General features: G+C 35.9%; 4 protein-coding genes across 10 annotated transcripts; 3 read left to right on the plus strand and 1 right to left on the minus strand.

The window, feature by feature from the left end:
- The first annotated feature begins 10,081 nt into the window (after positions 1-10,081).
- On the plus strand, positions 10,082-35,655 carry GNPDA2 (glucosamine-6-phosphate deaminase 2). Of its 2 annotated transcripts, XM_006198092.4 has the most exons (7): positions 10,082-10,213; positions 13,141-13,302; positions 16,988-17,089; positions 18,156-18,338; positions 23,755-23,939; positions 27,767-27,941; positions 34,479-35,655. In XM_006198092.4, the coding sequence occupies exons 2-7, from the start codon at positions 13,179-13,181 to the stop codon at positions 34,538-34,540; spliced, it is 831 nt and encodes a 276-aa protein (XP_006198154.1). In that variant the 5' UTR covers positions 10,082-10,213; positions 13,141-13,178; the 3' UTR covers positions 34,541-35,655. The 2 variants fall into 2 exon arrangements, with proteins under 2 accessions (XP_006198154.1, XP_031543418.1); XM_031687558.2 differs by lacking the exon at positions 13,141-13,302 and having other exon boundaries at positions 10,093-10,213.
- On the minus strand, positions 20,279-58,877 carry GUF1 (GTP binding elongation factor GUF1). Of its 6 annotated transcripts, none has more exons than XM_072944630.1 (22): positions 58,515-58,877; positions 56,624-56,735; positions 56,329-56,477; positions 55,968-56,048; positions 55,034-55,111; positions 53,262-53,345; positions 49,847-49,911; positions 49,123-49,326; positions 47,488-47,627; positions 46,239-46,362; positions 45,741-45,873; positions 44,924-45,067; positions 43,824-43,957; positions 41,390-41,491; positions 40,439-40,558; positions 38,807-38,843; positions 37,656-37,835; positions 36,017-36,095; positions 31,820-31,900; positions 29,964-30,036; positions 22,089-22,261; positions 20,279-21,675 (listed from the first exon to the last, which is right to left on the minus strand). In XM_072944630.1, exons 1-17 carry the CDS (start codon positions 58,677-58,679, stop codon positions 37,698-37,700), a joined length of 2,010 nt encoding a protein of 669 aa, XP_072800731.1. In that variant the 5' UTR covers positions 58,680-58,877; the 3' UTR covers positions 20,279-21,675; positions 22,089-22,261; positions 29,964-30,036; positions 31,820-31,900; positions 36,017-36,095; positions 37,656-37,697. The 6 variants fall into 6 exon arrangements, with proteins under 6 accessions (XP_072800731.1, XP_072800713.1, XP_072800723.1 ...); XM_072944612.1 differs by having other exon boundaries at positions 36,017-36,100; XM_072944622.1 differs by having other exon boundaries at positions 36,017-36,115.
- A 12,054-nt stretch (positions 58,878-70,931) lies between these two features.
- Positions 70,932-96,260, plus strand: YIPF7 (Yip1 domain family member 7). The gene is made up of 6 exons (XM_006198090.4): positions 70,932-70,999; positions 72,457-72,573; positions 81,059-81,219; positions 87,693-87,838; positions 93,109-93,290; positions 95,765-96,260. The coding sequence occupies exons 2-6, from the start codon at positions 72,458-72,460 to the stop codon at positions 95,925-95,927; spliced, it is 768 nt and encodes a 255-aa protein (XP_006198152.1). The 5' UTR covers positions 70,932-70,999; position 72,457; the 3' UTR covers positions 95,928-96,260.
- A 114,563-nt stretch (positions 96,261-210,823) lies between these two features.
- KCTD8 (potassium channel tetramerization domain containing 8) lies at positions 210,824-442,143 on the plus strand. Its single transcript, XM_072973769.1, has 2 exons — positions 210,824-212,074; positions 441,466-442,143. Exons 1-2 carry the CDS (start codon positions 211,027-211,029, stop codon positions 441,924-441,926), a joined length of 1,509 nt encoding a protein of 502 aa, XP_072829870.1. The 5' UTR covers positions 210,824-211,026; the 3' UTR covers positions 441,927-442,143.
- Positions 442,144-576,716: the final 134,573 nt, after the last annotated feature.

Raw genomic sequence — 576,716 nt, forward strand, 5'->3', positions numbered from 1 at the left:
TCTGGCAGGCTAGCGGAAAGTTTTATTAATTTGTTTATATTACATAACTCAGACAAGAAAACTGATAAAGTATTTAAAAAGACATTAAATTTTAATTTATATACGATTTCCAAATAAAATCTTTTTATTTTCTGAGAAATTTGAACTGGATTCCATGAGCATAATTTTTTTTCTATCAGTTTTTATGCTTGATATGGCTATAAGTAATTCTTGATAATGACTTTATAATGAAGGAGTCTCTGAAGGTTTAATAGTCACTTTTATAGGAAGCAAACAGGTTGTAATAACTGGCAGAAGAAAACATGCTGCTTTTTCACTAGTCATAGCAACTCACTTTTCAGAATTAAATGGAATTTGGGTAATAAGAGTTCATTACATTGTGTTTCAAGGATCCAACCATTCTTTCAGTCCAGCTGAGATGGAGTCAGAGGGCTCTGATTCACCTTTCTGACAATTAAAAAACTGGGTAAAATACTTAAAACAAAAGCTCTCAAGACACAAGACATCAGGCAGTGAAGGACATATATATCCCTGAGTGATGGGGAACAAGAACGTGAGCTCTACCATTGTCCCAGCCCGGAGAACGGCTCCCACTTCAGTGCAAGGAAAGGAAACGGAGGCAGAGACCCACGGTCTTCCTGTGCTGAGGGATGGGCGCCCAGGGAAGACATGGTAGCTAGAGTTTGCAAGGCAGAGCATCACAGAGAAGCTAGAGGCACAGAGAGAGAACTCTAAGGAACTGAAGCGTGTACCCCTGGAGTATTCAGCTAAGTATTGATCTGCACAACAGGTAAGAAACTTACCTGATGCCGAGAGAACCACCTGAAAGGATCAGAGGGAACAGTGTCTGAGGCACTCAAAGAGACAGACATAGTTCCTATTCCCACAACTAGAAGAGAAAAATACCACAATTCATGAGGTAAGGTTATAATACCACTAAGAAGGTTCTTGCTTTAGTAGTAGGGAAAATTCACTAGAAAAATCCCTACTCTACTCCTCCCTTAAAAACCTTAAAAGCAAGACCCAACGAGATAAACGTTTTCTAAGTAGCTTTGCCACATCCCAGAACAAATCTCGAGGATAATTTTAGAAAATAATAATATCCAGCAAAATTCATGATGTGGAAATCAAATGACAACTTACCAGAAATACAAGTAAGCAGGAAAACAGGACCATAATGAGGAGAAAAATCGATCAATCAAAAGAGAATCCGAAATAACATAAATAATAAGCTTAGTAGACAAGGACATTAAAAAGTTATTTTAACTGTATTCCATATGTTCAAGAAACCAAAGGAAAGAATGAAGATGTCAAGTACAGACACGGACAAAAATAAATCTAAAACTCCAATTAAATTTTTTTTCCCTCCACCCCCCTAAATTTTTAGAGATGAAAACTATACTGTGTGAGATGGAAACTACCCTGTATTTCATTAGGAAACCAGAAGTAAAACAAGAAGAAAACCTACGGAATGGGAGAAAATTTTTGCAAGTGAAACCGACAAAGGCTTGATCTCCAGAATATATAAGCAGCTCATACAACTCAATAAGAAAAAAATAAACAACCCAATCCAAAAATGGGCAGAAGACCTAAACAAGCAGTTCTCCAATGAAGACATGCAAATGATCAAAAAGCACATGAAAAAATGCTCAATATCACTAATTATCAGAGAAATGCAAATCAAAACTACAATGAGGTATCACCTCACACCAATCAGAATGGCCGTCATTCAAAAATCCACAAATGACAAATGCTGGAGAGGCTATGGAGAAAGGGGAACCCTCCGACACTGCTGGTGGGAATGCAGTTTGGTGCAGCCACTATGGAAAACAGTGTGGAGATTCCTCAAAAGACTAGGAATAGACTTACCATATGACCCAGGAATCCCACTCCTGGGCTTGTATCCAGAAGGAAATTTACTTCAGGATGACACCTGCATCCCAATGTTCATAGCAGCACTATTTACAATAGCCAAAACATGGAAACAGCCTAAATGTCCATCAACAGGTGACTGGATAAAGAAGATATGGTATATTTATACAATGGAATTCTATTCAGTCATAAAAACCGACAACATAATGCCATTTGCAGCAACATGGATGCTCCTGGAGAATGTCATTCTAAGTGAAGAAAGCCAGAAAGAGAAAGGAAAATACCATATGAGATCGCTCATATGTGGAATCTAAAACACAAAAACAAAAACAAACAAACAAACAAAAACAAAGCATAAATACAGGACAGAAATAGACTCACACACAGAGAATACACACCTGTGGTTACCAGGGGGGTGGAGGGTGGGAAGGGATAGACTGGGATTTCAAAATTGTAGAATAGATAAACAAGATTACACTGTATAGCACAGGGAAATATACACAAAATGTTGTGATAACTCACAGAGAAAAAAATGTGACAATGAGTGTGTATATGTCCATGAATGACTGAAAAACTGTGGTGAACACTGGAATTTGACACAACATTGTAAAATGATTATAAATCAATAAAAATGTTAAAAAAAAAAAAAAGAAAACACAACATACCAAAACTTATAGGATGCAACAAAAGTAGTTCTAAGAAGGAATAATAATAACAATAACAACAACAACAATAATAATAATGTAGCAATAAATGCCTACATTAGAAAATAAGAAAAGATCTCAAATAAACAATCTAACTTTACACCTCAAAGAACTAGAAAAAGACTATACCAAGCAAAGTTATGAGAAGAAAGGAAATAATAAAGATTAGAGCACTTCAAAATAAACAAACGAGAAAATGCAAAACTATAGGCCAAAATCTCTGATGAACTAGATGCAAAAATCCTAAACAAAATACTAGCAAACTGAATTAAACAGCATATTTTAAAAATTATATGTCATGACCAGGTGGGATTTACCCACCCCTGAGAAGGTACAAGATAAGCCAATCAATTAATGTACCATACCACATTAACAGAATAAAGGATTAAAATCATATGATTATTGCCACAACACAGAAAAATCATTTAACAAAATTCAACACCCTTTCATGATAAACATAGCTTAACAAAGCATAGAAGAAATTTACCTCAATATAATAAAGTTCACATATAAAAACTCAAAGCTAATATCATATTCAAAGGTGAAAAACTGAAAGCTTTTCTCCTAAGATCATTAACAAGGCAAAGATGCCTACTCTTGCCACTTCTAAACATATTACTAGAAGTCCTAGTGAGAGTAACTGAGCAAGAAAAATAAAAAAGTAAAATATGAAAAAATAAGAAAATTATCTGCTGGCCAGATGATCTGATTCTATATGCAGGAAACTCTAAAGACTCTACCAAAAAAAACCCCAAACAAACTATTAGAATAAATGAATTCAGTAAAGTTGTCAGATATAAAATCAACATTAAAAAAATCAGCTGCATTGTCTACAGTAACAAAAACGATCCAAATAGGGAAATTAAGAAAACAGTCCCATTCATAAGAGTACCAAAAAGAATAAAACACTTAGGAATAAACTTAACCAAGCAGATGAAAGACTTATACATGGGAAACTACAAAAAAGTGATGAAAGAAATCAAAGAAGACACAAATAAATGAAAAGACATCCCATGTTAATGGACTGGAAGACTTAGTATTGTTAAAATGTCCATACTATCAAAAGCGATCTACAGATTCAATGCTATCCCCATCAATATCCCAATGGTATTTTTTTTCACAGAAATAGGAAAAAAATCCTAAAATTCATATTAAATCAGAAAGACTCCAAACAGCCAAAACACTCCTGAGAAAGAACAACAAAGCTAGAGGGATTACGTTTCTATTTTCAAAACATAATACAAAACTATAGTAATTAAAACAGTATGGAACTGGCATAAAGATAGCTGTATGGGCCAATGGAACAGAATAGAGAGCCCAGAAATAAACCATGCATAAGCAGTCAACTGATCTTTGACAAAGGAGCCGAGAATACACAATGGAGAAAGAACAGTCTCCTTAGTAAATGGTACTGAGAAGGCTGGATATCCACATGCAAGATAATGAAACTGGACACAAAAGTCAACTCAAGATAAACTGAAGACTTAAACATGAGACCTGATATTGTAAAACTCCTAGAAGGAAACAAAGGGGAAAAGCTTCTTTACATTGGCTTGCAATGATTTTTTAACTACAACACCAAAAGCAAAAAAATAAACTAGCAAGATTACATCAAACAAAAAAACTTCTATACAGGAAAGGAAGTAATCAATGAGGGACAATATTTGCAGACCATGTACCTGGTAAGGGGATAATATCCAAAATCATAAGGATCTCCTATGACTCAATAGCAAAATAACAAATAATTCACTTAAATAGTGGGCAAAGGATTTGAATAGACATTTCTCCATAAAAATGACCAACATGAAAAAGTGCTCAACATCACTAATCATGAGGGAAATTCATATCAAAACCACAATCTTGTCATACTAATTAGGATGATTATTGTCAAAAACAAAAACAAAAAAAACAAAACAAAAGATAACAAGTGTTAGTGTGAATGTGGAGAAATCGGAACCCGTGGGCACTGCTGGTGTGAATGTAAAATGGTGCAGCCACTGTAGAAAACAGTATGGAGAGTCCTCAAAAAATTAAAATAGAACTACTATATGATCCAGCAATCTCACTTCTGGGTATATATCCAAAAGAACTAGAATCAGGATCTCAAAGGGATATTTGCATCCCATATTCACTGCAATCACTATTCACAATACCCAAAATATGGAAACATTCCAAATGTCTATCAACAGATGAATGGATAAAAAATAACATGTGCTGTATACATACAGTGAAATATCACTGAGCCTTAAAATGAAGGAGATTCTGTCATATATGGCAACATGGATGAACCCGGAGCACATCATGCTAAATGAGATCAAGCCAGTCACAGAAGGACAAGTAATACATCATTCTACTTACACGAGGTATCTAAAATAGCCAGACTCACAGAAGCAGAGACTAGTGTGCTGATTGCCAGAGGCTGCGGACAGGGGAAAAAGGAAATTTGTTGTTCAATGTGTATAAATTTCAGTTACATAAGATAAATAAGTTATAGAGATTTGCTATATAATATAGCACCTATTATGTTAACAATACTATACTTAAAATTTAAATACTATACTTAAAACTGCAGTTTAAAATTTTGTTAAGAGGGTAGATTCCATATTAATTGTTTTTACCGTGCAAAAAAAGGCAGGGGAGGGAACATATGGAAACTTGTGAAGGTGATGGGTATGTTTATTTCCTTGATTGTGATGATGGTTTCACAGGTGCATGCATATGCCCAAATTCATCAACTTGTACACATTAAATACATGCAGTTTTTGAATATCAATCATACCTCAGTAAATCTGTTTTCTTTTAAAAAAAAGTTTAAACATAAATACATGAATAGTTTAAGAGTAAAAGAATGGAAACTATATTCTGTTTAAACACTAATCAAAAGCAAGTTGGATTGGTGATATTAATATCAGACAAGAAAGACTGAAGAACAAAAATATTATTACAGGTAAAGGAGATCCTTTCATGATGATAAAGTGATCAATTTATCAAAACTGCATAACCAACCTAAATGTTTATGTACCTAATAACAGGGCATCAGAAGACATGAAACAAACACTGATAAAACGGCAATAAAAATACATAAATCTACAGTAATTATCTGCAATATCAACATTACTCTCTCATTAATTGACAAAAATAAGTGACATAAAATCAATAAAGATATAAGAGACTTGAACACTGCCAACTTTATCTAATAGAACAATCCATCCCCAAAGTGGAATTCACACTTTTTTTCAAGTGGACATGAATATATACCATATTCTGGGCTACAAACAAGTGTTACTATAATTAAAAAGAATCAAATCATACAAAGGATATTCTTTGAACAAAAATGAAGTAAAGTAGAAATAAAAAACAGAAAGCTATCTGGAAAACACCCAAATATCTGGAAACTAAGAATACATTTCTAAATAACTCATGAGTCAAAAAGAAATCAGAAAAGATATTAGAAAGGATTTTCTGCTGAATGAAAAAAGATAAGACACAAAAATTTGAGAGATGCCATTAACTCTAAGAGGAAAAACAGAAAGCACTACACGTCTACATGAGAAAATAACAAAGGTTGCAAAACAATGATCTCAGCTTCCACCTTAAGGAATCAGAAAAATAAGTGAAAATTCAACCTGAAGTAAGCAGAATTTGGGAAACAATAAAGATCAGAGTAGAAATCAATTCAATGGAAAACAGAAATCAGTCCAAAATCTGGTTCTTTGAAAAGGTCAATTAAATTAATAAACATCTTACCACAGTGATTAGGGAGAAAACAAATGAAGGTAACAGTTCACTAATATCAGAAATAAGAGAAGTGAAATCACTATGGATTGCATAGATAACAAGGGAATATTATAAACAATGCTATGCCAATAATTTTGGCAACAGAAAATTTAAATTTCTTGAAAGACTAACTATCAAGGCTCGCTCAAAAAGTAATCAACTGAGGACACCAGCAAAAATAGTAGGGTGAGGATATGCAAAAACCTGCCCCTCCATCAAAACAGAAAGAAAATTGACAAACCATCAAAATCAACTTTCTGAGAACTCTGGAGACTAATGACAGACTTGCAGCAACAGGGGGAAGGCTTTTCATTAAGTTGCTGGCTGTCAGTAACAGTTTTGTGTGTTTTAACTGACCCTCGTTTCATTCCCTGCTCCCGGATCAATGGCAGCCTTGAGAAAAACAAAACACAAACAAACAAAAATCCTACATTCCCAGTACTATAGGGAGGAAAAACTGGGCTGGACCATTTCCACACCCCCATTCCCAAAGAACAGCCCATTATTACTTAACCTCTCTGTTTAAGAGAGAAGAATCTTTGAAGAAGTCACTTCAAGGCTTGTTTTACTTTGTCCAGCTCTGAACTCTCGCCTAGTGCTAAAGCCGTACCCAGGGGGAGAGAGGCATTTGTCAAAAACTTTGCAGGCAAATCTTTGGTTGCTTCTGACTGAAAGGTGATGACCATGACCAAGGAAAACCATGCTTGGGCCAGGTTTATCTCAGCAATGCAAGGTATATTTCACATTTGAAAATCAATCACTGTAATTCACCAACAGACCAAAATGAAAAACCATACCATCGTTTCAATAGATGCAGGGAGTCAAACCTAACATTCTTGATAAAACAAAACAAAACAAAATAAAACAAAAACACTATCAGCCATTAGTAAAATGCCTAGTACTAGAGCTGGTTCAGGAAAATACAAAATGAGCCTATAGTATTTCTGTGTCTCGATTTTTGTGGCTATAATACAGTCCCCACCCACTCTGCTTCCTTCTTCCTATAACACAATCTGCTAGTCTCTTACTACGTTCATAAAGCTCAGGTGGTTCCCCACTGCTCATAATATTAAGTCCAACTTCTACACATCATCGGCAAGGTACTTCATGTCATCTCCATCTCTTTCCAGATGAACTTTCTCTAGTTTTTGAAATATACCCTACTCTTAGCCGCCTGGGAGTCATTCAGAATTCCGTGCTTATGGCTTTTACTTTCCTGCCTGCATACCTTTGTGCGAACTACTCCTGGGCTTACAGGGTCCTCCTCTGTATTTTCTGGCAAAAATCCAGTTTTCCCTGATCTACTCCAGACCCAACTTTAGTTGACTCTTCACAGGCATACAGGGTGATTTTTGTTTCACATACACATCTGATCATGGTATACCCTGCTGAAACATTTTGTAGCATCCAGGTTTTTTAAAATTTTATAGGCCATAAATTCCAATGTGCCATTTCCTATTTTTCTGTAGTATATCTATATAATATACAGCTTTAATGTAACTTTTACATAAATCTTTCCCTCAAGCCCTATTCTCATGACAGTGGGAAACTTAAAAGCTATTTTCAGTTTCATTTCATTGTTTTAGTGGTTTTTTCAGTCATTTCAAGTGTCAGTTATGGCATTTCTGAATATCCCTTTTCCCCACCTTTGACCCAGGCTGGCATCTATGGTGGGGAGACTATTGGTGTCTACATCAGTGGAGGCATCCGTTCTAGAGTCATTTTCTCTTCTCTGACTTCCACTGCACTGGACGGGTATCTCTTCCTGTGTGTCTTGGTCTTCAGTATAAATCCTCATTGGTGTCTGCTGAAACATCATTTGTCCACTGGCTTCCATTTGCATGATACACGTTGACCAGAACACTGTTTCAGGCTCTCTATCAGCTAACTTCAGCTACTCAAGATTACACAGAATGACGGCTGTCTGAAGCTTCTCTGTGGCCTGTGGTAGACCAGGACTGTCATTAGGCGTATTTTCCTGTCAACTCCATAGCCACCTCTACTGTACTATGCCACCGTAAACCTGTCCCCTTCCCTGGGTGACAGCCTGTTAAAACTTTTCTACCAAACTTGTCATCCAAAACCTTGGTTCAGGGGGACTTTCTGTTAGTCTTGCCATTCCTTGGGGCTTTACTTGGAAGACAAGACACAGGTGCTTTCTATGCTTAGGTATCCCCATAGTGGAGTATCTCAGAGTCTCAGGACTCTGCTTTCCTTTATTAGGATTTACTGCTTTCCTTTATTAGGATTTACTGGGTGACGTCTGTATCTCCACAAGACTCTTAGTTCACTGGGAGCAAGGACTGTGTGTCTGTTTTCCTCACGTTGTTGTCTGGCACATAATTGGTAAATATTTATTGAATGAACAAATGAATGACTCAGTACACTTGTCCCTGTCCTTGTCAAAAACAGTCTTCTGTTCAGTATTAAATATTTCTGATGGAAGTAACTTCTTGCTTTAATCTTGGTATACAGAGCATAGCACATGGATTGCAAGAGGTGAGAAACAACAACTTGAGAGAAAAGGAAGACAGGACATGACTTAGTGCAATCAAAGCAGAATTAACCATTGTCAGCACTTACAGTGGGGACGGAACCTACTTTTCTAGTATCAGAAACACATAAAGAAGTAAAACCACTGAAAAAGAATATATTTCATAAACATCCTTCTATGCTCCAATAATAGTCCCTGCAAGACTCTTTTTTTTATTATTTGTAGGTCTTTTTGACCACAATAAATACACAATAGATTTTTGTTATATGATAAATTATAGTACTGGGGAGGTGTTAAAAACCTCCTTTGAAAACTACCTCAAGGCTATAGTGCTAAGAAACTGTCCCCAGTTATCACTCTGTGAGAAATTTTGCTGTTTGAAGTTATATCTGAGAATGGAACATTTCTCTCTTGCCTAAAATTTTAAGCCCAAAGGGTTTATTTGATCCAGAGAAGCAGGTTGGATTTACAGCCCAGGTGCAGAACTTTAGATAAGGAGTTTGGAGACATAGTACTATCCTTGTAGTGTCCAAGGAAACTTGAATCTGCCTGTTACCCGATGCTGGTAGTCGGACTGCAGTTCCTAACAGGACTGTAAATGTTTTTAATGGGACCTGGTGAGACCATGGGACACTTCCTTCAAGTGACTGCTGCTTTCTTAGCAATAACTTCCCCAGCCCTGCTTCCTTCCATCTCCCTCATGAACAAAGATCTGCGATACTCAGTTCAAAGCTGATTTTGCTTCCTCTACTCCTTTCCTAGAATTAACTCAGGGCAAGTTTGTATCTCATTAAAATCTCCTTCTAGTGTTTCCTCTTACTGAGCAGCTCCACGGTTCCCCGTGGCAGTTTGCCTTTCTGCGTGTTCAACTTGACTCAGATGAGCTTACTGATTTTAAAAAAGCGCTTAGCTGACTTTGTGCTTGCAAAGCAGACGTTCAATAAATGTAGACTGGGGGAGAGAGAATAAATTCATACTGCTATTATAAGCAACAACTAAAGTAATGCTTATATATAAGCAACGCGGTCCTACACTCTAAGTCTTATAAACCCAAAGAATCTACCGCAATTCCACCTCTGAGAGATGAAGAGAGCGGTGCCGGGCCGATGGTCCAGGACTGGAGACTCACGTCAGCAAAGGCTTCCTGTCTCCCAGAACCCGCGGGCACCGCCGCGCCCTCACCCGCAGTGAGCCCGGCGCGCGCGCATGCGCAGCACTCGCGGGCCGCGCCGCCGTCCCCGCCGCGCCGGGGTTTACATCCGGGTCCTTAGCTTCGCGCTCCGAGCGCCGGTTGGGGTGGCTCCGCGGTGGCCGTGTGTGGGCTGCGCCCGCCGTTCCAGCGTGGGAAGAGCTACTGGGCCAGCCGGTGAGTCCACGGGCATGGGCGAGGAAGGGGAGTCGGGCGGAGACCCGCTGGTCGTTGCCCCCACGGTGGGCTTTATGCCGGGATGGGGACGCCGGGCGGGTCGGGGTCCGGGAACCTGGAGGCGGGGGCCTGATGTCCCCAGCCTGGCCGCCCGCAAACCTGGCTGGTCGTCCTCTTCGGAACTGCGCCTCCGGGAGGGGTTCCCTGTCCTCTCCTCTTTCGCGGCCTTCTCCTGTTGTTAAAAATTCCTGATGGTCATCCTGGTTTGCTTGCCTTGCGGTTTGCGGAGTGATGGGGCGCAGCTGGCAGGCGGTGGAAGCAGGTTCGCAGGGCTCCTTCCTAGTCGGGGCTTGAGCGATCTTTTCAGGTCAGGTGCAGTGTGCTGTAGGGCAAAAGCTCGGAGCAGCAGGGGCTCTGCAAGTCTAGGTTCTAGATTTTAGTGCAGGTTCTAAAAAAGCTGTGTAACCCAAGTCGTCTAGAAGTCCCCACCCAGCTTTAAAGTTCCGAGATTTGTGTTCGGCAGCCCTTTCTCCGGGGGATAAACATCCAAAATGAATCAGCACCAGAGGAAGATGAGGGAACGAGTGGTGCTGTGTCATTTTTTGAGTGCTGTCGGGTCAAGATGCTGGAGAATGGCTCAGGGCCACAGTAGTTTGGATCTCTGAGGATTGCCAAAACTGGAGGAAAAAAACACATTTTTTTTTAATCTGACAAATGTGACAAAAACTTCCTACTTTCTTCTGGGTGAAGTGTTCATTTGGGACTTTTGGAAGTGAACTCTGAGCTCACCGACAAGCTTAAGAAAACAAAACGTGCCTGTACTTGGCCTGAGAGACTTTCTTGAACCTCTCTGCAGTGAAGTCATCTTGCATGGGGTTCTTTTCCAATGTATCCTGAGTGTAAGAATCACCTGTTATATTTGTAAAAGTGCAGATTCTCAGAACCCCGTTTCAGATCTGCTGAAACACCATGTCCAGGGAAAGGGTCCTGGGAATCTTTTTTAACAAGCATCCTAATTGATTCTTACTTACAAGGCACTTTTGAAGCCTGTGTCTTTCAGTCGGATAGACCCTCCATTTGTTTAATAGCTTTATAACTTCTGAGTTACAGTTTTCTATATCTGAAAAATGAGAATGATAGTTCCACACCAGAGACTATTAAATGAGTCTAAGCCCTTTGACAGTAGGATCCTTATGTTAGTCATTTTTGTGTGACCTTAGTGCTTGATAATTAATAGGCCCTCCCTCACAAGTGTGTTGAATTGAGGAAGGAAACAGCAAGCCCAGAGCACAGAAGACACTTGGAACGCTCTAAGGCCCTTCCACCTCCTCATCTTACAGGATTTTTTTTTTTTTATTTGTACCAATAGTCATTTTGCTGAATGTTAGAAATAGGTATGTGTCTTTATGACCACAACAGCCAGGAAATGTTTCTGATTCTTTCGTGTAACTTTGAAATTGTTTCTGGCATTAGATTATTGATGAATTTAAATCGAGGCCAAGTCCATTTGTTGGACTGAATTTATCACTTACTGTGTAAATTATTGTCTGTAAATGCTATTTATCTCGTTACTCTGCCAGAATTTTAGATCATGGTGATTGCAATTTTTTGTTGTTCTGCCAGCATTCTACATTGTTATGTTCTTAAGGACATATTTAGATTACATATATTCATTGTGATAAGACCTACTACTCCCATTAATGTAAAAAGTTGACTTACTGCTGTATGTAAGGTTTGTGGGTACAGAATTCAGGACTGCTGAAACCATTTGTAAAAGGATTGGTGTGGGTGACGGATCTATTTAAATATAAAACTAAGAATTCAAATCTGGGAATTATGGTTGTAGAACACAGTATAAATGTTATAAATCTTGACAATATAAAAATAATATGTCATACAGAAATCAGGGGATGTGAGGAAGTGTAAAAATGCAATTTTCACGTCTTTCCTGGTAGTTGGTCAATCCTCATTGTCTAAAATGGAATCATATAGTTTTTAAGTGACTGTGATCTCTTAATATTTTTATAACATTTTTTCTTAACCTTAGAATATTCTTTTAAAAACTGAAATTGCTTTGTGTGAAGAATTTTAATTTTCCCCAGAGATCAGCAGTTTCTTTAGTTTATTTTCTTTTGCTTTTGTTGAATGCAGAAATAATTAAATGTTAAGCTTTTTGTTAAAAATAGCATGTGTAGTTTGATCCCATTGTTAGAAATTATTCTATATATCGTATTTATACGTGTGCATTAGATAAATACCTAGAATGATGTATAACTGATAGTAATGAGTATTATTTCTGGGTGTCAGGATTTGGGTCAATTTTTTTTGGTACCTTTCTCTAGTGATTGAGATTTTTTAAAAGTGCAGGTATCATTTTATAGAAACATTATTCAACAAAGGGAGATTTAGTTATTACATCATTCATAGGGGGAGTTCTGGATTTTACTAAGTAACCCGAAAGTTGCTGAGTAATCATTAATACCGTTAACTTGAAATCAATAAATGACTACTTCTTTGTTTGCCTTTGGTTTGGTTTATGTTGCTTTATATAGTATCCTTATGGAGGCAGTGCAGTGTGCTGTCTTTATAGTAAATTTGCCTTGATATAAATTTTGGCTTTGTCACTTAGTAGCTGTGTGAACTCAGGAAAATTGTGTGAGTCCCTCTTCTCATCCAAAACAAGATGTGGTGTTTACGTCAGAAGATTGTTGTGAATATTGATATATGTGCTTAAATGACCTAGCCCACTGCCCAGAACCCAAGGTCTGTTCAGAAGAAAACAGCCATTATTACTGTTTTTAAAGCACAGGTTGTATTTGTATACATGCATGAGGTTCTTAAGTAATGTCCTTCTTAAAGCCATCAGTGCATCACACTTCTGTTTGACTGTAAATTACTTACAGTGCTTTGCAATGGACTTTTCTCAGGTTTGAACTTCTTGTCCTGGAAGCCGTGCATCACCACAATGAGGCTTGTAATTCTTGATAACTATGACTTGGCTAGTGAATGGGCAGCCAAATACATCTGTAATCGCATCATTCAGTTCAAACCTGGACAGGACAGATATTTTACACTGGGTTTACCCACAGGTAATCACCATTTTTTCTATATTAGATGCTCAAGGTAGTGGGATTGAAGTGTCTTCCTTAGTAAAATATGTTTCCTGTTTATTTCCTGCCACATCACTGATTTAATGTATTAGTACATAAAGCCGAATGTATCAATACAGATACAGACATACCTAGTAGCTACATTTCATTCCTATTTTCTTTGTTAAAATTCTGTCTCGCCTACCACTCCAAAATGCAAGAGAAAATATCATAGCTCAAGTGATGATCGTAGTATTTTTTTGGTACCTTTTTCTGGTAGTCTTTTGTTTGTATTTAGGGATGTTGCTTTCACTGTTCTTTAATTTCTTAGTAGATCAACCTTGTTATTAATCATTAAGAGATACCCAAACTATGTTCAACAGAACTCTTGATTTTACCTCACATGCCTCAGATTTCTCTGATTATTTTCTATTATAGAAGTATCATAAAAATTGAAGACTGGTATGTCTTCATGACAGGATACATGTAAGCATTAATTGTGTATTTTATTGGATTAAGTTCTCTGTTAAGGTTTTTCCTAAAAAATAACCAAGTAGTGTCACTGACCTCGTGGTACTTTATTTGATATTGTTGACATCCACAGGAAAAGAGTATCAGAGCTGCTACTTTCTTGGTGACTGCAAGGTATTTATTCTACACCCTAATTCTTGGTTTCCTTACCTTTAAGAAAGATAAGAAAATTCATAGTTCACAAGGCTGTTTTGAGGCTCATGTAAGATAGTGTTTGTGCAAACCCCTGTATATTGTAAACTCTATATAAATTCAAGGTTCTTATAAGTGTGTTTTGTTTAAACAGTATTTTCTCCTCTTGCTCCTCCCCTCATACATGCCAGTTACAGAAAATATACAATCATAATTTTTTTCACTGGCATAATTTCCATGAAAGGTCCTCTTTAGCTTATCAGGTTGATTTTTTTGTTTGTTGTTTCGCTTCTTGTTTTTTAGACAAGGGTAGTAGATCTTGGTTAGAATGGCAAAGAAAGACTTTTAATAATTGTGCATACCTGAAATGGGCCCCCTCAGCACCCACACTTCTGGTATGTGAGCCCCAGTGGTTGAACACAACCATGCATCAGCTTCCATACTGTTAACCTGGGCTATGGTCAGCCCAACTGCCTTAATCACTTTGTCTTAATCATGATATAGAAATAAATAGTAATTTGTGTGTAGGGGCAGAATGGCTTCAGAGTCATAAATGCCAGCAGAGTTAAGCATGTTTTTATGTATTTAGATGTACAGCTCTTGCTTTGTCTTGGATAAAGAACTGCCCAGTGATACACCTGCCAAAGGTCTATCTCTGGAATACCTTTGTTGACATTTTCTACTTTTCTCCTTCATTGACTAGTGACAGGGTTAATCGTGCTCCCTCTCTATCCCCCGTGCTTTTGAAATTTGAACACACATTTCTGTAATTGTGGATAACATGCTATATTGGAATTATGCCCCACCAAGCACAGTTCTGGGGAGTGTCTGTTCACTGTATATTTATTGAAGTGATGGTGACAAGCATGACATTTAAGAGCCTGCATGCTGTGGGGCATGACCTGCCTCCCAGGTGCATTCCCACCATTCCCCACACTGAATCATGGCAGGCAGACTAGACTGTAGTTCATGGAACAGGCCTGAACTTGCTGGCTTTACTTTCACTCGTATTGTTAGCATACCATACAATAAAAACTTTGTGAGCTCTGGAAGCAGACAGAATCTCTTGAATCTCTGGCTTCACTGTCATGTGTGTGATATTTGGCACATTACTTTATCTTTTTGACCCAGTTATTCCATCTTCAAAATGGGAAAGATGATGCCAGTATCCCAAACTTGTGAGATTTGCGTTTGCTCAGGTATGAAACACCATAGCATTTAGCACATGATGAGCATACAGCTGTCTCTTCTCTGAATCTCTTCCCACATCTTTTTTCTATTTTCAACTACAGCTTACTCCATCGTTGAATTCCACCTCTTCTTCAACACTCAGTTGAAATGCCAACTTTGATCCTTCCTCCAACAAGCAAGGCTTTTCTTTGATTCATTGTAGTTCTCCAGACTTCTTATACGTTACTTATAATAGTTTTCCCTGTTATTTTGTACTTGTCTGTCCCTATCTTGTAAGTTCTTCTAGGGTAGAAACAATCTTAATCTTTATCTGAATCATAATAAGGATTTGCTAAATTAGTTATGTGAATAAATGAATATTGGAAGCAAATATATTAAATTGACGTTTCTTTAACCAGTTCAGCCTGTACCATATTTTCCATTATTTTTTCTCTTCAGCCACTTTGATTAAAAAATAGAAAATGAATGTATTTTCTGTCATCACAATTGTAATAACTTCTGATTTTTTTTTAGTTATATGTCCTTAAATTAAGGGGGAAGTCCTGTAACTGTTCTCTTGACACTGAAAGATAGACACAGGTTTGTTTATGCTTCTAAAAAGGAGGAAGAGGGAGGAGATTTCTTCATCTTATAGCCAGATTTCACGTTAGTGGGCTGTAGTTCTTTCAGAAGGAATTGAAAAGTTTGACCAGATAAATTTTAAATTGTAATTTCAATTTAAAACAATATGTATGCTTAACTTTAAGAAAATCTATTAGTCTTCTGTTCTCTGAACCTATGTGATATTTATTATTTATAGACACTTCTGTTATTCTGTCATCTTAAATGAAAGGCGATCTTTTTACTACTCTAGAATTTCCCTTTTTTTTTTTTTTTTTAATTTTGCCAGAGGCTGTCCGGTTCTGTCACACTCTGCCTGCCTCTTGATGAGAAATTTTGTGTACGGGTGTTGTGTTGTGTCTTGTGATGGTGGGTGGACTAGGAATCAATCCTCTGACCAGGACTGGGTGGGCTACGTTGCTTGTAAGAATGTAGTCAGTCTAACCTTTGAATTTGCAGTTAAAATGAAAAAATACAGCAAATTTAAAAAACAAAGGGAGGCCATCCTCAAGTGGGTGAATTCGTCTTTCCTGTGCATATTGCGCACTATCAAACATCCTAATTTTATAAAACACTAGTAGAGCTCAGATGAAGTACCCAAAGCCAGTATTCCATTTCCTAGAAGTAATTTTACTTTGCACATTTTAGCTGACAACCACTGACAATAACAAAATTAGAAACAGGAGCTTTAGTTAAAAACTTACAGGATTAGTTTCCTCACTCAATCCTTGCCGCCTTCTATTTTAAAATAGGGGCAGTATTTAAATTTAGCTGTTTTCCCTTTTAATTTCATTAAATGGTCAACGCTTGACCTATTTATGTATCATTTATGCTACAAATCCCTCTCTAAATAAACATTTTTCTCTAAAGGTGGGATCTTTATTTTTCTTTTAATTCAGATGTGCTCTCTTGAAGTTTCTAATCCTGGAATATACAACATTAATTCCAATATCTAATAATTCAAGTATAATTTTTCCAAACTGTTATTTCTGTAGACAAATTTCTACCTTTATTCAACAAATTCTACTTTACTAAAATTTCAGAGTACCTTGTAAAGAGTTTAATTCAACATATGTTTTTTATTTGAATAGGTACTTAAATTAATACTTGTTTGCCTAATAAATTAGAAATGTAGAATATCATTAAATAAGAAGAGAATAAGGTTAATATAAAGTTTTTAAAATTAGATTTTTCAAGTTATGTTAAAAAATGGAATCTTTATCTGTTCTAGGGAGCACACCTTTAGGATGTTATAAAAAACTAATAGAATATCACAAGAATGGAGACCTTTCTTTTAAATATGTGAAGACCTTTAACATGGATGAATATGTAGGTAAGCTATATTATTTGAATATGTTATATTTTAAATAACATGAATATATTTTGAGAATATTAACATTACTTAAATATTACTTAAATTTGTTTTGAAAGTAATATGAATATATTTCTAGAGTATAATGTGCTACCTTATGGTGAGGTTGGGAGGTTATATAAAAAAATTATGTTTTTCTGATGACAGCATGACATAGTGGAAGGAATATGGGACTAGAAATCAGAAGATCTGCATTCATCTTCAGCTGTGCCACTTACCAGTCTTGTAACTTTGAGCCAATTCATTCACATTTCTCATTGTCTCTTTTTCTTTTTCCCTTAAGGCAAAGTTAAAACCAGTGTTGTTGTGGGGACGTATTAAGCAATATGTATGTAAAAGTAATTAGTAAAATATCTTTCAAATATAAGATTCTTTATATTTGTAGCTGTGAACCTTTCATAATTTATTGATGGTTAACTTGCTTAACTGGAGAGATCTGTGATACATACAAACTCTGTGTTAAAATGTAAGTTTTATAGAAATACATTTTTAATGGTTGCCTGCCATTAATGATTGCCAAAGAACTGTTGTGATTTAGTATATCTTGCATACAAATAGGAAGTATAGAGGAGGCATGTGGATCAACATTGCAGGTGTGTGGCCAGTTAATTTATGTTGAGTTTAACAGATAAATCAATTTCATTGGTGATAATTTTGCATTTGAGAAGTGGAGTATAAGTGATTAAATGCACATGAACTAGACTTCTTTGTTTTAATTTTAGCCCTTCTGTGAGCTATGTGACCTTGGGAAAGTTACTTTTCTGTGTTTCTGTTCATCTATAAAATGAGAATGATAATAGTATTTCTGTATATGTTGGACAAATTAATTCAGTTAACATATATGTACAGTGGTTAAAATAATGCCTGGCACATAATAAGTATATATTCCATATAAGAATGCTTTTAAATTGCATATACTATAGAAAGATTAAATATTTTGAAAATCATTTATGGCTTAATAAGAAAAGTAAACTTTAGATTTATTTCTAGAATTAGTTACATTTTTATTCATTAACTTTGTATTTAGGACTTCCCAGGAATCATCCTGAAAGCTACCATTCTTATATGTGGAATAACTTTTTTAAGCATATTGATATAGATCCTAGTAATGCCCATATCCTGGATGGAAATGCTACAGATTTACAAGCAGAATGTGATGCATTTGAAAAGAAAATAAAAGAAGCTGGAGGAATCGATCTTTTTGTTGGAGGTATGTAAAACATTCAGTTGTTAGTATTTGTATTAGGTATTTTAAATAAAAAAATCTTACCATTGTATAATGTAATGGACACCTATGACTGTTTATAGCACCCATTTATTTAGCTGTTGATTTCTTAAAATTTATTTTCATCAAAAAATAACAATGTTGCAAGTTGGAATTGTTTAGATTATGTCTTGAGAAATAGGTCCTAATCCCCACTAAATTCATCTAATTACCTTATTAAAATTGACAGTTTACCACATCTTATAAAATAAGCGATGCGTTTCTTTTCCTAAATGATACTTTTACTCTTTTACTGTTTCTTTAAAACTCCAACCCAGCCTTCTTATCACATTACAGCATTAATCTCAAAAAGTTTGCATGTAGAACAGGTAGATTTTAACATTTCTCTACGATCATTTAAATAGCTTCATTTCACTAAGAAGTTAGTTAAGAATGTTGTAAGAGATAATCATCAGCCTTTAGTCATTATGAATTAAGCTGTATAAACTCTAAAGTAAATAAATGTTTAATTAACTAAACTCCAATTGAAATATAAATGTGTATATATATGCACACACAAATGTGTATATGTGTGTTCATGATCTACTTTTGAAAAGAGGTGAAAAAGTTTCGTCCTTTGTAATGACAGTATGTCTTCTGTCATCGGTACGAAGCATCTGAATAGTACAGTGTCATATGAACTTTAAGAAACCAAAATTGGTTTTTCCAGAATCTTTAGTATTTAAACATATTAAAGCTTTAAATGAATAAATATATCTATCTATCTATCTCTCTCTCTCTATATATATATATATATCCAGTAGGTCTGGCTATATATTCTAATTAAGTTTTTAGAAGACTTCTCAAAATTATATGAATTAGATCTTCAGTGGAGCTGTATTGAGCTTAATTTATGATTAAGGTGGCCAAGTACTGTTCAGGTGTTTGGTTGCCCTTGGGGAAAATTGGGTTTTACAGCATACTATTTTAGCCACTTACTATCTGTATGACCTTGGGAAGTTTATTGAAGTTCAGTATAATTCATTTGTACAACAGGATTAATATAAATTATTCCAAATTTATGACAAATTAACCATGTTATAACATATTTTATATATGTTATATGCCTTGTGTGGTGCTTGGTATGTAGTTGGCATTCTATTAAGTGTTAATCTACTCTGTCTCTGAAGTATAGATTCTGAAGTAATTTTTCCTTAGTTCATTGACTGTCTTGCTTTTTTACCGATTTACCTCTAAGGGTAACCAACAAAATTAAAATTTCTCTTTGGGAAAAGTGTTATCTCAGCCTAGCAGAACTTGTATCAGTTAACTTTCTTGCTTATATGGGATTGTTTTTATCTGAGCAAGAATCCAAGTTAGACTGCTCTGCTTTTCAAAATAGAAAGTATCTATGTTTTAAATAAAACTTGCTAATATTACTTCAGTATTTCTGGAAAACATTTGCACTCCATTTTTGTCCATATGGCTCAATTCAGAGATAATGACTGTTTGCACATACCAGTATCAAGGCTAAGGCAGTATGTATTTGAAAATGTTTGAGTGCTGTGCCCATGCATTTTTTAGATTTTCTAAACTCTATACCAAATTTAAGTAGAATTATTATAAAATAATATGCCTATCTTACTTTTTATCAAGTTTATCTTATTTATGTCAAAAAATAGTTTCACTGATTTAGCATTATACAAAACGACATGGTAGTTATTAGAACTTCGTCATTAAAAATGGCTGTATGAATAATGTATTTTTTTGCTTCTTTATTTGAGGACCTTTTTTTCCCTGTTAATTTATTGACCTTACATAAGGATCTTTGTGATAAATCCCTTGGGGACTCAATTCGAGGAAATGGAATTTACTGGGGGGAAAAAACTGATAAGAACTCTTTAACTCCATCTTGTCCTTTCCTTTTGCCTCTTTTTAGAAAACAGTTTAGCTTAATGTAATGTTTAAGGCTGAATATCCCTTTTTTTTTTTTTTAAAGATTTCTAGTAGAACTTTCTTCTTTCCCCAGAGCTTTAAGTCACTTCTTATTTCTTTTTAGCTAAAGTTTTCTTGATTTTCCTCACAATAAACTACCTTAGTTTCTCCCTTTGAAACTGATGGAGCATAATCATGATTATTTATGTTTATTACTGACTCTTACTACTAAAAAAGAACTTTACTTTGTTTTTTAACCAATTTTTGTCTTAAAATTCCTGTAGTTCTCCCTTGCAAAAAAAAAATATATTAAGAGGATTTCCTTTCCTCTTCCATTAACACCTTCACTGTAAGCTCGTGATGATCCAGGGTGCAAGGTCTGACATTTTATATTTATCATCCAAGGGACATATAATCGTGTATAGGGAAGAGCTGGCTATTGCATTTTCTTTGAACTTTTTCCTGTTTAGGATACCCTATTATTGGATGTGTACTCATGAAAGAATCTCATTTGATTCTTTGCCTTTGTTGATCTAGGTTGTTATCATTGGATTTTCAAGATAAGGCTTGGTATCTGGGTCTTACCACTTACCCTTCTTTTGTTCCAGGGTTTGGTTAATAAAAACACTAAGAACTGAGCCAAATGGGATCAAAATATCAGCTTTATTAAAGGTAAAGTTGGATTAGAGGTTGCAGGTTGGGCTTGAGGCCAGAATGGGGTTTCCTACGCCTCCCCTCTGTACTGGAAACAGTAGGATGAGAGAAGAGCTCAAGAGTATAAATCCACCATTGCTCACTCCCGGGAAGTGGAGCAGGAGCGCCCTTCCCTCCATACAAAGGAGAAAGGAGGAAATACATACTCTCAGAGTTCTCATTCTTTGTGATGACAAAAGTGTTGAGAGAAAGAGTAAGGTGTATCATGCAATTCCTGATCCACTCCCAGCAATGAAATAACACAAACATGGAAATCTATAAATAGACTCTAAAGGCATTATTAATTTTAAAATCACCTTAAGATAATTTGTGTTTAAAACGTAAAAATAAAAAAAGACAATGAGGAAGACTTTAACCCTGTACTTGGGTTACATGATTAGACTTCTTTGATTTGCAAGTAACAGTAATCTACTAGAGGGACCAAAAATGAATTCATTGGAGGGATTCTAGGGTAACTCACAGAATTAATGGAAGAGTTGGAAAAAACAAGTCTTTAGAAGAGCAAAAACCAGGGAGCCTCAGATCACCAAAGCAGGGACTCACTGACCCTCTCCTGCAGTGCTGTCCTCAGATGCCTCAGCTCCGGGCGCCTTCTTTCTTTCTGTACCCCTGGTCAAGTTTCAGATTTCTGGAGAGAAATTCTGATTGTTTCCACGTGGGACAAGTACTTTTCCCTAGACCACAACAGTTCTGCCTAAAAGAGACGAGATATGGAGTGTTATAACTGATCTGGCCCCTGTTGTGAGGGGAGCAGAGCAGGATGGAAGGAGGGAAGAACTGTACTGCACATACCAAAGAATAGCAACCAGCTATTCATTTATTCAACCATTACTTAATGAGGGCCTCCTGTGTGTCATGTTTTGTTCTAAGTGATGAGGATACAGAACTATATGAACACTGAGAGGACATGCAATCCAGACTCAGAGGTTTTAGAGATGTTTCATAGAGGTGTTGGTATCTTAGTTTAGACTTAAAGACTGAATTAAGAATTAACCGTGGTTTTTAGAGTTCATAATTATTTTCAAGAAAATTTTACAAAGCTTTGTAAAACATTCTGAACATTTAAAAAATACAACTATATCAGGAAGCTCAATTGTTGATACTTACTCATGGTCATTAAGGGAATGTATTGACCCTTCTCTGTCGTGAACCATTACTGGTAATTTCAGCTCTGCTGTGCACATTGTATGACCCAGATCACCAGTGAGACCACTAGTATTGGTCTTTGAGGATTTCCTGTTTTTCCTGGAACTTTTATTTTCCTGGTTCATTCCTTTCCTCTGTATAGAAATATTAATAAAAATATTTGGGCAGATGTATACTTAAGAGGAAAAACAACAGTTTTACAGAATAGTTTGAGAGATATGCATATCTGTCATTTAAAACTTAAAAGCACCTACATAATAATGGAAGCAAACTGTATATATTAACCACATATAGATCTGGCTTTATGTCCCAGATTAAAAATTGATCCTAGATTGTTAAAAATTCCTAGGTTATGTTGTGCTTTGGTAGTTCATATATGCTTCCTAAGCTTTTCATTTGTTCTTCCTTCAAAACCTGGTTACTCTTTGTCATATTTTACCTTCTTGTAGCCTGGGAAAAATTTGTTAGAATTGTGTGTTGAGTCAATAAATATATATATATATTATTAAATATGCAGAATATGATATTTTGACCCAGAGAACTTGTAGGTTTATTTTTTGATTGAGGTTGCCAGAAATCTGACTAGCTAGTATGGTACATATGTCTAAAACTTGATTTATTTATGCCATAGAATGTTGGTTTTATAAAAAGATTTGCCTCCAATTTCCTTCAAATAAGAAATGTCATATTCTTACCTATATTTTAGAGGCAGTCCTAGAACAGTACAGTGGGTCTCCTTAAAGCAGTGTTTTCAAATTGGGGTTGTCATGCAGTGTTAGGTCAGTGAAATCAGTAGGGCCAGTCACATCCAGCATTTCCCTTTTGTACGTCTTGTTAGTGAAATGGTCTTGTATGGCTCCTAGTAAGGGTAAGTATTATTTCATGCAGTTCTTGTTTTAACTGTATTTATATGTGTACTAGATTGCAGTGTCAAGTGTGTTACTTACCATAGGTTACAGTCAGAAAAGTTTGAAGAAAACTACTGCCTTAGATAGTATCTCGTCCAATCTAGACATTTTTATAAGTGAGGAAACGATACCACAGGGAGATCCAGTGGTTAATTGCCCCAACTAGACTAGAACCAAGCAAGCTAAAGTATAAGTATAAAGACCACTGGGTTAGGAATCCAGAAAATTTAGATTTGAGTTTTGTAGTACTTGCTAAATAGTTACCTTGAACAAGTCATTTATTATCCTTGAGCATCGAAGTTTCCTTTTGAGCTTAAAAAAAAGTGGAGGGGATAAAGCAAATAATTATGCCTAATCTGACTATATCACAAGATTGTTAAATATGTATATGTTGTTGAGATGATGCATGTGAATATGCTTTATAAACTATAAAGTATCACTATGTAAAAGTGATACTCAGTTTTGCTACTGTTAGAATCATGCTAGCTCAATGCTCAGCATATGGAAAATACTGAAATACTTGTTCAATCGAATACAGGAACAAATATTTTAATACAGCATTAGAAATTCAGCTATCAAATAAAACAAGGTAAGCATGTTTATGACTATCTATCTTTGGTCTTAAAATACGTTGAACTTTGAAAAATCTTACTTACTTTATGTGAGAAACCTTATTCACTTACATATATATGTGTGTGTATATGTATTTCTTTTGAAAGGAATTGGTCCAGATGGTCATATTGCTTTCAATGAGCCAGGATCCAGTTTAGTATCAAGGACAAGATTAAAGACTCTAGCAATGGACACCATTTTGGCAAATGCTAAATATTTTGATGGAGATTTATCGAAAGTGCCAACTATGGCTCTAACAGTTGGTGTGGGGACAGTGATGGATGCTAGAGAAGTAAGAATTAAATGTTCTTTGATGTATTCCCTTTGATGTGTTTAGATTTTGGAGAAAGTACGGAGTTGAATAAGTGATATTTTGGTTGCATCCTATTTACAATATAAATTGTTCTCTCGCTTTCAGTCATTTCTGCCTGTCTCATTGCCATGTTTAGAATTCAACTAAATTAAGTCTTTGGAGCTGGAAACTAAGAATTAGGCACCACCTCTTTTGGGGTACTGCTTCCACTGCTTCTTCCTGTTTCACAATTTGAGGTCCTAAAATCACACTGAAAACCAGCAGAAAAGGAACCCCTCTAGGGCTGGATCTGTTCTAAATTTGGTATATTTAATAAGGCAAGTGCTCTGAACAGTAGACTCTGCCTAATTTTTAAATTTTTAACTGGGCTGTCATTTCCTCTCCTGGGAATAACAGAACATATTATAGTCGGCTCATGATTATAAGTGGTTAAATTATAGAGGAACCTGAAACTCCATTCCTTTCTGGCAGCAGGATTGGACAGGTTCAGAGGACAGTACAGACAAGGTATGATGAATAATTAACTGATTTTGATGTAAATATATTTAGACATGAATACACAAATAGAACTGTCATTCAAAATATAGACGTTTTTCATCTAAAAATCATTGGTATATAAAAAAAGACCTTTTAAGGACTGAAATTTCATAGTAAATAAGAACAACTTAGAGCAATCTTATTTCTAAAATATGAAAGCTATGCAAATAGATTTCTTCATTTAACAATATTTAATTTGTAGTGTAACTCTTATCCTAATTCTTAAGAGTTAGCAGAGAATTATTCAAGTACTGATCTTTTTTTCTTTTGTTCAGTTTTTCTAGTAAAATTATATGATGCCATTCACCTCATAGTGTTCATTCCCAGTGTGATTATAAAGAAAATCATTGTGGCAAAACTACAGGACTCCATCATTTCCCTAGTGGTTTTAATGCTGATTTATTATAGCATTTTTTAAAAAATTGAACTGTAGTTGATTTACAATATTGTGTTAGTTTTAGGTATACAGCAAAGTGATTCAGTTATGTGCATATATATATATTTTCAGATTATTTTCCATTATAGGTTATTGTAAGATATTGAATATAGTTCCCTGTGCTATAAAGTAATAAACCTTGTTACTGTATGTTTTTTATATAGTGTGTACCTGTTAACCCCATATTCCTGATTTATCCCTTCTCTCCCATAAGTCTCTCTGTGAGTCTGTTTTGTAAATAAGTTCATTTGTATCATTTTTTATATTCCACATATAAGTGATGATATAAAATATTTGTATTTCTCTTACTTAAACTTTCTCTAGGTCCATCCATGTTGCTGCAGATGGCAACCTTTTGTATTTCCAACTAACTCCTTCTACTTACCTTGTAATTACCTTCCCTCCCCTTGGTGAATAGCAACACTCTCCCTGAAAATTATCTGAACTTTAAACACGTGTGTCATTCTCAGCTTCTTCTTCTTCATATCTAATCAGTCACCAAGTCCCCACCATTTAACAGATAACTTAGAGATAAATAAGGACTTCACACTGTCTTCTAGTCTGTGTCAGTCTGTCAGTGATTGTTGCAAACCCATCCTAACTCTTGGCTATCTCCGTTTTTTATCTATTCTGTACTCTATATTACAGGCTCAAGTATTTTTTCAGAAACATACTTTAGTTATTATTCATGTATATAATAAAGTCTTGATTCCCTGTTATTTCATCACAACATGACGTTTAGCCTCTTTGGCATAAAAACGCTCTGTATTACCAGATTTTGATCAGTTTTCAGCCATTTCCTTTCATTTCCTTGGGTTCCAGCCTTAGCAAATTTCTAGCTTTTTACTGACCACCCCATAGCTGTCTCATATGCCCCTTATGTGATGCTATTCTGCTTATCCTTAAGACTTGATTTGTGATAGGAGCTGCTCTAAAGCTTTTTCATGATAGAAATACTCTCCTTGAGAATAGTGGAGCAGATGGAGTAGAACTAATCACATATTGTCAACATCAAATTGTGTTCTGAGCAACTTTTTTTCAGTTTCTGCTTTTCCAGATATTTCTTAATTCTCAATTAAAGGGTATATATGTCTTACTGTAGTTAATGATATGGATGCTGGAATCAGACCCATTGTTTACATAGTAGCCTTACTAAGACCTTGGTCAAGTTACAGAATATCTGTGCCTCCGTTTCCTTATCTGTAAAATATGAATAAGAATAGTATTTATTGGATAGTGTTGTATTCAGGAGTTAAATGAGATAATTCAAAGAAAGTGCCAAGTTCAGTGTTTAACTCTGAAACCACAAAATCATATTTTAAACTTTTGAAGTAAATTAAACTTGAGAAAATATCCATTGTGCAGCAGTCACTAGATGTAATGTGTGTTAATATAGCTTTAAAGAGACTTTTCAGGTGCTAGTATAAGGACCTCTGCCAGACTGCATCATAATCACTTAAGGGACGCTGATTCCTGGGTCCTAATTCCAAAGATTTTAAATTAGAAGACAGGATACAGTAAAGAACTTGAATATCCTATTGTTTTTTTTTTAAACTCCTCTGTAACATATAGATCAATCTTAAGAAAAAAAAAAACTATTAATATCCCACAAGGAAAACTGATTAATAAATCCATTAAACAGTGTTGTGCTTACCTTATTATATCAAGCATTGTTAACTTAAAAGAGAATGCTTTTAATCATAGGTGATGACATTAACTCTTCAGAGTCTAGATCTCTATACTTGTGAACAAGAAGTATCAATAAAAACAGTAGGAATTCATATATGAATGCATTCATGAGGCTTTGACAGTAATCAACATAATAGCTTCAAAATGAGAAATACATAGTGAATCTTGATAAAAGAAATATAGTAGTATCTGGTTCATTAATCTTTAATTTCCTCCCTGTTTTAGAATGTCTGGTTATAAAATATGCAATGCAGAATTTTTACCTTGTTACAGATATTTTAGAATTAGAACCACCTTAACATTCATTTTTTTTGACAACTGTAATGAGAAAAATGTTTAAAATTTACTGCATTACATAAACTGTTTAATTTGTAAAATAGGTTCAGTTTACTGCTAAAAATGTTAAGGCTCAGACACATATACACTCACTCATATCTGTACATGCTCTTTGAATTATCTCATAGGCTGTTAGGGATCTGGGACCAAGAGCTTGGATTTTCTGTTTATATAAGGATAGTTTCAGTCATGTGTGCTTAAAGGGCAGCTCCTGCATCTGAGTACATCCTGAATCCTTCTTTAAATCTAGTTTTATTCCAGGACAATTTTAGATAAGACACACTCAATGAAACAGTCTTCAGTTTCCCATCTTAAGGTTACTTTTAAAATATCTGTTATTTTAGAGTCTTTGACATGTCCAAAGTAATGTCTATTACTTATTTGGACTAGAGCAATTTGGTATCTGATTCCTGGTTATATTTATTTTTTCTTGACTTGTAACTCTGCTTTTGCAAAACAGCCCTTTTGTTTCTTTTTCTTCATTCTCCCATGTCTCTTCTGCACATCAGTATTTAATGTTAATTATCACAGGCATTATGGTATATTCAGTAATACTTCATTACAAACAAGGTACTGTTTTACTTTGTTCAACCAAAAGAAGAGATACACTTTGTGCTTGCCTGTTACCTGAAAGAATGGAAATAAATACTTTAAACTATGAAGAAAAATGGAGCTGTTTATTTTTATTTTAACCCTCAGAAGAATACTGGTGCTAAAGTCTTTGTTTAAAAAAAAAAATACAGAGCTTCTTAGTCATTTGGAACATGTTTTAAGAATTAATTAACAAGTAATGTTCATGGTTTTTCAGGTAATGATCCTCATAACAGGTGCACACAAGGCATTTGCTCTCTACAAAGCAATAGAAGAAGGAGTCAATCACATGTGGACTGTTTCAGCTTTCCAGCAGCATCCCCGAACTATTTTTGTGTGTGACGAAGATGCTACTTTAGAATTAAGAGTTAAAACTGTGAAATACTTTAAAGGTGAGCATTGAAATTTCAAGAGCAGACTGGGAAAATATTCCACTGTAGATGACAAGTAAAGTGTAATATTGTGGAGTCACACATACTGCACTGTGGCCTGTTGAAAACTGGCACTATGGTGACACAGTAGTCAGTTCTTTCAAGGAATAGAAACATCTCACTTTAGATGATACTAGCTTTCAGAGTAGTTTCCTAATATTTTTTCTTGAAGAAAATCTCTTCAATCTATATTTTCAGTAAATGTTTCTTGAAATCTAAAATTTAATAATATTTTACTTTCATATTGAATATATAATAACCCCAAAGGAAATGCATATATGTCCTTTCTAGTTTTTCCCTTGTTTACCTGTCCCACCCCCTACCCCCCCAGCTATGTTTAGAACAAAATCAGGGGATAAGAGGGGTCGCCCACTGTCTCATTTAATCTTCACAATTTCAAGTTTTTGTCATATTTAAATTTATACTGGCTAAATTTCAGACAGCATGGAATGAACTCTGCAGGTAAGCAGGAAGTCTGATTTCCCTGACTTCTGCATGTTTATTTCCCTTTTGCTTCTTCCTGCAGGTTAGTCCAGTAATTCTTAAACCTGGTTCCTTACTAGGTTATATATATAAAACCACATGTGCTTGATGTGATAGGTGCTTTAAGAGATTTTCAAGGAAACTTGACTGCACTCAGATTTAGACGGTATTCTCTGCTAAGAGTCTGTTCCATATATAAACACACACACATAAACAAGCTGTATAAATTAGGTACTCTTTACAAGGCACCTGTACTTATACAGCTGATATGAAAATATTATATAATTAAGTCATATCTATAGGTCAGTAATCACAAAGTATGTAGTATGTATACTGCTGGTATTGTAAGAATGAAAATATATGTATTTTAATCTTATTCTAGCAACTAGGTGTTTATTTAATGTGTATTAGAAAATATACTGAACCAATCAAACCTGTATTTCATAGATATTACTGCTTTAACAAAGTCAAAAAAGTTACTATACTTTATTGTCTCTAAGACACATCTTTTTTCATATTTATCTCATCTAAAATTGGGATGTGTTTAAAAGCAGTATATCATAGCATATCTGGTAGCATGTTTCTTAGTGGTAGATAAAATAATGGTGTAGCTTACAGTTTTCTACATCTCATATTCATGAAATATAGTATATAACTTGAAAATTTTAAGTCAGTTTTAAATTGGAAATTGGTAACTCACAGTTCACGTAAGTGTATGAATATGACAAAAAAAATCTTGAACGTAATACACAAATGAAGTTTGGCAAACAATGGAAATAGTCTAATTTTTTAAACAAAATTATGATATGTATAGAGTTTAGTATTTACACTTACCTGTTGTGTGAGCATTTTCCTATTTTACTAAATATTCCTCAAAAGCATTTTAATGGCTATATTGTAATAGACACATCATGATTTACTTAAATGTTTCCTTATTGTTAAACACTTAGATTACCTCTAGTCACTTATATATTTATCAGTTTTTTACCAAGCCACAAATATATCAAATAAAACTGAAAATGTTAGCTTCTTCGTAATCTGACAGATAAAAGCAGAGAACAGTTCAGTGATGAGTCGTGAGTAAGACAGAGCTCTTACATGGCATTTTACTTATAGATTTTCATGTAGTCCAGGTTTCATCACAAATACTGGATTCCTTGAAAAAGTTAGTAGAAGGAATCCTCATTATCCACATATTTTAATGCCAATTTTGAAGAGATTCATTCAACATTGCCATTTTCTAGTATGAATAATCCCCATATAGACCCCTGTACTTGTGTGATTTTGTTAATTTATCTTTATCAGAAAATGTTCACATTTTAGTGAAGTAAGTATTTAGTAAGATATTTAATAAGAGCCAATACTTACATGACCAGGTACTATTCTAAATGTATTACACTTACTGATTTACTTAATTCTCACAATTCTATGATGTGGATACTCTTAGAATCCAATTTTTAGATGAATTAACAGACTTACTAGGGATGTTAAGTGACTTACAAAGTGTTTTCCACTTTGGAGCTGTATATATTTCTGAAGAGATTCAGGACATCAGCCTCTGTCAGGATGCCTCCTTCAATATGGAGAAAAATGGAATTGAGATACTATTCTGAGCTACAGTGTAGACCTCATTTTACAGTAAGATATTTTGATATAGGGTAACTATTTGTAAATTTATGCATGTTATAAATGTAGTTCGATACATTTGTCATATCGTTATTATTGTATCACTGCAAGGTGCACTGGAGGAAATGAATCCCATAGTATCATCTGTAATTCTTCAAATACTATTCACATCACTACTCTTTTTTCTGTCATTACTAAAAAGTGTCATTGGGCACCTTAGAGGGTTCTAATTATTTTGCTCCTGAAGAAAATCGACGTTAACTACATCTAAAATAAGGATCATTAGCAAATCGAAGTTTACTTCAGTATATACCTTTTGAAAGATATAAGTAAACCACAGGAAACATTTTAATAATTCATTTTATTAGTTCTAGTTTTTTGTTTTTGCTTATTTAAATAAAGCCTATGTTTTATGTCCTCGAGATAATATATTTTCAAGACATCATCATTATCTATGGTGAACATGTTTTTTATTTTTTAAGACCCTCCTCCAATAGTTCAGATTGAACCAAAGCCATAAAATCTGTATTTAACTTTTCTTCTCAAAACATGTCAGAATTTAAGTAGCAATTATTTTTTATCACATTCTTTTATAGAAAATTGTCAGTCTCTAAGTCATGATAAATTCTTGATTTATCATCCAAAAAGCAAGTACTAAAATTTCCAAAATTATTTCTAGTTTAGAACTAGCTTTATCTTATGTTTAAGTTATAGCCAGTAATTAGGTTTTTTTAAAAAAAAATTTAAGGAGTTTGATTTTTAATGTTTATCCTGATGTTTTTAAGGTATGTGTTTTTAACCTCTAATATATTCTTTCCAAGATCAAACTTTCAGCAAATGATAAATTGTGTAAATAGCATGATCCTCTGAGAGCTGATACATGCGTCTTCTAAACTACACGGCTGAAATTACCATTGTCTTTGTTGTCCCCTCTCTTTGGTCTCTCCAATCTGCACTTTGCTGCTTACATACTGGTTGTTGAAAATGGATTAAACTTTTCAGTTAAATCTTGTTTTAAATAAGGGAGAGATTTTTATAGTTAAATAGTAGTTGAAGAAAACTTTAATTGAGCTGAAGGGATTGAGAGCCATGGAAGGTGGAGAGCATTTAGATTATAAGGAAATTGCATAATTAGCAGCACAGGATGAGCTAACACAGTAACAGAAAAAGTTCTTTGTAATAGAGAACAAAGCGTATTGATAAAATGGGTCTAGGTTATACTTTAAAAACAAAAGGGAATGTATAGATTAAGAGCAGAGAGGCAAATCAGGGCTCACGTTTTTGGGGTCATAGACCTCTTTGAGAATCTGGTGAAGACTGTCCTCTGAAAAATGCTCATGCGTGTACATGTGTGTGTGTTCATGTGCACACACACAAGGCTGTATATTAATTAGGGAGATTCCAGAATTCCTTGAACCTTTTCTAGCTCTAGTGTGTTCCAGGAATCTGGGTTAAGAGTCCATGATACATTTGATTTCTACCAAATGGACAGCTTCTAATTGTTATCAGTCTGAGAGTCAGGGATGGTTTCAGTATTTATTGCTGTTTTCCTGCATTCTAAGTTTAACTTCTTTGTTATGTTTCAGTATGGAGTGTTTGACTTTTTTAACTTAGTACCTTAGATTTTTTTTTTTTAACCTTGGGAATCCCAATATTAGAATGTAGACCATAGGTAAAAGGGCTAGTGCAGGTGAAAACTAGCCTCCACGATGAACACACAGAGTACTCACTGACAGAATGCTTGTGGATTACTTCTGTCCTGGCTTCCCTCAGAACGCTTGCATTTGAACATCCAAGAGCTAATCTCGTCCCTATGAGGGTGTAAAGTTAACAGCAGCCTTTATAGCACCAAAAAGGTACTGGGGGAGGGAGGTTATTAGTCTGAGAAAAATATTCTTATCATTTTTTGAGCAAAGAACAAATGCCAATAAGTCAGTATATTTCAAATCCAGCCTCCAGGATAGTTTGCATAAGATAGTCTAATGAATAAAATACTCATTGGTTTGTCCACATATTCATGGATTTTTATCACAGGCTTTTTGTCTTCAAAGCACTTCTAAGCATGTAAGGGGGGTTATTTAACTTTATGGAAATGTCATAGAAACATTCAAGTATTAGGACATACAAACCAAACATCATTATAAGACTTTTATGCACTATGTTTAGTACATTGCTTTCTGTTTTGAATCTCTGAACTGAGATTACTCCGTTTCACAAATAGGGCCAGATAGCCAAGTGGCTGCCATACACCTGAGGTGGAGGCAGAACCAATCAAGCACTTTTATGCTTCGTTTGGTATTTTTTTATATGAAGATTCATTCATTTCCTTGGTTAGTTGTGTTCCTTGTTCTGTCTTCAAACTTTTCCCATTACTCACTTTAACCTTTTGACCCTTCTTTCCCTCCAGCTGCATGGAAGGTTTAACTAGTCTCTCCACAGTCCTACCTCCAAGACTCGAAATTCATCCTCATCCTTAAGCATCCTTTCATGTCTAGTTATTCTGCCAGTGCCCTGGATCCCTTTCTGCCTTAAGGACCTTGAACTACAGAATCTCTGTCTCCATCCTTCCTTTTTCTTGTCTCCTTTTTATCAATCTATATTCTAGGTTCATTTTAAATTTAAAAAAAAGCTTCTAGAGGCCATCTCACTGAAACTTCACAGATTTTCTAAGGTACATGTTCATTGAACTTCCATGTGTCATGACCTTTACAGACCTAGGACTTCAGGCAGTGAACTGAAGGTCCTTCTCAGTTTCTAGTTGGAGACATAGTAGAAAAACATTTTCTAAGACTAAAAATTGCTCTAAAGAAAGTGAAATAGTAATTCATTGTAGGATGACATTTAGGCTGAGATATAATAAGCAAAAAGGAGACAGTCATGCTTTGCTCAGGGAGAAGAGCATTCCAGGCTGAATGAGACAGCAAGTATAAAGACCAGGCATAGAACCAAGCTTAGACCTTCTGAGGTGACAGCAGCAAGGCCAGTGTTTAGTATAGCATATAAGGGGGAAAGTGAGAGGATGTGAGACCAGAAGGATAAACAAAGACAAAAGAATAAAATCCAAGTTATTTTCTAAGTGACCAGAGCAATTGGAGAATTTTAAGTAACGAAATAGTATGATGTAGTCTTTTTTAAGAAATTAGATTGCCTGCTGTGTAGAAATTCTATTATGGGACAGAGGGAAATGATGAATGTAGGGTATTGAGTTGGTAGTCAGAGAGACAGTGAAGACAGTGGCTTTGACCAGGGCAGTAACTGTGGAGATGAACAGTGGCTAGTTTGGGATATATTTTGAAAGTAGTGCCAGGCTGAATTAAAAAGGGAAAGAAAAAATCAACAGTGAATTTCAGTTGTCTGGCTTTAGCACCTCATTGAAGGGTAACACCATATACCAAGATTTTTAAGAAATGGTTTAGAAGGGAAAAAATGGGTCTTAACCTTGTTAACAAGTTTGAGGTGCTGACTAGACACTGAAGTAGGCTGGTAAGTAGTTAGCATTCTCTCTTTCAGTTACACTAGAGATTATTTCTCCCCTCCTTTTAAGACTCTTCTGGTTTTCCTCTTACTACATATATACTTTAGTGCTCTTTGCATGTCACTTTGCTTATCTCTTAAAATTGGTTCTTCCCCAGTTTGGATTTTGCAGTGCTTTTGCAGCGTTCGTGACAAAGAACATCTTACTAACTATAGTACCTTGTCTCCTTGATCCAGAAATCTCATTTCCTAAGAACCACATCATGAGTCCCTTTTCCCTGGCCAACATGTTCTTAATAACCTGGTAAATTTAACTGATTTCTTTAAACTACAAAATATAAAATCTTTAGTTCACCAATGGGAACAATTTTTTTTTCCTTGAAGAAATACAGTACATGTGCATTTAGACATGAGTAATGAGAAGATACTTCCCAAGAAGCTTTAGTAAGGACAGTTTATAAGTATACCAATTATAAGATGAAATTTAAATTTACTTGGAAATTAATATTTAATATGTTATCTTCTATATTGTTTTAGTAAACCTCTCCCAGTGGAATCTGGTAGATTAACTGCTGGAGGGTCAGACTCAGCAGACTTTTAGATGTAATTAGGCAGTATTCAAATTTGTTACCTTGTCATGCTGAAGTTCTGAAGACAAGAACTCCTAATTACAATTATCCCAAAGGACCTGTACCCATTTTAAATCCATGTTTTCATAAGCTGTAAGTTGGTATTTGCTAGGTAGTTAAAACTTAACATTCTGAAACATTCCTATTTGCATATTTTAAATAAATTTAACTTTTGTTATCAGATGGGAACCAATATACTGCTTATTAAATTTTTTGTATTCTAAAGTAAATGAGATGTAGTTCAAAATGAGAAATACAACTAGAACTGTGCTTTTTTTTCTTTAAGGTTTAATGCATGTGCACAATAAACTTGTGGATCCACTATACAGTATGAAAGAAGGAAATTGAAGGAGATTGGATCAAAATTCTGCTTGAATGAACAGAACACTTTTATACATAGATGAATTTTCAGCTATGCAATATAAAACTTGGGGAATTTTTGAATATGTCATTTTTGAAGTCCAATATCTATATGTTAAACATTCCATACTTAGAATGTGTCCATTTTATACTAGGGTTTAGGAAAAGTAATTGGCTCTCTCAATTGATCAGCTATTTGTTATTATAAAGTACAGAAGCCACATAGCCACTCTATAAAACAGCACAGAAATGAAATGTTTGCCTGTTTACAAATATTAAGTGATTTTAAAGGTGAAGATTCTGTACATCAAGTACCTTCATATGACTACAGAGGCATTCTTAGATTTTAATTTTTTAATCACAAGAATACCCTTGAAGCCTTTCAGGTATCAAACAACTGTCATTACAAGTCTTTACTTCTGGAATGCTATCTTTATATTTTCTCTGCATCACACACAAGCTTTCTGCACGTGGTTGCCTTAGTTGTCTTCCTGCAGTAGCATCTGGACATCAGAAGTCCAGCTATATAATATTGGTACAGAAAATCTGAGGAAATGACAGTGCCTAAAAGTACAGTTTACACCCTTTTGGAAAGTATATATAAGTGCGTGTTTTTTGTGCACCTTCTTCTATAGCACTTTTTTACAAATGTGCTCTTATTTTTATTTAATGACTTGGGTTCATGCACTTGTAAGTATTTTGGCAATTATGAGCTTTATACTTAGCCACACATATAGGGAATTCTTTTGAAGAAAATTTTCTGATTACTGTTAAACTTCATAAACAATTAGCTTTATTCCTTATATATATGTCTAAAAGGATAATATGAAGTATAATATAAAAGGAATTACTGTAAGCTATTTTAGATTGCCATTAACTCGCATCATTAAATTGCAAATAAAAGTATATTGTTTTCTATCTTTAACTCAAATAAAGCTTATAATAAACAAATATAAGTTACCTAAATTTTATTTTCAGAGGTGAAATTGAAAACATACATCTAAGAGACTGTAACAATTCATAGCAGCTCTGTGCCGGAATATACTTTTTGTTGTCATCATTTAGTTAGGAGATTTAAATTAAAAGACAATGTCTCTGTTTCTGATTTCTTAGTTGTGCTCCTTGGGGAGTTTAAAAAAAAAAAAAAAAGCTTCCTTTTCCTCTGCATATTTTGCCTTTTCTAAGTCTATCTAGTAGACAAAGCATCACTTACATGCCTGCTCAGTTGCCTATGTGATTGTATTTACAGTTAAATTCCTTAAAATATTTAAATAGCAAATAAATTAAAAAATAAATAAAACTGTTAGGACAAAATATGCTGCTTTAATTCTAGATAATGAAGTTCTAGTAGTCATAGTGTTACAAATGGTATTTAAATGACTATAGTGAATCAGTATCATCTCCCAGTCCCACACCTGGTAATAAGTACTGGTTACTGCAAACTACCTTAGAAGGTATGGATACCTGTTCAGGTGCAGCTCATCTGTTATTTCTGTGCTTTCCATGTGCGAGCTGAAACAAAAGGAGTCTAAAAGATGTATCACTGCCCTTGATGTTACAAGTCCATGTAGTTAAGGTCCACAGCAAACTGCTTTCTGAACACTTTAGCTCACTAACTGAGGAGCTAAGCTGCTGTTAAGCAAAAAAACTAAGAAGCCTATTGACGATATTTCCACAAGAGGCAATAAAGCATGGTAGCTAAGGATTGGGGTTTGGGGGATAAAAAAAAATAGCTGTCTACAGCTGTGACATTGGGCAATACTTGAGTTTGAGCTTCTTCCCTCATAAAATAGAACGGTACCAGTACCTGTACCTCCACTATTACGCAGACTGAATGAGGGAAGAGAGCTCAGCACAGTGGCTGTCCCATATTAAACTCAATAAATGGTGGCTGTTACAATATTCAGTTTACATCATTGCATGCAAAAAATCAGTAATGTAAGATCCTCTAGGGGATAACACTTAGAAGGCACACAACTCTAAACCATGTTTGGGAGAGTGGCCAGAGGAGAGAACATAAGGGTATGCAAAAAAAATTTGAAAAACATACTTTTTACTATTTCAAGTAAAACTGTTTCCCAAAAAGTCAGAGACTAAAGGGAAAATGTCCAAATCACAAGCATGCTAATGAAGCCCAGATGTTACAGAGCAGTAGTGCATACTATGTGCCAGGTACCAACTTGTAACTTCCCCCTGGCAATAATGGTAGAGGAAAAAAATCTTATCTCACAGCTAAGTTATTTTATCTTACTATAATACAGTCTGTCCTCTGGTTTGTTCAGTAACTGAGTAAAGAAAGCACATGCTTTGGAGTAAGACAATCGCTTACTGGCTGTGTAACCTTAAGTAAGTTACTGAACTACTCTCAAGCTCAGTCGCCTCAACTACAAAATCTAGACATTAATTATTAAACTGTCATTAATAACAGCTGCTGCTAATACCAAACATTATCACTTTGCACAAATGCATTTTAGTTATCAGAAGTAAGACAGCCCCACCCTTACTTTAACTTATATGTATGTGAAAACTATAGTGTCAAACATTTATAAACATTTTATGGAAAACTAGAGCACATGTCTAGACACTATGTTATTTGACTTTGTTTAAAAAGATTCCTATGTATCACCTAAATATATCCAGCTAACAAGTTGACACTGACTGAAAATATTTTATCTCAGGCATGAACTAGACAGAAAGAATCTTAAGTATGGGGCCCTTTCAGTGTAAGGAATATGTCTGAAGACAAATTTCACTGAGCATATGCTGTCATGTAGTCTCCTGAATATTTTAAGCATATTTCATTTAACCTTCACAACAGCCTACAGAGGTAAGTAATAGAATAATCGTGATTTTAATGAAGACTAAATGTATAAAAAGAGGGTAATTTGGCCAAGGTTACTTACCTAGTTGAGTCGTAGAATAGGAAGCTGAAACCAGGAAAATATGGCTTCAGAACCCAAGCTCTTATCTACCCACTACTCTCCTTCTAAGAAAAACCAAGAGGTTATTTAAAACTTGAAAACCTTGAAAGTATCAAGCAAATTTTCTAATTTTAATTCCATTGTGTTCAATATATAAATTACTAAGAAAAATTAAAGGATACACAATTTTTAATTTATGAAAATTCCTTGTATTTTCCCATCAATTATTTATCAGATTGTGTTCTCAGAACTTTTATAAAAGCATCTTTTGGAACTTCAACATTGCCAACCTTCCTCAGTTTTTTCTTTCCTTCTGCTTGTCTCTTCAAAAGTTTCATTTTTCGGGTAATATCACCACCATACTGAAACAAAATTTAAAAAATTGGAAATCCAAATCACTCCACAGAAAATAATCCCACCATTACCTAGACACAGCAATACAATTATAAGCACCTTACAATTATTACCCATAAAGTAGACATCTGCAGAATTACCTCCAATCCCCTTCCTAGCAGAGCCTAATTTTACTATCTTCTCAAAGAATGATAAAGGCTTTATTTTTTTAAGATAGAGACAAAGATCCTCAAGGAAACCCAGTATGCATGTACAGGAAGAGTTATCAATCTCCTTACTGATTCAAGGGCTTGAAATTCTGGACTACCTAGTGTAGTCTGATACAGGAACTCACCTAGGCTTCAATGTGCCAATCCCTAGAAAAAGCATTTATGATTTAATTCTCATAATAACTGACTTAAGAATCATTTTTATAAAAGAGATGAAATAGTAAACTTGGCAGTGTGAGAGAGATGGATTTCAATTTCAATTCCCTTTGTAAAACAGTCATTGTCTTTAAAATCTTTCCTTATGTATTAAATCAATAGAACTTTTATCCTGATCATAATTGTTAACAAAAGGTTCTTGGGTAGTATTGCATATAAGGAAATTTTTATAAGTAAGATGGGAAATATTTAAGAATGTGATCAAAATGAATATGCTATCAGTATGGTCAAGCTGAAATTTACCTATTTAAAAAGAAAACGTGGGGGAGGGTAGAGCTCAGTGGTAGAATAGAGTGCTTATTAGCATGCATGAGGTCCTGGGTTCAATCCTCAGTTCCACCATTAAATAAAATAGTAATAAATAAGTAAACCTAATTGCCTTCCCTCCCCCCCAAAAAACTAAAAGAAACAAACAAAAAAAGAAAATGTGGGCATGAAATAAAGGGTATTATAAAAACCAACAATGGAAACCAATGTATTTATTATTCCCCACTTGATTTTAAACGTACAAAATAGATACACTGTTACAAAGTGAAACACGTGCATATACGTACGCATTTTGCCAGAACATTTTTCCTATAGGCTTTCACACTGTAAAAGAGGAAATCTGTATCAGTACGTAACTTAATTATACCAGTTAAAAGTACTTATTTCAAAAAACAACCTTCTCTTTACTAAGGATATTAAGATCAAGTCATACCCATGTAAAATTGCCATAAGCAAATAATTAGATAGCTCAAATGCTATTGTATTTATTTTCATGTAATTAGTACAAAACAAAAAATGAATTCAACATGACTATCAATATATACTTTATTAAGAATAAAAAAAGGTCAAGGCTTGTGGGTAGTCTTGATGAGGCCAAATTCGAGCATGGTGTGATCTTAATTACAAGAATTATACAAGGTCATTTCCAGTTCAACCTAAAAATACTACTACCACTACTATTTCTAAAAAAATTAATTTAAAATCATTATTATCTCATTACTAACTCCACTGATTCTGAGTCAAGAGTGACTAAGGAATATAAAGAAAAACATATTACTTTTATAAAACCCATTTCACAGTAAACTATATCCATCTAAGCAGCTATAATTAATCTATTTTTATAATTTATCTGAAAAATTTAGAGGATCAAAAATTTGAAAATAGGTGCATTTTTATGTATTCCATAAGAAGATACAACATTCTTTTTCTTTAAGGTATTCTCTACCTCAACACATTTAAGTTAGAATGATACTTGGTAATAATTATTTTAAATTGCACTTTCCTGGATGTTCCCTGGTTACCAACACCATTCTAATATCTGAGTATTCATGAAACACAAAATAACTAAAGCAAAATGCTGTTAGGAAATGAAATTCTTTGCAAATAGAGGCATAACATTTATCCCAAGACTATATATAAAAATGATGGTTGTATTTCACCACTACTGATATATTAGGTTTGGGTTAAGCTAGACTTGAACAGCAATTTCCAACTAAGATAATTCTGACTTTCCAGAGTCTTAAGATCATCAAGGAAACGAAATGAGAAATGCTACAAGATACTTCTGCACTTACTGTTACTAGGAGTGCAGCTTATTCCATGTTCTGATTTATACATCACGTTTCATGAAAGACTATAGTGTTTCCTACACTGAGTAGCCTATCACCATGTCTGCTGTATCACATGGTAAGTCCCTAATCTAGAATGCAAACTCCCGAAGCCTAACATGGTATCAGCATTCTTCTCTCACCTTTCCAATTTACAACCTAACTAGCTCTAAGGAAGTGATATTAAATGCAAGTAAAAATCATAATGTAGTTTTATCTTTTGGAAAAATATCTCCAAAACCTTTTGAATTCTGGTTCCTATTAATTAAAGGGATTTAAAAAAATCAAAAACTACAGAAATCCATTACCCAGGAAATTCAGTGGGGTCATTCAATAAAATGAATGCAAATAAAATTCCTCAAACCCATATAAGTTATATTAATGTAAATAATTATCACCCAGAAGTGTCATATAAGTAATTCAAAGTAACAGTCATTACTTAGGTTAGTGGAATTAAGAGTCAGATTAGTGTTTTTATAAGTAGAAATAAAGTTTAGGCCAATGTCAAATTAAATTTTTCAATATTCTTTCATTTTTCTAGGTATATCACTGCTAAAACCAACCAGGGAACAAAAATGAATTTCAACTCACGTTTCTCTTGCAATGATTTTACTTCCAATGGCAGCTTGAATTGCTATCTCAAACAGCTGCCGAGGAAGAGAATCCTTCAGACGTTCACATATGGCTTTGCCAACAGTGTGCGCTTTGTCTCTAAGAGAGGACAAAATTCAACTTTTCACATATCCCAAATAAGAATAATTAAAATAGCTTTCAAATTGATATACATAATCAATTTAAGGTGATTTCTTAAGGAGGTACAAATGAACATATTTATCATAAACTTCACTTACTCTCTGAATCATACTGCAAAAACATGATCTATAACAGAAAATCTAGAGAAACATTGAGAATAAAAACCATTCTTGAGGTCCTTCTCCCACCCTCAGAATAGTGCTGTTAAACATCTTAGAATGTTTGTTAAACACATTTCCATTCTTCTAGTTATTTTTCTGCATACATATTTAATTACCTTTTACAGCTTGTGACATACTGCTATGATATATTCTACCTTTTTATTTAATACATTTTTTATGTCACTAAATATTACTGGACAATATAGTTTTAGTGGCTTAAGATAAATTATTATATGGGTGCTCCATAATTTATATTAACCAATCCACTATTTCCTGAACATGTAGGGGATTTCATTTTTCATTATTATAAAATATAAATGTTAAAATACAATTAAAGAAATACATAAATAAAATGTTAAAACACATTTACTTTGTCTTACCCGATAAGGGAAACATTTCCTTCCATGACATTATTCTTTTTGGCTACTATAATTAATTCTATTCTTTTATATTTTAAGTTTGGAAAGAGAAGCTTGGGAAAAGAATGGAAGGAAAAACTAGTACATGGTAATTTAATTTAATTTTTCAAAATGTAGCTGTCAAGTAAAAATGAGCAACTGACAGTTAAATGAAAACATGTCAAGAGTGGTTACTTTCACATCCCAAGATTAGTTTCTATTTGACTTACTTGTGTACAACAGTTACTAGCTCTTCTACAATATTTCCATTCAACAAAATATCCATTTTTACAAGTTCTGCCGTCTGGTAGCCTGCATCTTCGTAATCAAAACTAACAGGGAAAAGTGTCCAAGTGAGAAACATTATATTTCCCAAGAAATTATATTTTTTTCTTTTCAAAGTATCTTTTTTCTGTCTCCTCTCATACCCTTCCACCACCCCCATCAAAGATCTAACTTTCCAACAAAGTACTACATGTACATTTCAGATGACTGGATCTAAATGACCACAGCAAAGAACAAACTTACTCACCTTTTTACATTTATGAAATGAGATACAAAATCAAGGAGAACATGCTGCACTATGGGAAGGAAAGAAATTAAGCCAGGCTAGGAAAATGGATCATTGAAAGCAAATGTCACCTTCTCAATGTTCCCTCCTAGCAGCTGGCTGGCTGTAGAAAACAATATATTAGTGGATCATTCTCAGACTCAAGAGTTGGGTTTCTGTTTAGTTTTCTATTACCAGGTAGATAAATACTATGGCACTGATAAAGAGTCGTTCATAAATGAGAATTCTGAATTTCATATATGGCTCTTCAGTATGAATCTTCACAGGGCTTTTTCAGAATGAAATGAGTTCATACATGTAAAAACTTGAACAGTGTCTAGTACATAAAAAGTGCTAAGAACAGAGCTTAGCACATTTAAGTACTTAGTAAGTTTCAGCTATTATTATTAACAATATGGTCAAAGCTTACCATGCTAATTAAAACAAACAAGTTTAACTCAAAACTGAAGTCTGATAAGAAAAATTTAAATTATGCTTACATGTCTTTGCAACTGTGAACAAGAACATGTGTATTCTTACTGCCTTAATTTTAAAACAAACTGGTGCCTAGAGTTGCAAATGTTTGGCTTCTAAAGGTTTTCAGCAGGAAGGTCACAAGGTGACCCCAATACTCTCTAAAACCAGATTACTGCCTGAAGCATCGCCAAAAATCCTTTCTTTTTTCCAACAAATACCATTAAGCATGTACTACATGAAAAGTACCATGTTAAGGACTATACAGAATACAGAGAGATAGAAAACAGACATAGTCCTTAGACGTTCACTTTGTTTACAGTCAGATGTTCACCTTGTTCTGTGCTCAAAAAATTTTAGAATTTCAATTTTTAAAAATATGAAAAAATATCCATGTGCATCCTTAAAACATAAGAATTACCTTAACTTTGGAAGCTGGAATTATTTTACTTTTACACAGTTCATAATAAACCATGTTCTCTCACTTAATGCAAAATACATTTAAGTTTCTAAGCTAAAAGATTTTAAGAACACTTCACCCGGAAAGTGGTATTCAAATGCAAACTAGAATGCACAAACTTTTGTTAAAAATGTTATCAACACTTAGTAATCATAATAGTAACTGTTTAACAACATGCTGCCTCAATTCATTTTATTTTAAATTATATTGCTACTTATTTCCTCAAGATCTCGTCTGAAGGAAATAAGAAAAATAACTGGGTGACAAAGTAGAAAAAAAAAATTCTCAGCACAAAAGAACATAAAGAAGATTCCTTTCTATCCTGAGTTATGCTGACTCTCTTCACCTAGAAGCTCATTTCATAAAGTAAACTTTCAGGTCACTGCAGTATGGCCGTCTAGCACTGGAATTATCCTTTCAATGCTAATTTCAAATATGCCTGCCCATGTATGCGTGTTTTACAGATGTGAACATTAACTTTTCCCTCTACTTCCCCATTATATTTCCTTTAGACACTAGTATATGCTATCCAGTAATGTAAGATTTTAGGATACTTATGGCAACTAGAGTTATCTGCCCCAACAAAAAATACTCCCAAAATGCTACGCACTGAGTTCTTTGTTATTTAATATTAACTCTTCCTTCACTTTTATCAGGCTCCTCCTCCATGTACTCCTATGGGGTAAGACAATCGTTTTCTTAATGTAGACCACTTATTCCTGGGAAGGTCAAGTTATTGCAGTGTTCACAAATACAGGGGCACACCTAGCATTTTTTACAAACAAAATATATACTTCTATTTTCTAAATGTCTGAATATACACAAATGGCTCCTAGGATTATAACATACAAATACATTTTAAAAGTGCCCCTGAGGTCACAGTAGCCTTTTGAAATTATGTATACTTTTTAATCAACATACATATTTCATGAAGAGGGCACTAAAATTTTTTTCATTAAGAAAAGGGTAATAGTTTGATGACTCAAAGGAATTCTTTCTTCCATTAAGCAAATTACAAGTACTCTGTAACACCTATAAAGTTGCTCCAAGCTTTGAGTATGATTCTCAACCATCTTCAAGAAAGTTTACATTATCAAGTAAGTGGAATTATTAGCATACTCTTGCTGGTCAATATTTCAAAAGACTACCCAGGTATCTGAGTTTCCCATTAAATTTTTACCTAGCATATCCAGAAGACAAGGATTTCAAAGAATCATAAAAATCCACCACAATTTCATTCAAAGGGAAGAGATACTTAAGCATAACTCTATTTTGATCAATAAACATCATATTCTTCTGAACTGCTCTTCGAGCCTAAAAAGGGAAGAAAAAATGTATTTAATGATAACTTATGCCAATAATGATTTATTTGATGAACACAGACAGATGTCAATTATCAACTTAAGATTTCCTTACAAATTCTAATAAAGAATGGGCAAAGTGAAGGAATATGTCTTTAATGGTCTAGTAAAAATATCTGATCAATATTTATAATACAGGGAAAACCATTTTGTATTTGAATTACAATATACTTGCTAACAGAACTTTTAATCCTTTGTCTTTATCTAACAATTTTATCTTTCTTAATTATACAGTTTCATTTAATAATAAATCAAAACAGCTACACATAAAATCGAAGTTCTAATTTCTTATTTTACAAATAGAAGAAGTTTAGCATTCAGAGAAATTGAGTGATCAAAGTTAACTTTTTTGTATGTGAGAACAGAACTAAAATTCAAGTCCATTAGTCATCATTTGAAAGTACTTTCCAATATATGTCAGAATATTTCAAATAGGTAATTTTTGAGGACTACGTTATATCAAACTTACAGATTAAGTCATTTATTACACTGTGGCAAGAACTAAAGGAAAATGGGGAATACTTTCCAAACGTCTCTGAAATACTATAATTATCTTTCAAACGATATTCAATTTCAAATACTCAAAAAGGCTAAAGGAAATTATGTTTTTAGCTACTCAGGATAAAAAGGCATCAAATTTCTTCCCTTTAAGGCTAAAATATCAATTCAGTAAACTAGTAGTACAGTGATCGAAAATTTGGTTCTATTTTCTTCTTTAAAAATCAAAATAATTTAAGTATATGTATCTATATCTACATGTATAGATACATAAAATATATGAAGAGGTAGATCTTTATGAATATTCTTTTATTAAATTCAATGTGCTCTACAGAGAGAAACCTTTCAAAACCTGAACAGAGTCCCCTCTTTAGAAAAGACTAAAATTTACTTTTGTATTAAACTTTATTACATTTATTACCTGGCAAAGCATCATTATTTTTCCAGTATATTCATCTGGTGTGATAATTGTGCCCAAAACAACTGGCTCCAAATATTCTACCACTTTTGATTTATCAGGGAATTGTGCAGGATTGATGATTGTAATTTCCTTTTCTCTATATTCCTAAAAATAAGAAAAATCATTGATTTGTGATCATTTAATAACAATTCTTAATGTATCCACATTACTGACATTTACCAAACACATTTCATGTACCATTTAGGAAAAAAATGATGTAAGAATACATTTTAATCTGCCCTTTATAAGGCACTGTAAGTTAATTTTGTTGGAAAATACTTAGTTGCCAAAGTTAGTATTTGTTTAAAATGAACAGATTGCCACTTAGATGGAATACAATATTGTCTCTATCATTAACTTGAAATCTAAAATTTCCTAGTCATGTAGGAATGAATGCATCATTTTTCATAAGATAAATTACTTATGACCAAAATTATATTCATCTTTCCGCTGAATTTAGAACAGTATTTTCATTACTAATTCTACTTTTCACCCTTAGTAACAGACTAGTATTGATAATGTGGAGATTTTACCAGGTTCATATAAATACTGCACAAATTAGTTCTCAAGTAACTTTTCCATCATTAGTCATTAGGTGATTCAATTTTTATTACTACTAATCAACAAATGTTTAGTTTTTTTAAAAAACTGAAGTACAGTGTACAGTTGTTTTAACAGTCAGCTACTGCGGTTCTAAAAAGTTTCTTTTGCATTCTGCATACACATAAAGACACACACACTATTTAATTTTCCTTTGTATGCTGGCTCAGAAGAGTACCTTTATCAATTTTGTTGATGAAAGAACAGCTTTATATGGAACAGTAGGAGTTGTCAAAATAACAGAAGCATTATGTTCTTGCTCTAGTCGCTGGTTGAAAACTTCCATATGCAAAAGTCCAAGAAATCCTAATCTGTGGGGAGAAAAAGCCAAACTCCAAAATGTTTATGTCCCATGGGCTCTATTTTCTTTGATGAATACATTGTTATTTTGTGGGAGAGGGGTGGAATCAAGAGTCATTCCATCAGTTGACATCATAATTAAATGCCAGCATAATTTCACTAAGTAACGTTCAGATCTTCCACTGGGGTTCTGTTTAAAATGCTATAAAACTTACCCAGAGAATATAGAGAGAATCCACAGCAAGAAACAGGTAGACACTGTTTCAGTTCACTGTACACTAATATGAACTTATCTTCAGAAATGTTCAAGAGTAATAAACCATTTAAACTTTACTTTTCAATAAAGATGGAACTCTACAACGTAACTGAACCTTACCTCCAGCCAGCACCTAGGGCAAGGCTATTATCCCGATGAACTGTCACACTGGAATCATTCAGAGTCAGCTTTTCTACAGCACTCTTCAGGTTATTATATTCAGACTGGTCTACAGGGTACATCCCTAGGGACACAATGTTTCTAATTATTACATGTAAAAAGCGGCACAGAAAATTTAATGCAAACTGCTGCCAAGTTCAAAAATAATCATTTAACTTTTAAATTACTTTCCCATCTTTCACTGATCAAGATATTGGTTTACGAAGAAAACCATGAATATTAAGTTACATTGGCTTCAAAGTATCTTGCAAGTTTCATAGCTTTATGAATTTACCACCAGATTCACACTCAAAGCAGTGCTTTTCCTTTTGCAAAAAATATAGGAAAAACAAAAAAGAACTACAGGATTTAGGCCTACCAGAAAAATATATTGTGTTTATTTCAAGAAACAAAAGTGCAAGACATCCCACAACCACTCCATCAGCAGATAAAAAAAATAGAAGTAGAAACGAAAACAAAAACTAATGACTCATCAGATTCTCTATCATCGCATATCCAAGTCCTCACCTCTTAACTCCTCCAAAATCCAAATGACTGACTTTGCCTAAATAGGAGAGGAGGGAACGAGGGAGGGCAGCATAGTAAACAAAATTCATAATTCCCAGTGAGAGACACTAAAGGGAGAAAATAAGGATTTGGATACCCAGCACAGAGTAACTTCATGACCTTCAATCAGGTCCTCCTTTTTCAAATGTCTGTAATACCACACAGAAGTAAAAGGTTCTGAAGTTATACATCTGTGAGGTGACACTATTCCCTGCCTTGCCTGCACTAGCACAATACAGCAGTAAAGAAAGGCCAGCTAAGGGGAAGGCACTCAGGAAATGTCACTGATGATTAGTAATAAAAACATCCTAATTAGAAAAGTGTTTCAAATATAATAACCCACTCTTTAGTGAAACAAGAAGGAAATTCATATTACTATGCTCTTCCATATATGAGAGCTTTTTTCTCAAGAGCTTATTTCTTAAGAAGTCCTAAAAAAATTTAGGAAATGATCTCCCACATAAAGTTTCACTACACATATGAAATTAACTGATATGTAAATAGCACACCCACAAAAAAAGCCAATTAAGAGAAGCAGATTATCCTGGAATTAGCTGTTTTTCAAAAGGAGTATTTCTAATAATTTTTATTTCAATTTACAGAGTAAATTGGCCCTTATCCTTTGAATAAGTGAGCTCCTCACCTGCAAATACCATTGGCTTCGCTGATTTAAACCCAGGCATGGGTTCCACTGGTTGTTTATGTAAATATAATGTATCTCCTATTTGTGCTTCAGAGACATCTTTCATCCCAGCAATCAGATAGCCCACCTGGCCTGCATATCTAAATAAAATTATTATGTAGAAATATTTACTGTTTCAATGTTTCAAGTGCATCCTCACAATCAGCTCTGCCTTTCCAAGAAATGATCACCCTTTCCAAACAAAACCTCATCAAACTGGAAATAAGTGTTACATATCAACTCTCAACTGTAAGGATTGTCAGCAAAAGAACATACCATGCCTTACAATCCATTACCAAGGACCTCTGCAACACAAGCCTAGGGCCTTCTTCATGACTCTGCCCCCTTTGCATATTAAACAACAGCTTCTAAAATACAATGTAAACACAGTGAAACTGAGAAGCGCAGAAACAAAAACCACTTTTTGAAATGTCTATTTTATCAGTGAATTGTATTACAAATGTTCTTTAAAAGAAAAAAATATGTATCTATTTTCTTTTAATCAAGCAGAAAAATGTCAACTCTCAACGGATCTGATTCTTCTCTGATTTGCCTCTTGCAGAGAGTGTAAATCCCAAGGTTTCAGAGTTTTATCTTAGTTTTTTTGTTTTTGTTTTTTTTTCCCAAAGCAAATTTCCTTGAAGATGCACTAATGGTCAATATATATGTCACAGAATATAGACAGACTTTCTAAAGCAGAGAATTATAGCTATTGTCCTGTAGTAACTTTTAATGGCATATAGTCTGTAAAAATACTGAATTACAATGCTGTAAACCTAAAACTAACATAATACTAGAAATCAACTATACTTCAGTAAGTAAATAAATAAGAATATGGACAGGATTTAGAAATATCTGAGTAAAATTAAAAGATACTTTATGATTTTCAACTAAATATAAAATGACAAAATAGTGCTAGTTTTAGACATACAACATTAAACCATCAACTGTGACCTTATATAGTCACCTGGTTTAATATCTAAAATTTTACAAATAGGAAACAAAGACCTCAGAGGACTATGTGCCCAGAGAAACCTATCTCATCAGTACCTGGAGTACCGATGGAATAAACACTCAATAAATATTTGTTTTATAAATGAGCTCAGAACTCAACTTTTGTAATGTACACTAACCTTACTTAACTCCACATGCCATGAACTCTAATCAAAGTTTTACCATGAATTCCACACTAAATCGTTATCAAGTTTTCTTCACTACGTTTATGCTGAAAAATCTAATTATAAAAAAAATTAAATGCCAAAAAGTGATACCCAGTGTGGATATGGATATAGATGAGAGAACTACCTCTTTCACTGTCTCATCAAATCCATCATGTAGGACCCAATCTGCACCAGATCAAAAAAATCAGTTATAGCTAGTCAAAGAAATAAAAAATATATATATATCAAATTCCTACTCCCCCTCACACATGAGATTCCTTTTGAAATAGCGTTCACCATGTAATGCATTAAATAATCAGGCTTTGCTTTTTTTTCTAAGTTATCAAACTGGGAGCATGCTAAGCATACCAAGTTGAGAAAAGCAGAAACAGAAACATGTGCAGGTGTCTTTTAATTACTAATGCAGATTACTTACAGTTTATGAGTTGGCTGCTCATTAGGATTCAGAACTCCTACTTCATTAACTTCGTATGTCTTTTGAGTATGTGCAGATACAATTTTATCTCCTTTGGAAACCGCTCCATCAAATAATGCCACATTAGCTATCACACCTCTATACTGATCAAAGGTGGAGTCAAATACCAAAGCTCTCAGGGGATTTTTTCGATATGCTTTAGGACTATCAAAAAGTAAGTAAAAAAAAATACACATAATAAATTAAAATCTTAATAAAATGCCTATTTTGAAGTCAAATTTTATGCTTAATTTATTTTAGTATTTGAGAAAAGTTAATAACTGACGATCAAAATAAAGACCCTTCTATAAAATAAGATACAATGCCTATATTTATAGTAGCTTTAATTCAAACTCACGTTTTAAATACATTTTAAATGAGTGTTTTAAAATTACTTATGAAATTGATGAAATATTTATGTTCAATATTAAAGCAAAAAACAGTAATTACCAAAGTCTTCAAGTCTATTAATACAACTGTTAAGAAATCCCTATCCTCCTTGTTTTTTGATTTTTCTGTACTGTATTTGCCTTCTATGTATTACTAAAAATAAAAAAAATTAAAAATTCTCACTGACCACAAAGAGTATATCTGCCATAGCTACTAAGCTAAAATAACAGATAAAATTAATGGACTTTGTACTATTAAAGATAAATGAATAGTATAAAAAGAGCAAAATTCTTACGAGGGTATTCGTTTGATGACTGCCTGAAGAACACTTTCAACATTTGTTCCAAGTTTAGCAGAAATCTAAAAATATGTACATGAAAACAATAAACATTTAAAGTTAAGACTACTTTTTTATCCTGGTAACTGAGCTTTACGATCAGAAAAAAAGAAAGAATTCTAAAAGTTATTGATTTGCTTGGAGAACACAGTAAAAGGAAGCACAAAGCATGTAATAGATTGACAAAATGCTCTTCCACTAGTTAGATGATTCTCTAGTTCTTGGATTAAATCATAAGAGCATTCTGATTATGATATTGAAAGAGCAAAGGACCAAGAGTTCACAAAAATCTGGGTTATAATCATAACTCTACATGTAACATATGACTTTGACCAATACATAACATAAAGTTTCAAGTTCATCTGATAAATAAAATGATTTTTCACATTTTACCTGAATCTCAAGGTTGTTGCATGGATAAAAATATACATGCATGGCAAATAGGGCATATTATGACTACTGCTCTCATACAGAAAAAGCAGGCCAAAAGACACACACACATGTGTGTCTGACCTTTGTCATTACCAGTAATTGGACTATCTGAAATCCTGATTTCAAACTCAATTTGCTAAATCGAGTTTCTCTTACCCTCTAAACTCCTTCTAGATCAGCCTCACACCTCAGCACTAAGGATACTTCGGGCTAGATAATTCTGTTTTGGAAGCTCTTCTGTGCATTACAAGAAGCTTAACAGCATCCATGGAATCTTTACCCACAAGATGGCAGTAGCACCCGTCCCCCAGTGTAACAACAAAAAAGGTCTCCAGACATTGCCAAGTATTTCCTGGAGGGACACAACTGCCTCCTCATGACAATCACTGCTTTAGACTCTAGTCCATTCTTTGTAACAATCCTTTCAGATCACAACCTCTAATCCACTGAATGGACTACTTTTTTTTTTTTTCATTATCCATTGGCCCCCCTGCTTCCTTTCCCGGCTGAGACTCCACAGTTCACTAATAATCACTCTGTTCAACCACTTTCTATTCTCCATCCTAAGTAGTTGGTAAAACCTACACTGACTCTATCCAACTGTGTGTCTTTTCTATGCTTATAATCAGAGCAACTTAACATTACTAGAGAAAAGTAACTGATCTGGTTGGTTTGTGAATTCATGAATTTCAATGTGCAGTTAACATTTCCTGGCAGTCCCAGGACACACCCCTTACTAAATTCACATCACCACTTGTTAAGATAACTCACACCGCCTTCCTTTTCAATCCACACATTTTCCACTCCCGTCGATTCACTTTCAGTTGATGACTTTGCCTCTTATTTCATTTAAGGAAACAGAAAATATCAAAAACTCTTTTACCCAAATATACAAATCCATCTACACCCATATCCACAATCTCTCTACCTTCTCTCCTGTTACAATCTGTATTTCCACTTCTCTGAAATCCTTGCATACTTCTGTTCTGAATCCCACTCTCTAATCTTTCTCAAGTTCTTACTCGTAATACCCTGCAAATTGACAATAATATAGTCTGACTTTCAGCACCTCTTCTCTAGCTACACTTTCTCCTCAGGAAGTGGCAACCATTCCCATGGCTTCAATACCACATACATACTAATGATTCCTAAAAATCTCTGACCCAGCCCTCTCCCCAAATGTCAGAATTGTAGATTTATGCAATATCTCTACTTGGATGTTTAACAGACATTTAAAACCCACTATGTCCAAAACAGAGCTTTTCATTTTTCCACTTTATCTGTTCCTCCCCAAGTCCTTGCCATATTAATAAATACCAGTATTCAACTAGGTGCCCAAACCCAAAGCTGGTGCTCAAACCTAAAGCCTCCATGATTCTTTTATGTTGTTTCCTTACATGTAACATATCAGCAAAATCTATTGTATCCACAAAACATACATGAAATTTGCCAACTTCTCCAACATCAGCATCACATACTTAGCCACCACCATTTTGCACCTATCTGGGCGATCACTGCAAGCTGGTTTCTGGGCGATCACTGCAAGCTGGTTTCTCCCCATCTCTTACCCTTTTCTAATCCATTCTCTATAAGACAAACTGAATGATCAGTTTATTTTCCTCTCTTGCTTTAAAATCCTTTCATTATCTTAAAATAATTTTCAAACTCTTTAGCACATGTCTAGCATGACTTGACTCCTGCCTATCCCTACAAAACCATCTCATCTAAGTTGATTCCTTTCTCTTCCTTAAACATACCAAACATGCCATGTTTCCACTTCCAGGAATGCATTTCTCCTAACTCTTCATTCCTTTAAGTCTCAGTTCGTCAGAGAGGAATTCCCTAAATTTCTCTGCATCATAGCACCTTTTTGAGAAAAAAGATTTTTCCACTATTAAGTACAGTAATTCCACCTGGAACAATACACTGTTGAATGAATTTCCTTGGCAACACCTGTCTCATTCAATAATTACTATATTTACTTCTTTATTTATTTCTTTAATGAATGCCTCCCCAGTAGAATATAAACACAGGACAGTGGTCTTGCCTGTACTGTTCACTGCTGTGCCCCTAGCTAGCACACACCACTCAGTAGATGAATGAATTTGGTAAAGATTCATTAATATCTGAATAATTAATTGTAGTTTAAAATAACGTAATCCAAGTCATGATACCATAATTCCAGGACTACCTTATAATGAAGTCCCTCCTCATAATAAAAAACTCTTAAATTCTATATATATATATATCCAAGAAAGAAAAGTTACTGCTTTTCCAGTTATTACAAAGTTGTATATAATCATCTAAGTGTTTAAGATTAACCAACCAAAAAATACTTCATCAGCCAAAACAACCTTTTTCAAAAATCAAAAATTGAAGGTGGAAACTAAACACTGTAGTATTACACTGACAAACTTACTACACGAGCATGTAGCACAAAGCACAGTTGGGTCGTGGCTATTTAATACCCAAAACAACCAACGTTTGAAAGGTAAATTTAAAAATTTAAATATAAAATAGTATCAACTTTGATATAAATAAAATCTATTTCCAAGAATGGTATGTATAAATGCCTTGAAATTAGTCTGACCCTGCTCTTCAAAGAGAATATTTCCATAGAGGTAAAATGGCATACAAGAAATAATATGGCAAAGAGTTGAAGGAGACCCACATTTTAGTCCTGGCACATTAGTTAACTACATCTACAATCTTAAGAAAATGATAAAATCTTTCAGCCTTAGTTCTTTCAACTGTATCATAAAAGTAATTCCTAACCATGTAATAACAATTTTTGGCAAAGATCAAATGAAACAGCAGAAGAACTCTGGAAAACTATAATGATGGGCTATCAAAAACTATGAAATTTTACCTAGACCAATTATCTGACATTTTTGAAAGTATAACCAAGTCTTCAAAAAAAAAAAAAAAAAAGGTATTTTACCTTAATACATTCATCACTTGAAATATCAAACACCTTTTCAATTTGTTTTTCAACCCTTTCAGGATCAGCATTCTTCAGATCTATCTTGAAAAAAAAATTCATTATGTCATAATATATTGAAATTAACTGTATTACATACTAATATTTGGAGATAGTCTGAAGTATATCCACTTTTAATCTAACTGACCCCTCTACAATTTTATTTTCAAAAGTATTAAAATAAGAATAATCTAGAAAAAGGCAATAAAATTTTAACAAGCATGTCCAGTGAAAATAGAGGGCAGACAGCAAAATAAGAAAAAAATTTAGGCAGTTAGCTACTCAAGGCAGGAAATTTCAATAACATCACCACGCAAACGAATTTTGTAAGTTAGACATCACCAACAACAAACTGTCTTACGTATAAGCAACCTTGCTTCTTTTAAACTCCAGTATCAAAAAATAAAACTGAATGCAATGTAGATTTTTAACTAAAATTCTTAATTTATTAACTTTAAAATGTAAGAATTAAACTTTATCAACAGTGCTCAGTTTAGCACTTAACCTTTACGTTTCCTGTGTTACACTGTCTCCTCCTAGTTCATAAGCTCTTTCTCTTTTCCTTTATATAGTTTAGTCTAACAGAATATTTTGGCTGCCCTGCATGTCTCTTTCCCACAGAAACAACCCTCCATCACTCCATGTAACTCAGGGAGACCATCTTCTCAACTACATGCCAAGGTACAGGAGTTTGACATGCCAATTTTATCTCATGCAATTCAAAGAAATAAATCCCACCAATTTACAGTTAACTCTTGAATAACAGGGTTTCAACTGTGCAGGTCCACTTGTACATGGATTTTTTCCATAAATATACAAAAATATACCTGTACATCATGTGTAAGATTTTTATTGTGGGAGAATAACCTATTCCTACACAGTCATAAGATAAGTGATATTTAATATAAAATTAATAATATGTTAGTTTTCTTACTGTTTTATAACTTTGCTTTCAAAAAATTATATTACTATACAGTATGCCTCTCTCTCATAATTGGAGAAACTGTGTATAAGCCTATCATCACAGGTAAGTGGTTTTTTAAAAAACATAACAATGTTTCTAAAACTGTAATATATGACTGTGATACTATATGCCATAAAAATTGGTAACAATTCATTCATTACTGAATAGGCTAGGCTACTGGGAAACAATCATCAATTACACTAGACAAGCATAAAGCAATTATATTGCTGCTTTTTCATTATCAATCCATGAATCACTATACCTGCAAATAAACATGATTTCTTTTTCACATTATCTTTTAATTTTTGATGTCTAATGTCAATAATACATTATAATATCTACAGTGTTTTGCATCACACAATACTGATGTAGGTACTCAGAAATAAATCAATTGATGATGTAAACAGTATCAAATACAATACTGTAAACTTATTTTCTCTTTATGATTTTCTTTACTTTTTCTCTCTAGCTTACTTTATTGTAAGAGTACAGTACATAATACACGTAACACATACGAAGTATGTGTTAAAAGACTTTATATTATTGGTAAGGCTTCAGTTAACAGTACGCCATTGGTAGCAAAGTTTGTGGGGAGTCAAAAGTTATATGTTGGTTTTCAACTGCACAGGGGGTTGGTGCCTTTAACCCTTCATGATGTTTAAATGTCAACTCCTTTTAATGAATAGTTGAAAATTCAAATTCGACTAAACACTAAATTTACTTTTAGAAAGTAAAATAATAAATAGCACTCTTGTCTCATTGTAATTACCTTGTTTATAACTGGAATTACCGACAGCTGTGCTTCAAAGGCCAGAAAGAAGTTTGCTACTGTTTGGGCTTGAATACCCTAAAAATAATCAAGACCAAGATACCAAGATGATCACCTTTCCATCTATTACAAAAGTTGTAATTCAAGACCATTCCACACATCTTCATCAAGAGCAAAGGTATAAGGCAAACTATGGTATCTATACCACCATGCAACTGCATCATTCCCTGTGAAAATTCCTTTTAGTTCAGGAAACATTTTTTGGAGGGCACTGTGTTACGCACTGGTAAAAGAGTGGAGAAACATGGACCCTCAAGGTCCTCAAAGCCTATTAAGGGCGAGACTGACAGGATCAGGGAAAGTTTAACACAGAAAAAAAAACTTTGGGTTTTGAATGAAGAGTTTGTGAGAAACCGAAACATACCAAAAGTTCACTTTAAATAGTGTCTGATAGCTCTTATATTCTCATCTGAGTATGTTTCTATGGTTATGTTGATATTATAAAAGAACTTAGTAGTGTTATTGACATGTTTCTTTAAACCTAACTTCCCAAATTATTACCTTAAAAACACCCAGAATGACCTCAAAAATAAAGATTTATTTTCAAGTTCTGGTAAAAACTGAAACCTCAGATTAAGATCTGCTTAAAATTGAGTTTTTTGGTAGGATGTATGTATAATACGACATACTTCAAAAACCTATCGAACAATTCCTCAGATCAACTTAGAAATCCTTAAAGGATGAACCAGTCAATTTCATAGATCACTTTAGTGTAATAAAACTTCAAATTAACAGTACTAAAGTACATGATTTTGGTTGTGTTATAAAATAAATCTTATCTTCTTCAAGCATAAAAATTCTATTTCCAAAATTCTATTTTAAGGAAAACCTTGAAACAACTAAATAGCATGACACATCATATAAAAGTACCTACCTCATTTGCATCAACCACAAGTAAAACACCCTGGCAAGCAGAGAGTGACCTGGATACTTCATAACTAAAATCAACATGGCCCTGAGAAACAAAAAATATTGATACCGCTAAATGTTAGAGTTTAAACGTTTTTTACAGACGGACATTATGGCAAACCTATGGACTCCACTTAATAAAAATTTAGTAAGTTTTCCTTTTAGCCTGTGCTTGTGAAACAATTTACACTAACATAAGATGACTGAGAAGACACAAAGTAAATTTAGGTGTTTAATGTTCAGTTCAAAAAACTCAACAAAGGATTTGTTTGCACTATTAATACCAGGCTGACTTTAACAAGAGACAAAAATAGTATTAAACTTACCGGTGTATCGATGAGATTTAAAAGGTACTGCTTTCCTTCCCAATTATAGAAGAGAGATGCTGTCTGTGCTTTAACAGTGATTCCTCTTTCCCGTTCCACTTGCAATTTATCAAGAACTTGTTTATTATTTTTTGTTTTATCAATTGTCCCTATAATAGAAATGTTTACAGATATTTCTTTGAGCTTTTAAAAAGACAATACTGTATATAAAATTAAAAGCAAAATTTTTTAAAAGAGGTAAAAAATAATTATCACCAATGCCATTAATTAAGTATATAATATAAAATGAAAATACCTGTTAGTTCCAGAAGTCTGTCAGCTAAAGTACTTTTGCCATGGTCCACATGTGCAATGATACTGAAATTTCTAATATTTTCAACAGGGAATCTAGACATATCAATTTTTTCCTAGAAAGGAGAGAGAAATATTACATTAGACAATATGAAACAAGTATACTAAATCAAAGAATTTTTTTAGTGTTCTTTGAACAATTTCATTTATAGCATTTATATTATTTATATTATTCCTCTGACAATAAAGAAATATATGGCTAAACTCATATTTCAAGCAACTGGATTACAGCAGGACATCAACTAATTCACTGTCAAAGGTGACCATACAGCTAAATAAAAGTCCCTTATAATATTTCTACCACTTAGAAAGCCAATGAAGAACTGAATGTATTTTCATGAATGAAGAATACAGGAAATCTGGAACTGCTGAATAGCATTAGAGCTCCTGGTTGAACAAAACCTCTTGCAACCAAAAGTTACAGAAAAGCTGGGAGAGAAGAAGAAAGTTTTTTGCCCCATCACACATTCAATCACCAGAGTCAGGTCTACTTAAAAATCTGGACTCCTAACAGAGCCTTCAAAAGTTTAATTTAGGAGACACTGCTTTGGGAAAGATCCCCGGTGTTCTCCTCACTTGGTGCAAGTAATAATAAATCCTTCTTTCTCCTGAAGGGTGGCAGGTAATTTAGATACAATTTTGTTACTTCACAACTTCTCTGGAGAGAGGGAAAAATAAATAAATAAATAACATCAGAAAAAAACAGGTTCTTATTTATCAGCTAAATTTTTAAAATATTTTAAAATGTTACCTCCTGATTTTCAGCTACACACCTCAATGTTTTACCAAGACTCACTGCAAGCTGCTAAAAATTAGTATTTAAGTAAAATGTCAGTTTTTTGTACTCTAAACATTACACTTTTCCAAAGCTAAATTTGTATTTCACAATCAGCAAAAAAAAAAAAAAAAAAATGAAGTAACAATACACAATTCTCCTGAGCTTAAGTTTCCTTTTTAAATAAGTATTCCAATACAAGGCAGACAATAAAAGTGTTAACTACATCTGAAAGAAATTCTTCAAAAAAACGAAACCTAATTTGTTTGCCCTGTCGATTCCCCCCGCCCAATCATTCAATGCAAGATACAATACTGCACCATTTTTAAGAACTCTGAATTCCAACATAAATCCATTTTACATTCCAGATATTTTAGAAAAGGGTAAAACTGATTACACATAAAGCATTTTATTTTTCCAGTTATTCATAATTTGCCTTCAACTAGTTCACTGCCTAAACTGCATCTCTTCATAGTTATCTGACGGTATAGTTTTTGGTGTTGCTGAACCCCACTTTCTTCAACCATAAAAATGGAATCACAAACGCAGTTTTGCTCTGGCTGACGTAAAATCAAATAATAAAACAAAGAGAAGCTAAGTCACAGACACTTCTTATAGTCTAGATATTGGACTCTGTGCCTTAACATCGTGCAGTTCTCACAAATAACAATTCGGTGTTTTATTAGCAACAGTCACAGAAAGGTCAAATAACTTTCCCAGGTTACACGGCAAAAAAATTGCAGGAAAATGGAGATTATACTAGCAGCTTCCTCAATAGGCTTTTAAACTTAAATACACACTTAGACCAGTGCCTGGCATAAACAATCAAGGAGTTACTTATATTACAAATTAGGAAGGTGAGGACGTGACTCGCCCAAGGTCGCACCGGTGAGCAGTGAACAAAGAAACCCGCGCGCTGCCCGCGCTGCGAGACCTCCCGTCTTACAGAGGCGCACCTGCGTTCACAGTAGTCCCAGGGAGCCCTTCACTTTTCCAAAGTCGGCAGGAGCACCCTACCCATTTTTAACACGCGGCTACAGAGAAACTACGGAGCGCTCACCTTGCGGCCTGCAGAGCTGTATCGCCGGCCCGGATCCCTGCACCCGGTCGCAGTCGGGCAGGCCAGCGTGGGGCGAGGCCCGAGCAGCCCCCGCCGCGCCGCCCGGGTGGCCGGCGTCGCGAGTGCGCGGCCGCGCCTCCAGCCCAGACCTGCCAGAGTCCACATCCCCCGGGGCGACAGAGGCGTCAGGAGAAGGTCCCGCGACGCGAGGGCGCCATCACCCGCAGTCCGGTTTCCTTTGAGACGCCCCCTTTAGGGGGCTGGCGGACAGGATTCAAACCGGCTTTCGGAAGCGGAGACGAAAACGTGAAGTGGAAAGTAACACCCAACTAGCGGCCCCGGGCGGGACACCCGAGACGCAGAGCGGCTCGTCGACGTCCGCACGACGCACGACGTTGTGACGTCAGCGCGCTTCCGCAAGCAGCTATAAGGAAGTCACGCGAGGGAAGTTCTCGGGCGCACAGTTAGTCGTGCTTTTAGGAGAACCGAGGGGTTTAGCCTCCTACTAGATAGCAAAATACTGGGGTAACTGTCTTAAAATCTAGAAGTCAAGATGTATTCTCCACGTCTGTGATATCATTAATACTGAAGTGCATCTGAGTGGAAACCGGCTGCAAAATGTATTGCAATAATGTATCCTAAGAAAGTTTCAGCCAGAGCTGAAGATTGAAAAAGGTTATATCCCGAACACCCTAAAGTCTCCATCAACTTCAGGTTTACCTGTTTACCTTGCAGAAGGAAGAGCTCTGGCTAAGTGAGGTGGAGGATAACAGTAAGGGATAGAGACCTGTCTACCACGTCCGGTGTCTCCCCCGTGGGCTTTTCTGCAATATCCAGGGTTTGGTGCAGAGGAAAAGAGCAGCAGCTGTGCTGAGTTCACCATTGTATTGTTCCTAGTTCGTTCTTGAGACTACTATAAATTAAACACTAATTGCTACTATCATCTTTGTTAGAGAATGAACTTAGTAGCTACCCTGAAATGCATTCAGTACAAACGTTCCTAATAGTTCGTATAAGTCAATGTTGCCCAAACGTCAATAATCTGTATATTATTCTCTGTGATTTTCACCATATACTCATACCGCTTTTATATACGTAATATTTTTCTTTAAATCAACTACCTTTTATACTTGGATGAGTTTATTTTAAAAGAAAAATTTGTATCATTTCTGTAAATGAAAAAAGCGCTATGACCTGTCATAAATTTTTTAACAAGTAAAAATAAGTGTAATTAATTTTAAAAAAAGATTTAGTTCTAACGAAATATTACCTGATAAAGGCTCTGAATCTCTTTTGATTAAAAATGGAGATTAGCAAGCATTAAAGAATTTTAAAACATAGCACCATTTTTTTCTTCTTGACCTAATCAGCAGGATTGAAGTAAAATTGAAAGAAGGATTTTCTCTATATGATTCAGTGTCCTTAATGCCATGTCTATAACTCACCTAAAATTATCTCGATAATTCCGTTACTCCCACACTTTGGGAACACTGCAGTATCGTATGTGGTTGACATACTCCCAGACCCACAAATGAAATACGTATTTATTAGAAAAATACTTAACTGAGAATCTCTGTGTCTTATAATGTGGAAACTCAGACAAATCGAGCAACTTATCTGAAGTCTTCCAATAAGTAAATTGAAAAAATGCATATTTGAATCCAGGTTATTAGAAACCAAATCTCATACCCCTGCAATACCTTTGACAACACAAGATTATTTAGTCTTCAGCCTGGAAAGAAAGGGTAAATGGAGTCATTAAAATTTCAAAGTTGAGGTATCATTTTTTTTCTGGGTCTTGAAGGATAAAAAGGTTTTCTGAAAGAGAGAAATGTAGGCTAATCAAGCAGTAGGCTCATTGACAGCAAAATTGCATCTACTAAGTTCCCATTACTATTCTACACACTTTGCATATATCAACTAATTTTTTTTTCCTTATAGAGTGCTCTAATGCAGGTACTCTTATGATTGTTCCTATTTTACAGATATCTGAGAAAGATGTGGCCCAGGCTTTTTAAGTCACTGCCCAGAGGCATACAGTTAGTGATGAAGTGGGCTGTGAGCTCAAGTGGTCTGGCTTTGGAGTCTGCACCCTTAACCACTCCTTGAAACTCTGCTGAGCAAGGGTAAATGAGTTAAATACTGAATTAATGCTCAGTAGAGGGAAATGGCCAAGATTTAAAATAGTGGCATTTTACTTGAGGCAAGGGTTTCTGAAGAGCACAGATAATTAAAAACTCACATAAATCGAGGCTCATTTCTCCATAGAAATGAATGTATAATAAGGAGGTTACATTCTTAAACAGTACATTAATCCACAACTAATATATGTGTGGTTTGAAACATATTTGAAATGTCTATTGATTTGTTTGGGCTGCAGTAACAAAGTACAGTAGACTGGGCATCGAAAACAAAGAAGTTTATTTGTTTGGAGACTAGAAGTCCAAGATCAAGGTGTCATCAGGGTTGGTTTCTTCCGAGGCATTTCTCCTTGGCTTATAGATCTTCTCTCTGTATCTCCATGTGGCCTTCTCTCAATACCTATCTGTGTCCTAATCTCCTTTTCTGATACAGACACAAGTCATATTAGATTTGGGCCCACTCTAATGACCTCTTTTTAAGTTAATTACTTCTTTAAAGACTTTGTCTTTAAGTACAGTCACATTCTGAGGTGTTCTTGAGGTTTAAAACTTCAACATATGAACTTGATATATCAATTCAGACCACAACAAAGGGAATAGTAAATTAAAAATAATGTATACATATATAATCAATAATTTTATCGCCTCTAAATTCTGTTTCAAAGTTACTGATATTTTGGAGCATTTTTAACACTAGCAATACCACTGATAAATGTTTAATAGCAGCACAATAGTTATCACTCAAATTTAGACCACACACACGGATTGAGAGCAGTGTTAATGCCATGTTCACAAAGGCTCTCCCGTCCTGCTGCTAAGCAGCTAAAATGGTGCCACCACGTGTCTATAGTGAAAAATACATTTTGGAATTCATGGTTTATGTTAGTTTTTTTAATCTGTTTTTTTTTTTCTTTTAGAGTTTCATATTTTTTGACATTTTGGACATAAATCAGGGCTTTATAATTTTTTTTTTACTTTTTTTGAATTGAAGTATAGTCAGTTTACAATATTGTGTCATTTTCTGGTGTACAGCACAATGCTTCAGTCATATATGAATATACATATATTTGTTTTCATATTCTTTTTCACCATAAGCTACTAAAAGGTATTGAATATAGTTCCCTGTGTTGTACAGTATAAACTTGTTTATCTATTTTATACAGTCAGTATCTGCTGCTTGTTTTTTTCTCCTCTTACACTTTAAATTCCTGCTCTAATATTTTAAATTCACCAATAAAGAGTGAGCCCACTAATCCCTACGCCCCACCTTCAATCCCAATCAAGGCAGAGCCTCAGGCCCATATTCTCTTTCTCTCCTTCTCTACCTACAACCTTGCTGTGTGGCCCCAGTTGTGCTATGTAATTTCCGGAACTTGTAAGTAGTAAACATTCTTTCTTTCAAAGTTTCCTGATGGTTATTGCTGAGGGCATCTTGCAACATAAGAATCACAAGGTCAGGTCCAGCCAAAATGTTGGTTGTACATTTTTAAGATACTTAGAAGCCCTATTAAGTATACCCTTCAATCTAGTTGACATTTTAACAAATGATCTCACAGTCACACATACCCTTGAGTTTGATCACCTAATTCCATAGTTTAATGGTGATATTCTGAGTTTCATCTTTGCAAAATATTCAACTACAGAGGTGTGTCTTGATTTATTCAACTAGTCCCCTAATATTAGACATTCAGGTCAGTGTACTGTTTTACTTTAATGTTCCTAATTTTATCTTTAGTATAGATTCCTTCAATTGGATTTAATAAAATAGGAAAAGTATGAGTTTTATAATGTCTTTCAATGCCTAATTACCTGCCAAGGATTTTTATGAACAATAAATACTAAAATAAACTCTACATGGGAATTATGGTGTCTTCATTTTACAAAAACTAAATGTTGTCATTTAATTTTGTCATTGTTCACTTGAGATGTCAAAATTATATTTTGTCTTAGTTTAAAATTATTAATGGTTTAAATATTTTCCTAGTTTTGCCTATTATGAATTGCTCCTTCCTGTATTCTTCTTTTCTCTTTCACTTTAATTTCTTTTTGCTTTTATTCTGAATTAGAAGGTAATATCTGAGGTGTGTTTTCTATAGCCCTGATTAAATTTTCTGCACTACCACTTATATTCTCTATTATTTTCATTGAAGATTTAAATTCTATTTTGCTAAATATTTTTGCCCTTGCTTCCTAAACTAACACAATTCCCTTTTAATGTCTGTGTCCAACTTTTATGTTTGTTCTAATACGCTGTCTTCTCATTTAATCTATTCTTTGACTTTGAAACCATGTGCCTGTTACGAGGAAAAGTTAAGTTTAAAAAAATCAAACGCATAACTCCATCACCCACAAGATGCCGTGGTCTTACAAAAGGGAAAGATGAAAATGGGCACCACTGTCAGTTTCTCCAAAATATGGGCTTCTACTCTTTCCTCAGGTCCTCACCGATGCTGCAGATAACCCTGATGAAGCCGGAGTGTAAATTTGTATGCTAACTACTGGTAAAGCTTAATATTTTCCTTCTTTTTCAATAAGAATAAATACAAATGATAGTTCTTCTGTTGGCTTCTCTTCCCCACTGGATCATGCTGCACATCTTTCACACCAGATCATTCAGTGAAAGTAGTGTGGTACAAGACAAACTCTGTTCTCCCATACGCATTGTCACTGGTTGCCTCTTGTCTCTGACCTTGCCAAGAGTAGGATGTGGGGAGAAAATAGTTCCCAGGATGCATAGAACTATAATTAGCAAGAACCTCTAGCCCAGTTCCATTAAGCTGCGACTGCCCTGCACCAAAATTCCTGACACTAGTCTTCCTTTCCACTAGGAGTGGCTTTCTCTAAATATGTATCAGAACACAGGAGCAGGTGGCAGGACTAGTCCACTGGCACTTGCGAAAGCAGCAACTTTACCATGAAGGAATGGCTGTGCTTGCTTCTACATGGTATAAAACCTAGGTCTCCAAGGATCTCCAGGATCTCCCTAAGTTTTTTCCATGGGTGGGCTGTTCTTGTGCATGAGGGAAAGAACTCGATGGTCCAAATCATTTTTCTCACTACAGACTCATCAACTTTATCATAGAAATTTTGCCCAGATTCTGGCAACAGGTGATTCCAAGCATTTTTTCAGATTGTGGAATGTTGGTCTTTTCCTAACCCCATAGGTATTCCATTTTAAACGAGAGACCCCAATTTTTTTAAAAAAAGAAAATAAAATTGTATTCAAAATATTACTTTGTTACTCTGTACACTACTTTCCCTAGCTCATGGTTGTGAACAAAAATATAAATACTGCAAAAGAGAAAGTTTTCTTTCAAAAGAATCCTTTATATCAAGGCAATGTTTGAGTAAATATCCTATTAAATTAAACTCTAAGCTGTGAGTAGTTAGTGAAGTCTTCATGCCAAATGAAGGTAGAGATATTGTTTTAGAATTTCCATATTGACAATTACATTTTGATATATACCATATCTGACCTTTTTTTCAAAATACTGTAACTACTTTCACCTGCTGAACATAATAAAATGTCCAATTTAAACTTGGAATATCTTGGAAAGAATCTTAGTAATGGTATAATCACAAAGGTATAATTATGGCAGAGCATTGGAAAAGATTTTACCCTTTATTGATGAAAGAAATATAAGCAATATATGCTCGCACCTTTCCTGTTTGGTACTTAAGGGAGTTTAGTCAAAATAGTAAGTAATATCTTGGTATTAAAGTCCATTCTTAACCTATTATTAGAATTTTTTTCATTAAAAAATAAGAAAAAATTGCGGAAGAAATGTTTTATGTCTACTTACAATCTGTCTACATGACAGTGTTTGTAAATATTCTTCCCAATCACCACCACCTTCTTTTGTTAAAATGTATTTTTCATATAGATCTGTGAACGTCAAAGTAGAGATCACTAAAAAATATTTATATGTTGAATGGCTGTTAATAATGCGTGTAAGAGCAAATATAGATACCTTTTATTGAACCAACTTCATTTCCACGTAGAAACTATGGGCCATGAGCGACAAAACGGAGTCACTTATGTCAAAAGGAACCAGTAGGCCACTAGGGAACTGAAACTTATGCATGTCCACACCTGAGTGCCATATGAACTTTTGATCAGGCCATCCTGAGACCTCCTGAAACTTGTTTTCTTTACTGTCAAGTGATTGAATGTCTACTGGCACCAATCATAGTTCCGTAAAAATAACCTATATAACTTTTGAGGGATGTCTCAGAAGTGGCTTTTTATAAACTCCACCATTTTCTGTTTACCTCAGGGCACATTTGAGTTTCTGCTCCAATCGGGACTTCCTGAATTGCAATACTTAAGACCTCACATAAACTCTTTCTCTTATTTGCAGCTTTCTGTGTTTTTTTTTTTGTTGCTGTTGTTGACAAGCATTATAATAATCATAACAATTAACATATATTGAGCTCTTACGACTTGCCCCTGCCTATGTTAATTGTTCCTGTTCAAAATCCTGTTTAATCCTCATATTTTATACACAAATTTATTTATACCTATACATATATACACATAAATAGTTATATGTATGTATTAAGTAATAATTTAGGTATATTTTGAAACCTATGGAAAAATAAAATTAAGTTGATGAGATAAGAGTAAAATACATAGTACCTAAGAGGTAAGTAAAACTTTTATTCTTGTTTTACAAATGAGGGAACTAAGGACCCATGTGATTACATAACTTGTAGAGGAATTTATGTTATTCCTAAGAAAAATTTCCTATAAAAACTAGGTATATCAGTATGCTAAATTTATACTGTGTATAAATTTAATTTATTGCATTTTAAAATGATTATTCTAATAATATGGCTAGTAAGAATATTCAAATTAACTACTACTCATATCAATTTTCATAATTTCAGGTGTAAATTATGTTTTTGCTAACAGTTATTATCGAACTAAAAACTAAGTGTTCAGTAATAATTCTGCTAGACTCCAATTTTTAATTCCAAGGCAAAAATACAAGTTACCAAGAAATAGCCAAATTAAAAGCCAAGAGTAATTATGATAGTATTAATAAAGGAAAACTGTAATTTTCTTTTTTCTTGCCGTGGAACACAATGAGCTCTTTCAAATTCATGCAATGAAGCAGAATTTTATGTCAATTTTCATATGACTATGTAATAGTCAGGGCTGCAGTTTCAGGCTTATGAAATAGAGAAGCAGGATTTTTTAAGGGGCAGATGATCAGGAAAAAATCTTATATGGTATTAACACAAGGAGCATATAGAGAATGCTGAGCAAAGCGTATTAAAAAAAATTAATGGAACACAGAATGTACGGTATTTTTTCTGCCTTAATTAGAGTAGTAATTTATAGGTATAATGTATGTTAAATTGCAATGCAGACTGCAAAATAATTACTTGATAAACACTGGTTGCAAACAACCCATTTCTCTATCAGCAGAGGTAGAAAATGATGACATATTTTTCTGTTGGTTCATTGTCAGCTCTGTTCAGCTGAAAAATATTTTTTGGAGGTTGTGAATAAATATCCCTTAGTGTTTCCAAACAGGACATCTAACACCAGTGTTTTAGACAGCCATAGACAGTCTTCAGGAGAAACAGTCTGAGTAATGAAAGGAAATGGAGCTGAATGAGAGAATTGATGTTGCAGACTAGGTTGTATCACATTTAGGTGTGTGACTGCTCAGAAGTCACTTAGTCTCTTGGAGCCTCCATTTTTATATTGAAAGATTGGAATAATGGATGTCTTAATCACACATGATTCGATGAGATCGGGCGTGTTCAGGGTGGTATGGCCATAGACAAACAAGATTATACTGTATAGCACAGGGAAATATATACAAGATATTATGGTAGCTCACGGAGAAGAAAAGGTGAGAATGAATATAAATATATCTTCATGTATAACTGAAAAATTGTGCTCTACACTGGAATTTGACACATCCATCCGCCTGACCCTTCATCCTTTAATTTAACACAAATGCATAATTGCCATAATTGTATGCATAATTGTCAGTGCAGGGCAAATTGTTCAGATACAGCTGTTGATCAGCTCACAGTTTCTTCAACACTTAGCAGATCACCAGAGAGAGACTAAGAAATTGTAGATGGAGATTCTTCTCCTTGTACCTACAGCAGATTATGGTCAGCAACCATAGAAGAAAATTTTTCCTGATTTTGACAAGTCATTGTGCCATTCATGGCATGATTTTTACAGTCTTCATTACTGAATAATTACAAACAGAAGTCTAAATAGGAGAACCCAGGAGCACAAAACAGGGTGTTAGCAGTGGAGTTGGACGGAATTGGTTAGTGGGAGATATATTTTAGATATGTTTTAAACAAAATTGATACAATTCACTGAAGGATTAGATGATTTCTGATTTGAATGAGTGAGTGACTTGTGATGTCATCTCCTGAAATGGAGAAGACAGCATTGGGTTGGGGAAGGCAGAGATTTAAAAAAAATCAGTTTGTATTATGTTACATTTGAATTGCCTATAAGATATAAAAGAGACTGTCCAGAGCTGAGAAGAAGGGTGAGGTCTGCATACATGATTTCAGGAACACTCTCCACATAGAAGGTACATAAAGCCAGGGAAATGGATGAGATTGCCATAGAAGAGAGTTTAGCGAGAGGACAGAGCAAAGGGAGGAAAGGAGAAAGGGAAAAGAGAAAAGGAAAAGGAAGGAAAGAAGAGTGGCTGTGAGTAGAATATGGTCTCTTTACATCAGATGAGAACCCTTATTCATGTTATCCAGTCCTTCTGATCATTCAGAGCCCAGAAATAATTATTTAAGTAGATGAACAAAATTAATCAGTTGATCAAACTGTGACTATAAAATCGATTTCAACTCTGTCCTTCAATATACATTATAATAATTGGATGACTCATTAATAGACAAAAAATATTTAAATGCATGTTTTATACATACACAGTGTTACATGTGTAAGAGTAACTTCAAAGTTTTCCAGCATCTGTATTTTAATGGTCCATTAAAGCATTCATCAAGAGAATGAAGTCATTGGGTCTTCAATGTTTCATGCCTTGTATAGTTCACTTGAGGCTTAGATTAATTTCATTTTTATGTGCCTTTTTCGGTTCACATATTTCTGCAATTCATTTAATCAAGCTGGTTTTTCATGAAGCAAAACTAAGTTGTAAAGTACAAAACCACAAAGTAAGTTTAAAATTTAACTAGATGGACTAAGACTGAAAATATTATCTTTGGTAAACTTTTCAGTGACTTTTTATGTCAGAAAGAAGAATGCACTCTGAGACCTTGCTGTTACAGGAAGGGACCTATGTTCTCACATAAAGAACTTTGAAAGGAGAAATAGAAAGTATGATGATCTGAATTTGGCTACTATATAATAATTTGGTTATATAGTTTTTCCCATAACATTAATACATTAGGACAGGGAAGACGTCAGGATTCTGGAAATCATCTTCATTAGTTGTCCCTCTTATCCAATGGACATTAAACTGATAAAATCTTCTCTACACATACCTTGTGTACCTGTTTAGTCCTTTCCACCTCTATTGGTGCTTCCCCAGTTCAGACAACATCATTTCCCTGGAATGAACTTTCTTCTTATTTAGGCACCTGCTCTGGTCCTGATCCTTCAGTTCATCCTTCCCTCAGCTGCCAAGACTTCCCTACCAGTTGCCCCACTGCCACAGCTACCCTAGCACTAGCTCCGTGTGTATCATGCCTGTGTTACTGCCACAGCATCCTCCTAACAAGTCTTGCTCTTCTATTTCTGTGTATGATTGATCACATGCTCCCACTGCTTAAAACCCTGCAGGGTTCTTATTTCAGTTGTAATAAAATCTAGACTCTTTACTATAGCCTTTATGAACTGGCCTCTGCCTATGCCTCTGACCTCATCTCCTTCAAATTTTCTTTGATTCAAAATCACTACCATGTGGCTAATTTCTAAGCTACAAACTGCCAATCCCTTGCCATCTCAGAACATTTGCTTTATTTCCTCTTCACATGTCTTTCAAGTGGCCTTTTCTCATCAATCTGGTCTCAGTTCAAATGACCTTCTTAAGAGGACTTCTCTGACTACCCAAATTTTCTCCCCTTTGCACTCTCCATCTTAATAGTATATGCAAACTTCTTGATGGAATTCGGTTAATTCCTGAAATGGTCTTGGATAATCATGTGAGCTCTGGACTCAGTCTACTAGGCTGCAAACATTGGCCTTTTTGACCTACTAGCTTCTACCTGGGCAAATTATTTAATCTTCATTTCTTTTCCTAATATGGGATAGTAATACTTCATAAGATTGTTACAACATTTAAGTGATTTGAACCTAAAGTTCATAGAATTGTACCTGGCTAGTTATTGTTATTGTAGGTATAGTAGAATCAATACTAAAATATATCTCTTGAAATGCAGATCTGTTTAGTTTGTCCACTTCTGTAACTACGACTTCTAGAACATAGTCTGGTACTCAATAGATGTTCAAAAAATGCACGACATTGTTACCTGACTAGTGACCTGGCAAAAGACAGCTCTGATTAAAGAAATTCAAATTCCAAATGTTTTTAAACAATGTTGAAAAATGCACTTTACCATTCTGCCTTTGGCTCTAGTTGAAAGTTCCAAAATATCACATAATCTACCCTTGAACAGAAGATTTCAGTCACTGAGAAATGGATATAGATCTCAAGTCCTATAAAGGAGAATCGGCAAGAAGCAGATCACAGAGGAACTTGACCTCCAGCCATAATGTTGATATTAGGGACAAAACCACCAGATCCAGATAAAAATTAGGAGTATTAGCCAGGTTACCTTGGTAATAACTGAGGAGAAGCCTCCTGGAAGTAAACCTTGAATATAAAGGGAACAAACTCAGGCAGTTTCCTGGGATGGAAATGGATCTGATGCTAAATTACTTGTGGTACCAATTCCATTATATTGCAGAGGGTAGGTTCCCACACAGCACCAAGCAATTCTTGGGAGACTAGCTACATGTCCTACAATTCAAGTTAATTCTGACACTACCTGGAGATAGCATCAGATTCCATAGGTTAAGAGCTCAGCCATAACAGGCTGCTGGCTCACTGCACCCACCTCTCGGTCTCCATCAGATGCCAGCAGCAACCCAGGTTGTTACCTGTACTTCTAATTCACGAGCCATAAATCAGAGATTCCCACCACCTCCTTTTTGGATTCGATTTATTTGCAGAGCTCAGACAAACAATTTACTTACTATATCATCATTTATTATAAAAGAATGTAACTCAGGAACAGTCAGATGGAAGAGATGCATAGGGCCAGGTGTGGGAGACAGTGAGGGGATGCCATGCCCTCTCCACGGGGGTGCTACTCTTCCAGCAAATCTGCATGTTCACCAATCCAGAAGCTCTCCAAACCCCGTCCTTCAGGGTTTTATGAAGGTTTCATTACATAGTCACAGTTGAGTAAATCATCGGCAATTGGCAGTTGATTTAACATCCGGGTCCTCTTCCCTCCTCAAAGGTTGGGGGTGGGACTGAAAGTTTCAACCCTCCAATCGCCTTATTGGCTCCATTGGCAACAATACCCCATCCTTAGAAGAAGTGCAAAAATCACCTTGTTAACATACCAAGGGACAGCTTTGTCACTCTCAACACTTAGAAAGTTCCAAGGATCCATGGACAAAGACCAAATATATATGAGAAATATGTTTTGGTCATCTGAATAACCAAATATATATTTTTTCTTATAAGTCACAATATCACAGATGCCTTCCAGTGGTCAAGATTGGCTGGAAAATGGGACAGAACGTGCCCTTTAAGTAAGGAGCTCTCCTAGATCACATTAGTGTGTCCATCTTGGGCTGCAATGGAGAAGTAAGAAGCAGGGGGAAAAATCAGAGGTACGTCGTGAATAGTCTTCCTAAATGCTGTTTCTGTAACACTCATTTTCGAATTGTTCCTAAGATTGTCTAGGGTAAATATGGCCATGAAGTGGAAGGAGTGTTAAGGCCTCTCACTTTTCATTGTTGACCTCAAATAAATATTTTAAATCAGAGGTTAATGGCATATTAGTCACACAAGGAAACTGAATCTACCATTCACTTTATCAAATTGTTTGTCTCTAAATGGTTCACTGTGTTCGCTGTGTTTGTACCCTTTAACAAGTGTTGGAAGGTACTGTACTGTGTTGGTTTTTGGCAGGCTGTTTTTTTTTTTTTTTTTTTTTTGGCTGCGGCATCTGTTCAGAGTGTCAGAGTACAAATTTAGAAACTTGTATATGGAGAAAGCAAGTCATCTTTTCATGAGCTGATTTGTTAAAAATTTCTCAAGGAAAGCTACGTTGTTGGAGGATCTTGCAGCATAAAATAATATAAAGGTATGTGTCTGATCCTTCTAAAGAATTTGGCATTGAAACAAAATATGAAGCTGGGTTATGTAAGGGCTCTAATGCCAATTGTCACATTACATGGCGATTTGCATGTTCTGAACACTTAGTGTATTCTCCAGTAAAGTTACTCTCTATGCTTTATAGTAACATATTTTTATGGACTGAGAAAGTTATGCTATTAAATTTTAAATTCTGTACATTACAAGCTGCTAAAAGATTTAACACTCTCCTAGCCTTGATTTTTAGTTTACAGAATTCACAGCTACTTTTATATACATTACTAATGAAAAATCTTAATTTATTATATCAGATGTTTGAATCACTGCATCTAATTTTAGAAAAGCTTTCTGTATTTCCCCTGAGCTGAAAAAATTTGATATATTTGATAATTGTTACTTGACTATTTCTGATTAATAAGGCCCCTAGAACTAGGGACATTTATGCAATTTCATTTGAAATTTATTATGAGTTATATTCTATAGATTATTATAACTATATGAATTACTTTTAGTGATTTTTAAATTCACTCTTTTGAAATAGAAAGTTTTTCAAAGGAAAATAAAGGCTAAAATGTTGAGTTGAAAACCACATTTGTCCAATTGAGAAGAGTCTTTACTCCAACCCCTAATTTTCATCCAAAGAGCTACTATTACCCACCTTACTATTACTTTCTTCCCCCATCTGTTCCTCCTCTCAAGTCTTTCTTCTTCCCTCTAATCTTCTAGCCATTAGGTCTGAATCAAGGCCCTGCACTCCTCTTCATTCTCAGAAGTGAGTAGATACAATGTAGAGAGTGTATGCAAAGACAGAGTCCATTCCTTTAGCCAAGTTAAGTCTTTCTTCCTCTGACTCAGCAGAAGCCCAAGTGCAGCAGACAGGGCAAGACAAAAGGAAAATGCTCTAACCACCTTTCAGGAAATAGAAAGAAGAACTAGGAGATTAATTTTTAGGGTTTGTCTTGTTTTAGGGAACAGAGAGGATGTTAGCTCCCTTTAAAGCTGTAGGAAAAATCAAACTCAAATTGTATGATTATTATTAGCCATTTGCTTTTTGGCTTTGCAACAAATGTGTGTGTGTGTGTGTGTGTGCACACGTGCTCGTGTCCTTAAAGTGAGGAACTAACCTTGTTTAAGAGAAAACCTTCTAGATGTATACTAACTTTTAAACTTTCTCTTAAACTGCTGAGAATGAGGTATTAGGTGAAGAATGTTTTTCAGATCAATTAAAGTCAAGTTTGTCAAAGTCACAGTCCTAGTGAATGAAAATTTCAGAAAAGTTAATTGAAGATATAGGTTTTATAAATGACTTTCTGCCATACATTTCTACACCCTTTCCCCATTCAAAGAATATTTTGTTCTCTAACAGGAATCCAGCCATAATCACATTATCTATTAATTCTTGTAATATCTAAAAAGAAGTTTTATGGACTCACTCTTATTTTTCAGGATGTCCAACTTGGGACAGTTTGACACTGACTTTTACCAATCTAACTATACCATTGATAATCAGGAGCAGAACTGCAATGATTCCAATGCCTATGAAAATTTTTATGGATCTAGAAAGTAAGTACTTGATATTGAGAAAATATGTTCTCATTTTAAGAAGTCATCATATTTGGTAGGGGGTTTCAGGTAGGGAGGTTTCCTTGGGGGAAGCAAAACCTCTCCCCATTATATCTTAGTAAAGTGCTTAAGAAGAAATGTCAGGAAAGGGCAGAGAAATGAATTCAGTTCTCCATGAATACCCTTGATCGCCTCAGGCCCATTTATAGGTGAACAAATTGTCTTCCCTTTTCAAAATATCACTTAACAGGGAGCATGAATACAGGCCCTGGACAAACAGAAAACACTTTCCTTTTACCTGATATTTTCCAGGACACACTCAAGAAATAGATTTTATTCAGTTTAAAAAATATCTATCAAGGGCCTGCTCGTGTGTCAGGAATTAAGAAAGGTGCTATCAACCCAAAGATAAAGAAGAAATCTCCAATCTTTTCCCTCACAAAATTAAAAAATTTATGTTGGAGAGGGGTGCAATTAAGTCACCAACATAATTCAGAATGTGTTAGTTATTTGAGTTGACAGTTCAAGTTGAGTTGAAAATAAATTAAAAAATGATTGAGAATTTAGCATTTACCCTTAACTAGTGCCCCAAATAAGGTAGCTCGAGTAAGAAGAATTTGGTGCAAGTTCTGGCTCTCATATTTGATTTTTTGTGGCATTAAGAAAGACAACTTCCCTTGACTGAGTGTCTTCCGCTGAGAAATAAGAACCTCAGTAATGCCTACTTTGTGGGAACTGTCCGAAGAATTGTGAGAATGTGTGGGAAAGTGTGTGTTAAAGTAAAGCTATTATGTAAATGTTATTTTTTCGTATAATTATAGCTTGCAGAAGCCATGGACAGTTTGTTGTCTAGTCACTTACACTTACTGTATTTGGTTAGACATTCGTTTCTTTGGGTATTCTTTTCTGGGTTTAGACTAATGAACTGGGAAAAGGGTCAGACCTTACGAATTTCATAATAACTAACATTTATCGAGTTCTTACTATGTGTTAGGTACTCTTCTGAGCTTTTTGTAAATTAACTCATTAGATCATCGGACAACCTGGAGATGTATATTATTACTATCCCTATTTTACACATGAGAAAGCAGGGACCCAGAGAAATTAAGGAAATTTTCCAAGGTCACCAGCTAGTAAAAAGTGGGTTTAAGATAATTAGACCTAAAACTGGAGTGGGCATATAATTTATTGTAAAGTCAAGACGTTTTTCAGAGTAAAATGTGTGCTGTTAATAACAATGTTGGTACAGTAAGAATAAACTGCCTCCTCGTAGGCAAACTGGGATGTGGTTACTGTGCCATTCTAACAAGTTTAAGGCAAATAATCACATAATAAATATCTCAAATTTATTAATTCTTGAAGTTTATTTTTCAAACACATGTAAGTACCTTGAAATCCTCAGAAGGAGGGAAAGACAGAATAAATACAAACATAGTGGGGACTCTTCTGTTCCAACTTTGCCCAGGACAGCATGGACACTGTTTTCACTGGCTGGTCACCCCTACAGATACAGGCAGGTCGGTGTGTTTTCACAAGCCTGGTCTTAGCGACTCCTGCTGACCGGCTGCTCTAAGGCGATGGGGAAAGGTATTGGTACATAATGTTTTTAAAACTGTAGAACCTAAATATCTGAAATTTTACCTCATTCATGCCCCTAGCCTTTGCTTTCTAGCATTAAAAAACAACCCAAACCTTTATCTATCTATCTGAATATTATCACCAGGCAGAGTAAATGTGTTTAAAATATTTATATGAAAATTTGGAGGGAAGGATTAGGCTGTAGAGAATTGGCTCAATCATTGCAGAATCCAACAACAGAAAAGGAACTTACTTTTTTCACTTATGATTTACAATTTGGAAGGCCAAGAGAAAGCAGAGAAGTGTGTGATGGCACAGGGAGTAGTTTGAGCATGAAGGTATTAGAGGACAGTGACTCAAAATACAGAATCCACATGCGAGCTACCTCACAGGCCTTTATCCAGCTCTGTTCTTCTCCTGTTTTACTGAAAGAAAGCAGTCACCTTCTGTTTCTTTTCTTCCTTCTCTTTTCCAGATGGAATACCTGAGTAGCATCTGCAACCTATATTTTCAGACTAAACTAAACTAAAAAGTCCAATAAGACAGGGACAAAAGGTTTCTCCCTTAAGCAGAGACTCACAGACCACAGCCTTCTCCCCCACCCCACTTTACCCAATTTTCTTTTTCCATCTGATTGCATGTATCAATGTTGCCCAGAAACTGCAATGACAAAGAGGTGGAAATTAATATAGCCAAATGAGGAAAAGTTATGATTATCTTATGTCAGGTTATGGCCTAGCCTACTTCAGATGCTTAGCATTTAAGTTCAAGTCCTGATTTGGATGTGGTAACATTTAAATTCCAACCCACACTGCCAGTCTCAGGAATTAGGAAGGGCATGTTAGCTGTGGTAGCTTTATGAGGTACATAAAACACAGAGTCAGGTCACTGGTTTACTAGTGTACATCAAATAACTTGAGAGATTTGATCTTTTAATCATACAGGGCATAGTTCAATTAAAATATAGCCCAAATAAGAATAAGACACTGATCATACTGGCAAAAGACATAGGAATCCAGTAGAGAATTTTAATCAATTAATCTCGGTCCTTAATTGATTAAATCTTTAAAGATTAAATCTTTGATTGATTAGTTATAATCAATTAGTCTCCCTGCCCTTGCTCCATCCCCCTCATACCCCCTCCATATGAGAACTTGTTTTAAAAAACTTGTTCTGCTCAGTGAATAGCATTGTGATCTGAAAGCTGGTTGAGTGGGCTTACTAATGAAGATATTTATGTTTAAAACATAATACAATGAAGATATTTATGTTTAAAAACAAATTTTCTAATAGAATGAGCAAGAGTGGGCTTACTAATGAAGATATTTATGTTTAAAACATAATACAATGAAGATATTTATGTTTAAAAACAAATTTTCTAATAGAATGAGCAAGAAGGAATTTTGTCATTAAAAAAACTTAATTATCCAGTCATTCTGATAGCCACTCTTTCCAATACCTGCAGCCAGTTATCTAGGCTACATTTTCCCACTATATTTTTCCAATTTTTGAAGTGAGAAATCTATTCCAATCATTTAAAGTAAGAAGTTGCTACTTCTACAGAAAGGTGACAGCTGGAAAACTCCCTTTGAATGTTTCAGTAGGACTTTTCCAGATGGATACTGAATCACCAGCTCTTCTGAATCCCTAGACCTGATCTCCCTCTAGTGTTTCAAGCATGGTCAATGGCTCTGTCAATGGCACATAGGTCCTGTGTGCCCAATGGCTCAGCCAGGATCTGGGAATGTTATATAAGCCAATTCCCCCGGCCGCCACTTCCTAAAACACACGCCATCAAACTGACCTTACATGAGATGTTCTTACCAAGGATACTTAGAATGCCTGTTTACTGGCTCAACGGGAGACTTACATAGATAAAGATGTTTCTGGGCATCCAGGCTAATTTTTTAGCCAACAGGGTATTTTTGTTGTCTTACACTGTTTCGGATGATAGAGTTGCAAATTCTGAAAACCTTCGTAGTCTCAGGTTCCTGGAGGGGTGCAATGTCACCTGACTGTGTGAAATATGCACATCCTTGAATACTAGTCCAAGTTGGAGATAGATGTATAATGAATTGTACTTACCTGATGGTACGTGCCTTACCACCTGATTTACACTCCAGCTCACCATGTGACACTGGGAATCAAGTAATCATGCCCTATCCACCCAGGTAAGGCTGACAAAGGAAAGCAGAATCAATTGACCACCATGATGGGAGTCCAAACTGAAAGTTCTGGAAAAACAAAACCTCTAATCAAATCTGTAGCTAGTGATTATGTAATGGGACACAGAAAACTGACTGGGTGCAATGAACATATTTCTGCGTCCACCAAAATTATAACTGAGTCTTCTAACAGTGACTTATATTTACATTGGAAGGTAAATGTTAAGTCCTGCTGCCTGAGATTTCCCCAGGTGGAGACTATGTCATATCTTAGCACGACATCATCTAAGTAAAGATGGGCCTCCACAGGCTGGCTGGAACTGTATAACCCCAATGTTAAGTGGGGTTTTAGGTGGTACAAGGGGGTATATGGAAGAATTAGTGAGCATATAGAGGGTTTGTACATGGACCAGGTGTGTGGCCCTGATTTCAGGCTTGGAGACAGAAATCCTAGCACGAACATAGTGGAGATTCTCCTGGTAGGAGAACACAGGGTGGGTGGGATGCTGTGGGAGTCAGTCTGGGTGTTCCAGGGAGACCAAAATGGAAAAAGCTATAGATGATCAGCACAGAAGGGAAACAGACTCTTGGCCTCCTATTTATGCTGTTTTCTCTGAGGAATGACAGACTGAGAGACAACAATTTACAATAGAGAAGATGCTGTTCCAGGGTGTGTGGAAGGTATCTGAGCTAATGCGTATCAATCACTTTTTGTGTGCCCAACACTCTTCTAAGAGCTTTGTTTATCTCAGATAATTTAATTCATAACACCTATGAGTTCTATTATTATCCTCATTTTGCAGATAAGGAAACTGAGGCACAGAATGTGAAGTGATTCGCCTACTATCGTAAAACTGGGACTTGAACACAGGCAGCCTGACTCCAGAGGCCATGTTTGCTAACCACTCTACCTGGTCCAGGATACATCCTACTGTGGGAGTATCATTACAGGCAGAGATTTAGCACACAGAGTTGGAAAGCAAAAGAAGGGAAATGTGGCAAAGAATGTGGCCTGTTGTCCTAAAGGAGCCCTTTGCAATCACTTCACAGTTGTTTGAAGTGACTTTTATAGGAAGAGGAGATGTCTGCTAACAAAACTAACGTTTAAATCTGACCAGTCAGAGTCCAGTGTTTCTTTTGGTCTAACTCATTTGAAATTTGGAATAATGTGCTAAGTTGGAAATCATCAAAATTTCATTATTTACCTCATAGAGCTAATTAAGATACTGTGTAATCAAGGAGAAGAGGACTATTTTCTTGGTATACTCTGCAAAACTCCCATTGCTGTGTGGAGTACAGATATAAACTTATCAAGTATTTGGGTATACTAATCTGACTCATGCAGTTGCCTTTAATTAATTAATAATTCAGGGATGCAGGCTTAACAAAGTAGTTAGTAAGTTGCCCAGTCCCAGTCCTGCTGAATTGTTTTCATGAAACGATACTATAAGCTTGAAATATGTCACTAAAATTATAAGAGAACTTCATTGGCATAACCATTCAGAGCTGGCACCATCTAGTAAAAAAATGATAACATTAGAATACATGGGACTAAATGCAGTTCAAGATAAATGGTTAAAATTATGGTTGTTTATAGCAATTTTTGGAAAAAGGCTTAAAACATGAGAATAGGGTTATGATGTTACAGTTTACAATTTGCTGGGTGGGACTGTGAACTAAAAATGTAATTATTTTAGTATTGCCTACGTTTTGTTCATTTTGATGTAGTATTAAATGTTATAGTCAACACGTACAAAATCAAAGAGAGAATTTTAATTTAGATAGTGACAGAAGGAGACCATGGTAATTTTTATAGGATAAAAATTTTGGATAAAGGATCTTGCAATACCCTTTATAGGGCAAATTTTGAAATTTTACTTTCTTAAATAAATGGTGGGGGAATTTTTTTTTTTATTGAAGTGTAGTCTGTTATAATGTGTCAATTTCTGGTGTGCCGCATAATGTTTCAGTCATACATATAGATACCTATATTCATTTTCATATTCTTTTTTGTTATAGGTTACTACAAGATATTGACTGTAGTTCCCCATGCTATACAGAATAAAAATTTTAATCTATTTATATGTATAGTTGTTAGTATTTGCATATCTTGAACTCACTCCCAATTTATCCCTTCTCACTCCCTTTCCTGCTGGTAAGCATAAATTTGTTTACTGTGTCTGTGAGTCTGTTTCTGTTTTGTAGCTAAGTTCATTAGTGTCTTCCTTTTTCTTTTCTTTTTCTTTTTAGATTTCACATATGAATGATATCATATGGTATTTTTATTTCTCTTTCTGACTTATTTCAATTAGAATGACAATCTCCAGATCCATCCATGTTGCTGCACATGACATTATTTTATTCCTTTTATGGATGAGTAGTATGCCATTGTATAAATATATTCAATAACCGAGACATGGAAACAACCCAAATGTCCATCAACAGATGACTAGATAAAGAAGCTGTGGTATATTCATACAATGGGAATTTTAATATTATGCCTGAGTCATAACAAGGACAGCAGAGGCCAAGCTCCTAATGAAGAAGTTTTGCTGGATGAAGGAGCAGAGATGGATGAAGGGAAGAGAAGAGGACAGGCGTCAACTGGTAACGGGCAACTTGTTTTTCAGTAAAAATGTGTTTTTCTCTTTCTGGGGGAGTGGTAGCTACCTAGCTAAGTTCTCTCATTCATAGAGATTGCTTTGAAAGGAGTAATTGTGGAAATTGTTTCCTTGAGCCTGGTTGGCAGCACCTGGGCATGGATTATGGTGATGCCAGGACAGTATCTCTGTGAAATAGAATAGTTTAGACACTAGTCCATTGAGTCATCTTTATTTGGCCCTTTATTTCATCTAGAAATGCTTGCATTAAAAAATACATATGTAGGCAATCTTTTATCAACAAACAAAACATTCAGGTTCTTATTTGTAATTCATTTCTACTAGAACTTTTAATAGTAGGCCTCCTTCACTGAGAAAAAAAAAATAGGAACATGCCACAAGACTAAATGAACAATAACAGTAATTGGCATTTTCTGTGAGGGCTTCAAGAAGACTTAAGCCAGGTCCCTGCCCTTAATGAACTTACAGCAGAGTTAGCAGATGATTAAATGTATGTAGCTCTTTCTATCGCAGTAGCTTTGTTTTCCAGAAGAAATTGTTCTGTCTGGCTTACTCAATAAGGGAGGTTGAATATGTTATTCTTAGATTTCATATTAACGTAGGAATGAAAGTATGAGAAGCCATTTTGTAAATATTTTAACACAAAGAGACCACAGGGAGCTACAAAGTTCAAAATCCTGTATTCTATTTTTAGCTTAGCTTAAGGAGCATTGATGAAAGCAATGTAAACACGTTAATAAGGACAACTCTTTATGTTTCTTTTTCTTCAGGTAAAAACAATTCAAAATGACCAAATAACCTCATAGACTAACCCAATTTTTTGTCTTCCTTTCTCTAGCTCTAGCAAGAAGTCCTTTACTAAGATTGTTGTTTTCCGACCGTCTCACACAAATTGTGGAATAAAAACCAAATAAAAGCACAGTCAAGGAAGTATTGAAACATCACGTTTCAACAAAACTAAATTGCACATTTCAGAAGAGGGACAGTTAAGCACTCCAAAGTCATTGAATCAGCAATAATTGTAGGGAATGGCCAGAGCTAGAAAGTCTACTATATGGACAAGACTCAGTTTACATATTTATTTTTCCCTATGAATTGACTATACTAGAAACTTGTGACTTTTTTTAATCGCTGCTTCCACAGATTTATACAGAATGTCATATTTGGCGATTGCCCCTGAAAATCAGTGAAAAAAGCAGCTCTATGTAGGGAGCAGAGCACTGCTCCCACAGACAACTTCAGTTCACAGTCCAACACCTGAATGTTATTGTGTGAGACTGTCATCCAGTCTCCATGATCTTTTTTTTGTAAGATGGGATTAAAATTACAATACTGCTTGGCCATAAAAAAAGAATAAGATAATGCCATTTGCAGCAACATGGATGCACTTGGAGATCATCATACTAAGTGAAGTAAGTCAGAAAGAGAAAGAAAATACCATATGATAATCACTTATATGTGGAATCTAAAAAATGACAAATGAAGTTATTTACAAAACAGAGACAGACTCACAGACATAGAAAACAAACATCTAGTTACCAAGGGGACAGTGGGGTAGGGAGGGATAAATTGGGAGTTTGAGATTTGCAGATACTAACTGGTATATATAAAATAGATGAACAACAAGGTCCCACTGTATAGCACAGGGAACTATATTCAATACCTTGTAATGCCCTATAATGAAAGGGAATATGAGAAGAAATGTATATATATATGTATAAATGAATCACTATGCTACACACCAAAAATTAACGCAATATTGTAAAGTGACTATAATTTTGAAAAACATTTAAAAAAAAGGTCAATGAGGCCTACTGGTACCCCCTCAAAAAAAAAAAAAACTACAATTTTTACCTTGAAGAGTTTTGCATGATAAAATGTGGGGAAAGTGTCCAGCACATTGTACATCATTAATAAATGTTAATCAATATAAGTCATTCTTCTAGAGAGTTTTCTCACAACTAATTACCTTTTTAAAAAGCAAGTTAATTGTTTCATGGGTGAATGCTCACTAGCATTCACTAGGAGAATTCAAAAAAGGGAAATTGTGGTTTCTATCCTTGATGTGTCATGATATCCCTTTGTTAGATGTATAAATATCAGTATTTCCCTTCTTTCTAGACAACCAGCCGGTGAGCAGCCTCCATCTGCCTTTGTCCCACCAGAGATGCTCATGTCACCAGGTTACGCAGGACAATTTTTTCAGCCAGCATCCAACCTGGATTATTATTCACAATCTTCTTACATTGACAGTTTTGATGAAGAGCCTCCTTTACTAGAAGGTAAGTTAAGGAAGTGCTATTAATGTGTGCACAGCTCAAAGAATAAAAGCAATAATCAGCACTTAATGTGCGCTGACGGCATGCCGAATACCATGTTTTATGTGTGATTGTTCCACGTATAAACAAAGTCTGCCTAAACAGCATGCTTAAACCATTGGGAGTTCGTCTCATGTTTCTGTGGGGAGAATTAGAAGTAGATATGTGCTATCACTGTGCTAGTCTTGCAGTTTCTAAATGTTTCTTCACTGTTTCTTAAATGTGAACACCCTGGCCATATCTAGACAACAGTGAAGACATCTTTTGGCAGAATGACTATATCAGAGTAACCACCTTTCCTACCCCAGTGAATGAAGCTTCTTCATAACAGCATATTTTATTATTTTCTGCTATGTTTGCCTGGGAGCAAAGAGGGTAGTTTCTCAATATTGTTTTTTTGTTGACATGGAGAAAAGACAATTTTTTTCTCCTTCCTGGATCATATGAGCTGCCTCATCTCAGCCAGGTATGACTAAGTAGGGAGGAATTTGACTCCAATAAGAAGCAGTGATGGCAGCAAGGAAATGTGGGGACTCGTGCAGTTAAAGACTTCCCCCAAAGATTTCAGGGATCTTCCATCCATTGATTTTTTTTTAATCCAGCCAATTTACATCCCCTGATTTTGCTCTTAAACAATGTCAACATGATGCTAGAAATTGGTGCTAGAAAACTAAAATCCAAGAATTTTTTTTTCTAGCTCTCTTTTTTTAAAAAATTTTTTAGAATTGAAGTATAGTCAGTAACAATGTGTCAATTTCTGGTGTACAGCATAATGTCCCAGTCATGCATGTATATATATATATTTGTTTTCATTTTATTTTTCATTAAAGGTTATTATAAGATATTGAATATTGTTCCTTGTGCTATACAGAAGAAATTTGTTTTTTATTATATTTATATATAGTGGTTATCATTTGCCAATCTCAAACTCCCAAATTTGAGGGCCATTGAAAAGTATTCACAGGCTAACTGCTCTCTTTTAAATGGAGCCCAGTGGATAGGTTAAACTTCCCAATATTTTTACATCAAAAAATCATTGCTTGCTTCTTAGGAACACAGTCAGCCACCTGGCATTAAAACATTCTTCTCTCTTTGCCTTTAATATTAAAAAAAAATAAGGGAAAGATTTCTGCTATTCAGAAAAGCACAGAGAATTATATAATAGATTTGTTGGCTCTTTAGAAGCCAGTTAAGTTTTTGGATCAATTATGTTTAAGCAATTCATTCTAATTTGCCTCTGCATCTAATAAACCAACACCTGAAAATTATAAGCTATTCTTATTAAATGTTTTCCTTGACTCCACAAACATCTCCACTTACAAAAACTTACCAATTGTCTAATTATAAAAGTAAACTACATTCAATATAGGAGTTTGAAAAATATAGAAACATATGAATAAAAATATAAAAAATCACCTAAAATTTTGTCTCTGAGACATGACTACCATCAACAATTTGATGTAATTTCTTCCAGCCTTTATTATAATTTTATAAATATATATACACTTAAAATGAAATACTATTCTTTGAATATGTGCCTATTTATGAATACTTAAGAATGAAAGTTGGATCATACTAGGAATATAAATTTTTGTATTTTTGAAAGTTACCTTATAGACATTTCTATACATACGTTTTTAACATCATTAAATATCATTTGAAAACATGATATGTATAGTATTCTTCATAATATCTTATCATATACAAGGTTGTTCCTTTATAATAAATACCGCTTTGGTGAATATCATCGTAAACAACTTTGACCTGAACAGAATCTCTCCTTAGATCTAAAACATTGGGATTACTGGGTCAAAGGTATTTACACCGTCAAACTCATCCAGAAAAATGATGACCCCATACACCTCCAGAGTAGAATATGAAATGTCTTTGTTAATTTTATAGGCAAAAAGTAATACTTTGTGTTTCTTGGTTACCAGAAAATTTAGACCTTTTTCATATGTTTATTGACTGTTTTTACTTCTTTCTGTTTTTCCAATTCTTTGTCAGATTTCCTATTGAAATCTTAAGATTTTTTTCCTTTCCTATTTATAGAAATATTTATATGGTAACGATATTAATTATTATCTAGAATATGTATTTCAAACTTTTTTTTGCTAGATTGTGTTTGCTATCTAATTTGTTTATGGGACATTAGGACATATGGACATTTTAATATTTATGTTTTCAACTCCACAAAATTTTTGTTGATAGCTTTTCAATTGCTATTTAATTTAGAATATATTTCTCCAGTGTTAGCTACTGCTTATATCCTCTTGTAGATTCTTAAATTTTTAAATTATATTTTTGTTTTGCACTTAAATTTTTGATTCATTGAAAAATTTTTTAGGTTAGTATGTGAAGGAGGATTTAATTTAATTTTTTTCTTTAGTAATTAACCAATTTGTCCTGTAATGTTTATTGAAAACAATCTTTTGTTTTTTACTTGCCTGAAATGCCTCCATTCTGATATTCTAAACTACATCTTCCCCTAATGTCTCCTTGAATTTCAAATAGGAAATATACTAGGTTTTCCCTCCTACTTTAGATAGCTCAGAGAAATTTCTAGATTTTTTCTCTTTGTGATTATTCTAACCAAATGTATAGTGTATTAGAAGAAAGTATCTAATGTAATTTTGCATTTTGAGTCAATGAAATTTCTAGATTCTGATTCATGATGCTCTTCATGCTGGGTGATTTGTGAAAGCCTCAAGCTTCATCTGTCTAAAAGATATAAAAAAGCTTTAGGCAGGATTTCTAAGATAAGGTGATAAATGAAATTTACTAGTTTATATTGAGCATACACTAAAACAACCTATAAAATTATGAAGCTATAATAATTAACAGCCCTTACACAAAAACGTTATTTGAAAATGTGCTTGTTTATTCCTTTAATAATTTATTGTCTGAAAAACTAGTTCGGTTTTATGTAAGAAGGATAACTTGCTATTTGATAATGTACAATCAATACGTTAACAAATACATTTTGAAAAATAATAGTCAGTTCTGGTCTGTCAGACTAGAAAAATGACTGTGATATTTGGTATTTATACTTGTAGCATAGCTTGATGTTTATATTTGAAAGGCCAATGCCACAATTTGCATAGAAAACTAAGATACTAATTCACTTTTATAGCTTATATATCATATACTTTACTACCACTAGATGACAGCAAAACAATGAATTTTGCATTCAAATTTCACAGCAGTTTCATCTTTTATCTCATAAAGTAAGGTGTTATATTTGAGTATCTACAATTAATAAATACGTACAATCTCACTTGCATACTTTGCAGCAAATTTGAAAACAAAATATTATGGAGATGTATTTTGATAAAAACATAAAATCTTTTTTCTTATGAAAATATTTAGTAGAGCTGATGTTCACTCATTGTTTCATGATTCAATGTTGAAACATGTGCAAATGTTAATTATGCCATCAAATAAATGGTTGAAATCAGTAATAATGTCTCATAAAGCATTTTCATCTGGATTTCTTCAGGAATAATTATGCTTTTGAGGAAAAGGATACTTTGAAGTAAAAGCCACTTTATTGTGGTAAATACTGAAAATATATTGTTAACAAAATGTCTAAATTGAAAATAAAATTTGAAAAGCACATAAGCTTCAGGTGAAATTAATTTAGATTACAGCATGTCTCAGTTTTTAAAGTCTGCTATTCTAAAACTCACATTAGACATTCTAACCTATTTTAAGCTTGGTTAACTAACTGCTTATATTCTCCAAACTGTAATTTCACTAAGAAATACAAATATACTGTAAAAATAAAAGGGGAAGTTGAAATGTAAATGATTTGCTATTAATTTACCCAGTCAAATTCTTTCTTTGCAAGCATGGATTGGATAGCAGTTGTCAACCTAGTTGTGAAAAGAGTGGTTCAGACCAGGTTCAGACCATGTCTGGCTGACCTTCTGAAAATGTCTAGGTCCCTGTTAGAACATGGCTCCTCTATGTCGTGGCCATCATTGAAAGTCCATCTGAGATTCTGTGTGTAGAATGGCAGCTTTGTAAGGTGTTTAGTTGGTATATACCACTGTAAAAGAAGTTGAACTATACCCTGTCTCTGAGCAAAGAGTGTTACTAAATCCTGAGAAGGAAAGTTGAATGCCACGTACAAATGATTTAGGGAGACAATCCTTCATGTAAGAGAGTTGGGCTCACTTAAAAAATATACAAACATCATGAGATTAGATGCACATTGACTTGACCACAGCTTTGTGGTTAAAAGCATTGTTCTTTTTTTAAAAATTTTTTTCATATCCTTTCATGAACCACTTTCTATTTCCCCTACTTCTAGCCCCTGGCAACCATTTTTCTACTCTTGACTCTATCTAGTCTATGTACAAGTGATACCATGCAGTATTTGACTTTCTCTGTCGGTCTTAACTTAAATCACTTAGAATAATGCCCTCAGGTTCCACTTGTGTTGTCACAAATGGCAGGATTTCCTTTTTTAATGACTGAATAGTATTCCATCATGTATATACACCACAACTTTTTCATTCGTGCATCCATCAATGGACACTTAGGTGGTTTCCATCTCTTGGCTATTATACATTATCCTGCTGTCAATACAGAGATGCAGATATTGCTTTGATATCCTGCTTTTGTTTCCTTCAGATATATTCACAGGGTGGCATTGCTGGTTCATATGGTAGTTCCGTTTTCTTTTTTTAATTTTTGAGGAACCCCCACACTATTTTCCATAGTGGCTATACTAATTAACACTCCCCAAAACAGCATACAGGATTCCCTTTTCTCCACATCCCCATGATCTTAAGTGTTTGATGTTAAGCCATTCTAACATGTGTGAGATGATATTGTGATTTTGATTTGCATTTCTCTAATGATTAATGGTGTTAAGCAACTTTCTATATACCTGTTGGCCAGCTGGATGTCTTCTTTGGGAAAAATGTCCATTCAATTCCTCTGTCCATGTTTTAATTGGATTTTCTTCCTTCCTTCCTTCCTTCCTTCCTTCCTTCCTTCCTTCCTTCCTTCCTCACTCTCTTTCTTTCTCTCTTTCTCTCTCTCTTTCTTTCTTTTGTGATTTCTTGTGTCAGATTCTCCAGTGCCAGAACCTAGATTTTCTGTTACTAGCTCTGTGATTTTGAACAGCTACTTAATCTCTCAAAATCTCAGCCTTCTGATGCACAGAGTAGAAACAAAGTAACAGTACTAGCCTCATTGCATGGCAGCAAGACCAATGCATGTAAATCATGTAGGGCTCCCAGCAAAATTCAGTAAAAACATTAAGTAAAAATAAGTTCCACTCTCTTTAGTTGAAATATGCACTTTATAGTAGTTTAGCTCCAGTTTTTCCTAACCTCCGCCTCACTCTTATTTAAATTTAAAATGATAGAAGGAGGGTAATCAGCTTGATTATTGGTTCCTAAACGTGAATTTATGTTCTTCTTCTTTGCGATTTTTTTTTTTTTTTTAGTTTTTTCCTGCTCAGGATGCATCTTAGTTTATGGGAGTGGTGAGAAAAGTAACTGATGTGGTGTTGGTATTTATTTCCATATTCAGTGAATGTCAGATGACTGGGATACTTTTTTTTTTTTGAAATAAAAGACATACAAGAGGAGCAGAATCTAGCAGAGGGATCTGTAAGGTGGCAGACAGAATTCTTTGAAAAAAACAAGGCATTGGAAAAAAACTTAGAAATTTCTGAATAAGTGTGGACTCATGGACACTGGGCCTCACTGATTTTGGATATTTAATCTACCATCACCCCTCGTGAAAGGGAAAGGTTAACTTGGCTCAAGAACTTAATCTCTGGATACACAGACTCAACAACACAGAGCATTGGCCTTATTAAAATGTATGTACACATCATGATTACTTTCATTTGCTGAAAGAGCCATTGACTTTGCTAGGTGGAGTTTCAGGCAGTTAGCAAAGAGTTGCTCTTCTCACCAGGCAGGGTGGAAGGAAAATCCCAAACCTGGACTAACTATCTTTAGTTTAGTTCACACAGCTAACTGAAAAGTATGCATGTTTGATATGACAAATTTTCTAAAGTATTAGCTAGAGAAAATGCAGGAAAAGGAAAGGTCTAAATAGGTGATAAGATGGGACTTTCAGTTTGTTAGCTACCATTTAATTTTATTTTTTACTATAGAATGTCCATTTCCTCTTTTTGGCTCTATTTTAAGCTTGTATTTGCTACATAAGGCAGGGAAATTTTCCTTGATGGAATTACTTCTCTAAAATGTATCTTTTAGCTCATTGTGTGGGGAAAAAGCCATTTTTTAAGTTTGCTATATATTACATACAACTTTATGAAGGTATAACGATCAGATTAAAGTTCCAAGTAAATGAATCATATATGTCAACTTCAATTAAAGAATTTTACTCATATTTGTTTTTCTTTATTTGTATTATCTCTTTCTCTCTCTCTTTTTTTTTCTATGCAGAACTTGGAATTAATTTTGATCACATATGGCAAAAAACCTTGACAGTGTTAAACCCACTGAAGCCAGCAGATGGCAGCATTATGAATGAAACAGACCTCACAGGGCCCATCCTGTTTTGCGTTGCCCTAGGAGCCACGCTACTTCTGGTAATGGACACCAGCAAGCATCATATCTTTTTTTTTTTTCTTTTTTTTTAAATTGAGGTAACTTTGACTTATAACATTATCTAACTTTCACATGTACAACATTATGGTTCCACTTCTGTATACGCTACAGTGAAGTATCAAACTTTAACGCATGCCCTTTCGAATGTGATTTTTGAAGAGATCTTTGTAAATATAGAAGAAAGCGTGTCACTTTACAAGGTGAATATTGTTTAGCTCATAACTACAATTTTTTTTTTGAGAGAGACATATTTAATGGAAACATAATGACAAAGAGAAACTTCCATCACTTATTACAACAGATGAAAAAAAAGGTAAATTTAAATAGAATTTCAAAAAACAAATCACCAAGTCAAAATTTCAACAAAGCAGGAAATCATATAAATGATTTTCCTGTTATTAAATCTTTCTTTCTATTAAGAAAAGACTATCAATCCCCAAAAGTTGGAGGAACATATGGATTTGGGAGAGAGAAGATCTAAATTTTATTTCTTGTTTTCTGTAAGATTTCTGTTGTGACACTGGACAAATTCCTTCTCTTTACTCATCCTTTTCTTTGATGGGGTGTACCTCTAGACTATTTCAAATATTCTATGAGGTATGAGATAAGTCTCCTTGTTTCTGGCTATGCTACTACGAATAAATTGACTTGCAGTGATAACCAGTGATTTGTTTATTCAAACTGTATATTTCCCCTATCATTTTAGTTTTCTGTTTTTTTAGGAAGGTATTTCTCACCCCAGCGAACTTCACTATTTGCCTTGTGTGTGAGCCTCATTCACTTTTTTTAAAAACTTTTTTTTATTGAGTTATAGTCATTTTACAATGTGTCAAATTCCAGTGTAGAGCACAATTTTTCAGTTACACATGAACACACATATATTTGTTGTCACATTTTTTTTTTGCTGTGAGCTACCACAAGATCTTGTATATATTTCCCTGTGTTATATAGTATAATCTTGTTTATCTATTCTACATATGCCTGTCAGTATCTACCAATTCTGAATTCCCAGTCTATCCCTTCCTATCTCCCTCCCCCTTGGCAACCACAGTTTGTATTCTATGTCTATGAGTCTGTTTCTGTTTTGTATTTATGTTCTTTTTTTTTTCTTTTTTAGATTCCACATATGAGAGATCTCATATGGTATTTTTCTTTCTCTTTCTGGCTTACTTCACTTAGAATGACATTCTCCAGGGACATCCATGTGGCTGCAAATGGCATTATGTTGTCATTTTTATGGCTGAATAGTATTCCATTGGATAAATATACCACTACTTCTTTAACCAGTCATCTTGATGGTCATTTAGGCTGTTTCCATGTCTTGGCTATTGTAAATAGTGTTGCTATGAACAGTGGGGTGCAGGTGTCTTTTTGAAGTAGGGTTCCTTCCAGATATATGCCCAGGAGTGGGATTCCTGGGTCATATAGTAAGTCTATTCCTAGTCTTTTGAGGAATCTCCATACAGTTTTCCACAGTGGCTGCACCAAACTGCATCCCACCAGCAGTGTAGGAGGGCTCCCTTTTCTCTACAGCCTCTCCAGCATTTGTCATTTGTGGGCTTTTGGAGCCTCATTCACTCTTTAAATCTGAAGGTAATAACATTATGGGTCACCAAGAAAGAAAAACATATTTCCACCTAAGTAAGTTTAGAAGACATTCTAGCTTATAGTTTAGAAAAAAATGTTTTCTCCCCTCCTCCCCTCAAAGGAGATATAGAAGACATGAGAAAGTTCTGTGATTTTATACTAAGGAGATAATGATAATATATTAAAAACAGTGGATGAAAAAGATGGTCAAAACATCTGAAAAGTACAGTTTCATTAAGGCACAAAGAGATAAACTCGGCAAGAGACATGACATAAGAAACCAAAGATTCTAGGAAAAGCCCTTAAAATAATTATTCAGTTTATTTCCCCTTGTTATAGCTCTCCACTTCCCATTAAAACAACTGCTTTTTCCCCAGTGTAGCTATACTTCTCAAAAGTAGCTGTAAAAAATATTCCCAATTAAATCAATCTTCATTTTTCATTGTTAGATACATAATGCTTATCAAAATTCTGATAGAAATCTAGTTTCTGCATCGTAACATGGTCAATAAACACATCATGTTTATCCCATACAATAGTACTTAGTTGTAGCATCTTATTTCTTCCTTTGAACTACATTAAATCCAAATACTCTGCAAATCTAACACTACATCAACTAGAGTTTTAATTTAGTCTCTAACATGGCTTCTGTCTTTGTCTTGGTAATTTGATAATCTTAGATTAAGCTGGTAAGTAAGATCATTTGAATGAAACAAATAATCAGAAACAATTTAATATATTAACTGATCTTTCTTTTTCAAGTAATTTGCAATATAACAGCTGTTTGTTTTTCCATGGAAAATACTACCATTACCATCTCTTAAAGGAAATCATTAATCTCATTAAGATCTTTTTTGGGTGCATAATGTTAGTTGGAATTATTTAAATATCCTCTTTTTTGTTTTAAGCGCAAAGCAATACAGGCGAAGAACTGAACTGGAAGTGAAAAAACTGAATCTGCCCCTAACTTTGCCTCTAGGTGTGATCCTGAACCTTTTGTTTCCTATATCTAGGTCTTCAGTTTCTTCATTTTGAAGACAAAAAGAAAGGTTTTTAGAAGTGGTTCTTAAGGTTCCTTTCAGTTCTGAAATTTTGGAGAATAGATGAAAATGCATATTTTCTCAAACTTTTTAGGCAAACATTTTCACTTCCGTTTTACCATTAGACGTGATTACATCAGGATTGATTCTGATCCATGTAGAACAATAAGAACAAAAAAGTCAACTGGGTGTTAATAAAGACAGATTTAACAAAGAATCCATTTGAAGCTAAGTTAACCTTGCCCTGAATATTGGAAATTAAAATATAAAGTATGATTTTCTGGGCTGGTATATACATTATACTAGAGAAAGCAAAACTAAATCCAGAAACAATATTCAAATCTGTTCATTATCTCTGCAGGTGTGAAATTCATAGTCTCATACTCGATTTATGTTGAAATAAGACTTTATACCTTTTAGTGGACTTTCTTCATGTTGAAGGAAGCAAACCAGAAAGAACCTCTTCAAACGCACAACACATTCTTCCTCCTAAAATTATTTTCATCCCAAAACACGAACACAAGTATTTTAAAGCTATGGTTCCATTTAATTTTTCTAGTTGAGCTGACAGTGTGATCTGCAAAAGGAACATACACAACCAATGCAGAAGCATAATCAGAAGAATAAGAAGTATTTCAAATAAAGATATAGTAATCAGGGTGGTACACGGATGATCTGAGAAATTTTGAAGTTAAAAAGAAAATGAACATTTATTTCCATTTCAACTACAAGTCCTTGTTAGAATTTGAAACAAATTAAAAAACAAGGGTGGCCCCTGCCAAATGGAATTGCACCTTAAATTGGATAAACTAACTAGAAAAAGGGATAGAGAGGTCAGTAACTCTTACAGAAGAGGACAATTGGACTGCCAAATTAGTCTTACCTACTCTCTACTTATTCCAGTCACAAAACTGGTAAGGATCATGGTCCAGCTATGTGTCCTTTGCGTGTAGGGAAGTAGTGTTTCACTCTTATGATGATCCCCACCTAAGAATTATCCCATCCAACTAAAATATTAAGTCGAATGTTTCTCTAGCACATGAAAGTGATTTGAAATTGTCACTATTTTCCAACAGACTCACACAATAGAGATGTGTTTCATGCCTATTTGCATTAATAGCATTATTTAGCATTATTTAGCATGCCTATTAGCATTATTAGCATTATTAGCATTATTTCACAAAATATTCAGAAGGACTTATGGCTAATGCAGCAGAGCATCCTGCCGCATACAGCCCAGGGACATTTTGTGAAAGGCCTTAGTAGTGTTCAATTTCCCCAACTGCAGAGGAAGAAAAATTCAAAATAGGTGGGCAATTTTTAACATTAAAAATGGTCATAATATTCTCCATTAATTAACTGCAAAATAAATATCTCTTTATTCTGTGAGACATAAGGACTTCATGGATAATAGCTATGGAAGAGGGAAAAAAAGGACAGCTAAAAAATTTCTCTCACAATCAATTTACCAGATTCTTCGTTGTTTTTGTGTAATTCCCATGAAAATCGGAGTCAGCCTCCTCAAGTTTTCTCTTTAATTTCTGACCAGCTTAATGCATACATAAGCAGCTTAATGTATGTATAAGTATTCTTTCCTGGAGCTTCGGCATTCTCAGGTTGCAAACATCTAACAGCCCCTGTTGAATCAGTAGTAGATTGTGACCTTCCCTGGGTGAGTTAAATGGAGCTACTTCAGTGACTAGTCTCCAGTGTTCTGTGGATGGTGGCTATTTTTCTGACTCCTCACAAGATCAGTGGTATATCCTTAGCACTACTGACTTCCTTTAACAATACTTCCTTTGTGATTCATTACCCACCGATTTACACAAGTCAGCTTTTCAAAAGGTCTGTTCAGTCAAACCAGTAATAGGCATTATGAAAACAAAGGATTCTGCAGGTCAGATAAGTTTGGGATATGCTGGGTTAAGTAAGGTTAAATAAATTCCATTGTTTTAGAATTTACGAGAGCTCCTGCCAAAGGTAAGGACCTAAATTTTAGAGCCAGGCTGCCTGGGTTCAAAGCCGAGCTCCACTACTTAGCATTATTTTACCTTGGGCACTTTATTTCACCTCTCTGCACCTCAGTTTCCTCATGTTGTATAATGGGTACAGTAATGGTACCCACTCATTATGTTGTTGTGTAGATTAGATAAATCAGTATATGTGAAATGCTTAGAATAGAACCTAACATAGTAAATCCTATAGGTTTCTGCTGATACTATGAATACGTCTTGTAAATCTCCAAGACTAAGTTGAGATTTTTTTCATTAATTTATTCATTCTTTTAATTATTCAACAAATGTGGGGAGAAGATACATCCTTACTTGTGCCTGGTACCCTTAATAGGCAATCTACGACAAAAAAATTTAACCTAGAAATATTTTGTCTTTTCTATAGCATGCCTGTGCCATCCCATGTATAGTTGGGGGTGTCTGTTTTCATGACGTGAATCCGTGTCGTAGCCAGTGTTTTTTCCAGAACTCCCCAGTCTCCTGATGCTTATCTGACAAAGATACAAACAGCCTTGAGCCGATTAATTCTAAACTACTCTCTGCTTTGTTGACATTCTGATACCTTCTTGATGTTTGTTATGTGTTGAAACTGTTTTCTTCCCGTTGTTCCAGGCAGGAAAAGTCCAGTTTGGTTATGTGTACGGCATGAGCGCCATCGGCTGCCTAGGGATTCACGCCTTACTAAACTTGATGAGCTCCTCAGGGGTGTCCTGTGGCTGCGTGGCCAGTGTGCTGGGTTACTGCCTGCTCCCCATGGTCATCCTGTCCAGCTGCGCCATCTTCTGTTCCCTGCAGTGAGTGTCTGTGGGCGCTAATTGACCCCATGTGCACAATCATCGCTCAGGCTTGCCACACCCATGCGACGGTCAACCTCTTTCTGATCATTTTGGTAGTGGAATTGGGTAAACAGGCTATTAAAAGCCACATAGAGAGTTGGGAAAGTAGGTCAGTTTTGGCTTAGGTGCAGTTCCTATTTCAATGATTTAAAAATGAAATTAAACCAAGTTATCTTCAAATCTGGCACTTTGTAAGTTGTCGCATTCTTCAATGTGAACTACTGTCATCGGTCATATACCAAATACAGAAAATTCACTTGTTTGAATTTGGAGGAGTAAGACAAATTGCTTCAGCTCCCAGGCACTCTGGCTTCTACGAGGGAAGCAACTGTTTCTTCTCAGCTGGGCTCCTTGGAGTGCAGAATCCCTAGGAACCCTGATGAGGATATTAATGCTAGAGAACTTCATGGCATATATGCTCAGTCATTTTTTTTTCTTTTTTACTTCCTGTGCCGTTAGGATTTGCAATTCAAAAATATTAATAAGGATCCAGTAGATATGCTTCTGTGGGGCACGTCCCCCAGGCATTTGCACATCATTACCACTTTGGTTGAGGACAGCAAGTAATCACATAGCCCTTTGCACCTGCCACGCTCCAAACACAATTAGAAATAAACATTTGCCATCAGTGTGCATTCTTCCACATCCAAAGGAGACACAATTCAGATTTTTCTGTGGGTGATCCAAGTTTTAGGTTATTAACATTGGATTAGGGTATTACATAAAGAATTTGCCAATGCAAAGGTAAACATTTTAGAAAGCCTTTAATATTTTCATTTAAATCTCAAATAATTTCTTCATTATGTTATTGAGGGAAATGCTTTTTTTGTTTTAATATGGTTTCACTTTGAAAGCGGCATCCTTGAGAATAGCATAGAGCAAACCCTTAGTTTACCAGAGAGTGAAAAAAAGGAATACAACAGAAAATGGAAACCTTGAATGTGTAAATACGATGTGAGTTATAGGTATATTTATTGTCTTGTCCATGGAAAAATTCCGCTTTTTTATATCATGTTCTTTAGCAAGCTATTCTGTTTACTACTTTGTTTGGTACGGATGTCTGATGAGTTACTACAGAGTTCAGTTTTACAACTTCTATTTTGTCTGATGCTTTTGCCAAAGAATACTATAATGATCCGCCATTGAAAAGTTCTAAGTTTTAGACATTATTTCTAGCAACGTTGAGCTTTGGGGTGTCTTAAATGGCTCCAGATTATTAGGGAAAGAAGATAAAAAAAAGTCCTAAATTTTGAGAATCATCAGAAGTCTGGACCTTTTGCATTAGATTTTCATTCTGAAATGTAAAAATTTAGAAATCCTTTAAATTTTATTAATGAAGAATAAACTATTTGACCCCTAAGACCATTAGACTGAAATTGCCTTTTAGGGCATATTACTGTAACATTCAAATTAATCATGTATAATCTCACATTTTTGTTCACAAAAACCTGTAAATGTAATCACTCTAAATTTTATTTTTAACAGAGATTAATGAAACCAATAAATAAAATATTAATTAAAGTATCTTGAAATATTATTTATTTATTTATAATCTAAGGCATTATAAACTATATTGTACACTTTTTCACTTATTTTGCTTTGGTTCAATTATTAAAAGGAGGTATGTTTGTCCTTCTCACAAATAAGAAACACAATTCTCAATTTCAGGTTCAACCAGGATCAGGTGAGGCAGTGGAGTTGGTGGTGACTAGAACTCTCTGCCCGGAGTCGCAGTTCTGGACCTAGTGCCCATTTTACTGTGCAATTTTTGTCAAGTCAGTCTATTCCCATTTCTCCCTAAAGAACCAATTGCCTCCACAGTTCCTTTTGAAGACACCAATTTGAACAAATAGATCTCAATATTATTATAATCCACATGAACACCAACCGAAGGGATCTTTAGCAATGAGGTAGGAGCCACACACATCAAGTGCCTCCCCTACATGAGCCTCGTGAGGCTTTGCTGTCTCAGATAGAAACCTGGAAACGGACCTGGGAGACTAGGGAGTAGGAACCCCGCTGGAATGCAAGGCCAGTTATTTTTCTGCTCATATTGCAGGTAAATTCAGGAAGAAAATGGGGCAAAGAAATCTGTAGCTATAAAAAAAAAACCCTCTAAACTGTTTACATAGAAGAATTTCAGAAGTTGGGATTTGAAATATTAACATATGAGAGTGACTGCAGGTCAGTTCTTCTGTTTGTATTAACTTGAGTTTTACTGATCTATACAATATTTAGCTTCTGTTCGTGAACCTGACTCAAAAATTTTCTGACTGGCTAAGGCCTTTGAGTTTTTTATTTCCTCACTCTCATTTTACAAATGGAGAAAGTCGTTATAAATATTGCACCAAGGACATTCCAGAGGCAGCTGTGGTTCAATAATCTCTTTTTCTCCAGGTGTAAGATAACCATCTCTTCTGTCTTTGCCGTAGGGGCATCTTTGGAATGGTGTCGGCCCTGGTCATCATCGGCTGGTGCAGTCTCTCAGCCTCCAAAATTTTCATTTCTGCCCTGGACATGGAAGGACAGCAGCTTCTCATTGCCTACCCTTGTGCCTTACTTTATGGACTTTTTGCTCTCCTAACAGTTTTTTGAAGAGCGTTTGAGACAGCATTACAGGATTCTGTTTGTTTGCTGTGCAGATTATCCTGGAAATGTATTAGCATTCAAATTTGGTAATATGATTTCTATTTTATTGCTGTTGAGAGAATAATAAGCAGAGAGACAAAACAGCACTTAAGGATGGGGCTCTAATAGGCTGTTTGGTTTGAATGATGATTTGCTTTTGGGTTGGTGCATTAAAACAGTTTAGAATGCTTTATAAAGGAAGATAGTTGTACTGATGGACCCTGCTTTTCTCGATAGATGTATTTCTGAGAAATTGTGAGTAAATAAAATCATAGGCTGACTGGGTAAAGGAAATCTGCAGTGAGTCTTTTCAGAAAACTTCATGATGACTCAGGCTGTGCACAAGTGATTAAAGTCACATTGTCCAGCACCTGTGGAGAATTGTAGGGGAGGGCTATTTAGGGTTTTATTTACCTGAGAGTCAAAGAATCTCCTGTCTTTCAATTCATTTACTTTCACAACTGTTGTTTGGTCCCATGTGAACAACGCATTGACTCACCACTTTTTCAAGCCCTCACTTCCTTCTTACTTGGTTTAGATGTATGGTCCGTTACTATATGTTCTCCCTTGAATACATACATCCTCAGTAACCTTGCCATTTGCTCCCTAAATAGATGAAGGTAACTGGAGGAAATCCAACTTGTTTCTCTTTAATTGTATTACTGTATCTTAAATGGCTGCTCAGTATTGCCTTTTGAGTCCTATTACATTACCCTATAAATTTGCTTTCTCACTTTCTGAAATGATTGTGACACACCATTTCTTCACTGCTCAAATCTGCAATATGCCTTTCTTACTGTTAGTTGATGACCTTTCTTATTTCATTGAAAGAAACATCCAGGAGAAAAATGCATCTTCCCATCACAAGATATGTCAACCTGCATGCATCTTTATAGACAAATGTGTATATATGTTTATGTATATGTGCACGCACGCACACACACACACACTCCCTCTTGTCACACATTCTCTCTTTTCACTTCTTTTCCTCTCCACATGCAGCCCCTCCACCTGTGTAACCAGTGTTTTCCTCTTGACCTATCATTCATATCAGCACATAAACATGTTTCAATATCTCTTATCTTAAAATAAAAATCCTTTGGCTCAACATCACTCTCCAGTTATGGCTCATTTCTCAGTGGCAAAAATCTTTGAAAGGGTGGCCATTGTCTCTGGTTCCACTTTAGCACTATGACTTCTCTTTTTTGCAGTCAAAATTTCATCACTCTATTCACCAAGACCACCTTTGTCAAATCAGCAACAACCTCTACATCTTGCTAAATCCAATGGTCAACTCTCAGTCATTCATGTTGTGTAAACCCCCAGAGGTATTTGATTTCCCTCCTCACCAATTTCCTCCACCCCACATGCTGAAGCACTTCTTTACTAGGCTTTTGTTTTTTCGTCCATTTTTATCTACCTCACTATTGGCTCCTTCTTTATCCCCTTGGCTAGTTTTTCTTCCTCTTCTCAACTCTCAAGTTTCCTCTCTGTCTGTACTCACTTGCTAGATGAACTCACTCAATCGCATTGCTTTAAAATCTGATGACTCCCAAATTTCCACCTCTCCCTTGAGCTCTTTATAGGTATATAACTTAATACTTTCATTTGATTTTTAATATAATACTCTCAAAAATAGCATATCTGAAACCAAACCCTCGCTTCTGTTTTGTTCCTCCTCCCAACTTACTCACCTCTACAACAGGAATCACAAATCACCCAGCTGTTCACTCTAAAAAACTAGTAGTCTGTCTTCATCACTCTTTTACTTTGACATCCAACATCTAATCCACAGAAAATCCTGTTGAGTCTATAGTCAAAATATATCCCAAATTTGACCATGTCTCCTGAGTGCCTTCACTGCCAACACTACCATCACCTGTTGCTTGACTGAAGCCATCTCCTAACTGGTTTCTCGCTGCTACACTGTCTCCCCAACAGGCTTTTCTACACATAGCAGCATTCATGATCCTTTACAAAATGTAAATAAATTGTGTCATCCCAAGTCCAAGACCGTTTTATGATTTTTCACTCATATTTACAATAAAATCCAACCTCCTTTTTATTGCTCAGAAGCTTGCTACTCAACGAGCGGTACCCAGCTTCCTCTGAAAGCTTGTTAGGAATTCAGAATTGCAGCCCCTGCCCCAGATCAACTGAATCAGTCTGCATTGTAACAAGATTCCAGACGATGTGCATGCCTCAACAAAGTCTGAGAAGCTCCAGCTGAGGGAAGAAGGATCTGACTGACCATATTCTGCTTTCCTGACCTCTTCTCTTTCCATTCTCTCTGCTGTTCACTGGTTTTATTGCTGCTTCTCAGACCGCCAAGTTTATCCACCTCAGGACCTTTATACTCATTCAGTGTACCTGCAACATTCTCCCTACACATCTTTCATATCAGTCAGGTCTGTTCATATTTTACCTCCTTAGAGAGGCCTTTACTGGCTGTTCTTCCTGACGTAGTACCCCTCCCCACTTTGCTCAATCTATTCCATCAACTTATACCTCAGTAGTTCTTCCAATTACCTGAAATTATTTATTTACCTCTTTTCTTTCTTTCTCTCCTCTTTGATTTCAATCTCTGAACACTTTGAAGCCAGAGTCCTTGTTTATATATAATAGTTTCTGACAAAGAATAGGAGATTAACACATATTTATTGAATGAATGAATGAATGAATGAATGAACAAATGAGATTGTGATTGGTGAGGGGGAGCAGAATGTGACCCCCAAATATGTCACTGTGGCATGTGAATTATTTTCAGCTGAAGGCAACCAAGACCCAGCAAACTCAAAACAATTTTACTTCTCCCTTAACTACCTAAAATAATTTAGACAGGTTGCCTGGCCCAGAAAGAGGGTTATTTCCAGAGCTAACTTTTTATTCAAAAGACCTATCTTAATGGTAGGGCAGATATCTAATTACCAAACATCTGCTCCTGTGATTGTCCTGTGAATGACCCTCCTCCCCTCTGAATCTCCAGACTCCTGCCCCATTCCTTAGCTCAGGATGGCACAGTCAACTGCTTGACTTATTCTTGGGTCTCATATTTTTGAGTCTCCTATATATATGACATTAAATTTGTTTTCTCCTGTTTATCTATCTTATGTCAAATATATTTCCTGTCAATTGACTGTCTTAGGGTCAAATTTAATTATTTGGCCAGCCAAAGAACCTAGAAGGGAAGAAGAGAATTTTTTTTTCTCTCCTACAGTGGGTGTTGATCATTGTAATAAACAAGACAACCAAGGCTGCAGCCCTAATATGAATTACATTGGGAGTGGGGGGAAAATAGACAACAAACAAGTAAACAATAAATAAACAAGACAACTACAGAAATATGAGAAGAGTGCTAAGGAGGAATGTGTAGAAAAGAATGCAGGGCTGTGATAAATGTTAGACTTCTGTACTTTTTTAACTCATTAATGAACCTGTTAATGAAGCATGGAGTCTTCTTAAGTTCTTGCTCTTTCTGTTTGGACTAAGATGATCTTACTGGCTCTTTGTTTAAGGGAGATGAAGCTAAATTTCTCTATGACATCATCCTATTTCTTAGAGGTACTTTTACATTATGGATTTAAAATTTCTACCTTTTAGAAAGTGCTTTATTTTTTTAAAAAAAGTTACAGGTAAAAATTGCTCTTAATTCAGGATTTAGGTTCACATTTTTTTCTGTGTATAAAAACAGTTACACCCCAAAAATCTTGATTTCTTTACTATGAAAAATTATAACATCTGTATAAAAAGCCACATAAACAAAATACTAAATATTTCATAACAGCAAGAAATAAAAATAAATTCTATTTAATAGTTCCCAATGGCAGAATTATGAAATACGTAAGAATTAATATAAAAATAAATATAGATAACCACTATGAAAATAATTATAAAACATTAGAGGCAATTTTTAAGAAGATTAGATATGTAGACAGGAAATAGTGTATCTCGGGATGAGAAAACTCGACTTTGCAAAAGAACCTCCTCATAATAAATGTATAGGCTTAATATAATTCCAATTAAAATTCTAGGAGTATTTTTCTTGAAGTTGGCAAAGTGATTTTAAGGTTAATTTGAAAAAAATAAACAAATGCATAACTGTGAAAAATTTAAAATGGTCTAAAAATATACTACAACAGGCAGTGAGGGAAGTCAAATATTTTTCATCTCTATGGTTGAATACTAGGTAACTGTGAAAATATCTTGGAAGAATGATAACATGAGAAAATGCATGTGTTAAATTTTTGTAATTTTGATATTTCCTGAAGACTTACTATAGGTTGATCTAGATGCTTTATATTATTAACTCACTCCGTCCTCACAATAACTCTATGAAGCGCTCTTATCACACCTCTGTTTTACATATGAAGCTACTGAATTACAGATCGACTAAATTACTTGCCCAATACTCAGCCACTAACCAGGATCTGAATCAGGAGAGCTTGATTCCAGAGCTCACAACTACAGCATAACCCTGCCTGTTACTGTGCAAAAACCTTACTGCATCTTCCCATGGCCATGAATGTGTCTACCACTTACTCTACTCAGATTAGCCCTTTTCCCTAGATAAAACCAGGGCTTTACCTGCTAGGAAAAAAATAGCACAATAATAATATAGAGGAAGAATCCAGAGTGGCTCACAGGGCTAAAGCAGCACGTACATGATCAAGTGGTCCATTTCTGATCTCTAGTTGAAATAAGCTATGCAGATTAGTTAGCATTTGAATACAAAAATCTCACAAAATATAGGTCCTTTTCCTCATTCCAAGTAGCGTTTGCATTGTATGGGCTTGTATGGAATGGAGGCATTTTCCTTGGTTAATAAACTAGGGTATCTGTTTGGGGCCAGTAGGACGTGTTACAGAACAAATTATAAGGGGAAGGAAGCACATTTAGGGAACACAACTAGAAATACATCTTTTGGTTGAACAGACCCTAGCAAATTTTTCACTCTCCCTTTTACTCAAATGCTTTCGACTTCTTTTATCTGAGAATGTAACATTTTTTCACTTTTCTGTTTTTACTGGTTGGATGAAAGTTATAGATTATGTGCAACAAGTAAATGGCACATTTTTTAAATCAAGAGATGGCCTTCATTTCTACTGGAATGAATGGGGACATGTGCTGAAAATAAAAGCCCTGAATTACTCAGACTCAAGTGCCCCAGTTCACAACAGTTTAACTGGGGCAGTGGCCTTTGCAACATTTGATGACAGATGCTTGTCTACTCTGCTCTGATTCCCAGTGAAGCATGCCAACTGTAAGGCCACACTGACGATCTCCTGTTCCACTTTTTCTTAGAGTGCTGTAGTTTCTGTTCTGTTTTTCAGTGACACAATCAAGGATCCGTAGCTTTTCAAGTAGGTTTTCATTTCTGAGTGGAAGTCTGGAATGATTTTAAATGAGTGTTCTGGGACCCAAATTTCCATGTGTGGAAGGAGGGGTCATTTCCCACACCACCTACAAGCAATTCTTGGACACATGCAAGAAGTTTGACGATTCAACTCAATTCCATAACTATCTACCCAGAGACAGCATCGGGTATCACAGGTTAAAGGTTCAGTCTTAACAAAACAGCCCCTTCCCCTGCTTCAGATGCCAGTCCCAAGCCCAGGTTGTTACCTGTACTTTTGAGGAGTGGCTATAAATTAAAGATTCACATGACGCTCTCCTTGGTGTTGATTAATTTACTAGAGCAGCTCACAGAACTCAGAGAAACATTTTACTTACTGGATTACTGGTTTATTATAAAAGGATATGATAAAGGATATAGATAAACATCCATGTGGATGAGATGCGCAGGGCAAGATACGGTGACAGGGAGCTCCCCTGCTCTCTCCAAGTGTGCTGCTCTCCCCAATTGTGCCACTCTTTCCAAAGCTCCACATGTTTACTAACCTGAAGCTGTCGGAACCCTATCCTTTTGGGTGTTTATAGAAGCTCTTTTACATAGTCACAGTTGATTAAATCACTGGCCACTGTAGACTGATTCAATTTCCAGTCCCTCTCCTCTCCCCAGAAGTGGGAGGGTAGAACTAAAAGTTGCAACCATCTAATTTCATGGTTGAGTCTCTTGGCTACCTGCTTAGGTGAGGTCTAAAAGTCGCCTCATTAGCATAAAAAAAGACACCCGTACTATTATCACTTCCAAAGGTTTTTTTATTTTTTAATTAAAAAAATTTTATTGCACTCATCAATTCCAAAGGCTTTAGGAACTTTGGACTAGAAATGGGGGTGAAGACCAAATACATAGATATATCTTAGAAATCACAATATCATAGAATTTTTAAATTTAAAAAGCAAATCAGGCTATGTCACAGAGAATCCAAAAAAAAAGATTTAGATTTATTTCATGAAGGTGAAATTCATGGGCTTTTACACTGCTGATCAGTTATGCAAAGTGGTGAAACTATTATGAGCAAGGACTTTAAGGTAGAAGAAAGAAAAGAAGAAAGGAAGGAAATTCTAGATTCTAGTCCTGGTTCTACATGTAAACAACTTGGTGACTTTGAGACCATTATGTACCTTTCTGAATATCATTTTCTTCATGCAGAAAATGAAATGAATGATACAGATTTTGCAAAGTCCTTATGAAGACTAAATAGGATGTTGTAAATATATACCTAGCCTAGCGCCTGGAATATAGTAATTACTCAGTAAATGGAAATTTAGCACAACTGTCATAAATTCTCTGGGACGAGATCATAAGAAATACTATTTGCTATTCCATGTATCATGAATAAAACTGTAAGTAAAGGATGATGACCTTGATTGATATACCTACTTAGTGGAAAACTTTTTTTCTGGCGTAGTAGAGCAATTGGTGAGGGTATTGTGTCAAAGCCAGTTCAACATTCTTTGTGTTATTAGAAATATTAACATAATCTTACGAATTTGGAAGGAGGATCTTTCTTGAAGTTTCTTTATTTGGTTACCAAGCATCTGAAGCTCCCTTTTATATTGAAGGTATTCTCCATCTCCCAAAGCAGAAAACAAAGTAGGCAGTTATATCCTCTCATTGATCCCTGGAAGCTAGTGGCATGTGAACAAAGATCAGCCAATTAGATACTCCTTTTTATTACCTGGAATCCTGATAAAGTGATTCAAGGACAGAGGGGCACTTAGAAATACTCATGGAAACAGAAGTAGTGCATATGTAATTAGGGTGATAACCTGCTAGACTAGATTTTCTCTCCGACAAGAGCTGAGCTATGCTTTCTGCCTGCTTTCTTTTGAATTATGCCCGTTTCACAAGCTTGGTCCTCTTGCCTTCAAATTGATTCTATGGTCTTATACCCTCCTTATAAGTCCCATAATCTTTTTATATTACCCAGAGTCAATTTCTGTTGTTTACAATCAAAAACTCCCAAGATATTAGTAAGCTAGTGAACACTTTCTTATCTTAGTATCACCAAACCTTTGGAATATACATTAGGTTATCATAATATCATTAGGTTATCATAATCATAATAAATAAAGATACTTTCTATGTTTTCCAAGGAGACAGCTGTAGTGTATGTAGCTCTCACATGTAGAACCCTGAGCAGCTAAACTCTCACTGTAGAGATATTATCACACAAAGCAATGCCAAAAAAATGGCACTTGAAGCTGAGTGGATAATCTGAGGAGAGGATTTTGGTAACTGAAGTGTCATTCCCAGACTCTGGGGCCAAGTTTAGAACATGGGTTTTATCTGTTCCACCAGCAAACCTTCTGAGACTCTATTCGATGGCGTATAATTCGGCATAGAGGGACAAGCCAAGCTAGAATAAAAGCAGCATGTGAGAAGGAGCATGTTAAGTATTTCCTACAGGTGGAGTGCTGGCAGGGCAGAAAGAGTGAGAAACACGAGCCCAAGGTCCTCCCACTGACGGAGGGAAAAGCGCACACAGCCTCAGCCCCCTAACAAGCAAGGCCACTACCCAAATGGGCCCCACAACCTGTCTCGCCTTTAAAATGCGGTAACTAGGGAATCCATCCTTATTTAGCAAAAAGTGTGGGCCTGGTAGATACACACTTCCCTCAGAGGGTTCATTATTGAACAGGCAGGGGTGAGAGAAGCCCGCACAAGTACAAGCAAGGTTTTTCTTGTGTCAAAAGTGCATTAGAATATGCAAGGATATTCTTATTCCAGGGGTTATTTTTGTAAACCTTGACTACAAAAGCATTTGTTTGATATCTCTTTGGATATGACCCTGGGGTTGTTTCTCTGCAAGGACTCACTGAGCCTGGTATAATATTTTGCATAGCTATAACCTATACCCTATTCAGCTGCCCTGAGTCATGAATATTGTTAAGAAACAATGCTTAATTAAAACAATAAATCAGAACTATAAATAACTCCTCCCTGATGAATGACACACATTAATGCTTGCCTGATCTTGTTAGAAATACCACTTCCAGGAAGACTTCCTAAGATAATTTCCCTTTAGTATAAACTGTTTCCGATAAACCTTTCATCATTTATAAACTTTGATGAAATAGCCTTAAATAGCCATTAGTATTTGCTGAAACATTACATTTTCATATTATTTAAGAAATAATGAGAAATTCTATTTACTAATCTTTGCTGTCAATGATAATTGAAACTAATCTTAAGAAATTTCTTTTTAACTTGAGCAGAATGAAGCAATCCAGAATATTTTAAGAGTATCATTGGAACCATTCTGGATCATTCATACAGCTTCACAGAACTTCAGAACTGGCAGCCATGTGGTTGTAAAAAGTCTTCTTTCTTGCATGAGTCAGAGCTGCCCTGCCAGGCACCACACCTGGGAGCAGCCAGCAGGGGTGGGTCAGTGGAATATTCTTTAGCTTTTCCACTCTGGCTTTCTGCATTTTTTCCATCCAGGGGTAGGAGAGAAAACATCATGCGTGTATACAATAGGCATGAAGGAAGTATCTGAAGAACTACTATATATAGTGGGCTTCTAGTATGTTTCAGTGTTTTATGTAGAATGTCTCATTTTAGCCTCAGAAAAAGCAATGGGTCATTCTGCTAGTACAAAGCATAAACTAAGAATACAGTGCCTATCTCATATGTCCCCATAGCATCACGGGTCTACCCCTGTTGCATGTATTAGAAATGCCTAATTCCTTGTCTACACCTTCTGTGGAGTAAAGTGTCTTGAGGAAACTGATTGCATTACTGATTGCTGGGGCTGCCATCACAAAGTACCACAGACTGGGTGTCTTAAACAACAGAAATTAATATTCTCACAGTTCTGAAGGCTAAAGGTCCAAGGTTAAGGTGTCAGGAAGTTTGGGTTCTTCCGAGACCTCTCTCATTAGTTTGCAGGTGGATGACTTCTTTCTGTGTTCTTACACGTTCTTCCCTCGGTCTGAGTTTTCTATGTCCTAATCTCCTCTTCCAATAAGAAGGCCAGTCATGTTGGATTAAAGCTACACATATGACCTCAGTTTACTTTAATTACCTCGTTAAAGGCCCTATGCACAAAGACAGTCATCTTCTGAAGTACTGGAGTTTTGAACTTCAACATATAAATTGGAGGAAGGGGGAGAGCACAGTTCATTTCATAACACTATGTCTCATCATTTTTATAACCTTATCACAAAGTTAATGCTTGTTTCCATCATACTACTTGTTTATCCAAGTAATTTTCCAGTCTCTTCCTAAATCTGCCAAGAACAACTATTTTCCATACCCCTTATGACTGAGCCCCACCCTCCCACCCCGACCCCCTTGTGCAGAAGTTACCAGGAAATATGGCTGCTGCCAACAATTCTTTCCCTCTCTGTACAATGCCTACTCCTCTTCGTGGATCTGGGCTGCTTGTGACTGATCTGACCAGTATAATAAGGGGAAGATGACATTGTGCCAGTTCCAAGCCCAGCCTTTAAGAGGACTGGCTACTTCTTCTCCCTGACTCTTGGCGCATTGAGCCATTGTGTGAGAAGCTCAGGTTCCTGTGCTGCAGTGAGACAGCACACAGAGGAGCACTGAGGGGCTTGAGATGTCAGTGAGGAAGATGCCTGGGACGGTAGCCCTACCTTGAGGGTATGTTGATGGGAACTCTAACTAGAAGTACCATCTCCCTGACCACGATCCCCTTCCTTTGAGCCACAACCATATCTATGCTCCCTTGACTTCACTGAAGCTTTGTCCCCATTCTATCACCTTGAGGATGACGAGATTACCCTGACCTCAGAGAATTACTTTGCATTAGCGCAGTACATAGGATCAGTCGGCAGTGAGGGCCTTCTTGTCTTCTGTCTTTCCCCTTATCTGGTTCTGTCCAAATTTCAAGTTGCTAAACAATTTAATAAAATTAATGTATTTTTTAGGACAAACTCTAGCACTTTTAATATGAAACCAATTTCACATAATTTGAAATCTATTCACTGGAGCAACCATCCACAGAAAGGTTCTCAAATATTCTTGAATTCTTGAACCCAAAATGCCTGCTAAGTTACAATTGGTACTGCCAACATTCCTTGCACAATTTTAATGAGAAAAAAATGAAAAGCACACTTCTTGGTATGGCCAGTCATTAATCACTGTAATGATAGCTGGGAAGTAAATTAACTGATAATATAACCTCTCCCCCTTCAGAAGCTAAGTAATCATAAAGGTACCACAGGAAAATTAGTTACATCTGAACAAATTTCTTTAAGGAGTGATGATAATTAAAAATGGTAAAAATCAAATCAAAGTTTTTTGGGGTTTTTTTGTTTTGTTTTGTTTTCTTTTGTTAAAAAAAGAAGCATTCTGAGAATTTCAACCTTGGAAGCCATGCAGTTCTCATCTCTCTCCTACTTTCACTTCCTGTTTGCTCCTTGGGCTGTGTGTGTGCCCTCTTTGTTGACACACCCTCCTCCAGGGAACCCCTTTGGATCCACTGAGGACTTAGGGTCCTTACTGTGTCCTGCTCTTCTCTCAAGGGATCTGCATTTCCATGGAGATGTTGTGTCCTGTGCTCCATCCTGTCTGAATAATTCTAAGGAAAACAGAAACTGCAAGCTAAAAGCACTGCTAATGCTTTTGTTGAGTTTTAGTGTATTTGATATTCTTCGCAGGATTGACAAAGCACTGTTGGAAGATTGTGGGTTTGCAAGTCCTAGGTCTATTGTCAGTGTTGTCGAGTCACCTTGCACTATAAACTCCAAAAAACATCTTACTTCCATAATTGTAGTAATAACAAAAGTAATGTATATTTACTGAATATTTATGATACGTCAAACAGATGGTGAGATGTCTGATAAAATATATTTCATCTATGAGGTAGGTACTTTTAGTACCAACAGATGAAGAAAGTAAGGGAATGTGTGGATAAGTTGCCCAAGGTTATTCAGCTAAGAAAACGAAGAAGCTGAACATAAAGTGTTTTTTAGGGGGAATTTTTAACAATCAGCTTTCTGGAGGGAGAGGGAAGCCTTGATCTGCAGCATTTGGGAGTTTCTGTGGTGTTAATATACTCATCATGGTTGAGTCTAAGCTACAAATGTGATGTCACTGAGCTGGGCACAGATGTACAGTAAAACATCAGTACATAGCACTTCCTTCATAGCCATCAGTTCTTACAAACTGGGTGGGCCAGTTTCAGCACACCACTGTATAGTAGAAGTCTGACTTCTGAGCATGTGCATCTAAAGATTATGCCATATTTTCACTCTCTGCTACTGGGCTTTAAAACTGGAAGAAATAGTATAATTTGCCAGGTGTACGTAAGAAACTGGTGTCCAAATATTCTGCTTTTTTGATGTTTTATCTCTTCAACGTCAGCAAAAGGTAAGTGTCTTTCAACCTGGTTGGTAGTCATAGCTTGAATTCTTTTGGAAAGATACTGACTTCCTTTGCGAATTCCCATGTCTTCGGAGAGTAGGTTGGGGACTGGACTGAGAAATTTTTTTAATCATGTTGTTAGAAACTTATGAGGTTTACAACACCAAATTTTAGAGGGTGTAGGATGTAGCTCATCTAACACTTATTCCCAACATTTTCCCTGTGGGTAGAGCCTAAATTTTGTTCTGACTTTATGTCCACACATTCCCATGTGTTTTGGTAAATCTTTATGAGTTTAAGGCAATTTTCAGATCCCATGAACTTTGCCAATGACGGATTTTAGTTTGGCCATGTTATCCAAATATGGCTAGGGAGATACGAAGGGATGTCTGAAACATTCTGAGGAAAGTTTCTGAGTTCTTAAACACAAAGACGAAGAAAAAACAGTCACTTTTTCTACCCCTTTCATTGACATGGGAATATTTGATGCCAGGAACCATAGCCATATTTTTGTGAGGTAAGCTGACTCACTGATTATGACAGAGCGGGAAGATGGCGAAATCCTGGGTTGTTGCTGATAACTTTGAGCTGCTAAATTAATAACCCTACAGTTTCCCTTCCTCAGGATTTCTTGTTCTATGAATTAATAAATCCCCTTATTTGTGAATCGATTGGGTCTTCTGATTCTTGGATCCTTAGATCCAGTCTCCTACTATCCTTGTATTCCCAGTTTTTTTCAGTCTCTTTTTCCTCTGGACTTTTTGTTATATCCTGTCTTATTTAAATATGTAAATATATATACCTTAATTAAAATAACATTATTGCTAAAAAATTCTAACCATCATCTGACAATAAAGGGTTACCATAAACCTTCAATTTGTAAAAAACACAGTGTCTGCAAAGTCCAGTAAAGGAAGCACAATTTAAAAAAAAATAGGTGGCCCGTGGGAGAGTCGTCCCTGCCGCTGGTTACCGCCTTCTCGGCTCCTCTTGGCTCAGCTGGCTCTGTGCCTGGAGCTCTTTCTCCCTGTGTAATTAGTGCCGCTTAATGTATGTTACCAAAAATAAATATAACTACCCCAGACTAGAGGCAGTATTTCTTGTATAATTGGATTTCCTAATACTGATATTTGTCATCCCCACAGAAAATGTATTTTTTTAAGAAAAGTGTTTTTGAAAATAAAATCAGATGGAAAATTAAAAAAAAAAAAAGGCTGGGGGTGGGGGGTGGGACACAGAGAGGGGAACGAGAGGCTGAGGGCAGAGGCTTCTGGCTGGTAGTCCCAGACTCCCAATAGGAAGGGAGAGGGTGGGTAGAGCAACCGAGGCCCCAGGAGCCACCAAAGGGCACCAGGCGAGGGCAACACACATTCCAAAAAGAGGGTAAAACCAGCCTCTAAGACGCAGCCTTTGTCCTGTTGCGGGGCGCGCGTGCGCACAGACACACACACGACATAAAGGTCCTGGGGCGAGCAGCAGGTCCCCAGAGAGTCCCTGCCCAAGCCAAAACGTGGGAGGGGGGTCAAGAGCAACAGGAATGAAGCCCCCTGCTTTATCACTTGGGGTGAGTTTTGGGGTTTTCTTCTCAAAAGAGAAATTTAAAAATCTACAACACATCACGCCAGATTTCGTAATCTCATTTTTAATGGGCACGGATCCGCCTGGCCGGAGAAGAATGCTCGAGAATCTGGGATTTACACAGCTGTATCAGACTGTCCTCAATGGGCCTTGGGTCTTTCTCTCGGGGATGCCTTCAGGAAGAGCCAGAAGGAGCGGGACAGCACGCTCAGAGCGCCTTCATCTCGGTTCTGTCTGGGCTTCCTTGGATCCCGAGCAAGGCCAAGCACGTTCTCAGGAAGGCCTTCTGTTAACTTGGTCTTGGTAAGCCGGAAGGCCTGCTTTATACATCCCCAAGGAGGCGGCAACGCTGGTGGAAGGTGTGGCAGGCCTTGTCCTTGGACAGCGGGTGACGCGAAGCGGGGGCGAGCGCGGAACTCCGGGTGCGCCCGGCCGGCGTGCAGGGCGGGCAGACGGGCCGCGCCAGCCGGGCGCACAGCGCCTCTTCCCCGCGTAGCGGATGGGCTCCCGTCCGGAGGTGTCGCACACCCCGTCTCGGGGAGCAGGCTCGGGCTGCCACACGGGCGCTCGCCCCCCCGTACGCCGCGCGTACGCGGCCCTGCAGCCCCCGAGGCCGAGCCATCGGGGCGAGCGGGACGCCAACGCCGGAAGGGTCTGATCTCACGGCCTCTCCCTGGACGCCGCCGTCTTGCCGCGAAAGGCCGCCGGGGCAGCACAGGTGGGAAGGTGAGGGGTCGTGACGGGCGCTGGGGCGGGACGAGGAGGAGGGCTCCAGCACGCCTGTGCAGGTCGCTGGCAGAGCCAGCTGCCCCCGGCCTCCAGGCCCATCCCTCAGGGTAGGACCTCAGCGGGGCTGGGGGCGCGGGAGCTCTGGCTGGCTGGGCCTGCTGCTGGCCTTAGGGGCTCGCGGCCCCGCGCCTTCTGCCCTTCACTGACAAGTCAGCTCTGAAACTGGTTGCCTTCCGGTTGGTGATTCTGGAGGCCTGTTTCCCAGGGTCCAGGCCTAAAGGTCCAGGCAGCTGGGGAGGGGGAAAGCTTCCTGCCGGAGACCCAGGGCTCTGGAGGCCCTAACACACCTCAGTCCTGTCACGGCGGGATCCTCCGGCCCCCAGCCGTGTAAATGTGTTCAGTGGGTATAAAGCCTTTTTAAAAATTTTACTTATTATTTACATTATATTATATATATATATATTTTTTTTTACTGAGGACTGTCATTAAACATAGTCATTTTCTAAAAAAAATAGAGCTTTTGGTAATGGGGTACTTTGGCTAATATTTGACTACAGATTTGGAAAAGTTTGAGTAACAGCTGGGAAAAAAGAAGCCACAAGCCTTGTCTCTTAAGAGCTAGAGGCATCAACAATCTTTTGAAACAAATCATCTTTAACAGAGAAAAAAAGGTTAATAATCAGTGTAGGTATTTTATTTATGTAACTGTACAGGCAGGCAGTACCCACTTCTTATTCTTGCGGAAAACTAGAGAAACAAGTCTCTAGCATGCAGCTGTTTTAAACTGAAAATTCTCTTTCTGTGATGCAAATTGTTGTTTTGGATGAGTCAATGATGCTCTGCCTTTCTGCCTTGGTAGGTTTTTTGTGGTGCTGGGATCAGGTAGGGGTTTAATTTGGAAATGGGACAATTTTCTCCCTGTTTTTTACCCTGTGTGGGTATGGAGTGCACTCCATGTATAAAGTGTTATCTGTTCTTATGGAGATGTTTATCTGTGTGGGTTTGTGATAATCAGTTGCTCACAGAGGCATAAGAAACTGAGATGCTGAGAAGCAGAGGAGGGATATGTGGGCCTGAGTTTCACCTCATTCCGTAGGAAAGAGTGTAAAAAAAAAATGTTCTTACAAGATAACTGGAATCTTCTCAGAGGTCTTCCAGAAAGACTCATATACACACAAAAACGATGAGGACCCATTTTAGATTAATGGAGACTGAAGAAATGTGACTATTGAATGCAATATGGGATCATAAATCAACATTTTAAAGATTTATGAAGAACACTATTGATACAGTTGGCAGCACTGAATATAGACTCACATTTCCTACCTGTGATAACTGCATTGTGTTTAGAGATGAAGTGTTATATACTACCAACAATTGAATCTCAAATGCAAAATGTTAATGGGTAAATGTAGACGTAGGATATATAGGTGTCAAATGGTATTTTCTAACAACTTTTCTGTAGGTTTGAAGTTTTTCAAAATATACAAGTTGGAGGAAATAAAAAGAAAATAGCCAAGTGTCCATCAACAGATGTTTGAATTAAGAAGATGTTATTATATATATATTTTATTTATATATATATATAATATATATGATGGAATATTAACTCAGCCATAGAAAAGAAATATTGCCATGACAGCAACGTGGATGGACCTAGAGAATATTACAGTCAGTGAAATAAGCCAGACAGAGAGAGACAAATACTATATCACTTACATGTGTGATGTAAAAAATAATACAAATGAATGTATATGCAAAACAGAAACAGATGCACAGATGTAGAAAATGAACTTGTGGTTACCAAAGGGGAGAGGGATGTAGGGGAGGGACAAATTAGGGGTATGGGGTTAATGGATACAAGCTACTATATATAAAATAGATAAGCGACAAGGGTAGTATATACAGCACAGGGAATTTTACCCATTGTCTTGTAGTAACCTATAATGGAGTATTATCTGCAAAAATACTGAGTCACTGTGCTGTACATTGGGTACAATACTGTAGGTGAATATACTTCAATTGAAAATAAATTTGTTGAAGAAAAGAGAAAAGTGTATATCAATAAAAAATTAAAAAATAAAAATTACTTAGTTTGTGGTAGCTCAAATTGGATTAACTGCTGGTAATCTATATATGGTGAATGACTCTGCATTGGGAAAATGGTACAGTTGAACCACTGTGTTTTCAAGTGATTATCCATTTGTGGAGCGAGAATCAGGACACATTACTGATGATGGCAGTGGTGGAATTTTCCCTGAATAGAGCAAATATGTCCCCTGTACGTCTTCCTGCAGAGAGACATAAGTAGGAGAAGAAATAAGAACTTGGAAGGCAGACCTTCAAGTTAGAAGGGTAAATGTGGGAGGTAGGATCTAACATTCACAAAGAAGTGTTAGTACGTGCAGGTGTAGCTGGGGTGGAATGACACTAGTCCATGCCGCATGGAGGTAGCCTTTTACCTAAGCCTGGAAGTGCTTGTGTACTGAGCTTATGGACTTGGGAATCTCTACATTGGTATTAACCCTTCTCTGAAGTCTCATGAAATGTTGAACTGAGCTCTGCTAGAGGGATATAAAGGCAGACTCTTCTTACCCTTCCCAAGCTAGGTAGTGACCATAGTAGTGGTTTCTAGATGATCATGTGCTCTCAGAACTGCTGGAGGCCAGCAGTAAAAGACTTGATGCTGTGGTCCTGTAGCTTCATGAACTTCAGGGACTACCTCCAAGAGAGACTCCCCAGAGACAATGGTGAAGACATCCTCAAAAGGTCATGCTAAAGTTTACCATTCAGTCTGGTGAGGTTTTAGGACGTTTGTGATTTGCACCATTAATGGCAACATGATTTTAATAATAGTCTTAGTCTTGGTTCAGGTCTAATGTTCATACTTAAGGAAGTGTCATATCTCCCCTGCTTGAGTGTAAGATTCTTTTGTGCAGCAATCATAATTGATTTTTCTTCTTACCTCTTACTGCAGTTATTACATTGTATCTGCCTGGTATGTATTGAAAGACTCTCTCCTTGACCAAATTTTAGACAGGGTCCTCTGAGCCATCCTCTCAGCTAGTTCCAACATTTGGGCTTTGGTGTCCCTCTTTGCACTGCCTAGTTTTAGCAAAAGTCTTGCTAAGTCAATTTAGCAAGAATAACCCCTCTCCATATTTGATCACCTTCAATAGCTGATCAAATTCCTTATCCCCTACTGTCTCCCAGGTAATATCTGATCACCCAGGCCTGCCTTCAGCGAGAATCCTGTCAAAGTGGTTTAGCTAGAATCCCTACTTACCCCTGATATTTCCTCTTACTAATTTTCCATCCATTTACCACCACCCTGATTCTTGGTGTAAATCCCTACTTGTTCTTGTATTCTGAAATGAGCCCGATTCTATACTGAGGTCTCTTTTCCCCTATTGCAATAGATCCTGAATAAAATAAGTTTTTACTGCTTTAACTGATGTCCAGTTCTGGGTTTTCTTTAATAACACTAATTAGATATATTTTGAGTGGAACTGAACCCACATTCCATTTCACAATACCGATTTTGTGATTGTTGTGACTTTAAAGAAAGTTTCTTTGCAGCAACTTTGACAAAACTTGTGAAAATGTATAAGAAGAACTTTAAAAATTCATCTATTAACCTCCACTTTGCAGTGATTACTATCTATAAACACTATTTTAAATGCCACAATATCCTAAGCCATCTTCCCTTCTCTGAAAACAATCCTGGACTTCCCTGCCATCTGAAAAATAATATTCTCTGATCTTTAGGTTATATTGATGCTGTCTGGCCACCACACTCTGCCTAAGTGTTCTTATTTCATGTAGAATCTCTAGCTGTATCCCTGAGTTTGCAAGCTGAAAGCTGACAGACGCTGAAGCTTGAATGAGAGCTGAAGTGCCAGTATCGATTAGCATGCCTTTTAGACAGTGCATTTCCTGTGTCCTGATGACCCTGTTGGCAAAGTATCTCTGTCTTTGAATTATGAATAATACTTGTATGAGAAGCTGCCTCCTTAATTTCTGAGTTGCATTTCAGTGGGGCCATTATAAATAGAGGATTAAGTTTGGCTACGTGTGGGATTTCATTGAGAATGATGCAGAGTGCTGTCCCTCCCAGAATTTGGAGTTGGTCTCAGTGGTGCCCCTCTGCCAAAGGATTCTCATATCCTCTGCAGGCTGTTGATATCAGGGAGTGCTGGTAAGAAGTATATTTTCAATAGTTCACGTATTCATCTAAGTTTTAGTTCTCGGAAGTGGAGATGGTAGTGAAGCCTGTTCTCAGCATTCATCTGGACCTGATACCTCCAATCGCTAAAACAGTTGCTTTCTGTTCAGCTTTTTTGTTCTCTCTGTCTTAAGATGGACTGAGAGACTCTTAGCATACAAATTTTAGAAAATAAGTCCATTGATATTAAAATCTTCTGTATGCCCCAAAGCTTTTATTTTAAGCACAGATTCTGCCCAAATCCAAGAATGGAGAGAATATTCAGTTTGATCTTGTCCTATAATCAAGCTTTATTTTTATGCAATTTTATTCTTTTTGTTAGAACTTTGTGTGAATTAACAGTGGGACTTAACCAAATCATCTTCATTTTCAGAAAAAAAAGATCATCTAGATCAACCTTACCCTATAAACCTCATCAGTAAAACTCAATAACCAAGTTGACTTTAATGTAGACAAAACTACACCAAGCATTTAACCTGGAATGCTTGGGAAACATACACTATACACTTCCTGAAATGATTCTTAAAAGGAGCATTCATGAGGCACTGAAATGCTGACCTGCTTTTGTGTGAGTAGAGGGTCTCAGCTTGTCAGTTTCTTTGTTTTTGTCAAGTGAACGCTTCCTTCAGATAAAAACTTTCAAGTGGCATCTGATTTAATTCATGAGTTTTAATTTATATGAGTTTAATTGTTTAGAATAACAAGTAAGCAAAGTATGTGTGTGTGTGTGTTTCCATCTATCTATCTAGCCACCTATGTTTCATTTTTTACGAGGTCACATACTGAAGAATTGACTTAAGTAACTGAAGCATTATAAAGCGTCATAATATGAAAGTCATATAATGTGATATGGATAACCAATAGCAATTTGTACATATAAAATATAAATATATATTTGAATGTATGTGTGTGTATTTTAAACTTGTTTAAGAAAATTTGTGCATGCTGGAAATTTTTTGGAATGTTATTTATCAAGCAGAGTGCCACCAATGTTATAGATGGAACCAAGTTACTAATTATGTCATTAAAAAACATATTTTGAAAATGAGAGTACTGATTTGAAATAATGGTACTGTTTGTTTAAGACAAAAGGTAAATGTGCAAATCTTATATTTTAATTTCAGAATTTGTGCTTTTCTGACTCCAGCAAAGGCAGGACAAGGGAGAATATGGAGAGATCACAATAAATCCAGGTACACATCAACTATTTAATACTTCGTATGCGGTTGTGGCTTAAAAGCAAAAGATGTAGCTCCTCCCCATAAAAGGCTTACAATCTGTGTAATGGATTCTTGCCTATAAATATAGAATGTAATTATTTAGCCTGGTTGTATGAAACGTAACAGCATATCATGACCTCGCTGCTACCTTATTACTAGGGGAAAATGAGGGACACTCTTCTGACTTTCAAGGCCAAATGTGTGTTAGCTCGAGACTGATGCATTAGATAGGATTCTGCAGATGTTCTAGTTACGATCTTTTAGTTTAAGGAAACAGAGACTCACTCAAGTTGTCTTAATAATGAAGGATTTATGGTAAGGAAACATTTAGGGCAATTAGAGAGACATAGATGGAATAGGGTTCCATGAATGGAAACCATAGTAAAGCTGGCCATCATACAAATGGAACTTGATCCAAGGCAGCACTAACAATTTCAGCAGCCGAAGTTCGTGAATTGTCAGGAGCTTGACAGCAGTGCTGTGTTCTTTGTGTTGACTTGTGTAGCCTTTCCATTACTCTGCCTTCTAACTCTGCTTCCTCAAACCTTCAGCTTGCTGTGACCATTTATGACCCCAACCCTAAACCCTTCTGGGCCCTGTCTAATCCTCGTGGCTGCTTTGTATTCTTAACAGCTATACACTTCGCGGTTAATTGGTAATTTTTTTTTTGCTTTTAGGCATTTAATAGATAAAAGTCTTGAGATCTAGAATCTTATAGGTCTTTTCTATTAGGATGCTTTTTGTTTTAATTGCTTTTTAAACATTTTACTATATCAGTGTTAACTGATTTTTTATTGTAAAATAATTTTCACAATTCATTATTTGCTTTTTAATTTTGATCAGTGTTTTCTGACATACTTTAGCTTTACATTTTTATTTGTTAGATTTATCTATCTGTCTGTCTGTCTGTCTATCTTTTCTTCCTAGATTTTGCTTTTGCTAACAGACCCAGAAAGGTCTCCTTCTCTACAGCATTATGTAATTATTCCCCATTATTAGTGTGTTTTGAATTGTAGTCTACAGACTGAGTTTGCTTACTTAAATGTAGAATCCTGGTGCCCCACCCTAGACTTATTTTATTAGATTTCTCTTCAATGTGAGACCCAAATCTGTGTTTTTTTAAATCAAGAAAAAGAGTTTATCTTTTTGCATATTACAATTTGACATAATTGGTATATGTTTCTAGTACATCATGAAGACTACAAATTACTTTTAAATGATTATAAAAGGAAATTATTATTTGAAAAAGTCCTGCAAAACAGAAGTATATAAAATAAATGTGAAAGTTATCTTTTAATTATTTCTTTGGGGATGAAGAATATTATTAATAAGTTTGCTTTGAATTCTTTAGAACATGCTTTTTACACAGTGAAATTTTGATTGTCTTACGAATTGGGACTAGATGATCTTGTAGACGAAGAATTAATTTGTAAACTTCTGTAATACTTTCTTCTTTTAACAGGGAAATCTAACAAAAAATTGATATACAGGTTCTTTTGTACAATTGAAGGATTCCTGCAGCAGTAATATAGATTATGCATCATGCTATGTTCAAAAACTAATAAGGGTATTTAGATATACTTATATTGTATAAAATTTTCACTCAGGTTACTTTATACTATTTAAAAAATTCCAAAGGAAATATTACAAATTATCCATTATAACATGAGCTGAACATAGTAGTAAAGCTATTCTTATTTTATTTTCTGTCATGCCAAGTTCCTTGCAAATTGTTATAGAGGATAAATTACTTTTAAAAATTCTGGTCTTGTGCAGTTTGATCTTGTTGATAAAATTTTCGAAGGACATTGAATGTCCTCAGAAGTGGCAGTTTTACGTCAAGTGCAAAAATACATGTTAATCTTGGATGACAGTTTGTCTTTTATCATGGCTTCCCATGTATTATTGAACTTGATTTTGAAGATGAGCAGGCTGTCTTATTCAGCTGTTTGACCAGAAAGAAATTCACAGTCATTAGGTACAAAGCAGTGATTTTCTTTTTTCTTTAAAGTTGAATGTAGGCTTTTGTTTAACCCATTTAGTAAATTTTAATTGCACTATTTTAATTGGATTTTGTGATAACAATTTTCTAGTGCTGTCCATTGCAATAGCTGTCATCTTGGGCCTAACCTTGGTGTATGTTAGCATGCATGGGCTTTTTAGTCCACGGCCTTTCTGATTCACTGAGACTATGGATTTTATACAAAAGAGAATCCACAGCCATGGTTCTCCACCGAATGTGAATCTACTCGAAAGTCTGATTGTGGGACCTAAGGCCTATTTTCAGACTCTTGTCTTCTGTATCTGTACCTGTTCCCTAGGCAGTCATCTTGTCTAGCCTCAGACCTTTAGATTCGGCTTCATGCCAATGACTCCCAAATTTCCCAGGCAATTAAGGGCTGAGCAATCAATCCTCTATCCTCCTGGGTAGAGTGAAAGACCCCACTGAAAACCCTGGCCGGGAGTACTGCTGAAGAGGCAGAAACTTTCCATGGGAGTTTCTAAATGTAAAGTAAACTGAAAAGCTCCTAGGGTTGTTTTTGTTATTGTTGTTGTTGCCATTTTATAGAAAGAACTGAGTAAGAATGAAACCAACACAGGGAAGATCACTTCTAAGAGGTGGATGAAGATGGATTTTTGGTTAATTCATTTTAGCACATAAGCTGGAACAAGCGTACTGCTGGCCTTATCAGTAACCTTTTTATTCATACAAGCTAAAATTTACCTTTACTTGCTTAAGCCGTTTTTAATTGGATCTCAGTTCTCTGCAAACAAATCAATGACACAGAAAATACTTAAATACTAATATCAAATGGTAAAAACACATAATTTTAAAATTTCTAATATTTCAGATAGTCAAGCATATGCAAAGAAAAACAAAACTATAGTTCTTTTTGAGAAATAGAATTATGTAAATTTTTCTTTAGTGACTTTTTTAATCTTCAGATTTTCTACAAAAAGCATCTGTGATGTTTATAGTTGGAAAAGCTATAAATCTAATTTGATAAAACCTAGCTTTTCCATTATTATGAATGTTATTTCCTCAATATTATTACTGACAAATATTCTCTGTGCTTGAATATAGTTTTGCTTGAAAATTCAATTTAGCAGATTTAGTTTTACTTGATGCATGATTTTGAGTTCATTTTAAAAGAAGAACATATACCTGGCTAATAGCTTTATCTCAGTTCATAAAGATTTTTGTTTCCTACTTTAACCATGTGTTTTTTAACATATAATTCTCACCTCTAAAGTTCTAAATTTTTTCTTCCTTTAATTGCCTATAGATTATCTTCTTACTGCTTGTTTTCCAGTGCATATACTTTTCCATTTCTCTTTGCCTTTTAGAACGTGACATAAACTAGAACTTTTGCTTTAAGTGCATTTGAAAGTAGTGTCTTGTGAATAGCCACATGAATAGTTGTGATGGAAGTGGACAGTAATTGCTATTTTAAGTGCTGCTACTACTGCCTCTGTAAAAAAAAAATTAGATTTTTAAGCCTTTGTGTTTTGAAAAAGTTTGCAGAAGACTGAAGCATGATGTGAGTAGGCTCCTATTTTGGCTGATACCTAATTTATCCCAAATTATCATATTAAAATATTATCCAATATTGAAAAAATTTTCTATCTAAATAGAGACTATGATTCATGGTAAAAGCATTTTATACACCATGTAGTTATTGGGAATTGCAGTGTGTTAGTAGCTAATGCATAAATGTACATGGAGCGTTAGTAAATGAGGCATTTGGATGCTCAGATGCCGTGTAACAATAGAATTTTTCTTCTTTCTAATGTTGGGAGAAGAGTCTTACTTAACTTAGAAGTTATTTCTTCCAGATATCAGAGTGGCCTTCAGCAGTAAAAAGAGAAAATATCTCTGGGAATTTTTAGGCAGCTGCTCAAGAAGATTTGACAGAGGTGAAACTGGAAAAGAATCACATCTATGGAAAATTTGCCAACCTACAAATCTGTGTTAGGGTTATAGGAATACAGTTGAGAAAGTTTCTGCATTGAAGTCAGCCTGGATCAATTAAAGAAGAGACTGAGAATTCTCTGAAGTTTGAATAGAAGTTCTTATAAAAGGAAGTAATTAGCCTGACATGAACCAGTTTGGGAACAGAACAGGGTTAGTGGGTGGGTTACAAAAAAAAAAAAAAAAGAAAAGAAAAGAAAAGAAAAGAAAAGAAGGCAAAAATAGCAGAAGCAGATCTGGACCAGACCTGGGACAGAGAGAGTCCCTTGGGGAAGCCTAAGAGTTTTAGTATCTTAGAGTGGAAGGGCTGATCATTTATACAAGAACCATACACTGGTCTTAACTGCTTTTATGTGATTTGCTGTTATTGTCATGTAAGACTACATAGTTCATTCCATAACATAATTCAATTCTTCTCAACTTTCTTTTTGGCCTAAATTAATAGAGCTTCAGCTACTGTTAAGTAGAACAGAAAGAAATTAAATCTCATTCAGTTTAGTAGAGCAGATATTTCTTAAGAGCTTAGTAAATGGCAGGCATAATACTTGGTGAGAAAGGTAAGATGCTGCTTTACACCTGGAGGCATCCAGGCAGCATCATGCAGTATGCAAAGAGTGTGAACATGAGGTAATATGAGGTTACTTTATCCAGCCCTCAGTGCTGCGAGGCTGAAGCGCTGGGGCCAGGTAAGGCTTGCTCAGGAGGTGATGCTTGATGTGAATATTGAAGAAGAGTAAGAGTGTGTTATGCAAACGGTAGAAGTAGACTGGTTGGGGCTGGCACAGGGTGAAAGAATATTCTAGAATCAGAGAATGGGATTCGTAAAGGCAGGCCAAGATTGTGCTGCTGTCAATGAACAGGCCAGATAAACAACATGTTTTCTGTGACTGTTTCTTAATTTTTAAGGATGAGGAGTAGTTATTTACCTTGGTCCACATCTCTGTTAATTGCTAGTATTAGAAATTTTGCTTTTTTTTAAAAACATGAGATTTCTTATACATTAGAAGCCTGAATTCAGTGTAATATTAATGGTTTGTAATGATTTGGTCGTAGAATCACCTAAAGTTCGAGATTCCAGTCTAATGGGCTTTCTTATTTTTCATAAAGCATGTGACATTGTTGTTTTTGTAGTTTTATATTTTTTTTGAAAGTTGTGCTTCATATATCTTAGCCCATTTTACGGTAATATCTAGAGGGCTTTGTAAATCAAAGTTTATGTGTTTTAAAGTCTTTTTTTTAAAAGTGAAGCTGGTGGTTAGGCTTTAGAAATAGATACATTTACAAAAGAAGGGTATTAGAAGATTAACAAAGAAACCAGTTTCTCAGTAATTATAAATATTTACCTCCTTTTATATAATTAATATGCCTTCAAAAGAGTGGAAATACACACTCTTGATATCATATAATCTATATACAAAAGCAAGTAGAACTCACTCTTTACAGCAGACATGGTAGAGAGGAAAAAAGGGCATATGAATGAAATTCTTTAACCTGGGCATTTCTGTAATGCTAGTGAGCCAGAAATGTCAAAAAAAATTACATACTTCTGAGTTTGCCCAAAGCAACAAATCTCTCAATCCCCGTTTGTCTTTTGCTAGACTCTGTTTTTTTCCTTTTCTTTGCTCTCTTTTTGTAGTTAGCACACAGTGGGTAGATACTTAGCTGTTTCAGGATTTTACAGCTTTCTGTGGATCGCTGTCCAGATTAAATAATTTCCCCCAAGGAACACTGTGGAAGAGGAAGTCCTGTAATGGTACTTAAAAATCAGAATCTAATAGAATGTTGGCTACTGCTTTTATTTCCAATCATTTTTAAGGACTCAAGTTCTATTTCTTGAAATACTGTAATCTAATTATTTTGGTACTATAAAGATCTCCTTTAATTAGTATTGGTCTGTGATTCTTGTAATTCTTTGAGAGTATATTAAACTTAAATACAAATACACGAATAAAAATTTTGGTAATGTCTTGTCATCGGGATTTTCTTCAGTGATGAAGATGTATGCTAATGATTTTTCCATATAAAAGTGCCTGGATCTATTTCTTCTCTTTGTTCTCCCAATCTGCAAGTATGCTGACAAAAATTAGCTCATATATTTTTATAGTTTCCCATCTGAGGTTAGATTTGCTCTCTTCCTAAGCTACTTAGTGTAACTCCATTACTTCATTTATCTTTGCAGCTGTAGCCGAAAGCTCTGAGTGTTTTATTTCCTTACTTTAAATGGATTGGGAGGTTTCCAGTGACAATAAGGTTAGCAGTATTGACTGTATTTCTAAATTATGGTAATTCTTCCATTGCCCCTTCTATGGACTAGCTATGGTTGTGCACAAAGGGAGAAAGTAATTGTATTTACTTCAAAAAGAATGACTGTTTTGAATATTTTATTAGAACAGTGTTCCTCCTGAGTAGTATATAGTTGTTTAACTCTTCTCGAATTTTTTTAACTTCATGTTTCGCAAAAACTAAAGACCCTCACACGTAATTTTTAAGCAAAGTAATACAACTAAATTACTTAACTTATATTACATGTTTTCCTACTCTTTGAGATTAAATTCAGACTAGAACTCAATGAAAAATGACAGTTTTATGTTGCTAGGGTCTGGAGATTATTTCTGATAGTTACTTTTTAATGATCTTTACTTTAAAAGAAAAGGAGCTGAATCAAATTTTGATTTATAAGAAGATGAGGCCAGGGAGGAAGATGAGGAATGGGGACCAAGCAAGAGGATGCTGGGCTGGGAGACTCAGATGGTTCTGGAGTTGGAACAGGGATGGCGGTCCCACAGTCATGAATGCTGGTCATAGAGATGCTGGAACCTGCAGTGCCTGCCAGGGAAGAACTGAAGAGAGATAATGGTTCCCTATAAGTTGCTTCAGTCAAGTACTTGGTGTTACCCAGAGAGTCCGTTCCAGCACCAGGGCTCGGAGCAATCTGCCTGGACAGGCTGTTGATCACATTTTCCCCCAGGTTTATTACAATATAATTGACATGCAGCACTGTATAACTTTGAGTGCTGTATTGACATGCAGCACTGTATTATGTGTAGCGTAATGATATCACTTACATATATCATGAAATAATTACCACAGTAAGTTACTTAACATCCATCATCTCATATAGGTACAAAAGAAAAAAATGAAAAGAAATTTTTTTTCTCATAGGATTTACTCTCAACTATTTTCGTATATACATACATATATATATGTATATGTATATATGATACAGCAGTGTTAATTATAGTTATGTTGTACATTTCATCTTCAGTACTTATTTATCTCATAATTGGTAACCACAAATCTGATCTCTTTTACTATGTTTGGTTTTGTTTTTTAGATTCCACATATAAATGAGATCAAACAGTATTTGCCTTTCACTCTGACTTATTTCACTAAGCATAATGCCCTCAAGGTCCATCCATGATTATTGCAAATTCAGGATTTCCTTGTTTTTATGGCTAAATAATTTTCACATGTGTGTGTGTGTATCTCATAACTTCTTTATCCATTCATTCATCAATGGACACTTAGGTTGTTTCCATATCTTGGCTTATTATAAATAATGCTGCTATGAGCATAAGGGTGCAGATACCTCTTTGACATAATGTTTTTGTTTCCTTCAAATAAGTTCTCAGAAGTGGCTCTAATAGATCATATGGCATTTCTGTTTTTCATTTTTGCAGAATGGTGATCATATTATTGAAGTATTTTGTCCTGGCCAGGCCTTAATACCTTATCCGGCCTTCTTTAATCATTGCATAAATGGCATCAGCATCCTACTGTTGATTTAAGATCTCTAGAATCGAATTTTGAAATTCCAGCCATTTCAATTATCTGTCTTGTTTGTCACTGTATCCCCACTGCCAAGTTTAGCGCATTGGACAGAGAAGATGTTTAATAAATACTTGTTGAATGAATGAATGAATGAAAGAGGGACACTTTAGATACCTTGATTGGTGGGAGAAGGCAGAAAATCTCCTACTTATATGTTGAGACACAATGGAAAACATTAGAAATTTCCAAGTTGTGTATAGAGGTAAAAGGCCATTCCATTTATAGTTTAATTTGAGCTCTTTCTTTTCCCAACACACACACATATCACATCTCTTCAGATCTCTCTCTTTCCAGTACAAGTTAGCACAGTGTTCTGCATCTTCATGCCTGGACCTTTCCAGAATGACCCTTGGGCCTACACTCCTTTTTCCTACTGTCTCTTAATTAAACGTTGCAAAATATCATTATCGAAAATCCTGTAACTAACTTGCATTAATATAAAATAAGTTTAAAATGCTATTTTGTCCAGGTGTTGGAAGGATTAAGTTCTAGTCAAAAAGGTGAATTTCAACAGACAACTTTGAGGGCTCTGAGAAAAATACTTGAGTAAAAGTATATTTCAGAATCCTTAAAAGATACTAATTTTTTAATTTACAAAAATATAGTGTCTTCCAGTTATCTATTGCTCAGTAAAAAATATCACCCCAAAGCATAATGTATTAAAAGAAAATATTTTCTCTCACGGTTCTGTGGGTTGACTGGGCCCCAGGAGGGTGGTCCTAACTTAAGTCTCTCCCAGGGCAGACTGGAGGCCTTAAAGTCTTGACTAAGCTAGATGTCCCAGGCGGCTCATTCACAAAGCTGGTAGGTGATGCTGTCTGTCACCTAGGAGCTCGGGACCAGAGCCCCTACCCGTGGACTCCTCCTGTAGTTGGGCCTTCTCACGGCATAAAAGTGCCGAGTTCCAAGAGGGAAAGTCCCAAGAATGAGCATCCTGAGGTTCAGGAAGAAACCTGACCTCAGAAGCCCCTGAATATCACTCCCACCGAATTTTACTAGTTGGGCGACAGGATCTGGCCTGATTTAAGAAGAAGGGAGTTAGATTCAAATATTTGACACAGGTGTGATATGCAACTATGAGCGGGAACAGCATTGACACTGGCCTTATTCAGAGACAACCTACCACAGAGGACACAAGGGATGAGTAAGTAGCTTACTTTCCCACCTGTTCATCACTGGCAGTTACAATCACTGAAATTTGGCAGGGGTTAGAATTACCACCCACTTGCCAATAAATAAATTGCTAAAACTTTCAAGTGCTGCCATTTACTTATTAGTTTATCCTTTTAATAAATATTTATTGGAGACATAAAGTGACAGAATACAGCCTCTGAAAGCTTACAATATAGTGGGAAAAGATAAAAAAATAAAAAGCCAAATCCCATCCCTCAGAAGTATTCTTGTGTATCACTTGGAGAACGTTCTTCTGGAACTAGCCATGTCTTTTTCCTGTTGTATATATAAACATGTTCATGTTATTATCTATACAATTATATCATTTCACATCAGCATACTCACATAAACATTCTACTTTATAATCTATTTTTTTAAAGAAAATGATGTCTTGTGGAATGATGTATTTCCATGTCAGTAAAATTGTAGGAGTGTTACATAGTGAGTGTTCTTTGGACCTCTGGTGATTCCATGGGCAGGTCAGCGTTTGCAGAAAAAAAACAAATGTAATTAATTTATTTTCAAACATATTATAAATTTGAACTCTAAGACTGATTATAATTTCATAGAAATCATATTATATTCTTAATAAAAATTAATGTTCTCAAGTTCTGTGCATATATTTAAGTTATGTTGGTCACTTGTCTCAGCTTACATTAGATTAAGAGAATGTAATTCCTAGAGAAATTATTTTCATGTCATTTGCATATAGATGTTTAGAAGTTTGCAGCTTCACTGGTTTCTGCTGTAACAATGGATCGAATGTTCATTGATGGTAAAACAAGTGATAAAAATAACAACAAAACTACAAGTTGAGAATAATATAATAATTTTAAGTCCAGAAAATCAGAGTATTATTGTTGTTGTTTTTAAGTTTGGTCAATGTCTTTACTGTGGCAGGGAGTGTGTTTGAGCAAGAGAGTGGGCAGACTGAAAGGAATTGTTAAGAGCGTACAGTGAAGAAATTGAGATTTTGGAAGTGTTCAGTTTCTGGTGATGCAAAGGTCTGGTGAAGTTCAGAGACAGGTCGTTGTATCTGAGCAGAATGTTAGTATCACTGAAGATCGTGCCAGAAATTTGGAGTGATGAGGAATATTCTCAGGCAGGAGCTAAAGTTCAGTCTTTTTGAATAATTCTTCTAAAACAATGCTAAGTAATACTGATTATAAGGAAAAGAACCATTTTAGTCCTACTTTTAATAGACCTGATGTCACTCTTAAACATAGTACTAAGTGTTGGTTTGAAATATACCCTTTTATAATCTTTTTAAGAAAATGTGTCTCTACTGAAACAAAAAACAGGCTTTTTTGGCAGGTAGTTAAAAGTTCACATCTTCATCTTTCCTCTCTTGATCTTCTCATATTAATATTTGAAATACATTCTCTCAGTATCATTTCTTATCTGTCTAACTTACTTTCATTAGTTGCTTGACTCTAACAATCTTTTGATCCCCACCAGGACCTATAAATCATTGACAAAGTCATCTTTTCTATGCTCCTCATCCCTCTTGTGTCATCAATATCTTCTTTAAATTCCATAGGCAGTAATTATAATCACACCCTTGCTTGCATGTTCAACTTCCTTGGTCTCTCTCCATCCATCACTCCCATCTGGCAAAACTCCAACCCAGCTTAAACCATATCCCCACACATACATGTGACAATAATAGTAGTAATAAAATAAAATTGAGAAAAAAACACTAGTCTTGGAAAACTATGCAGGAAAAAGCCACTTTTGTAACCTCAAAAATGAGCAAAACTAAACAGTGACTTTACTTGAGAATTCATTCATCAAAAAAACAAAAGAAAAGAATTATAATCACAAAACTCAAGACTGGTTACTTACTTGGCTGGGGGTGAGTAGGCAGAGGAATGAGCTGAGGAAAGAGCACATTATTGATAAAATTCTAGTCCTTGATGTGAATAATGAGTTCTTGAGCTTTTATTGTTATTCATTATAACTTACATATATCTTACATATTTACATATATAAAGAAAATAGTATTTGCAGGTGTAGACTTGAGAGAGCTTTGTAAGTTATTGTTAAGAGTTTTAGAATTTATCCTTTTTAAAAGTTGTTTGTTTTTTGATTTTCAAATTAACTCTGCATCCTGTATTTTTATTTGCTAATTCTATCAACCCTTTTCTTTGATCAAGTTTGTTACACATTTGGGCAATAGTCTACTTTATCCATGTTTTGAAATTTATCGTTGTAGTGTTATTATGAAGAATTCTGAAACAAGCAATTCAAGTTTCTTTTCATCTGTTTTTATTACACATGGCCCTTTCATATTTTATATATTTAGTTTTCCAGCTAGTATATCCAGTGTTTTATCTTTTTCCCTTTCCCCTAGAATTACTAAAACAAATATATTTTTTTGCTTTTCAGTTTTCTAATTTATTAATTCACTTTTATTATCTGAATTCCACCCTTATATTTGTTTTTGTTATTCTCCCCCTTTTTTAAAAAAATGAGAAATAAATACATTCCATATTACATATAGATTTTTTGGAGCACCAGAAACACTTTTCTCTAAAAATATTATAGATTAACTGTTTTGCAAGAGGAAAATGATGATACATGGTAGCCATTTAAAAATGTTATGAGTTTAGTTAGTAACATTTGCAAAATGCTAGAGTTGTCTCTATATTGAATGGAGGGAAATTACGCACACACACACACACACACATCCTGTGAATGAAAAATACTGCAAACCATATGAGTAAACAAAGAATGCTGAAGCCATCAAGTCATCAGCGGCTGCTGCCACCCCCCAGTGAAGACAAGCCTGCAGCCCAGCCTCTGCAGCCACTCACAGTGGTGCACTCTGAGGGGACTCAGAATAAGACAGGACAGGATACTGGCGCTAAATAGCTAGGTGCTTGTCAAAGGAATGAATTCAATGAGCCCAAATATGTGCTTCCTCCCATACACAGAAAAGCGCTAAATTCTTTAACTTGAGGTGCCTGGTTTTCTTTAGATAACAAGTAATCCTTTATTGTTCCAGCTACCTGGTCTTTTTTGTAAAGCTCCTGTATATCCTGGCTCCTCCCCCTACCACTTCAGAGCAGTCCCTCAGAATGATCTGAGAGGCTGCCATCCCAGCTTGAGTCCTCCCACCAAATAAAACATAACTCTCAACTTTTAGGTTGCACATTTATTTCAGTCGACAACACACATGGAGTTTTTCTCTTGCTATATCAAGTAAAGATAAAGTTAAATCTATCTTACAGAGAAATTTCTTTGATTAATCAAGTATTCCTTTTTTCTGTCAGTTTCCTCATCAACTTAAAAAAATGCCTTTTATATCATAGGATAAAAATGTATTCATGCTTCAATTGATTCCCAGTTGGATAAACATAGTCCATACTTTATTTTAACCAAAGACAGAATTGTGTTTTTTAACTGTACAATTTTATGCTAACTTATAAATGTTTGACCAGTTTATCTTTGTTGTCCCTTATTTATCAATGAAACTTTCTGAAGTGAATTTTTCTGTAAGTATGATATTAACTATGTCAACTGAAATAAAATCACACAATGTGAGAGCTGTGGGTTAAGTTTTATTTGGGGCAAAATGAGGAGTATAGCCTGGGAGACAGCATCCCAGAAAGCTCTGAGAAACTATTCCAAGGAGGCAGGGGAAACTCAGCATTATATATGATTTCAGTGCAGGGGGGACGTGCAGTCAGGCACACATTAGGGCAGAGGTTGCTGCTAGTCACAAGGAGCAGCTGTCACCGTTAATGATTTTAGTGCTTTTCTGGATACGAGGAGATGCATGAATTGGGGGTCATAAAATCTTCTCCTGAAAATACCTAAGTATCCGAAAGCCTGTTCCACCAGTTTTCCCAGAGCACAGAGCGCCTCATTCCTGATCTCCACCCTGAACTCCTTTCAGGGTGTGTTGGAGGTCAGCAGCTGCAGGGGCTCGTGATTTAATCCAAGCAGAGTTAGATGGAAAGTGCCAGTGTGATCCAATCTTTGTAGAGGCAGATGGCAAGTGCCAATTTTTAGTTAGCAGCTACAGCACATGTGTTTTGATATTTAATATTCTTTTTATAATCATTTTCTAAATAATTTGAAAGGGAGATTTTAAATTCCTCTTGGTGCCAATATTATTTTAATATTTTTTTCTTAACATTTCTAAGTGGTTGCATTTTAGTTGTTTATATCTTTTTTATTTGTAGATTAATTTCACTGTCATCAAAGAATGTAGTTTGCATTCTTTGGGGAATCACCTGACATTTTCTTTGTGGCCCAACAGAGGGTCAACGTTTAAAATTTTTTATAAGTAATTTTAAAAGGTATGTTCTTTATTGATGTAATATAAGCTTTTCTCTCTATAAAGCTATTTGAATAATCTGTTATTCAGATTTCTATTATTTCTTGGATTACCTTTGCTTCTTTTAAGAAAGACATGTCTTAAACTATCTTACTAGTAATACGATTTTCTGTTTCCTTCTTTATTTGCAGCAGTTTTTTATTCATATATTTCAACTGCACAGTAATTACCCACCTCAATTACTAGATTCTCCTCACTTTGGTATAAAAAATAGATATATTTCCACCATAAGACCATGAACACTTTCAGGAGAGACACTGAACTTACCGTTACATTTCCATGGCTGGAAAACAATAGAAAGGAGAAATCTTAGTATTGAGTGAATGGCATTATTCTAAGATTTAAGCTTATAGAGGATGAAAAGCATTGCCCTCTGGAGTTTACACTCTGGGGAGGGCATAAGGCACAAAGCATTTGCGCCAAGTGATTAATTCTCATCCTACACGTAGTACAAGCCATCCGGGCACAAACACCTTGCATGTATACCTCCTCTCTGGAACTCTCCCTTTAAGTGATACAGAAGATCTCATTTCATGAAATAAGTATGTGGACTTTCAGTAAACTTAGCCATGAGTAAATTTTTAGTAAAACTTTACAGTTCTTAAAGAGCAGGAAACTTTGGCGTCTGAGATTGAGGGATGTTCTATTTTAGGAGCTGTAACATCAGGGTCTATAATTTATTCAGTCTATTTTTACCTATATCACGAACTGTTCTTTCGGATACTGTTTAAAACAGTTGATATATTGCTGTCATTGTAATCATTGTTCAATACTTATTGACCATGGGCCAGGATCTGTTAAAAAATTCTATATGCTGAGCATATTAAACAGAGAAAACAGCAGAGCTCAGCTAAATATTAACTACTATTCCCCTTTCCTTGGAATCGTACCAAGACTTTGGGAAATGTCATAATTCCTCTTTAGCAATATATCTGTGCCATGTAACTAAAACCTACTTAAATTACTTGTCTATGAGGTAGAAACAGTAAGTTAGGTTCTCCTCAGTAATTAATGATGAAACTTTTAAACGAGATGCATATAATACACAATAACTCCTCTGGACATGAAACCTGGCAAAAACTTTCTCACACATTTCTTCCAAGGTAGAGGCAGGACTGACATGTCAGGAGTGCTTTTTCATGTGTGGGACAGTAACCAGTATTCAGTGGCTTAACAAAAAGCACAGGGAACTATATTCAACGTCTTTTATTAACCTATAATGAAAAAGAATATGAAAAAAAATACATATAACTGAATCACTACGTTGTACACCAGAGAGTGACACAACATTGTAAATCAACTATACTTCAATAAAAATTAGATTTAAAAAGGTTTATTCTTTGCGCACCACGAGCAGCGTGGAGGGAGTGAAGTCTGTCTTCATGGTGCTCTTGCTGTCCTGGACTGTTTCACCTTCCTGGTGGTGGGCCCTCCTCAGTGGAAGGATTTTTTTTTTTCGTGTTGTCATCTAATCACAAAATGGCTGAGGCATCCTCAGCATACTATCTGCTTTGCAAACAAAAAAGCAAAGGAATGGAAGCAAGAAGGGCAGGGCCTTACATCAGAGAGAGCAAAGCCTTCCTAGAAAGCCTCAGCTTCGGTCTTAGGCCGCAAATCATGTCGCTTGACCACGCCTCGCTGTAAGGGAACCTAAGGAGTTGAATGTTTGTAACTGGGTATGTCACCATCATGCAAAAGCAGTTTTCCTTTCTTTTCTTTTTTTTTCTTTTTTTCAGGAAGAAGGAGAAAGGACTGTTTTGTACTCATGAGCAGTTTTCCACGGGGACCTTTCTTTCATACTGGGTAGATCACTGCCTAGCATTAGATCAACATTTCTGTCTATGCCCTGAGAGATACAGACAGGCAGACAGGCAAGGCCGTGGTGAGCTCACAGGGTATATTTTGTGAGAATTTGGAAAAAGGTAGATGTACTGAGGGAATGCAGTCCTATGTTGGAGCTGTGCCTTACATTTCAGCCTTTACTTACCTGTTTGTCAAAATGACTGTGTGCAGTGAACAACCTGAACAGCTGTATGCAGCAGCCCTAGCGACAGGACAGAGGTAGAGTAGAAGGAGGGGATTAGTGACTGATCTTGGCTTCTTTGATGGAGATCTACTTGGTTCTATCTACTCTGCCCTTCTTTCGTTTGAAAACAAAGATAACCGTGCTCGACAATTACTACGTGTTAGCAGAAACTGTGAGGAAAATGTATGACATATTTTGCAGTCTTAATGAAATTTTCCTGGTGGCTTGTAAATCTTGGATAGCTGATGACAAAAAGGGAAGGATATTCCCTACTTCCCAGGGATATTTAAGCAAAACCTCAAGTCATCACAAAGAGCTGTCAGTGAGTAGGTTATTAAATAAATGTGAAGAGTTGTAATAATTATTACAGAAGCATGTGAACAGTGTATCTCAAGGAAACAATATTCTCCTCTGCAACTGGGATGTAGTCAACACTGCTGGAAGGAGAATACTGAGGCTGTCATCGTCCATCCTTCATTGTCCTGCTGGATTTGGGATCCTTTCCCCCTCTGTGTAGAATAATTTAACAGTCCTAAAAGGAAGCACACATGACATCTCTCAGCCATAATTGTATTTACTCCATCTCTCCTGTTTCATCTTGATAGAGACGCTGTTTCCATCTTTCTGAATGTGGTGCTGTTTGCAGAACATAAGATATGATCCATCTTTAAATAGAATGCTTGCCAATCATCCTTAACTGCCTTCTCTTAAGGCACTTTGTCTTTTAGGCAGGGTTATCAAGAGTAGGCACAGCTCTTTGTTTGAAGCTGTCAGATCTTATATTACCTCATTACTCCTTGCTCTGTCCTCAGTTCAGCTCTGGATATTTTTGCCCTGCTATGTTTTTTAAGAAGTTTAATAATTAGAATATATTCTGTATAAGGAAATAGACTCCTAGCTGCATACTTTATTTTATTTAAATAACCTATTTATTAAAGCATCAGAGGAGAGACTTTAAGAAGTCACCTGGCCCAGCTCTTACCCTGCTTTGATCATTTGCCAAACAATTGGCATCTGATGGTCACTTTCCTTGTTAATGTTTTTACACAGTCCACAATCTTTCTTGCTATCATTTTGCATTAATCATCCCTGTGTACACAGTTTTCCGTGTGTCCATCCACTCATTCATCCATTAATTTATAGTTTTATTGTACTGTATTCAGAAAGTGCTGTTTGTAGTAATCCTACTTGCTGAAACTTAAGAATGCCTTCTCTGTGATCCAACATGTGATTGATCTTTGTGAGTGTTTCTTAATGCACTTGAGAGGAGGATATGCCCTTCATTATTAGGATGTAAATTTCAATATACATTCATAAAATTGATTATGTTATTATTGTCCATATCTTTCATTATTTTGGGCCCACTTGGTTTGTTTTATACTAAAAGTAGTATGCAAAAGGCTCCTAGTTTAAGTTTTTCCCCCACAAAAAAGCTTGAATCGCTTGTAGTTTCTGCTTTATCAAGGTGGTTGCTATGTTATATCTGACAGATACCTACATTCATTGTGTATAGTAGCTTTCAGTATTAAAAAAGTGTCCTTTTTCAGGTTGACTGTTTTCTGGCTTGAATTCTGATTTGGTTTGCTTTATATAGATGTTGAAACTCCAGTTTTCTTAATGTTTCCCTTTGGCTGGTATAACATTACTTTCACTTTATTTTCAGCTTCTCTGAATCACTTTGTTTTAGGTGTGTCACTTTACACAACATACAGTTTTTGTCTAGTGAGATCAATTGAGGTATTTTTATTTTATTGGGTAGTTAAGCCCATTCTCATTTATTGAAATGACTGGTATTTTTGAACTGAACTCTCATATTATTTTATATTATAAATTGCTATATTATCTTTCCTGCTCTTCTTTCTGTATGTGATGTGTTTCCTTTTCTCTTCTTAAAAATTATTTTCTGTTTAGGAAGTTCTGTATTTTTGTTCCAGGAATTTTACACTTTATACTTCTTAATGCCCTGTATCAAGTTTTCTTATATGACCATTTACTATCTGGGTTGATAAATTTCTTATTGATATTTAGTGTCAGTTTTTAGTGATACCTACCTATTACCTATACAACAGTCAATATCTTTATTTAACTTTTCTGTTTCCCTCTTCTCTACCCATGTTTAGTTGCAATATTTCTTTTTCAAAACGTATGATATTTATATATTATTCTTCCAATCTTGTCTCCATCTTTTGCTTTCATCTTAGATGTGAAATTACGTACGTAATTTCTTTACCACCAGTCCTTTTGCTAAACCTTCTCCAATTATCTCTTGGTCGGATGAAGGTTATTTTCTACTATATTTCTCAAGAGAGCTCATGGGCACAGAAATTTCCTAGATCTTGAATGTGTAAAATTGTTTTTCTATATCCTTGATGCTTGAAGGAGAGATTAGTTGGGAATAAAATCCTTGGTCCACAGTTTTTATCCTTGAGTTTCTTGAAAATGCTGCACCATTGTTGCCATGCTTTGAATGTTGCTTTTCTAATTCTCTTTCCCTTGTAAATTCTTTGATAATATTGCACAGAGGCATGGAGGCTATTTTCACCTTATTTGACTTTAAGTCAAATATTTTAATAGACTAAAGTCTAAAAGTCAAATATTTTAATAGTATATATCACAGAGTTGATTGATGCAGGCAAATTTTCCCAGCAACTTGCTAGACCCTTTAAATATGTAGATTGAGCTCTTCTTTTATTTTTGGAAGGATTCCTTGGATTATATATTTAAATATTAGTTTTGCTCAATTGTTTCATGTTGTTTGTCCAGTCAATAATTTTATATCTGTTGAATTTTCTTTGATATCCTCCTGCTTTTTTCTCTTGCTTCTTTTATTCTCTTTTACTTTTTTTTATTATTTCACTTTTGTCCTTTTGATTATTTGCCTCCTTCTGTTCAATAGCTTTTATTAAATTTTCTTTGAATTTATTCTCCTTTGGGGAATCTTGTAATTTTGTCATCATGTTTGATATCATTTTGTCTTTTCTTCCACTTCTTTCTTGAGTTCAATCATTTCTCATTTCATTTCTTCATGTTTTTATATACATACTTTAATTTTTGAATTTATGATTCAAGGTGTTTTAGTTTCTTATCCCCAATTACTTTATTAATGCTATTTGATTCAGTGTGGTTTGTCGTGTTACAGTTTTATTGTATTACTTTGTGTTTTTTCCTGGAGGGGGAGGGTGCTTACTAGCAGAAATATTTAGTCCCCATTTTTATTTTATTCTTTTTAGTAGCTTTGTAAAATAAATCCTGCTTGCACCTCTATATTTCTTGGACAAGTGTGGTGATTATATATAGTTGAAGGACACCTTGTGTCAGATTAAATCACTTCAGTCTCTTTTGTGGCTGACTTTCTTCTTTTTTTGTCAGTGAGGAAGGGGTTGTTTCCTTGGTAATTTTTGCTTTACTTCTGTCTTGAGGGATTGTACAGTTTCTCCTCTTGCTTCTTTTACCCTTTACCACACAGTCTTCAACAGTGTGTCTCCCTTCCTTTTGACCTTTCTTTCCCCAGGAGGGTCACCTTCCCAGGACTGCCTCCTTGTGTGCACTTTTAAATCCCCTTCCTGTGGTCTGTGTTCTGAAGCACCAGAATTCTTCTTTAGTACTTTTTACATGTAAGGAGGACTTCCTCTTTCTGGGAGATTTTATCTCAGTCTTCTGTTCTCTATTTAGCACGGTTTTTCTGGACCTCCACACCTCTCTGCAAAGTCTTGCATCAGGGACTTGATAAATAGGTATGCTGGGATTGGTGTTTATTTCATTATTTTTAAAATTTATAAGTAATTGAAATTTGTTATGTGGAAAAGAGAGCTGCATGTCTTATTTATTCACATAGTTTTGGAAGATAGCTAGAGAGATTTGGATTTAGACAGCTGTGACACTATGTGGAAGTCCTCTATTGCCCCTGTTTCATAGATGAGACAACCAAGACTTGGTGAATTCAGATATTTACCAAAACCCAGCTTAAACGTCACATGTCCATTTAACCACTATCCATACTGCTTCTGAAAATTCAAATACAGTTACATTTTCATATTCATCCAACCAGCATACGTTATTCACAGTAGTGACTTCAAGAAGCAAATCTGACATGGTAGCAGGATAGCCTATCAAAGTGGTCCAGCTGTTTAAGGGACAGCTTTAAAATGAGATGGTCCAAGCCTTCAGGGAGAATAAGTGAGTAAGGTCAGCGTGGACAGATAAACTGTGAAAATAGGCAATGTGAAATGGACCAAAGTACACAATGAGAGAAACCAACTTCAGCAACAGTAAAGGAGTAAAAAAGGTGAGGTTAGAAAGGTGTCATTTGTTTTCAAGGGGAGGAATCAGCATAAGCATTAGCTGAAGTCCAAGACGAGTACAATTAGGGAGATATATTTGTCCTTTCTTGAGAGCTTAAATCCAAATAAAATTAATGGGATACAACCAATCTTTTAAATAATCCTCACCTTGATTCTCCTTTAAAAAATTAAGATTTGCTATTTGCTTGGGTACATGTGATCTTAATCTGAAAATGGCAAAGTGTATTTTCAGAGTAGTCACCTTCAAATATTTGAGGACTGGAGAAAGGAAGCTGCATTAATTATCACTTGAAGACTCAGAAGAAAGTGGGTCTGTGAACATGCAGTAAAACAGGTGCCTTTGGAAAAACTAAATGTTCCCACTGATACATTGTATTTCTATGCCTCATATTAACTCTGAGAAATGGCAAATCCAACCTGTGGATTTAGGGGATGCTTAATATGAAACAAGTGAGAGCTCAGCATGTTTCTCAAGAAATCTTACTCTTCTAAGATATTTAGAGGCTATGGAAACCAGTCTAAAACCTCATCTGCCTAATGCCAGCCTGGTATGTTTCTGGCAAGCAGGCCTAAGGTTTTGATGTTATGGTTATCATTTGTTACTTTCATATTCTTCTCAGGGGGAAAGTGGCCTGGTGGAGTAGGCAGACAGGCAGAATTTTGTAACCTTCAGTCTGTTTTACATTTGAGTGCTTTATTTTGTGTTAAAAATGTTTCTTGTACACATACTTCTAAAATCAATAATTGCCTTATAAAGAACAGAGATTCAGCTTCTTGGTGGATAAATCTAATTCTAGAGAACATCAGCAACATGTAACATTATATTCATACTCAGAAGAGGGCACAAGATTTTCCTGAGAGATATACAGAAAATGTACTGTAATTTAGGGACAGCATCTCCTTGCATTATAGTGAAATAAGCCATTTACCGCATGTAGTCATCTGCTTCATTTGACATTGTTGATTCCTCTCTCCACCTGACCTTCTTGTTTGCACACTTCTCTTTTTCCCCATCCATCTGGGATAAAATGGTGAATTTATTTTTATCTCATATTTTATAATTTTTGATTTTAATAAAATGTACTTAATATAGTATTTACCATCATAACTACTTTAAAATCATACAGTTCAGTGGTATTAAGTATATATATATATATATCGTGTAAGCATCACCATCCTCCCTCTCCAGAACTCTTCTCATGTTATAAGACTAAAACTGTTTACTCATTAAGCAATAACTCCCCATTTCTTCCTCCTCCCACCCTTGGCAACCACCATTTACTTCCTATATCTATGATTGTGACTATGCTAGGTATGTCATATAGATGGAATCATACAATACTGGCCTTTTTGTGACTGACTTTTTCATTTGGCATAATGCCCTCAAGGTTTATCTATGTCGTAGCATGTGTCAAAACTTCCTTTTTAAGGCCAAATATATTCTATTGCATGTGTATACCACATTCTAATCCATTCCTCTGTCAGTAGACGTTCAGTTTGTGTCCACGTTTCAGCTGTTATGGATAATGCTGCTAGAACATGGCTGGACAAATGTCTCTTCAGGACTCTGCTTTCAGCTCTTTTGTGTGTACACAAATGTGCAGTTGCTGGGCCATATGGTAATTCTAAGTTTTTGAAGAACTTTTGAAGAAATGCCATATTGTTTTCCATGTGACTGCACCACTTGACTTTCCCACCAACAGTGCATAACGGTTCCAATTTGTCCACATCATCAACAAAACTTGTTTTTTTTTTTTAATAGTAGACATCCTAATGTGTGTGAAGTGGTGTCTTGTGGTTTTTATTTGCATTTCCCTAATGATTAGTGATACTGAAGAACTTTCCCATGCTTATTAGCCATTCATGTATCTTCTTTGGGGAAATGTCTGTTTAAGTCCCTTGCCCATCTTTGAATTGTGTTGTTTGTTTATTGTTGTTGAGTTTTAGGAGTTCTCTATATATTCTGGATATTCCATTTTTTTCTCTTTTATGAACATTTCTTTCTTTCTCTGCTCTTTAGTTGAGCATTTCTCTCAGTGTGGCCTGCAAACACTGTAACCAGGATCCCTTGGAATATGTGCTTGGGAGACACAATCTCTGAATCCGCCGCTCCTACCTACTGAGTCAGTCACTAAACTAAAAACCCAAGATGAGGCATTTTAACCAGCTTTCTGGGTGGAACTTCACAAAGACTAACATTTGAGAACATTTCCTTAAATGTTGGCCCTTTCTAGGGTTTCTCTTCCAGCTCACTGTTCTCAATCTCATAGTTTAAGTACCACCTACTGATACGCTGACAACTTTCAAAGGTATTATTTTCAGTCCTGAACATTTATTTTCATATATCCAGCAGATCCAGACACCTCAAAGTCAACACATGTAAAAGCGAACTTACTATCTTACACCATAAACCTGCTCCTTCATGTATAGTCCCTATCGGTAGCACCATCATCCATCATCTATCATCCAGGCACTGAAGTTGGAAACCTGGAAGTTAGAAAATTGGAAACAGTTTTTCCCCCCTCTCTGCAGCCAGTCCATCGATGCATGCAGCAGATTTCACCTCCAAGTATGTCTCAAACATTTGCCTGCTTCTCTGATACAACTATCATCGATACAATTACGGTTTTCGCCATGTCTCAGCTGGGCTCTCTCCTCCCTCTTCTTTTTCTTTCTTTCTTTTTTTTTAATTGAAGTGTAGTCAGTTTACAATGTAGTGTCAGTTTCTGGTGTACAGCACAATAGTTCAGCCATACATATACATACTTATATTCATTTTCATATTGTTTTTCATTACAGGTTACTACAAGATATTGAATATAGCTCCCTGTGCTATATGGTATGAAGTTGTTGTTTATCTATTTTATATATAGTAGTTAGTATCTGCAGATCTCAAACTCCCAGTTTATCTCTTCCCACCCCCTTCCCCCTCTGGTAACCATAAGTTTGTTCTCTATGTCTGTGAGTCTGTTTCTGATTTGTAAATAAGTTCATTTGTGTCTTTTTTTAGAGTCCACATATAAGTGATATCATATGGTATTTTTCTTTCTCTTTTTGACTTACTTTGCTTAGAATGACAATCTCCAGATCCACCCATGTTGACACAATTAAGTTTTTCACCATGTCTCAGCTAGGTTCTCTCCTCTCTCTTCTTTTTAAACCATCTCCCTTACAGACTTCAGTTTGACTTATCTAACTGCAAAGTATATTAATTAGTTCAGGTCCCAATAGGAAATGATGGGCATTTTCAAAATAAGATTCATTCAAGGAAGCTTTATTCACAAAGAGACAATTTCCACAGGTTTGTGTGTAGGACAACTACAACAGATGGTGTGATAATCTGACCAAGCTGTTAGCACTTCTAGGTCCCGTGGGCTGAGGTGAGGGAGTGGCTACTAAAACACAGAAAAACTCAGTGGGTAGAGCTGGCTGATTTGAAAAAAAAGCAGAGATCTTTGATTAATCAAGGGTCATCCCAGAACAAAGGATGTTCAGACCACACCAGATAAATAGCATGTCCTTACTCCCACTCTCCCTCTAATCTTTGCCTGGGGCCCCTGTTGGTCAAACTCAGCTGGAAATCAGGAGACAGGAGAAACCTTTGATGTAGTCAGCACCAGTTTGTCTCCCGGACTGGGCACAGAGCTGAGACAGGTGGAGAATGCCCCTGGAAGGGTAGTAGAAGAATCCAGCATACAGATCTTATAACCTAGCTCCATTGCTTATAAATATTTAGACTGCCCCATCTCCTAGTAGGAAAAATTTCTGTTCTTTAAAATGAAACACATTTGACTCAACATTGTAAAGTGACTATTACTCAATAAAAAAATGTTAAAAAAATAAATAAATAAAATAAAATGAAACACAAAATATTTTATTGCCCCATTGCCTCTTCATCTGGCAGTCTCTGCCTAGCTTATTGTGTTAGAAATGAGAGTTGCTTATGGTTCCATGTTAAGCGCCTGGTATTTTTCACCTCCATGTCTTTGTTCAGGCCTTTCTTTCTAGAGGAAATGCTCTCTTCCTCTTTCCAACGCCTCCCAAGAAACAGCTTAGTCATGTACCTGATTAACATCCCTCTCCCTATTATTTTTTTTACAAACATCCTGACTCGGCTAGTTGCTGCCTTTCAGTATTGTCTGAATCTCTCTATCATTGTTCTTACCTCGTTCTTTCATCATTATCTATTTATGTGATTGACCCCCACACAGACTGTGAATTCCTTGAATAAAGAAACATCTTATACATGTCTGTTTTCCCAGGGCTAAGCTCGGTGCCCATTTGTTGAAAGAAAAATGAATTAGTAATTTCTCCCTGTCTCTTCTCTCTTGCTATGCATGTGCTAATAGTCAAAGGAATCACTTTCAGATTTCTAACAAATGGTGTGCATCTAAGTACCTCTCAGTGGGGCTGCAGCCAGCATTAATATTGAAGTGGTAAGTAATGGCCAATTTTGTTTTCTCTGTAATGGAAATTGATGGAAGGAAGATTCACTGAGGATAATTAGATTGACTTTAGTTTTACCATTTTAATATCCAGACAGTTCTTGAAAGTGATTGTTGTAATTACAGAAAGACAAGCTGATACAGAAAGCCATTCTTCATTTTTCTTTATCCAATCTAGACTCACTGTGCTGGTGAAAAGACTGTCTTAATTCTTTTTCTACTCCTCAATCTCTGCATACCTTCCTTAAAAGAGCTGTATTTTCACTTTAAATTAACATCTTATCAGTGTAGATTGAAACATGGCAGATTGAGGCCATAGTAAGGGCATTCAGAATCCATCAACGTATAAAGTGATTTTCATTTACCATCTATAGGGTGTATACCTTGACTATAATATGACATACTAGGAAGTATGAGGCATTCCAGAAACGTACAATAAGTTGCCTTTGTAAAAAGGTAGGTGGATATTAGAGAGAAGATGGCTGTTCACAAATGCTGCTTTTTCTGGGAAGTATTTATACTAAGCTGGCTCTCATGCCTCCGGATGTCTCTCCTCCCTTCTGAACTCTCTGCCCTGGGGAGCAGGTGCTGTGCTGACTGTCTTGTAGCCATGCTTAATTTGGAGCAGATAACTGCACGTGCCTCAGAATGGTTTCAGAATATAGAGGGATATTTACCAGCCATTTGTGATATTTAGAATGGGTAGAGCCTCTCATTCACTGTAATGTCTTCAGTCAAATAAAGTTTCAAGGGAATAAATGCTGGCATCAACCACAATCAATTATTTTTTATGATGACAGTGCTCTAGGTGCTATTTAAAATTTTAGTTCGAAACAGAAAACTCTTACTCACCTGTCTTTTTTCTTTGCTGTGGTGCAAAGCAGTAAAAATATGGTTTATGAAGGAGTCCATCTCTCATTTATATTGGGCAACAAAACAAATAGGAGGAGAAAAACAGGAAGTTCACTTAGAAAATAATAAAATTACTTCTGTGAATAGAAACGAGAATAAGAAATCACGATGGCAGGCACGGTGATATCCTTGAAGACAGAATTTGTATTCTCTGTTGTTCCTGGCACATGCTTTGCATATTGTTAGTGCCTAGTAACTTTGTGTGGAATTGAACTTAATTAATTCAAACCATATATTTCTATGGTTCAAAAATTGTTCATGAGAAAGTCTCAGGAAGGAGCATATGGACTAAGGCATTGCTGTACAATGACATATATGCAAATATATTACCAAAATCACATGACACCTCATTAAAAGCTAATCCTGTTTGGGTTTTAGTGAATCAAAAAGGAAAAAAAAATACCACGTTCGCCACACAAAAAACACACATTTTACTCTACATCAAAGGGTTTTGTAGTCTGATTGCTTTGCCAGTGGAAGTAATTGAATGCACCACAGTGCCTTTTCCTTGCTGATATGCTATAGAAGTTCCTTCACATGGTTTCGTTATAATTAGTGAAGGAATAAAATAAGTAATGCAAAATTTAGAAATAACCTTAGCTTTTAAGTAGGTCAAGTATGACTGTTAGAAGATGGACAATGGAGTTAAAATAATGTAATTGTAAATGTAATGTAATGTCATTACCCCAGCTCTGCCACTTACTAGCTGTGTGATCTGGGCACAAATTATTTATCCTCTTCTGCCTTAATTTTCTCATCTGACTATGCACATAGTAACACCATCCCTATTAGAGTTATATAAGGATCAAATGAAATCATGTATAAAGTTCTTTGCATGTTCCCTGACAGACAAGTACTGAATAATTATAGCTAGTATTATTAATACACGATAGAAAATTAACTTGTAGATAGGCAATAATTTAAATGGATTATTGAAAGCTTTCCAATGACAAAAAGTGAGAATATAACCTAAGATGAAGGTTGGCTATTTTGACATTTCTAAAGACCTTGAAAAGTAAAAATGGAGTAATATGTTTAAAAAGAGAACATGTCAAGGAAAAGGAAAAGGAAGGAGCCCTAGTCAGGGCCCATCTTGGAGCAGGAGAGGGTCTGCTGTGTCCCAGAGTAATGTCTTCTGTCTTTGGCCACCTTGTGTCCACGCATCACTTCCTTCGGTAAGCCTCTTCTCCTCTCTAGGGTAGATTTAGTCCCTCATACGTAACACATGTATCATAAATACTTTAAGTTCTAGTTATCCAATCAATGACTCTCTCTTATCCTTTTGAGTTCTGAATCAAATGAGAATTATATAAAAGACTATGGCAGATGGAGGCAAATTTACCACCACTACTGGTGAAGTGAGTATTGGGGAATGCGGTTTACACTTGCCGTTCAGTGGACTTTCTAACCTGAACTTCAGAATCGGGGCTGTCTGTGCAATCACTGGCAGTGATGGATCCTCGGAAACAGCCTCTCTCGCTCCACTGCAGAGGGGAGCACATGCTCTTTTCAGGTGGGTGAGCAAGGGAGGAGGAGTAAATAGAGGGGGAGCCATGCATGCCCAATTTTCTTAACCAAAATTCACCTTTTAGAAAATGCACTCCTCCCTGGGAGGCGAATGTGTGATGACACAGAGAAAATCCAGGAAGTTATGCTCTGGAGCGCCCTCCACGTAGAAGGAAATATTGCGAATAGGAATGTAAGTCCCCACCCTTCTAAACAATAACAGCCATCACATTTTACTGTAATTATTTAGTGAGTTTCCTATTAGGATGTAAGTTCTGTTAAGGGAAAGTGTCAGTTTAATGGGTTGACGAATCTATCACCAACACCAAGTACAGCGAATGACTTACGTTAGGTGCTCAATAGATACCGAGAAATGACGAAAGGAATGAATAAGCAAATCTGTTCTCTTGGCTGCTGTATTTCTGCTGTGTATTATGTACATCAGACTGTTATAAACCACATCATTAACTATTTAATGTTTTATGATTGTGCCTCTACTTGTGCAAGAAACTATTATAAACATTTTACATAAATCAACTCATTCAGCTCCCATAGCAATCTTAGAGGTAGCTATTATCATGATTGCTATTTTTCAGATGTGTGAACTAGACAAAAAGTGGTTAATTTTCCAAGGTCAAATGCTGCTAATTACAGAGCTAGTTATTCTGGTTCAATATGCACCGAAACCTGGTTACCATTTGGATCCCATATTTTAGAGAAAGAATGAGTGGGTCATAGGACAGGATATCTATTCACCTTGTTTTTAATTATAAATTAATGCTTTGATGCCACTTTGCAGAAGACTTCCTTGGTGAAAATTTGTCCCCAAGACTCAACATCCTTTTTCATGAGTTGTCAAGACCAAACTTCTGGGCCAATTATTTTAAATAAGAGCTTTATTGTGCTATTTTACCAAGTTGATGTCAGTCTGTGGGGCTTCTAGGTGTCCAACTGGCTGGCTTTTCTCTGGTAACATAGCTATTTCTTTCCAATTCCCTAGGAAACATCAAATTCACTGAATATTTTAACTCAGATGTCTACCATTCTGTCCTCTCTACTAGACTGCTACATTTGTTACAAGCAGGAACTGGATCTGATTCATCTCTGTTTCATCAGTCCCTTATGCTGAACTCAAGACAGAGAAGTTAATAAATTTGTTTGAGTATATGAGGCATCTATATTCTCTCCTCTGAAATGGCTCTTTGGAGTTTGAGAATAGTCTCCAGAGTTGGAAGAAAGTTTAGTTTGGGGAAAAACACTGATTTGACAGGAATATATGTGTACCTTTGACTCTTTACACTAACAAATGGACTAGTTACCACATACATAATTTAAAAGACATATTTGATCTGACAGTTCATTAATCAAATAACTGATTTTGAGCATTTGTTATGTGCTGAAAGTTTGCTATAGAGGGACTGAACATGCTTGCAGTGTGGACAAAAATACCTTATAGTTTATAATCAAGGGCTGAGAGCTGGGTAAAGACCATAAACGCAGTGGGGTCACTTGGTTAAGATACTTGACATAAGTTCTTTAAGAGTTAAGATCACTTGGTTAAAAAAATTGTAGAATTATGTACGTTAAAGAAATATGAATTCCAAGATAGTTGGAAAGCAGGAAGAAGAGCAAAAAAGCAGTAAAGAGGATGGTGCATATAGAAGGGCTGTTTCATCGCATACGTCACACATAGGCAGTCAGACTCGGCCAAGTGTGCTCACAGCTGATGGTATTTATTACCACGTTCATTTATGTGATTTTCTTCTATTCACATCATTTGGAGGGAAAAATACCCTTTAACTTACTTTTTTATACTATTTAGAAATATAAAGCATTCTTTAAACTGAGAATACAAAACAATTTTTTTGGCATATGGGTGGGAATTATAGCATAAAGAGAACATTTATGAATTCAGGAAGCTGTCATAGGTATGAATTTTGACCTGGGCACTTAACTGTGTAAACTTGGCTAAGCTGATTAACCTCTTTGAGCTTCTGCTTCCCCATCTGTTAAATAAGGAAAAATTCTGATAGTTAGGCATAATTATAAAGATTAAATGATACAAAGATGATCAAAAGTCTACTGTTGCACTGGCTGTCACAGGGTTGCCCCCTAATGACTAGTGGCTACTTACTATTCTGTTGTTTGATAGCCAGTAGCAGGTTGCATTCTGTTGCTTGACATGTCTTAGGGAGGGGGTTGCTAATTCACGCTACTTCACCTCTCTACTCTCCCTAAGGGTCTGCCATACTTTCCCCACACTTGGGCTATTGAGGATGCTTGATCTTTCTTCATATGAACCAAAGGTACTTTTTCCAATGCCAAAATATGAAACATATAAGTAAACAGTATTCAACCATGACTTACCCAAACCATATCTTTCTTTGAGCCTTTAAGTCATAAAAAAAGAATAATAACAGTAGCAAACATTACTTGGAATCATAAATCATACAGCATTCTTATCCTATATAGCAAGGAATTCTTTAGGAAAAAAATAAGTTCTTTTAAAAGATTTGGATTCAGGTGTTGCTACTTATTGCTGTTGAACTCCGGAGGAAGGTCTTTCTAAACTTAAAAATTGTAAGAATATCAAAGATTAAAAAAAATTCTTGGGCATCTCAATAAATCAGAACCAAGGTGTTTAACTCCTTTCACTGTACCATATCTTTAAACAAGAGCATCACAGAAATAAATTATGTACATAAAATACAATATATGTTCAAATGGGCACATTAACTTGCTTTCCACTAGGAAAATATTGGTGAATTATATCACAACTGAAAGATATCATTTTAGGTTATCATTATTTTCACAGTGCCCCAAAAGGGCCACCTGTGGTAAGAGAGAATCGACATATTTCCTTTAGCTCTTTGCTGGTTTTTTAATGCAGTGTAAACTGGGGAGATCTAAGTTTAAAATGTAATATATATATTTTTTGGTAATTTTTAAAAAAAGATTGGAAAAGGGCATGTGCTTCCTGTTTATATATTTTATGGACTGAATTGTGTTCCCTCAAATTCATGTATTGAAGCCCTAGGCCTCAGTGTGACTGTATTTGGAGATAGGGTTGTTAAGGAGGTGATTCAAGTTAAATGAGATCATAAGGGTGGAGCCCTAATCAGATAGGACTGGTGACCTTACAAGAAGAGGAAGAGACTCCAGAGATCTCTTTGTCTCTCTTTGCATGCGCACACAAAGGAAAGGCCATGTGGAGACACAATAAGGATGGGAGCCTCACAGGAAACCAACCCTACTAGCACCTTGATCTTGGATTTTTAGCCTCCAGCTGTGAGAAAAGACATTTCTATTGTTTAAGCCATCCAGTCTCTGATATATTTTTATGGCAGCTTTAGCAGACTAATATATTTAGATATCTATGTCTTAAAGCATCTCTCAGTATAATTTAGTTGTTATATATAATGAATATCAAATTCTGTATTTGTAATGTCTGCTCTCACAGTGTATTCTAAAATAATGCACATTTTTATTCCACAAAGTCTCAAATATCTCCCTCCTGCTAAAAGCTAAAAATAATATTTGTGAAGAAAAGTGTACAGAATTTGATATGCCACAAGAGTTAATATGCTTTATTAATCATTCATGGAATTACTTCATTACAACTGTGAATCCATCTAATAATGAATTAGATGACTATTATCATAATTGCCATATAGCACAATGTTATGTTGATGTTAAAATTTTCTAGAGCCAGTACATGACTGAAACATAGTGGCTGTCTTCCTAATGGTACATGATTATAACTGTAATAATTTCAATTTGACACAACATTATCTTTTCACAAATTCATTGCAGAGTATTTATATTATCTTCTTTACCGGAGTGTAGGTAATACATCCCAATGCGTTACAAGGACCAATTTGCTTTTGAGAGTTTTATCTTTGTCTTTTTGAAGGTAAATAGACTGGCAGCCTTCCTAGCAATGTCTAAAAGACAAATGTCAACCATTCTAAGTAGATTTTCCTCATGTTTCCTCAGGATGTGCTTTGTCTGAATACAAATAAGACTGCTGCCCTTTTACAGAACAGCACTGTAGTCAATGACGGGTAGTGGGCAGGAATTTGGATAATCAAATAAAAATTTTCCTTTAGCTTTAGAATTATGTCACAAGCATAGCCGGGTCCCCAGTCAGACTCTGCACACTTAGGTCTTCTGTTTCCAAACCCAAAGCCTTCCGAGGTTCCCTCATTTCTAAATAGTCTGGGATCCATTGGGCTGGGGCCTTCTGGAGTGAGAAATCCACAGACAAACACCGTGTCCGCCCTTCATTCTGTTTCTCTGGATTTCACTCTCACTGCTGTAGTGCCTCTGGCTCCTTCACGCGCTTATGTCAAAACACCGAAAGAACATGTAAATTCCCAAAGGAAAATTCACATTATTTCGGGTATTTCTAAGGCATAAAATGAAAGCATTATAACACTGCAAAAAATTCTACCTAACTCTCAGAATGTCAGTGATTTGTGGTGTTTCTTTCAGGGCAGCTCAATAACATGTCAGAAGCTGAAAATAAAGGAGGACCTGCTGTCCTTTGGATAACCCCATGCTGTCTTCGAGGGTATCTCCGTTAGTTCTCTTCTCTGTTGAGGATTTAAATCCTGTCTCCTCTTCAGGACCTGACAGCTGATTCCCTGGCCCTGTAAAAGAGCATGTGGGCACATGGATTAAGGAAAAGAGCTATTACAAGGCCATTCTGTATGAACAGGGAACCAGGTAGTGGCTGAAGTTTGGTTTAAACCTGCTTCCAGAGAAGAAGTATGAATAAAACATTACTGCCTACTGGTTTAAGATGGCAAAAGAAGATTTTTTATAAAATGACAACTACCAGTTCTTAAGCGTTGGTCCTGTGGAGCGCCGGGGTCCTCTGAGAGTTTACAGAGAACTCCTTGAAACTCTAGGTCCTAAAGATAGGGGTGAAAGATTTGGCCCAACTTCCCCCTTCCCTAACACAGAACCCAAATTCAGCCTGACTTTTTCAGAGTCTCCCCTCTGCACTGGTACTCTCTGACAAGAGGGTAGACTTGGATTTTGCTTACATGGTTCCACTTTCAGCTTTTTATCAAGGGTGGACAACAGGTAATGTGAAATAAAAGATGCTATGTATTGACTATCCCAAAAGAAAGCAAGTGAAAAAAAAAAAAAAAAGGAGGCAAAAGAAAGTGTGGAGTCTAACCACATGCCCACCCTCCAACTCATTCTTTCCAACCTCAAGAAAAGGAACAAATACTTTAGAATAGGGATTGAAAAATTTTGTCTGTAAAGGACCAGAGGGTAAATATCTTAGGATTTCTAAGCCCTATGTTCTCTATCACAGCTACTCTGCCATTGTTGTGCCAAAGCAGTCATTAGTAATAAATGAGCATGGCTGTGTTCCAAGAAAAACCTTTATTTTGGACACTGAAATTTGAATTTCATATAATTTACACAGGCACAGAATATTAATCTTCTTTTGACTTTATTCAACCATCACAAATTATTAAATTTTTAGCTTGCAGGCAGTACAAAAATAAGTGGCAGGTGGGATCTGGTTCAAAAACACAGAGTGCTGACCCCTATTTATTGGCTCATTCAATATACAGTTAGAATGGCTTCCAATCATCCACTTCTCTTGGATATGAAGGTCTGGGTAAATGGGTATTGCTTTTAGCTAAATGAAGGCATGCCTTGCTTTTGTGTGAGCAGAGAAGAAAGTATTAGGGGGCCCTTAGATGCCACCATGTGAGATCTCTGCTCGCTGATTCCATCATTTTTGAACTTGTTTACCTATACTGCATCATTGTGGAAACCAGAAAAGGAATCCTCTCTGAGAAGGCAGGAAAGAAAAAGGTACCATCTCTGGATAAATAAAATAAAAAGGAGACTTCTCTAGACTCATGAAAATAGAAAAGGACTTTGAGTGATCCACTGTGCACCTTGTGCACCTTCTTGTGGGTGCCCGTTAGGTGTAGGTGACAATGTTTGACAAGCAAAGAAAGGCAAAATCTCAGTTCCCCTTTGCCCTGTTCCACCAGGCTCAGGAGCGCTCCACAGTGCTGCCACCAACTGACAATGTTATGTCAACCTGATTTGTTCAATGTTTTTAGAGAAGAACATAATTTTATTGCCTGGAGTGAAAGCACCTGCCTGCCAAGTTTTGGGGGAGCTTTGGGATAGGCAAGGGGGTGGAGGGGGTCTACTGTTGCATAAAAAGACTTTCAGATCAAGCCTGTTTCTAATAAAGTATAACTCACTCCAAGCCTCCATTGAAACTGTGGTGTCTGAAGTTTTCCATGGAAGACAGAGTACCTTCCCTGCTGGAGACTCTTCCTTACGTTACCCCGTCAAGCTTTATGAGTATGCGATAATAGTAGCTCCAGTACTGCTCTTCTTTCCCATCAATCTGTTTAGGTCCCTTACTGATGGGCAGCTTCCCTCATTTCTACTTTCATTGTTTGTAGGAAGTTAACCCGTGGGTTGGTTTGTCAGCTAGCAAATTAGAAAAAAATTAAATCTTTGTTAAGAGCAATGTAAAAGAAAGTTTAGGAAGGGGCAATAGTACCAAACACTCAAAAACTAAATATGACCAGAGGGAACATTAATGCTGATTAATGGAATTCTTACAATGCCTAATTTTTACGTAAAGATCAGAGTCAATTTCGCTTATCTAGCAGAACCAGATTCATCTAAATTCTCACCTTAATTAACGGGGCTCCTTGAAAGAAGCCAAGAAGAATGAATTGTAATTAAATGCTAATTTTGCATAGTTAAAATTACTGCAAACTGCATGCAAATTGGAAAACATAATCAGTCAAGGATCTTTCTCCGTGAAATTCTTAGTGCCATTATCTGAGTTTATGGTATGTTTGGGGCACGTAGTCAGGACTCTGCGCAGAGAGCAGACTGTCATTTCAGGAACTTGGAGTTCACTGCTGTCGGGACCAGTGGTAGCCTTCATTGATAAAAGCTTGAACTAAACAGTAGCTGTGGGAAAAAGGAAAAGGAAGTAGATACGAGAATATTTAGAGGTAAAATGAATAACCTTTGCTGATCAGATGGACAAAAACAAAGTCTTCTCTAAAAGGAGACTCATGAAATGCAGTTTCTGTAAATGGACTAAGTCTCTTTAACTAAAAAAATTTTAAAGTAGTAAGTACTACCAGACAGACTTGAGCCTAGTGTGTTACCAAAATTCTGTATTTAAAAATCTTCACAGGAGATCTCTGCAAAGTCCATGTTGATGTAGCTGATTTTAGTCATTACGTAGCTCTTCTAGAAAAGTCTTCATTTAACCAAATATAGGTCTTCCTTGCTATGTTTCCTGTTTTCCTCCGAGGTGATGAAGTGAGTACCAAGTACTATTTTCGGAGAAATGATCGAGTGTCAGTTACTCTCCATTTGTGTTTCCAGGTCAGCACCGGGTGCTCTCACCCTGCTCTGGGTTCTGACTACAAATGTATCAAATAAACGCCCTTGCCCTCTGCTCAGCCGGTGGAGACACCAGCAGGGGATTGGTGGACGGGAGAGAATGAGGCCGGAGGATGTATTTTCCCCACCCATTCGTCGGGCTGTGGTTTGGCCGTGGCTGTGTTCCTCCACCCAGAGCCACAGCTCCAGTTTGTCAGACTCTTTCCCACCGTTACAGCTCCTGTCACCGGCAGTGACAGCAACATCTCTTTGCTGCTCCAGATTAGAGATGGCAAGGGCTTCTGGCTTATTGGAGTGTCTGATGCTTCTCCTTCTCTAGCGCCTTTAACCCTGCCCCCAATTCTGCAAATAGTCCCTCATTAAACTGTCTCAGTTATCACTTTTATGCGTCCTGCAAGGATCCTGCCTAATAAAATGATTCATATTCTTGAAGCATTATTAAGTCACCATTTTTTTCCCCTTAAGGTAAATCTAAAGGTAATGGTTTCTGTTTTTTAAATTCACTCTTAGCTTTTTCGGTGGGGAGGGGGATTACTCCATTTTCTCCCCCAGAAAAATCCCTCCTCCCTTCCCCCCTCCCCTCAGTGACGGCTTGTGGACCAAGTATAGTCACATTTAAGCTCCTGCAATGCTTTCTATCTACTCTGTGCTGGCATTCAGCCCTCCTATTATAATTAATCATTTATATGCTTTCCTCTTCTCCTTAAAAGTTCCTCTGCCTTATTTATCATTGTGTTCTCAGGCAGGGTCGGGAAAACTGGTACTCAGTAAATGCTTAGTGAATGCATTAGTATCTGGGGATGAGTTGCCCAAGAGAGAACATAAGGCTGGGGCTCTAATCGTGTTTTAGAATAGTTGGATCGTCTCAAGATAATACAACAGAGAGGTTAGGAAACCAGATAATCTGGTTTGGATCCAGTCTTTAACATTTGCACTAGTGTAAGTGACCTTGAAGACCCTTAACTTCTCAGGGCCACAGCTTCTTTACGTCTGAAATGGTGATAATAACTGTTTATTTAATAAAATTGTGCGGATTAAATGAGTTAAAATATGTGATGTGCTTAGGACTGTCTGGAACATAATAAGGCTATATAAATATTTTCGACTCCATTTGCTGTTTTCACAGATCTAATATAATAAATAGGTGCCAGAAGAGAGACTTAAAGTATCAAATTTATGGTAAGCAAAGTGGATATTTCAGAACTAATCGCAAACTGGACATAAATACATCGTCAGAATCTTAGTACCTCCATTAAGAGTTTTTAAAACACATAAAATTGATAATGTGGAATTGTTGGCCAAAAATTTAGTCTATTGTTAGGTTCTGAGAACCTGGCAGAAGACCTTCTCTTTTGCCTGGGCAGTGATCACAAGCCACAAGGCAACAGTCTTTTAAAATGACTTCTCCAGGCCTTTGATCTCAGGTGACAATGTCTTACATTTATTAGTGGAGTTTTACGTGAGAATTTTCTTTCCTTGAAGTATTTGGGAAACATCTCACTTCTAGTTTCCTAACTGGAGATGATATTCACTAACTTTCTAGGACTTCTGAAAAATTAAAATAGAAATATGGACAAGGCTTTTGGATGCTAAAGCCTTCAGCTTCAATACTATTCTGACAAACATTTCTATCATTGTAGTTAGAAGTTCTGAAGTCAGAGTTTTGGAGTTTAAATCTCCTGCGTTTACTGGCTATATGACCTTGAGCCAATTATGTAGATTCTCTCTGTTTTAGTTCCTATAAGTGTGAAATAGGAATCATAGTGGTGTCTACTTCATAGGGTTGTTATGGGGATTAAATAAGGTGATCATGTAAAGCTCTTAGAAGAGGGCCTGGCACAAATTAAGTTCTCACATTGTTAAATATTATTACTGTTCTTAAAAAAATACTCTGAAATAGTTTCACACCAATTGTTGATTTGAAAGAGTAAGGTTAATTTTTTGATGCAAAATAAATTTAGTCATTTTTTGGTGGTATTGTTTGAATGTAATATGTGTTTTAGGCCGGAACAGAAGGCTAATTATCTTCCCTTTCAGAATGATTTAGATCTACCCCGTCAATGAAAATTTTCCCTAACAGTAACTGAAGGAGTTATTTTGACTCTGGGCATTAAGGTTACAAAAGGATTAATTGCAAAGAAATTAATTCTCTCAAGGAAATGCTCCGTGTTTAGCTATGTGATGGCAATAAAATTTCCATTTTTATTTTTAGTTAACTGATTATATATATGTGTGTGTGTATCTATCCATCCATACATGTATGTGTGTGTCCATATGTGTCCATGTGGGTATGCATACGTATATATATATGTACAGCCTAGCCAGGAGGACCTCAGGTAATGTTATGAACCTAGTCCTTCCTCTTTCACTGAACTATTTCTACGCTGCTCTCTAATCTACCATGTAGACTTTCACACCCTGTGTTATTCACAAACATTTCTTGATTTCAGTGTAAGAGCTAATAAACTGTTAATGTAGAGTTCTTCATCTGAGACTGCTCAAACTTCAGTCTAAATTGTAGGATTTCACTAGTTGGACTTATGGCAGTGTTATGATTTTGTTGTTTATAAGTTGTCACTGTGCAAAGCTCTGGGAAGTGATTCTCCATCCCCTTCCTCTCAAATGAGGGTATGTAAGGCACTTGGCTTGTAAGGATTGAGGCAAATTAATATTTGTGAAGGCTTTAGAACATGACTTGGTACATAGTAAGCATTATATTGACATTTGTAAAATAAATAAACAAAATGAAGATAAGTAAGACAGAATATTGACTCTAAAATATTGGATAGTGTGGAAGTGACAGTGAGTCTTCTAATATTGGAGGGGGTGACTTTAGGTTCTTTTGGTTTGTAAAGCACCAAACTGAGGGAAGTATAGATCTTCCTACATTGCAGGAAGATCTATTCTGGTTGATTAAAGGGGCATATGAATGGTCCTAAACAATGTTTATAGGAAAGTGGAATCTGAGTTACTGGCATAGACCAAGGAGGCAGTTGAGAAGTTAGGTAGGTGGTACCCTAAAGAACGTGGTCCTATGTGCTTTCAGAGCTAAAATGTCAACACATGTCAGGGATTATTAAGAAAGGAATTAAGAACAAAACAAAAAGCCTGGGAAAGTGTTCTGGAAATATAATCTGAAGACTCATGTTGGTCTAGGCTCTAGACCTGACCTGTGCAAATTATTTAACTTCATTCAGTCTTGGTTGCTTCATTTGCAGAATATTTGCTTTTTGGTACATATTTACATTATAAAATTGTTGTGAAGACTTATTTGAGAGTGGGTGTTCATCTACTGTGTTTACTGTAAAATAAACTAACATACCATTAGTGTTCTGGTTGTTAATAAAAGCGCTGATGTTACAGAATCATGATGGTTCATTTCCTCTAATTTGACAGCCATAGGAAAAAAATTAAATCAACCTAGAGAAGGTACTGAATATTCACACTATGAGTGAGGGGAAGGGAAGGGCCCTTCCTCCTTTCACTACCCCCATTAACAATGTATGAAAAAAGCAAAACAAAAATTTTTAAATTCAAACCTGTAAACTTAGCGTAAGGAGACTAAAATATAAGGAAAAATGTAAAGAATATCTCCAAACTCTTGACCTTTCCTATAGTAAGATCTTACCTACAGGAACTACGTAGTCTGTAGATTGCTGGGCATGTCATGATGCTTCTTTTTATTTATCTTAGAAGCAATCTTTTAATATTCCATCAGTTATTTTTAAAATTTCAAATTCAAAAAATTAATTCTGCGTTCACCTTCAATTTTATAAGTTTTAACCAATTTCTGTTGCTAAAGTAGAAAAATTTATTGCATTTGATTATGGGAAAGATGACTCCATGCAAAATTTTAGAGGAAAGATAAGACATGGCTTGTCAAAGAGCAAGGGAAATCCTTCCATTTTTACAGAGTGATTCCCTGCAAAAGTATCGTATCCTCTTAGAAGGGATGTATTATAGGGATTTGACCTATAATTGTGGATTTGTGTGTTTCTCGGCAGTTGTATCAGTTTTTGCTTCATACATTTAGAATCTCGGATGGTAAGTGCATAAAGGTTACATCTTCTTGAAGAATTGATCCATTTAATATCATTATGAAATTAATCTCTTTATCCTTTGTAATATTCTTGCTCTAAAATCTTTATATAAATTGGCTAATATAAATTGGCTTTCTTTTTGATCAGTGTCAACATGGTATAACTTTTCCCATCTCTTTTTTTTTAACCTTGTTGTCTCATTACATTTAAAATAAGTTGCTTGTAGGCAGGTTTGTTGGGTCATGCTTTTTTATCCAGTCTGGGAATCTCTGTCATTTATTTGGCTTATTAAGACCTTTTACAGTGGATGCTTGATATGCGCAGTAGTTCCGTTATATGAAGTCACCATGGTCACTGGATCAGTGAATACCTGAGCATGTTCCTTGGAGAGGTACAAGTAGGCTCCTTGAGCCTCTGGTTGTAATCGATTTGTCAGATGATCCATATATAACCTTGTTTTATATGTGTTTCTTTTTAAGGACACCATATTCATTCACATTGAACTAATGGCCAACAGTAATATTGCTCATGCCCGAACGAAGCTTATCTAACACACTCCTTGTCATTGTAAGGCACAGCCTTCTTGTGCTTAGAGACACTACGCAGAGTCTGAGCACTATGCTTGGGGGCCATTTAAAATAGTGAACTCACCAACAAAAAGCACAAAAATGCAAAAATGTGGCACTAAATAGACCATGAAAAGGACATTTGTTTACAATATGACAGCTGAAACAAGAAGGCAGAGTGCCGCCTTGTTTAATTTCATCTGAGAACTTGCATTTTGGTCACTCAAGTATTTCACTGTTTCACGCAAGTCTCTGGATGGCCAAGAAAGTACAGCAAATATTGATTTGGGGGGTTACAAATAGATGTTAGTGAGTAGACAGATTTGCAACTAAAGAATCCACAAACAATGAGGATCAACTGTGCATTTATTGTGATTATTGATATGGTAAGATTTAAATCTACCATTTTTCTTTGTCTTTGTCTTTTTTCTGTTTGCCTATTGTTCTTTCATTTCTTTTTCTGCCTTCTTTGGTATCATTCCACTTTATTTTATTTAATGTATCTTCTTGGCTTGTTAATATAACTTGTTTTATTAAATTAAACTTTGTTTACTGGTGCCTTTGAATTTACAGTATATACCTTCAATCTATAACAACCAATATTCATATGATATTATACAACTTATATATATAGTAAATGTATTCTTTCATTTTTCTCCACCTGACCTTTGTATTACTATTGTCATGAATTTTATTCTATGTATATCATAAGGCCCAAGGTAAATTGTCATAATATAATCATTAAAAAGTTGAAATAAAAAAGAAAATAGAAATAGAAAAAAAGTTTCTACCAACATAATCATATTTCCTATGCGCCTTACTCTTTAGGTAGACATAGGTTTTTATCTGATATATTTTCCTTTTCTTTTAACATTTCTTTAGTACAGGTCTGCTGCTGAAGAATTCTTCCAGTTTTGTATGTCTGAAAATATTTTCATTTTATGTTTGTTTTTGAAAGATATTTTCTGTACCCCATGGCTTTTTAGCTTCATTATTTCCATCAAGAAGTCTATTGTCCTTATTTTATTTCTGTGTGTCATTTTCCTCTGGCTGTTTTCAAGATTCTTCTCTTTATTGTTATTTTTAAGCAACTTTATTACCACATGCCTTGGCATAGTTTTCTCTGGCTTGGGGTTCATTGAGCTTCTTGAATCTGTGAGTTTTATAATTTTTAGCAAATTTGGAAAATGTCAGGTCATTATTTCTTCAAAAAGTTTCTTCTCTCTCCCCATTTGACAATTATAATTATTTGTATATTTGGCTGTTTGATGTTATCCCACAGTTCACTGATTCCTTGTTCTTTTTTAAATGTCTTTTACTCTTAGTTTCATTGTGAATGGTTTCTACTACTGTCTTCAAGGGCACTAGTGTCTCTTCTGCAGTTTCTAATCTTCCACTCATCCCATCAAGTGTGTTTTTAAATTCAAATATTGTAGTTTTCATCCCTAGAAGTTCAGTTTGTCTTTCTCAGATCTTTGATGTCTCTTTTAAAAGTGTTCAGTCTTTATTCTTGCTTCATACGGAATGCAGTTATATGACTTTTAATATCCTTATCTACTAATTATATTTTGTGTAATTTCTGGGTTGTTTTATAAATTTTCTCCTTTATGGCCTTGTTTTCCTTCTTTGCATGACTGGTCATTTTGATTGGATGCCGGACACTGCAAATTTTGCCTGTTGGGTGCTGGATAGATTTGTTTTCCTAGAAATATTTTTGAGTTTATTCTGAGATATAATTAGGTTATTGGCAAACTGTTTGATCCTTTTGCATCTTGCTTTTAAACTTTTCTTGTTGGACCACAGCATTGTTAGCAATAGACTTCTGAATATGCTCTGTTCTGCTGTGAATTATATCATTTTCCACTCTGGTTGATAGAAACAGGCACTAAGTGTGTTTCAGTGATTACTTCCTCTAATGCTTTAGGTGCTTCTTTCTTCCAGCCTTGGATAATTTTCTCACATGGTTGTGGGGATCAGAATTCACATGAAGAGTTGAAGCAGACTGTCTGTATATCTCAAGAGTCCTTTCTCTACCAGCTCTTTGCTCTCTGGTAGGCGTTCCTGCAATCTCCTGCCCACTTTGGTCTACCCAGACTCCCAGCTCTGTCTCCCCAGTTCAGGAAGAACAGCTAGGCTCTGCGTGGCTTCCTCCTTCTTACATTGGAGCCTGTAAACTTCCTGTATGTGGCAAGCTTGGGCAATTTCAAGGTTCATTGTATTTTGTAATAATATCAATATTGCTCAGAGATCTCTCTTCTTCACTGTCCTATTTCTAAAGACTTGAGGTGTGTTTCAGACAGGAGGCTAAATTCTTTCCCTGTTACTTTATCTTGACCAGAAGCAAAAGTACTCTGACATTAATGTTTTTAATTGTATTTAATGTATTAATTTAATTGTATTTAATTTGAATGCATTTAATTATAATTAATTGTAAGATATATTGCTTAGCTTGTCTTTAGCTTATAACTTTAATTTTGCAGTTATATAAATACCTATGTGCATAAAAGATATATCCCACTTTTAATATTTTTAAGAAACATACTATAATAACTGAAGCTATCCACGGGAGTAGGAGGGGGAGAAGAAGAATGTCATTGTTCTTTAAAAGGTGTCCATATATATTATTCAAATTGTGAAACACTGTTCCGGTTTGAAGCAGAATATGAGCTCAGTGTGTTTTAGCTTTGAGACCTTATGTTTTAAAAATGATTCCTTTTCTTTAACTTGTTGCCCTGCTATTTGCCTTAGAATGCCTTTCCACACTCTTTTACTTCTATAGCCCTTGTGATATGGACATAGACTTTTCCCTCTTGCATGTATACTATCTATATATACTAAGATTTTTCTTGTAGAGGACATACCAGATTTAATATATTAGGTATGGAAAATTGTGGGATGATTGATGATACTCAAACCAGAACAACTTATGTATATCATAAACAATACATAGCAGGGGAGTTAAGAAACCACAAAAAAGACTTTACCCTTCATTTTTCCAACTCTTGATCCCCCATCTTTGGTAGATTGTCATGGCCATGAAAAATGGGAGGCAGGTGGAGAAAATATTTAATTGTCAAGACATAAAATTTTTTGTGGAAGCTTCTTTCATTGATTCTGGGTTGACAGAATATCATCTACTTCCATAGGCCACTCATGTTTTCTTCATTCACTAGGATGACATGTGTGTTAATATTTGAAATTCTCTATCTGGTATTTGGCTGGCCAAGAAGCCAAGATGACTTTGATAGTCGATTAAACTTCCTATGTCAGTCACAGTGAAGAGAAGGGAAAAATAATGTAAACAACCCAGTAGTAGAATTTCAGTAGAGTAAAGGGCACGTCCACAGCTATGTTAGATTATAAAGGAGAATTATACATGGTGGAAAAAATGGGGAAAGAGCCTCCATCTCTATCACCATTCATTCAGTCAACAAATACTTGAATGCCTATTATGTGCCAGGCACTTCTCAAGGTAATTTTTTTACATCAGTGAACAATGATTTCTGCTCTTATTATCCTTCTTTACATTTTGTCAGAAGTGGGGGGAGGTAGAAGTAAAGACAGAAAATGAACAATAGACATGAAAAAAAACCCCACCAATTGTATGTATGGTATGCTACAAGGTAATATAGGCTTTAAGAAAAAGAATAAAAGTGGAGCAGGGTTAGAGAGTTTAAGGGATGATAAATGAGGGGACTGCTAATTGCAGTTTTAACTAGGTGAGATTAGATCGAAGGCTTGAAGGAGCTGAGGAAATTAGCCATATGGGTGTTGGTGGAGAGGCCACCCAGGCTGAAACCATAACTAAAACAAATTCCCACGGCTGGAATGCCCCTGGAGTGTTTAGGTGTCCTGATGTGGCTTGAACAGAGAGGAGAACTGAAAAGAGAGAAAACACGGAACCAGATTATGTGCCACCTCCTAGGCAGTTATATAGACTTTGGCTTTTACTCTGAGTAAAATGACCACTGTAAGGTGTTGAGTAGAGGAGTGAGCTGATCTGATTTTGGCTTTTGAAAGCTTACTCTGAGCTGCTGTGTTGAGAACAGTCCTTGTGGTAGGATGGGACGAATGTAGGAGTGGAGGCACCTTTTAGAAAGTTTTTGCAATAGTTCATCTGAGAGATGGTGTTTGTGATCAGGTTGGTAGCAATGCAGATGGTAAAAAATGGACATATCCTAGACATATAGATAGATAAAGCAGGGTTTGCAAATAGATTGTTAAAAGATATAAAAGGAGTCAAGGATGTGTCTGAGGTATTTGATGTGAGCATTTGAAAGGATGGAGCTTCCATTAACTAAGGTGAGAAACTCTACGGATAAGATTGGATGATGATTACTACTGAACTAGTCTGTATAACTCTAAGTTTACCTCCCTTTGTTTCTTAATCTCCCTAAAATGCAAACCTGAACACATCTTCAGCTAACTAAAAGAATACCTTGGATCACTATTTTAGGATGAAGTCCAAGCATCTTATCCTGATTTCATTTAGCTTTTGCATATCTCTTTTCTTCTTCCTATGGTCCCCAACCCCATCACCACACAGGCTATTATCAAGATATGCTTTCTTTCTGTCTCTAAAACATTCAACTTCCACTTCCCACTAATCCTTCAGGTGTCACCTTAGGTGTTCCTTCTTCTGGGAAGCTATTATTGTTGAAAACTACAGTCCCTCCCCCAAATACACCCATATATGAATGTTTTGCCATTATTAAAACAATGTCCACATCATATCATAATTGCTTGCTTAATATTATTCATCATTCACTGCAAGCTTCAGAAAGATTCAAATGTAACTGACTTCTCACTGTTCCAATTAGCTATTGCTGTGTAATAAAGCACCTCAAAGCACAGAACCTTAATACAACAACAATCACTTGTGTTGCTCACAAATCTACAACATAGGAAGTCTTGGTGGGGAAAGTTTATTTCTGCTCCACGTGGTGTCAGCTGGGATGGCTCGACTCAAGCTAGACTCAGGGATCTACTCTAAAATGATTCATAAATGTGACACGTAAATTGGTGCTGGATGTACATTCCTCTCCATGAGGGTCTCTTCATGAAGTTATTGATTCCAAGGGCAAGCGTTCCAATGGTAGAGGCACATTTTAGGAAGAGTATGTAGAATGAGAGCTATTTTTACTGCCATTTTTGGAATATACAATCTAATCTGCCAACCTCACTGTTTGTCTTTGCTACACAGCAAATCACCCAGCATGTATTAGAGGCTCAATAAATATCTTGGGAATAATTAAAATGTCTTTCTTAATAGCTTCCTTTTCTATCTACTACAAGAAACTTCTTTCATAATGGATAGCCCAGTATGTTCCTTGTATTTTGGTTTTGTTTTATTTCTGAGGAACACATTATGCACAGGGAGTAGGCCCATGTAATTAATTCTGTGTGTTTCACCTGGGTAGAACTCTTCCATTGGAGCCATTTAATCTGTAAAATGTTTACACAGACAAGAGTTTCCAATATTTCTCACTTACTCCTCTTTAGGATATTACCGCATTTCTTCGGAAAATGTTACATAAGACAGAAACCATTATTGTGCTAAGCAATATAGTTTTATGGAAACCAATTGACTAGTTTTTTGCATTTGGCCTTCCTATAAAACTCTGGACTAGACATTAATGTTTAGCTATTACAGTAACAAAACTAATACACATATTGATTTGTAAAGTGCCTTTCTTCTGCAGAGGCCAGTCATTACTCTTAAAATATTTTTGTGTCTTTTTAAAATAATAGATTAAGAGCCTTTTTTGCCATTCCTGGAATGGTAGCTATTGTAATTAAATAGAAGTTATATTACCAAGCTCTCCAAAAAGTGTTGTTTCAAATTTGTGATCATTTTCCCCTACAGCTACATCTACACATAAATAGATTCTTGACATACCATAAGAAGGTGAAAATCCAATACTTCTATTTCCTAAAGATTTGGAAGATGGGCAGTGACATTTACTGAATGCAGTGGAACTCTATACTGTGTGATTTACAAACACACAAATCTCTGAGTCTCAGAGAGGTTGTAACTTGCTCAAGTTTGTCTGATGCTATAGTCTGTCTTTCTTCCACTATAAAGAAGTTATTTTTCCCCAAGCCATACTTAAAAGCCCTTAACAATTCCATTCACAGTTGCTTATTTTGACAGAGGGACTGGTCATATGATACATGTTTTTCTGATACCATGTGATTTAAGACAGAAGACTTCAATATTTGCCAGGAAGGTTTTCTCAGTCTCCCTAAACACAGAGAACCCTTTCCTTATCAATATTCCCATAATGCCCTTGGGACTATTTTTACCATAACATTTTCACTTTATATAACAAATATTTTTAAAAACTCTATCTTCCAATTTAAACAAAGAACTCAATAAAGGGAACTAGATCCTCTTTATAGTTCTTTCCTTAACACTTAGCGTAAAGCCAGGTACGTGATGTTTCCATTTCTCGGTTCAGGTAACAGACTTCTCTTCTTACAGGGCCAGAATTCATAGCCTGATCCTCTGTTCTTTAGCTCAGATTCCCCTACAACTAAAGTTTGGAATTGTCCTTCCAGTCTGTTTAAGAGGAGTCCCACCGACTAACTCTCGACTCTCTGATTGCATTCCTGTCCTTGTAGCCAGATTTCCCAGTGGGGTTTCTGTCAGTGGTCTTCATCCTCCCATCTCCCCTTTCCCAACCATTGTACGAAATACCGTATAAACCTGTACCTTCTCCCCTCTCTGATCTTTGGAACTTCCTGTCGGTTTGTTCACCCCTGCCAGTCCACCTGGTTTCTCTGTCCCTACCATCTTTGATAGACATCATTCTGCCTCTCTTCCAGCTGCCTTATTTTGAGACCCACTGAACTACAACATAGTCCTTTATGGCCAACAAACAAAGTGCACGTGACTTTAAATCTTAGCATGTAGAACAGTACTTTCACTTAAGTGTCCAGAAGTCCGTTGAATAAATGCTTTTCTAAGTTTAAACAAAGCTTTCATAGCAGTCATTTTGAGAACCCAAAAGAATAGCTTTAAAAAGCTAAAAATACAGAGTAAAAATAATTTACAGTTGCCCTTCATATCGAAAAAGTACTTGTGATTATCTGCTACTCTGTTTCAGAGGGAGAGATTCGCACCAAATCTTTGTTCAAAAAAAAAAAAAAACAACACTCATTTTTTATTACTTCACCCCAAGATCATTGTGATACTGAAGCACAGACCCATTATCTATAGAGCAAACAGAAACAACCATCTCTGGCAAGACCAAAACACTGCTTGAAAAAGATTCTGTCACACAGAGTTAGGGATTTATCACAATGCTGAAAGATGCCCTTTAGTTTTTCTCTTGGGCCAAGTGCCCCAAAGCATTTAGAGTTTTCTTAAGACCCATGTAAATTGGCACAGATCATTTGAGGCTAAGATTGGTGAATCGAATGAAGCCGGGCCAGCCTTCTTCACTGGAAGCACCAGCTCCGAAGCCTAAATCGGCCCCACCATGGAGAAACTCTGGGGAGACAAGATGGACACATAACACTGAAGACAGAAAACAGGCTGCTGACCAGGAGGCATTCTAGTTATCAACACTTTGACTATCAGAAAATGTCAGATTCCTCTATTCTAAAGTATCCCCAGAAACTCTGCCTGCAGACAATGTTTCATTGTTTTTCCCATCCAGAGCTCTAACCGAGCATGAGTTGATTCCCCTATCTGCCTGATGTCTTTCTCCTTCTCAAACACTCTCCTCCAGCCTCCCTGGCCTCCTTTGGTTCCTCGGACAATCTAAACTTGTTTCTGCCTCAGAAGCTTTGAACTGGCCTTTCTGCTCTTACTTGCTTTAGGACTCAGCTCAGATATGACCAAGAGGTATATACTCTGACTCCTGATCTAAATAACCTCCTGCCCCTTCTAACGGTCATCCTCTTCATCATGCTTTGCTTTTATTTTTCAGTATACAGTTTGGTGTATATTACATACACACGCATTTGTTTAAAATCTCTCTCTCCCCATGAGGATTGAAGTTCCAGAAGACCAGAGATTTTGATTCCATTTAATGCTACAGTCCCAGACCATAGAACAGTGGCTCGTACAGGGTAATTACCCGTTATATATTTGTTGAATAGATAAATTTTAAACGTGTTGCCTCACTGTGTAGTACATTCCACTTTGTTGTTCCAAACTTCCATTGAAGTCTGCTAACCATGTAAATACGTGTACATGTATCTTGGAGGACAAATCAAAGAAAACAGGTGATTTCCCCCTTTCCCAAGGAACAGAACCAAATGAATAGCCCCAAGAGGATGAGACATGAACTGGTTGAAGACTTCCACTGATACTGAAATTTTTACCTAGAGATGACTATAAATATGTCAACTTCTCACCAAACTCACAGAATTTCTTGAAAGGCCAGAATACAGGGTAAGGAATTCAATCTAATTTTATTGAAACTCTAAAAGATAAGGTGACCTTAGTTGACAGCTACATTATAATTAATGATGCTGGCTGCTCTATGTTATTTGCTTTATGTTCTGTGGTTTGGATCGGGGGTTGAGGAAGAGGGAATCAGCTAGCGAATAGGAAGCCCCACCACCATCCGTTCTGCTGCTTTATTGCTGAGCTTGTACAGTGGTTTGTTTGGTTCTACTTAAAAACACAGGAAATATCAAATATGAAAGATGACTGCCTGCTAATTTCAGTGATGCAGTACTCCTTCTTAAACGACATTAGTTATTCTGGTGAAAAACTGCTTATTCTGCTTCTCCAGCTGTGATGTGACCTTCTGACAGATGCAGAATTGTGCAAAGGGTTGAGCCCTGCTAGGGGCACGTGACCACTTTCTGTTGCTTCACTGACACATGCAATATCTTGGACCTAAGCTCTTTGGGGATGAAATCTCTTCATCAAGTCACTCCATAAGAGAAGTTAGGCCTACTCCCAAAAGTTTTATTTTAAATTTCTGGCAGTCATTTGCAAGCAATTACTACCTTGTTGCCTGAGGCATTATAAAACCAAACTGCTTTGGGCTTCATGTGTTTCTCTCTGGAAGAAGGAATTATTTGTACAGTTTTTGTCTAAGCTAATGTTCTCTAGTCTCTTCGATACTTTGCACATTAATGAAAATAAGATCTCAAAACGATGACTGAGATGCAGTATGCAATGTTATACTTCTCTCTTGGTCCCCATCAAGCCTTAAAGCTCTTTAGTCATGATGTTCAAAGAACTATGATAAACAACTTAAAGTATATAAATTAAACATCTTACAAATCCATTTAGGAGTTATCCTAAATGGATGAAACTTTAATAATAAGTGGTAAAAAGTGGGAACTTGAGCTGGCACAGGAAATAGCACCTATGAAAAAGAGGAAGAGCACAGGGCTGCAAGTATACTGACATATTCAAGAGGAGGTTTATTATAAGCTTTTACTCAATAAGACTTTGAGCACAGTTGGAAGACACTTATTCTTTAAGATTGGGAAGCTCAATATTTATCAAAGTAAAAGTGAGTCAAATTTCTAAAACTTGACATTAAATCACCATCAACCAACCATGTGTAGTTTCAAACCGTAGATGTCCATGGAGCCCCTTTTTCAGTCTAGAATTTAGAGTCTGCTAATGCAAGTGATATTTCCTGCTCCCACAGAACTAGAATTCTATCTGGAGTTAAGTGCTTCATGTATCTTCTTAGTCGAAAGGGATGTAGAGCATCTAAGTGTCACATATAGAGGTACAGTTGGAAATGGAATGTTCTCATCGGTCATTTTCATAACTTAGTTAACTAGTGCAATCTTCAAAAAAGAACTCAGAGTCAGTTCACTGAACACTCTTCATGTAGAAAACATATTTTTTTCTTGATTCATCCTTCGGGTGGCTGGCAAACATCTCGCCAAGTTACAGATTAGTGCTTTGTTTCTTTAAGCAGATGAAGGTTTGTCAGATCGTCAGCAGAAACAGCATGCCCGTGTGGGTTGGAGAAGCTGACCTGATGCATTCTATATGGTGCATTGGGCAGGGATGGGGAGAGACCATGAGGACACTTACATTATGGGCTATCAGGATAGCAGGGTAAGAACAAAGCTGAGCAGAGATTCAAGATTCCCATTATGCTTCTCTGACCTCAGATGTAGCGAGATCAGTCAGCAACGGCCGCCTCAGCTGCTGCCATCTTTCTCGCCTCCTCTTCCTTTGTCCTTTTCTCCTCCCCAACCTGGCGTCTTTCAATAGTCTTCAACAAAATCCTCAGCAATAGAAGGTTGAGAACTTTAATGACCTGAATAAATGGAGAGAGTGTCTCCAATTAAAACGATCTTCAACTTGTTCAGAATTGGCTCCGATATGGCTCCTTTTAGTAACATACTGGAAATTTGATAAAGGACGGACGAACTATCCCATTTCTGGATTAGTCAGTTTGTAACTTTCCCACACACTGATACTGGCTTTTTGACAAACCTTTTTCCCCCATCCTCGTTGATTCTTGGAAGAAGACTGGACAGAAGAAGTGAAAGGAATAAAAAGAATTAAATTTAGCCAGAGGCTTAGAGGGGTCTGGTGGGGACAGTGGGACCAGGACTAGAAACAGGCACTGAGATCTTTAGATCATTTACATGGAAACTCTTTGAAACTGCCACATGGGACATGAATGTAAGGGATCTTTTCTGAGCACATTCCCCTTTCCTTGTTATCTTTTTGTGTGTATTCTACTATTATTTAATGAAAGAATCTCAAGACAATCATCTGGTCTCCTTACCCCATAAGCGTCTCCGGAGGGACAAGCTACTCTTCACCATGTGGGTCCAGGTATTGGTGATCATCTCTGCTACATAACCCAGCTTCATTTTATGAGTCATTTTAGACGAAAGAAATTGTCAGGGTGATTTCAGGAGGAGGGAAAAAAATACACACAACACAAAACAAAACAAAACAGAGATCCACGTTGAAGTCCCTTGAGTACTAATTGTGGAGTCTTTATGTCAGAGTAAATTGCTCCTGTGAAGCAAAAATGACATCTGAAAGAAACAGGGAGCTGTTCAGTGGTCCCTTCTGAGGGCCCTCCCTGTTCTGCTTCTAGCTGCCCTGAGAAGAAAGGCCCGTTTACCAGAAATCGATGTCTCTTAGTTGTTAAGACAGCTTCCAACTTGGGGACCCACCTGGGTACTGATTTATCACTTTGACGTTTTCACAAGTTTATATTTTTACTTTTTGTCTCACAATCCAGTTTGATTTTAGCAGGCAATTCCCATGTCTCTTCTAGGGTACGTTTAATCATAGACTTTTAAGACAGAGCTGTTCTCCTTTTTATGGCTGGGTGGACTGTACTTCCCAGCTGTGTGCTTTATCCCAGAGTTTGTAGAGAAGTGTGAGCATTTACCTGTCCTGCTAAATAAAGCCTTACAACCCTCAAAAGGGATTAAACAGCACAGTGAGCCCTGATTCCACCTCCATCCCCCACACTGGGGACTCAATTGATTCTCTACTTACCTGAGGAGGAGTAATTTTTTCTCATTATGGCCCTTACTTCAGAGTGTTTCCTTTTATTCCCAAAGGCAAAAGTTATGAAATTCTAAGGGAGAAAATGATCATTGTATATTTATTTGCAAATTCTCGTAAGATTTTACTATCTTATCAAGCAATGAATATTCTACAGTAACTGCCATAAAAATGAGAAAACTTATGAGCACATTCACACTATGTTTTGTCAAAAGAGAGAGATTATGAGTTCCCTTTCACTGTCTGAATTGCAGGATTATAAAAAGACAAAGTAAGAACATCAGTGGGTGTTTGATGGCATACGCTGTTTAGTGCAGCTACCTCTGGGGAAAAGGGATGGGCTCTGGGAATCTCTAGTTATTTTAGTCTCCTTTGGGTTCAGGATCCAGACAGGATATGGGCCAGGATTTTTGCTAACAGTTACAATGTGGGAGAGCTTTGCTAGGTGGTAGAGATCAATGCAGGAGAAAGGAGATATGGGGTGATAGTGGAAGGAATTGCAGTGGAAGGAACACCGGTTTTGTGTTCACACTCTCCCACTTATTTTCCCCAAGGAGACCTCGGGCAAGTAACATCTTGGACCATAATTTCCTTATTTATAAAATTGGCACAATGAAAATTACAAAAATAATTCTTCTGAAGATTGCAAATTATTCATGTAAAGCACTGGCATATAACTGGTACTTAGTAAATTGTTATCATTATTATGATATGTTCCTTGAACTCTAGGAAACTACTATTCACCTAGAGAAGGGAGTGATAAATACAAGAAAAAAAATGACCTATTCATTCAAGGTATTATATACTAAATTCCCATGACTGGTAGAAAGGCTTGCTTCTTCTCAAGCAGGAAGTCACTAGGCTGTATTAGTTGGGAAACTTTCAAAGAACAGTCAGAGCCTAGGTATGGTTTGACTTTATAGCATCACCAAATGGAAACTGAGACTGGGAAAAGGGTTATGGGAGGTAAATATTTGAAGGCAGGGGAAGAAATCCAGCATAGCAATGGGTTTGGGTGAAAAAAAATCACCAAAATCAGCAAAAAAAAACTTTTGAAAGCTTTCAAACTTCAGTTTGAAGTCAGAGAGCATAGTCTTGCAGGATTATCTATACCTAGCAGGTATTCATTAAGTCAGTGTTTTACTAAACATCTACTATGTGCCTAGCTTTACACTAGATTACAGTGGTGAATTTTATATATATATATATACACACACACATATATATAATTTTATATATATAAATATACATATATATACACACACACATATATTTTCAGATTCTTTTCCATTACAGCTTATTAAAAGAAATTGAATATGGTTCCTTGTGCTATACAATGGGTCCTTGTTGTTTATCTATTTTATGTATAATAATATATGTCTTTTTTAATCCCAAACTCATAATTTATCCTTCCTCCCACTTCCCCTTTGGTAACCATAGCTTGTTTTCTATGTCTGTGAGTCTATTTCTGGTTTGTAAATAATTTGTATCTGTTTTTTTTTTTTTAGATTCCACATACAAGTGATGTCATATGATATTTGTCTTTCTCTTGTTGGCTTACTTAGAATGATGATCTCCGGGTCCATCCATGTTGCTGCAGATGAAATAATGCCATTTCATTCTTTTCTATAGTTGAGTAATAGTTGAGTAATATTCCACTGTGTGTGTGTGTGTGTATCACTTCTTTATCTATTCATCTGACTATGATCATCTAGGTTGCTTCCGTGTCTTGGCTATTGTAAATATTGCTGTTGTGAACACTGGAGGTGCCTGTATCATTTCAAATTATAGTTTTCCAGATATATGCCCAGGAGAGGAGGCTAACTTTTAACTGAGATTTGCAAGATAAGAAGGATCCCACATGCAAAGCATAAGAAAGAAGAATTTTTTAATAGGAGAAAACGGGAAAAAAGCAAAAGAGAAAAAGATAAAAACCAAAAATGACCATATAAACAAAAACACAAGGTCTGAAAGCACTGGCTGGCTAACCATTGGTCCACAGATAAGCAGCATTAACATCACCTGGGACCTTGTTAAAAAGGCAAAATCTTGGGTAGCACTGAATCTGAATCTGCATTTTTAAAAGATGCCCAGAGGATTCATACACATATTAAATTTGAGAAACAGACAAAACTAACTTTTGAAGAAGCCAAATGGAGGTCTTTGGCTGGGTTGAGAATGGCTATTTCAGTGTAGTGGGGTATAAGCCACATGGGACTGGGCTGAAGAATGGCTGGGATTAAGAAGTGAACACAGCATGTAAGTAACTCGTTATGGAAGTGTGATTTGGAATGAGATGAGAACAGAAGATAGAGGCAGGAGCTGAAAGGGAATACAGGGTCAAGAGAAATGTTGCTTATGATGAAGATGGGTATTTGTGTGCATGAAGGTTACCTCTAGATGAGATGGAGAGTGATGATGAGAATATAGAGAGATTGTCTAAAGATCAAGGTCCTGGAGCGTGCAGGACAAAGCAAAGAAGCCGCATGGGCAAAAAATTAGCCTGTGATGAGAGAAGTGACACTTCCTGGACTGGAGCAAAAGGGAAGGTGGAAAGGATGTGTGCCCTGTGGATTTATTGATGGGAATATCAGCAGCTTCTGGCACACTAATTGTCTTTTGTCAATGAAGCATAAGACACGAGCATCACTGGAAACAGGGGGGACACGAGGGTAGGGCTTTGAAAAGTGCAAAGTGAATGAACTAATCATCTCTGCAGAAGAACAAACTGAAAAAGAAACCAGAGGTAGGAACACAGGTAGTGGTAAACAGATAGTGCTCAGTGCCTATTTAAGTTTAGCAAACCAAATACATAGTGAAACCTGCCCCATTACACTTTTTTTTTGTCCTAGCTGCATTCACTTTATGGACACAGGTGGAGAAAAAGCAGACGGTTAGGTTCACGTGAGGTTGGGGTTAATAATCAGAAGTCATCCTTTAACACTGCAGCATGTCTAAATCAAGTCCTTGGCGACTGTTTCTGTCTACAGAAGTTAGAGGTTAAATGCAGATATTTAGCTCAAATTATAATAACATGGTGCCGATTATTCACTCCCAGTGTGCTCAGTTTTACATATATTTCCTGGGAACTTCATAGCAATGCTATGGCTTAGCTATTATCAGCCCCACTTTACTGATGAAACTGAATATAAAAGAGGGTTCAGTAAACTTTAAGTGAATTAGAATGCCAAGAGTCAAATTAAGATCTACTTACTATGAGCTACTTAACTCCCACCACCAGTCATGTCATTATAATAATGAAAGGGATTTTTTTAAAAAAGGAAAAATGAAAAGATCGAGGATTTTTTTTTCTTCTTTTTTTCCTTTTTCTTTTTACTTTCTTTTTTTGTTTGATTCAAAGCAAAACATGTTGGTTTCATTGGATTGTTTTTTCCCCTCGGTGTTATGAAATTGAGTGAAACATGACATGTGCTCTCTTTTCAGCTGAATATAATGAGCAAGTAAATATGCACCTTGGAGATCTGGCCTCCTATACTTCTCAAACACCATGTGAGAGGAAGGTTCAGCTAAGCATCAGTTGAGGGTAGTCCCTATAAGCTTTTGAGAAGTCTACAAAGGATGTATCTTCACTCGATACTTCTTTCCTTGCAGAATATGAAGGATATGACATTTATTTTGACTGGTTTAAATTACAGGAATGTTAAATAATAAAATTCCAAAATAAGTAGGAGGCAGAGAAATCAGACAACAAACTCAAATGCTGACAGAGACTTGGGAGGAAACATGAGGGAGGGAAGAGGGTCAGGCAGAAGAGAGTAGAGGAAAGCTTGGTGCCTGGTACGAAGTGTGGAGCCACTGATTGGTTTAATCCAGTCGATGGCACACGAGAATTCCAGCTTAGTGTTGCTAAATCCTATTACCCAGTAGAAGACTGCCTATAATTTTGTGACATGTAAACATTTTAAAACATTTATGGCAAACCCAAACATATCAGCCAGCATGTTAAAGATGTTAGAAGATAAACTGTTAAAAGTGTTAAAAGATAAACTGAGGCATATCAAACCTTCTGAGTTCATTTGAGCAAAAAATCAATTCAAATTAGGTAGTGCCAAACCCAAGTGGTTAGGAGGGATCCTCCCATAGTAGCCAGGACAAAAATTTACATGCAGGAAGTGGGGAAGCCAAGAAAGGAAATGATTTTATTGGTTATTACTTAAAGCCTAGTTGACTGTGACTGGTTGTCTTAGCATTGTGACTTAGTAACCTTGAGGCATTTCTAGGCTTAGATTTTGGTTAACTTACGTAGGATACCAGGGCATGAGAGTCACCTCAGTCTAATGGCCTCTTTATTTAGTTAATTTAGGCCTCCAGTTTGCCTCTTCAGATAGAGATACTTTTAATCTGTGACAAAGATCATAGACTGCCAATTACAAATGTTAATTATCAATGTTAACAAGCCAGGCACCCCTTAAAAACCTCTTTTAAATAGCTCATTTGAGAAATATGACCTACTAGGTATAATTATGCTTAGACACATCAAATTACCACTGGCATTTTTCACAGAACTGGAACAATTTTTTTTTTAATTTTTATGGAATGGAAACACAAAAGACCCCAAATAGTCAAAACAATCTTGAGAAAGAAGAACGGAGCTGGAGGGAACATGCTCCCTGACTTCTGATTATACTTCAAAGCTACACTCATCAAAACTGTGGTGCTGGCACAAAAACAGACACAGAGATCAATGGAACAGGATAGAAACCCAGAAATAAACCCAGACACTTTGGTCCATATGACAAAGGAGGTAAGAATATACAATGAAGAAAAGACAGTCTCTTCAGTAAGTGGTTCTGGGAAAACTGGACAGCCACCTGTAATAGACTGAAATTAGAACATTCTCAATAAATTCAAAGTGGATTAAAGACCCAAATATAAGGCTAGATACTGTAAAACCCCTAGAGGAAAACATTGGCAAAATGCTCTTTAACATAAATCATAGCAATATTTTTTTGGATTTGTCTCCTAGAGTAAAGGAAATAAAAGCAAAAATAAGCAAATGGGACCTAATTAAACTTAAAAGCTTTTGCACAGCAAAGGAAACCATAAACAAAACAAAAAGACAGCCTTTGGAATGGGGGAATATATTTGCAAATGATGCAACTGACAAGGGATTAATTTCCAAAATATACAAACTCCTATAGCTTAATATCAAAAAAGCAAACAACCAATCAATAAATGGGCAGAAGACCTAGACATTTCTCCAAAGAAAACACACAGGTGGCCAACAGGCATATGAAAAGATGCTCCATGTTGCTATTATTAAGAGAAATGCAAATCAAAACCACAATGAGGTATCACCTCACACCAGTCAAAATGGCCATCATTAGAAAGTCTAAAAATAAATGCTGGAAAGGGTGTGGAGAAAAAGGAACCCTCCTATACTGTTAGTGGGAATGTAAATTGGTGCAGCCACTATGGAGAACAGTATGCAGGTTCCTCAAAAACTAAAAATGGAGTTACAATATAATCCAGCAATCCCACTCCTGGGCATATATCTGGAGAAAACTCTTAATTCAAAAAGATTCATGCATTCCAGTGTTCATAGCAGTACTATATACAATAGCCAAGACATGGAAGCAACCTAAATGTCCATCAACAGATAAATGGATAAAAAGAAGACATGGTATGTATATGTATATGTATATGTATATGTATATGTATATAATATATATATATACGAATATTACTCAACCATAAAAATGAATGAAATAATGCCATTTGCAGCAACATGGATGGACCTAGAGATTATCACATTAAATGAAGTAAGGCAGACAGGGAAAGACAAATATCATATGATATTACTTATATGTGGAGTCTAAAAAGAATGATATAAATGAACTTATCTACAAACCAGAAATATACTCACAGACATAGGAAAAAAAACTATGGTCACCAAAGGGGAAATGGTAGAAGGGATAAATTAGGAGTTTAGGATTAACATATACACACCATTACATATAAAATAGATAAACAACAGTGAACTCCTGTATTGTACAGGGAACTATATTCAGTATCTTGTAATAATCTATAAAGGAACAGAATCTGAAAAAGAATATATATATATGTGTGTGTAAATGAATCACTTTGCTGTACACCAGAAACTAGCACAAACATTGTGAATCAAATATAATTCAATTAAAAAATAAAACAAAATAATATATATATTTTTAATTTAGGGAAGTTACCTGAGAGAAGGAACTATCTTCAAACCTGATGTAAGAGAATGTGGGAAAAGTATGCTTTCCTTGTCCAAGTCATGAGCTTCTCTCTAATGAGTGGGTTACCAGTGCATAGGCAAAATATGAGCTTCGTTATGTAAAAAAGTAGGAATATCTTTATTCAGCAGTGGTTCTCATTTATGAACCAAAGAGTTCACAAACTTAATCAATTTATCATAATGAACTTCCTAGGGGTAGTCAACAAGAGCGTTATAAGCACAGCAGGTAAGTTTTCCAGTAATAATGATACTATGCTTCTTTCTGCATAGAGCATAATTTTAATAGCTTTATGTTTCAGATAAGTTAAGGCCATAAATACACAAAAGTCACAGTGGCAGAAAGCACAGCCTACTAACTAAGATTCACATGTGATACTCAGGAGCACTGAAAATGTGAATAAGATTCTAACCTAAGTGACTTTCTTGCTGTTCCATAAATATGCCTCTAATTTTTGTGACTCCATGTTTGGTGTTGGATTTCTTTCCTCTTAACCTGGCTCAGGATGCCTGTAAAAATTCTATCTGCCTGCTGAACCCAGGCTCAAAACAGCTTCCTCTTCACTGATCTAGTGAATGCAGGTCTCAGCTGTATGCGGATCCACAGCAAATTCAGGTATGCAGAGGTAGGTTGGTGGATTGTAGACATTCTTCTTTGTAGAATGGAAGGTGCCTCGTGGCAGAGAGAAACTAACCAAACACATTGTATTTGCTGGCTAGCCTATAGAGCTGAGAATGCCAAGCAATTCAGAACGATGACAGTCCTTTTAATCTCTCATGTTGTGTCCCTGACAGTGACAGGGTGACAGAGATCGGCAACTCTAAATAGCATGGGGAGCAGGGGAGGCAGAGTCAGTGCGGAGGTGTGTGTGGCCCTGAGACTATTTATCAATCTGTGTCTTGACCAGGCCCATCTGAAAACTAATGCCAAATTCCTGAAAGGCGAGTGTAATAAACAAAAAGGATGAATTAAGCAGAAGAGCTTCAGCTGATATGATATTCGAGCTGTATACTAAAAAAGAGAATGTGATTTTGTGAGAGTCCTGTGGTCTTAAGACGGAATTATTCATTTCTGTGAATATGGTCTTTGTCATAGCTGCATGACGTTATTTACTTTAGTTAAATGTGTAGTTAAATAAGAACTTTGTGGAACGTTAATCTCCAGAAATGGTGAACACGTACCTTTATGCAAAACAGACGTGGCAGATGTGATTATCTACACAATGACTAGTCTCCCACCTCCATGCCTGCCCCTTCACATTCTGTTTACCACGTGGCAGCTTGAGTATTCTTTTACAGTGTACATCTGATCTTGTCACTTCCCTTCTTGAACCTCCCCAAGGGCATTCCTTCACTAGTGGAATACATTCCGAAATCCAGACTTTGACTTGCAAGGCTCTATGTGATCTGGCCCCGAAGCTGCCGCTGTAGGCTTTCTCCTGTTATTCTGCTCCTTTTTAACTTTGCTCCAATCACCTGAGCTTCTTAATGTTCTATGAACGTGACACACATGTGCCTTCTTTAGGACCTTTGTAATTGCTGTTCCATCTGCATGGGACAGTTCTCCGTCTGATGATTATAGGGCTTGCTGAGTCACATCCTTTGGGGTTCTTCCCAACCAACAGCACCGCCCCACCTAAAACAGCCTACCACCATTTGTTCTATCCTTGCCCTACCCATTCCTCACTTTACTTCATAGCGCTATTGCAGTCAGCCATCACATTATATATTAATTTGCTTGTTTGATTGCCTTCTGTCTTCTCTGCTGGGAAGGGCAGAACCTCTGTCTGTTTTATTCACTGCTGTGCCTCTTGCACCTCAAACAGCACCTGCCCCATAATAATATGGTAGGCACTCAGTTAATATGTGTGGTAAATAATTTGTGAACAGACTAATCTTTTAATTAAATTTAAATAGCCACATGTGACTAGTGGCTACCGTATTACACAGTGCTTTATTAGATAGTCTGTCTACTTTTTATGTTATCTATTGTCTGACTTCCTATTATACAGGAATATAAGGTCCCTGAATGCAGAGGCTTTGTTTCTTCACTAACGTATCTCAAGTGCCTAGAACACTGCCCGGCACTCAGAAGGCACTCTGTGAATATTTGAAGAGTGAACGAATGAGATGGGACCAGGGTTTTATTTCTGTTTCATGTATAATTAACTCTACCACCTCTCCAGACCTTGGCTCTCTTGGATTTAAATTTGAGGAGAAGGAATTGAACTTGACTCTCATGAAAATCTTTTCTGCACGTGAGATAATATAATTCCATCTTCTCCGAAATGACATTTTTAGCAGTATTTTATTAGCTGTTTTGGCCTGAGATGAGTGAAACATCTAGCAGATGTCCAGATAATTCAAGTCCCCAGCCACTAATAACTTCTGTTCCAATTTTGCTCTCAATGAGGCAAGTAACCAACATACTCTGTCTGACTGACTAGACAGTCCTGCATGTGTTACCGTCAGAATATCACGTCTCTTTCACCATCATCCACCTGTTCTCAATCTCCCTTCACCTTCGACCTTGTGAATTTTTACGCCAGTATCTCCTTGGCACATAGCTCTATGTCCCACCCTGCTTATTTTAAATACGCGTGCCTTTCCGCTTCCCTGGCAATCGTATGTCCCACCCTGCAGGGATTGGTGGCATTTGTGGGACTACAGCTACTTGTTTTTATTAGTATTCATTAGAAACAAAGACATCTGAGTCTCTGATTTTTCGCTTTTTTGTATCCTTTTGAGGATTTTTGGTTATTGCCACTATTGTTCTTATTTTTCCCTATAATCACATCTACTTTTCATTACGGAAGTTTTTCATTTTATTTGGAAGTTTATTTGGACCTTTTCCTCCCTTTTCTCTGTTTGTTTGGAATTCACTGGACCAAATTATGATGCCTGAAATGAAAATGTTATACTCAGTCTTCATTACATCATTATTGACCGAATTTTCTTGTATCAGTCAAGATTAAAAAAAAAACAAATACTGTCATTTGACAAGTTGTTCTTCATTTACTGTTCATGCCTCCTGCCAAATTCTCTTCCAGACTTACAATATTCAATTGAGAAGAGAAAAAACTTCCACGTTATTCTGTTTCCTGCGAAGGCTTCAGTATCAACAGGGATGTAGTTCATGTTTATTTTGTCTGAATTACTTAAGTGTTGAGTGTGGGTAGTCTTTCCATGTATCTCTGGTTACACTTAGAAGGCAGTATCTTTTGCTGGCTTGCCTTGCCCCTAGCATCCCATGTCTTCCTCTCAGGACTATCAAGAAGCTTCATTATAGGTGATTGTGTATATGGGTCTTCTTTATTGCTGTATAAGACGTGGGATCAGAAGGACTGGATTCCTACTGTCTGGGAAGAGGTCAGACCTTCTATTTGGTGAAAACGGTCCTGAATGTATTTTCTTCTTTTCCTCTTTTTATCACATTGTTCTACTTTAAACCTCTCGACTCCAGCTTTAATTCCCATTCACCACCTTAAATTTCTTTGACTTTCTGGCTTCCTTCCCAGATCTTTTTTTCTGTGGAGAATCTTTGCTATTCTTTCTAGAAAGGCAGAGCCTATGCAAGAATTCTCCCATCATTTACGTTCTCTGTAATACAGACGTCAACTTGCATCAGTAACAAACATAGCTAGTGACTTCTTTAAGCAAGAAGTCAAACGTGTTACTCTCAGAAAGGCCATACGTGCCTCTGGAGTCTTAGTTTGAATTATAGTTACTCACTTTCCCATGAAATCTCACTGCAAATGCTGCATCTGTCACATATTTTGCTTCTGGGGTTCTTGGGTAAACCTCACCTGGCGGTCTTCCTGGTCACTCTTCACAACCGCTCTATAACCCACATTGTTACTCTCTTATATCTGATGGTCCATCGGAATCACTTGGAGGGCTTGTTGTGATCGACTTTCTTAATCAGTAGGTGTGGGTGGGGCCTGAGAATTTACATTGCTAACAAGCTCCCAAATGATACTATGTGATTGGTCAAAGACCTCACTTTGAGAGTTGCTGGATTATGGAATCTCAGACTCATTAGCACACCAGGCAATCAGTGATGCTGACTGTATTACGGAGTGCAGAAACGTCAGCAGAACTTTTTAATGAATTTTACTGAATATCAGTGGGTATTTTACTGCCCCAGAAGCCTGTTTTCCAGATTTCTTTGAGCGTTGGAGGTAGTTCCTATAACTACATCCTTAATCTTCCTTTAATCTAATAATTTCAGTAGGTCAATTAAAAATTTTCTTCCTTAGCTCACCAATTCTTCAAGGAGTACAGAGGAGGCAGGTACAGCCCACTGAGGGACACTCTCAGTCCTTTCCAGCAACTCTGTATTTACTGGAACCACTGCCAACCTTAGTTAACTTTATTTACAGCTAGGAGTCCACCTTGTTCCCTCCAGCAAACTAAATAGCACACCCACAAACTGACCTCTTAGATTCATTTCATTCCAAAATATCCTACTCACTTTTTCTCCAGACTTCTGTATTAACTACTGACAGTTTAAGGCATGCGTATGTGTTGGCGACTTCTGGGATGTATTAATGCTGGCAAACTCAAGCAGTTTGTATGTGATTTGCATTTTAGAAAACTGCACAGAGAATTCCATTATGGGCCTGACTTAAATGATAAATCCCCAGGATGGTAAGTCTAACCATCCACCTGAGAGCTCCCTCTAGAAACCAGCATCCAGCACATAGAGGAATATTCTATTGAGAGAACAAGATGCACTTTAAAAACTTGAAACACAATTTGCAAGTTTTTGAAACAGCAGCATCAACTTACATAGTGGGAATAGTAAATCCATATTTCATAATTGTGTTTACTTTCACTTTGAATAAACTGAAAGCAGTTTAAAAAATTAATGAGTCATCCATAATTAGTAAGAGGGCTACGGTCATCTATTTTTCTCTATTTTGCTTTTACTACCCTTTTCCGTTAGAGTGATAATGAAGGTTGCTAACAATCCCTGAGCATTTATTATTAGCAATGATATTTGCTAAATAATTTGTGTCTTTTATTATATAACCCTTACAAAAATCCTATGAGCTAGACCCTATCTATATTTTGCAAGTGAGAAATTTGAGACTTAAGTGACTTGTCCAGGGTCTCAAGCTATTAAACAGCAGCAAAATAAGGATTTACACTGGGCTGAACTCCCAACTCCAACCTTTAAGCCTCTTGCTGTGAGCATCACAGCATGTCCTGACCACTCTATCAGTTTTCTGGGTCTACTTCTAGGCTTTCCTACGGTTCTCACATGGCAAACGCCAAAACATGTGGAGCAGAGTTTTACCCTCCGTAGTAAAAGCCATGGAAGGAACTGGGCAGTCAGTGGTGCTGTCTAAATTACAGAGTGCAGGAGAATCAGCAGCAGCTCCGAAGAAGAAAATCCCAATTTCCTGGGTGTTTTGTGGCCACGGGAGCCTGTTTTCCAGGTTTCTTTGAGTATTTTGAGGTATGTCCTATATTTATGTTTTTAATCTTCCCGTAATCTGACAACTTAAGTTTAAGTGGGTCAACTTAAATTTTATTCTTTCCCAGTTATTCCTCCCTCCCTTTTTCTACAACTGAGAACAGAGTCAATTGAAATAGCTCAGAAGTTAGATGATTTTAATCCAAACATATCTTGTTTTCCCTACCTGAACTTTTATCATTTAACCTACCTTTATTTTGCTTTCATGATTTTTCTACCTGGTTGAGGCCAGAATTATGAGTTTATTTACATCTTTATAAATATTTATATGTGTTTTACAAAACTTTTATATGGATCAACCATTTCTAGTTTCCAACAACAGGATTCAAAGTAGTCATAGTCCTTCCTCAATTCTAGAAACATAAAGAGCTAATAAGGATGCAAAATTGAGTATTCACATCCATAGACAAAACTGGAAGGACACTTTTTTTTTGTCAGATTAAAAATGTCTTAAGGCCTGGTATCACTTTTGTGTTTTATTTATAAATCTCAAAGGGAGAGAGACGTGTGGTATAGTAGAGCCAACATTGAGCATCACGAATGTTGATTTATCAATAAACTGCGAATATGATACAATAATAATGTTGAAAACTACACTGGCATCCCATTTTACAGAGTACTTTCACATGTATTACCTGATTGGATCCTGATGTAAAATTTGAGAATAGAGCTATTTATAGAGAATCTGATGCTAAGAGAGGTCAAATAACATGCTTGAGATTATAGAGCTATACTTAAGCACACTGGTTTTCTTGATTCTTTCTGTATGTCATCCTGTCTCCCTGTCTTATTTGCTGATAAGAGCTCAAGTGAAGGAGAATGATGTTGGATAATGTAGCTTTATAAATTAAATATGATACACATTTTTGTAAATAAGTACATTCAATGTGATATAAATTCAATATGATATAGATTTTAAAACTTAAGACTGATTGCTTTGTATATGGTTTATAATCCTAATATTTGTGTACTCTTTTGCTCTCTGTTTAGCTGTAACGTCATGTTCATATTAACAAATATGTTAAATTAAATAATATTGATTTATTTCGAGTGGTGAGCACTCAGAAACTCCCAGTGGGTCATTGTTGTGACCCCTTCTAAAGCCAGCTGATGTACATTGGGATCTGAAAAGCCTTTAAACACTAGTCAGCACACATTGCTGTGGTGCTACTGAGTCAGATTCCAGGTGATAAATTAGTTTTGAACATTGATTCTTTCCTTTAAAATAAAAGATATAATCCACATTAAATTCACCCCTTTAAAATGACAGTTTAGTGGTTTTTAGTAGGGAGGCAGTACCGCTAATTCCAGAACATGTTCATCATCCCTGTAAGAAACCCTGCACCTGTTAGCAGCCATCACGTACCAAGGTTATCTAGATTATGTGTCTTATGTTATTGTCTAGGACTTTTATAGTTTTACATTTTTACATTTAGGTCTGTGATCTAGTTTGAGTTAATTTTGGTGAATGATACACTTTTTGCATCTAATTCCTTTCTTTGCGTGTGGATGTTCAGTTGTTCCAGAATTTGCTGAAAAGACTATCTTTGCTCCATTGTATTAACTTTGCTCTTTTGTCAAAGATCAGTTGACTATTCTATTTCTGGGCTCTCTATTCTGTTCTATTGATATTTGTCTATTCTTTTGTCAATACCATGCAGTCTTGATTACCGTAGCTTAATACTAAGTCTTGAAGTTGGGTAGCATCAGTCCCCCAACTTTGTTTTCTTTCAATAGATTAACTTTTAAACTTAGTTTGAGAAGGTTTTAGCCATTATTTCTTCAAATTTTTTTCTGATCCTTTCTCTCTCTCCACTCCTTCTGGAACTCCCGTTATTTGTATGTTGGTACACTTGATAGTGCCCCACAGGTCTCTGAAGATCTATTAATTTTTTTTTCACTGTTTCATCTTTCTGTTCCCAGATGAAATAATAGCAATTGATCATAAGTTTAAGTCTGCTGCTTCTTTTTTTATATAGTTGAATTTGCTGTTTATCCTCTGTAGTAAAATCTTCATTTGAGTTATTGTACTTTTCAACTTCCGAGTTTCTATTTGGTTTCTTCTTATAATTACTATCTCTTTACTTATATTCTATTTATTAAGTCTTAGAATGAGATATAATTATAATAGTTCCCCTTAGTTATAGTGGTTCCTTTTATTTTTTCCTCATTTTTCAGTTTTATTAGGTAGAGTTGTTACAGCTCGACTGCACATACACATTATATTGCATGTAAATACATATATACAGTATACTATAATGGTTCTTTTTAGCTACGGCTTCCTTTAGGTCTTTGAACATATTTGAAATAGCTGATTGAAAGCTTTTTTACTACTAACTTCAAGTCCTGAACTTTCCCATGGAGGTTTTTTTTTTTCTTCACCCCTGTGTATGAGCCATGCTTTCTTATTTCTTCACATGTTTTCTGATTTTATGTTGACAACTGAGCATTTAAAATAATGTAATTTGGAAGCTCTGAAATGAGATTCTCCCCTTCCCCAGGATTTGTTGTTGCTACTTTCTTTGTTGGTTGTTGTTTGTTTATTGACTTTTCTGAACTAATTCTGTAAGTTCTATATCGTTGTTGTATGTTGTCACTGAAGTCTCTAATTAGTTTGGGTCAGCTGATGATGGGACAGGGATTTCTTTAAGTGTCCGGAACCAATAAATCTCCCATTTTTCTTCTGATGGTTCTGTGTGTGCATTGGGACCCACCTTCTACACTCAAGTCAGTTAGTTTACAACTCTACCTTAGCCCTCATTTCTTGCTTGCAGAGCCAAGATCAGAGGTGAGAGCTTAAGGACTTATCAGGTCTTTCCTAAGCATGCACGTAACTCTACACTTGAATGTGGCGTTCTAAATTCCCAGGAATATGTTGGAGCTTTTTAAAGGCCCTGTGGATATCTCATTTCTCAACTTTTCCTTGTAAACTTTTTGGTAAGTATATCATTTGCTCCAATTGTCATCTGTTGCTTCAGACAGTAGTTAAAATATTCAACACATGGTCTCTGGGAAGAAGCTTTTAGCACAGGGCAAGTTCAACTGAGGTCATTAAAGGCAAGTCTTTTTTAAGTGGGGTCTTCTAGGGAACCATTAATTGGGGCAAATAATGAATCCTCTAGGAATAAGGCCTTGAAAAATTCCAACACTGTTTTGCTCAGTTTGGTACTGGGAATGCTGGATGTTATTTTTAAGGCTGCTGCAAAGCTAAGGAGTGGTGGGAAGTAAGAGGGCTAAGGTAGGTGAAAATGCTCAAATCTCATTGTTCTTATTGGTATTCAGCTGTTTTCCCCCACTAAATTCTCTCAATTCTCTGGGATTTTGCAAATATTTAGTTAATGTCCATGAATTTATTCTGATAACTTTTTCCAGAACTTTTGGAAGGGGAAGGTTTCAAACATCTTCACTCCACCATTTTCACTGATGTCACTCCTTAGAACATTGGTTCTTAAACGTTTGGTTTTTGTTAATGGTGTTATTCTGGGATGTGTGTGTGTGTGTATCTTGTAAAAGCTATGGATACAACTGTAAGAAAATTCCATATGTGCATTCACTCTACTTAGAACAGCATACTGCTGGGTTCATTAATGCACTGAGCCCAAACATGAATCCCTCAGAAAATTCTGAGGTTAGCCACTCCTGTTTTAGAGTCTCTTCTTTCTTAGCTGACATCAAACCCTATTACAAAGAACCCCAGGACAAATAATGTGAGAAACATAGCCTAAATAGCAACTTTAGTTGGTAAATTGAATAGGTACATTCAATTTTAGTGCCTGCCAATTTCCTTATCTGGAAAATCATATTTCATAAAATTGTTATAATGATTGCATGAGAAAATGAATATACTACTGCTTAGAATAGTGCCAGACACTTAATAAGTACTTCATAAGGTCTAACCATTACTAACATTATCACCTTCTCCCCATTTTCCTTCTCTTACTCCTTCATTACTTCCTTGAAGAAGTTCCTTTGAAGAACACCACACTTGTGCTCATACTTTTAGAATCTTTTGGAAATACATGTTCTACTAACATATTAACATTATGTTGTTGGAGGAGGTATTTAAACATTAATCACCACTATAAAGCAGAAAGGGTTATTTAATCACAGCATATGGCCTTTGGAAAGGTGCCAAGTCTAAATATAAATACTGAAATGTAAAAAAGTAAAGAATTAAGGATGACATGACAGAATGCTGTAAAACTGCAGGAAAGGTTGTACAAGTTTGATTTCTCTCATTTTTTATTTGCCTGATTTTCTCAGATATTTGTTAGATAAAATTCAGACCCAATATTACATAAAGCACATTTCCATTAAAAACATCTTATAGATTTTAATGATAGTATGAAATCTTTTTTCCATGCAAAAAGGCATAGTGTTAGACAAGCAAAAAAGTAAAATAAATTAAAACTTCAGATTCAATTTATGCTGTAAAAACTATGACTTCTCAACTTCAGTCATCATAATTGCTTCCAGGGTTTAGTTATGGGATAGATGAATCTTTATGGATGACCTAGGATGGGATAAATCATCAGTGAAATGAATCCAAAGTTAAATCTCAGCAGTCTATGAAACATCTACTTGTTTACTGTGATGTACTGACACTACACACAGAGAGCAAGGTGTGGAACCCTTTAGAATTTTATCATCTATTAAATAGTAACTACTGGATAGATACTTAACTTGTATTATACATCCATCTCAGGAATACTGGGTGTGTTTCAGAAAGTTAATAAGCAAAAGGGGACAATGGCTGGAGGGAATAACGATTCTATACCGTTCTTCCTCCCTTAGGACCTCTATGCAGTCTTTGGGGTCCCAGATTGTTGTATTGGGAGGTCTCTGATGTACAATGAATAGGTACTGAGCAGCTAAGATGTTGGCTCAAATCATGTAAAAAAATCACTTTATTTTCCAAGGTCAATTTAAAAAGAGGACAACCATCAACAACACACCACAGTGACAATGAAATTTTATGTCATAACTTGCTAAGATGTTAGGGAATGCCACAGACACTTTATATGTAAATACATTTATCTCCCTTGACTATTGAGTACCTTAGGTGTTATATTCAAATTTCTACACTTTGTTTTCATACACTGTACTTGGTACTTGCTTACTGGTCTTTTCTTGTTTCTTTAGTGAAGGACACCGAGGGGATAGATGTACAAAAATGCTATAATTCCATTTCTTTTTGTCTGGATTATTCCAAACTTTAGATTTTAAGCCCAAATATAAAGAAGCCAGGAAACAATGTGAAGAATCAAAGGCAGATTCAATTTAGACATATGTAGATTTTAGGATTTTTATAAAATACTTCTGATTACTTCTGCAATATGCGATTCAATAATTTCACTTTTTTTTTCTCTTTTTAAGTTAAACACATGTTGAGGGTGGGCTAGTTCATTTATGGCTTTTGAAAGCTTGTCGAGGTGGTTTTATAATTAAACCCTTCCAGGTAGCAGGAAATGTTGCTTGCCTGCCCATTTAACAGCTGTGTTCCCAGCTGGATCTGTTTGTTATAAATGAAAATGGCTCTTTAAATTTACATGCTCTGCATGACCAGGCTTGGCATCGGATGCAGCTTCTGGACGATGCCAGAGATAAGCACCAAAGGGTGTCGGATTGAAACACTGGACCATAGTGTGTTAGATAGCATTATCAGCCACAGTTGTATATTTCTATTAAAGTCAAGTGATGTGACCAATGGATCTTTGAAAAATGAATCGCTTCCAGTCTTTGAATATTTCTGTAATGTGATTGAGATGAATTCTCATGATATGTCTATGGCGCATAATGAAATGTGAAATATGCAAGAATAGAGATTATGGCAATATAGGACACTTGTTGATCCGAAGGGTGACACTACTTTGCTTCAGGCCATGGGCTTATGGGAGAAGTGAATCATTTCTTCAGATAGTACCCATCAGGCATCACAGAATGGAACGATGCATTCTTAGTTCTTGCTTTTAGAGTTGTTTTGCTTCACCATTCACCATCTTTGCCTTCTTTATTGAAATCAATGGGCTGCACAGACTTTCCACTGGACAAGTCCCTGAAGGGTTTATACAGATTTAATAAAAATCCTAAAGATTCTATCAGTACAAAAAAGGCTGAAAAGAGGTAAAGTTGCTTTGTTTTTCTAAACAGCATTTTCAGTTAATATTTATGGGAGAGTGTTGGGGGAATGAAGCTACAAAAATCTACCAAAATAGAAACATGCATTTTTACTTCCATAAAAATTGTTTAAGTTATCATTTAAAAAATATATGTATTTAACTATATACAAATATTTTCAAAAGCCTCATCTGTGAAAATCAGTTGTATACAATTAAAATTGACTTTCCTCTAGTTTTTTGGAGAAGATTGTTAACTTGGGGTGCTTGAACCTCTTGTAAGTACATCCTTAAACAAACTAACTGTAAAGAAAATGCATGTGTATATTTAAAAAATGTGTATACGTATCGTGAACTTCTCTGGGGAGAAAGTTCTTTACTTTAGCTTAGTTTTTTTTTTTTTTTTTTTGCAGATTTTGGAAGCAATCCAAAAATGGTTAAAAACCACACCTATGTAGTACATTTTTTTCTGACTCATTTTGCTAAAATTTTTAACTGAATGAGTTATTTTAATCTGAAATGTTTGTCCCTTCACTTCTACCCAGCAGTCTACAATCCCAAAATACCACATGAAAAAACAAAACAAACGTCTTTCATTCATTTGCATTCTTTCTGATTTCATCAATTTTCATCATTCATTATTCTGTTTTGCACTATCTGGTGAAATTTTTAGTACTGAATATACATAATTGAAATACAGAGAGATGTAATTCAGGTATCTTTTCAGTAAGTTAAGTGGACACTGTTTTTGAGCAGGAGTTCTTGGGTTAATAGCTAACAAAGTAGTTTTTCACTTTTTTATTTTTGTTATCACAAACATTGCACTGACGGATGGTAAAGTGTGGAAATACCTCATTAAGATTTCCAGCAAAAGCTAGTGTTTATTTATAATAGAAACTATTTACAACATATCAAAAGAGATGAAATCTTAGGTCATGTGACTATGTTTCTGTGCATTTATCTTTCAGCATTGAGATCAGATCCTTAGGGACGTGAGCTCATTTTTCCGGGCTTAATCTAGGCAAATAAAATTAGTACTTACGGTTCAACTTTCTTTCCATTTGCATTAATTGAAATTCTAGCACCAGGTCCCATTTAAAACTTAGCATCTGCATACTTCAGTTAAGATCCCTAAAATGATGCTATTGATTTATACTACTTCACCAAAATGATTTTTGTATTAGCATATAACACCCTTTATATCTGTCACTAAAATTGGTTCTGCTTATACACCACAAATTAAGAGGAAAAAGTACATTATTCAGTCAAATCTTTTTCCCCAGCATTTTGAGAAGTATTAGTAAGAAAATTCCTTTTATATTAAAGTTAATTCTTATTACCTTATGTAGTGTTCCCTGAATTAGTAATTTGTATTTTTTTATCATTTTTCACGTGCCAAGTAAATACTTTATGTTCAGTTTTTCATTTAACTCTCCTCACGTATACAGGAGGTTGGAGCTGTTATTATTTTTATTTCACAGGTGAGGAAACTGAGACTTGCCCAAAACTACACAGGTGATAAGTAGTTAAGCCAGGCTGATGACAGATAACTACATTATACAGTTGCTCTTCAATATTCCTGGATTCTGTATTCCGAATTCACCTACTTGCTAAAATTTATTTCTAACTCCCAAATCAATACTTACTGTACCGATGTGGTGATTCACAGACATATGCAGAGCAGCAAAAAATTGGAGTCTCTAGACACGCACCTTCCCAGCTGAGGTCCAACAAGGCTACACCCTGTCATCTTGTTTGAGCTTTCCTATTGCAAGCAAGTGTTCTTGTCGTGGTCTATTCAGTGCCACATTTTTTGCATTTTTGTAATTTTTGTTGGTGATTTCTCTGTTTAAAATGGTGCTCAAGCAGAAGTGCTGAAGTGCTGTCTAGTGTTCCAAAAGGCAAGAAGGCTGAAATAGCTTTATGGAGAAAATACGTGTGTTAGGTAAGCATCTTTCAGGCGTGAGTTATAGGGCTGTTGTCTGAGGGCTCAATGTTAATGAATGAACCATATATAGGAAATAAAGTGTCCATAAGCAGAGCACACATAAAACACGATTACATACTGACCAGATACAGGACAAAAATGTTGTGACAAGAGGCTCCCAGGAACTTAACCCTGTGTTTCTTCTAGGAACAATGGTTCAGTATTGGTTAATTTACTGTTCACAGCAACTGTATAGAACAAAACTGTCATGAAAAATGAGAATCAACTGTACTGCCCTTCAAGAAGAATCACCCTTTATTGAAGACTTAGTAGTTGACATCAATCATTTAGTTTTATTTTCCCCCAAGTCAAGCTGCACATGAGGCATTGAGGTACGATTGTCATCCTGCTACTGGGTAATTGTGTGATATCAGGCTGTCTTCAGAGCTGACTCTCTTTACCATTGTGGAACAAAGGCTGATCATTCATTAATACCCTTTGTTAAAACTTCCAAATAAGAGCACTGCTCTGTACATCTTGAATCATCATTTATGGAAGTTCTATGTGGCTCATGATTCTATGAAACAAACAAACGCCACCAGAACAAAACAATGAGGCTGTAAAATAATAGCTGTTCAGCAATGCTGGACTAGCCCCCTGTATCTTCAGAATATGTGGCTCTTTTTGTGCAATAATTTTGGAATGACTTAGAAGTTCCTGTGCCCTTCTGATTGCTTTCATTCCACAATCTTCTTTTTTTACTTCAAAATTCCATTAAGAGACTTTATATTCAAAGTTTGTGTTACACAGGGGAGAAGCATGGTACAGTGTGGAATATATGTAGAAGACTAGCCCCCTTCGCCCCCAAGTATTTTTCTCTGTTATCTGATCTAGACGCTAAAGTCATATCATTATAGAAAAATTTTGGTCTAACGTCCTTTAGAATGCAAATAAAACTTGGGAGGGGGAGTGCTTTGTATCTGAACTGTTAATAAGATTTTATACCTGGAGATGCTGGAGCCAAGAAGGGATACTTCAGCAGGTGAAAGGGGCCTTCAAGGTGACCTACAGAAAGACAGATTTTCCTACTTCAAGCTTTGTTGCTTTGTTAATTCCATGATCAGAAAACAACCAACCAAGCAACACACACACACACACACACACACACACATCCTGTGGTGGAAGTTGGAAGGAGGTAATTAGTGAGGCATTAGAAAAAAATGGACTAATCAACTTTATAATTAAGCCAGAGCAGAGGAGGAAAAGCAAGTGTAACAGTGTATGTCAAGACTGCAAAATTTCTTTGTATGTCATGATACAGGAGATTATAGGGATAAAATCACAGAGAAGCAAAGTGATCTTGTTCATATGCATGTCCTTTCTTTGCCAGCTGTCTTAACCATGACTAACAATGGTGAGGCTCTGGCTTTAGAATACTTGGCATTTGTTTCAGCCCCTTTCTCTCCTGTGTTAGCAACGTTCTTACCTACAGTCACCACCCATCACCTGCGAAGCAGCAGCACTTCCCCTGTCAGTAGCTCATGACTATCCCACTCACCCATCTCTCAGAGAGGAATTTGGCAGCTTTGTCAGAGAACCAACAGTTCTCTTCTTTCATGCTGTTAGAACACTTTATTCATCCCTCTAGAAAAGCACTTATCAAATCGCATTACATTACTTTTCTCATACATCACCTTCTCTATCTCTATAATGTCAGCTCATAGAGCTGACAAATCCATCTCTTGAGTTTTGCATTCCCACCACTCAACAGGTTTTCAAAAAAGGATTGCTGAAGGAATTAATATTACGATTATTGCAATGATCAGTTTGTCAGATTCTTTCTAATTACTGATTTTTGTATCCACATATCACTAGAGACTTTCATTTTTCCTTCCAGCCCATCAATGATTTATCTCTCTTATTACGCATATGCTAGTTATTCTACTTTTAATTCTAGGTTATAGCTATGACTGCAACATACTTTTTTGTATCATATGAATAACTCTAATTCTGGCTAGATATTTTTCTCATCCTCCCATTATTGAGCTTACATCCCTTTATTTTAATGTCAATAATTTCCAATTTAATTTGTTTTATGAGAACTCCATTAGAGATATCTTTTTAACGATGCTTTTTATCACCTTTTCCTGAATCTTCAATCCTCTAATAAAGTTATTTTCTAGAATAACAAATGAAGCTTCCTTCTGTCAAAAAATTTAGTAGCCTTGAATAAATAATTCCATTTTGTCCTCATGTATCATCTGGTTCATTATTACAGGATGATATTCTCATATTCTTCATGAATGACATGATAGTATAAGAAATATATTACTCATGTTATGGAGATCTAACAAATAAAACTTTATTATAGAAAATTAGCAAATGAATGTTCCCAATTCTGAAGGAATTTTTTATAAAGTTAATTATCTTCAATATTAGCTCTTTATTCATTCATTGAAAATACTTTTATTAGGCACCTAGTCATGTATAATACATAGCTTACACATAGATTTCTTGGTAGATTGAAGAGTTTTTAAAAAATCCGTATTCAAATGGATCCCTCTTAAATTATTAGGGATTTAAATGTAACTCATTTTAGTGGCATTGTTGCCAAACCAAACTTGGGTCCACTTGTCCATGCTCAGTAAAGCCAATCTGTTGACATCGGGCTGTGGTGAAGGAAAGAGCAGCATTTACTCCAGGGCACCAAGCAAGGAGTCCAGGTAGCGAGTGCTTAAAAGGCCTGAACTCCCTGAAGTCCCCAAAGGCTTTCAGGGAAAGGTTTTTAAAGACGGGGGTGGGGGAGGGGGGCGTTGTGAGGTGTGTGATCGGCTCATGGACATTTTTCTGACTGGTTGGTGGTGAGGTAATCAGGAGTCAGCATCATCAACCTTCTGGTTCCAACTAATCTGGGGTCTACGTTGCCTCTTCAACTTTGTGAGGGTTTTAGTATCTGCAAAACAGCTCAAAGGATATGGCTCAGAATATTATCTATAGTCCTTGAGGAGGAGCTAAAGGTCCTTGACTTTGTTTAATGGCTAAACTATTATTATTTTGTCTTGTTTGACTGTTTTTTTCTTTCTGCATTTTCTCACTTTTCTGATTAAGTTTACTCTCTGGAACTCGGGGAAGACCTAGGAGGCTAAAGTTTTTCTAACAAGAGGCAGGTGGAGGACATGGTGGGGGTGGGTCTGTTCGGAAAGGCCCCATAGGGTCCTGCTTGTATCACTGATGTTTATAATATGGTGTCAAGTTAGATATTACTTAACTCAGAGAATTTCTCTGAGCAATGATCATTTCTAAAAAAATTCAAGTTTCTTTTCCCATTTTATCTTCATAGAACTTTCATTTACCCTAAGAAAAGCCACATTTCTCCTTCCTAGATAAGACCTTTACTGTTGTATTTCTCTAGATTCAAACCCAAAGATGAATAGACCCTGGAATTCTTGTTTGTTTGTTTGTTTGTTTGCTTCAAAGGCACTATCACAGAAGGATGTTTTGTCCCAGCCTTGATTCAGGAGAAATCTCAATTAGATTGTCCATGCATGTGCACACATGATACAAGGTTTCTTCTGAACACAACCACTTTCCTTTGTAACTTACCAGTATTCTGAAGTATTGCAGGGAGAGTAGTGGAGTGGAAAGGCTCTCCATGTAGGACAGGCTTGGAGCAAATCCTGAGATGTGATCTGGCATCATTCTTGCCAGTGACAGCAGACCATATGATGGTAGCTCTTGAATGAAAGTCCACCCAGTACCAGTGGGAGGGACAGCTGGATATTTCTAACACTCAGACATTTGAGAGCTTCAGGTCTGAGTCCTAAGTTGGCAGTCTCCAATAAAAGAACAAATGAAAATTAGTAGGTATTTTATCAAAATCTGTCTGAAATTGCTCTGTGAAGCATCAACCATATTTCTATAGGAAGTTTTGGCAATGATGGGCACAGGCATTGCTGTTCTTGACTTAGGCATTCATTAACTCAAGCCATTTTTTGAAATGAGGTGGATTATACATAAATTAATAAGCAACAACAAAAAGAGCAGCCAAAAAGGGCAGTCGCTGAGCCTGGGAGTGGACATCAGTGACCTCAGCATTCGAGTTAAGCACCTTCAGTGCATACCTGTGATTAAGCTGTTTTTGCCATTAGTTGCTCTAGGAGACATTATCACAGCCAGTCGGTGCTGAAAGAGAAGAAAATGGTAACACTAGGAAATTACTAAGGAGGATTAATCAGTAGGATTTACTTAAGGGTCTACTATCCTCTCATTTCTCCACCCCAGGGACTCTCAATTATAATTTGGTAAGCATTTTAGGAAAGGGTCAGGAATTTCTAAAGAGTAGGTGGAATAGAACCAGGTAAACACATATATTTTTATTTTTATTTATTTAATTTAATTTTAATTTTTTTATTTTGGTAAAATGCATCTAATGTAATATTTACTAGGAGTAACATTTTGTACTTTCACGATGTTACACAACCATCACCACTATCTAATTCCAAATCATTTTCATCACCTCAAAAGGAAGCCTCGTATCCTTTAAGTAGTTACTCTTCATTTCCCCTCTCCTCTCAGCTTTTGGCGATCATTAATTTCTTTTTTCTCTCTATGGAGTTGCCTAGTCTCCACATTTCATGTAATGAACACATCTGTGGCCTCTCATGACTGGTTTCTTTCACTTAGCATGATGTTTCAAGGCTCATCCATATTGTAACAGGTATCAGTACATCATTCCTTTTTGTGGGGGAAAATATTTTGGTGTATAGATATACCATAATTTGTTTATCCATTCATCAGTTGATGGACATTTGGGTTGCTTCCACATTTCAACTATTGTGAATAGTGCTCTTGTAAATACTCCCGTATGAGTTTTTGCTTGCACACCTGTTTTCAGTTCTATCCAGTAGTGGAATTGCTGGGTTATATGGTAATTGCATGTTTAACTTATTGAGGAACCACCAAACCATTTTCCACAGTCACTGCATCATTTTATATTCCCCAAAGCAACATACATTCCACTTTAATTTGTAATTAAACAAAAAGAAAAATAGCTGCAGTGTGGAAGATATCTAAAAGTTATACAAGGATATTATGAAGTGCTAAATGTTAATAATTTGAAATCTCAAGTTAATAGATATTTTGGACAATGTAATACTCGAAAATTGGCACTTAAACTGAAAATTTGTACAGATTAATAACTACTACTAAATCCTTGCCCCTAAAATGGTGGTTTTATAGGTGAATTCTACTACATTTCAAAGGAATATGTGTCTATTTTACACAATTTATTTCTTCTACGAGAAAAGAAAAGACATGCAACTTATATTTGGATGTGAGTGTAACTTTGATATCTGTATCAGGCAGGGTCCCAGCAGGAAGCAGTTGGCACACTCACACTGGGGAATGGTAGAGATTTTAATGAAGGGTCTCCTTACAGCAGTTTAGGTTGACTTTCAGAAAACCAGTAGAGAATAGTTTTGTACTCAGACTTACAATAAAAGAAGCCAGTGTCACTTTTTGACCTTAAAGGGTAATTTGAGAGAATAATTTACAAAATCGAGGTGGAGCTGGGACCCTTGGTAGAAGGATGCATTGGGCTGCAATCTAACAGAAAGAGAATTGGGAGAGTAAATACCCAGACTTCACTCACATCCTGCCCTTGAGTCTCCTGCCAGAAGGAGGTTATGGACAATGGTACCAGAATCCAGAGGGCAAGACCCCACTGATGGAATCCATTCAGTCACATTCTGTGATACAGAGCAGAGAGAAGAATAGAGAATAAATCCAGAAGGGTAAATGAAAAAATATCCAGCAGAGTATCAAAACTAGATGAAGACACTATGGGAAAATGAACGTGCGAGCCAATTTCTCTCTTGAGCACAGATTAAATTTTTCTAAATATTAATTAGCCAACAAAATTCAGCAGCATATTTAAAAAAACACACCATGAATCAAAGATGACTTATCTCAGGAATGCAAGGACAGTTAACATCAGAGCATGTAAAAACATAATTCATCACATTAGTGGATGGAGGGTAAACATTCTATGATCATCTCAATGTACACAGAAAAACTTGGAAAATGTTCAAAATTCATTGGAGGTTTTCTTAAAAAGTTCTTTTAAAAGTAGGAATAAAAGGAAATTTCCTTAATCAGATAAAATCTATCTTTCCTTACTACTGCTGACACCTATTCCCAATTGCAATATAAAGCAGAACAAGTGGACAAATGCAAACCAATACCAAATGTTATATTTAATGAAGAAATTTCAGAAGCTTCCTTTTACAATTAGGAATTAGGCAAAACTCTCATATGCTATGAAGTTCTGTCTGATTAAATACAAAGGGGGGAAAAGGCGTGTTTGTGAATTAAAAGGAAGAAGACAAATGTTCAGTATTTCTAATTAATTGATCATTGGTCAAAAAACAACAACAACAACAACCAGACAATTAACAGACAAACTATTAGAACTATTAAGACAGCAAGATAAATATGCAAAAATCAATAGCATTTATTTGCAACAGCAAGCGAAATAGAAATAGAAAATAGGACATATTTTTACAATATTTACAATCACACTAAAGACCATGAAGCTTCCAGAAATTACCCACTCAGTTCCTGAAGTAACAAAGTTCAGAACTCATTCCCAATGCCTTGTTTTTTTCTGACTTCTAATTCACCATTGTCTGAAATACTTCCCAAATCTGTCCATTTCTCTTCACCTCTATTACTATCACATTGTTTGAAGCAAACATCATGTCTGGATTTCTGTTTAGTGAAGTCACCAGAGACAAAATTAATAGCTCACAGACTAGGAGAAAATATTTGCAACATTAAAAAAATAAAACTTTTAATTTTAGAATGGTTTTATATTCATCAGAAAGTTGCAACGATAGTACAGAGATTTTATATATACCCTGCAGACAATTTTCCCTATTGTTAACATCTTATATTAGTATGAGTTCTTTGTCACAACTAATGAATGACATATTATTTATCAAAGTTTATAGAAAATTTCATTTACTTTACTCATATCCTTTAGTTTTTTTAATCTACCATCATTTTTCTGTTTCAGAATACTGAAAATATTCTTACATTAATCAATAATAAAAATGTAAAAAAAAACCTGTGGATGGCATTTTATAAATTTGGCAAAAATGAGAAAATTGGATAACTCATGACTGCTAAAGATGGCAGGATTTGGGAATCTTGTACTTTATGTTTGAGAGTCTAATTTAGTGAAGTGTATTTTAGAGAGCAAACTGGAAGGATTTTAGTAAAACTGAGGAGGTGCCTACTCAGTTGGGACATATATATCCAGGGATCTTGCCTTCAGATATAAAGGAGACATTTATGAGGCAATTTACCGTAGTATTGTATGAATAAGAAGTTGGAGGCAACCCACATGTTTATCATATATGAATGGGTAAATGACATGTAGTTATGCATATCATAGAATATTAATCAGAAGAATAAACCTAGATTTGCATAAAGGAACATATACTAGATACCAAAACAATGTTAAATGGAAACATTAAGAAATAGAACATAATCTACAGCATCATGCCATTTATATGCTTTTAAAAATATAGATGAAAACAACGCACTAATTTTTTACAAATAAACATAGAAATTAATCTAAAAGCCTTTCATCAAATACAAACTCTGCTGCTTCAGGAGTAGGGTTACCTTGGATAGCGGGTAAAGAGGAAAGACAAGCAAATAATAATTTTAACTATGCAAAACATGATCTGTTGATATGTTGTTATACTGAGAAGATCAATTCAGTTCTTGAGGGTCAAAAACAATTCCAACAAGACCTCATTCAAAGCATAACATCAACCAACCAACTAACCAACCATCATGACCATCAGCAGCAAAGTTGTAAGGTGTAAATAAAACCATTTGTTAGATTTAAAAATGGCAATATTTATGTTAATGATTATCCAAAGTCATTTAATAATTCAACAAATATTTTTGCACTTTCAAATTTTTGTACTGGGCTCAACTGAAGGATATAAAAATGCATATTTAAATAAAATTTAGGAGTTTTCTAGATAGTTTTATCACATCAGTATGAGAATTAGTGTCACATATAACAGCATTTCTGAAACTCACATTACTAGCATATTATTTTTATGCCATTCTTTATTGTTGCTCGCTTTTTATTTTAAAATTTACTTTTCTTAGACTAAAATCATCAGTTTAAAATCCCTAGGGGCAGTTTTTTATTATATATTCCATTCAATTTCCAACACTTGATTGTCTTTAAAATATAATTTGGCATTATTTACAATATCCTTGCCTGTGAAGGATAACTCAAAAACACTTTTTGTAGATACTGCTGAAATTTGAACTTGTGCTCCCTTTTCATTTCTCTTCTCTATGAAGCTTGTCAGATTTAACATTATTCTTAGATTCAAACTATTATTTAATTTATCATTGCTATGCAGCTTCTTTTTCTTAGATGCAAAAGCTTACATACTGAAGAATTCGCCTTGAAGGTACTGGCTCTCGTACTCTATTACTATGAGGAGAAAAAGTTAAGAAACAAACAAACAAAAAAATTCCCTCAACATTGATTTTTATTCTATAATCTATATAACTTCCTTGTAGTATAATGTTTAAATTTTATTCAAACACAAAAATATATTACTTAATCTAATTTATTACCATGTAGACCTTTTTCAGTCAATGATACACCCCAGAGATCTCTCCATAGTTGTATATAGAAACATTCTTCTTTCCTTTGCACAACCACATTGCAACTCATTAGGTGGATAGACTAGTGTTTATTTAATCAGTCCCCAAATAATGGCCATTTAGAAGGGACAGGTGGTCACTATACCTTTTCTAACTTCCAGGCTTTAGAGCTTCCTCGTCCATTGTCTGTGAATTGTTCAAACATAAGGCCCTCAGGTACCCCAGTTCGTGGCCCTTCCTAACGTTCTGGGCCTTCCTTTTCATTTGTATCAATTGTCCGTGTTTTGCCAATTTTGGATTCTGTTCCAGGTGGGTTCTCCTTTCATCCTGCAGGGAGCTTGCTCTAGCGTCTCTAAACCTCACTGCAGGCCCTATGCTCTCACCGGAAACGGAGCCTGTGGGAAACCTGCTTATTTCAGGTGTCCTCCTGAGGCTTGCTGCTCTTTTCCTGGGAGCACCTGTTGGGCTTCAGGGTTCGTCCTGTTCTTACGTCTGTGAGCTGCCTCATTACTGCCCTCTGTCGGTACTCTGTGATACTACACAGATTGTACAGCTGTAGAACTGGTCACAGATTTAACAACAACAAAAAAGAGTTGCTAGGTTTAGACAACAAAAATTCAAGATGCCCAGTTAAATTTGAATTTTAGATTAACAGCATAATTCTTAGTATAATTATGTCCCATGTAATATTTGGGACACACTTGTACTGAAAAAATTATTCAAGTTTCACTAAATATGTTACATTTTATCTGGCAACCTACTTCAGGTGTTTGTTTGTTTGTTTTTAATGAGCCTATGGATAGACTCAGGATGACATGAAAGCAATACCACCACAATGGTCATCAACACAATTCTTCTTTTTTTGTTTTTAAATTTTTATTTTGGCTACATCTCATAGTTACTAAATGGTCCCTTTTGTTTACTCACTTTTCATTTATTTAAATGAAACTATCACGCATATATTATACATTAACATTAGGTTCCAGGGATATTTGTAACTAGAGATATGTTGTGGACTGAAAGTTGGTGGCCCCAAAATTCACATGTTGAGATTCTAACCCCCAGTGTGATGGTACCAGGAGGTGGGGCCTTTGAGAGGCGATTAGGTCATGAGGGTGGAGCCCTCATGAATGAGACTAGTGCTCTTATAAAAGGGGCTCCCGGGAGCATTCTTGCCCCTTCTATCACAGAGGACACAGAGAGAAGACTGTCTCTCAAGCAGGAAGTAGGCTCTCACCAGACATGGAATCTGCCAGCACCTTGATCTTAGACTTCCCAGCCTCCAGAACTGTGAGAAAAAAATGTTGTTTAAGCCATCAGTCTGTGGTTTTTCTGTTATAGCAGCCCAAACTGATGAAGACAAGATGTATCAGTAATAAATTCATCTAATTCTGCTTCATATATGTGTGGTTAGGGTATCGATTCAGCTGTTGGTAAGGTCTTTTGATAGGTTACTAATTTACAGTAAAAGGCAGTTTACTTTGAAGTAATATTTCCAATTCAATAAATCATATAATGCTTTAAAGGAAGATCATGTATGTCCTTGAAAGGAAGGAGATATTAAGGCCATATTTAAAAAAGAAAAAAAATTGTCTTAGTAAGAAAGAACAAGAGTTCCAGCTATATCAAGCAGCACTAATTATCTGTTCATAAATGTTACAAGGGCAAGGGACCAAAGAGAAGAGGACACAACATTTTCAGCTCATAAGAGAAGCAAGGGATGGAGTTTTAACTAAAGAGGCAATAGATGTGTCAACAGTTAAGAAAATGGGAAAGAGCTGTTAAAGGCCACAATAAAGTTTTGAGTTATCAGTTGATAAACACATACACATACGTGCATGTGCATGCAAGGGGAAATGTGGCCCCTAAGAGCACTAATTTTCTAAGCAAAAGTGCTGATATTCAGATGACCCTCCCACTCCAAAATTAAAATTATCTCCTATATTTAGCTCAAAAAGTGTTCTCATTCCAGAACACCTGAATACGTCAGACCTTTCTATCTCACAGTCAGTACAAGCAGGAGCCAAGATTACAGACACAAAGGCATAAAAGCAGCAAACAACAGAAAATGTATAGAGACAACTGCACATGAAATGGTGTCTGTGATGGAAAGGGACCCATTATGGAGGGTGGAAGATAGTATGATTTTAAGAGTTTTTTGAAGGGAGAAAACAAGAGAACCATATGAGACGACTAATGCCATACAGATTTAGTGAAGAAGGAATGAACTTAAAATCATCAAGGCACATCTGGACCAACCGCCAGCCCACAACGTGTCCTCCCACTGCAGGAGGTCCCGTAACACATGAAGAAAGGAGCCCAGGAAGGAACGTGAGGGCACTTGTAGGCTGACTTTGACCTTTACAGCTTGGCGTTTCAATAGCTACCACTAGAACTACCTTTTAAAATCCTCCTTTAATATGCTTGTTACAAGGAAAATAAGCCATACTAAACATCACCTACTATTCTATGAAGTATTTCTTTTCCTGTAGTTTAAATATCAGTTTTAAACTGTTAGATTGCAACTGGAATAGAGGATGCTGAAAAATAATAATTTCTTTAATAGCTAATAGTGCTTCCTGGTCAGTTTTGATGACCACTTAGGTAGATGCTAGGTATTTTCAAGGCTTTTGCAGACTTCTTGAAATATTTTCAGACTAAGATAAAAATTAAGTTATATCAAACATATCCCTTTTAGGAAGGGGAGAGTTTGCACACAAAGAGGAATATTTTCTAAGTCTCTAAATCTTGCCTGTATCGCACTGATTGTCAAAGACGCTATCGAAAGAGAAGGGACGTTAAGTGGTTTTCATAAACCAGGTACCCTGTAAGTAGAAATGTGAATTATAAGTGACAAGAGGTAGATCATTAACCATCTACAGTGTCGCTTTATGAACAAATTGAAAACCAATCTAAAAGCAATCAGAGAACACTGGAGGAGTGACTACCTATATAAGGAATAACAGCTGAGATTTCAAATGGGAAGGTAAGGAGCTTATCTGTTGATATTGCTTTCTTTTTTGTATCTGAAAAAAAATATTTTAAGCATCAGTTTTAAGAGTGATAGGGACACTTCTGTAATGATGAATATATTTATAATAATCAGTTAAAAATTTTAGAACATACTGATAGTTGTGCCCACAGAATATATAGCACTTTTGTTAGATTCAGCTGCAGTAGCTCCATGTGGCTTTGAGGCACCTGAGATGTAGCTAGTCCAAACTGAGATGTGCTGTACATGGAAGCTACACAGGGGATTTCAAAGACAGTATGGAAAAAGTGTAAAATATCTCAATAATATTTTATATTGATTACATGTTAAATGACAATTTTCAGATATGCTGAGGTAAATAAACTACATTATTAAAATTAATTTCACCTGTGTGAAGTAAAGACTTTAACATTACTTTAAAAGAAAGTTTTTTTTTTCTTTTTGGTCTTTACCATCAACTCCTAGAAGGTAATCTTTAAGCCCTTGGAATATCCTGTTAATGAGGGTGTTTGTTTACATGGAAGTCTTGGGAGCCAGCAGACAGTATAACACTATGATTTATAAGGGGGCTTTGAGTCACGTGCAGTCAGCTCAAACTTGGGAGGCGCAGGAGACTAAGGTCAGCCAGGTAGGCAGTCAACCATGTATGTCTATGTGCTGGAGCTCCAATAAAAACTCTGGACACCATGTCTGAGGTGAGCTTCCCTGGTTGGCAGTACTCCAGGCATACTGCCACACATTGATGCTGGGGAAGTTAGCACTGTCCGTGACATTTCCAGGAGAAGACGACCAGACACGCCATGGATGGAACATCCCTGGACTCTTCCCTTGGTGATTTTAACACACACCCTTTCCCCGTAATAAACCCTAACCCTGAGTAGAAATTCTTTCAGTGAGGTCTGTGAGCCCTTCTAGCAAATTAACCAAAACTGAGAGTGGTCTTACAGATCCTGAACTTGCAACTAGTGTCAGAGGTGAGGTGGTCTTGAAGACCCCCCACCCCTTGCAGTTGGTGTTTGAAGTGAGGATTGGCTTCTGGACTGTTCCTGAACTTTGTATTTGTATCTCTTTACTTTGTTTAACGTGGCCGCTAGAATTTTAAAAAGTATAAACATGTCTCACATTTGTGGCTTGCATTAGATCTCTTTTGGACAGTGCTGGGATGAATCAGTGTTCAGCAGGAAGGGTGGCATCAGGCAGCATGAGGTACCACAGCTCAGTGCAGGTAACAAGTATTTAAATGGCAGTTAGTTATTTAAATATACAAATTTATGTGGCTTCTAATCATCTGGGTGGAACATAGTGTTATGGATGCCATGAGTTTCATCCATGAAACTCTTCAAAAGAAAACTTCAATGAGTTTAAAGGAAAGTAGTTAAAGAGGTTGCTGTAACTTTATATGAATCCTTCTTTCTGTTTATAAACAAAATACAAAATTAAACAAAACAAATAAACAAGCCAACTTTTCAAATAAGCCAGAAATTAGAGTTAGTATAAGGAAGTGATTGATTTCTGTTGTAACTCGGCAACTAAACTTCCTGGCTTTGAACCTCACCTCCACCATTTGCTAGCTGTGTGAGAGCAGGCAAGTTATCTAATCTCCCTGTGCCTCAGTTTAATTCTAAGTGATGGTAGAGGTTACACAGTAACGGTCTTATGGGAGTATTGTGAAGATTAAATAGTTTAATGTGAAAAGGGGCTTACAACATTGTTGGCACACAGTATGCTGGGATAAGTGTTACAGGCATTGTCGCTGTTGGGTATATGAAGACTTGTATAAATGTTGTCCCAGTCTACACAGTCATCACTAATTTTCTTCTTTAATCTATGCCCACATTCCAGTGAATCATGAAGGACTGTTGATTTTGTTGATTAAAGTCTCCCAAATCTGCCTCTTCCACTCACATCTCTCTGCACAGAACCAGTTTGTCTTTCTCTTTGCTTTGCTGGATCATTTCAAATTTTTTAAGTGGTCTCAAAAAATCCCCCTCGTTTTTCTCCTGTCTTCTTTTTACCAGTGGGATGATTACATAACTCTTTGCCATAAAATACTCTGATCTATTCCCATAATTTGCACAATAAACACAAAACTACTTAATCTGGCGTTCCAACCTGTCTTTGGTCCTATTATTCCCATTCGTGTCCTCATGATTCTATGGGTTTACCCATATTCTTCTAGAAACACCAAATATTTCTTTTTTACTAAACTCTCAGCTGGGAATATTATATTTTGCCCCAAATACTCCATTTGTCTTCCATCTTGGCGTTCTCTGCCGTCAAAATCCAGCCAGAGTCCTCCTTCTTGGCTTGTTCCCTTAGCATTTTGTTTACATTGCTGTGATTGCACTTTCATGCTGGATTATTTGTCTGCCTGGAATTTCCCCCTTTCGCCCTTCCAAGCCCACTCCTCATCCTTCTGTAGTCTGCTCTGTCCCCGGAATGCTGACCCATGTGGAATAAACAATGAGGTCCTTGGCTCTCTTGCTTTAGGTTGGGTTTAACCAAGTGATAATCACTGGCAATAAACAAACAAACAGTAATAATAATAAACAATTAAAATAATAAAAAAGAGAATTAGATTGGAGTGTTTCTTTTTCCCTTCCATCCTTCCTGCTGAGTTGCTCTGGGTTGATGCCTCTTACCAAAGGTCATAGCCCCTGTCAGATAGCCCTCTCCAGATAGCTCTGTCTCTGAGGTTCCAGTGACTGCTCCCTTCCTTTGCCCTTCAGACTTAGACACAGCAATGACCTTCTGCTCTTAACAGTCCAAGTGCTTCCTTTGTTACATTTCTTAAACTCTACACACACCAACTCTCATAAGTTACACAAAGGGAGTGTCTACCCTCAGTTTCCTGCTTAAGACTCCATCCAACATAATGCTACGATGCTCTTTGAGAAAGGAGATTAAACAAGAGCAATTCTATCTTGGAAGGATTGAATAGGAAATAATTCAGAGCATATATTATGAATTTTATTATTTTTCTTCCTTTTTCTTATAAAAGAAACACTTTATGTTTTGTTCTTGCTCATATTCTTTCCTCTATGATGTTTAAAGCATATTTGATATGTTACTTCATTAATCCTGACCAAGATCTATCAGGCATCAGAACAGAGTATTAGCTTGAGACAGGGTATACAGCCTAAGTAAGAGATGTGAGGCAGGAAGCAGAAACCAGCATCTTAGTTTAAGGGGATCAAGATCTGGACTAAGATACAGGATTTTAAGTACCAATATAAGAAAAATGACAAAATAAAAAAATAATTGGTACCAGGGAATAGCCTCAAGGAGAATGCTGACCAAACCTGAGAATTATGCATTGTGTTCAAGGAGATCTGGGTACTTGTCACATAGAAGATGTTGCCTAAGTATTTCCATATGTATGGAAAGAAATGGAAATGAAACAATAAAGAAACGCCAGACGAGGATGCATTTACTGTTCTTCTATTAAGAGTCTTTATCCAGCTGTCAGATCTTAATATGTGCTATTTAAAGTACAGGAAGGGACAGACTCATATTTATTGATTGTTTAGTGTGTCCTAGGCACAATCCTGGGTACATTTAATCCTTAATAAAATTCAAGTAGTAAATATTAAAATTTCAGTTTTTATATAGTGATATTGAGGCACCAAAAGAATAAGAAAGTAGTCCAAAGGGAATAATCCAGAAGCTGGACTGACTTTTCCAAATGCCTTGCAAAATCTTGGTTGGTGGCAAGTCTATTGCTAATAAATCTTTTAATTCTTATTCCCAGACTAGTATACACATTTCCATACATGATTAATTTCATACAAGCAGGAAATGAAGTGAAATAAGAAAAATGGCTACATGATATCCTATTACTTTGTTCTTGAATACTGGTTCCTTTAGGGGCCAAAGGGCAACATAAGACATTTTATTTGAAATTTAGTCTAGAAATCTAAACAAACTCTGCATGATTTAATTCCAAGCCTGCTGGAAACTGGTTGGACCATTTCTTGGGTTCTTTGGGTGATATCATTCCTTTTATTCACACACTGTTCAAGGAAGACTAGGTCTGCCTCTCTGCCAAGGCTAAACCCTTCATCAGTTCTTCTGAACCCATGTTTCTTTAGGCTTTCTTCCACTAAACAGCCTCTCTCTAATATTCTCACTTTTTTCCACAAGCTGCTTTCTTCCAGCCAACAGGCATCCTTATTTTCCTTGACCCCAAACGGCTTTATGTTAATCCTGATAATACAATCTCCATTACTCTCCTCATAGCCAAACTCTGTGAATGATTTCTGCCTACAGTCTTTCTCTTGGCCAACTTTCTGTCCTTTACTAATCAGCTTTTACTCTCACACTGAAGTAACACAAACCTGGATTCAAGTTCAAGTCTAAACTCTAATAGTTATTAGCTGTGTGCTCTTGGGTGACTAACTTACTCTTCATGAATCTCTATCTCCTATTTTGTAAAGCAGGAACAATGTTACCAACATTAATGTTTGAAGCTTAGCTCTTAAGTGAGGATAAGTAAATTTGCTACTAACCTTCATCTACTATTACATTTGTATCAGGTATGTTATTGGTGATGTTGGCCATTGTTACATACTCAAGTAGCCTTTTATATAGAGACATTTAACAAATCAATTTGCTTTCTCAAAGGTTTTTTTTTTTTCTTGTGGATAATTTGAGTCATGTAACTGATCAATTTCACTCCCTCTAGGAAGCTCATTTGCGATATGAGCCAAATCTGGGTCAACTTTAATAAACCTAAGATACTATGAAATATGTAATTATGTTCTAACTTTCATATTGGTCTCAATTTTGTGTGCTATATTTTCCCTATCCTGACTTTTTCTGTTTATGTTTTACTACAAGCCACTTTTTGAAACAAGTTAGGGCAAAGATTTGTAGATGAAAAATTGAATAGGTAGAAGAGTAGATAGGTAGATCTACTAGATGGTAATAACTAGTCCTGGTTTTGCTCATACTATAATTTAGATTTGAAATACCCACACTCTGCCATCCTATGAAATCTACCCTCTACCTACTCCTTTTAACATTTTCTAGTCCTGCGATCAGAAGTGCTCGCTGTCTTCCTGCTGATCCTCATATCACTTTGAGTATTCTTCCACTGCAACATTAACTTTACTCCTCCCTGTAATTCAATCACTGGTTATTTGTGGGCTTTTTAAATTCTCCTTTCCCATGTTGTAAGTTTTTAATGATGAGGGTACATGTTCTATTCATTTTTTATAACCCACAGGGCACTTAGCAGAGCATGTAATTGATATTCAACAAATACTCATTGAATTTTATTAAAATTAACTTGGTATGAACTTACACTTTAAAGCTACCTCAGAATTTATTTAAACTGTGTGTATAACCCAAACATAAATACCATCTTTTTTTCCCCAATATTTGGGCTGAAAAAAAATAATGGTTTCCTTTCATTTGATTAATTTCCCTGACATTGGGCAGAAAATTCAAAATTCTGGTTTCATAGATGGCCATGTACCAAGCCATATTATATTTACTGCTTTTCTAATCTTTGAATAAATAAATAACATGATTAATATGGAGTAAAATGAGAATAAGATCAGTAATAATGAGAAAAAAATGGGCATAGTGAGTACTGCCAGACAAGGAGCCAGTACTTTTGTAGAGAGAAGGGTGAATTTTGGAACACAGAGATTGAAATTTACACAGTGGAGCTGTATCCATTATAGAGGAGAGAAAATTGTTGAAAAACTGGGCAACAAGTACATTTTTAAGTGTTCACAGATGTATTTGTGCTTACTAGGTCAGCATCTGAAAGATGAAAAGAAATGATTAACTGAGGGAGAATGAAGACTTGCAGATGTTGTTGAAAGAGGCAGAGGGGGGTTCTGGATTAACTAGAGCAAAGGCAAATTGGCTGAAGCAATTTATTAGAGCAGAATAAATGATCAAAATGGAGATTCCTATTAAAAATGAAGGAAAACACCTGGCTGTCCTTTCATGTATTTAAATACTGGCTTCTGATTTCAGACAGCCATACTATTGAGTTTGCTGCTTGGGCACATGTGTCGGCCTCTTCATGTTTATAGGTCCCCGTACATCACAATTAGCTAAGAAAAGTCTACGAAGTGTGTGCCACAGCAAAATACAAGGGCTCTATTTAGAGCTCTCTCTCTATAATTATCATAAAGGGTGTAGTGATACTTGGCTCTTAGAGCTTTGGTGGCAGATTTTACTTTGCAGAAATGGCCATTGATATTTTCGGTCCCACAGGCTCTTACAGAATGTTTCTACTCTCCCTCCAAGCCGTAGAGTTCATATTTTCTCCCCATAAAACTAGGAGGGCCTTTGTGGCTGCCTTGCTTAATAAAATAAGTGAGTGAAGTGAGTGACACTTGGTGACTTCTTAGGCTAGGTTATAAATCACAATACAGCTTCTGCTTGGTGCTCTCTTCTTGGGTTGTGCAACTTTGGAGCCCTGAGTCACCAAGATGGGAGGACCACATGCACAGACCACATAGAAAGAAAGAGAGAGCAAAAAGTCCCCACTATTCCAGCTCTCAGCTGGTTGGGTCTTCAGTCACCGGGTGAGTCCAGTCCCAGTCACTTGTCTGACTGAAGCCTGAGCAAGAACCGCCCAGCTGAGCCCAGAACCATAAAGATAATGAAAAAGTCATTGTTGTTTAAGCCACTATATTTTGGGTTGTTTGTTGTGCAGCAGTAGATCATCAGAACGGTATTTCCCAAAATATATCAGGATGTGTATATTTTACTATCTAGGAAAGTGAACAGGAAAGATACTTGCTCTGGTCACTTAGTAAATCTGTGTCATTGTTAAGGATGGGATTAGAATTCAGTTTCTGGCTCTTGCTCAGTTCTGTGGTCCCCTTTGGTTACGAGAGGGGGAAACACAATCCACCCTGACATTCATTGGCATGAAAAGTTATAACACACAATGCACTCTAAAGCTAGATTTGTAAAGAGCTGTTTACCAAATAACAAAGCGTACTACAATGGGTACTCATTAGCTCAATTTATACCTGGTATGCGAATGCTCTCCCAGATTGAAGCTTGTGCTTTAATTGTATTTTTAAAACCTGATTTGCCTGATGTACTTTTTAAAGCAGAATCTGGAGATACACAGATATCAATATTTTCTTGTTTAGCAGTACATGGAAAAATTAAACAGCACCACAAAAGTGTGTGAGTAGTCTCACTGCTAATTAGTTATGCTGTAGATAAACAGCTACAATGGTTTTAAGCTTCCTGTATGCAGAACACTGAACGGGAAATAAAACAACTGGAGGAGAGTCTCTGTTTGCAAAGTTTGTTACCCAGGTGGAGATACTAAACAGACACATTCGAAGGATAATTCAGAACACATAGAAGCCAAATATAAACAAACTATCTTTTGTACAAGCTATATTTATGTGCTGAGGGAACCAAGAGTAAAGTAGTAGACAGAACTTTTTTTCTGAAAAATTATACAGATCCAGCACACTTATATTTGCATGTCTCAAACTCAAGTTATGAATTATGCATTTCTAAATATTTAAGCTTTTAGTGGTAAGGTGCTAGATTCACTGTCCTTGTTATTGAAAGCTATTAAGTTGAATCATATGAAATTGCCAATTTTTGACAGTTTTTATAAACTTGGCATTTTGGTGAAGATACTGTCCCAGGCTCAGCCACCCCTATCATGGACTTTAGTCATTTGATGTATCTTTAGTTATGCTTAAAAAAAAAATCTCAATGAGGAGAGAAGCAGTTTTCTAGTAAATAAATACATACTATGTTGTATTTTTTTCTACTTTTTAAGGGGGGGGGGATTAGGTTTGTTTGTTTATTTAATGGAGGTGCTGAGGATTGAACCCAGGACCTCATGTGTGCTAGGCATGCACTCTACCACTGAGCTATACCCTCCCCCACTTAAAAATAATACTATATATAGTATATCAAACTATCAGCATTCCCATCCACACACTACATTTGTAATTTTTGATAGTAGATTACCTGAGGGCATTTACTTTAAACTTTTTAATTGCTTCTTTTTAGATTTAAGATAGTTATCAAGCATTTTACTGACTGAGTTCTTTAGATTGAAAGATTAATTTCACAAATCCAACTCACCTTGTGTTCCCATTGGAGACAAGCATCATGGGAGAAGTAAGGAATTTAAAATATTTTTGTTCCATAGTAGCTTGAGGAGCATCAAGTGCCTTACAGTCATTATTTAAATAATCCTCTTGACCAACCTAGGAGATAGGACAGAATGTTTAGAAGTGTAAGAAATGGCTGAATTCCTGCTATGATTAGTTTATTTTAATAATGGAGTCAAACTCATCAGTTACTGGTCTGTCGGTTATAGTAATAATTTAAGAAAAGTTTGTAATTTGGGGGCATTTGCAAGGGAAAATCTGACATCAGAATGAACACGACTCTGTTTTAGAATCTTCTTCCAATCAGTGAAACCTTTTTTTTTAAATTGCAGCACAGAATTGATATATTTTATATTATGCATATAATATATATATATATATATATATATATATATATATATATATATATACACATTACATGTATAATTGGTTTTAGGCTCCTGGTTTATGTTATTTGTTGGGTCTTAGATTCCATCTTGGATCCGAATATTAGCCCCACTGTTCAGCCGAAAATTTTTATCCAGAATGTCCTAAGGTTGTGGGGAATTATGTTGCCTTGCCCCTGCCCCCAAGCTTTGAGGAGCTAAGCAGCGTTTCAGGGAGGCAGCCAGTTGGGCAAGATGAAATACTAGGTCATCTGTTGCTAAACTACCCCCAACACATACATCCCATGCACATACTAGATATTAAATTACATAGCCACGGCCAAAAACATGACCTTTACATGATATGTTACTATGAAAATGGCTTACAAGTGATTTTTTTTCATAAATATCTATTGAGTACTTTTTATTTGCCAGGCATTATATTGAGTGCTTAGGTATGCTGCATCATAATCTATCGGTCATTTCATTAATTTCTTTGGGTATTAATTGAATAGAATTTTACCAACTGTCACCCTAACCTTTAATAGTGCTTCTATAATTTGTAATATAGAACAAGGGCTCATATGACTTTATATTAAGATATCTAAATTGCTGAAATGTGCTACAAAACAAATGCATCAAACACTGATAGTCTAGGTTCCCTAAATAGTTCATTTGCAAAGTTTATCACTTCATAGCATCACTGAAATTCTCAAAACTGATAGGTGCGATTTTGCAGGGAGCTAGCTTTTATACTCTGCTTTCTAACTTTCCCCAGGTTCTACAGCAATTGTTGCATTTGAAGATGCTCCTTCTTGTCTTATATATTATCTTGTTCCTACCAAGGGTGACCCTGCTCTGGCAGAAGACCTTTTATTTCTTACCTTACAGGGGCCATAGGCCCTTGGGTTGGCCTGCTTCTCACAAGAATGATGTGTGTGGCAAAGCTTGCCCATATCTCACCTTTATGGGGGTGTAATGGGTGTAAAGGGGAAACCACAACTCTGCCACTAATAGAATATCTATTATTGTCTTTCTTCTTTTTAGAACTTTTCCTCTTTTTTCGTCCTGAGAGATGCTCCATGATCCCCATTCCATGTGTTAATAATTCTAATCAAGTGTTGAATGTGAGATTCCTCTCATTACAAGTCCTGTAATAAAATCTTTTAAAAGACATGCTGTCTTACCTAATCCTCAGAATAGGTAGATATATTAGAGTCACAATTGCTCTAGAGCTCTGCTGAACAACACAGCAGCCACTAGCCACACGTGGCTACTGAGCACATGAAATATGGCTGGTCCAAAATGAGATGTGTTATATGTGTAAAATACACACCATATTTTGAAGCCCAAGATTGGAAAAAAAAATCATGTTATTAACATATTATTTATGAGTATGTATTGAAATGATAATATTTTGGATATACTGGGCCAAATAAATGATATTATTAAAATAATTTCACCTATTTTATTTTTCCTTTTTTAATGTGGTTACTAGAACATTTAAAATTAGATATGTGGTTCATATATTTTTATAGGACATCACTGCTCTAAAAACTTCAAAGCTCTTGGTACAGGAAAGAATCTCAGGCTTTTTGCTTAGAATTACAAGTACTTGATGGCTTTTTTGTTGTTGTTGTTGTTATTGTTTTGTCGAATTGTTGTTTGTTTTTTTTTTCCTGTAAAACTTTCAATTGCCTTGAACAAGATAAACAGATACCAGATGGGTTCCTGAAAATTAGAAGTGCATTTGGCCTTCTATACAAACAAGTTAAAAGGGATAATTAGATCATAGTAAAAAGACTGAACAAAGTTGAAAAAAAGAAAAGAACAGAACAGGACCAAGGTAAGTTCAATCAATGCAATGATGCCAACGTTGAGGACGATGAAGTGTAATGAGAGGAACAGCAATGGCTAAAGACAGGGAAGGACACATTGCAGGTGGTGTGGGGAGGTTCAGGATGGAGGGGCCGTGTTATTGCAGGCCATGGGGTGAGACAATTGGAAGAAAGACAGAGCTACTGTAGTCAGTTATCTGCTTTGGGATCTCAGGTATGTCTAGTTAGGGTGTGGCTCTGCTCTCATCCCTCAGAACAATGGTGTGAAACAGACATAATAAACACAGTGAACTCCATCAAACTTGAACGGCTATGTTACTGGACATATCATCACAGTGAGAAGTCTCTGGTCTTTATTAGTTCCACTGTACCCATAAGGAAACTAAGGTTCAGAGCAGTTAAGTAACTTGCTCAAATTACAAAGCCAGGAAGAGACAAAGGTCCATTTTTAACCCAGTTCTACCTGACTTTAAATCTCATTGTTACCTTCTGTGTTCTTCCTCTTCTATCAAAGAAGGTACATCTCCTGCCTTTAGGTATAACTCTCCACTTAGTAAAGAAATAGTTAATTTGTTATTTTAAATGACAAATTATTATCATCTTGACTCCGATTATCCTTTTTGGTTAGTTTGCTGTGCTTTTAGAAACACAGTTTTGATTGTGTTATTTTAAAACTTCTGGGAATGTGAGGTGCTCTGGTGTAGTCTGTAGTCAGAGAAGTCTGGTTTCTTGTCTGTGCACTGCAACACAAGATCTTAAGGACCCCATCTTTGAGATCAGATTGGCCTAGGCAACACTGATGGTGTCTGTGGCTTAGAGCAAGATGGTCCTAACAATAGTATTTAGTGTTGATTCCTTAGTTCACCAAAATGCTTGCTCCGAGAATGTCTGTTTCTTGCTTTCCCTTCTCCTTTAGATCTGAGTTTGTTTTAATCAAATTCTGTTCTTACTTTTCTGGATTTTAATTGTGAAGAACTGAGTCTTATTCATGTCTGCAATCTCATCACGTAGCCCAGGGTCTAGCACAGAGCTGATGCTATGTCATCCACTCATGGTAGGAACATATTCTTTTGCAGTGAACATTCAACAGATAGAAACTGTCTCTTAACGGGCTAGGCACAATGCTGGGGACAGAACAGTGCACGTGGTTGTATGCCGTACTTACGATCTGATGGGAAACAGTGACACATCAGCGTGATAAACCCTGCCCTTGTGTAAGCATAGGCTACTATGGGAACACCTGACTTGGTAAAAATCTGAAAGATTTCTAGAGGAAGTGCTATTTAAGCTGAAATCTCGGGGAAGCATTAAACAGGGGCAAAGGATTAGGGAACTGGTGGAAAAGGAAAGGCATGCCTAGCAGAAAGACAGACTGATTGGTAAAGACTTTGTGGACCTGCAATTTGTTCAGTTTGGAGTTTGGTGGGAGGGTATAATTGAGGGGGGAGGGTAAGAGTAAGAGAATTATGGAGATGGAAGAGATTAAGGAAAACTGTTCAATCATTGTCAAAAGAATTATGTGAAAAATAATACATCACAGTGCAATTCATTAAGAAATTCTAAGATGATTCATCTAGAGTACACATTTTAGACCATTTCATCTTACGACCATATTTTATGTAATTAAAAAATTAAAATGGATTTCAACCTGATTATATTTGAGACCTCGTATTCATATATACATATGCATATATATTATATATCCACTTCATTATGATTCTGTGGTCTATAACCTATCATTAGGGACTTTTGTCTCTTGATAAATGGGCTTCATTAGTAGTAGTTTGAGGCTTTATTATTTATTCATCTACAAACGTTATAGAGCTTCTATTAATTCATTTTCCAGGAACAATTAATTAATTAATTAACTAACTAACTAATGTTTCAGGAACCATTATTTCAAATTCCAGATCCTTTCTCATGTTAACTTTTAAGTGAAAAAGGCTAAAATCAATTCTACTTTTTAATTAGATCAGTGTATAAATTTGGGGGGAAGCAATAGGCTTGGATAAGAGGATTGCATAAAGACGCATAATACAGACCCAGTTTTAAATGTATACATTATGTTCTTTCATTGGTCCATTAGGTTCTCTCAGTCTCAGGTAATCTAACTTCAAAACTGATAGAGCATTTTCTGGGGATGTGGTTTATAAGGATCAATGAATTAAATATAGTCTGTAATGCTTAAAATAATTAATTAATTATTTATAAAAAATTCTAGGTTATGTTATCTCAAATTCAGTACTTTTCTGTGGTGGATTCAATGAGAAGGAATCTTAAGTAGGGATTCAAATTTTTAAGACATTAAAATCCGTACATTATTTTATATTATTTTTATTATTTTATGGGTAAAGCTCATCTATAATACTATGATAATTTTTCAAGCAAACTACTTGTGCCAAAGTATAATCTTTTCACGTTTGTACTTTATAAAGCAATCATTCTTTATGTTTCTGAACACAAAAGGATGCCTCAGGATGAATAGCCACAAGAAGGAAGATTTCTCATTTGCATTTCTCTCCTCACTCTTTATCACAAATAATGCTTATCTTACAGACTGTACCTGTGCTGTGTACAAATGAAAATTAAAGTGAGCTTAAATTCATATAATTTTCCTTTGTTACTGGACTCTTGGGGTTAGAAGACATAAGCCTCTTCTCTCGCCCTATGGAGTTGAAAGGGAAATGGAGAGATTAATGAAGGGACCGATCAGGATCAGAAATTAGGAACAAGTGGAGTAAGTTTCCTCCCTGGATTTGTCCCTTCCTCCCGAAACATTTACTAAGCATTTACTATGAATCAAATACTGAACAGATGAAAGAAAGGAGAACACAGTCACATTACATAAATCCTTTGTTAGTTTTGTGAACTGACACCATATTTCAGTTTTAGAAATTCTTCAACTGTATGTAGTGCATGCAGTTAAATATGAAGTTATGACATCTGAATGTAACAGAGGTTGGGGCATTTCACTCCTCATTTCAAAAACTTATAAAACCACTACAAGAGAGCTACCCCCACGTAGTCTTTTGGCAATCACTGCTCTCACGCCAACATTTGTAGTAATTTCAGATTAGGAGCCTAGCATTTTTATTATAATCCATACCTTCACCCCACTTCCCAACTTAATGCAAGCGTAAAAAAAATAGTTTTACAGAGCGAACAGAATGAGGGAGGGAGGGAGGGATGGACAGACGGAAGGAGGAATGAAATGAATGAAGAAAAGATGCTGACCTTTTTTCTGTTTTGTTTTTGGTTCCCTGCCCGCTTCTCCAGGCTCGCTGTCAAGTAGCATCACCTCCAGGCTCGGCCCTCGGCCCCGCCCCCTAGCGTCGGAGCCCCGCAGCCAGAGGCTGGCGCCTATCTCTTTAAATGACAGCTGTGGCTCGGGTCCCAGTCTGGGGCTTGACGTCAATGCTGCCTCCCCGGCCGCGAGGAGTAGTTAGCGCCACCGTCCGCGCTCGGGGCTCGCGGCGCGCTCGCCAGCTACTGGGGCGGCGAGTTTTCTTTGCTCCGGCCCCTCCTCCCGCCCTCCCCGCGGAGAGCCGAGCGGCAGCCTAAGAGCCTCTAGCAAGTCTCTCTCACACTTCCCCGCCGTCGCCCCAGAGGAGTGGCAGCTCTTCCTCGCGCCTCCACCGCCACCGCGGCGCCCCGCAGAGCTCCTCTCCCGCGCAGCGCTCCCCCGATGGAGCCCGGGCGCCGCCGCCGCCGCCGCTGCCCCGAGCCCTGAACCCGGCCGCCCCGGCCGGAGGAACGTGCCGCCCGGCCCGAGGGCGCATCAGGCGCATGCTGAGGCCGGGGGCCTCCGGGAGTGTCGGGCGCGGGTTTCGGGAAGGAGAAAGTGCTGCTCTCCAGGGTCATTTGGCCGGCAGCGGGGGGACCATGGCTTTGAAGGACACGGGCAGCGGCGGCAGCACCATCCTACCCATTAGCGAGATGGTCTCCTCGTCCAGCTCGCCCGGCGCGTCGGCAGCCGCCGCCTCCGGGCCCTGCGCGCCCTCGCCCTTCCCCGAGGTGGTGGAGCTGAACGTGGGAGGCCAGGTCTATGTGACCAAGCACTCGACGCTGCTCAGCGTCCCGGACAGCACTCTGGCCAGTATGTTCTCGCCCTCCAGCCCCCGGGGCGGCGCCCGACGCCGGGGCGAGCTGCCCAGGGACAGCCGGGCGCGCTTCTTCATCGACCGGGACGGCTTCCTCTTCAGGTACGTGCTGGATTACCTGCGGGACAAGCAGCTGGCGCTGCCGGAGCACTTCCCCGAGAAGGAGCGGCTCCTGCGCGAGGCCGAGTACTTCCAGCTCACCGACCTGGTCAAGCTGCTGTCGCCCAAGGTCACCAAGCAGAACTCGCTCAACGACGAGGGCTGCCAGAGCGACCTGGAGGACAACGTCTCGCAGGGCAGCAGCGACGCGCTGCTTCTGCGCGGGGCGGCGGCCGCCGCGCCCTCGGGCCCCGGAGCGCACGGCGGCGGCGGCGCGCCGGACAAGCGCTCGGGCTTCCTCACGCTCGGCTACCGCGGCTCCTACACCACGGTGCGCGACAACCAAGCGGACGCCAAGTTCCGGCGTGTGGCGCGCATCATGGTGTGCGGACGCATCGCGCTGGCCAAGGAGGTTTTCGGAGACACGCTCAACGAGAGCCGCGACCCTGACCGGCCGCCGGAGAAGTACACGTCCCGCTTCTACCTCAAGTTCACCTACTTGGAGCAGGCGTTCGATCGCCTGTCCGAGGCCGGCTTCCACATGGTGGCGTGTAACTCCTCGGGCACCGCCGCCTTCATCCACCAGTACCGCGACGACAAGATCTGGAGCAGCTACACCGAGTACATCTTCTTCAGTAAGTTCGCGGTCACCGCTCTTCCCGGTTCTCCCCGCCGCCTCCGCGACCCGTGGCGGGCTCGAGCCCGTCTGCGGTCCTTGCGCGCCTTCCTTCTCGCAGCAGACAGGATTTATGGTTTCACCCCTTGCTATCTCCCTTTAGACTCCTGTCTTCTCCAACTCAGGAGAACGCAGTCCTCACGCAGCCCTCTTTCCTAACTTTATTAATCTTGTCCTCTCGCCCCCGCCCAGCTCTTGGAGCTGTTGGGCTCCTTTCTACTATAGCGAAGGAGGGCGGCGAAGAGACGCGAGCAAGAGGCTGGGGGCAGAGGTCCTCCTCCTCGCTGCCTCCGCAGGACTCCTGGGGGTCAACTTTTGTGGGCCCCAGTGGTGTCCCTCCAGAGGGCAGGTTGGCATCAGGTATCGCCGCGCACCGCCAGGATTGCCTCCTGGCGGTGCGGGTTGGCGCAGGAGCATCCAGTTACGGGTAGTTTCGGAAGGGGGTAACCAGAGAACTGGCGACTGTGCCTCCAAAGCCCCTCCGGGGGCCGTGAGAACTGCTTGTGGGGAAGGGGTTTCCATCGAGCCATAGAAACTTCCGATTTCTCCTGTGCCAGTTGTCACCTGTAACTGATAGGCGTTTTGGACTGCAGAACTAGAGACTGGCTGTCTGAGTGCTGCTGTCAGAGTTGGAGATTAGGAAGGGATATGGTGTGTGTTTGTGCGCGCTCGCGTGCGTGTGTATCTGTGTGTGCGTGTGTGATTGTGTTTCCTTTCTGGGCATCTCAAGTGTGGAAGGTGGGTAGAGTTCACTTCCCCGGTGGAATAAATGCAGTGATTTTCTGAAATGAGAGAACGAGGGAGAGGATTTGGAAAGCACCTGGCATGATGCTTTTGTAGTGCGCCTCAGGAGGGGGGCTTGTGGATCAAGTACAAGAACTCCACGGAACATCACTAGGGCTTGGAGGATGGGGAACTGGGACAGGCACAGTTCTCAGTGATGTTTATAAATGGGGAGGGCCACAACTCGAAAGCTATTTGCACAAATGAAAAGGATGGCTGCAGGAACATCATTTGGCAAACGTTTTTCTTTGTCAAGACACGAGATTTTAAACTTGCCTGTTGTGTTAGAGAGCTCAGTATTGATAGCCTATGATACAAATAAGCCCAGATTTAATTGTATTTCTTTGGTAATTCAGTCACTGTGTGGGATCCAGGCAATTTGTTTGCACTTTATTTTGACTAGAGAAGTGCAAAGGACCTCTCTGCACAGATGCAAGCTTGATTGGAAGTTGCCCATTGTTCATATATTCTAGTAACCTTGGAGGTAGGGTGACAAAACACAGCACACTTAGATTGTCTTTTTTAATAGTGCTAGATTTCCTGAGAATACCATTTCGGCAGAGAAGCAAAGAAAGGGTCCATTGAAGTGGTAGATATAAATCTAACTGTCTTAGAGAAAGACAAATATTATATGATATCACTTATATGTGGAATCTAAAAAATAATACAAATTAATTTACATACAAAACAGAAACAGACTGAATAGACAAAGAAAACAGACTTATGATCACCAAAAGGGAAAGGGAGGCAGGGAGGGACACATTAAGAGTATAGGATTAACAGATACAAACTACTATACATAAAATAGGATAAAAGAATTTATTGTATAGCACAATATCTTGTATATACAGTATCTTGTAATAACCTGTAAGGGAAGGTAATCTGAAAAACTTATATGTGTACGTAACTGAATCGCTTTGCTGAAACTAACACAATATTGTAAATCAACTATATTTCAATAAAAATCTAATTGTCTTAATTATATGAAAGTATTTGTTACACAGTAAAAGGATCGATAGTCAGAAAAGCCACCTAAAGGAAAGAACCTTTATTAACACTTTAGATCTTAAACATTTATGTCATTTCAACATGGACATATTTCCAGGCATTTCAGAAGATGAGATGAAATGAACTTTTGACTTTTTTGTGTGGTTAGTGATTTTTGTTAGAGAAGATATAAGCATAAGTGTTCTGCAGTTAAGATTCTTGCATTTGGAGTCTTTCACAGTTTTGGTCTTTCTTTGTCCCCTAGAAACTTGTGGACTTGAAAATGTTCATTATTTTGATTATAAAGAGATAAGACAAATTGTCTCTAAACTATGAAAAAATGCTCATAAGGTAGTATACTCAAGTTGGAACCTCAGCTAATTTAACTCATAAGATAATCTGAGAGATATTTGGAATCCAGGAGATTTCACTTGTGGAACTAGAACTGTAAACAAAATAAAATATTTACATTATGAATAACCACTTGCTACTCACATAACTAATGAGCTCTGAGATTCATTCATAAAAGTCCCAGAAATTTAAGGGAGCAACTCATAGCCATCTTCACTGATTATCCTGTGTGGTTCTTTTGAAGTGGTATTCCAGTCAACGACCAACCAAACGTAGTTGCCAGCTTCCATTTGTGATATAAAGTTTACTCTGAACACTGTTATGCATACACTTATTTTATGTTTTGTATAGCTTGCAGTATATTTTCACAAATTATTTTGGATGGGATTCCTTTTAATTTTGGCAACTGAAAATGCACTATAAAATATTTGTATTCCCAGCCTATTTAGTGTAGGTGATAATGTTAAGTATACAGAGTGTAATTATCTTGTTTGGCAGTCTCTATTTAAAAAGACTATTGATAGTATTCATAAAAACAAAATTATTGGATGAACTTGTTTGTCCACTGATTTAGATACATGGAAGTCCTTATTATCTTTTATTTCCCCGTTGACGCAGTTCTTTCAACAAATATTTTATGTATAAAGTGGATTAGTTGTGTTAACATCTTTTACAATTCAGGCTACATGTAGCCTTAGTAGTTTGAAACTGCTCTGAAAACTATAGAATTGGAATTTATATACTTAAACATCAATTTCAGCTCCTCACTCTTCCCCCCTCCCCTTCTTTGCCACTGAATTTCTATATAGATGGGAGGAGAGTGGCAAATGGTTGAGTAATACCAGACACTGCTATTTGTCAAATGTGTGGTCTTGGTTAAATTATTTACTTGTTCTGTGTTTCAGTTTCCTCACCTGTGCAATGGAGGTTATTATAGTACAAATTTTTTAGGATTTGAGAATACATGTAAAGTGCTTAGACCAGTGCTTGACCTGTAACGAAAGCTTAAAAAATGTTAACTGTTACAATCGTTAAGTAATAAAGACTTTATTTTTCTTGTCAGCATTACATTTAAATTTTGTTTTCTAGTAAGTACAGTTGATTTGGTTGTAAAATTAATTTGAAAATTATTTTGCAATTAAATGATTACATAATAAACTTTCAGAAGTTTAAAATAACCAATTTAATAACCAAATTCTTTCCTCAAACTTGTATTTTTCAGTCACCCGGGTTTGCCAGTCACACTCTAGTTAATTCTTTTGGATCGACTCCAACAGAACCTTTTTCTAATTTAGGGCCAAGAAGTGTTTTAATCCTCTCCATTAGGAAATGAAACTGTGGCAGTTTTCTGACAAACACTGAGCGAGATTCGGATCTCCTTAAGTGCTTGTATCCAAATTGGGTTCTAACACTGAAGGCTATATGCAGGCTATTAAAGATTTCATACCAGCTCCATTTGGCTACATGGATGTATGTATCTATTATCGGTCATAACTCATTGTTTTATCAAGAGTTTTAGACTCTGCAACATATACTAGTACTAGTAAGTTCCATGTTACTCTTCTAATCCTGAAGATGGATTGTCCTTTCTTGAAGGAAAACAGTGATTTATTGTGCTTTCTTTTTTCTTTTGTGGGGTGTCTGTGAAGTGCAATTGTGGCTGTTTTTAGCAATATCTAAGAGACAAAAAGGGCATTTTATGTTGGCATTATATCACATAGACAATAGATATCTGCTTGGAATGTGACACGTAGACTACCCATAATTAAAATGGGCATTTATATATATATATATATATATATATTTCTCATAATCTGTGTTCACAGAAAGCTAGTACTGATTCATTGCTCTTCTTTTATAGTGCTTTGAGTTTTGCATTCTATTTGTTGCTTGAATAATATGTGGTGTGAAAGTATGCATTCCTCTAGGACACACTTGATATTCCTTAAATTTGGTGTATCCTTTTTTCTTGTGATGTATGAGAGTGCAAGATCTAGGAATTAATACTATTACTGAACTGGGCTGTGAATTCTACTTTGTCTTAATGGATTTTTATATCCACTCTTTCAGATTTATTCTGATTTATTTCACCGTGTTGGGTTGGAGAAAGCTAGTTGAGTTGAAAACTTTCAGACAACTATTCAGTCCTATGTTAGCAGGCCTGTTGCATTAAAAACTTCCCAAGAAGCATCTTTTAAACGATCATTCTATTTAGATGCATGTCTTTAAAATGATATATTGTTTTCTAGTCTAAAAATACTTCTACTTTTATCACCAAACACTGATTTATGGAAAAGAACCTTGGTTTTTTTTTTTTTTTAAGTTGACTCTTATCCTCCTGGAGACTTGCTAGTTATTTTTATAATTATCATGGGGAAATTTCTTCTGCAAACACATAGCTGAATAACGTTTGAATCAACAGGGAGTAGACAACTTTCTAAAACACTGGGATTCTTATTTCATGCAAATAATTGCAATAATAAAGCAAACAGAAAATGACAAAAACCTTGGAGGCAAAAGGTTTGGAGGCTATGCCATGGCATTGGCTGCTGTGCAAGGGCATTAAACTTTTATACCTGGCCTAGTACTGCCTCTAAATTTGATCTTTTTAAATAGTGTCAGGGCTGTATCTTTCCCTGCCAGCCTTTCTACAGCTTCATGTGGTCAATCCTTAAGCACACAATGAAGCTAAAAGACTGAATGGCACTACAAGTTTTACTTGGTGAAGTTCTTTCTCTTTTGTAGCTTAGAGTGCTAGAACTCAGAATGTGTGTGCATCTGTGTGTGTGAGTGTGGGAGTATGCCTTACTTAAAAAAAAAAGAAATCTCTTTGGGAAAAAAGATGTATAAAATTTACAAAATTAGCACTAATTATTATCTATCCTCTTGATACGTTATTGGGTCAGATAGTTTAAAATGTGAAAATGATTTTCAACTTGTCATTCAGAAGCCACCATTTTTGATAATGAAGCTAATATATGCAGTTTTAGGAATTTTATAAGAAAAAAGTGGAATTAAAAGAAAATCATCACGAGTAATTGCTAATAAAATCTTGACTCATTTCCCCCTAATCTTTGTTCTAAGCATATGAAGATGACAAGCATACTTTTTTAACGTTATGGTGATACTATGTCGATGGTCTGCATGCCATCTTTGTTGTGTTTTGTTGTATACATTTAAAGCAGTTATACATTTAGTCATATTTTCCCCAAGATATTGAATTTTTTATTGACATCTTAAAGTATAATACATGTCCTTGCCACAGATGTTATTGTAAGTAAATATTGCTGTTGAACTTTCTCCCTGTAAGCTTAGAAAAGAGTTGATTTTTTTTCAAAATATAGTATGTGTAATAAAAAAAACATTTACTACGTACCTAATTTTGTGATAAATGTTTTATAGCATTGCTTTGTTTACTTCTCTGGCATTCCTTTAGCTTAGCATTAGTTCCTTGCTACTTTAGTTAGAAAACTCTGGAGAGGTTAGGCAACATCTTCAGGTCACAGAGCTGGTATGGGGCTGAGCTGGAATTTGAATAGTTCTGTCTTATTCCCAAGCCCTTACTCTGAAATATTTAAAAATAATGCCTGTTTCATACAATTTACCAATATACTTCAGTGTGTACTGAAGTACTTTACTTAGCTCTACAAGCAAAAATTGGTGGTGTGAGCTGTATATGAATGAACTTAATATTTCTTAATCTATGTTAAATTTCCATAAGAATATAGTAACAACCTGAACAACCTGGGCTCGAACTGCAAGGGTCCACCTATAAGCAGATTTTTTTTCCCAGATAATATATATTGCGGTTGGTTGAATCAGAAGTTGCAGAACCTCCAACACAAAGGCCAACTATAAAGTTATAACCAGATTTTCCACCGAGCAGAGGTCAGTGGCCCCTAACCCCCACCTTGTTGTAGAGTCAGCTATATATGTTTGGTGTCTTTACTTGATGAAAGAGTTAACTTTCATTGACTAAGGCTGCCATGTTCATGGGTATTTTTAAAATTAAAGAAAATAAAATCGTTTGATTCAATTTATTTTTCTTTTAGGGGAACAAGAAATATCTATAGGTTTGATAGACTGACAAAGCTAAACAGTGCTAAGCTAGTCTTCTGCGGAAAGTTCATTTTACCCCACGTAATAGAACACATTTTTTATGTGTTCTTAGAAGGTGACAAAATGAAGAGGGGGTTTTAGTTGAAATCAATTTTGTTAATTATATATAGTCTATTGGTCCTAAATCTTGGTTAATGCTTTTAAATTATATACTTGCTATAATTAGGCTGAAAAAGTATCAAATACCTTCTTAGTATTGGGATTAGTTTTTGCTGTTTTTAAAGCCTTAGAGTGTTGTGGAAGTACATCTATAAATTTGAAGAACTTGGAAAGTAATGTTTTAGGTAACCCTTCAATCTATATTTAATTACGGATATTATTTTTAAAGCCTCTTTTGAATTAACTGCAGGTTATTGTCAGCTCTGAGCAGCCACAATCCTGCAAGACAGTGGCTTCTTTAATGGAGTTCATTCTTTTAGTTGTGGGAGGCTACACCAAAAGAGGTTTTTAAGTACTTACCTAAACATGAGACTAACTTTATTTACAGGATTTCTAAGTCACTCTGATAGGTGAATTAACCCCTTTATAAGTTCTCAGGGTAACAGACCTCCAGCTGCAGACTTGAATCTAGGTGCCCTGTGCCTTCGGTCTGAACACTTCTTGTCATTCATTTTTGTGAGAGTTTCATGAAACCTAATTATCCTGTAAGTTTAGTTGTATTTTGTACTTTATGAGGTGTTTTATTCTGAGCTTATACTGCTTACAAGTTTATTTCTTAACTCACTAGTTTTTTAATGTGCCTGCTGGGATCATAGTCATGTCATACTGACCTCTTGCTGTCAAATCCTCTGCATTTAACCTCCGCACTTACCTGTCTCTTCAGAGCACACTACGCATAGGGCCCTCATTGCATTTCCTACAATATGTAACTGTCTCTCTCTCTCTCTTTTTTTTTTTCTGTCTTGTTATATCCCTATTTTTTTCCGTAGCTTTATTGAGAAATAATTGACATATAACATTTTGTAAGTTAATGATGTGTTGATTTGATACACTTATGTATTGCAATTTGATTACCACTGTAGTGTTAGCTAACACTTCCATTTCTCACATAATTACAATGTCTTTTTTCCGTGGTGAGAACATTTAAGATCTACTCTTTTAGCAACTTTCAAGTACAGTGTAGTGCAGTATAGTACCATGTTTTAAACTGTAATCACAATGCTGTGGGTTAGATCCCCAGAACTATTCATATGGAAGTTTGTACCCTTTGACCATCATCTCCTCCTTTCCTCTGCCCCTCTTCAGCCCCTGGTAACTACCATTCTACTCTGTTTCTATGAGCTTGGTGTTTTTGGATTCTGCGTATAAATTATATCATATAGTATTTGTCTTGTTCTGTCTGACTATTTTTCTTTCTACCTAGCATAATGCCTCAAGGTCCATCTGTCTTCTTGCAAATGGCAGGATGTTCTTCTTCATTATGACTGAGTAATAGTCCATTGTATGTATACACTGCACCCTCTTTAGTCATTCATTTGTTGAGGGGGCACTTAGGTTGTTTCTTTTTCTCGGCTATTGTGTATAATGCTGCAATAAACATGGAGTGCAGATGTCATTTAGATGTCCTTGTCTTTGTTTCCTTTAGGTGTATATCCAGAGTGGGATTGCTGGATCGTAGAACTATCTCTTTTCATGTTGGCCTTCCACACTGGCCTACTTTTTCCTTGAGAGTTGGCACCAAGTCTCACTTTTGTATTCTCAGTCCCCAGTGCAGTGGCTAGTACCACATTAAGAACTCAGTAAATATTTCTTTATTTTGAAGGAAAGTGCAGATTAACAAGTGAACCAGAGATATGGAGTTTCTATCAAAATAGTTGCTGAATTGAGATTTATTTTTACTTCAATTTAAATTGCACCTATTGAACCTATTCTTGGGCTATAGCTTGGTACAAGACATGCAAGTGTGAATGAAAAGAGACCCTACATTTAAGGTGATCACAGTAAGCTTTATATAATAGTGGGTTATGTTAGAGAGGCATTACTTGGCGTGTTAACAAGAGGCAGAGTAATGACATGAGATGATGTTGAACGGACACCTATATAAAGAATGAAAATCAGTGAAATGTTAACTAAAATGTGAGACAGATTAAAATAATGTTATACGTGAAGTTGTTAGGATTATAAACATACAAACAGAGATGCACACACAGACACACACGGTTATGTATTTGTACTTAAATGAGTGGTAGGATAGAAATTATAAGGGAACAAAGAATTAGGTGACTTTTTTTTTTTTTTAACGTATGAGAGATGTTATACCCTGAGCTGCAGCCTACCCACAACCACGTTGTTGCGTACTTGCCTTTCAAAAATCTTACAATGTGAAGTGCCTGCTGCCTCCAGATGTGATCAGGCCCTATTGTGGTGTAATGTGAGTTCAGGAAGTATTTGTTTATGCTAGTAGGTGTCTGCAGAGGTGAGGATCCAGTGAACTCTATATTGTTATCTCTACTCAGTTTTTAAAAGCTATCTTGAAAAACTTTTAAAGTATTGCTGTTTTATGATTAATACTACAATATCAGTTTTATTTCTTAACCTTGTGTCAAGGTAGTTAATGAAAGCAAATCAACTTTTCTGGCACTAAGCACACATAGCTGTATGATACCTAACAGGGTGCCTTGTTAGTTCCATGTTTATTCACCTGTTTAACTTAGTTCAATGTTCGTTCAGCAGTTAAATTTGGAATGTTATATTTACCTACTGTACCCATTCTCCTATTAAATCCTACTTATATAGTGGGGAAAAGAGTTGAATGCAACAAAAGAATAAAATAAATATATAGTGTTGATTTCAGATCACCAGAGTAGTGAGTGATTCAACCATTCAGTTGTGCTACTTCCGTTTCTTGCACTAGTTAATAACAAAACCCTTGGGCATAGATAGAATCCAATCCATAATATATTGCCATTTCTCTTCATCTTGTATAAATAGACATGTTCCCTAATTTCTGGTACAAGGAAACTAGGGAGAGGAGTACTGTGTTTAGAAAGAGATGAACCCAAAATCTCCTGGTCCTTACTCCTAACAAGCAAAGAGCTTACACACTATGAATGGTTTTATACTTTTTAGTCAGATTCCTTGACAAATTCCGGCTCTAGCTTTGAGATCTCGGAAAAATAATTTAATCTCCTTCTTGAAGGGAAAGTGAGGGAGACAATAATATTCATCTCATAGTTTTATTATGAGGATTAAATAAATTAATCCATGTTAAACACTCAGAAGACTATCAGGTACAAATTAAATGCTCAATATATGTCAACTAGTGTCATTTATTAACTTAAGATCCTCCAAATACAGCTCTAATTGCATTTCTCTACATTATTAATTCATAGTACCAAAATTCTTCTCTTTATCTTTTTGAGGAAATTGATAGTAATACTTATTCAGAATTGCTCTGAAAATGTCCCATTATCATTAGTGAAATTAAAAAAAAATATTGACCTTCTAAGTATAAAGTTAATTGTAACATGATTAAAATAAGTTTATTCTAGTTTGTTCTTTATTGTTTGGGGGAAAAATGCTTCCTTCCATGTCTCATGCTCTACCTTGGTCAATTTTGACACAATTAACAGTAATACTAGTATTCAGTGGTTTTTTTTTCTCAAACTATGGGGTGAATTTAGGCAAAGCACCTCTTAATCACATTTTATGTCTGTATTTCTGATCAAAGCTTTTAGCTTTAATTTTCAGCAGTTTTATGCAAGAGAACAAATTGTCGCAGGGCCGGGGGCTCAAACATTGCTTAGAGTTTGGGCATTTGGCCAAGTTTCAGGCTAGATTCAAATACAGATCTCTATAATTCAAATACAGATCTCTATAATTTTAGGAAAACTGTTAGTTTTCGACTCAATCAGCTCCTATTGAAAGCACTGTACACATTTTGAATATAAGGTTTCTAGTTACTAGAAATCCAGATATTTGAAGAAAGCATGGAGCTCTAAGGGAGATGCTGGCAGCCATTCAGAAGTAATTCTCCAACGTTTTGACCTCTTTTCCTTTGGTTGGCGGAAGCTGCATTTCTTTGCAGGTGGAGGGTAAGGACTCATTCATATAATTCTAAAGTGACTTCTGTTTTTGATACGGAGAACTTGCTACAGTGACAACTTACTTTATAGTGAGCCACAGGAGGAAGTAGGCATGGTGATTAGAAATTATTGGTGTAATCTTAAACAGTGATTTTTGGGATGAGTCCTTTATTTGGCTCTTATTTTTTTTTATTGCATTAAAAATTTTGTTTTTATTGAAGTGTAGTTTACAATGTTAGTCTCAAGTGTACAACAAAGTGATTCAGTTATACATATACATACATATATCTTTCAGATTCTTTTCCATTATATGTTATTACAAGAAATTGAATATAGCTCCCTGTGCTATGCAGTAGGTCCTTGTTGTTTATCTGTTTTATATATAGTAATGTGTATCTGTTAATCCCAAACCCCTAATGTAAATTCCTAAATTAAGGATAGGTCTTTCTGATGTTGATCTTGACTTAGAATAAAAAAGAAAGATTTGGCAGTAGAAGTCTTTGGGCTATAGTCTTAACCTTCATTAGTATGCAGATTTGTTTTATTTTGTGCTAACTTCACTTTACTGGACTTCATTTTTCATGTAGAAAATGGTGGAAATTGTTCTTTTTTATCTTACGTCTATGAACTTTTACATATTACTCTATAACTAATATGTTTAAAGTAATCTGTGATGAGTAAAAATAGGATATTTGTTCTTATTTCAGTGTGTTGGACTGTCATTTGTTAAAGAGAATGTGTTAGTATATCGATGTTAATGAAACATTTGTTGAGGTTTCCTATTCTCCATGAAGAAATTCTTAAGTCAAAATTAGAGACTTTTCCTGGTTACCTTTGAGAAGTATTCTATAATTAAGATTAAATTCGAATTTGAAATGGTTATGAGGTACTCCTTTTCATTTCTGTTAAGTAGACCTGTGATGGGTTGATTCAGCCTGTTTCACAGACAGTGGCAATAAAAAGATATATGTTTGATTTGTAGCAAGGAGATTTGGAACTTGTAAATGATTGTTCATGTTGCTGGTAAATGGAGCCATGAATAAATAAGTTAAGAAGTCCAGCATTGAAGTTTCTGTAGCTTTGTGTAATCATTTGCATTTCTTCTGCTGGACTGATATGTTTCTAAGGCATGCAAGAACTATTAGAATATTTCATTTTTTACTTTCTGTGTTAGCGTGTTTGGATTGTAAAGCAAACTTAGTGGTTATTTCAAGCTGTCTGCTTTATAGCTGACACTATCAAGCCATATTTATCATTATTGTAATTTGGTACTTAGCATGCATACTGTGAAGCTCTGTAATACCCAGTATTTGGTAAAACTGAAAAAAAGGGATAGCAGAATTACATCACAGTTTTAGTACAAGCACCAGAGCCTAGAGACTAATAGCTGTAATTTACGTTAAAGTATATGCAGTATTTTATGGGTTAAATTGTGCCCCCTGCCCCTTTCCAGCCCAAAGGTATGTTGATGCCCTAACCTCTAGCACCTCAGAATCTGACTGTATATGAAAACAGGGTCTTTACAGAGGTGATCAATTTAGAATGAGATCATTAGGGTGGGCCTAATCCAGTGTGACTGGTGTCCTTATAAAAAGGAGAAATTTTGGACATAGAGATAACAGATGTGCACCCACACTGGGAGATCACCACGTGAGCACGAAGGTGGAGCTCACGCTGACACATCTACAGGCAAAGGAATGCTCCGGATCGTCAGCAAACCCACAGATGCAAGGAGAGGAGCATGGAATGGATTCTTCCTCACATCCCTCAGGGAGAACTAAACCTTCCAACACCTTGATCTCCGACATCTAGCTTCCAGAACTGTGAGATAATACAATTCTGTTGTTTAAGCCATCCAGTACGTGGTACTTTGTTATGGCAGCCCCAGCAAAGTGCTGCAGTCATTTCAAACTCTATTTTGTAACAAATCTGGGAAAAGTTGGAAATACACTGGTTTTAAAACTCCCTGTGTTTTTTCAGACAACAGACTCCATTCTCGATCATTCCAACCGGAAAAGACATTTGAAGTATAATGCCAATAGCTCACAGATGTTCGGGAGGTCTGAGCTTCCAGGAGTGATTCCCACCCACACCACAGAAATACGGTTGCTACGGGTGGTGCTGCCTTGCAGTGATGTGGGAGCTCAGAATTAGGCAACTGCCATGCAGCTGCAGAGTCTAGCCACATAACCTCTGCCGTGATCTGTAACAGGGAAAGTAAGGTCACCAGCAAACTGCCAGTCTCCCCTTACTCCTCAGTTCACAAGTGTCTGGTCGTGCAACCTGAGTCACATATGGAACCCTAGCTGTAAGAGAGTGTAGGAAATGTAGCTTTAAAACCAGAAGCAGTAGTAACAAATCTTCATGGCACATCATCAGCATCGGTCTGAGTAAGCTTATTTATTATTTTTATTATTATAAAAAAATTTAAACCATTCAATTTTTACCACTTCACCCCATAAACACCATTCTAATGTATTTAATGTGTATCCTTATATTTATGTATTCCTGAAAATGTATATTGTTTTATTTTTCTTATGTTGTTAATTTACACATTTGTGATTTTTTCATTAAGATCTCATTTTCACACGCCCACCTAAGCTAATTGGTTATTTCTGACTGCTGCAGGTTACTTCTGGTGTACATTTTACCTAAGTAACCTCTCCCCCGTTGATCTACACTCAGATTGCCTTCAACCTGATCATGGCCAACTTCACTGTTGACCTGTGTGAGAATTCTTTGAAATATACCTCAAGGCGGGGTGAGGGGGAGATTACCAGGTCATTGGAGAGGCACAGACTTCATTTGATGAAGTACCGTCGGATCGCTCTCCCAAGTCAGTGCTCCGGTCTTCACTTCTAAGAGCAGTTCTTGAGGATTCCATCATCTCCATTTTCCTGCCAACACTTGGCAAAATTCTGTTTTCTAAGTGTTGCAAAAATAGATGAAAAATATTTCATTGTTGTTTTAAATTTCATCTCTCTAATTACTGATGATGGGAATATAGTTTCTGGCTCTTCAGTCATTGTCAATTAGAAGTGTATTGGAAAGATTTGAGTAAGCCTTTCAAGAAGATTCATTACAGTCTATCTCTTTGGCCACTTTCTTTTTCCATTAAACCACAGCAGTGGTATCACCAGCGATGCTCCTGCTTAACTTGATGAAATTGCCCCTCATGCAAATGAGTATTTTCCTGGCCATCCTCACAGAGAAGAGACCCAAGGTCTCACCAGCCCTGCCTCCATCTTTGGGTGATGTACCGTACGTTGTGTTAGGTCCGAATGTGACTCCATGTGGGACGGTCAGCTTTGAGTTAGTATATTAATTTATAAATTATTTGTCCTCAGTGCACTCAGTAAACATGTCAAATAGGAGTAGGATGACTTGACTGAAAGGGCTTTTGTTCTAAAAGTGGGAGAATGGGAAACGCACAGCACCTGAGGTCCACAGCAAGTCCCACCTTGCAGACAGTAGAGACTCCCTTTATTGGCAACGGAGTGAATTCCTTGTTAAACCTCTCTGGCAGCACCTGGTTCTGCCTATTGTCCTTTATGGTCCCTTTCTTTCCCTTTCCCTTCTGGGAGATTCTTTCCTGTTAATTGTCCTCTGTGGCCACATCTGAGGCCCACGTTGGGCAGTACACCCTTTTTGTAGCTGCACAGATTTCGCAGTTCATTGCTAACTTTTCAGATGCAGGGGCTTGCAGGTTGGGCTTCAGGGTTAAATAGCCGAGCCTATTGCTGGCCAGTCTTTCAGTTCCTTTGGCAAAAGAATTCCTTCAAAATTGTAGTGCACTTTTGGTCAGTTTCATGAGTGGATTAAGAGCAAAGAAAATCTTGTGTTGTGTCACTTTTAGGCCTGAAGACTCTTTCTTTTGTGGGCTCTGTGAATCACTCATTTCCCCCTCTGTTAAATTGGTGGTCTAGGAGGATGGGGCCAGCTTCGTCAGCAGGGCGGCCACCCTTGTGTGGAAGAGTTGTACCTCTCTCCTTTGACCGGTGAGAGACTTCGTGCCCCTTTGACACAGCCCATTAAGTCCGTGGTAGATGACTTGCAGTTATGTAGCTACAACTTTTAACTACTTTCGTTTGTGGTGTAGAATTAGCTGGATTTGTTAAATCCATAATTTTCCAGATTGTGGAACTGCCCTTCAACTTGTCTTTCAGGGAAAGGGAGAAGAGAGTGCCTCCTTTAGAAAAGCTGTGTTCTTTTCTCTCTCTTCTGGAAGGTTTGCTAGGTGGGTCTTTCCTCTAAGATTTTGTGGAAAGTGGCAGGAAACCAATACTACACATGAATATTCTGACATTTCCTACATTTTATCTCATGCTATGGCTGTCATTGGCATATATCTACCTTCTAAGGTACCAATGTAGCATAATTGGACCAAATGGTCTCCGTCACATAACGGTCGTTGCCTGTGTTTTCATTTGCAACATCTTTATCCTGTGTCCAACCACCTGACTGCTTTCCTGCTACATTAAACCAGTGTCATAGTTTAGGTTTTTTTAATTACAACAAGAGGCACATTCTCTAGTCTAAGTTACGTTTATCAGCTGCATAAAACCATACGCTCTCTAGTTAGTTTAAGCTGAAAGGGATTTGTTAAGGATCCACATGATGTCTCACAGAATCATAGGGGAAGGACCGAAGAATTAGACTCCAGGAGGCAAGATTTCTAGCCACTCTGGAGGACTGGCCACTGATGGGCTTTGCCACAATCAGCGAACTCAGACCGAGAATCTGCCAGCGCAGCTGCAGACTCCTTCCCCTGCATGCCCTGATGCCCCGCTCCCTGCCTCCCCTGAGTTCTGAATCAAAGTCTGTCAGAGGACAACTGATTCATGCAACACGGATCCATCTAGAAGCCCATCTCAGTGGAATCAGGAAATTTGGTTTCCAGGTCTCTAGCCTCGTCGTGCTAGTTTATAGCAGGCCTGTCTGATGTGACCTGCACACCCTGTGCCTCGTGTGACTTTGAGAAGAACATCTGAAAGACAGTACTTTTTGCTAAAATGCCTGCAAATATTCATATTCATACATAGTGTACGAAGACATCGTTGCATAACTCCTCTTATGGGAATTCTTTTATGTACTAATGTGTGTATGATAGAAAGGAGCCTAGTAATTTTAATCGCATCATTTCAGTGCAAGCCATCAGTGAGGAACAAGTATAAAGAGTAGGATGTCAGCCTGGAAAATAAAACAATATATATACCTGAGGAATATAGATATTGTGGAAGTATGTGATTTCAAAATATGCATGTTTGAGTCTAGGAGAAATGAGTATCTGCTAAATGGTTCGACAGCTGTAGGCTAGTAATGCTGAAGTGCATACGGATTCTGGCAAACATTAGAGAAAATCAGAGGACTTTGGCTAGCCTTTTGCCTCTGTCACTTTTAAGTTATTGATTTCATGACAGTCACTTAAATACTTTGAGGTTATGTTCTCATCTCTCATCTGAAGAATGATTTCAGTATAAATGAGATGATACGTGTCAGGTGTTTTTAGACCCTCAGTTGAGTTGTCCGGTATAAATTGAACCAGTAGAATCAGCACATAAATTGCCTTGAGATAAACTAGGAGGAAAAGCTGATTAAGGTGCTGTCTCCCTCTCCTAACAGGTGAGATACAAGCCGAGGGCTCTACCCCAGCCACTTGCCAGACAAATAACTTTCGCCTGGCACGGGAATGTGAATTTAAGTCAGGGGAGTGCAAGATATAGGGAAGATGGAAAAAAAGTACAGGCAACAGAAATGCTTGTACAGTGTAATAAATAATCCCACAAAAGCTCATGAATGACAGCAATTACTAGGTGACTTTAAATCCCCAGAGAAATTCACTGTGAAACCTGATGCAGATTTTTTTTTTCTTGCCAATCAAGTTAAGGGGATAATTTCACATTAGATCTGCTCTCCCTTTCCTGTGAAGTCTCACACTGTGTCTGACACTGTGTCTTGATTGAAGTAGTAAAGAGTGGTATGTACTAGTCTGGGTTTTTAAACAAAATTAAAACTGGCGATTTCTTTAGTTAGAGAGGGTGATTTTTTAAAATTAGGTTTACTTTCCACGCCTTACTCAGTGAAGCTTCACACTGTGTCTGGCACCAAATCATCACTTAGCAAATGTTTATTGATTTAATTAGGGAAGCTGTGTGTTGGGTGATTAGAGACATGTTATGACTGGGTTTAAGGAGGAGGTCTCTGACGTCAACCAGTGCTACAGACATATCCTAACTTTTTAAATTAATAACTGTGTGACTTTGGGCAAGTCACTTATTGTCCCCAAACATTGTTTCCTCTTCTGTGAAGTTATCAGAATAATAGTACATATTTCAGAGGGTTCTCTGAGGATTAAATGGTATAATGCATATAAAACGTTTGGCACAGCATCTTATTCAAAGTTAAGATTTTCTAAAGTGAACGATTTTACTTATTATTTATAAAGAACAATGGCAGTAAGGAGGAGGTGGTTATTGCCTGAACTGAATGGCAGGTTCAGGGAAGGCATCAGAGAGAAGGTGACATTGCAAATGATGGGCTGAACAGTGGGTGTCTGTGTGAGAACTTGGGAGTATTAGAGAATAGGTTGGTCTGGCTGGATCTCAGGGAAGGTGTTGGGGGAAAAATCTGGAAACGCTGGCAGTGGAAAGATGGTGCGGTATATCTTATATCGGCCAAAGGATTTTAAATCAGTAAAGGACATGATTACATATGCATTTTCAAGAAGCAACTATGGCAGCAGAGTGAGACATGGAATTGGGGAAACTGAAGTTACTTGATTAGCTGGTGGTTACGGGCAAGGTTCAGGCTAGAGGTGAGCAGATGTGCTCTGGTGGAGACAGGGAGTAAGGGGTGTATTCTAGTGCTGTGTAGGTGGTACAGTCAATTGAACTCTGGGAGGAAAGAACTAAAGCATCTGGCAGCTGGCTGTTGAGTCATTCATTTCCTTCACCACGAGAATGTTTTGGAAGAAAGAAAAGAAGGCAGGTGACTTGCTCTAATCTCCTTGTCAACCGGCTCTCCAAGTACATAGAAGAATGATATTTTTCTAGGAAGAAGAGATCTTATCTAGAGAACATCTTTACCAAATGATCTTGGCTAAAGGATGACTTATAGTCAGTAATTACAGAATCTATAAGGTGTGGATCCCTGGAGGATACCATATGAGCTATTCATTTCTCTGGGCATATAAGATGCAGAAGTTTTACAACTTAGTATGTCTTTTTCTGTGTGGGGAGCCCCATAAAACTTCCCTTGAATTCCTCATTGATCATTCTAGGCCAGAGAGTGAATGCCCTATGTGGGAAGGAAGGAGTCAAGGAGCCACGTGGGATGTCCCAGACCACTCTTTGTTTCATCTATGCCTTTCTTCTTTTAATTATTAGTGAAACTTGATACTCTGATCTCTGTTTCATGGGCATCCAGTGTGATCATCTGATCCTGTGTCTTAGTTCAAGCGTTTTGACCTATTGGATGTAAGGAATAGGGAGAAAAATATGGAGGATGAGTCCAGTTGGTGATTATCTTAACTGAGATACTGGAGGAGTGAGATCCTGTACCCATCCCTAAGGAGCAGATGATAAGGTCAGCTTTAGACCTGTTAAATTTGAGGTGCCTGTGTAATTTTCAGGTGATTCTACCTCAAATGCAGGGACTGGAGATTAAATGGGTGATCAGTAAATTTGGAGAGAAAGAGAACTGTGCTGAGGCTGTTGAAGGAATAGGTAGTTAAAGAGAAGGTGATGAACAGTACTGAGAAAGACCTGTCAGACATTAGAAGTATCAGAAGAGAGAAGTGGTTGTGGAATCTATGGGAAAAAAGAGACATTTTAAGCACAAAGAAGTGAGTTTTAAGCAGAATAGTATAAATGCTTCAGAGAGTTGACCGTCGATTAAGACTGAAAACATCAATTAGTTTTACCAATTAGGAACTCATTAGTGATTTTAGAGATAATTAAAGAAAATTATAAATTTGTAATGGTAACAAATTGTGTGATGGGGAGATAGTCTCTGGAGTGGATGCAGAAGTAGAAAGGGTAGATAATGAGGTTCATCCAGGCTTGCAGAGTCTTGGTGCGGGTGCTGTGAAGAACAGAGATGAACTAGTTAAGGATGCTGATTAATGTACTCATTGATGCTACTAGTTTCTGTCTCCAGGATGGGTAAAGAAATCAATAAAGCTATGATAGTCCAAGGGACTCACAGTTGGTTAGAACTAGGATGTTGGTTAAAATTCTGTATTTGTTTTATACTGAATTAGGATGTCTGGGGGATGGTGCCTGAGTATAGTCTTTAAGCAGATTAATGTTCAAGAACTTCTCTAATTATAAACAAGTGGATACTGAGAAAAATTATGGGCTTGCTAAAATACTAAGTTAAAAAATGGGACAGAAATCTGCATGCATAGAATGCTGATAATTATATTTAAAAAGATGCAAGTCTATGTTCCATGCATTTAAAAGTCTGGAAGGAAATGCACTTAATTATTTGTAGACTGTAGGATTTTAAATAATTTATCTTTTTGTAAATATTTTAATTTTAGCTTATATATCTTTTATAATTAAAAATAAATTACAATTATTTAAAAATTGGTAGCTAATAAATGATATATTTCTAAATGCTGGATTATAGATACAGAGATTGAAAGGATACTGTCTTAAAGGGAGTGGTTTAATAAAGATAGAAGGAAAAGAACATTAAAGCCCTTTTATACTGGAATAAGGTATAGAGGGAAAGATATCTGAGAGCAACCTGGAGTAAAAGCAGAACTTTGTGAAAAATAAATTCCATGTACATCATAATTTTGCCTCGGGTGGCCCATCCCCTAGAAACTACAGATGTTCAGGCTCTCAGCTTCTACTTACTTTTTTGATCAAGACCTAAATTGTCCAAGTATCATGGAAAAAAAATTTACAGATCACTCTGTAGAATCAGTGTGGTGATAAAGAGGGAGCATCAGTCTGAAAAAAAGTCTGAGGTCATGAATCCAGCTGTGTTCAGAAAATCCCGAAGGCCACCTTGGAGAAATGGCTGAAATCTGCCATAGATTCCTAGTTACCTAGGAGTATGTCTGTCAAAAGCTATCCTGATAAGGATTGAGTACAGTAGGCCAGAATGCTTCCTAGAAGACTTGAACTAAGGAATTTTTTTTTGTTGTTATTGCATTTTGACAAAGCTGGTGGTATGCCCAGTATTATCAGAGCCAGATGACTGTGTCAAATTCATAAATGTTTCTTGAGTAATTATTATAACCTGGACTCTTTAAAGAGCCTAAAGAGGGATATTAAAATGTATATATGTGTATATCATGAATATTGTCCTTAACTTTCAGAGAGCTTACAATATAGGTGGTGTTTTTGTAAACAACAAAGGAGATCTTCATCCTGAAAATAATGACAGACATTAAAGATACTGAGGCAAAAGAAAAGAGGAAGGGAGTAAATTATAGCAAAAAAAGCCCTTTGTGAGGTGATTGTCAGAGTCCATGCATGAGATGGCCCTGGCTTGAACTGAGCTGATGATAATTGGTTTGGAAAAGAAAGGAATGTATGAAAAACATTGTGAGGAAACAATCATTAGGGCTTGTGGACTGCTTTTTGAGTCCAAGGGAAGTGAGGAGGTGGAGTCCCTAACATAGACTTCTCCTCTGAGTACCATGACTACTGATATCCCAGCTTCTGTTCACCATTTCTATGAGAGTATGTGAGTGACATGTCTGATTTACTATGTCCAAGTAGTTAACAAGTTTAAAACTCATAATCTCCCTCTTCTTTCACTCCTACGAACACCTATGTTAATTCCAGTGTTGTCCCTTTCAGTAAATGGCCGTTTTAAGCATTCTGATATAGAAACCAGAAACCATGACCCATTTCTGTACTTGTTTGTCTTTTAGAATTGGAAGGAATTGCAGGTATTTGCTAGTTTAGAAGTATTTAACCTAAGGTGCAGGGACCTCTGGCAGATCTGTGAATGCTCTGACATTTGATTCACAATTTTCTGTGCACAATCATCGGAGGATTTTTAGGAGAGAAGAAGGTTCCTGGTATTCATGAGATTCTCAAGGGGGTCTAGAATCCAAGAAAATATCACTAGCACTAACTGATATTTTGGCTAACTTCCTCACTCATGGATGAGGAAACTGAAACCCAGAGAATGTAAGTGACTTTGGCACGGTCAAAATTCTGGCTAGAGCAAAAGGTGGAACTCAAACCTAGGCCCCAAATTCCAGGCCACTGTTCTTTCCCCTTAACACATTTGGTGGTCAAAATCAAATTATTTTCAATAGAGGTCATCACTTCTTATCCCAAACGAAACTACACTGATAGTAACCTAAGCCTGAGGGTACTTACCCTTTGCTGTGCATAAGCACAGGAAAATTCTCTGTTTATAATTTATTTCAAATTCAAACAGATTATGCTTATAAGCAAACTTTTAAAGTTGTTATTTTTTATCAAATTTCACATTTATGTTTTAAAATGCTATGTTGGAATGAGCTTCTTTTAACTTGTCGGCACAAGCTAATTTCCATTATGTTTCATGTGCTCTGATCTGCCTCTGACTTATGATTCTGTTATTACCCAGCCTAATTCTGGCCGATTTTACTATTCAAAGTAACAATCAGGCTTCCACTATTATGACAGGATGTCAAAAATGACAAAGGAAACATTGCAAAAACATTTCTTTTATTAAATTCATAGTTTTACTTTTTATATTAAGGTCTTTTGACCATCTGGAGTACTCTTTTGTATGTGATATTTAAAAGTAGGAATATAGTTTTATTCATTTTCGTCTACTACACAGAAATTTATCTCTTATTACTACAAAGAACTTTATCCTTTTCCCTTCATTTATGCTACCGCATTACTTATCACCTTGATTTATGAAATTCCCTTTCTTGTGTAATGATTTATACTATATGCTTCAGTCTCTGAGTCTCTCTGTTTTGTTCCATTTGTTTAATTTTGTTCATACTACACTATTTTTATTACTGTGGTTTTATGTATTCTTCCTTAAATTGATTCCTATTTTGTAGGTTTTCTTGATTATTTCTATTATGAAGGATATTTTATTTCTCATTATATTCTGCAGCTGGTTATTTGATTATGTCTAGTGTAGAGAAGTGTTTATGATTTTTATAAATTGATCTTGCATTTGTATTTGATAAAACTTTTTTTTCGTTTTAGTAGTTTGTCTAATGGTATCATTTTTTTTCTCTTATAGACCATCATATTATCTAGAGAACAGTTTTATGCCTTCCCTTCCAATCTTTGTACTTTTATATCTCTGTCTTTTTTTTATACCACTTGCCAGGATTTATAATACTATCCAAAGCAAATGTAATTTTGCAGTTTCTTGGACCTCTTGCATTTCCTTAAGTCCCCTGAAATTCAATAGACAGGTTGGTATGAATGCCTATCTTAATTGTAAAAGAAATGTGTCTAAAATTTTTCCTTTAAATGTAGTGTTTAAGCATGTTTGCTTTAGGTATGAAGTTCATAACCATCGTCAATTTTAGGCTATTTCCTTCTATTCCTAGTTTTCTAGGAGTAGGGTTTTTTTTTGATCATAAATACATTTCAGGTTTTATGTAATCCATTTACCTACATCTCTTGAAATAATTATGTGTTTTCTTTATTATATATTTACTTATTGATATGGTAAATTATATTGCTGCATCTTTTTATACTAAAATATTCTCCCAGTTCTGGGATAAATCCTACTTGATCATATTAAATTTTATTATAATACACCTTTCATTTGGCTAATATTTATTTTGGAATTTGCATACATTTGTAACTGAACAAGCCTGTGCTTTTCTTTTTGTACTGTCTTTATCTAATTTAGAATAAAGATTACAGTAGCCTGCTAAATTGGACACCGTTCCCTCTCTCTGCTTTTCCTTGAAAGGTAAGAATTATCTGTTCCTTGATGTTTGGAAGAATGCACCTGAAAATCAGCAAGGCCAAAGAAGTTTACAGAGGAAGGGACTTTGCCGTTTTAATTTCTTTAATACTTATTACTGTATTCAATTTTTAATATTTCCTTTTATACTAATTTCATATGTTGTATTTTTCCAGAAATATATGTTTTGCCTATGGTTGCATGTTTAGTACCATATGGGTGCTTATAATATTCTTTTATCATTTTAATATCCTTTTGTGTTTACAGTTATTTCTTCCTCACTTCTGTTTTTTATTTAGCTTCTCTCTCCTCTTTCTCCCTCCTTTTCTCCAAAACTAACTGCCAGAGTCTGTTTATCTATTAATCTCCTAAAAGCTTTTACTTTTTTGTTTTCCCTCATTTTTGGTGGGTTTGTTCCCTGTGTATTGATTTTTGTCAGTGTCTTTATTATTTTCTTTCTCCTGCTTTCTCTCGGTTTGCCATGTTGTTCTTTTTCCCACTTTCCAAGTTCAAGGCTTGGCTTATTTTTTTCCAGCCCTTTTTCATTCTTGATGAGTGTACTTAAATTTCCACTTAAATGATACTTTATAAGTGTCATAGACATGTTGATAGGCATTATTCAGTTTGTACTATTTCATTTCTCTTTTCTGTTTTAGGATATGTCATTTAGTAGTATTTGACTTGGTTCTAGACACATTTTTTTCAGTTCCTCTTTTTTAGTGGTTGCTGGTTTTTATAGCTTTGAGTCAGATATTTTTGATATAGATGCTGTTAATACTGGCTTCTTTCTGGAAAATGGTGTGGGACAGACAATAATTCTCTTTAAACAATACTTAGGAGAGACAAGAGCAGGATCCCTCCCCAAATTATTTTCTGATTCTGTGCCTAGCCACGCCCTGCCACATGGTGTTATAATCCCACAAGAATTTTCTCATAGTTTAGAGAAACTATGAGAATCTATGGTTTCCTGTGTTTTTTGTCCTAAGGGTGAATTTTGGGGGAAGCATCAGTAGCCTGGGCTAGTTTGCCACCTTCTCAGGAATGAGGAGGAGCATTAATTCTTTCAGCATTCAATAACTATTGATTGAACTATGACAGTGTCCAGAATAGTTCGAGGTGCTGAGGCTTAAGTGGTGAAAAAGACATACTAATCTGCTCAGTGTGTCTTACCTACACTTTCATCGATAAAAACTTTTTGTTTTTAAGCCAAAGTGAAACCTCTCCTATTTATAAATGCAAAACTAGCTGATTTGTCAGAATTAATGTCAGGCACGGGGATACTTACTGTGTGGAGGCGTGGAAGACTGGCTGACTGCAGTGTCTGCTCTGTTTCCTTTTGTTCTTTCAGATGCAAATAGATCAAAATTAGTGAATTACATTTAATTGTGGAAATAATCGATAAGAAGCGGGAGCTTTTCTTCTTTTTCAAACATTATTCGAAAATCAGAATGTTGAGGCTCCCCGGGTGTATTTCCTAAGGCTGCCATAACAACGAACCACAGACCAGGTGACTTGAGCAACAGAAGTTTGTTTTCAGTTCTGGAGGCTAGACGTCTGAGGTCACGGTGTAGGCAGGGTTGGTTTCTCCCACGGCCTCTCTCCTTGCTTGTTGACAGCTTCATCTAGTTTCTTCACATGGTTTTCCCACTGGTATGTCTGTGTCCTAATATCCTCTTTTAGTAAGGACACCAGCTGTATCAGATTAGGGCCCACCTTACTTATTTTATTAAACTGTAATTACCTCTTCAAAATGACCTCTTTGAAAAACCTTATCCCCAAGTATAGTCACATTCTGAGGTACTGGGGCTGAGGCCTTCATCATACGAGTTTTGGGAGGATACACTTCAGTCTATAACCATGGAAATTATGTAACCATGAAATGTTTCTTAATATTATAACAAGTGTTTCTGGTAGATGTTCTCTGTGGTTAAGTTAGCAGAACTATGTATCATTTCCATAGGTTAACTTTTGAGTTGACTTTTTGGAGTGCTTTAAATCATGTAACTATGTGTTTTGCTTTTCGAGGCTAAAGTTTGATGCAACTACTAAGCTTATTTTTGGTGGACAAACCTGAATTATAGAGGAACAACCTCGCACAATTATATCAAACCGGATTGCTTTCAACTGGTATTTCCCGAACAGGATTTGAGTCTCTAACTTTTTGTAAACTTTTTTTCTGTTCCAAATTTCCCATTCTGTTATATATATATATATACATACATATATATATATATATATATTTTTTTTTTGCCTGTTAGTGTAGGGGCAAAATTGACTGACAGAGAAGAGAGAATGGCTGTTTATATTGTGTGTATGTGTGGGAGTCTATTGAATTATGTAGAAAAGCAGGATTATTTAGTGAAAAGAACCCTGACTGCTGGGCTGGGAGTGAGGACAGATAGGTAAGACTCTAGGAGCTTGTACTATGTGTATAGACAGATACAGGCAAATGGCCAGGTGGGTGGGTGACCAGGGGAAGGGCTGAGCAAGTTGGTGGGAGCCCCAGGAGAGTCTCCTAAGGCCACAGAAACATCTTTAGAAAAGATTGGCCAACCCTAACTGGTTAATAGCATTTTCCTGGATCTGAAGTATTGCATACAGTCAAACTTGAAGCCATTTAGCTGGTTTAAAGTTGGGTAGTGTTAGAGAAGCCTGCGGAAACTACTCAGTGCTGCTTTGTTAGGGTGCAGTTCAGGATGAAATTATGATATCATTTAGATACTTGCATCAGCACCTGAGATTGTGTAAGCTCTCTCTGAATGAATTCTGCTGTTAAATCAAGCCGTAAGGATTGTCAGAAGTCTCATTAGATACCTATGGAAGAAATTAAACTTTTCTTTAGGAAAGAACTTCAGAATATATAGGAGGTATGCGGATCTGCTGATTACAGTGCTCTTCTTTTTATGCTTTAAGCAGCGCACCTTCTATTCATAGCTCAGTGGGATAGAAAAAGCTTATAATTTCTCCATCATTGTTGATTCAAGTAAATAATAATCTCATGGTACATTTATTACTTACTTTTTCCCCCTGCTAACTTTCTACCCTCCATTTGTCTTTAGAATTCTTACTTTGCCTCTAAACGGAGATGGAGTTCGTTGTCTCTTGTGAACCATTCTCAAGAACTTTTTCCAGCTTCAATTAACAGAGGAATTGGGCCACTTTGTTTTTTGTTAAGCAGACTGACTTGTAGACATTCTCTGGAATCACAGCTGTGTCAGTTAATGAACTGCAGAGAAGCTCTTTTTTCACTGATGTCTTGACAATTCACAAAATAATTAACAGCATAGCTGTTTTATTAATGGGATATTTTATGTTCAGAATATTGTGATTGCTTACTTCAAAAATTGCCCAAGAGTGGAAAAGCATGAACCTGTTCTGTGTAATGGGTATTCACTGAAGGAACAATATCAGTGTGCTCACTTCACTAATTCAGGTCAGGGTTTCCCAACTTCAGGATTTCTGACGTCTTGCTCCAATAATTCTTGTGCAGGCTGTTTAATACCATTCCTGGCCTCTATCTAATAGGTGCCACTAGCATGTCGTACTTCCAGTTGTGATAGCTAAAAAAGTCCCCAGATATTTCCAAATGTCCTCAGGCGGAGGGGTGGGGGGAAGTTGCCGTAGTTGAGAACCACTGACTTAGATCAGTTTTAAAATCTACCCTGGAAGCTGAAACAGTCAAAGTTATGGTTGGTAAAAATAGAGTTGTGGTCAGCCCCTTTCCTAGTCAGAAACCATGGCAGCAACAGCCATCGATACTGCCTTTGGGCTGGGAGGATGGAAAGGACCATTTGCTGGGTATAAATCCAGTTCCAGGGACTTCAGGGGCCATTATTTCATTTCTTTCCTCCTAAGAGCCCTGAAGAGAACATTGTTGTTCTCATTCTACTTCCCTGTGGATTGAGGCTCAGGGTGATTAAGCTACGTACACAGGGTCAGACACCTTATAGATGACACAGTTAGGATGAAACCTAGCCAGACCCATCTCCAGACCCTGTTCCTTCCATCTCATTCTGCTGTGTCCTTAAAACACTTTCTTCTGCAAGTTCTACCATTTCTATCAGTGGTAACATGGTTCTAAGCTTCCAGGTTTGTATTCTGTTTTACTTTTTAAAATTTTAATATATTAATAAAATGATTAGGTCTACTTCAAATGCCACATGGTTGTCATTTTAAAATTAACACAGAATTTGGAGGGAGCCTCTTGACACTGTATCTACTCTCCAAAGTATTGGGATATATGTTCTTTCTTGGGCTATGGGATTGGTCCTGCCTCTTTCCTTCCCTCCTACGTACCCAGATTGAAAATCACAGTAATGAATGTATCTAAAAGGTATTCACTCCAATAATTGATAATGAAGAAAATTACCTCATATTACAAGCACCTTAATTCCTAAATTATAAGACCTTCTTTCTAATAGCAAAGTTTAATAGACTTCAGTACTTGGTTTTGTTTTCTTGAAGGGGTTTGATTAGCAACGACATAGCTAAGAAGTAGGTAGAAAAACTAAGGAGGGCTAACATTCTAAGTTAAAGATAAGAATGTCAAGTTTTTGAGATTTCTATTTTATATGTAAAGAACACAGTATATTGCATTAAGCGTAGACATTTAGAAAGATATTGCTAAGTAACAAAAATAAGAATGAATGGCACATATTTTAGGAATAGTTAATTAATGCCCAAGCTCAGATTATGTAACTGCTGTTAAGCACAGAATAATTTATATAAAGAAAAAAAGGAGATCCGTAGTTAAAATTGGAAGCTATAAACATTATGACGAACAAGCCATTGTGACTTTTTTCCTCATATTGTAAGAATTCTGGGCTTTCTCCCAATAGTAGCTACATCAAATATTGAAACATCTGAAACAGATGCTGCATGTTTTTTCCCCCATAATTTCCAAGGGTTTTATCTATTCCAAATGGTAGGTAATGGATAGGGAGTCATTTAATACCCCCATCATGCATATGCTGTGATTGAACTTCTGTGAATCTGTTTGGATAGGTGCTCTCCAAAGTCTAATCTTGAGAAATGTGTTTCACTCCTTGGAAGGAAATATATACTATATGTCATACTTAGTAAATATTACAAAACCAGAGGGTATGAAAAAAACATTTGCTTTCAGGAAAACTTACTTATGCTACATCAGTTGTCTGAATTAACAAAACAATAAAATGACAAAGAAATAAAAGAGAAAACAATTTTAAATGCACCTTCAGGAAGGAATTCTACAAGTCCCTTGCCTTTCTGTTGGAAATTCACTGCTTATTATTCCCCTCTGCTTCCTAAAAAGCAGCTTATATTTGCCTCTGGACGAGAGTCATCCTATGGATTGAAGACCACTAACCATACTCTATTTTAAACTATTTAATTGTAGTTTCTTTACAGCCTTCATTTTCTGACTTTTAAAAATTAGCTTCCTGACAGTCTTATAATTTTTCCTTATTACTTTTTAATAATATTACCTGAAGTGTTAGGAATTATTTTATTTCACGAGAGAGACTTTCTCAGGATTTTCCTGATCTTTTCTCTGAATGCCTAGGGGAGAAACCTTGGAGAGGATGTGACCTCTCTCTGTATTTGCAGCTCCTTTGCCAGGGCATCCTCAGTCCCCATCAATGGAATGCACATCCCGTTTAGGGGGACCGACCATGGCCACTGTGAATTTTTTGTAAATAACCTTCTATTGGGACACATCATGCTCATTCATCTCCCTATTAGCTGTGTCTGTTTTTGACATAGCTGAGTAGTTGTGACCCAGTCTATGGCCTCCAAAGCTGAAAATATTTACTCTCTGACCCTATGAAAGAAAAATTTGCCAGCCCTTGATTTTTTTCCTATCAGTGTCCAGATGAATCCTCGCCAATTAAACCACTGTTCACCTCATCTCTTCTTGCAGGCACCTGACTTGCCTTACATTTTGGGCCCTTTGGTTGCCAGTTAAGTTCAAGCTGTCAACTTGCTGTTTATTCATTGCTCTGGACTGAATATTTGTGTCCCCTCAAAATTTATGTGTTAAATCCTCATGCCCAACGTAATGGCATTTGGAGGTGAGGCCTTTGAGAAGTGATAAGGTCATGAAGTGGGAGCACTCCTGAATGGGACTGGTGCCTTTATAAACGAGACCCGGGGAGCTTACTCACCCCTTCTGTCGTGCAAGGACACAGTGAAAAGATGGCCATTTATGAACCAGAAAGCAGGTCCTCACCAGACACTGAATCTGTCAGTGCCTTGATCTTGGACTTCCCAACCTCCGGAACTGCGAGAAATAGATTTCTGTTGGTTATAAGCCACTCAGTCTGTGGTGTTCTGTTACTGCAGCCCAGATGAGCTAAGACATCCATCGTGTTTTGTTTAAAGTTGGGAGTGAAGTTTTTTCAATTCTCTATATCCCCATGTAATACCCAAAAGTTGCCATTCCTCCTCCTCCTCTCTCTCTCTTTTTTCTCTCTTACAATTTATCTGTTAAAGAACCTGGGTAATTCGGTAGATTTTCCCATAGTCTGTTGTTTTTGTAGCATTAAGCTAATATGGTTTCTTACTTTCTGAGATTTCCTGGCTTGGTTCTCTTCTGGGCTTTTTAATTTCTTCCTTCCTCTGTATTTGTCAGTAGTTTTTCCTTGATATGGAGTCCTGTTCAGGAAGGCAGCTTGGAAGGTCCTTTTTAGAAGTTACAGGCATTAAATTGTTCCGCTCCTTCAGTCCTTACCGTTGGAGTGGGCGAAACCTCTGCCGTTCAATTGCGGTTCTTAAACTGGCCAGTGGCGCTTTTCAGTGACTACCTAGTGTCTAATTCGGGATTCTTTTGTTCTCAGGTCTTCAGTAGCTTTGTTGATTCCCTCTGTTTCTTTTTACAAAGTGATGATACCAAGCAGGTCTTATGACTGTTGGTGGTTTGAAACCACTCACTTTTACTTTGAGACTTTGCAGGATATCTTTTCACCTAATTGGTAAATGTTGTCCATAGGTTCTTAATTTTGCAATAGAATGACGCTCTCTGTTTTTACATGGAGATTCAGAAGATTCAAAATTAGGTTTCCCCTGCTGCCACCATTTTCCCGAATTTATGACTCAATTCTTTTGGATTGGTTAAATTTATTTGGATGTAGTATGTTAGAATGTTTGAGAATAAGAATAATAAAATAATTTGAGTTTTTATTAAACACAGCCACCCTTGGGTATATGCACGGTGGTTGTCAGGTGAACACACTGGTAATGTGTACATTTAAAAATTATAGTAATGATAGCTACTCTTTTTTGGTCATTTTTCCCTTGTGTATTATCGTAATTTACCTGAGGAGGTACAGAGCATTTGTTATTATTATTTTACAGATGAGGAGGCTGAGGCTCAAAGAAGTTAAGTATGATTTGCCCAAGGTAACACACTAGTAATTGAGGAGCTGGAATTCTGACAAAGGCATGTCTAAGTCCAAAGCCTGTGCCTTGTCCACTGTAATCCACTTTCAGTTGTTCAGGAAGACCTGCTTTTCTTCTTTCTTCTTTTCTCTATTCCCTTACCCACTGCCCTAATCTTCTGTAAAAGCTGCTAAGAATGCCCTCACCCATCCTTTCTCAGCTTCCTCCTTGCCTGCTAATCTCAGTTTGATCCCTTGTTTAACCATAAGAATCCAAAACAAGAAAATGTCAAAACCTCTGTTGTAAGTTCGAATTGGCCAGAAAGGTCTATGAATAGATAGTATTACAGTTCACATGTTATTGCCACAGAAGAAATTTCAACAGTTCCACCACTGGCCCTTTCTGATTTTTTTTTTTTTTTGCCCTGTTTCTGACGACTGCCTGTTATAAATCCTGTGCCCTGGCCACAGCAATCTGTTCCCTTTCTGTAGTGCTGCCATTGAGTTTCATCCTTGTCTTCGCTCATCCTGCTGCCTCTTCGTGTGTGTGCTCCTTCCATTGTCATCCTTTAAAGCCACATGCGTAGGTGGCCTGCTCTGTGAAGCTGTCCCCAGTTTCTGCCAATGCCCAGGCAGAATGTATGGTCCTTCATAGTCCTTGCCCAGTCATTGGAAAGGATCTTTATCATAGCATTTATCAGAATGTGTTTAGGGGAATTATTTGTGAACCTGTCCGACCTCCTAGGCTCTGCGTTTACCGAGGAGAAGGACACACCTTACTCATCTTTGTGACCCCAGCGCCTCAGGTGCCTAGAATTCAATAGTTACTTAACTCAGATTTGTTAGATAAACCCAGTCAGTATCGGTGAGATTAAATTGTTAGTTATAAGACTAGTTTTAGCTTCTTGGTTAGAAAACAAATGCTTAGCAATTGCACATTTACTTGGCTTTTCTGTTATTACTTATCTAACAGCATATATTCAAAACTAGACTTAAATAAGCATGGCTAAACAGCAAACAGCAGTTGTTTACCTCTGTTTGCCACAAAATTAACTTTTTTTCCTTGCTTGGCAGTTCTCTGAGAATTATCTGAGTGTGAATAATATTTCTTCATGTAGCTCATCATGCCCAGAAAATTAAATATTTTTAATTAACATTTGTAATCAGCTTTTCCTGTTCTTGGGTCTAGTGGTTTATATTCATTTAAACAAATTGAATTTTAAGGATAAATTAAATACTGCCTTTATAAGGCCAAATTCAGATTGATTTTCTTTTCTCCAACTTCACATGCTTTATCAACTTACATTTCCGTCATTCATTTATTTATTCACTCATTTAATAAATCACATATGTATTGAAAGCTAATAGCTGTCGTCTCTAGATAGGTCTAGCATTTGCCCAAATCAGGAGTGATGGACCTTTCTGGAAAACTCTCTGCTTTGATTTTTTAAATTACAATGACATAGAAATTTTAGGATGTCAAGAGACAAAGACTAGACAAAGTGGCTTTACTATTCATTTATTTTCTGATCAAATACAGTCTTAAACAATATTCAGAAGTTAATTAAACTTCTTCTGGTCCTCTGCCTAAAGGTGAAATTATTCAGTTGTCCTGGTGGGTCTAGGTTCCAGGTTATCATTACTCTCTGAATGGATGTTGCAAAGGAGTGATCTTTTGGCTCCTTCATCTCAAGGGAGAAGTTAGATCTTTGGATGAAATTCAAACGTAATTTTCTTACCTTACTTGTGATGCACCAGAGAAAATTTATCTCTGTTTTTAAATATTTAAAAACAGAAACTGGAGGATATTTGATGTTCTCCTTCCTCATTGCAAGATGCAGTCTCTAGTTTTGGGAAAAGGCTCACAGACCTTCGGACAGCTTGTTTAGACCATAGGAACGATTTAGCCTGTCAGCACCTCCAGCTTCCTGCAGGAGGGGAGACTTGTTCCCAGTGGGCATCACTGGTGTGTTTTTCAGGCTTCATGGAGGAGTTTTTCTCGAGCATCTGCAATAGACAGGGATACAAACGCAAGTAATGCCTGGATCTTTACCGCAGATGGTATGTTACCTAACAAGAAAAAAACATATTACCCAGGAGTATCAAACAGTGTGGCAAGCTCATTGAGTCAGTAATTTACCAGAATAGAGAATGTTATTATTTTATCTTAAAATAATTCTCAAGGCTGATGTTCCATCAAAGACAATTTGTAGATAAAGTGCTCTCCTAGAGTAATCACCTATGAGCTATAATTTGGTCGTGCTTTTTAGCAAACTTTGTTTTCTAATTTCTATGGGAGCTATACATTAGATTCTGATAATAAGATAGGAAAAAACCAGGAAAGACGTCGAATATCTAGCTCTCAGGGACAATTTGATCTGGGAGTGAAAAGCCATAAGTCGCCTCCAACATCATTGTTATGTTACAGGGATTGGAATTTGGAGCTTGGGGCTTTGAAGTCAGGTGCACAAGGATTCAACTTCTGGCTCCTTATTCGTTGTGTGCTCTCAGAATCATTTCTTCACTGTGAGATGCGTCAGATATTATTTTGAGGATTAAAAGAGATTATGATTCTAAATATTCATAATAGCATGCCCGGCATATAGTAAGCCCTCAACATATATATACTATCTTTATGCTACTACAATAATTCCCCTGAATTGTTTAAATATTTAATTATTAAATATTGAATATTTTTAAATCTTTCAAATATTTTAAAGTATATCTATGCACGTAAGTGTCAAAATAAAAAAGGAAAAGTGAGGTGAAAGAGTTGCAAAGGAGTCATGGCCTCAGAAAGAGTGGCCATCATTCTAATCCTCGGCTATGGGGGGGCGAGACAATTTGTTAGGATACGTTATTTTAAATGGACTCAAAAGGATCAGGAGATGCTTCCCACTTTTTGTCTGATGTCTAGTGGAAACAGTGCCATTTTTATGTTACAATTCACGACTCAGAGGCCTCTCTTCTTATTTTACATCCTGGAAACAAATTTGGTCACTAAAAGTTTGTAAGGGGAGCACTGAAGCAGATCAAAGGGAATTGCATTGTTTCGTGGGATTTATTTATTTTTTTTAATCCAAGTTGCTTATTGATCCACAAAGGTCTCCTGACCAAGAAGAGTATACTTTTCCAATAACTAGTGTACTTCAGAGTCTCTCTCCTTTGGTCATGGTGAATAATAATAAAAAAAAAATCTCCTCAATATTTTGTACTTTTTCAGTGTTTTTTCAGTACTCTGTGAAGACCACCATATTAGTTTTCTATTACTGCTGTAACAAATTACCACAAACTTAGTGGCTTAAAACAATATACATCTTATACTTCTGGAGTTCAGAAGTCTGAAATGGGTCTCTTTGGGCTAAAATTTGTGTCAGCAGGGCTGTGTTTCTTTTAGAGGAGGCTCTAGTGGACAATCTCTTTTCCTTGCTTTTTCCAGCTTCTAGAAACCTGCCTGTATTGCTTCGTTCTTGGCCCCCTTCCATCTTTAAACCCAGCAGAGTAATATTTCAAATTAATCTCTCTATCTGTCTCTGCCTGATTCTGTCTGATTCAACCCAGCATATGTAGGTTGTTTGCTTTTGCGATGTGGAGTTGTATGAGCTATTTATAAGTGTTGGATATTAACCCCTTATTGGTCATATCATTTGCAAATATTTTCTCCCATTCAGTAGGTTGTCTTTTTGTTTTGTCAATGGTTGTCTTTGCTGTGCAAAAGCTTTTAAGTTTAATTAGATCCGCTTTGTTTATTTGTATGGAAGTTTCTCAAAAAACTAAAAATAGAACTTCCATATGACCCAGAAATTCCACTCCTGGGTGTATATCTGAAAATAAAAACAAAAACACTAATTTGAAATAATAGATGCACCTCAGTGTTCATAGCAGGATTATTTACAATTGCCAAGATATGGAAGCAACCTAAGTGTTCATCAACTGATGAATGAATAAAGAAGATGTGATACACACACACACACACACACGTGGAATGCACATATATATTCCATATACCCAATGGAATACTACTCAGCCATAAAAAATAATGAAGTTTTGCCATTTGCAGCGATATGGATGGACTTGGATGGCATTATGCTAAGTGAAATAACAGACAGAGGAAGACAAGTGCTATATGATATCACTTATATCTAGAATCTGAAAATAAAACAAACTAGTGAAAATAATAAAAAGGAAACAGATCCACAAATGTAGAGAACAAATTAGTTGTTACCGGTGGGGAGAGGGCAGTGGGGAGGGGTAATATAGGAATAAGAGATAAAAGGTACAGACTAATATGTGTAGAATGGATAAGCAACAAGGATATAGTGTGTAGCACAGGGAATTATGGCCATTATCTTGTAATAACGTTTAATTGAGTATAATTTATAAAAATACTGAATCACTATGCTGCATACCTGAAGCTAATGTAATATTGTAAACTAACTATATTTTAATAAAAAAAAATAAAGTTGCAAATTTCAGTTACCTGGGAAATTTATTTCCATGGAATTGCTCATTTTCTAAGGATGCTAATTTAGTTAGATATTACTGTGTCATATATAGGCATTTGATAAATTTTAACAAATATGTTATTCTGACTCATTTAAATATGCTCATATTTTTTAATGTCAGTTGAGGTAAATTATACAGTGAATTTATCTCTTTGAGGGCCTTCCATATATTGATGCAATATGTTTACATTGGCTTGAGATGTAATAGGTACTATTACTAAAGAATTTATGATACTAAGCAGCAAAATGTAAAGACAGAATAAACATTGTTTACTTGGGAGTGACTTCCAGGTGGAATACAGGCAGTATTTTATTGCATTATCTATTCATTTTATAGATTCTGCACTAATGAATAAATTTCAATAGCAGGAAAGTGTGATCTTGACAAAGAGAAGATGACTGGGAGAAAGGAATTAGAATTCTGAGCAAAAGGTATTTGTTGAATTGTGAGAGAAGGGTATTTTTGTGCTTTGGACCAGCCCTTTAAAAAAATAAAAACTACCTACCTACATGCAGTCTCAGGCAAATAGCTTTTACATCATATTAAAAATGTAACTAATTGACAGTATGGCTAGAAAAATGATAGTATTAATTTTAAATTGTATTTTGAGTGTCATTGTAGTAAGTGCTTCCTTTCTCATTCCATTATATACTTGGAGCTTGTTCTGTCCAATTAAATACTCTTAAAATGTGTAATCTTAGGCCATGGTCTGCCTGCTATGTCTATCAAAGAAGCAAATCTTATAGGAGTTCCTTTCATAGAAGGCTAATTTTCAAAGCTGTACGGCTTGCTGTCTTCTAATAAATCCATTGCTTTTAGAAGTTGTGCTAGTGCTCCTGAGACATTAAGCTGATGCACAGTATCTTACAGATACCGTATTTGAAAAATTATATTATAACTTGGGAACCTAGTTATGAGTATCTGTTCTTCCTTCCCTAGAAGAACACCTTTTCAGTGACTTTGGAGTTCTCTGAGCTAACTCAAAGTCTCTGGCTGGAGAGATAATTTAATAGTATAAAGTAGCTAATATAATAATACATCTTGATTGCTTCCAAATACTACGTATCCCAGTTAATCATCATCATAATCTTGTATGAGCCACTAACCCCATTTTCCAGATAAGGAAACATGGAATTTCAGACAGACATTAGTTACTTTAGATTAATTTCAAAAATTAATGTAAACAAGTAGATCTCTTCTCAATTGGCCACATGAATATCTGCTTTCAAATCTCTTTCCTGATTATTTAATCTGTCCAATTGTTATACAGGGCTCTACTCTAAGTATTCTAAATTTTATCCCACGTTCAAGGTATCAAAATTTTATCTTCTTGTAACCTGTGTGTATTGGTTTCCTTTGAGCTTCTGTAACAAAGTACCATAAACTAGGTGGCTTAAAACAACAGCAATTTATTCTCTTGCAGTTCTGGAGAAGTTCAAAAATCAAGGTATCTGCAGGGCCATGCTCTCCTGAGACACTGAGTAGAATCCTTCCTTGCCTGTTTGTTGCATCTGTTGGTGGATGTCAGTCCTTGGCATTGCTTGGCTTGCAACTGTAGCCTCTGTCATCACGTGGAGTTTTCCTGGTGTGTCTGTGTGTCTTCACGAGGCATTCTCCTTCCGGTCCCTCCTTCCCGGTCTTATAAGGACACTAGTCACATCAGAATAAGGGTCTAGCCTACTCCAAGACGACCTCTTCTTAGCTAATTCATTGGTTACAACTGTGTTTTTGAATAGGGTAATGTTCTGAAGGCTTGGGGGTTAGAATTTCAACATATCTTCTTTGGAGGACACAATTCAACCCATAATGTCATGTGTACTATATTTGGAAAAACATACAATTATTTTTTAAATTGTGTTTTTTGACATTATATTCTCAGGTTTATATCAAGGACTAATTAGTGTTTGAAAACAGTTATTGGTACTTTTTATAAATAAGTGCTTCTCCAAGTTTGTTCCAAGAAAAACTGATTTTTCAAGATGCTTTGAGAAGAATGGAGTGTGTTATCAAGTAATTGTGGGATTGACTGAATATTTTATGCACCCTTCTTGGAGACTTAGTGCCCCAGTTGAAGTCATTCAGAAGTCCTGTGTAAAATCTATTGAACCTAACCATAAGTTCCCTAAATGTGTTTCATGTCGGAAACTCTTAATTATATTAATACTCATTACTTTGAACAAATATCTTGGAAAATGACAAATTAAGGGATCACAACATATATACTATTGTCCCTTTTCATTAGGAACATGGAGAGATTAATTAACCTTTGTATGCTTCAGTTTTCTCAACTGTAAAATGAGAATAATTATAGTTATATTATAAAAATTATTGAGACTATGAAATAAGATAAAAGAGGCGAAGCATATGACCCAGTATTGGACCATAGGAATGTACAATACATGATTATTATTACTGTGATTGGTATCATAATTAGCCAGTATTTGCTGCTAAGCATTAATCCAGAGTGATGTTGAGAGCTATCAAACAAGAGGGCTATAGTTATTAGCTTGAACACAATTACTATATAATTTACAGAATAAAAAGAGATCATGCTTTTTATTCTGAGTATTTAAGTATTTTAGGTATTTTATAGCAATATCTCAAGAAAAAAAGAAAAAGGTTATATTAGAATCGGTGTAATATGTATAATAAGGGGGGGAATTGTGCAGTATATTTTAGGAAGTGTTTTTTGGAGTTTGATTAAAATTAAAAAGTTTCTTCATTGAGAATACTAGTCATTTTATTGTACTATTAATAAATTAAGTGAAGCCCCTGGAGCAATTGAAAAATATAAGGCTGAGAGAACTTGTAATAAAAGCCCCAGCATGCTGTGCTTTGGATTTTTATGCTTTTTCTCTTACTGTCCTTTATGTCAGGCATTCAGCTGCTAATTTTTTTTCTTTCTGTTTCCTAAATGTTTTGCTCTATCACTTATTTCATTCCCTTGCTTTTTAAAAATATTCTGTAAGCTGGAAAACTGATAAGGAAAGTTATTCAATTCTTTCTCTAATAAAGATGGCTAGAAGCTATTTTTTTCTGCAGATTCTTGAGCGTATTTGTCTACACGGTTGAAATTGCTAGTACTATGACCTCTATCCGGTTGGTAAAATTATGTCCCTTAAAATGATTATTTTGGGGCAAACCAACGATAGCTTCCAAGCTACCACTTCAATATTATTTCTTCATTCCTGAACGTCCCTCTTAGCCCATCAGTTCCTTATGACTTTTTCAAGTGGGCGCCAACATTGCTACCACCGTGCCTCTTACAGCTGGACCACCTGAGTCAGCAGATGTCTTCCAACTTGTTAGAGGATGTGGACCGTTGTCCCAGCACAGCTCTATGCTGGGTGACAGTTCTGTCTTGGAGGAGCTGCTTGGTGTCTCCTTTGGATATGTAAAAATGTCATTTTCTTCTGTGTCAATCATTTTTCTTAAAAGAATCATAACGCCAAAAAGGATGGTTAGAAATCATCTATTCAGATCTTTCTGAATTCACAAATCTTCACACTCATTTCTTGACTATTAAATATATTAAATTCTGTCTGGCTATTTGTGGATATATCATTTGAGGGGATTATTTTTGTTTGTTTGTTTTGTTAATAAAGAATTCTAGTTAATGCAGGATATACACCAGCTATAAATTACTAATTTTCAAAAAGCTCATAGAACAGGAATGTAAAGCAGTAATAAAACTTTGCTACAGAGATTTCTTTTCTATTTAATAAATATTAATATTTATTAAGTCAAGATCATAATTTTAACACTTTATTATTATATTTAGAAATATGGATTAGTATTTAGTCTGCCAAGTAAAATCACTTGTCCATGCTAGTTCTTTGCATACACTGTTTTATTTAATCTTTTATTGGCCATATGAGTTTGGTTTTATTATCCCCTGTAATGCAGATAATGAGGCCAAGTTTCAAGAATTTAACTTGTCCTTCACAGTGGATGGATGACAGGGCTGGGATTTGATCTGAAAGTTTCCTGAAACCCCAGGGTATATATTTCCTACTTGACTGCACTGCTTCCAATGATACAGGGATAAAGAAAAATTGGAGAAGAGGTGAGGCCAGATTAACTCTTGAAATATGAGAATTTAATAGGTAGTGAGGAAGTAGGTAACAGACTAGAAATCTTAAAATTGTTTCAGTAGGTGATGAAGAATTATTGAAGGATTTGATCCAGGGGGATGAAATGTCATGATGAAAACAGTGAATTAAAAAAAATTAATGTGATGACTCTATCAGGGTAACTGGAAAGAGGTAGTCTGAAGCATTAAAATGAATTAGGAGTTTATTGTAGTGATTGAGATGATAATGATGAGAACCTTGACTAAGTTAATAAAAGAGGATATTTTTTAAAGGCAGTATCTTCAGAACTTATTTGGGGGTGAAAGGAATGAATGAGAGAACGAAGATGCTGAAATTTGTGTTTTAAATAATTGAAAAATTGATAATATTAAAGTAAGGAAACAATGTAAAGCAGTACTTTTTTGAGGAACAAAAAGTAACATATTCAGAGAATCATGGGGTTGTGGTTGGACAATACAATGGCTGTTTCTTGTGGACAATGAGACAGATGGAGCTGAACCCAAGGGTTGGCTGAGAATTAAGAAGAAAAATTAGTCATCTATCTGCATTTAACATCCAAGATTTGTGTTCTCTTATTTATTTAGTTGTTATGCTTAATTCAAACATTTAAATACTCAACTTGAGTTCTTAAAATTAACCTGAGAACAGAAACATTTGTAAATACAATATGTAAATTTGAGGATAAAAATAATGTGGCAAGAAGCACAGATGGGATTCACTTGAATCACTTGAATTTCCTTCAAAAATTTTACTTCAACTGGGGTTTTTTTTTTTTTTTGGTCAAAGCTGTCATTCCCATAGATATTTATGCTCCTAAATCCTGTCTTAGATTTGATGTTTTATAGATCATGTTTGAGTTAAGAGAAGAACCGTATCTTTCAGTGCATAAAATTATGCTTTGACGTTAACTCTCCAGACTATATTTAGTTCCTGAAAGACAACCATTATATACTCTTTGTACTGTGCTGACTACCACAGATTTGTCCATTTTCTATTGTAACCTCAGAACCTCAGAATTGATATTCACTGTATTTTCACCTCCTCATCCTTGGATGCCGTCCCAGGGTGGGAAGAAGAAGCAGGTCCTGGAGGAGTATGAAGAAAGCAGCAATGTTTCAGTCTAGAGGAGACATGATACATTTTTCTACTGGCTATAACTTTATAAAGAGATGAAAAATATAAGTTGATCTCAAAGCAGGGCTGTCAAAATAATCATGCCGGTCTTCTAACATAGCCACACATTTCTTCTACACTTGCCTACTTCCCGCCAACCAAAACTTGTTAGAAGAGTGGCTTAGAGTACAAAGACATGCTTTGGAATGAGACAGACCATGCTAATGAGATAAATCATACTATTGGTTGTTCTCTGGAGGAAACTGGGCAACTCTTCAAAGACTCATAGCCAGAGGGATGATTGATTAATTGATCCAGAAATTAACATTGACCACCACTAAGAAACTCTTTGGTTTTTATCCTTGATTAAGATAAAAATGAATAATACGTTTTTCACGGTATGTGAGGCTGTTTAAGCAGAGTTCCAGAGGAGAAAACAGAAGTATATTAGAAGAGTGACACTAACTATGACCATGCCCTGTTCTACCCTTTCTTGATTTTAAAGATCTGGCTGAGCAGATCTTTGACCCTTAAAAGGAGCACATTTTTGCAACTGATTTTTTTTTTTTAATTAACCTGTGATCATGCGTGAGTGTTTTAAATCCTTTTTCTGCTGTGGTTTTGGTTGGAACAAAAGATGGTATATATTTGGTCATTAATATTAGATCGAAGACAGTAGAAATCCAGACCTAAATTAAGAAGCTCATGAAATTTAGATTTAGAAAAATAAAATTGCAGTTATCTACTTTGAACTGAAATTTCTTGAGGCTTTTCAAAGCAGCTTTGTGCTCAGAAACCCCAAATATTTTACTTCAAACCCTGCCAAGTGAAGGTGAACTGTGATTATTATGAAACAAGAGAGTTATTTAGCACCTGAAATCTGACCTATATTCTTCTCAACATTTCAGGGAATGTTTAAAATGAGATGACTTGACAAACTTCATTACTTTTATGTGACTTCAAACATGAAATTAAACATAAAATGATAGAATCTTGACTGAGTGTGAGTTAGGGGATTTTTTGAAATGCAAAACACGAGGATTTTATAAATCCGCTCCTTAATTTCTCTATCTCATTATCCCCCTGCTTATCTGTCAAATAGGCCAGCTTTTGAGGTCATTCAGTTTGTTTCCTCTTCTGGATTCTATCTCCTTGGACTTAAGGCAAAATTTCGGTCATACTCAAGGGCATGCTGGTAATCCAGGAGAAACTCTACACAAGTTTACCCCATTAGTGTCCCATTAAAGAATGATGTATAGACTATAATATAGAAATGTTAAATGTCATACTGATTTGTCTTCTTGGCAAGGTCAGGTTCATGTATATATTGTTGGTTTCACGGGCAACATTTTCTTCATAGGCGTTGGAAAATGGTATTTAAACATTTTTCTACTTAGGACCGTTATGTATAGAGGTAGGAACAAGACATGAAATATAACAAGAACACAGAGGAATTTAATGTCTAGATTTAAGGAAGCTGAATATTAGGAAAAAAACCCTTTTTATGACCTTCTAGGTAACAGTTTGAATATATGACATTTCAGAGATGACCATTTCTTTGCAAATTGCAGATACCTTGTATTGAAATGGAAACTACACATTTTCCGATGCCAATAAAATGCTTTCTATTTTAGAGCTTAACCAGTTGAATCTTTAAAGATATTGAACCTGTGAGATGAGGGTGGATCCTGATTTTGTAGGGACTGAATCCAGTGCATTATGGGAGGCAAGCAGCTCTCTTGAAGGAATCCAAAATAAATTATGGTTACAAAAACTGGTACAAAAGTGAATGTATCTTTCACATGAGAAAATAAATGGCAACAAATTGTATGTTTAAAAAAGGTGACAAATGCTAGAAACATCTTGAAATCCATGGAAACAAAATACTTAAAAATTATTCATTGCCTATAGACATTACTATATATAAAATAGATAAACAACAAGGACCTACTGTAGAGCACAGGGAACTATGTTCAGTTTCTTGTAATGAGCCGTAATGGAAAAGAATCTGAAAAAAGTATACATGTTTGTATATGTGTAACTGAACCGCTTTGCTGTACACATGAAAGTAACATTATTCATCGACAACACTTCAATAAAAAAATAAGATTTAAAAAATAATTAATTGCCTACAAAGGTTACCTTTTTCATTACATTTTATGGCTGTGTACTCTTAGTGTCTGTTACAGGCTGAATTGTACTCCCCCCAAATTTGTATGTGGAGACCCGCACCCCCAGTATCTCAGAATCAAGATAGGGCCTTTAAGTTCAAATGAGACCTTGAGGGTGGGCCCTAATCCAATCTGACTGGTATCCTTTTAAGAAGGGGAGATTAGGACACACAAAGGGACACTAGGGACATGTGCTCACCGAGGAAAGGCCATGTGAAGACTCAGTGACAAGACTGCCATCTGCAAGGCAAGGAGAGAGGCCTGGGGAGAAACCAAACCACCTGATACCCTGGTGTTGGACTTCTAATCTCCAGAACTGTGAGAAAATAAATGTATGTTGTTTCAGCCCCCCTCACCCCCCAATCTGTAGGATTTTGTTGTGGCAGCCCTAGCTGACTAATAGAGGCCCCCCACCTGCCACCTACTAAAATGGTTTTGTAATATTTTCTATGGAAAAGATAGATACTTCAACTTTTCCTCTTGCATGAATGGTTGGAATATATTTTTTATTATTGGGATGCATCACACACAGATGTACTCACATTATGATCAGCAAAGAGGGTAATTCTGATAAATTCCATTTTGCTCAACTCCAGCCCTGTCAAGATAGGCTTTGATGCTTATACAGGCTGCATTGTTGAGTATCTTGACAAGCTAGGTCTTCAGTTTTACCCAGGTGTTGATAGATTTTCCATTTTCAATTTTGCATCCAAATGTTTGATAAATGAAAGAATTTCCCAAAGATTAGCTTCTGGCTCCATTCATTTTCAATCTTATTTCTCCTTCACTGAACACATACTTTTAGTTGTGGGTGCCAAAGGACACAATTATGTCACAATGTAATCTTAAGTCTGTGCCTTTGTGTTACAAAGTTGTGACGTGGACAGTAGGAGTTTTCTTGGAAGCCTTTGTATGCTGAGATGGGTAATCTAATGGAAGCTACTTAAAATCATTACAGTATATGAGACAACATATATTCCTAATTCAAATTCCCCTGGCCAGATTCCTGAAGTGTTCACAGACACTTCAATGTGACAGAAATCAACATGGGGAAAGACAGCAATTAGAATCAATTACACTTAAAATATCATTCGCAAATTTTATGAAACTCTCAGTGTACATCCACTGCTAGGGTACCTCCTAGAGCCTAGAGGGGAGCCTTGGAGCTTAATCTTTATTAGCTTCTGTGTAAGTTGGCTTCTGGGACTCAAGAGATTTGCTGAAATTCACATAGTGGTTAATAGTCTTTTTCTCTATGTAGTTTTCTTTCTTTTTTAATTTTCTAAAGTGTGGATTTGTGCATTTTTATTCTTTCTAATATATTTAAATGTCATTTGACAGTTTCAATTAAATAGTGATTAAATACTGATACTCTGTTAAGGACTCTAATGCCAAGAGGAAGTAGAGTCTTGAAATGTTTGCAAGAATAGATTATTGTTCATATTAATTACTCTGTTGAGCTAAGGTCTGTGCTTAAAAGAGAAAATAAGCATTTGAGTTTCAAAGGCTTAAATTCAGAGGTAATAAAATGAAAAATCAAATAGCAGCATGACTAAAATCTAAGAAGTGAAACTGTAGCTTGCTGAATTATCCTGTATTTTGTTGCTGTTCTGCAATTAAGTCTTTTTTGCTGTATATTCAAATGCCAGGTGTGCTTTACCTTTGTGAACTCAGTTTTTGCTCTAGAACATAGATTTTTGTTCTAAAATTTAGAATTTTTTTTTAAATGCGGGAGTTTGAAATAACTAGGGGAATCCTTGTTGGACTCCCTTATGCTTCTTCCTATATTCCAGTTTGTGGAAATTCTCTGCCCTTTGTACAAAATAATTTTGGGAGAGCTGTGCTGCTCTTGGCAATGTTCAAAACAGATTCATTTATTCAGTGTCACAATGATATTGCAGTTTTTGGAGGGAGCAGTGTAGGCATTTTGAAGCTTAGAGTGAATAATAGGAAACTGGAATAAGAGCAGATGCCTAAATAGAACAGTGATTGCTGCCGTTGGTTAAGATTTAGTAGGCACTCTGTCCTGTGTGAAACATTGTATGTGTACTAACTCATTTACTCTTGAAAACAACTGCAATATACGCAACATTTCCTTCTCATTTTATAGATGAGGAGACCAAGGCTCAGAGAGCTAAAGTCACTTGCATAAACGTGACTTAAACCCACAGGTGTCTGACTTGAAAGCCCAAATGCCCAACCTTTGACCTCGACTGCCCTTCCTTTGGCAGTGAGTCCGTGAAGGCTGCAGGAATCTGCACACCAGAGAAACACACTGAAGGAAAAAAAAAAAAAGAAGAAGAAGAAGAAAAGAAAACTTCAGTCATTCCAGAGAGTTCTGAAGGATTCATGCTTCTGATATGGTGATTAGAGGAAAAGTACTGAAAATATAAATTGTAAAGTCTTGTTTGAAAGCCCTCAGCACCAGGAGCCTACAGCATTTATTTATCATACCAAACTGCATCTTAAGAAACTCACGATCAAAACAAAATCATGAGGTTTATCCATTGAACTAAAATAAAATAGCCATGTAGTGAATTCCCATGAGATTGATTGAGCTTGCAGAATTAAAGGTGTTGAAAGAGCTACTTCTTTTTCTTTATTTTTGAAGTATAGTTGATGTACAATGTTATATTAGTTCAGGTGTGCAGCATGGTGATTCAGTATTTTTATAGATTATACTCCATTTAAATTTATTACAAAATAATGGCTATAATTTCCTGTGTTGTACAATACATTCTTATTTTTTACCTATTTACACATAGTAGTTTGTATCTCTTAATCCCCAACTGCTGTTTGTTCCCTCCCTTTCCCTTTCCCCCATGGTAACCACTCATTTGTATTCTATATCTGTGAGTCTGTCTCTGTTTTCCTATGTGTATTTATTTGCTTCATTTTTCAGATTCTACATATAAGTGATATCATACAGAATTTGTCTTTCTCTGCCTGACTTATTTCATTAAGCATAATATTCTCAAGGTCCATCAACATTGCTGCAAATGGCAGAATTTCATTCTTTTTTATGGCTAACATTCCATTGTGTGTGTATATATATATCTTCTTTATCCATTTGTCTGATGTGTTGCTTCCATATCTTGGCTATCATAAATAGTGCTTCCATGAACACTGGAGTACATGTATCTTTTTGAATTAGTGCTTTTGTTTTTTTCTGGATACAAACCCAGCAGTGGAAACATATGGTAGTTCTATTTTTAATTTTTTGAGTAACGTCCATACTGTTTTCCATACTGGTTGCTCTAATTTACAGTCCCGCTAACAGTGTACCAGGGGTGCCTTTTATCCACATCCTCGCTAGCATTTGTTATTTGTGGCCTTTGTGATGATAGGCATTTTGACAGGTGTGAGGTGATATCTCATTGTGGTTTTTTATTTGCATTTCTCTAAGGATTAGTGATGCTGAGCATCTTTTCATGTGCCTGTTAGTCATCTGCATGTTTTCTTTGGAAAATATCTATTCAGGTCTTCTGTCCTATTTCTATTCAGTGTTTTTTTTTTTTTAATATCGAGTTGTATGAGCTGTTTATCTATTTTGGATATCAAGCCCTTGTTGAGCATATCATTTGAAAATATTTTTTCCCAGTTCCATAGGTTGTCCTTTCATTATGTTGATGGTTTCCTTTGCTGTGCAAAAAGCTTTTAAGTTTAATTAGGTCCCATTTGTTTATTTTTCTTGTATTTCTTTTGCCCTAGGAGACAGAGCCAAAAAAAAAAATATTGCTATGATTTATATGAAAGTGTTCTGCCTATGTTCTCAGAGTTTTATGGTTTCAGGTCTTACATTTAGATCTTTAAACCATTTTGAGTTTATTTTTGTACATAGTGTGAGGAAATGTTCTAATCTCATTCTTTTATGTGTAGCTGTCCAGTTTTCCCAGCACCACTTATTGAAGAGACTGTCTTTTCTCCATTGTGTATTCTTGCCTCTTTTGTCATAGATTAATTGACCATAGGTGCATGGATATTTGCTCTTTATATTTTTGGTAGAACTTTGCTGTGAAGCTGTCTGGTCCTAGATTTTTGTTTGTTGAAAGTTTTTTTTTTTTTTAATAAATTCAATTTCACTTCTAGTGATTGGTTTGTTCAAATTGTCTCTTTCTCCCTGATTCAGTCTTGGTGTGTTGCATGTTTCTAGAAATTTGTCATTTCTTCTATATTGTCCAATTTGTTGGCATAGAACTATTTCTAGTATTTTTCTCTTATGATTTTTTGTACCTTTCTTGTATCAGTTGTTATTTTTCTTCTTTCGTTTCTAATTTTGTTTAGTGGGTTCTTTTTTCTTCACTATGATCCTGGCTAAAGGTTGATCAGTTTTGTTTTTCTTTTCAACAAACCAGCTCTTGGTTTCACTGGTCTTTTCTTTTTCATTTTTTTTTTCCAGATTCCATCCTTTTCTGCCTTTTCTACCATCTTGCTCACATCCTCAGTCTCTCCCTGTTTCACTGGCTCTTTTACCTCTCCCTGCATCCAAAGTAAAATTTCCACATTCAAACAAATTTTTTTCATTATTACTTCCAACTGAGTGGTCTGTCTTCACTGATGCTTCTCTTATTCCCTTCACTTGCAAAATCCAGTTGTCTGAATGATTTCACTAAGCAATTATTTTTAACTCTCCCACAATCTGGCTTCTTCCTTTTCAGTGTTTTATTGAAATTGTTCTCATCTAATAGAGAAATGAAATAACTTCCATGATGTGCCTGTAATGTTTGGCGGTTTTGATCAGTTCCCCTCACCCTCCCCAAAACTCTCTCCATCTTTGGCTTCTGTGACATAGTTCTGTGTTGGTATCTTCATAGTGCCCAGAATTGCTGGTTCCTTTTCTTTCTCCTCTATACCAAATGTATGAAGGCATTCTTGAAGGTTTTATCAAATCTCTTCTCTCATTTGTTTATTGACTTGAAACTAAATCCCGTCTGTTTACCATAGCGCCCAGGAATCTGCATGTTCTGATCTTGGCTTAGTTTCTAACGTCAACTCATGTTTCTCTTCTTTGGCATCAATATCCTTCCGTCGCTCTGGCCTTCCCTCAGTTTCAAGAACCACGTGTGTTCTTTCCTGCCGTGTGCTTAGTAAATGCTGCACCTCAGTCTTCACATGCTTGGGCTCTTTCTTCAGGTGTCATTTCACATGACTACCTTAAAGAGAAGAGGTCTGCCTTCTTCCTGCCTAGTGAAGTCAGCTGTAAAATAAGCTTGTACTAGATGTCCTCTAGAGTTTGTTCTGGGTCTTTAATTCTGTGATAGACATAAATGACCTAAGATGATAGAATTGAACGGCTGTTATAACAGCTATTAAGCCAAATACCTTCAGGTATCCCCTTCATCAACTTTGTGTCCTCAACAGCTAGAATATAGTTGATACACAGTGGATGCTTAATGAATAAATCAATTACCATTGTGTGACTTATGATAAGTCACCTCTCTTTGTTCTTCATCTTTCATGTTTATGCTTCAGTTTTGCTCTTTTATTTCTGAGGAGATGTGACATAAAAAATCTAATCCTTTCAGAACCAAAGGTAGCAAAGAGGACACATTAATTCAAACAAGTGTGTACCATTTTCTTGCATTTCTGATTTAAGGGACTGAAACAGTTGAATTTTTAAACTTAACTTCTCAGGAATAACTTTTAGGCATTAAGAAAAACAGATAAAGGACTTTGACCTCTGAAGGCATAGAGCTATATAAATTCTAGTTACTTACCTGACATATGTCATTTTAAAGATTTTCTTATGATTGTCTTTTAAAGTAAAATACATTTCTGAGTTTCATTGTTTGAAATCAAGAATAAATATTTCAGTTTTCTAACAGTGATTTTCCTATAGGAACAGACTGCAAAATGAATCCTTTGTATTAAAATATACATCTAAGCAAAAAGGATATTTAGGTTTTTTTTAAAACATAGATTTAAGTGTAATTCATTATGCTACATCTGCTTTGTAATTGCAAATGAATTAATTCTATTTGTTAGATACCATAATTGCAAAGAACTGTGCTTGAAAGAACAGTTCAAAATTCTTACAATGTTTTCTCACATAGTAAAAACATTTGCAGTATAATTTAGTTTTAACACATTACCAACAATAAATCCTAACTTCTTTTTTCTAAAGAATGATTTCATTCTTTTTGTAAGAAAAAGATACAAACTCATTATTTAACAAATAGGTAAGCAATACAGAAACATTCAAGAATAAACATTTTTAAAAGTTATTAAAATGTAACCAACCAGAAAGTACTATTACCGATAATATGCAGGTGACATTCTAGTCATCTCTTTATGTAAGACTTGAATTAACTTCATTTTGAGCCATGAGCATAAGTTCCTATTTATCAACTGATTGTTGTAGTCTGTGTATATATATTATGTTTATATGCTTATGTGTGAGTGTATACACCACGCACACATGCATATATAAATAAACTTTCTATATGCGTATATATGAATGTGCATAAATATACGTATACTTATTTAAATGTGTGTATATAAATATTAGGAAAATAGACTTAATATTTGCTTCTTATGGTCAAGATACTTGTCAATTAATAAAAGATAGTTTCACTAATTGCCATGGGATCTGTAAAAGCACTATTGGTTCTTGATATTTTTGTGATTCTCATTATTATGTAAACTGATTCATTTAGATTTATTATGCTCTCTTTATTTTATGTCCAATTAATAGCAGTTCATACTTCGGGTAACAGAACTTGAAAAACTATTGCTTAAACAAATTCAGGGGTTATTTTTCATTTGTGTGAGAGGGTCTAGATGGAGGCAGCCTGGGAATGTTATGGAGACTCTATACCGTCTGCAGAATTCAGACCCTTCCTAGCTTTCTAATCCTCTCTCCTTAGAGGATTTACTTCTCAAATTTGCAAATTGTCTGCTAGAGTTCAGCCACCAGGTTTGTATTTCAAACTACAAGTAAAAGGAAGAAAAAGGGCAGAATGGGACCTGTCGGCTGATTGGTTCCTTTCTTTTGAGGAGCTTTCTTAAAACTCCTTCCAACAGTTTCCACTGCACGGATTTGAAACGTGTCCTGAAGGCACTCCTGCTGCTAAGGAAGGTGATTCTCTTAGTAAGGAAGACGTGGAGAGAAGTTACTGCGTACGCAAGTGGCAGGCTCTGCCACAGATTTTTCCCCAGTAGGTTAGGGCAAACACAGATTGATTTTTTTTTTTTCTTAGGTGTTGAGCCAATCATTCTTTCTGTTTGTTTTGTTTCTTCAAAAGTTTCATGCTATGAGCAGATCCATAAAAATAAAAGTTGATGAGGTTGTTTTAGATTTTTGAGAACCAGTTTTGAGGGTAAACAAAATGGTGAGTATCTCTTTAAACTGAAGCATTTAAAAAACCTCCCTTGTGGTTCTTGAGGCAAACACTGTAGTTAGATCACACAGCGGCCCTTTCCCTCTTCCTACTCCTTTTCCTGTCTTTTCTATAGAGTCTGGAAAGCTGAACACTCTCTTTCCCCACCTTTGTTGCTGGTAGGGTTGGAAAGCTCTCACAGTTCTGCCTACTAGACATAGGAGGAAGCCTCTAGGAATGTGCCGAGGAAGGCTTTGCTTTCTCATTACAAGGGGAAAACCAAGGGGTGACATTGCTCCTTTCTCCCTCTTCCTGCCATAAGCACACCTATTATGCCTGAGACCTGAGCAGCCACCTTGAGAGCGTGAAGGACCATACATGAAAGAAGAGCCTGGATAACCACAGAGCTGAGCCTTGACATGGTTGAGTCACTGGGCCAAGGCCTGCGTTGAAACCTAAATGCTTTATTGATATGAGGAAACGTTGGTCACTGTAAGGAAGATTTTCCATTATTTTCAACCAGGTAAACACCACCTAGTTGATGCAGTATCTCTTTCTTCACTGATTCAACCTAAGGTTCTCTTGTCTTTGTTTTTGAGACTTTGGTTTGGTTTGGGGTTGTAGTTAGAAGCCTGCAGAGGGAATGTGTCATTTTTCCACACCATGCCCGCACCACATCAAGGTGTGAGCTTCAGTTACTGATTTGAGCTCCATGTGGTTTTATGTTGTCAGACTGACTTAAGTTGGAAGCTGGGATTTAATCTTGAGAAATTGCATTTAAAATAGGAATGATAATCACTACATCATGTTTTTTTTTTGTGACATTAAATACAACAATATGGGAATACATATGCACAGACATTGGCTTTCTCTTGGGGTACTTAAAAAATAAAACAGGATTTTTTTTTCCTTTCTGAGTGTAAGTTTTCTTTGAGACACATTATGATTTTTACACTGGGATCATGGAATTTGGAAGCTCAAAGAAGACAAGTTCTCAAATCCCACTGCTGTGAATTGTGACGTTGGGCTCATTATTTGATCTTTCTGAACCTCTCTTTCTTTGCCTGCATTGAAGGGCATCGTGCACTTATCCTCAGCTGAATGAGGTGATGCGTGTGAAAACTCCTAGTCCTTGCCCTGCTGTTGGACAATCAGTAGATGTTACTTCTTCTGATTCATTTGAATTAGCTCCTTATACTTATGTGTTAGCGTGAATGCTCCATATTTCGAAATAAATAATTACTTTTGATACTTTCTATTGACTTAACAGAAAGGAAAGTAGTGACAATAAACTAAACACATCAAAAGGTCAGGAAATACTATGTTCTCTTGAACTCTGTATTATCATTGATCAAAACCATGTGACACAACATTGTAAACTGACTATATTTCAATAAAAATATTTAAAAAAAAGTGTTACATAGACGATCAAATTCGAAGTAATTGGAGAGCTGTAAATATAATTAACACTGGCATACTAAATACCACTAAATACTTTTACATTAATAATTCATAAGATACTTTACTATTCTGACAGTTACCATCCAGAAACATTATTGTTCATGCATAGTAGTTTTCTAAGAATGCTCGTTTGAATTTTATGACTGATTCTTAAAAAATTTTAGTTTCTTAATAGGCCTTTTTTCATGTATTTTTTGAGTGACCATCAGTAGCTACTCTGTTTTGAAAAGATAGTACATTTATTAACATTATTGTCATACTTTTAATTTCTTATTTCCTAATTTTTTGTTTAACTACCTATTTTTAGCCTCCCTGGTGTGGGAATAACTGTAATGTAGTTTTAGACTTTTTTTGACGCTAATTTGTAAGGATTATACGATTTGCAAGATCAAATTTGTATTCTTCTTTGAACTTTATAACTTTAGGAAAACAGCATAACCTTTGTTTTTGACCCTACCCTGTCTCCTTTACCAGAACCTGATCCTCCTTTTGAAGAGCCAGCCAAGCTGTACTTTGCTGTTATAATGCTCCTAAAAATACCATACTCATTTAAGGCCACAGAACTATGCTCATTACAATCAATGCTTAAATAAGGAGGGAGTACAACTCCGCTGTTGTCACAATATTGCATCTTTCCCACATTTTGTGGCGTAACTGTTTCCAGCAGGAATTGGAACTCAGTGTCAGCACTTTTCCCAACTATGACGTGGCAGTGATCAGTATTCTTACTTTGTAGGCTTGGAGGAAAGTGCTTCTTTGTCCTTATCTGTTCTGACAATTTGATATATTTAGGTTTATCTCATGAATATCATTTGGCGATATTTTTGGTGTCTAGTAAAAATAGATGTTTTTCAGCTGTACAGAGCTATAGTTTATAATAAACTTTATATTGCAACGTTCAAGGAATAAATTATGATGAATCGAGACCATTCTCTGCCGGAAAGCCAAATCTCACCATTTTATACTTTTCCTCATTTAGCCTGGAGGGGAAGTCACATACACCATTCAGTATTATCTCACCTGGCTATTCTTAGCTCCAGAAGTTTTTCATCAGCAGCCTGATGAGAAATACTTAGTAAGCATCTTTTCTCATGGTACTTTATGTGAGTGAAACAGCCTCTGACCTTTGGATGCTCATGAATATTGGCAGGGGGAACCAAGGTGGTTTGGAGCAATTCAGAGTCCTTTCCAAGCACACTCAAAACGTTTAACTAAAATCTGACTATAACGTTCTGCCTGATCTGACTCAGCAGTAGTTGAAACTGCGCGATTAAAATCCCAACCCAGAATCTCAACTTATGATTCTTTTAGGATTCACAAGCTATGGCCAGTAAATGTTATTTAATATACATTTGATGACTTGTTTTGCAGAAGGCCATGTACATCACTGTAGGAGGCTTCTAGAACACTGCCACGATAGGAAAGGGCCGCGTGATGCACCCACTCAGAGGACCAACTCTCTCTTCTTCCATAAAACCTTAATGTACTTTTTTAGCACCAACTGAAAAAAAAAAAGAAGAGGCTTATTTAAGTTTTAGGGATAGTGAAAACCTATCGGTCTACTTCTCTGAGTTAATGGAATGAGCATTAGTCTAAATAGCAAGATCTATCTGAGTTGAGGGAAAGCAAGATCTATCTGGGTTGAGGGTTTTGGCTGCTCCACCAAAAATTTGTTCTCCACCTGTCTGCCAGAGTTTCTAAAATTTTCAAAATTGGCAAGACTCTGTAAGAGTCTTCTTTTCAGCTTGTACTGAGATTTGGCACAGCCTTGAAGTTTAGGCTACACCTGCTGCCTGGCTTTAGCATCAGGCTCAGGAAGCCTGGTTTGCTGACTGCCATCTCTCATTTCTGGCACCCCTGAGCTTGTGTGATCGTGTGGAAGGCCGTCATATGGTGGTACGTCTAATCGATGCAATAGGAATACAAAGTATGACATTTGTTTTGATTCTGAAAATCTGAAGATATGTTTATTATTTTTGAATTTTTTAATTGTAGTAAAATACATGTAACATACAATTTGCCATCTTAGTCACTGTGTGCAGTTCAGTAGTGTTAAGTGCACTCACATTGTTGCACAACTCTTTTGGTCTGTTTGGGCTGCTATCACAGACTATCATAGACTGAGTAGCTTATAACAACAGAAATTTATTTCTCACAGTTCTGGAGGCTGTAAAGTAAAAGACCAAGCTAGAGGGAGATTCAAAGTTTGATTAAGACCCACTTCTGGTTCTTGGACTGTGCCCTTGTGCTCATTTGGTGTGGAGCCCTCCTACTCCTCTTTTAGAAGGGCACTAATCCTCTCATGAGAGCTCCACCCTTATGACCTACTTATACCTCCCAAAGGTCCTACCTCCTAATACCTTCAAATTGAGTATCAGGTTTCAACATAGGAATTTCAGATCATAGCAGCAACCAATCTGCAGGACTGTTTTCATCTTGCAAAACTGAAACTCTATACTCATTAAACAGTTTCTTATCCCTCTTCCCTGGCCTCTGGCAAATACCATTCTACTTTTGTCTCAAAGAATTTGATTATTTTAGGTACCTCATGTAAATGGAATCATGTAATATTTGTCCTTTTTTTCCCTTTTTCTTTTTGAATGGCTTATTTCACTTAGCATAATGCCCTCAAGTTTCATCCATATTGTAGCATGTGTCAGAATTTCTTTCCTTTTTTAGGTTTAATTATATTTCATTGTATGTATATACCACATTTTTATTTCTCCATTCTTCTGTGGATGGGCAGTTGGGTTGCTTCACATTTTAGCTATTGTTAATAATGCTGCTATGAACATGGGTGTAAGAATATCTCTTTGAGACACTCACTACTTTCAGTTCTTTTGGATGCACACCCAGAAGTGGAATTGCTGAATCATATGGTAATTCTGTTTTTAATTTTTTGACAAACTCTCATATTGTTTTCCATAGCCAATTGCATCATTTTAGATTTTTATCAAACAATACACAGGGTTCCAATTTCCCCACATCCTTGCCAGTGGCTGTTGTTTTCTGTTTTCTGTTTTTATATATATTTTTAATATAGTAGCAATCCTAATGGGCATGGCATAGTATCTTATTGTACTTTTGACTTGCATTTCTCTAATGATTAAAGATACTGAGCATTTTTTATTGTGCTTGTTGGCCACTTGTGTATCTTCTTGGTAGAAATGTCTTTTCAAGTCCTTTGCCCGTTTTAATCAGGTTGTTTGCTTGTTGTTGTTGTTTTTGTTGAGTTATTGGAGTTCTTTATATATTCTGGATATTAACCCCTTATTACATGTGTGATATGTAAATATTTTCTCCCATTCTGTGGATTTCTTTTTCATTCTGTCGACTGTATCTCTTGATGCACAGAAGTTTTAGATTTTGATGTAGTCCAGCTTATCTAATCGTTGTTGTTGCCTGTGATTTTGGGGTCATATTCAAGAAATCATTGTCAAATCCAATGTCATTAAGCTTTTCTCCTGTGTTTTCCTCTAAGAGTTTTATAGTTTTAGGTCTTTGATCAATTATGAGTTAATCTTTGTATATAATGTAGGGAAAGGGTCCAACTTTATTCTCATTCTTGCATTCTTCATTCATTTTTTTGCATATGGCTGTGGATATCTAGTTTTCTTTATTCTTTTGCATATAGATATACAGTTTCCTCAACACTGTTTGTTAGAAAGACTGGCCTTTCTCCATTGAATAATCTTGGCACACTTGTCAAAAACCGTTTGACCATATGGGTTTATTTCTGAGCTCTCTATTATATTCCATTGGTCTGTATGTCTGTTTTTATGCCAGTACTACACTGTTTTGATTACTGTAGCTATGGAATAAGTTTTAAAATTAGAAAATGAGAGTTCCAAATTTGTTCCTTTTCAAAACTGTTTTGGCTATTCAGGTTTTCTTAAGATTCCATATGAGTTTAAGATGGATTTTTCTATTTCTACCAAAAATGACATCAATATTTTGATAAAGATTGCATTAAATCTGTAGATCACTTTGGGTAGTATTGATGTCTTAATAATATTAAGTCTTCCAACCGTAAACACATAATATATTTGCATTTATTTGTGTCTTCTTTAATTTCTTTCAGTGTTTTATAGTTTTCAGTGTACAAATCTTTTGCCTACTTGGTTAAATTTATTGCTAAGTATTTTATTCTTTTTGGTCTTACTGTAAATTGATTTGTTTTTTTAATTTCCTTATCAGAGTATTCATTGCTAGTATGTAGAAATACAATTGATTTTTGAGTGTTGATTTTGTATCATGCAAAATTGCTGAAATCATTATTCGTTTTAAGGTTTTTTTGTGGATGACTATTCATTTTTAAAAACAAGTAAACACATTTTAGAGGTAATGCTGAGTGAAAAGTCTCATGTGATTTATACTTTGAAGTATAAGTGTATGTTGTTAGAGTAAGCATAAAAATGCTACAATAAGGCATAATTGTGAAAGCTTCTAATTTTATTAACAAAAATATGTATTTAAAATATCCAAATAAATTTGGAAGTACATTGAAATCTAATAAGTATATTAGGAGTAATTGCACTAATTAGATTGTTTAGGAAGACATTATATTGTTTTTGAATCTACAAATGTTTATATAATTTTAATAACAGTAAAAGGCAGAATTTAGAGATCTGTGATTTCATAATTCTAATTTTTAAAAATTAAATGTGAAGGTTTCACGTTGAAAATCTTTACATCTTTTAAGGAAGAATAACATAGAATATCAACTTTGCACTTCCAATATTTCACAAGGAGGGAAGCCTTCCAAATTACATATAAGATTCATGATTAATTCTCTTCAATCTAGACATTATGGAGAATATTAAAAAGTATGAAGTAAAAAACAAAATTATAGAGAAAATTGAGGTATATCCTAAATATCTTTTTTTTTTTTTTCCTACTGCAAAGTGAGGATCTCTTTAGGATTGCAGATGTGAAGTTGGGTAATCACAAGAGCAATGTGGTAACTCTCTGTGCTAAGAAATCGTCCTTCCTGGACTATAATGTTGACCTCTAAAAATCTGACCATAAAGCATTTTAATAATAAAATTATGTTAGTAATTAAATTGTTTAATAAAATATCAGATTTATGATTATGTCTCATAATTTATTGCACAATTAAAATATTCCCTTTGGTCTTTTTTAACCTTGGGCAAATATTGATTTTTAACATGCACTCATTCAGCATTTGGCCAAATTTCATAATTGGTTTACCTCTGTCTTAAGTGGATAGGTGTGTTTAACTGTGTTGTAGAAGTGAGCTAAAAGACTGGAACCCAGAGTAGATGAATTTGATGATGTTGTTGCTGAACATTAAAAGAAAGGGGGTGCTAGGAGGACAGTTGACGATAGTCTATATGATGTCTCCCATGATGGAATAATAAAATGGAAAAGTAAATTTTATTTACTTTACAGTTTGTCTGGGACTGATCCTGAGGCTCACGGTAATTGATACATTCAAGTACATTCAAGTGTGATACTTTAGGAAACAAAACAGTATATGCTAGGAAATTTGCTACTTTATCAGACAATGCTAAATTTATCATTGATCTACAAAGTGCATATGAAATATTACAATAGTTTTTATTTAATTGAAGAGGAAATACCTAGCTCCGTCAGGGAATTACAAAATGAGCTAGTAAAAATTTTAGACTTTGAACATCTAAAATCTAAGTCTCAGGATTTTGTCAGGCTAAAATGGGGGGTGGGGAGGAGGCTTTGTGACTGGCTATGAGTTTTCTTGGAATATTACCCAATGTTAAAATAAAGGCCTTCATATTCTGAACAGAAAAAAAAAAGCCAAGTTCTGTGTAATTGCTAGATTTCCACAGTGTGTGTGTGATGGTCATATAGTAGAATTGATTAAAATTTAAAAATTAGCAACATAAAAATTAATGTAATGTTACATGGCAATAATACGTAATTCCATTACCTAGCTTAATATGGTGCTTTAGTCACATTAGATAGCTAATATCCTTTGTGCTATCCTGTGCTATCTCACAGAGGATATTTTACACTAAAGTGTGAAGAACATGGGATTTTGACTCTTAACCAGTTTATCCATTGTGAAGTATCATCACTCTTTTACCCCTTGCATGCATGTGTAAGCGTGCACACAGATAGACACAGAAGACAGACCACACACACACACACACACACATTTACACACTCACACCTGGTTTTACTCCACTTTGTGACTTCTGTTTTAGTTTCCATGGACTAATCACATAATTTATGCATAATCTGTCAAAGACTTCATATAAACAGTGTTACTGTTCAGCCCTCATGTGAGGCCCAATAGTAATTCTCAATAGTTTATCAAGTGTAATCCCAGGATGTGCTCCTTTCAGAAGTTTAGGGACAGTTGTAAACAATTTGATGTTATTTGGTCTTTGTTTTTTCATTTAAATTGCATGGCCAAAGAGTAGGTGACTTTTACACCTTGATTTTAGCCCACTAAGATTGATTTTGAACTTCTAACCTCTCAAACTGTAAGGTAGTAAATTTATGTTGTTTTAAGCCGCTGAATTTTTAGTGATTTGCTGCCAGAGGAAACGGCAGCTGTAGGAAATTAATTCGACCCCAAAATATTTGTGTGAATTTCTTTGTGATCGCTTCATTAGAAAAAAAAATAATCATTACATTTTTCATGGCAGTCACTAATAGTAATTCAAAACCATTTTAAATCAAGGATATGTGAACATTTTATCCTAATATCTTGTTCACTCATTGATGTATACACACACACACGTGTGTGTTATATATGTTGTATATATAAAGAAGGATGTTTGATTAAAATTGTTATCTGCGTGTTAGTCTGTGGTAAGAAGCTTGTAAGGTGGTCGCCCATTGATCCTACTTCCTGGTATTCATGCTCTTGTGTTATCCTTTCCTTGAGTATGGGCTGGGCCTGTTGACTCCCTTCTAATGAATACAGTCCAGCAAAAGTGATGGGGTGTCACTTCTTGGATTGGGTTATAAAAAGGCAAAGACTTCCATCTTGGATGTTTACTCTTGACCTCTTACTCATTCGTTCTCTCTAAGAGAAGCCAACTGCTATGTTGTGCGTGCCCTGTGGAGAGATCCACATGACATGGAACTGATGGAAATGGAAATCTCTGGCCAAACCTATAGCTAGTGGTGAACTGAGGTTATTGGTCCAACAGACATTAAGAAACAGATTCCTGCCATATGAGTGATCTTGGAATTATATTGCCTCCTAGTCAAGCCTCCAAGTGAGATCACAGCTCCAGTGGACAGTCTGGTTGCAACCATATGAAAGATCTTGAGCCAGGGCTGTAATACAGGCATTACTAACCCATAGAACTGTAAGACAGTGAATATTTGTTGTTTAAGTTATCGTGTTGTGGGGTATGGGGCTGTCTTTTCATGTGAAACCTCAAGAAATACAAGAGCTCTAAATTTCATTCTGGCCGTCAGATTGTTAAGACTGTCTATTCGTAAAGGTAGGAGGCTAGAGCATATTTTATTTAATGTTAGGTTATCTTGATTTATACATTTTAACTAGTCATATGGTATGCAGGCTTCTTTTACATTTTTTACCCTGGGTCCTGCAAACGTTAGTGTCAGGACTTCCCTCCAGGATTACTTCCCCCTGCTTCTCACTCATTCCAGGTGCTCCAGACACATCCAGTCTCTCCCAGATGTCTCAGCCTTCCGTGCTGCTTGATGCTTTTGCTCATACTGCCTCCTCCACCAGGAATACCCTTTCTTACTTTTTCATCTAAGAACCTGACACGTATTTTTGGAGACCCAGAACCGAAGTTATCTCCAACCTCCTCTGGTCACAGTTAACCCTTTACCTATTGCAGCTCCTTTTAGTCTTACTACTGCTCTGATATCCCTGACTGGAATGTGAGCTCCCTAATGGAAACAACTGCGTTTTCTTCACGTCTGTATTCCCATAGCTTCGCTCATAGTAGTAACAATGAGGGAAAACATAGGTTTCTCACCTATCTCGATGGCGTGAGATGAAAATCACTTAGTTTTCTTCTTCCTGGTGGTCCTAGCTGATTGAAAACATCTGTACTAGATGTATAGGTAATTAGACTAAAAAAAACTCATCATTTATAAGAAGCCCCCATAGGCCCAACGTGCATGCCTCTCCGGTAAAACCACATTGAGAGCTTGAGGCTGCAGAAGGGCTGGGGGCCCTGCGACCTTTTCCTAAATCTCAGCCTCAGGACTTTTTGTAGGGAGGGCCCCTGAATACATTTGCCGTCCAGCTGTCTGGGACATTGCAATCCTCATGCAGCCATGAGTGGACAGGCTATGGAACTCCACAGGATATGAGAGGAGAGCTGTAGTTCTGTCTCAGGAAGGAAGGCTTCAGGCCGTTTCCTGCAGCCTCTAGGTCTGCTAAAATGTAGGTCAGATTCTTCTCATCACATGCCAGCCCTCCGCTCTGTGTTGATCGTTCTTTCTCCTCCAGGAGCGCCTTTGTGTACTTCTTGTGCATTAGTCTACACTTTGACTTTGGGCCTCCCCATCCGTGTAGAGTGAAAAGCTGTGCGATCTTCTAGAAAGTTGTAGACAGTCTAGGCTAACACATACCGAGCATTATCTATGTGAAAGACTGGCTTTGAGGACTGCCCCAATTCTTCTGAGAAGACTGTAGTCTTCACTTACCTTGCTGTGTAGCTGTCTAAACTATTTGGTGTTATTTATAAAGGATCGTACTTTGGGAGAAATAGACATAGATATCTTTAATGAGGCCTGACTTTTCAGTGCAGTGAATGAAGTGTGTGAAATTTCACAATTTCTAATCCAAGGATTTTGTAAACTCTTGGAGTATTGACTGGATGTGAGTGAGAGAGGGGGAAAGAAGAGAGAAGGAAAAGAGACTGGGGCCTGGGGAAGAGAGGCAGGAACAGTGGGAAGAATGAGATAAGAGAACAAAATTTGCTCAGTGATTTAATTCTGTTGCTTTATTCAACATATTATTTATCACCAGTTTGGGGCCAGGAATAACGTTAGTCCTGGACAAACACCGGTGATTAATTTTTAAAAAATAGCTAAACTTGTATAGTACTTACGATAGGTTGGGGCCCAGAATAAATGCTTTAAAATATTAAATCATGTTATCTTTATAACAACCCTATGACATAAATATTGTTATGGTTCCCATTTTACAAATGAGGAAACTGAGGAATAAACAGGTTAAGTACATACAGTGTTAGAGACACGGAGCATGGGGCTGGTATCTGATCCCCGGCAGCCCTGCTCTGGATCCCTTGCTCTTAACTACAACCTGTACTGGGCCTTCCTGAGGGTCTCCGGTCCCTGAGCCCTGTCGGTGTCGTGAAGGACGGGGGTAATGAGTAGATATGTGTTAGGATGAAGAGCATAGGGAGCCAACAGGAAAGACTTCTCTCCCAGGGTTCCTGAGTTAGTAAAGGATTCCAGAGAAGGTAAGGTTATGCCCGCCGGTAGTGGAGGTCAGCCAGGCGAGGGGAGGAAGAAGGAGGCTCAAGGAAGATGAGCTCCATTAATAAAGGTAAACATTTTGCATTTAGTTTCTACAAAATAAGTAGTATTTGCAACAGATGCATCATCCTATGTTATTGAATAGAGAAATGTCCCTCCATATTTTATGAGCTCCTAAAACCTATCATATGAATGGATTTCCAAAATCACTGATAAGGCTGGGATTTTAATTATAGCTGTGCTGTCCTGAAAGATGATGTGGGGTTATTTCTCTGCACCAAGCAGCGCCTTGTAACAGTGTCTCAGGTTTTTAAAATAATCGAAGCAGTGTCTTCAAGACGTGGTCTGATTTTTGGAAGCAAATATTGAGACCCAGTTCTGTGCCTGGAAAGGCATCCTGTTACTGACCTTAAGACCTTTCCTTTCAGACACAGTAAAGGATGCTTATTAATCAAAAACACACTGAATTTTGAAGCAGGTTTGTAAGCAAAGTAACTGAAGGAGAAATGTCCCAGGGCCTCTTTTCATAGAAATGATTAATCCTTTAAAAGATGTTCTTTTTTTATTGTTCTTGACTGCTTTACCTCCCTTTCCTCCCCTTCAGCGTCCACCTATCTGTGTAATATGAGTCTGCTGTGCTGTCACCTCCTCCATAAACTGCCTTCGTCCCTCCTGCCCCTAGCTGATCCTCCACACTTGTGTCTGTACCCTCACTATAGCTTCAGTGTCATCAGTGCACTGGCCTCATGCACTTAAAATTCTCAGCTCCTCTGTTTGTCTTTCTCTGGACTTCAAGCAAGCCCCTTGAGAGAGGGGACTTTACTCTATTCATTCTAATGGACTGTATGGTGCATTGTGCTCATTGAAAGTCTGGATCACCTAGCACCACTAAAATATTGTCAAGAGGGCAATGATGCTGTTTCCATCAGGAAAAGAAAATGCATGGATCCCTAGAAGTACAAAGATTGTCACCAGTATTTACCAATAGTTACTTTAGAAAAAATTTTTGCATGGTCAAGATTGACCTGAAGTAGACGATCAGCAGAATGTAGCTCTAAGCACCACATAAATTATCTGGAGCAGAAATTGAGAGAATCAGGCAGGAAAATAAAGCTAAAACAAAAATTTAATACTGGCCAAAAAACTAATCAAAGAATAGGAAATGGAAGAAAGTAGATTCTTTTGGTTAACTAACAACTAACTTCATTTCATTTCATTATCCTAATAAACTTGGGATGTTACCAATTTTATAATATAGATACTAAGACACAGCAGGGTTGTAACCCACAGGAATACTAACAAGAGAGAACCACTTAGACAATATGAAATTTGTATTCACATTTGTTTATATGTACATGTTTCAGGATTGACCTTAATTCCAGGCTATATACACAGAATATATAGGTTTGTATTCTGCTTACTTTGTATAATATTTTGTTGGAAGCAGTCTTCAGTGCTCTTAATACCCTTTGAAAATATACTTTTATGACTGCCAATATTCTATTCATTTATCAACCTATTCATTCATCAGCCATTTATTGAACATTCCCGTGTGCCAAGCAAAGTACTCTACTCCAGGGATGCAAAAGCCAAGAGGTAAAGCTCCTGTTCTCCTGTAACTTATTTCAAAGATGTAATTTATGTGGTCAGGACTGTTGGTTGGCTCGCTCAGCTGTCATTTCCATCTCCTTCTCTCTACTTCCAGGAATTGAGGCTGGAAAAGAAATAATAATCTTTCACACTTGTCTTCCAGCTAGGGTTGTCAGTGTAACCCATTTATGGCTTACGGGATTTAAGTAAAAGTCTTCTGCTAGATTTCTGGGAAGTTTCTGCTTTGTTGATAAAAAGGTCTGGTATGCTAAGATTTTTTTAGATCTTTATCCTGTTCTTCCTACCTTGAAAGATGATGTCTGAGCCATGTCTGCTGTCTTTCAACTATGAGAATGCAAACAACATTTGAACGCTGTTAGATCAGGAATATAGAAAAATTCTGGCATTGCTGAGCATCAAAGGCATGTGAGCCACTACTTCTAAGTAGACTTATTATGTGAAAAAAATTAATTCTTATAAATAATTTATATAAGAATTAATGTAATTCAAAGACCTAGAATTGCCAAAGCATTACTGAAGAAAAAGAAAGAGGCTGGAGGAATAACTCTCCCAGACTTCAGGTAATACTATTGAGGTATAGTCATCAAGACAGCATGGTATTGGTACAAAAACAGACATATAGACCAATGGAACAGAATAGAGAGCCCAGAAATGAACCTACAAACTTTTGGTCAACTAATCTTCAACAAAGGCGGCAAGAATATACAATGGAATAAAGACAGTCTCTTCAGCAAATGGTGTAGGGAAAACTGGACAGCAGCATGTAAAGCAATGAAGCTAGAACACTCCCTTACACCATACACAAAAATAAACTCAAAATGGATCAAAGACTTAAACATAAGGCAAGATACAATAAACCTCCTAGAAGAAAATATAGGCAAAACATTATCTGACATATATCTGAAAATTGTTCTCCTAGGGCAGTCTATGCAAGCAATAGAAATAAAAGCAAGAATAAACAAATGGAACCTAATTAAACTTACAAGCTTCTGCACAGCAAAGGAAACCATAAGTAAAACAAAAAGACAACCTATGGAATGGGAGAAAATTTTTGCAAATGAAACCGATGAAGGCTTGATCTCCAGAATATATAAGCAGCTCATACGACTTAATAAGAAAAAAATAAACAACCCAATCCAAAAATGGGCCAAAGACCTAAACAAGCAATTCTCCAAGGAAGAAATACAAATGATCAATAGGCACATGAAAAAATGCTCAATATCACTAATTATCAGAGAAATGCAAATCAAAACTACAATGAGATATCACCTCACACCAGTCAGAATGACCATCATTCCAAAGTCCACAAATGACAAATGCTGGAGAGGCTGTGGAGAAAAGGGAATCCTCCTACACTGCTGGTGGGAATGCAGTTTGGTGTAACCACTGTGGAAAACAGTATGGAGATTCCTCGAAAGACTAGGAACAGACCTACCGTATGACCCAGGAATCCCACTCCTGGGCATATATCCAGAAGGAACCCTACTTCAGGATGACACCTGCACCCCAATGTTCATAGCAGCACTATTTACAATAGCTGAGACATGGAAACAGTGTAAATGTCCAACAACAGATGACTGGATAAAGAAGTAGTTGTATATTTATACAATGGAATACTATTCAGCCATAAAAACCGACAACATAATGCCATTTGCAGCAACATGGATGTTCCTGGAGAATGTCATTCTAAGTAAAATAAGCCAGAGAGAGAAAGAAAAATACCATATAAGATTGCTCATATGTGGAATCTAAAAAAACAAAGAAAAAGAAAAAAGGAACATAAATACAAAACAAATAGACTCATAGACATAGAATACAAACCTGTGTTACCAAGGGGGAGGGGGGTGGGAAGGGACAGACTAGGATTTCAAAATTTGTAGATACTGACAGGCATATGTAGAATAGATAAACAAGATTATACTGTATAGCACAGGGAAATATATGCAAGATCTTGTGGTAGCTCACAGCGAAAAGGAAATGTGACAATGAATATATATATATGTTCATATATAACTGAAAAATTGTGCTCTACAGTGGAATTTGACACAACATTGTTAAATAACTATAACTCATTAAAAATGTTTAAAAAAAGAATTAATATAATTCATATATAATTATATGATTATATATGAATTAATCAAAACCCCATTAGTCAGATTTCCTGTTATTTGCAACTACATAGAGCCCTAATGTTATCTGTTATTTAGCCAATCTTCTATTTCAATGTCTTTAGGTGGCTTTATACCTTTTCCAATTTTCAAGTTATGCTCTAATGGTAATATCATATGTAAAATTTGAGCCCATTTCTAAGTATTCTGATAAGATTAATTTCTAGATGTATAGTTATTTCTATATAAGGATGTGATTTTGGATACATTTTGGCCATATTTACAATTTTGAAGGTTGGAAACATTTATAATCCCAAATACATGACAGCATCCAATTCAAGTGACTGGTATTTCTAAACTGTATATTTTCAACTCTTCATGTCATTTCAATGATATTAAAGGTAGATTTGAGATCTGAAAATATCCCCATCTACTTCCTATGAGAAAGCAAGATTAAGAGAGAAATAGTAGAACACTAATGGATGCCCCAGAGCCTTTTTCAAAAAGAGAACATTTCCTTGTGTGAAGGTTGTGGGTGAAAGCAGAAACCAATCTTGGTCCTAAGACGCAGAGTCAGGAAGAACTGCTGTGTCAGGAGGTGCTTGTACATTCATCCAACTTGCATTTTCTTCATTATTCTGAAATATCTGGATCATTTTTAACCCAGAAAATGTGTTAAGACTTTGTGTAAATTCCAGGAGAATGCCAGTCAATAGATATGATATTATTTATTAAAACAAAGAAACAAAAAAACCTGCAAGTACTCAGAAAAGAAATGCCAGCAAAAGCAACTCATATCCCCTTAAAAAAAAATAAAGTGGTTATCCACTAGCAAAACTCAAAAGACTTCACATGTCGAAGTGCTCTACAGTTTGCAATCTCCTTCACGTAAAATGTGTAAATCCTGCTATCAGGTTCGTATGGTTATTTTCTCTTAAACATCCTCTTATCTTGTCTGGAACTATAAGCATATACCGAACTAGTCATTATGCTCAGCTCTCCTACATAGAAGGCAAAAAAAAAAAAAAAAAAGAAAAAAAGGAAAAAAGCTTTCCTTTGGTAATTGTTTTCTTGAATGGTAAGCATGACCCAATTAGAAGTACCTTAAATAACCTCTCTCCGATCAATTACAGAAGATTATGCTAATGGAATACTTCTCCCTCCTCAATGCATTTCTGTTCCACTATAGAGTCCTTTTATGCCAGTGAATGCTCTGATTTTTCCCTCTTAACCAGAAAGGAGTATTTTCATTCTGTGTCTTCCTTACACTGGGATACATTCAGCTACTGCTTGAGTAGAGCCCCCAGTGTAGAAAACCTGGACAACCAACTTGCTTGTAATTTTGCAAAAAAAGGAAAAAGAGCAGGAGGAGCTGAGCAGTGTCTGTGCTGGTGCCTCACTGAGGTTCGGTCAAGTGTAAAATCAGGTTAGAAGCAGCCCAGTCCAGATACTAAAAATGTGCCAGAATGTAAGATTTCTAGAAAGTGTGTTTTCTTAATGATTACAAAACTTTAATTCTTTCTCAAAATATCATCCTTTGCCCTTCATAGTTAACTGTAACTCTGGATTTATGTTGCTTTCTCTGAAGCTGGTGGTTTTGAAAATACTGTGGAATAAAGATGAGTCTAACAGGGTTGATTGTGGGTTGTCTCTGAGCTTACCTCTTTACCTGTTGGTTTACATAACAGCTTTTCCCCTCAGAAAAGCTGTTCCTGTTCTGGGTGCCAAAATCCATATTTATCTTTCTGCTGCTAATTCCAACAGTCAAGGGATTTTAAGCATAGCTTGTTCTATCTGTATTTATAGGGTTTTTTTTTTCATACACTAAAGGTGGTCCTCCACTTAATCTTAGCAAAAAATGATTTTGTGATTGAGTATCCTGCTGTTAGCTTAGTGTCTCTGAGTTTCAACTGTCATTGGCTGAATTCCAGAGTACGGCTTCTGCCGAATCCGACTTGCCTTTAAGAAAGATACTGACCAGACACTGATAAAACTGTTCAAGAAGCTCTAGGTGATGCTGTGAAATCCTGGTTTTAACTTTAATCTCAAAGATTGGGAATGACTACCCATATCAGAGGATTTCAGCTGAAGGCCATCTTGATAAAGCAGCCAAAAGATTGTTTTGAAGAAAAAAATTTTTATAACTTTGTCAGTTTATTTTTCCCACCTTGGGTCTCTATCATAATTTAAGATAGCAACCTACAGTGTTAGCTTTAAAGATGATATGAAATCTTGAATATCTTTGGACGGGTGATGGCTTCTGTTGTGCTATTTGCTGTATTTTACACATCCAGTAGCTGGAAAGGTATTTAAAAGATTATCTGCCTAGATCATCAAACTCACAGCCAGTAAAAAAGAAATACCGCCACCATTTTTTTCTGTAACCATCTCAGAGGTTACCAATAATGCCAGTTTTGTCAATTGAGTAGACTGTGGTATTAATTCTAATTTCAACTGTGTTGAGCACCCCCCCAAAAAAAAAACTTGAATATTGAGAGAATATATATTTTACTGGTATTAAAAATATTTTTAATTTTCTTCTTTAAGAATATTTTAAAAGTCATTCTTTATAAGGTCAGTGATAGTTTGCCTGGTCACAGATGATTCCTTGTTGTAAACTTAAGGTACAGTGTAAACATTATAGTCTGATGTGCTAAACGGGATCCAGTAATGGGGGGGTGAACCTCTCAGAATTCTGTTAGCTTTGAGATTAATTGATTGATTCATTTACTTATTTATTCAGTAAATGATTTACTGAGTTCCTCCTAGGTATCAAGTTGAGGGCTGGCAATGCAATAGTATGCATAAATAGACATGTTCCCTGTACTCTTGGAGCTTGCTGTGAAGTAGGGGAGAGAGGTATTCATCAAATTTATCACACGTTGCAGTTGTGATAAGAGCCACAGAACTGTATGATGCTATGTGATTGCATGACGGGGGACTTCACCTAGTCAGGGAGGTCAAGGAGGGCTTTGGTGAGGACCATGCTTGAACTGACATGTGGAGGAGAAGCAGGAGTTAACTAGAAGAGGACAAGAGGACCTGCGGTAGAGGGAAGCCCAGCAAGTCCAAGGGGCGGAAGGAAGACAAGGGTGGCTGGAATGTAGCATAGAACGTAGCTCATTGTGAGGCTGGAGCAGGTAGTAACAGCCATCAGGGGCCCCAGAGTGCTTTATCTTTATCTCTGGAGCAATGGAAATTCATTAAAGGATTTTAAAGTAGGTGATTCAGAGAACAGGGCAGAACACATATAATAACATGATAAAAATTCCTCTTCTAAAAAAGACCACTCAAGCTGTGAGGGTGGGAAAAAAATGGAGCGTGGGGAGTGTATACCTGCCATCTGCTTGGGGCTTTCTAGGACTTTACAAATGACAAAAGGGTATTGAGAGGAAGACTGGCTTGCTTAATCACGTTCCCAGAAGTTGGTCATGATTGTTTGTAATTCCAAATTCCGTTACAATGAATTATGAAAACAACATTTATTATGATGATAACTATTCATAAGTGAGGTAAGCTAATCCATATGGCCAAGTCTCCTCTCAGTCTTCCTTATTAATCTCTCTGGTTTTGTTTTTGTTTGTTTGCTTGCCTACTTGTTTTAATTATTTATTTCTAGGTCTATATTCTTAAGAAGGTAAGATACAAAAATAAAAGCAAAGATTCCTTCTCAGATTCCTTCTCTCTCTTTGTACACAAACATGCACAGTGAAACACATATAAATGTATGCATGCAGACAGCCTATATATAATTTTATGTAAATTATGTTAGAAGTATAATTTTACAAACTGCTTTTCAAACTCAAATTTTAAGCAAGATATTTCTTTGTCAGTGAGACATACAGCAGCTCCAATTTGATGATTACATAGTCATCTATTAGGGAATGACCAGAATTTATTTAATAATCTCCCTTTGAGGAACATGTGTGCTACTTCCATTTTTTCCTACTATAACGGACTGTAATGAATATCCTTGGAAATAAATCTTTTTTTTTTAATCTTTGTCTGATTATCTTCTTAGGATAAACTGCTAGATGAAATTACTGAATAACTTGGTATAAACATTTAAAATTTCAATTTGTTTATGATTTCTCTGCCCTCCAAAAAGTTTGAAACAATTTAATCTTTATCAGTTTTGGAGACAATGTCCATTTTGCCACATCTTTGACAAGGCTGGATAGATACATTTTTATTCAGATGATTATTTTTTGCCTTTCTGAGAGGTTACAGGTGATAGCTTTGCTGTTTTCATTCACTTTTTAAAAGAAAAATTGATGTTGTATTTCTCAGCAACTCTATATCACATTTTGGTGTATTAATTTCATTGTTTTTGAATTAATTTAAAATCATTAAATATTCTTAAAATAGTTTAGTGCTTAATATGACATATCCTTTTAAAATAGACTTTGGAGTCCTATTTTTTTTTATTCAGGGATAGTATAAAAATGTGGTGGGACGAGATACAATCAACATTATAAAGACACATTTTCTTTAATGCTGTTATGCAAAGCCCTATTTTTCTCAAGACTAAACAGTTCACAGATGTTTTACCTAATCTTTTAAAAATTAATAGACTCTATTTTTTGGAACAGTTACAGGTTTATAGAAAAATTGTGCAGAAAATACAGAGTTACCATATGCTCCCCACCCTTCCCGCAGTTCCCTGTTTTTAACATCTTTCATTAGTGTGGTGCTTCTGTCACAGTTGATGAACCAATATTGACACATTATTATTAACTATGGCCCATAGCTCATATTAGGGTTCACTCTTTGTGCTGTACTTTCTGTGGGTTTGGGGAAAAGTATAATGTCATGTATCTACTTTACATATAGAGTATTTTTACTGTCCTAAAAATCTCTGTGCTCCATTTGTTCACCTCTCCTCTCTTCCCTCATTTCCTTGCCTGAACCCCTGGAAGCAATAGACATTTTTACTGTCTTTACAGTTTTATCTTTTCCAGAATGTCATGTAGTTGGAATCTTGTAGAATGCAGCATTTTCAGATTGGGTTCTTTCACTTAGCATCAGGTATTTAAGGTTACTCCCTTTCTTTTTGTGGCTTGAGAGCTTATTTTTTTTCTTGTTGTTAAATAATATTCCAAGTCAGAGTTTGTTTACCTATGGCTTCCATTTTTGTTGAAATTATGGACGAAGATTCTATAAACATTTGTGTCTAGGTTTTTGTGTGGACATGTTTTCAACACATATGGATAAAGTGTAATTGCTGAAGACTATAATTAGCTTTGTAAGAAGCTGTCAGTTGTTTTCCAGAGTGACTGTACCATTTTGTTTTCTCACCACCAATTAATGAGTTCCTGTTGCTCCACATCCTCGCCAGCATTTGAGGTGTCAGTGTTTCCTAATTTTGCCATTCTAATAGATGTGCAATAGTATCACGTTGTTTTAATTTGTAATTTCCTATGACATATGTTGAGCAAATTTTCATCTGCTTATTTGCCATCTGTACACTGTTTTTAGTCTGGTGTCTGTTCAGATATTTTTCACCATGTTTTAATTGGGTTGTTTGTTTTCTTATCGTTGAGTTTTAAGAATTCTTTGTATATTTTGGATACAAGTCTTTTATCGAATATGTGGCTTTACAGATATTTTCTATGGATTGCCTTTTCATTCTCTTAACAGTGTCTTTCACAGAGCAGAGATTCTTAATTTCAATGAAGTCCAATTTATCATTTTTTATCTTTCATGTGTATTTTTTTTCAAATAAAAAGGTCACCTTCAAAAACAAAGTCATCTAAGTTTTCTCCTATGTTACCTTCTAGGAGTTTCATAGCTTGTGTTTTACATTTAGGTCCATGATCCATTCTGAGCTGATTTCTGTGAGGGGTGTAAGGGCTGTATTTATATTCCATTTCTGCGTGTGGATGTCCAGTTGATCAGGCAACACAGATATTTTTTGCCAGTTCTTGGAACCCTCAAACGTCTCTGTGTTATTTATACTAGGATATAAATGTGACTATAGATTTACATGCAGAGTTGACTCCTTTTCTACTTTGGAGTAGTCTGCTTGAAAGGCAAAACCGTGACTTCTATATATTCTAACAGTCTTTAATTTAGGATAAAATCACTAGCAGGAACACTTTCATAATGCCCAATTTTAACACAATTTTTATGTTGTTTAGTAACACACCAAGGACTATTCAAAAATCAGTGCAAATTATAGATGTTGCCTAGAAGAGAAATTATGTTTTCTGACATCTTTCCTCTCTGCCCTGGTCCTTCTTTCAGCTTCTCATTTTACTCAAGTCTGTAATCTTTGTCCTTGTTGGCATGCAGTGAACTTCATTCACTGATGCCAGAGGCAGTGAGTTCTCAGACGCCCTAGTTCCTGATCTGTGATCTTGAAGACTCGCTCTAGTCTCAGTATTAACATGTGCAGGTATACATCAAAGATATATTTTTTTCAGTGTCCCCCTTTAACCTCAGAATAAATAACTTGGATGTATTTCTCTTGGTTCCTAAGCTTTGATATGACTTACAATGTAATAAAAAGACGTAGCAGTTTCAGTTCCTTTTAATGTTTCTCTTCTAATAGTTCTGTGATTTGATACCATGGTGACAGGTTTCAAGGAAATACTTAGAATTAATAATGCTTTCAGTTGAATTGAAAAAGAAATGCATTTTTAATTCCTCTAGCTTCTAGGTTAAATTACCATCTTGCGTATAAGCTCCTTTCTGGTGTGAATGATTTGAAAACATCAATTTCAAGAATTATTTTAATCCATATAACACCATGCTTATTTTTGTCTAATGCTACCAGGTTATTTTAACCCAAAGTATAGAAACAACAACACCAAAAAAAGCAAAGCAGATAGCTTAAATATTATGTCTTACAACATTTTTGGTATTTAGAGAATTATGTTTTGGGTTTCTGAGCTATGTCTTAGTATTTAAATATCTGCTGTTTATTCATTTTGAGGGGTCTTAACTGTGTTAAAGTTTTAATTAAGAAATTTAACTTTAACTTAGAAAGAAATAGCCACTTGAAGTTATCCTGGTATTCCCTTTATAATTCAGGAAAGAAGCTTTGTAGATTCTTTGCAGTATTATTTTATGTATTTCTTTCCCATTACTTTCCTACTACAATTATTGCAGGTTTCCATTTCATCTCGCTTGAACTATTTTTATAATAACTTCACGATGTCTCTGACTTCAGTCTTCTCCTTCACTGTTTTGCCCCATATGCTGCACTCTGTTTGATCTTCCACAATCACTACATTGCTCATATTATTATAGTAACTGTTCTGCTTTGTGGTGTAGAAAGAATATAGGTTTTAGAATAAAAACCACTTACTACTTCTGCATATTTGTACACATTCTCTAATCTCTCTAAGTTATGTCCTTAACTATAAAATGAGGTTTTATCAACAAACTCATAAAAGTTTGGGTTATGGTTAAATAAAACTAATGCTCGTCCTCTTGATATTTCTCAGCTGTCTAAAGAAGAAAGTCCAGAATTCTTAACTTGACATATAAAATCAACCAAATTTTGAGCTCAGACAACACCTCTCAATACATTAACTCATTAATATATGGCCCAGATTTTAGCCAAAGCCCATTCAGAACTCCCCTGAACTATCTGGGCTTCTCTCATCCTATACCTCCACCTCTATTTATATTTCTGCTGCCTGGAAGTTCTTCCCTCTGTCTTCATCATTTATTGTAATGCTGCCAAGTCCTTAATGCAACCTGACATGACATCTTCAAATTCCTGATCAAATGTAGCCAGTCTAAAATTAATGACCTTTTTCTTCTTGATATTTATCAGACACTAATTTTTACCTTCTTATGGCACTTAACAGGTACTACTTTGAGTAATAGTTACTCGTGTAAAGGCCTTTCTTAAGAGACTACAAGGCATTCAATAGCATAGCCAGTGTTATATTCATGCAAGCTTATACACTTAGAACTATATCAGACACAAAGAGAGTTTTCAATTACCATTTGGTGAATTAAGGCATCATTTACCTTTTTAATAGTCAAAATGATCCTATTGTTTCAGGATTATCTCTCATAGAGAGTTTTTTTCCTCATTACACCATTAAAAGTGGACAAAATTTGGTTAAAATACTAAAGATAGAGTTGCCATATGATCCAGCAGTCCCATTCCTAGGCACAAACATGGAGAAAACTCTAAGTTGAAAAGACACATGCACCCCAATGTTCATAGCAGCACTGTTTAGAATAGCCAAGATATGGAAGAAGCCTAAATGTCCATCAACAGATGATTGGATAAAGAAGCTGTGGTACACATGTACAATGGAATACTACTCAACCATCAAAAAGAATGAAATAATGCCATTTGCAGCAACACGGATGGACCTAAAGATTGTCACACCAAGTGAAGTAAGTCAGAGAGAGAATGACAAATATCATATGATATCACTTACATATGGGGATCTTAAAAAAAAAGACAAAATGAACTTGTTTATAAAACAGAAACAGACTGACAGACATAGAAAACACACTTATGGTTGGTTACCAGAGGGGAAAGAGGGTAGGGAAGGGGTAAATTAGGAGTTTGAGATTAGCAGATACAAACTATGAGAAAAAAATTAACAAAATTTGGGATAATTGTGTTTTTCCTGTATTAGTTTAAGAAGACATCTTAGATGACCTTAGCAATGCAGAATGCACATCACTTTGAGTATATTTATTATTATTATTATCTAGAAAATTAGCTTACAGTGGTTATAACAGTGGAAATGTCTCCTAATGTGTCAGAGTTTGACAGATCTATTCCCGTTAAGGAAAGAATCTGAGGCATTTTTAACTGATACTTTGTATTTTTTAAAAATATCAAGTTTATTTCTGATTCCAAACCATCAGAACACATAAGATTCTATTGTATTACTAAATGAGTGTCCTTTTTGTTCAGAAGAGCATGTTAAAAAATACCCCAGATAATCACATAGTATCTCATTATACACCATAAGACTAATAAAGCCTTCTTAACCTGTTTAATACTTTTTCTGTATTTTCAGGAAAGATTTTCCTAAACCATATCTGACAGGAAGACAATTCTTGTGGTCTTAATTATCCCCAGTGAAGATGATTTCATAGCCTTCCTTATTAAATAAGGATCTTCACAAATGAACATGATAAATGAACCCTAGAGCTATTGCAGTGACAGATAAATTATGTCAGTGAAAAACTTGGAATGAGTAAAATCAAGAAAGAAAAATTTCACCTTGCATGAGATCAGGTAAGCATAAGGCATGTGAAGGATTTTAATGATGTCTCTCAGGAAAATTCTGCTTTGAGATGGAGAATGAAGAGATGATAATGGACTTTGGTCAAAGGGGAGAGGAAAAGAAAAGAGCATTTGAGAAAACTGAAGAAGCAATATTGGGAATTAAATGGCAAAAAGCCAAGTCGAAAGAAATATACCCATAAATAAATGAAACATAAAAAGCACAGAAGGGCTCCCAAATAGAAGGCTTGTCTAGATTTCACCTTTAAGAGATACTTAACATCTGTCAATCTGAAGTTTAAAAAACTGTTTGCTGTGCATTTATATTGACTGGTTAATCTTTAGAAAAAAATTTAAAACCTTCAAATGCTGAATTTTTATGATTGCTTTCCTGAAAGGATCCCTCTAGGATTTCTGTGTTTTCCTTTGGTTAGTTTTTAACAAATGCATTAAGTGGAAAGATTCTCTTTCCATTCTGTTCTCTTGATATTCCTGGCTGTTTGAAAAAGAACACTCAATTTATTTAATAAAGAAAATACTTGTTTGTGGTCTACCTCTCCAGACTTCCAGCAGCTGTAAAGATAATTAAAGCCATCCATTTAGCGTTGTTGTGTTCCTTATGGCAGCTTCAGTTCTATTGACTGCTTGTAAGTTTTCTGTAAGAATTTTATGAAATTGTCCATGAAAGATAACAGTAGAATCCTGGATGGCGCTGACAGCGAGTTACATACAGTAATTGCAGTAAGTGTGCAAAGCCTAATAGGAAGCAGGGCTTTAAACAACTCATCTTTTCTTTGAGGCCAGGAATACATGATGCTAGTGAAAATTTTGTAGCTTCTTAGAGAATTTGGACGGTGTGTTCGAAGCAATGTGGATAATCTACTTTTTCATTATGTTGAATTTATAATTTATATGTTCCAAGCTTTTCTTTCTATGAATAAAATACGTTATTAAATTATAAAATAAAACATATTTAGGTGTTGAATTGCTAACTTCTATCTACTGAAAAAATTCACTGAAACAGTTCCAGTCCCCTTTTCCTAAGGGTAAATAGTTTTGCTCCTGTATGTGTATCCTTAATGTAATAATCAACTGTGCTTTTACGCTGCTGAAGTAATGCATTATTCCTTATTTTTTAAAATGTCACATGTACATCTATTCACTCTGCAACACAAAAGTTAGAATAAAAAATGTATAATTTTGTTAAGCTGTACTGTCTCCAAAATGTTTAGGGGAGAACTCCAGGCAAATTTTTAATAATAAATTTCTTAATGTGTTCTCAGTCTGGTCTCATCTGATCTCAGATCAGTGTTGAATTTATTCAAAATGGTCTTTGGGGCTAGAAATTTTGTTTAAAACTAGAGAAAAGATAAGTGTTCTACAAGTGTTTAAACTTTGAATTAAGCCTCACAATCAGCAAGACCCTAATACCAGAGTTAAGTAAGCAAAGAAGTCAATGACATTTACATAAAATCAATTAGTTATGTTGAGGGTTTTGAATATTCTATCACTTCAGTGCAAGAGGAAGTACACAAGAAACAGTTCCACTAGGTTTTCCTACATAATTTCCTTCTTGGTCTCTGAGGTGTGTTTACTGTCCAGTCTACAAATAACTGATGACTTGGATGATCACATATTTTGTCAATGACATATTCAAAATTCAATTAATTTTATTCCTGTTACAAGCTTTATCTTGCCATTAATTTCAATAAAATATCAATAGAGTATGAAAATCAAATACTTGACACATTAGGAAAAGGCAGTTAGTAGAAGAAACAATTGCTGAATGCATGAATCTAGGTAGGAAAAAAGTAATAAAACAAAATTCACAGTGCTCTTTTATTAATGTTTCTAATTTCTATCTTGATGTCTATTGGGTGTATACTTCAGTGCAGAGCTGCTAAGAATATGTATCTTCAACCCCCTTGGATAATGCTAACCTGCTTCTGACATGGTATAATTATGCACTCCCACTTGAGACTTTTCCCCATTGCTTCACATCCTTACCAACCATTGGGACTTGTCAGGTTTTTAAATTCTAGTTACTCTGATGGGCATGTTCTGGTGTCTTCAGTTACTTTTAATTTGCATATCTGACCATTTAGGTTGAGTTCCATTTGGCAATTTGTGAAGTTTTTGTTTAAATCTCTTGCCTTATCTTTTCTTTCCTCTCTGTGGATTTGTATGATCACACACACACAAAGTGTAAAAATCCTGTGTTTCTTGTGTTTGTTCTAAATATCTTCTCCCAGGATACGCAGTTTTACCTTTTTACTTTCTTAATGTCTGCTGGAAACAAAAATGATTAATTTTTATATAGTCCAGTGTATCAGTCTTTTTCTTCATGGTTATTGCTTATTCCGTCCTGTTTAAGAAATCTTTCCCTGAACTGTCATTAAGCTACTTTCCTGTATTATATTCTGGAAGCTTTATTGTTTTACCTTTCACATTTTGCTGTACAGTTTACCTGGAATTGGTTTTTACGTGTTATGTGAGATAGATGTCAAGTTTCATTTTACTCCATGCAGATGTTAAATTGCCCTAGAATTGTTTATTGAAAGAGACTGTCCCTTCCCCGCTGTATGAAGTGCTAACTTAGTTAAAAATCAGTTGTCCGTATATGCATGCATCTGGTAATGAACTCTCCATTTTGTCCCGTTTATTTGTTCACTTGTCTGTCCCTGTGCCAATACAACATTGTTTTGATAATTGTATTTTTGTAACTCCTGATATCCCATAGAGCAAGTCTTTTAGCCTTGTTCTTCCCCAGTAGCATCTTAGCTATTGACTCTGCATTTCCACATGAAGTAGCAACTTGTCAAGTTACAAACACAAATGCACATACATCACACAAAGTTGCAATTTTTACTTGGATTTCATTTAATCCTTAGAGCAATTTGGGGAGAATTAACATCTTGAAATTTTGAGACTTCAAATCTATGAACACGTGTATCTCTCCAGTTTTTTAGATCTTCTTTATTTTCTCTCAGAGAAATGTTATATTTTTCTGTGAAGGGGTCTTGCATGCCTTTAATGAGATTTAATCCTAGTATTTGGCTGGTTTTCCTACTGCTGTAAACAGAGTGTTTTTCAAACTAATATGTATCTAGCACCCTCACAAAACTATGTCTCTGGCATCCATGTAAATCTTCTAAAATTATTTTATATTAGGAATAGTAATTCTTACTGTGTATCTGAATTTAGTGCTATAACTTTGTCACTCACCTGATAATTGAAGGATTTTGGCTGCCAGCAACAGAAAATGAATTTGGCTAAGTTATGCAAAGGAGAAGAATATAGGTGAGAGTCCAGATTTCTGGGATCCTGGGGATCTGTTTTGAAAATAAGTGAGAACTAAGGCAGCCCTGAAGTTCTGGGAGCATGAATGGAGATTTGAAAGCATGCTGCCTCTGAGACAACTTTGCTATACCTGTTCTTGCTTATTCTGGCCTCTTTTTCTCAAGTGTGATATTCACAGCACAGAGCACTTAATTCACCCAACTTAAATCACTTCCTGACTCTCCTGTGTAAAGAGAGGGAAATGTTGTCTTTGGGCTTTAGTAGAATATGGTTTCTGAAAATTATCTTTTCACCAGTGCTACACACACAATGAGGAAAAGAGAACAGCTTATAATTCCTCAAAGAAAGTTGCGTATTTTTAAGAAGAGTTACTCCTCCTTAGAGGGAGATCATAGAAGACAGTCTGGCATCCACCAGGCAGTTCTCTCTAAAATTTAGTAGCAAATGCTTTGCTAAATATGGATACATACTGTAGTAAGATTTCTGGAGCCAGCATATTCTCCCTCCCATATATCTATACATTCTGCTGTTATCCCTTATTTATTTTAATCTGTTAAAACATGATAATTTATTTAAAGAAAGGTTTAGGGAAACAGAGGATTAGAGAATTAGAAAGTCAAATCTTGGTGTAACTATTTTTAATATTTTTTCCATAGAAACTTGTATTATTAAGTGAATAAAGAGAAAGATACCCTATGATTTAATTTTTCCAGGAATTAAAATAAAATAAATATAATTTTTTTGGCAGAGCATTCAAGTTCAGTTAGGATTGATATTTAACCCTTTTTCCATTCCCTGGGATGCCTCCATGTTACTCACAAAATGAGTCACTTCCTATGGACATGTTTCCAGTTGTGTTAGGCTCCTGGAGATTAATTACATTTAGAGTAATGTTCATATATGTGCAGGACTAAATGTTATAATGCTGTGTTAGTCTATTGTATTTCAGATAGAGTTTAGAGATCTTTTAATTCAAACTAAATTAGGAACTTGGCCTATGTATCTCTGGAATTTAATTGCCTACTATCCATTGGAAAGCTTCCTGGGATGAAGAATGATACTCTTTGAGAAAACCTTTTCCATTATCTGACAATACTAAAGTTACTTTCGGTATCAATCCTTTTTTTTTTTTAATTTTTTTTCTTGGAGGTGGGTAATTAGGTTTATTTATTTATTATTTTTTATTTAACCAAGGTACTGGGGATTGGACCCATGACCTCATTTATGCTAAGCACGTGCTCTGCCACTGAGGTATACCCTCCCCTATATCAATTCTTGAAAATTCCATGACTCTACTTCCTTTTTCTCTACTTTTTTTTTCTGAATGTGATTTTTTTTCATTCTAAAAATAATACGTTTCTTAAAAAAAAAAAACCTATGCAGGTAGTAGAGAATTAAATGATAAAAAGTGAAAGCTTAGAAGTTTCTTATACTGCTAAAATCATTCTTCTGCTCTGCTATCTCCACACATCTGACTAAGTTCAGCCTCTAGAGCCAGAGAATGTGTGTCTGTCTCATCTTCTCCACATGACAACACTGTACGTATTTGAACACAACTAACTCGACCTCACTAAGTGTTTTTGTTTCTTTCTTACTATGCCGTGTATCTTCAACTGTTAAATGTTTTAGGAATACATGAGACACCTTTAAAAGAGAAAAATGAAATTGTTTAATATGCTTTCATAATAATAGTTCAATGATATTTGTGCAGTTTGAATTTACTTCTGAAGTTCAGGACAGCACTGAATAGACTAGCTTGACTTTCTAAATTATGTTTCAGGTATTACTGAATTTTTACATGAAACTTCAGTGTGAATGCCTGTCAGGAGCGTATGTACAATACACAAAGGGCATTTTTGTTTTGGATAGGGATTCAATAGAAAAAAACATCATTTCATCATTAAAATGTCATATGTTTATATTGTTAAGAGTTTCTAAATAGTGGAACTGGTAATCATAACCCTCCTTTTGATAAAGTGAAAGTCGAAGAAAGCATCACTTTAATTTGTAAAACCACTGCATTGAGAGGTTTTTAAAGTGCTTATGGCGGTACATGATCATCTTGTTAATGAATAAAAGTGTCGTTTCAATGTCACATGCATGTAATCTAGTTCCCATCCAAAGAATTAATAATACATATTATTCTTATTGAAAAGACTTAACACAAAAATGGAATGAAGACAAAAATTAATATAAGCCCATGCTTGTGTCATTCAGATATATTTATCAATATTTCCCCTAACATGTGTGATTTAGAAGAGAATGATAACAATATATAACTACTCAGCAACATGCTTTTTAAAACAGCAATATATATTTGTATTAATATATCTATCTTTTTAAAAAAATAATTATTTAATAGCTTGGATGTTCTAAAAATGAATTTATCCATACCCCTTTTAGTAAGTATATATACATTTTTCCTTTATTTGTATCATCGTATTGCAAAGGACTTCTTTGCAGATGTATATGAATATTTCTATAATAGATCCCTTAACTGGAATTACTGGGTTCAGAGTATGTGATTTCAATTTTTGACATAAAATGTCAAATTGTTCTCTAATAATATTGTGATTTACACTCACATCAGGCATATTGTTTTGGAGCACTAACCTCACATTCTCTCTAACACTAAATAATAATCACAATGTTTTTATTTTGGGCAAATTGATACTCAGAAATGACATATCATTTTAATTTCCATTTTTTAAAGGAGGCTGTAATTTGAGACAATTTCCTGGGAATGTCCTCTCCTCTTTTCTTTTAACTGAAATGTTGACGTACAATAGTATGTTAGTTTCAGGTGTACTACATAGTGATTTGATATTTATATGCTGTTATATATTATATATTATATATTATTTATGAAATAATCACCATGACAGGTTTAGTAACCATCTGATCCCATACAAAGTTTATATTATTAACCATAGTTTTTGTGCTGTATGTGACATCCCTGTGGCTTATTTATTTTAACGTAGGTTTGTACCTTTTAATCTCCTTCACCTATTTTGTCCACTCCCCTTCACTCCCCTTCATTCTGGCAACCATATGTTTGTTCTCTGTATCTATGAGCCTATTTTGCTTTGTTTTGTTTGTTTTATTTTTTAGATTCCATGTCTAAGGAAGATCATAAGAAATTTATCTTTCTCTGTATTATGTATTTCACTTGTACACTCTAGATCCATCCATGTTGTCCCAAATGGCAAGATTTCATTTTTTATGGCAGAGTAATATTCATTCATTCATATATATATATATATATATATATATATATATATATATATATATAAAACCATTCAGAGGGTTATACACACACACACACACACACACACACACACACACACACTGCACCTTCTTTATCCATCTATCAATGGGCACCTTGGTTTCTTCCATATCTTGGCTATTGTAAATAATGCTGCTATGAACATTGGGGTGCGTATATCTTTTTGAATAGATATTTTTGTTTCTTTGGGTAGCTATCAGGAAGTGAAACTGCTGGATCGCCTGGCAGTTCTATTTATAATTTTTTGAGGAACTTACATAATGTTTTCCATAGTAGTTCCACCAACAGTTCACGAGGGTTCCCTTTTATCCACATCCTCACCAATACTTGTTATTTGTTGTCTTTTTGATGACAGCCATTCTGACAAGTTTGAGGTATTATCTCATTGAGGTTTTGTTTGCATGTCCCTGAAAATCAGTGATGTTGAGTATAACCTCATGTGTCTGTTGACCATCTGTATGTCTTTTTTAGGAAGATGTCTGTTCAGATCCTCTCTCCATTTTTTTAATTGAATTCTTCCCATTTTTTAATTGTTTGTTTTGATGTTGAGTTTTATTAGTTTTTTGTGTATTTTGGGTATCAGCCCTTTATCAGATATATCATTTGCAAATATCTTCTACCATTCAGAGGGTTGATTTACTTCATTGATGGTTTGCTTCAGTGTGTATAAGTGCTTTACATTGATATATTCCCATGTGTTTATTTTTGCTTTTGTTTCCTTTGCCTGAGGAGACAGATCCAAAAGAATATTGCTAAGACCGATGTCAGAGAGCACACTGACTATGTTTTCTTCTGGGAGATTTATGGCTTGAGGCCTTACATTTAAGTCTGAAATTCATTTTCAGTTTCTTTTTGTGTATGGTGTGGGAAAGTAGTCCAGTTTGATTCTTTTGCATGTAGCTGTCCAGTTTTCCCAATATTGCTTATTGAAGAGATTCTCTTTTCCTCACTGCCTCCTTGGTCACAGATTTAACTGAACATATAAGCATGAGAGTATTTATGGGCTCTCTATTCTGTTTCATTAATCTGTATGTCTCTTTTTTTGTACCAGTATTATACTGAAGCTTTATAATATAGTTTGCAGCCAGGGAGCATGATACCTCCATCTTTGTTCTTCTTTCTCAAGATTGCTTTGTTCATTTGGAGTCTTTCATGTTTAGAATTATTTGTTTATGTTCCATGAAAAATGCCTTGGGGAGTGTGGTCATTTTGAGAATTCTAATTCTTCGAATCCATGCACATTGTATATCCTTCTTCAATTTCTTTCATCAATATCTTGTAGTTTTCAGAGTACATGTATTTTACCTCCTTGGATAGATTTATTCCTAGGCATTTTATTTCTTTTGATGCAATTTTAAATGGAATTGTTTTCTTTAATGTCTATTTCTTATAATTTGTTAATAGTGTATAGATGCACAGTAGATTTCTACATCTTAATCTTGTATCTTGCAGCATTACTAGATTAATGTATAATTCTAGCAGTCTTTTGGTGATGTCTTTAGGATTTTCTATATGTGGTATCATGTCATCTGCAAACAGTGACGTTTTACTTATTCCTTTCTAATTTGAATTCCTTTTATTTCTTTTTCTCATCATTGCTATGGCAACGACATCCAACACTATGTTGAATAAAAATGGTGAGCGTGGACATTCTTGTCCTGTTCATGATCTTAGAGGAAACACTTTCAAATTTTCACCAACAGGTATGATGTTAGCTATTGGCTCATCATATGTGGCCTTTATTATGTTGAGGTATGTTCCGCCACTTTGTTGACAATTTTTATCATGAATAAATGTTGAATATTTTCAAAAGCTTTTTTTTTTTTGCATCTATTCAGATGATCACATTTTTTATTCTTTAGTTTGTTTTATGTGGTGTATCACATTGATTGATTTGTGGGTATTGGACCATTCTTGAATTATTGGGAAAAATTCCATTTGATCATCATGTATGATCTTTTTAATGTATTGTTGAATTTGGTTTGCTAATATTTTATTGAGGATTTTTTTCATCTATGTTCATCAGTGACATTGACTTCTAATTTTCTTTTTGTGTGTGGTGTTTTTATCTGACTTTGGTATTAGGTGATGATGGCCTCATAGAATCAGTTCAGAGACATTCCTTCCTGTTCAATTTCTTGGAATTGTTTGAGAATTATAGTCATTAATACTTCGTTAAATGTTTAGTAGAATTCACCAACATTTCTATTGCCAACATTTCTGACCCCAGCAGAGTCCCAGTTGCCTTCTGCCTTTTGGAGAGACTCTCCCAGGTCAGCAAGTACGTTTGACCCAGACTCCTTTCAAATTCTGCCTTTCTGCTGGGACTAGTAGCATGTGAAATTATGTGCACACATTTTAAGAGAGGAGTCTCTGTTTCCTGTAGACTTCCAACTCTCTAAACATAAGCCCTGCTGGTTTTTAAAGTCAGACTTTCCAGGGGCTTGTCTTTCCCATGTAGGACTTGGACATGGAAGCCTAATATGGGACTCAGACCCTTCACTCTTTGGGGAATACCTCTGACATTGGATATTCCTTCCATTTGTGGTTTGCTGACCCAAAGGCCCTGATTATACTGCATCTCCTCCCCTCCTACCTGTCTCGTGTGGTTCCTTCTTTATATTTTTAGTTATGGAAAATCTTTTCTGCTAGTCTTCAGGACATTCTCACAGATAGTTTCTCTGTAAGCAGTTGTAATTTGGATGTGCTCATGGGAGGACGTGAGTTCAGAGTCTTCCAGTGCTGCCATCTTGGCCACAGCCCTCTCTTCTCATTTTTAATTAGGTTGTCTTTTTATTATTGACTTACTGGAACCCTTTAAAAAGTAAAGTTGTGCTTTGGCTATCACATATGATGCAAATATTTATTCCAGTGTGGTATTTATTCTTTAACTTTATTTATGGAGATATTTTTTACAGAAGACTTTCTTTTTCTATTTTTAATCTTCTGATCTTTTGTTAGGTCATGGTTTTCTGTTACGTTTAGGGTAGCCTTTTCTGCCCTATGATTATAAACTATTATTTGGTATTTCTCTTACGGATAAAATTTCTTTTTTAACTGGATGCTAAAATAGAAAAAATGCAGTATAATAATTGCTTATATATATTTTCTCGTGCTTACCATGTGGCAGGCAAATTCCTAAGATCTTTACATTTCTAGTTTATTTAATCTTCACAACTATCTGATGAAGGAAGTTTTCCTTACTTGGTATGTAAGGGTGCCGAAGCACAGAGGGATTAGGAAATTTATCAGAGGTCACTCAGCAGGTTGGTAGTGAGTCAGGAGTCAACTCTCTACAATCTGCCTCTTGAACTTGTTTAGTAAACCATAATTAATTACTCACAAATACCATTAGGTTTACTTAAGAATGATATTTTAATATCTTTTTGTTTCCAGCATTATATTTCATTCTGTAAGAAATATGGTAGAAATTTAAGTGCTTTCTCCTTTAATATGAAATGCAGAATGAAGACAATTGTATAGTAACTTGAGAAAGTAAGAGGAAATAAATCAGTATATTAAGCAAGTAGTAAATTATATAATTCCAAAATGAGAAGCTCATGGTGATAAAATTCACAGGTTAGAGAGCAATGAAGATTTTAGTTTTGAAAGTCCTCCTTACTGCTCTCTGAAACTTCAAGAATACATTGAGTCAAAGGGGAGCTTTGGAAGAACATAAGTTACTGTATTTTTGATAGAAAAACAAAACAAAAAACTCTTCTCAAATAGGAAAAAAAGACAACAACTCAATCTAATACGCCATGGCACCTTAGAGATCATCCAAAACAGTAATTTCACTTTAGTAAAGAGGCAAAAGAGATTCATAGAGGAAAGTGATGTGAAAATGTCACTTGGTAGTGGTGCTGGGACCAGAACTCAGTTCACTAGCTCCTAAATCAGTATACTTTCCACTACCTCCAGTTATTCTGCTGCATATCCATTATACTGTAATGGCCTTGAAATAAATAATTTTTAAAGTGCTAATTAAGCAGTGACCCTTCCTTGATATTTTAAGCAACATGTTTGTACTCAAATTACAAGAAGTGTATAGCTTCAAGAGAGGAGAAAAAAAAGAAAGAAACGACCTTGTGAAGTCCTTCCTCTATGGATTTTGTAGAAATTTCCTACTCAGTTTCATCTTCTATATTTAGACACTGTAATATTATTCAAGGTTACCATAGGAAGGTACTTCTGGCAGTTTTTCTTTTCCCTAACATTTTTTTTTACTATACTATGAAATAGAAACAAACACAGAAATATATAGAATAGATGAAAAGTAGGACACCTAATTAAAGAATATTTATGTTTAGACAAGATTTTGATTACTATGCCAGATATAATTAGTCCTTAACTTTCATATTTCCTTTGACTTTGATGATACCAGAGGATAGCATTTGTCTAAATAGAAAGTAAATGTATACATTTTTTTAAGTATATACAGGTTTTTTCTTCAATTTTAGTTGAGTTACACAGTGGTGACCATTCTATGTAGTGTTCCCACTTTTATCCTCTGAAAGGTATATCCAATTTTGGTGATTCCTCTGAGCAGAGTTTCTCATGGACTTTAACTTAATATTTTTTGTTCCTTTTTTGTTAGGTAATTAGCTTTAGAATTCTCTGCTGTTTAATAGCGGTGTTAACTGACCCCTTACTCAGTCTGAAATATTCCTGTAATACATTTCATGTGTTTGCTTTTTGAATTGAGAGCCAATGTAGTTATTTTATGGAATCATCTGTGACTTGGACTAATCTTAATCAAGAGAAGAATGCTGCATGCATTCATTCACTGAAATACATATTCCTTTTCCTCTGTGCCAGTGATGGAGGAGAGGAGAGAAGGGGAGAAAGGGTAGACTGCGGAAGAAAGGACAAAGGTTGAATCCAGAGCATAGTGTTTGCAGCTAGGCTGCCTGAGTTCCACCACTATACTAGTGTGACCTTTGTCAAGTTATTTAACCTCTTTGTTTCTCACTTTTCTCCTCTTTAAATTGGGGACAGAATTGTGTGGTAAAGAAAGGGATATGGATTAATTCAACTAATACAACTGTTGACTATTTTATGTCTTTGTTTTGAAGACTTTTTTTGTTTTAAATATCTTTTGGCAATAATTGCCTTTAAATTAAGTTTTGTGAAAAATGGTATGACATCTTACAAAGGAGGATTGTCTACAAAAAGAATATCTAATAATTTTATACTGCTTAGAGTTCTCAAAATATTGTTCTAAATAGGAATTATTGAGTCTTAAGACACTTTTATGTCACAGCCGTCATAGTCATTAATATCTTCATGCAAACTGAGTCTCTTATTCCAACTGTACAGACAGCAAGTAGCCAAGACAGAATGAAATATGGATCACATCAGTTGTAGTACACTGCTCTTTTCATTTGATACTACCTTATGCAGGACCTAGGTACCTGATAGGAGGTAGAGAAAATGGGGATTTAAGAACGTATTATGAGATCTATAGATAGAAGAAATTACTTTTTTATAATTGCCAACTAATAATGCTTAGTCTTTCCTTTATTTTTTATTTTGCCATAAAAGAAATGATACAGAAAAATGTAAGGAGAGAGACTATATCCATCATTTTTTACTCACAGCAAACTGCTTAGAATCTTTAGGATCTTAATGCATTTTATGTAAAGTAGATTAAAATTGAGTGAGAGATAGTTAAAGACATTTAATGCAAAATTAGATGTGCAAAAGCTGTAGTAAGATATCTGAAAACTATGAGATTCAGAGTACGTTAGAAGGATGTGTGTAAACTGTGTAAACATTAGGGGCAAAGCCAAGATGGGATGATGAAGTTACGCATAGTGTGTCTACATATCATATGTTTGTGTAATTATATTCCAGGTTTAGAAAGTGATCATTTTGCAAATGATTGCTGATGATAATATTCAGATTTTATATTTCTTTAATTTTTGCTGTAAATTGTATAGATTATTTTTATACTTCTATGAATTTTAATGATTAGATTTAACTCTTTCAGTAACTTTGTTCATTTACAAAACATTTTAAGTGACTACACTGCACCATATGGAATGCAAAGATGAATAAGTTGCATTCTTAGTTGGAGATTAATATTATCAAATGGAGAAGTATGCTAATATGGATTTCTCAATTGATCATATCCATGCCCTCTATATGCAGAACAAATAATTTTCATTAAGATACTGTATGGAAATTTATTCTATTTATATAAATATTCTACTTGTGTAGAAGTCATATTCTGACAACTCTAGCAATAAAAAAAGTACACTAAGAAATGAACAAAAACAATCTCTTAAGAGAAACACTGCAAAGTCCATAGAGGATGACAATTGGATTAGAACCACACACAATAGCAGAGAATATTTTAAAGAGCATGTGTAAAGTTATGTTGCCTAATTTAGTAAATTTATCACAAAATACTAACAGCATGGATTGGAGTTATGGAAAGCTAAAACACCATACCGTGGTTCCTAATAAGGAAGAAGACACAAAAAGCAACGTGCCCAGCTATAAAGCAAATGTTTTAATCGATCTTGCTTAAGTACTAAAGACATGACATTATAACTGCATAGTTTAGCAATCAATATTTTTGATGACTATATTATCAGAGAAAGGATAAGTTATATTTTGGTATTTCCTGTTTTAAAAGACAGAGGGAAGCATATATAGTTCAAAAATTTCCTCGACAATAAGGAATAATGTTTAAAATAATATTTTATTACATAAAGGGTAAACTTTAATTATCTGGAAACAGTGTTTTCATCATGACTATCAGTTATTAAATGCTTCTCAGTTGACTCAATTTTTCATAAAGTGTTCTATTCCAATTTTTAGTTTAATAAAACAATTATGCAACTAAAGTGTCGAGACAGCTGTAACTGTTATTTACTACCTACTTCCTAATTCTCGTACTTTTTTCATTTTCCCCAAATTGTATCAACTTTTAAAAAAGAATCACATTTTGTGGCTATTATTTTTCATTCTTTCTGTCCTCCAGAGCAGGCAGTTATGCTTACTGTATTATGTTTGCTCTATGAAGGGTCTTTGCAAAGCCACCGCCCTCCTGGAGTTTATAATACATCTATGATACTGTAAGGCTGTGCTGAGCAAAACAACACAGCATAGGGCTTACCAGGGTGTAACTTGTAGACAACTTATTCATCATCCTTGTGCCTTAGTTTCCCCATTTGTATGATAAGAAGAGTAGTAGTACTCACTCCACAGGACATTATGAGGCTCAAATAAGATAGTATACATTAAACACTTAGAAAAGTAGATGGCACATGCTAAGTGCTGAATAACTTAACAAAATAAGAGTATATTATAATGGTTCAGAAGTTGGAGACTACATCTTCTTTAGCTAAATGGAAAAAGCAGTGTCTGAGATGGACGTTAAAAATGTGATTTTGGCAAGTGGACAAGACAACACTCTGGAAGAGATGTCTATTCCAGATGGAGACAGCCATAGCTCACAGATGGGACTTTGTGTCATGTTAAAGGAAGAGTCCTCCAGTTTCACCGATATGGAAAGTAAGGACAAAGGAATAAGACCAAACTATCTAGAAACAGTATGTTGGGGTCAGAGAGTGGGAGGGCTGCTGGGCCAATCTGAGAACTTTTTTTACTTAATTTAGAAATTACAAAAAAAGCAAAACAGATATTATTAATCCTGGAAGCTGATATGGTTAAAATTTTATCTTAGAAAATTAATGTATGTAGTTTGTTTTTAAAAAAGATTGGAGGAAAAAAGACACATATATTATTGGAAAAAAAAAACTTACAATTAGGAAGTAAGTTAGTGATAATAAGAATGAGAAAGGAGAAGTCATGGATGGATATTCAAAAATTAACTTTCATTTGGATTATGTACCAAATTTTTTTTCTACTATTGATTGCAGGGTGACCAGTAACAATGCCTGGAATAACCCAAAGCAAGTTTTCCAGCCATGACAGCATAACTGGGACTGGAGTAGCTGTGTCTCAGCAAACAACTAGATCACTGGATAAAATAGGTTGAACAAATGTTTTTGGATGTTGGGCAATGGGAAAGGCAGGGAGATCACAGAGAGAAGAGGAAAAATGAGGACAGCCTGATGATCACCTTGGCTTTTTCCCTGGAAACATTTTCCTAACCATAGGGCAAGGAGGCAGAGCCAAGGCAGAGTTCTGTGGCCTCTCTGAAATGAGATGAAAGAAACAGTGTAGCAAGGTTCAGACTGCTGGAATTTGCAAGACTGAAGGATGCTATGGAGAAAAAGCTCCCAAACTCAGAATAGTTATATCGTCAAGTCTGTTATGAATAATAAGCCAGCCAGGTGTAGAGGGAAATTCCATGAAGCTGATTAGGGAATGAGTAGGTGATCATGATAGATTTTCAGAGCGCATACAGGGCTTGGGGATGTTTTAGTTCTAACAGGCTGGAGTAGGGAGAACTGTTTGAACATTTGAGACATTCCTAAGAGTCCCCATAAGGGTCACACCTTAGAAATAGCTGTAAATTTAGCTTAGAATTAAGGCTACACAAGACCCTTCCCCTCCAGAAAAAAAATCAACACACACAAAACCTAAAATAAACCCCTAAAAGATTAAGCTGGTCTGCACATAACTGCTTGTCAGAAGAAAAGTCTGATGCTTTTTTGAAAAGTTCCAACAAAATTCAGAACTCAATAACATAGCATTCACAATATCCAGAAAGCAAAACAAACAAACAAAAAAATGTGAGTTATGCAAAGAAAAATGTAACTCCTAATCTCCTTAGGAAAAAATATAATAGCAATGAATGTAGAAATTATAGAGACGATGAAAATAGCAGAAAATGATTTAAATCATTTGTTATAAACTTGATGAGGATTTAAAGAAAACCGTGAACAGAATAATAATAGAAATAGAAGATATGAAAGAGAATTAAATGAAACTCACAGCTGAAATATAAAAGTCCTGAAATTAAAATTCAGTGGGTTGGATTAATAGCAGTTAATCTGATGCCTTTCTAATCTTTTTATTAGTGAATTTCTTGTCCCTGTCAATCAAGGGAGCTGTGTGATTCTCTAACCATCATCACATGTTACCCACTTAACTACAAGTCAGTGTTTCAGTGCCTCAGAGGTAATGCAGAGCACAAACAGTTCATTGATAAACATCTGAAATGTCAGTGTAAGCTGAAAAAAAGTGTTCACTAAGGCAAACAAGGCCTTCATTTTTAGGAAGCTGGCTTCATTTTAATGAAAACCAGCCTATATCCAGGGTGATATTCCAAGGAAAGTGAGCCAAACTTCAGGGTTCATGGAGTGGAAAGAGAATGCCGATGTCCCTAGTGGTGACCAGGCAAAAAGTTTTCTAGATTCCCTAGGCCCATTTGCTTCCTTAAAATATGTAAACTATTTTATTTCTTCTTCTTTGTAGACTAATCCAGTATAGGCAAAGATGAATGGACTTTTAATGGAGTTTGAATTTGCCTGGATAAATTGAAACTAAAATGTTTAATAAAGAATAAATGAGGGGAGGAGGGTAGCGCTCGAGGGTAGAGCTCAATGGTAGAGCACAAGCTTAGCCTGCACAAGGTCCTGGGTTCAATCTCCAATACTTTCATTAAAAAAATAAATAAATAAACCTAAGTACCCCCCCTCAAAAAAAAGAGAATCCATGATTGTATTCAACTCAGTTATAACAAATGCCATCCCTCTGTACTCAGTAGTTTTCAGGTAGAGAGATAATGTGAAGTTACTGAAGGGTCAGATTCATGAATTCAAGGAGCTTATGATCCATTTGTCCTATTCTAGCGTATTGATACTTTACATTAATGATATTTCCTGGGTTGTCACATTGTTACAGTAATAAAACCTCAGTTTTTACATCACCCTATCCAGAGGAAATATTGTATGAGACTTCAGTTTATGAAATTAAAGAAAAAAGACAGGTGGGATGGGAGGGGATGTGAGCCTTCAAACTCAGAACTCAGTGTGTCCCTCCAGAAATCTCCACAGAGGTCTAGGGTACCTATTTGGATCCCCAAACCTCAGAACCTTATGATCCTGGAGCACACAATTTGAAAATCAACATCAAAGATAATTTTGCAGCAATCTACATAATTTTTTTTCTGAAGAAATAACAGCCAAAACAATATGGAAATCTAACTTGGTTTTGATACACTAACTAAATGTATTTGTTTGGGGACTTTTAATGTAGAAAATCCCTTTTTTAAATAACTGAAATTCAAACTAATTTGAGTCCAAACTAATCAGAAACGATCTGATCATCTAACCCATGTTATGCTTAGACTGTCATTTACTCATGTGTGGCACAGCTATTTACTGATAGCCAGGAGCTTTTCTAAGTGCTGAGGATAAAACAGTGAAAAAGATAAAGTCTATGTTTTTATTAAACTTACATTCCCAGGAAGGAGACAAAAATGTTGACTAGTTTAAAAAGTCAATATGTAAATTATGTCAGGAAATTATAAGTATGTGAGGACAAGCACAGAAAGAGAATAAGTGGGGGGGGATTCTTTCTTAAATAGGGGGTCAGGGAAGCTGAGGAACTATACTTAGACAAAGATCCGATTGACATTGAGATATGGGTAAATTGGAATCCACCCCATGATTGTTCCAGACAGCCAACATGGAGTTCGTTGGTGGATGTGCTAACGCATGTATTCAAGATGGGGACAGAAGTCTGATTGCAGTGGATCAGAGGAAAGGGAAAGAGATGAGGAAGAGAGCAGGTACTGATGAGTCTTTTAAGGACTTTGAATGAGGGCAGAAAATCAATATTTGTTGAATAAATGATTAAGACGATGGTCTAGTTTTCCTGATTCATTATAATGTCATTTTACATTGATGGCATTTCATAGATTAGTGGCTGTTTTTTTCTAAACAATGAAAATTTTTATCCATTTTGCCAAAGTATATCTTTTGTGGTGCCATCATACATAAACAGATGTCCTTAGAACATCACTAAATAATCTCATGAAGTTGTTAGATGCTGTTATACTGAAATATTTATTGAAAAATCTACTAGTGCAAAAGCTGAGTATGCATGTATTTATGTATAATATGTATATATGCACTGACCTGGACTTGTGATCCACTTATTCTAGGAAAAAATGAAAACGTATAGGTGCAGACATAAAAAGAACCATGGCAGTTCGTTCATGTATGTTCCCCCCAAAATTGTTTGTTTTGCTTTGTTTTTGTTCTAGTCTAAATTAGGAGCTCCGTCTTCCTGCAGTGATCAGAAGGGTTGGACTGCAAGACCTCAGGTGATGGGTAGGATTTTCATAGCTGCAAAGATACTGGGAGAATGGTATGGGGCAGAGGAAGTGTTTGAAAAAGGGATAGAGGTAAGGCCTAGGCAAGAAAGCCTGAGAAATAGAAAAGGCGTGGCCCGTGAGCTGGCGGGATACAAGCAGAGGAGAAAGAACAGTAAAAGGGAATTAAATGTCTTCTGCTTTTTGTGCTCTAAAATTGTCTCAATAAACTTTCAGAAAACCCACCTCACATATTCTTATTTTACTAATGAGGAAATTCAGGTGAAAAACACGTTATGTACTTACTGAACAGAGGATGGCATCAGCATATCCAAAGCATATCTGGCTCTGAAGTGTCTTTTCTACCGGACTTTACTGTCTCTTGGGTAAGTTCATAAAGAATCATTGGGCCCCTATTTTGGCTGGCCTTTGATAGTGAGTTCAAGAATGTCAGCTTCATTTATTAAGTAATAAATACATAATAATATTAAATAACATAGATGTCTTTTTGAGTAGGCGTTAGTACAGTCAGACCTGTGTTTTGGAAAGTCAGTCAGGTAGCTGAGTCTAGACTGATTGGTATGGAGAAATCAGGATAGAACACACCAAGCGTAAGTCAAATGTGGTCATGCAAGCGGAAGTTCCCAAGTGGATGGCAGCCCTGGAGGTGCACTGCTTGGCTCTCCCTTCCAGGAGGAACAACCCACTGGTCAGTTGCAGGTTTTACGGTTAGTGGACAGATCCCCACTGTTCAGTGCTTTCAGGATTCACACAGGCTTTGAAACCGAGGTCCTGCTTTTTACTGGCAGCTCGCTGCCAGTGACTGAGCATGTTGGGGGCCCTAACGCCTGGCCGTTTCTGCCCACTGTCGGACTCCTGTAGTGGAAAGTCCTTGCTCCAGAGCTCCACACTGGGTGAGCCAAGACTTTGTCAGATCTTGACTGTGGTTTGAGGCTCTCTCTGCCAATCCTGCTTCTCACTTCCTCCAAATCCTTGTCTTAAACGTTTTTCAGATCTGTATCACAACCTGAAGGCTTTCCCTACCCAGTTTTCCTTCTTCACCTATTATTACCTTTCATCGATATCATCCCCAACAAATTTCATGTGCTCCTCATTCTTTCTCAAAAATATTCATCTTGGGATAATGAAAGTGTGAAAGTCAAAAAGTGAAGGCACGTGCCAGAGCTGTTGCTGGGTGGTGGTGGTGGTGGAGATGATGATGATGATGCTAATGATAAGACTGACTTTGGCATCACCTAAGTTTTTCTATAGTCTCAGCCAGAAATACAGTTTATAAGTGTGTGGTTTCTAGAACTGACAATGTATCTAAAGAGGTGGAACCTAAGAAAGAGAGGAAAATTCAGAAAAAAAGGGAGGCTCAAGGGTAGTAAGAGAACTGTGCCGAAAGAGAAAAGAGTTTCAGTGAGGGAGAAGGGATCAATACCATAAACACTGCCAAGCTGTCAAGGAGGGTGAACACAGCAAAAAGGTCATGTTACCTGCTTTTTCTGTTTCTGAAATGTGACTCTGTTCACCAGTGTGAGCATGAATGGCTGTAGGCAACAGAGTCCAAGAGGAGTCACTAATCTCCTAGAATCTTGGGTCTAGAACTTAATCATGTCAAAAACCCTAAGGAAATGCCACCTCCCCAATGACACAATAGGCATATATTTTTTCTTCTAAGTCTTTGTGGTAAGAAATTGATGTAAGAACCATAATCAACTGTCGTTAAGACACACCGATATTCATTATTAGAATGAATGCCATGGATCACAAGAAGAGAAACCTTGAAGATACACACTCACACACTTCATTTGCATTTATCTTTGTGGTTTTGACTAATTTGCATTCACTTTCCACTCTGGTTGAAGCAAATGGAACTAAACATAACATCTTCTTAAGGTGGTTTACACCCTTCTTTTCTACAGTGGGACTTTCAGATTGGTGTTACAAATGCCATCTGCATTATTGCAGTTATTTAAAATTATGTTAAGAAAGGGGAAGTAGAAAAATAGGGCTTTGAATAATGGCTTTACTTGACTAATATTTAGCCTAATTCACTGTGTCATTTTCTTTAGTGATTTTCACAGCTGACCTACAGTCTTTACTATACAAAGTTGCGTGCTTTTTTGTGTAATGCAATCATTTTAATTATGGTCTTAATTCTGTCCTTCTGTTATTTGGAGCTAGATATACTCATTAGGAAGGAATGGTGTATTTCCAAGTCAAATTGGGCTGTAATTTCTATACCTGCTGTGTGTATTCAGAGAACAGTTTTCCAACTGTGATATTAATATTATTTATCATGAAGGAAACTTGCCGACTTATCGTAAGTGAAAGACCAAGATTATGCCCTACAGGGGTAATAATAGCAATTTTTTGTACAAAAATGTCAATCTAATGATTTCGTTACTGGTACCAGGAGAAATATGTGGCTGCCTGCATTACCATTAGCATGATTCTCATTTATACACAGGGTACTACTATATTTAAAACTAATTTTAAAATCATACAGCTGAAGAGTTTTATATAACATTCTTTTATTGATCATAAATGTTAGTGTTGATAATGCTGATGAATTTTTAACTAATTTTCTCATTAATTCTATGAAGTTTAGTTCCATTTTTGTACATACACAAAAAATTGGGACATAAAATAACTTACTTATTAATCATTTACTGGATTTTAGGGCTAACCAAGCGTGTTTAGTTGAAAAAACTTAGGAATACAGTATTAAACATTGGGAAATGAATAGGAGCAAACCAAGGGATTTCTCCAGGATCAAATCTGGAAGATGGAGGTTAGTAGGTCTCCACTGACTAGTAGTTTCTGCTCGTGGTGTCTCCGGGAGTGCATTCTGATCCTAGGACTTTTGTTGCCACCGATTAGCACTGAGAAAAAGCTGAGTCACTTGCCATCCTCTCTGCCTTATGGCCTGAGTCATCTGTGGTCCAAAGCCTTTGTTCCAACCATGATTGTCATGGCCAGAGGAATTTAGATAGCCCTTTCATTCATTAGATGTACCTCATGCTGATGTTACCATGTTTAACAAGGTCTGATTGACTCTTTGAAATGATGAACACTTGCTCATTTCTACTGGCTGGCATGACATTCACTTTAAGAACGGCTAGAATTATATCTCTAGTCACAGCATCCGAGGGGCTGCCTCCACTTTGACATCTTCCAACAGAGCATTGCCGTATGTAAAGTTTTGGGCTCTAGTATCATCCTAGATAATGTGTTCTGGAGAATCTAAATCTGAAGGACCCTAGAGAGCAGTTTGGTAACCGGTCTTATTTCCCCATTTCCTGCTGAGCTCATGAGAGATTCAATCCAGGTCTTAGTAATCTTGTTCTTTCCTTTCAAATATGTACCTCACTTTTTGGGTTTATGAGCTTATAAAACCAAGGCTACAATCCCAATCACTAAACATGAAGAGATCTATTTCTTTTAATTAAAAGGCTGTGTGTATTTCATTAGGAATAGCGCAAGCTCACTGCAAGTCCCAGTTTTTGGTGACTTGGAGAACTAAGCAGGGCTGGCAGCATTACAGGTTTCTCTTTGTGCCTCTGCTACAACGTCATTTGTGTTCCAATATCCAGTTTCTTTCATGCAGCCAGAGGTGGGGTAAAATTTGTATCTGTGTACAGTTTTGGTTTGAATCATGTTCATTCTTTCCCTGAAACTTAAGGTCTGTCACTAAAAGTGGCCTCTGGCCACTTAGTTATTAATTGGTCTAATCATGTGATGTAGTTACTCTGGATATTTAACAAGCCATCAGAAGGAAACTGATGAAATCAGTTATTGACTGGACTTCAGATGTAGAGAAAGTCTGACTGGTTGAATTTGTCACTTTTATTAGCCCCTCAAAGAGATTTGGGATTTGGAATTTAAAATAGCTCCAGAATGTTTGGATGTGGGGATATAAAATTAGTCTGCTCGTATAGTTTGCTGCTATATCTCCCTTATCTTTGGAATGAGGACCAGGGCCTCTGGTTATAGGTATCAGCTAAAACCTTGGGTAGTATGATCTTGCAATCCTGAAGTCATTTTGACAAAATTAAGCCTTTGAGGTATATAAATATGTACATAATCATTTGAAAAAAAGCTTACAATCTACTGGAGAATTCTCAAGTGGTCTCCTATTGAGATCTGAGTCTGCTTACCTATTCAAATGCAGATCTAGCTAATGTTCATACCTTTCCTTTAATATGCTAGCAAATTGTTAATATTAAAGCATAGCCACAGAGTTTATGAACTTCTCAATTCAACTGACAATTCCTCTAGTAGAATATAAGCATCTTAAATTGTTCTTTTATTTCTTTCATTGTCTTTCCCTTGGCTTCCAGTATTCAGTGTTTTGAATACATTTTTTGAAACTTGACTTGTAATACACAATTGCTAAAAAGTCTATTTTGTATTTTTTTATCTAGGTAGTGTATAAATCAATTTTAATTTTAGTAACACATATTGCATCTTCTCCCCAGTGCTCTGCTTTGTGGAGAATCTTGTACTTCACAATAGTGTCCAGTCTAGTTGGGCTGTTAAGAAAGAAAGAAACACAAAAATCCAAAAACCAAAACAGAACAAGCAAAAACACACAACCCTTTTGACTAGAAGAGAGAATGCTTATGTTTGGGGCAAAATAAAAAGGTGAAAACTTGATCAGTATATGCAGTAAATGTATAAAATTTTTAATTTCTTACAGTAAATTAAATTCATTTTAATGATACTAGCTCTCTACAGAACTTAATTTAATGTTTTGTGAACACTATATGGTAAATTAGGGGTGTGTGTGTGTGTGTGTGTGTATATTTAGATAGCTAGGACCAATGATATACTTTTGTTTAAACTATTCATATTGGTTGAATATACTTCTAGAATTTCTCACTTAATTGTTAGTCCTTTGTTTTACTTTGTATAAGTCTAACCAGAGAGTACTTTTGAAACCATTTCCTTAGGGCATTTTATTCTAATCTGCCAAGAACATGTTTGAGAAAATTTCCAATTTTCTTTGCTATGTTTGACTCTCTCTGATATTCATTCTTCTTTTGCATTTATTATTCATGAAAATTGTTTATATTATTAAAAATCAGGGTTTTTGAATGTTAAAAATAATTTCTATGATAAATTAAAAATTAAAGGCTAATTTATTATTCTTAGTACTTAAAATATTCTCAAGCTAAATATTAGATTACTGGACATGAACAAATCAGAAGTTCTAGAAATGACTAAGAAATAAACTAGAAATTGTCTAAAGTATCCAAGCTTGAGAAACATGCCAAAGTAGTTCAATCATAGTGTGTCCTAGAAGGTATAGGAAAGGCATTGAAGTTTTTTCTTGGGACTTGATGAAAGAACACAGAAACAAGGAGAAAACGAATAGCATGAGCCGGAAGCGGAAGCAGAAGAACAGTGCAGAGGGGCCACATTTCACTAATTTCTTCCTTGCTGTCTGGAGAAACGTGCATTGCTAGTTGAAAAGGGGAAGTTTATAGTACTGGTCCTGAAACTGTAACCCACAGAACATTCTTCTTTCACATATTTGTGGAAATTCCTTAATACTGAAATTCTGTGTTTTTAATTCAATGGTAATCTTTGAAAAATTACTATGAGACTATTCCCAATCAGTGCTTGGCCATTGTCTTAGAACACCAGATTCTCTGCCTGTATTTGCGTTGCTTTTTAGATCTTATTATAGTGCTGCTTTAATTGTGTAGCCAATAACAGAGGAGAGAGGGAGACAAGGTGTAAATGACGCATGTGAACTGAAAAACAAGTCCTGATAGTGTCATGGGATTCTGTGTACCTGAAGTGTCCATAGTAGTTTGACTAGAGAAAAACAGAACTAACTTGGCAGTTTGCACATAGACCCCCCCTTAATGTGGTGGCCAGTTCAATTTTCAGGTAAATACTGATTTAGTTCAGCATAACAACAGTATCTCTTACTTTATGTTAGTGTTAATATTAACATATTTTATCACATCAACTATATTTGTGTTATATATATTTAGATTGTATAGTTGCTAAAGACCTAAAAGCTCAATAGGTCTATACCTAATTACGTGTTGTAGATTTTTATGATATTAAAATAGTATTCACATGCAGTAAAATTCATTGATCTTATTATATATACAATTTAATGAATTCTGACAAAAACATACATAAATGTAATATACATAGATCCCTATTAAAATATGGAACATATCACACCAGAAACATTTCACATCCTGCCTGTTTTGTCAATCCTGACCATCACTCCGTCTCCAAGGAAAGCCCTCTTCTGATTTTTACTGCCATAGTTTTGCCTGTTTTTGGATTTCTTATAGTGGGATTATACAGCATATGCCCTTGTGCAATCATCTTCAGCATATTTGTCCATGTTGTTGCATTATCAGTTCAGTTCTTTCCCTTTTTTTTAAAGAAAAATTGTGTTTCACAGCAAAATTGAGAAGGTACAGAGGTTTCTCATATAGTTCCTGTCCCCACACGTGTATGGACTTCCCCAGTATCAACATGTCCCACCACAGTGATATATCTGTTACAACTGATGAACTTATAATTATTAACACATCATTATCACCCAAAGCCCATAGTTTACATTATTGTGCACTCTTGGCTTTGTACATTCTTGGGGTTTGGACAAATGTAAAATGATGTGTTTCCATCATTAGGTCATCATGCAGGGTATTTTCCCTGCTCTGAAAATCCTCTGTGCTCTGCTAATTCCTCTCTCTCCCCATCTTCCAACTCCTGGCAACCACTGATCTTTTTACTGTCTTCAGAGTTCTACCTTTTCCAGAATGTCATATAGTTGGAATCATGCAATATATGTAGCCTTTTCAAATTGGTTTCTTTCACACAGTAATCTGCATTTAAGTTGACTCCGTATCTTCTCATGGCTTGATAACTCATTTCTTAGCACTGAATAATATTCTATTATCTGGATTTACCACAGTTTACTTATCTATTTATCTACTGAAGAACATCTTCGTTGCTTCCAAGTTTTGGCAGTTGTAATAATGCTGTGGTAAACATTTGTGTTCAGTTTTTTGTTTGGTTATAAGTTTTCAACTCCTTAGGGTAAATACCAAGGAGGGCAATTGCTGGATCACACGAGAGTATGTTTAGTTTTATAAGAAACTGGCAATCTGTCTTGCAGAGTGACTTTGCCAGTTTGCATTCCCACCATCAGTGGATGAGACTTCCTGTTCCTCCACATCCTCACCAGGATCTAGTGTTATCACATATTTTGGATTTTGGCCATTCTAATAGGTGTGTAGTGGCATCTCACTGCTGTTTTAATTTGCATTTCCCTGGTACCGTATGAAATGAAACACCTTTTCATATGCTTGTTTGCCATCTGTGTGTCTTCTTTGGTGAGGTGTCTTTTAAGGTCTTTGGACCATTTTTTAAATTGGGTTGTTTGCTTTTTTATTGTTAAGTTTTAAGAGTTTCTTTGTCTCTTTTGGATAAGAGTCCTATATCAGGTGTGTTTTTAACAAATATTTTCTTCCAGTCTGTGGCTCGTCTTCTCATTCTTTTGACTCTGTCTTTTGCAGATTAGACATTTTAAATTTCAATGAAATTCAGCTTATCAATTATTTCTTTCATGGTTCATGACTTTGATGTTGTATCTAAAAAGTCATCTCCAGAAAAATTGTAAGGATTTGGACAAATGCAGAAGTAATCAAGTTCATCCAGGTTTTCTCATATGTTATCTTCTAGGTATTTTATATTTAGGCTTGTGATCCATTTTGAGTTAATTTTTATGAAAGGAGTGAAGTATGTGTATGGATTTATTTTTTTGCATGTAGATGCTCATTTGTTCTAGCATCATTTGTTGAAATTCTGTCTTTGCTCCATTGTATTGCCTTTGCTCCTTTGTCAAAGAGCTGAATATGTCTGTGTGGGTCTACTTCTGAGCTATTCTATTTCATTAATCTCTTTGTCTGTTCTTTTGCCAATACCACACTGTCTTGATTACTGTAGCTATATATTTCTTTATGTGGACATACGTTTTTACTTATTTTTGTAAACCTAGTAGAATTACTTTGTCAAATGATGTGTTATTTAATTTACTAAAAGGGTGCAAGATAAGTTTCCAAAGTGGCTGTAGCATTTTCACTCTTAATAACAATATAGAGAGTTCCAGTTTCTTGATGTGCTTTCAAAGTTTTAGTGCTGTCAGTCTTTAAATTTAGCTAGTTTAGTGAGTTTGTGGTGGTATCTTGTTATGGTTTACTTTATATTTCCCTGATGACTAATGAGATTGAACACCTTTTATGTGCTTATTGACCGTTGTGTATTTTATTTTTGAAGTGTCTTTCCAAGTTTTTTTTCCCCTGTTCGGTTTTATCTTTAAGTATTTATTTGAATAATGTTTTTATATTTATACAACTATTTCATTACACAATTATGACATAATTATTGTTTATTTAATTTCCAAGCATTTGGCTATTATCTGAAATATATTTGCTGTTGGTTTTTAATTTAGTATTGTGCTCAGAGAGCATATTTTAGGTGATATAAATCCTTTCAAAGTAGTGATTTGTATTGGAATATGTTCCTTCTCAATATTTTGTTGTAATGTTCTAAATTGTCAGTTATTTTAAGTTAGTTGGTGGTGTTAAAATCTTAAACATCCCTACAAGCTTTTTGTCTCCTATTTTATCAGTTACTGAGAGGAGGTGTAAATCCTTCAACTATAATTGTGGAACTGTCTATTTCTCACTTTAGGTATGGCATTTTGTTTTATGTGTTTTGAAGCTCCATTATTAGGTACATATGTATTTGGAATTATGTCTTCCTGATGAATTGACTTTTTTATCGTTTTAATCATATCAGTTCATTGTAAGCCTGTTTTGCTGGTTTTTTTCCCTAGATATGTCTTTTGATTTCTATATCTTTGACCCTTTTATCTTGCTGTCTCCTGAGAAGCTTAAACAAAATATTGAAACATATAAACAGCAAGAGAAAAGATTGTTTTAAAAGTACCAGTATTTCAATCAAGGTGAAAACATTTAACTTAAAAAGAACATGTGTGTGTTTGTGTGTGTTACCCAAATCTATAGAAGGTTAAACAAAGATTTGGTCTTCAAACAATCCTGCTAGGTAAATTGGGCAAATACCTCCACTTTGGAGATAAAGTCAATGAAGCTCAAAGTCACTCAGCCTTTAAACCATAGATTCATGATTTTAACCTGTTTATTCCCTGCCTCCAAAATCTAAACTCCCCTGTCATGCAAGGTTGTTGAAAAATAGGAAAAAAAAATAATTGTTCCTCCTGTAAATTCAGAATGTACTTCCCTATTCAAAACAGGCCTCAACTTGCTATTTCTCTTTGTTTTCTTTCAGTATATAAAAGGGAGATTTTTCTATTATAAGTACAAATTATTTGCCTTACTATCTTCTCCTTGCTCTAAAAAGTCCAATTTAAAATACATACTTTTGAAAAGTCCCTGTCATTAGCTCTATTATACTTAGATCAATTAATTTATAATTTGCTTTACTTTATAATTTATTATACAGTTAGATTGAACATTTTGGAGGTATTTATTACTTACGTGTATTTCTTCTTTTATGACTTATCTATTCAGATCCTTTCCTGAATTAATTTATTTTTGGCATAATTATTGTAACTCTTTTCTCATTTGCCATTTTAATTTTATTTAATTTTTTTTCCATTGTCATTTCTTCAATCATGTTTAAAAATAAAAAGACTTCTCTAATTTAGAAATTTGTTATGTGGTATTTTTATTTTATTCTGTTTCTTTTAATATACAGAGTGGATATATTATTTTATTCTTTTTTTTTTAACAAAGTTCTCATCAATTCTTTTTACATCTCCTAATTAAGGTATATAGTTTTCTCCAAATAGGTGTCACACATTTACTGCTTGGAATATTTTAATTTTATGATATTATGACTGTTTATATACTATATTTTCTGTTACTGCTACAAAGAAAAGTTGTTATTTTTGCAACTTTATCTTCTCAGCCATTTGAATGAATTTTTTATCTCTGCCTTTTCAGTTGATACCTTGTAAACAGTCATTCTTTCTCTTATAATTATAGCTTTTATTTGTGTGTCATGTTTTGTTGTTTTATAGACCAGAAATAATAACAATTTTTGGTTTTTGATTTTGACATGGGTGCCTTTAGTGACTCACATTAAATAAAAATAAATAAAATGCTATCTGTCGGAGTATGCCATGACTCTTGACTTTAAGGAAGCATTCTTTATTCTTGATTTTCTAATTGGGTTATAATGAAACTTACCAAATATATTTTTAATTCTATGAAAATGATCCTTTTTTCTGGTTTGTTTTATTGATATGTTATTTTATTCGAAATTCAAATATTAAGCCATTTTATATTTATGAGATTTATTCTTGTTGATATTTTTGATTAATGCTTTAATATTCAAGTAGGTTAAATTTGCTAATATTTTTAAATTTTATTTTATAGTTTTCTTTTATAATTCTTCAGTAATGTCTTCTGTTGTTGTCAGAGGTCCTATGAGGTTGTAATCGTCTCATTGAATCAGGAGGGGATGCTTTCATTCTTTTCCATTCCCTAGGAAACTATTGTTTTTCTTGTATCTATGTCTATATTGCACCTGTAACAGGTATTGCCTGGTTCTGGAAAGCATAACAAATTCACTAATAATTCTCAATTCACTAGTAAAACTGTCATTCTTGCAGAGATCCTTTCTTATCTTTAAAATATCTTCTGTGACTAATGGTCTTTTCACGGTTTTCAGGATTTTTGCTTGCTTACTTGTTCTTGTTAGGCATTTCACTTAAAAATAATTTTCCATTTCATTGAGATAATCAACTTTGTTAGCATAGACTGGTCCATGATGTCATATTTTTCAAATATTTTTGTTTGTATTATATATACCTTTTTAATCCTAGCTTTATTTGTGCTTTCTAGATAGATCATTAAAAAATGTTTTACCATAACCAATTATTTTATTTAATTGTTTATTTGAATATTTTTAATTTTATTCTAAAACCTTATTTTCATGATATTTTCCCCTGTCTGACAAAAATTAATCATTTTTTCTAATTCGCCTCCTATGTGTTAACATTTAAAAATTTTGATTTTATCCTCAATTTGGATGTATTCCAGATAATCTGCAGTTTTATGTTTGGATTTCACTTTCATTATAAAGCAATTGAGCAAAGTATTTCAAAATTTCTAATGTGTATTTGTTTATTTCATGAAGTGATAATCCTCTCCCCTTCATGTCCCCAGTTCCAAATATTTATGGCTGCCATTTTGAGGTCATATTCCTTTGTGATCAAAGTGTACACTCAGAGTATATCCTGGATTCTTTAGTTGTTATGTTCAAGGATTTTCTCATGCTATTACACATTCTCCTTAAACCAATGTTTTAAAAGGTTCCATATTATTATGTCATATAGCTGTTTAAAAATGTTTCCATAAATTTATAATTCAAATCCTATAGGGCTTTCATTAATGTAATTAATGCCTTGATAAATGCCCTTGCAAATAAATCTGTATGCCCATCTCTAATTATTTTCTTAGAGTAAAATCCTAGAACTAGTGTTATAGGTAAAGCTGTCTAAAAAATTAATATAAAAAAAGAAAAAAACTGATGAGGGTTTTGTTTGAATATGTCCAGTTTAATTTCTTTCTATATCATGTTGTGGTTAGAAAATGTGTCCTGCACAATTTTTGCTTTGAAATTTATTGAAGGTTTTTTGATGGCTTAATGTAACAGAGTGTATGCTACCTGATGAAGAGAATTTTATCTTTTGTTCTTTGCTGTATCCCAGTTACTCAAAGAGTATACCTGGCATATAGTACCTAATATTGAGTGACTTTTAAAAATGTTTAGTAGTTTATTGGAATAAAAAGTGTAATATATCTCTGTAAAATGCTAAGTTCAATATACTGTAGTTATTAACTCAACTTTATTAATTCTGTTCTTCAAATTCTGTCCCAATTTCTGTCTTCTTAATTGACAATAAATTGGTAGTGCTATCTAGAGTTGCATTTTGTTCAATTTTTCTCATACTAGTCTTTGCACCATAAAATTTGATGATAGCTTTTTAGTGCATAAAGGATTATGAATATTCTATCTTTCTAGGAATATTAATTTTTAAATGTATAAAGTGATTGACCTTCTTTTCCTTTATTTCTTTGGCAACTAATAATGTAGCCATTTCTCTTTCTTTTTTTTTTTTTTTTACATTTTTATTGATTCATAATCATTTTACAGTGTTGTGTCAAATTCCAGTGTTCAGTACAATTTTTCAGTCATACATGGACATATACACACTCATTGTCACATTTTTTTCTCTGTGATTTATCATAACATTTTGTGTATATTTCCCTGTGCTATACAGTGTAATCTTGTTTATCTCTTTCTTACATTAGAATTTGCCTTATGTTTTTGCCTTTCATTTTTAAAACTTCTCTGTCAAGGGAGTGTCTGTCTTCATATCATTAATCTCATTCACCTTCATCCATCACATCTTTAGCTCAGCTGCTATATTATCTTATCTTTACTTTCTGATCTCTTATATATTGCCAGATAAAGCAATCACTTGGCAAATGTGTGGAGAAATGGATGAGGGATGGCGTCAGTTTTGAGTAGTCATCAGGACCTTCCTGGAAGGACTGTCAGTTTTGTACTGTCCTTACGTATTCACTGAAGACTTGACCATAGTTATATCTACCCATCTTGTGCTCACATCTCCTCGTGACAATGAACTACTATTGGGCATCACTTGGAGGATGTGGGAAGAGCACTGTATTTGAGAAGTACTGAGTTATATCTTTAAGACAGTAGCACAGGGTTTGATTCAGAACATCTCCAGTAAAGAGCTTCCCTTTTATTTAAGCACATGGTATTTTGTATGCAGTCTGCTATTCTATGTAATTTGAGTCAGTAGTATTCATTACAGGACTCACATCTTCCCTGGTTTCTGCGTTAGATTTTCTGTCTTTATCTTCAATATCAATGAAGAGATACAGTGTTTTCCAAAATCTGATGAAATAACCTATGTATTTATGAGGGTACTCATTCCACTCTCTCCTTATGGGTAAAATGTGAAGGATCCAGTGAATTCAGTTGGTTACCTGGGCCATTTAAAACAACAACAGGAACAACAACAACAACAAAAAAGAATGGCATTGTTCTCTATTCAATCGTGCAAATATGACAGGCATATTGAAATGAATTGGTCATTATATTTGATCTCAGTGTTTGTCTATCAAGTGCTTCTCAACTGGGGATGATTTTGTCCCCCAGGGGACTTTTGACAATGTCTGAAGACATTTTTGGTTGTCACAATGGGGAAGTTTGAAAAGTATGTAGAGGGTAAAGGCCAGGGATGCTGGTAAACATCCTACAGTTCACAGGATAGCACTCCACAGCAGAGAATTATCCAACCCCAAATGTCAATAGAGCCGACTCTGAGAATCCCTGGTCTGACCATGTAAAATAAAAGACATCTTTGAAAGAGTGATATGGATATGGGACATATGTGTTATGTGGTGTGATAAAAATATAGTTATTCACGGTGAAATTAGTATGATGGAGTTGTCTTTTCCTAAATATTGAGATTTTTCTTTAAAGTGAAAGATGAAGACAGTGAGAAAGAACCTACTCCTTTTTTATTTATACTTGTCTTTCCTATTTGTAAGTGATAAAAGCAAATGAGATAGTGAGAAACTGTGAAAGTGCTTTGTAAGAAGTAAAATAGTACATAAATGTAAGGTAGAATTGCAGATGAAGACATTCAAGTCAATAATCATTTATTCAGCACTTAGGCTGTGTGGTTCCACTGAGAATAAAAATGTCGAGTAATGTTCTATCTTCTTCTGTGTTGGAAGACTGAAATTTGTAGGCATGTGATGAATAATTTTTAGAAATGGAATTACTTGATATGAAACAATGTTTGAGGTATTTGCATAATAGTCATGTGTGACAGATAATGCTGAAGGTACTGGACCATTTCTCTCATCTTCATTGCAACAGAGCAGATCCACTGTCATCTGTTAGGAACTTATTAAAATTCTGTATAGACTGTGATTGAAAAATAGTATTTGACTGGTTAAGAAGACCAGTGGGAAAAACACAAGTATAGTCAAACTCCTTCTACAGAAATTAAGAATACTGAAATTTAGAAGATGTGACTTGAGACTGTGTAGCTGGAAAATAATTGACCAATCAGTGAATCTTAGGTGTCCTGACTCCTTGGAGTATTTCTTTTAGCATATTGCATCAAACGTTATGTCTTTTAAAGGGTGATGATCTGAGAGAGAGTTGATACATGTTTTACTTGAGGATTTCATTAGTTTCTGTGGAGTAACTGTAAAGTAACTTCTTACTTGTGCCTTATTTCAAGCTTCTGAAAAATCGGTCTCAGAATAATACAGTTATTTGCACAGACTTGTAGGGTTGCATTCTTTCTGTCTCTATATATATGTAGAGAGAAATATTCAATAATTTGCTTCTATAAATTGTTATCTACAAAGTCAACAAGGAAGATGAGCCGTGAATTTTCTACTCAAAAATGGCAATGAGTTTTTTGGCGGATTGATTTAAATTCACATTGTAGTGCATACATTATATCAAGAATAATATGATTTTCCCATCATTAAGACCCAGTGATCTATTTTCTCTCACTAATTCCAAATTGTTTTCTTAGTGTTTTATAATAGAATAAATGTAATATATTGAGTGGATATATTTTTCTAAAAGAAAATAATTTTTAAAAATACTACGATTGTTAAAGTGTGCAAGAACTAATTTTATTTCTATCACCATTGAATGAAATATCCTCAACACTGGATGTGTCTATGTATAATTAATACTCTGGTTCTCATTTTTTTCTTGACGTTACAGGGTATAAAATTAAGAATATGTATTTAAAGCCTGCCAATTAGAAATATTCTTTTTAAAAATTTTTGTTTATTTTTTATTGCAATATAGTTGATTTACAATGTTGTGTTAGTTTCTGGTGTACAGCATAGTGATTCACTTATGAATCATTTTTTCATGTAAACCTATTCTTTTCACCAAAAATCTACTTCTGAACTGAGAAGAAACAGATAGCTACAAAAATGTAATTTTTTTCATTTTTATCTTTTCATGGGCTTTCGTTAGAAGTCTTGCGAAACTACCCTATCTTTTCAGTTTATAATATACCTGGGATTATAGACCGATTTCTCTGATGACAAAATGTCTAACATGTATAATCCACAAAAAGTAAGTTTTGCTGTCCTATTATAAAGCATCTAGGGTGCCTTAATGACACCTGATGAGGATGGGGTTGGTGGGCAGAGTTGCAGTGTCCTCTCTGCTCTAGGAGAAAATGTTTGTGCCAAAGCCTTTCCTTCTCTGGCTCAAACAGGAATGCAATGGAATCAGCATCACCCACACATTGTTTTTGTCATCACTGCAGTCGATGTCATCATCATCAAACCAAGCCTGCATGACATTGAAGACCTATGTTTACTATGTACCATATGCCTTGCATATATTATTTTGTTTTCACATTTCTTGTGTGAATATCTGGTAGCTATTTTCATACCTGATGTATAGACAGCTTCACCAAGGCTCAGAGTACCTTAATTCAATTCACACCTCTGGTAGCTGTCAGACTGATTTATACCCAGGTCTCTCTGATTTTTGATTCGAATTTCCCCTCCATCATGCATACCACAATTAACTACTCACTTCTTGTTGTAAAAGCTACTACAAAGGTGGGCTGGAAACTCTGCAAAACAGATAACATTCTGATATTGACAGATAAAGATACTGACATCGATAACACTCATGAATAACATGAATAGATATTGACAACACTGATGGATAACAACATGGGAATGATCTAGTGACAGTATTACAGAAAAAGAAAGACAACGCTGACCTGAGGTTTCAAGCAAATGATCAAGAGTGGGTATAATTTTTATAAATGAAAATTCCACTTGAGGTATGACTCACATTTGTAAATCTTACAGGAAATTCTAACAGCCTTTTTGGTTGGGCTGGAAAACTAACCAAAACGATCCACCTAAATGCTGTGATGGAGGCGTATCTAATCTGGAATGTGAAGCTTTTAGTTACACTGAAAGGTAGAATGTCGAGAAAAAAAGCTGACAGGCTCATGTGCATTTTTTTCTGAATTGTTGGGGCGTTGGGGCTTTGACATAAAGTGACATAAAGTGGGGCAGTAGCCAGATTGTGAGGTATTGAGCCATGAGATTTCATGAGATATTTATTATGGTGTTGCTGGGAAATTCCAGTAGGTGGAAGCTGTCACGGTCTTAAATGAAAAGTCAGAGTTATACTCGCTGTATTCTCCTATAAGCTAAAACCTATGAGGTCAGATTTAGAATGGACATTTAAACTTTATGTGGAAAAGCTTATTCCAGGATAAATAAAGGCTATTTATTTGGATTATTAAAAATTATTTCCACTAGTGCAGGCTACTCCATGAATGTTTCCCTCTTTGACCTGTACAAAATACATTGTTGGTTTTAATTATATTTTAAAACCCACCTTCTTTCTTCACTGTATTGGCAGTATTGGCACTACCTGTATTGGCAGTATGACATTGAGAGACAAAAATCAGTGATTTAAATTATTTGTATCAATAAAATTATGTAATAGATTATTATTGATATTATATTTAGAACAGATGTTCTATGTTTACAACTCTTTTCTAGCTTCTTTTTTACTGAAACATAATTAACTGTATATGTTATTGACTAATTATGTTTCGGGTGTCTACATAATGATTTGACATTTGCATGTATTAAGAAATGACCACCATGGTAAGTCTGGTAACCATATTTCCCATACAAAGTTGTTATTACAATATTATTAACAATATTCCTTATGCTGCATATTACATCCCTGTGACTTATTCATTATGTAACTGGAGGTATGTACCTCTTAATTCTCCTCAACTATTTTGGCCCATCCCACCTTCCTCTCTTCTGGCAACCACTTGTCGGTTCTCTGTATCTATAAGACTGTTTTCATTTTGTTTCATTTGTTTTGTTTTTTAGATTTCACACATAAGTGAGATCATGTAGTATTTATCTTTCCCTGCTGATTTATTTCACTTAGCGTATTACCCTCTAGGTCCAATCATTTACCAAAGGACAATGTCTCATTCTTTTTATGGCTGAGCAATTTTCCATTGTATGTTTATACCACATCTTCTTTATCCATTCGTCTGTTGATGGACATTTAGGTTGCTTTCATGTCTTGGCTATTGTAAATGATGCTTCAGTGAACATTGGAATGCATATATCTTTTGAATTAGTGTTTGTGTTTTCTTTGGGTAAGTGTCACTTTTCTTTTTCATTCAAGAAATATACAGTAATTGTTCATAATCTAGTACAAAAGATTGTTTTGGAGGCTTATGTTTTTAATCTGATTGTAAAGAAAAAGTTAAGGGTTAATGATATCTCTAATTGGAATTAAGAACCTGAGAATATTGGCGATGTTACCTCTCTATAGAACTTTACAGTATACAAACTGCTTTCACAGTTCATTCTTTTAACACTTTTCAAAGTTTACTGTGTATAGCAATCACTTGGGGATTTTGTTAAAATGTGAATTCTGATTCAGCAGATATAGGCTGAAGTTTCTGCATTTCCTGCAAGGTCCTGGGTGACGTCAGTGTTGCTGGTACACTTCCAGTAGTGAGGTACTTTTTCCACTTGTTCCTCCTGTGCTGCAGGTGAGCAACAGAGGCTCACCAAGCTGAATGACTAACTCACAGTAACACTGTGGTCAAGCCAAGGGCAGTTCCACCTCACCTGTTGTCATTGAAATGATGCTTGCAGAGAGACCCCTGGGAAAGGATTAGGAGAGAAAATAATACAGACATATTAAGAAACATGTAAAATGGGCGTAGAGACTTTTTTTTCAAAGTTTTTATAATACTGCCTAAGAAACTTCGTCTTTGCCAAAAAATGCAGTTAGTCTGTGAATAATCATTTTTTTTAACATTTTTTATTGATTTATAATCATTTTACAATGTGTCAAATTCCAGTGTTCAGCACAATTTTTCAGTCATACGTGGACATATACACACTCATTGTCACATTTTTTTCTCTGTGAGCTACCATAACATTTGTGTATATTTCCCTGTGCTATACAGTATAATCTTGTTTATCTATTCTACAATTTTGAAATCCCAGTCTGTCTCTTCCCACCCTCCGCCCCCCGGCAACCACAAGTCTGTATTCTCTGTCTATGAGCCTGTTTCTGTCCTGTATTTACGCTTTGTTTTTGTTTGTTTGTTTGTTCTTGTTTTTGTTTTTGTTTTTGTTTTTGTTTTTTAGATTCCACATATGAGCAATCTCATATGATATTTTTTTTTCTCTTTCTGGCTTACTTTACTTAGAATGACATTCTCCAGGAGCATCCATGTTGCTGCAAATGGCGTTATGTTGTCGGTTTTTATGACTGAGTAGTATTCCATTGTATAACTATACCACCTCTTCTTTATCCAGTCACCTGTTGATGGACATTTAGGCTGTTTCCATGTTTTGGCTATTGTAAATAGTGCTGCTATGAACATTGGGGTGCAGGTGTCATCCTGAAGTAGATTTCCTTCTGGATACAAGCCCAGGAGTGGGATTCCTGGGTCATATGGTAAGTCTATTCCTAGTCTTTTGAGGAATCTCCACACTGTTTTCCATAGTGGCTGCACCAAACTGCATTCCCACCAGCAGTGTTGGAGGGTTCCCCTTTCTCCACAGCCTCTCCAGCATTTGTCATTTTTGGATTTTTGAATGACGGCCATTCTGACTGGTGTGAGGTGATACCTCATTGTAGTTTTGATTTGCATTTCTCTGATAATTAGTGATATTGAGCGTTTTTTCATGTACCTTTTGATCATTTGTATGTCTTCCTTGGAGAATTGCTTGTTTAGGTCTTCTGCCCATTTTTGGATTGGGTTGTTTATTTTTTTCTTATTGAGTCGTATGGGCTGCTTATATATTCTGGAGATCAAGCCTTTGTTGGTTTCATTTGCAAAAATTTTCTCCCATTCCATAGGTTGTCTTTTTGTTTTACTTATGGTTTCCTTTGCTGTACAGAAGCTTGTAAGTTTCATTAGGTCTCATTTATTTATTCCTGCTTTTATTTCTTCTAGGAGAAAAATTTTGAAACGTATATCAGATAATGCTTTGCCTATGTTTTCCTCTAGGAGATTTATTGTATCTTGTCATATGTTTAAGTCTTTGATCCATTTTGAGTTTATTTTTGTATATGGTGTAAGGGAGTGTTCTAGCTTCATTGTTTTACATGCTGCTGTCCAGTTTTCTCAGCACCATTTGCTGAAGAGACTGTCTTTATTCCATGTCGAAGATTAGTTGACCAAAAGTTTGTAGGTTCCTTTCTGGGCTCTCTATTCTGTTCCATTGGTCTATATGTCTGTTTTTGTACCAATACCATGCTGTCTTGATGACTGTAGCTCTATAGTATTGTCTGAAGTCTGGGAGAGTTATTCCTCTAGCCTCTTTCTTTTTCTTCAGTAATGCTTAGGCAATTCTAAGTCTTTGATGGTTCCATATAAATTTTATTATGATTTGTTCTAGTTCTGTGAAACATGTCCTTGGTAATTAGATAGGGATTGCATTAAATCTGTAGATTGACTTGGGCAGTGTGACCATTTTAACAATATTGATTCTTCCAATCCAAGAGCATGGGATATTTTTCCATTTTTTAAAGTCTTCTTTAATTTCCTTCATCAGTGGTTTATAGTTTTCTGTGTATAATTCTTTCACTTCCTTGGTTAGATTTATTCCCAGATATTTTATTACTTTGGGTGCTATTTCAAAGGGGATTGTTTCTTTACTTTCTTTTTCTGTTGATTTATTGTTAGTGTAAAGAAATGCAACTGATTTTTGAATGTTAATTTGGTAACCTGCTACCTTGCTGAATTCTTCAATCAGCTCTAGTAGTTTCTGTGTGGACTTTTTAGGGGTTTCCATATATAGTAACATGTCGTCAGCATATAGTGACACTTTTACCTCTTCTATTCCAATTTGGATCCCTTTTATTTCTCTCTCTTGCCTGATTGCTGTGGCTAGGACTTCCAGGACTATGTTGACTAGGAGTGGTGATAGTGGGCATCCTTGTCTTGTCCCAGATTTTAGTGGGAAGGTTTTGAGTTTTTCACCGTTGAGTACTATGCTGGCTGTAGGTTTGTCATATATAGCTTTTATTATGTTGAGATACATTCCCTCTATGCCCACTTTGGCGAGAGTTTTTATCACAAATGGATGTTAAATTTTATCAAATGCTTTTTCTGCATTGATTGAGATGATCATGTGGTTTTTGTCCTTTCTCTTGTTGATGTGATGCATTACATTGATTGATTTGCATATGTTGAACCACCCTTGTGTCCCTGGGATGAACCCCACTTAGTCATGATGTATAATCTTTTTTATATGTTGTTGGATTCTATTTGCTAAAATTTTGGTGAGGATTTTGGCGTCTATGTTCATCAGTGATATTGGCCTATAATTCTCTTTTTTTGTAGTGTCTTTGCCTGGTTTTGGTATCAGGGTGATGGTGGCTTCATAGAATGAGTTTGGGAGTATTCCCTCCTTTTCAATTGTCTGGAAGAGTTTGAGAAGGACTGGCATGAGTTCTTCTTTGTATGTTTGGTAGAATTCCCCAGTGAAGCCATCCAGTCCTGGACTTTTATTTGTAGAGAGGTTTTTAATTGCTATTTCTATTTCCTTTCTAGTGATTGGATTGTTCAAGTGGTCAGTTTCTTCTTGATTCAGTCTTGGTGAACAGTATGTTTCCAGAAACTTGTCCATCTCCTCTAGGTTATCCAGTTTGGTTCCATATAGTTTTTCATAATATTCTCATATGATATTTTGTATTTCTATTTTATTTGTTGTAATTTCTCCATTTTCCTTTCTTATTTTGCTGATTTGTACTCTCTCTTTTTTCTTCTTTGTGAGTTTGGCCAGAGGTTTGTCGATTTTATTTACTTTTTCAAAAAACCAGCTTTTGGTTTGGTTGATTTTTTCTATGGTCTTGTTAATCTCTATTGTATTTATTTCCTCTCTGATCTTTATTATTTCCTTCCTTCTGCTGATTTTTTGGGGCTTTTTGTTCTTCTTTTTCTAATTCATTCTGGTGGTGGATTACATTGTTTATTTGAGATTGTTCTTCTTTTTTGAGTAATGCCTGTATCACTATATACTTCCTTCTTAGCACTGCCTTTGCTGTGTCCCATAAATTTTGAGTGATTGTGCTTTCAATGTCATTTGTCTCAAGGTATTTTTTAATTCCAGCTTTGATTTCCTCATTGACCGATTGTTGTTTCAATAACATATTGTTTAATCTCCATGCTTTCCTTTTTTTCTCCTTTGTTTCTCTGTTGTTGATTTCTAGTTTCATGGCATTGTGGTCAGTAAAGATACTTGAGATAATTTCTATCTTCTTAAAATTGTTGAGGTTTCTTTTGTGTCCAAGTACATGATCGATCCTGGAAAATGTTCCATGTGCACTTGAAAAGAATGTATGTCCTATTTTGGGGGGGTGTAATGCTCTGAAAATATCCACCAAATCTAGTTTTTCTATTGTAGTATTTAATTTCTCTGTTGCCTTGTTTATTTTCTGTCTGGAAGATCTGTCAGTGATGTTAATGCAGTGTTAAAATCTCCAACTATGATTGTATTCCCATCAATATCGCCCTTTATCTCTGTTAGTAATTGTTCTCTATGTACTTAGGTGCTCCTATATTGGGTGCATATATATTAACGAGTGTAATGTCCTCATCTTGTATCACTCCTTTAATCAGTACAAAATGCCCCTCTTTATCTTTCTTTATGGCCTTTGTTTTAAAGCCTATTTTGTCTGAAATCAGTACTGCAACACCTGCTTTTTTGGCTTTTCCATTTACATGGAATATCCTTTTCCATCCTTTCACTCTCAATCTATATGTATCCTTCTCCCTAAAGTAGGTCTCTTGTATGCAGCATATTGAAGGTTCTTGCTTTATTATCCAGTCTGCCACTTGATGTCTTTTGACTGGAGCATTTAGTCCATTAACATTTACAGTAATTAATGATAGATGTGTGTTTATTGCCATTTTGAACTTATCTTTGCAGTTAAATTGGTATATCCTCTTTGTTCCTTTCTTCTTCCTTTTGTGGTTTGGTAATTTTCCTTTGTATTATCATGGATTTTATTTAATTTTTGTGACTCCCTTGTAAGTTTTTGGCTTGTGGTTACCCTTTTTCGTAAATCTATTAGCCCATTACTATAATTGTTTTTATTAAACTGATAGTAACATGATCTCAAACCCATCCTACTGTTAAAAATGTTTAAAAAAGAAAAAATAATTTCTATATTGCCCTGCCTCCCTCTCCCACTCTCAGTGATTTGTATGTCTTCTTTTATAATTTCGTGTTTATTTTATTTGTAAAATATCACCTTTCCAGTTGTGAGTTTCTCATTTCTGTAGCATCCTGCTGCTTTTCTATTTAGAATACCTTTCAGTATTTCTTTTAGTGTGGGTTTAGTGTTGCTAAACTCCTGCAGCTTTTTCTTGTCTGTGAAATTCTTTATTTCTCCTTCTATCCTAAAGGATAGCCTTGCTCGATAAAGTATCTAGGCTGCATCTTTTTTTCATTCAGGACTTTGAATATATCTTGCTACTCCCTTCTGGCCTGTAGTGTTTGTGTAGAGAAATCAGCTGAGAGCCTTATGGGGGTTCCCTTGTAATTCACTCTTTGCTTTCCTCTTGCTGCCTGTAGAATCATTTCTTTATCCTTGAATCGGGCCATCTTGATTATGATATGTCTTGGTGTGGATCTATTTGGGTTCTTCCTGTTTGGGACCCTCAGAGCTTCCTGTTCTTGGATATCTGATTCCTTCTTTAAGTTTGGGAAGTTTTCAGTCATGATTTCTTCAAAAACCTTTTCAATCCCCTTTGATCTTTCTTCCCCTTCTGGGACCCCTATTATGCAAAGATTGGGATGCTTTATATTATCCCATAGGTCCCTTATGCTATTTTCATTATTTTTTATTTGTTTATCTTGTAGTTCTTCTGAATGGGTGCTTTCTATTGTCCTGTCTTCTAGGTCACTAATTCGTTCCTCTGCATTATCTAGTCGGCTTTGCACAGCTATTAGATCATTCCTCATCTCTGTCAATGAGTTTGCCCATTTTGCTTGGCTCTTCTTTATAGCTTCAATTTCATTTTTGACATATTTTATCTCTCTAAGCACTATCTCTTTTAATTCCTTCAGCAATGTGATCACTCCTTTTTTGAAATCTTGATCTAGGTAGGCTATCGATATCTATTTCATTGATCTTTCTTTCAGGGGATTCCTCTTGTTCTTTTAATTGGGAAAGGTTTCTCTGCTTCTTCATCTTGCTCATACCTCTCTGGCACTGTGGTTTATGGAGTATCAGTTATCTATTTTGATCCTTAAGGAGTTTATCTATCTAATGCCTATTTAGGAATAACACTTAGGAAAAAAAAGAAAAAAATAAGAGAGAGAGAATTTTAAAAGAAGGGAGAAAGAAGGTTTGAAAACAGTGTATAATGAATAATAGAAGAGCGAGTTGAAGCAGAATATCAATCGGGTTGAGACGTCCTTTTAAAACCTTTAAAAAAGGGGGATAAGATGAAAAGATGTATTTGAAACCTGTGTCTAGTCAATAACAGGACATCAAAACCCAAGACGAATAGAAATGAATTAAGAAGTAAAAATTAAGAGGGTAATAGAAAATAGAACAGGTAAAAACAGATTTAAAAAAAAAGGGGGAGGGATGTCGGTGTTCTCCTGGAATCTGTGTGCTTTTAATGTGAAGTCTTTCTGTCTTCGTCCTGTTTTGGAAGCTCAGCTTGCTGTTTCCAGAGGCCCTCCGTCGGCGCCCTCTTCTGTGCTGCTCTCAGTACCTGTTGGCAACCCAATCAAGCCTCCTCCCAACATTGGGTCAGGTGCAGCTCTCCTCTGCTGTGGGCGAGCGGGTCACTGTCCCTCCCGATGCCGCAGTCAGATGTTGCAGACTGGCCAGGCAGGAGGGCGGGTCGCGCCCCCTCCCAGCACCGCAGTCAGGGGCTGTGTTCCTGCCCGAAAGGCGGGGGGCCGCTCTTCCTCTACCTGCGCCGGTAGCTCCGCTGCTCTGTGCGGCTGCGCGCTCCACCTCTGGTTGGCGCTCCGCAGGTGGGCTCAGGGAAGAGGGAGGGACAGCCTTGTCCCTGCTCCGCGCCAAAGCTCAGCTCCTTGTTTGTCTTGGCAGAGCAAGTTCTCTGAGGGACCAGGATGGAAGGATCCTATCTGCCCAGGGCTGTAGGCCCGTCTCAGTCTGGCCCTTGAGGCTGCTAAGCCCTTCGGTGCGGATGCAGGTTTCGCCCCTGCCCCCGCCTGGGTGCTCAGCCCCGGAGTATATGGCGGCTGCGCTTGAGCCCCGCCTCTCTTCCCCCGAAAACTTTCCGCGGGTTTTCAGAGATGGGGGTGTGCACCCGTCCCCCGAGAGCACATCAACCTTTCTGTTTTATGGAGGGCCCAGGTTGTTCTGCCCTGTGCACCCACAGCCACAGCGCCCAGCCCCTTGCAGTCCCCCAGGGCTGCCTCCGTGCAGCTGCCCGCGTCCTCCGCCCAGCTTGCGCAGCCTGGCCCTGCCCGCCGCTGCCGGCCCGCGTCTCAGGCTGGGTGTCGGGGGGACCCTCTGTGCCCGTTTAACTTGGTTCTGTCAGTCAAGGGCTGCTCTGTACAGATCCGAGCCTCGGAGGCTCCCCCTCCATCCCGCTGGCCTCTCAGTTGGAGAGGGGAGACCCAGCAAGCGAGCGCCAGTCCTCCCTTGCCGCTCCCTCCCCGCGGGACCCGTTTTGCCTTTTGTTCTTTCTTTTTTCCTTTTCTCCTACCAGATTTTTGGCGTCTTTATCTTTTGAAGAGGGCAATGTTCTGTCGGAGTTCCGCAGGTGCTCTGGTTGGCTGAGTGGGTCTGTGGATGTGAGTCTTGGTGCAGTTGTGGGAGAGGGTGAGCTGCGAGCACCCTTCTACTCCGCCATCTTCTCTCTTCCAGCTGAATAATCATTTTTGATATATCCATATGTTTAAAACAGATCTGAGAAGAAAAAAGAATGAAATTGCTTTCTATCTTAAAAAAAAAAAAGGAGAGAATTTTTCTTAAAACTATTGAAACCCATTAACCCTACAAGACTGAGGTATATTTATTTCTCTGATAAGATGTCCCAGAAGGAACACTCTGTTTCTTATTGGTACCTACCCATGATCCAAAATTTAGCAAGATCTTAAGAGAAGTGTTTTAGTATCAATATGTACGTAGAAAAACAAAAGCCCCGGGATCATGAGTGACTTGCACAATATATCAGCTAAGTGGCTATAGAGTGGGGACCAGAACCCACTTCTCTTTTTCTCTGCACTGTTCTCCTTAGCTGCCAAGGAGTGATAGACAAACTCAGTTTCTACTGACCATCAATAATGAAGTAAATCTCAGAGCTCTCTAAAGATTAATGGATTTTCCAAAGTAACTTGTGGGCAGTTAAGGTTCGACTCAGTAAAAGCTGGAACCGTTTCTCTTAGCTGTGTTCAGCCACATCTGTTATTCGCTGAAGCTTAAAAGCAGTTCTCTGGATGGCACTGATTATTTAGCAGCTTGATTCTCATTGTCTTTGCTAGCACAGAGTGGTTAGCAGCCTTGTGTCCCTAATGAAAAGTTATCTAACATTATTTTTATCGAGTACTTACTCTGCTCGACAATATCTGTATATTTCATGGATGCCCTCCACGTAGAGTCAAAATTGCCGTAAACTAAGATATATGTAATAGGCCACATCATTGGGTTTGTCAAAGAATGTATCTTAACAAAGTTGTCGTGCAGTTCAGTTGTACAAAGGCCTCTTTCTAATTCAAGTATATTTGCTAGAGGAACAAAACATTTAGTAGGGGTTATGAAAGATTCTTTAAAAATAAGTCAATTACATCACTGTCGCCCTTGTCATCAACAAATTTAGCAACTATGCGGTTTATTTTTATGTTGAGTCTTTGTGCAGTGTGCCTTCTACAAACAATAAATATTGTCTTTGTATTTGAGAATGAACACAATACATAGGACACCTTAGTATTAGGAGAAATGTTAAATTAGTTCTTGATATGAGATAATGACATTACTTTGTTTTCTTAGAAAAAAAAGTATCCCTGAAGGAGTGTATAAATTCCCAATGTGCTTTCTAAAGTAGTATTTTAGAACTTCTTCAAGTTACCAGCTTTGGGGATTATAAATTGCTTAAAATAGTGTCTGATGAGAAGTAAGTGCTCAGGAAGTGACAACTTTTTGTGATGATTCATTAAGTCTTCACGACATCTGTATGAGTTAGGACCTGCTTTACTCATCCCCTCTTCCCAGCCTTGGCCCCGGGCAACAGTTGAGGCTGTTGAGGCACAGATGTGTTGAGTAACTTGCCCAAGACCACACAGCTGAACAGCGAGGTTTTGGTGAACTTAGTATGTGAGTATAAGAAACTTCATCTTCAGAGACCGCATTGTCTTAATTCCTACCTTCTGTAAGCAGTTAAGTAAAATAACAGTAAGTATAATATTAATGATAATTATAAGTAGCTTTATCTTAGACTCTTGTGTTCTTTCCGATCCTTGATTATTTCACTGTATCCTGAGGGTTTGCGCTCAGCTCCAATATTTATAAAATCTCTTGCAACTGTGGAGGACATTGTGCAAACGTTCTCTATTCCTTCGTGTGTTAATTGAGAAATATATTGTTTGCCAGAAAAAGTAAAACAGAGACCTATAATTATAAGAAAATAGAGACAGTAAGACTGAAGTCAATGTGCTTAATACTTATTTGGGAAAAAAAAATTGGATTCTAAAACTACTATGTATGAAAAACTGACATCAAAGCCAGACTAAATTTTAAGTTGTCTTCTGATGAATTGCCCAAACTGTTAGAGGTAAATCACAGCAAAAATTGTGGTTGTGATTTCACTTCATATGGAGTTTGAACTTCCTTGCTATAAAAAAATAAGAAAGTTTTGACCCCTGACTTTTTATGCTTCGCTTCTTTGAACTGCATTTTTACTTTCTCACAAATTAAAAACCATATCTTTCGGCCGAGAGCCCATTAAAGGAACAAATCTTCCTTGAAAATGTTCTGAAACAGGTTTCATTTTCATCCTTGTGTAATTTTATTTCCAAACTGAGAGCCAACTGGAGCATGTCAGAAACAGCTGATGAGCAGATGAAGTAATGACTTCTTACATAACAAGATTAGTTTTCTCATTTGCAGGAATAAAGGGATGAGGAATATGAGGTGGTTAATTTCGCTGTCAGAATACCTGTTACTCTTGCTTGGGAATCTTTCTGGAAAACAGCTTGCTTTCAGTTGTGCAGATATTAGAAAGACAGGACCCTCAACTGTGGCCTTGCCTAGTAAATAACAAGTAGGGAGAAAGCTAACTAGACAAACAGCTAGGGCGTAACGACGAGGAAGAAACAACCTGTTTACACAGAAACAAACAAACAAAACAAATGACCTGAAATGCGAAAAATAAAGTGGTGCTTAAGTTTTAAATTGCTTAGACAAATGCAACGAAGAGTGGAGGAAATTATCTTGGTAATTCAGGTCCCAAACCCTGTAAGTCAAATCTATGGAAACAGACCTGAGGTTTTTATATACAGAGGGTTTTGAGTAACCACTTTCACTAAATCACACTGCTTTAATCCTAATTCTAAACCCATAGAATTTAAAGGCATATGGCACAAAATAGAATCCCCCTTTTTTAGGAAAAAAAAAACTAATCCAGGTTATGTAGACATCTACCAACCTCTCCCCTCCCCAATAGAATCATGTTTAACCATAGTGTAATTGGTGCCATGCTGTTGTTCCTGAAGGTAAAAAATGACCCAAAATATGAAGCGTTGAATGTTAAAAATGTACAAAAGGCTCATCACCCATAGAAGATACTCAATTTACTGAATGCGTGAAACAAGCAAAACCCCCAAACAGTACAAAGTTGTGAACATAGAAGAAACAATGGCATACAAGGGATGTGCATTCCAAACTGAATGTTTTAGGTCACATCTCAGATCTGGCCATTTGCACAATGGCTGCCTTGTTCACCTTTGTTTTTCCTTTATACTCAGAGATTCTACTTTGAGAAATTTTGCATTGAATCTAGAATTTTTCCCACCTCACCACCCTTTGAAGCAGATGAATGTGTACCTTGTATCTGCACAAGTTTCTTCCTTCCCTGTTTTGGATGTCTTGTGCCTTGTAACACTAGGCACAAGATTATATACCCCATGAATTAAGGAAATGAGGATACACCTCCTTCTGTAGGGCTATAGATAAATATTTCCTAACTATGGGAAGAGATTATTAAGACTTAAGCCAGCTGCTAACATTTGCAGATCTGGGGCAAGGATATGCACTATATGTATGAATGCTAAAAGTTGTCTAGCACATTAGTAAATAAAACAGATTTTATTTCTATAAGTTGACTACCTTATTTTCCTATAAAGCTAGAAAGCCAGGTGAAAATTTAGTGTTATAAAAAGCTTCAGAGTCTGTTCTAGACCATGGCTGTGCCAGGAGAGCTCATCCTTTCAGCCATCCCCCCACCTGGAGTTTTATACCATTCTCTTCACCTTGGCTTCCTCCTATCTCTCCAGGGGCCCTACATACACACCTCTGCGGTATCTCAGCTTATACATCCAAACTCCCTGTGACCCTCCAAGGAAGCAGTTTTGGCCAGATATCTGCATTAGATATATTCAAACAGACAACTGTATTTTAAGTTCTTTTTCCAGAATTATAGAAATTTAGAGTTAAGCAACAGTTAGAAATCCTAGCTTTAACCAAGATGATTCCTTCTCATCCTATGTAATCTGATTTTTAAAATAATTGTGTATGATAGGCTTGGCCAAAATATCATTGGATGGTGAAGATGAAGTTGCAGGGATGTCAAATGAGTTGCCTAACATCACAGTTAGTAATGTCAAGCCAGCCTCAGATTGGACCATTGAGATTTCAAATCCTTGCACTGAAAAAGAGAAAAAATTGACAATGTGTTGGTGGATGCTAAGCAACCAAGCATTCAGAAATGTTAACAATTCTTAGGTTAAGAAAATAATACATTCACAAAAAGTCTCCAGGGGGAAGCCAATATCAATATTGGGCATTAGCAGAAGAATCCTTATTTCTAAAATACTACTGGGGACAATTATCCAACCTAAGGGACAACTGAAGGAAAAATTAAATAAACTGAAAGATATTTTATGATGAAAGTGTATTGGTCAGTTTTAAGACTGCACACTAAGTATTGTCATTACATATGTGCTTGTAAGTATTTTATGACTATGCTGAAGTGTCCAGGAGCACTTGGAAAAAAATGGAAAAAAATTGTTTTCTGAGGGTTAAATTGTGAAGTCAACACAGAATAGATAGATCAGAGATATGCCGAGTTGCCTTAAAGAGATATACTAGCTTCTTGAGCTATAAAACTAAATTTAATCTAATTTAATATAGCACAATATCAAAAGAAAGACTATGCCCTTAGGAAAGGATTTAGTCCGAAAATGAAGTATAGACAAGAGAGGATCCCAGAATTAACAGTTGTCTGTCAATCCAAATATGGTCTGGAGAAGAAGATGTCTTTTTCAGCAAAGCTTGAATATTTCTATCTTAGTGGACAAGCCATCCCTAAAGTGAATATGTATACATCGGTCTGTCTTATCCTGCCAATACATGTTTGTTTCATTTATCTGTCTCTCTTCATTTTAACTCAGTGCTCTCTAGACCTTCTCTGATGAAGATTGTGCATCCTGTGTAGAACATTCTCCATGTCTGATTATGCCTGCTGGGGTGATGTAGATCATGTGATGATGATTTTGGGTGCCATTATTTATCAATAAAGAGGCCCTTCTACTGTATATATGGGACTATTAATTCTCTGCCCAGGCTTCTTTCTTATTAACAGAACATTGATTTATTTTATAATATTTCCAACAAACAAACAAAAAACCCTCACATTTTCCAACCTCTTTTGCAGGATGCTAAGGCTGGGAAAACAGAGAAGTCAAAGGATTTTAGGGCAATGGTAATGTGGAGTTGTTACACCTTACCTGAACTACTGCTTACCTCTGAGCACTTAGTCATGTGAAAAAACAAAGCAAAACAACTCTGTCCTTTGAATAAGCCACTGTAGAGTCTGTTGATTGCACTCAAACACAATCTTGAGTGACAGTCTTAACACTGTTGTCAGAAAGATGAGGATGGCAGGTTAAGGAAATCAGCAAAGGATAGTCAAGTGGGTGCTGTGTATGAGGTTCATGGCGACAATTGTACATAAACTCGCATGCGTCCTGATCTGACTGCTCATACACTAAACATGGGGGTGAAAGAGAGGACAGAGAAAGTGAGAATAAAAAGTACAAGTAAAGCAGGTATGAGGATAAATTTGAAGGAAATGTACAGAGTAAAGTGATAGGCAAAACAGGGTAAGAAGCATTTACCTGGAGTGGTTGATGAAAGCTGCTGGGAGCAAATGACACTTTTGGAAGAAAAACTGCTGAACAAATGGAGCATGTGCATTGCAAGGAATGGGTTCTAGGAATGTAGAGAGCAGCACATGCAGATCCGCACGGGAAGCCCATTTGGGGAGGCTCCTGGCTCCACCATCAAGCTTCTCCTGCCGCTCTAATCTTGTTGTCCTTTTGCTTTGCCTTCTTAAAATGTCTCCAACAAACAAAGTACATTAGCAAAGAGGCGTTTCTTAGAACTGGGAATAAAACATGGGTTTTGCTTCATTTCACTCTCTTCCATCTTTCCAGTCACCATTGCAGAGGGATTTATTACAGATTCATAACATTGTCTCCATTTTCTCACACACAACTGCTGCTTGACTGTTGTGCATCCCAGTGTCTCATTTTCCAAACCTTTCCCAGAAGTGAATTCTAGCAGAGTCATCTAAGGCAGTAATTATGCTTCCAAAATAAAAATGCTTTATTAGGCAAGGTCTATTTTTCAGTGATTCTCTTTACACTACCAAAACGTATGAAGCCTTATTTCATAATATTTGCAGGGGAAAAATACTGGTGACTAGATACAGCTGTATATCTGAATCATAACATGTATTCTTATAATTTAAGGCAATGCCAGAATCTAAAGTGAGATTTCTATTGAAGAAAATTCTGAAATATCCTTTTCTAAGTGACTTTTTAAAAACCTAGTTGCAAATAAAAAGTTCCCTCCAGATCTGGCGTGCCCAATTTTTTCTTTATGTGAAATTGTGTATGAAAGGATGGATAGGAAATACAAGACTGGTTAAGAGTAACTTGCTCCAGGAGTTGATGGTCCATGGGAACAGGGCATAAAACTCATTCTTTCCTGGTCCCCTTCTCATTGGAAGTATCACTGAGATACAGGGAAAGCATGACGAATATAGGATTGACTTTACAAACATCTATACTTTTCACATTTCAGATCCATCACTTTTTGGCATTGTGTAACTTTCTGCAAGTTACTGTTCTCAGACTTGATTTTCTCACCTTTAAGAGAAATTAATGAATATTCTTTAATTTGAAGTGAGAATTTAATTAGAAATTTATTTCCATAACTGCAAGAGGAATGGACCATGGCATAGGATTCCTTTATCTCTATTATTTTATTTTATTTTGGGTGGAGTTGTAGGTAATTAGGTTTGCTTATTTATTTTTAGAGGAGGTACGGGGGTTGAACCCAGGACCTTGTGTATGCTAAGCATGTGCTCTACCACTTGAGCTATACCCTCCCCTCTATTGTTTTAAATTTAAAGATTCACTCTCTTGTCATAACATTTTACTTGCAAGTTTCTCACTCCATGTTTTTATACTATCTTGCATTTTTAACCACAATAGTACACAGTCCCTATATCCTTTATATTTTCTTTCAGTCACCTCCTGTTTTTGCTTCCTTCCTAGTCATCTTAAATGTCATGGTCAAATTTCAATTAATCTTTTGCTAATTTCACAATTCCTTACTGGATAAAACCATAACTTGAGATAAATCTAGCTGTGGGCTTCTTCTGCACCCTTATTGAGATTGTGGGAAGCTGTTATAGAAAATTACAAACTGAAGCTAGTGTCACTACAAAAGAATGGTAGCCCTCTTCGATTGGATCCTTAATACTTGCTCAGTACTCCAGTGTTATCCAACTCTTTCTCTTCCATTACGAATGGCAGCTCTTCCAACCTTCTCTGAATTTCCTAGGCTAGCTGACACATAAAGTATGAAAATAAAAGCGATAAGGATGAAAACCTTTGCAACTTACTGCTATTCATTTCTAGACTGTATCCCCACCTGTCCCTCCCTCCTCTCCTGTCTGCCATCTTATCTAAAGTGAATTCTTCCATCTGTACCTGGGATTCTATCCTTTTCTGCCTCTTCAAGGACACATTTCATAAATTATACCATCTCCTTCCCTCTTTCTTCAAATAAAATGTCTTTTTGTCTCAAAATTTCTTCCACCAAATTTTAAATTTGATATATTCACTTCTATCTTATAAAGAAAAAGCAACAACAGTAAAATTCCAAACTCCACAATTTAATCACAGATTTCTAGCCACATACTGACCTATATCTCTCTTCTCCTTCACAATCAAACACCAGAAAGTTGTATATGTGCACTGTAGCTGTTTCTTCAAATCACAATCATTCCCCAAACTTTTGCTCTCTGCCCTCTTCCCTCACTATTCCACTTAACCTGCAGTCTCCAAGGTAACCAATGACATCCTTGTTTCTATATCTAGAGCCACTTTTACACCCACATCTCACTTGAATTCTCAGCAGTATTTAGTAGTATTGATTATTACTTTCTGTAAAACTTTCTTCTTGTGGAGTTTCATGTGCGAGATGACAGCTTGAGCACAAGAATCCAGCTTACCTATTTCAGAAGTTTTCTTAGACCAATCGGAAATTTCATGGAAACAGAAGATAGGGTACAATTACAATGATAATAAATAAGAAATAATTTATGTCAACAATGAATCAGAAATTTCATAAAGTTGGGATATAGAAAGCAGACAGCATAAGAGTAATATAGAATATCCTACAGACATCCAGGATGAGCAGGGGCTTTGCAAGGAAGTCCAGAGATGCTCCAAGTTCCAAGTCAACAAAGTCGAAGGGCAGTAGGAACCAACCAGGTAATTAAGTTAGTAAACACCTTTAGAATACCTGAGACAGATGCCTTTCTTCCCTCTTCCTATTCTAAACTAAGTAACTAACAATTGGAACTTTTGACATAAAGATAAATACTGAGAATTCTTTCCTAAACCCAGAACATAATCTACCTGAGCACAACTGCTAGTGAGTTTTGAGGATGAGAAAGAAGTAGCATGGGGCTTGAGGATACTGATACCCTAGGTGAGGAGTTGCCAAACTTTCTCAACAAAGGACTTCATAGTAACTATTTTAGGCTTTACAGACCTTATAACTTTCTGTTGCAACTACTCAGTTCTGTCATAGCATAAAAGCGGCTATAGACAGAACATAAACTGATGAGCACGGCTGTGTCCCATTGACATTGTGTTATATACGTCAACCCACGCTCTAGACCCACAGAAAACCAAGGAGAGAAATGAAAATACATATAGTTTCATTCAGTAGTAAAAGGATTATCTTCACTGTCAAATTACTTACTCCTCATACTGGCAGAGTAGATGTCTAGCTTCCCGTTTCTTATCTGTGTAGCCTATAGCAGGATTACCTGTTGACATGCCCAAATATTTATATTAAACATTCCAGTTGATCTTTCATTAAAGAGAGATATTGCCTAGAAGAGACCTATATTACAGGGGAGAAAACAAATCTTAGCCACATATACTAGCTCACATAGTATTTCCTTTATATTTATTGTTGAACATATGACATCTGAAAAAAATCAACATTATGGAAGAGAAGAAAAGAACCAAGATAAACTAAAAGAAAAAACAGCCATGTGGGATTAGAGATAATTCAGAGAACAAAAGAAAACTTAAAGATAAATGTAATTGTCCTTATAAAAGATTTAGGTGAAAATTAAACTATTAGAATGATTCATTATAAATTTTAAATATAAGTAAGTATGGAAATAAAAAAGACAAAGTCTGAATGGTAAAAAATAATATAGTTAAAGTGTACTGGGGGGAGAAATTATCTTAAGAGCAAAAAATCATCTGGAAAAACATAAAGGAATCTGACAGAATTTAGACAAAAAAGAAACAGAGATCAAAAGTACGAGGAAAATTCAATTAAAGAAAATGGAATCAGAAAAGCTCAGTACATGTCCAAAAGGAGTTTTAGAGGGAGACTAGAGAGACACTGATTTGCCTTATCCGATGTTCTGAATACAGGGGTAAAAATAAATCAGGTGTTTAATTGCTGTGCAAGAATGAAAAGAACCAAAACAGTAAAATTTTAGAATATTAAGGTTAAGGAGAAAATCCTAAAATCATCTGGAAAGAAATAAAATAAAACAATTATGTCAGATTTATGTTGATTTCAAAGAATCAGGACTCAGGAAGACATCAGACTTCTCATCCACAACACTGGACCCTAGAACAGTGGCTTCCTGAGTCTCAGGGAGAATGTTTTGAACATAGGGTTATGTATCTGGGACTATTATCAGTCAAATGTGAAGTTGAAATACATGCTTTTTTTTTTTTTACATTTTTTGTTGAGTTATAGTCATTTTACAAAGTTATGTCAAATTCCAGCGTAAAGCACAATTTTACAGTTATACATGAACATACATATTCATTGTCACCTTTTATTTTTACTGTGAGCTACCACAAGATCTTGTATATATTGTCCTCTGCATACAGTGTAATTTTGTTTATCTCTTCTGTATATGCCTGTCAGTATCTACCAATTTTGAACTACCAGTCTGTCCCTTCCCACCTCTCTCCTCCTTGGCAACCACAGGTTTGTAGTCTATGTCTGTGAGTCTGTTTCTGTTTTGTATTTATTTTATTATTATTTTTTTTTTTTAGATTCACATATGAGCGATCTCATGGTATTTTTCTTTCTCTTTCTGGCTTATTTTTTTAAAATACATGCTTTTTAATAAATAGAATGACTTAGAATTTTTACTATGCATATTTACTTTATGGAAAATAAAAAACACTTGAGAAAGTATTCCAGAAAATTAAAAGAACAACCTCCCCGCAAAAGATGGGAAAGGGAGGCAATATGAAATGCAAAAATAGTCTTATGAGGAAGACAGCTACTAACAAGAATTTAAATGATATATTCTTACATCTCTATGAGTTCAATCCCACTTTTTGATTCTATGGTATTATATAATGCTTATATAATCATGTAGTAAACTCTGTACAATGGTTAAACATTTTTTTAGTATTAAACTATAGAAATAAAGAAAATTACCTTTAGAATTTATATATATAGAAGTGAATGCAAAATTTATAGGCCTTAATAATAAAAAAATAATAATTTATACCAAAAAGTTTTGAGAAGTGGAAGAAAAGATGGACAGACTCTAAGTAGCTAGTTTCCTCTTTTTTAACTCAGGGGAAGATAAATAATATTAAAAATGATAATTCTAGAAAAAAGAGATTATGATCTGTAACAAATAAAAATGCAAACTCTAGAAGAAATTAAAATTATTAACTAACAAAGATGTGGACGTAGAGGGCAAGAGAAATGAGAGGTTGCATAAACTTCTTAAATTTTTCATCTTTTATAGGTGAGAAGTAATAGAGATCTGAAGTTGGTGAATTCTATAATACAATTCTAAGTGTAATACTTGGCAACAACCTCCAGACATCCTAAAACGTTAAAAAAAAAAAAAACTAAATGTGGTTGATTCTGGAGTAAAGAAGGAAAATTTTACGTCTTTAATTTTATTTTTATTACTTTTTTCATAGTTCCCTTGAATTATTTCTATAATAAGCATTTAAATGTAAATTTTAAATGATTTACTCATGATATATTTATACGATGGAATATGATGCCATTACAAAGCATAGCCTAAATAGCTATGAGCTGATAGTTAAATATAGCCACAATCTAATAAGTCACATAAGTAAGTCACAGAACATAGAATGCAGTCCCTAGTGTATACGTATGTAAATATACATAGAGATGCATGTGCTTATATATGCATAGACGATATCTGGTGTAATACGCACCAAAGTGTCACTGATGACTCCTGAGGATTGGGATTTGCACCAGTGAAGGAAGCAGGATTCATCTCTTATTCAATGCACATTTCACTGCTTAGATCAGTTTAAAAGAACATATAGTTTATGTAATTGAGAAAATAAGAGCTATTACTCGACTTCCCCAACTGGAGGCTTTGGGTAAAATGAAGATTATCACACAGCACCCCTTTTTGGGAGAGGAGGAAGACTCTGATGCAGCTAGCTCTTACCAGGCAATTTCAGAGCAGTATCTGGATTATTCATTGAACAAACTTGTTTGTCCCACTAACATCATTGCATATATAAAACACCACCAACAAGCAAAAGAATCCAATAATCAGTTTTACGATGTGTACGTATAGAAACACATATTTATGTATAAAGAACGTTGTAAAGGGATGCACAGCAAACTTCAGTCTTAAAAGCCGCAGAGGATAGGATAGAAGTGATGCTTTCTTCATACATCCATGTACATTTTAAACTTTACTTTCCAGATGCATCAAAATGATTTTGTTGTTAGTTCTGTATTCATATGTAGTGCCATCTTTTCTATTGTTATTTTTAAAGCTTTATACCTGGGATAATTTTCATTTACTATTGCACTGAAAAATGAGTGAACCACTGCAAAGAAGAAAAAGACAACACCAATATTAATCATATATATTTGTTGTACCCTAAAAAAACAACCAATTATTGATCTCCAGTGATTCAGGTCCTGACTTGAGTGGCCTTTCTGTTTGCAAATGCAATTAGAGTCTAGTCAGTTCAATTTAAGAGTTCAGTCAAGTGAGTCATCTGGCTTAGAACCCTCCACACTTGCTCACATCTAAATGTATTTTGAGAAACAAAGATAAATAAAATACCCCTCCACTCTCAGAGAGCTCCCAAAGAGCTAAATATATCATGTGAAAAATCTTTCGAGCTCTCCCAAGATTTAACTACTTCAAAATCTGAAAATACATCTATCCCCACAGGTACATTTTATCTAACTTTTAAAAAGCCATAAATCAAAACGCCTAAAACTCAAAAGAGAAGTGGGTTTTGGAGCTGAGAGGGGAAAATAATAGACAGAATACTTGTGATCCTTTATTTCTGATAGGTATCTCAAAAAAAAAAAAATTTAGTGAGCTCTTTGACCACAGGTGTCCTTAAATCAGGGCACTTAGATCCGCCCAGTTAACTATCCTCTGTGAGGAGACATGAGATTACAGCACGCCAATGAGGAAACCAGGAAGAATAAAAATAAAGCGTTCAGCTTTTAAAATTCAAGTTAGGGGTTTAGAGATGTAAATAAATTATCTTGGCCTTTTGTTTTGCAGACCCTGAATTACTTGCATCTCAGGTTCATACTTTAGAGCACATTTATTTTAATCCCCTCCCTTTGGATTTGTTTGGTAATGCCACATTTTGTTGGATGTTAAATACGGTATGTCTCACTTGGGCTGCAACATTGTAATGACAGGTTTTCATCTGATTGGCGAAGGGGATGGGTGATGGACACACTGTGGTATATGTTGGTGACCCATGGATTTCAAAATCTAACTTCTTTAAAGTTAATGTGAATAGTTTTATATTTGCTATATGTAAATATAATTTGAGGTGGAATTAGCAGTTTTCATTTCCATCTGACTGGTATGGATGTAATGTGTAGACGGGAAGATTATCTACCTTTGTGGTGAAAGGAGCTCCTCCTATTATGGAAAGTAATTTGGAGGTGGGCTTTTTTTTTTTTTATGCTGATAAAGTTTATTTACATTACATTCTCTCGTGTCAATCACAATGAAGTCCTGGAAATCTGTATTTACATATGGAATCCAATACATTCCTGGATTTACATACAGAATCCAATACATTCCTGGGAGAATTTTTTTTTTTATTTTAACAAACACAAAAATCAAAATACAATGAATATGCTATCTGGGTAGCTTAATGAACATCTTTCTTTTCTGGAGTCTCATCTGGGACTTCAGAGTGAACTGTATTCAGGGGCTGCCAGTGGCAATTCATGAGAGAGTCGTAGAATTCTTCACTTTCCTCCATAAATTCTTTGTTTAACTCCTCAATATTCAAATGGAGATTTGGATCTTCTAGCGAAAATAATTTGGAGTTGGTAGCACTGTGGAAGACAGGAGTGTGATGGAGAGAGAGAGCTTATAGTAGATACTGGCCTTATTATCATTTAAGCTGGATGTAAAATAATTTTTAAAATTTTGGAGGAGGAAAATGATGGAGACAGGATATTGGAACAAAAGGCTTTTTATGTCTGTGATTTAAGAGATTGATTGGAACCTTATTTATGGAAGAATGTGAGGGTGTAACTGGGTTTGTAAAGAAGAGATCTTAGAAAATTATTTATCTTAAGACAAATCACCAAACCTGAAACTCAGACCTGTATGAAAATAATACAAAGGAATGAGGAATCAGGGGTGTAAAAGTGCGCGAATGATGAGTATAGAATAGCTCTGTTTTAGAAAACCAATGATGTGATCTATTCTTTACATTCAATTCAGTAGGGAAGGTTTCTCAGAGCTAATCTTTTCTGCCAAATCCAGAAAATAATTGACTCATATATAATTACATACACAAGAATACACCAGAAAAAAGAAAAACAAATTCCTGACAACACTGGACTGATGAGATCAAAAGATTTTCTGAAATTAAAATAGGATTACTAATTGAAACATGTCATTAATCATATTTGCAGTGTCTTTGCACATCGATGGTAATTAATTATGTTGAATTCTTTGTGAATCTGATCACTCGCTTTATAGTACAGTCAGTGTAAGACTAGTAACTGTAACATTTCAGAGTTTATATTTTAATGATAAGATAGAAAGCCTATAATGGTGAAGTAGTTTTTTTGTTTTTTTCCCTGAAAGTGATTAACCAGCAATAGCCATGGTTTCAACCATATCAGGGGATGTTAGACCTTACCTTGCTGAATTATGTATTAAAATTTTGTACTTTTATTCTCATTTTAATATTTTGATTATTCATAAAACATCCTGATGCCTTTTTTTATTATAGCACTAAAAATCACTCAGTTCAGCAACACTTCATTACACTTAGTGTTTCTTGGTCTGGAAATTATGTACTAAGGCTGTTTCTATATCCAAAGTTAGGTTATTCACGAAGTTTCTATTATAAAGGCAGCAACTATACGATCAATCTATTTATTTCACTGGGCTACATATAATTAAGTTTCAAATTGATCTCTAAAATGTCAGGTATAGTAGTACCTGCAAATAAAGATTGTGTTTCTTCTTGATTGGATCTAGTTTAGTGATACCAGGACCTGTGCTTCTAAAGAATATGCAGTTCTTTTTTTTCTACTTTTCTTTTTGAAGGATCTTCTCAAGGACTTAGAAGTCTCAAATCCTATGATTGCACTGCCTTCAAAGATTCAATACTCTGTTAAGTAACTGTAGTTCATATTATTATTATTTTAATAGATGCAATTAATATAAACATATTTTAAGAATGAAATGTTGAGAATTGGGAAAAAGAGATGGGAATAGCTTTGTGAAACTTATTATCTAACTTGCGAAAAGTCGTAGTTAGCTTCATTTTATCTCAGCTATATAATTCTAATAGTATGAATTGCTGAATATTTTATGAGTAAGATAATTAAATATAGCTGAAAGATTTTACTGGATTTCCAGAATATTGTCGATGCTCAGAAGAATACAATTTGTAAGGTATATATCTTTCCTTTAAGAGGCTTTAAATTCTGTGAAAAATTTCTTTTAAATTATTGTGACTAAGATAGTGTTGAAATTGAAATTAATTTAAGAGTTCAAACACCTGCTTGTAAATGTAAGATGTAAAATTCTTCCATTTTGTTTGTCAAAAATGAGTCAGAGTAATGTTAACATTATTTGTCTGGTATTTGATTAAAGTCATTATTCAATACAGTTATGTTCTTTCGATGCTCTATATCAACAGTCGCCACTCCTGCACAGAATAGGATTAATGTGCTATTTTGGGTCAGTGATTCAACATTTATTTCTTCATATTTTATTTTAAAAAAAACTTCTAGTGTCTTAGAGAATGTTACTGAATAGTCTGCATTTTTGTTATCGATTAGTATGTTACTTTATTTTAAAATTGCAATCTGTGTTTATTTTTATCTTTAACTTTGTAAGGAAGAGGCCATAAACACTATATAAGATGTGTGCATAAATATAAGCCTTTTTACTCTCATTTAATAGTATATTTATCCATGTAAACATTACAACCTTTTCAAAATATGCATCCATAATTTTAAACTAAAATATATACAGAATAAAATATCTCAATACCAAATCATACAGATGTTGAATGAAGAATGGATCAAATTCCACATTGTTTTTTCCTATTTACTCCTTTCCTATTTACATATTACTCTTTCTGATAGGTTCTGATTAGCATACAATCTATTAAGCCAGAAATGAGGTTTAGATAATTTTCTTAATGAACTGTCTGAATATGGGACACACTACTTTTTTAGAGGAAAAGAAGAGGGTTTATTGTAATAGAATCTCTTTTGTGGGCATAGGTTTTGTGCTTAACCAGCACTTGATTGATTGATTGATTGATTGACTGATAAATGATTGGTTGTACTACAGTAACATCAGTTTGAAAGCTTTGTTGTCATATCTAGCCATGAGACATTACAGATACTTAAATGTTCTTTTCTCACCTTGACCCATGGAAAATTTTATTTAACTTATAAATGTGGATCCCTGAATTATATATAAAAGAGCACCTGCATATAATAGGCAAAGTTTATATCCGCACATAATAGCAATTTAATAATATGAAAAATAGATAAGAAACGTATTTCAGTATATGGAAATAAGCAATAGATGACTAAAAGTTTTCTGTATTCCCAAGTTTGTAAATTGCTTAAGGAAGTGACATGAACCTTTTTGTATTTAATAAATCTGTCCTCTGGGTCTCTTTAAACTGTTACGCACTGAACTTCTATACTATTTTAATTTTAATGATTTTGACCAGAGATGTTTATTTAGGTACATAGATTTATGAGTGATACATTTATGTGTGAAAAAATTATGTAAACATTGTGGCCTATTTCATAATAATTTCTACTTTGCTCATCATGTCAGTTGATATAATAAAAAGCATAGGCTGATATGCAGCTTAAATTAGAGTGTCTTCTCTTGGGGTTAGAAAGTTAATTATGCAGTTAATTGGAAAATGTATTACAATGGAGGTAATCTTGTGTTATTCCCAGTGGTCTATTTTTTTTAAATAAAGATTCACATTGTGTTTGTAATCTGACATCACAATGATGGTGTATTGAACTCCAATAAATATATGTTGCATTTGACAAAACATTGAAAAGATATACAACTAGTACTAAATTATTTTCTATAAGTGATATTCATCTTGAAAATGATGTTGCACTAACAAGTACAGGATGAATTCACAATGTGAGAGTGTTTGGGGATTTCCCATAGAATAGCAGGTAAGCTTTAGACAACAGATATAGATGAGCGAGCTAAAGTCTAAATTCATAACTTTGATTAATTCTGGGCATAATATGCAAAGAAAGCATGTGATCATCATGACTGGAACCTGAACACAGGCTTGGAAGGCATCTTCATCTTCTCCTAATCTGATCTTCCACTTAGACAAATAGCCCTTCTACAGTATCCCTAACGAACATTCATCCAGATCGTGGTGAAGTTCTTTAGGCATGAAGAACTTCTCCACTGGATTTGATTAGTTAATGCTTAATAAAAAATATCCTTTCTTACGGTGGGTCCAGTGCTGTCCCTTAATAGCTCTTAATCATTCTTGTTTTCGGCTGCTATGGTTAAATAATTCATCATATATTTGAAGACAGCTGTCAAGTCACTCTCTCATGTTGAAGTGCCCGTGGTATTTTTAAGCATTCTTTATATCTTTTGGGTTTTCAGATATCCTAGCTTTTCTGGTTCTTGCCTTCTATTGAAGATAATCTAATTTGTTAATTAGAGGCTTGTCTTTTTCTTTTCTTTCTCGCCCTCCTTGTTTCAATGATCTGTGGCAGAGAGTACTTGTTGCCTATTAAAATTCATTTTTTTTCTTTACTAACAGAAGACTAGTTTTATTGAAGACAAATCCAATAAAAATTCACACTCCTTAGCTCTATGAGATGCCATTCACGTATCTTCTGGCCAATCACATATAAGTAGAAAATGTTGGATATATTCTCCCTGAAAATACCTTTGCAGGGGAATTGACTCACATTGATGGACCTTTTCTTTTTACCCTTTTTTTTCTGACTGTAATTCAGAAAAAAGAGATGGGTCCATCATCTTGTCTTAATGAGGCAACAAGCCCTTGCTTAAGAGTGGCCGAACAGGAATATTGAAGGACAGCGGATCTCAGATGACGTTGTGGAACTGGCATACCTTCTTTGAATTGTGCTTGATGTGAGAGAAAAAGAATTCACTAACTTGTTGCAGCTACTATTAGGGGTTTTGTTATATGTAGCCAAACTCAGCCTCTGATCCACTTTTTAAAATATAACTAAGGTAGTGTTGATGATACAGGCTAATTTGATGATCATACCAAAATAGGGGCGTGATACTTCTAGGGGTGCATATATTATTTTAAGTGCTATGTTACGCTGTGTACTTTGCTTAAATTTATTGTCCGTTACAATTCTCAGGTCTTTTTTTTTAAAAACATAAGCTACTATTTATCTTTATCTTCTCATATACAGATAGGATTTTTAAAATCTAAAATACAAGATGTGTCACAGAGGGAAAACACAGGGCTTTAGGGGTCAAACGGGCCTAAAGTTCAGGCCTATTTTTAAAAAATTCTTTACCCTTCATTTTTTGTCATCTATAGAATAGGGTTGTAACCATTGCTTCATTTTTTTTAATAAGATTAAAAAAAAAAGTTAGCACTGTGAACAGCACGTAGCAGGCCATTTAACAAAATGTAGGCATTTATTGGTCTTGCGTCAGTCAGGTTCACGCCTACCCAGATCTTTGGGAATCTTAATTCCATTTTCTAGAATGTTAATTTTTCCCAACACTATGCTCTGGAGATTTGATATGAATATTCCACATGATCCTTCATTTAGATATGTTAATAGATGAATAATTAATTATATATAGCAATGTTCTTGAAATTGAATGTGCCTATGAATTACCTGGTCATCTTGTGAAAATGTCGTTTCTGATGCGTAAGTTTAGGGTGGGCCTGAAACTCTACATTTTTAAAAGGCTTCCAGGTAATAGCAGTCCATGTTTTACACTTTGAATAATACGGATATAAATACCTTTGTGATTTGGGCTTCCATATTCCAATTCGTGAAAACTGATTTTTTAAAATTATTTATTTTGGCATATGGTCTATGCAGCTGGCAAAGCATAAACTAAGGAGACTGGAATTCAAGTTATACTATTTTTGATAATGTAATGTGAAGGTGTTTAAAGTATGTTAGAAAAAGCCACAGGTTTTGGATCTAGGGAGACATGTGTTTTAATATCCAACTTACTAACCATGTAATCTTTGGCAAGTTACTTAAGAGGAAAGTGAGGATACAATATTTGATCTAAACGTTAAATAATAATTCCATACTAAGAAGCAAAATTAGGGTTAGGGAAAATATTGTTAAAATGCAGGCCTTCTACTCCTCCTCATATTATCTTGATTCCATGTTTTTTACTTCATCAACAGATACTTATCAAACATGTTCTCTGTGTCAGAATTTCAATCTTTACCACACCTAGAATGATCTGTTTACCACTCACTCACCTTTCCTTATTTTTGTTTTATACTTCTTGGGCTTAGAGAAAACAAAAAGGCTGTGAGAGGGAAAAATGGATTCTCATAGAACTAGGAGTGTAGATGGTCCCTTGGAATATTTATAGACAGATTCAAAATTCAGGTACCTCAGGTTCGTTAATGACGTCTTCTCAGTGCACAGGGCAGTGCTGGAGGCTGGGCTGATTGCCTGTGCCCTGCGACAACTTAGTGTTCATGAAGTATCAGCAGTGTGACTTCATACATGTTGCATTATTGATTTGTAACCTGAATTTGTATTTGTCTTGCAGCCAAGATTTTGGAGCACTGTTCTCTTTCTGCTAACAACCTGCTGATTTAAAGAACGTTTGCTTTCTTTCAGCCTATTTAAAAAAACTTGAAAAACATTTAGAAATCCTTGTTGATAATCTTTACTAGTGTAGAACTGATTTGAACTGAGCATTTATAAAACATACCATAACAATGTTTAATTTTTTTCTGCTAGCTATCACATAGGATAGTATTTTCCCATGTTGCAATCAGATTGCAAAGCCAATTACTTTTTTCTGTAATCTTTTAGTAGACTCTTTCGGATAAGTTTTCATTTAAAAAGAAATGGCAACACAGAGAAGAATTTTCTCATAAAATATGTGAATATAATCTTTTTTCTGATAGCACGATTGGAATTAGATCCATTTTGGAAGGTGCTTTACATTTATTATTATCTTATATTACTAGCCATAAAAGTCATGATTAGGAAACTGAAGCAGAAACTATGTCTCTAATAAATACCAGACCTTTCGAGTACTATAATCTCTTCTAATTTATGCATAAGTGGGAAAATCTAATTATAATGCAAAACAGTATGCTACTCTACACCTCTATAGGTCATTTTAGACAATTCTGAATTTCTGTTGCATATTAAAAACAGATGAGTCAGTTATTTTTTAAAATACCCAACACATTTTTATGCAAGAAGAAAGGAGCACACTATTGTTTGCTGTTTCACTTTAAACTTTCAGAGGAAATAGCACATTCATTATGTGAGAATGTTGCTACATGGAAGAAGACTTGGTGGGCAGCAAATCATGATGACATGCCTACTTTTTGAAGAGAAATGAGGAAGAGTTTCTTTTAGAAAATGAGACTGAGATGACTCTTGCAAACATCTGTTCCAGTGTTAGGTAAGAATTTTAGCAATGCTTATCTTTAGGTGATGCAGTTATTAGCATCCTTTATATGGCTACAGCTATTATATTCGTATGTATGCAGTTATCATATGCATTATGTATTACCAGCAGTTATTAGCCACACTTTGCTGGTTTTTATAAATTTCCACAAGCATGTGTCCATTCACATCTGTAATGGGGAAAAATGACACCTAATTAATGTATGTCGCAAGAAAGTTTAGTGATGTTTATATTTCTTACCTAGCTTCATGGCAGTTTTCAAAGATGCTTAGAATAATGAAGTTAAAATTAGATTTTATTGCCATTCAAAACTTGGATTAAGTTTTTAAACTCTATCTGTTTCACCATGTTTTCACCTTTACAGGCTGTCTATTACATGAGATAAATGGCTTTTTCAAAAGGTCCATTCACTTGTTACTTTATTTGCTGTCATTTAATATATATTTCATTTCAGGTCTGACTTCTGTGTTGTAGTTTATTCTTCCAGATCCAGTGAGGGTTATTCAGACCAGAAATGTTGTCACCTGTCTTAAAGAAGGTAGCATTTTGTCACCTGGATACAGACCCAGGGGGCGTGAACTCCAGACTGATAGCCCTTCTCCACACTTGTAGAGTTCGGTCAGTTGAGGGAGTTTGTTTCACACTGGAGCTGTCAGGACGACTATCAGGAAGCAAATTCTAGGGAAGTTCTCCAGGGAGCTGTTTCCTATAGCTGCCAGCTCTTCCCCTGAGGTGATTTTTAATATGTATTCATACCTTATTTCTGCTAAAACAAAACAAAAATGTAGCAAAGTCATTGGTAGTGATGATGCTTTTCTTCCTAATTTATTATGGTTAATTTTATTTAAAAAATCGGGCAGGTCATCAGAGTGAAGAAATTCAAAAAGGTAGAGACTTCACTGTGTTCCTGCAGGAATCCAGATCCATTCTGGGTGATACATATAACTGAAAAGTACCATCTTCTAATTCTGAAACAGAAGGAGCCCTGAAAGACTATTTGTGAGAAACAAAGAGGTCAGATCCCCTTCTGATCACAGACAAAGAGACACTTTGGACCCAGCATCCTTTTATTATTCCTGCAGCATCTTCATGTATATTTCTAGTATACACATTTTCATGTGTGTATTTCCCATTGTAGCTCATTCCAGACATGTCTTCTTGACATTGACATACTCTGTACTGGACACTGTGCTCTTTGTGAAGGGAAAGAGATAACTAAGATGGTTCTTGACTGCAACTAGTTCAGTCTAATGGCAGGCTCACACATGGGAACACCAGTTACATTATAAAGGGATACTGAATCTACTGTGTCCTTTAAAAATTAGGACCATCTCTAATTGCCACAGGTAAAAAATTCCTTGAAGAGTCATAGGTTTTTCTATGGAATTACTCAGATGTGTTCTAAAGACATTGCACAAATGCAAGTCTCAAATGCATCATGAAAAATTGGGCTTTTCTCATGCTTAAATATATAAGATAAATATATTCTCTTGGACTATAACGAGTCTAAGACATATGTTCCTATTAGCATCTGGAAAGCTTTGTCTAGGAAGAAGTAGGTATAGTGTTCTATTTATAAGTTATTAATAAATACAATCTTTATTCAAGATGCTTTTATGGTAGCCATATAAGAGGGACATTGTTAGTTTTTATTCATTTAAACTTTATATTTTTAGAGCAGCTTTAGGTTCACAGCAAAATTTAAGGGAAGGATACAGAGATTTCCCATATAACCCTTATCCCTACATGTGCATGGCCTCCCCCATTATCAACATCTTTCACCATAGTAGTATGTTTGTTGCACTTGAACCTACACTGACACATAACAATCACGCATAATCCATAGTTTACATTATGGTTCACTCTTGGTAGTGTATACTCATTTGGGGGTTTTGGAAAAAGGTATAATGACATGTATCCAACACTACAGTATTGTACAGAATATTTTCACTGCACTGAAAATCCTCTGTGCTGTCTTTTCATTTCTTCCCGCTCCCAAACCCCTGACAACCACTTATCTTTCTGCTGTCTCCAGAGTGTCACCTATTCTAGAATGCCATATAGTTGGGATCATGCAGTATGTAGCCTTTTCAGATTGGCTTCTTTCATTTAGTAGTATGCATTTAAGTTTCCTCCATGTCTTTTCACAGCTTGATCACTTAGTTTTAGTGCTGAATAATGTATTTCATTGTCTGGATGTACCACAGCTTATTGGCACTTTCACCTTGCAAGGCTTATCTTGGTTGCTTCCAGGTTTGGGCAGTTAGAATAAAGCTGCTATAAACATCTGCGTGCAAGTTTTGTGTAGATACACCTTTTTCAGTTTCTTTGGGTAAATACCAAGGAATGTGATTGCTGGATTATGTAGTAAGAGTATGTTTAATCTTGTAAGGAATCGCCAGACTGTTTCCCAAAGTGGTTGATTCATTTTATATTCCCACCAACAATGAATGAGAGTTCCGGTTGCCACTCATTCTCACCAACACTTGGTGTTGTCAGTGTTAAGATTTTGACCATTCTTACAGGGGACATTATTTTTCAAATATGTGTTAAAATACAAGGATATGGTAAATTAGTGTTTGCCCCCCAAAATAGAAAACATACATATGTACTATGTTTCATTGATCTTAAGGTGCTATTTAATAGTTTACCAAAGGAAAAAAGATATAATAGTACTGTAATAATAAATGTAGATAGCTATTTAAATAGAAAAAAAAAGTGCATCTTAGAAGCAGGAAACCATGTTACATTAAAAAAAAAGTTTTTTTTCATAGAAAACAGAAATTAATTTTGCAAAGTAAATTGAAATTTAAGTGGCTATTCTACTTTTACAAGTTTGTTAAGAATATTACTATTTAGGCCATTTTATTTTAATTTGTTCCATTTACTGAATGTACCTATTTGTGAAATGCTTTTGCTTTTCTTATAGTATTTTAAATTATTTTTTGAATTAGTGCTTTTCATTGATAGGATGCTTTATATGTTATTATCTTAATTGAATTATTGAATGTGTTATTTGGGTTTTTATGATGTCAGTCTAGTGCTTGGCACACAGATATTCCTAAAATATTTGTGAAAGTACACTGCTTCTGTAGCACCAAATATACTCTTTAAAATATGCAGTGTTAATTTTGGAAGAGAAAATAGAAAGGGATCATTTTCCACTATCTACTGGACTATTTCAGATTATGCCTCACATAAAGGGAACTGTGTGACCCTGAGGATAAAATAATTGTTGGGCTCTCATTGTTTTTGAATTTTTTGAGAAAATTTGCACCTTTTGATTTTGGATTATCACTGTGGGAAACATTCAAAATGATTTTTCAGAAAAATCACAGAAACTGAAGATTGGGGGGAAAAGTACTCAGCTTTCTGGTGTCTTTATTGGAATTCAGGGAAAATAGTATTAGTGGAGCACTGGTGATACCATTCATCACTGTGTTATCAGAGATGTCAAGAAATCTTGTGAACTTGTTAAGGGTCAGGAAAATAGTCTACAGATTATACTGGATCTTAGTTATTCCTTTCTTTAATAAATGGAACTGATTTGTAAATTATAATGTTTCATAAGTCATTAATATATCACTTTGAAACATATTATAATAGGATTATAAATGATTATTAGAATTTTTTTTTCATTACTTTCCTTCCCTTTCCCAGAAACTGTCAGTTAAATAAAGATGACATCAAAAGACCTGAATAGAGGGGTCTCAGGGTCCTCACATTTAAATGCCATTGAGCCCGTAGCCAACTAAGATTGCCAGCGTCTTAGTTTTAGTGTCACCCTCTAGTTTCTCTGTCTCTAATAGCCTTTTATCTCCTCTAGTCCCAGAATATTTTGTCTTACCTTTTCCCTATTTCTGTGGTGTATTAATTGAGTTCTCCTTCGCCTTAAGATTCAATAGACATACCTCAGGATTTTACCAGGGAAAAGTGGGACCTTAAACATGAAGCATGATGATTTCTCCATTTTTTTTTTAATCAGTTCCACTTTTATCTGTTCTGTATGTTGGGCTTTGCATAAGATTCACTTAGGAAAACAAGTCCAACTTTAAAACTGAAGTTGGAAAACTTGTACGCAAATCAATATAAAGGATGTTATGCAGAGTCAGCATTCTTCCATTCTGTTGATGATGATATTTGTTGAGAACTCAAGTGACACCTTAGGGGATAAGTTGTCAAGAAAATCAGGTTCCATCAGGAAGTTTTCTTCAGTATTCATAAATAGGTACTCAGTTTCATAGTGAGCCAGTGCTATTATAAATCAAAACCAGATAATCTCACCAATTGCTATGATGCTAGAGGGTGATAAGAAACTGAATTTGAACTGGATGGCATGAGAAAAGAATAGATTTTGTTTTAAGAAAACATTTTATCTCATTATAATGAAGAAATCTTGTTTTGATTTATAAAAGCCTAATTCAGAATGTGTTCCTATATTTTGAAATTGAGAGTTCTTTGATGGCTCCTAGGTATCAGTGGGCAAGTGAAAGTCATAAAATCTACTATGTTTGTAAGTGTCAGATTGGCTTTCATTTTCCCAACATTATCACAGGACCCCAGGGATTCAGATATACCATGAGAAGGGACATCCAGGAAGTAGTAATGTAATTGTTCATTTTTCCTTCCGTATAGTTATGTAGAACCTACATGTATCAAATCATTTCTGTGATTTAAATCCACAATAACACAGTATCACTTACATCTTAATTTTTTTAATGGCAACTTCACAAAACTCTTGCCAACCTCGAAGCTTATCTTTGTCAATATTTAAGCAAAAGACATAATATTGCATTAATTTAAATTTTAATTATTAGTCATGTGAAATTTTTGAATTGATAATTAAGTTAGCACAAGTAAATGTTCATGAAGACTGTTGAACAAATGGATAAATGGACTTATCTCACTCTCAATGCAATAATTCTTTTTTACAACATTTCGGATAAGGAATTCTCCTTTTTGATTGGCTTCCTATAGGCTGTCTGACAGTATTTTAGTGCTGTATCCTGTTCTTTAACTCCAGGATGATAAAAGAATTTTCAAGTAGCTATTCTCCAGTATTTTCAACTGTTTACTTCATTTTTTGGCTCAAGTTAAAAACATTCTTGGGTCTTTTTCTTTGAAATCAATCAATTGATTAAAATATTATCAACCAACCCACCACATCAGATTCCCAGGGAAAAAAAATCAAAACCTGACAAGTCTAGCTTACTAGGTAGTAAAGAACATTTGTTTCTCCCTGACATCTTCTTTCAGGAATCAGTTTTCTTTATGTCTTTTCAGTGCTGCTTCTAGCAATTACACCTTCATGGCTTCCATGCTTGAATCTATAGCTACTAATGACTGTTTGCCCAAATCAAACCCAAATCAGGATGCAGAACTGGATTCAAATTCTTGGCCACAGTTAAGGTTAATTGTCTCCAGTTAAGTGTGGAGGGTAAATTAATCTGGTTTTAAATTTCTTTTGGAAATAATTTGAGCTCAGTAATTTGGTAGATTATATTTGACAACTCTGACTGGGAAAAGGCCCTCAACTAAGAAGGAAAAAAATCTCTTAACATAGTTTTCAGGAGAAAAATACATTATTTGGAAAAAATAAAGTTAGAAGAACAGAGATGTTAGTGTCCATAATAATCCTGTGCTTAGATAAGGTTTCCATTGGTTCAGATTTTGGTCATTTCTTTTAACTAGCTGAAATTTATTTATATTTTCTTGTGCAGTATTTTGTCAGCATTTCTTAATGATCTACAATGATTATCTCCAGTCTCTTAATAATTAGAAATTTATTTACAAGGAGGGTTGAAAAGGATTTCAACCACAAAAGATGCAGAAAAATTGTTTCCCATAGTCCCTATGTAAACATACAGCTGTAATCAGCTAAGTGCTTTATTATTTAAATTTATAATTAAAATAATTATTTGGGAATAACTGATATTTCTGAGATAAAATTTAATCCCATAGAAGCTATGTAATGGTTAGAAAAATAGGCCCTTTCAAGCTGAAGAGCTATTAATGAAGACTAAGTCTTACTTGATACTGCTTGGATTTTTTTCCCCCAATGTACCTAAATCTGGTAACTAGTCACTAAAGAAAAATGTGTATCATGATCTAATTGTGTTTCAGTGATGGATAAGTTGGATCAGTCTTGTTTTATCTAAGAACAATTGTACCAGTTTTGTATTTTGACTTGTATTTAATTTTTCCTTGTGCTTTGGTCTATGATCATTTATGCCCAGGTTGTCATAATTAATATATTGTGAGAGATTACTACTGCTGAGGTGTAGTTTCCATATAATGTTAATATGATTATGTTATATTAATATATCATGACATTAATACATACTACTATTAATTTTATACTCTTACGTTAATATATATTTATATTGTGTATTACATAATAATATGACATATATTTATATGATATGTATATGTAGGTATGAATATGAAACATTAAACTGTTAAGAGAGCGTTTTACAGATCAATTTGTTTAAAGCTCACAACAATCTGTGAGATAGACAGTATCCCTATTTACAGATGAGAATTCTGAAAATATTCAGAACAAGAAATAAGACTAAAATTAAAATATAGATTTTTAGACTATTGTTCTTTAAAGTAAACTTACTTTACTTTTTTATGAAAGTTATACATATTTACAAGAAAAATTGAAATAAGGCTCAAAATCTGACTTCTCATTACCCATCTTTTCTGAATAGATTATACATCTACATCTCTTAATATGTTCACAGAAAGGAAGAGTGAAGTTAAATGGTTGGTTAGAAAGACATGACTTTTGGAAATGGGATGGTGCATTTTCACTTGAAGATAGAAAACATTGATATAATTTTTACTTCAATGTAACTGAAATAAAAAGAACAGAAGTAAAACTGAAAGAATCTTGAATGTTTCTTCATAAAAAGATAAAATTACTTCCAAATACTTCTAAAGTAACATCTATGTCACTTGGTGTTGATATATTTTTGTATTATGTAAAGGACCCACTGACTCACTGCTAGGGAAGAAGAGGAAATTATCACCTTACAAAGTCCACAGATGCTTAATTTCTGCATTTAACTACATTAGGCACTCATCATTGGATACTTTTGATTTATCACCATGTTTCTATTTTTGATTTATCACTGATTCATTTCTGAGCTATTCTGATTAATCTCCTCATTGGCTAGATTTCATTGTCAGTTTGTATGTCTGTGTGGTTTTAATGAAGTGCTTCCATGGGCTAAATTGCTAATCTCTTGAATAGTGGCCAGTGTCTCTGCTAATTATAGATGGAGGAGTACTTGACTAAGTATACAATTCTTGATTTATATTTTCACATTAGAACTGTGCAGTCATTTCTCAACTATCTTCTAGTGTTAATTATGGGCAAGTCATAAATGCCTTGTACATAGAAAAGGATTAGAAATCTTTCCCTGATATATTTTAACATTGAGGATACTAAGGACATTTAGCTTGGAGAAAGAAAATGAAAGATATATAATATCTAAAGGACTGTTAGCAAGAAGACAGTTCTTCCTTAATCTGTTTAATCTGGGCTAGGTGACCTTTTCTGTGCTTTCAAAGTATTCTGCACTTCCTTTTAGATAGTATTTATGAAATTATTTTATAATCATCTACATATAAGTCTATTATGTGAGTTCCTTAAGGGTAGAAACATAATAAGCACTCAATAAACATTTTTTTGATTTGGAGGAATTCCATTTATCTTCTCTTGATTTGTAGTGGCTGCCAAGAGTACTTTGTTGAGAGTGATCCTGAAGCCACTGCTGGATCAGCAAGGGAGGGTATGTTGATCAATTAGCAATGTCTTCTCTGAGCTGAAGAATGAAAAGTGGTGCTAAAGTGGCAAATACTGTTTATCCTAGATTAGACACTATTTATTTACCACAGATGGCAGAATCAGGACTGTTAGATAAATACTCCAGGAGGTAGATTTTGGTTCAATACAGAGAAAAGTGCTTTAATGATTAGATGAGTTTAAAGATTGTCCTAGAGTCCCTGTGGTGAATGAATTTCCTTCCTTGGAATTTTTAGCGCATAGGTTAGCCAAATATTGGAGAAATATTAAACCTTATAGACACTTTCCACTCTATGATTCGAAGCTTGTAGGAAGTAGTTTATTAATAAGACCAAGATATCATTAAAGAGTTCATTTTAAAGCAGAGAAGCATTATTAAATATATGAAATATATATAATAATTTTTAAAATCTCAATTTTCATTGAATGTATGCAAGTTTTTATGGTTTTAAAGTGAGAATAAATAGTCTTTGGGTTATTCCTTTGAAGATGCCATGAAACTATAGTAAATGAATCCCCATTGAGTAAATAACATTACCTACCAGGTTGCTTGGCTAAATGTCCAGGAGAAACATTAATTTCTCTTTCCTTCACCTTCTCTCAGCCAATTCATGAACAAGCCCTGTGGTCTCTACCCCTAATCCTGAATCAGCCCTATAATTTCCATACCCATTCTCATTAACATCTCTTTCCATTCTGTTTTGACCATTGCTTCTATACCGTTCCATCTTCCCACCAGGAGCAGAGTAATCTTTAAAACACAGATCAGGTCACGTCACTTTCCTGCTTAAAGTACTACAGTAGATTCCTGTCATAGTAGCATGAGATCTAAGCTTCTTACCTTTACCTAAAAAGTCTACAGGAATCTACCTCTGACCTTTCTCTCTGATAGCCCATCTCCTCTTTCCCTCATCCACATGCCCCACCACACTGGACTTTTTATGTGTTAAGGAGACTATTGCATCATTGTAAGTGAGAAACACGGGTGGTAGTATTGGACATGATGAGAAGTAGTCAATTGTGGATGTATTTTGAGGATAACACCAACAGCAATTCCTGACAGATATATTGTGACAGAAAAAGGATTTAAGGATGACTCCAAGATCTTTAGCCTGAGCCACTAGAAGGATAGAGTTGAATCCTCAATTAAAATGGGAGAAGCTAAGGTTGGGGTATATTTGGAAGAGGAGATCAGGAATTCAGTTTTGAACATGTTAAATTTGCAATGTCTTAGAGTTCGATATATGACCCTGGAGTTGAGAAGGTCTGGGTTGAGATAAGATTCTGTGAGTTGTTGGAATGTACTTGGTAGTTAAAGTCATGAGGCTTTCTATGTTTACTAAGGGACTGAACATAGACAACAATGAAAAGAGGGTAAGATCTGAACTAGAGAACCCTAGAATGTTAAGAGGTTTTAGAAAAAGAGAAGAAGGCTGCAAAGGAGATTGAGAGGGAATGACCAGTGAGTGTGGTGTTCAAAAAGTCTAGTCAAGAGCATGTAATGAGAAATGGGATAGATTAGCCATGTCAAATGGTGCTAAGTTGTCAAGGAAGATGAGAGCTGAGAAGGGACCATTGAATTTGGCAACTAGTAAGTTCTTGTTGACCTTGTGAACCGGCGTAGATTAGGAGAGAATAGGAAGAGAGGAATTGGAGACAGCAAATACAAACATCTCTTTCAAGGAGTTTTATTGGACAGGTAAAAAAATTATTTGGATCGTGGCTGCAGCAGGAAATGGAGTAAAATCAAGTGTTGTTTGTTTTAAATGGAAGAAATTATACCACATTTTTATTATTTTTGTGTTGATGGATGTGTGCATTAAAAAACAACAAAAAAAGTTGATATGGAAGAGAGGTGATAAATGCTTGAGCAAGATATGTGAGTTTGTGAGAGAGAATAGGATTTGCTTTCCAAGTAGAGAGAATGGCTTTAGACAGGCCACAAGTGGTTCATTTGCAAAAACGCAGAGAAAGTGGGTACAGTTACTCAGATGGGTAGATGTGGAACTCTACAGAATTTTTTCCACATACATTTTTTTCAATTGTTTCAGAGAAATAGAAAGCAAAGCCACTTGCAGACAGAAAGTCTTAATTTTTCTCTTCTGTAAAAAGGGAAAATTTCAGGGAAGATTAAGTAAGAAAAGGTAAAAAAAAAAATGTTTTGCAAACTCAAGTCTACTATAGAACTATACATTAATATTTTTAAGTGATTATCTCTCTAGTCATGCTTTTAAATGGGAAATTTTAAGTACTGTGCCATTTGTCCAGTGTTGTAAAATGAAAAAATATCAAAATAACTTAAATGATAAAATTTAGGTCTTGAAATGATTGACTAGTCAAAAAACATTGCTTTCCATAACAGTTTTTATAAAATATTCTCAGACTAAAATTATCTTTCATTCTTGAAATTAAGAAATCTACCAGGTGCACTGGAACTCTTATTTCTAACCATCTGACGTTACTGCCTTGCTCCATAGAGAGCAATAACTCTTCTCTATAATAAGAATTTTGAAATTGACTTGTACCTTGGTATATATGTGAAGTTTAGTTTAGTCAGGAAATAGATTTTACTTTTTGCTTGGTTTCCGTAGATTTTTCTTTCAAGTTTGTGCAGTTTGTTTAAAGAAAAAAACAGCACTTCTGAACCATTTATATTTATTAGGTTCTCTGTGAATCAGGTATTCATATAATTAAAAATCTAAAACCCTCTACTTCAATGTGCTGTTATAAAATAATTTTTCACCTCATTTTAGATACATGACTTGTGCAGTCTTGTAGTTGAATCTACCATGATTGACTTTCAGATTTGTTAAAAATCAAAACTGAAGACATTACCATAAATCTGGTATTGAAATTTGTTTGTGTATTTGCATCTACATGCCTGAGAAGCAGAGATGTAACTGGTACACTACCTCCTTTTGATTGTGTGATACCCAGTATGTCTCTAATTTTTCAGCTTACTGAAGAGAATACAAAAGAACATAAAGGCAAAAGATACGTTTTTCTTATAAAGAATTGGATGTATTTTGACTGCTAGATTAAGGAAGAAAAGTCCTGTATTATTATTTGCTTGATATTATTCTTTATTAGAGGTTTCTTCACTTTTATCGTGAGCTGGAAAGTGCAAAGATTCAAAATTTATCGAGTTTTCCTTTTTTTTAAATAATACGACTCAAAATCACTATGTAATTCTAAAGCATATCATAGTATCTGTTTTGTTCACTATGGCTTCAATATTTAGTATTTTATTGTACTTTAATTATTTAAATATTGTTAACTCTTATTTAGTTTTTAAGAGCATATCAGTCCTGGGCTGTTACCCTAATTTTTTAATTAACCATTCCAGATGAATGTATATTTGCTGTATAAAAAGCAGGAGAACAATCACAAATATGCTTCATATTTTTAAGTGATTGGATACTTTGCTGGTACATGGGGACTTATAAGATTGAAGCTATTGTATGACAAGACATACGTAGTTAAGCAAGCCAGATTTTCATCATTGTTTGGAATTATTTCCCATTCATTTTAGAATATTTATTAGCATGGTAATAAACCTCAGGGCCACTTTGTTTTAGGGCATCTTTTGGGGGATGAATATTTCAAATGTGCTAGCCCAGCCTCTTCATTATGCAGATAGGGACTGCAGGTCCCCAAAAAGCTAAGGATGTCTGCTTCTAACTCTTTTATGATAAAGGATTACTTCCATTATTGATAGTGTTTAATGCCAATGCTGTGCTATTAAAGCTGTCCAGAGTTGGTGCAGGGTTCTTTATAGCTGCTCTCAATCTTTTCTCTGCTGGTACATTTTTAAGACTAATTTCTACTAGGATTCTGGGCTAATTAAATGATAGTGGAAAAGCATTTTCCATCATTACTCTTGGGGCAGGAACAGTAAATCACCACAGGTGCAAATTGGGAACTCTGTCTTAATATCATTAGACAGAAGAAGGCATGCCGAAAAGGCTTATCAGTCAAACCCCAGTATTTAATGAGTGTATACATCAGTTTGTTCAGAGTAGTGTCCAGGAGAAGTTGCTAAAAGCAAATATCTCTGCAACTTGAGCCATTTACAGTTTAGTCTTTAGAAGGGAGGGAGAAGGACATACATTTCTTCTAAGTCTGGGTAGGAAAATATGTACACTTTATGAAATGGAAACCATTGAGAATGCATTCTATATGAAAAAGCAACCCATAACTTTAACTCGGTTGCAATCAATAAATCTCCAACAATCAGGAATGCAGATGTGATCAGCACTGATTAATTTGGGTGCAGATAACCAAAGACAGTTTCACAAACTGACCAAGGTTAACAGAATTTTGAAGGGGGTGTGGCATCGTGGAAGGAACATCATATTGCCCTCCCTTGTGCAGATCCTCACTGGCTCTGATTAAGTTGTCCCACTTTAGGCAAATTACTTGGCTTCTCTTAGCCTCAATTTACTATTTTTTTTAAAACAACATAGTTGGATTAGGTCATTTGGAATCTCATAGTTCTGAACTCTATCATGGTAAAAATGACAGTTTTCTTGGAGGAATACTCTACCTGTAGAAATACCATCTTACTTTCCATTTTATTCCTAATGAAACTCTGCAACTACAATTCCTTTTTCTATCAATTTTACCTTATGCTGAAATGATGTACATGAACCCAAGGAACCCATGAAGAAAACCAAGGGCACAATTTCAGTAGCAGGGGGCAAGAATTTCATCTAGATTTGACAGGACCTATGGGATCATAATGGAAAGAGTGTCTGTAGCACATGTACCCATCCTGTTCCACAACTTGATTCCCTGTGATAGTCGTCCTAGCCCAAGGTAGCTGTGAAGGAGGTCTTGACTTCTTCCTCCCTCTGAAGCATCTCATTTGTTTTCTTGATCCTCAGTAGTGAGATTAATAATTGCCATCATTCGAGTTTGAGTGCCTGGATGGTCCTAAATCTGAGGAAAGCATGTCGCTCTCAATAGTGATGGAAAAGTTGAGTGGGGAGAGTGGAAGATAACACCATTTGCTTTAAAATTTGAATTGGTGTGGAGTGAAAAAAATGCCCAAAAACTTGCAGTATAAAATTGTCTATTTTCCAGTGACTTCTTCCAATTTCATTGGAGAAGAAAAGCCATGGCTCTCTCTAGTTAACATAGTCCTAATATAGGTGTGTTTTAGCCTCAGCCATGCTCTTTGAAATTTCTTAGTTCCTCAGAGAGACAGATAAATCTGTTTTCCCAGTAGTTCTTGTCCATGAGCAGTTCTCTGGGCCAAGGAATTTTATGTTTCAGTGTCTTGTCCAAGGTGATTGAAAATTCCCCAATCCTTTATCAGTCCCAGGTTAAAGTAGGAGCTAAAAGCTTAGATACAAGTTGATCATAAAAATTAAGGAAAAATAATAAAGATTTTTGGTTGATATTTAATGCATTAATACCTTTCTAAATGAAATTGGGATAAAAAGCTACATTTCATCTTAGTGGATCCATCTAATCTTTTAAGGAAAGATATAAGCCAACATATCAAAGCTAAAAGAAGTGTGTGTGCACATGCATGCATGTTGTAGAGTGAGCCCAGAAAACAATACATTTATTTATAATGTGTTTTGTATCTTTCACCATGGAGATCTTCAGCCTACACATGTGTTTTCTCATTTGATCTTCACATTAATCCTTGGCAGTAGACAGAATTTTGGCCCCCATGACCTTTGTCTCCTGGCATCATTTTCATAAATACATTATGTTCATTGCAAAAGAAATGTAATTAAAGTTACTAATAAATTGATTATAGATAGAGTATCTGTATTATCGTTGTGGACCCAGTGTATCACTGAGCTCTTAAAAGCAGATCTTTCTCTCAGCTGAGAGCAGAGAGAGAAAGTCAATGAGATTTGAATCATGAGAGAGATTCTAAGCACCTTTACTGGCTTGAAGATAGAGGGAATCACATGGAAATCGTGGGAAGGAACTGAATTTTTCAATGTCCCGAATGAACTTGAATGTATTTTTTCTGTCAAACCTCCAGTTTGGCACACAGCATCACCAAAACCTTGATTTCAGCCTTATGAGAACTTAAGCAGAGAAATCCATTGAATCACACTGTGCCTGAGCTTCTGACCCACGAAAATGATGACATAATAAATGGGTGTTATTTTAAACTACTAAGTTTGTGGTATTGAGTTATGGCAGCAATAGAAAACGAATAGTTACAGATATCATCTCCATTTCACAGATAAAAGTGAGGCTTAAAGGCAAAGTGAGGCTTAAAGGCATTGTAGATCACACAGCTGGTATGTGTAATGGGGATTAAGACCAGGGGTCTTTGATCCCCAGGCCTACACTCTTGCCACTAGTCCATGTGTACCTGACAGATTCTAAGAGGGGAGTGTCCCAAATGTAAGAGTACAAGGAACAAGACCAGAGATCAGAGAGTCTAGAAATGAACCACAGCGTATCAGTAATGAAAACATTGGGGCAAGTGAGCAGAAGGTTTTGGTAGCCAGTGGAGTCTGTCCTCTGCACAGATGAGGAATAATGGAGACAGAGTGGTCAACTCTCAGTCATGGTTGAGAGGTCAGGAAAGATGAGGACAGAGATGAGGCCTTGGATTGACTGTCAAACTGGTCACTGTTACTCTCATCATTTCTGATTTCAGGCTGTTTTCATTTCAACCTGAATGTTATTGGTCAATGTGGATGTGATAGGTTTTCCAACTCCAACAGAATTTTAAAGGACGTTTGGATGACTTTCCAGGATGAGGCCAGAGAGCCAATGACTATTGACTCTTCTATAAGTTTCTAAACTGTTTCCTCATTGTCTCTATAAATATGCTGCCCCCTTCATTTTTCACCATTGCCCTTGTAATCAATATTAAAGTAATTGCTATTCTATCCTGTCAATAGTTTGACTTTTTAATAAGCATTTATTGCCTATAAAAAGCACACCACAGCCACCTTTCTGTTCCTGCAATAGGAATGAAAAGAAAGTGGGGTTAGTAAAAGACCAATGGCAGAACAGAAGAAACCCTGACACGTACTGGGGACATACTCAGAGTAGTTACAGAAAATAGGAGTAGTTACAGAATATGGCATCATTTGTGAGTGATTCGATGTTGATACATATAATTATTATATACTTGGAACGTTTTTTCTCTAACATTCCCACCTGTAACCTCCCTGATGGACTTGGCTTAATTTATGTACGTACCTGTGTGAACATGCTGGTATAAGTCAAATGTTCAAAGACAGTAGAGAAAACCCAAAGTAATGAAAAACAGAGAGAGGGTCATGGGTGTCAAGAAACTAAGACTTAAGTTTTTAGAACTGAGCACATTCCTTAGCTCTGAGGTTTCTGGAAGGCAAGGAACAAGAGAAAAATTAAAGAACTATGGTTTTACCTTCCTATAAAAATGTGTTGCTTTTTCCAGATAGTAAATCCTTTAGGAACAGATTAAAATATACATAAGAATATAGTGGCATAGTAAGAGCACAGATTTTGGAGTCAGGGATTATCTTGGTCCAGAGTCCTGTTCCAGAACTTACTAGTTGGGTGGTTCTAAACCTCAGGCTTTTTATCTTTAAAATAGAGTTCACTGTCTCTATATAAGATTGAGGTGAGAGTTTGAAAAACGAAATAATGAACTAAAAATGTTTAGGAAAGTACAGTGGAACTTTGATGTTTATCATTAATTATTAGGGAAAAAGTGGTGTCCAGTTCCCCTCCAGATTGTCTGCAGGCCGGTATGGTTGTTTGCTATTTGGATGTTACTCGGTAAGTTTTTGTTGAATGAATGAATGAATGAATGAATGAATTCACTCCGTGAATCTGTTTTCTGTGGTACACTAATGAGTATTTCTTGAAGAGGATTCCATGGTCTAGATAAGGGAAATGGAGGATAAAACCAAATTTAGAAGTGTTCTTGCTTGCAGTGGAGTCTTTTATACCTAATGTAAATTGTGACTGTCTAATTTAGGGTTTTCATGTAAAGATATTTCCTTTCATTTATTTTATTTGGGTTTTAATATAACCTTCTTTTCCTTGAGCATTTCTTAGAATTAGCATTTTGAGGTACTTAATGTAGGTGGTGCAGGTGTGTCATGTCTTCCAATGAATATCCATAACATGGAACACAGCAGTCACTTAATATTTGCCAGGCAGTGTTCTAACTGCTTGAACGAACTCATTTAATACTCAACACAATCCAATTAGTTAGTTTTTTTTTTAATTTTTCACATTACAAGTAAAGAAACTTAATCTCTTGCCCAAAGTTACAAAGACAGTAAGTAACTGGGCTGAGATTTGGACTCAAGTATTCTGTCCCAATGGAATACCTAGAGTATTTAAAACATCAGTGTGGGTCATTTTTTAACACCTCGTCTCTACTGTCTGACAAAATTATTTTCAGTAAGAGTCATGTAATGTTCAATGACAATCCTTTTCTCAATTAACTGTTTCATTTTAAGACAATTAAATTTTTGGAAAAAAACGTAAATTTGAACTTTCTTTAAATCAATAAATAGTTAATCTAGTAAATAAAACTTGTTCTCACCAAACAAAAATATTGCACTTTGCATTTCTCACTCTGTTTTACTGTTAAAAAAGTTTTAAATGCAAAGTTTTAAAGCCAAGTGGTAACATAGAATGGCAGAAGTCAAATAATTCAAGTTTGGTTTCTCTATTTTTGTAATCATTGTGGCATTATTACTTATTTAAGTTTTTGTTTAAACTAAGGAATATGTATTACCACTGAGATAAAGCCAAAAATGTTTCCTGAGACCTTGTGATCAATCTGAATCCTTAGGAACTTAACTTAAAAAGAGATGCATACAGCTGAGTCCACGTGGGTCAGAGGCCCACAGTCCCTAACTGCGACTTCTCAGAATGAATGAATTCCCATGTAGAATAATATGTTTACTATAGGGTATGTAACAGAAATGTGTTAATTTGAAGCTTACACAGAATTATTAAAACTTGCTAGTGACTGTAGAATTATTTAGAACTTAGTCAAACAAAAGATGTTTTCACAGAAGAGTATTTTATCATGGAAATTGTTGAGAATTACCCGTGCATGGTAGTAATAAAAGGACAAACTTTTGTTAAATTTTATTATTGTTTTTAATTTGTCTACAGGGTACCAACCTTATTGCCTACGGGGGGCAGGTGGATTCCACTGTCCTACCCTTCTTTAGGCCACTGTTCAGGGGCCATAGGAGTAAGCACTCTAATGTACTTACTGGCTCTCATGGAAGAAGAAACCATGTTTAGAGCAAGTTCAGTTGCATTTTTTTGTTTACTATTTTTTTTCTTTTTTTATTGAAGTATAGTCAGTTTACAATGTTGTGTCAATTTCTGGTGTACAGCATAATGTTTCAGGTATACATACATATATTCATTTTCATATTTTTTTCATTATAGATTGCTATAAGATATTGAATGTAGTTTCCTGTGCTATACAGTATAAACTTGTTGTCTATCTATTTTATATATAGTAGTTAGTACCTGTAAATCTCAAACTCCCAATTTATCCCTTCCCACCCCCTTCCCCCACTGGTAACCATAAGTTTATTTTCTATGTCCGTGAGTCTGTTTCTGTTTGTAAATGAGTTAATTTGTCTTTTTTTTTTTTTAGATTCCACGTATGAGTGATATTATATGGTATTTTTCTTCCTCTTTCTGGCTTACTTCACTTAGGATGATAATCTCCAGGTCCATCAGTCCATCCATGTTGCTGCAAATGGCATTGTTTTATTTTATTTTATTTTTTTTTGGCTGAATAGTACCTTTAAGGAATGTTTCCTTGACTGATACCAGTTGGTTAACTCATGGTTTTGAAAAGTTGAACTACTTTTCTGTTGGGGGCTTTACATGATAGCATCGCTCCTGCCCAACTCCCGTCACCCCTTCACACTGCCACACCACTTGCCAGGAGCACCCTCCCCAAGTCTGGCATTTGGACTGCATGAGTGCCGCTCCTTATGTGGGCATGCAGTGTGCAGAGATTGCTACCACTTAAAACCAGCTTGTTCTACCATGCTGCACAAAACATAAAAAGCTGGTAAAGGGCACCAGAAAGAGGCTATTGCTTTTACATGTAAAGACCGTACTCAGTATTTTATAGATTCTTGGCTTTGGTTAAACTGTAGTTCAACTTCGAGTTTACACATGTGAACCTGAAATGAACTTGTTTCCTCATTTGTACAGTTTATGGATGACGAAAGCCCTCTTCCTCCTGAGACTTTGGAAATTTCCGAAGACTCTTGATCTCTTCTGCTTTCACGCCTTTATGCCTGCTGTGGGTATTTTAGACTGTATTTTTTTTTTTGGGTTCTCACATAAAATAGAAAAGGAAGAAAACAAGGGAAGAGAAGGAAGGGGAAAAGAGGGAGAGAGAGAGATAAGACAAAGAAGGAAAAAGTGAAAACATCTACTCATGGAGATAATTTACCTGATACTCACACCTCACCACTTGTAATGTTGAGAACCCATCTTTATATTCCTACTGCCCTTAGCCACTCCAGGACTTGGAGCTAGAGGTTGCTAGTCTTACATTTTCCATGTGATCACTGTCTCATTCCCAAGTTTTTTTCTTAAAGGATACTTTTCACATCTTTCCATACACTTTAATTAAGGAGCAACATAAAATCTTCATCCTGTCCCATATGTAGAGGTTTTATTGTTTGAGCAAGACTTTGCAGTATCAACTTTTATTCCAAGTTCTCATCAAGACATGTTTTCTTAGTAAATCATTTCACCCCCTAAAAGCCATTCTGGGTAATAAAAATGACTTTGCAACTTTGTGTATATGTCCTGAATCAGGACAAATGATAAAGAAGCATTAATAGGCTGCAGTGGACCACATTCCAATCTCTAAATTGGTTAAACTCTGTTCCAAATATAGAAGAGTAGATATCTTTGCTTTATAGCAAGTGCTTAGCCAATGTAATCCTGATTTGAGACTGTTTTAGAAAGTAGGATAAGATTTATTAGTAATACACCTCCCATGAATGAACTCTCTCACCATGAATGAACAAGTAATCTTCAACCAATTTCTTGACATGGGCTAAGGGTTAACTGTATAAATATGAACATAATTAAGTTCAGATACTCAGAGCCAATCCAATTTGATAATGTAATATGGCAGAAGACTAGCTTGCAAGAGCCTAAGATGTGACCTTAGTATGATTGTATAATTAGCATTTTGTTTGACATGGAGTTTCACAATTTATTGGTTCAGGGAAAAACTAGAAGTCCTTAGATAGTCATTATGGAGAATAAAAAATAAAAATATTAAATTAATTGTAATAACTTTGGGGAAAAGAAAGAATACGATGTCTCTAAAAGACACCTGAATCATTCAAGAGAATAACATTAGATTCTTAGACTCTCCTGAGGCTAGAAGAAGTCTTTTTAAATTACTCCAAGGAGGATGCACGTATTTGAAATTATTGATTAAGCATATGAGACATCTCTGTCTAAATCTAGTATTATAAGATCTCTGTGACTGCCTCTGAATTTGGGCCACATGTTTGATTTTATTAAAACAGTTTCTGGCATTAAACTCAAGGAGGACGGGATTTTGACATTGGCGATGGATCGGATAGGGTTTTAGTATCTTTTTTCAGTTTAGAAGAGTAAGTTGAAAGAAAAAGCTGAAAGGGACTTTTTCTGTGGTTGCCTATTTACATAATTCCAAATATCAGAAAGACTTTTACAAAGAAATAAAAGTTTTCAGATGGCAACAATCTATGTTTTACTCTTCAGGCTTTAATATGGTTTTTAGTAAACATAACACTGAGGATCCAAATTAGCATCTTCTCATCTTGACAAGAGAATTACAAAGTATATTGTGATTATAGCACTTTTAAATATTACGGATCATTTTTATCAGTTTACAAACATCCAAAATATGTGGCTTAACTACTGGTATCGGGGTTGTCCTGTCACGTGACCATGTGTGAACCATCCTGGCAATTCAGCTCCTAAGCTGTCTTTTTTGAGTTCAGGACAGGTGACTCCTTTTCTCTAAAGTCTTCATATTTTTCCCACATGGTCCCATGATTAGCTTGAGAGACGTTTTCAACCTCTTATAAGATTTGTAATTCTTACTCCAATCCTCTGTACTCTTTCAGCCATGAAAAATTTATTGAAGTTTTACGATGCTAACATTGAAAATGTCTTAGTTGTTTTCTCATAGAAAATATTTATATAGAGGTCTGTAAATATAAATATGACAGATGTACACACATTTTTTTTGCTATAAACTTCTTGCTGGGAGAGTAAGCTTTTAAATTCAAATAAATAGCCAGCACATGTTCAGTGTATCTATTTTTTACCTGTATAATGACAGGATGGGGAAAATGATGATTTATATATGCCACACGGAAAGAATGTCACCCTCTGAATATTTATGAATATTTGATTTTTTTAAAAAATTGGGAAACATTTCTTTTTAGGGCAGAAGCTGTTGAAGAATGGACTGTCATATAACATTCAGAATTCTTTAAGCAGATTTGTGGTTCGCCAATTACTCTTCCATTTCCCAATTTTGTTGTTAGTGATCTAACTCTTCAAGTCAAATAAAAAATTTGTGGTTCTCAATATGTGATGTTACTCTTAAATGAGGAGGGATTGTCTGTAAGAACCACTTACGCTCTCGTTTTCAGAAATGTCAACAGCTCCGGCCCTGCTAAATGCTTACAGTGAGAAAAGGAGTTTGAGGGGTTTTTTTAGCATCTTTATTGTGGTATGATTCTCGTACAGTAAACTGCGCTTATTTCAGATGTACAATTTGATGAATTTTGATAGATGTATACACCAATGAAACCACCACCACAATCAGGATAGCTGACATTTCCATCACTCTCCAAGTGGTGCAAATTTCGAATTCCTGAATTTTTGTATTTGAAGAATTTTTTATTTTCTGTTTTGGTGGCATTGCAGTAATGACTAGATTTCAGCAGATTCGGTGATCTGTGCCTGATTGAGAGCAGAGACCGTGCCTGTCTCATTGAACGTTATGGCCCAAGTGTCTGACAACGTGCCTGACACATGATTGACATGAAAATAGATCTGCTGAATTAATGTATGAATCAAAATGCACAATGCTATACACCCTGTGTTACCATCCATGCAATTCATATGCACACACGCCACACATGTTTATGAGCTTATGGTGGCACAGATTCTTTAAGAATTCTTAAATTGTTAAATTAATTTCATATACTGATTATCTAAAATAGTATCCTATATAACCATCTTTCAAAGAACATGAGTACATGGAAATACACCTCACTCTACACATACTTTAAGATCTGATGGTTTGAAGTTCCTCAGGTTCATAAAGTGCCTCATTTTGAATTGTCATTGTATGTTACTTTAGATATGAATATGAGAGATGGGAAAATGTATGCTGATCCTATAATATATCCTAGAAGTAGCTTTAAATTTTTTTTTAGTTTGGCTTATGTATTTGTCTTTCTGGAAAACTCTATGTGGAAAATGTTCTTGTTTATTTTTGTGGGGTTTCTTTTGAAGATTTTGGAGGTTTACTCTGTGTATTTATTTATCAGATTGAGCTATATGAAAATTCCAATATTTGACAGATATTTACAAAAATAGCAGTTATGTGTGGCTCAGCCTAACATGTATCTGTGTTAATAATATTATGGATATTTATTGATGGACGACTTCTGTGCATGGGCACTTCGTGTGTGTCTTATTTCACACTGACAACAACCCCCATGAGGTGTAGGTAATTATATTATCTTTATTTGGTAGAGAAATTAACGTAGTCAGCAAACTGTGGCATTGAGATTTGAACATTAGAAGTTGGAGTTTGAACATGTAGACTCTTAGTTATTATGCCATTCTGTCTCCCACAATGAAATAATTATTCACAAATTAATTATCTAATGTACTGAATATATCCCTATCATGATTGATTACTGTTCATTAAGTTGAATATTCTTGCTAGAGGGCTGGAATTCTAGGTTAATACTGACTGAGGATGAACTCCAAATGGAGGGACTTTGAAGGACATTGTTTCTTCTGACAGGCAATAATGGTTATAATAAATTAAAATTTTAATTAATAGGTTTAAACATTTGTATAACTTGCTGTTATTCTTTATGGATTTTAGCCTCGTTTTGGCTCCTAAGTCCATGCCTTCATATAATATGTGCAGGGAGTTCTATAGTGTACAATCTTCCATAATACATATAGTCAACAGGTGGGTTAGCTCTTTTCACGTTCTTAAAGTATGAAAACAAAAGTCAGAATGAAAGAAGAAAAAGGTTAGGAGAGGAGTGTTGGGGAAAGGAATGGCATCCTGATAATAAGTGGATTTGAAAGCACTCTTCTTATTCAAAGGTGGCACAGTTCTGAAGAGAAAGCTCTAATTTTGACGTGGAAATCATATAGAACAAAATAAGCATAAATGCACATATAAACACACTTTTATGAAACAATTTGTTGATGAAAATATGGTTGCCAATAAACTGTTTATGCTTTCAGGAGTTTCTCCTTAGGTGGAATATGCCACTTACTTTTTCGGAACAGGATTATCCCAAAGCCTTTGTTAAACCCAAGTGCTACGGCATAATAAGTATATGAAAATTTCCAATAGAAGCCTAATACTGCTCCTGGGACTTTATAATTTAATACAGATGCTCTGATGAGGCTCAGCAAATACCCTAGTATGAAGGAAGTAAGAAAATTTGACACTGACTTATGGAATTCCTAACAATTGGTTTAAATGTTATATTGGTTAAGTAATAAAAGGGCTAAATATTGAATTCTGGCTCAAAAACTAGGGTAAGCTTTGAGAAAGTTTCAGTTTTGAACTTAAAGAGTGAAAAGGAGTTGCTCTTTATTATTTTAGGACTAACAGTAATACTAGTAATAATATTTATTGAGTCTTTAAAGAGTTCTGGGTGCAATTTAAGGCATTTTATCTTTTTCATTTATTTAATCTCCATAGTAACCCTTTGAGGTAGAAATTGATATTGTCCCAGTTTTATAGATGAGCAAAAGAGACAAGTCTCTGCTCTGAATTATTGTCTTTGGGGTGCAGTCAAATGTGGCTGGGCACCCCAGACACATGGAAATAGTGAGAGAGATTGGAGATAGTTCCCTGAAAATAATATATATATATATATATATATCAATTGATGCCACAATGTCAGGAACACAAAGGGCCTTCTTTGGAATGCCTTCAGTTTCTGCTGGATATTGCAAGCATGCCTGTTGATGGATAAATGACTCTACTTCCTGACTTGGTGGCAGATTCAACTTCTTATGCCATTTGAAGACTGTTGACTAGGGATGCATTTTAAGGCATCAGTAACCTTAATAGCACTTTTCATTATTTCTAAGTCATTTTCTCCAAACTGGGTAATGCCTTTCCTTCATGTCCTTTTCTCACCTCTTTCCTTTTTCTTTCCTTCTAGTTTTACTACTCCCAATTCTTTCCAATATCAAAGTAAAATAAAATAATGAATTGTCTATTAATCCTTCTGTAAACAATAAGGATGCACAGTGTTTATATATGGGTTAAAAAGATTTGAAGCTATAGTAACCAATTAAGAAGTAACCATGTTTAGGGGCCAAAACATCAGTGCATTCACACAGAGGCAACCCCATTATATTGATTTGAGATCAGGACAACATTGGTGTTCTGTTATTCTCTGTGAAAAAATTTAGAGCTACAGACATGGTTCATGGAACCTGGATTCTTTACAAAATAAAACAACTTCATTCTTTCATCTTATATGCTAGATTTCCAGCATATAAGTTCATATTTCATAGAGAGAAAGGAGCAGATTTTCATGTTTCTAGTTATGCCTAAAATGTGAGAAAATAAAGATGATCAAAATACAGGCCTAAGAGAAGAACTGCCATGTGCTTCCCATTGCTGAAGTGGCAGAAGAAGGAACATGTTAGAGTGAAATTTAGAATTGTCCTGGGCAGAGCGAAGGCAACAACATAAAATCTCATACAGCCAGGAGCCTCTTGCCCGAAACTGATCTCTTGTTCTGGTAATTTAACGAATTTCATTATACTGGCTCTTCTTCTTTTCTCAAGTTTTCATACAAACTAAAACATCAAAAAGTCTTGCTTTGAAATTTGAAAGATACCCTTGAGAACATCGAAGATTAATTTTTGAACAAGCGGTTACACTTTCCTTTGGGAATAAAATACACAAGCCAGGTTTCATCATTCTACCTCTGTGCATTCCTCATCTTATTACTTAATATTTTCTAAAACCCGAAGTGGGGGAAAATGTGACTGTTATGGAAATCATTTTCTTTTAGGGCTCTACCAGTTGTTTTTATCTACCTTTTTGTGCCGTTAAGACATTGACAAAAAGGCGATTCAAATAAAATTTAATGCACACTTTCTAGAGGCTTTCTCATTAAAATCAAAATGAAATATCTCCTTAGCATCAAAGAAAAGAATAATTGCTTTTTCTTTAACCTTAAAGTGACTTACTGTAAGTAAGGCACATTTTTTTTCTTAAGTAAGCAATGTGTTTATATAATTAATGTGAATGTATTCCCTTATTTTTTGTTCAGAGATTTCACTCATGCAGTTATTCCTTCTCTCTTCTTTATCACCAGTCATCCCTTCTCTTCTCTCCTAGATCTTTAGTTGATAGATGATAGATAGATAGATACCTTTGTCTTATACTTGATCTTAAATCCACCTTGCCAACAATGGCTTTGTTTGTTCAGCTTAAGGGGAAAATACTTCAAAATTTATACTTCCTCATCTTCCATCTCTCTTGAACCCACTGTAACCACACTTTCTTCCCCATCACTCCACTGAAAGTCTAGTCAAGAAATTGTCAAAGTCACCAATGACTTCCTGACTGTCAAACCCAGTAAACACTTGTTCACAGCTAAGCGTTTAACAGAACTGTTCACTTTTTTTCTTCTTTAAGTACCCCTCTTCCCTAGGTTTCTAGGACACTACTCTCCAGGTACCTCTATCTCAATATTACTCCTTCTCGGTCTCTGTTTCTGGCTTATTTTCCCAATGTTGAGAATTTCAAGTGCCATAGGACTCAGGGCACAATTCTGAGATCTCTTCTCTTCTCTGTTTATACCAACTTCCTTTGGCGACCTGATCCATTCTCATGGTTTTAAATCACATCTGTACTCTGATGAAGGCTAACTTCTGAATTACAGAACGAAACTTGCAAACCCAAATAATAGACTTGTGTGTTTAACTCCTTGGTATCACTTTTCTACACATTTCAAACTTGACATTTGTTTTTTTTTTTTTTTTTCCCAAACCTCTTAGTCCTCCAGTATTCCCCAACTCAGGGAAGACCACCAATTGCTCAGGTCAAAAATCTTGGCATCTCCCTTGAATCCTCTGTCCTTCTTCTCTTCTATCTCCTATACAAACCAGTAGAAACTGTGCTAGCTGTGCCTTCAAAAGAGAACCCAAATCTTACCACTTCTCATCCTCACCACCAAGAACCTAGTCTCAACCTCTTTAATCTCTCTTTCTTTAACTGGGTAGGCTCTTAACGAGTCTCCCTGTTCCCAGTCTTACTTCGTTGAAGTCTGTTTACCCCACAGCAACAAGAGTGATCCTTTGCAAAACAAAATACGTTATCATATTGCTTATCTGTTCTTAACCTCCCTGAGTTCTTGGCCCATATGTCATTGTCTATATCATCCAGCCTCTGGGTAGCTCTCATGACTCATTTCCATCAATCTTCTTCTTACTCACTTAGCTCCTGCCACACTAGCTTTCTGTTCTTTGAAACTTCTAAACGTGATGACAGGAACCCCAAGGCTCTTTGCTCTTGGAGTTCCTGAACTGGAATACTTTCCTTGCACACATTTGCAGGATTCAATTCTCACTTTACTCCAACCTTAGCTAAAATGACAGCACCTCAAAAAACATTCCCTGACCACCCTATCTTAAGTGTCACCTTTCCTGCTTTATTTTTTTTTCCTTCAAAACACTCGTCAATCTCTGACATTATGTTTTATATAACTTTATTATTTTGTTGTGTCAGTCTTCCTGCTGGGAAGGTAAGTTTCATGAAGATGAACATCTTTTCTGTTTTGTGCAGTGCTGACTCTCCAGTGCCTGGAACATAGTAAGCGCTCGGATATGCTGAGTAAATTAGGGTTATCACTTCCCTAGTCCCGCCACGTTCCTATTTAATTTAAGACATTTTCTAATTTTATCCTACTTACTTTTCTACCAGTCATTTCTCTTGTTTAATAACTGTTTTTACATTTTAACATAAAATGTTTATGTTCCATTTGATGTTATCTCTGTTTGCATACAACCACACTAGCCTTTTCAGAGCTTCAGATACTAGTAATGCATTCTGTTCCTCTTCAGGCTGGCTTTCTAACAACTAAATAACTTGTGGAAAGCTGAAGTATATATAGAAATTGAGTCTTCCTGTCAAAGTTATGCTTAGGATATGGTTTTGAACCTTCCTATCAAATTTATGCCTAAGGTATGAAATTGAGCACATAATCATATGTTCAAAATGTTTGATTTACAACAATTGGAATCAATATTTAAGAATTTTGGGGGGCAGTGAGAGAAATCATGAAAAACTCAATATACATGAAGGAATAGACATAAAGAGCAATTTGCCTTTAGACTTTTTGCTCCTATTAAAATTTTCTAGCATTAATGGCTTCAAACATTTCACAAAAGTGATAATCAAATTCAGGCAGCTTCTATGGAAAAGAAAATCATGTATACAGAAAGAACCAGAAATAGAAATGATGTGGTCTTTTTTTTTTTTTTTTTACTCTGAACTTGCTTTAGAAAGAACTATTTGGGTGTACAGATTATAAGAAATTGGAAGAGGTTACCAAGAAACATACATTACCATCTCAAGAAGTTTTGGAGAATAAAGTGCCTGTTACTTCTGGGGATGACTTAGGTGCTTGGATGTAGAAGGATGAACTAAATAAATCTTACAATCACTTCCTGCTCTATTAAATCTCTACTGCTATAATCCTATGGCCTTTTCTACTTGAAAAAGAAGTAGAAACTTTATTTGCCAGATTCAGAGTGTTAGAGTGACATGGTTTTCTAAATTTAATTTATCTTTAATTGTGGTATAATTGACATAATTCATTACTTTAGTTTCAGGTGTACAATATAATGATGTGACATTTGTATACAGTGTGACATGTTTATACTTGATTTATACCAGGGACTTGCTGATGGTATTTGAGAACTACATAATTTCCTCATTATGCATGTTGCAAGAAAGAAACGTAATTACCATCACTCCATCCAAACTGTGACCTATAGAAGATCATGTACTATCGCTCCGAAAACAAAACAATTTTGTAAAACAAACAAACAAAGCTCCTGGACGCACTGTTCCAAACCCAGTACAGAGTCTTTGGCTGAAAGTTTAAATGCTGTTGGTATTTGGGAATTGTGAGAAGGCTGCTTTGTCTTCCCCTCCAAAAGTTTCCTAACTCAGTCCATTAATTGTGGAAGCGACATATTTAGAAATATATTGGCGCTAAATGATACAATAATAGTATTTGTGAGTGCTCACTGTGTGTCAGGTACTTCACATCAGTTTTACATTGTAGGTATCATTATTGCTCCCATTTTACAATGAGGAAGCTGAGACCCAAGGAGATTAAGAACTTTTCCAGAATCACACAGTTTGTAAGTGGTGGAACCAGATTGACATCCAAGTGCTTTAGCTAGAGAACCCACATTTTAAAATACTTGCCTCATATGTCAAAGATGTCAAATCTTTGTAATCTTTTTGGGTTAAAGGAAGTGGAGCCAGTATGAAAATGGAATGAGGTATTATCCAGGGAAATGTATTAAATATCCTCTTTGGATTTTAAGGAGAACAGTCTCACTCAGGGTACTTAAAGTTGAGAATGTTTTGCAATAAAGACATATGTAACATTAAGGGAATGAAATCACCTCAGTTTGTAAATATATAAATAGCCACACAACCAAAAATTATGGGCACTCCCATATACTCCGACTTGGCTTTGGATGGAGGAAATCTAGTTCAGTTCTGGCCTTCACCCCCTTTCTACCCAGAAGCATGGATTTATTAATCCCTTCCCTAGTGCTCTGCTTAAGAAAAACTCTTTATAGAGATATAATCCAATATCATAAAATTCACCTGTTTATGAAATACAATTTAATATATTTTAAAGCATCTGGACAGAGCTAGCTAGCCATCCATCAGCACAATCTAAGTTTAGAACATTTTCATCATTCCTAAAGTAATCCCTGTACCTGTTAGTACTCATCCTGGTGCTCGCCCCTCCCAGCTCCGGGTAACTACTAATCCATGCTGCATCTCTATTGCTTTGCCTGTTCTGGACGTCTCATAAGCCATGTGATTATACAATATGCGGTCTTTTATGACAGGCTTCTTTTACTTAACATAATGTTTTCAGGGTCCATCCATGTTGTGACATGTATCAGTATTTCATTCCTTTTAGTGGCAGAATAATGTTTCAGTGTATGACTATACCACATTTTGCTTGTACATTCATCATTTTATGGACATTTAGGTGATTTGCACTTGGCAATTATGAAGAATGCTGCTATATCATTTGTGTACAGATTTTTGGTGGACCTGTTTTCATCTCAGTTGCATATATACCTAGGAATGGAATTGCTGGGTCACATGATAAATCTATGTTTAGCAATTTAGTAAATGCCAAGCCATTTTTTCAGAATGACTGAGCATGACATTCTCAGACATTCTTACCAGAAATGAATGAGTGTTCCATTTCCTCCACACCTTGGTCAACACATTTTATTGTGCGAGTTTTGGTTAAAGCCATCACAGTGGATGTGAAGTGGTATTTCGTTGTCATTTTGATTTGCGTTGTCCTGATGACTAACGATGCTGAGCATCTTTTTATGTGCTTATTGGCCATTTGTGTATTTTCTTTGTATACAGGTCTGCTCAGATCCTTTACTCTTTTAATCGTGTTACTTGTCTTTTTAGTATTGAATTCTTTGTATACTGGGTACACAGCCCTTTCAGACACATGGTTTCAAATATTTCCCCATTCTGAGAGTTTGCTCTGCTTCTAATGTGGGACAGCCTCTCCTCGTTTTACATCTCCCACCCCAGCTGCCCCCTCCTCAGACTCAACTTCTTACACTGTTGATTTCTGCCTGCTCATAGCGTTTTAATTAACAACCTCTTTATTCATGTCTCTCATGGCTCCCTTTGTCTCACACTCACTGCTTGACTCCGACTACATGCTCTCAATTTCTGATTTTAGTTTCTTGATCTCAAATTTATAAATCCTTTAAGAGAGTTTCTAAGATTGGCTCTCTCTGGTCTAGGTGCCCCCCTCTGGTCCAGTCCCCTGACACTGAGGTGATGTGTTGGCTTAAATGAATGAACTGGCCTGGAATGGCTCCTTGAACAGACCAGGGTGGATAGTTTTCTTGAGGAAGATTACCGTAGGTAATGCGGACTCCCTATGCTTCATCAAATGCTCTGCAGTAATGGATGATAAAGGCAGAAGAACAGAATGCTGAGCATCACTTCTTTATTTCACCATATAGACATAGAGAAATTATGAAAAGCTTATATATTGTTTACTTCTAGTTTCAGAACTCAAACTGAGAAATGTATCTCAAACTAAATTACAGAAGGTAGTGGTCTTTGCTTTATACTGTTGTGTTATTCGTAACTTGTCTGCAATAACATTTAGCATGTAGGATTGTACACTTGCCTAATGTAGGCGATGTACTCTACAGTATAGGTGATGTGCAATGATGATATGTATACATATGTACATATGTATATATACACATATATGTGTGTATATATATATTCTGAATTTACTGAATCTTCACTGTTTCAACCCCCAATTCAAATTTTCTTATATGAATATTCCAGATATTCCCTTAAACTTAAAACTTTGAAATGAATTGGAGAGGTATCATAGTAATATATTTGTGCCCATGAATCATGACTTAGCTTTCTTATAAGAATCCAGTTTCTTTGAGGGCAAAGACTTCCCAACTCATTTTTGTTACCCACTCAGTTTCTTAAAACAGCACTTTGTAACCAATGGGCAACTCAAATTATATTGCATTAAACTAAAAGGAATTAGTGAACTGCAAGGCACAATTTAGGAAAGTATCTTTCTTCCTGTTGAAGATGAGTTTACTCATGGATATCAACAGCCTGTCTAGCTCCTTGGATCTTTAAAAAGTGGGTATTCAGGTCAGTGAATCAAGACTTTTGTACCTTGACAGTGGAATGCCTTTTCTTTATGAAGAGGTAGAGAGGGAAATTAGGGGACTTGTCCATTACTCACAACTCATTTTTAAAACCTTGATCATGGCTGCCTTGCATCCTTACTCATCTGCTCTCTAAACAGAGACCAGCTGACACTGATGACATCAGTGTATCTGGTAAGATGAGGTGGTGCAGAAGGCTAACTAGGAATTGAAAGACATCTAACTAGAAGTGACTGTAGCTAAAAGTGCAGCCTATATTAAGATCTTAGTCTCAATAGGGAAATTGGACCAAATAATTAGAAAGGAAAATATTACTGTTGTGTCAGCTTTGGGAAAAATTTTTTTCTATGTGTATTTCAATTAACTATTCAATTAAATATTCATGACCTCATGACAGTGCTCCAGGGACAGACCTAGCCTCTAGCTAGGCCCTCAGGCCTTGAGAGAATGTTTCAATTTTTAAATAAGACCTCAAAAAGACCTTGGTTAATTTGATGGATTTATCCAAAGTGATTTTTTAAATCATTTTAATTTTTTTAAATGTCTAAATTTTCCACAGATTTTAATCTTCCTTGTTGCTGATCAAAAGAAATTTATGGGTCACATTTTAAATTTATATTTTAACTTTTTATTGAAGTGTCAAATACTTACAGAAAAGTGTACATAGAGAAAGGGATGGATTTTCATAAACTGAACACCTTAGGTATAACCATCACCCAGACTAAGGAACAGACATTAACAGCTCCTAAATTTGTACCTTTTGCTCCCATGTAGACTCTATGCCGCCCCCAGGAGTAGCCACTATTTACGTTTCTATAGTCATAGTTCTTTTTTAATTTTTAAATTCTATGTAAATTAGATCATACAGCATTTATTTAATTGAAGCATGGTTGATTTACAATGTTATGTTAGTTTCTGGTGTACAGAATCATGATTCAGTTATATATATATATACCTATATATTATTTTTCATATTTTTTCATTGTAGATTATTGCTAGCTATTGAATATAGTTCCCTGGGCTATGCAATTATTGTTTCTCTATTATGTATGTAGTAGTTCATATCTGCTAATATAAAACTCCTAATTTATTCCTCTTTTCCCTTTGGTAGCCATAAGTTTGTTTTCTATGTCTGTCAGTCTATTTCTCTTTTGTAAATAAATTCATGTGTCATTTTTTAGATTGCATATATAAGTGATATCATATAATATTTATCTTTCCCTCTCTGACTTACTTCACTTAGTATGATAATCTCTAGGTCCATCCATGTTGCTGCAAATGGCATTATTTTATTCTGTCTTATGGCTGAGTAGTATTCCATTGTATATCTATACCACAACTTCTTTACCCAGTCATCTGTTGGACATTTAAGTTGCTTCCATGTCTTGACTATTGTAAATAGTGCTTCTATGAACATTTGGGTGCATGTATCTTTTTGAATTAGGGTTTCCTCCAGATATATGCCCAGGAATGGGATTGCTGGATCATATGGAAAGTATATTTTTAGTTTTTTAAGGAATCTCCATACTGTCTTCCATAGAGGCTGCACCAAATTACATTCCTACTTCCTCACACCATACATAAAAATAAACTCAAAATGGCCTAAAGACTTAAACATAAGACAGGACACCATAAATCTCTTAGAAGCAAACATAGGTAAAACATTCTCTGACATAAACTGTAGCAATATTTTCCTAGAGGTCTATGTTGGTGTTCATTACAGACTCCCTTGACCTCAGGCTGTGCTGCGTATCTGTAGGATGCCTCTGTAAGACCTAGCAGTAACTGGATCCTGCAGGCTGGGAATTGAATGCAGGCATCAGAGCTTGAGCAGCACAGGGAGTCACTGGCATCTTCATCCTAAGACCATGTTTTCCTATCAGGACCTGAATTTGATTTTTCCCCTCAGATCACTACTGATTTTGAAAATCTTTTGCTGAGAAAGATTGGGAACTAGACACAGTTTTATACTTGCAAGTTTTAGAAATAATTCCTCTAGATTCTGCTTAATAATAAAACAATTTATTATTTAGTTCATCTGTCTCTCTCTATGCCTTAGCATATACAGCTGAAAGAAACAGTATTTTCAATATTCTGCATGGACATCTTCTTAGCCAAATCCACAAATTCATTAGATATATTTTCTATTTTTCATGTTACTATGGGTAAAACAGTGTTGCCACATTTTTAACCACTGCATAGCACAGGTTGTCTTTTTCAATCCCTGCGATAAATTTTTTTCACTGTCTTGCCACTATTCAGTTCCCGTCTAGCTTCTATCCATCTCCAGTAGCACAAATTTTAGGATTTTGTTATAGTTTCACCCCACTTTAAGATTTCTGTTTTGGTTAATTATTGCTATCTAACAAAAACTCCAAAACCCAATAGTAAAATACAAAAATAACTCATGTATTTTCTTATGAATCTCTGGCTTGACAAAGTAGTTATTCCATTGGTCCCACTTTGTGTCAGTCATGTGGCTGAAATAAGAGGACAGGTAGGGCTAGAAGAGCTAAAATGGCTACACTCACACGTGTGACTAGAGAATTAGAAGTGCTAATAAAGAAAGGGTGGTACCTCTCTCTACCTTTTGGAACTCACCATGAGGATAGCTTCTTTCCGTAGCATATGGATTCCAAGAATAAGAAAGATATGAAGTGGAAGCTGCGAGCCCTCTTAAAGGCTAGGTCTAGAGCTGGCATGGCATCACCCCCGCCATGTTCTGTTGAGTTCTGTTTAGCAAAACCAGCCCCACATTTAAAGAAGAGGATGCAAATTCTACTGTAAGCAGGATAGTGACAGTGATTTATGGCCACTTTTAATCAACCAGAGACACATTCTTTCAAAATCACATTTTATTAAAAATAAAGAACAAATTAAAAATATGAATATCCGATAGCTATTAAAATTGAATTTATAACGAAACTTTTCCATGAAGAAAACCCCAGACCTAGATGATTTCACTGGTAAATTTTATGAAATAAATAAAGAATATCAACAAAACCAGAACTCTGTCTTTGAAAAGATTAATGAACTATAAAACCTCCAATGAGATTGAACAAGAACAAAGAAGTCATCAATTTTAAAATATAAGAATATTAAAAATAACAAAAGCACATAATGCTTTATGATGCATAACTTTATCCCAATGTTTATGAAACCTTGATAACCTGATTTAAGGAATATCTGAAACAATTTTTGTCTACTAAATGAACAAGGTCAATATATTAAAGTCCACCATCAAATACACAACTAAACACTAGTCTGAGGAGGTTTAAAGGTTAGGTTATGAGAAACCTTCAAATTGTTATTCCCTATAATACGCAAGCTATTCCAGAAAACAGGGCAAGTACCCCTTTTCAATTTGTGAGACTGCTGAATAACTCAGTAAAAATTTCAAGTATCTTTCTATGAAAAGAAAACCATAAGCCACATCATGGGTGGTTGTAGATGTAAAAATATTAAATAAAATGTCAACAGCATCAATCCAGGAGTGTACTTTAAAAAATACATGGGGACAAGATATAGTTTATTTCAGTACAGCAATAGTGGTTTAACATTAGAAAAAATGTATTATTGAAATTTTCCACAGTAAACAATAAAGGGGAAATAACCTCTCAGCACATACAAAAAAGCATTTGAAAAGTTCCACACTTAATCATTGTTTTAAAAGAAGAAAACTCTTAGTAAGTTAGGAATAGAGAACAATGCCCTTAACTCCACACAAGTTATTGTCCAAACCCATAATGTTTATCATCTTTAACGGAGAAATGTTAGAGACATTTTATTTTAAAGGAGGAGCAAAATAAGGATGCCTATTATCAAAAAAAAATATATATATATATATACTTTCACAAGTGCCAGCAAGAAAGAATTAGAAAACATAACTTAAAATATTTTATTTACAATAACAACCAAAATAAGGCACTTTAAGAATAAATGTAACAGAAGTTATATGGAGCTCTTATAGAAAAAATATATTAAATATCAAAGAAAGACATAAAAGACACAAATAGATTGAGAGATTTTCCATGCTCATGTTTGCAAAGACTCAATAAAGATGTCAGTTCTTCCTAAATTAATCCATATATTCAAATTGTGCCCAATCCAACAGTTGGTCTTTGTTCATTTTTTTTTTTTTGCATTTGTCTAACTTATCCTAAAATTTACGTGAAAATCTTAAGGGATGAAAATACCCAAGTCTTAGTATTTTCATGGATGTGAGAGAAAATTGACCCCACTAGATGGTAAGACTTACTAAACAGATATGGCAGTTAAAATATTTTGATATCTGAAGACATAAATTTCTCAGCAGAAATGAATAAAACCCCCCAAACCACTTCACATTTAGAAATAGGACTTGTTGCAGGTGACACTACAATTCAGCAGGCAAAGGGTGGATTTTTCCATAAATGATGTGGTAAAGTTGGTTATTTGTATGGGAAAAAAAGGACATATAAAGAAGAAATCACACAAAAAAGACTTTATCATCTTGAAGTAAGAAAGAATTTCTTGAATAAAAATTTTAAAGGACAACCATGAAGTAAAAGAATGAAGTGTAATAAATGTGCATACAAAAAAGTTTTAGCTCAAAATGACATAAGAAAATTAAAAATCAGGCTCTTAAATTGAAGAAAATACTTGTCTCCTATATAAACTAAATAGTGCTTACTTTTCAGAATGCATAAAGTACTTCTGAAAATCAATTTTAAAAAGCACAATTAAATAATTATGAGCCAGTTAGCCAAGGGTATATCAGGCAGTTCACAAAAGAGGAAATCTGCATTTTAATTAACGTATATCATGATCATCAATTTTACTCATGATCAGAGAAACGCAAAGTCAAACCTAGAAAGAGAATTATCACAGGTAAAAAACATACTTTTTGGAATCAGATTAATCAGTTCAAATTCTGATTTTTACCGCTGAGTAGCCAAGTGAGCCTGGGAAAGTTAATTTACACTTTTGAGCCTCTGTTATCTCAGCTGTATAATGAAGATGAATGTTACTTCCCTCATATGATTGTGTTAGCACATATTAACCATTAGATCAAGCTTAACATAAGCATTTCATAAGGCCAAGAAATTATTATTAAAACAATAAGAAGATTTCATTGAACACTATTAGGCAAACATTTTAAGTCAGATAACAACCTGTGTGTCAAGATATAAGAAAACAGGAAAACAAAGATATTGCTGGTGAGAACAAAACATCTGATATGAAATGCAATTTGGCAACAGTATAATTGAAGATACACATATTTTAATACTCAGCATTTCCACTTCAAGGAGCCTAAGGAAAAAATCTCACCCATGGACATGTATAATCTTACACATACACATTTTGTGCAGATATACAAAGATATCCATAGCCACACTGTTCACTAGAATTAAAAAAAAGTACAGTGTCAACCTGTGGAGAATGGTGAATACACTGTAGACATACCAAAGTATTACAGAGTGGTGAAAATGAACTAACTCAATCTACATGTTAAATTTCAAAAGAAAATGCTTAGTGGGGGGAATAAAACTGGCTATAGAGGATTGTGTGCAGAAATGATACCATTTGATAGGTTAGTTAGACCCTGAGAGTAATGGCTCAAACACAATAGAATTTTTGTCATCGTTGTTCACAAAAGCTCTGAGGCAGGTGCTTCAAGATGGAGAGACCTTTCAGGGACCCAGTTTCTCAGGGACCCAGGCTGATGGCAGTGTGGTTATCATCCATATATGCACTTAAGGACCCTCCCCTCTCTGTGTCATCATCCCAAAGAATATGGAAGGGCAATCTTTGGAGGTTTTATGAAACAGGGATGGATTATGGCACAGATTACATTTGATCCTGCTTCACTGGAGGTAATTTAAGCATAAGGCCACATCTAGCTGCTAGTCCATTTGAGAAGTGGGGTCTAGCTGGGCAGACATAGGCACAGCTATTAAGGGAGCACAACAAAGGTGGAGAGAAGACATTACAGGCAAGAAAACAGAGTGTTTTAAAAGTTAAGGAAGAAGAGTAAGGTAGGCCAGTAGGCTTTCCTTTTTCTTGGGTTGGGGTGGATAACAGGGTACAGGGTCAGAAGTACTAATGTGGGTGGAGCAGAAGAAGAATAATCTCGAGAAGTAAGCAAGTCCCCTATTATTGGGTTTGCAGAAAATGCAGGGTATCTCAGTCAAATTGAATTTCAGATAGATAATAGGTATGTTCTATGAAGTCACTTAATTGTATAAATCTGGTAATGGTACGTATCATGGAATTCTTTCATGCCATGCTGAAAAGCCTACATTCACTCTGATGTGTGATAACGCGTTTTTACATGTTTTGAATAGAGCATATGAAAGTTACGATCCTATGAACGTTAGAGAGAGTTATACTGACAACATAAAGAAAATGTGATGAGTTCTAGGAATTTGCCATTGGATTTGGCAAGTCTCCATAGTTGGCCTTAGCAAGGGTATTTCCAGGGGACAGTGTGGGGTTGAAGGTGGGAGGATGTAGTAAGATAGATGACTGAGAGTGAATGAGAAGTGAGGAATTAAAAGCATCAAGGATGGATGGCTCTTTAAAGATAAAGTGGGGAGACTGAGAGAGAGGAAAAGGAGTAGTTAGAAAGTGGCTTTAAGCCAAAGGAGGGATTTTGATTCTCATAATAGGAGGAAGGTAGGCTTGCTCTTTTTGAAGGAAGGATGTTTGCAGATTGAAGCTCTCAGAGAAATTACATCTGATTGATGGACCATGATCCTTGAAGAAATGGAAAACAATGGGTTAAAAACTGTAAGTGGGTTGACTAATATTAAACAAGAGTAGAGGCATTGCATCCTGAAAGATGGAGAGAAAAACAGGACAAGAGGTAGATAAGTTTGATTGTTTGGAGACTTGTAGTTCATACCCAGTGATTTCAAATTCTGTTTTAAGTAGGAGAAAGATTCATTTGCCAGAAATGAAAGCATTTAAAGTTGACTTATGTGAGGATTGTTATAAAGGTCTGGTTTGATTTCTCAGTAGTTTGGATCAATGGAATGATAGTTTAGATTGGGAGGATTTCCCATGTGACAGAAATAAGTACATTGTCCAAATGTCTTTTTATATTGGAATCTGTTATAACTATGAGCCACCAATTTTCAAGGCCAATTATCACACTCTACTTTCTAATACTTTCTAATACCCAACTAATAAGGAAATATTTTTTTCTTCTTCGTTTGCTTGCTCTAGTGTTTATTGTCTTCTTAGTTTTAAAAAATAATTTAAGGGGGAGGGTATAGCTCAAGTAGTAGAGTGCATGCTTAGCATGCACGAGGTCCTGGGTTCAATCCCTAGTACCTCCTTCAAAAATAAATAAATAAACCTAACTACCTCAAACCCCCAAAAATTAAAAATAAAAATAATTTTTAATTAAATTAAAAAATTAAATTGAAAAAATTAAGTATTGGGAAGCATATATAGGAAGCACTGAGAGGATTATACAGATTATATATTATTTTCTGAATTCCTGAATTATTCAAACTGTTTCAAGCATTCTCTGATCTATCTGAAGGCATCTTCCTTTTAGAACACTAATTCCAGAATGTTTCATAAGCGCCAGCTTATTATTCTGCAATCAGTCTTCTACTTGATTTATTGCTTGATAAGAAAAAAATACTAATTAAGTTGACTTTAGTGCTGGCATATGGTTATTGGAATATTGACATTTTAACACCAATTAGACTACACTCTTAATCTCATTTTGTTAATAGTCTCCTTTATCACTTTATTGAATTATGAGAATAATCTCATATTTCTTTTATACTGATATCTTAATAATAATTCTTTTCTTCCAAAGAAAATTAAAGAGAAAAATCCCCATATGTGCTATGAAATCTGTGACACATGTAAAAACCTACATGCATGTTAACCCAGACTCAATGCATATCATTAACTAAGTGTAAGAGTTTGTTATTTTCCTGTCATATTATTTTCTGAGGTTTCCAAACAGAAACAGAAACACACATTTTGATAGCTGCCAATCTTAGCCTCTTTTGAGTATTATTTTGAGTATGATATATCCCACATTTTTCAGTCTTAGTACAGTGACATTAATGTTTTATATATTTTTAAATATTCTAAAGACTCTTAGACTCATTTCGTTTCCCTACTCCCTTTCCTTCCCCAGAAACCCAGCTGGCTCTTTTATTCTCTATTCTCATTATCCTCACCCACACACTCCTTTTTGGACATGTTTTATAGAGTTTTGAAGCCATAAATTCAAAAGTTTGCACTTTTTTTTTTTTGCTACTTTTTAGCAATTGCTGGAGGAAAGAAGGACAGGTTAGATATGTTTATTTTACTCTAAGAAAATCTGCATAAAAATACACGTAGTCAAAAAAGTTTTCTGCAATCAAACTTCAGAATCACAAGAAAATATGAAAAATCAGTCTCTATAAATATCTTTGTGTTTGAATATGGAGAGGAAGCCTAAGGAAGAGGAAGCTTGAACCTGCTCAGAGTATTGAGAACAGAAGTGCTGATAATAGAATATGGACATTTTGCTTAAATTAATGTCTCCTGGTAACAGGGTTGTAAGATTTAGCAAATAAAAATACAGACTGCCCTTATATAACAAAAAAAAGTGAACTCACAGATATAGAGCACAAACTAGTGGTTACCTGCGGAGGAGGGAATGGGGAAGGGGCATAGCAGGGGTAGGGGAGTAAGAAGTACAGACTACTAGGTATGAAATAAGCTACAAAGGTATACTGTACAACTTGAGGAATATAGCCAGTATTATATAGTAACTATAAATGGAGCATAGCCTTTAAAAATTGGATCACTATGTTGTACACCTGTAACTTCTACAATACTATGCTGCAACTATATTTCAATTGAATAATACAGATTGTCCAGTCAAATTTGAATTCCAGATAATGATAGTGAATGACTTACAGTATACATATGTCCCAAATATTGCATGGGCATCTTGTGTTTTATCTGGCAGCTCTACGTGGGAATAGTCAGAATGTAGGGGATCAAAGGGCCATAGAGCGAAGCCATCTTCTGAGGTCCACTGTTGAAAGTCTAGAGGAGTGAAAGCAGACTCTTTGGGAGCAAGACACGTAGTAGACAAGCATCCTGTAGATGGCAAGTGATGGTGACCTATGAGAAGGGACTCAGGAGGATGAAAGGAGATAACGGACAGGAGTGTTTCTGCCACCAGCCATTTTATTCTTTTCCTATTCTTTTGCTGTCTAATGACAGGGCAGCCATGTGGCTTTAGAAATTGACAGGTTTAGGTTTTAATCCTGGCATTGTCCCTTCTTACAGTTGGATGGTTCTTAGTCAGGTTCATGAACAACCCTGACTCACATTTGTCCCAGCTTGTAAAAATGAAAAGTTTGTTGTGAAGACTAAATAAATGATTTCTTAAATCATTTGAATCAGAGTGTGTTGGCCATCCCAGGCCATTCCAGGCCATTCCAAAAAAAGACCAATGACTGAAATCCAGAAGGGCTGCTTGCCCAGGCCTCACATTTATGAAGACCCCTGCATTAGGACTTTGGGAATTATCTCTGAAAGATTTTATACATATAGTCTCAGAGGTAGAGGAATTCATGGAAGATATTTGTCTCACACCTGTAAACTCAGGCTCTGAGTAATGCACCATAAATTGGTAACTTTTATTACTACTGGAATTATCCTGTAAATACAAAAGTCATAACCATCCTTGAGGTAGCAAGAGGATCAGCTTGTCAGAACACATGGCTACATGGGTTTTCATTTATTAAATGTAAAATGACAGCACAGATTTTTAACTGCTGTTTTAATCTCTCTCAAATTTTTTAAAATATGTATATTTTTAATTTTGGGAGAGGTAATTAGGTTTGTTTGTTTGTTTATTTAACTGAAGTACTGGAGACTGAACCCAGGACCTCATGCATGTTACTAAGCACATGCTTTACCACTGCTATACCCTCCCCCTATAACTCTCCAGTTTTTACTTGGCTGGAACCTACACACAAAAAAGTTGCTCTTCTTGACTTTAAAATCATCAGTTCCCTTCCATATTCTCTGTTTATCCATTGCCCTGTGGCTTTCTGTATTTGTGGTTCAATTAAGTCTGTATAATCTTTCTCTCTCTCTAAAATAGCCCTTTTTTCACTCTTTGGATAAGTTACTTAAATGCTCTGTGCTTTGGCATCCACTTATGAAAAAATGGAGGTGTCAGGAGAAGGTGAGAATTGAACTTACCACATAGGTTGATATGAGGATTAAATAGTGTAATACAGTTAAAACGTTTAAATCAGTACCTTGTGCATAGTAAGCCCTTGTATTAAATCCGGGTTTTGCTTCACAAGCAAATTAGCCTTGTACTCTGCATCCTCTGCACACAGAGTAGTCAGTGGTCCAGAGATCAGCAGCTGAAGTGAACCTGAAAGGCAGCGTGAGATTCAGTCAAGGCACTGACTGATGCACAGAGTAACAGTGACATCCCACTGGAGGGAAACCTACCCCTAGGGTCATAAAAGCTGAACCGAGGGGCAGAGTCCAGCCTGTGCATTCATTAGAGGCACAAAAAGCAGGCAGGTACCTTATGCCCTCTCTTTTGTATAACTGAGAAACAGCTTCATAACCAGGTTACATTTTGTGGACTGGACTATCTAGGCTTCTCCGTTTAGAGGTTTGGTTACATTTTACTAGAGATCTGATTAACTCACCCTGCCATTCAAGGGACAAGTCCCTTGGTGGCTGTCACCTGTGATTCCTGTCTCCTTTACTGAACTGAGAATTCAGCCCTATACAAGTTACTTATTTGCTTTTGTATAGGTGGAGTTTTTTAAAGAAGAAAAGATTACATAATAGCATTTACTTTCTATCCTGCCCTGTGCGTATAGCATGTACTCCTTCAGTATTTCTTGAATTAGTTTTGGAACCAGGCTACCTGTGTCCAAAATCTGACTCTACCATTTATTTAGCTGTTAGAACTTTTAGAAGTTGCTTAATTGTTCTGTGTTACAGTTTAATTTTGTGAAATGAGATAATCATAGAGATTTGAGCAAGGGCTAAAGTGTATGTGTATTTAAATGTATACACACACATGCTCATTTCATTAATAACATGCATATATACCTATTGCTTTATTTATTGCTATCATATTAGATACAACCTCCTAATTTTCCTTTAGAATTGGTATAACATTTGCAGGATGAATCTACTTTTCAGCTACTTATAACCCTATATATTTTTGACCTTTTGTGCGATGCACCAGTGTTATAAAATGAATGGTTTTCTTTTTTCCTGGCTAAAAAGGGAAAATGCACGTAAAACTCATTACCAGTGCTTGGCACCTAGCCTAGCAGAGAGTAACTGAAATGTAGATTGGGGATTTTGTAATTGGCAAAATGAGAACAAGGCAACAGCGAGCTTAGAAATGAGGGAGGGGAAGAGTTGGTTTGGTAGAAACTACAGGAAAATTAAGTGTGGGTTTTGACCTCAAGGGAGATTGTTCTGCCTGAGATCATGGAGAAGGGAGCAAGGAGTGAGGACCTTGTTGCTTGTCTTTCTCCGAGCGCCTTCAGATAGGTCAGTTTTGCAAAATAACAGAAATCTCTGTTTATTTCACTACAGTTACATGGCAGCCTTGGAGGTGCTGCAGACTGCACCTCCCTAGATACATTATTGTGACCACAGCCAGATTGTAATAATGTCAGTCTTAAACATGTTTTAAACACTGCTGTAGGGGATGTCTTTTACTCAGGGCTCCTGGAGATGCTGGATTCCTTTGACAGTCCTTGGAAGGACAACAAAATCATTCATGAACACAAACTAGAATAAAAATCTTGAGGCTGATAGTAATTCTGATTCATGGATTAGGTTAAAGACATACATTAAAAATATGCCGGGAGCAATACAAGATGGTGATGAAAGTGAGTGTGGGGCTGCACGGCCTGCTGCTGGCAATCACCGACTCTCACATCTCTCTTTAATCTCTAACAAGTGAAGGGATAGAAAGAGGAGCTGGCAGCATCTAGAGGATAAAACAAATGTGAACAGTGAAGACTGTGGGTCTCTTAAAAGCAAATCATGCAAAACTCACCTGATGGCTTTTTTGGTGGAGGGACACCATTTCTGGCTGCCAAGAAGGCAATGGTTGTATCTCAATTTCAGTAAATCATCTGTTCGTGTCTCAGGCTGTTTTACAAGTTGATTTAAGTGGGCTTCAAAGTGAACCTGCTTCACATCATAGAGACAGGCAGTGGGGTCAAGATAAATGGCCCCATGGGAAGTTCCAGTGGTTTCTGCAGGATTTAGTATCTGGTTGCATCTCTGGTCTTTCTTACAAACTCTACATGGGGAGGTAATTGGCATTAAATGGGAAGGATAGCTTACCAGATCTTTACATGAAAACCCTCTAGACCAAGAGAAACCAGGTAGCAAGGTTAGAGGCCAAACTGCTTAGGAAAAGTCTGAGAGAGGAAAATGCAAGCCAATCCAAAGGACCAGGCACACATCTCATGGTGGGAAAAGACCGAGTATAAGTGAAACCAGAGAAGTAGAGATAAGCAGTATATTAAAAATGATCATTGTCTTTCAATTAAATTCCAGTTGGCAAAGCTGTATTCCCCTTGATAAAATATCCCCAGAGTGTTAAATGGACAGAGTATTTTTGTTGTTGTTATTTCATACCCAGATGGCTGCAGACTCAAGTGGCAAAGAGATTAATAAACTGCCACCACCCACACCATCCGATATAAGGAACCCATAGACCAGACAATGAGTCCTTGCCCGGCACCAGTCCTGTGAATAACTGTGGTAGGCACTGTTCTTCAGACTTCTCATACGCTACCTCATTTCATCCGCATGATAACACTATGTGACATACGCCACTATTGCCTTCACATTACTGAGGAAACAGGCGGAGAGAGATGAAGTAACTTGCATGTGCACACACAGCAAGTGAGGAAGCTGGAATTTATGGCCAGACTTCTGACTTGAAATGTTGTGGTGTGTTCTGTTTTTGTTTTGTTTTTTTTAACTCATATTTATTACTGTTCACGTGTTTACTTAGCTGAATCAGCTTAACACATTGCTGAGAATATAGGAGCTGTTAAACACATGTTAGCTGAAAGATTGAGGACCAAGGGCCTGCTTCCGAAAGTAGCATATAAGAAGCCCAAATACTTTAAATATTTAATATCCCAAGCATACTTAAAAATTTTTTAATTTATTTAAGCTTAAAAAAAATGTTTACTCATTTCTTCAGCTCCCAGTCCCCTACCTCTGGCAACCACCAGTCTGTTTTCTGTATCTATGGGCTTGTTTTTTGTTTGTTTGTTTGTTTGTTTTATTTTTTTGCTTTTAGATTCCACGTATAAGAGAGATCATACTGTATTTGTCTTTAACCATCTTATTGCACTAAGCATAATGCCCTCAAGTTCTCTCCATGTTGTTGCAAATGGCAAGATTTCATTCTTTTTTATGGCTGATGAATATTTCATTGTGTGTGTGTGTATGTGTATATATATCATATCTTCTTTATCCATTCATGCATTGATGGATGCTTAGTGGACACAGGTTGTTTTCATGTCTTGGCTATTGTAAATAATGCTGCAATGAATATGGGGGTGCGTATATTTTTTTCAAGTTAATATTTTCATTTTCTTTGGATAAATACCCAGAAGTAGAATTGCTGGATCATATGGTAGTTCATTTTTTAATTTTTTGAGGGATGTCAATGCTGCTTTCCATAGTGGCTGCACCAATTTATATTCCCATCAACAGTGCATAAGGGTTCCCTTTCTCCCACCTCCTTGCCAACATTTGTTATTATTGTCTTTTTGATAATAGCCACTCTTAACAGGAGTGAGGTGATATCTCATTGTAGTTTTGATTTTCATTTCTCTGATAGTTAATGATGCAGAGCATCTTTTCATGTACCTATGGGCCATTTGTATGTCTTCTTTGGAAAACTGTCTATTCAGATCTTCTGCCTATTTTAAAATCGGGCATTTTTTTTTCTATTGAGTTGTTTGAATTCTTTATATATTTTTTGATATTAGCCACTTCTCAGATACATGATTTGCAAATAATTTCTCCCGATTTGTAGGTTGTATTTTCATTTTGTGGACGGTTGTCTTTGCTGCACAGAAGCTTTTTAATTTTGATGCAGTCCCACTTGTTTATTTCTGCACTTGTTGCTTTTGGTATCAGATTAAAAAAAAAAATCAATGCCAAGACTGATATGAAGGAGTTGCTGCCTATGAACACTGAGGCTTTGTTCTTAATCCCAACGTTTCTAGGCTTTGGAAGAGTAGGATGTAGCTTCAGAGTCCACAACAACATCAAAATCCTCTCTGAAATTCCACAGCATAAGGATTGGCTATGATCATCTTGGATTTGAATCATACTTTAGATTTTTCCAAGACATGAGACCACATTATTTTTGTAATCCTCCCCAGTGAAAAGGACAGAGCAGAGCGTATTTCCCTCAGTCACACAGATGTTCAGGTTGTTTAAATTTACTCCTGCACATGACTCATGATCTGTGGAATGAACTAGAACCCAAGTGCTCTTTTTTTTTCTCCACAAAGCAATCAGCTTCTCCTGTTCTGCTTCCAAGCATTTTATGGTTTGCTTTTATCAAAGCTAATACAAGACACGAATGTGCAACATCTATTTTAGGATCAACATATAATTTTACAAAATTCACTGGAGTATCTCAATAGTTAAGATAATATGTAATACTGCTACCATTTATATGAGTTATATAGATTTTAAAAATGGCATAATCATGTGATTAAGAAAAATAATTTCACTGTATCACAGCAGAGACAATTTTTTAAAGAACTCTATGCCACTAAAATGAAATAAACTTATTTCTCAAGAAACAAAAACTAACTACTAAAATCTAATGTAGAAATCAATTTATTTTTTCAATATGGCATATTTTCTTGAGATACACTAAGATCTTATCTACTAAGATCCATATAATCTATTGAATCATTAACTGCATTTATACAGATGATATATTAACTCAGGGGTGATCTTTTTTTAATTAATTTGCGTTCATTATTTTATTTATTAATTCAACACATAATTATTAAGACCCTGCTATTCTATTTTAAATGATAGGTGGCCAGATTACACATGGGCTTTACCTTCATGAAACTACAGATTGGATTGAAATAGTTCATCAGTCAAATAATCCCATCAATAAATAAAACATCACTACTGGGATAAGTCAAGAGAGACAGAAAGGCAGAGAATGAGAGCAGCTGAAACCATGAGAGTGTATGACAATATCAATAACCTAAGCTAGAAGATCAAGGAAACTTTCCTGAAGAAGAGAAGCTTAAACTAAAATAAGGAACATGAATAGCAGTTAACTAGGATAAGAATGGGGAGAACATTCCAAGTAGAGCTAACGGCATACACAAAGGTTCTGTGGCAGGAGGGAGCATGTTGGGTTTGAAGAATAGAGAATCTGGAGAGTGGGGAAGATTATAGTATTAGATGAATTGTGAGAAGAAGAAGAGATCAGAACTCTGATCTTGTCTGAGATTTCAGACTTCATCTTGAGAGCAATGGAAGATATTGGAGGGTTTCTGTTTTGTTGTTTGTGTTATTTTGAATGAGATGTTTGGAAAAGGAAGAGTGACGGAAGCAGATCTGGGTGTTGTGTACACACGACTGAAAACTGTGAAATGTGGACCTCAGCTGTTTCATTGGTTTCTGCATAATATCTCAGCAGTGCTTCTCCCCTCCAACACCTGAGATTTATTTAATGAGTCATCTCGGTCTTATGATGTGCCTACTCAAACTGAGTGGGCAGATTAAAGGTCTTACAAAGTGTGATATGCTCAGGGTTAAACAGAGAATCAGGAAAGGAAGATTTCTTATATTATTTAATTCTTCAAGATAGTAGTGGCTGGGCTTCTTTACAGGGCAGAGTAATGGAGACCATGCCTTTTCTTTTCCTCCAAAATTGCAAACCAGCTAAAATGATATATGTACTAGACAGATGGAGATCAAAATGTTTGCTTTGCTATGGGTTACTCTGAATCAGAGAATACAACTTAAATCCAGGTCACAACTGGTCTTCCTCATAGTGTTCCATGAATTAAGTTTACTCACCCATAACTATAGGCCCACTCCATCCCATCAAATCCCCTTCCACCTCCCCAACAGCAACCTGTAGGGTCAGATTCTATTCTGATAAACTCAATCTACAGAACTCTTGTGTATCATGAAGAGGACAATGGAAAGAAAGAGAAAGGGAAAAAGGGAGAGACTCTAGAATCATTCACCTGCCAGATACCACTCTTCCTTCCCTGGGAAAGAGTGAGAAGATATGAAAAAAGAGGTGTAGAGGATTTCTCTTAAGAGTGTAATGGAAATTTCTTTCCTCTTATAGAAACAAGAGATGGTAAATATATATCCACCCTCCTGCATAGCTATTTAACTATATTTTCATTTTTCTTTGTTTTATTTTGTTTCTTCATTATCTTCTAAAAGATCTGGTCCTTTCAACTCATCTTCTATGTAGACATACATACTTACCAGTGTTTATATTTAAGGCAAATTTAAACACAGTATCCTAGGTGGAGAAGAGTGATTGCTTTTTATCTTTGTATATATATAGCTTCAAAAGTACATGTTTTCATACATAAGAATTTAATACAATCAACTCACAGTTATTAAAACCTCTAAAAGGGATGGGAAGAAATAAATATTTCTTCCAAAACAGAACTTGTTTTAAAGTGATACACTTGGTTTCAAAATGAACTCCTCATCTTCCTCTTCTCCATCCCTTTTTGTGAGTCAGTTCCCAACCACTGTCCACGGGATAGTCAGAAACCGTGGAACCTACGTGGACTCCTACGTGTACCTCACTCTGCAGACTCCTGGAGGCTGCCCTTTCTGTACTGCATCAATCATGCTCACTTGCGCTCTAGCTTCAGATAGGGTTCAGGCAGTGGGAGGCACCACAGGATATCGGGAGCACAGGAGAATAATGAGGCTGGGGTATCGATTCCCTGGGCTCCCTCTTTCATGGTTGCAGGTGGCAGTGGCTGAGTTCCTGGATCTGGGGCCAGAGCCCCTGCTGGACAGCTCTCAGCTCAGCTGGAGTCACTCTTTCCAGGTTGGGATAGTTGTGTTCTTCAGATCTGGAGACACAGTAAAGATTCCTGTGTATTCCTAGCCCAACGGTGCTTTAGCATCTCTTGTCGTGTCCCCTTTACCCCCACTCACCCTTTGTCCTTCCTTAACTTCTGCTCCGTCAGCATCTGTGAGTGCTGTTTTCCTGCCATGACCTTGACTGGTACAGGAAGTCATTGTAATAAAGGTGATGAACTGTGTGTAAAATCAAAGCCGAGAATCCTTAGGGCATTATGGTATGCTTTGGGTAGAACTGATGAGTCAGAATCTCTGGATAAACACAGAGGGTACCCCACAGTTGAGAGACGTTATGATATTATTTCTCTATTAAACTCTGTGTACTACTTAAAATAACATAATCAGGAATAAAATACTAAAGTAAAACAATTTTATTGGTAGACTGAGAGCTATTTGCTCCATTCCCTGCTTAGTGATCAGATTTCATCCAAACTATTCTTAATTTATCCTAGCTTAATGACGTCTAAAAAAAGTATCATGACAAGTATGGATTTAAATCTCAATTTTTACTTGCTGGGTGACTTTGGACTAGTCATTTAACTCTTCTGAGTCTCACATTTCTCATGTACAAAAGGTTTTGAGGGTTGAATGAGATGTTATATGTACAAAACTTGGCACACTGCTTGACAAGTTTTAAGTGCTTAATCATTTTTCTGTTATTTTTACCAACATATCATTATCATCAATATCATCATTGCTCAACAGTAGTCACTGTTGATTCATGTTTTGATTTGATGATTTTGTGATCTTGATTTGTTGTTAGAGTTGGACCACAACCAGACATCACTTTCTGCCTAACAGTTCTTCATACATTCTGTTTAATATTTACACTGTTGCTCAGGGCTGAGCTCATCGGCCAATCCTACCATTAAAGGAAATGTTAATGAGAACTGAGCCTGAGTCTGCCTGTTCTAGAATTTTACTTTTTTTTTTTCCCCCCTGGAGAAGAGTGATAATTTCAGAAGTGAAGCCTTCACTTTTGTTAGGCCCATAGCGATGTAAAGGCCCTAAGGGTACACACTGTATCTGCAGTCTTCCCTGCTATTTCCCAGCAGGGCCTGGACTGCAGTGATCTCTTATGTGCTCATTGACAAAAGGAGGTGGGGCGGGTGGGCAGGAGGAGAGGCTTTCTGTTCTGCTGTGTCTCTGACTGTCCAGGCAGAGAGACGCAGTGCAAACCTTGACCAGTGCTGGACTCCCCTTCTAAATTGGCACTTATGAATAATACTAGAGAAAAAGAAATAGGATAGCTACAACTTTCCTCCCTTCATCCTAAGAAGCCTTCTCTCCAACCCTCTCATTTGATACCCATCTGCCAAAAAACACCTCCCGAGACCACCCTCGCTGTCATCTTCAGAACTCTCATGGGGCTCAGCTTTTACTACTTCATCAAACGGGGAGAGCTTTGTCCTGAAGGGGTTTTCTCCACCCTCTGGTCCATTGGAGCCTCGTATTGGCTCCTGTCACGTGCTCATGCCCGAACGCAAATCACACTTGAGTTTGATCATCTTCTATATCCTGTATAAGCTCCCTAAGAATAGAAACCATGCCTGTTGTAGGTCACAGACAAATCTGTCTTATCTCAATTGCCCAGCATCACGTTCCTAATCTGTAAAATTCAGATATTGACAAGAGTAACTCTAGCACAGGTTGTTTTGAGGATTGAATAATAATTGTACACAAGAGACTTAAAGCTGTGCCTGACACATGGTAAATTTGCATAATTATTAGCTTTATTATTAAATTATTTAATTTTATAATACTGGTAGTATTTTAAGCCTCATTTTACAGAAGAAAAAACGGAGGCACAAAGAGGTTAAGCAATTTCCTGTAAGTGGTGCAGCTAGTAGAAAATAATATATAAATTAATGGGAAAATATTTGAAACCACCATATTTACAGACTACTTCTTTATTGAAATGTTCTACATTGTGTTTTTGTCAATAATACATAATTTGAAAGGAATTCTAATTTTTAGAAAAAAACTTAAAATTCTTAGGAACTATATAAAGTACACTTTTCCTTTTTCAGGAAACAGACTTATGGTAACTTGTGTGACTAGATTTATGGCAAATTAATCTAAATATTGATAACTTTTGATATTTCCTGAGATATAGAATTTATGTAGAAAAATAGAACCAGAATAAAGCAACATAATACATCTGACAGTTCCATATGACAGCAGCTTGGTTTCTACCCTTCAGTTCATTGTACCTAAACTTGGGGGCAACTGTATTTTCTACATTAAAGCAAGTTCAATCTCAGTTAAATTAGGAATTGACAGGTTCAGATGCTGTACAGATGCTGAAGTGGCAAACAAACCCACTGAAACTGGAATGCCTTGCAGCTTTGAGATGGATTAGGAAGCTACTTGAAAAAGAGTGAATTACGTTTGTGATTATTAGATTCACAGAAACAGAAACACTCTGAATTGAAAGGAAAAACAAAAATGGTAAAAGAATCGATTTTTAACAATAAAATATTTTGAGGTTTTGGAAGATACTGAAAAGGCAAAAAATAGTCAAGCAAAACCAAAGGTCAGAATAGTATGAAGATAACAACTAAAATGAACAGTAAGGAAAACACACATTTCTTTTTTGTTTTCTCTCTAGAAAGAATTCCATAAGGTAAGCACCTAAATTAGCTTGCTTCTAAAAAACCCAACAAAACAGAAAATTAGAAATCAAACACTAGAAGAATAAAATATTAACTAAGCTAGTGTCCTTTAAATATTTTATTTAGGTTTTGGATTTATTGACTAGTGCATTATATGGTTTTAAAGGTCAACTAGTACTACAAGATTTGTAATAGAAATGAGGAGTTTTCTATGCATTCCAGCTCCCGACTCCCAACTTTAGCTCCTCAGAGGCAACCATTTTCTACTTATTTCCTTTTTTATTTCATCATTTACATCCATGTTTCTAGATAAATATATAATATCATTTTATTTAAATATCTAATTAAATCAAATAGGATTAAGTAATAATGTAATGAGCCTATGTCCCAACTTAAAAATAAAACACACCAGCCACAGTTAGACTGCTCTTTCCCAAAGGAAACCACTACTCTGAATTTGTTGTTTATTATTTTTATTGAGCTACCACTGTAATAGCTCAATTTATTTATTTTGCCATTATATTTTAGAAGGTAAAGTTAATACAAAGTCTCTTCTTCTGCTACAGGGGGAGAAACGCTGCTGAATTCCTTTTTTTCTGTACATTGAATGGAATGTCACAGCCCACTTCATTCTCTAGCTACACAGCTGTCTTGAAAACTGAGATTGTTGATGACCACTACAGTCCAGTCAGTCAGTCAGACACCATGCTGGGCAGACTGGGTCTATAAAGGAACAGGGTGACATGATGGAAAGAGTGGGGCAGAAGAGTGGGTTTGAGTCTCTGCTCTGCCACTGCATTTTTTTGACAGTTTCTGTAACCACTCCAACCATTAATAAAGGAGAGGTGAGATTACAGCCCTGGGGAGAATAAAGACAAGACCTTGAGAAATTCATCAGTAAGAAAGATGAAATAGCAAGGTACTCTAGAAATTGTTGTTTCTGACAATGCTGTTTCTGGATCACTTAACCCTTAAGTGGCCACTGAAGACTCATCCGGCTTTACAAAAAAGAGGTCTCACTAAAGATCTATTGAATCAGAATTTGTACGATTGTGGCCTAGAAATCTGCATTTTAACCAGCACACCTTCTCCTCAGGTGATTCTGGTATATATAAAAGCCTGGGAACTAGTGATAGGGACAGTATTATCCAGTTTGAAATGGTTTATTTCATTCTGCACATACCCAAAGATACTGAAGAGGTTTCTATTTTGGCCCTTGACTGTTAGAGCAGTCACTCTGATTTCATTTCTGGAGTCACTGGCTAGAATCAACCTGGTAACAACTTGTTACTCCATCAGACTGACACACACAGAGAATCAGAGAAAGAGAAGAGAAGAGAAGAGAAGAGAATTGATTCATTCCAAGAAAAAAATTTTTAATAAAAAGTAAAGTTAAAAACATACGTAGTTAAACATTTTAGTATGCCTCTCTCACATGTGAAGAACTTTAAAATAATTTCACCAACAGGATGCACAAACGGATTTTTTAAGTACTCCTAACATAATGCTGAAAATATTTAAACTTCATATTCAGAGACAACATTCTATTTTCATCAAATATGGCTTTATCATCATTTGAGAAAATAAAATAAAAGCCATGATATGTATTATATCAAATATACAAACTAAAAACCAAGATTTAAGCATCAGCCAAGTCAGTATTGGTAAATGTCACAGGCAATTTTATACAAATTTTATTATAGATAAATCCCTTCCTGGAGCTGAATGCTTTGCATCAACATTTCCAGGCTTACAGTGCTTGCTAATTATAGCGTTCTGAATTGATTTTCCATAAATATGCACTTAATGTGTTATAGCATTGATTGAAGCAATTATAGAAAGACCTGAAAATCAGAGATAGGACCTGTGTGGGGAGAAAAGGGTGAGATATATGACCTTTTCCTAGCCTACATATAAAACCAATCGTATGGCAGCTGGAGGATAACTGGGATTATTGAATACTGATCAACTCTTGGCGCAGGTGTTTGGAATTCATAATAATCACCTAAATGTGCACATCTGAATTTATTACCACTTAGCATCTCTGCTGCCCAGTGGAGGAACACTAAACGAACACCGGGAATTTATGACCAAATTTATAAATTTGCAAGCTAAATCCATTTTTTCAGGATAGTTGCTTGGAACTGCCCAGCACAGATGGCTAGACGGGCTCAGATACCACGCTTTTTTCCATCCATGATGCTTGAGAGTCTGGCTGTTCTTGATTGGTAGCTATTGAAAATGGGATGTACTAGTAAGATCTCTAGATTCTGAAGACAAGCTTTGAATATTAAGAGATTTTAATGGCAAAGCTGAACTGAAAGTTCGCCTCAATTCCTCTGTGAGAAGGAGCACTCAGGAGCATAAACAGCATACTGATCCCAAATTTGGGGGTGCCTGCTGTGAGAGACCTGAGACATCCTGTATTTTGCAGATTTCTGCCAGTCACTGAGTCTCTTCACATCATTGAAGAACTTTTCCTAGAAATACTTCAGGAGTTAATTTGTAAAGTCTAGTGAAGTCCCTTGTAAATAAAGCTTCTTGGGACACAGCATTGTAATTCAGATGATGAGAGATGGTGAAATCAGTCCCAAGCAGAACCGTTCACGTGCTGATAACTATACGATGCATAATCACGTGAATTATAGTCATTGTCATCATAATTATTACCCTAAGTATTTTATATTTGCATTATCTCATTTGCTTTGACTTGTTGAGTTTTATTTGAATAACTTAACTTATACAGTCTCCCTAGCTATGTAGTAGTCTTTATAGGCAGAAAAAAATAGCTTTAATTTCTTTTTCTCAACTATGGCAAGTAAACTGTACCTCGCATATTTTTAATAATAATAATAACAACAAATAGAGCATTTACCATGTGCTGGGTGTAGTTCTAAATACTTTGTGTACAATTCATTCAGTCACAATAGCAATCCAGTTCCTTAGGCATAGATATTACCTCCATCTTACAGATGTGAAAGTTGAATAACAATGAGCTTATTCAACCTACCCTGAGTGGGAGCTATGAAATGCCAAGGCTGCATTTTGAATCCAGCAAGTTTGGCTTCAGAATCTGTGTATTTTAAATCCAAAATGTAGCAGAAAAAAGTTTGAAAAGATTTATTTGAATAACTTTCTTACTTTATAGAAAACAAAAGGAATGATCATTCATTCATTCATCCACCAGTTGTTGATGGAGGCCCTATGATGTATGAGTCACTGTGCTGTGTACAGAGGGCCTAAATCAACAAATGAGTGAGACTAGTACCCTGCCCCATAGGTTACATTTTAAGGAGGGACAAAGACAATAAATATGCTAAGCTAGATTTTGATGGGGGAGAGTGGGCAATCGTCATGCTTTAGATTTGTTAATCAGGGAAGACTTCTCTGAGGAACTGACAATGACTATGGAAAAGAATGAGAAAAAGCCTGATGTGCAGAGAGCAGAAAAATTCATTGGCTCACAGTTCTGGAGACTAGATGTCCAAAATCAAGATGTCAGCAGGGCCACGCCCCCTCTGAAACCCAAGAGGAAAGACCTTCCAAGCCTCTTCCGGCTTCTGCTACCCAGGAGTTCCCTGGCTCATGGCAGCAGAGTGCCAGATTCTGATTCATCTTCACTTCATTCTCCCTGTGTGTCTTTGCATCATCTTTCCTCTGGAGAATCTGCCTCTGTGTCTAAATGTTCCCTTTTTTAATAAGGACACCAGTCATGTTGGAATCGAGCCCACAACAATGACCTCATTTTAACTTGATTATCCATGTGAAGATGCTCTTTCTCAATAAGCTTACATTCTGAAGCATTGAGGACTAGGACTTCAACATACCTCTTCTTTTTGGCTTGGGGAAGGGGAGCACAATTAAGCCAATAACAATTAGTTTCTAGCATTATATAGCCACACACATTCGAAGACTATTCTGCATTTCTAGCAGGGATTATCTGTGAATCTCAATGTCACCTCAGGGGTATTGTCTCTCAGGAAGCATTTCACTGAGTCTATTTCCTCCTGCATCACTCAAATATCAATCTTGGTAGTGCAGGGACAGGAAAAAATGCTGGATGCTCACAGAAATTACTTCCTGAACAACAAATTCAAAATGAAATTCAACACAAGAGTTTTTCACTTATCACCACCATGGATACAAAGAGTATTGTCAGGAAAGTAAGGTCAGTAAAGGATATTGTCAGAGAAGCAAAAAGATAAATCAAGTAAATAAACAGTAATATGAATAGACATATAATAAATACCCAAAACACCATGTTAGAACTTAATACTAGACAAAAATGAAATGCTACAAAAATCAAATAAAGAACACAACTTATCTGAGTAGGAAGTCAGTATGGAGTTGTTCAGTGAAAGGTGCTTTGGCAGAGACTGCTAACTGTCCATCAAAGATTCATGCTCCCCACTGATCATGTAGACTTGTTGTGGAGGAGTATATGCTTAACCAGGAACCATATTTCTCAGACTCCCTTGAAATTATGTAGGACCTCGTCAATAAAATGTAGACAGAAGCAATGTGTGTGACTTCTTTGGGCTTCAGAAGCAATATCCCTTTTCTACTGTCTCTTCCCTGCCTGCTGGCTGGTCATGGATGCCTGTGTTGACCTTGGAAGACTTGTGTTGAAGATGGCCATCTTGAATGACTTTGTGCCATACTCACCACACTTTGCCTCACACTAATGACTAAGATCACAAACACTGAACTATTGTGTGGGTAAAAATTTATTTTTATTGTATTAAGCCAGGAATTTAAGAGTTTGTCTGTTTTAGAAGGTAACATTATCCTAACAAATGCAGATGTGTATCACTGAAACAGCCAAGAGAACGGCAGAAAGAGGGGATTTCTGTAGAGGAAATGGCATAAGAGTAAAGACCCAGAGAGGAGAAATCACAGAAATGGGAAGGAGACCAATTTGGCTGAAGCACCCCTACTAGATGTAATTGGAGATGAGCCTAAACAATTAGGTCTTGATCATATAATGGAGGCTTTTGAATGTCAGAATGGATGTTCATATTTAATTCATAAGGCAGTAGAGAGCTGTTGAAGAATTATGAGTAGTGTATGATATATTCAAAGGCACTTTTAGAATGTTTTTTTCACATTTATTTAAGTATACCATGTCTCTTTGAAGAGAGGATTATAACAACTTTTGAGATATTAATGTAGCAGTGATATATAAGAAGGATTGGATTGAGGGAAAGAGGAGAGAAGGAACTCACATAAAAAATATTACAATGCTTTGGTCTAAATCAGGGATCTGCTAGTGTCTCTTAAGGGCCAGATAAAATTTCAGGCTTGCAGCCCACAACTACTCCACTCTGCCTTTATGAGAGCAGTCATAGACTGTATTTTAATGAATAGGCATAGCTATGTTCCAATAAAACTTTATTTACAAACACAGTTGAACAGCCTGTGGGCTTTAGTTTTCCCCCATCCCCAGTCTAGATGCAAGGGTATTAAGACTTCAGCTATGGGACTGGGGGATTGGTGGATGGAAAGACAAAGAAAGAAAGGAATGTAACACATAGACATCAATCAGACAGAACTTGCGCAGCTAATGTAGCACTTTCCATTTGACTCTAAAATCAGCATCCCTCTTTCTCTGCTACTAGACTAGGCACTCCATGAAAGAAAGGCTAAATTGTATTCATCTTCATATTGAGAACATAGTAAGTACTCAGTGAAATACTTGTTTAAATAATTGGAAAAATTTTAGCTTGTTGAAAATGGAGAATGAGAAGGAATAAACAAAGACCCAAAGTGTTTCAGAATATCTGTTAAGCTTGAGTTAATGGAAAGCAGTCATGCCATTATTAGAAATATTGTTGACTTAGAACAAGTTATTTAACCCTTGCATACTCGGATGTCTCAAAAAGCATCTCAAAATTAGCAGGTATAAAATGCTACATTTGATTTCCTTTCCTCCTCCTCCTCAAAATCTAGTCTTCCAGTGTTCTTCATCTTCATCAGTGACTTTGCTATTTATTCAGTCACTAAAAACAGAAGCCCTATGAGCCATTCTGGTTCTCTTCCTTAGAGGAATACAATTTGGGGGGGAAAAATCTAAATTTTCAGGCACTCTTGTGGATCCTACTCCTGAATTCAATTTTAAAAAATCTATTTCTCCTCACTCATATATCTCATGGATTACTACAGAACACCCCTGCTTCCAATTGATATCCTCCTTACATTCTCTATGCAATTGTTAAGTCAGTTACTTTTCTGGTGAAAACTGTTCCATAATTTCCCATTGAATGTGGAATGAATCTATACACCACATCCTGATCTATAAGGACATCTATAATTAGTTTCTTATCCACATCTCCAACCTAGTATCAAGACCAGTCTCCACCTTATCCAATATCAGCCAATCATTGTTGCTTTTGTTTCCTAAAAATTCTTATGCTCTTTTTTGCTTCCAGATATTTTTACTTTCCTTTCTTTCTACCTGGTTCTTTCCCTTTCTGTTTGCATATTAGGCAGACGTAGTGGCTTTATGCTTGATGTGTTCACCTAGAATTCCCAGACTTCCTTTCAGTTTACAGTTAGCCTTGAACATAAGACATATTTTGCATGAGATTTGGAAAGTGGAAGTGAATCTACAATCACACTTTTTAACTCTCTGAATGATAATGCAGAGCACCAGGGAGTATGGCATCTCACTGTTACAGTGGCTCACATTTTGGGGTGTAGCATTATCCCAATCTACAGCTCCTTCAGCTCTGGCCAGATCTCCAACTTCAGCGTCTCTGGTTGCAAGCATATGTGTGCGGCTGCGAAGGGCTGGCTATACCTGCAGGTCACCCACAAGATCAAGGTTAGAGTGCTTGAAGGATCGACACAGTTTCAGGATTCTTTGTGGTTCCCAGTCTGTCCTTGCAGGTTTCAGTTTGTCCTTGCTTTCGTTCACATTCAGATTTCCTTCATGACTTCCAGTCTTCATGATCTGACAGCAACAGCAGGCTCAACCCTGGATATAGAGACAGTGGGCTGCCCAGACACTCCCAACAGCTCCCATACTTGCATGAGGACTAACACCTATAATCAGTCCCTTATTCTGTCCTCTCATAGCAATTCTACTCCTCTGAGTGAACCCTTGGGTTTTAGTGAATATATTTATCCTTAATGAGATATTAAAGAAGTTTCTCCCAATTCCTCATCTTAAATAGATCCTCTCTGTTACATTTATTTCTCTCATAATATCTATCAGATCTGTGGTTATCTATTTTATTGCTGAATATCTCTTTGCCCCACTAGAAAGCAAGCTCTAGGAGTCAGTAAGTTGTTGGTCTTGTTGAACAATATATCTTGAAGATGTATCATATTGCCTGGTTCATCAAGACAATCAATAAATACTAGTTGCATTAATGTAGCATCTATTGAGTGTAGAGATAATGATGAGAAGCTAAAAGGGCTTCTGAGCTAAAGACAAGAACTAAATGTTTGCAAAAACATTGTGAGTAATTCAATTAAGATATAAATAAAATGGTTGCCAAAAATCAGTGAAGAGCCTGCTAAGATCAGATAGCATCTCTATCTATATATCTGTTGATCAGTTTATTTATCATCTACCTACTTATTTATCAACTTTTATTTATAATAATGAGAAACAATATCATTAATAAAACATTTGAATTTTTAAGAAATTAGCTAATACAGTTTAGGAATTCAATTAGTGGTCTTCATGATATTTGAAACATTTTACTTTTGGGCAGTAAATATGAAAAAGATTGTTTTCTGTTCTGCAGAACAGAAATTGTCTGTAATTTTCACTTTATTTGAGATAAGTAAATAGAATGAGGGCAGCTGCATCACAGAACCTGCATTAAATGTCTGCAGTGTTAATCACTGTGCTTGTGACCAGGTTGGAAGGAGTGAGGTTGGGTATTAATTCTTACTCACATTCGTTTACAACCTGTCACTTCTGCTTTGGTCAAAATCACAATATTAAGCACAAAGTCAGATACCCTGGACTTGTTAGCAAGGCATCTTTTTTTCCCTAAAATAAACTAGAACCCCTCACCAAAGCATTTCTCCTTTCCTGCTATAGTCAGAATGGCGGCAGCCTCTACTTGAGCACTCAAGAGTTTAGTCTACCATTGGTTAGTAACCTCACCCTGTGTGGCACCTTCAGTGTCTTCAGAAATTCTGCAGCCATTATGTAAATCAGCTTAGTCCTTTCCTGGGAAAGCATCGTGTCCTGGGAGATAAGAAGTGGGCTGGAGTTGGAGTGTGATCCGGCCAGCTGAGCATGCCTGTCTAGTGTTTGTCATGCTGAATGAATCACGTGTTACAATGGTTTGCTTCAGCTACAACTCTTCTCAGAATTAGAAGGAGAGAAAGGAATTCTAGATAATGTATCTTGTCAGCCTAAATCAAGATGTTGCAACCTGCCACTATTGACAGTTTGGGCCAGATAATCCCCTTTCATGTGTGGATGGAGGGCAGAAAGGGCGAGGATGTCCCAAGCACTACAGATGTTTAGTATCATCCTCGGCCTGAATCCATGAGATACTAGTAGCACCTCTGACCAGTTATGCCAAACAAAAATGTCACCAGGCATTGCCAAGAGCTCCCCTAACTAGGACTGCAGGACCAATATTTCTTCACCTCCTGTGACCCCATCTGTCAGAGATGCATTTTCTGGAGGGGTAGGGGGAATCAGATGTATAACACTTCTGGCTTCCTGAATTTTCCTGCCTTATCAACTCAGTTCTACTCCTGTTTTATTTCCTTTTCTTGTCAGTCATTTTTAAATGAGTTTGAGAGTCAGGATGATTTCTTGGATTGTAAGTGAAATCAGATATCCTTTATTAATTTTTGATTAAATACTGCTTCATCAAGAACTCAGTTTAACTGCTTCTAGTTCTTTAGTATGTTCTGATTAGAAAATTCCTATCTATGATGAATATTGTGATTCATCTTCCAGTTCAAACATGAAAGCTTAGTATATATTTCACAGATCCAAGGTGAGGAATTAAGAATATAAACCCAGGACCTGTCTCCTGGGACATACACATGATCAAGGCCAATGAGGCAATTCTGCTCAGAACTTTCACTTGTAACTCTTAGGATGAACCTCTCTAGCTTATACACAGATAATGATAATTCTCTACTGTGTGTCTATTCATTTTTCGGTGTTTCAACTTAGAGTCCCTTTTTGCAGACCTGAAATACCCTGAGGTAGATTTTAAAATTCCTCGAAGAAAATGCTTTGTGTCTTGTATCCTAAACCCTATTTGTTTCCTCGTCCTCTTGTTATATATAGTTAAGAGTTTCTAGGATGTTATCCCCTTGCCCCTTTCAAAAGAATTCCAGCTTATTGAAAAAAAATAGGCTTATATTAAAGCTTAATTTTTTAAATGGAAAGTTATTTCACTAGAGATTTTTGGAAAATTTCTCATTGATGGCACATAAATCTCATTCTCCAACTAGACCATCCAGTCCAAATTTGAAGTCTTCCAAAAATTATTTCAATTTTAGTATGTTTTCCACAACCTTCGCTAGTCTGAGCCCAGTCAGGAGATAGAAACCACACATCAATTGAAGCAGAGAAGTTTAATGTAAAGATTGCTTAGATTATGGTAGAAGAGTAAATATAAAGACATAACAAGAACTCTAAAAGGTACCCAAAGTCTGAGGGGGCAGGTATCTGAGGAGGGACACACTTGAAAGGAGACTTTCCTCCCTGTTGTGGAGCAAGATGTGCCCACCAGTTTGTTGAAGATCTAATTCCCAGTACCTCAGAATGGGAGCCCTTATTTGAAATAGAACTGTTGCAAATGTAATTAGTTAAGATGAAGTCATGCTGAGGTGGAGTGGACCCCTAATCCAGTGTGACCAGTGTCCTTAGAAGAAGACCAGCTATGGAGACAGAGACATACTAGAAGACAGCCACATGACAACAAGGGAAGAGATTGGAGTGAAGTGGCTGCCAGCCAAGGCATGCCAAAGATTACTGCTAACCACCAGAAGTTAGGAAGAGTCAAGGAAGAATTTCTCTATAGCTTTCAGAGGGAGCAGTGACCTGCCAACACCTTGATTCTGAACTTCCAGCCTCCAAAGTTGCAAGACAATAGATTTTTGTTGTTTTAAGTCACTCGGTTTGCGGTAATCTGTTAGAGTAGCCCCAGGGAACATATATACTCCCAAAATCTGGAATTACACCTCGTTGCAGGTGAGGTTGCAGCCCACAGGATGGAGAAGAATTTGTCCGGTAAACAGCCCTGTGGGGCATACGTGCGTGAAGAGGATCCTGGGACGCAGATTTGGGCATGAGTCCTGAATCAGGCATTGTTCATTTTATAAGGGCAATAGCAGTGTCATCACCAGACCATGCCAGGTCAATGTGATGCCCAAGGAACTGCCCCTCGGGCACATGGGTAAGACACAACACCACTGGATGTCCCTACACACACACACACACACACAGTGAAACAAGAGCTACCCAATTCTTCCTGCAGTGTTCCACCACCCTCTGCTGTCAGTACTTAACATGCTCATTGTAAAGGAGAAAAGCTTGAAATAGTTAAGAAGCTCAGTCCATTTAAACAGAGAAGGTACTGAAGGGTGAATTTGGAGCTGTAAGGCAATAAATTGATAACTGCTTTACAAAGTTCTTTTGGTGTTTTAGTAGCACTCCAAGGACAATCATGGATTTCCAGCTGATGGTATTTGCCTGTTTGTACCCTTCTCAGTCAAGCATGAAGCAGTAGCAATGATATACATTCTAGCTCATACCAAGATGATGGACTTATTCTGTTTATTCAGCTATATGTATGCGTGTGTCTGTGTGTGGGGGGTGCACAACTGGCTATTAATCCTTAGGTCTAAAATCCATCACGTGTCTCCCAAAATACAACAAATAGGAAGCCAGGGCCCTCATGTTCTAGGGTTAGAATAGTAACATGGTCAAAAGAAAGAAGACAAAACTTTCAACATAAAGTAATTCTCAAACACTGTGGAGGGAGAGAGAGAGATAGCCTGTCTTAAATTTTCTTTTCTCATCTTCAGTTCATTTTCCTCACATACAAACATAGTGAATCCTTTACTCCAAATATTCCTGAAATTTTCCGCCTTTGACTCCAGCTCCGAATAACTGTGATTCCTCTCTGACAGCATTTGTCTCTATTCAGTACTAAAGAAGTTCCAAAGAACTTAGCATTATAAGGTGCATCCCCCTTTGTAGAGGGAAGAGTACAGAGGAGTCAAAAACAAACAGCTCCTCAGTGGGTAGCAGGAGCAGAATGTCCAGTGCTGCGAACCTCATTTTGATAATTGCATCTTTATTAAGGAAGCATGAATGGTGCTTTGGGTAGGATCGGGGTACAGTGGGATGTTCCTTCTACCACACCCTTCCCCTAGTCACACCTTGGTGGACTCCCCAAAGATATTTCTTATATGTCTTTTCATCAATGTCTATATATTGCTACGGCATCCTAGGTGTTAGACAACATTAGATGTGTTCTTCTCAGACCTACTTACCCTATTGTAGGAAAAAAAAGTGAATCTTTCACATCACTCTGATTATCTGCAGCCTATTAGGAAATACCTCTATATCCCTCTCTCCAATGAAACCCCAACTATTTCTTTTTTCAATAGATCCCTACGTGGTAGTCAACACTTTAACATGCCACCACTTTGGGATTAAGCTATGTAAGGGAGGTCTCCCCTTTAAAGGTCTTTTAACCTCTTCTGCCTTACCGTCTTTGCCACTGCTTTTAAAAAGAATGTTCTGTAGCTCTTGACATGAATATTCTTGATTGCATTTATGAGAGCATGCAGTCACGTAATACCAGTTTCCCTAGGATGGTAAATAATTTAGATCCATCACTTTGATGACTTTACCTTGCTCTATACCAGCACCTTGAATGTGGGCCTTCCCTTCACTAGTGTAATACTAGATTTAGGCTCTATTATGTTTTATCAGCCTATACTGAGAAAGCCCCATCTCACAAGAAAACCCATCATACAGCTTGAAGATTTACATAACAGACAAGTGGCATTTAATTTCTGACTTTCTGTGTTCTTTGAAACTGCTACAATAGCCGTTAAGTAAGCTAGTTAGAATTTATCTTTTAGCTTAGATGAAAATTGGAAAAAATTCTGAACTCATCTTCAATCCAAAAGCAAGGTTGAAGGCCCAACGTCAAAAAATGGGTAGTAAAGTCAGTGGAATAACTCATGGTTACACTTTATGCACCATATGTTCTGCTTTAATCTGTAGATGTAAAAACTTTGTGCTTTCCTTCAACATGAGTGCAGAAGCCCAGTCTTACAACTTTTTGGACCGCTCATATCATTTTGTACTGATTAATTTGGCTACATAAACACTCAAATAATAGTTTTCACTTACAGAAAATAAAGGACTTAAACTTTTTATATCCATAAATTATACATTGTTGCAGTCTGACTCTTATAGGTAATTTGCCTTTGGTAAAATGTTTAAATTATCCTAGCTGTTCTCACAGATATAGGTCATTCTTTGAAACAGTGATTATAAATTTTATTTCTATGCAGATATAGTAACCAAAAATTATCTCTAACAGTGACTACCATGACAAATATTTAATAATAAAGTGACAGGTCTCCTAAGGCTGCCATAACAAATTAACATAGATGGGTAGCTTAAAACAACAGAAATTTATTCTTTCACAGGTCTGGACTCTCAAAGTCTGAAATCAAGAAGCCATGCTCCGTCTGAGCCTCTGGGTAGAATCCCCCCTCAGCTCTTCCTAGCTTCTGGTGGTGGCTTTCAATTTTTGGCATTCCTTGACTTGTAGCTCTTGTGACTCCAGTCTGCCTCTATCTTCATATGTCATTTTCCCCTCTGTGTCTCTGCCCAAATTTCCTCCATCATATAAGGACACCCGTCATTGGATTAGAACTCATCCTAATCTAATATGACCCCATCTTAACTCGATTACATTGGCAGAGACCCTAGTTCCAAATAAGGTCACATTCAACGTACAGAGAATTAAGATGTGAACATATATTTTTGAGTGCACAGCTCAGCCCACAACATAAAGCAACTGGAAATTGGTATTTATTAGTTGATTCTTTACTTCATATCATCGTTTCTCTTTACTTAAAATGGTCAAAATGTAATTTGCAACATTTTAAAGAAATTTGTCTATATAGGTTAATTACAAAAATTGTGGCTTGAGCATGAAGTCAGAAATAAAATTGAAATTCATTATAGTGTAACATTATTCATTAAGGAGTTTTTAAAATTTGGTTCCTTTATAATGCTTTTTGAAGTGGCCGAGTAGAACTCGTGCTAGGCTTATGGAGGGGTGATATGTCAAAAAAGCACAAGGCTGTGTCCTACAGTATGAAACACTGAACCACAGCACTGTGAATAGAAGAGAATGAAATGGCTTGTCTGGGGCACTTAGGAAAACACAATTGCAGTGTTATGAAAATCAGTGGCCACAGGGCTCTGGTTTTATGAAGCAGAGAAGAATTCTATAATCATTATTTAGCTCAGAATCTCACTTAATGTTGTGTATCTTTAACTCTTATTTCATGAAGCTACACTGACCCAGGAAGAGTGGGAGATAGTACTTGAGGAAGGGATGTTGAAAAGCCCCTTGACTTGGTAACAGTAACCAAATACAGATACTATGGCACTCCGTATTTCTTATCTTTCAAAACTAGTTTGAATGGTGCTTACACACTTCTGTGTCAGTGCTAATGTTTCATTGTTGCTTGCACAAATATTCCTCTTCTAGCAAGTGAAGATTTCCTGCAGGTCAATTTAACAATCCATAAGCTTTCCCAGCCCCACCCTTAATTTTGGGTCAAGAATCATAATCCCTGTGACCTGTTATTCCAAAAGATCGCTTCATTTTTCTCCAAGCGTTTTAGAGATTCTTGGGGAAATGATGGTTTGGGTGATTGGACTTGGTATCTATGAATTAAAAAGGCACTTCAGCTAAGAAAAAGAGAACTAAATTGTGAAATTGTGAGACATATACACTGATAATCTTTATAACATAATGAATTCTCTGTTTTGTCACAAATTCTAGTTTAGATTTGCCATTCGTAAAAATTTAATAACATAGTTTTCAAAAATACTAATTTCCTATTCTGTGCATTATCTTTCATTCAGAGTCTCTTTTTATAAGAATTGAAAGTGCCTTTTGGCTACAGTGAATGTTAGCAACTGTTTCTTTCTACAACTTCCCGTATCATCAGCCTCTGAGTACTTTTTTAAGCTGCTAATGAGTCATGACACTGCACAGGGGACATGTTTCTGGTTTTGTATTCTAAGAAATACAGTCCGGGCAGACATTCTACTCTTCATGTTTGTGGGTTCTTTCCTCCCAAGAAAACTAGACAGCTTAATATTGGTCCACTAGTTTCCAAAAAAACTCTTTTGTATTATATAATTTTAGATTCATATGAAGCATTACAAATTAAGAAGGTAATCATATTCTAAAGCAGATCTGAACTAAAATTCATGATCAATTCTATGCAACATTTTTTGTTACTTCTCTAAAGAATTCTGAATTACAGATTTAATTTATTGACCTCCTAATTAAATATCATGATCACAATATAGAAGTGTTAAATTTACTTGTCCTTAGTTTTCAATTAAAATTAATGAAGTGTTTCCATATAAAAATTATAAACTATTTAAAATAATGTTATTAAAATTTAAATAAGTGAAGATTATTATTTTATATAAATTTTATTTAAAATTGAATTACCACTTATCTACATTTTTAATTGAAAAAATTCTTAAAATAATTTTATTTCTGAGTTATGATGTTTTATTCTTTTATTTGATAAATAGTTTATTACAGATTTAGTTTTAGACTAGTAAAATACTAAGCTATGAAGCATTGCTCATATTACTGTATATATAGGTCATTAATATGCATGATTTCCCTTTTAAGCAGAATTGATATGAAGAACACTGAATTTTTGTATACTTGAGATACAGACTAAAACAGAAAGAGAAGGACAAACAGAGTAAAGAAAGCAGGAGCTAAAATGTTACATAGATTACATTGATTCATAAACAGTCAATGAGCAAGCTTTAGTGCTTAAAATTTAAATATTCACTTAGATATTCAAAAGATAAAGGGATAAAGGTTTGGGGACAGGGTTTTTTTTGCCTGGCATCACAGATTTTCCATTCTAGATATGGAGACAAAATTGATACACATTAAAAATAAATGAACTATATACATGAGTATAAAGTAAGTGATGATGAATAGAGTATTTCATATTATACTTCACTTTGAATTCAAAGGAAACAATAATAAAGGACTTCATCCATGAGAGTCAGTTGTAATATTATAACAAATGGAGTAAGTACTGGAATTAAAACTAGAAATTATAAATTATGAGGCTATCTCTGCCACTTTTTACCCATGTTGCTTTGGAAAAATAGCCTAATCTTTCCAACTTTTCATTTTCTTATCTGAAAGTTAAAGTATTCGGTTTTTTTTACAGCAGCAAAAACTATATAGTCTGAAGAAGAATCTACATGCAAGTAGATCATTGATAAACTACCATAAATAATACTTAAAGACTCTTGAGCATCCAGGGAAATCTGAAAGGGCCAGAAAAAGAAGAAAGAATAGAACAGGAGAAAATGTGGAGAAGAGAATTTGAATAGTGCCCCCAAGCCAAGTGTAGCGAAGGCCTGTGTGGGAGCAAACATCAGTGAAGGAGCTGAGATAGCTGAGCTCAGTAAGAAAGCTAAGCCTGCATTGTCACAAGGTGGAGAAGCCAACCTGACATTCAGTTTTAGTTTAGGACTACTGAAGTGAGGAGTTTCACTTTAGTGTCAGTCTTGACCCAAGCAGAAGGATATCCAAATCTTCTTTACAAGTAAGTAATCTTAAATCCTATTAAAAAAAATAAATTTAATTAATTAATTAATTAAATTTAAATCCTAAGGATTCTCATTTATTAACCTGAACTAAATATGTGGCTATGATTTAAAAAAAATAGCTAACTTTTAGGTATATTAATCACCATGAGTGAGAATTACTGTAAAAAAAATAAATTTAATGCATACATGCTTAACATTTGCTTATTATTAAATTCAAAAAACAAACTAAATATGCGTAAGTAAAGCATGAAATTTAAAATAAAAAATCAGGAAAGATAAGAAATTACCAAAAACTTATTGGCAAAGAACAAAATATAACAGAATGAAGTATAATGATTAGAAACAAAATTAAATTATAACTTTTAGAAATCAAAGTAAAACTTCTAAAAATCAAAAACATTAATCATTGACAAGAAAGACTTAATATAAAAATTATATATAGCAATTTAGACACACGTGAAAAGAGAACTCATGAAAGTGAAAATAGAGCTGAAAAAATGACTCACGATGTAGTTTCTAAGAAAAGAGGAGATGTAAATTATGAAAGTTTAATAGACATGGAACATAGAAGGAGAAGTTCCATTGGTAGAAAAAGTCAGAGAGAGACAATATTTGAAAGACAATGTTAGTATTTATTTTTAAGTAAACCAAATCTATGAGTTTACCAGTACAAGGTTCACAAGTTATATCAAGTAGAATAAACAAAAATAAACTGGCATCTGTCATATTGCAGAGAATTTGCAAAACAAACAAAAAGAAAAAAAAGGGAGGAAGACAGGAGAGAGAGGAAGGAAGCAGAGGAAGAGGAAAGGAGAGGAAGGAAGGGAGAAATAAAGGAAGGAAGGAATAAATGAGGCAAAGAGAAAATGAAACTGTCCTCATAACAGGCAAACAGCGACAATGCAGGCTTTTTCTGAAAAGGACCAGAGAGTAAATATTTTAGGCTTTGTGTGCCATGTAGGATTACTGTCTCATATTGCTCTTTTTTCATCTTTTAAAAATATTTTAAAAAAAAATTCTTAGCTTGAGATCCATATAAGAACAAGACACAGGCCATGAGGTGTAGTATCCCCATCTCTGCTGAAAGGACCTACAGACAAAAGAAAGATCAGCTAAATGACAACAGACTTCTCTACAGCTATAATGGAAGTCAGAAAACATTGGACACATATCTTTAAATTGCTAAGAAAAATGTACACTCCACTTAGATGTATGTACTCAGCAATATTATCTTTTAGGAATAAACATAAATTTTTAAAAATACATGAGTAAAAGCATAATTTACTATCAACAGATCCTCAAAAACATTTTATAAAAGAAATATTTCAGGAAGAATCTAGCAGAAAAGCTCAAAAGCGTAGAAATTAGTTAACCTATACCGAAAATGATATGTTTTCCAAATATAATAATGATAGTGTCTAAATATGGAATTACAAAAACTTTAAGGTAAAACAGAATACTGGCCAAGAAATAACATGTAACTAGAGAGGCTGATGGTCAGAGTTCAAATATTCTAGTTTCTTCTTTCTTCCAAGAGGGTGGCCAAAATATTGATTACCCTATTGATTAATTTAGCCTTGAGGTCTAAAAATATTGAATTGGGATAGATTAGGAGTTTGGGATTAAGAGCTACACATTACTATATATAACATAGATAAGAAACAAGACCTACTGTATAGCACAGGGAACTATATTTAATTTCTTATAATGTGACATAATAAAAAAGAAACTGAAAAAATATATATGTATGTATCTATATGTATAACTGAATTGCTTTGCTGTATGCCTGAAACTAACATTGTAAATTGACAACACTTCAGAAAATATGTTTTTCCTTAGTAAGTTTTCATTTCCACTAAATCTCAAATTAGTTAAGGAAAACTATGAACCTGATAAAGACGTGTCTGCCTCTAGATGAGTGGCGAGCTGTGTCTCTGCTGCAGTGCAACTTGCCCCCCTGCCTGGTCCTGCTGTCACTTCAGTTGATGGTGACACTGACTCTCTGCCCACATCCAGAGAGCAAGCTTTCCTCTCTTTAAACTCCAAGTGGAAACTCTCCTAGAACTGAACTGCTAAGAGTCTGGCTGCAGTCCCTGCCTCCAAGCATATCTTAAAAGACAAAAAGTGGTCCCTCTCCTCCCTATCTTCCCATCTCCATATTACCACAAGAAATTTGTAAATTTATCCCCTAATTGAATGTATCTCCTCCTTCTAGCATTCGTTTATCAGATTTAATCAAAACCCTATGGTGATTTTTTAGTAACAGTTTTTTTCTATGTGATTTTCAAAACAAACAGTAGATAGGTGCTCTTTGAGGCAGATAATAGTAATGAAATATCAGTTTAAAAACCACTTATTTTTATGGCCAACTCCTTCGTAATTTCCTAGTCACTTACATATATATTCTCATTTGATAAGACTTTTTTCTTGGTTATTTTATAAAAGCATTTTCCAGATTACCTTCTTCTTGCTTTCAAACAAAACAACTGTGACTAATAGGGGGTAAATGTATAAGATAAAGAAAAATGCATCAGCATTGTTTCACTGCCACAGGTACACCCAGAGAGGGAATTGGAAAAGGCTCATTACAGGGGTCATCTGACGTTCTAAAATGCCTTTTAAAAAAATGTGGTATGAACAGATAACATGAGACATACCCTCTCAGCAAAGGTGTACAGTACATATGAATAACTACAATCACAGTGTTGTACAGTAGATCTCTAGAACGTAGTCATCTTATATGACTGAAGTTTTATACCTACAGCAACTCCCCATTCCTCATACTTAAAGGGTTCAGATTCACTGAAGATGCTTTAAAAGAATTATGAAGCAAAGAGAAGAGATAACTGCTATCTGATTGTTGTAATATTTACACAATGCTGAGAAATAAATATATGTTGGGCATTCAGGTAGATCTCAAATTGAGCTTGGAGAGGTTAACTTGCCTTCTGGTCTTTCTGTTTTTACTGCTTTCAACTCTTAGAGTTACTTAGCTAGAACTGCGTCGTCTCCATTGGTCTCTTGTTGTAATTCCTCTGTAGCCATCCAGCTTTACATTTTCACTGCCCGGTCTGTCCAGGCTCTTTACTGTGCCTCTGCTCATACATTTATTTTTGTTTTTTACTTTTCATTCATAATCTTATGTTTTTATTTTATATAACGTGAAAGAAAGAGAAATGACTCCTTTTTTTTTTTTTTGCTAAAGTGTGTTAAATAAAATGTTTACTAGCTTGAAGAGTGAACTCAAAGAGATGGGAATCATATTTGAACCTGATATTCCTCAGTGAGTATCTTGTCTTTGAACAGGAATTCTGAATCTCATATTCTTTTAAGTTCTCTGGCCCATCACATCTCTTTTCTGTTTCTCATTGCCAGAGAAGCCATTTTAAAGCAAGCCCTGCTGTGTATGCGTAATAAAAACCCTTCAGAAAAAATTCATTTTATCAGATCATTAAATATCATTGCTTGTGAGGGGGTAAAAAAAATCCAAGTTTCCAGAACAAACACATTTTTATCCTTTTGTTTTAATTTTTTTATTAGGACACTTAAACAGAAATTGCATGCTGTTTTTAAAATAGCAAACCCTCAAACAGAATCCACATGCAAAGGAACTGAATGCCTCTTAATAAACAAGCAAACAAATAAACCCTTCCTATACTCCCTAGAGACTTAGATAGTGGATTAAAGATGGACCTTCAACTGATTTGGAATGTCCTGTCTTGACATCAGTCATCAAATCTGAGCTGACAAACACTGTAGAAATAAACATATCCTCCCTAGTCTTATCTCTGATTCCTAATGTGTTGATACAGTCTTTTCTTTCTTCAGTACTTGTGGTATTTATAATTGAGAGAGATTCCGGTTGAGTTTTATGAGGACAAATGAATGAAAAGGCAGGACAGTGGATCAGTGAAAGTTGAGAGGTACAGGCTTCAATAACTGCATCCCAATTATTCCACTCCTAGACAAGATCTTTTTTCTTTTTGGATGAAAAATTTGCATACATCATACTTTTGGAGCATATCAAACTTCTGATTTAAGGTTATTTTGCAGTTTTCAATAAACAGTAATTCTATCTTGTAGCCTGATACGATGGTCCTAATTAGGGAATGCACCATTTTATGGAAGTAGGGATGGGTGGTGGAGGTGCAGATTCAAAGGCTGCTCATTAAGATGCATTCTGGTGGTGGTGCAGTTCTCTGAAGTTCCCTGTGGCCCTGCTCCCAGGTAATTACTTCCCCTGCTCGCTGGTGCCAAGAAACACGGGGCAAATATGTGATGACACCATTTGGTACTGACTCAGTAAAACTGTTGTAAAAACAGTTAGCAATAGTGCCTTTGGTTAAGCACTGAATGTAATGACTGTATGACAATTATGGCAATGATCAGAAACTGTTTTCACAGAAGAATTAGTGAATATCACAGGAATAGTTGCTGGTGTGACTGAGAAATTTTCTGCCTAAGAAAGCTAAGTGGAGCCTCTTCTTAAAGACTATGTTCACCTTTTATACTCAAAGAGAAAAACTTTGTAATGGACGTAGGACTTCTTAACCTATCATGGTTTCCTGGGGGCTTCCTTCAATACTGGTCTCTGGGATGCCACTTCTGATGTCACCAAATAGGTCAACAGTGATCATCTCAGCCTGGTCTTTCTACCTCTGATTCTCATCCCTGCTTCCTCTGCCTGTGTTCATGCTGCTAGCAACTCAGCAGAAAGCATTCCCCAAGTTTGGAGAACCTAATAAAACTCCTTAGGCAAAGCAATTTCATTCTTCAGCACTATGCTAGGTTTCCTGTAGCAAGCAGTGGGTTTTTGGTTTCCGCTACAAAGGAGTTTTAATATATCATGTTCAGTGCTGATGGAGCAGTTGACATAAGTGGCATGTGCAGACAGTTTTACCCCCTCCACAGAATTAAAGAAATACACATTTGTTTAAAAAACATTAACTTTACGTGCTGACAAATGCATTTGGTGAGAAAACAATTTTGTATTCCAATAATATAGGACAGAGGAGAAGGATGTGGGAGGACTTATCAGTCAGGATGAGAATCAGGTGGACAGAAGTGGAGGTGGATTACTACTTGAAATAGGGTAGTCAGGGTCAAACCCACCGAAAAGATGATATTGATAAAATACGTGAAAGAGATTATATAATGTGATGCATCTTTCATATCGTACTTTATCATTTGCAGTGCATTTAAAGAATTAATGAGTTACATAGTGAACAATATTTATTGAGTACTTACTGAATGCAAGACCAAAGCACTTTGTAAAAGACAATTTTAATCTCTAGTTTACATATAAGGAATCCAGCACACGGAGAGTTCAAGTAACTTGTTCAAGGTTGCACAGCTGTGAGGTGACAACACAGGTATTAGAATCTAGTCCCCTGCCACCCCCAATAACAGATTTCTAATAAGAAGTGTAGGCATGAGTATTCTACCTCACAGAGTTGTAAAGTACAGCTCTTAGGAGAGGACCATTTTGGGTGATCATTATTGTTATTTTTATCTTCAGAGTCTTAGAATAATAATGTAAGCCTACGATGTGAAAAGTGCTTTACCTGAATAGCACATCTGTGTAATCTTACAACAGCCCTTCACAGATGGGAAGAATCCGTAGGGAGATGTTTGAGTAACTTCCTTAGGGTCACCTGTAGCTAAGATGTGGCTAAGTGTGAGCTTGGACCCAAGCCTGTCTATCTGGTAGCCTGAGCTTGTGGCACCCAGTCCAGACACAATTCCTTCTCAGTTAGAAGCTATCAGTCTATCTGAGGATGAATGGATGAGAAATGGGAGTGGCCTCTGTCCACCAGGGCAAGTCTGACCAAGGACCACCGTGCTGCAGTGTTTGGGTCCCGGCATAGAGAGTGTTCCTTCCCTGTCATCAATCCACGTGAGGCCCTAGACAGAGACCTCAATAACCTGAGTATTGAATGTGGAACAGTTTCGTCTTGACTGCCTGCAGCGGTGGACACAGCACACATGCTGTGGGCTTGTGGCTGGAGGCAGTTTTGAGTCTAGGGGATGGAACTAGGCCTTGCCAGTCAGAAACACTGTGCCCTCAGTCCCCATATTCTGCTGGGATGTTTGTAATATTTAGAAGTGAAAGGAATCACTCATAATGTTTTTAGCCATTGAAGCAATAATGAATTGTGGTCCAAAATTGATGGAGTTCCTTCTTGAAGGTCCCTCTGCCAGTGGCTGGCAGAACTGAGACTTGGAGCCAGGTCTCTTGCCATGTCTCCTCACCTGCTCTTTTAAGTAATGCAAATATACTCATTGTGAGTAATGCAAGCATAGTCATTGTAAATTTAAAATTTTAAGCATATAAGGAAAGCTCCCCTTCACTGCTCCCAATACCAGGCTCTTCTCCCTAGAGAAACTACCCTTATTAGATTGGTATGTTTCCTTTTAGCTTTTTACTGTTTTTTGTTTGTTTGTTTGTTTTTGTGTTTTGTTTTGGATTTGATTACTTCCAGGAAAGATACATTTTGTTTTGCTCATCTATGAATGAAGTTTAGAGATGTCAGGCCCCCATGAGGGGTGTGTGTGTGCGGGGTATGGGAGGGTGTCTGTAATTGCTCAATTCTGCCTATAATCTGATAAGTAAGTTTAATTCTGGGGTGCAGTGATAGCAAAATGGTTAGGTTCCTCACACTTAATCCTATGTCTTCCAATGGTTTTATTATTAATAAATGTGATCTTTTGATCTCCATCAGCCAGACAAGTTGCTTTCTCTAATTGGGTCAGAATACATTCTATATGTTGAGTTATTTCCCTAGTTGGTCACTAGCCTTCAATTTTGTGTTGGAACTTTTTATCTTATAGAAATGTTATATTTTATAGAAATTTTGTATTTTATAGAAATTTCATATTTTATAAATCAAGTCTATCATACTTTATTGATTCTGAGTTTTATGAGTTGTATTAATCAATATAAAATTATTTTCAAGAAGTATATATTTTCTTTGAGTATATTAATAGCTTTTTTGTTTATTTAATTCATCTAGTGTTTACTTACAATATATATATAATGTGAGGTGTAAATATTTTTCTAAATAGATAGCCTTAACACAATTTATTGAATAGTCTGCATTCTTTCCCCACTGAATTGAAATACCAATTGTATATAGACACATGGTTTGGTTTTTACTCTTTCCATTGTGTTTAATTGACACAATTTGTCACACTGTCAAAATTATGGTGAAGTTTTGAAGTATTGTTTGATATATAGGAAGGCAGGTTCTTCATATTTTTTGTACATCTCAAAATATTGTAGGTCATTCTTGTATATATAATTTTCCAAGTTATTTTAATGTAAGTTTGACAAGTTACATAAAATACTAAGATTTGTATTGATCTTGCATTGTATTTATACATTTATTTTAGAATAATTATCTCTACAATATTATTCTAGTAAGTGTTTCTCTCCATTTATTCAGTTTCTCTAGGTCACTCAATGAAGTCCAATAATCCCAAAGTTTTATGCTTTTTTTCATATACCTCTTGTTGAACTTATTCACAGTTATTCTGAAATTTGTGTTGCTACACTGACTGTGATCTATTTCCTATAATACGTTTTAAAAATTAGCATTGCTAATACAGAGGAAAGCAGTTGATTTTTGTGTATTAATCTTTTATCCAGCCTCCTTTTGAAACACTTTTTAAGAGTTTTTCAGCTGTCCTAGATCATATCAGATCACCCAAAATAAGGATTTTTTTTAATCCCATTCCAATATTTCTACTTAATTTTCCTTACTTTTTATTTTATTGACCGTATCCTTCAGTAAAAAAATTGAATGGAAGTAATAATAGCAGGTGCTTTGGCCTTAATTTTGACTTTCATAGAAATAGTTTTGATACCTCACTATCAAATTAAGAAATTGCTTTTCTTCCAATATCTATGTTTGCCATTTAAAAATTAATCAAGTGTGGGTGTTGTATTCTATCTAATGTTTCTTTATATGTTTTGTGATGATTACATTATTTCCTCATTTTTATCTTATAATGTAATATATAGTTTATGGTGATGAATTGTCTCTCATTTTTAAAATAAATGTTACTTGGTCATGATACATTATCCTTCTGATACATTTTTGGATTAAAGTTCTATACATTTTATTCAGGATTTTTACATCTGGGTTCAGAAAGCAGATAATCTCACAATATTCTTTACCTGTGTATTTTCTTCTGGGTTTAAGATCAGAGTTATCGATGCTACAAAATTGATTAGGAAACTTTCTCTTATTTTCTGTTGTTTGGATAAGTTTGTATAGCATAGATGTTATTTCCTCAGAGATTTTTTTTTTGCTATAGAACATTTGCATATGCTTCCTTGTTAGGATTAGATCTTGAACTTATTTCCTTTTTAAAAAAATTATTTATATACATCTGCTCATGTTTTCTATTTTTTAGTAATTCAGAATTGGTAATTTACATATATATATTTTTGAACATTAAGATTTTTTGATATAAGTTTTAAAATAGTATATTTTTATCGCTTTAAATTCTCTCTGATTCTCTCTTTATTCCCACTTCCCTGAATTAAGGATCATCATTATCATGATAAATGATTCTGTTTTCTCATTTATTCCCTACAGATAATAAATGATTCTCTGTTTTCTTTTTATCAGATATACCACAGGATTGTCTGTTTTTAAGTCTTTTCATTGTATTTATTTTCTACAGATTTTTGTTTCCTTCTTTGTTACTTTCTGTCTGTCTTCTGTATTAAGCTCCTATTCATTTTGGGTTATTTTGTTATATTCCAGTCCCTTGAGTTGTGTGCTCAGTTCATTTATGTGTATTCTTTTTTAAGTTTTTATATTAAATCTATTTAAGAATGCATTGTTTTTACTCTGAGAATCACTTTGGGTGATATGTGGTATTTTAGTATGTAGTAGCCTTATTAGTCTACATTTTAAAATAAATTGGTTAAAGTCTTTTGTTGATGTAAGTCTTATGACCCAGTGCCAAATGAAAAAAAAGGAGCCACTGGAGGTTCTAAAATATAAAACTTCTTCCTTTCTTCTGTGGTCGCTCTCACAACTTGTCATTGATGTTTTTATTTGCTATTAAATGCTGGCCTAAATAAAGAAAATGTCAAGTTTTAAATTATTAGCATGAATTTTATTGTTTATATTGTGCAATTGCAATTTTAGATGTGAATATTAGAGCATGAAACTGGTAAGCAGAATCACCAGAATTACACAGTGGGTGTTCCCGTGCCCATACATGCATATGCATATTTTCTTACTAGAAGAATAAAAATATTGCACAAAATTAACAACACTTTTATTCCACTTCTTGATATGCCCACATTCTGCCAGCACACCACTTTGCCTTACTAATGACTACAGAATGGAAAGAAAAAAGAACTAGGGATTTCCCTATTTTTCCCTTTCTTCCTATGCTATTATTTTTAGCATAATGATGACTAAGGAAGGATATGGTAGGATTCCTTGGTCCTTCTCGTTACTTGGAGTGCCACTGCTTTCCTTGTGCATTCAGGTGAGTTGTGGTTGGAACAGAGAGCATGACCCCTAGGGGCTGTCAGAACTGCACCCTTCTCTTCCTGCCCCCCTTACCCAGTGTTAAGGTAAGATGTCTATACTTGCTTTGAGTCTCACTCAACTCTTACAGTCATGAGGCATCCAAATGTCATCTGCAAATAGAGTGACAAGGAACTGGGACAATTCTGCTTATCTCCTCTGCTCACACGTATGCTCCCTTGTTCTAGTGGGCTTCACTCACAAAACACAAGTTTAAAGAGTAAATTCTTGTTTTAAGACAGTCATGGCAAAGCATTAAACTAAGCATGAGGTCATCCTGAGTGTGGAAACCTGTGTAACTACACAGATGATAAACCCATGAAATCTACCTTGTCTTTAACCCAAAAACTAATTAGAAGATTGTTTTAAAATATCCAAATATTAAAAAAAAAATGTTCAGCTACTATTTTTTACCTCTGTCATTCAGGGATTTTTACCTCATTAGTCATTTATTGATAAATATCCTCCTCATAATTTTCAGCTTACTGTTTTCACTTGATTTTTTTTATCTTTGACAATTCATAGTAAATTGTTTTATTGTTCACTTACTTTGTTCCATGTTGCTTTTTCTTGTAATTATTACATGTATGCTTTGTATGTTTATTCTTCTAGTAGTGTAAAATTTTTAACACATGCTTCACATAATTCCCAACAATATATAGAATTAACATCTATAGTCTTTTCAGCAAGACAGTATCCTTAGTATGTTATGACTTTCTCTCAGCCTGCTCCCTTTCCCTCTTGTAATCATTTGATGCTAGTTCCAAATGTCTAATATAACCATATTTATATTAAGACTTACTGATTTCTTTTTTCAAGAATTTTTTTTTATATTCTTTATCTTTCTTGAAAAAAAGAGGCCAAGCTTCTTTTTCTGAGGGCTTCAGACAAGTATGTGTTTAAAACCTTACCTGAGGTTCTACTTGGATATATTCAACTGTCTAAATTCAGTAAGTTTACCACAAACGAATTCATGGTTATTTTTTCGTAAACCTAGTTCTCTTCCGATATCTATTATTTCAATATGATAGAACCATCCAATCCATTAGAAAGGCCATAAACCTAAGTGTCACCACTGATACCTCCAGGATCTCCCTGACAACCCTGTCTTCTTACCCACAGACAATTCTTCACTAGTTCCTATTGGTTTTTACTTTTTAAAATTCTCCGATATTTTTCACTTCTCTCCTTCACCACCACCACCACCACCACCAGCAGCAGCATTTTATGCTAGTGTGTCCTCATCCCTCACCTGGGAAACAGGGAAAGGCTTCTAGTTGCTGCTGCTCTGTCTGCCTGCACACAGTCCCCTGCCAAGCCATCCCTCTCTCATTTCATGGTGATTGTTGCAAAATACAAATTTGCTCTTGTTCCCTACCTGCTTAAATTGCTTTGTTGTACTCCTCGGTTTAAATTGCTTTGTTGTACTCCTTTTTCTCATTAGACAAATACTAAATTTCTTTGTGGTGCCTGACAAGAACTTGAACTATCTGGCACTCATCAGCCTCTGGGATTCAACTTGGGTTGTGCTCCACCTGTGCTGCCTTTATTTAGTTCTTGCAACTTTTCACACTTCACTGCAGATAGGACCTTGCTCATGCTCTTACCTCTTGCTCCTCCTCCCCTGCTCACTCAGTACCTCCTATAATTGTTTTACCTTCATGATGGCTTCCTGAGAAAAGCCCGTCCTTTACGTTTTGGAAAATGTGATTTCCCAAAATATACTATCATGTTACCAGTTTACACAGCTCTTATCTCAGTATAATTCTGCATTATTTCGTGTGAGTATTAAATGAATATCCATATTTATCACTAGATAAATTAAATTTTATGGTACATTCTCCATATTTCTAGCAAGATGTCTTCCATGTATTGGCTCTCAATAAATATTTATTAAATTTATTAAACTGACAAATGAATGAGCTGATTTTAATTTTTGCTGAAGTATAACATTGACAAATACTTTCAATGAGACCTTTTGTTTGAGTGTCTCCACAAATATCCTACATGTGAATGCTAAGATAACTGGGAGTAGGTCTCTAAGTTCAAGCTATTTTTTCCTAAAACCTTCCACAGTTTTGCTTCATAGTTTTCTAGAAATCAGATTGGTCATTGAAATTTTCAAGCTCAAATTCTTAAGCTGTTGTCTGTAGGATGCTTTATTTCCCTCTGGAAGTTTTTGGGACCCTCTCTTTACCCTTGAAATTCTGAAAATTCACTGAGATGCATTTAGGTATGACTTTCTCTTAATTTACGTTGTTTGAAACTCAGTAGCACTTTCAATCTGCAAGGTATCTCTGTTTATTATAACCTATGAACATTTTTCTTTTATAATTTCTTTTTTTTTTTTTTTATTTATTGCCACTGCTTTCACTCCAGTCTTTCTTTTTAGGAACTCCTGATAGTCAGATGCGGACATGCTGGATTGATTCTTAACTTACACTTCATCTGTATATCACTTTGTTGCAAATTCTAAGAAATGTCTATGACATTTTATTTCAGATTACTAGTTTGATTTTTAGCCCTATTTTTCTGTGTTCATTTTATCACTTATTCTACTTTTTAAATAAAATATTTAGTTCCAAAGAAATGTTTATCAGTTGTCAACTCTCTAAATATTCAATATTCTCTCCTTTCTCTCTGAGGATTCTAAATAGAATTTTTAAATTCTCTTCTACTTTTCAGGCAAAAACACTTTTGTTGTTTATCAAAGTCTCTCTCTTTAATGCTCTTATTTATGTAAAGATGACTATTAATTTTTGCTTTCTGTTTATATTAATGATGAATGACTAGACTGCTAAGTAGGTAGATGGCATGGATTTAACCTAGCAGAGTTTCAGATTTCTTTGCCCAACAGTATATTTCAGTGCCTGGGCTCTGCCTCATATGGGAGAGGGGGTATTGTGTCTTGACTGGATGACCTTACTTTAGAATGAATTGATATTTAACTAGCATATAAGCTGAGTCCTTCCCAACTCCACAGTACTCTACTCTCACCTGCAGTCAAGTCAAGGAGAGATTTTTGTTTGTTTTTGTTTTGGCTGGGAGCATCTCCTTTGTTCTTTAGAGTCCCATCCAACCCTGCCCACTCTCTCACTGATGGATAGCAGAGATCTGGATTCACTTCAAAGCCCCAATCCTTCATCTGCTGAAGTAATTATTCTCATTATCCTCTAGAGAGCTGTTGGGTTTTTGTCCTGGGTTCAGTGCCTCTGCTGCTTTCTGCTTAGTGAAATGGACAGCCCAGCCTTATATACAAGACCCAGGTCTTCTGATGATTAACCCAAGATTTCTTCCATCTCTTTTATTAGTTTACTCTGGGTTTTGAGTTCTACTGAATCATTTTTTCTCTTTTCTTTTTTCCTGTGAGTGTGTCAGGCTAATGTTTTTTCCTACTCTTATTTTAGACTGATCCCATCTGCTTTTGGTCACCCAGAATTTTCCCAGTATCTGTTCTGTTCATGACAGTTTTCATGCTTTCTAGAACTGTCAAGGATTTAGTTCATTTATTCTCTCTCTCCTCCACCCTCAAGATAACATTTTAAAGGTTTTGTAACAGATTAAAAAAAAATGGCCTGCCATCTTGATTAAATCTCCTCCATTTCTTTTTCTGTCCCTTCTAGGCTGTGTTACATGAGAGCAGGGTATGTCCTGTAGTCACAATGCCATATTTTCTGGTAATTTTCTATAAATATATAGTACTAATAAAAGTGATGTGGATTTAATTCATTTTTTCTTATAATTACTTAGAGTTCTCTAGAATGCACTATACTAAAAGTTAATATTTTTAATAAAACTTGTCTTACCAGAAATTGAATTATAAAACAATCCTTTTGTTATTAATAAAGTGGTTAAAGGGTAGAACAATTTAGACACATAATACTGAAGATTTTGATTATAAAGCCTTTTCTAATTATATGTGTATTTTTGCTATTGAAAACAAAAATGATAAAAATTGCTAGAACAAAACCAATAAAAAGTAAACATTAACCATTTTCATTTGCTTTTTGATCTACAAAATCAGAATATTCTCAGTATTCTATTTGTCCTTTGGCCTTGACCTTGCGGGTTTGCTTGCAAAATAGTTCACAGTTTATTAAAAGCAAATGGAACAGCCAGCCACTCAAGCAAAAGAGTTGTGAGTCTTGAGTCATTGAGTAAACATGTTTTTGTACTTTCCTAAGGCTGATATGCAGTCACAATTGTATTAAAATCAATTATAATGTAAATCATAATTTCTGATTAATTAGTGGTCTTTAGATATAGTCTTTATTATTGAGTAACTGTAGCCCTAGTTTAGTTCTCTGTTATGGAAATTTTTTATCCTAAAAGGAATGCATGTGTTTGAATTTTTCATTCAAATTGCACGTACTTGTTTAAAGTTTTATAAAGGGAACAAAGAGTGATCCCCCCAGATCACTTTCACTGAGCTGTATAAAGTCAAAGCAGACTATTCATTTCTGGGACTCCTGTGTCTTCAGCACTTCATGGAGAGTTATTCAAAATGCATATTGGGAGCATACTTTTACTAATGCTGCCTGTATTTTAAAAGTTCCATCTTCAAGCTTTTAATGGATAGTTATTAAATATCTTGTAAATAAACATGGCTTTCTGAGTGCATTCCTAGTGCAAATTCTTTTTTTACAGTCATTTGATTGATTTACGTACAAGATGTTACCAATATATTTTTTCATCTTGTAATAGTTTCATTAACACCAACTTACAATCTTTTACTTTTAATCTGTAAGGCTTTAATGTCAGAAAAGGAGATTGATGTTGCTGCTGCTATTGAAATATTAGACTTAGAATAAAGTGAAATATAAAGTGGCATGAAAAGTATCAAGGCATCTAACCTTGACAGAAGCTACTCATTATTTAATATGGTTCCAAAAGCTCTTAGCAGAAATTCCTGGCCTTATGTCAGAACCTTTTCCTGATCAAGAGGCACACATCACTGAAAGGTTCAGTCTTAAATGTGCCTTATTAAACAAACCTAATTCTGATATTTGGGAGTTATAGTATCTGACAAATCATGAGTCCTAAGATGATTCCTTTGTCCTCTCCATTTCCTCTCTGCATAATTCTACATCGTCTTATCTATTTTCCTAATGATTTTCACTCTATAAATTTTAAAGTGGAATTCACATTTAAATATCAAATTTTCCTTTAAACCGTACTTATTTCTTGTCTGTGCCTATCCAGTTAATGTAGAAAAGCCTTTTGTATTGGTCTAAATTTACAAAAAAAATATGTGTTTCAGAGGATATTGCAAAATAAGCGTTTGTTTTAAAATGGGAAAATCTAAATTTTTTTATTGAAGTATAGTTGATTTACACAATGTTATATTAGTTTCAGTTGTACAGCAAAGTGGTTCAGTAGTACATAGATATATTCTTTTTCAGATTCTTTTCCATTATAGATTATTACAAGTTACTGAGTATAGTTCCTTGTGGTATACAGTAGGTCCTTGTTGGTTATTTATTTTGTATATAGTAGTGTGTATATGTTCATCTCAAATTCCGAACTTGTCCTCCCCCCCTTCCTCCTTTGGTAACCATAAATTTGTGTTCTATCTCTGTGATTCTATTTTTGTTTTGTAAATGAGTTCATTTCTATCATTTCTGTAGATTCTATAGATCCATATATAAGCAATATCACATGATATTTGTCTTTGTCTGATTCACTTCACTTGATATGATAATCTCTAGGTCCATCCATGTTGCTGCAAATGGAATTATTTCAATTTTTTTATGACTTAGTAATATGCTTTTGTGTATGTGTATATATATATACATATATATATATACATATACACCAATCTTTTTTATCCATTCATCTGTTAATGAATGTTTAGTTTGCTTCTATGTCTTGGCTATTGTAAATAGTGCTGCTATGAGCAGTGGGGTTGTATATGTCTTTTGAGATTAGAGTTTTCTCTGGACACATGCCCAGGAGTGGGATTGCTAGATCATATGGTAACTCCATTTTTAGCTTTTTAAGGAACCTTCTTATTGCCCTCCATGGTGGCTGTACCAGTTTACAGTCCCACCAACAGTGTAGGTGAATTCCTTTTTCTCCACACCCTCTCCAGTATTTATTATTCATAGGCTTTTTGGTGATGGCCATTTTGACAGGTGTGAGGTGAGACTTCAGTTGTAGTTTTGATCTGCATTTATCTAATAATTAGTGATGTGGAACATCTTTTCATGTGCCTGTTGGCCATCTATATGTCTTATTTGGAGAAATATATATTTAAGTCTTTTGCCCATTGTTGATTGGGTTATTTGTTTTTTGAGATTAAGCTGTGTGAGCTGTTTGTATATTTTGTAAATTAATCTCTGGCTGTCTCATTATTTGCGAATATTTTCTTCCATTCCCTAGGTTGTCTTTTCAGTTTGTTTATGGCTCCCTTTGTGGTGAAAAGGCTTTTGAATTTAATTAGGCCCTATTTTTTAATTTTTGTTTTTATTTCCATTACTCTAGGAGATGGATTCAAGAAAATATTGCTGCAATTTATGTCAGAGTGTTCTGCCTATGTTTTCCTCTAGGAGTTTTATAGTATCCGGTCTCATATTTAGGTCTTTAATCCATTTGAGTTTATTTTTTGTATATAGTATTAAAGAATGTTCTAATTTCATTCTTTTACATGTAGCTGTCCAGTTTCCCCAGCACCACTCATTGAAGAGACTGTCTTTTCTCCATTGTATAATCTTGCCTCCTTTGTCATAGATTAATTAACTGTAAGTGGGTGAGTTTATTTCTGGGCTTTCTATCCTGTTTAATTGATCTGTGTGTCTGTTTTTATGCCATTATCATACTGTTTTGATTACTGTAGCTTTGTAGTATAATCTATAATTCAGCTCCAATATCATCCAGTTATTAAGGATAATATCACGTTCACACATATAAATGCCATCACTCAGCATTGACCAAGGGCCAGACATTAGACTAAATAGACTTGTGTCAGTTCCCAATGGCTGCTGTAACAAATTACCATACATTTGGTGGCTTAAAACAACAGAGATTTATTCTCTCACAGTTCCAGTGGCCTGAAGCCCAAAATCATTTTTACCAGGTGGAAATCAAGCTGACAGCAGGGCCACACTGGCTGCAGAGGCTCAAGGGGAAAATCTACCACTTGCCTCTTCCAGCGCTGGTGGTGATCGGCATACCTTGGTTAGTAGCCACGGCAATCCAGTCTCTCACTCTGCGATCCCATTGCCTCCTCATCCCATATGTGTATGTGTATCAAATCTCCCTCAAATTCCTTCTTGCAAGGATATCTGTGATTGATTTAGGCTCCAATTCGATAATCCAGAATAATATAATGATCCACAAATCCTCCATCACACCCACTAAGACTTTATCACATGAGGTGACATTTACAGGTTTCAAGGATTAGGACCTGCTACCTTTTCTGGGGCTACTTCTCAGCCTATCATAAGGCTCTTCCTTGCACATCTTTCCTCAAAGCGATTCTAAGAAGGAGGTACCATATTTTTAATCCCTCTTAAACAGAATAGGAAAATGACTCTCAAAGACAGATGTTGGCACACAGTGAGTAGGTGTCAGAACTTGACTTCAAGCACAGGTTTGCTATTTTCAAAACCTGAGCATTTTTTTGTTGTTGTCAGCACAACATGGAATTAAACTGATGTGAGCATGTGTGTTTCCATTTGCCATTCACTCTAGTGACTCTGCACTGAGTTGGCTCTGTAACAGACACACTTTTATAAATATCAAAGTGAAAGAAGTGGCACTCACATTAAATAGTATGGCAACTGTAAGAAGCTGCATCCTGCTAGCCGTCGTTGATAGTACTTGAAAACGTTTCTTGGTCGGCAGGCCCTCAGAATCTGAAGAGATCTGACAAATAAAAATCCCCCCGACTATGACTTTCTGCCTGAAATTGCTGCTGCTCCTGTAACCCAAGAGTATTATCCTGGTTTTTTTTTTACCTCTTCACAAGCTCTCCTTCCTCTGTTGTCATCGACAGTTTTTTCTTTAGTATTTTGTAACAGGCAAGGATAATTCACAGCCAGCATGTTTTTTTTTTCTATCAATTTGTTACACACGGCACACCATAAGTGCACCCCAGCCTACATCTACAGAGCGCCCTTCCCTTCCTCCCACAGCTATCAGATGTGTTGTGGGTATACAACTTCTCATTAGTCATTGCTGAGCACCACGAGGGTGTTAGGATCCAGTTTATAGACGTGGAACAAGCAAAAGTAAGCTGGTGTTGACAAATCTGAAAAGCAGATAAATTATCCCTGTTATACAGTATGTGCCTGTGAAAAAGGAGGTCACTAGAAGGTGGCTTCCTCAGCACATGGGGGAAAACAGCCAGACAGCAATAATGAGGGATAGTAGATTCGGACGTGGGAACCTGAGAATGAGCAGCTCTTAATTTCAGGATCCAAAAGGAACCTGGATATCTTTCGGGAGCTCTTGTTTTTCTTTCTTTTTTTTTTAATTAAAAAAAATTTTTTAATACAAAATGTGTGCATGGGCCACAGAATCGTAGCTCCCATGAGTGAAATGTGGAGACCAGTTTTAAATGAAGACTTGTTGGACTTGTTGCAAGGTGTCAGTGACCATTTTGCATGTGATAGGGGTTCTGAATGGACACATGAACGCTTAATACCTTTCCTCCTCGATGTATTTAGGTGCCAGTATTAGGTACAATCACGTAAGTGCTGTAGAATTCTTCCGCACAACAAAGAAAATTGTTTTTCCTTATTATGTATGTTCCCTGATACTTTTTATTTCTCTTTAATAACCTAAAAGGGATAACATAGGGACCTTTCCAAAGGAATATTTTCACTTACTGGAGAGACTCTGAGGTCCTTCTTACAGATTACTGCCAAAGGCTCATATCTTCTTTGTTTTTTGTTTGTTACACACTGTAAACATAGTTACACTTGGGTTTATCTGTTTTAGTTAAAACAAAAGAAGATTTCTTTGGGGACTAAACAATTTCCTATGTGCTCAGACGTTCTTTTATAGATTACACTAATTTCACTGAATTCAGTTCAGCAAACAGTTACTGGATTATCATGAGCCTTGTCATGGGGGTGGCACTCCAGGAAATACAAAGATAAAAGGGAAAGAATCACTGTTCTGCAGTGACTAACAGAGGTGGTTTGTGTGTTTGTGTGTGTGTGTTTTGTGGGGCAGAACACAAGGATGAAAGTTTAAATTCCTATAGAAATAACTATTATTCAAGACAAGACAGGCTCAACACTTGGTAGGTTCATACAAACTGCGATGGGTCATTAAGAGAACAAGAAATAACAAGAATTCACAACCAAAATGTGAGAACGGAAGGTTTTATGCTGAAAGCACCATTTGGAACAAACTTTGAAGGATATGGGGCAGGGGAGGGACGCAATCCAGAGAGAGTGAAACTGGCATAGATGACGCAGGCATTTACCAGGATCGAGTGTCCTCTGGCTGCTGTGTGAGGAGCACTACGAGATGGGCTGGGACAATCCTTTCTTTGGGTCACCCTGAGGACAGTTCTCAGTGCCAAAATGTGGCATTCAAATTTCGTTACGTGAGCAGAGGAGCTATTGAGAAGGTTTTGTTTTGTTTTGTACATGGGAGAACACTCGGTGGAATTAGACTTTAGGAATATTTATTTAGCAATGGTGTAAAGAATAGTTTGAAATGGGACTAAAATGGAGTCAGAGAACTGGTTAGGAGACAGAAATAATGAGAGCCCTGTTATAAGCGGTGAAAATGGGAATAGCAATGAAGGGATAGATTCAAGAGCTACTGTAAGTGCAAAATTAATAAGACGTGGAAAGTAGTTGGAAATAAAAGATGAATGCATTGGGTAGCAAAAGGTGACTTGGATGTCATCTGCAGCAATAGCGAACAAGAAGACACAGACTTACAGAATGGGACGAAGGCGGTAAGATTAGTTTGGAAACCTCCTCCGATGTGTATTCCATCAAATGTGTATTTTCTCGCACACTTTTTCCTAGATGTATTACATTTGCCTGTTCACTCTATTTGTATCTTTGATTCGATGATAAAACAAATCAACCCCCTGAACTGAGTGATAGAAGGAAATTTAAGACACAGCCTCAGCCGTCATGGAAACCACAGTTAAGCCTTCAGCAACATGGGTGTGAACTTCACGGGTCCACTGCCATGTAAATTTTTTTCAGTAGTAAATATTACAGTACTATGAATACACAGTTGGTTGAATTCAAGGATACAGAATTGTGGATTCGGAGGAACTGCAGGTTTGGGGGGCTGGCTATAATTTATACTTAGATTGTTGGCTGCACAGAGGGTTGATGGTCCAAACCTCCATGCTGTTCAAGCGTCAACCGTTTAACCCTTTAGGGGACAATAGGACACTCGTTGTGTGACTTTGGAATGGACATTTGTGTGGGGATGATGGGAGCATAATTACTGCTCCTGTGGTCATTTAGGTGAATGTTTAGTAACATAAAAGGTAGTGAATGCTAAATACCAAATGATTGATACAGTCAGTAGTGAATACTATAGAAATTCAGAGGAGTGAAGATCATTCTCATTTTATTAATTTTGTTAAGCAATTACTCCGATCAAGTCTTCATGATAGGCTAGGCAGTCACCATTTAAGGACGGCGAGATACACTGTACGTAAATAAGCATATTCAAAATTAACAGGTACAAGGAGAGTCAGAAGAGTGGGTTAGTGACTAATCATGTCAGTGTGGGAAAAAGAATGCTACAGCATGTTTCTCTTTTTAAATTACCCTTCTTTTCTTTTCTCTTTTATTCACTTTTGTTCATAGAAGTGGTCAAGTAATAATAGTAAAGATTATTAAAAACATTAGGAATTGAGTTTAATTTTTCTTATATAAAAATTATTTTTATTCATTTAAATAGCCTTTTTTTTTTTACTCTTAAGATAAATGCATCTCCTATATGATCTTTAAGTTTCAATTTAACTTGAGATATTGCAGATTGGGGGGAGCCACAGATACACAGGAGCTATGTATACAGAGGGGATGACTGTAGTTTACATGCAGATTTTAATGGATGAATTGAAAATGATCCCCATCCCTTAGCTCATTCCAGTCACAGTTTGCTTCTGCTCCATCCTTCGTGTCCTATTCAGACTTTAGTTAGAGCCGCACTGCTGTGCTTGTCACCCTAAGCCTGAACTGCTTGACATCGGGGACTGTGTGTGTGTGTGTGTGTGTGTCCTTCCTGTTGAAGCTAACACTGTGCCTGGTTCATAGTAGGTGCTCAGCAAATGTTTATCAAAATCGAAATGGAGTTTTGTCTTTTGATTTAACTGCTTAATACTTAGAGGCATGTGGTGCTAATATTAAAGATGGATCAGTTCTTTCTGTTCAAGTACCACATAACCATTCACACACCATTGAGTTTAGTACTATTAAAGGGTAATTTCCCTTCCGGGAATTGTGCCTGTTGCAGACACACTTTACATATTTAGTCTTTTTTATCATCACTAGGCAGGTAAAGAGATTAAAATAAAAGAGTTTTTTTTTTTCAAGCATGCAGGTGTACACATAAACTTCATTTGGAAATGCCAGTGTTTTCCAAGAAAAAATATGGAAGTACTCTTATTGAATGTAGGCACTCAGACACTCAGAACTCTAGGTAGTCAAATGCCTTTTTTAAAGATGAAAATATTAGTGTTTAATTTCTGTACTACACTATTCACCCAAATGACTTAGAAAAGCTATCATTTCCTCCTTTTTATATCAATGTAATAAAATCCAGTGAAATTAATTGAAAGCCCCGTTTTGCCGAATTTTACAGGTTTTGGGCCATTGTGATACCTTCAATTTATTTTATTTTGTTTAATGTAATATTTTTACTATTACTTTTAATTCACACATTTAATAGCTCAAAAGAGAGCTTTTGTGTTCTGTTTTCTCCAGTAAATTCCTCTTTGGACATAAGAATGTAATACTTAATAGCCTCTCAAGTCTATTATGGAGAATTTTACAGCAAAATTGCTTTGACATATATTCTCTTCTTTCTTATTATAGCCATGTGACTAGGAACTACTATTCTTATTTAATTTTTACTAGATAAAAACTTAAGCCCAAAGATGTAAATGACATGCCTGCAATTCATATGTTCCTAGGTTCGTGTGTGGAGCCAAAATGAGAATGGGATTTTTTGGATTCCTCAATCACCACTGTCAATATTCAGATAAACAAATATGTCATACCACAGTCAAGTAGCCCTGGATATGTATCCTGTTTAATAATAATAATTAACACTGTGAGCATTAATGCATGCCAGGCACATCCTAAGTACTTCACATGGATTAGCTCTTTTAATTCTTACTGCAACTTGAAGTTTAAACATGAGTAAACAGAGGCCCAAGGAAAGTAAGTCACCTGACCAAGAAAACACACCTGGTAAGTTGTTAAACTGGGATGTAAGTCCAGCCAGTCTGCACTGTGCTGCCTTAAGCATCATTCTACTTGCTGGCATTTCAATAACAAGAATAGATTTAATGAAACAAATGTCAGTTGATAATGTCTTCTAGAACTACACCTCCTATCAGTGAACTTAGAGAAAGTTATCCTTGAACCCTGTAATTCTGTGAAGTACTTATATAGAAACTGAATTTGTTTCCTTATTCTAAGAGACAATTTCTATTAATGGTAGCCCTTTAACATTTTACATTTAATATCAGAACTTTGCTGCATGGAAAAGCCCTTTCTATTCATTATATCATTTAGAATTACAGGACTTTATAACATAAATGGATCTAGGGGCCAAGCCAAAAAAATTTAACCAACAAGGACCAAATATTAGAGAGGTGACATGACCAGCACAGAGTACTTGCTTAGGGAGACTGAGTCAAGCGCAGACCCAGATCGTCCAAGGCTATTCCCACACTAAAGAAAGATATGAGCATAATAAAGGAGTGTAATGTATGTTATGTGTGTGTGCATGTGTGTCCTGACTGCTCTTTTAAAAATTAATTGTGGAGCAGTGTGACTGAAGTAGCTGGCTTGCAGGTCTCCTCAGTAAGGCTGTAAATCCCCTTGAAAGACAATCAACTCTTAGCTGAAAATCCTAGTCTACTTAATGGCAAATAGGCAGATGAAAAGTAAAAGATTTAATTTCCCAAACACATTTCTAGCTATACAAATGTTTTGGACTTTTAAATAATTAACGCCTTTTTAAAGTTAAATCTTAGATAGGTATGAGATGTATGTATTCACTGATTTGTTACTTACCCTAATGGTGGGTCATTACTCTCATTATGTGATGCAATAAAGCCCAGCTGATTAAGCCACCAAATCACTTTTCATTTTCTTTTCTTATATTGTATGATTGGTGCTGTAACTCAGAGGACAAAAGCACTTTAAGAAAGATCACTTAGGTATAGATTTGATTCTATTATGAGTTGAAGAGACACAGAATTTTCTGACAACCATGCTGTTCCCATATATGCAAGTCCTGGTGTTATTTAAATTATTATTCATGTTGTGCTGAAGACATTTCAAGTGGCTTTGGATCATTGAATAGAATGATGCAAAATTTTAAATTATCCCTGGAAGCCTACAATTAGAAGGCATCCACATGAAAACTAAGCAACCAGAGTAAATCATTATTTCCTCTTTATTTTTCTTAAATTTCGTGTCGTATAAAACAGATAAATAATTTTCTTATTTTAGCTTAGTCCTAATTTAAATCCATTAAGTTATCAGTAGTGATTTAAAGTATGCCTAATCAAGCAGCAATAATGATATGTAATATGTTACACATTATCAAAAATTCTGACATAAATCAAAAGGAGACTGTTACTCTTAATGATTTATATAGGAACTATCATAGTATTCTATACATTCAAGAGTGTGTTCCTCAAATTAAAAACAGAATTACCATATGATGCAGCAATTCCATCCCTGGATATTTATCCAAAGAAAATGAAAACACTAATTAGAAAAGATATCTTCACCTCTATGTTCACTGCAGCATTATTTGCATAATTGAGATATGGAAGTAACCTAAGTGACAATCAATAGACAAATGGATGAAGAAAACGTGGTGTGTGTATACACACACACACAATGGAATATTACTCAGCCATAAAATGAATGAAATCTTGCCATTTACAACAACATGGATGGACCTAGAGGGTATTATACTAAGTGAAATAAGTCAAACAGAGAAAGACAAGGGGTACTGTATGATTTTGTTTATAAGTGGAATCTAAAACAAAACAAAACAAATGAACATAACAAAACAGAAACAGAGTTGTCCATAGAGAACAAACAGGTGTTTTCCAGAGGGGAGGGGTTGGACGAAGGAAAGAGATAAGTGAGGGAGATTAAGAGGTACAAACTTCTAGTTGCAAAATAAATGAGTCACAGGTATAAAATGTACAATATAGAGAATATAGTGAATAGCTATGTAATATCTTTGTATCTTTGTATGGTGACATATTGTAACTAGACTTACTGTGATCATTTCGAAATGTATAGAAATAGTCAATCATTATGTTGTGTAACAGTAACAACATAGTACTGTAGATCAATTACACTTCAAAAACAAATAAAAAATGTGGACAAAATAAAGTTAAGCATTATTTCTTAAGTAAACATCTGAACTTAATTGGGAACGTCTTGATTGGGAATCCACTTTGCCTAAAGATAGCTTAAGAAATAGAAGGGGTGGGGAGGGATAAATTAAGGTTGCTGATTAACAGACATACAGTGCTATATATAACATAGATAAACAATAAGGACCTACTGTACAGCACAGGGAACTATATTTAATTTCTTGTAATAACATATAATAGAAAGAATCTGAAATATATATATATATATATATGTATATATATATATGTATAACTGAATTAGTTTGCTGTACACCTGAAACTAACATTGTAAATCAACTACACTTCAATAAAAATTTTTTAAAAAGAAAAGAAATAGGATGGGTGAGACACAAAAAAATAAAAACAAACAAAAAAAGGAGTGAGAAATAAAAGTGTATATTTCTTCATTCTTGTTAATATGTGTACCTATTCTAAGTTCTTTTTTTTTCCTCCTAAGGTGCCTTTAAGACAATAGTCAAATCAGATTCCCACCTCCCTTTTTTTCATAGAATTTAAAGTCTACAGTGGGAGATATTCTAACGTGCCCCATGCATTTTAAACATTTAACGTTATACCGTGAAATAATCTATGAGCTTCACTGGATCACAGCACAGTGCCTGGCATGTAGTGATTCTCAGTAAAATTCCATTGGCCAAACTGATCCATGCTGTCTTCAAAGAAATCTCCCTAGGTCTTCCATCTTCCACTACAAGAGCAATCCATTTCCATCATACAAATGTTGCATTCTACCCTCTTGTGGAGTCTGCATTTGTGTGCATTTGAGGAGGGGAGTGGAGAGGAATCACCTCCATGAATAAAGTGTAATGCCATTAGGCATAGTAGCTGTATATAATTTATTGAGTTAGCACGTGGACCTAGCCTATGTCATTAAGCATTTCCCTCCTCCTCCAGTGAATAAAAACAGAATGAACCCCTTGCTCTGGTGGAACCTAGTATCCTCTCTCCATACCGTCTTCCACTCTGATGTTACTACTTTTCTGCCTGGGTATCTCTGTCTAATGCTCTGTCCCCCCTACCTATTAACAGGGAATGATTTCTCATCACTCACTTATCCTTAAAGATAAATTGATTTTCCCAGGTATTTGCAGTTTGATCCTTTAGTCCTTATTGGGAATGAAAATTGTAGATGCCTCTGTCGAGATTTCTGGTTAAAGTAATGCAGAAGATTGACAGAAAGGGTAAAAACATTTCCTTATATCCTACATTGTACTACGCTGGTGGGCATCGTGCTAGCTGGGAATCACATTCAGCCATTAAGATAATTAGGAAAGCAGAGGCCGCACCTCCTCCACCGCCCTGTCCGCCACATAAACACACACATGAACCCTTCAGCAAACTTAAATCTCCGGAGAGGGGCCTGAATATCTGCACACTTAAAAATTCCTGGTAATACGTTCCCAATGGGAATGACTGTACTCTAGATCCTATGAGGAAAGTACTACTCCTGCATTTAACAGGTAAAGAAATGGAGGCTTGGAGGAGCTAAGTATCTTGCTCAAGGCCATGAGGCTATTTACCAGAGAGCTGGAATTTGGTTCCAGTTCAGTAGAACTTCAGAAAACTCATCCCATTTCAATATTATTGCCACTAAAACCTGGTGCCACTAAAAAGCTGATCCTACAGATGACACTCTGCTAGTCAGTAGTTGGTTGTTGACCAGTGTGGGTCTATCAGTCAGGGTCCCAGAAGAAAGAGAATGCATATCCAATTGGGTAGTTTGACAAAAGTTGAATATTGTCAGTTTATCACTGTGTAGGCAGTGCCCTCCTGCCAATTACAGAGGAAATGGTTAACACCTATAAGGCCTGAAGATGTGAGCCTAGTTTAATGGAATCTGGAAAGAGGTGGGGCAGAGGGAGGGTGGGGAAGAAGGAAGGAGGTGAAGAGAGCTGCTGGACAGGGCTGTGCCGCTTGGTCCAGGGATGCAGCCAGATCACGGAAATCCTAGGGGTGTGGTCAGGTGAGGGCGTGATCTTGCCAGTCTTTATCGTTGGCTGAATCCAGGTGAAAACCGTAAGGCAGGGGAGACTAAGGACGTGGTTTGTGCGCATCAGCCACTAAGGACAGTGGAGAGTACAGAGTGGGTATAGGTGAGTCAGCAAAGAGCATTAGGAAGTATGCCTTCTTCACCCTCATCCCTCAGATTCACCTGCTGTCTCTCTTACCATAAATGAAAATGGCAAGGGCTCAAAGGAAGCAACTGTTTGTTTCTGTTTTCTTTACCGCACGGTTGCAAATGCTTCTGAAATGTACTAGTGCACTTTCTTACTAAGCTTTCATTAGCACCTGCATTTGTTCTAGTTTTACTGTGTTGTAAGCATGAAATATTGGTTAAAACCTTCCCTCAAATAGGTGCATATTCTTTAAGGTTTCTTTGGGTTTTTTGTTTGTTTTCGATTAGGCTAATTCGGGTAGTTAATATACAGAAAAACTCACCCATTATAGCAATGCAATTTTGTCAGTTTTCAGAATGTATACAGTCCTGTATCTGACACTACAGTCAAGATATAGAATATTTTCATCATTCCAGCAGGTTCTAAAGCTTTTTAAAATCTTTAATCCCATTCAACTAAACGTCCGGTGTCAATGTTTTTTTCCTTTGATTCTAAATAGGAAAATTGGTGATGGCATCCAACAGTGAGTTGAACATGGGAGGTGCTCTTATGAAAAGTATTCTTGTTGGTTTGTTTCCCTGCCCTTCTCGTTCATATAAACTATTCCTCTCTGTTTTCAACTCAATTCATATATATTAGACTGAGGAAAGGCTCATAACCTTGACTGCATGTTGAAATCACCTAGATCTATTAAATGACCCAATGGCCAGGTGGCACCTCATTAAAGCAGGATTCTGGGGCTAAGACCAAGGCATCAATACTCTAAGCCTTTCAGGGAACTCCGTATGTGGCTGAGGTTGAAACCCCATGGATTAGACAAGTTGTCCTCAACTCTGGCTGCACAGTGGGCTCCCCTAGGCCAGTTGCTTAAAAATACGATGCCTTTCCCTCGAATTCTGATTTATAGCACTTGTTCATAAAAGTTGACTACAAGAAAAATAATCAGATTTGGGTAACTTATATATCTGAATGGTTGGGCTCCATTTAATCAAGGTTTTATTATCCTTCTGGGTTTGTGGTGATGTTCAATAAATGTTAGATGGAGGTCCTAATCCCACAGCAGAGTCAAGGCGCATAAAATATGCTCCCTCTTGGAAATAAACTGTTTGTGCATTTGAAATAATTATCTTGGCAAACTATCGCTTTCTGAAAATTGTCCTCCTAGGTAATTTACCTCAAATGGTAAGCCTTGTATTTTGAGAGAATACTATATTTCAACTATGTTTTTTTCAGCATAGCATTGGGCACATATATATCTTACAGCACTTTCATAATTCTCTCCAAGGAAATAGACAGGAAACAAGATTAAGAGACTGAGGATAAGATTTAAACCAGACTCCCACTAGGAAGTATAAATGATGTTATTGCATTTCTGGGCCTGGAGAATACTACTGCTTTGTAAAATAGAGCAATGATACTTCCTGCTTTATGACGGTAAAATAAATAGACACAGGGCACCTAATGCCATTAGCTAGAGCAGAAATGAACTTACTATCTAATGAAAGAGTTAGGGGACTAGTAGAATACTGATGTATGATATCTTTATTCAGATTTCAGGAACTAGTAACTAAAATAACAAAAAATTTCCTTTTTTTAAGCATAAAGTTAGTGATGATATAGTGTGGCAGAAATGCTCATCAGGCAAACCTCCCGAATTTCATTGCTATCAATAATTAATCAGCCCACTGCGTGTTTCAGTCTACATTAACAATACCAGGTGTGGTGTTTAATCTCTCAAATATAAGCCAGCACAACAAACAGCATTTTCCTTAAGATGATACATGTTCTTGGTTTAAATTTTAAAAAAATATAAAGCTTACTGAATTTGACCTTCCCACTTCTTACTCCATTTTTCCACTCTTTTTTTTCCATTTCAGGACCACCTCACAAAATAGTGTCACCTAAACAAGAGCATGAAGACAGGAAACATGACAAAGTCACAGATAAAGGAAGTGAAAGCGGGACTTCCTGTAATGAGCTGTCCACTTCCAGTTGTGACAGCCACTCAGAGGCGAGCACACCCCAGGAAAACCCCCCCAGCGCCCAGCAGGCAACAGCTCACCAACCTAACACCTTAACGTTGGATCGTCCTTCCAAAAAAGCACCTGTGCAGTGGATGCCCCCACCCGACAAACGCAGAAACAGCGAACTCTTTCAGACACTCATCAGCAAGTCCCGGGAAACAAATCTTTCCAAAAAGAAAGTCTGTGAGAAGCTGAGTGTGGAAGAAGAAATGAAAAAGTGTATTCAGGATTTTAAAAAAATCCACATTCCAGATTATTTTCCAGAGCGCAAACGCCAGTGGCAATCTGAACTGTTACAGAAGTATGGGTTATAGTAATTATCTCCTTCCTGCAGTATTTCAATGACATTCAATGTTTACTATGGTGTCACCACCTGACTGTGTACTAACAATGGTCAGTGTGATTCTTGCTGCTCTTCCTTTTTTGTGAACAGTGGATGTGGGACGGTATTTTCTTTCATTCTTTCTGTTGTTGTTTTTAGAAATATGGTTTTAAAAAACAGAAAACTAATAAATGTTGAATCAAGTGGTGTATCTGATTCAAACTATTTCACAAGAATGAAAGTAAAATGTGCATGACCAAGAAGCTTAGAATCTTGATTTTTGAATTGTGGTCAACTGGATATGTTTGTCATTTTGTAACTCACCAAAAACAAATCATCGTATCACTCCAAATAAAGTAACGATATGGATGAAGCAACATCAAGTAAAATGTTAGATGATGGTTTTGGGACCCAAACCCAAAACTGTTTAAATGTTAATGCAATAAAACAAGTACTATTTTTGCATGAGCACAAATGTTACAAATAAATCACAAGACTTAGGGAATATCTGTTTGTTGCTTGGAAAGAAAAAAAAAAATACCAAAAAAAAATTTTTTTTAAAAGGTTCAGGCAAAGCCTATAAATGTAAGTTGTCTAGGTTGAATTTTATTTGTTCCGGATCTGTGATTTCTTTGTGTATGTGTATGGTGTTCTGTATGTTAAGATGGTGTAAATATGCCTTATAATCTTGTGTTATGGCACTGACATTCATCTATTACTGCTAGTCATTATTATTTCTGTGAAATGAGTCCTTACATCAGGCTGTGAAAATTGGTATAATGATGCTCTGAAAGATCTTATTATCATGTTAAGCAAAATAATTGAGGGAAATGATAAAGAGCTTTATGTATTTATTTAAAAAAAAGGAAATATATTAGAATTCCTTGATCTCTACTGACTCTTCTTTTAAAATATTCAGTTGTTACATGATCTTCAATGTTCCTTTAAAATCCCAAACTGGAGAATGATCGGTTCAACCTTAATGTTGACAAGTTGGAGACTTAACATAATTCAAAATGGAGGCAGAGTCCGATCCAAACAGCCTTGGTATTGATTAATAAACTCTTAGCCCACAAGAGAAAACGATTTCATCTGAGGATGCACTAAAATCTTATTTTAGCTGACAACCAGATTGAAAGTCTCTCCCAATACAACTGGGAAGTTACCTCTTAACAAATTACGAGACAGAAATGTCAATAGCAAGCTAAAAGGTCGGCCTGAATGACAGGAGGTTTCTTCCTGGTTGCATATGTGGAAATAAGCTGTCTCATCATAAGCCAGCCAGTTTTTGCCTCACCGTCTCTGCAGAAAGAGATGCTTAATATCATGAAATTTCCCTAAAGAATGGGCGCTGAGAGGGAATAAATATCTTCAAGAATTACAGAGCTCAGCCTCCTCTGTGGTTGGCTGAAGAGAAGTTGAGCAGCATGTATCACATTGTTTCTTTCAGGATAATATAGGGAGAAAAACATTATTAACTCAGAATTTTAAATCTGTGTTCAATTTTGGATATATTTTTGATTTCTCGCTCTACTATTATATAAAGTACTGTCCACAGCGGACTGTTAAGCAAAACCCAGATATATGATTTGCCTTGAATAACCTACCAGGTTTTAGGGAAAGAGCTACTCTCAAATTCTGCATTTCATTTTGGGAAGAATGGCTTAGTCACCGCAACACGCTGGTTACATGGATAGAGGTTGGTGGCTAGGTTGTTACAGTTCAAATCCCATCTCTACCACTTGCCACTTGTGCAACACGGGATAACGGGGATAACACAGCATCACAGAGAAGATTTATATGAGATAACTGAGGTACAGCATTGCCAGCTCTCCTAGAGATGGAGGGAAAGGGGAAGTAGTGGTCTTACCAGAACCCAGGAGTCAGTACTGTTAGATAAAGAATTTGGAACAGAGAGGAGTAAAATGTCCACTAAGAACTGTGGCCTCTAATGAGTCACTTTTACTTCCAAAGATGCCTCCCAAAGCAAAGAGAGAAGGGGGAGAGTATCCTAGTTCCCCACATTCCAACTGCCCCCAACACTTTCCATTGTCACAAGATAAGGGGAAACCAGCTGGCAAAGGAGCCTAGGAAATTTAATTTAACAGAGGTGATCCGCCTATAATACAAAGCCCAGCAATGAAGGGCAGCGGGTAGATCTGAACTTCGCACCCTGCTCTATTTTTTCCCAACAGAAAACTTCAAATTGAGTCACAATGGCAAGAATTTGGTAAATGAGGACTATTTCAGAGCTTCATATGTCCACCACAAGAGAAGTGATGCTGGTGAGATTGTCTATCCTGACAGTCCTTCTTAGTAAATTATTTCAGTAATAGTCTATTGAATACTTAACCATACCTCAAGCATGTGGCTTAAAGTTAACAGCATTCAATAAATGCAAATTACTAGCGATGGCCTTTGGGAAGAAGCTTATGGTCTGATTCTCCTAAACCATTATGCTTTCACCAGAGGCTACATCCTGGTTGACTCCAACTGGGTTACAAGGGGATCAAGGCAGGAAGCTAGAATAAGGACTCTTCCCTGAAGAAAAAGAAACTCCAAATTTTAAAGATGACTTAGACTAATACTGCTCTATGAAACTCCTTTTCCAAAGAATCATGAGATAAAATCTGGAGGGTCACCAAAAGTCAACAGTGTTGGAAGCAGGCATTGAAGTTGAGTATTTTGGGAGAATAAATATATTTTGGAGCTCATATGGTATACCTTTTGTTTAATATATAATATTTATTTAACTTGTGATCTGATGTTTTAATGTTATCAGTTCAAGTGGGGCTATATTGAGTACTAAGTAAGATGGAAAAAGGAAATGAAAGTCAAATTGTGAGCTTTTCAATTTTGGAAAAATGGAATAGATATATGTTCCCCTATATCTCCCACTAATTATAACTAAACACCTTAGATATACATAAATCAGAGGCTCTTAAAGACTAATAGAAGAAGGAAGGCTGGTTAGAGACATTGAGACCCAAAGAACATGGGAATGGAATTTCCTAAGTTTTCTTTGTACCTCATGTATCGCTAAAGAAGCTGGTAACCCAGAAACACTTAACAGGTGCAGAGGAAACAAGCCCAAGCAAAATTCTTTACTCTCTTGCCAGAGGACCAGGAAAGGGGCAAACTAGCAAGACAGAGAACATTTAGAAAATAACTGATTTGCTGTGTCAGGTTGCAAGTAGGTGGACACAATTGTATTACAGAGTCATTTTAAAGCTCCCCACTTTTTAAAAAGAACTTTTTAAAGAGCAATTTTAGGTTACAACAAAATTGAGGGGAAGGTACTGAGATTTCCCATGTACATCCTGGCCCCAATATCCTCCTCCACTATCAACATCCCCACCAGAATGGTACATTATTACAACTGGTGAACCTGCATTGATGCATCGTTATCACCCGAAGTCCATAGTTGACATGATTGTTCACTCTTGGACTCGCACATTCTGTGGGTTTGGATAAATGCATACTGATGGATATCCATCATTATAGTATCACACAGAGTATTTTTCACTGCCACCAACATTGCCCATGTTCTGCTTAATCATTCCCTCCTTCCTCCCCAAACCACTGGTAACCACTTTTTTTTTTTTTTGCTGTCTCCATAGTGTTGCCTTTTTCAGAATGTTATGTGGTTGGAATCATACAGTGCATAGCCTTTTCACATTGTCTTCTCTCACTTAGTAGTATGCATTGAAGTTTCCTCCAATGTCTTGTCATGGCTTAACCCCTTTATTTTTCAGCACTGAATAATATTTCATTGTCTGGATTTACCACAGTTTGTTTATCTATTCACCTACTAAAGGACACCTTAGTTGCTTCCAAATTATGGCAACGTTGTATACTAGTGTTTTTTAGTATAGGTTAGTTAAGCAAACATTACCAAAGCATAATTTTGTTCATTAAAAAGGGATGCAATTTGAAAGAGTTTCTTATAAAACTCTTAAACATAAATCTATTTTCTTTCAAATTTTTTCTTCCTCTCTATATTCTCAAAAGCATTCATTTTGAAGCATGACATCCAGAGGTTAAAAGATTCACACAACTGCAGGATTGGAAAGCATCTTAAAAGTCATATAAATTCTCTGTATACATGAACTCAAAGTAATCTATGACTATTTCTAGAGTGCCTACTATGGACAAAGTATTTTACCAAATGTGTTAAAGATACAGCAATGAATAAGCAATAATAAAAATGGATTTAATTTTAATAGGATGATGTGTACACAATGACTGACAGAGTATAAGCAGTGGAGTCAGCTATAATAAAGGAACTGCTACATAAGTTTAGAGAGAAGAGACAGCTTTGTGGTAGCAATGGAATTTGAGCTGGGGCTTGAAAGAAGGGAATTTGAATTTGTACATATAAGGATGTTGAAAAGGGGACACTATAAGAGAAAACTCTGTAAGTTTAAATATGTAAGAATACTATGTTACAGAAAAGTGTGTTACAGCTCAGTATTACAGCTCAGTGTTACAGCTCAGCTGTGACAGCAACCTGGATCCGGGCGAGAGACCAAGCAGCACTCAGAGAGTTCGAGAACTCAGTTTTATTATGCCAGCGGGCCCAGAGGAGTAAACATTCCAAGCTCTGGACCCCATCTATAGGTTTACACAGGCTTTTATAGGCTCCAGTCTAGACTTTGTAACATTTTGTAACATCATATGCAAATAAGCTGTAACAAAGATGACTAATTAGGAACAAGCTTTGTAGAAATAGACCGATCAGGAGTGAAAGAAATGGACCAATGAGGAGTGAGAGAAATAACCAATCAGGAGTGAGCTCCATGCAAATGAAGCACTACAAATGGACCAATCAGGAGTTAGCTCAGGGAACCAATAGAATTTTAGGGCTAAGTTCCACTTTCCTAGAAGTAAGCCATTTCAGAGGCAAAAAGTGAGATAAAGCCACTGGGCCAGGGAACTGGATGGTGCTTGCAGGAGAGTAGTGGCCCTGACTGGGGGTCCTGCCAGTCTATTTTTATGGGGCTTCCCACCTCAACTATAGCAGATGACATTCTGAAAAAATGTTTATAAAAATATTATTATAGCTACTTTTGAATATAACTGAATATAGCATTCTTATGTGCAAGAATACATTAATGAAGAAACTTTTTATTATAATCTTCAGGATTATATTCTCATGAGTAAATTTTTCTGTCCATCTAGTCTCTTTTTCCCTCTGACCCTCACTCTCCAATCGCAGCAGCAGGAGCTAAAGAAGCAGCAAATTAGGTTTTCTTTAAAATGCTGTTAAGAGACCCATTGGAAACTGATTCGTTAAAACTAATGAAAAGAAACAATGAATGAGAACTTAGACCAACAAAATATGTTTTTGTCAGGGAGAAGTGTTTTAATAGGAACAAAGTTTAGGGTTGCCGGTGCATGGTGATAATAAAAAGCAGATTAATTGATAGTTGGTTTTACTGGCATTTTAAAATGATCCACTTTTATGGCCTGCACCTGGGGCAAATTGCTCCCGTCACCTTGGTTTGATATTCACTGGTTCAATGCAGAAGGCAGACTAGAAATTTCAGTCTAATTTAACAAGTGCTAAGCTCGGGGTACAAAGAAAGACTGATTCTACTGTAGCTACAGGGTCACACCTTCATCTTCCTCCACTTCAGCTGCAGGAATCCAAGTACTGCACTGGTCTGCCTTCAGTCTTTTTCCTTTCAGTCCATCCTTCTTGCAGCTAGAAATGTGATCTTCCTACAACACAAATTTTTCATATTCTTTTGCTTAAAATTTTTCATCTCACTGCCTATTAAGAAAAACTTACAACGTGCTTTATACAATTAATAAAGTCCTCCATTTTCTGCCACCTCTTTCTCATTTTATCAACATGTACCCATGTGTACAAAGGCGCACACACACACACACACATTCTATTACTTTTTCCAGCTGTTTCTAACTGCTTCTAACTCCCAAGAATTATTTGTCACTTCTTTCTTTGTGCCCCCCAATATAATATTTATTATGACAGGGACAAAATTCATTTACGTGTATGACTGTTTCTCCCTCTGCCTCTCCCAAACTAGAGATGTAGTTTTGCCAGCTCAGTCCTCACCTATCTGATGATATAGAATAAAAAGAGTTTGAAAGGAAACACAGCACACACTCCCTTCCTACCACATTTTTCTCTTTCCCTGTAGGTTTTTTTTATGGCAGAATAAGCAATAAAAATAAAATACCACCATTTGGCAAACCATAGTGAAATAATTGATCTAAATAATTGTCATCCACAGATGCTAAAGTTATGACATGAAAGGGTAATGGGAAACTTTATAATATCTGATCTCACTGCCAAATCTTAACATTCTACATAGAGAGACATCAGACATTAGTGCCTCTTGATGTGAACAGGAAGCTCCCAAAACGAGCTATGCTGTATTCTTACCAAAAACGTGAGAGCTGAATCTGATAGGTGTCTGGATCTAACTGCCATTTTGCTGGAAAAACAGGGATAAAGAAACGTCTTGAAAAGATTTCTTTAATCAAAAGACAGACTTTACGTGCCATGTGGGAATATTGATTTTATCCTGATTCCAGTCAAGCCCACTGTAAAAATCATCATCATCATCAAAGAGTTTTAAGACAGATAGATGTTTAATGGTAAGAAATTATTATTTTTTAACAGTGATATTGCGGATATCTTGAAAAAATGTTCAGCTCTTTCAGAGATACTCTCTGAATTATGATGGCTAAAACAATAAGATGTCCAAGTTTATCTTTAAAATAGCACACGGGAAGGAGCAGTGTGCTGAACTTGATGAACCATCATGTCTCCACCACATAGTTGCCTTCTATAACATGGTGATACTAGTAGTGCCTATTTTAAGGGTTGCTGTGCGAACTTAACATATGAAAGGCACTTTAAACAATTTTTAGAATCGCTCAAGAACATTTCAACTGCTTATAAAAAGACCTTCTTGCCATGATGATATTTCTGTATTTGAATTCCTTTAGTAGAGATATGTAATTGCTACACCTCAAAAGATTTCCACGCATGGCCTTAAGTCCATTCTGTAATTACATGAAAGAAGAGTTATAATCGCTACCAGTCTTGTATTCATTACATTTAAACAATATTTTGCACCATTAGCTACTTAATAAATGCTTAAGATTAACTGAACATCAAATATCTAAATTAAATTAAATATTGAATAAATATATTAATGACTCGGCTAATGAATGAAAGGGAGATTAAACAAAGTAGCATGAATTTGTAAAGTGAAGCTTGTGGAGAAATGAATGCTCTCAAATCCCCAGCCTGTTCTATAGGATACTAATTTTTCACTCAGGCTTTAGCCTTAAGACTCAGGAATTATGCCCCACTATTAATTTTTCATCACCTTTCTGATTCAGAAAACCAAAGCATATCTATTTTTCATCATTATGCATCATTTACAGCTGCCCCCTGTTTGTTAGTAAAATTTATTTGCTGTACAAAATTTCAAGGAAATGGGCTGTTTTACGGAAGTTTCGTAAACATAGTTAAACTTCATAGATCCCTTCTATATCCCAAGGAAATTTTTTAAAGTAAACTCAGACACAAATCAGTGTTGATATTTTCCATGCTTATCCATGCAAATATTTGCTTTAATTCCCTAAAATTCAAAGTCATCTATATCAATGTAGTAAAACTGAATTATCTGAATGCAAAAATAATTTGAGATTTTGCTATAGAGTTTTTGGAGGGTTGCTACTGTTCCAAAGGTAATATTTCCCCTAAACTTTTATTTAATATTGTAATATCTCATTATCTGATTATTTTGAATGTATATAAATATTGACACCAAGGTGAATTTCTTCCCCCTTTTTTCTTTAGTGAACAAATGTTACCAGTTTTTTTTATTAAGATATAATTCAATACCATAAAATTCAGCCTTTTACAGTACACAATTCAGTGACAACAGTACATTGACTTTTCTTATTGAGATTCTGTAAAATTGTGAATAAAACTATGCAAATTTTTGCAATTCTATGGTTAATTTCCTGAGTGTTTGAAAAGTTGATTTTGACCACTGTTGCCAGTTTCACTGCTTCTATGGAAGACAGAATTTTTGGAGAGTATTTTTTTTTTAATCCATTTCTGCCCTATCAGTGTTTTGAAATTTTAATATAATTTTAATATTTGTCCTTTTCTGGGAAATTTTTTTCACAAATAGGAAATCAAATATTTCCTATGCACAGAAATTCTGTGCTCATCCAGTAGTATTATATAGAACCATACAGGGTCAAGCCATACCACAGGAATGACCATTTTCCTCTTTAGTTACATTCTTGCTTCTTGATTTTATCGCTCTGAGATTATATTATAATTCTATGATGAATTATGCACTATGAAAAATAAGACTGTAGTAGAAAAACATAAATCAAAGAAAATGTGAAATGTTAAAAGGTATATTTCTCACAGCTAAAAATATAGGCAGTTCTGATCTAATGATAATAAAAACACTGATCACTGTGTCTAAATTTCCTTCCCCGAACTAGAAATATCAATTTTTCATAACTGCCTCCATTGTTCTAGAGTTCCCTGCATTCTACACAGCATGATAACCACTTCCCTCAGCACCTAGAAATCTTGTGCAGCATGATAGAGGCCAAGCCAGAAGCTGCTCCTTAGTACTGAATCCAGTCACTTCAAAAGAGCTCACATCTTCGTCTTGGTTAGATCGGGCTATGACAAAAAGTTTGCTGTTTAGAATAGACGCCTTTCTCAAAACACTTGTCAGTGGAGGAATGATACAGCTTGGAAAGTTCTATTAAGGAAACAAAGTCACCAGTAGCCTGTGGAGGTACAGGTTCAAAGCGTTGGTTTATGGGTGTGGTCCTGATGCACCCTGAACAGTGAGTGGATGACTGTGCATGGACCGGCTTGTTAACAAGGCAGTATAATGTCCTTTTAGAACCTGTTTATTTCTAAATAGTGCATTTCAATTTGAAGCCCAAACAAAATGCTTTTGATATCACAGTATAATAAACCCTCAATCCAGTTAACTCATTAGCATATTTGATAGCCTGCCTTCTCCCGTCCCCCTCATTATTCAACGACCTCAGGCTCTTTCTTGTTTGAAATGGAGACAGTACAAATGCAGGGATAAAGCAGCCATTTCATAAGCACAGTCACCTCAGCAGAAACTGGTAGCAATATTTCAGTATAAAATTCCAAATCTACCTACACACAAAACACACTAATTAAATCAATCCAACCTCAAACTAGAATCTTCCTAATAACAAATAAATTGTCACTGAAAATGCTATCTCTTGTCACCTGGGGACATGAAGAAAATGAAGTGTGCCCTAAATTTATTATTTTATATCCAGCAATCTTGCTTTTAACAATCATCACAGTAGTCCTATATAAAGAATACTTACTATCCCAAGGAAATTTGCAGGTCATTGTTCCTAGAATTGAAAAGAACAATAGAAAGTATTGTTAAATCATTTAATGCTCTAAATGTTTAACTGGAAAGCCTTAAATTTTTTTTTTAATTTTTAAATATTTTTATTTTTTTATGAAAGTATAGTCAGTTTGCAATGTGTTAATTTCTGGTGTAGAGCATAATGTTTCAGTTATGCATATACATACATATATTCATTTTTATATTATTTTTCACTATAGTTTGCTATAAGATATTGAATATAGCTCCTTGTGCTACACAGTAGAAACTTATTGTTTATCTATTTTATATATAGTAGTTAGTATGGTTTTTTATTTTTTTATTTTTTTGCCTAGATTCTGCCAGTTGGTAGCGGAAATCACCTACAGATGGAGAGCAGACAGGATCTGTCTTCAAATTAGGGTGAAATTTCCATTTCACTTGTACTGTTGTCAGCATGTAGAAACTGAAACAGATGCATTTATAGCATAGTTAGGGTTGTCATTGAAATTTTGATTCCAAATAGTCAAAGTTTCCTATACTGTTACTGTGTGCCTTTTTGCAACATCCATCACTACGGCTGTTCTCCATCTGCAAAATGTCATACCTCGTATGTTAGTCATTCCATTAACCACTGTTAGTGTAAAAATACCCCATAGGTTGGCGTTATGCACTTGTCATACGGGTTTTTGAAGTTTCGGTGGGGGTTTAATTGGGCAATTTTTTAAAAAGCTAAATGGAAGCCTGACTAGAGAGCCATTAATTTCTCATTCATATCAGTACTCACCATTTTACTTCTACATCCACTTGTTCATTCATTTGTTGTTGATTTTTTGTTTAATTTTTCTTTTGGTTATTTTTTTAATTTGACAACCAAATTAAATGTTGATGCTACAGTTACGAATAAGAAACACACGGTGGACTTACAGAGTTTTTCATCAGTAAATAATTCTGGGTGTAACGAAAGCTAACAAAATAAAAGCACAGATGCCAAAGGCGCACATGTGGATCTCCAGTGATCCGGGAGAAAGAGGGAGCTCTACCAGAAGACATTTGACCTACACCTGAAAACTAAGATGGAATTTTCTAGGCAAGAAGTAAAGGGGATGACACAAGGCTTGCAAGATAGAGAAAAGAAAAGAAATCCAGAAGGCAGAATGTAGAAAGAGAAAGCTGCAGAAATCAGTGGAGAACTGAGCCTTTAAGCCACGTCAAAGGCTATGGATTTTTCCTGGTGACGATGAGAAGCCGATGAATGTTAAGAAACTTGACAGTACATGACCAGAAAGCTTTTAGACTCTCACTGTGGTTGCAGAGGAAAGAAGGTACGAGTTTATGTATGACCAGTTGGAATCCCATCATAATAACCCAGGGGAGAGATTATCTATTTAAACAGGGTGGTAAACACTGGGAGTGGAGAGGACCGGAAAGACCCAGGGCTGTTAGAAATACATTCGTTTCTTAGAATATATCTATTCTTTTCCTGGCACACCTGATACAAATGCGTCTGGTGAGGTTAACCCTTTTATAAGACTTTTATAACCATTATAACAACTTTTGTTGGTAATTAAAATTGTAAGTTGGAAGAGCAGCAGATGCAAATGGAAATCCACCTCAATTGTTCACTGTGGACTGGCAAGCCCCACTTAACCTTCAGGGATTCGCTCTTCTTGGTTATATGGTAGAAAACCCACAATATTTAGCAGATAATACATACATAAAGTACTTTATAAGCTACAAATAGAAACATTGCTATTAGTAGCAGAAAGTAAATTCAGATAGATTAGTAGCAATACTTATGCACCTGGAGCAAGAATAAACTATCCTTAAAGAGACATTTGGGAAGGAGAAGTTTTATAGTCTATAACACATTCTAAGTCACAGCCTGTTGACTGTTTCATCTATTTGTCACATCAAACATCTGCAGGAATCCCATTAGCCTGCATAAAACAGTTTAGAGGCGAGCTTTGCAACGATAATGTCAGTATCTTTTTCTACTGCATGATATGTGAACATTATCAGCATGTCTTCCCCTTCCTGTGAAGACCACCAGAAGGCTGACCCAGCACTGTCCATATACGGTATCTATAACATATTTGTCATTTATATCATATGTCCCCAGAACCACAAAAAATGCATGTTAAGTGCTTCAAGTGTTCCTAGGTTAGTGAGCATATTTCTCATTTTTCTTTACTGGTAACTTTCATATCTCTTTGATAATGGCAAAAAATTACAATAACCTCTAAATTAAATGCCTCTCTAATTTCCTGGCATGAATCTATGTTTTCTGAGTTCCTAGTTAGGAAACAGTCTACATAATTATGGATTGGCTTTGAATTTTCTCATTTAAATTGCTCTTTGCTGCAAGAGTAGTTCTAAATGGCCACATACAAATAACTTCAGATTATTTGGAAAGATGATACCATTGGAGTTAGTCTCTGGATTTAGATAAATTAAATCTATCCATTGGATAGAGTTTTAAAGTAGCAGTGTTTAGATGTAGATGTGAGGTGAGGCATTGAAACTACTCTTTAATTTATTGCCAAAAACTTTAGATCTTTCTTCATGGAGGCTTGAGCATCTACTTTAGCCAGCAATTCTTTAAGTCACAGGCTAAAGGCAGACATGACTTTGATCCTAAAAATGTGTCAGTTAATGTCACTGGAGGTAGTTGTAAAGGAGTTTCCCCCTGTGTTAGCTTTTCCTTCCCTGCTTGACTTTGCTACATTATTCATGGTCCCCTTTAGTCCATCTGGTGACACGTTTCTCTTTATTCCTAGCTCTATGTCCATGAGATATCATTGCCAAGCCGGATGCTGTTTGACTAACATTCTCTCGTGCAAAAAGCAACTAATGAAAGCTGTTTGGTCGAATCTTACTCCCTTGCCTCCTAGCCACCCTGACGTCAGTGACACGTTGCTTGAACAAGAGTCCCATTTAATTTGCTCTCCTTTGTGCTGATCTGACTTGCCCTTAAATGTGATTTCTGGCAACCACAAGCTATTTAATTTCCATAGGCTATTTTGCTTCAGACTATCAGAACTGAAGAAAGCTGAATGTTGCTATGTAAGCGATAACATGTAGATAAATAAGCATTCTGGGACACGTGTTATGGTAATGTTTCATTATCTTACATCCTTCATGAATTTGAGGTATTGATTAGCTGAGCTAATTTAACTACATATTTCATTTTAAACTTTATTTGTTTAAGCTGTATAATTTTCTTTTTCTGTTTTGGGTTTTTTATTTTGTTTTGTTTTGTTTGTTTGTTTGTTTATTTAGGAGGGGTAATTAGGTTTACTTGTTTATTTATTTTTAATGGCGGTACCGGGGATTGAACCCAGGACCTTGGGCATGCTAAGCATGTGCTCTACCATTCAGCTATATCCTCCCCACTGTTTTGTTTTTTAAAGAGGTTGTAAGAATTTACTTGTATGACTTAGCAAGTATGTTAGAATATGAGTGACACACTTCCTCATGAGTGAGGATCTGCTTCAGCTTTCACACTCTTACAGTCCTGGCTACTTATGCAGATCTTTGTACACAGGGTAGGGCAGGCAGTCGAACAATTATGGGTCTCTCGACATGTACCAAAAGGTATGATTAGTTTACTACACTCTTCCTTTTTTGTTAGTCAAATAGGTTACGATAAAAAGTCTTTACATAGTTACTACTTTGTCCTCTTTGCCATAAGCACGCCATGAAACTTGAGTCCTTCCACTGTGAAGAACAAACACACTTTGTTTTTTGTGTGGCATGATTTGGGGACTACACTGCTGCAGTGTGTCAATAACCGCCTCTTCTCTTACCAGTGTCTGGAATTTTTCTATTAGGAATTCATTCTCATGTCTTTTAACTTTATTAGTTCTTTTCTCTTTAAATGTGTACATAATTCTAGAGTAGATAAAGGAAATTAAACTGCTTTACAATAGAGTCTGAGTGACCTGGTTCAATGTTACTTTTAAAGCAAGAAAGCAGTTAGAATATTGGACATGTGTTGAGGGCTGAGATGGAGAAATGGGAGTTGAAGCGCCCCTGAAGGACACTTGATCTATTCTACAGTGTTCCCTGGTACCCAACACCTTCCTGTAAAATGATTGCCTAACACTTGGACCAATGATAGCAGTCTAGGTCTGGACTCAAGTCAAAAAAATCCCCAGAAATCCCAGTGAGAGAGCCACAGACATTTCAGTCTTCCCCGTATAATCGTCAGTCCACCCAGTGAAGATGTAATAGTTTCTTCGGTTAACCTGTCATCTTAAAGTCGAGTAAAATCGTGTTCTACATTATTACTCCCTTGTTTCATTTCAGATTATATTTATAGCTTGGATCATTGTGCCAAAGGATCCTCAATCCATCCTAGGCACACTGAGAGAGCTTCTTGGACATTTGCCACAGGACGATGTTCCCTTCAACTATGAGCACATGGACACGGCACACTGTTCCTATGAGCCCAAGGAGCCCAAGCCATTCCATTTCCAGTAAATAATTTATATAATTTATAATGAGGGGAAAAGAACAAAAGAGAGTATAATATTTCTTCCAGTGTTCCCATCTTTCACTGTCAAAAGAAAAAATTTTTTCCTTGTAATTCTATAGTATTTCTTTTAGCAAACAGAAGAATCCCACTTCATACACCCAATGATAAAGGGGAAAAAATGTAACCAGACATTATTAATGTTATTCTGGAAATAAAAGAAGGAAGTAAGTCACTGAAAGGGAAAGGACAGTGACTAGGGCGTGTCCTTTGATCGTGTATGGGGATGGCTGGCTTGGGCCTTTGTAATTGTTTAAAAGAGAACTCTCTGGCAGAGTTTTGAAAAAGCAGTAGGTGATACTTGATTATTAACATTATCACGAATAGATAATAAAGGGACTTTGCTGAAAAGTTTCCTAAACTGATGTCTGTTGCTTGGATAAGTGAACTTTCCATTCAGTGCCTCATTAAAAACTAGTCAATTTGAGGCCTCATCAGAACAAAAAAGTCTTCCCTGATCTTGGGGAAAAAGTCCTGAAAGAATTACTATGTACTAAGTAGATGTATTTATTGCGTATTTCTTTCAACACTTTTATTTTCTATCAGTATTTTTACCCAAAGAGATTTCCGTTTCATAAATTTACATGCTTTCCTTATATCCCCACAGCATGATTAGTTTCATCTCCAAAGAGTTAATCAGTAGTAATTTTGCTGCAGAGTATTTCTGAAGACATTCTTTACCACGCATAAGGTAAAGCCACTCGCTCTTTACTCAGGAAATGTGCTTCTTCCAGTTTTGCATGATTTGGAGGTATTAAAGTCCAAATAGCCACAGACATAATATTAATCTCTACATTATTGGTTTTATATGTTAATTTTTCTCTACATGCATATCGTATTGCCGTTTGTCTAAGAGAACCATAGACCTGACATTTTAGTGGTTCTGAGACTGACTGTGGATCCATATAGAATGATCACTTTGGTTGGCCTCAGCATACAGACAACATAGATACTTCTCCTAATATAAGACCTTTAGAGAATTCCTGATTGAAGTTATCTGCTGACAAGACACAGCAGCTTTAGATCCCAATATGACCCCTTGTCCTTTTTCAGCTGCCATACTTATTTTTAGATGCCTCACACTGTTGCCAAACAGGATTGATGATCATTTCACAAATAACCCCAGATTTTCTAATTGAGTCATTGCTTGCACTATTTTACTACCTGGAATTTCCTTCTGCACTCATAAAGAGTTAATTGATCTTCCAAAATTGTCTCAAATTCTACCTCCTTATTGACAAAGCAAGACCAGATCTGTCTCTAATGCAAATACCCACGGAACTTGGTTTGTAACTCTATAATTACAGATACATAATGCTTTATATTAATAGTCATTTATGTACTTATTCCTTTCCTGCTTTGTAATGTTTCTGAAAGCCCAGTAATGTGCTTCTTTATCAACTCTGTGTCCATGTAGCACCTGCCGTGTGTGTGTATACATATGTATATATATGTATATTTTATATAATAAAACAGTGGATAATTAGTAAATTGATGTGAAGGATGAACAAGGAAGAACTCAGAAAATGAATATCTTTAAGAGGAAATGAAAAATAAAAGCAAAAGCAGCACTTTCCTTCACAAAACTGGTATCCTTGTGTGCAGAAAATCTAGCGCCTGAGTTGTAAGAAGCTCCTCTTTTCATTTTGTTGTTACATAGTTCATGAAGCAAAGTCTGAAAATACAAGAGCTTTAGAAGACCCTGCCCCAAGGAGCAGTTCAATTCAGTTCAATTCAATTAATACTCAATTCAATAAATTGAACATAGATTTTAAAATGAAGCCCAGAAAAATATTTTTGATCAATTCATCTTTTGCTCGTGACGCAGGAAAAATGGATGTGGGGGCATCAGGAGGGCCCGTGTCCCAGGCTTCGGTTGAGCCCCTGGGACGTGCCCTGCCAAGCGTGAGTCCTTGGCTTTGCACAGGAAAGAATTCAGGAGCGAGCCATAGTTGAGTAAAGGTAGATTTACTTAGAGAGATACATTGAAAGTCAAGAGAAAGACCATGAGGTGTGGGGGTTGAGTGCTCAGATTAGAGTAAAAGTAGACAGAGTGTGGGAGAGAGAGAGAGGCCGTGAGAGGCAATTATGCTATTTTTATGGGCTTTGGTGGCTTCATATGCAAATAAGTGGAAGGACCAGTCTAACTAGCCTGGGGAAGGGGCTGAGGTTCCCAGGAAGTTGGCCATTTCCCACTCTTTGACCTTTTGTGGCTAGCCTTGGGCCTGCCACAGCACCTGTGGGCATGTTATTCACCATGCTAATATTATAATAGGCATATAATGAAGCTCAAGGTCTACTAGAAGTTAAATCTCCCATCATCTTGAGCCTCAAGGCCTACTGGGGGTTAAATCTTTCACCATTTTGATGTTAATTGCTGTAGCATTCCTTGAATGGCTGTGCCCTGCCCTTTTCCTGTCTCACTCTGATTGTCAGTGGTGGTGGCCAGGAGATCCCTTGCTAAGCTGTTCACAATTTATTCTCCACTCAATGACATTTTAAACATTACACAGACTTTACCAACGTTATTAGCCCTACCTATTAGAATTTTATATTCCTAGGCAGCAGATTGCAAAATCCTGTACAAAAATAATTATTTAAGGGCCCAGAGGGAGGGAGAGAAGGAGCAATAATAAAACATGACGATGAGGCTAGAGCAAAGGCAACCATGGTGTTATTTTATGTTACAGGACAAGAAACAGAAGCAGAAGAGTGAGGGGAGAAGTCAGCAAAATGCAGAAAGCACTAGAGAAAAAAAGGAAATTATTGAGAAACAACAGTACAATGAAGGAAATGCAAAAAGGAAAATAAAAAAGGTAAATGCAAGTGCGGATAGTTTAAGAAGGAGAAAGAAAAAAACAGGGGTCAAAAAGTGAAAAAAATAAACAGAAAAAAGAATGGTGGAAAAAGTATGGAGGGAAAATAGAAAGGAGAAAAGAAGGAGCAGATGAAATACTGAATTTATCAAATCAAATGTGTTTTAACTGGTACAAATGGAAAGAATTATATAATATCTAATTCTATTTTATTTGAATTTATATAAAAACTGAAGGATTCAGTTTACTTGAAGTCATTTCCCATGGGACAAATAAACAAAGTCCAAACTATTCGAATTAAGCTTTTCATGAAGAAAAACACAATTGTTTTCATCTTTCCTGATTCTCCCAGTATTTCATTTGTGTATATGTATAGTGCGTGTATGTGTCTGCAGATTTGTAGATTCAAGGCTGATTCCACTAGTGAGGTTCAATTATATCTTTGCATTTGACAAAGTGATTACTTAATTGGAGTTTTCTCAGGGAGTTAACAGAGAAGAAGACAGAGATTAATATTCATTTCAATTCCACAATTTGAGGTTTTGAAAAGAGAGACCCGCCTGATTTGAAACAATTAAATGATTAATTAATTTTTCCCAATAGAGTGAAACCTCTATTATTAAAATTAAAATTTGTTTTATCAGGGTATAGCTGTCTGTGAGCTCTACACTAATAGCCAAATGCAAAAAGAAATCCTGAAAGAACACAACCCACAGGAGAAACAGAAACCATTTATTTCAATGGATATTTCACGAATGCAGTAGAAGACATCTTTATAATGACAGAAACAAAGCAAGTTTCAAGTGGCCAGAGAAAGTGTTGCAGAGGTTTTATGATTAGTTATAGGATGTGTTTAAGGATTTTTGTTGGGATGTAATTAACACTTGCTAATGACTTACGATCAATGTGATTAATGGGCCATTCTCTCTGCAAATTTGTTTTTTGTGCTGCAAGAAGAAATACTAAGCCTCCATGGTGAAAAAATTAATTAAGGCATAAACAATGACTGTACAAAGGATAAAAGCAAAAAAAATCTGTCAAAATAGCTCTAGAGCAAGTCCAGAAGGAGCCCAGCTCTCTTCCTGGATGTTGCCTCTGACAAGCAACAAGGCAGAAAAGCTTTGCTGACACTCACCGGAGATTTTAATTTATTTCAACAGAAGCACTTCCAAGATCACTGATTTGTAAAATGTGCCCATAGCTGAGCCCTGAGGAGCACTTCCAAAGAACAACGTATCATTTTCCTCTTTGCCAAATCTATTTATTTATTATTGCATTCACACAACGCACTTATTCCCCTGGCCTCAGGACAGATTATTTTTTTAAAGCCATTAAAAGAATCCCAGCTATTCTGTCTTAGCACTGGAAATTGTAAGGAAGGTAAACACATAGGCACACAAACACAAAAGCCTATACTCTCCAGGAAAAAGTACTTGTAAAACCAGATGGACGCCTCCTGGTGCTGATGCAGGAGGCGATGCGTGCGGAATGGCACTGCGCCTGCCGTCAGGACTGGGGAACAAAGGGATGTAGATTTGCATTCTGCCTCTCAGACACCTGGGTTCTCTATGGATGATGGAGTGTGGGTTGAGATGAGATGAGATGAGGTGATTGCCCAAATCCTTTGCCTCTGCCTGCCCCCAGAACCAGCTGCCGCAGCCACACCACAGAGCTGCCTGTTCCCATTGGGCCAGAGAGAGTGGATGTGGGGCACGTGAAAATGGGCATAAGTTTCTATCTTAGTCCTTCAGATATTTGCAGGGAGTGAGTTTATGCCTGTTGTTCAGCACAGATCACTTCACTGAGCTCCACATTAACCTGCTGTCTGACTTTGCTGTATCACTGGTTCCACAGACTTCTAAAATCTTTTCAGTGCAAAGGAAATTAATAGGATAAAGCAAATTACTGGTTTGAGTAAATCATACTATTCTTTTATGAACACTTGAAAAATAAGGAGCTCCTAGGCCAAGGGAGGCAGCTCAGAAATGCTGGCCTACACGTTGGCTGTCTCGCTGCGGAGCCTCTTGAGAGCCAGCCTGCATCCTCGCTCAAAGGGAGTCAGAGAAAAGAGAAGGGAGGGAAGCTCTAAGCTCAAGCCTTTGTGCCTGATCCTGAAATCAGGGCCCAGATGCAGCACAACAATGCCTTGTATTATGGGCTAGATTGTGTTCCCCTCAAATTCAGTTGTTGAAGTCCTAACCCCCCCCCATTATCTCAGAATGTGACCCAGAGGGTCATGGAAGATGAAATTAAGTTAAAATGATGTCCTCAGGGTTGGGGTGGTGCAGGTGTTCATGGCTAAAAAGTTACTAATAGCAAATATCAGAGATAAGGGGAGATTCTGGCTAAACTGCCCTTAGTAGGATTCTGGCTGAAGGCAGGCCAGGATGATCAGACACCACCTGGAGGGTGATAGAGGAGGAGAAACCCCATCAGATATCCAGGGTGATCACATATCAAGCGTGGGGGATTCTGGCTCACCTGACCTAGCAGGATGCAGGATTCTCCAAAGGAACACAGAAGCCCAAAAGTTACAGCCTAGTTGAGAGGAGAATTCAGGTAAGCTTAGGTAGAGCTTGGTCGAAGAGAGAATCTTTATAAGTCCTAATCCAATGTGACTACTTGTCTTATGGAAGAGGAGATGAGGACACACGTGGAGACAGAGGGACGACCATGTGAGGATACAGTGGGTCCTGCTCTTAGGTAGTTAGATAAGTGAGGCACCAGGCAGATAAGGTGGAGGAGAAGGAGGATGGTCCAGAGGATGGCATTATTTATGCTGGCCTCCAGCATAAAGGGGCTTTAATTCCTCTAAATGATGGCCAGCAAGAAACGGTTTAGAACCCGACAGCCACAACTGCATGGTAACAGACAGGATTTAACTGGACATGACCCAGTGTTCATTGAATTATAACCTCGTGGCTTAGGCCCCCTTTTGGATTTTGCTGTGTACACCATGGGTAAGGACATGCGCAAAAGGGGCTAAATATGACTAGCACTCCAGGGACAAGAGCAGTCAATCAAGAGACCACCTCCAAGCGAGGGTGTAAGAGACAGGGCAGACGGGAACGGCCGCTTTTCCTTAATTGGATCAGCCCACCTCTCGTTCTTGGAGGTGTACTTTTTCTTTTCTAAATAAATCTTTAAAAATCTTTCACTATACAACGCACTGTATCCCAACTGTAAACTTATCTTTCAGGTAAGACAAAAAATGGGGTCTTTACCTTTTGGGGTAACACTACCATCTCCAAGCCAAGTAGAGACGTCTCAGAAGACATCAACTCTGCTGACACCTTGATCCTGGACTTCCAGCCTCCAGAACTGTGAGAAAATAAATTTTGTGGTCTGAGCCACCCAGTCTGTGGTCCCCTGTTACGGCAACTCTAACAAACTAATGCACCCCATAATGCCTAACTCCATGTGGAAACTGCACATCTGAAGTTCTCATTCAATATCTTTCTTGGAAAATATTGACCAGACACTGAGCCTGACAGTGAATTCTTTCATCATCAGGATTAATTTTCACTCATTGAAACTGTGGGTGGAGAAATATTTGTAAAAGGACCACAGAGTGAGTTAAGAAAAACAAACATTGCAGGGATAGAAAACTTTGATTTGGAATTACAGGAACACCTGAATTTGGGGTTTAGATATACTTTGCCATCTCTGGTATTGGTCGATAAATGGAGGAAAGTGGGCTAGGTTTTAGCAGTGTCAAAGGGAGCAAGGACAAGTTGCAGGAAGGAAAACAGAGCACATAGGAGGCAATGCATTATTATGGTAAATTCAGAATGAATTCACCCTTCCTGACAATTACAATCTATTCTAAAGACCAGTAAAATGACCTTAGGGGTAAGGAGAGGTTGAGCGCCCTGTTTTTGCTTGTTTGGTTAGCTGGTTGGTTTTTCACTGATGCTTGGCTCCTCCAGGGCACTGATTCACTTATCCAATATTTATCTTGGTAAGTTTATTTTCTTCTCTCCTCACCACATGCTCATTAGTGGTTTTGGGGGCTCTCAGTTCTAAAACTATCTGGGTGTGACTCATGGTGTGAATCACTAAGGAAAATGGAGGAAGAGCTAGTGGTGAGGGCTGCCTCTTGTTTCCTCCTTTATCCTGCCACCTCCGTAAAATTCTGAGTTTGGAGACTTGCCTTGGAAACATCTAGGGTAGCACTTACTCTATGACCTTGTCCGCGCTGAAAGTTTGATATACATTCTTTTACTTAGTCCCTGGATTTGGACACACTTTGGTTCTTCCTAGCTTTCTAGGTTTTGCTTCTTTCTAGCTGTGTGACCTTGAGCACATGAAATAACCTTGCTGGATCTTTGTTCTCATCTATAAGACACATTTTGTTATTATTTCTTGGAGGGTTATAGGAGATGATGGACAGAAAATGCTTAGTACAGTCCTTGGCACATGGTACGATGGGCAAAGCTCAAAAGATATTTGTTGCGGTGATGAATATAATGAAAATGACAAGGACGCACTAATAATCCTATTTTATTGATACAAATAGTGAAGCTCAGAAGTTACATAATTAGTCCAAGGTGACAAAACTGGTAGGTTACATTACTGGAATTCTAATCCAAGTCTGTGAGCTTTATCACTTTGTTATATTGCCTCTTAACCCATGATCACTGGACCTTCACGATATGGTAGTGATGATGCTACTATCTGGAATTACAAAATAAATAGTGTTATGAACCTAAAAAAGAAAGGAACTTATGTCTTCTGTCTTAGCCCCTTAAATACCTTGGCCACTGAAGTTAAGACATACATTACACTTTCCTTCTTGTTGTAAGGGGGCACAATCCTTTTTAAAGAAAGCTGTACAATCATATTTTTATTTTACGATACTTATTTATTTTTGTTTTCATGAGAGGGTATGCCCTAAAGTATCCTGTGAATTGATTCCTGATGGAGCACTTCATTTAATGGTACTAGATCTCCTTTTAAGCTTTCAGAGTTCCGTAGTATTACTTCTTTTGTTTTACACAGGACGGCTTATTTACTTGATACCTTCAAGATGCATTTCGTGGTATAAACCGATAGCATGCACAATTATTATACTTTACTTAGAAAAGTCAGCTATCTGAAGAGAATGAGCAAAAAAAGAAGCTTTCCTATTATTAAATATCAAAAACATAATAATTCCAGCAATATTGTAACAAAGGAATTAAAGGAAGGCCACGGAGAATTAAAACCTCAGGCCTGCCACTAAGTCACCCCAAGAGAAATTACAGTAGTCCTGGCAAACTGAACAGAGAAACGTAATCCAATTGCTTCGCTCTCAAGGCACAGTGAGTTAAGAGAAGCTCTGACCCAAAGTTATAAAAATAGACGTTTTGTTGGTTTACTTTTTCCTTCTTTAACAAAATATAGAAAAACGTGTAACTTTATAGTGACATTGTATTGCTTTTATCAACCGAAACTGAAGAAGAATTATTTGAGTGGGCTCCTATGTCTGGTGCCAGTTTGACATTGCACAATGAGTCTTCTTTGTTTAGTAGCAAATTTGGGGTCACATGCATAACCCAATGTCAAACTCAGAGCTGAACTGGTTTTCAGATAATTTTGCAAATCAAACAGAAAACCGAACTGTTCTTGAGTTGTCTGGATATAGGAAAAAATGGGGTGTTTTTATGAGGATTAGTCTACCATTATCTTTCTCATTTAAAGGAATGTAGTGAGATGAAAGTGACATTTTTAAATTACAACGATCTTACAAATGTTAAAATTGAGGTAAATAGTAAAACCAAGGCAAATTCCAATACTTCATTATTAGTAATAATTTGCTTGCAAAGTGCCACCATAGACTTTGCCTCAACAGTGTATCAAGAGCTGGCGGGGGTGGCTGTGACTCAGTGGTAGAGCGCATGCTAAGCATACACAAGGTCCTGGGTTCAATCCCCAGTACCACCACTAAAAGAAAAACTACAAAAGAGCCAGTGGGAGAGAGCCACTGGGCAATAAGAAGTATGTATACACATGAACACATAACCTGCAGGCGCTCTGGCAAATGTCTGTATATAACGCAGTGCAGACACCACTGTGGTGGTGATCAGTCTCAAAGACACTCAAGAGATATGTCCTTATTGGAGCCTCCCAGGTGTTTTCTCATGTGTTCTGAAGCCATTAAGGAGCGGTAACGTTTACATTCCCAAGGCGAGTGTATATGTATATGTGTGCATGGACATGTACATTTCTCTTTCAGATAATGTATAGTTTTATATAGATTTTCTAAGTTTGAAGACTTAGACTACACATATTCACAGCTTTCAGGGATATAAATAAATTTTCTCTCTTATAACAGATAATGCTTAAACTTCTTATTTTTATGGTGAGATGCTAGTAGAATAACAATTTTCTACTGACTAGACAACTACTATTTCCATATGTATAAAAGCTACATATTTTTGTGCAATCTAAAAGACATGATTTGAAGCTCTAATATTGATAAAAGCCTAATTTATAATGCATTATCTCTATTCCACCAAAACAGCACATACTCATCAATCTTAGGGCTGAGTCTGTTGGAATTTGTAATAAAATCATATATCTAGAAAGAAATATTGGTGTATATTGTACTTCATGAAACAGCCATCATTTAATGATAGCTGTCTGTTGTGTAGTATTTGTTATAAGAAAGGAAAAAAATTATATTTATAGAAGTTCTGAGTATATTAGGCTAAGCTTCGAGGTCAAAAGAAAACTTAAAATAAATAACAAATTATCTGACTATGAAATTAAAAAAATTGAGACATTATCTGTGCTAATAGCATCGACATCATTTCAGAAGTTGTCACTTAGGAATTGCCTAAAGGAAGAATTGGTTCAGAATAATTGTAGGTTTCAGGGGAGACTACTAAAGCATTTAGAATTTGTTGGAAACCAGCAAGAAAATCCTCATTCATTTTAAAGGAAAGGTATCCATTCATCTATTCATTCATTCATTCATTCATTCATTTACCCATTCTTTTATTTTTCAACACACATTTGAGTGCCTTCTTTATATCACATATTGGAGCTGAGGAATAATGGTTTTTAACTAAGGATAGTAGCACCCACTTAATGGGCATTTGGAAATTTGACTTAGGGTCTTACAAACGTCTGATTGGGACCATGAATGCAAAATATTTTATAATGTTAATAACATTTCACATCAAGAAGAATATCTCCTCACTCAAAATGTTAATAGCACTTACATTGAAAAATAAACTGTGTACACAATACTTCAAGGGAGTCTGTGTGTGACTTCAAGGGACTCAGAGCTTAGGGGAAGAGATAGAGAAATAGACCAAAATCCAATATGGCAAGCCTCTTCTGGAGCCAATCATAGGCTACTAATGGAGCACAGCCCAGCAGAGAAGCAAGAGGGGCTGGGAAGATTTCTTAGGGAGATAATCAAGAAAGACTGTAAGGATTTAGCCCAGAGACAAAGAAAGGTGACAAGAATTCTAAGCAGAACTGCAATGGCAAAGGCAAGGAGGCACTGAACTCGAATGATGAGTGTATTCTGGAAAGTAGTGGTTGGTTTCGTAATCATGGTGGACCTCTCTGCACTGGCAGCTCCTGGTGGGACATTCCCTGCACACAAAGAGTCCTGGGGGGTCTTGCCAGCCCCTGTGGGCCCCCTGAGGCTTCTGAGATGTCACAGCTCCTCCCACCCATGCTTTTGGTTAGCTTGTCAATAAAGGCAGATCTGTTAAAAAAAAAACAAACAAAACAAAACTTACAATAGGATAAATGCAGAAACATTGGGATGATGAGGCCTGAGGAGAAGAGTAAAGGTCATGAAGTGACTTGAGTGTCACAGAAAAACCTTTGAAATACTTTAAGCAGGAAAGTGGCATGGTCAGTTCTGAATTTTTCATAGGCAACATTGTAGGGACTAGCTTTTAAGGAGGCAAAATTTGCAGATGCAGTGGCCAGTTAAAGAGGCTAAAGCAGTAATTCAGTGAACAATGTGGAGGTCTTACTGAAAGGAGTTGTAGAGAGGAAGGAGTGAAGGGCATGGATTTGTGCATCACCATCAGTTTCCCCCCTCATGCCTAGTTATCAATAAACAACCGAATACACCTAAGCAAAGCATTTTCAAGGACATTTGGGAAGACCTATTTCAAGAACATAGATGTCTTACTGTTTCTTTTTGTCTGCAATAATTTTAACACCCAATGAGTAAATCCATTCCAGAAAATCTGGCATAGAAATCTATTGATTTGGATGAAGACAGTATATCAGGTATAGCTAGCAGAAATAGGAAAGTATTAAGTCAGTGGATTTAGGGGACCACGGATCACTATAACCTGATGAAAAGCCATGGGAGGATTCAAAGGAGAAGATTACAGAAAGCTTGCATTTTGGTGATATGAGAGTGAGATGCATCAAGAACAAAGCGATAAATTGAGCAAATGAAAGAGCTGATCTAACTGAGCCCAAGCTGCCCATTACTGTACCCGCAGTGACCCTAATCACAGGTTAAGAATATTATGGTGAAAAAGAATATATAAATTAATGTAACTGAAAACACTGGAAAATCTACACTGAATTTTTTTGTGAAAAAGAATGAGCCCATCTGGGATGGTCTAGGACTGTGTCAGTGGAATGATATGAAACTTCTTGAGACATGCAGATCTACTGAACTACCTATTGGGTTGATAACTATCAGAGTACATATATTAATAAATTATAATGTATACATTTCAATAAATTATAATTAATAATGCTTTAAGGATCCATGTTGTGATACTCAACTTATTCCATGTTGTTAGAGAATGATAAAAAAGCCTAAAGGATACAATTGTAGGTGAATTAACTGTTTAAATGAAATTATATTTGGAGGAGGCAAGAGATTAAATTAGATTTGTAAGCAAATGTGAATTACTAATATCAGAATCTTTCTTGAGGACATATTTTAATAACGAAAGTGAGAAATGACCAGGATGGGCAAAAAAAAAAAGAAACAAAGAAATGGATTTTGAATTCAATTTTTACCTGTCGAACAATTCTTAGATTACTACTGCTTGTGAGGGAGATCTGAAATCATTAGATAAAACTTTGATAGTAAATCCTATCTCAGATGTGCTAATGATGTAAAATGTAGTAGTAACATAAGGATGACAGTATATTTGGGTGTGGTTTCTCTTATTTTATAATTGCATGTAGAATCAGAGAGTTTTTAAGTAAAAAGACACAATAATATTTTATTTAAACATTTTAATATTTTTAAAACACAAAAAAGTTATTATTTAATCTAAGTCTTGGTAAATCATCGGTTATGTAATATAGCATATGTATTTCATATTTACATGAAAAGATATTCCACAAAGGTATTTTCTGTGAGAATTCAGACAACTGCTCTAGCTTATTTTTTTTAAACAATATAACATTTTTTATTGATTTATAATCATTTTACAATGTTGTGTCAAATTCCAGTGTAGAGCACAATTTTTCAGTTATACATGAACATATATATATTCATTGTCACATTTTTTTCTCTGTAAGCTCTAGCTTATTTTCCTCCTTTCAAAATTGTCTTATATTTGAAACCACTGTAAATCTTAAACAGAAAAAAAAGAAAAAAAAAACTAAGAAGTTTGTTCTTTTTATACATGTGTAATCAGTAGTCATTTCAATATACAGACTAAAAAGAATGTCAGGGCTGCAAGTGAACCTTATAGTAAATATGTGTTTGACTTATAAAATTTTAAAGAAAGTTTTTCCTTTTGTACCCTTTAAATAAAAAAAATCTTTCAATATATTTCTTATTTTCCATAGTTTCTCAAAAATTATTAGAATAATTTTTGCATTCCCATCCACAGGTAGTGAGGACTCTTATGATATGTTGAAGATTTTAGCTTTAAACTCTCTTCTGGGGATTTGGGCCCAAATACTTACATTTATTTTAAATGCAAATGTCTGAGTACTCTTGCTATAATTTTTCTTATTGAGGCTTAATTTCCCTTTAATGATGTTTGCTTTAGCACTTCCCATTTGAAAATCAATCTCCTTGGTTAAGAATTCTGAGGTTGGCTGGAATTTCTGCTTTCTACTAACAGTGGCCACAGAGCTGTCCTTTTGCTTTCTTTCATTATCTTATTTTTTTGAAAAAATATATCTTGAGTTTCCTTTTCATTATCATAAAATCATAGGTAGCCAAAAATATGAGTGCCAAGTTAAGGCTCTATGAGTCATTGGCACATTATTGGTTTTTATTTCTTAGATGTTAATTTATGATCTTATCTTTTTAATGCTCTGTCTTTGCTCATAATTTCTTCAAGCATAGGTTCCCTGTAAACCTGTGCTCTTCAGAAAAGTTCACTGAACAGCCACATTTACCTGCCAACCAATTCTTTTTTTATGCTGTATTGGGATCATTAGCATTTGTTTAATCAGATTTTTTAAATACCCTCTATCCCTTTTTAAAATTCTAGTTTATGATGTCGACCAATCCTGGCCTTGATATTCCTCTCAGCTTGAATAAACTTTAGACAGATGTTTTCCTGAGTGGGCTTCTGACCTCCCTACTCGTAGAGCGTTTACTTTAGAAACTCGTAATTGTAAATTCTTTCTCTACCTCTTTGAAGTGTAAATCTTTAAAAAAAAAAAAAAAAAAAAAACCTCTTGCCAGGTTACATCCCAGGAATGCCTTTCTCAAGAACCAGGAAACTATCTCTTCAGAGTGTAATCATCAAGGAAGAGATAGCCCTATTTCCCAGTTTTTGTGGGGAAATAGGAGACTAATTTAAGGGAGAGTCTTGCTCCAAGTTGTAAAATTACCTCCTATCAAGCTTACTTTTCCTTCGGGTAACAGCACTTAAATGCAGATCATCACCCCAGCTCTTAAACTCTCCACCTCTTTGTATCAGAAAAGTTGAGTTCAGATTGAGTTCTGGCTTCTCTTCCCTATTGCAATAGCCTTGAATAAAATCTTCCTAGCTTGTTGAACTTTGTTCAGTGCGACTTTTCCTTTGAAAATATCTTACTGATTTTGAAAAAAATTAATAAATTGTTTTCCTTAATTCTTAAAAGGATAGAATAAATCTCTGACTACTCTCTGAGTTCCTTGTTTTTCTATTATGAAATTAACAGTAATAGGTTTTTTTTCATGACCCCCCTTTCTTTTTCCCCTCCCCCCTTCTTCCTTTCCTAACTTTCTTCCTCCTTTCCTCTTTTGGCCAAAGAATACTTGGTCCTATAATATTCTGTATCCAATGCTGTGCTATTAAAGCAATCATAAGCTAGGATGCAAAAGTCTTGTCTTTTATGAATCTGCTTTAGTCATTTGCCGTATTGGTTCATTTTGAGTGGAAAGGAGCAACCCCTACATCTCTTCCCTAGGAGGAAGGAGGCTTTTCCTGCCTCATCCTCATCTTTTGCTAAGGAACGTCCATCCCACTTCCCAGAGGAAGCAGTATTAAAGAATTTGCAAACCCTTTCTGAATTCCCCGCATTTATTCGTCCTTACGGGAAGAGGAGTCTCACCAGGCTGGTGCTATGGGAGCCATTAAGGTGAGTCACTCCTTTAAGAAGCAGGGCTGGTTTGTGTCTTCCTCTCCTTGTGCTGCAAATCTTGCACTTGGAATGTGAAACAGGCTCAGCTTCGCATTTCACAGATTGTGTATAGATACAGAGTTTGCTCTGCAAAGTTAGCCATCTCCCAGACAGAATCCTCATAATTGAAACCAGACCCTAGACTGGGGCATTTTTGGAAGGATGGGGAAGGAAAGGAAGAAGCAATTCCACTTTGGATCTAGACTTAATGTCTTTAACAATGTCTAGAGTTAAACAGCATCCCATATTTTGAGGTAACAAAGTTTATGTTATTCTGTGAAGGAAAAACTGGGCTGGTCTAACAAGATAACTCACAAATCTAAGTATTGGAATACTGATCTGAGTTCTGCTGGACTAACTTGTAAATCTAAGTTAATTAGTGTTGGTTTGCTGTTCATGTTTTTTTGCTAGCCAGCTGGATTTTCAAAGATATATATCTGGCTTTGGAATGTTGGTTTGCTGCCTCCCCGCCTCCACTTTTGTGATGATGATGTTGCTAAAGCTGTTCCATGCCTATAGGCCAAATACCCCAAGCTTGTACTTTACCCTGTAAAACCTCATGTGCACATCTTGAAGGTGCTCAGAGCTTCGGAGCAGAAGCCCCTCAGAGCCCGCTGGCGTAATACATCTGAGTACTCCAACCCTCCGAGTGGTGCTTGTTTCTTGACTGGCCTGTCGTTTCCATAACATTTCCTTAATCTTCATGTTTGTTTTTGTGTTAGTTCTTAAATTAGTCAAACACCATAGGGGAGAGGGCATATATATATGTGAAATCTCTGAATTATAAAACAAATCCTTTCATTTTCTGAGTAATGAAACTATTGTCAGGGTGGGAAGTTAAGAGATGAGCTGCTTTTAGTAGCATTATTAGCATTATTCTAGATCCAGATTATTTCATACCTAGAGTTGGATATATCATGATATATGTGTTATTTTTACTCACTGTATCAGTGTTGAATATATTTCCATTCTAAGTCCAGATCTTGGCATGTAAACATTTTTAGCTTTATGGCCCCTTTGAACGAGGAGAAATGAAAAAGACAAGAAGAAATAATTAAAAAGTGCAAATCACATCCTCCTTTTTCTTATGTTGCTTCAGTCTTCTATAATAATTTGGTGTCCGTTTCTCTCCTGTTCTCCCCTTCTTGCTTCTACACTTTGGTTTCTGGATTTCTTAGCATAACAGAGACTCCAGTGAAAGTTAACACCGTTTAGATGTGCAACCCAGAGTAGTGCAGCCTCTGTCTAGAGTGTGAAGTCTTCTTGCACTAGAAAAAAAATTAAATTATTATATACCTTTAATTTGCCTCCTACTTTTTCTCAAGTGTGGCAGTGAATTCATTTTGCTAAATTGACAAGCCTCCTTCTTGCCTTCAGTTTCCCAAAAGACATTGCTGTGGGAGGAAAACGAAGAGGAAGGAAGAATGGCACATTTATATTTATATTTTCCATTCAGTACATCCTCTTTGCTCAAATAGATCTTGCCTTCCTGGTGGGTGTTTGCACTGGTTCTTAAAGTTCAGCCTCCTGGGGCTGGCATTAACGACTCTCCCACAAGCCCTGTTTCCCTAAGGCAATGGCAGAGGACTTCAATGAGACATTAGCATCTGAATAGGTCAGGAGTCCTGATATTTGTGTGCCTTGGATTTGTAATATTTATTCATTTAATTATAAATCAAAAGTGCTGGGCTCTTATCAGCACTTGGAGTTTACATGCCATCCAAAGTTTCCTGTCTTAAAACAGACACCATATTCAAGCAATAAAGATATATATATATACACATACACATATATTTATATAATAAGCTTAAACGAAAGACATAAAATTGGCATAAGATATAACAAGCATAAAAGATATATCTATATCTATATGCATATAGATATATCCATAGATATATCTTTTTATAGGAATGCAATGAATAACTTATAACTTTGCTCTGTAGAGGTCAAATCCACGATTTTACAGAGTGCTTGCCCATCTATAACCTCCTTTTCCTGCCATATATTTATGCCAAAAAATCTATTGTCCTTGAATCTACGCCCTATTATTCTATCTATATGCTTTTCACCAACCTATCTGCTCCTTTCACAAGCTGTCACAATGCAAGGTGATTGTCACTTGAAGTCCCTAGGTACTGAATTGAAACATGCAGGAGACAGCAAGGAGAGAGAGTCATTTCTCTCTGGGTATCACTACTCTATTGTCATCACTCTTGATGGCTCTGAGGGCTGTTCCTTGTCACATAGGGTTGCATATGGAATCTGCAATGAAGAAACACAAATAAGAAACATGAATGACCTCTTTCGCCAAAAGAAGGGAAAATAAATTAAACAAGGGCTAAATGATATACCCCCACTGCATTTATTCATGGTAAATGTTCATTGAAAACTTACTACATGCAAGACACTCTAACGTGTGCAACTTGAGGAAAACTTGGTACCTGTGCATTAAGCAATGTGTGTAAGAAAAGGGAACGTATTTCAGATCCTACCCTCTTCCATGTATAACTTTGGGCATTATGCTAATCTCTAGGAGTCTCTGTCTCACATTTATAGCATGAAAGTGTTGACATTTGGTCTGCTTACCACAGGATAATTGGGAGATTCAAACAAAACAATGCAAATGAGAATGCCAATAGAACCTGGTAGTCCTTAATTGAAGGCAAGGATGCTTCATAAATGTTTCTGTGACTGAAGAAACAATATAAAGGAACATGAATTTAAGGAAGTCAGCTTAGTGTGATGGTTAGGACCAGAGATTCTGAGTTTGAAGCTGGGATTTGCCATGAGCTAGCTATGTAACATTGAACAATTTATTTAGTCACCTCATCTTCCTCACCTGTAAAGGGGGAATGGAATTACATATTAATATTATGGGAAGTGTATCTTCAGCTGTAAAACAGACCTCTCCAAACTTAGTGGCTGGAATCAGCTTGGTGATGCCCCTGCTCGTCTTACTTGGGTCCTCATGTGGCTAGTCATTTGTGATTTCACCGGGGATATTTGGTCTAAGAACCTCATCCATTGTCCAGTAGGTGGTGCTAGTCATTGGCTGGCATGTCTATCAACGTGGTTACTTGTCCTCTAAGAGGCTAGTGTCCCTTTACCTGGCAATCTCAGGGCAGCAAGAAAGCCAGAGCAAAAGCTGTAAGACTTCTTTCAGCATAAACTCTCAACTCACAAAATGTCACCTCTGATGCATTCTGTTGTCAAAACAAATCACAAGGGGCAACATGGATTTGAGGGGATGGAGAAATACACTTGGGAGGTATGACAAAGTCATGTTACAAACAGGTGTGCAAACACAGATGGGAGAAACTGTGGCTATATTTTGCCATCTCCCTGAAGGATTAAATGAGATAATATTTGCAAAGTGCTTAGAGCAGAGCTTGGAACAGAGTAAGCACTAGATACATGTTTATTGAATAAATTATTAATACACTTGGCTGGAGAATCTATAGTATTTACAATTTCCTATGAAATAGAATTCTATAAAAAGTGTCATGTGTGTGCTGACACAAGGGAGGGCTTAAAAAAAATGAGGTGGAGAGCATTTCTATTTGATGAACAGAAAAATTTAAAAGAGAAATTTGCCATTTGAGAATGGCCTTGGAGGAAAGATAAAAGTAAATTGGCAAACCAGGTTATATGCAGAATCCTCCCTCTTCTGAGGTAGAATCTCAGTTATTTTACTATCTTTAGCAATATGCCCACATAATTCTTCCTCTAAAGGTAAAATATCAGGTTTTAGAGGAGAGGTCATCATGCAAGTTAACACGGTTGCTTTGACTGAGAAATTTTAGATGTTCCTCCTTGCCCTTTTCTAATGCAGAATAAATTGCTCCAATTCCTTTGGGCTGTTTTTCATTTGACTTATTTTTTTCTTCCTACTTAAGCTGGTGAGAAAAATAATAATAACTCGTATTTATTCAACATGTGTCAGGCACTGTTCTAAGCACACTGCATCTATTAATTAGGTTAATCTTCAACCCTATGAGTTCAGCACTTAACCCTAGATGAGAAAATTGAAACACAGAGAGATGAAATAACATGCCCCAAGACACACACCTAAAAACGCGCTGGTGACATGACTCGACCGTAGACGATCTGGCCCCAGAGCCCACGGCCTTGTCAGTGTCATGCTGGACTGTCTTTCTGTCTGCATGCACTTCCTTCATGATATAAGAGATTCAAGGCTACATGTTCTCAGTTTATACTTTTTTAAATAAAATGAAATTTCTAAGCATCACATGAATCTGAAAATCTATAAGAATTCTGTACCAGTGAATCACAGAATATGGAACTATGGAATATTATGGCTGGAAGAGATCATGATGCTCAAGGTCTGATTCAGCTACCCCTTTCTGTAGTTAAGGGAATGAATAATATTTCATTTATGCTACATTGTGAACCACAGAAACTGGCTAAATGCCAAAAAGTGTTCCTCTCTCTGCATATGTCCCTACATGAACTTAGAATCTGGGCATCTGGAAGCTGGAAGGGATTTAATGGTTGCATTTTGTTCACTATTTATAGACCCGTTAGGTCACTTCAAATTCTAATGCTTTGCTGTGAAGCTCAATTTCCCCAACTTGACTGTTTTTCCTGATTCTAAAAATAATACAGTTCATTTAAAAGTTGCATACTACCAAGTGTAGAATAGATAAACAAGATTATACTATAGAGCACAGGGAAATATATACAAGATCTTGTGGTAGCTCACAGCGAAAAAAAAATGTGACAATGAATATATGTATGTTCATGTATACCTGAAAAATTGTGCTCTACACTGGAATTTGACACAACATTGTAAAATGACTATAAATCAATGAAAAGATGTAAAGAAAATCTTTTTAAAAAGTTGCATACTACCGAACAATATAAATACATGAAAGCCCATAAATGCCAAAATTACATGAAAAATAAGATTACACATAATCCACTGTCTAGAGCTAATAGCTATTAACGCATTGGTCTCTTTTTTCATGTCTTCTGTCTGATTTTTTTTTTTTTAACAAAATAACCCTCAGACTAAGATCCTACTTTTCTATTGAACCCACTGCTGATGTTTTCTAAAGTCATTAAATATTTTGAAGACAAAATTTGTAGTAGTTACATAGTATTTCCCTTGATGAATGTAGCACCATCGTGTACTGCCTTCATTTAATTACTCAGCTTGCTATATATTTTCCGTGATCACAGCTTGAGTGTGATATCCTATTTCCCTCCACAATTTAGAGTCAGTGCAGATGTCACAATTTCTATTAAATCTCAAGTTTAGATGCAGCTCAGGACACCTTGATTGGGTGTTCAGAAATCAGAAAAGGAATGATTGTAAAGCTTCAGAAACACACATGAGACAAGCAAAAGGTGGTATTTTGCATTTCAGCCTAGAGGTGAAATAACCTTTTAAGATGTAAATTTTTGGTCACAATGAGGTGTTATTTTCTATATAAAAGTGTCATCAAAATTTCTGTGCATTTGTCATGTCAAATGAAGTGAAGGTAACAAAATATTGGACAAAGCTAGACTTGGATTTCAAACCAGCTTCTTCATATCATCACTCTGTGTTCTGCTCAGGCTTTCTAGGAGAGAAAGTATACTTTTTATGTATAATAGTCACTGTTTTCTTCTTAATGAATTAAACTTACTTTTTCCTTTTTTTTGTCAATGCTGTTTGGAAGTTTTAGCATTTAGGCATTATATTGGGTGTCACTAATTAATTAGCTTTCTCCAAATGGCCATTTATAAATCACCTACTAGTTACCATGTTTCAGAGCATCAAGCATTGTTGACTTCTGGATTCCCCTATCCAGAATGATTAGAAACAGATCAGTAAGTTTTGTTATTTGATGGCTCTAGACCAGGGACTACTTTTAGCTGTTGAAGGTGTCCTTTGCATCCTTGCCATGTGGCCCCTTCCACAATCACTCTCACGACCTTGCAGTTTACTTTTTCAAGGCAAGTAAGAGAGCACATAAGCCTCCCATCAAAGAGCTCACCTGCAAAGCCCAGGAGACTCTCCTTTTGAGTAACTCAAAATCAACTGCTTAGAGCCTTGATTACATCTAAGCGGGTCCTTCAGTTTTCCCAGGTGAAGTAGGATATCCCATGGTCCTCACATACCTCACCCACACTCAAGGGGAGGGGACTGTACAAGGGCAAGAGCCGTCGGGATCCAGCTTAGAATTTTAACAATATTCTTCTCAACCCTTTCCTATTTCTCTATCCTAGCCTCACTCATCTTTGACCTTGACTAAATATTGGACATAGATTTGATCCGTGGTTGCTGCTGACGTATTTTAATGGGATAAGAGAAAAGGATACACACATGATTTTGAGTAATCCCTAGGCTTAAATCTTGCCTCCACTATTTGTTGACTGTGGGTTCGTCACCAGTTGTGGGTTCTGGCCAGCAGAAGCCCTACTGAGACAGAATGAATTACTCAAGACTCTCTGGAAAAGTCAAGAGACCAAGAGGGAGTCAGGAGCCAACTCCTTGAGCCTCTCAAATCTCTCATATTTACTGAGTACAGTCAAAGGAGAAATGCAGGATTTTAGGGAAGGACAGGGTGGGATCACATTGAGTACAAAGGCTTTGTTTATTGTTGGTGTTTGGCTCAAGGTCAGAAGACCCTTTTTGGTAAATCATATTCGTGTTGAGCCTTTCAGCTTATCAGGGCGGAACGTATGAGAATCAGCTGCTTAACAAGATTTTTCTTGGACTCAGGCTGTGCCTGTCTTGGGTTTCCCCCTCAGGGGATCTTACCCATCATTGGCTAACCAGCCTTCTCACCTCTGAATCTGCAGCTTTTTACCATTCCAGCCCAAGGCTGTTTTGGGGATAGAAGACTAACAGCAGGCACACCCAGCATTTATAGCCAGGGGCCTGGGTCATTGCTAAAACCTCAAGGCAGTTACTAAGCACATCTCCTTTAAAGAGGTAAGTGGCTGGGATCTGTTACAATTTATTAACCCAGTCACGGCTCCCATAGTTGACTACAGGGGTAAGTTTTTATCCTCTCTCAGACTTGCATTTCTCCTCTAAAAATGGGGAAAATAACATTACCTTCATGGGCTGTTGGGAGGAATACAGGCAAAAGATGGAGTATCTGTTATATACGCAGTACCTGAATTATTGCTATTATTAGCAGTGCTATTATTATCATTATGCTTTTACTGTGTCATACATGAGTACGTTACTTTATTAGTCTGTGATAGCAATGCTTACCTTATAACATAAACCTTAGAGGACAAGGGCTGGGTATCTGTTAGTTCTGCTTGTATACAATTTTGACTATGAGAATTGATATTTTCTTTAACTTAGACTTAAAGTACTAACCAACTAAATCAGTGGTTCTCAACCTGCTTTATTTCTGAAAGCACGTAACTGATGACATTCACAAATTGAACATGTTTTCCTGGATGCACTTAGGATTATAAGCAACTCTGGGTCCAATGCCTGCAACTTCAAAACCTTCTGTCCTACTCTGAATTCGCCTTGCAGAAAGCAAATACATGTGTATGTTATCATCGTTGGGCTACTTGGGATCCATGCTTAATTAATGCAAAAATAGTAAAATGGTAAAATACCAGTGTTATTTCTTATGAGTGATCTGGAGACATTCTTGTGGTGGAGGTCTGTCAAGCTAAAAGATCAATTTCAGAGAACAAAATGTTCTATTTTGTGATCTGTTGCTTCAAATTAATGAGGATTTACTTTATTTGTATTTTAGAGCTAACGGCTACCCAAAGGCTAAATGCCCCAGCAGGAAAGAATAGTTAGTAAATTCATTCACTATCTGTTTACATTTTAATAATGAGTAAGGCTGTCTGCTTTTCTCACAAGTGTAGGTTAAGAGAGAATTGTTCATTTAGGCTGAGTTTGGCTTCCTACTGTGAAATGCAAGATTTGTGAAATTTCTAGAGTTTCCTGTATTATTAACCCAATGAGCCAGGGAGAGTCTATTCCCCAAACAATTAGCTTTCCAAATGAAGTATAGAAAGAAAGGCAATCCATGAATTCATTACTTGTTCTTCCTAGGTGCAGACATTTGCAGGCATTAAGGCTCTTTGAGTTGTGACATATGAGGTGTGATTCAAAAGGAAGAGACTGATTGCTACTAGTCACCCAGGTAATCAGTCACGGCCCTTTAGAGTGATGCCCTTGCGTTCATTTCTCTTTATGGGGGAACACATTTTACCTCGAGAGGAGGAAACTGTGGACTCAGTGGATTTTTTTGTCTCTACCATTCTTGACAAGTTATACCTTGAGAATTTGGAGTTCTCAATGATCAATATCTTTTATTAGCCATTGCTTGAGATATTTTATAGGAACATCCAGATGTCACCCAAATGAAAACTGGCAGTCTCTCAAATAGTGCAATTCTATTTTAGTGGCTGTAAAGCAGAACCTACCGTTACAATCACAGTCCATTCTGTTGCTTGCTCCAGGTGTTACACATAGCAGACCTGCTTTCAGATTACATTTACAACCTCAGCCAGAAAAATTAACTTGGATAAAGAAGACGGAACACTTTTGCCAACTTAAAATTAATTAAATAACGACAGCTAAAAATGTTTATAAAATGTTCAATATAATACAACTGCTGCATAGGACACAGGATTTGAAGTCCTAGGTGAAGATGCTGTATCTGTCTCTTCTTAGGAACTTGATTTTTAAATCATTAAATGTTTTTGAGTCTTATCCCATAGAGTTGAGACAGGAATCCAATCTGAGCATTAATGTTATAAGGTGAACGAAAGAACTTGCCAAAATTTTTGGCACATGGAAATGCACAAAGGAAAAGTGGTGAAGTTGTCACACACATAGACTCTGGAATCTGATTACTTGGGTTCAAGACCCAGCTCTGTTGCTTACGGAATATGATCTTGGTCACAGTGTCACAATGCTTTGATTTTTCTTCCTCAGTTTCCTATCTATAAAGAGGGAACAATGATAATAAATACTCCATAGTCAAGGCTAAATAAGTTAATATATGGAAATCAGTTAAAACAATGTCTGGAACATTGTATTAACCACATTAATTCATATTATTAATTCATATTATTAATATTGTTATTTTTATTATCATCATTAGTAAATAAAATTTTCAACATATTTATTCCCTAAGTCAACCAAACACTAAGTCATAATAATGAAACTCTGGTTTTTGGGTTTTTTTCTTATAATATCTCATAATGCCTGGCTCTTCTTAAGCAATTAAGCACCATCTGGAAAAAATACTCAAAGAAGAAAATTCTCAATATCTTCACATTGTTTAGGTCTTTTATTCTTGGTTACCCCAAATAGTCTTTTTGAAATAATAAACTCCAAATCAGTGGAGAAAACGTTTGGGAAACTTCTAATGCATAGATTTGCAAACATATATGTGCACTTATGCATGCTTATGTGTTGAGAGCTTGAGAGATATCTTGTTTAATTATCCATTTACATTTTAATCCTATAAAAATTCCATGAAGTAGGCAGTATAATTTCCAGGATACAGGACACAGAAAGAAAACAAAACAAAGCAGCAGTTCAGAGAGTTGAAAGACTTTCTAAAAGTCACACAGCAAGATGAGTATTCGAAGCCATTCTGCCAGAGTTGTAAACAGGCCTGATAGTTGATACGCACCAGAAGGGTTATTTCATTTGCTTAGAACTAGAGCCATCTGTGATTGGTTGTTAGCTGCCCAAGCCGACTGGCCAGTGTTCATGTTGGGCCTATTATTAATGGTTCCTATACCCTGCTTTTGGTCAGTGGACGGTGCTGCTGAAGTTTTTTGGAATGCTTAGTGTTGACCCCTGAGGGAATTTTCAACAATCATCTGCACATTTTTCGTAAACTTCTAAAATGAGATTGCTGTAAGTTCTGAGACTTTGGGATCAGCCATTCCTATCAAATTTTTCAGGAATCAGATTGAAGAATCCCCAAAATTCTGTACCTGAATTCTCTGAACAGGAAGCCAAAGGATTTACAGAAATGTTGGAAGCAAAAGAGTTAGACAAATTAGCTCCATGATTATTCACCGTGAATTTGACATTCAAAACCTGTCATGACCTGAATTCTAACATAATAGTGATTCCCCAGCAAGCAGACTTAAAAATAATTATAATTTATTTGTAGTGCAGGTGTCTAATTTCCAGATAAGCCCAATGAACCAAGTGTTGGCAAACACAGAATGTTTAAAACTTCCAGTTTCTCATCTTGAATTTTTATAAAAATTAATCATGTAAACTAAACTCATTTCCAAGATAAATAGTGTAGCTGAGATTTGAGGATTCAAAACAACACAAAACCCAACAATAACCTATTTTCTGCACGCACCAGGTTGAAGTCTCCTAAGCAGGCTTCCAAAAAAAAAAAAAATCAGTTGATAAATACAACAGCAGTCTTTTGTGTGTGTGTGGGTGTGCATGTTTTCAGGCATTTATTCAGATTTCAGTGGTCTGGGAAAGTCAAAAAGTCTAAGGCCTAAGAAATGAATAATCAAAATAACATTTTCAATTCAGCATTCTTGAAGCCAATTTCTTTCATAAAATATCAAGGGTAAGAGTTTAAACACAACTAGGTACAACTTGTATGTCTCTAACTTTCAACAAACAACTCTATGATTCTATGTCTGAGGGTTAGGTCTAAGTCACAAGTTAAGACATCCTTTGGTGAGGTGGCAACAGATTGTGTTTTAACAATATTCTATTTGGTGGACTAGGCTAGCAGTGGATGTGAAAAGTCTCCTAGGACATGAATGGTGACTGAACATCCAAATCCAATGCATTCTATTTGTTAATCTACTCTTTCATGTTTTCTCCTTACCCTTCCACCAGTAGACACTCCTTCACAATATCTGTATTTAATTCAGAGTCAGTTAACTTTCAGATTCATGATATTGAGTATGAATTAATGGATGTCATGGGCTGAACTGTATCTCCCCACCAGCTGTCTCCCAAATTCATATGTTGGAGTTTCTAATTTCCAGTACCTCAGAATGTGACCATATTTGAGATAGGATCTTAACAGAGGTCATTAAGTTAAAATGAGGTAAGTAGTGTGGGACCTAATCTAATGTATGTATCTTTATAAGAAGAAGGAATCTGGATATAGACAGAGACAGAAAGAAGATAATATAAAAACACAGGGAAAAGATGGCCACCTGAAAAAGCCAAGGGCAGAGGCCTGAAACAGATTCTTCTTTCAGAAGAAACCAACCCTGCTTACACCTTGATCTTGGACTTCTGGTCTATAGAACTATGAGAAAACAAATTTCTGTTGTGTAAGCCATGTAGTGTGTGGTAATTATTTTTATGGCCATTCTAGCAAACTAACACAATGGCTTGGTCTCATACATTTTCTAATGTTTATAAATGTTATAAAAGAAACCTGGAATGCATATTTAAATCTCATTTAAAGTAAAGCTCATCTTCTATATGTAGTATATATAAAATCTAAAGTTAAAAAATTGAATTGAAAACAAATGCTGTTGATCGAAGAGAATCTAATGACCTTTGCCACCTTCATGGTATGTCAGATAATAATGAGTGCTACAGAGAGAAACAAAGCAGGGAAGTGGACAAGGAAATGTTAGGGGAAAAGTTGTAATTTTAAATTCAGAGTAGGGAAAGCTTCATTGAAAAGGTAACATGAAAACGGTGGGGACATCAGTCAATCAGAAATCTGAGGGAAGAGTGTTCTAAGAAGAATGAACCATTAAGAGTATGCATGGAGTGTATATAGTTTAGTAAAGTATCTAGTGCAGGTCTAGGGAAGAATTGTTTATATAATGGTATGTGTATAGTAAGGGAAGAGACATAAGAAGGTGAAGGATCTTTTGAGAGCCTTGTATTTCATTGCAAAATTTATGCACTTATTCTATGTAAGATAAGATCCCACCAGAAAGTTAAAAGCAGAAGAGAGATACAACTGCATTGATATTAAAGGGATCAATCACTTTCACCATATATTTGAAAATAGACTTAAAAGGGCAAGAGTGAGAGCAGAAGGTCTGGTGAGGGATGAATGAGGCAAGGACCAGGGTAGTAACATAAATAATCAATTCTGAATATCTTTTGAAGGACCCAACATTGTTTTTATAGTGTGTGAGAAGGAGAGGAGTCAAGAATGACTCATGTTTTTGACATGAGAAAATGAAATGATGGAGTTGTTACTGGGGATGAAGAACACTGGAGATAGAGAAGTCTTAGGAAGAAATTCAAGAGCTCAATTTTGATGGGTCTAATATAAAATAAATATAATACAAATAAATATAACACAAATAAATATAAATATGAACCTGAAATTTAAACAAGAGAATTGATTAAAGGACAAATCAGCATGTATACTGTATTTAAGGCCTTAAAACCAATGATTTTGTCTAGAAAGCCCATGAAGTTAGAAAAGAGAGGAGTTCCAAGGATAAGGACCCAGCAAAATTTTCAAGTCAAGCTGAAGAGCTGGAATGAGCAGAGGAGACTGAGGAGAACTGGAGAGTGAGCTAAGAGGAGAAACAAGATGAGGGAAACTAGGTAGGTAGGCTCCACCTGATAGGAAGTGGAATGTCACCACAGCCAATCAATACTAATTGTATAAAAGAATTACATCGTTTACCTGCAAGATTATCATATTTTAAATGTTGCTTCTTCTGATACTAGGAATTGTGTCACATTCTTGACCATATTTACCAATAAAATAAGTCTCCAGGGTACAGGACTCCTATAGTGCATTTATTAATTCCTCTTTATGAAGTTAATGACAATTGTCCTCCAAATTGCTGCAGATTTTCTGGATTATTCACTCGAGCAACTAACTGATTAGAAATTGTATCAAATTAATGTGTCTAGGAAGGAAGAACTTTTAAATTTATTTTTCAACTGATAAGGTATTTGCATTCTTACAAACAAAAAAAATGTAATTTCTTTTCACACGTAGAAGCTGAACTGTGTATTTTTTCCTCACATTAATTGTTTACCTGACTGTGATGTGGCTAAAGGACCTGAGAACCTGGAAAGCTTCCCTTTCCCTTCTCCTTGCAAGGTCTCCTGAGTTTCCTTCCATCTGCCATCTTCATCTTCTCTCAAGTCCTCTTTTGTTGTATGTTGCCCTCAATCTTATCCATTTTTTAAAAATTTTATTATTGAACTATAGTTGATTTACAATATTGTGTTAATTTCTGGTATGTAATATAGTGATTAATTTGTGTGTGTGTATATATATACATTCCTTTTCATATTCTTTTTTATTAAAGTCCATTACAAGGTATTGAATATAGTTCCCCATGCTATACAGTAGAACCTTGTTGTTTATCTATTTATATATAGTAGTTTTGTGTTTTCACTTTGTCGCTGAGTCATTCTCCAGGACTAGCCTGGCTGCAACTGTAGTGGTATCATACAAGTAAAAGGAAAAAAGAATGGGGCAGCAAATCCAAAAAATAACTAAGAGTTACATTTTTAAATTTTAAAATTAATTAGGAAATTCATTGAGTTCTAATCAATAGCCACTTAATTCTCTCTATACTAAATTATTTGGTAGACACAATCACCTGAAGCAATTAAGAACCAACTTTTCCCAAGTTACTAGATTGCAATAAAAATAGAAAATAGAATTCATATACACTGTTAGCAATTTATTTTTATGCATTTCTGTGGAATTCCTGTAATTTAAAGTGATATTAAAATAAGTACATTGATTTTATGCAGAAAGAGAGACCAATTAAGTATAATATCTAATTTTTCCTGGGACAATTTATGGGAGTAATTAATCCATGCTTGAAAAACAAAATCTTAAGAAGAAAAAAATCGAATTTTTTATTGAGTCTCCAAATTAATTGGAGAATCACATTTCCTATGTTCCCTTCAAAGTGGCTTTTGTCTCCTTGCTTTTCTTTTTTTTTTGGTGGCAAACAAATTATGTTTTTTCAGAATTTTTCTCAAACATCAACTCAGTCTCTTCACAGTACATGAACTGAGCTATGAAATAACTATTTCCCTCCAACCCATCTCTAATCAAAATAGCCTTCTTTTCCTATAGCCAAGAAAGAGAATCAGCATGCTCATTCTCTGTCTCTCTAAAGGTATGCCATCATCTGTCCCTCCTCCTGCAGGACATAAATAAAGTTAATTAATTCATCATCTTCTCAAACCTGTCACTTCAGCCTCCTACTTGCTAGCACCCATCTCTCCTCTATGTCAGCTGCCCAATCTTTAGATGAACTGCTCTCACACTCTAGTGTATATGTATACACACAATCTAAGTCTGCACACCTATTCAAAGAGGCCATATCAAGTAGTGTTTATGAGTACAGGTCCCTTCAAGGCTTGAAATGCCTTGGGCGGTCTTCAGTTGAGCCTCTGCCTTCATCTCCTACGTTCACCCTCCCTGGTACTTTTCCAGCCATGTTGGCCTCCCTGCTGCTTTTTAAACTTGCTGGGCATATTCCCATCCTAGTATACTGCTTCAAGTTGTTCCACACTCTGGAATGCCCTTCCTTACTTCTGCAAGTTTCAAATCTCACCTTCCCGATAAGGTCCTTGCTCACCATTCTCTTTAACACTGCAACCTCCCTCTCACCTCCCTCTAACACATATGCTTTTGGTTATCTCCTATCTTATTCCACCAACTACTGCAATTAATATCCTTGTACCCGTATTTTTTCAAACTTAAAATTGTATTCTCTAACAGTGAAATGGAAAGAACAAAAACTATCTATGATGTAAGTTTTGGTGCATATTATGATGTTCCCTTCCAAAAAGTTTATGTTAATTTATACTCCTACTTATTTTATGACTGTTTATTACATTCTAAATAAAAAATTGTTTTTCATCACTGCCTCCAGCAAAGAGTCTTAAATATGTTATTTATTGCCCTGGAAATGTCTTTTTTTTTTTGCAACATCAGGAGGAGGTATTGCAGGGTGGTGGACAAAGAGAAAAAGCTTTGGAGTCAAACATAACTGGGCTCGAATTCTGGTTCCATACCTTGTTAGATTTGTGCCCATGGAGCAAGTATCTCAAATTCTCTGAGTCATCATTCTGTGAAATGAGGGAAATTAAAACTACACTTTCATACCAAATGTTTCAAGACTTACAGAAGATATTTTGAACATTTCCAGTACCAGAGTGCATGGCAAAATCAATACATGGTAGCTATTATCTCTTCATATTTGCCCATTTTTCAATAAAAGAGGTTTTTTTTTTTGTTTTTTTTTTTTACCAACTGAACTTGAAGTGAGTTTTGATTGGATCTGGGGTGAACGTTAACCAGCTCCTTCCCTAACAACAATTTCCTCCTCCTCACCTGTTTTTAGCCAAACTGCAGATTTTTTTCTTGGGAAATTCACATCTTTTTTTAAGAGTATTTCTCTTTTTCCTGTGTAGCATTCATGGAATATAGACGGCTGCTAACCCCACCTCTAGCTCCATGGGTGCCCACTGATTGATGTGGGCAAATCAACATAATGACAATCCCTATTGCCACAGTCATGGGTTGAAGGATGAATAACTACCCAAGCCTAAACCAGTGACCATGTAGTATTTGCTCTGGTCACAATTATTGGTCCATGTTGGTCCAATCAAACTGAAATTCAGAACTTTAATTTGATGGTTGTAGAAAGCTACAGTCTTGCCACATCCATGTAAATGAGAAAATCTGTAGTTATATTGTATCTGTGTGAAAGTTATTTTGCAATTAAGGAAGCCAGTCTTAGGAAGAAGCCAACGTTTAAAAAATGAATTGAGCAAGGAGAATTGCTGAGACACTGATTACTCTTCTTGTTAAAATGATAATAAATAGAAAAAAAAAAAAAAAACAAACAAACCCTGAGCTTTCTATCTCAGCTCTGTGGATCTCTTTGAATTTTCCTTTAGCTCTCACTTATTCGCTACCACATGTTTCCCATCAAATTTCACTGAAGAGTGTTTCCTTCTATTTAGTTCAATACGCTCTACTTGGAAACTCAAACAACAGCTTCCTCTTTTTACAATGAAGATGTCACTTCCCTTCGGGTCCTCTGTCTGGCCGAGGCAATGCTACTGCAGCGCCTTTGCTGGTCCCCTGGAGGAAAGCCAGAAGAAGCTGGCTATTTGTGGAACTGGTTTGGAATTTCAGAACACATCATAGATGACTGGGAAGGTCGTTTATGAAGTTACTCTTATAACCTCTGTGATAATAATAATAATAATAATAATAATAATGGCTAAAATGTATTGATTCTTTGTAATGTGCTTCTGTATTCAGTATTTAAATGGCATCCTCTCAACTTCTTTATGAGTTAGGCGTTATTATTATCTCCAATTCACATCTGGAAATCTGAGATTTAGAAAATCTATAGAACGTGCCTAAGGTCACACAGTGATGAGAACTAAAGAAAGCATCATAGAACCTAGTGATTCAGCTTAAGAAAAACTCTCAATTTCTTTGGGGGTAGTCATAAGCTATAGCCTTTTCATGCCTTCCAAAATTCAAATTATTCAGGGGAAACTTCCTTCCATTTACAATGAGAAGAACAACTAAGAATAATAGATATACGTATACACACACATGTATTTCCATTTTCCATTTCCTTTTAGATTCCAGGGATAGGCCATGCCTTTGGAATTGATGCTACTCACTCTAGACAGGATTTGAAAGCAAATATCTTTCAAAAATAGACTTGTTCATTCTCAGAGTTAAAAAAGACTTCATAAAGTTGATCTTAAGAAACTTTTGAGTAAGACTCCTAAGGAATCAAGTTCCTACATTTCTGAAACTTATATTCTTGTTATAAGTGACAATTATTTGCTCAGAAATGTGGGAATAATTACCAGAAATACAAATATACCAAACAGGTGACTAAAAGGATGATTAATTAATCTCCATTCAAAAGACAATCATTAATGAAACATTAAACTTAAAATCAAGTGAGCCAAATCCATTTTGGTTTTCCCCTTTCCTCCGTATTATATATCATCTCCTCTAGGCAGAGTGACTCTGAAAGCCTTTGCATGGAGATCATTTGCATAATGGCTTCTCTGTTTCCCTTTTGTATCTAGTAAATGGATTTAGAATATTCCTATTATTTCCATCATTGGACTGTTAGAAATCAGTCTCTCTGATTTGGAAAATATAGAATTGTTTAAATATTATGATATTTTGGGTTACACAATCCTTGCAAACACAGGTTTCTGGAGTCCAGATTGGACTGGGATAATGACTGGTTCAAATAAAAATATACAACAATAGCAACAATAACAAACAAAACAACAAGAACAACAAAAAATCTCTCAGGTTCTTAAAATACATGATGTCTGTTCTTTTACACCACCCCAGGATTCTAACCTATCTGGACAACCAAAAAAGGAGATGGACCTTGATAATTTTGCTAGAGATTGTTTGAATGACTGAAAACATTTCTGTTTTATTGTTTGTTTGTTTTTGTTTTTTTGCAAAGAGATTCACTCATACTTGCTATAATAATTTTTTTCTAGTATCTGAAACTGGATTAAATGTAAATGTCACATCAATATATGAAGTTTTATATTTTCCTTTGATACAAACATTTTATCAGAACTTTTATTAGTCAAAAGCACAGATTTGGTGGAACTCTGGTATCTCTCTTTTGCTAGAGTCTAATAATGGTTTTTTAAACTTGAACTGGAAAATAAACTATTTTGGTGAGACATATGATAACCACCTTCTGGGAAGCAACTGTATTTCTGATGAAATGCATAAGTAATTTCTGAGGGAAAATAATGGGCCTGCTGTTTTTTCTAGGAAAGTGTTAACCTAGAGATCCAGAAGACTGCCAGCCAAGAGTCTAATGACCTTTAACCAGACATTTCTTCTTTTCCTATGAATTCTAAAAGTAATCTTTCTAATTATCAATGATATCAATAATTTGTCTGATTCTTTTCCATAAATATCTCAGCTAAGAGATAAATATTCTTTCAGTGAATGTTCTTGGGACAACTGGATACTCACATGCAAAGAATTAAAGTTGGATTCTTATCTATCATCATACACAAAAATTAACTCAAAATTGATCATAGACCTAAAATTATAAAACTCTCAGAAGGAAATAAGCATCAATCTTCATGACCTTAGTTTAGGTAATGGTTTCCCAGACATGACATCAAAAGTATGAATATCCAAAGAAAACATAGATAACTAGGATTTCAGTGAAATTAAAAACTTTTGTGTTTCAAATGACAGGACAGGACACCATCAAGAAAGAAAACTCATAAAGTGGGAAGAAATGTTTTCAAATCATGTATCTAATAACGAAGTTGTATCTAGAATATATAAAGAATTCCAACTCAACAATAAAAAGGGAAAACACTCAATCAAAAATGGACAAAGGATCTGAATACACATTTCTCCAAAGATACAAATGGCAAACAAACTCATAAGAAAAATTGCTTAAGATAATTTTTCATCAGGGAAATGCAAATCAAAATCATAATACAATGCACTACCAGCGGTATGGCTGAGGATGTGGAGAAACTGGAACACTTACACATCTCTGGTAAGAATACAAAATGGTGCAGCTGCTTAGGAAAAGAGGTTGGCAATTCCTCAAAAAGTTAAAATAGGGTTATCATATGGCCCTGTGATTCAACTTGTAAGTATATGTGCAAGAGAATTGAAAAATCATGTCCACACAAAAGCTTGAACATAAATGTTCATATCAATATTCTTCATAATAGCCAAAAAGTGTAGATGCCCAAATACCCATCAACTGATGAGTGTGTAGACTGTGGTATATCCATGCAACGGGAAATTCCTCAGCAACAAAAATAAAGTATTAGTATATGTCACAACTTGAATGAACCCTGAAAACAGACTAAGTGAAAGAAACCAGTCACAAAAGACCACACATGGTATGATCCCGTTTATATAAAATTTCCAGAATAGGCAAATCTATTGAGATGTAAAGTTCCTTAGTGGCTGCCTAGAACTGGGTCCAGGCATGTGAAGATGATAAGAGGGAAACCACTGCTAATAGTTACAAAGTTTCTTTGAGGGAGTGATGGAAATGTTCTAAAAATACATAATAGTAATGCTTGCACAACTCTGTGAATACTCTAAAACCCACTAAATTGTGTCCTTGTGAGGGTGAATTTTATGGCATGTGATTTATATCTCAATAAAGCTGTTAAAAAATGAGAACTATTTGATTGGTCTGTTTAAGGCCATTTACTTTGAAGAAAGATTATAGTAAAACTTTGAACTATAATTATAAATCCACATCTTTGTAAAAAAAAAAGGGGAAAATCCTTTTTTGTAACTGAAAAGTCTCAGCTTAATTTTATCTCTTGCTAATTATTACTCATGAAATTCTTTTTCTCATCTCTCTGAAACTTAGACAGCTAATTAGAAACTGGGCTTTGGGCTTTACTGAAGTGACACCTATTTATTTTAGTAGGATTTGCTGCATTAAGAAAAACAAAGAGGGAGAAATTTTTTTTAGGATTGACAGAAAGCACAATTTTTTTACCTTTGGAATCTTCTCTCCTAGGATATTCCCAGTCCACTTCTCAAGCCTTGTTCTTTTGCCATCTTTAATTTGTATATTTCTGGAATGTCATATCTTAAATAAGACAACATTTGTGAAGATGATCAATACACTCTTAACTGCAGACTCGGATGCACAGTCCTACCATGTGTTCTTCCTAGTCCTGACTAGAATTTTGTCCCTACAGTAAACACCTCTCTAGTCCATGATAATCCTTGTCTAAGAATTCTAATCCCACCCAGACAACTGTATGTATTTTGTGTCAGGGGGTAGATGTGTGGCCTAAGTTGGGCCAAATGGGTTCCAAGGATAATTCCAATAAAGTGTGTTACATGATATTTCATGATTAATGCAAAGTTCTATGGAAACACACAGGATAGAATCTTAACCCTGGCTGAAGGAGTGTATAACCAGGCTCAAAGAACACTGGAGAAAGAAAGAAAACAAAAAAAGGCATCTGCAGTGTTGGACTATCCCAAGGTCTTCTTTACTCCAAAACTTCTGATATTCACAAAATCTCACTCCTGGAAGTTCCTGTTCTTGAACACAGTGATACCTAGAGAGTAATAAGAAGGGAGATGCTCCAGAGTTGGGTGTTCTACTTTCTCAAAATTTTTCAATCTTCAGATGACTTTCTCTTTCTCAGCAGGATTTGCTTTTACATTCCTGGTTCTAGGGGGGCTAGAATGAGAGGAAAAGAAGAAAGTATATGCAGAGTATTGCAGAGTATTCTCATTTTTGAGATGCAAAAAGGGTAAAAAGTGTGTAATGTTCTTATTTTGGACACATGTGAAGACAAGCTTTGCTGGAGCAGAGGTAAGAATTACCCCTATGATTTATGGTACACTGATGCTGACAAAGAGATATAAACATTGAATTTCTAATAAAGAGATAAAAATTAAATTTTCTTTCTCAAAATGTATTCACAATCAGCTTAAGAATGCAAGAAGAAATATAACTTCTGGGAAAATTGTCTTTTGAGAATTGAAACACATTTGAAAACTCAAAATACCCTGATTCCAGTAATAAAATATGCTTGTTTAATTACATTTCTGCTCAGCTATTTTAGAAAGTATACTTCTTTGACAACTGAGAAAACAAAAATTAGACATCATTATCCTTGAACACCTGAGGGCACATGGTATTTATGCATAGTATAAAATAATTGAATCCAAGCTGAGACACTTGGGAACAATTATAGAGCAAGCTGTTTCTTTTCCATACCCTATAGTACCTTTTGGGGAATGCCATGACTTCCCATTTTAAAAACAAAACAAAATCCTCCTTAGATTTTTTTTTTTTTTGTCACCTAGTTTCACTTTTTATCTCACCTTTTCTTCGCTCCTTTACATGTTTACCTCTGTTCATTAGCTGGAACTTACAAACCATTTTTTCAGACATAATTACTTTCTCTGAAGTATTTGATGCAGCTGCTCCTTCTCCTGGCTTCCATAACACTGGCCTCTCATAGTTTTCAGTCTTCTTTTTTTTTCAATCTTGGTACAGTCCATATTATTTCATTTTAATTTAATTCAGCCCAATTTATGTTCTGGAGAACTACATTATTATGTGCTCAGCAACGTGTTATGTGTTGAGAATACTGAGATCAACAACAGGACTTTCCCATCAAGAAACTCACTCTCTAATTGGAAGGACGGTGTATCGATAGGCAGTAGGCTGTGAGATCACAGAAGAGGGATGCTCCCCCACAGCTGATGGGATCAGGAAAGATGTTTTGGGGCAGATGGCATATGATCTGCGTTCTTAAGGACAAATAAGAGTTAACCATATGTGGCAAATCTGTCTACTGTTATCCATGTTTTTTCTCCCACAGCAAAATAGCTGTATCTGGTCTATAGCTGCCTAGCCAAAGACGGTAAACCTCAGCCCTTCAGAGAGAGATGACATCATGTGATCAAGCTCTTGCCAAAGGAGAATGAGTAGAAAGCATGCATGCTACTTCCAGCAATGGTCCATGAAACTGGGAGTTCACTCGTCCACAACTTTGTATCCCCTACAGACTGTGATGGTGTAATGACAGCAACCTTGGAAGCTGTGTGTCAATGGCAGAGCCACTGTCAGCTTTGAACTCAGAATAACCGTGCAGAGAAGAGCTGCAGCCCTTCACCTCCCAGACTGAAACACCTACCCTGGACTACTGCATGAAAAAGAAAAGCTTCTATTGCAGTCGAGTCACTACATTATCTTTTTGGATCTCTTTGCTCTAGCAGTTTAGTCTGTTCCAACTACATTCATGCTTAGGATTAAGGAACGCATTTCTGTCAAAGAGGGTAACTCAAGTTACCCTAGTCACTCAAGCGGAGAATATTAGGGAAAATATGGCGAGATGTGAGGCTGAATTGAGAAAACCCAAGCATGGCTGACCTCAATGACCTGGAAAAGATGATAAATTCTGCACATTAAACAATGTGAAAGTATTGTGGGATTTTTAGGAAGTAGAGTAAGACGATTTAGCTTTGACAGCAGTATGTATAAAAGTTTGGAGGGTGTCAGTGCAGGAGGAAGAAGGCAGTCAAAGGGCTTCTACAGACACTGAGATGAGAAAACAGGACAGCCTGAAGTGTGTGAGAATGAAGATTCTGGTGTTGGATGCTTGGAGTTAGAGTCCTGGCTGTACCGTGTACTAGATGAATGACATCCCATAAAGAGAAGATAATTTGGAACCTATTTTACAAGATTACTTTGTGAATTAAATGTGGTGCTCTCCATAAAGTGATTACTCCCAGCTCTAGACAAACAATAATGAGCACTGCCCCTGCTACAGATATGACATGGCTAGTAGCTTTAAGATGGCAAAAATGGGTAGGAGGACATTTTAAAGAGAGACTTACCTGGTAGCATTCACTGGATTTGGAAACCAATTGGATTAGTAGAGTGAGAGAGACAGAGTCAACACTTATTCCCAGAATTCTAATTTAAGGATTGATGTGGATGTTGGTGCCATTTTAAAAGATAAGGAAAACTTAAAGAGATAGAAGTAGAGATAGAGATAGGGATGTGTGTATGTGTGTTTGTGTGTGTGAGAGAGAGAGAGAGAGAGAAAGAGAGAGAACAAGTATGACAGGGTGGCAATAGAATGGTGACATATAATTCCTGCAATTTTAAATGTATTGAATTTGTGGATCATCCAAGGGGGAATATCCAACAGGAAATTGAATGTATTGTTCTGGCATCTTTGTCCATTATTCATTCCCCTTGGGCAATTATGAAATAAACTTTGTGGAGTATGACCTTTTCTCCTTATTTGCTGAATGCCTCTCTCCTGGCAAAGGAGACTGCCAGGAGTTATTTTACAAACATATGTTATTTTGGACCAAGCTCATGGGTTCTCCCTCAACAAAAAATTAGTAAGTCCTTGATCTATTTGGTGTACCAGTAGTCATACTCAAAATTCTTTACCAGAAATAACTCTCTGCCTTATTTCTTTACTAAATGATCCATATTCCCTCCCCTACAACATACTTTAATGGGTATTTATCTTCAGGTCATCTGAAATGAGAGACATGTGGTATGATGGTCAGTGTTGTGTGTCAATTTGTCCAATTATTCAATCAAATATTAATCTAAGTGTTGTTATGAAGTGATTATGCAGATATGATTCACATCTATAGTAAGTTTGCTTTAAGTAAAGATTAGCCTAGAAAATCTGGGAGGATCTTTTTAGAAAGAATTATTCTGAGCTGATCTTTGTGGTACAGCTAATATCCTCTAAATGACTGGATGGTTCTAAGCTTTTTTTCCATCTTATTTCTTACAGTTTGAGAAAAATGAAAGATGCTTTTGTTTGTTTGTTTTTGCAAATTGAAAGTTTGTGGCAATCCTGCATCAAGCAAGTCTATCAATATCAACAGCATTTGCTCACTTCATGTCTCTGTGTCACATTTTGGTAATTCTCAGCATATTTCAAATTTTATCATGATTATTATGATTATATTTGTTATGGTAATTTGTGATCAGTCATCTGATGACAGCATTTTTAGCAATCAAGTATTTTTAATTAAGGTATGTACATTGTTTTTTAAACATAATGTTATTGCAAACTTAATAAACTACAGTATAGTGTAAACATAACTTTCACATGCACTGGGAAGCCAAAACATTCATGTGATTTGCTTTACTGCAATATGTGCTTTATTGCAGTGGTCTGGAACCAAACCTCAGTATCTCTGAGGTACACCTGTGTTTATATTTCCTATATTCCAAGTGAAAAGGGCTGATTACGAGCCTACAAATACAGTACTATATATGATATTGTATATGTTATGCTGAAACAAGTGTGGAAGTATCTAGCCAAGCTTGAAAATGGAAAGGGTCTGAAGTTAGCATTTTCAGGAAAAAGAAAAGTGTGATGTTTGTTCCCCATTATTCTTTAAAGAAGCAGAGAGAGAGGTACCTGCTCCCAGAAAGAAAGATCCAAGCCAGCCGGGCCTGTCTGTGCTGCGAGGAACATTCACTCACTCTGCTTAGTGAACTTTCTCTACGGTGGGGCCCTTCCATTCCGGAATGTAAGACACGACTCTGATTTCAATGATCTTGTCCTACTCTCTTTGTAAATCCAATTCAATTTGTCAGACTTGTTAGACTTGTTCCAAATTTTAGTTTGAAAGCTATCAACAATGTGATTATTACAAGTAAAATTTCCAAAAGAGAAAAGGTTGGTTAAGATTACAGAGTCAGTTGACTAATTTTTCAGGCCTTAGAGAACACATTTTGATATAATTATTATTTTAAAAAATAAATCATGTATCTTAGTTGTTGAAAAAAATATAGTCCTTACTCTCTCCTTCTATGTTATCTTACTTCATATATTAAGATGACCCTGAGCCATTCTAAGTCCTTTCACTGTTTGCCAGATGGAAAATGGTGTGTAGCAGAAATGTTACCAGTTAATCTAATGTGGGTGGTGGCTGAGTTTATATTCAGTAAGCATTTCTTATAACTATTATTATAAAACATTTGATCAACTATAATTATATAGTGCATTTACTCCCTCAACCAGAAATAACTCTAGCTTGCTAAATAGAATAAGAAATTAATGACAGCATTCAGTGTTCTTAAACTGAGTTTAAATGAAACAAACAGGAGTATGTAGGTTCTAGAAAGGCAACGGAAAAGGGCAAAAAAAAAAATGTGGCTAAAGTGGGCTTCCAAACCAACCTAGCCAGTTCTTAGAAAGGAAACTAGAAGTTAGAGACTAACAGATATTTTATGAATTAAAAGTTTCAAGGAAAAAAAATAGTTAAAAAAAAAACCTATAAGCAGCAATTGTAGCTGTAGTAATTACACAGAATAAATTGGGCTTCTGCGATGATTTTAAGCAAAGAGAAATACTAGAGAAGAAATGAATGAAAGACATGAAAATAATATCGGCTCTAAAATATCTAAGAGCTCCTATCTAGTTAGTTCTCTTTTTATACTTATCTTTTAAAAAACATATTGAGAAGAAATCTTGGCAAAATGTAACCATGTTAAAATAATAAAGATATATGAAAAATGAAAGATGCTTTAGAGGAAAATGCACATAAATCTTGAAGTTTATGTAATTAAGATAAAAGCTTAGCAGTCACAGGATCAATGTGTTTTAAAAAATTAAATGTCTTGTGATTTTTTAGAGTTATGAGTTATGAATTGAAGTAAGTAAAAAGAATTGCATCAATAGGAAAAAATGAAAACCTCAAGAATATAGTGAAATAAATATATTGTGATGGGAAAAAAAAAACCTTCCAAATTCTGGAAACCAATAGAAGTATAATTTAGCACCACAAATGCTGAAAACAAACATACAAAAAAAAAAGAAACCCTCCAAAAAATCCAAACTTGTTAAACATTGTATAATTAATAGAGTAAAATCACACAATATTTGGATTTTATAGCTATTCGGATATGGGAATTCAGGACATTTTATTTTTATTTTAAGTTTAATGAGGATTACAACATAGGCTATAAACTTAGTTGAAGGCTGTATGTTTAAGATAACGTGAGTAACGAGAGAAGAGTCTAATATTTTAAGGCTTCAAATTGCTTAGAACTGATTAATTTGAATGAGTCAAAAAGTCTTACTTAGCAAGTTAAATGAAAGTTGGTTCACAATTCTTGAGCAAATATTTAATAATGCAAACTTAAGGGGCTAAAGCTCTTCTGCCCTCAATAATGAGGGAAAACAGCAGTTTTACAGCCTTATGATGACCTTGCTTATTTTTTTACTCATTTAAAATGAATCATATCCTGGTTTGGGAGGCTGAGGGCTCCTGGCTTCAGGAGGAGCCTTCAGAGGAAATGGCATCTTTGAAAGGAGGCCACTCCAATCATTGCTCGGTAGAGACGAGGTTAAGACGAGTACAAGATAAAGGTGCTATTTGCTCTTGACAGTGGGAAATGAAGAATGAATAAAAAGGCACTAAGAAATCCATCTAATGGAAATTGACATGAAAATCCATGTGAGCTATTGGATGAGACTTCAGCTCTGTACACAGTTCGTTTCAGCCCAAATAACTTTTATTGTGGATTTAACGCTGTATTAGGCACTGGGTTTGCCTATGGAGCTTGGAGTCTCACTTCAATTAAGAGCCACAAATTAAATGACCACAGGGGCTAGGGTAGGTTTCTAAAAACAAGTAAAATGGGCCAGAAGTTAAGGAATAAAGGAGAGGGAGGAGAATAGCAAGCATAAGGGGTGCAGATGCCTTCTTAAGAGGTTGACTCAGAAGGGCCTCTCGTTACCAAGAGGCGGTGCTGACCCAGAAGCCCTCATAGGTTCTCCCCTCCTCTCTTCTCTTCTCTCTGCTTCTGTGCTCCCCTTTCCTTTTCCCTTCCCTCCTCTTTCTCTCTTCTGCTTTTTCTCTTCTCTTCCTTTGTTTTTTTCAATAAAAGTCAGAAAGTCAAATTTGAAAAGTCTCCCCAAGTTTCAATACTGCCAATTGACTATAAGGAAAGAAATGCTGAGAAGCCATAAAAAATACATGTGTGTGAGGACAGATACAGTTCATGGGCTGTTATTTTCAAGCCCTGATCTAAGTAATTTAATCACCACAAATTAAACTCTGTAATTAGTTCTGGATTGTGGACAATCCAAAACACTGCTAAGTGACTTTCTTGTTCCATTAAGACAAGCAAATCTTAATTAAAGGGAAGAAAGGTAATTTATAGGAGTGAATTTCTCTCTTTATTCTCTGATGACAGATATAGGCAATGGTATTATGGTGGGTGCACCTGTTAGTAATGTTTTAGTCCACTGACTATTAACAAAAGAACACGATGGTCTTTTGTTATTACCATTATTTAACATACTGTGTGGCTCTACACTGGGAATTGTCACAGACATGTGATTAAGAGAATGAGGAAATTATTCAGAATATCTTCAAAGATATCCTGACAGTGAGATCAATTGTGCCAAGATTGTCTTTTGCAAAGGACATTGTGGAAACCCCACTGCCAGAAGCATATGGAGTTAGACTGCACAAAATCAAAGACATTAAATTGTGAAGAACAATCCGGCTGTTCCCCCAGGGTATGGCCTAGATAGAGCAAGAGTTAGTTTTCATCTTTAATTTGGGCATTTCCAAGACAGGGTGAAATTCATTATTAAAAAAATCTTCATTGCAGCTCAATCTGTGTTAAACTATATGTTTAAACAAGCTGGTTATTCTAAGTGTGAACATAAAATTCTATCCATTGTTATGCATGCCCTTTGAAATCTTTATCATTTGATTAATCTCATATTATGGAAAATAATAATGTTCTCAGTCATTACATAACTGCTTCATATCTAGAAGTGCAAAGAGTTTCATAGTTTAACTTAATAAGTTTGTAATTCATAGGCCTAGTTTTCACCTTTTTTTTTTGGATCTTTTGGTCTAGCACAGAACATAAACCATCTAGGGACTTGGTAAATCTTTATTAAATTGAATTAATTCAAACTTAGCTTGTGAAGCAGTCAGAAGACACTAGTAGTCATGTGAGTCTAAGGGCAGATCAGAGATGAAATAGAAATAAAGGTATTTCTCCTTACTTTTAGATAAATAATGTTTATAGAAATTAAATAGTGACAAGCATATTTTATTTCTCTTTAAAAGCTGAAATTTCAAAGCTTCTATTTTAACTGCTTATACTAAATAATAAGAAATTTAAAAAATATTTTTTATTTTAGTTTGGGGGAGAGATACAAGTATAGGGGATGAAATACTGCAGTTTTAGTTGCTACACACTTTGAATGTTTCTTCCATTGTAAATTCAACTTCTTAAAGAGGCATAAAAATATAGCGTTTTTTTAAAGTAGTTGAAAATGTGGATTTTGATCCTTGTTTTATCATGCTCTAATAATGTTGCCTGACTATATCAGTCACCCTTCTAATAATTAACTTTCCAGAACTGTAGAAAAATATTTACCATTTCTGTGTCTGAAATGGTTGAGATTCATACAAAAGTTGTTTTACTGTGAAAATGTAAAATTATACTTTTCCTCCATAGCCTTACCATAAATATGACTGAGTGATTTTAAAGAACATTTGCTAACTTTAGGCCAAGATGGCTGAGTAGGAAGACCCTGAGCTCACCTTCTCCCATAGGTATACCCAAATGACAAGTATTTACAGAGCAACTATCTATGAGAATGACCTGAAGATGAGCAGAAAAGATTTTCCACGACTAAAGCTATAAAGTAGGGACCACAAGTAGATGAGTAAGAAGAGCAGAGAGGCAGTAAAATCAAAACTCATCCCCCAGGGTGGGAGACCCACGAGCATGAGGATGATCACAGTTACAGGAATTCTTCCCAAGGAGGGACGGTTCTGAGCCCATATCAGTCTCTCCAGCCCAGAGCCTCTAGAATGTTTGCCCCTGGGAGGTGGTACCCCTAGAATGTTTGGCTTTAAAGGCTGGTAAGCTTTGTGTACAGGAGAATTGGAGGGCTGTAGGAAACTGAGACTTTGCTCTGCATGTTCAAATTCTCACATACTCTGAGTCCTAATACAGAGACAGTAATTTGAAAGGAGCCTGGGTCAGATCCATCTTCTGATCTTGTAGAACCTTCCTGAGGCTCCTTCTACCACAAGGACACTGGTACTGGCAAATGCCATTTCAGAGTTTTTCCTCTAGCTTTAGTGCAGGTGGGGTTGGCATCAGCCCCAGGACCCTTGGTCCTCCCAGTCAGCCACCCAGGGGCCAGACCTCACCCTTTTTGTGGTCAATTAATCTATGACAGAGGAGGCAATAATATACACTGGGGAAAAGACAGCCTCGTCAATAAATGGTTTGGGAAAACTGGACAGCTACATGCAAAACAAGCATACCAGACTACTTTCTCACACCATGAACAAAAATTAACCCAAAATGGTTAAAGACTTAAATGTAAGACCTGAAACCATAAAACTCCTAGAAGAAAACATACAGTATGCTCTCTGACATCGATCTTAAAAATATTTTTTTGAATTTGTCTCCTCAGGCAAGGGAAACAAAAGTAAAAATAAACAAACGGGACTGCGTCAAACTACAAAGCTTTCCATAGCTAAGGAAACTAGAAACAAAACAAAAAGTCCCCCTTACTGGATGCGAGAAGATATTTACAAATGATATACCTGATAAGGAGTTAAAGTCTTAAGATCCAAAATATACGAAGAACTCATATAACAACATCAAAGAAAGAAACAACGTAATTAAAAAATAAGCAGAGAAGCAGAATAGACTTTTTTCCAAAGAAGATATAAAGATGGCCAAGAGGCACATTGAAAGATGCTCAGATCTCTAATTATCAGGGAAATGCAGATCAAAACCACAATGAGATACCACCTCACACTTGTCAGAATGTCTGTTATCAAAAAGATAAGAAGTAACAAGTGTTGTTGAAGTTTGGAGAAAAGGAAACCCTGTGTACTATTGGTGAGACTGTAAATTGGTACAACCACTGTGGAAAACAGTATAAGAGTTCCTCCAAAAATTGAAAATAGAGCTTCTGTATGATGAAGCAATTTCTCTTCTGGGTATTTACCTGAAGAAAACAAAAATACTAATTTGAAAAGATTTATGTACTCCAATGTTTATTACAGTATTATTTCTAACAGCCAAGGTATGGAAGTAACCTAAATATCCATCAATAGACAAATGGATAAAGAAGATGTGAGCAACAGAATACTATTCAGCCATAAAAAATAAAAATTTTGCCATTTGCAACAACATGGATGGACCTAGAGGGTATTATGCTAAATGAAATGTCAGACAAAGACAAATGCCACATGGTCTCACTTACATGTAGAGTCAAAAAACAAAACAAAACAAAATGAAGAATAGACTCCTAGACACAGAGAACAAATGAGTGGTTGCCAGAAGGGAAGGAGATGTGGTATGGGTGAAATATATAGTGGGTTAAGAGGTATTATAGTATGCTTATTACAGCATTATTTATAATAGCCAAGGTATGAAAGCAACCTAAGTATCCATCAATAGACAAATGGATAAAGTTATATAATCAATAAGTTACAGGGATGTGATATAGAGCATAGGGAATATTGTCAATAATATAATTTTTTATGGGGACAGATGGTTACTAGACTTGTGGTGAGCAGTTCATAACATATGCAAATTTTAAATCATTATGTAGTGCCCCTGAAATGAACATAATATTGTACACCTACTTCAATTAAAAAATACTAAAAAAACTCTGCTAACTTTAATAGTTTTGACAAAGTCATGTAGCCATCACAATAGCTTGAACAAAAAGTTCATTTTTTGCTTACACCATTGCAAGTCACTAGGATTATATTCTGCAAAATCCCTCTAGGACCGAGGCTGGTGAGCAGCACTACCTGAAATACTGCCAGTTTTCCTGGTGCTCTGGAACACCGCCACCACGGCAAGGGACGAACACACTGGACAGACCAGCAATTTAATGCTCTCAGTTCACAGGGCCTGAATTAGTTTGCTAAGGCTGCCAACACAAACTGCCCCTGACTGGGTGGCTGAAACGACATCAACTCATTTTCTCACAGTTCTTCAGGCTGACAGTCTGAGAGCAGAGTGTCAGCAGGGTTGGCTTCTTCCGAGGCCTCTCTCCTGGGCTCGCCGATGCTGTGCTCTCCCTGCATCTTCCAGCGGTCTTTCCTCAGTGTGTGTCCGTGTCCTAATCCCCTCTTCTTTCAAGGACACGGCATACTGACCTAGGTTCAACTTAATTGTTAGGCAGTTAGATAGCACGGGGCACCAGGTATGGGGAGAAGAAAGGGGAGGGAACAATCCAGAAGATAACGGTACACCTGCGCTCAGGATAAGGGGCTTCCAAGAATTCTAGTTTCCCTTAATGAGTGCCAACAAAGGAGTGGGTTAGAACCAGGCACTGCGACTGAGCAGGAGAGAGAAGGACGCAACGGAGCATAACCCAGTGCTCATTATAATGTAATTAGCACTGTGGTCTGGGCTCCCCTCCCCTCACCCCCCAGAGCTTTTCTGTGTGCATCGAGGGTAAGAGCACGTGCAAAGGAGATGGGCATACCTAAGCACTCAAGGGGTGTGAGCTGTCAGTCAATCACAAGAATGGCCCTAAGCCAGGATCCGAGACAGGGGAAGCAAAGGAGGGGCGGGGCCTTTATCCTCTCTCGGGTTGGCCCACCTGCAATTCTCGAAGGTGTACTTTGCTCGCTAACTTTCACTTTGCTAATAAATCCTTACACAACGCTTTAGTCGCCCATCTGAATTCTTTTCTTTCTGGCAAGACAAGGACTGAGAACTGTCCCCTCCTGGGGTTCTGTAATGACCTCATTTTAACTTAATTACCTCTTTAAACGCTGCATCTCCAAATACAATCACATTCTGAGGTACTGGGCATTAGGACTTCAACATCTAAATTTTGAGGACCCACAATTTAGCCCCCAACAGGGAACCATCTAATGATAGGAAAGTGAAAGGGTGTGAATAATATCAGTGACTACAACAACTACCTTTTTGCTGCTGTATTACAGCATCTGGCATGTAATTGGGACTTAATACCAAAAAAATGCAAATAAATTATTCATATAACAGGCATCTTTTTTTCTGAAAAATGTATAATTTCACATATAATAAGTATAGCTCTATACACAATATACTTTACATCATCTACTTTAATCAAAATATATAAAGTTTTAAATGAAGGAAAGCAATACGTTCTCTCCCTTTGAAGTATAAGTGCTATAATGTAACCTGCTTTTTCTCCAATTCTTTTCCTGTTGTAACTGCACTTCTGTTGACCTCTTCCCGAGTGTGGAACTTAAGCTCTCCCTGTAAATCACGTGCCATTGATAACAAGTACTACACTTATTTCAGTGTGAGCCTCGAACACAGAACCATCAGTAAATCAGTCCTTCATGGCTCAAGCATCTTCTGGCTTATTTGAATGAGTGTTTGCTCAACTTAGAATTGAAACAGGACTTTCTCAATGGGGTTAGTCCCAGAGAAAGTAGTAGGGAGTAATTCTACAGGAAAATTTGCTTGGTAACCTCTCTCAGATGTTAATATATTGCTACAGAGGGCAGAGGATGTTAAAGGGCGTATTCTCATCTACACGGAGAACGGTATAGATACTTTGTCCCACCCCTTAAGGAAATTAGAAGCTCCAGGGAAACTTCTTTAAATGTATCAGTGCAAAATGACCATTACCTGTCTATGGCTCATTTACAATAGTATCATTTTGGCTCCAGCCACCAGAGGATGGAAATGGATATTGATCAGTTGTTTTAGCAGTAGAATAAGAACTTTAATTAAATGGTTATGTAATAACATTATAATGCCAAAGGCTGCAAACAAGGTATGCTCATTATTTCACAAGTAGGACAAATAGTCTTGGCTTCCTCATAGTACTAATTTCCACATGATTTAATTATTATGCTCTTTTCAATACAGATGGGCTGTGGTGTGCAGATAATTCAGTTCTTTAAAAATAGAAAAGAATGGCCAATTAAAACAACCCTGTGGTCGAGAACTCTTTTAGGTCATTTTATTTGTAATAGTAACCCCTTAATTTTATCATTTTTGATACGTATTTTCAAACTTGCAAACAAAGGGAGCCCAAGAAAAGAAACTTGCTATGTTTCTAGAAAACTGAATGTAGTTTCTGTCTCAAGAGCACATTCTGTGTGCTGGCAGAAAGAGTAATCGAGCAAATGTCAAATTTCATAAGTCAGTTTGGATTTTGTAAATCATTTTAGGTTTAAACTAAGTCAAATCTGGAATCCCCAGAGGGAAGCTTCCCCTGCTCTGTGCCACTCAGCCGGGCGCCTTCAGGGAGCTTGGAGCTCTCATCCGGGCTTCTTTCCCTCTTTAAGTCTTACAGAGCCTTCTCTCCTCTTGTTCAGAGGACAGATGTCAGAGTTAGGGTTCTCATGAGACTAGCTACCTCCCCGGAGTTCCAGCAATATATACCACAGACAGGACTTTTCTACTGTGATTGATACTTTCTCGGCCTTAACCAAGGAAGCTGGGTGAAAATTCTCTTCTCCCGGATGCATCCATATCTTAAAGGGACAGTGGTTAAAGGATGCAAACGTGCAACAGATGGTGAGCCCTAGAGCTCTAATGTACCATGTAGAGAATACAGACAATGATATTGTGTTACAACCATCAAACTTGCTAAGAGACTGGATCTTAATTATTCTAACCACTAGAAAGAAATTGTAATTATATGAGGTGATAGAGATGCTAAGTATTACTACCATGGCAATCATATTAATTAATTAATCAACTTAATGCACCAAAACAGCATGTTATATACCTTAAATTTACAACTGTTTTATCTCAAATATATTTCAGCTAAAAAATAAGCAGCACAATTCCATGAATCTTAACAAAATTCAGAAAGTGAGCTTTATTAAAAATGCTCTGATTCCTGTAAGCTGGATGCCTGTGTATAAGACAAAGTATACATTATGGTAAAATCTTATTTAAGAAGAAACGAACTTAGTGTGAGCGAACATAAGCTTCCATCCTCTAAGAAGAGACGTGGGATTCCCTCCAGTGAATCTTCTTGATGTACAAGAGAAGTGGAGGAAGGGACACATAGGGCAGTGGAGACAACCACATGAGTGCACAAACACACACACACACACACACACACACACACACAAACACAGTAAAGGAGTCACAGGTAAACGACAGGCTTATCCAAAAAGCTCATAAGTAGAACGGGCTGATGTCTGTTTGTTATCCATTAGCAAATAAGCAACCTACCTGCACGTTGATCGACAAACTTGTTATCTAGTTGTTAACACATAGAGCTAGTTTTGGATCTAAGCTCCACTACTCACCACTTGGGTGTGCTTGGAAAAGTTACTTAACCTCTCTCAGTAATTGTAATTGCCTCACAGGTAGGCATTTATAGGTATAGGAATAATTAATGCTACATATGTAGCCCTTGACATAATACCTTGTGTATAACTAGCTTTAATAATTTCCAGTTGTTGAAGCAATTGTTGTAAGAGAAAAAAAAAAAGACCGAGGGGGAAATGATATTTTTTTAAGAGCAAGTGGAGTACAAATGGTAGAAACATTGGAAGAATTCACTACTTCTATTTAGTCCCTGTCCTCCCATAAAAAAGAATGATTTCAAAACTGGAAGGAACTAAGTAAACAGTAAAGAGAACTTTGACGCCAGTGGTAAATGAGGAGCCAACAGGAGTGATCTCTCTGTGACTCATCCCCTCCCTTTGCCACACCTAGGGTCTCTCATTGGAATTACTGACTGGTACAGTAACCACCGGGCCTCCAGTCTGCCACTGGTTCCAAGGTTCCACTCATGCTACCGACCCTCGCCCAACAGGACACTCCACAGATAATGTCACATCACTCTCTATTTAAAGTCTTTAATGTCCTTCATTCTTATAGAATAGCTTTGGAATCATATTCATGGCTTTTACCAAATTGTACCCACTTTACAGCTCCAACCCTATTTGCTTCTCCACTTCTGTTCCTTGTTCACTGTACTCACGTGGAATTGTGCAGGTTGCTCTAACAACATGATTCTTTTTTTTGCTTCCTTACACCTTAGCATATATTATTATTTTGCCCCAGAGTACTTTTCCCACTACCTTTTTTTTTTTCTGGTAAAAATCCATTTGTCCTTTAAAGTTCAGTTTAAATGTTACCTTTTTGAAGCCTTTCTCAAATCTTCAGGCTTTGGTTAATTTACTCTTACTCTTCTCCTGGGTCCTTTTGTATATAATTCTGCTGTGAAAGTTATTATATCTGTTTAAAGTCTATCTCTTTCACAATGTTTTTTTTTTCACACAAAAATACAATTTTTATTCTTAAGGATAGGGACTATATCTTGTATTGATTCTTGAGATTCCAATGTCTAGTGTGATGTCTGGGCCTCTTTATTAATGTCTGTTGACTGAATGAATAAATTAATTACTGAGTGTGTTAAATCTTAGGACATTTCTGGAACATATTTAAAGCACTTTGAGGAATCATTAGGGTTCACTAAAAACAAGTATATGAAACTGAACTCATTTTTATATATTTATAGTATATTTGTCACAGAGAATCACAGTTGCCTTCCAAAATCCGTTTTCTTTAGTCTATAGTAATAGAATACCTAATTGGGCACATGGGCATACAGAATTTACAAATGCATTTTCTAGCCTTCTTTGCAGCAAGACACGGCTATTGGACTAACTTTCGGACACTGAGATATACACGTCTTATGAAATGTTATGTAGCAGCTGCCAGTCCTTTCCTTAGATAAATTTGCATTGTCTATTTTTCTTCACCCTTACTTTTTTCTGCTGCCTGAAATGTGACTGTAAAAATTGAAGCTTGGAGCAGCCATCATGAATAATGAGTTGATCTTGAGATTGGAGGCAATGTGTGATGAAGAAACAAGATAGACAGAATCCAGGCTCTTGAGAATTGTATAAAACAGAGCAACCATACTAGATTTAGACTGCCTTTTTTGAACTTTTAAATAACAGATAGCTAAACTGCTAGCATATTTTAAGCATTTTTATCCTGGTTCTCTGTTACATATACTGTGAATTAATTGTCAGAATTCAGGGCATCACCAGTTACTCAGAGTTGAGTACACATTTTGAAATATGTTTACTGCAGAGATATTAGGAGATTTGCATAATGCCACAGGGCTGGTAAGTGGTGAGATACAAGAAGGCACTTGGACCTCTTGCTTTCTAGTTTTGTGACATCATGTACTTATCTAACTTTTCTAAACCTTTGTATCCTTATTCGTGGGAGATATAAAGTTCATCTCAGAAGGAGGTCATAAATGAGACGATTCATTCTGAAGACTTTGATGCTCAATGACTGTCTACTGCTCTCCCCTCCAGAGCTCTCTCTGCTGGATCTGTGAGAGTGGGGAAATAGTATTGACACAGCTTATCAGAATTCCAGTAAAGCACTTCGTAAATTCTTTTGGGTCTGACATGCTTGTAGATAAAATAGAGAAATGTGTTAAGTGATAGAGCAGTTCAGTAAATGCATAACTACCCCCAAATGTGTTGTTTAACAAACGATTGTCACCTTGGAGGGAGGTATCTCATGGCATGTCATAAGATTCTCTATTTAGCCTTATAAATTTTCATCAATGACTTAGGTGAAGGGACATTTATCAAATCTGTAAGTGATGCAGCGTTGGCAGGGGAAGCAAATGTTTCAGATGACAGAATCAAGGTTCAGTTGTTTTACCCAACAGACTTAACTTCCAGACCCAAATTAATATTCTTAACAGGAAAAATAGAAATTCTAAATATACCATGAAATTATCAGTTGCAGAAGCATACGACTGGGACATTTAGCTTAACAGTCACACTGAGTTTACTTTAAACTTAATGGTACCAATAGTAATCACGGGATGTTATATTATTTTTTAATATAAGTCTAGATTAAGGCTTCTCCAGGTATGCTTTCTAGACTATTCAGGTTAGAATTCTTTGCAAGCTTTCTTAAATATTCATATTCAATCCAGTTCTACCAATTTCTGAGGGTATGTATTTAAAATAAGTGCTCCAATGCTAAATGAAATAAGTCAGACAGAGAAAAACAAGTACTATATGATTTCACTTACATGTAGAATTTAAAAAAGAAAACAAAGAAAATGAAATAGGAACAGAATCAGATACAGAGAATAAACTGGTGGTCATCAGAACGCAGAGGGGTGAGGGGCAGGTAAAATAGGTGAAGGGGATTAAGAAGTACAAAGTTCCCACTGGTAAAATAAATAAGTCACTGGGATATAATGTACAGCATAGGGAATATAGTCAATATTTTAAAAACTTTGTGTGGTGGCAGATGGTAACTGGTCTTACTGCAGTGATCATTTCATAGTGTATAAAAATACGAAATCAGTTTGTTGTACACCTGACACTAATACAATATTGTATGTTAATTACAACTCAATATAAATGAATGAATAAATTACAAACATTTCATGGGAGAGAGAGGATTTAAATCTTCAAAATCATTGGTCTGGATAAGTAGATTCCCACTTCCAGATTATTCTCTTCCACTCTTGAAACTGCATATTAAGACAGTTGCTTTTGACCCTGGGTCACTCTGGACTTAGATGTCCATTTAGCAAAGGATAAAGACACCATGACTCAAAAAGGAACAAATGAGGACGTGGGAATAGTTATACTGTGGGGGACTAGACCAGCAAGGATCGCAGTAACAGTCTTCAAATATTGTAAGTGTTTTCGTTTAGAAGCAGAAGGTAGAAACAATATCATAGAGCCAAACTACGGTATTATCCAAGGAAAAGCTCGGATTCAGTCAGATCAGGTATGCACACATTTGTGGTGGTTGTTTCCCTGAAATGATTCAGGCAGACACTAGAAGAACATCTTTCAAGAGGGCTTCTCATTTTGGTAGGATTTTATTAGATAATATCTAGTGTTTCTTCCTTTTTGAATAATCTTAGTGTTTTCTTTTAACTCTTTGTTTCTTCCAATCAGTCTCACTGGTAAATAATGCAGGATTCCTATGGTAATACTTCAGACAACAACAAAGACAACACCACCTTACTGCTACTTACCAAGTAATCTAGACTTGTTTGACCTAAAGAAACCAACTGTGACCTCAGTACAGTTTGGAAGATGTAATCTCTAAATCCAAAGCAAGAGTCCAAACAAAAACTATATACGTTGTGAATTTTTTTAAATTAATAAAAACACTAGATAGATATTTTAATTTACTGATGAAAAAGATCTGAAATATGCCCTATTTTCATGCAGAATAGTTTTATATTATTGATAATATGTACTGTTCAATGAGTCTATCCTTTGTGCAGTCTTAAAACACTCCTAAAGTCTTGGTTAAAAAAAAAATACATCTAGATTTGGGAGGCAATGTTATACCCTGTTGTTCTTGAAGCCCATTCATAGATATACTCACTGCTAATAGATCTGGTCAGCGTTTGCCAAGGAATTCTACAGTGTGAACATTAGTGCTGAAAAGAGATATGGATTGTCCAATTCCACAAAAGGTGAAATCATTGATTTGTGTAAGCTTTTTCCAGTTGGTACCTTCAGAACTGACTGAGCTAGCAAGAAACACAGAATGCATCTTACTGTATCTTCATATGATTGTGTGTACTGTCCTTGGAATAAGATAAAAAATTAATTGAGCTCTAAGGTCAAATTTTTATCAACATTATTTTAAAAATCAATTTAATTCCTAAAGAGTTACATTTCCACAGAGGTCCTAATTAATAATGTTTTACACTCTTATTATCTGTAGATAATAAATCCCAAAGTTAACACTGCTGCCAATTTAATGTATTAACCATTGAGCAGATAACCATAAAAATATACTTTTTAAAAAACTGTCAGTGAATTAACTTCTATTCTGAAAAGAGCATGTGTGTTGTAACATGTCTCCAAAGACTATGGGTCTTTAAGCATGAATTAATGCGTCTAAGACAGGTTGTTAAAAAGTAAGTTACAATGATAAAGAAGGATGTAGCTTTTGAATCAGAGTTGGCAGGTTTTCTATTTTGAGGGGATAGAGATAAACATATTTCAGGAAGTGGAAGTTAAATAAATAAAACAAGAACGTCAAAGTATAATAGCTATCATGTAGGTATTAGAGCACACTTGGCAAAAAATTACTCTTTAGAGACAGAATGACCTCCTCACCTGGAACACTTTCTGTGACAGAATTAATGTATTAACATATCTGAAGAGAGAGTATGTGTCTGGAAGAATTGCTGCTTGGGCATGGAGACGGGAAAAGAAGGTCCCAGTGGCAAGTGTTGCTGATGAGTATGCAGACCTTTCCATGGGTTAGAGGGGCTGGGGTCCACAGAATGATCAGTCTGGGGCAGGAGTACTTTCATCTCAGGCCTGGAGTGAGCATGTTAGACTGTCTTGGATTCTTCTTTTCATCATAATTACTAATGATTTGTAATTTTTATTTTTAATCAAGTAGTATGTCTACAAAGCCAGGTATCCCCCCAAAGCATTTTACAAGAAGCAGTAATCATTTCCCCATCTTCCTTTCAGCCAGTTTTCAGCAAATCCTCCCTCTGCACCCCACTTCATATGACTTTCTTAGATGATTCTTTTGGCATTTACATCCACATTAGTTCATATTGCCATTTCGTATTTACATCTTTGTATGTTACATGCTAACTTTCCTATTGAGAATGATATTGATTTAGCTCTCTATACCCAGTCTTATCACAAGCATTTTGCCTCAGTTATCTTTAATGCAGCTATATTATGATTTTGTTTGTATATCAACATTCAGTTATTATTTTGATAGGAAAATATTAACAGCTGAGCAATGTAATATACCAACAAACTCCTCTTCAGCATTCATTCTGCAGGACAGTGACATCACTTCCATTCTTCTACATTTTTATTCCTGGAGGTTATTTATTTAATTTATTCATTTTTCACTCTTTCTCTTTTTAAATATTCACTCATTTTAATGAACCTACCACAACTGGCCTCCCAAATGTGCCTCCTCTTAGTGCACTTTATCTTTTCCATTAACATCACTCCTGGAATCGTCCCATCATCATTTCCAATCTAGCTGTTGTCTGGGTCCACTGGGCAGCATTGTCCTGGCACTGGCAGCTCCATACACCATCAGCCTGTTGAGTTCCTTCACATCTCTTCTAGGCATCATCCCTCTCATGACAGAGTCCCCACATTTTTCTTTTTCTTGGTTTAATTCCTCGTTTAGCTGGAGCATATCTTCAAGTTGCTTTCTGAGAAGTGATTTAAGAAATGGTTTTTGATTGTCTGAAAAGATCTTATTTTACTATCAACTTCAGAGTTTGACGATGCCTACAATTCTATGATGCAATCAGTTTTTCCCCAAAATTTGATGATAATGCTCTGTTGTCTTCTAACTCCCAGGGTTGCTACTGAGAAATCTAAAGCCAATCTGATTTCTGAACATTGGGGTCCTTTTATTTACTTATTTATTTATCTGCTTTCTTCTTTTGAACCTGGTATTCTTAAATTCTAGTAATTGCTTTGATGTGGATCTTTCTCCAACCATTGCGCTAGGCACCAAGCTATCTTTACATCTGGAAGCTAGTTCCTTTGATTCTGTAATATTTTGCCATATTATTTATTTGATAGTTTCTTTCTCTTTGTTCCTTCTATTTGAAAATCACTGTTATTTTAGTGTAGAATTTGTGCTAATCTAATCTTTTCTTTCCTACTTTGTCTTTTAATCTGTTTTCTAGAAGATGTCTTCAAATTCATCTTTTTATCATTGTAAAGGATTTTCATTTTACTATTTTTAATTTCTTAAATCTCTTTTGTTCTTTGCATGTTCTTCAGTAGTTGTCTGTGCTTGTTTCAGAGTGGCAGTATCTTTTTTATTTTGTCCCTTAGGATATTAAAGAAAGACATTTGGAGTCTTCCTGTATCCTCGGCTCTCCCTGATTTTCTGACTTCCTTTTCACTGTTTTAGTCTCTTTCACATCAAAGGATTTTTTTGAAATGTCTATTGATCTTTGGTTAAATGTTTCTATTTAAGGCTGTTACACTAAATCTTCTGAATCTTTGTATGTGCTTTTGGAGAAAGAACACTTGTTATCAGATAAGATTCATAGTAAGGTGATCTCAACCTTTTGGAGATCCACATAACCTGGAGTTTGTTCTCTTGGGATCATTTTTCTTGAAAATGAAATAATTTTGTCTGCTACCTGGGAAATATACATTTGGCTGCCAACAGTTTGGAAGTGGACTAAGGGAAGAGAGCTGGATGTGTCTGATTTTCAATATGGTACCTTCTGCTCTTACCTGTGCCTGGTTTCCTCCACAGTCCAGTTCATCTAGATTAACACCAAAAAGGGAATTCTGGAATCTAATACTTACTTATATAGACTTTCAATCACTGCTCTTATTTTTATCCTCACTGCTGCTCCTACTTTCAGAATTATGTTGTTCTTCCAATTCCTTAATCCTTCTGGATTTCTAAAGGAGATCAGCTTGGTTTTGGTTTCTGCGTTGCATAATTGAGTTTCTGCTTTATCAGGTTTGGCACATTAGTTATCATTTATCCATCTGCTTTACTTTTCTCACTTTTTTTCTCCTTGCCTTTGTAGGTTTTATCTTTCTAATTTAGTAGGATTTTAGGATGGAAAAGATGTAAATCAATCTTCAAAATCATGTAATAGAGGAAATTCTAAATAATTTTATTTCAAGAGTAACACAATTAATTCCACCTCCTCCCAAGATATGTATTTTTTTAGAAAAAATAGAAACGATTGCCAAGTCTCAGATTATACAACAAGAGTCAATGACATTGACTCTATTTGCCCTTGTAATGGTATAAAAGCAGGATTTGGACAGAGTCAACTGTTACCTTATGCAGTTATTCTATGGCTATCAATATTTAAAAAGCTGATTAAGGTTAAGAAACCATAATGATTTTTCTGAACACTCTCTATGTGAAAAGGAAACATTCAATTAGAAAATAAGAGCTCTTTGGCTTGAGTTCCCATGAGGGTCTTTTTTAAGGTAGAAAAGAGGACACAAGCAGAAGTTGTCATTACTAATTGATTAACTTGTTATATTTGTATATCATTCTTATGAGCTTTTTATTTAAGCCTACACTTAAAAACATGCATTCTTGGTGTATCAATAAATCATATTTTGAATATGCAAGGTTTAAGGACAGACTCTGAGCCAGCATGATTTCAATAAGGTGAATGTGGTACTGAGAGGACAAGGCTCAGAAATAGCCAAAAAAGTGAAGATGAGAAACCAATATTTCAAACCTAAAAATGACTCAGTGAGTAAAGAGAAGCCATTGAAACGGAAACAATGAAGGTTGAAGTCAGCACCTATTTCCACTATGGTTCCTGAAAGCCTGATGTGTCGATTAGGAGCCACATAGCAAAACAAAAAGCCAGAATGAAGGTTTTGAAAGAAACTAAAAGTCAGACAGGGTTATTAGCGAGGCAAGTAGGGGTTAGTCGCCACCATCCTTAGGGAGGGGAGACATAGGGAAGAAGTGGCTATTGGACTGTAGGAACTGCGGCTGCCTGGCAGAAGCTGAAACTACTGGAGAGAAGAATCTATCATTGTAGATTCCACTGGAGCTGGAGAAAGAGAAAAACACTCTAGTTTTTCCTTTCCTCCTTCCCTCCAATATTGCACCAGTGCATCCCATTGACCAACCCTAACTGGAAGCCAATTAGCAAGGGATCTTAGAAAATAAAATTTTTAGGACCAGGGCAGGGGATGCAAGGCGGAGCAAATGAAATACAATCTGTCATTCAAAGTCTAGATACTCTCTCCATAGATACCGTATTTATAAGCCAACAAATAAGCCCTGCTGTGGCAGAGGGCAGCCACATTAGCTTTCTGACTGGGTCTTTCTGAACACCCGAGTGAACAGCTTTCTCTGCAGTGAGAGCCTTAGTACATGTTCACGTGGGACAAAGTTATTCCCATAGTTTGGACTCATCCTTAAGCTATATATCTTTTTACAACTCCTTCAGAGCTTCTTACCCCAAGAACTCCAATATTATTCCTCCCAAGTTCCAGAAAACCCAGAAAACCTGTTAGCAATTGACCAGAAATTAGTGTATATTTATACTTCAGCATCTCTCTCTAGCGTGTAAAGGAGACAGCAAGATATACCTCAGGAACTTCATCCTAGTGGGCAAAAATCAGCATTAACCTGCCCTTTTCTACTCTGCTGATTTGCTACCATTCCACATCTGGAATAGCAGCTGCAATCAGATACCTCACCTAATTAAGCTTACAATAATTCAGTCATTCTCAAAACCCCATCTGTCTTTGAAAGTGGTCAAATCTGAGAGTTAAATGGGCTGTGATATAAATCATTTCTCTTGCATCTTTAGTCTTTGACGGTGGTACTTATTTCTTTGACTTTTCTAGTGATACAGTATTGCTTTTTATTCACTATTTTCTTAGGATGGACTATAGTGGCTTGACTCCTCCTTCTGTAATAACTCTTACTCAGGATCCTGCCAACTGCTTGCATTATTTCTAGAAACCATGAACTCTGGAAGTAGGAAAGCCAAACACAAGTGTCCTACTGGGTGTATGGTAAGGTGGATATAGGACAAAATTCTATTTTTCATTTGATCTTCAACAACACCTTTGTCTATTTGCCCAAGAGGTAGTATCCATTCAGAGTCAGTGCTCAATAGTAAATTTGGCAGGAAAAGGCCAGGAAGTATCTTCTTAGCATTTGTTTGCAATTTTCACTATAGGATCTTTTCTCATGAGTACCAGATATCCTCTTACTTCAAGGGTACTAGGTCTGTTAAGGGATTTAGTTCTGAAAATTCAGTGAGACGTTATGACTCTCCACTGAAATGACTCATTCTAGAATTCTGCCCACCTCATTTGGAGATATTTTTCCCAGGTGTGTAAATCAAGTATGGCCCTAGTGCACACTCTATATTAATGTTGTGGTCAAAGAGTTTGCCATAAAGATCACTGGGGGTTAAGTGATAATGATAATTATGACATATGGCAGCCTGAAATGGTTATTGCTGAAAATCTGCCTGTGGTATTTATATCACTCTTTTGACTCACCTGCCTGATAACTTTCTGCCCATGGGAATCAGAGTCCATTTCAACCACAGCGTTGAAGTTTCTCTAATCAGCATTCTAGCCCAACAAAATCACACAAAGACTTTTAAAGCTACTGGTGCTCCAGCAAAAATGCATTTCTTAATACAATTAAGGCTGGCCTTGTCTTCTGGGAAATAGAAGATAGCTGAGTCATAACCGACAAATCCACTCTGATAGGCTTCTTTCCAAATTCACTCTAACATTTCTCTAAGCATTTTGATCCTTTTTTCAAACCATACCAAGTTGTTTCTTTGGCATCTCAACTCAGTTTAGCAAGGGCAACTCTTTAGTAAAGATTTCAGTTACTCAACTGAGAAAGCCATTAGAACCACATTCAAGCTCTCAGCGTAAAACGATCTTGGAATCAGCAGTAAGTGCACTCATATTAAAATTGTACGTCACCTGACATATTCTCCCCCTCTCTAGAGCCCTTAAATTAATTTCCTTTCTGATTACGCAAATTTTTGCCAAGATAAAATTGAAAAAGCTTAAAAATTTTTGGCATGCTCCTCTTAGCTTCCCTGGACTGGTTTTCAACTGCGTAATCATTCAAGAATTGAGCTGTGATATGACTGTCACTATGGACCTGGATTTGTAACAGGGAGAGTAAGGATGGAGCCCAGAGAGAACTGGCTTCCTTTCATTTGGTGACATGGTCAGCTGCACACAGAAATACTGTGGAGGAAACAAGAGAAAGGACTATTTTGGCAGACTGGGTTTGTGGATACAGGATGTGCTGAATCCTCTGAATTCCTCTGTACAAATCTATCCCAGTTCTGGTTTCCTCTTCCCCTAGCAGTGCCATCATCTTCCAATAATTGTCCTGAAACAACTGTGAATTCAGTTGATGTCAAACTTTGTCAATCTGTAGGATAAAACTGTGTTTTAAATTTTGAGATATAATCATCATTTGATATTGAAAGTATTGCTGTTCTTTTAATATAATTATACTCTCTAGGCTTCCATCTGGACCCTGAGCCAAAATTATAGATATTTTGGAGATTTTACCTTCTCATTCTCTTCTCTTAAGGTATTTAGTGCTGTAAAGGCAGCTACCTCGCCCCACAGTCCTTGACTTCCTTATAGACTTCATGTTTGGAAGTAGCAATGTAACCCTTAGAGCCTTGCCATCATTTTAGGGAGATAACTTAACTATTTTATCATCATGCACCACAGAGTTTCAGATTCCCATACCTCACTAGTGGATTTTCGCTTCGACACTTCAGCAAATTAAATACAATCACTCTAGTTGGTTGGATAACATCCCCCAGAATTTCACATCCACTTGGCACCTCAGAATGTGGCCTTATTTGGAAATAGGGCATTTGCAGATGTAATTAGGTAATGATAGAGATGGATCACACTAAATTAGAGTGAACTTGAGATCTAATGAGAGCATCCTTATAAAAGATAGAGAAGGATGCACAGAGACACAGACGCCATGTGATAATAGAGGCAGGGGTTGGAGTAATGTTGCCACAAACCAAGAAATACAGGAGTCAGCAGAAACTGGGAGAAGCAAGGAAAGATTCTCCCCGAGAGCCTAAGGAGAGAGTGTGACTCTGCCAATGCCTTGATTTCAGCCTTCTGGTCTCTAGAACCGTGACAGAATAAAGTTGTGTTGTTTTAAGCCACCAGGTCTGTGGTAATTTGTTAGAGCAGCCCTCGGAATGCAACACAATCACAAATTACGCTCTCTGTATTTGCCAGAGTTGTGTGCACTGAACTGACTTTATCTATTTCTGTACTAGTCGGGATTCTTAGCTGAAAGGAAAAACATGCAAAATCGCTGCTTTTTGATTTTTTAAAAAAGCAGCGATTTATTGAGGATATGGAACACTAACAGAAACCTTGCAAAGGCTTCGGGATGAAGTTCAGAAAATGGATAGAAAGTGAGAGGCAGTCTAGTCAGTCAAAGAGAGTCCAAATCAGGCCCCAGCCCTGCCACAGCCAATGGGCACCAGCCTGGAGAGCTGTCCCTCTGCAGCTGCTCTGGACCCTGCGCAACGCCACTGAGCCTGCTTCCTGGACACTGTACACACCTCCGCAACAGCCACAGTGAAGTCTCTCTTCTTGTTTCTTGGCATCATTAGATATAAATTCAGAGTCCTAGGGGCCCTAAGAGACTAGCCTGGCCTAGGTCACTTTTCCATGGCCCAGTGTGCAGAAAGGCAAAACGAGCTGCTGAACTTGTAGGCTTTTGTCCTCAGCCATAGATGGACTTTCTCTCTCACCAGCTCTCATAAGTGTTGGTGGGTGGTGTGAGTTTTGACAATCCCACAGAGGAGGTCATAGGTGGAAAGGCAATATAAAAATAAAACAATACAAAACAACCAGAAACCCTCACAAATATGCATTGCACATGATTATCTAAGGCCAGTTCCATTGACTCTTTAGAGAGAAATTCCTCCTAGATTCTGTCAAAATTTGACACAATAGTCTTAGTAAGAAGGTGGAGAAGTTGCATATTTTTCTAGTAGGAAAAAGATGAGTGGTGGGAGGGTATAACTCAGCGGTAGAGCATTTGCTTAACATGCACGAGGTCCTGGGTTCAAACCCCAGTGTCTCCATTCAAAATAAGAAAGTAAATAAATAAATAAACCAAATTACCTCCCCCCTCAAAAAAACAATAGATTAATACTTAAAAAAAAAGATGAATGATAAATGCATAAATGGTAAATGCATTAACTGATAACAATTTATAAAACTCTTAGAGCAATAGTGTATTTGCCTTTCTTGTTTATCCCCAAGATCTTTGCCCATATTTAAGCATTATGGTATCTTTGACAGTGCCCTATTCAGAATTAAACTCAGGTAATTAACTGATGATTTCAATGAAAATGAGAATTTTTATTTACACACATAGAACAATATTAGGTACAATATTAATGGAACTCAGACCTTGATATTGTTACATAAGGAAATTAAGTGAATTTTAAAAATCTAATTTAAATGTCAATTCATGATATTATTTGAAAGGAAATTTATTTCACATTGATAGATCAAAAAAGAAAATGATAAAAATGTGCTTAATAAGTCACATGAGATGAAGGAATATTGACTGACTGTGGCAATTTCTTATTGTGTAGGAAAGTCAGGTTCATTGCTGTCATTGGGAGTACCCAATTTAAACTAAAAATCAATTTTCATAGCTTATGCTGTCACCACTATTGAAGTTTAAATACACATGACTGAATGGCTTGTCTTTATGCTCCTTATGTTATGTGTGAAAATAAGTGATCAGTGTGAGCATACACAGAATGTATCAAAGATTTAGGATTTGGAAGAAACGCACTATGATGTCATGTTACTTTACTCCATAACTCTGCTGCAGAATAAATTCTGGTAAACTTTAGAAAACAGTGGGGTTCTGGAAAGATTTGGCAAACATTTTCAGCCTATGAGTGCATACAATCCAAAGTTAAAAGCTTCTTCTTATATTACCTTTATTTGAAATGAATAGTATTTGTTCTAAAATTGCATTTGTGGCAGGTGTGGCAGACTGTTTAGCTCCTCCTTCATTCCATCAGAGTTCTAGGATGTCTTTCTAATGCAGATGCTGGAAAGCTAAAAATTGCATTTTTCAATGTACTAACATTCTGGTTGCTAATTGATTCCAACCAGAAAGATCCATCCATTGGAGAGCTGGAAAACCCAAGTGAGAATGAAGACATCTGGCCTTTCAGCTGTTTTCTCCTGGGAGGTAAGGTCATGGAGATGCGAAATTTTTCTGAGCAGTGTTCCAGTTTCTCTTCTCGAGTCTCCTGGTGGTGGATGCTGTTACCACTTTCCAGAAGCCATGCACCAGTTTTGCATGTTGGGAGACATCTGTGGTGGTGGTGGCTTCCTCATGTCTGGAATACAACCATGGTAGCAATATCATCTTCATCTCAGTGGTTTGAGTGGTGAAGCTTTAGTTTTAATGGTAAGAGCTCGCACAGCTGGGAAGTTCTCAGGGTCTGGAAATTATTCCTGAAGTCTCAGACTAAATAGCATTCCTCCAGCCCTTTTAATGATTTTACGGGCATTTATTTCCCTGTATGAAATCCCTTTCTAAATCAGTGCAGAGTGCTTTGGTGTATCTGATTTCCTGTCTAAAACATTAACTGATTAAACAGTTAAAAATAATCTCACCAGACAATTTTATCTGTCTCCTAAAAGTGAATTATGGACTCCAACCAAGTGTAGGCATTTCAGTTTGAAGATGGGCACATCTTGGAGTGGTGACCAGTCAGATCGCCTCTCCCAGAAGCGTTTGGTTTTAACTGAACTGTAACTTCCTTATAGATAGATGCAAGACAAGAAAGGATGTAGAACAGAATGAACTCTGCAAGTATCATTCAAGTAGTTAGCTGGGGGAATCATCCTTCTTTCTGCGACCCTGAACCCCTGTACCCCAAAGCCATGTTTATCTAATGTATTCATATCCCTTCATTCATTGTACCATCACTTGAAATCTGGGCAATAAGGAATTTAATATGTACCGATAGGTTTGTTTAAAACTTCTAGAGACATGGAAATCAGAGAAGGAAAAAAATGTATTCATCAGTCTAGTTTTTGAGTTAGATTTCATTATATCCGTCAGGAAATGCTTTATTTCTTTCTTCTGCTCCACTCAAAATAAGGGAACTGATACTTCTCAGAGATGACCAGATGTTATAATAATAATAATAATTAAAAAAAAAAATAATAAATACATGGTGAGAGCTTTCCTGTATACTTGTTTTTTGTTCATTTTTGTTCTTTTTTATGGTGGTTGTAATTAGTGAATTACTTACTCAGCCAAAATATCTTCTCAGTAATCAGGAGTTCATACTTTACAATTATGAGTAGGTCCTTCACAATAAATGGTGGCAAAGAAGCATTTGGAGCCATAAAAATGTGCCATTTAATGAAATGAAAACTCTAGCTTGCTAGAGTGTTACACAAAATGACATGTTAATTGTAGGACGTCCATTTGACTAGGAATAAATAAACACTGGTGGGAAATAAATTTCTGCTTCAGATTTCAAAGGCAGTTGTTTACAATATTGTACCTAAGGGTGAAAAACAAACGAGGTAAATGAATTTGTATATACATTCCGTGATTTTCCAGCAGCGTTATAATTGAAACTATAAAACATTGCCTTTAGCAAACAGCTATTGTGGGAATTCTTTCACACCACTCTGTGCAAGGCTGCCCCATTTTGTTTGTCTAGATTTCCTCTGACAATGATTGCAACTGTCTGCCGAGAGAAGGCAAAACATAATTTTTATATAGAACCGTTTATCAGAAAGACACATGCTATCAGGCTTAGCTCACCCTGATTAGCTTCTGAAAAATAGAGACACTTCAAAGATTCAAAACCAAAGTTTCCATCATAGACCAGAGAAAAAGTATGTCTGTGCTTGGAATGGAACCACTGAGGCCCTATGGCCACTGGTCCCTCGTGTGACTGTGTTTATCTCATCTTTAGCTAAAATATAGACTGCAGTCACATTTCATTTCAACACTGATATCCCACATCCAACCCTTGATGTGATACCGGGAGCCAACTTCCCAAAGCTCATGAGTGTACTTCCTGCCAGATCTGTGTTTCCTCCTACTCTGCACACTGCTCCTTCTCAGTCTCCTCCATTGGCTCTTCCTCTTCTTCTGACACTTAGCTGTCAGCATCTCTCAGAGCTCACTCCTTGCGCTTCTTCTCTTCTTCATCTACACTCACACTTTGGATAATGTTATCCACGTCCATGGCCATAAATACCATCCTTATCTTTGATCATCAAATTAATATCACCAACCTAGATTCTCCCTTGGTGCTAGGCTCCTCTATTTAATTGCCTAGTTATTGTGGCACATTAATTTTTACATATTCAAAACAGAACTTCTGATCTACATCTCCAAATCACTCCCTTCCCCTAGGTCTTCACCATTGCTTTTCACGAGTAGCTTAGATCAACAGTGTAGGGTCATGTTTGTTTTCCTTTGTTTTCAAGTCCAATCCATCAACAAGTCCTGCTAAGATACTTCTAAATATATCTAGAATCTAATCACTTCTCACTGCCTCCATCACTACTACTTTGTTCAAGTCGCTATCCTGTCTACTGAGGGCACTACAACATCTCCCAAGTGGTTTCCTTCCTTCCATTCCTTCCCTCTCCCTGTGCCCACCTTCCCCAACACTCTCCCTAAAGCCTACTTTTCACATAGTTTTAAAATGTTTATCAGAGCACATTAAACTCAAATCTCTCCAATGATTTCTATAGCATTTAGAATAATTGAAAGTCTTCCTCATGGCCTGAAAGATCCTCTGAGATCTGAACCATGACTATTTGAGTGACTTGGTCTCCTCCAAATTCTCTTGGTTCACTGGCTCCCATACACATTTGACTGTTTCTTGTGCACTGAGCCTGCTTTGGAGTCTACATTTGCTGTTCTTCTGTAGTGTCATCTCTAAGGATCTATGCCTGATTATCCCATCTAAATAGCATAGGAAACATACATACTCTGTCTCTTATTCTGCTCTTTGTCTTCATAGCTCTGAGAATTCCTTTTTAGGAGGATTGTTTTTTAATTTTATATATTTATTTTTTTACTGTGGATTTGATTACTTGTCTCTGTCCTTCAATAGAATGTAAGTTCCATAAATACACACCCTTTCTTATTTGCCACTGTGTCTTTGTGTCTAGATCACAGGCTGGCAAATAGTAGATGCTTCAACATTATTTACTAAATAAATAAGTAAAATTCCTTTTTTCCATTTCTCTAAGCCAGCCTCCTCCTGAGTATACAGACATCAACACAAAATTTAATCCTGTCTTGAAAAAAAGGATCATTAATCTTGCTTACTTTGAGTCACTGTCACTCCTAAGCCCCTACAGACATATCACCTGAACTTCAGTCTCCTTTGGGTTGTTGACACTGCACCAAATATTTAGCATTAAAGTATGATTATACCTCCGAGGAAGGAATTATTTTTAGTCTGAGATTATAGATTCTGATTGAAATATACACTGATACTAGGAAGTGAAAATCAGAATAATTTTAATAAGGATAACAGTTTCCTAAACATAGCTTTAGTTATAATAGCGTTTCAAAATGATCGTCCTTTATTATTTTATTTTCTCTTTCCTCTTATGCTGAACATAGGCTTATGTTTGTCTTCACTGCAGTTATAGAGTGAAGTAAAACAAAGATGGAATTTATTATTATCAGTGGTTTAAGATTAATGAATTGTTTTTACTTTCTTTTATGCCCATTATCTTAAAAAAGTTTTTTTTTTGAAATATAGTTGATTTACAATGTCAGTTTTGGATGCATAGCAAAGTGATTCAGTTATACATATACACACATATGTATACACGTATTTTCAGATTCTTTTCCATTATAGCTTATTACAGAAAATCAAATATAGTTCCCTGTACTGTATAGTAGGTCTTTGTTGTTTATCTATAGTGTGTGTCTGTTGATTCATTGTCTCATAATATTTAGAATTTGGTTACCCACACGAATACCCAAATGGAGATGGTGTGAAATACCAAAAGGAAAATGATGTGTTTAGTTCAAGTTTGTAGTCCTCAGAGCCTAGTACATTTGACTGTGCTCAATTAATTATTTTTCTTCCAGTTTTATTGAGATATAATTGACATATAGAACTATATAAGTTTAATCTGTACAGCATTATAATTTAATTTACATATATGAAATGATTATCACAATAAGCTTAGTGAACATCTATCATTTTGTATAGATACAAAATTAAAGAACTAGAAATAGTTTTTTTCTTGTGATGAGAACTCTTAGGGTTTACTCTTCTAACGACTTTCATATATAATGTACAGCAGTGTTAATCACATTTATCACATTGTACATTATATACCTAATACTTGTTTATCTTATAACTGGAAGTCTGTAACTTTTGACTGGCCTCATCCAATTCCCCCCCATCCTTGCCTCAGGAAGTAACAAATCTGATCTTTTTTTTTTCAATGAGTTTCTTTGTGTTTGAAGTATAATTGATCTATAACGTTATTCTAGTTCCTGGTATACAACATAGTGATTCACCATTTTTATACATTTCAAATTGATTACCACGTTAAGTCTAGTTGCGATATGTCACCATACAAAGATTTACTTATTGACTATATTCTCCACATTTTACATTTTATACCAATGACTCATTCATTTTGCAACTGGAAGTTTGTTCCTCTAAATCTCCCTCACCTATTTCTTTCCTCCCTCCACTCCTCTCCATTCTAACAACAAGCTGTTTGCTCTCTGTAACTCTAACTTTGTTTCTGTTTTGTTATGTTTGGTGATTTGTTTTGTTTATTTAGATGCCACATATAAGTGGAATCATACAGCATTTGTCTTTCTCTTCCTGATATATTTCACTTAGCATTATACACTTTAGGTCCATGTCATGTCACAAATGGCAAGATTTCATTTTTTATGGCTGAATAGTATTCTATTGCATAATATATACCACATCTTCTTTATTCATTCATCTTTTGATGGACACTTAGGTTGCCTCCATAGCTTGACTATTGTAAATAATACTGCAATGAAAACAGGGGTGCATACATCTTTCCCAACTGATATTTGTGTTTTCTTTGGATAAACACCTGAGAGCAGAATTGCTGGACTATATGGTAATTCTACTTTTTAATTTTAGAGAAATTTCCATACTGTGTCCTACAGAGTGGTAGCACAAAATTACCCACCAACGATACACAGCAGTCCCCTTTTCTCCACATCCTTCTAACACTCGTTATATGTTGTCTTTTGGATACTAGCCATTCTGACAGGTATGAGGGGATATCTCATTGTGGTTTTGATTTACATTTCTTTGCTGATTTAGTGATACTGAACATCTTTTCATGTGCCCATTGGTCATCTACATATCTTTCTTGGAAAAATGTCTATTCAGTTCCTCTGCCCATTTTTTAAATCAGATTGTTTGTTTTTTTGGTGTTGAGTTGTATGATTTTCTTGCCTATTTTGGATATTAACCCTTTATTGGATATATTGTTTGCAAATATCTTCCCCCATTTAGTGTGTGGCCTTTTTGTTTTGTTGATAGTTTTCTTCCCTGTGCAAAAGCTTTTTAGTTGGGTGTAGTCTCATTTGTTTATTTTTGCTTTTGTTTCCCTTTCCCTGAGGAGACATAGCCAAAGAATTTTAAGAAAACTAATGTCAAGAAGCGTAATACCTATGTTTTCCTGTAGAGGTTTTAGGGTTTCATGTCTTATGTTTAAGAATTTAATCCATTTTTAATTTATTGCTGTGCTTCATGTGAGCAGGCAGTCTAGCTTGATCCTTTTGCATGTAGCTGTCCAGTTTCTCAACATCATTTATTGAAGAGGGTGTCTTTTCTTTGTTGCATATTCTTGCCTCCTGGGTCATAGATTAATTGTTCATATAAGTGTGAATTCATTTCTAGGCCCTCTGTTCTCTTCCCTTCATCTTTGTGTCTGTTTTTGTGCCAGTACCATTCTATTTTGATTATTGAAGCTTTGTAGTATAGTTTGGAATCAGGGAGTATGATCACTACAGTTTTGTTCTTCTTTCTCAAAATGACTTTGGCTATTTGGGGTCTTTTGTGTTTCCCTACAAACTTTTAGAATCATTTGTTCTAGTTCTCTGAGAAATGTTAGAGATATTTTGATAGAGATTGCATGGAATCTGTAGTTTGCCTTGGGTAGTTTGGTCATTTTAACAGTATTAATTCTTTTAATTGATGAACATAGTGTATCTTTTCCTCTCTTTGTATTGTCTTTAATTCCTTTCATCAGTGTCTTACAGTTTTCTGAGGAAAGGCCCATGACCTCCTTGGTTAGATTAATTCCTAGGCAGTTTATTCATTTTGATACAATTGTAGAGGAAAGGCCCATGACCTCCTTGGTTAGATTAATTCCTAGGCAGTTTATTCATTTTGATACAATTGTAAATGGGATTGTTTTCTTAATTTTTCTTTCTGAGAGTTCATTGTTAGTGTATAGAAGTGCAACAGATTTATGTTCCTTAATTTTGTATCCTGCAACCTTATCGAATTCATTGATGAACTCCAGTAGTTATTTGTTGACATCTTTAGGATTTTCTAAGTGTAGTATTATGCATCTGCAGTTTTACTTCTTCCTTTCCAATTGAAATGTTTTAAATTTATTTCTCTTCTCTGATTGCTGGGGCTAAGACTGCCAATATTATGTTGAATAAAAGTAGTGAGAGTGGACATCTTTGTCCTTTTCCCAATCTTAGTGTAAAAGCTTTCTACTTTTCACTGTTGAGTATAATGTTAGCTATGGGTTTATCATATAGGACCACAATATATTGATGTATGTTCCCTCTATGCCCACTTTGTTGAGGGTTTTGATCATAAATGGATGTTGAATTTTGTATAAAGCATTTTATGCATCTATGGAAGTGATCATATAATTTTTATTCTTCAATTTGTTAATATGATGTATCACATTGATTTATTTGTGGATATTGCAACTTACTGACATCTCTGGGATAAATCCCATTTTTTCATGATATAAGATGCTTTTAATGTTGTGTTGAATTTGGTTTGTTCATATTTTGTTAAGGATTTTTGCAACTATGTTCATCAGGGATATTGGCCTCTAATTTTCTCTTTTGCAGTTTTTTTTTCCCCCTGTTTTGGTATCAAGCTAATGCTGACCTCATAAAATGAGTTGGGAAGCATTTCTACAATTTTTGGAATAATTTGAGAAAGATAGGTGTTAACTCTTCCCTAAATGTTTGGTAGAACTCACCTGGGAAGCCATCTGGTCTTGGACTTTTGTTTGTTGGAATTTTTTAATGTTATTGATTGTATCTCATTACTGGTAATTAGTCTTGTTCATATTGTCTGTTTCTTCCTGTTTCAGTATTAGGAGATTGTACATTTCTGGGAATTTTTCCATTTTTTCTAGGTTGTCTGGTTTATTGACATAAAATTGTTCAAAGTAATCTCTTATGATTCTTTGTATTTCTTTGATGTCAACTGTAACTTCTCTTTCTTCATTTCTGGCTTTATTGATTTGTGATATCTCTCTTTTCTGTAATGAGTCTGGCTGAAGTTTTATCAATTTTGTTTATGTTTTCAAAGAACGAGCTCACAGTTTCACTGATCTTTTCTTTTTTTCTAGCCTCTATTTTATTTATTCCTCCTGTGATCTTTATGATTTTTCTCCTTCTATTAGCCTTGGGTTATGTTTCTTCTTTATTCTAGTTACTTTAGATTAAAGTTAAGTTGTTTACTTGAAAATTTTCTTTTTTCTTCATGTAGGCTTGTATCACTATAAACTTCCCTTTTAGGACTGCGTTTACTGCTTTTTTTATATTTTCATTTGTCTACAGGTATTTTTAAATTTCTTCTTTGATTTTTTAGTGATTTATTTGTAGTTTAGTAGCATATCATTTAGCCTCCAAATGTTTGTGATTTTTTGCAGTTTTTTCCTTTGGTTTATTTCTAGTTTCAAAGTGTTATGTTTGCAAAATACGGTAACTATAATTTCATTCTTAAACTTACTGAGACATCTTGTTTTGTAGCCTAGTATGTGATCTATCCTGGAGAATGTTCCCTGTGTTCTTGAAAAAAATGTATATTCTGCTTGCTACTTTTGGATGGAATATTTGATCTGATGTGTTATTTGAGGCCAGTCTTTTCTTATTGATTTTCTGTCTGGATGATCTGTCCATTAATGCAAATGGGTTGATGTAGTGCCCTACTATTATCATGTTACTGATAATTTCTCCTTTTATGTCTGGTAATATTGTTTTATGTATTTATTACAATATTTTTGCACCTAATAATGTTTTTAAATTAAATTAATTTGGCATTAATTGATGGAATTTTAAGCATTATTAAATATTTGTTACAATCCCATTATGTTTATGACAGAAGTTATTTATTTGAAAGTTACTTTTTATTACTCACTTTCCATTGAATGAATCACTTTTATAATGATACAGATTTGTGCTCAAAGGACTTTGGACATTCAGTTTCTCTTTGACAGTTTATCATTCTATCAAGTATCTTCTTGCCAATGAGCAATTAAATGCATGAAAATTAACATGATTTTATTATAGTTGAAAAATAATTTCTATCATTTCTATAACATTTTTACATTTACAAAGAATAATCACAAACATTATTAACTTGTTCTTGACAGTACCACTTAGGAACCAGTAATTTTCTCTCCAAACAATTTCTAAAGGAACAGTTTCTGATGAACTAAGCAATTTCCCCAAGGTTATACAGTTAAAGAGAGGCAGAATCAAAAGTTTAAGTTCAGTTCAACTAATTTCAAATCCCAAAGTTTCTTTTTGCAACATTTTGGAGACATTTTATTAACCACTTTATTTTTTTCCTTCCTAGTTGTCTTCTGCTCTGATCAGACTTTCATGGATTTTCAATCTTTCAAATTAATTTTTAAAATTTTCAGTATGATTAAAATTAAGCTCTCCATCAAACTCCTGATTATGGGAGAATATAGTTGGAAAACAAGTGCCTTAGAGAATTAATAATTTTCTCTGCAGAAAGGCCTGACCGGAAGTATGAGTAAAAAGCCCAACATGTAGATTTGCATCTGATTATAAACTTTTCTGACAGATGCCTAATCGGGTTCACCCTTAGACTAAATAAAACATATGATACTTCTATTCATTCTAGTAGTACTTTATTATTTCTAAGATATGATGGCTTTGGTAATTTATCCCCCTATAAATCAGAAGGAAACAAGAAACAAAAAAATTAAAGCATTTCACAGACATTAATGGAAGCTCCTATTCATATATTTTTTAAATGGCTGAGATAGGTTAAAAAGCAGTTTCTCCCATCAAACAGCAACATGTGGAAGCAGGTTCCTTGACATATCTGAACTTTAATCAGAGGAAATAATTAGAAATTGCTCACTGTAATAACTTACTTCTAGCAATTTAGAATGTGTCATATATCAACAGAAACAGATTAAGTGAAGGGCAATGGAGATAAATTATGTTCATAAAATGTTCATAATATTAGTAAAGGAGTAATGCTTATTTTAAGCACAGATGTAAAAGCAAAACTCTAATTATGACTTAACTTTTTCACAAGTTGTAGGTACTGAGCCTCCACAATCTTTAAATAATTTTCCAGTAAATGCTTCAATACACTAATTGGATTGTTTGAAGGTATTTAAGGCACAAGGTTCTTAGAACATGACAGGCATGGTCCTGAAGGCCAGAGGAGACTTCTCCATGAATCCACACAATTGGTTCTCAATGTTTTGCTTGAATGACTGAATGATAGGAAATATTGTCTGTTATTTATAATCCCAGAAGCCTTTCTTAGGATAAAGCACTCCACAAGACTCCTTGCTGAGTGGTATGATGTGTGTGGGCCACAGCTGCAACTACACTGCATAACAAATGAGAAAAACTACCAGTAGCTTGGGAGGGGAAGTTATGAGAGAAATGACAGCAGGGGCTCTTCAGAAAAGAAACATCAGATGAGACTGTATGTGTGTATGTTAATACTCCTCCATGGTTTCCTTTAGAAAATCGTCAGTAAAATGTGAATTTTTCTCTGTCACACCATGGCATGGCCAGGGATCTTGCACTGAAATTACAAAGAAACTTCATGCTTCGGTAAGAATAAGAGTAAAGAAATGTGTAATTTTGGCAGGATAAGAATTTCCTTCTATGGAAACAGCATGACCCTTTGAATGCTGACATGCTCCAGCACCCTAGTTTAAAGTGGCATAAAATTCCTGTTTTCTACTGACCCAACCAATTCCTCCTTTTGTGCCACATACTGAGCCCATCTAATTACTGGTGTGTCTCCCTGATGAACATTAAGAGGCATTGAGGGACTGTGTACACTCTTTTTATTCTTAACTGTAGAGACTTTGAATTGCTTTTCACAAAGTAAAAGTAATGAGTCAAATCCAAGTCATCTCTCTCCAGGATCGTCAAACCTGAACTTGCCTTTGTGGCCTGGCCTACTTTACCCTTAAATTGGACATTCTCTGGGGAATTATTAACACGTATGTCTGCTTCAGTTTTAACACAGGTGGGTAAAAACAGAGGATACAGCTGAACTATGGGAAAGAAGTAAGGAAGACCTTATTTACTGAATTGCTATAAAGTAAGCTACAGAAAGGCAAAGAAGAGTATGTTTACAATTTAACTCTGTCCCGTCTGATAGACACATACAAAAAAAAAAAAAAGATGAAGAAGAAGAAGGTGGAGGAGAAAGAAGTGTGGGGTAAGAGGAAAAGAGGAGGAAAGGGGGATTGAAAAATTAGTGGTGTTTAAACTTTTAAATATCATTGGGATCCATTTCAGACTTACTGTATGTTGTATCACCTATAGGCTAATGACTTCCAAATTTTGTCTACTACTGAACTCCCTCTCATGAATTCTAGACTCCCATATCCATCTGCCTACTCTGCATCTCCTGGGCATGTCTGCCTGACATCTCATATTTACCAGTCCAACACTAAACTCTGGTTATTTTCTCCCCAGTCATGCGTGCCTGTTATGCGTTCCCCGACCACTCAGATGTCCAAACAGTGTAAAGTGAATCATTGTGTTGACATAGACAGATATTGTATGCTTTTGTGTGCTTCCCTTACTTTACCTGCTCTTTTTTCTTTTTATTCTTCTTTCCACTATCCTTATATTTCATTGAGAAATCTATTGGCCTAAAAGTGTAAATGATGCCAGTGGAATATAAACTATCTGAGGTCAGGGATTTGGTTTGATTTGTTCTCTGCTTTATTTCTAATACCTAGAATAGCGACTGAGTGCTCAATCATCATTAATTGAATGTGGAATATCAGTTGAATCCAGATATTTTTATGATTAGGTTTACAAATTATATTCTGTTGCCATTGGGTGAGGACTGAATGGCTATGTAAATTTTCTAAGATGTCCTAAGTTTAGCATACTTTCATTAGAAAACATTTAAAATTCAAAGTAGTGTTATGAATATAAGTATTACATATTTTGATTTCTGACTTTGTCAACTACTACAAAATTTTGTGTTTGCTTTTATATTTTTATTGAAGTATACAATATTGTTGCAGTTACAACAGGTTTATAATATAGTTATCTACAATTTATAGTTATTATAAATATTTGCTGTATTTTAAAAAAATTCAATTTGTTTAAACTGGAAAAAAAAAACACAGTTCACCCATTTCTCCCACTTACCATCCTTTGGCAACCATCAATCTGTTCTCTATGTCTTCAGATTGGAGAATTCAGCATATTTACATTTGAAGTGGTTATCCGTATGTAGCAGCTTATTGCTGTTTTGTCAATTGTTTTCTGAATGTTTTTATAGCTTCTCTCCATTCCTTTCTTCCTCTCTTGCTCTCTTCCTTTGTGGTTTGATGACTCTTTAATGATGTGCTCATATTTACTTTTGTGAATTTACCACAGGCTTTTGATTTGGGTTACCGTAAGGCTTACCTATAACAACTTATAACAGTCATTTTCAGTTGATGACAACTTAAGTTTGGTTCCATTATAAAGCTCAATATTATTACTCCCCCATCCAACATTTTATGTTTTAAATGCCACATTTTGCACCTTTTTATCTTGTGTGTTCCTTAACTATTGTAATCGTTATTTTTACTGCTTTTGCCTTTTAACCGCATACTAGCTTCTAAGTGATCAGTCCACTACTTTTGTTATATATTTACCTTTCCAGTGAGACTTATTCTTACATATGTGTTCTTGTTACTAATCAGCACCCTTATTTTTCAGCTTAAAGAAAAGACTTCTTCATTAAAATATTATCCAAAAATCATGTCAATACACTGTCTAGGAGAAAATGTAGCATAGAAAATAGGTTGAAAGGAATTTCATAGGTTTTTAAGATAGGAACACTGAGATGTTACCTTTTATTAATGAATTTTAAAGTCACCAGCAAAGCAAAAATAAATAAATATTAATTTAGTTGTTCATCATTTCCATTCTTTTCAAAATAAGACAGAAAAGTTAACATTTTAAATAACTGTGGCCCTGAATACTGGGGAACTAAGTTCTTAAAGGTCTGTAGCTAACCTGGTAAAAGGAAGTAAACCCAGGGAGAGTGATGGTCTTAGGGCAAAAATCAGTTGGGATGTTAGGTTTGTTTTGGATCCAAAAAGTCCTGAGGATTTCTCTGTACAGCACAGGAGCAGAAGAGTACATTGAAATTCCAGTGGAAAGTTAGATCCTGTGAGTTTTCCTGTGATTCATGATTATTTTATTTTGGGACATATCTGAGTAAGAAGTAAATTCCAGTTTCACTGCCTCAATCCATTCTTAACTTGATTTATACAAGAAGGCAATTTTCATTTTCACTTGGACTACCCACACAAAGCTTTTTACGGTAATCAAATATTTGTTGATAGTTGAAAATCAAAACTGAATTTTCTTGTGATCTTTGAACATGTGAAAAATGAAGAAAAAGTCATTTTTATATTATTCCTTAATCACTGTCTCTATTTTTGTTAGCTTTTATTCACATGTAAGTTATAAGTGCAAAGAAATGATTATTAAATAGTTCCGTAAAGTTTATTCAAATTAGGAATGAAAATAGAATTCAACCTTCCTATCTCATCCATACTTTCCAAAGGCAATCATTTTCAACTCATGTAGGACTTAACACCCTTCACGTCTTGACTTTCCAGTTGCAGGATTTATCAGATTTCCACCATGAAAGACAGGGGAGAGTTTAGTCTGATTTTACCACCACGGCTCACCACTAATAGTGCAGCTCTCATACTTCTGTTTTTTTTGTATAGTTAAGTTATAATTTTATCAGATTAAGGTTTACTGTTTACAGAGATATTACTATGTTGAAGCTAGAAAGAGTTTATCTATGTAATACAACATAATTATTTCCTCTAACAACTTGTTGGCCCTGGTATTATTTTTCTTGTTTTTTTTGTATGTGTATAGTTTTAAAATCTTTATCACTAATTCATCTACAAACTATCTTCCTTCTCATGCAACACAATGATAAGCTTCAGACAGTCTACCAGTTCTGTCTTCCCTCTGGAATGCCCTGAACTGTGCCAGTTTGGACTAGTTGTTCTCCAGGAATGCTGCATGGAACTTACCCTCCATTCTCATCACAATCAACCAAGGAATTCTCCTCCAGTCTCTCTGAAGTTAGATCAGCTATTTCTTATCTCCCACCTAGAGGATATACGTAAGTTTGGCTGCCAGCTTAGGGAGTTTTTAAGCTAAATATCTGAGGACAATTGTAGATGGGGGTAGTTGGGTGTGCGGCTGACTCAGCCTTTGGTCTATAGCTAAGTTTTCATTAAATCCTATTAGACTTCAATCTTCAGTTCTTGACTGTGCTATCTCTAGTACTGAGATTTTTTTTACCTTGCTTTGCAGAAAGGGAATGAGATCTGGGGGTCCAGCTGCTTCTCCCTTTGCTTTTTTCCTATCTCTTATTCAGACTGCTGTGGAAAAATGTGTTACAGCTCAGTATTACAGCTCAGTGTTACAGCTCAGTTGTGACAGCAACCTGGATCCAGGCAAGAGACCAAGCAGCACTCAAAGAGTTGGAGAACTCAGGTTTATTACGCCAGTGGGCCCAGAGGAGTTAACACTCCAAGCTCTGGACCCTGTCTGTAGGTTTACATTGGCTTTTATACGTTGCCAGTTTACACTTTGCAACATCATATGCAAATGAAGTATAACAGAAGTTGACCAACTAGGAACAAGCTTTGTAGAAACAGACCAATCAGGAGTGAGAGAAATAACCAAACAGGCGTGAGCTCCATGCAAATGAAGTACTACAAATGGACCAATCAGAAGTTAGGGAAGTGGACCAATTAGAATGAGAGTAATAACCAATAATGAGTGAAGGAAATAACCAGTTAGAAGTGAGCTCAGGGAACTAGTAGAATTTTAGGGGTAAGTAAGCCCTTTCAGAGGCAAAAAGTGAGATAGAGCCTCTGGGCCAGGGAACCGGATGGTGCTGGCAGGAGGGTAGTGGCCCTGCTTGGGGGTCCTGCCGGTCTTTTTATGGGGCTTCCCACCTCAAGACCTCAGATGCATGTGACTTTAACTAGTAAGCAAATATTAGTCTAACCTATTTTTAGATCTGGCTTCCTTTCTACTTTCAAAAGCAGCTGGCTTCCGGAATCCTGAAACTTTTACCAGTTTTGAGTTGTGAATCATGTTGCTTTTCTTTTTCTTTCATTTCTCCCCAAACTGGCTTAGAATTCAACTTTCTTAGTTATATCAACTAGCCTTTTTTTTTCTAGACTCTAAAATGTTGCTATATGTTCTTGATCTCTTTGTCTTGGGGGTTTATGACTTTAAAAATCCATTCACTTTGATTTTAGTGGAGCTCTTGGAACAGATGAAGGTAAATGGGTGTGTAAAATCTCCTATCTTTAGTTAGCTAGGTTTTATCTTCATACTGATATAGCAGAGTTGAAAATATTATTCTCTGTTAATGTTTTATAATATCTTTTTTTTTTTAATGCCATCAGTAAAAGGGAGGAGAGAGAGCATGGAGATGTCTGGTCCTGAAACTATCCTGGAGTGAGACGGTGCTGCCAATCATTGGAAGCTACCTTCAGTCAGGAGGCAATGAAGTCTCTTGGATCTGGGAACTAGAACATTGATCAGAAGGATGAGCTGCAGGACTAGACAGAACAAAGGAGTGAAGAGACTTGCAAGATTAGAAAAGGTTGTGTGAAATTTTAACAGTTACTATGAGTGGGGACATTTTGGGGAGGGTGTAGATCAGTGTTTATGAATAATTTCTGTGATGTTTTAGTTGCAAAATTGCCTAGTTAGTGTCCCAGGATTGCCTTTCTAATTAATCAACAGTAGTGATTTTCCACTATTCTTCAAGATACTTGGAATCGTATTTATGTTTCTTTTCATGTGGCTTCATTGTAATGGACCATGTGTTATCCTGCTTTCCAGTCAAGTGATGCATACACTTTAATTGTGATACACTTGCTTCCTTCAGAGTAATTCTAGATAACATATTAAAATTCAGATATATTTATATACTATATCTAAATGTATAGAGTAAATTTCAAAACAGATAATGAATAGGGGGGGAAAAACACCTAGCTAACATTGTAGTACCTCTTTTTGAGGAAAATGTGATGTGTGGCAAGCTCTCATTTCCCTGTAAGGGAAGACTGGTGCCCACAAAAGTCTTACGGGGAAGAAGGAGAAATAGACAATGTTATCAACAGTTTATCTAAAAAAGCTTTATTACTGTATTTCTCTTTGTATTGCACTGTTCTGTGTTATTACATTGCATGATTATTCCTTCTTCTGGATCTTTTTACTCCTATTTTCTCTGCCCAATAATATTCTCTTTAATATGCATTTTATGTATAAACATATTATAAAACATACTTTCTGAAATATGTATCAAACCTTATAATTGAATGCTATTCATACTTCATGCTATTTTCTGCTTTTCTATCACTTGAATTTATTAAGAACACTGGTCTGTTCAAGATTCCCACTTTTTCAATTTTGGCATTTTACAGTGATTCTAATGGTTCATTTCTCTGGCCTATGTTAATAAACTCACTGATGTACAATATTAATATGTCATTTCATAATTCTTTTAATCTTGATCATTTGTACTATTTTCTTATTTTCATTTGTTTCATTTTCTTCTTCCCTTATCTTATTTTTTTATTCTTTCCTGGAAGATTTTCTATTATTGATTTTTCCAAAGACCTTTCCCTTTTATCCTCTTTTAAAAATATATGTAATTAATTGCTGCTCACATTTATTATTTCCTTTCTTTCTTACTCTTCTGGTTTTCTTTATTCCTCTCCCACTGTCTTCTTGAATTGAATATTCATTTGTTTTCAGTTTTTTTTTCCTGATAAATAAATTTAAAGCTGCAAATATACCTTTAAGGATTATATCAGCTGTATCCCATACATTTAATTTGAGTATTTTCACTTTATTACATTTCTGAATATTTTGTAATTTTTCTTTTGATTTCCTATTCAATAAAAAGTTAATTGATTAGTTTGCAAAGTATGTACTTATTTTTTCGTTATTTTTAAATTTTTAAGTTCTGTTACATAGGGTTGGAATTCAGAGTCTTTGTTCTATTACAGTTTTAGCATTTATAAAATTTCATTTTGGACTAGATCATCACTGACTTTTGCTTATGTTACACATGTACAGGAGTTCTCTGTTAATCAAATGTATGTAATATTTATATACATATATGCATACACACAAAATATAAGCATGTATACAGTGAATTTATTAATTGTGATGTTTAAGTCTAGTACAATTTTATTTAATATTTTTTTTCTGCATGATCTTTCAGCTTCTTAGAGGAATGCATTAAAAATCTAAATACAAATGTTGATTTATCTATTTCTCCCAGTGGTTCTCTAAGTTGCTGCTTTGTTTATTTTTGAAGTTCTATTGTTATGAGCATATAATCATGATCACTACATTCGATAAAGTTTTGTGTCATTGTACTAATATATAATATTTTTATACTTTATTATACCTTAGCCTTAAATTTTATGTGATATTATGTGGAAGTTTTACTTTTCCTGTGATTCATAATTGCCTGAATATTTTTTTTCTTCTCCATATTTTCATTCCTTTTTCATCATTTTGTGTATCTTTTATAGCACACACTGCTGGATCTGTTTTTAAAGTTTTCTTTTAATCTGAGCATCTCTCTGTTTTGGTAAGTGTATTTAATCCACTTACATATATTACAAATACATTACATTGGAATACTTCTTCCATCTTATTTCATTTGTATTTACTACATTAAAATTTTTTTAGTCCTATCTTTCCTTCCATTGGTTAGATTAAAATTTACTCTTCTGTTTTAAAGATAATACTGTCAAACTAAATTGTGCGTGTGTGATTATCTGTCACTTACTAAGACACACAGTCATATTCACATTATTTTGTATGTTTCTTAAAATTATCAATATCCTGATCTTTAGACAAAGCAAATACATTTAAGAACACTCTACTTTCTTTTGGTCCCTTCTTCTGGGCCGTATTTTCTTCTGTTGTGTCTCCAGGGTCAGGCTAAGCAATAGAATTTGCATGCTGTGCTAGTTTGTCATCCTCCCAGCATTGGGAGTCTATGAGGTTCCTCTAAGATATTTGAGAGGCATTAGAAGCCTTTAAACAAACCAACCAATAAATAAGTAAAACAATGTCTCTCACATCCCCAAATTCTTAATTAGAAGCATACTTTGGATTTAAGCAACAAATATAGGAATATATTTCCAGAATAAGCATGTAAGATTACATGTGCTATTATTGAAAAGAGTGTAGGTGCTTAGAACTTTCATCTACAAATTGATTTTAACGAAAATTTTGGTTTGAACTTCTTTTGTTATCCTTAACCAATTAGATGGAAAGAAAATGAAAACTTGGACAGAATGTGATAGGGTCTTGTCTAGGAAACCCACAACCTACTGGACACACATATATAATATACATATGTACTCACGGATGGGTGGAGGGGGCATAGGAAGGCAAACTTTACCTGCTGTCCAACTACGAGCAGAGATTTCTGTAGCAAGCGGTGAAATGCTATCACTCTTGTGCCCACTAGTGACTTTCTTCATGCAATATGAATCTTCGTAAGTCTTAGAACTACTTACATAATGCTAATACATGATATAAATGTGGACTAAAGTTATTAAAAATTAGGCCACCAATCCATCAGCTGGAATTAACAAAGGGTATCACTAAATTGTTAATGGTTCATAATAATAGTGATTTATTATCTTGATTAACATAAAAACTCCACTGTCCCGTTCTTCTTAAACAAAAGCAAAAAGAAAAATACACCTAATTTCCTTCCATTTAGTGTTTGGTAGCCCATGAATTATTTTTATTGCATTTATTTAATTTCTGTTTTATCAGCATTACCCTCCTTCTCTTGTCTTCCCTCCTCCTCCTTCTTTTGGGGGCTGTTCCTTGTTTTTAACCCCAGCTGCTCCGGTGAAAACCACTAAATATTCACATAATCCACTCTCTCGCCACATCTGCCTGGGACTGAGCTGTATAGTTATGAAAAACAATTACGGCTCTGCTGTAGGACAGTAACACTGGGAACTAGGAAAAAGAGCCAGCCTACTGATGGCAGAAACCCTGGAATGGGAGGGTCTCAAACTGTTTGTACCTGTGTTTCCCACCAGGTAGGGAAACTGGAGAAACAAAACCGACATAATTTAGAGAGAAAGGGAAGAAGGGAGAGAGAAGGAGAGAGCGATCAAGAGAGAGTGTTTGTGAGAGAGCAGGTTCTAGTCCTTGGTTCTAGTTATTTCCAAGCCCAGTTGCTTCTCTGCCGTCCTCTCACTTTATTTGGTCCTCCCTCCCATCACCTCTGTAATGCACTGGATTCTCTTCGCTCCCTAAACTAAGTTCAGTTTCTGTTATTTGTGATCAACACTCTCCTGACTAATATGCTTAATCTTTATGCAGCAGAAATTCCCAACATCTAATTATGTAAGATTTCACAAAGCTAACAGATGGTCATAGCTCAGGAGACACAGGAAATGGAGACTGTCTAGTTAACTAATTTGAGTGATAGCTCAGCCAAGTGGGCATCTATTTCATAGAAGCGATCATCAATCTACAGGTCATAAAGCCCACAAGGAAGGTAAGAAATCACAAATACATACACTTTCAAATAAATTCACATGCATACAAATAAATTATGTGTGTGTGTATGTGTGAGTGTGTCTGTGTGTGTGCAGTGTGTTTGAGAGACTTAATAATCCTCTAGAAAACAATTGTTAATAATCTAGATTCTGACCTGGAATCATGAATCAAATCCAAGCTTTTCCATTTACCAGGAGAGAAATTTAGGCATGTTAGTGACCCTTTCTGTGCCTCGTTATCAATGGCAATTATAACGGCAATAATTTGAAGACTTTTTGGAGTAGCTGTGAGGTTTAAGTGACTAGATACGTAGAGACGGGCATGGATATTGATACAGATACACATCAGATGGAGTAGTGCCCTGGAAGAGAAAGTGCTGGACAGTCTCACTTACTATTTTCAATATTGCTAGCCTCCGTATCTTCCCCCTATGACAAGAGGAAGAGTTGAATAACTCTCATTCTCTTTTCCTAAAAGCACACTTAGAATTCCCATCAATAATTCCTTCCTGAGCTACATCCTACCACCCCTATCTCTGGTGAACTTCTTTCACAAAACAACTAAACAGCAAAAAAACTGGAAATAGTCACCAAGATTGCCTTTTTGGCCACAGTTACTACAGGGTATTTATTTATTTCATTTTTAACTTGGGATTTTGCGTCGACATTTTCTTGTATCTGCACTGCCATTACTTGTGTGATTTATCCTTCTAAAACACATTAATAATAGGATATACAAAATTTTTTGTTCTTCAAAATTGCAGAAGACAGAATCCACGAGTTTAGCTTTCAGTGTACGCTGTCCAGTGCAAACAGAATTGATGGGTATTTAATAGGTTGCATTTAAGAACAAAAAAAGGCTAGTGCCAGAGATTACACTTCTTAAACCAAATTGAGAGTAAACAGACCTGCAAATTCACTTAATACATGTTATTTAAAGTGTACTCTCTCTCAATACATATAAATTTTAAAACTATTTAACAACCATTCAAACAATATGTTTTAATGCTCTAAGATTAAGTCAATTTATAACATAATTTCAGAAGGTCATCTTTGTCTCAGAACATTTATTTTGTATTATATAAATCATTATGTATTACTTCCTATCTGGTCAAAAGTAGCTGTAGGAAAAGACTGATGTTTTATCACCATATAGACTTTTATTAATTCTACAAGAGATGAAATAGAATATGAATATGGATGTGTTGATATGACTTCAAATATCCAAAATATGATATTTTTGTCATTCCATATATACATTTATGTTTTAAGGACATGTATTTATATGAACTAATTTTAAGAAGTTTAACATAAATATGACTAAATTTTAAAAAAGCATTAAATTATTTCTTTTTAATGGGAGCAAATAAAAAGTAGAGGAAAAATTCAGGTTAAAAAAGCTTAAGAACATCTGAAAAAAGAAAAGGGAAGTAGAATCAGGCAAAATTCAACAAATCTGTGACAAACTTGTGTTATCATTAATGTTACAACATTTTTGGAGAAAGAGATTATGGAGTTAAAAAATTAGAACGTTAGTGATTAGGAAACTGAGTGATCTGATTTATGTCATTCTCAACGTAAGATTTACAGTGAGTTTTGAATACGGAAATATGTGACTAGAGAAAAGTTCATAAAAGGACTGAGGAGATCAAATCAGTGTCACACAGTTTTAACCAGCCAGCCCTATTTAAGAAATGGGATCTAGTTTTAGCCCAGTGAAATATACACATCTTCCTAATTCATATTCTCTGAGTAAAATCCTGGAAGGCCTTTGGAGACTCTCTTTATCTGTAAATAGTGTTCAAATCTCCTTATTTCAACCATAAACTCCTTGTTAGCTTTCTTCGATATTTAAAAAATAATTTTTGCTGTTTATAATGATGTTAGGACAAAAGTAAAAAAAAAAACTGCTAAATTTCCCTTTCGCTGTTAAAATTATATCATCTTCAGTAAGTTTTTTAAACATTTAATTTAGAATATTCTTACCCAGTCAGATTTGTTTCTAATTTTCCCAGTATACTTGACATGTCTGTAATACCCCATGTGATTAGGAAGTGGAACAGTGACTACAGACCTAAATTTAAACACTGCCTGTCATCCTAATCCACAGTCTGGGAGTGAAGGTAATTGATGTGTGTAGGGCAATCAGAATAAGCCCAAATACTAAGTTATGTATTTGTTGCTGCTGTGCCACAAAGTCCGTTATCTGGTATGTTGATAAATTTTAAATTCTCCTTGCAGGGAAGATGTGCTTCTAATAACTCTGGCTTCATGGTGAAATTAGGCTTTAGAAACATGATTCCAATATGTACTTACTTTTGACCCTGTGTAAGAAGATAATCTTTCTGTATCCGGAGCTAAATATTTCCTGAGTATTAAGTATTTCAAGTAGTGTATTTCTCAGGAATACGGATGGATAGAAAACTGCCAACAGTCCTAGAATATTTTCATATGAATTTTTAGTCCCCTTTTCATCATTAAATTGGAAATTGACATCTCACTGGTGCATTTAAATTTCAACTGGCAACAATATGGAGACAGTGAACAAAAACACACAGGGACAAATGGCTGAAGGGGAAAGAAATAAGATGTGGTACATGACTTCCAGGTATCCTAGCTCTACCTCTCCTCCTAGGTCGTGAATTTTTAATTAGAAATGTGGGACAGAAAAGACCTAGAGGGGTGCAGCAGGAACTGTTTAATTTGTACATCCCTAACAGCCACAACGGAAATCTCTTCAAGATGCACTGCTGTCAGTCCGCCTCCAGCATACGAACAGGCTAGATCATCAAAGTTCATTTTGGTATGTTTGGGTGTATTGAAAAATAAAATGCATTTTCCTGTGAAAAGACAATAATGGCATTATAATATTAAAAGTGACAATTAGTTTTTCTAAGCCAGGCAGCATAATCTACTCTACTATATAGTTCAACAGTGGGGCTAAATAATACTATAGAATCCGGTTAAGATTTATAAATATAATTCCATGAAAAATGTTTTCGATTTCTAACCTGCTCTTTGAAAAAATGTATCTTCTCCTCTGATTTGGCAGTGAGGTGTCTAGAATTGGTCGTTCCAGTGGATGATCTACAGATATGTCCGATCTGTAAACTTGTATGTTTAAGGTTGTTAGAACCAGAACGAATGAACTCAAAGGCAAATCATTGTTTCCTCCTGATGCTGTGTGTTCCTATGAAAATGATGGCACTTGGAGTTGGTAACACTGTGTAACAGAAAACATAACCTACAGGTGACAGCTGAAGAAGCAAACTTAGAGCAAGGACGTGATTTGCCAAGGATCACACAGCTAGTAAAGCGATGGATCAGATCTGGGCTAGCTGCATAGGAATTTGAGAGGCCCATTGTAAAGTGAAAATGGGAGGCCCCTTATTCAAAAAGTATTCAAAACTCAGGGGGAAAAAGACTTCATTTCTTCCACAGGTTCCCTTTCCAGCTGTCATGGTGTTGTGGTGGTGTTGTTGTTGTTTTGTTGTTGTTGCAATTTGATGTCATGTTCTTTAGGGCATGGGGATTTCCTGGGAAGAGGGCAGCAGACCCTGAAAGTCCTACCCCCTGGTCCTGTAACAGTATGGGGCGGGTCATGTACCTAGACACCCCACCTCTCCTCCCCGACCATGGGCAGAGAGTTATGGCAGATACTGGGAGGGGGCAAGTGGCAGAGAACCCACTCAGGGGAAGCAAGGAGGTGGGATGGGCGTGGAGGCAGATCGTGTGTGAGCCAAGGCTGGAAGTCCTCCATGGTCCCATCAGACTTCACTTACAAAACACAGATTCAAAAATAAAGTTAAGAATTTCTAGACAGCTACTGCACAGCATGAACTCCGAGGTTTGGGGCCTCCAGAGCATGGGTTCCTGTGAAGGTCACATGCGTCTGTGATCCCATTCAGGACACTAAACTTGATTATTTTATTTCAGATTTTATATTTTGCACCATCATAACTGCCTTTCTAGCTTGAGTGGCCTTCTTATTTATTACATTTTTTAAATCACTTTTGCTATTCTTTTTCATGACAGTTTTTTGTTTTTTTGTTTTTTTATGGAGAAGGGGATTAGGTTTATTTATTTTTTTAATGGTGGTACTGGGGATTGAACCCAGGACTCCGTGCATGCTAAGCATGCGCTCTACCACTGAGCTACACCCTCCCTGCTTAAGTGGCCTTTTAAAAGTGTAGCATTTTCATGGAGAGGGACTGAGATCTGAGATCTTAGACCAGAGAGTGCTGGACAAATGGTTCACAGATTTTGGCTTTTGAATTTACTCCAAAGGCATGCTCTTCATACCAAAGTCCATGCTCTTTACATTCTTGCTATCAGCAACTCTTGAATCCTCTTAGCCAAGCAGCCTCTGGGCTCTTGACATCACAATACACACCAGGCACAAAATATATATTACACTTGGGATTTTTTTTTTAATTGAAGTATAGTCAGTTACAATGTGTCAATTTCTGGTGTGCAGTACAATGTCCCAGTCATGCATATACATACATATATTCATTTTCATATTCTGGGACGTCTTGACAATTAACTTGTTGAAAGTGTCAGAAGTAGAAGTTAGCTTTCAATTTCGTGTATAACACTTATTTCTTTCACCAGGCAGCCCTTGTCTCATCTGGCTTCGAATGCCTATGATAGATCCATCAGGTTCCCCATCCATGTGGTAACTTCTAGTTATATTTATATATGTGATGGAACATAGGTACAAATCAGGAGAGGGAATATGAAATGGAAATACCAGTCATATCAGTCTTAATAAATGAACTAATTAACATACTTTCTCAAGAAGATATTGATAAAATTTGCTTTGCTGTGTTTGTTTTATTAGGTGGCAGTCATATTTTGACAGAAAGAATTTAAGGTAAGTGTGCTTGGTTCCATTAATGAAAACAGATATTTACACTTTTCCTTGCAAAACTTTGGCCTTTGAAACATCAGATATCTAAATACACTGTCAATTTGCTTACCGACACTTTCTCAGTTCTATAAACAGTTTGTGATCATCTTTGTTTTTATCGTAAAGGTGACAGACATTTTAATGGTCCTGGCTTGATCTAGAATAATAGTTATAGCTTTTTCCCTGTCTCTCAAAAGCACTCTAAATCTTTGTAAGTAAAGGAAGATAGTTAAGATTGACTGCGCTTTCCAAATTTGCTGAGATAGAATTTTCTAAATATTTTATGTACTCAGGTGTATGTGCAAAGTTGTAGAACTGCAGTATTTATTTTGGAATGAATTAAAAAGCCAGCTCTGTCTATAATTGACTCTAATTGTTTCTGTTTTATGGAGGTAGGTATCTGAAGGTGGTATGACTTTTTAATCTTTCCATCATTTTCCCTCCTAATTGCCTAATTGATCTACCTTAGTTGTATTAGTTGTATTAAAAATAAAGCTCCATTTTGAATAACCTCTCTGTATTATCTCTGCAAATCAACAACAACAAAAAAAATTAGGAGGGTGGAAATGAAATATAAATGATTCTGCTTCTTCGGATTTATGCAATCAGAATATTCAAGAGTAGGGAGCCAAGAATATGCAGAAATAATTCATTCCTTTAATGATTACTATGAAGTCAACGCAAATCAAGCATATCTTTTTACTCAAACTCGTGGAATCTTTCTTCTACTCTTCTTCACAAGATCATCACATGATTGCTTTCTTATATTATTCAGGTCTCATATTACATGTCCTTTTTCTTGAAGAATTTTTCCTGAACAATCTAGGTAAATGGGCACCTCCATTCCATATCCCATCTGGGTCAAAATCCATTAACTTGGCAACTTGTTTTTTTGTATTAACTTGATATTATCTGGTTTATTTATTTTTAAATGTGTTCATTGTAAAAATCTCAGGAGAAATTAAGTTTCATAGGAGATCTTCCCCTATTATTTATTGCTGCATTCCTATAACTACAATGGATCTGATTCATAGTAATAATATTAAAAAATACTTCTTGAGGAGAGTGATGTCAGCATCATGGTGTCATAAGACTCAAACAAAAAACATTAGAACTAAGCAACTGATTCAGTAAAATTCATTCAACATACAGAAATTAGTTGCATCTCTAATATAATAATCATAACAAAATAGGTGAAAAAAGAAATAAAGAAAACAATTTCACACATAAGAACACTAATAACAATAAAATATTCAATAATAAATTTAGCCAAGGAGGTGAAAGATCTGTACAATGAAAACTATAGGACTCTCATGAAAGAAATTGAAGACACAAACAATGGAAAGATAATGTGCGTTTGTGGCTCAGAATAATTAGCACTGTCAAAATGTCAGTACTACCCAAAGCCATCTACAGATTCAAAGCAACCCCTATCAAAATTCCAATGGCATTTTTCACAAAAATAGAAAAAAAAATCCTAAAACTGTTATGGAAACACAGACTCCAAAGAGCCGAAGGAGTCCTGAAAAATAAGAACAAAGCTGGAGGCATCACCTTCTTATTTCAAACTATGTTGTAAATCTATCCACAAGAGTGCAGTCAGGGCTTCAGCAAGTATATCCCAGGTTCATGTTGAATCTGAAAGACATCTTGTTCAGGCAAAGAGAAAATGGTGCCCCTCAGAGGATCAGATCCACATGGTTCCCAGCTCAGTGAGTAGAACCTACACTGTGCAAACAAAACAAGGATGTGTCAGGCTGCATTTCAACCTCTATCTCTTCCCAGAGTGCTTTTTCACAGCGCACATATTGTACAGCTGTGCATAACAGCATGGGTATGGTTTTGTAAAAGTTACCAGAAAAAATAATTCAACAGAGTGCGTTTTCCCATTATCTAAGAAATTCAGTCAGAAATAATAGCATCAGTGTCCTATGAGCCTGATTCATCGTCATTCTGAGTAAGGTGTGGTGGTCGGCAGGTTGTTTTCTCAGCTAGCCAGGTTGTTTTTACCAAGTCCCCTGGGAAAGAAGGTGAAGAGCTATCGGGTCTGGAAATCCTATTGTTTCAAGGGTCTACATTTCAGGTACCCCAGGAACAGTAGCATGTCCAACTCTGTCAGAACAAGCCTTAGGATAGTTTATAAACTCTTCTTTAGGAAAAAACAAACAGACAAGCATTAATCTAAGTGAAGCCTATGCAGGGATATAAATCTGCTACAATAAACAGTAAATTTAAGTGACTAAATATAACACTTAAATGTTTGATCCATAAATTCTTCCTTTCAGTTGCTTCCCTGCATTAAGGTCTTGCCTAACTCACAAGGTTCTACAGAGTGATTTATCTTTCACTGTCCAAAGGGAAATGGCACAAAGATAAATTCAAGTTTTAACACTTGGTGAATAGAAATTCTTCAAACTTTTAAATGACAGTCTGCACAACTTAAAATGACAACAGCTACTTAAGGTGAATTCCCAGCTAGGAAAATTCCCACATTGTCAGAGAAAATCTTAATCAGAGACATAGAGAAGTAAGGTAGGAATGGAATAATTGAGTTTTTTAAATGATCTCGAGAATAACAGAGCTGTTTTCTCTCTCTCCTTTCTCACTTTTTCTTCTTCCCCTCTCTCCTTTCTAATGCCACTAGTTATGTGATGTTCTCTTCTACATTTTGTCAGCTTTCATAAATGTTCACCTAAGGGAAAACGCTCAAGATAATCTTGAGTTCAGTAAGAAATAAGAGGATGATCCCCATACAGTCCTTGTGGATGCAGTTATCACTCTATTTATAGTTAGTCAGAGCCCCAGCTCTGGTTTACAGTTGATCTCTTTGGAACTGATCCCCATAAAGAGTATGATTTGACATCAGTGGGATAGAAATTATTTTTCCTAAAGTGAATTCTGCACAAATACTTAAGCAATAATATCCAAGTTTGTCTGAGCCCAGTTTTGACTAATCAGAGTGCTAGAGTGTCCAAGGAGAAAGGGGTGGCAGGTTCTCTAGCACCTTACTTTACGTAGAAAGTAAGCACCCTGTCTGAAACTTAAAAAAAAAAATCTATTTAGTGATTTTGAATTTCTCTTAAAATATTATCTATTTCCCTATCTTTAAATTGATGAATCTGGCTGACTACCAAATTTGTGTAATTTTATGTAGAATTCAGTATTTTTAGCCGTATTTTTCAGATCAGCATAATTACAGATATCTAGAGCAGATCAGGCTGCTAGTATTTTAATCCACATTTCAGCTATTTACATGGGTATGTCACCTCCAATGGCATATCACTAGAAGAGAAAAACATAAAATTGAAGAGACCCTTGATGACTGAAATAACATTGCTGGATAAATCCACATAAAACTCTTAACCTTATTCTGTAAGAGAAGTCACTAGCTTTTTTTTTAATATTTAAAGTGCAAATTGAATTATTATTTATTAAAATAAGGCAATACTCTAAGAGCACCACTAAATTACACTTAACTTAACAAGATTAACCATTGAGGATATGCCAGTTTTAGCAAATTCAATTGCAAGCAATTTTGATGAACTTTTATTGACTTATCCTCTGTTATAATTATTTTCCTTGTCTATAGACTTAAAAATAGTAAAGTTATCTTTAATTTGCTAAATGAACATACAGAAATATAGTGCAAGCCCCATTATTTTCTTTCATATTGCCCACATTTGTTGCCTTCATAAATTTTTCATCCGCAGAGATTGTCTTACTCGTTAATTTTGTATTTGTTTACATTCTACTTTTACCAACTGGAATGTTAACTAACAGGTCACTTTTCTGCTTTAACAGGGTGTTTCTAGTATCTATTGTAACTTTGACACATACTTGACACCTCATAAATGTTTTTTGAATGGAACAATGAATAATGAATTATACTATATTCTGGATACATAAAACATTTTTTCATTAAATAAACACTTATTTGCACCTTTTAGATGCAAAGTATTCTTATGAAAAATTGTTATCTTGCAATAGATATACAGGAAAAAATCAGATATACAGGCTTAGTTTTCAATCATACTGAGACTTATTTACTTGAATTAGAGTTTATATTATTAATCTAAGAATCCATAGAGATCAGGAAAAGAACAACCGTTAGTGCCAGTAATCTAGTATCAACTCTGATTTGAGAAAATGCAGATAGGCTGAAAAGTGTTTTTCAACAACAATAAAAAGATGTTATGACTTCCCATCTTTAAGAAAGGATTGGAAAATTATGTCTACATTAAAATATGGAAAAACAACACTTTCAACTGAGACATCTGGTTTGCTCTCAATTCATTTTACTGTGGTCATTTATTGAAACCACAGGTAATTAACATTATCCTCATTAACTGACTAACTAATGAACTAACTCTTCTATGAGTAATCGTTTATATGTATCCATCTGTATACTCTCTTAACGGTAAATAAATATTGGTCCTTCTACTTTACAAATCTGTAACACAGCTAAAAGCAATTTCATGCTAACTTGATAATATCATGAAAACAGTGAATACATTTTAACAGTGTAATTATCCTTGTGTTCTCATTCTCTTATTCATCCTTCAGTCACATACTGTCCGTACATTTCTTGGGTGCCTGCTCTGCATCAGTCATTTAAAAGTTTGCTATAAACAAAAAGTGTATTGAGTAGATCCTGCAACAAAGGCCCGAATCTTACCTACTGATGATTATTACAGTATACTCAAAAACAAAAAGGGAATATTCATTTACAATTTACTGTGTTCCTCAATGTGTTGAAATATAAATTAACTTACGTTAACTCTAAATATTTTTGGAAAAAACTGGTCAGTGAAATAATTTCCACGATCCTAAAAAAATGACTATGAATGAAAACCTACAATATTTGAAACACTAAATTTTTGTTCTTTGTTGGCTATTCTTCAATTACTAAATATTTATTGAATAGCCAACAAAAAACTACCTACTAGTAAAACACAGATGTATATCTGTTATAAGTTACTTCACTGAGTGTAAATAAGAACTCTCTCCCATTGAGGGTTATGATTTGCAGTGGCTTACTGGAAGGTATTATAAAATTGATGTGACCGGATACCACTGTAAGTAGGATTCTCAAGAGACTGAGTTTGTATGTGACGCTCAGGAGAGGGAGACCTCCATGTTATTCCCAAGGTCACGTCTACTCTCTATGTATGGCAAGCACATTTGCAATATACCATAACTCTAAAAAGTGCTGGACCAAGGTTTTATCAGGTCACAATTTCATCTCCCAAAGTCAATGGCTGCTGTCTAAAGATTTGCAGCTACAGCAGAGACATGGAAATTTGTTACAAATGTCTAACAGTTCCCATTCCAACTTCTGACATATGAAAGGATTAATGCTGTGCCATTTAAAAAAAATGTTTTATCTTGCATTAACTTTCTTGATGATTAGTGGAGCTCTAATCAAGTGGGAGAGAAAGACCAGCTATTCAAACTACTGAATCCTGAAAAGGTCACAGCATTGCCGCGTACTCCCGTAATTTACTGTCTCCCAGTACATACTCTAAAAATGTTCACATTCTCTTCTCAAAGGCAAAACACTAACTATTTGACATAAAGTCACCACACTCACTGAATTCAAATCCAATTTAGGTCAATGCTGATAACACTGTTACCTGTGTAAAAGCATTACTCTGAAGAACATAGCATAGTAGAATTATATCAAAGCAAACCAAATTCAATTTACAAGCATGTATTATTAGGAGTGTGAAGTTGAAAGTACTATATACTTACAAGTGACACAAAAATGGTTTTAAAAATCATAGATGGCACATGGGTAATGACTAGAATCTTTCATCATTGCAATGCAACAGTCATCCAAGAGATTCCCACATATGCCTTTCTGCCAAAGTTAGCCTTTTCTAACCAATGCATTGGAGATTCTTCCTGGATCCCATTCTTGGGATGATGGCTCATGCTTTTTCTTACCTGCATCGGCTCGTTAGTGATGTTCACAGCATTACTCACACAACAGAAGATTATGCCTTATGTGTAAATATCATTACTTCCCATGTTCATGGTCTTGTTTTACAGACACACTATCCAGACTCAAAAATCACCTTTTTGTTTCAACTCCCAGAGTAGCTGACTTGTTTTATTCCCCCCTGGAGCATTAAGGCTGTTTCACTCGTCCATTCTCCAAGTGCAGCCTCTGACTGCAGCTGCCTTCTCTGCCACTTCATAAAGCCAAGGCTGAAAGTTCAGTGCTTCCCTTGGTGCTTCCCAGAAACTTCATTTTATCTCTCTTTCTGAGAAATTATCATTCTTTAATTTTTTGAGACTTTTAAAATATTCCAAATAATTTAAGAAAAATAAGTTTCAAGAAGAATCTCATTTGTCCATGTTATACTATAAAGTGATTTTTGGTTGAGATAGAATTTTTTAAAACAATTATTTTATTTTCAGTTTTATCAGAGGGTCACAGAAAGTTTATAATGAAAATCACATATTCGTTCATTCATTCTATTTCTGGGTTCTTTATTCATTCCATTGGTCTGTGTTTCTATTGTAGAACCAATGTTACTCTGTATTACTTATTTCTATAAATCTGCAATCCATTAGATCAAGTTCTCCCAACATTTTATTTTTCTTTGAGAGGGGCTTTTGTTATTCCTAAAATTTCCATTTTTAAATACGTATTAGAGTTGGCTTGTAGGTTGTACACACACATGCACACACACATGTTTTATTAGGATTTTACTAAATTTATACATAATTTTAGGGAGAATTGGCAACTTTAGTGTATTTAGTCTTGCAATCCCTAAACATAATAGATAGCTATACTTTGGATCTTTATGGTGACTCAGTATATTATAAAGTTTTCCTCATTACATACAGTCCCTTTTATATTTTTGAGCTATTTGAAATAACATATTTTTTAAATTGTATTTTCTAATTCTTTGATGCTGGTAGATAGACAATTGATTGATTAAAATAACTGGTTTTGTAACAGCAATCTTAATAAATGTATTAATTCTAATTATTTATTTATTTATGCTATTTGATTTTCTAAGTACATGCATATCATCTGTGAATAATGAGAGTTCTGTGTCCTCATTTCCAAGCAGACGTTATATTGCTATTAGGTGCGTTACTGTTTGACCTAGGATGTCCAGTGTAATATAGAACAGAAGTGTTGGTAGGGCACATCCTTGTCTATTTTCCTGATTTCTTAGAGAGCACTTGGGAAGTTTCACTATTAAGTACGAAGCTTGCTTTATATGGTTTGTGGCTTCCTCGTATCAGGTTAGGAATATCTCCTTCATTCTTTAGTTTGTCAAGGTTTTCCCTGGATTCTCTGCTGCTGCTACATTCAGGAGTGAGAGGAGCGAGAGCAGTATCACTTGAACAACTGCCATGTGTCAGCCCTTTCTTTTACCAACTTGATTTCTAGCTGTTCCTTTTTTTCCCTCTGCACCTGCTTGCTCAAAACTGGGAGCCACATCACTGTTTTGGTAGAAAAGTGATCCCTTATAGCTGGTGACAACTTCTTCTTTGTGTGTTTTGAGCTGCAATTATCTATATGATAGCAATCATTTTCTACCTCCCAGAAAGTCATCAGCGTTCCAATCCAGCAATATTTCTGTTTCTTAGTGCCATCATGAATGATGATAATATCATTAATAACATGTCACACTTCTGAGCACCTAATAAGTATCAGAGACTATACTGAAAGTTTTGTATCTGTCAACTCATGTAACTTTTGCTCATTTTTCATGACTTCATATGATTTTAATTGGATTTTGGCAGAGTGGAGTATGCAATTCAACTCTTAAGCTGAAAGCTCGTTTACAATTTAAACTGTAATTCTGTTTTTCTAAAAAAAGTTTACTTTTGGTTGTTTTTCATTATTTAATTTCTTATCATAACAACTATTTTGATATACAGTTGACCCTTGAACACATAGAGGTTAGGGGCACCAGTGCTCAGACAGTCCAAAATCTCTGTGTAGCTTTTGACTCCCACAAAACTTAAACTACTAAAAGCCTCCTGTTGACCAGAAACCTTATCAATAACATAAACACTTTGTTTTATGTGTTTCAATTAACACATGCTGTGAATGTTATATGAATTGTATACTGTATTCTTACAATAAACTGGAGAAAGAAAATGTTATTAAGAAAATTGTAAGGAAGAGAGAATACATTTACAGTATACATATGTATTCATTGAAAAAAATCCACATATATGTGCACTGTACAGTTTAAATTCATGTTGTTCAAGAGTCAACTGTAATATAATTTTCATTTATGTATTTGTAACTTTTCTATATTTCTTACCACTATTCCAAGAGTGAAGTATACTAGTTCACCAGTAGTCCAAATCCACAGTTTTCATCTGTATTTACTAATTTTCCTATAACTGATTTCTTAGTGTTAAACATTTAGTCTTAGTGTTTTAATGAGAACTATAATAATATTTTTTGCTTTTAAATATCAATGAATAAATAGAGAACATATCCACCAATATCAAATTAATTAAAAAAAACTTTGGCTTTTAGAATGATGCATTAAATTTTAAGCTAAAATATAAAATCAAATATTAGTCCAGAGCAAATTGAGTAAAACATATACATTTTATAATAAATAATTCTGTTGCTAAGAAAGTGGTTCTCAACCCTGGCTATACATTTGGATCACCTAGAGAGTATTAAAAAGCCCTGCTGACTAGGTACTGTACCAGTTTGAATCAGAAACTCTGGGCTTTGGAATCCAGCATTAAAATTGTTACAAGTTTCCAAATGATCCTAAGCGCAGTCATGGTGGGGAAACGCTGACTTACGAAACTCACCCCATTGGGAACAGGTCCATCCTATCCATCCTGTGTCCCTAGTGCCTGGCACACAGTCGTATTCCCATCACATGCAGTCTGGCTCATGGATGTGATAACACCAGTATCTTTTGCTTTTCCACAACAGTGGTATGAGAAAGTTCTTCCCCCTGACTCCGTATTCATCTCAAATCTGTCTGCTTCCCCTGCAGAGGACCTTCTCCTTTTAAAACCTTAAATGAAATCTCTTTGTCCTGTCTGCAGGACAGTTCTTGAGTTAGTTCTTCAGCAGAGCTAATGGCCAACACCTGAGTACAATAGCTATGTGCTCTGCCTACTCCTCTTGGGTTTCCTTTGAAGGCTTCCCACTTAGATATTCCCAAGGCAAAGGGGCTATTTTTAATGATCTTTGGTGATTATTCCAATAAATGTTATGTTACATACAATTGAATGAAAAACAATATTTTTCATACTGTGTAATGAGGTAAAATCTTATGCAAATTGGTAAAAGGCCTTACTGGACATTCCTATAAGTTATCTGGAAGACCAAGTGCATACAATCTCAGTGAGATTAGTAAATAAATTATGAGACATTATAATCCATAATGAGGACTAGTAATATCAAAGAAATATAGAATTTAGTAAATTAACATTGAATTCTCAAATTAGGACTCTTAATCAAAGGTCTTAAAACAAGAACAGAATACTACAGCAAAATAAACTTTTGTTAAACATGTAGTTGAAGGAAAAACTACTAAGAGATCTATTTTAAACATGCACGTTGCTTTAATGGAAAGACAAGGACTGCAACAACAATGAACATAACTTCTGTTTCTACATCAAAGCAAAACACTCTTTTGGGACCAATACATGCTAAAAGCTTTTGGATTAAGTTATCCTTAAGACTATAGTGAGAATAATTTATTCCATTCTGGGTACCTCATTAAGAGAAATATTCAAATGAGCTAAGGACACCCTATTATGAGAAGATGGTAAAATGACTCATACATCAATATACAATCAAATCTATAGATCTATTTACAGCATAAAAACTGCTTGGAAGGAACACGTTAATTCAATGTGGTTAATGTAAAAGCGAGTTGGTTTCAGTCAAGAATATCAAATATCAAAATAAAGAAAATTAAGACAAAATAAAGTTTTTCCAAATTTAAGGTCAGATGTGAAAGGAAGTTAGGTTTTTTTGAAAATAGTATTACTCCTCTGAAAAATATTTTCAAAATATTTATAGACACATGTTATGAAATTTATATAAAGAGAGCAAAGTAGGAAGGTGTCCAGTGATCTGACTACAGACATTTCAAAATGACTTTCAAATGCATTCTAAAACCCAAAAGAAGTCACTCTAACAAAATGTGGCCCTGGCTATCACTCTGACTTTACCTCCTTCCTTTTCCCCCATTATTTACCCCTTTCCACCCATACTGGTTGCCTCAAACTCAACAAACCTGATTTTGACTATGGCCTTCACGCTTCTTTTTGCCTGGAACCCCCAGGTGTCAACATAGCTGGTCCTAATTCAGAGCCTTCTCTGAGGAGCACATCTAGAATAGCCTCCCCAACCCCACCACTATCCCTGCTCTGACCCTGCTTTATTTTTCTCTGAAGAATTGAATTGATATTCTATATTTGGTACTTATGCACTTCATCTCCCCACTAGAATGTACATTATATGAAGGCAGAGGTTTTTGGTCTATCTTTTATTCACTTATTTTCCTAAACATTTTATTGAAATATGATTTGCATACCATCAAATACACCCATGTACGTGTAAACTTCAATTATTTTTAGTAAAAATGCAAAGTTGTACACATGTCACCACAATTCAGAGGTAGACTAGATCCCAAATATAATTTCTTGTGTTCACTGCAGTCACCCCTGACTCCCACCTCCAGACCCAGGCCACCATTAATCTGCTTTCTTTTTTTGGGGGGGTCAACTTTTTTTTTTATTGAGTTATAGTCATTTTGCAATGTTGTGTCAAATTCCAGTGTACAGCACAATTTTTCAGTTATATGTGAAAATACATGCATTCATTGTCACATTGTCTTTCGCTGTAAGCCACCACAAGATCCTGTATATATTTCCCTGTGCTACATAGTACAATCTTGTTTATCTATTCTACATTTTGAAATCCCAGTCTGTCCCTTCCCACCCCTTAATCTGCTTTCTGTCACTGTGGATTTCCTTTTCTGAAGGTTCGTGTAAATGGAATCATATACTAATCCATGAGGCATTGCACTTTTATCTGTTTTACTTCTTGCTATACCCTACTTAAGACAGGGCCTAGCATATAAATGACCCTCAATAAACATTTATTGTAGAAATACAAGAATGAATCAATGCAAGTTTGGGACTAAAGTCTGCAATAACTACTTCGGATATAAATTCTCTAGATGAGCAGTTTTAATAGTTTAAATTTAAAATTTCTTATTAAAGGGAATAAGGGAGTAAGAAAGAGAAAAAAAGAAGTGATAATTTAGAGTAATAAGAAGTCCTGCATGGTGGGATAAATTTATGACTCCTGAATATCCATTAAAATATGTAAATTCAGGAAATTTTTAAGGATATCAATGCAAATGTTTTGACTGAAAATATGAGACTCCATAGCAGACAATCCTTTACTATAGCAATAGGAAATGCTAAGGGCTGCTGGTATAAAGATAAATTTTTGCTTGTTTTCCTAGATAATACATAGCATAGATAAATCATTTCTATGCTTCTGCTGATAAATATCTTAAAAAAATCAGTGCATCTTTATAATAAGGCAACTCAAAGATCGGCAGTTTATATTGGTCTTTTTAAGTCATTGACCATAGTTGTAAATTATAATTATAAATTATATTATATGTAGGGTAGGTAAAATGGTCCCTTGGACTCTGAATTTCTCTTGATTAAATATGGTTTTTAAAAATTATCTTTTGCTTCTACAATTGTCTCTGAAGTATCAAAATTTAGTTCATACATTGGAGAGTATTTAAAAAATAAAATTACATTCAGAAAAAGACCAGTCACTGTGTTGTTATTTTTAATACCTCCTATGCAATATATTAGTTTTGACCAGTTAGGCTGTTTTCCTGATTTTGCCTTTTTTCATGAAGCCAATGGGCAAACAATTGGTCCACAGCTTTGGAGAGCCAGCGTTTGAATTTTGGTGAGCTGTCCACTGTCATGCTCAGTAAGTCCCTTATGTCACTTGAGAGAGATTACCAAACATAACTTTTTAATGTATTATTTTGTTTTTCACATTTCTGACATTCTTCTTTTCCTTCCAAGTGACTTGTCTATAAGGAATATCATGACTTTAAAAAAAAAAAAGTTCACTTATTTTTACTCTTATCTATGAATTCTAGTTATTTGAATGTGTTAGATGCTTTGCTATGTTATCTTATTTGAAAATATTCCTGCCTGCAGTAAGTTGATAAAATGTTATTGTCCATGTACATTTTCAATAGGATTTTTTGAGTCTGCCTCAGAGAAGACAGCTGAATGGTGAAGTGAGATAAACAATGTCCAGGAAAGTTGACCACTTGTGAATTACAGCTTAACTAGCTTCTTCTAATATTGATCAGACCGCAGAGCTGCTTCAAGTTGTGTTAATTTTCCCCCATTTTCTCTAGCTGTAATGTAGAGAATGCACTGAAAATTGAATGTCATAATCAATAGAGGAAGGTGACCATTCATGATTACAAGAAGAGACTTGTTAGTAGGTGCATTATCAAAAGACAGAGATTCGAATTTACTTAGCATCGATTAGGCTTCAGATACACTTATGACATCTTAATAAATGCCGTTTTACTCAAATAATAATCTTGTGAATAAGTATGATTTCTACTTAAGCTGTGAAGGAAGAAAACAACTGATAGGTAAATTGATTGACATGGATAAACTAGTAAATAGGAACTTTTCAATATTATCAATACTTTCAAGGAATGAGCTTTCGGGTTTTGTTTTCTTCATGAAATTACTGTTTTTAATTTATTGTTATCTATTTTTATCTTCATATTTTCTCTTTTTCTTAATTTGCATTAAATTTGCTTTTTATTTTTCTAATTACTTAAGGTGCTTTTATACCAGGGGTTGAAAAACTGAGGCTTTCAGGACAAATTTGAGCCATGACTTGTTTTTCTATGACCCTTGGACTAATAGTGAATTTTATATTTTTTAAGTATTTTCAAAACTACAAACAAACCAGTAAACAAAGAATAATATGTGACAGAAGCCACAAAGCCTAAAATATTTACTATCTTACCCTCTGCAGGAAAAGTGTGCTAATTCTGGTTTAGACCACTCACATTTTATGTCATTATTATATTGCTGATGTGACATCTACTAAATCTACTATCTTGCTATTTGTTTTCTATGTGTCCCATCTACACTTCGTTCTTTTTATCCTCTTTCCCTGCCATCTTTTGGGATATTTTTATGCTTCCATTTTATTTGTGACAGGCTTGTAGTTATAACTATAATTCTTGGTTTTAATTTTTAGTAATTGCCCTAAGGTTAACAATACACATATTTACTTATCACAATTCCTTTCCAAGTAATAGTTCACATGCACCATTACAAGTATAATAATCATTTAAAAGGTTGAAATATCATGAGAATTACAAAACGCGACATACAGATATGACGTGAGCAAATGCTGTTGGAAAAATGCTGCAGATAGACTTGCCTGATGCAGTGTTGCCACAAACCTCCAGTCTGTAGATAACACAGTATCTGTGAAGTACAGAAAGTAAAGCACAGTAAAATAAATCATGCCTGTATGTGGCCTTTGTGAGCTAGTACAAAGGGGATTTCTGGAGTAACTTTTCCACCTTCCTGGCTCAAGGTGCTCCCTACCATCAGGGCTGCTCTCCTTTAGGAATGTTTAGCACCTGCAGTCTCATACTCCTGCACTAGAGAGTGCTCTCATCCTAAGATGTTGCATTTGGTGCTTACAGACTCTTCTGGGATCTGCTTCTTCTGCCAACTAATTTGGAAAATTTCACTCTTACCTCCAATATTTCTGTCCTTCTCAATTAAGTTCGTTTTTTAGGGATTATTCCTCATGGTCAGGATCTACCGTCTCATTTAGGAGACAGCGTTATGGTCAGTTTTGTCAATCTGGCTAGGCTAGAGTTCCCAAATATTCAGACTCTGTTCCCTGTGTTGCTGTCACAGTACTTTGTAAATATGTTTAGTATCTATAATCAGTTGACTTTAAGCAAATAAAATTATCCTAGATAATTTGAGTGAGCTTGATTCAATTAATGGGGGAAAGTTAAGAACAGAACTCAGGTTTCCAAGAATAAGAAAGGGGTTGGGGGGAGAAAAGGGGAGGAGGAGTCAGAATTGTATCTGTGGATTGCAGTGTCAACCTGTGCCTAAAAGTTCCAGCCTTCACCCCATAACAGATTGTCTTAGAACAATATATATTTCTGTTTCTTTAGGAGAACCCTAGTTGATACAGAGTATATTTTAATATTTCTAAGGTTCTTGAAGGTCACACAAGTTTCTCAGAGTCCATGAAGATTTTTCCAAGTTTTCTTGGAACAATCAGCCCACGTTTGCACTCAGAATTGTTTTTTCTCCATTTATAGATTTGGCAGCCCTGGGAGTGTCCTACTCAGATACTCTGCAAGGAGTATAGTTAGTGGACATCATCCTCTGTGGTGGGCAGTATCTTTGGAGTATATTTCAGTGTCCACACCAAAGCCATGATCTCCCTAAACTGCTCTAAGCCAATGACTGAGGACAGTAGGATTAATAGAGCTGGACCATTTCAGTGAAATGTAGGATTTATTTAATATGCTATCTTTGTTAATCTAAACCCATTCATTTGATTGAGACTTTCTCAGAAATACATAACACTACCAATTTTCTTTTTTCTTAATTAATTAATTTTTATTTTATAAATTTTGTGGGGGAGAAGGTAACCAGGTTTATTTTAGGGGAGGTACTGGGAATTGAACCTAGGACCTCGTGCCTGCTAAGCATGTGATCTACCACAGAGCTATATCCCCCTCCGCAACCATCAATTTTCTAACCATTACTTCTTCATGCCTAAATTTTTAACTCTCATCCTTTGGTGTTGGCATTTTGTCTCTAAATAGTTTGTTCAAAGATCCCAGTTTTCTTGATGGGTTTTATCTCAGAGAGCAGTGTGCGTTGCGTGATGAGTTTTTGGCTTGAAAACCTGTCCTACTCCTGTCCTAGGAGCTTCCTGACACATGTGTTGCTTGGTTAGAATCCACCACTAAAGAGTTGTTTTCATACACTTTTCTTTCCTACTTTCTTTTGGCTTCCATTTGGTTTCATTTTAAAGTATTCATTTTCCTTCAACTCCTGTATTTTTCTTGTTTGAAATATCTATGTATTGGCTTTATATTTGAATGATGATGTATTTGAGTAAAGTATTTCTGGACACTCTCTTTCCCTCAAAACTGGTATTCCAAGTTTAGATAATTCTGTTCTATCAACATCATCTTATCAACACTATTTTTCAAAATTTTCCTGAAACTCATATCACTTTAAATTTGTGTATTGCTTTCCTTTACGCTGGGGTGGAATTTTGTAATTTTGGTTTGAAATTCTACATTGTGCATGTGCTACTGTTTTAAGCAAGAAATATTTTTTTTACATGTAATGATTGCTTTTGAAAGCAGACTTTTGAGAGTAATTCCTCTCAAATTTGATTAAAGAACTACTGCACAAATATTATCAAGAATTCTCAGAGGCAAGAGGTTAAGATAAAGCAGATATCAAAAGCTAAGACAGCAATCATGTTTAAATTTATACTCGGGTTGGGTTGAAGAGGGAAGATTTAGATGAGATTTACTCTTAAGATCCAAAGGATATGGGAGAAGATGTTTGGTCAGTAATATTTTGACAGGCTTTGCCTAGAACATTTCCATTTTTGTACACAGGTTATGATGCTTAATTACCCCAACTTTTTTTCACTTTTATCATTTTTTATCCTTTGTATGCCTTTCCAAAATCACGTGGAATTTTTTCTTTCTCTCCTAAATCTTTTGAGAATGCCCTAAATGGTTAATATTTTAATTGGCAACAAAATGTTATTGAGAAAAATCCAACCAGATAATGATTTAACAAATACTTACTGAAAAAAAAAACACTACCACTTATTGATTTTCATTATGATAGTCCTTTTGCAAGGAATTTGATACACTTTATTTTATTAAGCTTTAAATAAATTCTTCAGCTATTACTACCTCCAGTCTAAGAAGGAGAAAACTGGCGTAGGTAATTAAGTAACTTGCAAAGTCGCTTACATCTAACGAATAGCTGGCTTTGTATTCAAAATCAAATGTACCTGGTTGCAAACACTATGCTCTTTTCATTACACAATGTTCTCTTCCAAAGAGGAATAGGATATGGCTCTTGTCGCAAAGAGGTTTCAGTCAATTGGAGCATTACCAAAGCAAAAGAAACGGTTATGATAATTTTAAGATGTATCAAGGCAGAGCACACTAGCCTTAAGCACTTCACCTGTCAGTACGCTGACTCTTGATTCTCACCCTTTGTTTTTCCACATTCTATTACTGAAGCTCTTAATAAACATTTCCATACATATGGCTTATTTTACCCCTCTTTACAGCACAATACAATGTTCCTAAGGATACTTCTTTTATAATCTCTATAAATTATCATTCATGAATAACACATAAAATACACGATTGAATGGGTTTCTTTGGCAGTTCAGATATTAATCGATAAAAAAAAAGCATCATTTTTCCCAGGCTAAGTGAAGCAGTATAATGGATAGTTTTCTTGTGAAGAATACTTTATTTTTATATTTCAATTTTTTAAAGTCTTAAATCAGTACTATGGAGTCATAGGGAGTTTAGTGAAAAAAAAATTACCAAGAATGAATACAAGTTTTAAACAAGGGAGTGACTTGATCTGGTTTGAATTACAAGGGCTGGTGGAGAGAAGGAACCGGAGGGAGGGAAGGTTGTAGGCGAGGAGCTGTTCTAGCAAAAATTGATATATTCTGGAGACAGAAGAATGCCCAAGGTAGAGCAATAGTGAGGCTTTTGAGGAGGGGGCAAATGGAATCAAAGATAAGAAAGTAGAAATGGCAACACTTGGCAACAAATGAGATAAGCTGTTCTCAAGTCCTGTATGCGTGCGCGCGCGCGCGCGCGCGCGTGCATGGGCGTGTTTGGTGAGTCTGTTGGAAAGAAACTGGTTAAGACGCAAGTAAATATTGTACAACGCACATAATGTTTTTATTTTGCAGCGTCCAAAAAAGAGAGCAATTCATGGAGGTGCCAGCAGACTATTCTATTTAACAAATGTGTTTACGGTGTGACAGGGAGGGAATGTTGAGAACAGACTGATCATATCACACGGGAGATGGAAAGTCAGATATCCCAAAACAATTCTGTGGTTTCCAATTTCAGTGTCTGGACTATGTGGCTAACGTATCAATATAAGAAAAGAGGAGAATTAAGTTGGTGGGGCGGAGATGGAATTTCCCCTTCGAGGATTACCAACTTGAGTAGTTAATGGGTATATGAATAAAAGAGCCAATTCTTATAGAACCTTCCAGCTATTAGATATGTATTATTTTCTTCTGACAAGCAGGATGCTTATTTTTACAGTAAGAGAAGAGGCTCCTGAGATGGCGATGCTTTAAAATCTTTGTGACTCTTAAGCCCTTTATCACTGAATTATTTTATAATATCATTTTCTTTGGGAAACATATACAATATATCAGTTACATCATATATGATCTTTCCATGTTGTTAATTCAGTAGTATAATGCTGTAATTGTAAAATTACAATTGCAAAGTGCCTAATTTGCCTGATTACTTTTTAAAGTAATCTTTTTTTGAATCCCATATAGTGTGTTGAAATAATCCCTTTTATGGGTGTAAGGAAAAAGTAGTTTTTTTTTTTTTTAACTCTGGAACTTTGGAAAATTTGGAAATGTGCCCCAAGGAATATTTTCAAGTACTTTTCTAAAACTGCTTAAAATGATGCCTCACATCATTTTTTTCATTAAGATTGAGTTCTGTTTTAATACAAATTTCCAAAATAAACAGGGACGGCAACGGACAACAACTAGTGATGAAGGCTAAGAAGCACTATTATGTGAGCTGGGCTACTATCGACTCAGTTTGCTGGGTTGACTTCCTTTCTTACTTTCTCTAGTATCAGCCATCAGGATGCAAAAACATTCAGATTTTTAAAACATAATGCAAATACAGAATAGGGAATATAGACATTGAATGTAAGGAAGTGTGATGTGAGAATTTTACTTATTGAGGAGGAGACAAAGGGAAAAAGGAAAAATATTACAATGTCTTCCTACTGAGGTCACATCAACCATAGTTCTCAGAATTCAAAGACACCTGAGAAACCTACCAGTCTCTTTCCATCTAAGAGAACAGAAGATTTAGAGACAAGAAAATTTATGCTGAAAATAATCCTTTTTGGTTAAAATGCTTTACTTGAAGCAGTATGTCATCCTGCCTAGAACAGAGGTTCTGGAATCATAGACAGCTGGGTCAGAGCACAGCTCTGCTGTTTACTTGGTTCCCAGGCCAAAAACTAGTACCCTGATACAAATGCATGTTTTTGAAGTTTTTTTTTTCTTAAAAAATAAGTGAAAAATGAACACAGAGCACAGATAACTAGGGTATAGTAAAGTCCTTGTTTATGAGAACTATAATTATTAATGATTTATTTTTTCAGGATTCGAGAAGGTTGGAAGTTAAAGCAGTTTTGAAATAAATTTGATAATTGGATCAAAAAAGACATTTGTGCAGATAAAAGAATTGTCTAGATCTGTATGACTTGGCAACTTTTGACAAGGGTTATAAATAGATAGTATTTGATATCTTTAGAGATTTTAAAATTTTAATCATTTTCATTAATTTCTTTGCTGCTCCAGTTGACTAAAATCTCCTTGATGACAAAGACTATGTTCTGGTCCTCTTTAGGAAGTAATGTTGTGTAGAGGGTACAACATACAATTTGCACGTAGCTCTCACCCCCCACTTTCTTGCCAGTTCTTTGATAGGCGTATCTTTCTCTTTTGATAGTAATAAAATTTACTACTAAGGAAGAACACATTTTCAGACACGTGCTTTGAAATTTTGGTTTCTTTTTATCACCTCAGTATCCAATATAAAACGTCATTATATTTTCTGACTTTCTGCATTGTACTATTTTTGAAGTAATTCAGAAAACTCCAGACACAGCCTTTACATACACTAACATGGATGCTGAGAGTATCTCCTCATCATGAAGGAGGTGAGACATTTACTAACTCTTCTCCTTAACCAGGAATCAGGAACAGGAAATGCTAGAGAGAAGAATGACTAGGCCTTGGGACATCTTCTCTATAAAATAAAATCAGTTATGGGAAAATTACAGCCACTCTTAAAATTTTTTTTAGAGTGGGTTAATTTTTCAGAGGGTAAGAAATACAGCAATGGCTGTACACTAGAAAAACAGCACAAAACAGCAAAAATCAATACTGATAGTTTATTCATCAGGCAAACATTATAATTAGTTAAGTCTGACACTTTCTGTATATCACAAATTTCATGTCCCACTGAGGGCTGGCGCATTAATTGCACAGAAACTTTAGTCAGCAGCTTCTCTTTTCATGAAAGGTTGTCAGAAACAAACTCTTCTTAAGTGCCCTCTTCTTTGATTACTTTAACAATTAAACTGTCAATAAGATGTCAATGCAAATGCATTACTAATTAATTTTTAATAAATTCTTATGAATATGCTTTAAAAAATCTCTCTGCTGGTTATATTTTTTCATATTTCTTTTTCTACTTCTTAGGGAAGGAAAAATCATTGCAGTGAAGAGTGTTTCCAACCAATTTTCAAGTATGTTAGCCTATGGGGTACACTTCAGTTTACCCTTTAAAAAAAAATAAATCACAGGTTAAATGAAGCTGTAAATATCTTTGAAATACAGATGATACTTGGAAAAGTGAATGAAATGGAGAATACTTGTAAGTGAAATATGGGAAGTCTAAGAGAAAGCCAGAATTATGTAAGGCCTTTGTCCTGGACAAGCCTCTGAATCATATCCTGGAAGCATCAAGCTCTCGGTACCATCTGGCCCCGCCTCTGACAAGCTTCCCTGGCTTGATGTAGTCTGCAGATACGTCATCATCAAAACCTGAAAGCACTTAGGCACTAAGTAACTACCTGTGCAGATCATAAAAAAAGATGGAATCCTACTTAGCATGTCTATTACATCTGCTTAGCTTCGGAAGGTCTTGCTGCAGGGTTACGGGAGGAATAAGCATCCAGTTACATCCAATAAACGCCATACCTTATGGCTAATTCTAAAGGCATCTGGCTCCATTATATTCGCTTAAAGCTCTGCTGTATTTTCAACAAATGATTGTTTATATTGGTCCTCTTGTATCCCATGGTGATGTTTTATAAGGTGTTATGTTATTTTTGTTTACTTGAGTGGATATTTATACATATACTCTGGCTTCTGGTATTTTCATTTCATTGTCAGGAATTTGGTATGCATATGCAGAGAAATGCTGACGAGTCACCGCACTTACCTATTGCTCAGAGAGATGATTATGGGTCGTAAACCTAGATATTGAAACAGACAGGTAGAAGAGTTCGTTTCTTTCAAGCTTGATTCATGCACATTTTTCCTACCTGCAAATAAAACAGGCAGCAGAAGGGAGTCAGATTAATAAACCCTTACACATTGTATTTTCTTGAATCATTGTTATGCCATCAAGTAGAACAAAAATCAGTGCAATTGCTTGTATTTATTGAGTCCTCACTCTGTGCCAGACAATTTTCTAAATGCTGTGTGTAAATCAATGCATTTAATCCTCAACACCACCGTAGGAGGTAAATCCTAGTATCATCCTGATTCTGTGGAGGAGATAACTAAAGCACATAGAGTATAATAATTTGCTGAACATCACACAGTTGGTAAGTGGTAGAGCTGACATTCATGCCTAGGAAGTTTGGTTCTAGAACCCATCTGGTTAACTAGCATGCTATACTGTCTCTCAACACAACTTGACATCTGAAAGTGCAGACTGATTTATTTTGAAGGAATGAATCCTCGGCTAAGAAATTTGTGAGAATTGTCCACCCAAATCAATTATTACAAACTTCAACTGATTTATAAATCATCATAAAATATAGGGATTGGTAAAACTGAGAACCAGCTCTGGGTGAAAAAAAGAGAAAAGAAGTCATGCAAAATAAAAGAAAAAAGATGTAAAATTTTTGTAATAAGTACTACAATCATATACATTAATTGAGATTGCTTATTTTCTAAAGAAAGAACTCAATACCAAATGAGATAACAAAATTATAAAAATTAGTAGACAATAACTCATGAAAAATTTTCAAAAATAGGAAAATACTACAGCAAAAGCCATAATGGGTTTCCATATTCACTGGTGAAATCTTTCAAAGTTGGAAGAGAAATTTGGTTATCAAGTTACATTATCTGTTCTTGGTCACAAAGACAATGTGGTATTAGCAAATTCATTATATTAAGTTAATATTACCTTAATCCCCAGCTTAGTGATAATTAAAAATAGAAAACTCCCTAGCAATTTCACACATGTTAGAAAAATTTAAACAGAAATGCTAACTACTACAACTGAACGTGATTTAACATTACCAAAAACAATTTGGTCTAAGAATGCAAATAAAGATGAGATAACAAAATATATTAATTACTAAGACAAAAAGTTATAATGTCAACGTAACACATGTACAAACTAGTAACTTAAATGACGCATCTAAAGTTTTAAATTTCAATTTAATTGTATTAGAGAATGATTCCTCTTTAATAAAATATTTTAAAGCAAAATTTTAAAACTTTTTCCTTGTATTCAGGGAAAAAATGATGTCTACTTTACCATTATTATTTAGTATAATTTGGAAATTTTGATCTGGTCAATGATACAAGTAAGAACAAAAATCAGTAGTAATAAATAGGGGAAAAGGAGAGATAACTGTATTAAGTAGAGATGAGGTGGTTTTATCCCTATGAACTCCAAAAGAGAGCAGAGTAAATTTAGCCCAAATTTAATAACATTTTGATCAAAGTCAATACGCTAGCAATTTGATCAAAGTCAATACGCTAGCAACTACCATGGGTGGCGGGCAAGCAAAGATTTGAGAAATCTGCATCCCACTGCAGTATCTAGAGAAGCCTTCCTACTGAAGATCACCCTGAAATTTGAAGGGAAATAATGAACTAGTTGAACCAAGAAAGGAGGGCATTCTCGGTAAAGAGAGTGCACGTGAAACTTGGCATTTGTTAGAATCTCTCTCTCCCCCTTTTTTGAGATTTTTGAAATACTACTCTCCTTATTCTGACTTTCCTTAAATATGCTCCCCTGTTTGTTTTTACACATGAAACAGTTTTCCAAATTCTGTGCAGAACTGCTATCCCAATACTTCAAAATTCATATTCAATTATTTGGAATTAATAAATGTATTTATTTTGTAATTAAATATGTAGAGACACTGTAAATTTCTCTGAATGCTAGTTCAAGTAAGATTTTCTATTTCTCCATTTTCATGGCTGCCAGTGGGCAAAGGCAACCCAGTTATTCTTAGAGTTGTTTCAGTTTAATTCTGTTATTCATGGGTAACATGTCTCCATTTTATTCCCTGTCTGTGACAGAGTTAGGGGTGAATAGACTGAAGACACCTAACCAATTCTTGTTTCTATTTTTCCCACTTCATGTGTTTGAGTCTAGTACAACTCTGAGCAACATTTTCCCCCATCTCTTTCAGGCAGAGAGCAATTTATAAAATAACAGGAAATGCTAACATTTAAAGTAAAAAGTATGTGCACATATTTGTGTGCACCCACGTGTATTTTAGCAACCCAGTTCAACTCCAGGAAGGAGACAATCTGGGAACCATTAAAAGAAATTTAAGTACCAAGGAATGCTTTCAACAGTTTTTACTGCTATTGTATTTGTATTGGGTCAAATGGAGAGTGTTATAGGGTGAATATTTATGTGCCTCATAAGTTTATATGTTGAAACTCTCGGCCCCAAGATGACTGTATTTGGAGATGGGATCTGTGAAGAGGCGATAAAAGTTAAATGAGTTTACAAGGATGGGTGCTAATCTTACAATGAGAAAAGACACCAGAGCTCTCCTTCTCCATGTAAGAAACCAGAAGGCAGCCTTCTGCAAGGTAGGGAGAAAGCTCTCACCAGGAACCACATCGGCTGGCTCTCTGATTTTGGACTTAGACTCTAGAACTATCAGAAATGAATTTCTATTTTTTAAGCCACCTAGTCTACCATATTTTGTTATGGCAGCCCAAGCACTCTTATACAGATTTTAAGTTCTGTAGTGTACTGCTGGAACAAATACCTCAAATGACAAAGTGACTTTGAAACTGGGTGATGTGAATGAGAAGAGGCTAAAGAGTTCTGAAGTGCATGATGAAAGCCAAGATTGCTATAAAAAGATTGTTGGTAGAAATATGGATGTTAAAGTCCAATCTGGTGAGGTTCCAGATGGAAATGAGGAATGTATTATTGGAAACTGGAGGAAAGGGGATCCTTATTAAAAAGTGGCAAAGAACTTGGCTGAACTGTGTTCATGCTCTATTGCTCGGCAGGAGGTAGAACTTCTGAACAATGAACCGATGTTTAACAGAGGAGACCTTTAAGCAAATTATTGAAGGTATGGTTTGGGTCCTCCTTACTACTCAAAACAAAATGTGAGAGGACAGATATTAGTTGAAGAAGAAATTGCTGCACAAAAAAGGAACAAAACTTGAAGATGTGGAAAATTTTCTTGCAAAAAAGAAAATGAAAAAGCTTGTTCTGAGGAGAATATGAAGGGTGTGGTTGAAGAGCAATTTGATAAAGATATCATAGGTAAGATGCATGGATTTAATCAGCCACCTCAGAAGAAGCCAAGAGTAGTGATGGAATTACATCATCTCTGCCAGCTGGGACCAAAGAAAACAGAAAAATGGGAGGGAATGAAGGAAAGCTGTGAACATCAGTTATCTCTCAAAAATGACCCTGAAGTCCATTCAGAGATCATTAGGACTGCCATTCCTGCCCCTGACCAGAGCTGCTTTCTCCCTGGTTTCAGAAGCTCAAGCTCTTGCAGAGATCCACGTGCACTGGACCACCCCATAAAGCCAAAGTGGTGAGGCCGCTTAGTCAAGTTGTAAGGGTGATGCAGGCTTGGAGGGCAGAGCATTGGTCCAAAGAGGATTATTCATGACCAAGACATGCATCTACAAGTTTCAATGGGCAGAAATGAATCCATTGATGGCTAGACCTTAAGGTCTAATAGAATTTGCTTTTTTTTAGGTTTTGGATTTGCTTGGCATCCAACCCTTCTTCCATCATTTTTATTTCTCCCATTTGGAGTTGAAATGTCTATCTTGTACCTGTACCACTATTGTGCACACGTGCACATAATTTGATTTCACATGTTTGCAACTGGAGAGGAATTTTTCCCTCAGGATGATTCATACCTTGAGTCTCACAGGTATCTGATTTCGATGATATTTCAATAAAACTTTGGACTTTAGACCTTCGAGTTGATACTGGGATGAGTTAAGTCTTTGCAGATTGTTGGGATGAAATAAGTCTATTCTGTGTGTGAGAAGGACACGGATTTTAGGAGGTTGAGAGTGGAATGTTATGGACAGATTTTGTCCCATCAGATTCCTATATTGAAGTCCTAGGCCCAAAAGTGAAGGTGTTAGAATGTGGAATCTCTGGGAGGTAGGTAGGTTTAGATGAGGTCAAGGGGGTAGAGACCCCAAGATGAGACGAGTGTCCTTATAAAAAGAAGATGAGATGCCAGAGCTTCCTCTCTCAGTCATGTATGGATACAGCAAGAAGACATCTGTCTGCAAGCCAGGAAGAGGGCCCAATGTTAGCTGTTTGAATCTGTGGCATTTTGTTATAGCAGCCTGAGCTGACTAAGACATACATCTACAAGTTTCAATGGGCAGAAATGAATCCATTGATGGATAGATCTGAGATCAAGGAAATGATAAGGCTTAAGCTATAATAAAGAGGTGTCACCAAGATTCCAAGTATTTCTGAAGAACACGTTTGGATAAGTAGGGAATTATCCCATCAAATTCTCTAGTAAGATTTCATTTGACATTTAACATTATGAGTAGTAGCCAGGCTTTCAGGCCATGGGAAGGGTTTTAATTCTTAACTTTTTTAGATGGAAATCTGTTGGCACATTTACACAAAGAAGTGGCATCAACTTTTTATTTATGCTTCCCTTTAGAAACGTTATGATGGCTGGCTGTGGTAATGTTTAATAGGGTGGTAGGAATGAGAACAGGGAGTTTTTTTTTCCTTAAAGTAGTTGTGGATGATTCAGGCACCATGACTACTCTGTATCTATTTCAATTACATAGGAAGTTAGATCAAATCCAGCATACCCAGTGAAACAACCTATATGTAAAATTTGTAGAGTAAACAAAAGAGTTTCTGATTTCTATGAATGTATGTTTTAGAAAGATATTAACAATATCAAGAAACTTTCACAGTCATTGAGAGCACTTCTGCATATCCTTATAAAGTTCAAAAATTACCAATGCTATTTTTAGCTAGCTCCTTTTACAAGGAGTTCTGTGTGCACTAAAAGTATGACCTATTCATTTCATACTCATTAAGAAATCAATTTTTAGAGCAAATGTTACAAATGAATATTTAATTTAGTTGCAATTAAGAATGTGTATTTACAGAACATTTCTTATTAATTAACACAAACCAGAATAGCTAAACGGAGAAGTTTGACCTTCTTCTATAGCCATTCACTTGGCACGACACTGTTTTCAAAATCATGAGAACTAGATTCAACCTGACCATGTTTCCCTCTGTAAACACATCTCTTCCTAATGAGGTTCCACTCCCCAGGTGGTATGTGGTGGTTCAGTTCTTTGCATTTCTCTGCAAAGGGTCAAACACCTAAATCTCCAGCTGATACTGAGAAAGGTTTAATATCCAGAAGCCATTCCAATAAGCTGCTATTATAAAATGTCTTTCCATTCCTACTTAAAATGAGCAGAAATGAGCACCCTTCCTCAAAATGAGGTCTTCAGTACAAACATAGAAATACATTTAGATGTGCACTTGACCTCTAGCCCTAGGAATCACAAATCAGAGGAAAAACTGTGTACTAATGTAGCTAGGTCTTTATCACCTTTTTCTCCTTGGGCTTTTCTTCTAATTAAAAGCCAAGATTGACATCAAATCGTTGCACACTATGTTATAAAATCTTTGCTAAACCCAGTCAATTAATTTCTGAATACATATGTTTACTAAAGCCAAGTGAATAAAAACAGGTCTCAGATGCTCCTGGGAGCTGAAGGAAATCAACTGTGTTTTTCCAGAGCTTAGTTGTCAGAGAAAGAGATCCATGTTACACTTCATCATACCTAAGCCACCAAATCCCACTCATAGACTATGGTGATTTCAAAGTTCATTTCCACCCTTTAAAAATAAGTTACCTACCACTTAAGCCACCAGCATGACTTATAAGTTTGTTAAAATGGTAGTCATTTTGCTAAATACAGACTCATGAAGAAACAAGAGAGAGTTTCATCTACTGTTTTTTCACCACTGAGCAATGTTTTCTAGGATTTAGAAATTGATATTTGTCAGTTACACACTAGCCATGTGAAGATTTGTAATAACATTGTAGGTATGTTCTTATTAATATTATCTATTAATGTTTTGAAAAGGTTGATAGTGGATTGGTACCTAACATTATTAGTGCTAGTAAATAGTTATTCATTGCAGATTTACGCCATAATGTACTTAGTTGACAACAAGCTGTATTCTTAAATGTTAATTAAGGACCTTCTTAATTTATGAAACTCTGTGCTGTCTCTGTGCAGCATTGAACTAGACCACTCATGTTGCCAAATCAATTCCTCTGAATAAATCAGGTCTCAGCAATGATCATTTGCATTTTCGTCTGTGCAGGATAATTTAGGGAACATGCTTGGAGACACTGTGGACAATCACAAAAGATCACTTCCAACCTTGTGGTGACAGACAAGATTTAGCAATATCATCTCTGAATATGAGGAAACTTGCATTTCTGCTGGCAGTTATTTTCTATGAGAATCAGTCATGATTTACATCTTTCATTTATCCTATTACCTGGGGCGTATGCATTTTCAATCATATGAATGAATCCTATAAAGAGGGTCCTATTTGGAACATTATATAAGCATTTTATGATGTATGTTTTCTTGGTGGACACCAAAATGAATTTTCAGGGGAGAAATAAAGAGTGCAATCAAGTTCCTATCTTGGAAGACTCAAATAGGAACAATGGTTACTTATTTTCTGTGGGATTCTTGTTCAAAATTGTAGTAGGAAACACTTTTCTAATATCACAGTGTGCCAGCACTCTGCCTGGTATGAGGTGGGGGTGTGTGTGTGTGTGTGTGACACAAACTGACTCAATGATAAATTTTTCCTTTGACTTTTTAACCTTTATATAGAAGATGTGATGATTACATATAGAACAAATAGAGCTGCAATCACATTTCACAGCTTATTTAAGACATTTTTGTCCTGTGGTCTATGAGATTTAAGATAGTTGTATTTCCTTACATTTCTATTTTTCTGTTAATGAAAAGGCTTTGGGGTTTTATTTAGCAGTCTCCAAGTTCTATGTTCTATGCTTCTGTCACACAGCTTTGAACAGAAGCAAAGACAGTCCATGATTTCTTATTTTAATCAATATCTCATGGAGACTAGATAAATATCAGTGATACATTAAAACAAGATGTGGTTTTCTAACTTTCAATCAATTTTATACCTTTTGTGAATGTTTTGATGTTCTCTTTGAATTTCCCTTGTAATTCTTGAAATTATTTTAAATTCATTACACAGTTTTATCACACATTTCTGCAAGAAGCATATTTCCCCACCCAGATATAGGGTGGCATAAATACCTGCTGGTCAACTTCAAAATCCCTTCATAGTTGCCAATCTCCATACTAGCAGTAAAATCTTCATTTAGTAATATTAACTCTTTTTAAAACCATATTATTGAGGTATGGTTGACATATGAGAAGCTGTACATACTTAACGTATACAACTTGAGTTTAGGGATAAGTGTACACCCGTGAATTATCACCATCATCAAAGCCATAAAAATATTTATTAGCTCCAAATTTTCCTCCAGTTCTTGTAACTATGGCTACTGTTGTGGCAGTGGTGGTAAGAACACTTAACATAAAGCTTAGCAAATTTTAAGTGTACAATCTAGTATTTTTAGCCACAGGCACTATATTGTACAGTAGTTCTTTTAAATATGGAGGCTTTCAAATAATTTTTGTGAAAAGATTTTGGACATTTTTAGGGGATAGTTTTTACATTTAATGAGGAAAATGAGTTTGCTGTCAAAATGTATAAAAATTAAAAAATGTATAATTGCCCTGTTTTGTCTTTGGATATATCAGAGCATTTGGGGGGGCACTAATTTTGATTATTTATGGCATTGTACATTTCATATCCTGTTTGGTTGCATAGGGTAACACTTTGAAATAGAATTTGGCCAAGGCAAAAATTCTATAAGCAAGGTGACGATGGACAGTTTGGTTTGAATAGTTTGAGCAACAGCAGCAGTCATAACAATGTCAACTAGCATTCACTGAGGGATTGCTGATCACAGTGCTAAGTCCATTACAAACGTTCACATTCAGTTCTCACAGCCCTAAGGTACAGTTATGGTCTTGGTTTCACAGATGAGCTTATTAAGACAGAGAGAAGTTAAGTGATATGACCCAGTGGACTCAGCAAGTGGTAGAGCCGAGAAGCAATCCAGGATCCATTCCTACACTCAAAGCATTATAGAATGGTCTTCCCATTTGATTTTTAACTTCTGGGTTGTCATGCTTTTTTATACAAGAATGTCGGGCTGCACCCTGCAGGCCTACAAGGCTTGTAAGGCCCAGCTTCAAGACTGGAGAAAGAGCCCGGAGTCAGTGACTGAGATCAATGGTTTAATGGATGGGGGAGCTTACAGGTCTGAAACAAGGTCCTGGAGTGACTCCCCATCATGTGTGATGGACAACAGGTAGGACATGGCGGCAAGCTTCATTCTAGGGGAAAGAGAAGACCATCAGTTATAGGGTTTGGCTCACTGGTTACCAGGGAAACCAGCAGAGGGGCATCTCCTCAATGCGCTTTCGATGGAAACAATCACTAGCTGGGGCCTGAGACAAGTATGTAGGAAGGTCAGACATGTGAGTTGGGTGTAGGGGAAGCAGACACTGGTGAAGCAGGGGACGTCCAGAGAGCAAGAGAACAGCCATCTTAGGGGTCTGACCATACAAGCAGGAACATATAGACTTCAAACTTTTATTGCTTTTTTAAAAAAATGTCTTAAAGGTGATGCAAGATATTACAGTGTAGAAACGTATTAACGTTACAAACAGTCATCTGTGATTTAGTAACAAAATACTGCACTTAGAGTTGAAAGAGTAAATTTGAATACTTAACTATAACCCTTATTATAAGACATCTTGAAAAGTCTGAGTGCTCTGTTTTCTTTTTTTGTAAACAAGGGGTAGTAATTGCTACTTTATGAGTTTTTTGTCAGATACCATATTCAATATATTCTTTAAAATGAAGCTTTTTCTAAAAAAGTGAGAACACCATGGTTTCTTTTATGAACATTGTCTTATGTTATCTACATCTTATCTAAGACTGATACTAGACAATTTACACTTGTGGTATCTTCCCTGTCTTCCTGTTACACATGGGCACTTACATGATGTACACATTGGGTTAGAATGTAATCTGGGTTATTTTGCCAAAACAGCTACATGCTTGGCCATCATCACCCCTCCTGTGTCCCCTGGTGCTAGTGGTATGCAGTTGGAAGAATCTGCAGCAAATTTTAGTGAAAATCTAGCTCAAATCTTCTTTGATAGAGGAAGAAATAGATCTTTGGAAATAGAGTTACTTGCAGCAGATTTGATTAGTGGCAGAGTGAAGATTAAGCCCAGGTCCTGACAACCAGTCCAAAGATTCTCTCTAAATGCCCTCTTCTTGGTTGGAGCATTGTCAGGCTGCAAATAAGGAAGGCATTAATTGGACTCTACAAGATAATAATAATGAGTTACTTGACAGGTATTCTATAGAAGAAAGCAATTATCATTTATGAATTAAAATGTGGCTTGGGATTATTGAAAATATAGAATCCCTTCTAGTGATTGCTTTGTTTAAATATGATTTATCAATTGGTGTGACAGAATCATTCATTTCTTCTGAAAGATTATTCTATAAATGCATTCAACAAATATACTTGAGTGAGGCATTATTTTATATGCTTAACCAGATAAAGGGAGGCTGACAGTATAGGATATTAATTCAACGTAGACTTTCATGTTTAAATTAGATCTTGGTTTTAGGTCTATTTTCAGTACCAATTACCTGTGCAACCTTAATAATTATAATTAACTTTTTAAAATAAATCTTTATTGCATCTGTACTTAATTTGCTAATGGCCTATTATATAGATAAGGCATGTTTTTGGCATCTTTTATGTAAAAATTTATTTAATCCTACAATTGCCCATCATGGCAAATATTTTCACCGCTGCTTAATGGTTAAGAAAACTGAAGAGAAGACAGTTTAAATGACTTACTCAACATCACAGTCAATACATGGAAGACCTGGGTTTTAACCCAGGTATCTGTCTCTTGGGTAGGTTTGTAATTATTAGGTTATACTCTATCATTCCTACATTGTACATTTCTACTATTTAAAGACTGACTGAAAGAATGTATGCAAAAGCACTTAACACAACTCTCATTTTGAGGGCTATACACGAGTTGTATGTTATTGTTACATACTAAGGCAATCTCACAAAGTCTTATGCATCATTGAAAGCCAGTTGAAAAACATATCAGACTGGAAGCAATCTAGGTCTCAGCTTTTATTATGACAGTGGCAATAATCTATGTTTTAAAGAGCAAATGGAGTACACAAGACATGATCTTCTTTCCACCACTGGGCTTCTTCATTCCCTCTGCTGCTTTTTCTGTCACCTTCTCACTGTTCATTAACACTTTCTTAAGAGGGTGAGCTAAGTCAGGGCACCTTTGTGAAAGCTGATCATTTAATTTGGTAGCATTTGTGAAAGATATGGATACTCAAAAAGGAGACTATAGACACAAAACTTTGTTTAAAATTAGCCTTAGGCGTTTAAAGGTTTTGTTATCTCTGTACTGTTTTCCATAATGATTGCACCAAACTGTATTCACACCAAAAGTATAAGGGGGTTCCCTTTTCTCCATATCCTCTCCAGCATTTATTGTTTGTGAACTTTTTAACGATGGCCACTCTGACTGGTGTGAGGTGATACCTCATTGTAGTTTTGGTTTACATTTTTCTGGTAATTAGTGATATTGAGCATCTTTACATGTACCTATTGACCATCCATATGTCTTCATTGGAGAATTGCTTGTTTAGGTCTTCTGCCCATTTTTCGATTGGGTTGTTTGCTTTTTTGTTATTGATCTGTACAAGCTGTTTGCATATTCTGGAAATCAAGCCCTTGTCAGTTACATCATTTGCAAATATTTTCTCCCAATCTGTAGGTTGTATTTTCATTTTGTCTATGGTTTATGACCTAGGAAAACACTGGTATGATTTATGTCAGAGAATGTTTTGCCTATGTTCTCGTCTAGCAGATTTATGGTGTCCTGTCTTATGTTTAAGTCTTTAAGCGATTTTGAGTTGATTTCTGTGTATAGTGTGAGGGAGTGTTATAACTTCACTGATTTATATGTGGCTGTCCAGCTTTCCCAACACCACTTGCTGGAGACTGTCTTTTCTCCATTGTATATTCTTGCATCTTTTTGTTTGATTTTATACATAGCACTTTTTTATTCTCTGGCAATACTTCACATTTTATCATATGTTTATTATTTAATCCATTTTTCCTTCACAATGATAGACACTTTTAAAGACAGGAATGCATCTCTTTTTCACAGCTCTAGTCTCTGTATTTAGAAGGGAGTGTAGCACTTAGTAGGTTTTCAGTAGATGCACGTTGATAAAAGAAAGAATGAATGAATTGTCTGTATGTGGCTTCCTACTTTTACCAGAAGACATTAGATTTGTTGCACAAAAGTCTGATTTTACCTCTAATCTCAAAACAGCGACTTGACAGTCTTTCAGAAAAGGGAAATATAATCGGAGAATTTGGCTTAAACCTGTCTCTGAAGTTTCCACTGGCAATTTGAAGACATTATGGATAAGGCATATTGAATCTAATAAAATCTAATGAAGAATTAAGGCACTTTTTGATTAATAACACAAATAAGCAGTGATCCAAACAGACAAGAATGGCAGTAGGTGGAGAAACTTTAGCTTACCCTTGTTCAGCAGTGTACCCTACTGAATTTAAAGTTCCTTTCCATTGAGTCAAATTTATACCACAACCTGTTTTTTTTTCTTATCTGTTATTTCCCTGTTTAATAAATTAATAGAACTCTTCTGCCTACAGAATGTCCATCTTGGGTCTTTCATCAACGTGAAATAAAGTAAGCACTTATTTGTAAGAAAAAAGAATTGCCATTTGATGGTGGTGATAATGACTTTCGTACATTACATCGCTGTCGGATAAATGATTAGATATTCTATCCAGGGATATGGATGTCTCCTGAACGATCATTAATCTCCAGGAAACCACCTGCACTTTGATTCTTATCCTTAAATGAAAACTTAGAGGCAACACAGAGGACAAGGCAACTGATCGTGATTCTTTCAAATTCAAGTTCCAAATTATGTTCCGATAAGGGATTCTGGTGTTAATGGAACCTCACAGTAGATGGCTGAAGAAAATAAATGGATACGTTTTTCAACAGCCCTGGCCAGATGACTGAGAAGTCTTTGTACACTTCAGTATCTAAGTGGTAACATGATGTGTTTTTAGGTATTTTTAAAACTTAGGTAAAATCACTGGATACACATTTTCTTTTCTGTTTTACTTAGTGTCAAGCTTTAACAAAGGGAAATCACTACTGGGAAATAGGTTCGAATGGTGAATATAAGATAAGAATACCAGTTGTAGGGCCGGTAAAAGGGTAAAAATTGGGATAAAGACTATGGTAAAGGCCATCTTTCTGAAACTTCTCAGGACTAAAAGGTAATAGTCAAGCCAACAGAAAGGAAAGGTCATTTCTCTATATAATAAACAGTGGAAAATCCAGACACTTAAATTACCCTTGTGAGCCTCATATGCAGGCCATAGATGGGCAGTGAGTCGATGAAGTTTCATTAAATCCAAAGTAATATTATTAAGCTTTCTTGAGGTACAAAGTACAATGGTGGTGCTTTGATTAATGTTAGAGGCAAAATTGCCTTTAGGAAACCTAAACTAGTGGATTAAAAGTCATTTGCGAAGTGAAATGTGTATTTCTTCTGTTCATACAAGAATAGAAATTGATGTACTTGGAGGTAAATGTATGTGTTTGAACAAAAAATAACTCTCTAGAAGTACTTTGAAGAAGGTACAAACTTTGACTCCATACCAACTAATAAATAAAAGCAAATTAATAACTTTATGGAAGAGTTTTCTAGATTTGGAAAGGAAGGCACAGATGAAAAATGAAAAGAAATCATTTTAGTGGTTAGTGAGGGAGAAGTGGAGGAGAAGGATGGAACAGAAGGGAAGAAAGTGTAACAAGTAATTGGGTAGGATAAACAAGTCTAAAAGGAAGAAAGAGTTGGAATAAAGGATGCTTGGAATAAAGGATGCACTACTGATTCAGAGGCAACTGAAAATCAGCTGATTTTAACCACAATGTATAATATGGATTATTTCTTCACTCTTCAGTAATCTTTAAAGGTTCAAAGTCTCAGTAAAATTTAATGAATCCTCCATTATCTCGTTTGTCATTCAATCTATTTTCTTTCTTGGTCCCTCTTCATTTCCTGGAACTTTTAGAGTGCCCCAAGGTGGAGGAGTCTACGGACCTCTTCTCTACTTAACCCAGTCTCCTGATGGTGCTCTAAAATTCAGGTGCATGCAACCAGCTCTCTGCAGTATCTTAACCTGAACATCTAACAGGCATTTTAAATGTAACATGTAAAGGCACTCATATTACTTCTACCTAATGTAGCCCTCCAATCTTTCCTTCGTTCATTATAGGCACTTCTGGTTATTATATTTGCTTAGGCTGAAACACCTAAAATTTTATTTTACTTTTTGCTCTCAATTATCTTGGCCAATTCATCAGAAAATCATGTTGACTATTCCTTCAAAATATATTTATAATTAGACCACTCCTTACCACTTCTAAGCCACCTTTATCTCATCCCTGCATTATTTTAATGTTCTTCTAGGTGGTTGTGTTTTGCTTCTACTGTTGCACTCCTTCAGTACGTGTCAATAGTCAGAAAGATGCTGTTAATGCAGAAGTTGGGTCAGGCCAGTCCTCTGCTCAGAATATTCCACAGTCTTCTCACTTCACTCAGAGTATGACCAAAATTCTTTACAGTGGGTTATAAGGCTCTACTGGAACCTGACCACCATTGTTTCTTTAATTCCATCACCTACTACCATTCCTTTCTGTCACTCTGTTCCAGCCTTGCTATTCCTTGACCACACTAGGAGCATTCATGCCTCAGGGCCTATGCTGTCTCCAGTTTTGGAAAGTTTTTCCTTCATATCTTCAGTTATTCATCACTTCGCCTTCTTCAGGGGTTCACTGACTCATTCAGGAGGGGTTCACAAATTAAATGGGCTCTCCAGGACAGCCTGACTGATTCAGTGAAACCACTGAAGAAGGCGACTCTATCTACTCCTACGTACAGTGCTGTACCTACCATATTCATAGGGCTCAGTGAATGTAGTTATAAAGTGTTCAGTTGATGTGAAAGTGTAAAAGAAGCTTCTTGAATCAGAATCACTTGATTCTACATCTTAAAATTTTATAGAATATTGGGAGTATTATATCTCCAAAATGAATTTCAAAAATCGCTGGTGCCTTGAATTTTAAAATGCTCTTCCATGAATTCATGCATGAGTCACTTAAAGAACAAAGTTACTATATGAAGCATTTCATTTAAAAAGCAGCTATTTCCAAGGAAATAGAATAATCAAAACTGTACTACTGTGAGAGGCTACAGCACTAATGATGGTACAGGACTCAAGTTTATGTAGATAAAATGGATTTGGGCAAAAAATAAAGCCACAAAGTCACCACAAAAAGTAAATATATGTAAAATAAAGTTGTAATTCAAAATGTGTATTTCTTGTGGTGCCACTGGAAATACGACAATGCTTAGGAACTCAAAATTGAAACAAAACACTTTCCATGTTCATAACCACTACTGCTGGTATCTCATTTCATGTCAGACAGACGTAGAAGCAGAATTTTTTAATGCAAATATTTATTCAGAAAATAGAAAAGATGATTTATTCTAAGTGAAATATAAGATATCATTTGTTCACAATTTTGTAGTTGGTGTAAAAAAACATTGTATTCAATTATGAAAATCATAATTAAATAAAAATACCTTTCAAATATTAAATACTAAAAA

Source organism: Vicugna pacos, chromosome 2 (genome assembly GCF_048564905.1).
Source record: "Vicugna pacos chromosome 2, VicPac4, whole genome shotgun sequence".
Lineage (NCBI taxonomy): Eukaryota > Metazoa > Chordata > Mammalia > Artiodactyla > Camelidae > Vicugna > Vicugna pacos.

What these genes read in the sequence shown, in the direction of transcription:
- GNPDA2 (XM_006198092.4), top strand. Translation starts at nt 13,179, where the DNA reads ATGAGGCTTGTAATTCTTGATAACTATGACTTGGCTAGTGAATGGGCA. An exon ending in TACACTGGGTTTACCCACAG is followed by an intron (nt 13,303 to 16,987) that starts GTAATCACCATT and finishes TATCTGTTCTAG; the next exon opens with GGAGCACACCTTTAGGATGT. An exon ending in AACTGTGAAATACTTTAAAG is followed by an intron (nt 27,942 to 34,478) that starts GTGAGCATTGAA and finishes TTTTTCTTTAAG; the next exon opens with GTTTAATGCATGTGCACAAT.
- YIPF7 (XM_006198090.4), top strand. Translation starts at nt 72,458, where the DNA reads ATGTCCAACTTGGGACAGTTTGACACTGACTTTTACCAATCTAACTAT. An exon ending in AGAGCCTCCTTTACTAGAAG is followed by an intron (nt 81,220 to 87,692) that starts GTAAGTTAAGGA and finishes TTTTCTATGCAG; the next exon opens with AACTTGGAATTAATTTTGAT. An exon ending in TAGGAGCCACGCTACTTCTG is followed by an intron (nt 87,839 to 93,108) that starts GTAATGGACACC and finishes CCGTTGTTCCAG; the next exon opens with GCAGGAAAAGTCCAGTTTGG.
- KCTD8 (XM_072973769.1), top strand. Translation starts at nt 211,027, where the DNA reads ATGCTGAGGCCGGGGGCCTCCGGGAGTGTCGGGCGCGGGTTTCGGGAA. An exon ending in CACCGAGTACATCTTCTTCA is followed by an intron (nt 212,075 to 441,465) that starts GTAAGTTCGCGG and finishes TTTCCATTTCAG; the next exon opens with GACCACCTCACAAAATAGTG.
- GUF1 (XM_072944630.1), bottom strand. Translation starts at nt 58,679, where the DNA reads ATGTGGACTCTGGCAGGTCTGGGCTGGAGGCGCGGCCGCGCACTCGCG. An exon ending in CAAGTGATGAATGTATTAAG is followed by an intron (nt 49,912 to 53,261) that starts GTAAAATACCTT and finishes ACATATTTTTAG; the next exon opens with ATTTCTGCTAAACTTGGAAC. An exon ending in TTGTCTTCTGGATATGCTAG is followed by an intron (nt 41,492 to 43,823) that starts GTAAAAATTTAA and finishes TTTCCCTGTTAG; the next exon opens with TTTTGATTACGAAGATGCAG.